The 576716-nt window shown below is 43.3% G+C and overlaps 1 protein-coding gene across 2 annotated transcripts; it reads right to left on the bottom strand.

The window, feature by feature from the left end:
* Positions 1–152592: 152592 nt before the first annotated feature.
* On the bottom strand, positions 152593–424338 carry rasal1a (RAS protein activator like 1a (GAP1 like)). Of its 2 annotated transcripts, none has more exons than XM_043715652.2 (22): positions 423925–424338; positions 423684–423740; positions 390793–390906; positions 374614–374675; positions 362598–362727; positions 323137–323218; positions 315004–315144; positions 297005–297096; positions 289231–289348; positions 267837–267932; positions 258653–258806; positions 230895–230959; positions 222024–222136; positions 215025–215217; positions 196641–196778; positions 193398–193539; positions 177345–177517; positions 171528–171665; positions 164862–164997; positions 162910–163030; positions 158369–158448; positions 152593–157287 (listed from the first exon to the last, which is right to left on the bottom strand). In XM_043715652.2, exons 1-22 carry the CDS (start codon positions 423987–423989, stop codon positions 157142–157144), a joined length of 2556 nt encoding a protein of 851 aa, XP_043571587.1. In that variant the 5' UTR covers positions 423990–424338; the 3' UTR covers positions 152593–157141. The 2 variants fall into 2 exon arrangements, with proteins under 2 accessions (XP_043571587.1, XP_043571585.1); XM_043715650.2 differs by having other exon boundaries at positions 152593–157290.
* Positions 424339–576716: the final 152378 nt, after the last annotated feature.

The raw sequence follows: 576716 nt of genomic DNA on the forward strand, positions 1-576716 counted from the left end.
GTTATGTCTGATGCCATGTCATCCTAATGTGATCAGATATCCTCCTTGCTTTTCTTTTGCAGCAATAATAGTGTTGTCACTTTGTGTGGCTATACTGGAGGATTTAGTTATATTTTGTAGCCAAAGTAGAAGGTTCCATCCTTTTTCACGGATAAAATGGAAGATTTCTTTTTTTGTGGTTTCACTGGATGAATCCCTGGAGTTATTAAATAATTCCCTTTTCTTAATGGCTATACCAGATGAATCCATATTAATAAATAATGCTTGCTTTAATCGTGGTTTTACAAAATGACTTGTTTTTTTGGAACATAAAGAAATGAGTCCTACTTGTTTAATGATTTCTTCTGGATAATCCTTACTCTGTGGCTGCAGTAACGATTCCTGTTTGTTTTACTTTTTTTCTGGAATATTCCTGTTCCCCACACTTTGAAACAATGATTCACACCTTTAACACTTCGAATCACGTACAGGATGAGTGCATGTATGGAAGGAGCTGCCAGAGGCTGGTACAATTACAACATTTAAAATGCAACTGGATGAGTATAGAGGGATATGGGCCAAGTGCTGGCAAATGGGACTAGATTAGTTTAGGATATCTGGTTGGCATGGACAAGTTGGACCATTTTCTGTTTCTGTTTTTGTGGTGTACATCTTTATGACTGTATGAAGGATATCCCAGCTTTTCTGCATCTCCTAAGGTTCTTCTTCCATTAGACAATGGCTGCTCATGCTTCTAATCTGTCCCTTTATCACTTTATTCCTGGCTTTACAATGTCCATGTCAAAGACCTTGAGTTAAATAATTTTTGTGGATCTTCACTTTCCATGCCCCACAGTGCTCCCCTCCTTTGGTTCTCAATCTATGTTTTGCTTACACTTTCACTTTCTGCTTTTTAAAGAAATCCCTTCCCCACCAGTTGCTTTTCCCTCAAGTGCATTTGTCATCATCGTATTGGATGTCATTATCTTTGTCATAAGGCACTCCTCAGGAGAAAGCCTTTTAGACCTGTACACATTTATACAATATGCCCAATGGACTTGTGGGCAGCATATGCTGCAACTCCAAGAGAGACTGAATATCTGGTCCTCCTCTAAGTCTCCATAACAGCATCCAACTGGTAACCTGTTGCTAACATCAAACAAACTTTATCTTAACTTCAAAGACTCTTTTGTTAGACCAGGTTTTTCTCTACCACACTGGATCAAACAGCCCCTGTAGTTTCTGACAATTAAAGAAGATGGTGCCAAGGGCCTTCATCAAAAGCAGCTACTTGTACAGTAGAGTGAACTGCTATGTCCATACAATTATCAGGACGTCTATAAAGCCTCTTGAGGCCAGGGCTGAGGCACATTTTTGGGATAAAATACGACATTCAATTTGAATCGTTTCTAATACTGATGCCGGGAGGGGAAGCTAGAAAGTCAGCCATTCCCCAGCCAACTCAACGGTCACATTTGAAAAACGTTACTAACTATTTATCCCAAATCCTCAAAATAGAGTGTTTTCAGAAAACTGGTCAGAGCTCAGAGTGAGATGCAAGTTTACTGCACTCCAGCTATTACTGACATTCTCGGGCAACTCAAGCTTTAGAAAAATCTTGAAATGATAAGCAATTGATAGCGAACACTTTTATGTTGCAGGCTGGAAGTCATTTGCTTTGTGGTACCTCTGACAATTGGCACAGCACAATGTATACAAAAGCACAATGGAATGGTTCCATCCACAAACTGACTGAGCATTTGGGTCAGGCTCACTAAATTCACCACAGTTACAAACAGTAACAGGAAGTGAGAATTAGATTTGTCCTACACAAGGTACCATTGTGTATCAGTGACACCCAACTTCACCTTATTCGTTCCTAAAGGCTCACACTGAACACTACCTTTAACTGTCAGAAAACATTTAACTTGATTGACGGTTAGACTTTAGGTGTAAGCCATTTCACATTGGTGCAAAATGCATTAGTGAAAATGAGAATAAAAAAAACCCCTGTAGTTTATAGCTCTGGAAACTATGAGAATTTAATGGAAATAGTTTCTAAGCTAATGACTATACTGTGTTTACAGTAAACATGAATTGTTTTTCTAGTTAATGATTGGATGAATTCCACTTTTCCTAAGCCTGAAGCATACTTGAAGCACCCTATAGCGACACATTATCAGTCTATTTATAAACTGCTAATATGTGGACTCTCAGATTTTTAAATGCTTAGTACAAAATAAGTAATAATCTAAGCCATTGCCAAGGACAACCATCACTCAGGCTTTAATGCAGTGATTGCTTTTCATCTGCAAACTGTATATTTTTCATCATTTATTTACAAATTAAATTTCCAAGATTACCTGTAGTGGATGACAAGCTGGATTAATGGAGCTTTCTCTTTAAGAAGCTGATCTCATCTCTTTTATTGTTATCTGAAGTAAAATTACCAGAACGTCAGCACCTATTCCAGTCTTCACACAAACTCAGCAGGAACGCACAGCAGGGAACTTGGAAAATATTGAAGATTGTATTCTATTAAAACTCATCCTTTACTCATGCCAGTGAGGACAAAGAAAAAAGACTAATTTATATGAATTATCTTCACTGGAAATACACATTGTGCATTACACCATGGAGTGCATTGTTCAACTGTGGGACAACTCACATTGTACATCATTATTTAAGAATGCTTCATTCCATAAAGCAACAGGTTTTAAACTGATTATTAAAAGAAATCAGCGATTGTCTCCACAATAACATTAGATCTAAAAAAAAAGCACAGGTTGCTTCTGTTGCTCTTAAGTTCTGTTTGCGTTTTTACACCATCTTACTGTTGGCAATTTCTGAGAGAAGGGAAGACACAAATATAAAATCAAAATACCACGAGTGTTAGAAATCTGAAATCAAAAGAGAAAATGGTGGAAATCCTCATCTGATCAGGCAGCATTTGCGGAGAAAGTAACAGGTCTGACTCTTAACAGAAATTGGATGTGTGTTATTTTGGCATGTTTCGTGTTTGGGTTCTCCCCATGAGGCCTAGCGAGTTTTCTCACACTTATTTTCCAAAATCCACCTCATTAACTATGCGGCAATGCTTGATGGCAAACCACTCGCCCACTTCTACAACTGTCCTTTGTGGAAATACTCACCATTTCTGAGATTTCCCAGGATTCCTGGTGCCAGTGGCATCTTTAAAAGGTCACTGTGCATGTGGTCAATGGTAATCAGTCCAGAGGCGCCCTGCATAGTTCCTGTGAATTGCTTTGCAATTATCAGGTAAAAGAAAAATGGCGCTGCTTTGAGTGGGCAGGGAGCTGGTGGGGATGGTGGATGGGATGTGTGCTGCGAGAGGGGGGCACCATCCTGTTCCCTCAGGACTGGCAAAGTAAGCCACTCCACCAGACTGTATCAACCTAGTCTGAGGTTGCCACCTGGATCAGTGCAGACTCAACCATCCAGAAAACTGCCCAGCAGTGTAGGAAGAAAATCAAAGACCTTCTCTGCTTCATCTGGGTAAGCACCACCATCTTTTCCCCAATGCTTCACGGTAACATTGTAAGTTGGTCAGAAGGAAGTGACATGAGGGTGCCGTGAGGCTGGTACATGTCTGATAGATGGGTGTGCGTGTGGTCAATGTCCATGGAGTCTGCTCTGAGGTATTGATGTTGAGAATGTGGTGCTGGAGAAGCACAGAAGGTCAGGCAGCATCCAAGGAGCAGGAGAATCGATGTTTCAGGCAAAAGTACTTCATCAGAAATGTGGCTGTGAGCCAAAGGTTAAAAAATCACACAACACCAGGTTATAGTCCAACAAGTTTAATTGGAAGCACTAGCTTTCTGAGCGCTGCTCCTTCATCAGGTGGTTGTGGAGTACACAATTATACGACACAGAATTTATAGCAAAAGTTTACAGTGTGATGTAACTGAAATTATACATTGAAAAAGACCTTAATTGTTTGTTAAGTCTCTCATCTGTTAGGATGACCAAGGTAAAAACAATGACTGCAGATGCTGGAAACCAGATTCTGGATCAGTGGTGCTGGAAGAGCACAGCAGTTCAGGCAGCATCCGAGGAGCTTCAGCAAAATCGACGTTTCGGGCAAAAGCCCTTCATCAGGAATAAAGGCAGAGAGCCTGAAGCGTGGAGAGATAAGATAGAGGAGGGTGGGGATGGGGAGAGAGTAGCATAGAGTACAATGGGTGAGTGGGGGAGGAGATGAAGGTGATAGGTCAGGGAGGAGAGGGTGGAGTGGATAGGTGGAAAAGGAGCTAGGCAGGTCGGACAAGTCCGGACAAGTCAAGGGGACTGGAAGTTTGAAACTAGGATGAGGTGGGGGAAGGGGAAATGAGGAAGCTGTTGAAGTCCACATTGATGCCCTGGGGTTGAAGTGTTCCGAGGCGGAAGATGAGGCGTTCTTCCTCTAGGCGATTGGCGGTGAGGGAATGGCGGTGAAGGAGGCCCAGTGGGAGGGGGAGTTGAAATGTTGGGCCACGGGGCGGTTTGGTTGATTGGTGCGGGTGTCTCGGAGATGTTCCCTAAAGCGCTCTGCTAGGAGGCGCCCAGTCTCCCCAATGTAGAGGAGACCGCATGTTAGGGTGACCATGTTAGTTTCACTTCTTTCATATGTAAATCGCAAAGCTTTTTTTTTAAAGTTACATTCTCAAGTCAACTTTAGCAATTGGTGTCAGCCCAGCCAATGTATTGGGTATTAGCACCCCTCTGTGCTTCTGTCTGTGCCATAATGTTTAGATTGATTCTAATCTAAAAAAATGAATTAACAGAATCTTACATGGACCCATGCAGTTTTTGAGCAAAGGTCCCAGTTGAGGCCCTCCCTATGGTTTCAGAACTTAGCTATCAGTCTCTGCTCGGCCACTCTTCACTGCTGTCTGTCCCGAAGTCCGCCTTGTCAGAGTGTGGACATGGATAGTACCATTACACGTGGGCACACCACCCACCTTGTACATGGGAGGTACTCATGCGGCTCAGCCAACGTTGTCTATCTTATACGTTGCAGGCAAGGATGCCCTGAGGCATGGTACATTGGGGAAACTGAGCAGAGGCTCCAGCAATGGATGAATGAGTACCGCACAACAATCAACAGACAGGAGAGTTCCCTCCCAGTTGGGGAACACTTCAGTGGTCTGGGACATTCGACCTCGGACCTTCGGGTGACTGTTCTCCAAGGCGGACATTGGGACAGGCAGCAGCAAAAAGTGGCTGAGCAGAGACTGATAGCTAAGTTCCGTACCCATGGGGATGACCTTTTTGCACACACACAATCTCTGTCACTCTCTCTCTCTCTCTCTCTCTCACAGACACTGACAACCCACCCCCACCCCCCTACCACACACACATACACATACAAGTTTTGTGGGGTGAATTTGTACTTGCAGAGTTACATTGTACTTTGCTCAAAAACTGCATGAATCCATGTAAGATTCTGTTAATTCATTTTTTAAATTAGAATCAGTCTAAACATTATGGCATAGACAACAGCACAGAGGGATGCTAATACCCAATACATTATCTGGGCTGACACCAATTGTTAAAGTTCACTTGAGAATGTAACTTTTTAAAAAAGTTTTGCAATTTACATATGAAAGAAGTGAAACTAACATGGTCATTCTAACAGATGAGAGACTGAACAAACAATCAAGGTATTTTTCAATGTATAATTTCAGTTACATCACACTGTAAACTTTTGCTATAAATTCTGTGTTTTACAATTGTGCCCTCCACAACCACCTGATGAAGGAGCAGCGCTCTGAAAGCTAGTGCTTCCAATTAAACCTGTTGGACTATAAACTGGTGTTGTGTGATTTTTAACTTTGTTCACCCCAGTCCAACACCGGCATCTCCACATTGTGAGCTAAAGGAATGGTGAGATAAATGGGAGTGGAATGGGGCTGGGGGGAAGGTAGTTGGAGTGCAATAGGTGGATGGAGGTGGGGGGTAATGATGATAGGTCAGAGGGGAAGGCGGAGCGGATAGGTGGAAGGAAGATGGACGGGTGGGACATGTCATGACGGTGGTGCCAAGCTGGAAGTTTGGAATAGTGGTAAGGTGGGAAGAGGGGAAATGAGGAAACTGGTAAAATTCACATTGATGCTGTGGGGTTGGAGGGTCCCAATGCGGAAGATGAAGTGTTCTTCCTCCAGGCGTCTGGTGGATAGGGAGTGACGGTGGAGGAGGCTCAGAACTTGCAGGTCCTTGGTGGAGTGGGAGGGGGAGTTGAAGTGTTCGGCCACAGAGCGGTGAGGTTGCTTTGTGCGGGTGTCCCAGAGATGTTCTCTGACGCGCTTTGCAAGTAGGTATCCTGTCTCCCCAATGTAGAGAAGACTGCATCGGGAGCAACGGCGCATGTCATTTGCTGTATCTGTTGCTCCCGATGCAGTCTACTCTACACTGGGGAGACTGGACGCCTACATGCACAGCGCTTCAGAGAACATCTCCAGGACATCCACACCAATCAACCCCAACGCCCCGCGGCCGAACACTTCAACTCCTCTTCCCACTCCACCAAGGACACGCAGTTCCTGGGCTGCCTCCATTGTCAAACCCTAACCACCCAACGCCTGGAGGAAGAACACCTCTTCTTCCGCCTCAGGACCCTCCAACCCTAGAGCATCAATATGGATTTCACCAGTTTCCTCATTTCCCCTCCCTCCACCTTATCACAGTTCCAAACTTCCAACTCAGCACCACCCTCATGACCTGTCCCACCAGTCCATCTTCCTTCCCACCTATCCAGTGCACCCTCCCCTCCAACCTATCACCTTTAGGGCAGCACAGTGGCACAGTGGTTAGCTCTGCTGCCTCACAGCACCATAAACCCAGGTTCAATTCCCCCCTAGGGTGACTGACTGTGTGGAGTTTGCACATTCTCCCCGTGCCTGTGTGGGTTTCCTCCGGGTGCTTTGGTTTCCTTCCACAGTCCAAAGATGTGCAGGTTAGGTGAATTGGCCATGCTAAATTGCCCGGAGTGTTAGACGAAGGGGTAAATGTAGGGGAATGGGTCTGGGTGGGTTGTTCTTCGTACGGTCGGTGTGGACTTGTTGGGCCGAAGGGCCTGTTTCCACACTAAGTAATCTAATCTAAATTTACCCCCACCTCCATCCACCTATTGCACTCCAACTACCTTCCCCCCAGCCCCATCCCCCTCCCATTTATCTCAACATCCCCTCAGCTCACAAGCCTCATTCCTGATGGATGACTTTTGCCCACAACGTCGATTTCCCCTGCTCCTCGGATGTTGCCTGACCGGCTGTGCTTTTCCAGCACCACACTCTCTCAATTCTAAACTCCAGCATCTGCAGTCCTCACTTACGCCTGAGATATTGATGCCTAGTGTCCAAGATGGAGGTTCAGAGGAACCAAGCAATGGGCTGGAGTCACCAGGTACCAGCTCTGACTTTCTGTTGGGAATCTGGTGGTTGGGAAACAGGAAATAGCATGCAAATGCTGCCGGATTGGTTAATAGTGAGGTGTTATTATATGCTGCTCACTACCGAGAATCTCGTCTCACCATTTGTTTGGAAAATGGGACTTTTTGATATTGGTATTGAGAAGCTCCTTCCTGAGAACCACACATACAATTCTCCCAAATTTCTCAACAATGCCTGCATTGTTCAGGAGCTGGGAAGTTTATGCCCATTAGCTTTGTCTCTCCTCACAGATGTGGAGTACGTCCTGAATATTTTCAACCTTTCTGTTTAAATTTAAAGGAAGACAGAACCACTTTAAAGGATGAATATATTTTAATGTTCAAATCAAGCTTTCTAAAGCTCAGAAATAAGAAAATTGGCAAATTTTTAATGTCTTAATGCCGTTTTTAATCATTTATCCAGCAATTCAATCTAAACAATTTCAGACAATTATGAAGAAAATATTTTTTTGATTCATAAAGAATATATTTCAAATGCATGCTGCTGTTTTGGGATAAAATACAGACCTGAATTGTTAGTTTACACGTATGAGGATTAAAACTTGAATAATCAGGGACATTTCCTATTCGCTGTAGGTATTTTGGAAAGTGAGATTTTACAAAAAGTGGTTTGTGTTGGAATTTTATGCTTTGACAAGATTTATAGATAGTTTGTAATCAGCTTGTTCGGAGATGTTACCACACACCTGTGAAGCAGGTGGGACTTGAACTCACATCTCCTGGTTCAGAGCAATATGCCATAAAAGCTCTACCACCAGACTTACATATTTGTGTTTATCTGGTCTGACATACAATGGAACATCGATCAAAGTACAAAATATTGTCTTCATCTGAAGTCCTATAACTAATTATTGCCACGTTTATATATTAATTGGAGTACTAATTGAACTCCCTATGCACTTAATAACCAAGTTCTTTCATCCACTGCTCCTTGTGATGGCCTTTATATTGGATTTTCTTGTTTGGAACAAGCTGAGCTTTCATCTCTGTTACCATGGTTACCAAAATGTTCGCTGCAGTAGCAGAAAATTATTTTTATCCTGAAATTCTTCAAAGGTTTCATGAGAGTAGAGCTGTCACGTGGTTAAATGTCTTGTAAGTGTGAAGCAGAGATGGATAAAGTTTCCCAGAGGGATGATGAGAGGGCAAATCAAAGACTGCTCATGTGTTGCTCCTAGCGATCTGCTTTACAACATTCTTCTCTCATGGTTATATGAAACAAGCCCTCCCCATGCTTCATCTTTTTTTCTCTCTGGAGTGAGCAGGCTGATGTTGTGGGGCAGCTCACCTGCCATTGATGCCTTTGGCATCTTTCCCATTACTCCTGAGAGTGCTCAGGCAGTGGGAGTTGGAGTGCATTTGACCTTGGAGGAGGGAGAACCTCTCCTGATTGGCCTCCCTTTCGCATCTTATATTCAAAGACACTCAGATAGAGTCATAGAGTTATACAGCACATAAACAAACCCTTCCATACAACTCATCCCTGCTGACCAGACATCCCAATCTGACCTAGACCCATTTGCCAGTATTTGGCCCATTGTCCCTCTAAACCTTTCCTATTCATGTACCCATCCAGATGCCTTTCAAATGTTGTCATTGTACCTGCCTCCACCACTTCCTGTGGCAATTTTTATTCCATACAAGCACCACCCACTGCATGAAAACATTGCCCCTTATGTCCCTTTTAATGTTTCCCCTCTCACCTTAAACCTATGCCCGCTTGTGTTGGACTCCTTTACTCTGGAGAAAGGACTGTTCACGTTATCTATGCTCATGACTTTTAAGGTCACCCCTCAGCCTCAGCCTATTCAGTCTCTCCCTGTAGCTCAAACCCTCCAACCCTGGCAACGTCCTTGTAAATCTTCTCTGAACCTTTTCAAGTTTCATGGAGGCACAGTCATAAGTAAATATGCACAGGTATCTAAATACCATGGTTATAGCATTGCAGGTCCTAGGCAGCGCATTCTACACCCGGTGATGCATCTCCTGATGCCCTAAGGCTTATCCAAAGCCTATACATCACAATTCATGGAATACTTCCCACTTCTGTAAATGGCTGCAAATATACTTGAGAATCTTGCCACCATTAGAGACAGTGCAGCTCAGTTGATCCAAATCCCATCCACAAATATGAGCACCCACTATTTCCACCATCAGCAGCACATTGTGGTTGCATTGTGTAGGGTCTACAGCATGCGTTTCAGCAAGATCCCCAGTCTTCCTCAACAGCCGCTTGCAAATCCATTACCTCCCCCACCCTAACGTGACTTGTGCAGTGAAAGACTTGCACTTCTGTGTTCCCTTCCGCGACCACACCTTTCTGACATCAGCACCAATCCTTCATCATCACCTGGGACTCCCTAGCTGACAAGGCATGTGCACTTTCATGATACAACATGCAGCATGTTAAGGAGAAGGTTCATCTATCTTCTCAAGGGTAACTAAGAATGCATGATAAATGCCTGTTAAGCCCATATCCTAAACTTTCCAATAGAGTTGGCGGGGTATAGATCAGAAATGAGAGCTTAATTCATTTTAATTTTCCTGAGAACACTAGCCCATTGCTAAGTTTTGTTATAAAAGTTGATATGACATTGTACAAAATATTGAGTTTTCAGTGTGAATTTCATTCAGTTGTAGCTAAAGGTGTGTTTTGGGGTCATCTCACTATGGAGCTATAAGAAGGGAATTTATGTGAAGCTTTAGCATTCTGAGGTCACTCATTCTGACTGCATCTTAAACATTCCTAAATTCAAGGCAGAGGGAGATGGTGCTGAGAAATGTCAGTGCCAGCCTATTTGTTAGTTTGCCAACCTATTCCTGTGGTCTGCCGGTTTTCGATGAGATGGTTTTGGTGCTGGTCTGGATTCCTACTTCAAAGGCAGCTAATTATTCTCATTTGAAGGCTAATTGGAAACTGTTAGTGAAGGCCAAATAGCTGCCCCGCGTGGGCAGAACATGTTAATTGTTACATTGGGAACACAGATGGTCTGGTGGTGATTTAATTAAATAAAAAGGCCAACTGGGATTTTTCAGTCTCCCAATATAAAGCTGCCTGGAGGTTGGCACCCAGTAACTGGCCAAGGTATCTATGCAGCAAACATGCCTACCCTGTCAAAGACCTCTCCCCATAACTCTCTCTCAAACCCAATGGTGAAGCAATTGCTTTCTCTGTTGTTTTAAAATGGATTTTAAAAACAGCAGTGAGGGGATGCTTCCATGTTAAAGACAGTTACTTTTTTTTAACCATAAAGTCATACAGCATGGAAATAGATCCTTTGGTCCAACTAGCCCACACCATCCATGTTCCCAAACTAAATTAGTCCTACCTGCTTACATTTGGCCCATATCCCTCCAAACCTTTTCTATTCATGTACTTATCCAAATGGCTTGAACTTTGTAACTGAAATGCATCCACCACTTCCTCTGCCAGTTCAATCCACACAAGAACCACTCTCTGTGTAAAAACATTGCCCCTCATATCCTTTTTAAAACTTTCTCCTTGCTTGCTTCTCTCAGCCTCTGACTGATCCTCCAGCTTTAAGAGCCCACTGACCACTTTCAATTCGACCAAAAAAACTGTCTCTGTGCTGATAAAGATGACTCCCCTCATTACCTCCCCACCAGCAAAGTTCCCAAAGAATAGTAGCTTCTCCTGAAGACAGGTTTGGAATTCAGAAGCAGTCTCCTATTTCCTGCCTCCGAAACAAAAATCCAACTTATTAACTTGGTATCTTAATGACTTTGTAGGTTCATGTGGAAAATATGTGCTGGTGCATGCAATCAATCATCTGAAAGTAAGGTGGCATAAATCGTTTCTCCATCTGAAGCAGAATTTAAATCAATGTTTCAATTGACCCACTTACAATGCATTCAGATCATATCAATATTTAGGCTGATTCTAACATTTTCCAAATGATGTGAACTCTGATCTTCTCTAGCTCCTCTTATTTCACCCCACTGGGATATATCTGTTTTGTATTATTCAGCCCTATGTTGCCTGACCACAATATTCAACATGTAGCTGCAACAGTTTTTCATTATGTCATAAAATAACCTGGATGTGCCTATAATTGGAGAAGAACTGGTGAATGGAGCATTGCATTCCCAGAGAAACAGTCCCGCTGTGATGTTTGAGAAAAGAACAAACAGGAACAAATATAATGGAGAGTTAAATGAAGCAGCTTCAGGGTGTGAACCAAACTGAAAGTGATATTAGCTCTTTGGACAGCCTTACACCTGCTGAGATTTACATTAGCTATAGTTGTTAATAGTTACTCTGTACAATTCCCACTTTGCGCTATATCTGGGATTTATTGACCACAAACCAAATGACTCAGCTTATTTTGACTAAAATATCTGAAGTGGAAAGGTATGATTGCGTTGTGTGGATTGTGCAATTTTTCTAGAGTCAAACAATTTATAATAACAACTTGCAGAGTCAAGGAGCTTTCAGAAATCCTGAGAAGAGTGGGACAAGGTGAAATCATTGAAGTAATCCATGAAAGAAATACACATGCTGTGATTGTTGTCAGAAAAGGTAGCATAGGTGTATTGGCACACCAGCCTCATTCCTGAAGAAGGGCTTATGCCTGAAATGTCGATTCTCCTGCTCCTCAGTTGCTGCCTGGCCTGCTGTGTTTTTCCAGCACCACATTTTTCAACTCTAGTCTCCAGCATCTGCAGTCCCCACTTTCTCCGTACTGAACTCTGGAATAGTACAGACAAAAGAGGAAAAATGGTGTATTTCCGGACAGAATTATCTGAAAATAAAGTTGAAATAACCTGGACAGTCAGCACAGCAAGTATATTTTCAACTCGACTCATGGATCTAATGCTGGTGCTAGCAATCTGATGTCCGCTTTAGAAGTAACCCAATGTTTATTTCTATGTATTTCTGCAAGGCTAGTTTAATTTTGACATTCAACGACAATACCATTGTTAAATTTCGAGCATTAACATCTGGGGTGATTGGGGGATGGGTCCCAGTTACCATTGATAGGAAAACTAACTGGACCGGCCATATGAAAAATACAATAGAGAACGGTGGATGCTGGAGGTCTGAAATTGTTGCTGAAACTCAGCAGGTCTGGCAGCCTCTGTGCAGAGTTAACACTTCAGGTCCGGTGAATCCCCAACAGATTTAATGGGTCAGTGGCTGGCAATTCTGCAAACAGTAACTCACCTTCTGGCTCCTCAAAGATTGTCCACCATCTCCAAGTCAGGGGTGTGATGGACTAATGTGCACTCTTAGAGTCAGAGATGTACAACATGGAAACAGACTCTTCGGACCAACTCGTCCATGCTGACCAGATATCCCAACCCAATCTAGTCCCGCCTGCCAGCACAAGGCCCATATCCCACCAAAAAAGTGTGAATTCTACCACCTAGGATAAAGGCAGTAGACAGAAGGGAATAACCACCATTTGCAAGTCCTCCTCCAAGCCACATTCCAACATGTCTTGGAGCCATAACACTGATCTTTCACTATCATTGGGTTAAAATCTTGGAACTCCCTTCCGAGGACCAGGAGACAGAAGAGTTAACCAACAGCAGCTTTAACAATAAGATGTTCACTCTGCAGGCAACAAAGTTAGACTAAACTGTCTTCAGCCTAACGGCCGCTGACATCATGATATCACATGATCAGATTCTTAAAGTGACTGTCCAGAATACTTTGTAAATATACAACACCTTCCAAATAGCACTGTGGCTGTACCTTCACCAGAGAGACTGCAGCATTTCCAGAGAAAGCTCTTCTCAAGGCGCATTAGTTTCGATCAATGTGTGCTGGCCTTGCCATAATGATTGCATCCATGAATTAATTAAAACCTTTCATCACGTTGCAGCAAGATGGAAATTTCCCCAAATATCACTAACCGGAGCAGTCAACAAAAGCCAATGGAATGTTGAATCACCGGTCCTAATAGCAAAACTCAGATCTGCAACGTAGAGTCGTAGAGATGTACAACATGGAAACAAACCCTTCGGTCCAATTTGTCCATTCCAACCAAATATCTTAACCTAATCTAGTCCCATTTGCCAGCACTTGACCCATATCCCTCTAAACCTTTCCTATTCATATACCCATCCAAATGCCTTTTAAATGCTGTAATTGTACCAGCCTCCACCACTTCCTTTGGCAGCTCATTCCATACATGCACCACCCTCTGTGTGAAATAATTGCCCCCTAAATTCCTTTCAAATCTTTCCCCTCTCACCTTAAACCTATACCGTCTGTTTTGGACCCCCCCTATCCTGGGGAAAAGACCTTGAATATTCACCCTACACATGCCCCTTATGATTTCATAAACTTCTACAAGGTCACCCTTCAGCATCTGACACTTCTGGGGAAATAGCCTCTCCAGTCATAACCAAACTGTATGATAACCTGAACAGACCACACATTGCATAGTAAGCCTCAAGGGAGGCATTCAAATCACTTTCAGGGGAATGCAAAGAAAAGGCACCTGGCTAATCCCTTCATGTCAGGGAGCTGAAACACGAGGGAAAAATTGGAGATTTAAAGAGATAATTAAAACATACGAAAGCAAGTTATTCTAGAACATTAGTTTCAAAAGAAACTTATAAATTTGTAAAACGTAAGTTTGCACCAGTATGATATAAGAAAAAAAGCTGCACCTATATAGCACCTGTCACATCCTCAGGATGTTCCAGAGTGTATCTCAAAGTGCGCACATCTTCACATGGTATCTCCTCCGCAGCATACAACCAAGCTCTCCATCTTTCCAATGGACTACATTCCTGTCGCTCACCCACCAACAATTCCTGGGACTCAGAGGCTCACAGCAAACATCCAAATACTCCACCACACCCCACACACATCTCTCAGTACTGCCAACTTCACAGCCATCCTTCAATACCCTCACATCCCTCCAACTATTCAGCTGTGGCAGAGGCAGTGCTGAGACATTGTGCTAAACAGTACTGGATACTCTGGCATCTGTCTTGCAGAACCACAGCACAGAAAGGAGCAGACCAGGGTCTACTGCATCTCCTGAGCCCTAATAAAGGAGATAGTCCTTTATGTTATCGGGCAGGCTGCAGCATAGCCAGCAGCATCTGGCATTTCTGTGACAACTGGAGATGATGGCACTATCCTGCCTTACGGCCTTTCTAAACTCCCAGATCACCTTCATCTGGCTACCTTGAATGAGGAACAAACTGGTGACATGATCATAGACCTCTGCTTCCTACCCACTTGCTCAGCTCCCTCATAACCTGAATTTCTGCTTTTAGACAGCCAGGAGCTGGTACAGTTCAGCCACAGTAGCTCAAGGAGGAACTGAGACCACAGCAGCAGCATAATGGAAGAAGCCCTGTAATTTGAGCTCATGACCACAGCCACCCAGAAGTTGGCACTGCAAGCACCTTGGAGGTTAATATGGAGTTGGAATCAGCACTTGCTGAGTCACCGGGAGAAAGGATAGTTGTTGTTGCCAGATCAGAGGAGGGTAAAGTGGCAGCCAAGTACCACCGTGGAAGATGCAGCTGAGCACCTTGAGGGGCAAGCATGTCAGAAATTGTTTGAATAAGCACGCACACCGAGATTGTGGGCAAACCTCATGTCACTGTGAAGGACATGGAGAAGTCATTCTGCAGGTTGGCAGAGACCATTATGTACAGCTTGCCTTCCCTGCAGCCTGTGCTCCATCTCCCTGTCATTCTGCTGTAGCCTCTGCTACTGTGCAAACTCTTCCCCACCTCCAACTCCCCCTATAACCTGCCATAGCCTTACAATCTCCAAGGTATTTGCTATAAACATGCGGATGCGAAACTCTCACTGAAAATGCATTCAAACAACTCAAACACAATTCAAAGCGCTTTCACATATTTCACAAGCAAAGAAGTTTCTATTAGTATTACTCACCTATTGTCAGAGTGCTTGGCCATTTCAATAAAGCTACTGCAGGGCTCATTGCCTGCCGGTCACATCTTTCCCCTGCTATGGAAATTGCAGTGTTGGCTGGCCCTGCAATGTTTGAAGTTTGAATCCTGACATCATGCCAGTCTTTTAGAATTTGTGCTGTCAGGATTGCTCCAGTTCAACATGCTGGGCACAATTGGGACAGCAGCACGATTTGCCCATATCAGTGTTGGATACCAAGTATACCACATTAATGGTGATCTATGTCTCAGCCTGTCAAGGGAGAAGCAGTATGGACCCTGCACAGTGCTGCTGGAGTTTACTTCATATGTGAATATTTACCTTAATAGCAGGAGTAGGTCAATCAGCCATACAGGTCTGTTTCATCACTTAAAGTTAAAAAATCATACAACACCAGGTTATAATCCAACAGGTTTATTTGGAAGCACTAGCTGTGGAAGCGCTGCTTCTTCATCAGGTGGTTGTAGAAACAATGCTTTAAAAACTAGTGATTCCAATTAAACCTGTTGGACTATAACCTGATGTTGTGTGATTTTTAAGTTTGTCCACCCCAGTCCAACGCCGGTACCTCTACATCATCATTTAATAACATCATGATCGTTCTAATTATGGCCCCAATTCCCCTTTCCCATTTACCTCCAACAATCACTGACCTGCTTTTAGCCATGGGAATTGGTTTCTTGCTCCAAGTGCATTAACTGGCTGAGGATATTGTCAAGGCAACTGGTGGACTGGTCCATATTTTGACCATACCCACATTCAAAGTTGCTTGTAATAACATGAGCAGCATGAAGCCTTCAGCAAGCAGATGGAAATAGGTGTTGACAGTGTGTACATCATGAGTAATTAAGGGGGAGACCAGCGGTCTGATATAATCATGCTTCTTATCTAGAAACAAAAGCAACTCACAAGCTATACAAAAACAGCTGTACATACTGAGACAAAAATTGCATGAACCAGTCTGATTTTGCCTTCACCATTAACCCCTGCCCTGGATCCAGATGTCTCTCCAGATGTCTACCCTGAGAAAGAATTCCATGATTACAGTTTTCAGCCACCGTACATTTTGCAAATATTGTGATGATGCTGAGAGTATGTGCATACATATCAAATATCAGTCAGTCATGCTGACAATGCATCATATTTACTGATGGAATCCTGCAGTTAAACTACCATTCTCAATAACTTGCAGTCATAGAGCACATTTAATCTAGAAAAACAGCCCAAGTCTTTTGGAAAGGGTGATTATTAAACACATTTGACACCAAGCCACTCTTTTTACATGCTCCTTAACATACTGTGGCTCAGCTCTTGATCACTTATGCTAATATTTCCTCCACTAAAACAGAAATTGATGGAGAAACTCAGCAGATCTGGCAGCATCCATGGAGAAAAAGCAGAGTTAACATTTCCGATCCAGTGACCCTTCTTCAGAACTGAATCCAGATATCTCTCCTTAAGAAAGGATTTAATGTTTCTGGTTTTGAGCCAATGTATATACATTTCAAAATCAATTAATATTATGACAATGCTGATTATACATGTATATATATCAAATAAGAGTAATTAATGCTAAGAAGACGTTGTATTTACTGATGGAATCCTGCAGTTCAACTACTTTAAGCCATTCTGAAGAAGGGTCACCGAATCCAAAACATTAATTCTGCTTTCCCTCCACGGATGCTGCCAAATCTGCTGAGTTTCTCCATCAATTTTGGTTTTAGTGAAGGAAATATTAGCATAAGTGGTCAAGAGCTGAGCCACAGTATTTTGAGGAGCATATAAAAAGAGAGATATAGTGAGGCAGGGAGATGTTGGGAGGAAAGTTACAAACTGAGGTCCCAGGCAGCTGAAAGCAGTCACTGGTAGTGGAGTGAAAAATCTCCGAAGGCCGGGTATGGATGCACACAGGGATCTTGGAGTGTTGTTAGGCTGAAGGTGGTTACACAGATAAATACAATAAGGCCACGATGGGATATGAAAACAAGTTTGAGAATTCTTGGTGATAATGATCACAAGCTGTACAGAAATGTATGCACATCTGTGTAGTTTCTGCCAAAGACATGCAAATGTCTGGCCTTCGACATCACGGCAGCACTTGACTGAGAGCAAGAATCAAAGAACACAGTTAAGGTTACAGATAATAGGAATTGGGGAAATGTTCTCCAGCCTCTGAAGAGCGCATCAAGTGGTGGAGCCGGGTACAATTATAACTTTGGAAAGGCATGTGGCTGGATACATGGAAGGGCTTAGAGGGATACAGGACTAATGCTGGAAAACAGGATTAGGTTAGGATATTTGGCCAGCATGGATGAATTGGATTGAAGAATCTGTTTCCATTCTTTGCAACGCCATGATTCCATGACCCTATGATTGTGATTATTGATGAAAGATGTGTAAATAATGGGAAGGTGTCATCTTGGATAGAATAAAAACAAAAAGGACGTGCTCAAAAAGCAGTCTGCAATATAGAACTGTCATTGGGTCAGGATAGGATGAGGGAAGCTATTCAGTGCAGTAAGAGTAGAAATTGTGGAGGCTATGGGACATGGTACCAGAGGATGATTTTGTGTTTGTTTGCACTGTTTGATCATATGAGTCTGTTCATCATTGATGTTCATTGTGATTCAGCCCTAAGTGTAGAATCAGGGGGAAAAAAGTCACCTCCACCCATCCTCAGTACTGGAGATAACTGGGGAAACTCAGATGAAAATGTAGCAGGGCATTTGACAGAGGTGTTTCAATTCACAAACGGTTTTAGTAGAAGAAACTGTTTCTAGCAGTAGAATCATTTGCAACTGAAGAACACTGAATTACATTTATTGCAAAATATCCAGGTGTGATATAGGGAGGCATCTTTTTACTCATTGAGTTGTTCTAATTTAGAATGCACCATTTGAAAGAGTGATGGAACAGAGTCAAGAGTAACAATCAGAAGAGAACTGAATAAATACCTGTGTTTGGGAGAAAAGAAAACTATTGGGCTATGTTGGGTGGAAAGAGCAGTGAAATGGATAAATTTACCAAAGAGCCAATAGACGCATGATAGCCAAGTGGATTCCATTGGCATTGTCTCATCCTATGAATTTAAGATTTTTACAGGTTCAGCATTTAGCAGCAAGTTTAAATGACTTCTTTCAAATACTCTAGAAAGTGAACTGAAACACCAGCTGTATTTCACTCTTGATTTGAAGAAGTGTGAATGTTCTCTTAGCTCCTGAGAAAAATTAATGCAGGAGTGTATGGAAATTCAAGGAAATCAATTCCGTCAATTTTTTTTTTACTCTAGTTCTGCAGAGTTGACTTGGTTTCATGAGTTGTTACATTTGGCTTGGTTTTAGCAAAAAACGAAGAGCATTGTACAAGCTACTTTTATATCATTGGTAGAGTAGAAGGTTTGGAAAGTTTTTATATTATTTCAATGTTGAAAAGTACAGTAAGAAACATTGCATTATTTATTATTTCTTAATTCAATAATATCAGCAGCCTGTCTGATTTACATATCGGCCAGGATTTTGCAATCATGTGATGATGCTTGATGCTAACCTCAGGAACAAGAGCCCAAAATATTCAGGAGAGCTGTGTGTCGGGAAAAGTTCCCCTTTTGATAATGTTAATGTTGTTCTAATATCAGCTGTAAGGATCTCTGTCATTCAACAACACTGTTGTCATGAAGTTGGCGAAACAACCAATTACATTGAAGTATTCTCACAGACAGAAAACTCGTAAATAGCAAATAGATTTTATTGTTCTCATTTTGAAGATGGCAAAACAAAATATTTCATTTTATTAAGAGGGATAACAAAGGAGGGAAAGTCAGTCAGAAACTGACATAATTACAACAAATCCAGCCCCAGCCAAATCACAAGAAGGTTGCATTTGGGAGGGCAGGTTGTGTGGAATGAAATGGGAGGAATAACACTTTGGGAGTTTGCCCCATTCTTTCCAAGTTATTTCTGCCAAACAAAAAAAGACTGTCCAGATGCCAATCATTTTAATACATAAGCAGCATATTACCCAATTCAACAGGCCTGATTAATCTTTACTTATTTATTTAATTATGGTAAGTGGGTTGCCAATTTTGGCACCCACCTACCTACCAGATGAGTTTGGGGTGGCAGGAAGGAGTTGGACTTGCCATTTAAATGTTTCACCCCAGCTAAAGACACACCTGGTAGGGACATGTAAAATCCAATGTCATGCTTAAAAAAACCACCACTTTCTCAAGAACGTCTAGGGATGGGTAATAAATGCTGGCCCAACCAACAACATCCACATTGCATGAATCAATTTAAAAAGAAGCCAGAGTATCAAACACATAATTTAAATGCTGACAGAAGTTTTGCCATGTAATATTGGCATTCCACTAAAAAAGATAGCTTTTCTGAGCCAGACAGATTGCTCAAAAATGCTTCGGACTTACTCCACCATTTAAAACTGATTCAGCAATGTGTCCAGATTTCAATTATTTTTATATCCCTATTAATATCCTGAGAAATGGACATTCACATGATATCTGCATGGACTTCAATTGCTCACCTTATGCAACCAAGTAACGTTTGTAACCTCTGGATTCTGCACTGAACTGTGCACATACAGATGCCAGATATTGCTACTGGATTTACAAAATAATGATACTGAACATTGACAGTTCTGCCATCATTAAAACAGCAAAATCTAGGACATAATTTACTCATTCAACTCTGGTATATATATCATATAGGCTGCAGTTTTTGCCGACTGTGTATTTTCTGATCAAAAGTCAATTGTGACTTGAAGCATTTTCACATATAATCTATTTTTAGCCTTTCCAGAGTAAATTACTTTTTACTTCAAAGGCTAAGTCACACAGAAATTACTGGACAATGTACCAAAACATTTCAAGATCCTAAAGCTACTCAGATTTCCGAGGAAATGATCTTTTTACTTTTAGTATTCACACCACTTTTACATTTTTTCAGATCTGTCTGCTGGAAGAAGACCATTTGATTTCATTCTATTGTACAAATGATGTCGACTTTGAGTTCACTCACTGGAAATGACCACAAACTCAACCTTAGTTCACTGAAAGTATAAGTATTTTTACTTAATAAGCAATCCCTGTTTTTCACTGAAGACAGATCAGACTTGTTAAATGTGAGTAAAAATCATGAAATCCCAAATGTTATGTTATGTCTCAGCGTCAAGATACCTTTTAGAGAGGAATTGGTTAGTTCAATTGGCTAGATGGGCTGTTTGTAATGTACAGTGATGCCAATTGCATGGGTTTAATTCCCACATCGGCTGAGGTCACCATGAAGGTCCTGGTTTCTCAACCTCATCCCTCACCTGAGGTGTAGTGATTGTCAGGTTAAGCTCACCACCAGTCGTCTCTCTCTAGTGAGCCAGTGGTAACTTTAGCTATGCCTTTCAGAGGCATTCTCATGATATCATCGCTGTAGCATAGCATGTGAACTGTGGAAATAAAGATCTCATAGTCCATCTTTTCGCAAAACACTTGAAGCATGACACTCTATCAGAAGCACATTCTGAGATCACTACTGAAACACTACGGCTTTAAATTAGCTCAGGCACTTATGTGTCTAAGGAATATAATGCTTATATATAATAGTCAGAGTGATAAATGTTTGTTGGGTTCTTCAATACACAACATCCTCACTGGTTTTTTTAATGTTATGGCAAAGGACATAAGCATTGCATAAAAGACTCTGCTAGAGGCAGACTTACATCACTATTTCTCAGTGACTGCATAGCACCAGGCTTGGCCTTAACGTCTATGTCTCTGGTTATTTTAGAAACATCGTGTGTTACAAGAGTTGTGTGTGATTTGGAATGACATCCCTTTTCTTGCAAGCTGCTGGAAATATGCAGATGGCAGACTCTTGTCTCTATTTTAATCGAGACAAGCGAGCTGAGTAACTTCAGCCTTGACATTGCTCTCCCAGTCGATGGGGAGCTGAATGGTAGGAATAGATTTGTCATGTGAAGGGGATTTAAGACAAATCACCACATGACCAAGAGATGTACACAAAACTCAAATACAGCACTCAGTAAGGAACTGAAAAGCCAAGCAGCTCTGCAGAGGTGGAGAAGTGGGTGGTGATGGAAGGATAAAATCTAACAGCTGAGTGAGCAAAATATGGGTCAGAAGAAATTTGTGCACTTAAAGCTTCCTGTTCCATAGACCATAAAGTAAGTGGGTGGGAGGGCTACTCGACAATAACCCACTTGTGAAAGAGTTGCAACATTTTTCCCTATGATGGATAAGGCCACAGGGATTTTTTTTCTGCCATGAATCTAAAGGATTAATAGTTAATACAGCAGTGGGCTAACTCTTTGCAGAGGTCCAAGGATGTGCACAGTGAAACGTATCGTCGTACACTATATTGGAATATCTCCAAGTCAGATGCACCACTGATCCCGTTTCTTAGCAAGGTTTCATCAAAGCAAAATTTATTCTGCTTTTATGAAAAGACTGAAGCGTTTATTTGAGTGAGCAAGTTATTGATTCATTTTTAGCTAGCTTTGATGTAACAGAAGGCAATTTTACAACAAGCCTGACAGTGTGTGCAATAAGTTGCCCCTTGCTGGGGTTAAAGTAAGACTGATTACAGGCACTGTTTGCAGTATGAGACTGCGGTCTGCTCAGTCAGCTGAAAGTGGGAGTGGTGAGATGAGTGTTGATGAAGGAAAGAAAGAGAGGGTGAATTGCTCACTGCTCCATTTACCAGGCAGTTTTTCACAGGCTGCTTCACTGAGACAAGGTCATTTTACCTGACAAATCAGACATTTAACTGACAGCAAATAAATTAGGATAACACTAAGAAAGCAAAATCCATTTTTTTCCCCAATCTAATAGGATTTCATGTGACTTGGAGTATTAGCATGATAATTTTCTGCACAGATCTTATTCTTTAAGAATTAAAGCAAAGCTGAGCATGGTACATTTACTGAAGGTTGGCGATATTTGTCTTTATTGCTGAAGCATAACTTCACCAAAGAACCTAATTGGTCTGTCAAAATGGTTAATGAATTTGGAGACTGGAACTTCATTATGATGAAAGATTCCTCTGATTCAGCAGAAACTGCAGTGAAATGAACTGAGGAGCCCATGCTGTAGTGATATGAACCATTGATAATGGTAGTGCATTCACCTGTCAAAATGACAACTACTTACATTTAAATAACGCCTTTAATGTCAAAACGCGTTCCTTGAAACTTCACCGAGATGTGAAGAAATGCAATTCCCAAGTCAAGCAAGAAGATTCAGGGTGTGAGGTGAGAAAAGGCAAGGTAGATTTTTTAAAGAGGGTCTTAATGGTGGTGAGTGAGATGAAATGGCAAGGATGGCAGAGCATCATATTTGGCACCAGATAACATGAATGGAATGGGTTGGAGGGAAGGCCAGATGGAGGTCCAGGGCAGCCTGCTTCAGATTTACCACATGCCTCCATGATGCTGACTATATCATTTACCTGAGAGCAGGCAGATCAGGTCTGCTTCTCTGAATTCAACAGCCAACCCACCCCATTTCCCATTTCCAACATCCCCACATCTAAACACATGTGAGGATCTGGAATGGAATGAGGTGCCTGTGGAGACATAGTTGGTGCTGGCAATGCTCCACAGATATACAGGTCAGAGGCTTCAACCCCAGGATTCTTGGTTCTGGCATGCTCTGCTCCATTACTTCAAGAACCCTCAAAGTATCTTCTTGTCTGCAACATGAAAGCATTGTCTTCCAGTGGACTGCAGCTGAAATGCACCTTTCTTTAAGAAGCAGTGATTATTGTTGAATTGCTTCAACAACCTTCAATGTTCATGCTCTCAATTAGTGAACTCTGTGCTGCGAAGTTCTGTGCTTCTATGGGTGAGCTAATCCCCAGTTGCAGAGGTATCTGGGTCAATATGTGACTAAGGAGTTGCTTCTGGCACATCCTTGGGGTAGAAAGTGACTTGGGGGAAATTGTTTTTACAGGTGTATTTGCAAAAGGAATTGGAATTGGAAAATGTTGGGACAATGTGTGTGTTGGGCTGTAATAAGTGGTTAGAGATAGCAAAGGGAGGAAGGCGTCAGTTTCAAGAAGATAAACACACCAACAAGTTGATTTTTTATAGCCTGATCTTAATCCTAACATCTCATCTTCTCACTTTATACCTTCATCACTCTAGAAATATATAGTCCATTCATCTTCTGTATACTATTTTCCTCAATTAGTACTTGATGATATTTCATTCTTGAAATAAAAAGGTTTCACATAATGACCTCAACATTGCGATAATGAAATGCTGTAGTACAAATGTTATTTAAGGTAAATCAGAGAAAGAAATTTTCAAAGAAATAATTGTTGACAATCTGTTGATTCTGAAGAAACCTTTATTTGTGCTCTAGCCATTGTCTACTGAAATAAATAAGTGCCTTCTGAAATGTCTGTGTCACCAATATGAGATGTGGCATCTTCTCAAACTGAACCAAGACACTGAGCTACACAAAATAATTTTTTCATTCTTTGAAAACTATAAATAAGTCATAAATCACAAGCAAAGCTGGCACAAAATGATGGCATGAAGCATCAAGGATGTGGAATGAATCATTCAGGCCCCCTGAGAATTGATTCAGTTTTACAGTCGGGTTTTCATTTAACGGTAAACCACAGATTTTTCCATGTCACAGGATTGTTCTCAAGCAGGGACTGAACACTGGGCACATGACCTGCATATAGCTTCATGTAACCTCTTAATGGGAGTACAAACTCCGTGAGGAAACAATGGTGTAGCAATTCACAATCACTCCTTCAAATCACAAGGAATACGTAAAAATATAAACAGTTCCAATTTCTTTTCTAAAAGTGATCTTTAGAATCTTTAATGAAGACCTCTGCACTTCTATCAGAATGGTCAGAGTGCTGACCTCATACTTCTAGGCAAACTACTTAGCTTGGAATATTTTGAAAGGATATGTGCATTTTTTATTGGTACAATTCAGTCAGCTTAGTCTGCGTGGCTGCCTTGCATATCTCTACTTTCTGTTCACTCTGAGAAAGATTGTTTCCATGTGGAAAGGATCGATCTTATGTGAGTTGTTTCTAAGTACGTTCACAATATGAATTGTCACATAATTTGATATTAATCAGCAACAAATAGACAACTTTTCTCTGTATGGTTACATAGATGATAGGTGTGGGAAATGGAAATCTCACATGCTATTGTGGACAGATATCTAAGAATAGATATTGGCATGCTTTGTGTCTGTTTTTGAGTGTCAAATTTACTGGATTATACCAATTGGCTAAATCATCATGCACATTATTTAAGCAGCTTGGATGACCATCTAAAACATTTATCATATGTAGCTGGTTTAGGTTATAGAAAAAGATCTATCACAATCCAAAGATGTGCAGGTCAGGTGAATTGGCCATGCTAAATTGCCCATAGTGTTAGGTCCATTAGTCAGAGGGAAATGGGTTTGGATGGGTTACTGTTCGGAGGATCGGTGTGGACTGCTTGGACCGAAGGGCCTGTTTCCACACTGTAGGGAATCTAATCTAATCTAATTACCTGTTTTTGTTTCAGAGAAATGTATTTGCATTGACCAAGGATTTTGGGATTCACTCAGGATTCCCCAGCAGTTGCTGAAGTCCAGATCAGGCAACTGTGATCTCCAACAGACAGTTCAAAATTTTAAAATACAGTCAGTTCTTCTGTAACGCAATGGTTGTATTCTTGTGCAACCCCGCGTTATAGAAAAATCACAATTTAAAACCACGCTTAAAGTGTTGGCGATGTAATCATGTTACAGCCATGTTACAGTTTGCGCTTTAGAAACAGTCTCCCCAAATCATCAATCGCATTACAGTGAATTCACATTGACATTGTAACAGCACGACATGTAATTAAAACACAGTCTGGCTGAGCCATGAGTGGAGCAGAGATGTTTTCCTGACTCTACAGTCATTGTGGTTGGCTCCACCCAGTCATTGACACTCTAAAAATCCTCCCCCCCCGTACATCTGTTAGGAATTAGCTTTGGACAGCTGATAGTTTCACATTCATCCCAGTGAAATATAGCCTGTGATGGTTTGAGGTACCAGGAGCCTTGGACCTAGGAGTTGGGTTGCACATTTTCATCGCTGGTTATGGGTTTAAAAAAAGACAATTTTTTTACCCAAAGTCTCTATTAGGTCAGCAGAGAAAATCTTAAATTATATATGACTTGCCATATACAGGACCTTTGGTGTTCTTGATGCTGGTATTTGGAACCATTAGTGTTTTTTACATTGAAGAGTACAAAAAGAAATGTCAGCACTTTAAAGGCTCTGAAACAAATGGTGCCTTTGTTTAACTGTTTCCTGGACATGCAAGTTTGATTGAAGAGAGTCAAGCTCCATTGAGCACATCTGCTTGGAATGCCCTAACACTGTCCTTAGGTTTGAGGCATAACACTGAGGGTTTTTTTTTTCCACTATTTGAATGAAAGCAGTGCTTTTAAAAGCTGAAGAAAATAATCTAGTGACTTAACTGCTGAGAGAAACTGTAATTCATTTGTAATCATCAATTCAACACTGCATTGGGAATGGAGGAAGGAAGGATAATTAAATATGTCACTTTTCAGAAATTTTGTGTGGCCTTCAGGTAGCCTGAGGTAATAGAAGTGACTGACAGTTTGAAACAGTCCCAAACCTGAAGGCTGAGGGGATTACTCCTATGTACAAGCTGAATAGTACTGATTTCTCCCAAAGCCCAAAGTTTAGCATCAGTGTATGCTTACCTTTACGTTATTTTAGAATAGAATAGAAATTTATTGTCATGCATATTTTTACATGAAAAATACAGTGAAAAGTTTTAAAAGTCACCCCACCGTGGCAGCTACAATAATGGTGGAAGTCATATATAATAAAAAAAAGTAAAACAACAACAAAATTCATCACAGTTCACTTAACGGCTCCTGAGCTTAGGGAAAGCTGGTTATGGAATGATGGAAAATCCTGAAGATGCGGCCAGGAAGAGACAGCCACATTAGGCCACTGGAATATTGGGCCCAGAAGCCTTTTCTGAAGAAGACCGCCATGCCGAGCCGAGATCACCACTCCAGGCAGAGACTGCCATGCCAGGCTGAGATCACCACTCCAGGCAGAGACCGCTATGCTGGGCTGAGATCACCACTCCAGGTAGAGAATGCTATGCCGGGCCGAGATCACCACACCAGGCAGAGACCGCCATGCCGAGCCGAGATCATCACACTAGGCAGAGACCGCCATGCCGGGCTGAGGTCACCACTCCAGGCAGAGACCGCCGTGCCAGGCTGAAACCCCCATTCCAGGCCGAGATCACCACTTGAGGCTGAGACCCCCATGCCAGGCAGAGACCGCCATGCCAGGCCGAGATCACCTCTCCAGACAGAGACCACCATGCCGGGCCAAGATTACCATTCCAGGCCAAGATCACCATGCCGGGCTGAGACCACACTTCTGCTCCTACAAGCTCCTAGCTGAGAACGTGCAGCTTCAGCCTAGCTTGCAAGTCCAGATCGGAGGTCACAGCCCTGCCAGGAATTCTGCAGGAGACCCCAGGCTGGGGTGGAGCAATGTTTGGCTCCTCCTGCGTTGCTGCCATTGTCACCAGAGGCCTCCTCCTTCACCCACCACTCTCCAGGCTTAAAAGAAAAGAAAAAAATAATAAAAAGAGCAAAAGTAAAAAGAAGAAAAAAAGGAAAAGAAAGTTGACGGGAGCAGATAAGCTGCAGACTCAGCCCCCTATCCTGCTGCCATCTTGAAAGAATTTTGATTTTGTTTGCTACAGTTTTGTGTTGATTAATTCATTTTATTATGACATTGATCAGATCTACAATTCAGCTGATTAGGAAAATTACTGACAACAAAAGATGTACAATAGATATCAAATGTCATGAGCAAAGTAAACTTACTTTGACCTTCTATGAAGGCCTGTTTCTAATTTAGAAAATACTTTAATGTTTTTCCTCATTTGTTGAGTCTGATGATAAACACGCTGTGTTATAATTACTGATCTGTGGGTAGGATGTCATGTAGATAAACAGGACCTTACAACCAAGAAATATCTTGAGATCAAAATACCATTTTTTTCAAATGAGTTTTCCAATGAAATGAGTGCATGGTATTGTGAAGGTTTAAACACAAACTCATTTCTAAATGTCTGTTGATAGAATATTATTCCAGAAAGGGTTACTGCACATAGAATTGGTTCTTTCTATTTATCAGGTCATGCCTCTTTTTTTAAATCAGATTCAGTAGAGATTGTTATAATCAGTTTATGGAAAATAGACTGCTCTTGACTAGAAAGATGCATGTGTACTGTTGAGTGCTTATATCAACAATGCCAAACAAAATACATTTCCTCTTGTTTTCTCCCATCACAAATCCCCTGTATTACACACATTCTGGATTTAGTGGAGGATAACTCTGGAGGTACTTTTAATAGTGCACTTGGCACTGTCACAACAGCCCATATGTCTTTCTCTTTCTGTTTGTTATACATTTCCAATCTGATCTCTGGGTAAGATTCTGAGCTGAGACGCTAATAAACACTAATAGATAATAAGCTCTTATCATTTCACACTTCTTATTAACCTGACTTGGGAGACACATCAGTCCTGTTTAGTGTTAGTGCATTATTGCATGGTACTGGAGCAAGGTACTGGCATGGATAGAGGCTTGGCTGACTGACAGAAAGCAGAAGGTAGCAGAGAGTAAGGCAGACAGTGACTAGTGGAGTTCCACAGGGGTCTGTATTGGGACTGCAACCTTTCGCATTTTACAGTAACGATCTGGATGAAGGAATTGAGAGGAATCGTTGCCAAGTTTGCAGATGGCACAAAAATAGGTAGAGGGACAGGTAGTATTGAGGAAGCAGAAAGCCTGGAGAAAGATCTGGATAGGAGAGGGGGACAAATAAGTGGCAAAGGATTACAATGTGGAAAAGTGTAAAGTTATGCATTTTGGTTGGAAGAATACAGATTATTTTTCTAAATGGGGATAGGCTTCAGAAATCTGAAGCACAGGGAGACTTAGAAGTCCTAGTTCAGGATTCTTTTAAGGTTAACATGCAGGTTCAGTCAGCAGTCAGGAAGGCAAATGCAATGTTTGCGTTTATTTCAAGAGAGCTAGAATACAAGAACAGAAATGTACTTCTGACTCTGTGGAAAGAAAGAGGTCCTGGCATTGTAGGGGAGGTCGAGAGGAGTTTACAAGAATGACCCTGGGAAGAAGGGCTTGTCGTTTGAAGAGGGATTGAGGACTCTGGATCTGTACTGAGTTTAGAAGGCGGGATCTGGTTGAAACTTACTGAATACAGAGAGGCCTTGATAGAATGGATGTGAAGAAGATGTTTCAATTAGTAGGAAAGACTCGGACTCGAGGGCACAGCATCAGAGTCATAGAGTCATAGAGATGTACAGCACGGAAACAGACCCTTCGGTCCAACCTGTCCATGTCAACCAGATATCCCAACCCAATCTAGTCCCACCTGCCAATATCCCTTCAAACCCTTCCTGTTCATATACCCATCCAAATGCCTCTTAAATATTGCAATTGTACCAGCCTCCACCACATCCTCTGGCAGCTCATTCCATACACGTACCACCCTCTGCTTGAAAAGGTTGCCCTGTAGGTCTCTTTTATATCTTTCCCCTCTCACCCTAAACCTATGCCCTCTAGTTCTGGACTCCCCCACCCCAGGGAAAAGACTTTGTCTATTTATCCTATCCATACCCCTCATAATTTTATAAACCTCTATAAGGTCACCCCTCAGCCTCCGACGCTCCAGGAAAAACAGCCCCAGCCTGTTCAACCTCTCCCTGTAGCACAGATCCTCCAACCCTGGCAACATCCTTGTAAATCTTTTCTGAACCCTTTCAAGTTTCACAACATCTTTCTGATAGTCCTGCTGAGATTTGCTTTCCCAAAATGCAGCACCTCGCATTTATCTAAATTAAACTCCATCTGCCACTTCTCAGCCCATTGGCCCATCTGGTCCAGATCCTGTTATAATCTGAGGTAATCCTCTTTGTTGTCCACTACACCTCCAATTTTGGTGTGATCTGCAAAATTACTAACTGTACCTGTTATGCTCGCATCCAAATCATTTAAGTAAATGACAAAAAGTAGAGGGCCCAGCACCGATCCTTGTGGCACTCCACTGGTCACAGGCCTCCAGTCTGAAAAACAACCCTCCACCCTCTGTCTTCCACTTTTGAGCCAGTTCTGTATCCAAATGGCTAGTTCTCCCTGTATTCCATGAGATCTAACCTTGCTAATCAGTCTCCCATGGGGAACCTTGTCGAACGCCTTACTGAAATCCATATAGATCACATCTGCTGCTCTGCCCTCATCAATCTTCTTTGTTACTTCTTCAAAAAACTCAATCAAGTGTGTGAGACATGATTTCCCACGCACAAAGCCATGTTGACTATCCCGAATCAGTCCTTGCCTTTCCAAATACATGTACATCCTGTCCCTCAGGATTCCCTCCAACAACTTGCCCAGCACCGAGGTCAGGCTCACTGGTCTATAATTCCCTGGCTTGTCTTTACCGCCCTTCTTAAACAGTGGCACCACGTTTGCCAACCTCCAGTTTTCCGGCACCTCACCTGTGACTATCGATGATACAAATATTTCAGCAAGAGACCCAGCAATCACTTCTCTAGCTTCCCACAGAGTTCTCGGGTACACCTGATCAGGTCCTGGAGATTTATCCACTTTTAACAATTTCAAGACATCCAGCACTTCCTCCTCTGTAATCTGGACATGCAACATGTCACCATCTATTTCCCTACAGTCTATATTTTCCATATCCTTTTCCACAGTAAATACTGTTGCAAAATACTCATTTAGTATCTTCCCCATTTTCGTCTTGCTGATCTTTGAGGGGCACTATTCTCTCCCGAGTTACCCTTTTATCCTTAATATATTTGTAAAAACCCTTTGTATTCTCCTTAATTCTATTTGCCAAAGCTATCTCATGTCCCCGTTTTGCCCTCCTGATTTCCCTCTTAAGTATACTCCTACTTTCTTTATACTCTTCTAAACATTTACTCGATCTATCCTGTCTGTACCTGACATATGCTTCCTTCTTTTTCTTGACCAAACCCTCAATTTATTTAGTCATCCAGCATTCCCTATACCTACCAGCCTTCCCTTTCACCCTGACAAGAATATACTTTCTCTGGATTCTTGTTATCTCATTTCTGAAAGCTTCCCATTTTCCAGCCGTCCCTTTACCTGCGAACATCTGCCTCCAATCAGCTTTCGAAAGTTCTTGCCAAATAACTCAAAATTGGCCTTTCTCCAATTTAGAACTTCAACTTTTAGATCTAGTCTATCCTTTTCCATCACTATTTTAAAACGAATAGAATTATGGTCGCTGGGCCCAAAGTGCTCCCCCACTGACACCTCAGTCACCTGCCCAGCCTTATTTCCCAAGAGTAGGTCAAGTTTTGCACCAGCTCTAGTAGGTACATCCACATACTGCATCAGAAAATTGTCTTGTACACACTTAAGAAATTCCTCTCCATCTAAACCTTTAACACTATGGCAGTCTCAGTCAATGTTTGGAAAGTTAAAATCCCCTACCATAACTATCCTATTATTCTTACAGATAGCTGAGATCTCCTTACAAGTTTGTTTCTCAATTTCCCTCTGACTATTGGGGGATCTATAATACAATCCCAATAAGGTGATCATCCCTTTCTTATTTCTCAATTCCACCCAAATAACGTACCTGGATGTATTTCTGGGAATATCTTCCCTCAGCACAGCTGTAATGCTATTCCTCATCAAACATGCCACTCCCCCTCCTCTCTTGCCTCCCTTTCTATCTTTCCTGTAGCATTTGTATCCTGGAACATTAAGCTGCCAGTCCTGCTCATCCCTAGGCCATGTTTCCGTAATTGCTATGATATCCCAGTCCCATGTTCCTAACTATGCCCTGAGTTCATCTGCCTTCCCTGTTAGGCCCCTTGCATTGAAATAAATGCACTTTAATGTATTAGTCCTACCTTGTCCCTGCCTGCCCTGACTGTTAGGCCCCTTGCATTGAAATAAATGCACTTTAATTTATTAGTCCTACCTTGTCCCTGCCTGCCCTGACTGCTTGACTCACTTCTGTTCTCAGCTGTACCCATCTCAGTTCAATCTCTTTCCTCACTACCTCCCTGGGTCCCACCCCCCTCCCCCACCTTACTAGTTTAAATCCTCCCAAGCAGTTCTAGCAAATTTCCCTGCCAGTATATTAGTCCCCTTCCAATTTAGGTGCAATCTGTCCTTCTTGTACAGGTCACTTCTACCCCAAAAGAGATTCCAATGATCCAAAAATGTGAATCCTTCTTCCATACACCAGCTCCTCAGCCATGCATTCATCTGCTCTATCCTCCTATTCCTGCCCTCACTATCTCGTAGCACTGGGAGCAATCCAGATATTACTACCCTTGAGGACCTCCTTTTTAAATTTCTGCCTAACTCTCTGTAATCTCCCTTCAGAGTCTCAACCTTTTCCCTTCCAATGTCATTGATTCCAATGTGGACAATGACCTCCTGCTGGCCCCTCTCCCCCGTGAGAACATTCTGCACCCTCTCTGAGACATCCTTGATCCTGGCACCAGGGAAACAACACACCATTCTGCTTTTTCTCTGCTGGCCACAGAAATGTCTGCTGTACTTCTGACTACAGAATCCCCTAACACAATTGATCTCTTGGAAGCCGGCATACCCCTCGTTGCATTAGAGCCAGTCTCAATACCAGAAACTTGGCTGTTTGTGCTACATTCCCCTGAGAATCCATCACCCCCTACATTTTCCAAAACAGCATACCTGTTTGAAATGAGTATATCCACGAAAGACTCCTGCACTAGCTGCCTACCTCTCTTGCCCTTCCTGGAGTTAACCCATCTATGTGACTGTATCTGAGACTTTCCCCCCTTCCTATAACTGCCATCCATCACATACTATTGCTGTTGCAAATTTCTCATCGCTTCTATCTGTCTCTCCAACCGATCCATTCGATCTGATAAGATTCACATCCAACAGCATTTATGGCAGATATAATCCGCAGTAACCCTTAAACTCTCTTTAAACTCCCACATCTGACAAGAAGTACATCTCACTGCAAAGGCCATTTTTGCTCCTTCACAATCTACAGACCCAGAAAATAACACCATCTTATTCCTCTACAAACAGTGCCCCAGGTTAAATTAATAGCTATGGCTTATATTTTAAGTTTAATCAAGAGACTTATCTCCAAAAACATATAATCAAGAAGAATCCACTGTACCCACTACTGCAGCCTCTCTCTTGGACAGACTTAAAACAACAATTAACTTATCTGATTCTGTGCTGTGAACTTCGCCCAACAGTTCCTCCAAGATTAATTGTGAATTTCACTGTTTGTTAATTTTCCCAGATGCACTCCGATGTCCAGCGATACACGAATTCAAACAACAAAGGCAGTAACTGTGCAGGTTCTCTCTCTCTCTCTCTCTCTGTCCTGCACTGTCCTCACCATGTGCTTCCTTTGTCTGCCCTTCTCCCTTTTAAACTGCTGTTGTTTTGACTTTTTTTTTTCCAAAGTTCCAAAACAATGCAACAGCATATAAAACAGTAATTGCTGCTCCTGGAATTTGAGGAAATCACCTCCAACACCTAAAATACCTCAAAAAAAGGAGCAGCTCTTACAGCCAGAAATTGTTCCCATCCTCCATCTTGGATTACCCAGAATTTGTGAAGGATGTTCCACTCGAACTGAGATGAGGAGGAAACTCTTCAACCAGAATATGGTTAAACTGTGGAACACACTGCCACAGAGGGCTGTGGAGACCAAGTCATTGAGAATATTGAAGAAAGAATTAGATAGGTTCTTGATTGGTAAGAGGACCAAGGGTTACAGGGAGAAGGCAGGAGAATTGGCATTGAGTAACATATCAGCCATGATTGAAATGTGGAGTAGAGTCAATGGGCCGAAGGATTTAATTCTGCTCCTATACCATATCGTCTTATGGTCATGAATTGTGAGATTTTAAAGGCAGTGGCAGGTATGGGGGAGGTGGAGTTGGTGAAAGCTCATGAATACCTTTTCAAAAATTGAATAAAGGTTTAAGAATATAAATTTAGATGGTTCAAGATGACACTTTATTTTAAATTAAAGTTGAGAAATCATAAAGTCTGTTTGATTTTGAATTCAATAGTTTAATGTTTTTAAGCAGTGAAATAAAGTACAAAATTACAAGAAAGAAAGATAAAGCTGCCATAGTCCAATAGGACCATTGGGCTACTCTCTCATTAGTGAGAGATGGTTTAACTTGAGGATTACTGCTCCTTAGGCAAGGAAAGAGCTTGAGAAGGACAGTCTTCATAGTAACCTTAGCCACCATGGAAATTGACCATAAGATCATAAGATATAAGAGCAAAATTAGGCCATTCAGCCTTTCATTTATGCTCCACCATTCGATCATGGCCGATATGTTTCTCATCCCCATTCTCCTGCCTTCTCCCTTAATTCTCTGACTATTAAGGAACCTATCTATCTCTGTCTTAAATACACTCAATGACTTGGCCTCCACATCGGTTTGCAGCATTGGGTTCCACAGATTAACCACTCCCAGCTGAAGAAATTCCTCCTCATCTCAGTTCTAAAGAGTCATCCCTTCACCCTAGGCTGTGTCCTCGGACACATCTCCTCCATGTCTACTCTATCCAGGCCACTCAGTATTCTTTAAGTTTCAGTGATATCCTGCCCCTACAGCCTTCTAAACTCCGAGTATAGACTTAGATTCATAGAGCCATAGAGATGTACAGCATGGAAACAGATCCTTCAGTCCAACTCGTTCATGCTGACCAGATATCCCAACCCAATCTAGTCCCACCTGCCAGGACCTGGCCCATATCCCTCCAAACCCTTCCTATTCATATACCTATCCAGATACCTTTTAAATGTTGCAATTGTACCAGCCTCCACCACTTCCTCTGGCATCTCATCCCATACATGTACCACCCTCTGTGTGAAAAGGTTGCCCCTTACGTCTCTTCTATATCTTTCCCCTCTCACCCTAAACCTATGCCCTCTAGTTCTGAACTCCCCCACCCCAGGGAAAAGACTTTGCCTATTTATCCTACCCATGCCCCTCATAATTTTGTAAACCTCTATAAGGTCACCCCTCAGCCTCCAATGCTCCAGGGAAAACAGCCCCAGCCTGTTCAACCCCTCTCCGTAACTCAAAATCCTCTAACCTTGGCAACATCCTTGTAAATCTTTTCTGAACCCTTTCAAGTTTCACAACATCTTTCTGATAGGAAGGAGACCAGAATTGCACGCAATATTCCAACAGTGGCCTAACCAATGTCCTGTACAGCCGCAACATGTCCTCCCAACTCCTGTACTCAACACTCTGACCAATAAAGGAAAGCATACCATACGCCTTCTTCACTATCCTATCTACCTGCGACTCCACTTTCAAGGAGCTATGAACCTGCACTCCAAGGTCTCTTTGTTCAGCAACAGTCCCTAGGACCTTACCATTAAGTGTATAAGTCCTAAGATTTGCTTTCCCAAAATGCAGCACCTCATATTTATCTAAATTAAACTCCATTTGCCACTTCTCAGCCCATTGGCCCATTTGGTCCAGATCCTGTTATAATCTGAGGTAACCCTCTTCGCTGTCCACTACACATCCAATTTTGGTGTCATCTGCAAACTTACTAACAATACTACTTATGCTCACATCCAAATCATTTACATAAATGATATCAAGTGCACCCGCATGTTAACCTTAATAGAATCCTGAACTAGGACTCCTAAATCGCTCTGTGCTTCAGATTTCCAAAGCCTTTCACCATTTAGAAAATAGTCTTTGCCTCTAGTCTTCCTACCAAAATGCATAACCTCACACTTTCCTGCATTGTATCTCCTCTGCCACTTATTGCCCACCGTCCTAGCCTGCCTGGGTCTTTCTGCAGGCTTCCTGCTTCCTCAACACTACCTGTCCCACTACGTATCTTTGTTTCCCCTCCTCGACCAGATATTTGATCACAGCCTCACATCCTGTGATGTATCTTTGGTGTCAATGTTTTTTAAAATAGTGATCCTGTGAAGTACCATGGGCTATTGGCTCACAAACCAGCTATCCAGCCAAATGAGCTAACAAACTCTCACCACAAAGAAAATAGTGTATATTTGAAGTTAAAGGAAGTTAAAAACTGAAGCATGTGACCAACAAAACAAGGCTAGGATTGAGTGCTTGCTGTAGATACATTTTACTGATGAAGTCAAAACATTACAGGGACAAAGTAACTACCCAGTGTAGCTGACATTCTGCTCCCTGAGGAAAGAGATTATAAGAATTCAAATCACTCAAGGGACACATTTATACTGAAGAGTACAAGTGATATATTGAATAGACTGATTCTAACCTTGATAACATAGTGCCATAATCTTGGGCAAGGTCTTTGTTATCCTCTAGGTGAAAAGATTTAATTCACTTTAATTAAGTTTATCACATCTCCCATGATGCATTTCACAAGCTATTGCCTCACTTATTCATTAGCTCATTGTGATCTAAGAATGTACCCGTTACCGGAAAGAGCCCTTGTACTATCCATACACAAAAATACCAGTAAGTCGGAAATTGAAAACCATAGGTTTGTTTAATTTAATCTCAGTTCCAAGCAAATTTCTAGGAGAGACTTTTAAATGTGCATTGCATGATTACTTGGAAGAAAAACAGAAGTCTTCGAAAGGTGACCGAATGGGTCCTGGAAGTGAACATATATCAAGATATAGAAGGTGCGTTGATTAACAATATTAAGTATTTGCAGTGATATAATACTTTTAATGTCCCACGATGCTTCACAGGCTCACCATCATAAAGGATTGGACATCAAACACATCAGGGGAGGTGAAGGCTGGTGATCAAAGGACATACTTTTAAGAGGCATCTTAAAGATGGAGAGGAAAGTAGAGAGGAAACCAGAGCTTTGGGACAAGGTATAGTCACCAATAGAGCAGCAACAGAAATCAGACTGGTGACATCTATTTGAGGAAGAGGGAAACATTTTTCCAGAATACTTTCCTGAAATGAGTCTCACATTTTCTTCTCTTTTTGCTTTTCCCTGGAAGTTATGTGACTGAACTGAAACAGATTTGACGATACAATTAAACCTTTGCTGCCAATTTCCAGCAGTATCTATGAGAGTGTCAACTGACAGGTTTCAAGTTAAGAATTTAATTAAGTATTTAATTAGAAATTTCACAATACTAATGTTGTGATGGTGATAATTGCATTACCACAGACGTAGTCATTTGGTGTTCAAATAAGACTCAGTTTTAGAATTTTCAGGTGGGTAAGGATTCATTTGCCCTGCATTCAGTTGTATGCCTGATATTAGTGAACCAAGGTTAACTGGGGGCCCTCAACATGAGCCAAGTCATTGATAAATTCATCAGGGAATTTAGCAAATGCCTTTTTTCTCAGACAGCAGTTAGAATGTGAAACTCACAACCGAAAGAAAGAGCTGAGATTAGATTCCCTACAGCGTGGAAACAGTCCACACTGACCCTCCGAAGGGAAACCCACCCAGACCCATTTCCCTCTGACTAATGCACCTAACACTATGGGCAATTTAGCATGGCCAATTCACCTGACCTGCACATCTTTGGACTGTGGGAGGAAATCCACGCAGACATGGGGAGAACATGCAAACTCCACACAGACAGTCACCCGAGGCTGGAATCAAACCTGGGATCCTGGTGCTGTGAGGCAGCGGTGCTAACCACTGAGCCACCGTGCCACCCATGATTAGCACAGATGCACTTAATGAGAAACTAGATAAATACATGAAGGAGGAATGAATAGAAGGATATATTAAAGGGGTTAGGTGAGAGGTGGCTCATGCGAAGCATAAGGATCAGTATGGATGTGCCAGGCTGAACGACCTATTTATGTGCTGAAAATATGATGTAACAAGAACCAGGATTCTTTGCATTAGATAATGCAGGGCTATTCAAAGCAAATTTGCTGGGCCACCATATTTGAAATGATAAACACAAATATAAATCCTATTCCATTTTTCTGATGAAGTGGGAAAGTCTCAGATGCAAAGTATAAGGATTTCTGTGGTTCTGACTGCCCATTTTCTCTGCTTCAAATCATTGTCATTTGTGGTTAACATTTAACAGACACGGTTCTATTAAACAATGTTGAATCACAGAATCATCGAATCCATACAGTGCAGAAGCAGGCCATTCGGCCCATCCATCAAGACCCTTGTGGCAGGTACATAATTTTTAATTTTTTTAAAAAAAATCTGTTTCCTCCACTTATTTTCAGACTATAAATTTCACTCTCCTGCCTTCACTGTCCTGACTCACTTCCTCCTTATAAGCTGTTCATCTAGACTTCTAACAAAAGGTTATCGACCTGAAACATTAACAGGACCTTCCTTTCTCCACAAAGAACAATGGACCTTTTGATTTCTGGCTTATCCTTTCCATTAATATAATTCAAGGAAGCCTTGAATTTGCAAGTGCGCAGACTTCTCTGAAAGTGTGATTTGGTGCTTCCAAAAATCTATATAATGACGATCAGAAATGGTTGTTTGTACAACCAGTTATATTTGAGGAATTATCAAGGCAATATAATTTGCTCCTTTCCAATTTTGTTGCATTTCCTTCCTTTAGTTTCAAATTAAATATTTAGGCAGTGAGTTTGAAAATGAAACAGTCAAAGACAAAATGGTCAAACCACAGCTAGAACAAAGCTGAGTGCAGTTAGCACAGAAGTGGCAGAATCTGTTGATGTGAAAAAGATCCCATTAGAAAGAGACATGGGGCTATTCTGATTTTGTGCACTGGAGTACAACACTGACTCCAACACTAGACTGAGTTCAACCTAGACCTGCTGGTGGCAGTACCCTGGAGGCCAATTAGATACCAACTTTCTGATTCAACAAAAGAGGGCAGGCAAGCTGCTGAGATGGGAGAGCCAGTAGGAGATATTCCAGCACTAAAAGATCAGCAGTAGCATTGTTAGAGGTTGGAGCTGCTAATTGCATGCAACAGAAAGAGAGGACACCTTAAGCTGGATGCAGTGTCTGGAAAGGCATCTTAAAAATTTTGAAAGGGATCCAAGTTGACATTATAGCAGTGTAGCTCCTTCGTTGGATGTCCAACAGTTACAATTGTGTCCCTCTGTCAATCAAGGCGATTGGAAGTGATAAATCCAAGAGGACATGTGATGGAGACTGGTGCAACTGACACATTCAAGAGGACATTGGAAGATTATTTTGATAGAAATTATTGTAAATATGCTCAGCATTAGAATTAGGATGGTAAAATCTGTCTGTGAAATCAGGAATATTCAAGCTTAATATTAACTGCGGGGAATTTCTCTGAAATTACAGCATCGGGTTAAGGTGAGAGGGGAAAGATTTAAAAGGGACTGGAACGATAACCTTTTCACGCAGAGGGTGGTGCGTGTGTGGAACAAGTTGCCAGAGGAAGTGGTAGAGGTAAGTACAATTACAACATTTAAAAGACATTTGGACAGGTACGTGCTTTGGAAAGGTTTAGAGTGATATGGGTGTAGTTTAGTTTGGGAAACCTGGTTGGCATGGACAAGTTGAATTGAAGGGTCTGCTTCTGTGCTGTGTGACTTGATGACTCTATGGAAGTGAAATACATAAATGATTCAAAAATAGCTAAAGTTCAGGAAATATTAAGAAAAAGCAGAAGAATGGTGCTAGGTAATAGAACCATTGCAGACACGATGGACAGAATGGCCTTCTTCCATTTTGTAACAATTCTGTGATTCTATCCCCCTCTCCAGCTACCAGCGGGAGGGGCACTTGCCTGCTGACTGGGTAATATGGCATTAGTAGACCCTTTAATTGTCATCACCGTGCCTCACTTTTTCCAGGCATACACAACCTTTGGCCTCTCCCCACTTCACAGTCCCAGCCAGTTTCAAAACATCCAGGGAGTTGGAACATGCTGTTTGGCCAGAACAGTGTCCAACAGGGGCAGTCAGCAAGACCATCCAGCTCTGTTCCTGCCTGTACAGTCCTTCAGAAACCCTATCCATTTGATCAGGCCCCTGTTCGGAATCTCTCCCAACCAGAGTTAAAGTGTCTCTGCGTTAACTTGCTGGGATGGGCTTCTCCTGTCATGGCATTGGTTGACAACTGGAGCAAATTCCTTTCTGAAAATACATTTGACGTTTCTGGGGAGGGGGGTGAATTTGCCTTGTCAGCAAAAAAACTGCAGAAAGAAGCAAGGTCTGGATTCGATGTAAAAAGGAGGTGCCCACACTCCACCAAGCAGGCCAGTATCATCCTCTTTGGGAAAATAAAACAGGAGATTTCATCTTTTTGATCCCAAGTTGAAAGTGTTGTATAACTAGCGAGAGATTGGTGGCTGGTAAATATTGCTTGTTTTCGACTGTTACCCAAAATCAGGATTATCCCTAGAGGTACGAAAATCACATATGACAACTCAGTCGCAATAAAAATGTTATTGTCGCAATAAAAATGTTATTGTCGGAACAATCAGAGCATACCAATATCAGACTGGAGTTAAAGGAATGAGCTGCAATTCACAGTTAGACTCAGGGAATATTTGAAATACTAAGACATTAGATAATACCAGGCACAAAAGCTGTTGGACGTGATTTAAGGAAATATAAAAAGCTGACTGCAGATAGTGCAAGTTGATTTTTTAGGAAAAAGACTTCAAAGTTCAAAATCACATAAGTGAGAGAGATGTGTTCACTCTGATTAAAATGAGAGCACAAAGGTCAATGTGAAAAAACAGCAAACAGATGGATGAAGCCACAAACCAACATGAAACATCTGGAATTTTGATATTGGCACTTGAGCAAAAGGGACCAGAAAATGTGGCAAAACATTTAAAGCTTCTAATGCAAAGAGACTGTGGTCCCTGGAAATCTGACATCTATCCAGAAAATTCTGAAACAAGCAGACGGCTTCTGTGCATAGAGGAAGAGACCTTTTGTCAGAATTAGAAAATGTTACAGATTTAACAGAACCAAAGCAGATACAGATGGTGGTGATGAGACGGAGGGAGAATAGTGAGATAGGTCTGTAACAGAATGGAAAACAGGAATGATTAATGACAAGAATGACAGAAAGCTAATGGAGGTGGTATTGGAATGACGTTTTCTTTCATGAAATGTGGATGTTGCTGGTAAGGCCAGTATTTGGGGTGCCCATCGCTGATTGACCTTGAAATGAATAACTTGCCAGGTCATTCTAGAGTGTAATTCCGAGTCAAACATACTTCTGTGGATCTGAAGTCACATTAGACCAGACTAGGTATGGACATGGAACTTCCTTCCCTAAAGGACAATAAGGAACCAGGTGAGTTTATTTCATGACAATCAATGATGTTCTCATGGTCAATTTTGCAGTGACTAGTTGTTAATTCCAGATACTAGTAATTGTATTTAAATTCCACCAGTTGCTACGGTGGAATTTGAACTGATATCCTCGGGATTACCAGTCTATTATCAGTATGCCACCTTCTCCCATGTGTGAAGTGCCATATAGAACTGGCCTAATTCCTGGATTTGATCAGGAGAACATGCCAGTCTGAGAGGAAGGACAACTTAAGAAAGCTGTAGATGATGGCTCAGACTCCCTTCAACTCCCGTCTGCCATTATTTGTGGCTCTTTCTCCACTCCAGGAGTTAGCCTTTGGCCCTAACCCCATCCAGGTAGGATTGACTTCCAAGCTTTTAGAGATCAGGTGTACCATTATGATCCGAAGTCCTGACTGAAGTCAGAAAATAAATAATACCAGAGTGAAGATTTCCTGCTGCTGGTACCACTGCTTAGATCGGTGGCCATTGTGGGGCATATGGGAGTTCATTGGCCATAATCAGTGGCCATTTTGGGTCATATGGAGGTTCAGTGGCCATATCAGTGGTTACATTGGTGCATATGGAGGTTCAGTCACTACAAGGCCATCATAGAACTATAGGTTCAAAATTGGGACCTGCCAAGTCTACATTCATCACAATGAGTTCCGATCTATCATGACAATGTTTGTTGCATACATACCTCTAAATCACAAGGTTCTGGGCTCAAGTCTCACTTCAAGAGCATACGGAGATGGTGAGGAAAGTCTGGGTCCGAGGCTGATTGCAGTGCCACATGTAATATTATGATCTTATGTGAGTTGTCAAAGTAAATAACTGCAATTTCATATCACATTAATTTCCTACCACCAATGCCACTAAACTTTCCCACTGTTTAATTCATTACCCTCCTCATTCATTCAGAAGCATTCCATGGTTGATGGTGTAACCATGAACTCCATGCATCCCACACCACCTACCTTTCCCTCACAACAAACTTCCCCATAGCTTCCCGACTTTCAGACATCCTAGGACCTGCCCCCTGGCCAGGCAGACCAGCCCAAAGAGGAATAGCGATAGCACAGCACCGATGAAGAGACCGCATCACTGTGTCTCCTTCTCAATCACTGCAGATACTGGGGTTGTGAATACTTTGTAAGTTGGGATCTGCAGATGGTGAATCAATCAGTTAAAGGGAAAGGATGGTTTCTGTAACAGCTTACCCACTAGGGAGGTTGGTGATGGGTTCTGCTCAGATGAGGATCTCAATGGCAATGTATAGGAGTTTGTTGTGAGCACGCAGACTGAGATATTGGGTGACATAACTAAGCAAAACCTCTTCCTCATTATATTCTTACCTTGGTTATGAAGGCTAACATTCCAATAATATTTTACTCAGCCACAACATTCTAGTGATGTGTAGACAGACTCCTGAATATACTTCCATGGCCATTGTTTTTGCATTTTCCCATTTAAGACTACACAGACCTATCTTATTTTATTTTCAAATTATTTGCATTTAATTACACTAAAAATCTATCTACCACAGAAGAGTCTGTGCCTCCAGGGTGGTCGCAGATATAATAGTATTTTGGAAGGTAACAATGATATTTTATCCTTCTGGTTCTTAGTTTACCAGCTCAGACTGGAGCGTTATGCCAGGACCTACTGAGGTCAAGTGGAATGTGATGAGAAACGTGTTCTCCAAGATCAGAATCTTCACTGAGATATTGAAACCTCGATCTTTGAAATCTCCGGTCTCAACTCTTGACCTCTTGTAACTTGAAAGGTACCACCAGAAAATAACTGCTAGCGCATACCAGTTAACAAGGTTAGAGATGGCACTCTGATAAGCAGTAGTACTAATCAGCAGTGATATTCTGGATGAAGTAACAGTCGCACTTGAAAGTCAAGAGTGTGTGAATTTTCTTTATTCAGTTGCTCATGGCTGTACTCTGGGTGGGAGTTGGTGAAATTATTTTTCTCAAAAGACAGAAACCCTGGGGAAGGTCCTTCATCACAGACAAAATTACACAAATAACCTTCATTGAAAGTGACTTGCAATCATTTCCTGGCATCTCTGTTGAGCTGCAGCCAAAGCTCTTTTTGCCAACTATCTGATCTCTTTTTTAGGCAACTATTACATTATCTCGTGATGGGCCTTCTGCGTTATTGTCCTCAATCACATCTGGAAGTAGTTAGCCTTTTTGAATTGAATAGAGCCATAGAGTCCGACAGCACGAAGACAGGCTCTTCGGCCCAAACTGGTACAAAATGTCCATCTCCGCTAACCCCATTTCCCCGCACTTGGCCCATATCCTTCTAAACGTTTCCTATCCATGTCTTTGTCCAAATGCCTTTTAAATGTTGTTAACATACTCACTTCAGCCACTTCTGTTGGCAGCTCATTCCATATGCATTCTGCCCTCTCTGTAAAAAGGTTGCCTCTCAGGTTCCCTTATATTCTTTCCACTCTAACCTTAACCTTACCTTCCAGTCCTCGATCCCCAAACTCTGGGGAAAAGGCTGAGTGCATTCAACCTAACTATGCTCTTCATGATCGTATACACTTCTATAAGATCCCCTCTCAGTCTCCTATGCTCTAAAGTAAAAGAGTCCTAGCTTGTCCAACCTCTCTCTATAATTCAGACCCTTAAATCCTGCCAACATCCTTGTAAATTTCTTCTGCACTTTCTCCAGTTTAATAACATCCTTCCAATAGCAAGCAGCAGGCCACAGATATCCCAATGGGCCATATTGCAGATAATCTATTTTTCCATGTTGACTCTAAGGTTTCACTGAACATGTTCTGACCTTCAGAATGTAGATGCCCTCAAGATACCATTGCTAAAGGTGCAAGGATGACCCTTATTAATTGTATATCAATTGTGTTTAATTCTACACAAGTGGTTGGTATTTAGTTGAAACTTGGAAATAAGCACAGGTTGAAACTGCCGTTGTGATTGTAATATGTAACTCCATACAGAAATAGAGAAGCAATGACTTGTATCCTTCACCAACTGTGTCTCTGGATTTATCATTCTTTGACTCAATCTAACTACCCCAACGCATGGTTTTGGCTTAACAATGAGCCCCTTGATTGACAAAGTATAAACCAGTGAAACAGCTTCTTGCATAGAGATTGACTCATAAGATTGTGCACCTAGCATCTCACACAGAAGCTTCACTACAATGGAATGGAACTCCTTGTTTTGTGCAACTCAGGAGATGCTTAAACCTGCCTCTGTACCTGAGGCAATCTTGCTGGATATAAATGTTGAGCACTCAGTCTGCTTTTCAAGGTTCATTGACAATGCAATGAATCGACAGCCTGTCTGATCAAACATCCATCACTATCTTTATACGGTGATGGACAGCTGATTGACTGAGTTCACCCAAGGCAGTCAGGGAGAGTGTATCTGCACAAATATTCTTTGCAGTGGTCAGTTTTACATCCACTAGTAAGATTATGTCACTAGTTGGCATGAACTGCGAGAGTCCAGCCAAATTAACTGCCCAGTAGACGGAGAGCATGGCTGACTAATATATTATTGGTATGAAACATAATGGTCAAAAAGCCCTCTGAGAGGATATCTACCGAGGAAAAGTAGAAATCCCATTCAACTATGTTCTGCCCTTGCCTCTTCCAAATCCTGAACATGCTCCTGTTCAGAACACGTGGATGTTATTTCCATAAGGAAACCCATTATTTCCACAAATACTCATTTGAAATTCCAGCATTTTCAAGCTTTGAAGTACAGAAAACAAACAATATTGCGATACTTTCTTAGACTGTGAAAAAATCTGAAAGTACTTCTCAAACTGTATCTCTGTGGTTCCGCCTGTGGGACACTATCTTCACTCATCTACGATGGCACTATTTTCTTGGAGAGGCACAGGATCAGAACTAGGAAAACAGTAGAGTTTATGAAACTGTTCCCACCCTCAACATTGACTTGCTGTAGTATGGACTTACAGCCAAGTTATTGGTAAATTCCTAGAAAGTTTTAGAAGGCATCCCAATTCTTTTGATTCATTGCTACCATAAGTCTTCTTGAGGAAAATCCAGGCCTATAAATTGACTGGAAAGGTGTGCTGATCACAAAAGGGCTTTGTATAAATTAATGAAATTACTCTAATGTAACTGCATGATGTGTGCTCATATGCTCACATGGGTACTAGATGTCCATATTGATTCCAACATATCAACAATGCTCAGACAAAAAACTGACTCACAAGAAATGAGAGAAACAGTAGGGAAAGATCCCATTTTTTCCAGCTTCTAGCAATTTTTGAGGGGCAAATTAGACAGGAATGGGACAAGGGCAGGGAAGCAGGTGGGAAAATGGCACTGGGTGGATATTTATGAATCAACCTGTTTAGAGATGTTATTACACATTGCTGAAGCAGGGAGAGTTTGAAAGCGGGCTTCCAGGTCCAGAAGTAATAACACAATACATACTCAGAGTAACGACTTGACAACCAAGCAGTTTTCCAGTTCCTGCTCTCTGCATTAACACTAGCAAGCTCATTCCCATGAGGCAGAATTTTTAATCTGGTGTTTATAGCTAGTAAGTCAATTAAACCTTCACTGTGGAGCTTAGTTACAGTATAAAGAAAGAGAAATTTGGCTACTTTGTTAGATTTGAAAAGAAACAGAATGTGGTAGACACGTTTTCTCTATCCATCATGGTTGAAATTGTAGAAGTGTCTTATTTTGACATTGAATCATGGGAAGACCATTGCTGTCTTTCTCCACACTTTTCTTTTGTTCTTCCCAGTGCTGGGCTACACTGTTGGACACTTGGGCCCTGAATTTCCATGGAGAATCTCCTGAACCCCTGCCATAGGTTGCTTAGAATTTGGCAGAATTCCTGGAGAAATGAAGTACTGTAAATGGGCAATATCTGCAATTATGGCACTGGGCCAGGAGAAATTCAAAGCCAGGGTTTTAAAAGTCTCATAACATTATTTGCTGTGTTTAATAAATCCTTTTTCATTGTCACTAAATTATTTGGGAGAAATAAATTGCATTTAAAATATCAGATGACAGGCTGAATCTTAAAATCACAATTAAGCTTTGATATAACACCATAAACTTGCAATTAAGGGCATTCTAAGCATTTTTTAACAGAACCATTAAAATGGGAGCCTTCGCTGTTGATGGGATGCTAATCTCCTGAAACACATTTGCAATCCTTAAGATATCTATGTCAAGGCTGTTTTATAAAAATTGTTTGCTGAGGGAAACTTTTGCTAATAGTTGTGCCACTGTTGGTATTATTTAATATTAGATTTTTCATAATGTGAAATATTAGCACAAGAGTAAATACATGACTCTTAATTTCAGCAGCTCATGAGCAATTCTCTTCTTGTGTTCGACCTTAGCAAGACTCTGTAGCAGCTATGGTGTATGGCAAACATTGTCCCTACAATAGTAAACAATCCCCACAATCTTCCTGTGATCGAATTATGAATCTGGTGATATCTATTAAGGGCTGCAGACAGAAAAAAATTAATCTGATCTTTTGTTTGTTATAAGTGTCACACCAAAATGCAAGTGGAAGATGGCATTGTAATATAATAAATCTTCTTCCTGAACAGTTTGCCAAACACTGTGGGCGAAATCTTGTGCCCTCTCCTGGGTGGGTTGAGCTGAGGGGAGAGTGCTTCATCAGGCAGAGGGAGGTAGGCAAGGATCCCTGTCATAGTCCTGTCTCCACCATAATTCAATCTGTGACAGGAAGACCTTGTTGTTGTTAGGTTGACAATTAATGCCAACATAATGGCTTCATTCTGTCACTGATGGTATTAACCCAGTGAACCACAGGGGGCAAGATTCACTGCATAGGAACAATGTAAGCAAGCCCATGCTTGCTGCCCTGCTTCTGTGAGGGACCCTCACTCAAAGGTTTTCAGTGCCTGATTGAGAGAGAGAGCAATAGGATAGGGTGAGCTTACTGAGAACCATCCCACTTTCCATGCTTCCAAATCCCTCCCCCTACCCCCACCCTAGATAATGACCATCACAAACCCTCTCCCACCATCACCCATCTCCAGTCTGGCTCCATCCATGATCTGGACCTCGGCTGGGAGTCATACTGACAACAGCCACCACCTCACTGTTGGTGCAGCCATTCAATTGAGTTGTCAGCCTTTACTTTTCTAGGAGCTCTCAGTGCATGGGGGTTCTGGGGCTCATGATCCTGGGGAAGACCTATTGCTGGCCTGCCCTTTGACTAAGCAGCAACGAATTCAGTGAGCCTCTCCTAAAACAGCTTATGCTCTCCAAGCTGCTGTTGCCTCCATCAAGTACCACCTAGGCTGTCCTAGCACGGACCTAACTGGAGCAAAGGCAAGAAGCTAGTGTGCTCCCTACCTTCATCCTCCTGCCTGCTTATATAATGTCTTTGACAGCAAACCCAGCATGAGAATGGGCATGAATTGAAAGGATATATTGACAAACAGGAAGCAAACAATAGTAACAAATGGGTCATTTCTCCAATTGACAGCTATAACTAGTGGAGTGTTATAGAGATCAGCACTTCAGACTCAACTATTTACAACCTATACCAATGACTTGTATCAAAGGACCAAATGTATGGTCAATAATTTGCCAAATACATCAAAAAAAGCAGGATAGTAATTTGTCAAGAGGAAGCAAAGAGTCTGCAAAGGGATATAGATAGGTCAAATGAGTGGCTGAAACCATGGCAAATGGAGTTTAATATGAGAAAATGGGAATTTGTCCACTTTGGCAGGTAAATTAGAAAAGCAGGTAAATTAGACAAGCAGTATATACCATTTAAATGGAGAAAGACTGTAGAACTTTGTGGTACAGAGGGATCAGAGGAAAAAATATAATAACACCTGGAAATGACCGGTACTGGTCTGAATTGGACTTTTATACCCGAAAATGGAACTGTACCAGTGCCAATCTTTTCTAAATGTTATTGGTTTTTCCTTGGTACATGAATCACATATTTTGAGTTTATAAGCACAGCAAGTGATTAGCAAGGCAGGGAATAAAACATAAAGAACATAAGAACTCAAAGCAGGAGTAGGTAATTCAGCCCCTCAAACCTACTCTGCCATTTAATATGGTCATGGCTGATCTCACCTTGGCCTCAACTCCACTTTCCTGCCTGCTCTCCGTATCCTTTCAACCTATGACTAAGTAAAAACCTGTTTTATCTCCTCTTTAAATTTACTCAATGTCCCCAAACTCTGGGGTAGTGAATTCAACAGATTCACAATCCTTAGTGATAAGTAATTTCTCCACGTCTCTGGTTTAAACCTGTTATTTCTTATCCTAAAATTATAACATCTCCTTTTAGATTGCCCAACACGAGGAAACATCCTTTCTATGTCTATATGTCAATCACCGTTAGTGTCTTATACATCTCAATTAGATCGCCTCCCATTCTTCTAAACATTACAGTATAGGCATAAACTGATCAACCTCTCTTCATAAGACAAAGACCTTGGCCAACACCTCAGAGATGGCCATGCTAACAGCTGCAAAGCCATTGTCAGTCTTATTAGCCAACCTTTCCGAGGTCCAGGCCATATTGATTAGTTCTCTAGCAGCTTTAGCACTCCGATAGGTGGGGAAGGTGATCATAGAGAATCGCTCAGTCTCAGTGATGGACTGCTTGGATCGAAGTACATCCATTTTGGAATCAAGGCTGACAGAACTGTAATGGCAAACAAAAGGGACCACATAGGCAAGGTAGCAAGATCTGGACCAGTTTGGAGGGTGCCAAGGTTAGGCCTTGTGACCACAGACAAAGTAAGTACCATTGTAAGTCCTCGGGTAATCAGTCTGAGTTGCAGTCCAAATGGTTTTGAAAGTTTTGCCTGTTGTCGTGTTGACAAGCTCAAGGCTCAGAATACTTCCAGAAAGAAACAATTGGCGACCAGACGGGGGAAGGAGCAGGGAATGGGAACATTCGCTGGTTCCAGCATTCCATCCTGATGTGTGATTACATTTAAAACGAATAGTCCACCTGTGGGTGTTTGTGAGGGAACAGAGCCGGGGGTGTATGTGAAAGGTTGTAGTGAAGCTGGAACTAACACTTATAGTCTTGCATGTTATAACCCGCGGTCTCCCAGGTGACCTTATCATTGGCAACATAAATGGTCTGGTCAGGATCTCGCATGAATGACTCGTGAGATTCTCTGTCAGAACTCTTCCCACCACCCCAACCACATGGATAATTCTGAGGATCTATCATCGCTGTGTGACATGTACCCAGCACAACCCAGGCAAGCCCATTAAAATTAGAATAGGGCACCAGCCATGCCCAAAGGGACCCTGGGAGCATGGACAGAGAGATTTTACAGGACCTCTTCCCCAATCCCATGGGGAGACGTATTGCTTTGTGATTATTGACCAATTCACCAGGTGGGTCAATCACCATTCCGCCATTTCTGGTTTACTAAATGGAACAGGTCTCAGGGGGACCCCCCACTAGAGTGTGCAGGATTTTGAATAGTAAGGTTATGGTTAAGAATCTACCCGTTAAACCTGGCTTCGCCCCTAAGTGGAATGTCCCCATCGGGTTATCATTAGCGGTGACACGTGCGCCTGTATTGACATGCGAGCGAAGGGGGTCTGGAAACACTGGTCACAACTGAAGAAATATACAGACACTGATTGATGATCCACACCCTCTGCTTTCTTTTTGGACTGACTCCTCTTGAGACCTGCTGACGTCATTTGTGTGTGTGCGATTGTTGCAAACGCACCAAGAGCATGGGCTGTCGTGCACCGATGGTATAGCCTTTGGACCATTATATAACTCCATTTGGTAAGTTCCAGGATGTTTCTGTTTATTTTTGCCTTTGCCATTTGCCTAGTAGCCACTGGGGGGAGAACACCAAAGGAATTGTGCCCAACTAGATACTGTTTACCGGAGTAGGCGCCGGTTACATGTTAACACATGTCCTTTATGCACGCACAGCAAAATAACATGTCGAAACACTGGGTACATTTCACACAGTGGTGACAGATCCTCACAATTATCCTTGGGTTGAGGTGGTGGGAAGAGTTCTGACAGAGAATCTCACGAGTCATTCATGCGAGGTCCTAACCAGACCATTTATGCTGCCAATGATAAGGTCACCTGGGAGACCGCGGGTTATAACATGCAAGACTATAAAGGTTAGTTCCAGCTTCACTACAACCTGTATCTCTGCCCATGCCCTTCCACCCCCATTCCTTCCCAATGCTGGTTATCATAGCATCATGTCCCACATGGGAAATGCAGTGGTGTAGTTGTATAAGAGTATGTTGGATACACGCAGAGGCCAGGACCTTTTCATTCAATCTCTAGACACCTTTCTCATCTGGCATGGCCCCATGCGCCTTCCACCTGGTGCATTCACCCTAAGGGTATCAGCATGTAGTTGGGTAATGCTTATGGTGGGGCCATACTCAGCAAAGGTGGCAAAGGATGGATACCTTCTGTCTCTAGGGCTGACTGAGCAGCTTTGTCAGCGGCCTGGTTTCCCTTAAAAATGTGCCACTCGAGATTTTGTTTATCTGGTTCCCTTTGGTGGGCCTTGACCTTCAACACTGCAGCCTCCAATATAAGCTTGCTGGCCTCCAGTAGGGTCTTTGTTATCTGCCCATGCTTGACATGGGTGCTCCCTGTGGTGACAAATCCCTGTCTTTCTCAAACAATCGTGTAATCGTGGACAGTCCCGAGTACATATCTACTACTATCAGTTTAACTGTTATCCCTCTTTCCCGCCGCCACCATGAAGGCCTGGGTGAGGGCCACTAGCTCCGTCACCTGGTCTGACAGATCTCCTTCTATTCTCCCCACTTGGACAACTCATAATTCTGCATTCACGACTGCCCATCCTGTTCATGGCAAACCACCCACATATTTCCACGAGCCATCCACAAACAGGGTCTCATCTGGTTTCCTCCATGGGTCCATCCTTTATCCCACTTTCTCCTACTTCATCGTCCACATTTCCACACAGACGTGGTTCACCATCACCTAACATTCCTTCCGCTGGGTCTTCCCTGGTATCTCATACAATGGTCGTGGCTTTGGTTGGTGGCAAAAGAACAGCCTCCCATTTTGCCCTGCTCATGTTAGAGACTGTGTGTAATTTTCCCATATTTAACATTTCTACAAGGGTGTGTTTGGTATGCAACACTATGTTCCCTGTCATCACAATAGGCTCACTGACCCTCGTTGCCCATATAGCACAGTCTAAAGCAGCTATACATGTGGGCAAGCTGTTCACTATGGGACCCTCAGCAGTAGAGTAATACACTGTAGTCGCTGTTTATCGCCATGGAGCTGGGTTACTACTGCCAAGTAAAAACCTCCTTCTTCCTTGCCGTAAATGTGGAAGTCTTTACTAGCATCTGGTAATCCCAGTCCCAGTGCTGACACTAACTCTGCTTTCAGTTTTGTAAAGGAGTCGTTTTGCTCCGGTGCCCAATCAACTGGGTCTGTTGCAGGTTTACTGCCTTTTATCAACCATTGTATGGGCTCAACAAATCCAGCAAACTCAGGGATAAAATTACACCTAATATCAAACAAGCCCAAGACCTTTCTAACACCACAGACTGTCATAGGCCGTGGCATCTGTTGTATAGCTGTCCTCCTGTCTGTAAGCATTTCTTTCGTGCCTTGGGAAATTAAATGTCCCAAGTAAAGAACGCTAGTTTCCCCAGTCAGAGCTTTCTTCAGGCTGGCTTTTAACCCTCTGTCCTGCAAGTGCTTCAGGACTAAATATAACAACATCTCCTGAAGTCAGGAGGATGTCACTGACATACTGGAGTATCATACTAACGTGGGGCAGGTCAATTTCCCTGAGTACCTCACTCAGTACACGGTGAAAAATGGCTGGATTATTATGGAATCCCTGGGGAAGTCTGGTCCAACTATAATGCTTATCCCTGACAGTAAATGCAAACTTATTTTGGGAGTCACGATGGAGGGGGATAGACCAGAACCCATTCGCGATATCCAATACAGTAAAGATTTTGTGGGTTGGGGAGAGCCCATTTAAGACTGTGGATGGCCGGTGACTATAGGGTGTAATTTAGAAGTGACTCTGTTTTAGGGCTGTATAATCAATTGTGAGATGGTAACTTCCATCAGGTTTACTGACCGGTCACGTGGGGGAATTAGTAGTGCTCATGGTGTCTTGGAGAATTCCCCTCTCCACTTACCCATTCTTAATTTCCACAACCACCCTTCTGGCTTTGGGTTTTATGGGGTATTGGTGATGCGACCTGTGTTCCTGACCCTCCACAACCACCGGGTTGATTGTAATCAAGCCTGTATCTAATTTAGTCTCTGCCCATACCCCTGGGACGGAGACACAAATGGCACCAAAGCCATTATCCTCTAGCTGCCAATCCCATCCCATTGAGGCGGCGACTTGGACATTGTTCAAGTGGGTCGCATAAGTCCCCATATTTTCCTTTCTCCAGTCTGGACGGGGCCAGATTAATTCACCCTTCAATTAGTCTATAAGGACTGTGTACTCCTTCATTAAATCAATGCCCATTATTATATTTCTTCATTATATTTATATACATAAAATCGTAGCAGTATATACAGATTATTGATTTCTAACAGAGTGGTGTCACTCAAGTACGCAGGGGTTCGTTGTCCATTAATCCCCCTCCCATAAATCATTTGTTAGTTGTGAGCAGAGCTAGGTCAATAATAGATATGGAGGCTCCCGTGCCCATTGGCATCTCACACTGTCTGCCCCCTACCAGGGCAGACACGTAAATCCTTATCACCCGTGCCCATGGGGGGCTGCCAGATGTCAGTCCGATGTATTCTTGGTGTCTGTTGCTTTGCTGTGCTTTTCCAAAAATGTGTCTTCAGAGTGACTCCTTTTGCCACAGTACTGACAGACACAAGTGGGCTTCCCATTGTTCTGTTTCGTCTCCCTACAATCCTGGACAAAGTGGCCCATCTTGCCACAATTGTGACGTGTGGGTCTGGATTTTGTCTTTGTGATGGCGCCCAGGTTTTCTTGCTTTATGTGAAGGGGGGGGGCTTCCTCCTGTGTCCTCCTTAACACCTGTTGCCCATTCTACCAGGGTGTCATAGTCTTGGAGAACGACGACCGCCATTTTTAGGGCTGCCTGACGAGCGGGAGACAGCTTGTCTGAATGAATGGTCGGTCAGAGCGGTCTGTTTGGGGAATCCCCGAGCATTCTTGGTAGACCCTAAAATGTCGTTCCTCATATTCGGAGGTGCCCTCCCCCTTCTGTTGTTTGGTGTTTGTTATTTGGTGGGCGGTTTCCCCAGAACACGCTGGATTTCAGCCTTAAATCTGTCGAAGGGCTCCTGCTGATCCTCAATATCTGCTTTAATAGGGGTGTCCTGGGTTCGTCTGCCTCACCAATAATCTTGACTTCATTGTTGTGTGGCATCTGCTATGTCAGACCCGTCAGGTACGAGACACCACATGTCCTGATGGCATGCAGCCCGGACCAGTTGGTGGATATCCATTAAATGTAGTCAGTGGCCCACCCAAATGGTATCTAATTCAGCCCAAAGCTTTGCATTATTACTGCGACCCAGGAAAGGTAAGATCTCCTACAGTTCACCTGGTGTAAACGACTTGTACTTTGCATTCGCATTAGCTCCTTCCGCACTGCAAGTTACAGGGGCCAAGTTAATTTCCTCAAAAGGGTCATCTGACAGTTCAGAGGGTGTGACCGGGCCCTCCCGAGTACTATAAGGTGGCAATGATCTCCACTGACTATCTTCCAGGAACTGGTTTTTCTTTTCCAGTTCCCTTATTCGGGATTGAAGCATTTATTTTTCCTCGGTCCATTTCTTTGTGCATTCCAAAGTCTGACCTCTGAAATCAGCCAATTGATGAACCAAAAGGATGCCTATTTTCTTAGTCTTATCTTTCTTTTGGTGACCACCCTACCTGAGACCGTGAGCAGGGCACTGCTCGCAGCGCTAATTTGTTGTAGTAAAATTAATAAAACTCAAATTTAGATGCAAGTCAATCAAATTTATTAAATCAAAAGCTTTTGGGAGGGACAGCATGATTCTGACCCTAATCGTGGGACTTGACCAAGCCATCTCTCTCCGAAGTTACAGCAGTTTTTTATAGCCTGAATAATGTGTACAACAAAAAGCCCACAAAAGACAGTTTCTTGTGTTCTGCACATGCGCGCAGAGATCACTGGTTCTGGGAACAGCAAACCACACCATTGTGTTCTGTGCAAGCACATGCAGAGATCACTGGTTCCAGGAACAGCATATCACAACATTGTGTTCTGCAAATATTTCTTCTTTAGTTAGTTTCTGTTCTCACCTCCAATGCAACTACATCCTTCCTCAAGTAAGGAGACCAAAATTGTACGCAATGCTCCAGATGTGGTCTCACTAGTGCCTTGTACATTTGCAGCAATACTTCCTCACTTTGATACTCTCTTCCTTAAACAAATTTCATTTGCTTTCCTATTACCTGCAGTACCTGTGAATTAGTTTCCTGCAATTCATGTACAAGGACACCCAGAAGCACTCTGAAGTCTCTCTTCATCTGCAAAATAAGTTGCCTTTCTATTCTAATAACCAAAATCGATAACCTCACATTCAACATTATTAAATGCTATCTGTCTAACTGTAGCCCATTCACATAACTTATCCATATTCATTTGTAAAATTTCTTATTTCTTTATTGCAACTTACTTTCCCACCTATTTTAGTGTCATCTGCAAATTTGCGATAGTACCCTGAATCCCAACCATTAATTTGGATTGTAAATTGGGAGGGCCCAATGACCGAATCGCACCTGTTAACTATTTATTGCCAACTAGAAAAGGATCCAATTTTACTGATTCTCTGCTTTCTTTTAGTTAGCCAATCCTCTATTCTAATAAATTACATCCAATCCTATGGGGCCTTATCTTGTGTGTTAACCTTTTGTGTAGTACTTTATCCAATGTCTTCTACAAATTTACATATACTATATCTACTATATTCCAAATATCCACTTTGTGGTTAATACTGTTTGCCTTACAGATACACGGACCCAGTTTGATTCCACCCACAGGTGACTGCGTGGATTTCCTTCGCGTGCTCCAGTTTCCTCCCACAGTCCAAAGATGGTTAGGTAGACTGGGCATGTTAAATTGCTCTGTAGGGTCCAGGGATTGCAGGCTAGGTGGATTAGCCATGGGAAATGCAGGAGTACAGGGATTGGGTCAGGAGGGTGGGTCTAGGTGGGATGTTGTTCGGAGGGTCAGTGTGCACTCGACAGGCTGAATGGCCTGCTTCCACACCTGAGAGATTCTATGATTCAATGATTTTAAGATATTAAACCATGCTGACTTGGATGGATTGCATTTTGATTTTCCAAATATCCTGTTATTACTTCATTAATAATGGATTCTAACAATTTCCCAACAATAGATGTTAAGTTAACTGATCTATAGTTTTCTAACATGATCAATTTTCCAATCTAGAATCAAGAGAATTTTGGAATATTATAACTAATGGATACACTATCTTTGCTGCCAGTTCCTTTAAGACCCTAGAATGTAGCTCATCAGGCCCAGGCACTTGTCTGCCTTCAATACGAATAGTTTGCTCAGTACGTTGTCCCCTAACAGTGACCATTTTTCTAAGTTCCTTCCTTTCTATGACCTCTGCATTTCCTGTTACTATTGGGATATTACATTTTAGTGAAGTTGTTCGAGAGGTTGGTGAGGCCACATTGGAGTATTTGTAAAGGTTTGGTTGTATTAATTGAAAAAAGATACAACTGTTTTAAAAATCGTTCACAGAAGGTTCATTTATTCATTCGTGCGAATGAGAGAATAAATTGAAAGAAATTTACAGAGAAGTAACTATTGAAGGATATATCTGTTAATCTATAATGTAACATGTCTAAAACTATGTTATTGGGGGGATTCAAGATGGCAGCAACCCAGTAGTCTGCTTTCCTGAGCTCTGCATCAGAACCCAGACAAAGTGGGGCAACCTCCCTCCCTTTACTACTTAATATGTTGAAAATAACCATTTCCTGATCCTTAGAGCTATTTAGTAGTAGTCATAGAGTCATAGTGTCATAGAGATGTACAGCATGGAAACAGACCCTTCGGTCCAACCCGTCCATGCCAACCAGATATCCCAACTCAATCTAGTCCCACCTGCCAGCACCCGGCCCATATCCCTCCAAACCCTTCCTATTCATATACCCATCCAAATGCCTCTTAAATGTTGCAATTGTATCAGCCTCCACCACATTCTCTGGCATTCCATACACGTACCACCCTCTGCGTGAAAAAGTTGCCCCTTAGGTCTCTTTTATATCTTTCCCCTCTCACCCTAAACCTATGCCCTCTAGTTCTGGACTCCCCGAAACCAGGGAAAAGACTTTGCCTATTTATCCTATCCATGTCCCTCATAATTTTGTACACATCTATAAGGTCACCCCTCAGCCTCCGACGCTCCAGGGAAAACAGCCCCAGCCTGTTCAGCCTCTCCCTGTAGCTCAGATCCTCCAACCCTGGCAACATCCTTGTAGATCTTTCCTGAACCCTTTCAAGTTTCACAATATCTTCCGATAGGAAGGAGACCAGAATTGCATGCAATATTCCAACAGTGGCTTGACCAATGTCCTGTACAGCCGCAACATGGCCTCCCAACTCCTGTACTCAATTCTCTGACCAATAAAGGAAAGCAGACCAAACGCCTTCTTCACTATCCTATTTACCTGCGACTCCACTTTCAAGGAGCTATGAACCTGCACTCCAAGGTCCCTTTGTTTAGCAACACTCCCTAGGACCTTACCATTAAGTGTAAAAGTCCTGATAAGATTTGCTTTCCCAAAATGCAGCACCTCGCATTTATCTGAATTAAACTCCATCTGCCACTTCTCAGCCCACTGGCCCATCTTGTCCATATCCTGTTGTAATCTGAGGTAACCCTCTTCGCTGTTCACTACACCTCCAATTTTGGTGTCATCTGCAAACTTACTAACTGTCCCTCTTATGCTCGCATCCAAATCATTTATGTAAATGACAAAAAATAGAGGTCCCAGCACCGATCCTTGTGGCACTCCATTGGTCACAGGCCTCCAGTCTGAAAAACAACCCTCCACCACCACCCTCTGTCTTCTACCTTTGAGCCAGTTCTGTATCCAAATGGCTAGTTCTCCCTGTATTCCATGAGATCTAACCTTGCTAATCAGTCTCCCATGGGGAACCTTGTCAAACGCCTTACTGAAGTCCATACTAGTTTGGAACAGTTAAGAAAATTACTAAGGGGAAGGGAGCATGGGGATCACATCAGGCAGGAACCCCCCGCAACAACGGACACAACTGTGGCTGCAATGTCGGCCTCCATGACCGCCCCAGGGGACTCACCTATGGAGCAGAGCCTGATCTCGTAGTTCGTGAAACTCCGAGAGAAGATCGATTCATCGATGGAGGAGACCTGGGCCAGGCTTGAATCCATCTCAATCATGCCTGCCTTGGTGGAGCAGGTCAATGACCTTGAAAATCGAAGTCATCGGAAAAACATCCGTCTGGTGGGACTTCCCGAACGGGAGGAAGAAGGTCAGCTTGTCAGTTTCTTGGAGCAATGGCTCCCACAGTTTTTGGAGCTGGAGGTTGAGGTAGGCCGGGTGCAGGTCGTGAGTGCCCACCGGGTTGCAGTGTGCAGTCCCAGATCGAGCAAGCGGCCCTGCCCAGTCGTAGTGCAAGTCCAGCACTTCAGAGATAAGCAAATGCTGCTGGAAGCCTCTAGAGCACTGGGAAAAGATCCTCAGGCTATGATACATAAAGGATCATGAATTATGCTTTTCCAGGACTTCTCTCTGGTCATGATTCATAAGAGGAAGGCCTTTGATGAGGTAAAAAGGTGGCTGAGGGACTTGAGTATCCAGTACTCTGTTAGATATCTGGCAATACTGCGTTTCAGCCACGGAGGGTCCGTATTCAACTTTGATTCACCGGAAAAGGCAAAGGACTTCTTGGATGTTTTAAAATAGACTGACTGGCTTGAATTATATGGACAATTATTTTATTTTGTTTTTTCTCTGTAATTTGCCTGCTTTTCCTGGTTGTTGGGGGATGGTCTTGAGTTTTTTTTAATACATGTCGGGGTCATAATTATTTCCCTGTTTTTTTGTTTCCTCTCCCTTCTCTTCCCCTTCCCGTCATCCTTTGTTTTCCTGGGTTTTCTTTTCTTATGATTTCCTTTTGTCCCTCTTTTCTGGTTTGGGATGGGGGGGCGGGGCAGTGGGCAGAAGCAGGAAGAGGTCATTTTTTTTGTTCGACCAGGAATGCCTGGGATTACAGTATGGAGGGGATGGGTTGAGTGCCCACTTTTAACTTTCTGGTTAGAAGATGTTGTTTTTTTTCTTACTTTGTGTTGTCTGGGATAGGTGTATGGCTTCAGCTAGAAGGAGTCATGATGGGGCTAATGGATGTTATGAGCGCCCCCTGTGGACAAGGGGGAAAGGCACCTTTAATTTAGATTAGATTAGATTCCCTACAGTGTAGAAACAGGCCCAACAAGTCCACACCGACCCTCCGAAGAGTAAACCATCCAGACCCATTCCCCTACCTAATATTTACCCTGACATGGCAATTTAGCATGGCCAATTCACCTGACATGCACATCTTTTGGATTGTGGGACAAAACCGGAGCACCCGGAGGAAACCAATGCAGACACGTGAAGAATGTGCAAACTCCAACCTGGGTCCCGGGTGCTGTGAGGCAGCAGTGCTAACCACTGAGCCACTGTGCCACACTAAATGTTGTATGTTGGTATGTTGTAGAAGTAGCTGTTGGCAGTTTTGATTTAGTAGTTTTGGAAGTTGTATTTTTAAATTTATATGAACTGTTTATGGTTTACATTCGGCACGCAATGAGTGGGGTTCTTCCCCCCGGGTGGTCATGGACTGTTTTGGAAGACAATGGCTAACCATTCGTTTAAATGGTGCACCTGGAATGTTAAGGGGAGTCATTCACCAATTAAGAGAAAAACAAATACTGTCAAGCCTTAGAAAAGAGACGGTCAATGTAGCCTTGTTACAAGAAACACATTTAACCGATAAGGAGCATTTGAAGTTGCAGCAGGGAGGGTTTGGACAGGTATTTTTATCATCCTTTAATTCAAAAAGTAGAGGAGTTGCTATTCTCCTCCAGAAGAACCTTCCATTTCAAATGCTAGGCCAAATTAAGGATGAGTGCAGGCGATTCATAATTCTTAAAGCTTTAATACATGGAGAGGAATATAGGATTCTGAATGTATATTGCCTCCTGGCACATCCCCTTAAAATCTTAATGGATGCGCCTTCCAGGTTGATGGCCTTTGGGGCGTGTCATACAATTACTGGGGGGAGACTTTAATCGTATTACTGACCCCGAAGTGGACAGGATGCCTAGGGATCTTGCGGGTATGTTCCCACAATCCAGGCAGTTGTGGACTTGAACAGGGAGCTGGGGTTGGTGGACGTGTGGAGATGTTTTTACCCCGAAGGTAGGGATTTCACCATTGTTTCTAAACCACATAAATGCTATACCAGAATTGACCTGTCTTTGTCACATCGGCCTTTTTGAATTCGGTACGGTCCTGCAGAATACGGAATATAGCCGTTTCTGATCATGCGGCAGTGTACATGGAGGTTAAGATCGGTGGTGGTGGGATGGACTCCCGGCACTGGCACATGGACCCTTTCCTCCTGAAAGATAGCACGTTTGTAGAGTAGTTTTTGTGGGAGTTTAAAATCTTTTGGGATATTAATTTGGGTAGAGCCAGTAATCCACTGGTGTTCTGGGAGACTGCCAAGGCTAAAGCACATAGTTTGATTATTTCTTACTCTGCGACCTGCAAGCGGCAGAAGGGAGTGCAGCAGCGTTTGCTCGAGGCTCGCTTGAAGGCAGCTGAGATAGCATTCTTTGAAGGACCGTCTGTAACCAAATTGCAGCAGATTACAGCCCTTAGGGCTAATTTGAATGCTGCACTCACCCCGACAGCAAAGAGGGAAATCCCTTTTGCGAAACAGAGATTATTTGAGTATGGTGATAAACTGAGAAGAAGGGCTTATGCCCGAAACGTCAATTCTCCTTCTCCTTGGATGCTACCTGACCTGCTGCGCTTTTCCAGCAACACATTTTTAAGCGCAGATACCTCTTTTATGTCATTGAACGGTTCGGTCTTGGAGAGGTTTTGCCAAATGGGTGACAGTGCTGTATGGTGATCCGAAAGCAGCGGTTCTCACCAATGGTATAAAGTCAGATAGTTTTAGTGTCAGTAAAGGCTGCCGTCAAGAGTACCCTCTCTCGCCACTATTATTTACAATGGTGATCGAGCCGCTGGTGGAAGCCACCTGGACCCCAATATAACTGCCCTGGAGGTAGGGTCAGGCAGGCATAAGATCACCCTCTACATGGATGACGTCTTTCTTCTTTTAACTGATCCAATGACATCTATGCCTCGTTTAATACAAGTGATTAATCTATTTGGTTTGTTTTCAGGGTATAAAATTAATTTAATCAAATTGGAGGCCAAGCCTGTGGGGGGCCTTACTGGTATATCTGACTTTAGGGATGGAACCCATTTCTCTTTCTGGTGGTCACAGGGAGGTTTTCTGTATTTAAGTATTTTTATTATCCCGGTTTTCGATCAATTATATAAAGCCAATTATGGGCAGTTGCTAGAGAAGATAAGACAGGACCTTCGGTGCTGTGAAGATCTTCCGATATCTTGGTTGGGTAGAATAGCTCTGGTCAAAATGAATGTTCTTCCACGTTTATTATATCCCATGAGAATGCTCCCTTTGATGCTGCCAAGGTAAGTACTGCGCAGGCTTTATAGTTGGCTTAGATCTTCTATTTGGCATCATAGGTGGTCTCTTATTAAGCTGGATAAATTGCACCTTCCACAGGTGAGTTGGGGGTTTCTAGATTTTCCAGACTTTAAGAAATACCAATTGAGTTCTTTACTATCCTATGTGGCTGAATGGGCCTGTCAGGATTCACAATCAATCTGGTTGGACATTGAAGCCTCCCAGAAAAAATGCCTTCTCATTAATTTGTTGTTTATGGACAAGATGAGAACTATTATGGACCATTGTAAAACCCGATTGTCCTAAACGCAGCTAAAGCATTGAGAATGATGCAGCAGGGAGAGAGCAATTTAGAAAAAACTTCCCCTTTCACTCCCATAGTGGGGATGTTGGGATTCTAGGCGAGGTTGATGGATTGTGGCTTTAAGCTCTGGGAGTCCAGAGGAATCTCCTGTTTAGGAGATCTATTTGACAGGGAGGTCATGATGTCCTTCAAGCAGCTGAGTCAGAAGATCGAGCTACCTAGGAGAGATCTCTTTCGTGACTTCCAGGTTGCAGACGTCATACAAAAAAAAGACTACATTGATGGTTAGTCCCTACAAGTCGGACATGAAGAAGAGAGTGCTCTGGTCTATGGGCGCCCTCTTGGTTAGCACTCTCTATCACTTGTTAGGTAGCAATGTCTTGAAGGACATTGAGTGGCTATGTAGAACGTGGACTCAGGAATTAGGGGTGGAAATCTCGTCAAAGATGTGGGAAGATATCTGGGAAAATGTTAGGAAGATCTTGGCTTGTAATAGGACCCAAGCTATTCAACTGAAGGTACTCCATAGGGCTCACTTGGCACCGGAACGGCTTGCAAAATTTAAGACAAGAGAGTCCCCAAAGTACCCCAAATGTAAAATGAAAGTTGGTACTCTTACTCATTGGTTGTGGTCATGCCACAAGCTTTGCAAGTGTTGGGATGCCATAGCGAGTGATTTGGTAAAGGTTTTGGGAACTGAGATTAAGTTGGATCTGGTGATCCTCCTATTGGGTCTTCCAAAACTCACCTCTTTGGATGCGCATGGGAAGAAATTGTTTAATATTCTTTCATTCTGTGCGAGGAAGAACATTCTAATGAGCTGGGAATTCTCAAGCTGATATAGATCAGTCATGGAACACATCCCCCAGACCTCCTTGTGAGTATAGTGCACCAGAAAACGGAATTGTTTTTCAGAATTTGGTGACCCTTTCTGAATTATATTGATGCAGACTTACTGGCTATATTGTTCAAGGCCTTTGTCTAGCCGTGAGGGTTGTGTTAGTCAGTCCGAGGGCCCCGGGGGGGAAGGATCGTAAACAAATACGGGTTTGCTTACTAATGCTCCCAGTGGTGGGGAGCTTTGGTGAGAGCGCGCTGAGTGTAGTAATTTAATTGAATATAATTAAAGTTATCTTGCTATGACTTGGTTTAATTTTATTTTGTTTGTTTATTTTAACTTCCTCTTTCTCCTTGGTTATTTATTGAATTGTAGTTTTTGTAGAAGTGTTTTGCTTTTTTCTCGTGTTTGTGAAGTAGAGTAGTAGTTAGTTTTCTACTGTTATTATTATTATATTATAAAGTTGTCACACTATTTTGTACTGGTTTTGTAATTTCATAAAAAACTTAAATATTTTTATTTTAAAAAAGAGTTTATTAAAAACTATGTTATTGAATATGAAAGATAAATAGAAAAACAAATATTAATTAAAACAGGAAATACTTAAAAAGGATGAATTAGCAAATTAAAATTGCAACACAGAATGTAAAAAGAAAGGAGGACTTGGGAGGAATACAAGGACAGGTGAAAACAACTCAGAAAATAAATCAGAAGTGGAAAATAGGCCCTGGAGGAGTTAATAATCAAAAAAGGTAAGAACAATAATAAGCATCTTTCAATACCATAAGAAGAAAAAGATTAATTGGAATGAAAATTAGTACTCTGTAAGATAATAGTGAAGAAGGTAATTAAAATACTAATTAACTCTTTTCTAGATGTACTCATTAAAATGTATAACACAAATATGGAGTGGCCTATTGTAACATATAAAATAGCTCAGGGATTTGTAAGGGCAATGTGGCAAATATGTTAAAGAAGAAGATAAGGAGGCCAAAGTCAAACAATTCCCCAAGACATGACAACACACATGTGAGAACATGAAGGGGTCTTAAAAAGCACTGGTTATCTTCATGAAAGAGTTTTAGGAAATAGGTGAATTACCAGAGGAATAGAAACTGGAATATGTGAAAACTGTATTTAAATTGAGGCATACAAGCAATGATGAATGAGTGAAAACCCTCTGGCGTGTCCAAGTTGTTCCACACTATATCTATATATATGTCTATATGTATATATTCTCTATCTCATCTGAACCCTTTTGGAAGGACAAATGGGAAAACAGATTAAAATCCCAGACCATTTGGGGAAAAAAATCAAATGGGCTTCTCTGTGCCCTTTTGAACCTCTCAATATCATTCATCATATGATGATACCAAATTGGACACAGTTTCACAACTGAAACCTGACAAAGTACTTGTACAAGGACAAATTCATATGGTTTGTCTTATAGTAAATAGTCCTATGAACGCCCCCGATACTGTATTTGCTCTATTGAATGCTTCGTGGTGTTTCTCACGTACATTTAAAAATCTGCACAATGGCTCAAATTTCTTTCTTTCCCTGAAAGACTGTATGAATATTGAGTTCCTATCCTGGGTGGATGTGCATTACATTATAATTGTCCAAATTAAATATCATTTGCCAGTCATGAGCTTAATCCTGGATGTATAATAAATTACCGATTCAATATTATCCCTTTTTCACGCACTCTGAAGTTGCAAGTATTCATGTCCATAACTGCAGACTTATTAGTTTAATTTAAATATTGACAGTGTCACGGAATCCATTGTAAGGTTGCTTTATGTGTAACAGTATTGAAATGACCTTTTAAAGAACAGCCAGTTTGGTTGTAAAAGAGATATATTATTAAACTTGCTCGACTTCTCTTTGGACATGACTGATAAATTCCTCTATGACATGGGGTACTTGGACTTTCAGAAAGTTTTGATAAGGCTCCACATGAGTTATTTCTAATTAAAATGAAAGCCACTTTATGCAGACAAAGGGAAAATTGTTCATGGATTCTAAGGGGAATAATTCTGTAATCTACAACCAAGATCCCTCAAGTGGTTCAAGTTATTGTATAGCAATTATTTTTGAAGGTAATTCAAGAACACTGGTCCCTTTATTATAATTACGAGGAACATGAGAATTACTGCAAAAGTCATTGATGATAAGCATGCTGTTTCTACAGCTGTTAGTTCAAATGTGTTGTGTATATTGCTTAATATAGTGAAAGAGGCAATTAACAAAATAGAATTGCCAAGGTCAATTCACAGAACAATCTTGACTTTGTTTAATTCAATGACTACAATGACATCAGTATTTTATAGTCTACAATATCTAGCTAAAATGTCGTTATCTTAAATTTCTCAACTCTTAAAATCAGAGATCTTTTGGTGGATTTGGGGCATTATTGAGGTAAGTGGGACAATTCTGCTATCCCATGAGTCAATCTGGTGAACATGCATTGCACTTTCACTATGGTTGGTATATTCTTCCTTAGGTAAGTAGTGCAAAATGATTCCTGATGCTATTACACCGGGCTCTATACAACTGCAAGGAAACTCTCTTCCTGTGCCCAAAACTGTGTGCAATCAAAGCCACTGTGTGTTTGCTTGAAGAGGGTTTTTTTAACCAAATGTTCTTCTCTTTAAACTGTAGATTAAAACTGGCAGTGCTATCAGTGAAATTTGAAATAAATCTCAACTGGGTTACTTTGATTGACAGGCCAATCAGTGTAGCATCAGTTTAAGCAGTAATTGTTAACATTGAGTTTTCTGCACCATTCTACGATATTATGTCTGATCTTCTACATTAATGCCATATTCACACATTATCTCCATTTATCTTCATGTCTTTAGTGTCTAAAAAAGTATAGGCCAATTTTTTCTTATACCATGCCCTACTACTGTTCAGTGACTTATGAATATTTCCCATCAATGTTTGCTGCCCCTTGCTGTTTCTAATCTCCATACATACTGGCGATACATCTTGAATTTCCAGTGTAAGATTTTGCCTCACTAATGTCCTGATCTCGTCCCTTACCAATAGTGCTACTCTGTCTCCTTCCTTTTCTCGCCCATTCTTTCTAAATGGTGAATTTATTTGAATATTCAGTCACAAGCCTTTGTCACTCAGCAGCCACTTCTCTGTAATGGCAATTAAATCATACCAATTCATTTACTTTGTTGTGAATGCTGCATGCATGTAGATAACATGCTTTTCTTTTAACACTTATCTGCATTTTGAACCTGTTCAATGCTGCCATTTTTTTTTCCATTGCTGCTACTATCCCTTACCATTTTCTTCCTACCAGTATCAGCTTTGATTCTCAACTATCTGAATTCCCTCTAAGGTTCACATCTGTATGCCAAACTAATGAAAATCCTGCACAACACCCACAACAAATCTCACTGCAAGAATATTAATCATAGGTGTCACTATTCTCCTTGTACATGTTTTGCCAGCCCCAGAAACAGTCCCAATGTCTTACGAAGTAAAAGCCCCCACCTCCTGCACCACCTCTTCATCTACACTTGCATTTGCTCTATCCTCCAGTTTCTAAACTCACTAGTACATAGCACTAAGAGACATTACCTGATCCAGGTCAAAGTCCTGCTTTTTAAACTCTTCCCTAACATTTTAAAATCTGCTTTCAGAAACTCATCCCTCTTTCTACCTGGGACGTTGGTACCGATGTGGACCACACATCCTCTGATTGTTCACTCCCCTATAAAAATATCCTGTAGCTTCTTGATGACATCCTTAACTGTGGGATCAGGGAGAAATACATGCCCTGCTGGAGTCATGTCTGTGGCTGCACAAACACCTTTGTATTCCCATTGTCATGTCTTATGCATGCTTGGCTGAGTTTCAAAATCCACAATTACCTCAATAGGCAATTCTAAGTTCACAGTTGGATTGTTAGCTTAAAATGCATGAAAGGACATGCAGACTATTAATATAAGTTTATTTTTTTCTAAGAGATTAATCACATGATTTAAAAGGTTTGTAAAGACTTTATGAAAGGGTGATTTTTCACAGACAAATGTGTGGTCTCGGTGCTCTTAAGAGTTTTCAAAGCTTATTTTGTTTCATCTTCACGTGGCTTTTGAGGACTGTCCATGGTGCTATGGAATTGGCATTGAGCTGGCATGGAGTGGTCATGGGCAGTGGGTGGGGAGTGTAGGTTAGATGGTCTAGCTGCTTTCAGTACAATTAGGATAATGTCACAGAGAACCAAAGCATGTGTCCTAAACAGTCTGCCTTGGCCCTCACCCACCCTCGTGGCCAGCTAGGATCATTAAATGGATCCATCATACTCAGCATTTCTGTCATTGATCAACATCAGAATCCATTGACAGTGCATGTGTAAGAAGCAAAGAGAATATTAGATCAGAAGGAACTGCAGAAAGCATGGTGACCTTCTTCAGTTGAGTGGCTTAGGGCTCATCCAGATCAAATGCTTCTGAATACTGATGTTTTGTCTGCTGTACAGAGAAGGTACAAGAACTCTCTTCATGTTTTATTTAGTAGCGTGGTTTGAGTCAGAATCTGCACTAATGAATTCTTGCAGACCAACATTTTACCAAATTTGGCAAAAACACAAGCATCTTTTGGAAAGAGCTGGAAGAAAGCCATATTTAAGCAATGTCAACCAGTCTAGGATTAAACCTGCTGAATAAAATGCACAATGAAATCTTCTGCAGTATCAGTTTCATAGGAAGGATTTTCCTTCTGATTAAGGACCTCGCCATTGAGGTCAAACCTGGGACCTGATCCCGACTGTGATGGTAACAGTCCACTGATTTTGGAAGGATTGCTCAAGTAATGTCCAGAAGATGTGCTTGCCAATGGGTGGCCCTGCAGCACTGGAGATGCCCCAGCCTGCTGTTGTCGGGGAAGGGAGAGAGAGAAAGTACGTCTTTACTTTGAGGGACCCTCTCAGTGATTAATATAAGCTTCTGTAAAAGAAATGGCCGCAGCTACTGGGTCCACCATTGTGAGGGGGAAACCTCTCGATAGGATGGCCTGCAGTTACAGCAGTGACCAGGAAGATATGACAGATATGGCAGGGGTGGCATGGTGGTTCAGTGGTTAGCACTGTTGCCTCACACCAAGGGGATCCAGGTTTGATTCCCACCTCGGGTGATTGTCTGTGTGGAGTTTGCACATTCTCCCCGTGTCTGTAGGGATTTCCTCCGGGTACTCCGGTTTCCTCCCACAATCCAAAGATGTGCAGGTCTGGCTGTGTTAAATTGTCCATAGCGTTCAAGGTAAATGTAAGGAATGGATCTGGGTGGGTTACTCTTCAGAGGGTCGGTATGGACTTGTTGGGTTGAAGAGCCTGTCTCCATACTGTAGGTAATCTAAAAATAACATTTAAAAACACATTCAGGTTTGGAAGTGAATATACAGGCTCCAGTTTGAGATATACAAGATTGGTGAGAGTGGTGAATACCATTTGCAAGTTTTCCTGGTTTTCCTTTCTGGGTTAGGGGACTCACTGATTCTAGAGCACTGGATTTCCACTCATTCCTTTCCTCTGCCGAGCCCCAACCCCTTCAGGGGCCTTTCGGGTTGACTGGGAAGTTCCAACCACCCTCTAATCGTTGATCTTAAAAAAGCTCCCAACCACCTTATCAAACTATTGTATTACACCACTTTGTCATTTGATTCCCAGACTAGCCTCTTAGAAAATGTTGGTCGAGACAATGGCAGTGGACTGACTTACTGTCCAATGCAGAGGAATTCCACACTGGCCTGCTTCTGTACCCACCGCATATCAGCACAAACATTCTGCCTCCAATTTACAACAAACCTGCTTTAGATATTTACTTCATGATATACTTTAAGAAGGTTGCATTGCATTGATATCTATATAAGTGGATAAGACTCAGGGATAAATTATACAGTGTGATTTTTTTTGGAATTCCAAGATGCAAAACGGTGAAAGTATCTATTCTAGCTGTTAGATTCCATGTGGAAATGAAATACAAACACTGTATAAACTGTTCTGTCTAAAGATTTGTCTGCTAACTGACCTGTGAAGCAGCTTGTGATGTTTTATAATGTTAAGGGAGTTATATAAATGCAATTGTTGGTGCAATGATTCAGTACAAGTAGTTATGAATGACTAGTCTAAAAAAAAAATTAATTCTCAAGTTTTGTTTCTATTGGTCACTCATATTAGCCATGAAGAGCCTGTGGCACATTGTTTTGAAGGAAGATGGATTGAGGGGAAGAAGAAATCAGCATATTCACCTTGAAGACTTTGTCCTCTAGTGCCAGGGACACCAGTGCAGTGATTCTAGTTGTTGCACTTCTGTGGTTTAGAAAAGATTTGTGCACTGTTCGGATGTTTGATGAAATCGTGTAATTTATATTAGGATTTAATTTAAAGATTTATCAGGCGAATGCTTGCCACAAGTCAACTGGCAATTTAGGAAGTGAATGAATATTTATCAATAACTTTTATTTAGCATCAATATATTCTGAAAAAATATTTTCAATGATTTTTATTTCAAATTATTGCCAACTGTAGTATGTAAACTGTAAATGGTTTTGCTTTATTCTTTGACAGGATGAGGGCGTCACTGGCCAGACTAGCATTTTTTGCCCCTCCCTAATTGCCCAGAGGGCAGTTCAGAGTCAACCACTTTGTTGTGGGTCTGGAGTCACATATAGGCCAGACCAAGTAAGAATGGTAGTTTCCTTCCCTAAAGAGTATTAGTGAATCAGTTGGGTTTTTCCAATGATTACTATAATTCCATTGCCAGTCATTAGATTCTTAATTCCATATCTTTTATTGGATTCAAATTCCACCATCTGCCATGATGGTATTTGAATCCAGATCCCCCAGAATATTATCTGGGTCTCTGGATTAACTGGCCAGTGATAATGCCACTAGGCCCATTGCCCTTTGTCGAGAAGGGCACTGATTGTCCCTGGCCACTTGGGTGTTTCCTTTCTTCCTGGTGGCAGAGTATAAATAAAGATTTACACACTTATTAAAAAGAAACAAAAATACCACTAAGCCATCACCTCCCCAAATTGTATAATAGTATAATCCTATTCACCAATTATAGATCAGTCCTGAGCTTTCCTTTCATAGGAAAACTTACCATAGAGTCATAGAACCTTAAGGTACAAAAGACCATTCAGTCCATCATATCTAAACTTTTTATGAAAAAGATGCACTAATAGTCCAACTTCCCTGCTCTGTCCTTCTTCTGTTTTCAAGAATTTATCTATTTATTTTTGAAAATGACTGTTGAATCTTCTCCCACTATCCTTTTCAACACAGTTAGCTCTCAGTCAGAAGCTGTGAGCTAAGGTCCATTCTAGAAGCTTGAGCATCTAACTGATAAAGTCTAGGCTGATACTCCAGTACAGTGCTGACAGAGTGACACACTGTCAGATTGAGTGTCTTTTGAATGAGACATTAAACTGAGACCTCATCTATTCTCTCAGTAGGATGCAAATGGTCCCAAGACACTATTTAACATAGAACATAGAACAGGACAGCGCAGCAACAGGCCCTTCAGCCCACAATGTTGTGCTGAACGTGATGTCAAAATTAAGCTAATCCTTTATACCTGCCAATGATTCATATCCCTCCATTCCTTGTTTATTCATATGCTTATCTAAAAGCCCCTTAAATATCTCTATCATACCTTTTTTACCACAACCCCTGGCAAAATGTTCCAGGCATCTACCACTCTGAGTAAAGAACTTGTCCCTCAAATCTCTTCTGAAATTTCCCCCCTTACTTTCTTCAACGCATGCCCTCTAGTATTAGACATTTGAAGGAGAGCAGTGAAGTTCTCTCACTATTCAAGGCAGTGTTTATCCCTCAATAAAACAGTGAAAACAGATTATTTGATCACCTATTTTATTGCTTGCTTGCTGTATGCAAATTGACTGCTATGTTTCCTACAATATAACACATCAAAAGAGCCTCATTCATTTTAAAGCCTTTTTAATTGTTCGGAGGTGGAAATTTGTGATTTAAATGTAATTATTTCCAAAACACAACAGCTCATTTCATTAAAAAAATCTTCCTCTGGTTCTTTTGCCAATTAACTTAAATCAGCAGCCTTGTTTACCAACTCAACTTCCAGTTGAAACATTTCCTCCTAATTCATTCTATCAAAACACCATGTAATTTTGCTCAATACTTACATTCAGTTTATTTGCTCTGGAAGGTCTTGACATCCTTTCTGCAAATGTTGCCCAGAATTTGATACAATAAGATTTCTGAGATTTAACAGTACTTTACAAAGTTTGAATAGTACTTCATGTATTTATATCCTATATTTCCAACAGCAAGCATCTAACTTAACGTGTTAAGCAGTTGAATATGTCCTTAGGTTTCTGGACTCCCTCTAAGATTGCACCATTTAGTTATATTACCTCTCCTCATTCCTGGTCCCAAAATGTATCAGTCAGTGGCCGACTAAACACAATCCTGTGAAATTAGGTAGCACGCCATGTTGCTGATTAATGGGATACAAAATGCAAACATTGAGACTGATGAACTATATGTCAGCTCCTGAAAATACATTAGTGAACATGAAGCTTCAAATGTCCCCCAAAAGATGCAAAATATGTTAAAGTTGAGGGCTACAAAAGTTTAGAATGCCATTAGCAGTACTGGCCTGATTGCTGATTTCCTCTAATCCTTCCTCTTGTAATGTGACAATCAAGGTCTTTCTGCTGAAACAATGCCTGTAAATGAGTTAGGGCTGGAGTGAGAGATGTACTTTATCTGTGAATATACAATTGCTGGAATATATAGTAATTCACTCCTGGCACCATCTTGTCTCTCTGACATGCATTTGTTGTTTGTTTGTGTGAAATTCCATGAGACATGAGCAATGGAAAATTATCCCTGAATATTACAAAGGTGTGACAGGATGTAAAAAAAACCAGAATCATTACACATGATAACTTTTCAAATCCATACTAGTTATTCAACAATGAATGTAAAATGCTTCAATAGGCCATGACTCAGTAGCAATGTCATCTCAAGGCCAAACATTTGTAGGTTTAAGTTCCAGTCTAGACGCTTGAGCACAAAACCTGAGCTGATATTCCAGTATTGTATTCAGGAAGTGATACATTGTTGGATGGATTATCTTCTGGATGAGACCTTATACTGAGGCATCTCTAATCTCCCTGGGTTGTGAATGATCACATGGCACTATTTGAAGAAGTTCATGGACACTCATTGTTTTGGCCATTATTTCTTCCTCAACAAACACCCAAAACTCATCTCTATTTAATTGTGCACTTGCTGAATGCAAATTGGTTGTTCTGTTTCTTATAATAAACCACTTCAAAAGCAGTTCATTAAGCACTTCGGATTGTTCTAAAGATTGTGATTTTTTTTCATTTAAATGCAATTATTTTATTTTCAAATTTGCATTCAATTTGTCTATTAGGGAGAACTTGTAACTCAAGAGAAAGCATTACAAATAAACAAGTGGGAGCCTATTGAGTTTGAAAGCTTGTTATTTTTGATCATTTTTCAGAGCTCCAATGATCACTTACCTTAATCAAGGAGTAAAAACCCTTCTAGGTTAACAATGTAGGAATCATTAATGACATAGACTGAACAAACTTCCTATTGTATCTTTCATTGTAATACATTTCAGTATTCCAGCCTGCACATTTATTTGAACCACGTTTTTGTTTGAATAATAGATTAATTTCTGATTGCTACATCTTGGTGAGTTCTTGAGAATAACTTAAGAATTAAATATAGTATCACCTAACTGGTATAACAAAACACTTAACCTGACATGTTCTGCGCACCTTGAATTAAAATTATAATTGTATGTGCATCCCCATATAATTTGTCTTTTTCCATTACTTGACAACACATTTTATTTGAGGACACTGTATTTTAAAGGCTTCCTTAACTGTTTATATCACATTGATACAACTAAGCCATCAAATAGCTACACAGTGCTGAGCAACAAGATTGTCCCACATGTGTCACATCATATCTGACCTTATCCAACTAAAGCTGAATATAACAATGATCCAGTGCTAGAGGCACAAGACTGCTGCAAATTCAACTGCGATTAGATGAAATGAGACATGAAGCCACTTGCATGGAAATAACCTGATTATTCCACATTCTGTCTATAATACAAGCCAATGACCGTTAGCAGTTGGCAGGCACTCAGATGTTACCTCCTCCTCATTCAGTGTTTCAGGAACTCAGGCAGAAAGTAACTTATCTGATGTGATAGGTGTATTATTGTCTTCACATACAGATTGGGACACAAGATAGCCTACCTACTGATATTTTTGATATTGAATGTTATCAGCATCTTTCTTTTGTTAGAGATTATAAAAGCCTGTGGCTTTGGAAAACATTTCTATGTATTTCTCATGCCATTTCTGTGTTATTAATGAGGCTAAATAGTGACTGGCTAACATTGAAAGGTCATTGGCAAGTTGAGAAATACCCATACACAAGGTAAGACAGTTTCAAACAGAGGCCTTTATTATTGTGATTATTATTATTAGGTATTTTACTCAGAGGTGAAAGCTGAAACAGATTGCTCTAAGAAGATCATTAAAGGCAAAACTTTAGACCCACTTAACAAACACTCAAACAGTATAAATACTTAGTACAGGAGACCACGTTCCCATCATTTCTCTTTTGGCCCTTTGCTAGAACAATCCAAAACTAATCCAATTCTCCATTTTCTTCCCATAGCTCTGTAATTTCTTCTTCCTCAAATATCTATTCAGTTATCCTGTAAGCATTGTTACTGCCTCTATTTGTGGGCGGCCCGGTGGCACAGTGGTTAGCACTGCTGCCTCACAGCGCCAGAGACCCGGGTTCAATTCCCGCCTCAGGCGACTGACTGTGTAGAGTTTGCACATTCTCCCCGTGTCTGTGTGGGATTCCTCCGGGTGCTCCGGTTTCCTCCCACAGTCCAAAGATGTGCAGGTTAGGTGAATTGGCCATGCTAAATTGCCCGTAGTGTTAGGTAAGGGGTAAATGTAGGGGTATGGGTGGGTTGCGCTTCGGTGGGGCGGTGTGGACTTGTTGGGCCGAAGGGCCTGTTTCCACACTGTAAGTAATCTAATCTAATTTCAAGCAGTTCTTGAGGCACGTAAGTCCATGCTCTCACATCACTCAATGTAAAAATATTTCTTCTAACTTCTGTCCTCACTCAATGAGTGATCGTTTTAAGTTATTGACCCCCATGGCCTTTGAATTTGCAACCAGAAAGATCACCTTTGCATCTTCATCCTATTATATCCTTGACTAAACCTGTTGAAAATCTAGTCTTAGAATTCTCTATTTCCAGTGGAAACTGTCCCAGTATCTCAAGTCTATCGTCAGAGTTAATGCTATGTTCTGCTGCCCTGATGCACTTTGTATGGAATGATCTGCCTGTGTAGCACACAAAATGACACTTTTCACCAAATCTCAGTAAATGTGACAACAATAAATCAAACTCAAGTGCAAACTCAAACTCAATTCAAGTGAATTGGCATTAAGCACTTTGCAATTTTAATCTTAATTTTAGCCGGGGTCATAGGACTGTGGGGCTTAATTGTCACAAATGTACTCTGCACTTTAGACTTTATTAATAAAATCCATGAATACCATTGACCTTTTTAATGACTGTGTCCATCTGACCACTCGGAGTTTCGTATTTGAACCCATTAATCTTTATTCATCCATACCCTTCAGCACCTTGCCATTGGATTCCGATGCCTTACATTTTCTTCCAAAATCCGTCAGCTCAGCTTTCTCAATATTAAGTTGTGTTCACAACCAGTTGGCACTCATGCATTACAATTATGCTTCAGATAACAGATTACCTGCGTGTACTGCTTTGACAATCTCTTCATGTTACAAACTAACCTGTGCTCTTATCAATGTATCACAGTCTTTCATCTGAACTAGGTGTCTCATGATTTAAAATTCAAACACTGGAGTTATTTTCCCTGTAGAATTTCCTCACCGAAGGTGTCACCAGCACTTTTGTTTGAGAGGGTTTTACTATTCAGTTTGGTGACATCTCTGTCCATTTTCCACATGTACCAGTTGCTTCATTTCACATTGTAACACTGTGACGTGTGTGTTGGTGACCATGTCCTCAACTGGCAAGGCCTTGGAAACTGGAATTCCCTCCATAGATCTCTTCAGTTCAATACTGTTATTTCCATTTTTCAATGCTCCTTAAAACATACCCCCCATTTGATAACACTTGTGGTTTAAAGTCACGTTTTATTTATAAACCTTCTGGTCAAGTAGCGCGTGTCAATTTATTAGGGTGAAGGCATATATGAATGCAAGTTATTGAGGTGATAGGTTACCTTTTTTTCATGTGGTCAACCATTGCAAATACTAACACTTTCCTGAAACTCTATAAATATACTTCTACTCTCCTGGCTATCCTACAAGCACTGACAGAGCAGAGGGTCGTCTGTGAAGACCATATCATTTTTAAGTATTTTTAATTATGGACTGCATTTAAAAATTAACTATTTAACAAAAAGAGTGTGGAAGGGACTGCTACACATTTTAAAATCACATTACCATTACACATTGTAAGTGGTGTTTATGCTGCTGTTTTGCTCAACCAGTGGGGGAAGGCTAGTTGCAGACAGGCTGGCTCCAGGAAGTATGTACAAAATGAGGTTTAAACAACAAAAACCGTGGGTGGCATGCTGGCTCAGTGGTTAGCACTGCTGCCTCACAGTGCCAGAGACCCAGTTTCGATTCCAGTCTCAGGTGACCATTTGTGTCAGCGTGGGTTTCCTCCAGGTACTCCGGTTTCCTCCCACAATCCAAAGATGTGCAGGTTAGGTGAATTGGCCATGCTAAATTGTCCATAGTGTTCACTGATGTGTAGGTTAGGCCTATTAGTCAGGGAAAATGTAAAGTAACAGAGTAGGGTCATGGTTCAGGGTGAGATATTCTTTAGAGAGTCGGTTTGGACTTGTTGGGCCAAATGGCCTGTTTCCATACTGTCGCTTGGTTTGTGACATGATGTTCAATTGTGGATGACAAAGGCCACGTGCCTGCCAATATCTATGATTGGCTCCTGGTTTGTTGAAGAGCTTGTGGTTGTGAATGATGTTGCCAGAAAACTTTGAGTCCCCAGAAAGGGATATGGTTTCATCTCATGCAGTAGAAAATACCTGAAGTTTGAAAAAAAACAATTATCTTCTCTGCCAGTTACTATGAGCAGAAACAAAATCAGAAATTGCTACAGAAAACTCTGCAGTTCTGGCAGAATCTGTGAAGAGAAAGCGGAGTTAATGGTATAAGTCCAGTGACCCTTCTCTCAAGTATATCCTTTCAGAACATCGAATGTTTCTTCAGTTGCTGTAAGCTGTTGCTTTGAACCAACAGGTTAGAGATTTTATAAGTTGTGAAACAATTACTCTGTGCCTCATGCAAGGAAGTGAAAAATTCACAGAGAAGCAAGTCTGATGAGTAGCAAGTCCCAGGAAACAAAAGGATCATTTTATGTGGACAGGGGCCATCGATCTACCTTCCCAGAGTGAGTGTGTGTGTGAGAGCAGTCTTTTAGAAGAGGATTAGAGTTGTAATTAACAGAGTTATGTGTCAACAGTTTAACTTTATTTACCTAGAGCTAGTTTGTAATTCTTGTTGAGTGCAAATTCCTGTTCTTGGTATAAACAGACAGGTAAATTGGAGAAATTTTGCATACTTTAATAAAACCTCTAACTTCAGTAATGACTGTGGAAATAGTGGAGCTAGTATCCTTAATGAGGCATGATACCACCCACAAATGCACAGACAGCAAGAACTTGTAAATTTAGGTCAATGTGGTAAAAGGCTTTCTTCTTCCTGAACTGACTGTGTGAAATCTCAGCTGGAGCCTAAGGGGCTATTTTAACTTGGGACAGAATTGAAGAGAGGGAGTCCTGGGAGATTTAACTACCGGCCTCATTGGTATGTCTCAACTCTGACCAAGCTCCTCCAGACCTAAACTTAAACATATGCCTTTTTCTAGTTTCTCTTTGATCTATTCCAACCCCAACATGGTCACCTCTAATATCCCCCAAAGATCGATCCTGAGCTCTTTCCTCTGTTCTCTTCCTCATAATGTCCCTTGGTGCCATCATCCGCAGGCTTGAAATCAACTCGTATATTTGTGCTAACTTCAGGTCCTTAGAACCCTCACTTTCCTGTGTGGTCAGACTATGTGCTTGATATCCACTTGTGGAGGTGCTTTAGTTTCCTTCTTTAAACATTGAAAAAACTGAATCCATTGTCTTGGCCCGACATCACAAACTGTACCGTCAGCAACAACTCTATTCTTGTCACTGCTAATAGCAAGCTGCTCTGTGATCTATTCTGGAGCACATACACCTCAAAGGTGAATTTCCCCAATGACTTTACTTCACCTCTAAAAGAGTTACACTTGGATCAATATACCCACATGACAGGAGATAGTAATGTGATTACAGATGTCAACTGGTGTCAGGGAGGTTTGGAAATTTACATATTTGTCCCAAGTTTTGAAAATATCAATCCTAATCAAATGATTTCTTGTGAGTCATGATCTAAATTTGCTCATCTCTATAAACCCTTGGGCTTGGTAGAGATGGACAGAATCACTTGACTCAAGGTAAAAACATAAGCTTACAGTTTTATTTAAAAAATCCCTTTACATATATACCCTTTCCTAAAAGAAAGGGGCGGCACTGTGGCTCAGTGGTTAGCTCTGCAGCCTCACAGCACCAGGACCCAGGTTTGATTCTGGCCTCGGGCGACTGTCTGTGTGGAGTTTGCACATTCTCCCTGCGTCTGCGTGGGTTTCCTCCGGGTGCTCCGGTTTCCTCCCACAGTCCAAAGATGTGGCCATGGTAAATTGCTCATAGTGTTAGGTGCATTGGTCAGACGGAAATGGGTCTGGGTGGGTTACTCTTCAGAGGGTCCGTGTGGACTTGTTGTGCTGAAGGGCCTGTTTCCACACTGTAGGAAATCTAATCAAATTTATTTGTAACAGCATTACATCCCAAATAGATATCCATTTCTGAAACAAAACTCAGCAAAAGAAGCATAACTCTGAGCTCAAGGGATCATTTTCAATTTCTCATCTTGAAAATGGGAAGCTACACCCCATTATTTGGCTTGATCATATTGGGCACTGAGAAACTAATCACCCATGGGGTAGAGTCATAGAATCATGCAGCACAGAATCAGGCCCTTTGGCTAACCACATCTATGCCAACCAACAAGCACAGAATTGCATTAATCGCATTTACAGAAAATACTGGTCATTGAGCAGCTACAAGAAGTCCCAAACTTCCAGCTTTGAGTTATGATGTATTATATTGAAGAGTGTCATTATAGTTAGGCTCTTGGGTGCAGTAGTAATGTCCCTACATCTGGGTCAGGAGGTCTGGGACTAAGTCCCACATGCTCCTGATGTTGTAATAACATCTCTGACCAGATTGATTTGAAAATATCTAAAAGAACTATTGCATGGAAGTGAGGCCATTTGATGGTCGTTTAAGATGACCATGCTTTTAGCTATAATCCTAAAATCTTTGATAAATATAAAGCGTATACAACTTCAGTTAATTTGTTTATTTTGTAGGCAACATTTGAGGGATGGCTCTGGACAGCGATGGTATCATCATATGGCAGGACCTTATCCGACTGCCCTGCCTAGGCCTAGGTCTGTCCTAAATTGCAGGACTGGAGACAATTATTCTGGTCGGGATGTTTAATCTGGTCAGCAACTTGTGAACACTCCAGTGAGTGCCACCCTATGAGAGGCCTGAAAAGCAAAACACTTCTGTTATGCTGAGGAAAGAAACACAAGGCTCACAAAAGGCAAAAGCAAAGAGGGAGAACTGAACATTATTTTCCTGCAGTTACATACAAAATATGCTAAATGGAAGCAGAAGTAGCTCATTCAGCCCTATGGGCCGAATCCATCTTTCAATAAGATCATGGCTGACCAATTCTTGTTTCAAATGCCACATTCCCATTTACTCCTTATGACCCTTCATTTTCCTGCTAACAAGAATCTATCCACCCCATCTTAAAAATGTTCAATGACCCCACTCTCCACTGCATTCTGAAGTCAAGAGTTACAAAGTCACACAATACTCTGAGAAAGAAATTCTCGTAATTTCTGATCTGAAATAGCGACCCATACTTTTAACACAATGCCCACTAGATCTGGACTCATCCACAGAGAAAACATGCTTTCCACGTCCATTTTGTCAAGATCTTTCTTAATCTTATATACTTCAATCAAATCACCCCTCACTCTTCTGAGCCTGAGTGAACACAAAACCCATCCTGGCCAACCCATCCTCATTTAAAAAAAACCCTAATTTCAGGTATCAATTCAGTAAACCTCTTTCTGTACCACCTTCAATGCATTTACACCCTTCCTCAAATAAGGAGACCAAAACTGCATACCATATTTGAGATGTGGTCTCACCAATGTCTTGTGTAACTGAAGCATTACATTCTTACTTTTATGTTCAATTCCTCTTGCAATAAGGGGGTAGTGTCCCATTAGCTGTCTTTTGCTGCACTGGAATACCTAAATCCTTCTGCATCCCAGAATTCTGTGGTTATTCTCCATTTAAGTGGTAATCTCCTCTTTCATTCTTCCTGCCAAAGTAAACAATTTTGCACTTTCCCATATTTTACTCCATCTGCCAGATTGTTTGCCCACTTACTCAACTTATCTATATGCGTCTGCAACTTCCTCATGTCTTCTTCACAACATACTTTCCTACCTGTCTTGGTATTGTGCTCAATTTAGCTACCCTGCCTTTACTCCCCTCAACTACGATGTTGATGTAAGTTGGAAAGAGTTGAGGACCCAGTGCAATTGCCTGCGGCAGCTTAATTGTCACATCCAGCCAATCAGACAATGACCCATTTATGGACATTCAAGACAACAAAACCATAGTTGGAAGGGCTGGTGTCAGAAGCTAAGTTAAAATCATCCTGGCAACATTCATTTTGTTTTCTTAATGTTTATTGAGTGTTATATGTCAACAAGTTAGCTGCACTTTGAGATATCAGTCTGGTGCATCTCTGGGCAATGATGTCTGGTCATATATTGTTCCTGAGGCTGTTTACTCCTCATCTCTAATAAGGTTTGTCAACTTCTTCCGTGCTGTAACATTCCTCTATTTCCACCTGAACATAGTAGATTGTCAAATACAGCTATCTAGTGTAGTGTCTAAGACTTCTCTGCAGACTGGTGTCTTCTCTCTTACTGACTTTAATGTCATGTGATAAATTATATCACTGAGGTTTACACCAATCATTACTCACTTTATATCCTGGGGCATCCTTTGAGTACAGAATGGCTTGATGTCAATATGGTATTCATTGGACCAAAGAGGAGCAAGCCAAGCAGAATTCCTGGATGCTATTTGGATTTACCCAGTCACAACTCATACTGCAATCCCTCATGCATACAACTGATATTTTGGACAGCAGCCACAAAGACCTGAAACCCAATGGATGTGGATTGGTCTCTCTACCCCTGACCCCTTTCTACCCCTGACCTGGTCCCTTTGTGGCCTCAGTACAGTAAGTAATAAACAAATTAAAGGTTGAATGATCACGGAAATTTGATGCTTGCTGATGTCTAGTGATGACAGGTCTCTGACTAAGCATAGCTTATTCACAAACAACTGTACTACACATGTGAAATCATGTGCAGGTTAAATAATTAATGTGAATATCTTCAGATTTCCATAAACAAAATTAATCAATTCAAATACAAATAATTCAGCTTACAATTAGATTACTTTCTAGCAGTACAACATTTGATGAATTCTGATTCACATTAATTAGTTGACAGCTTGCCAACTACTAATCAGTGCAGAGATTAGTCAATCTACCTTATAAAACTATTGATTGCTTTCTCATTATTGCTTAATTTCTCATTTTACCGTCCGAACACGTTTTTGAAATTTCTGCCTTGAAGAATTATCTGCATTATATTGAGAGTAAGGGGTGGCATTTCTACAGGGGGTGGGGGGTGGGGGCGGTTGGGAAGTGGGTAGGGGTGTAGTCCAGGTAGCTGTGAGAGTCGGTGGGTTTGAAGTAGATGTCCGTGTTGAGTCGGTTGCTGGAAATGGAGATGGAGAGGTCCAGGGAAAGAAGGGAGGTGTCCGAGATGGTCCAGGTGAACTTGAGATCAGAGTGGAAGGTGTTGGTGAAGTTGATGAACCGTTCAATCTCCTTGTGGGAGCACGAGGTGGTGCCGATGCAGTCATCAACGTAGAGGAGGAAAAGGTGGGGAATAGTGCTCTTGTAACTGTGGAAGATGGAAGATCCAACAAAGAGGTAGGCATAGCTGGAGCACATGCAGGTGCCCATAGCTACCTCTTTGGTCTGAAGTGGGAGGATTCAAAGGAGAAGTTGTTGAGGGTGAGGACCAGTTCTGCCAATCAAAAGAGTGCGTTGGTGAAGGGAGACTGGTTGGGTTGGCAGGAGGGGAAGAAACAGAGGCCTTGGAGGCCTTTGTCATGATGGATGGATGTGTATAGGGACTGGATGTCCATGGTAAAGATGAGGCATTGGTGGCTGGGGAACTGAAAGTCATGGAGAGGGTGCAGGACATGGGTGGTATCCCGAATGTATGTGAAGTATTCTTAGACCAACGGGTACTGGATAGTGTCAAGATATGAGGAGATAAGTTCAGTGGGGTAGGAGCAGGCTGAGATGATGGGTTGACCAGGGCAGTCAGGATTGTGAATTTTGGGTAAGAGGTAGAACCGAGCGGTGTGGGTTTCTGGGACTATGAGTTTATAGTCTGTGGATGGGAGATCCCCAGAGGTGACGAGGTTGTGGATGGTCTGGGAGTTGATGGTTTGGTGATGGGAGATGAGGTCGTGGTCGAGCGGGCAGTAGGAGGAGGTGTCAGCAGGTTGGTGTCAGGCTTCAGCAGTGTAGAGGCCGGTGCACCAGATTAGCACTGTGTGCCCCCACCTCCTCCCCAACCTAGTCTGCTGATTTAATGGTGAGGTTTGGGTTGGAGCGGAGGGAGTGGAGGGCTTCACATTGCGAGGGTGAGAGGTTGGATGGGTGAGGGGATTGGACAGGTTGAAGCAGTTAATGTTATGGTGGCAGTTGGAGATAAAGTGGTTGAGGGTGGATCAGCACAGGGTGTCCAAGTGGATGGAGTATGTTGGAGGCAAGAGAAGGGGCCCTTGGAGAGTGGATGAGAGTCCTGATGCAAAAAGTAAGAGCGGAAGTGGAGGCAGCAATCCTCACTTTGTCCCAACGTCTCTGAAGAGTCAATGAATCACAGAGTCATACTGTCATACAGCACGGAAACAGACCCATTGGTCCAACTAGCCCACACCAACCACGTTGCCAAACCAACCAATCCCACCTGCCTGCACTTGGACCATATCTCTCTAAATCTTTCCTATTCATGACCTTAACCAAACGTCTTTTAAACATTGTAACTGCACCTGCATCCACCACTTTCTCTGGCAGCTCATTCTACACACAAACCACTCTCTGTGTAAAACAGTTGCCCCTCATGTCCTTTTTAAATCTTTCTGCAATCTTTTTAAAAATATGCCCCCTAGTTTTGAACTCCCCCATGTGAGGGAAAAGACCCTTGTAATTCATTTTATTTACACCCCTCATGATTTTATGAACTTCAAGTTCCTATACTACAGTGAAAAATGTCCTCACCTTTATAAACTATTTTTACATCTCAGACCTTCCACTCCTGGCAACATGGTAGTAAGTCCTTTCTGAACCCTGTCCAGTTAATTAATATCCTTTCTATAACAGGATGAGTGACAACACTTTGAAAGTACGTCCTTGCCTGTGAAATGTCTTGGTGTGCGCGGAGATTGTGGATGGTGCCATGTAAAGTTAAAATCTTCCTTTTCTGTAAAGGAAGTGAAATACTGCAAATGCTGGAGATCAGAAATAAAAACAGAAAGCAGTGGAAAAGCTCAGCAGATCTAGCTGCAGCTGTGAAGAGAAAAACAGAATTGATGTTTTGCATCTAATATGTTCCAAGGTAGAGTCATATTAGGCCATGATCTCCATACTCACCAACACATTGCACAGGCAAAGATGTATCTCAGAAGTGTAGCTACTGTTGTGATGTAAAGAAGCACAATAATTAATTTTCACACGGCAAGCTTCCACCAAAAATAAGGGTTACAAGATTAGAGAATGTGTCTTACCGATGTTGATCAAGTGATAAATGTTAGCCACAATGCTGGAAGTCGTCTGCTGCTTTCTTCATAAATTGTGGTAGAATCTTTCATTCTCAGCAGAATGGATGGATGGTGCTTCGATTTAAGATATCATCTGAAAGATGACACTTCCAACAATGCAGTAATTTCTCAACACTGTGTTGCAGTGTCAACTAAATAATATGGCCAACTGTCTAGAGTGGTGAGAGAAACTAAACACATATCTGACTCAAAGGTAAGAGTGTAATCATTGAGCACAGGCTGCTATCTAACCTCTTCCAAAATCCATTCAATGTCACTATTGTGCAGTGCGGCATTTTCAACTTCATCCAACAACATCCCTTAAAATGCCTGACTGAATGAAACTACAAGGGGAGTGGTTTTCTGCTGTAGACCCATAGTGTGAAATTTTTGATTTTCCATCATTTTGTTTATAGCTGGATTGATCTGTTCAATTCAATTGAATTCACAAGGATTTAAGGTTTCCCTACTGCCAAACCAGAGAGGAAGGGGATGTAGATACACAGCATGCCAGAAAGGTTGTTCTTTTATTCATTGTAAGTATGCAATAAGGGTTATCATATAACTGTACTTGATCAGTTATAACCATACTATCCTAACCTTTAGAGTAAAAATGCTACTTTCAATTTTTTAAAATTGTTTTAGATCATAAGACCTTAAGAGATAAGAGCAGTAATAGACCGTTCAGCCCATCAAATCCTTCCACCATTCAATGAGATCATGGCTGACCTGATAATCTTTGACACCATTTTCCTGCCTTTACCCCATAACCCTTCGTTCTCTTACTAATTAAAAATTTCTCCATCTCAACCTTGAACAGTTTAATGACCAGTCTTGTCGACCCTTTGTGATAAAGAATTCCACAGATTCACTACCCACTAAGTGAAGAAATTCTTTCTCATCTCTGCCTTAAATGGCGGATTCCTTACTCTGAGGTTACACCTTCTACTCGAAGACTCTCCCACGAGGGGATAGAACATCGGCACGTCAAGCCCCTAAGAATCTTATATTTTTCAATAAGGTTCTCCTCCTATTCTTCTAAACTCCATTAAGTAGAAGCCCAACCGACTCAACCTCTCCTCAGAAGAAAATATCTCCATACACAAATTGTAGATAATGAGACTAAAATGGTCTACCCAGTATTAACATAAATTAAGCAACAAATCAAAGATACTCAGCAAAATTGAAGGAATTAATTCCAAATTTATCCTGAGTTTGCATGATTATTGTATTGGATGATTATTACAACAATATTTTCTCTATCCCTCTATATCTGTAAGCAAATAGTATTAAATTTTGAATATATTTTGAAGAATACTACAGAGAGCAAGAGAAACACAAATAGTACTAACTTATAGAATAGAATAACAATTTATTGTCACTTGTATTTATTTGTATAAAACAACTGAAGTATTTGATCATAGATCTCAGAATGAAACAATAGCAGCTTACTTCAGTACTTTGTGTAAATTGGATTACTCTGAAATGTAATAACTAATTTTATGTTGGCAGCCAATTTTCACACAGTAAGATCCCATTAACGTCTATGTGTTACAGACAGTTAATCTGTGAATGCTCATGTAGTTTTATAGTGAATGCAGATCAGGACACAGAACCACTTAGGATATTAAAATCCAATTGAGCAGAGACATATTATTTCAAAAGAATTTGGGCACTCCCTTAACAACTGCCAGCAGACTACTACCAGCATTGGGTGGAGTTTTCAAGTTCTGGAGAAGGATTTAAGCCACATCATCTAAATGTACTTTCACTGGGGGAGAAAAGAAATGCCAGGAAAATGTGCAACTTTTAAATAGAATGAAGAACTTTCATTGTGATCCAGATTTTATGAATCAGTAGCAAAGCAACAATACTAAGCACGAACCTATCCACAAAGATTTGGCAATCTCTGTGATACAGTTTCCCCTTTCCCAATGACAGCTTAAATCTTGAGTTAAAAATAACAAGTTTAGTCCAACAGGTTTATTTGGAAGCCCGAGATTTCGGAGCGCTGTCAACCACCTGATGAAGGAGCGGCGCTCCAAATGCTAGTGCTTCCAAATAAACCTGTTGGACTATAACCTAGTGTTGTGTGATTTTTAACTTTATACACCCCAGACCAACACCAGCACCTCCACATCATGACTGAAATCTGGAGGATCTCTTGGTGTGCAGCATCAGTGATGTAAATCAAGTAGAGTGACGGTAAGTAGCCAATCATACTGGAGTACTCTCACAGATTGCAAATCAGGAAATTAAACACACTTAATTACTTAACTGCTATTTTTGAAATTTCAGATCGCAAAGTAAATTCATATCACTTAATTAGGAATGAAGCAAAATAAAGATAAATGCACTTTAAAAAATATTATACTAAAGTTATGAAGATTTATTTTAGAGTGGAGCAATTTGACATTCTCAAAATTAAATGAATTTTCCAGGGCCAGTGAGGGTTTTTAAAAAATAGTCATTCTGAAGTTGTGCACCATTAAATAGCCTGCAACACCTCATTCATTGAGATGTGACTGTTGAATGGATTTTTACTGTAAGGCTAGGATTGTAAAAATTGAAGTTCTTATCAATTCGTAGACATGCTGTTGATTGCTGTCTGGGATAAGGGACCCCAGCATTGCACACACTGGATCATTGACGGCTACGTTTGGATTTTCAACTTGTTCCACATGTGTGATCTTTCTGAAATTAGTATTCGTTTTGAAGAGTATGACACTGATTGTTGATGATCTTGTTGTCTTTACCACTGCACAATCCAGATCATTAATGTGTTCACAGAAGTAGCAACATAGCATAATAATGCTCATTACAAACCGAAGAGGCCACAAGCTGAAATCAAGTTAAGGACTTAACTACTTCATAATTGGAGTGACTAATATGTGGACCAGTCTGCCACCTTGTGCAGTGGTTGACAGTTCGGGTGAAACATTTAGCAAGGAAAGGAATCTATTCTCCATATACTGCAAAGCAGAGCGTAATAGGTGTAGTACAAAACACAAAAAGATTTAAAGAAAAGTCAGATTCCTAATGAAAGTAACTGAATTGTTTTCTCTGGTGTGACAATATCTGAACTTCTGAGTGGTTTATGTAATTGATCCTTGTAATATTGTAAGGATATTTGACAGCAATATAGGTTTGATAGAGAAATAAGCACAACACATACATATTAAAAGCATTTGAAGATAAAAGGTTTAAGTGGAAATTAACCATGAACATTTCCATCATTGCTACCAGAAAAAGGACACATGGAGATGATACACATATGTAATTAATTACATTAATGCTCAGCATATTCAATTAAAAAAATGTATAAACAATAGTTTAATCATTATAAAAAGAGGCTTGGAAAGCCAACCACATCACACTTAGGCATGCAAGTAAAATGTTAATTTCAGAAGAAATACAGAAACCATTCAACTAGTAATGCACAACATTAGAGAGGAGCATGAAACAAACACTTATAAAGGCAGAGAAATTAAATATCTTCACTGATCAATATTTCACAAAGGATTTGTTGAAGATTGAAAGAAGAAGGAAGAGATTAAAGAAATATAAAATCTGACTACTTCAAAGCTCACAACATTATAAAGAATTCCTCGCTGAATAATTAAGAATAAAACAGCCTCACATGAAAGCAGAAGGAGCCTACTGAGAGAGCTGGCACCTGCACTTGTAAAGCAGGTGGAGTTAAATCAATATAAAAACAAAACCTTTCACTGAACTTTCAGAAGTATTAGGAACCTTTATATACTTCACAAAAGATGTTTCTCCCTCCAGGGGATGGTATTTTAATATACTCAAAGCTTTAAGGTGAAACTCTAGATATTGATGGATATTCTGTTCTTAGATATTGTTCGATATTTTATTCTTAGCTTTTCTTAGATATTTCTTGATGTCCTTCACAGACATGCTTAACAGCTATACTTAACATCAAATAAGATTCCATTAGTTTTGGCATTGGTCATTTTTGACACAGCAGTACATCTATACATTGAAGTGTATTATTTGTTAATTTCTGCAAATGAAATTGTAAAATCATTAAATCTTCTCATTTAATTTTTTTTCTGTTTGAACTGAAGTGAACCCTCATCTCTTATACCCTCCCTTAAGTGAGGAAGTGTATTTTCTGAAGAGAAAAATTCTGGATCCTTATATAGCATAACTAAAGCTCATCAAACCTAGCAGTTTATTGGAGGCTGGTAACATTCTCAGTTTCTTCTTCTCTGGTATGGTTTTACTGATCTTACAAACCTCAAAGCTTCAAGCGTTTGTGAAAGTGACTCCCTTGAACACAGGAAGCAGAGGTTATCAGGGAAATACATTGTTTTAAGTGAAAACATTTAAAGAAAAAGTTAAAAGCTACAAATTGCTGTGTGTCCTGACGAGCATTTTAAAGCCAGGGAAGTTCAAACTCATATGAGGAAGGATGGAGCAGAGTTTCAATGTAAATAGTTTACACAAAAGGTTATGAACTTATGCGAAGGCAGATAGAGTCATAGAGATGTACAGCATGGAAACAGACCCTTCGGTCCAACCCGTCCACGCCGACCAGATATCCCAACCCAATCTAGTCCCACCTGCCAGCACCTGGCCCATATCCCTCCAAACCCTTTCTATTCATATACCCATCCAAATGCCTCTTAAAGGTTGCAATTGTACCAGCCTCCACCACATCCTCTGGAAGCTCATTCCATACACGTACCACCCTCTGCGTGAAAAAGTTGCCCCTTAGGTCTCTTTTATATCTTTCCCCTCTCACCCTAAACCTATGCCCTCTAGTTCTGGACTCCCCCACCAGGGAAAAGACTTGGTCTATTTATCCTATCCATGCCTCTCATAATTTTGTAAACCTCTGTAAGGTCACCCCTCAGCCTCCGACGCTCCAGGAAAAACAGCCCCAGCCTGTTCAGCCTCTCCCTGTAGCTCAGATCCTCCAACCCTGGCAACATCCTTGTAAATCTTTCCTGAACCCTTTCAAGTTTCACAAAATCTTTCCGATAGGAAGGAGACCAGAATTGCATGCAATATTCCAAAAATGGCCTAACCAATGGCCCGTACAGCCGCAACATGACCTCCCAACTCCTGTACTCAATACTCTGACCAATAAAGGAAAGCATGACAAATGCCTTTTTCACTATCCTATCTACCTGCGACTCCACTTTCAAGGAGCTATGACCCTGCACTCCAAGGTCTCTTGTTCAGCAATACTCCCTCAGACCTTACCATTAAGTGTATAAGTCCTGCTAAGATTTGCTTTCTCAAAATGCAGCACCTTGCATTTATCTGAATTAAACTCCATCTGCCACTTCTCAGCCCATTGGCCCATCTGGTCAAGATCCTGTTGTAATCTGAGGTAACCCTCTTTGCTGTCCACTACACCTCCAATTTTGCTGTCATCTGCAAAATTACTAACTGTACCTCACATCCAAATCATTTACGTAAATGACAAAAAGCACCGATCCTTGTGGCACTCCACTGGTCACAGGTCTCCAGTCTGAGAAACAATCCTCCACCACCACCCTCTGTCTTCTACCTTTGAGCCACTTGTATCCAAATGGCTAGTTCTCCCTGTATTGCATGAGATCTAACCTTGCTAATCAGTCTCCCATGGGGAACCTTGTTGAATGCCTTACTGAAGTCCATATAGATCACATCTACTGCTCTGCACTCAATCTTCTTTGCTACTTCTTCAAGAAACTCAATCAAGTTTGTAAGACTTGATTTCCCATGCACAAAGCCATGTTGACTATCCCTAATCAGTCCTCGCCTTTCCAAATACATGTACATCCTGTCCCTTAGGATTCCCTCCAACAACTTGCCCACCACCGACATCAGGCTCATTGGTCTATAATTCCCTGGCTTGTCCTTACCACCTTTCTTAAACAGTGGCACCACATTAGCCAACCTCCAGTCTTCTAGCACCTCACCTGTGACTATCAATGATACATATATTTCAGCAAGAGGCCCAGCAATCACTTGTCTAGCTTTCCACAGAGTTCTCGGGAATACCTGATCAAGTCCTGGGATTTATCCACTTTTATCAGTTTCAAGACATCCAGCGCTTCCTCCCCTGTAATTTGGACATTTTGCAAGATGTCACCATCTATTTCCCTACAGTCTATATCTTCCATACCCTTTTCCACAGTAAATATTGATGCAAAATACTCGTTTATTATCTTCCCCCATTTTCTGTGGCTCCACACAAATGCCGCATTTCTGATCTTTGAGCGACCCTATTCTCTCCCTAGTTAACCTTTTGTCCTTAATGTATTTGTAAAAACCCTTTGGATTCTCCTTAATTCTATTTGCCAAAGCTGTCTCATGTCCCCTTTTTGCCCTTCTGATTTCCCTCTTAAGTATACTCCTACTTCCTTTATACTCTTCTAAGGATTCACTCGATCTATCCTGTCTCTCCATTATATATGCTTCCTTCTTTTTCTTAACCAAACCCTCAATTTATTTAGTCATCCAGCATTCCCTATACCTACCAGCCTTCCCTTTCACCCTGACAGGAATATACTTTCTCTGGATTCTCGTTGTCTCATTTCTGAAGGCTTCCCATTTTCCAGCCATCCCATTACCTGCGAACATCTGCCTCCAATCAGCTTTCGAAAGTTCTTGCCTACTACCGTCAAAATTGGCCTTTCTCCAATTTAGAACTTCAACTTTTCAATCCTTTTCCATCACTATGTTAAATCTAATAGAATTATGGTCGCTGGCCCCAAAGTGCTCCCCCACTGACCCCTAAGTCGACTGGCCTGGCTTATTTCCCAAGACTAGGTCAAGTTTTGCACCTTCTCTAGTAGGTACATCCACATACTGAATCAGAAAATTGTCTTGTACGCACTTAACAAATACCTCTCCATCTAAACCTTTAACACTATGGCAGTCCCAGTCTATGTTTGGAAAGTTAAAATCCCCTACCATAACTATCCTATTATTCTTACAGATAGCTGAGATCTCCTTACAAGTTTGTTTCTCAATTTCCCTCTGACTATTGGGGGGTCTATAATACAATCCCAATGAGATGATCATCCCTTCCTTATTTCTCAGTTTCACCCAAATAACGTCCCTGGATGTATTTCAATAAATATCCTCCCTCAGCACAGCTGTAATGCTATCCCTTATCAAACATGCCACTCCCCCTCCTCTCTTGCCTCCCTTTCTATCCTTCCTGTAGCATTTGTATCCTGGAACATTCAGCTGCCAGTCCTGCCCATCCCTGAGCCATGTTTCCGTAATTGCTTTGGTATTCCAGTCCCATGTTCCTAACCATGCCCCGAGTTCATCTGCCTTCCTTGTTAGGCACCTTGCATTGAAATAAATGCAGTTTAATTTATTAGTCCTACCTTGACCCTGCCTGCCCTGACTGTTTGACTCACTTCTGTTCTCAACTGTACCAGTCTCAGATTGATCTCTTTCCTCACTATCTCTCTGGGTGCCACCTCCCCCAACTTACTAGTTTAAATCCTCCCAAGCAGTTCTAGCAAATTTCCCTGCCAGTATATTAGTCCCCTTCCAATTTAGGTGCAATCCGTCCTTCTTGTACAGGTCCCTTCTACCCCAAAAGAGATTCTAATGATCCAAAAATGTGAATCCTTCTCCCAAACACCAGCTCCTCAGCCATGCATTCATCTGCTCTATCCTCCTATTCCTGCCCTCACTAGCTCGTAGCACTGGGAGTAATCCAGACATTACTACCCTTGAGGACCTCCTTTTTAAATTTCTGCCTAACTCTCTGATCTCCCTTCAGAATCTCAACCTTTTCCCTTCCTATGTCGTTGGTTCCAATGTGGACAATGACCTCCTGCTGGCCCCTCTCCCCCATGAGAACATTCTGCACCCTCTCTGAGATATCCTTGATCCTGGCACCAGGGGAGCAACACATCTTTCTGCTTTATCGTTGCTGGCCACAGAAACATCTGTCTGTACCTCGGACTTCAAAATCCCTAACATAATTGGAAGCCGACCTACCCCTCGTTGCATTAGAGCCAGTCTCAATACCAGAAACTTGGCTGTTCGTGCTACGTTCCCCTGAGAATCGATCACCCCCTACATTTTCCAAAACAGCATACCTGTTTGAAATGGGTATATCTATAAAAGACTCCTGCATTAGCTGCCGACCTCTCTTACCCTTCCTGGAGTTAACCCATCTATGTGACCGTATCCGAGACTTTCCCCTCTTCCTATAACTGCCATCCATCACATACTGTTGCTGTTGTAAATTCCTCATCGCTTCTAACTGTCTCTCCAACCGATCCACTCGATCTGATAAGATTCGCATCCAACAGCATTTATGGCAGATATAATCCGCAGTAACCCTTAAACTCCCACATCTGACAAGAAGTACATATCACTGCAAAGGCCATTTTTGCTCCTGTACAATCTACAGACACAGAAAATAACACCATCTTATTTCTCTACAAAACACTGCTCCAGGTTAAATTAATAGTTATGGCTTATATTTTAAGTTTAATCAAGAGACATATCTCAAAAACACGTGGGAAGTTTTAAGTGAGTATTCAATAGAAATCAATGTCATCAATTTAAAATGAGTATAGGAACCTGGCACTGTTGAGCATTTCTCCTGATCTGTGATGGCATGAGAATGGCTTCGAAGAGGTGAAGTGTGGAAGACTCTGTGAGAAAAGCTGTTATAGGAAATAGTGGACTAGTCATCATGAATCTCACTCGACAAAATACTTCAATTAAAAACGGGAAAGCTCAGCCCAATGACTTAATTTAGAAAGGATCATTGATGGCTGCACTATATCCCAACCCCACAGAGTCCACTATGACAATGACTTGATACAAAGTAGAAAATAAGCCCTGCAAGAGTATGGCAGTAACACCCCCATGAGAGTGAAAGAGACTCAAGGGTTTGATTTAACAATGAACAAGGGGGAAACGTGTCCCTGTCCTTTGTCACTGGACAATTGTATAGGAGGGTGTCTCAAGACATCTAAGTGTCCATCCATGTAGAGGTGGACTCCTCATTTACGTGTTTAAATCCAGCTTCCACAGTACAAATGGGAGCATGATTTAAATGTTACCACCGCTGGGCCACATTGTCAAGGTCACAAAACAGACGCAGATGCTACGATTTCGCTAAAATAAGCACCTTTAAGACTACTCCTTGTAGACCAGTGGAAGCAAACACTCACCACGGCACCTCAAAGAAGCCACAGAGACACCACGAATCGCACTCTCACTCTCCCCTTCGCTTTCCCTGCAGCCCAAAAAACCTCTCTCAGCAAGCCCTAACAATGGCTGACATCCCTACCCCCAGTCTCAGGGTTGCATGCTAGCCTGGTTGCTGAATGCAATTTCCAGGCTAGCACCTCCTACCTTCTGGTGTTCCTGCCTTGAACATAGACAGGCTGTAACTCTGCCTTTGGCTGCTGAATAGGAAATGTTCTACGGTTAGGTTCAGCAAGGTTTACAACTGCCTGCTTTGTTATTGGTTTCTTCAGCAGTGACTGGCACCCTCATACTCTCCCTACCTCCCCATAAAAGCTTTTTTTTCCAATCACAAATTCTGTCAAAGTGCAGCCCCTGCTGCACAAATGACCTCCTGTACCAATATGGTGGACGGTGAATTTCAAATCAGTGCTACATTTGCCAAACCTTTTCCCTGTGTGACTTCTCAGGGGCTTAAAGATTGGCGTGATCCTTTGGTGAAACCTATGTGTGGAAGGGTGGTGGGGGAGGGGAAATTCACGAGAGTGAGAGGGCTCATGTGGACGTGGCGGTGGGGGTTGGTGCTACAGTCTCTGTCAGAGTGAGAACACAGACAGCTGTTATAACTCTTTCAGAACTCCACAGCTGCCTTCATTGTCTTGGAGCTCGCAACCTCAAAATGTAAGTTCATGACCCCACTTGGGATCATGAGCCGTCTTTGGGAAGTCCTGGCATTTCTGTTTGCATTCTGACATATTGATGTCTTAGTGGACTATTTAGTGCCTGAATTCCTGGGACAAAGTCTTTATAATCGTACACATCCAATTTAGTCAAATGACGTCAGAAACTAATAAATTAAATACACCTTGAGACTTCTTTGACTCACAGGAGTGAATGAGATAGTTGCTGGATCGATGATGAATTCCAATTGATTGTGTGCTCGTTCATTGTGAGTTGCCACATTTTTGGATTCTATGCTGCACCCATGTATTTATTCATTGACAGGATGTGGGTCTCTCTGGCATGTATGATATTTGTTGCTTTTCTCTATTGCCCTTGACAAAGTTTATGGACATTCCTCTTGAACTATTGTCATCCATGTGGTGAAGGCATTTTATTTGTGACTAATTGCGACTCTTGGAATTTTGGTTTTTCACTCGTGAGATTTTGAGAGCTGTAATCACACTATTAATTCTTAACCTCTGGATGAGCTTCCTTTTCCAAGAGTTAGACTGAGGTGATTTATTTTAGCTTCTAAATATCATTAAGTTGCAGCAATGGGCTGGTTTGTTCTGGAAGTTGTTTCTGTTATGCACAGTAAAGGGAGCAGGGAGCTTGGTGCACTGCTGGAAGTGGTTTTATTTTACTGGTGACAGATGTGTTGAGTCTTACTAGGCTAACTTTAAATGTCAATAACAATAGGCTCTTTCAAATTCATTCCTCTGTTGATACTTCCCTAAGTGTAAACTTTCTGAGTTGACCATCACTGATAAAAGACTGTTGTCTGGGTGGAAAAGTAAACCTAAGAACTTTAAAGAAAGAAGGAACTTGCATTTATGCAGCATCTTCCACAGTCCTTTACAGTCAAAGAAGTACTTTGGAACTGCTGTAATCTCTGACAGTACCACACTCCTTCAGTAGGCCTGGATTTTGTGAATAGCTATCTGCTGGAGGACATGAGTCAGAGGCAGATGTACTCACTGATCAAAAACTGACATGCAAAGAATGCATGGATAACAAACAGTATTGAGGTTTATATACTGAAGGGTCTTGTGGTGCAGGGGGGTGTCCCTACCTCTGAGCTAGAAAGTATGGGTTCAAGTCCCACTGCCCAGAGCTGTGTATGCAAGCCATAATAAAAATAATTACACTCAAACCTACTTAGAATATATGCAGAGACAAAACTGGCAGCAATTTCCATAAAAATACAGTCAATACTAGAAAGCCTCCAAGATTGCTAAAATGGGCTATCATTCTGTAAGTCCAGTTTAGCTCGTGTTTATTATGAGATGCCAGTGCCTGGAATGGTAGCCTGGCAGCTTGTTAAAGAGCTGATTGCTGTTAAAGCTGCTTGCTTATTCTCAATAAGAAGGATTAATGCATTTTAAGAGCCAGTGCTTTCACTAATGCCCTCTCCCAACTGCAACTAACTATTTGTGAATAAACATTGTGTTGGCATCAATTGAAAGCATTTCTAAAACGATTTCTGAGACACTTTATCACAATTCCTAATCTGGAAATGTTGTGAGAATTTCACCTGAAATGCCTTACTGCTTTATCACTGTACCTTATAGAATCACCAAGTAAAAGGGGCTGTCCAATCATAGGCATTTTGTTAGGGTTCAGCTTTGATCTGCATGGGGCAGAGGACATGAAGCCAAGGAGAGCATCACCTATTGCTGCAGGAGAGAGGTACAGGAGGAGGAGAGTGAAGATGGGTTACCTCAGATTACAACAGGATCTTGACCAGATGGGCCAATGGGCTGAGAAGTGGTAGATGGAGTTTAATTCAGATAAATGCGAGGTGTTGCATTTTGGGAAAGCAAATCTTAGCAGGACTTAGACACTTAATGGTTAGGTCTGAGGGTGTGTTGCTGAATAGAGACCTTGGAGTGCAGGTTCATAGCTCCTTGAAAGTGGAGTTGCAGGTAGATAGGATAGTGAAGAAGGTGTTTGGTATGCTTTCCTTTATTGGTCAGAGTATTGAGTACAGGAGTAGGGAGGTCATGTTGCGGCTGTACAGGACATTGGTTAGGCCACTGTTGGAATATTGCGTGCAATTCTGGTCTCCTTCCTATGGGAAAGATGTTGTGAAACTTGAAAGGATTCAGAAAAGATTTACAAGGATGTTCCCAGGCTTGGAGGATTTGAGCTATTGGGAGAGGCTGAACAGGCTGGGGCTGAAGGCTGAAGTTTAACCTTTTAGAGGTTTACAAAATTATAACAGGCATGGATAGAATAAATAGACAAAGTCTTTTCCCTGGGGTCGGGGAGTCCAGAACTAGAGGGCACAGGTTTAGGGTGAGAGGGGAAAGATATAAAAGAGACCTAAGGGGCAACTTTTTCAGACAGAGGGTGGTACGGGTATGGAATGAGCTGGCAGAGAAAGTGGTGGAGGCGGATACAATTGTAACATTTAAGAGGCATTTGGATGGGTATATGAATAGGAAGGGTTTGGAGGGATATGGGCCGGGTGCTGGCAGGTGGGACTAGATTGTGTTGGGATATCTGGTCGGCATGGACAGGTTGGACCGAAGGGTCTTTTTCCATGCTGTACATCTCTATGACTCTATGTCTCTCATCCCCTTCAGATCTAGGATATTCCCCCTCTGGCCCTGCTGCACAAGGATATCCAGGCTACAAAGCAAGAACATCTTCTCTGCTGGAACTATCCTGTAGTGTACCACTGTACACCAGCCTGCCTATTCCATATGTTCAACAGAAAAGGATGTGAGAAGACAACATACACTGTCCCACGCTAATGGTAACCTATCAGCACTAGGGTACTCAAGCTGAATGTTTCTACTTTAACCCCTCTGGGCAGGTTCAAACTGTGGTAGCAATTTAGGATAAAGCCTTGCTAAAGTTGAATTTGAATTTGTTCATTTTATTAATACTGCATCCATTTAACATCTGTTATCAGACTTTGACCAAACTAAATCCTTTGGAGACTGGCTTGTTTGTCTAGCCATGCTTCAGGTGGCTTAATGCAGATTTGTGTTGATCCCCTAGGGGCAAACAGCAGCATGGCTCACTATCAGTACAACTCACATGGATTTCCTCGTTGGCATCATTGAAGAGATCCGTGCAGGTTACATTACAGTTGTCCCATGATATTATCTCCTGCTGCTTGAATACAACATGAAATGGATGTGAGTGAATTCCTCTGCACATGTTAAAAGACTCTTCTTCAAATAAGTTTTGTTTAGCTGATCCATTTAAGGGACATCTATACTTTAAACTAGACATTAACCTCAAAGGCTTAACACAATATATAGAGGACAAGTAAAGGTGCTAATGAATTTGTTTCCAATGTTCCACAGCTTGAGCTTTGCCTTTCCTCCTACTGGATTTTTAGTAATCACAGTGTGACAAGAAGCCAATGGCAGCAAAACAAAGTTAATGGTATCCTGAAAAGTCTTTATTCGCTAATCAGAGTTGGTGTTCGTGAGTTTTGAAGAGGAAAAGTTGCATTTATAGAGCACTTTTCATGCCCTCAAGATGCTGCAAAGCACTTTGTAGCCAATCATTTTATTTTTTGGTGAGCTGTTACTTTTGTTATGGTTGCTACAATACAAACAGGAAGGTCCCTCTAAGAGCAATGGAGGAATGACCAATTAATCTGTTTATTGTGGTTAAACAGGACACCGGGAGAGCTGATCCTGTACATCAATGTGCCTTAGCATCTTTTACACTGACATGAATACACAAACAAGACGTCTGTTTAAATGTTTCATCCAAAAGTGTAACACCTCCATGAAAATTGTTAGTAATCAGCACTAATGCGTTTTCTGAATTAGCCCCCCTGAGCAAATGCAAATTATGGTAATCAGCAACTAGAATCAAAATTACATGCTAAATCCAGACTTTCAAATGCACTGGTCTTATTAGCACAGTACACATTTAACACCTGTTAAAACCCTTTGGCCAAAATAAACCCTTTTCTACAAAAGCTCTTCTGTGTAACAATGCTTTAACTGGGGCTATGCAGAATTTTGATGATTCCCTTGGGGCAGAAAACATAAAGAGCTAGTGCCAGTTAACTCAATCCATCTTTCAATCAAGCTGGGATTTAGCTTCTTTTAAGCCTCAACTGAAATTTGAAATATTTGTGCTTTCTTGCATAAATTGGAGGCATTTAGGAGGAACTGCTCAAGCTTTTCCCAGTCTATGTTAGGTTTTTTTTCCTGTTCCATCAGATTAATGATATACTTAATAATACAGTATTCCATAAATTACTTCACACAGATCAAAAATATTAAAGGGAATAATTTAAAACAGTACCCCCCTTTTCATATGGCTCTTCAACAAACAGGTTTATAACTCATTTACATCATTGTTAATAATTCCACAAGCAAACTTGTGTAAAAATTATTAACTGGTTAAAGAAAGGGACCTATGAGACACCTTTTTCATACAGAGTTGGTGGTGTATGGAATGAGCTGCCAGAGGAACTGATGGATACTGGTACAATTAAAAGGCATCTGGATGGGTATATGAATAGGAAGGGTTTAGAGAGATATGGGGAGAAAGTGAGGTCTGCAGATGCTGGAGATCAAAGTTGAAACTTTATTGCTGGAACAGCACAGCAGGTCAGGCAGCATCCAGGGAACAGGAGATTCGACGTTTCGGGCACAGGCCTGAAGAAGGGCCTGTGCCCGAAACGTCGAATCTCCTGTTCCCTGGATGCTGCCTGACCTGCTGTGCTGTTCCAGCAATAAAGTTTCAACTTTAGAGAGATATGGCCCAAGTGCTGACAAATGGGACTAGGTTAGGATATTGGGTTAGCATGGACGAATTGGACCGAAGGGTCTGTTTCCGTGCTGTACATCTCTATGACTAGTTGTTGCCCTATGCCTCTCTCATCATTGATGAAACACCTTGATTGGCAGTAGTAGACTGTGAGAGTAGGAAGAACATAGGAATAGGACTGGGCCATTCAAACACCTACTCTCATTCCAAATTCAACTTCTGATCTTATCTTAAAGCTTGATATTTGGTTTTATTCCAAACATTTAATACTCTGGCCTAAATTTAAAAGAATGAGTTGTCTTAGCTTCAGTAGCTCTTGGGGGCAGTTGTGTCCCACATTTTCACAACAGCCTGCGTGAAGAAGCATTCAATTGCACAGGTTAGTAATGATAAGGAGGTGTCAGCGTTGGACTGGGTTGAACACAGATAAAAATCACAACACCAGGTTGTAGTCCAATAGGTTTATTTGGAAGTATAGCTTTTGGAGCGATGTTCCTTCGTCAGGTAGCTACCTGATGAAGGAGCAGTGCTGTGAAAGCTTGTACTTCCAAATAAACCTGTTGGACTATAACCTGGTGTTGTGTGATTTTTAACCAGATTAATATTGGCCAAGCTACTGCAGCATTTGCAGATAGCAGCTAAATAAAGGAACTATCTGCTTCTATCAATGGCAAACCTTTATTCATAGATTAGAATTCCTACAGTGTGGAAACAGGCCCTTCGGCCTTGCAAGTCCACACCGACTCGCCGAAGAGCAATACACCAATTCCCCTACCCTATTACTCTCCAAATACCCCTGACTAATGACCATAACCTACACATCCCTGAGCACTATGGGCAATTTTAGCATGGCCAATTCACCTAACCTGCACATCTTGGATTGTGAGATGAAACCGGAGCACCCAGAGGAAAGCCACACAGACACTTGTCAGAGGCTGGAATCGAAGCTGGGTCCCTGTGAGGCAGCAGTGCTAACCACCGAACCTTTTCAGTTCAGCAGTAAAGAATAAAGATATACAGCAACAGTTAAAATAGACTAGTTATGTATTGCAAATTTTCTTTGTCTAAAACAAAATCTAGACATATGTTGCTTGTTATCTAAACACTTGCCTAGTGACTGTCATATTGCATTAAATAATGCTGGTCTACAGTGAGCAGAGTTCCCAGATAGGGGTGTGGTGCCCTGCAATTTTGTCCCATTTATGTTTCAGATCTGCTTCAGTAATGGCTCTTCAATATTGCCTGAAGCTTCAACTGTTATAAAGCTTATCCGGTTTATATTGTCAGATAGATTGTCGCTGCACTGGAAAAATAAGAGAAGCACCCACAAGCCTGTACATGCATGGTTGGTTTAAAGTCAATGCTCACAATTCTAGTTACTAGATGCTGCTTGATGACTGCATAAGGTCTGTACAGGTCACTGAATAGAAAACAAATCACATCTTGACTGTGGCAGCCAGATAAGAACAGTCTTCAACTTTGGAGGAATTCACTTGTATTGTGTCCAGGAGTGAGGATAGGAGGGTGGGGCATTCTGTGTTGGCCCAATATCAGGAAAATCACTTCCTTTGCCTCACTGCCACAGAATACTAAGTTTCTGCAACAATAACATTTAACATTTAGATATCATTTTGTGCTGCAGCAAAAGGTCTCTGAGATAGAAGTGAAAAAATAGCAATGGTCTAAAGAGAAAGTTAATAGGGCTCAGCTTTGGCCGACCCCAACCAACAGAAGACCAGGTACAAACCTGAGTGTGTGGGTAAAATGGAGCCACTCCTTTTCCACCCTGAATTGATGCATCTCAAGACAACCAGCTTTTCTATATGATACCATCATGACCTGATCTGAAATCGGAATTCCATGCCAAATTTGGGCAGGCGATCATAGCCCTCCCCCCTGTTCAAATCACTCAGGTCGTAGTCAGGGCCAGACAAGGCCTAACAAGTTAGGCTTTATCATATTTGCTTTGTTTCCAGGCCAGATAGAACTGAATGCTCCTGCAGGCTCCATAAGGAAATCTAGGATTCTCCATTATTCCACAAAATCACCCCCAATTAGGAATTTCCACAGCTGTAGCATTTACATAGCACCTGGACTTGGCCTTAAAAGTTTCCAGTAATGATGTACTGCTGTCTGGCTTTGGCTTGCTATCCAAACCTATTAATCAGGAAGTCAACAGACTACAATAAGGCCAACCTCTGACAATGACTGAATCAATTGTTATCACTGCCTGATAAACTATTTCTTTATCATATGGTTTGATGTCATACACTGATTTTGGGTTAAGACAGACTAGTCTCAATGATGACAAAGTCAAAAACTATCTCCAGGCTTAGATGTCAAAAAAAAACCCACTATTTATTATACACTAAAGTGGGAACAGAGTAATGAGTTGGATGATCAGCCATGATCATATCGAATAGCAAAGCAGGTTTGAAGGACAGAAATGGCCTACTCTTGCTCCTATAAGCTATTCTAATTTATAGTACTACTGCTGTACATGGCAATCATAGATATACTAAGCTCTGACTTATGAATATATTAGGTATAAACTAATCTATCTTAGTATCTTCACATCCATGTACTCTCAATAGTCTGTCTCATTCAATGGTGTCCTAATGCTGCTTATATTGTACTACTTGTGTCCAATGATATGCATATGTAGCATCATTGTAAGAATACCCTGAAACCCTTAAACAACACTTGATTTAAAATCAAACCCTAACAGAGGTCATTGACAACTTAGCCAATGAAGCAGGCTTTTAGATACTAAGCCACTCCTTTTCCAGCTTGGGTTTCAGGAGGACATTAAACCTGATTGGCTAAAATCACAATGACCTCTGTGGGAATGAAGGGAGGAGAGATAAGACAAAAGCCCAGAGAATTCAGCAGTTGGCAAGGGAATTTGGGATAGAACAGTTTTTGGACTGAAGGGAGTTACAGGGATGGGGAAGAGTAGGTTCATTAATGTTTTTAAACACAGGAATGTAGATTTTAGATGGCTCAAATTCATTTGGGCTTCAGAAGTGTCCAGTTTTCCTGTTAGCTATGGGATCTATGTGGAGCAGTTCTGCTTCAAGTTAAGTATTGGCCCTGTGTAAGTGCCTCGTAACAAAATACAGCAATAAATAGGTTAGCACCGGATTGGAGACTGGTGCAAGCAGTTGCAGGGTTACTATGCAAAAGCAGAATGTCCCCAGGGAAACCAAGGATATTAAGGGAATAGATGGGGAAACAAAGTAGCAAGAAGGGTGACAAATTGAATTAGTCAGAAATTTATATTAATAAACAGATATTTAACAGCATTTAATTAAGAAGGAGGCCAGATATCAGACAAAGAGGCACTTCTGAAACCAGAAGGTCTGAGCTGGGGCCAGTGAGTCTACCAGGAGGCTGAGGTTCAAGCCCCACCTCCTCCAGAGGTGTGTAATAATATCTCTGAAAAAATATCTAAACTGCAAGACACCGAGAGATTGTGGTCATTGGATTGGTTTTATTCAGGTATCTGCTACAAAATTGTCCCCCAGAAAGTAGAATGTTATGTAATGAGGAAAGTTTGGAAAAATGTATTAATGGCTACAGTAAGGGACCCAGTAATTGATAAAGGAGTAAACTTCAACTGCAAAGGAAGCAAAGTCATGGTTGCAAAGATTTTGTAAAGTCTACAAAAACAGGCCATTCAGGCCCAATAATCAATGTTAATAGTCATACTTCACACAGACTCCCTACACCTCTTTCAACTCATCCTATCAGAATGACATGCTATGCCTTTTCCTTTACATAAAAACATGGAAAATAGGAGCAGGACCAGGCCATTCAGCCCTTTTGAGGTTTCCTCCGGGTGCTCCGGTTTCCTCCCATGGTCCAAAAATGAATTGGTGAATTGGCAATGCTAAATTGCCCGTAGCGTTAGGTGAAGAATGGGTCTGGGTGGGTACCTCTTCGGAGGGTCGGTGTGGACTTGTTGGACCGAAGGGCCTATTTCCACACTGTAAGTAATCTGAATTTGAGTGTGCTGTGCCATTCAATATGACCCCAGCCATGCAGAATTATTGTTTATCTCCCACTGGAGCCTTCTGTTTCCATACCTCACTATCAGTCTTCTGTTTGACTTATTTAGTCCTTTCTTAAATGTTAAAGACTGAATGACCCGGTACTGCCTAGATGTAATTAAATGGGATAGTGGCATCCCAGAACACTGCCACCTTCCCACCTCTACTGAATTATATTCTGAGTAGAAATATCCCAGCCTATACCCTCATTCCTGCCAAATGAGGCCTTAGCTAGTCAATTAGTGCCCACCTAAGTGGCTAGTTGTGGACTTATGCAGCAACTATCATAACTCTGGGCTAGATGACAAAGAATTTTCCTATCCACCAGGTAAACCAGTGCAGGCTACTTCCCAGCTGGCGAAGGGGTTCTCCAAACGGCATTAGTTGTACACAATTGAGGAACTGAATATGGGGCAAGAACTTAGATGCTGAGAGCTATCTCCTTGACCTAAACCTTACTTCTGCAAGAAGAAGAACTGAAGATTCCAGTATGGTCTGTGCTTCAATCATGAACTACAATAGTGTATTATTCCATAGCATCTCCACGTCACGTAGCTCATTGGCAATAAAATACAGAGTTTTCGTGGGAAGTGCTTTAAAAATGTAATTCTTTCTTTTGAAAATTAACTTTCTCTCTACCATCTTTTACATTAAATTTACACAGAAAGCAGAGGCTAGAAAGGATCAGACCTGGAAACTACGAAAGGAGGCAAATCTATAATGAAATGTATTGAATGCTAGAAGCATTTGAAAGAAGATTGGAAAGAGTTGTGGTGGTAGTGCGATATGATGGAAATATCCAAAACATCCCAAATCCCAGAGGATGTAATGGATATTTGATATGTAAATCTGTATAGAGTGTTAAGAAAAGCAAGAGTGGGCATGAATAGAGCTGGTGTAGTTCCAAGCCTTCAGCAAAGTTGATCCTATGGACGTCAAAAGGTATGCGATGAACTCTTTAATGTGAGAAGGCTAAAGTTGTGGCTAAGACTATATTGGTCATTAGACCAATGTTTTGTTTTCTGAACCTGTAAGGCATATATGTGGGAATAGAGTATTTATATTAATGAGACTATTCAATCGATCAATAATATTAAGGAATGTACTAGTTATTTGGAGTCTGAGGTAAAGAACATAATACATGACACAATCATTCAGGGTCAAGCCAGGTGAATCTTCCAGTCCCTTTATAAATCATCATGAACCTGGTCTCTTAAATCCAAGTGTGAACACACATGGTGTGCATTAAGTACTGACACTCTCACCCACTCTGATTCTCTCAGTTTACTTGTGTGCCTTTGTCCATTCACACATGTTCAACCTCTTTCTATTGCTCTTGCTCTCTCTCTTATGTGTTCAGTTGTTCTCCCATGTACTCCCAGAAACTTACACAAATAGGTCAGTGACAGAGTACATGTGAAGATCCTTTAAATTGATACAACAATGCTCACCAAAGGATTCTACTCTTCTCAAAGCCCATTTCCACGACAATGTGAATTGGATAGGCATTGCAACCAGCCTAAAATGCTAATTAGCTATCTTACAAACCCCAACTCCACTCCATCTTGAAAAAAGGACAATTTGAAGCACAACTCCTTACAAAACCCAATATTCCTAACACCTCCCTCTGGGACTCTGAGATGAACACCATTATCTGAGCTATCACAAGTGCTCTTGGGGCTGATGCTGTCTGCAGATGTGAACATCTTACACCTTCTTCCCAGTGAAGCAACCTAGGTAACCTTTAACTTTGTTAACCAGGGCATTCATGCTGGCTGGTGGGCAGAATTCAGAACAGGTCACATCAGCCTTCCTGAGCCCCATTTCATTTTACTAAAGGTTAGAGAGAGTCCTAAAACAGAGCATCTTATAAACTTCATATTTATATCAAGTGGCCCACAACATACGAAATGAAAGTCATAGTATTCTAGATTATCTGGCTTCTAAGAAAGAAAAGTATTTAATTTTAAAAGAGCCACACTTAATAAAATGCAAGTTTTATTTTTAAGCGATAGCTGTTCTACAGGGTGAATGCTGTCAGAGCAGCAGGAAATGCTGAATGGCTGTAGTGATTGGTATTGCGAACACCATAGTATTTATTTCTCTGATTGCCACTATTGGCATCTCATGATTTGGAGATGCCGGTGTTGGACTGGGGTGTACAAAGTTAAAAATCACACAACACCAGGTTATAGTCCAACAGGTTTCATTGGAAGCACACTAGCTTTCGGAGCGACACTCCTTCATCAGGTGATTGTGGAGGGCTCGATCGTAACACAGAACTTATAGCAAAAGTTTGCAGTGTGATGTAACTGAAATTATACATTGAAAGGTTGATTGTCTGTTAAGCCTTTCATCTGTTAGAATACAGTGATAGTTTCACTGGCATCTCATGTATCTAATACCTCTGCCAATATGCATCCTCGCTCTCCACCAGAGTCGTACCTGAGGACTGGAGGGAGGCAAAAGTAATTCCTCCTTCAAGAAAGGAAATAGGGAAATCCCCAGCAATTACAGACCAGTCAGTCTCACGTCTGTTGTCTGCAAGGTGTTAGAAAGGATTCTGAGGGATAGGATTTATGACCATCTGGAAGAGCATGGCTTGATTTAAGTGCAGTCAGCACGGATTTGTGAGGGGCAGGTCATGCCTCACAAATCTTATTGAGTTCTTTGAGAATGTTACTAGACAAGTTGATGAGGGTCGAGCAGTGGATGTGGTGTATATGGACTTCAGCAAGGTATTTGATAAGTTTCCCCATGGTAGGCTCGTTCAGAAGGTCAGGAGGAATGGGATACAGGGAAACTTAGCTGTCTGGATACAGAATTGGCTGGTCGACAGAAGACAGCGAGTGGTAATGGAAAGAAAGTATTCTGCCTGGAAGTCAGTGGTGAGTGGTTTTCCACAGGGCTCTGTTCTTGGGCCTCTACTCTTTGTAATTTTTATTAATGACTTGGATGAAGAGATTGAAGGTTGGGTTAGCAAGTTTGCAGACGACACAAAGTTTGGAGGTGTCGTTGACCGTATAGAGGACTGTTGTAGACTGCAGCGTGACATTGACAGGATGCAGAGATGGGCTGAGAGTACAGGATTAAAGACAGGATTATTGACAGTGTGGAGGAACAGTGAGATCTTGGTGTGCAGGTACATAGATCCCTTAAAATTGCCACTCAAGTGGACAGGGTTGTTAAGAAAGCATATGGTGTTTTGGCTTTCATTAACAGAGGGATTGAGTTTAAGAGCTGTGAGATCTTGTTGCAGCTCAATAAAACTTTTGGTTAGACCACACTTGGAATACTGCGTCCAGTTCTGGTCGCCCTATTATAGGAAAGATGTGGATGCTTTGGAGAGGGTTCAGAGGAGGTTTACCAGGATGCTGCCTGGAATGTAGGGCTTATCTTACGAAGAGAGGTTGACTGAGCTCGGACTTTTTTCATTGGAAAAAAGAAGGAAGAGAGGGGACCTAATTGAGGTGTACAAGATAATGAGAGGCATAGAGTCGATAGTCAGAGACCTTTTCCCAGGGCAGAAATTGTTAACACGAGGGGTCATAGTTTTAAGCTGTTAGGCAGAAATTATGGAGGGGATGTCAGAGGCAGGTTCTTTATGCCGAGAGTTGAGAGCATGGAATGCGTTGCCAGCAGCAGTTGTGGAAGTGAGGTCATTGGGGATTTTAAGAGCATGCTGGACATGCATATTGTCAGAGAAATTACAATATTAGGTTTACCTTACATTAGGATCAATGGTCGGCACAACATCGTGGGCTAAAGGGCCTGTTCTGTGCTGTACTGTTCTATGTTCTATTCAGAGTAAGGGTTGTTTGAGACAGTTCACTGCCATAAACCCTTCTTTCTCTAAATTTTGTCCAGGGCCTATCTAATGGTCAGTGGCTGAGGACACATCAGCATAGAGTCCTTTTGACAATGTACAGCTACATACTTGTCAGGTACAATTACTGGGACTCTAGGGAGCTGTCCAGAAAACATCTGTGCCTTATGAAGGCCAAACTGGAATTCCCTGTCTCCATTTACATACACCCAGAATAGGTGGAGCTCAATGTAGCATGAACATTACCAGGGCTATTGTTGCATACAGCACCCACCACCATCACAAATTATATGATTGAGTCAGAAATTCAATACAAATTGAATAAACCTGAATATAATGTCAGTTAGAGATGGCAATTGGTTCTGAAGAGATCATAAAAGAACTGCAGATGCTGGAATCCAAAGTAAACAAACAGGAGGTTTGAAAAATACAGCAAGCCAGGCAACATCAGGAGGTGGAGAAGTCAATGTTTTGGGTATATTCCTTCTTCAGGACTAGATCTCACCCTACAGAGGGGAAGAGAAAATTCACTTCAGGTTGGGGTTTGTTCTAAGTCTGTGGAACCAACCAATGGCAGCTTGTAGTAGAATGCTATCACTAATTCCCCCTTAAGGCATTCTCCACCTCCTGATGCTGCGTGGCTTGCTGTGTTCTTCCAGCCTCCTGCTTGGCTACTTTGGATTATGAAGAGACAACCCAAGAACTGTGAAACACATTGGGCAAAATCTATAGGAGGACAGAATAATAGCAGATAAATCTGGTAAGATAAACTGTTAACTGCATCTCACCCTACAGGAGGGAAGAGAAAATTCACTTCAGGTTGGGGTTTCTCCATTGTCTATGGAACCAACCGCTATCAGCTTGTGGTAGAATGCTGTCATTATTCATCTGTTATATTTTGGGTCTAAAGGCTTATTTGATTAACATGGTCAGGGATGCATCACTCATGTATCTTAACCTGAAGAGGCACATGTCTTAACAACAAGATGTAATTTATTGCGTAACAGCAATAGGTTCAAAGCTACATTTGCTCATTAGACATTGTCACTAAGCTGACCTTGGAATGTAAAGCCACAGAAATCCCTAAGATTTGCGGGTTGAATCCCAGTTGTAGAGGGTGTCACCTACAAATTGAGAGACAGCTAGCCAATTACAGTGGTTTAGAATTACAACAACAACACCAAAAAAATTGTAACAGCAAAATCTCAAAGACTTTTCCTTCTCTCTAAAATTTCAGTCAAAATGTTTCAGACAAAATAATAGGCAGGAGTCTCATAAATATCAGTAGCAATCCTTCCAAATAAATGTGAGCAAGATTCCTATCAGTAATGGATAGATAAACAACAGTCCCAAGACATGCATCAACCTGTTTTTATTATTTTATTTGGATGAATGTTTTAAACCCTTTGAGTTTTTCAGATTTCCGGAAGAATAATTAATAACTTAGGTACAATTTCTAACTTTTTGTATGAAACATATGTTTTTCAAATAACATTATTTGATTTATGATGGTCAGCTTTTTGAAAAAGGTACAAGGCCCTGCAATGCTTAGTTCAATACATCACCTGTAGAAAGAGTGCCTACACTTTCTCATTTAATTAACACACTAAAGCCAGGTAACTGAGCTGAATCTTACCATATTAGTTCACTTAACCTTGCAGACAATGACTCATTATCAGACAGTCCTGGCAGTGAAAGCCTTATTTAAAAATATGCATTTAGGGAGTGTGAAACCTCCCAAATGTTCTTCATTAATCTTCTGGTGTGCAGGATTTTGGATCCAAGGGATGGGTTTCTAAGGAAAAAAAACAAGAATTGCCAATGCTGTAAATCAGAAACTAAAACAGAAATTGCTTGGAAAACTCAGCAGGTCTGGCAGTATCTATGGAGAGAAATCAGAGTTAACATCTCAGGTCCACTGATGCTTCTACAGAGTAGACGTTGCTGAATTTTTCCAGCAATTTCTGATTGTTGCTATGGGTTTCTGAGACAAGAGCTATATTCAGAATTTGATGTGAATGATCTGTGAGTATTTAGAATGTGAAATGTCACCACCATGTGAATGTATATACGAATGAATTAGATAACATTATGATCCCAATTAATAGTACTATGGGACAAATCAACTCCCAAAATGAAACCTGGCTTGACAGATCATTTGTTTAACTTTTTCAGTTGGTTACTATGTTTGTTAGTCACTGAATTTATGACACGGAAGGTGTTCTTTAATGACAGAACATAAGTTTAATTCAAGAAAAAAACAGATACCTTTCTATCTATTGATCTAATCTGTCGATCTTATCTATCTAGATTTTAATAGTTACAGTAAGTAAAATTCCAACCTATTTCCCAACAGTATCCTTTTTAGAAATACTCAATTCTAGATAAATATCACTCCTATCTAAACTCTTTAAATTTCACTTCACTTTCTCTTCCAGTTTCTAATTTTATTTGAGTTATGTGATCATTTTACAATTCTTTTCTGAGTCTGCTGGTATGAACATTTCACAAATCTGGCCTAAAATTTCTCAGCTCTAACAACTTGAAGACTTCGATACAACTTCTGCTGCTTAGGAGTTTCACAAGCTAACATCGCTTTGACAAGAATGATTGGTTTCGCTGAACTAAAGTTGATTTTCCTATGGACAAAAAACAGTTCACCCTTCTAAGCTAAGCTCCTGATTTTTCTGAATCACCATGATAAAGTTGTTCTGCTCTCTGAACTGAAATCCTAATTCTTCTGAACAAAATTTAAATCAAAAGCCTAATTTAGTGACCCCTGGTCTGTTTGTAAATTCAGCAGAATAAATATTCCATCCATTAACATTGCAGGAGTCCTTCCAGGCAATTGACTGGTGTTACTTGCCTTTTTGGAAATGATGCATTGAGGTCAGTGTTCCAAATGATTTTCTGATCCTTTCAAACAAAAATTGCGTTCATAAAATGAACTAAAATCCATTTGCTTCTGCTTTAAAATTCTAATCTCAAGTGATTATGCAATATATATTTATTGCAGTAAGTATATGGCAGAGAAAGAAATGGGAGGAAATGCTGAAGGGGTTGGATAAGGATGTAAGGAGACTAATGTGCAGCATAAGCACCAGCAAAGACAGGCAAAGGTGAAAATTGTCATCCTGTCTCATAAATAACTGTGTAATATTCGGTAAGTTAGCTCTACAATTTGAAATCTATTTTCTAACAAGCTTTTCATTCTGTCTGACACATTGGCTCTCATGTCACCTCATGTAAGTGTTTTTTACTGTTCATTTTCCGTTAGTTAGTCTACTTCTAGGCAAAGATCCTAGTTCTCATTTGGAATGAGGCTGTTCAGAATAACAAAGGGACTGGTGGAGTAATGCCTGATGGGTCCTAATGCACAACAGTTGCACATTCCCGGTCACTGCAGCACCAGTACACCCAGATCTGCAGACTGAGGTCATCAAAAGGAGCAGTGATAGCTACTGAGACATGCGAGTATTTCAGAAACGTGCCCATCACAGTCATACTTTCAGTGGCACCTCATAAAAAAAGAGGTTGCCAGGATGGTCAGCAACGAACATATCCTGATTGGTCATGCCCATCAATATGCTATAAGCCTGGACCATCTATCTGGCAAATAACCAGGAGAAGGACATTTACCGTAAACCCCGCACCAAAGGACTAATACTTGTGGATCTGTCAGACCTTAGCAACTGCCTGAAACTTGATTCCTCTTCCTTGCAGACCTCCATGGGCGAATGAAATTTAAACACCACAGGACTAACGCTTTCTCCAGATATTTACCTTCCATTGCTCAAGACGTGATTGATGAATTAGTTAATTTTACTGAAATAAAGCAGCAGTTCTGATTTATAGCCAACATATTGGGACGTGTTGGGGCTGATAGTCACTTTCTCCCTGTGTGTAAACCTGATAAATGCTGCGTTGTCTGCCCATTTCATACTCCAGCTGATTTTCCTGACCAGTCATTTCAAACAGGAGGAAAGTCAGACTTAGTGGGTAATCAGCACGCAATTCATAGCTGCTGAATAAGAGTACAAGTTAACCTGATCTTGTTCCTCAAAGAACTCTTACCTTCGCTAATATTACAGCTTCTACTCAAAAACTGCTTCGGTTCACCATTAAAATTCAATGCTATGGCAGTTGTCATGAGGTAAATGATTTCTTATTTGAAATTTGTTTGTTCCCTTTCCTTTAAAGAATTAAGTGAGATGTAACATGAGCTGCCAATTGGCTATTTATGACTTTACATTATTGCTGAAAAATAATTTCAGCCCCAGTATTCATTGCATTTCATTATACAATGTTATGCTCATGTTGCAATCAGGTGAAGCGGACTTGAATGGTTCATTTCTTTTCCCACTCCTTGTCTGACCGCAACAGGATTTTCGAAAAGGATAAACTTGCCAATTCAGGGTTTGTTTAACTGTTTACATATTGTGATTGTGAAAGATTTCATGAGATTTTTAAAAAAGAGAATAGGTACTTAATGTATACTTAACCCAGCTAAGTTTTTTTAAAAAAAAGTTCTGGCTTCCGCAAATAAATTAAAAAATTGGAAAGATATTAAGTGGGTTAGATTCCAGTAAAATTAAAGAAGTCTATGACATGAAGTTTGTTGACTCGGCAGCTGGCTTCAGGCTGTGGTTCAGCAGCTTTCACAAAGAGGTCCTGCAGCTTCTCAGTATTGAGGCATTTTCAACGTTTAGATGGGTGAATTATATGTTCTCTGGAGACAGCAGTGCAGGGTTAAATTATTTTTAAAATCTGTCTGCTGTACTTGGTTAGTCAAAATCAGCAGACAGGGTCCAACGTACAGGATGGATGAAGTCGGGGGGGGGAGTGGAGAAAGAGAGAGAGGTACTAGGAACCCACTTAATTATCCTGTTCTGCAGAGAAAGATGCAAAGCACACATTACTCTCTCCTACTGCTCAATGACCCAAATATGGCCATCTTGGGTGTATGTTGGTTACCTAGCTTATAGTGTAGTATTGCAGCTAAGCACATTCCATTCATAACCATAGTCCCATTGTCTGAGAGTCTAATAGTTTGTCTCCACCCAGTTGATTTATTCCAATTGGTTTTTCAGGATGCTTTGCTAATGGAATAGCAGATTACCTCTATATGTTTTCCTTCAAAGCCATTGTGCTGATGTAGGTTTTGCAAACATTTTGTTTGTATTTCAAACACTTAGGCATGTAGAAGGCACTGTGAGGCATATGCATAACCAACTTTGACTGTGATCTTCAATCTTGTAACTTTTTTTCACTGGATATATATCACTGGATAATATTTGCCAAAGCTATATGTGACATAATTCTAAGTCCAAAATCTGATCTGAGAAAGAAAGGAAGACATACATTTATATAGCACCTGCACCATCAGGATGATGCAAAGTGCCTTTTGGCAGGGAATAACCTTTTTTGAAATGTGGTCACTGTTGTAATGTAGGAAGTATGGCAGCTAATTTGTACTCTGTATACTCCCAGAAGCAACAACGTGTGATAACAGCCAGGTATTTGTTTTTCTACATGTTGATTGAGGGATAAATATTGGTCAAGAGGTGGGATAATGCTTCTTCAAAACCATGTTGTGAAATGTTTTTGCATCAACATGAGAAGGCAGCTGGGATTTTGGGTTCATCTGCTCATCTGAAATGCATCACCTCTGAAAATGCAGTACTTCGTCAGTACTACACTGGAATATTGGCTTTGATTTTTGTGTTCAGTCTGGAAGAGGATTTGAGCTCACCACTTTCTGACATAGAAATGGCATTGCTACCAACCAATACAAAGTGATAACCATCATTAAGCTGCAGTATAGGCTCGCCATAATCCAGGAGATGACTGGCTACAAATAGAATAATCCTCAGGTTTTGAGTCTTGTATGTCTCTGGGGTATATTTCAGTTATACTTCAGCTACCAGCTGGAAAAAGACAGGGAACCAACACAAATCCAGTAGTATTAGCAAGTATTGCAGACATTGTTGCATTGATTTTTCCACTATATGCTTACCTCAATATTGGACTCTAGCTGTGTCTACATTGGCAATGATTTAAAGCACAGAAAAATACTTCACATACAGCCCATTGACATGAAAGGAGCAATGGCATGCAATGACTTGCAACCCATTCTGTTTTATGTTCCCAAAGGGAAAATAGCAGCATTAACTCTTACATATTGTAAAAGGTATTTTCTACCAGCATTTATATCTAATGGTGATCACTGCTAATGGATTTATATGGAGTCAGCAACATTTAGATATAAACTTGGGCTGGAAGAAAAGATGCACATACCAATATCTAGCACCACTCTTCTGTTTAACTTTGATGATCTTTGGAAACAGTCTTTCTTTTAATTTCAAAAATATACTTTATTCATAAATCTTTTCATATATACATTGTCACAAATGCAGTTTGGTTCTGTACAGTTGCAAAACTAGGAAAGAGACAAACCTTGGAGTTTGACACTATCCAAACAAGCCAAAGGCGTCTCTTACTTGTACAGGATTATATTTACATTTATCTGAGGCACAGGGAGGGTCTGAACTGTGAACTGGGTGGAGCCACATTTACTTTCAGACCTCAGACTGTGGTCTTTTTCCACTGCACTTGGTGGCAGCTGCCCCAAGCTTTAGTGCATCCCTCCGCACGTAGTCCTGGACCTTGGAGTGTGCTAGTCTGCAACACTCAGTCAGGGTCAACTCCTTGTTCTGGAAGCTCAATAAGTTTCAATCTTTGGAAGCGATCAGCGACAGCACTGGTGTGAATGTCAAAGTGTGAAACCGTTCTGCTGACAACAACTAGTCAGCTCCATTGGCAGTGATTACTTTTCTTGATTTAAGACAAATTTGTGTTTTCACACTCATTGGTTAAAGATCCAATGCCTCATCCAATGCCAGCAATTAAACCAATTATTGAAGAAAATAGAGCTACAATTCCCTGAAACATTTTTTCCATATTAAATGTGTGCTCAGGGAGTCACAAGTTTGCCACATATGTAAATGATTTGATTAATAGAACAATTGAAATTCACAAAAATACGTTCCAGGAAAGAATTTCATAGTTTAAAGGGAACAATGTGCTCCTTGCCCAGGATCCACTCTTCATTTCCATTTCCAAGTTACAACACTTCAGTAATACATTATTGGTTGTGAAGCCCTTTATTCATCCTGAGGTCGTGAAGTGCAAAAGTAGAAATGTAATTTTTCTTGTTTTATCTAGATAATATAAAGTTAGGTCATTCGATAAGCCACTCTAATTAACGCTTGAAACAAGTTGGAATTTGGAGTATGGGGTAGCAATATTACTAAAGATGATGTTGGAAAGTGGCATCAAGTCTAATCCCATGCTGACCAACATGTCTGTCCTTGCAGGAGAATAGAATTAACTCCACCATGGTTACCTATCACTGGTTTATGTAGCTCAGGGCCGCAGCAGTAATGTGTCTACCCATTCAGCCACAAAAAGCTAATCAGTGAAGTATACATTCTCATTCCTTATGTAATTGTTTCATTCAATCTGTGACCTAATGCTTATGCAAGTGTACAGTACCATTGCACTGAAATCAATATATTGATACATTCATAAAATTAATCTGCAAATCACAACAATTCCAACAGCCCCAACAATAATCAAAAGCAGGAATTGAATAGCGAGGGAATGAAAGTGAGCGGCATGGTGGCACAGTGGTTAGCACTGCTGCCTCACAGTGCCAGAGACCTGGGTTCAATTCCTGCCTCAGGCGACTGACTGACTGACTGACTGACTGACTGACTGACTGTGCAAACTCCACACATTCTCCCCGTGTCTGCGTGGGTTTCCCCGGGTGCTCCGGTTTCCTCCCACAGTCCAAAGAAAATGTGCAGGTCAGGTGAATTGGCCATGCTAAATTGCCCGTAGTGTTAGATGAAGGGGTAAATGTAGGGGAATAGGTGGGTTGCGCTTCGACGGGTCGGTGTGGACTTGTTGGGCCGAAGGGCCTGTTTCCACACTGTAATGTAATCTAAAAAATAATCCCTGGTCCCAGCACCCCTGACTTCATCTGAGTGATTATGATTCATTATTTTCATCTATATGTCATCGGTCCACTACCTGTGTGTTAGCGGTGAGAATATTGATCACAATAACAGAAGTGATGGGAACAGTGATCTGGAAGGATTTCTGCTCCCACTGATCACAAAAAAAATTTCTAAAAAAATGTTTTGTAAAGTTAATCCAGCATCAGATTTTTTTCTCACTCTGTTCACACAACAGTATCACAACAATCTCCCTACAGAGGCCGTCGGTTAAAATTGCAGACAGGATTCAATGCCAACATCAGACAGTGATCAGTAGTTTAGTCTTGCACGCTTATATGTTATAACTATTTTACTCTCTGACAAAATGCAGAATGGTGTTAGTTACATTAAAGACGAGGAATTAACAACAATCAAAAGGTCACAGTTTGAAGACAAATATTGGCAGCTTCAGCCTAATGTTTCCCTCTAACCCAGAGAGACAGGTTAAAATTGCAGACAATGCAAACTGAGTGGGCTGCCCACTGGTGAGGCAGTTGTTTAAACATTTTAACTGATTCTTATGTGACACCCAAATTCCATATTCAGCAAGCATTTTTTTTAGATTTTAGATCTTAAAAAAAAATCTAATCTAAAAAAAAATCTATATGACACCCAAATTCCATATTCAGCAAGCATTTCATGAAAGATTTCTAACTAATCATTAGTCAAACAAAGGAGCAGATATTAAACTCTAAGCATTTGAACTGCAGTGCATATTTAATAATCTAGATGAAAAAAATACAAGAATTAGCTTGATTTATTTTAGTTAGATCAGTAGTTTAGTCTTGCACGCTTATATGTTATAACTGTTTTACTCTCTGACAAAATGCAGAATGGTGTTAATTACATTACAACAATCAAAAAGTCACTACATTTTCAAACACAAAATGGTTTCAGCCGCTGTAATGATTCTGAAACACAAATTGTCATTTACAGGAAATGTTTCTGTGAATAGCAGCAGAAACTGATCTTATGTTGATTTGTTTGGTTTGCAAGGAAAACCTTGTAAAGTTACAATAATACAAGTCAAGCAATTTCTTCCAAATGATCAGGTGGAATTTCTTATTTTAAAGATAGTAAAATTGCAACTGTTCCTCAGGACCATTTGGATGAGTGGAAATTGTTACCCTTTAGAATTTCTTATCCTGATTCAGTTGTGGCCAGCCAGCGTTGTTCAACTCTGATGGACAGCTAACAGCATGGTGCTGGTAGCTAATGCATGACACAACTATTGACACAACTATGGCACAGAGAGCCATTCAGCTAATTTGTGTCTCTGTCCTTTCTTAATCAAGGCAATTCAAAGCTAATCCTTATGTCTTGTCGTAGTCCTTTATTTTCCACTGTTTTTTCATTTTTACGTACTTAAAATGGTCTTTGACCCAACCACTTCATGTAGCAAGGGAGCCCATATTGTAACATCTCCCTGACAAGCAAAGTCTATCAGAGTCTGGAAGAAGATCTGTAGTCACCACTGAATCACTACAATGGTAATTGTTCCAGCATCAAAATACTTTTCTCTTGAATGCAGTTTTCTTTCCCTAGTACTATTGTGGTTCACAATTAATATGCTGATAGCATTCAGCTTTTCAGCAGGCAGCACCATCAACAATATAGCATGACGACAGCTCCCTCTACACTTCGAGTCTGGAACATTCTATGAAAGACTGATTGATTGTTTTTTGTTGTACTCGAAGCATCATCTGCTCAAGCAGTGTGGAGAGATGATCAATCAAATTATAATGAATGCCAACTTTACAAATGAGATTTTCTCTGTAACTTTCATTTTGTACAAAGTTTTTTTAAAGAGTTTTTAAAGCTGAGCATAATGAGAATTTGAATCAATATATGCTCATACAGTAAGGGTGGGTGGGCCATATTAACGATCACAAATCGTGTAAATGTGATAGCAGAATAGATACTAAAAATATATAGCTGTACCCAATATTCCTTCTTACTGAAAGAGGTGGAAAATGGGGTGTTGTAGCAAGCCAAGCAGGGGTCGGGTCATAGGGGTATGATTACAGTGAGTGGGGTCACAGTAGGTATGGTTACAGTGTGGGTCACACTTGGAGAGGCTCACAGAGGGTGTGGTTATAGTGGGGTGATGGGTGGAGTCACAGGTGGGGGTCACAGTTGGAGAGGGTCACAGTAGGTGTGGTTATAGCAGGGGTCACAGTTGGAGAGGGACACTGTGTGTGGGATCACAGTGCCCAATGGATGCAGTGTAGTGTGGGAGGATTTGGTTTCAATGGATCATCTATTAAGGCCCCATCACAAATGTGAAATGATCCCTATCTCTTCAGCTTTTTTTGTGAATTAGCTCATTACATGTCATCTTGTTAGCAGTTACTTGTTTTTAAATTGACTGGTTAGCTGAAAATGGCCCTGAAGTGTCTTAGGTGGCTAAGTGTTCACTAGCTGCTGAAGGAGTAATAAAGATTTGACACCACCTGTTTGTGTTGTGATCACTGTTTTTACTTTCTAGTAATTGTACCATTAGTGAAGTCGAATTCCCAAGAGTCATAAATTTTAATGAGAACAGATATTTTTGAGGATTGCAATGGAACATTGTCTCTGGCATCTATTGCACTTCTCTCCCTGTCTGAATAACTGAGTCAAACTGAATTGTTTGAAAATGGGATTGGGCAGCAGTGAAAGGGACCAGAACTCTGAGAATTTTGGCAAAACCGTAACTATATCTATGATTTCTAAAGCTTCATTCTGATTTTTTATCTATGAGCAGCCACATTTGGTGTTATATCACTGTTTCAAGTTTTGATTGATGTTTGTAGCTTTGTTCCCAGATATCTATTTTCTGGGGGATAGCTGTTAGCTGTCCAATTTGTTGCAATGGTTTTCAATTATTGAAACCATCAGCTACCTCAGTCCAAATACTATCTTAAATTCAGTTTCTGCGAGATCGTAATTCAACTTGAATGGTCCTTTGAGGTAAAATGAAGTAATCGGAGATTCCTAAACAATGACAACAACTCATGTAGTATTAGTTGCCTTTATTTTGTGACTGTATCCCTATGTGTGTTAAAAGTGGCCTCAATTCATGCAGTGGAATCTGCTGAATTTCATCATTGTTGAAATGCTGGCCTGGATTTTGTGTAATGGGTGAAATAACAGCTTTTGCTGCTCGCCTCATACACAATCACCCTCAGATTTTCAGTGGCATTGTCAGTATAGATTTCTACTTTTCCTGCATGTGCTTACGTTCAGAACCCAGTCTGTGAAGGGGATAAGGAGTGATAAGCAAGATAATAAAACTATTCAAATAATCAAGTTGCAGAGTTCTCACTGAGGCATTAGGGCTATATAACAGGAAATATATCTTACACTTACGTAATATCCTGGAACTAAAATAAAGACTGGTAGGTGCACAATTAAGGGAAGGTAGAAAAAAAACTTTTTTAAATTTATTACAATTTCAATTGTTTTGAATGAAATCTGCAATATTACATCTTTTTCTGAAGAAGTGAGCCTCCAAACTTGTACAATTAAATTTTCAGAACCAGAGTGGTTCTTCATGAGCATAGTCAGTAAGATCTCAGTTGCACTTGTTTTTGTAAACTCTAATATTTCTATTTAGCTTTGGAGTCAGAAAAGTAAACATTTTTTTTGTATGCCTACACAATGATTGATTCAATTGGTAAAGATTAACCTTTGCACAGACAGGGATCACTGATAACAATGTGTGGAATTGATGGTAAAATAGGAAACTGCTGACCGCCTCTCCATCATTGGTATGGCATTGCATTCCTTGTGAAAACCTCAATTTAACTGAATTGCAACACAATGTGAATGACGTTGCATTCTGAGGCACGGTGCCCAAAATTGCTTTGCATTCATTTTAAAAACCAGAGGACTGTTGTCACAACATAGAAATCTTCATATAGTTTGGCCCGGAATTTCAAAACTGCCAAAGATTCCTTGTGAATAAAATATGAAGAATCCAGAAATGATTAAACAAATCCTTTTAAAGGACTATTTACCCATTATTTTATGTAAACCTACAATTGTAGCTAAGCCTAAACTTGCTAAACTCTCTTGGAAGTTTCCATTCCTGTGATTGTTTCATTGACTCACTTTCTCAAGCATTTTGTAAAATGACAAACGTTTTTCGTAAAAGCATATGTTTTCACATGTTTATTGTCTGAACTATGCTGGCTCCCAGTCTGGCAATGCCCCCATTTAAACATTTTCATATGTGTTTCTCAATCTTTCCACAGTGTTGTCCCTCACTATCTCCGTAACCTCTTCCATCCCTACAAGCCTCTGTTAATTCTGATCTTCAATGCATCCCCAATTTTAATTGCTCTAAAATCAGTTGTGTCCTAAGCTCTAATATTTCTTCCGTAACCATTTCTGACACTTCATTTCTCCTTTCTCCTTAAGGAGCTCCTTATAACCCTACCCATGTGACTAATCTTTTGGTCATCTGTCCTAATGACCCCTCATGTGGCACAGTGACAAATTTTGTTCAATAATAAATTCCCGGAAATACATCCAGGGAAGTTATTTGGGTGGAACTGAGAAATAAGAAAAGGATGATCATCTTATTGGGATTGTATTATAGACCCCCCAATAGTCAGAGGGAAATTGAGAAACAAATTTGTAAGGAGATCTCAGCTATCTGTAAGAATAATAGGGTAGTTATGGTAGGGGATTTTAACTTTCCAAACACCGACTGGGACTGCCATAGTGTTAAAGGTTGAGACGGACAGGAATTTCTCAAGTGTGTACAAGACAATTTTCTGTTTCAGTATGTGGATGTACCTACTAGAGAAGGTGAAAAACTTGACCTACTCTTGGGAAATAAGGCAGGGCAGGTGACTGAGGTGTCAGTGGGGGGGGGACACTTTGGGGCCAGCGACCATAATTCTATTAGTTTTAAAATAGTGATGGAAAAGGATAGACCAGATCTAAAAGTTGAAGTTCTAAATTGGAGAAAGGCCAATTTTGACGGTATTAGGCAAGAACTTTCGAAAGCTGATCGGAGGCAGATGTTCACAGGTAAAGGGACGGTTGGAAAATGGGAAGCCTTCAGAAATGAGACAACAAGAATCCAGAGAAAGCAAATTCCTAACAGGGTGAAAGGGAAGGCTGGTAGGTATAGGGAATGCTGGATGACTAAAGAAATTGAGGGTTTGGTCAAGAAAAGGAAGGAAGCATATGTCAGGTATAGACAGGACAGATCGAGTGAATCCTTAGAGTATAAAGAAATTAGGAGTATACTTAAGAGGGAAATCAGGAGGGCAAAACGGGGACATGAGATAGCTTTAGCAAATAGAATTAAGGAGAATCCAAAGGGTTTTTACAAATATATTAAGGACAAAAGGGTAACTAGGGAGAGAATGGGGCCCCTCAAAGATCAGGAAGGCGGCCTTTGTGTGGAGCCACAGTATTTACTGTGGAAAAGGATATGGAGGATATAGACTGTAGGGAAATAGATGGTGACATCTTGCAAAATGTCCAGATTACAGAGGAGGAAGTGCTGGATGTCTTGAAACGGTTAAAGGTGGATAAATCCCCAGGTGTACCCGAGAACTCTGTGGGAAGCTAGTGATTGCTGGGCCACTTGCTGAGATATTTGTATCATCGATAGTCACAGGTGAGGTGCCGGAAGACTGGAGGTTGGCATACATGGTGCCACTGTTTAGGAAGGGCGGTAAAGACAAGCCAGGGAATTATAGACCGGTGAGCCTGACCTCGGTGGTGGTAAAGTTGTTGGAGGGAATCCTGAGGGACAGGATGTACATGTATTTGGAAAGGCAAGGACTGATTAGGGATAGTCAGCATGGCTTTGTGCGTGGGAAATCATGTCTCACAAGCTTGATTGAGTTTCTTGAAGAAGTAACAAAGAAGATTGATGAGGGCAGAGCAGTAGATGTGATCTATATGGACTTCCGTAAGGCGTTTGACAAGGTTCCCCATGGGAGACTGATTAGCAAGGTTAGATCTCATGGAATACAGGGAGAACTAGCCATTTGGATACAAAACTGACTCAAAGGTAGAAGACAGAGGGTGGTGGTGGAGGGTTGTTTTTCAGACTGGAGGCCTGTGACCAGTGGAGTGCCACAAGGATCGGTGCTGGGGCCTCTACTTTTTATCATTTACATAAATGATTTGGATGTGAGCATAAGAGGTACAGTTAATAATTTTGCAGATGACAGCAAAATTGGAGGTGTAGTGGACAGCGAAGAGGGTTACCTCAGATTACAACAGGATCTGGACCAGATGGGCCAATGGGCTGAGAAGTGGCAGATGGAGTTTAATTTAGATAAATGCGAGGTGTTGCATTTTGGGAAAGCAAATCTTAGCAGGACTTATACACTTAATGGTAAGGTCCTAGGGAGTGTTGCTGAACAAAGACCTTGGAGTGCCGGTTCATAGCTCCTTAAAAGTGGAGTCGCAGGTAGATAGGATAGTGAAGAAGGCGTTTGGTATGCTTTCCTTTATTGGTCCGAGTATTGAGTACAGGAGTTGGGAGGTCATGTTGCGGCTGCACAGGACATTGGTTAGGCCACTGTTGGAATACTGCGTGCAATTCTGGTCTCCTTCCTATTGGAAAGATGTTGTGAAACTTGAAAGGATTCAGAAAAGATTTACAAGGATGTTGCCAGGGTTGGAGGATCTGAGCTACAGGGAGAGGCTGAACAGGCTGGGGCTGTTTTCCCTGGAGCATTGGAGGCTGAGGGGTGACCTTATAGAGATTTACAAAATTGAGGGGTATGGATAGGATAAATAGACAAAGTCTTTTCCCTGGGGTGGGGGAGTCCAGAACTAGAGGGCATAGGTTTAGGGTGAGAGGGGAAAGATATAAAAGAGACCTAAGTGGCAACGTGTTTACGCAGAGGGTGGTACGTCTATGGAATGAGTTGCCAGAGGATGTGTGGTGGAGGCTGGTACAATTGCAACATTTAAGAGGCATTTGGATGGGTATATGAATAGGAAGGGTTTGGAGGAATATGAGCCGGGTCCTAGCAAGTGGGACTAGATTGGCTTGGGATATCTGGTCAGCATGGACGGGTTGGACCAAAGGGTCTGTTTCCACGCTGTACATCTCTAGGACTCTATAATAAATCTTGTGAAGTGCCTTTGGTTATTTTAATACATTGAAGGCACTGCACAAATACGAGTTCTTGTTATTTTCCTTGTGTAAAGATTTTGCCACCATTTTTATGAGGCTCCTTTTTTTATATATAGAGTGCATTGCCCAGGTGAATGGTGAGCAGGGTTTGATTTCTGACTGCCTACTGGAGTTAAAATGGTGCCTGAATCATTTCGACTAAATGAAATGGCCAGAAAAATCTGTGTTCTGTATAAGTTACTCACAGTTCCATGGATGGGGGTGAGAGCATAAAATCTGGTGAGGCACCTGACGTTGACAGATCCGCAATGCCACCTTAAAAAGGCGGGGATGGTATTGTTGGGAATAAAAGGGTCCAGCATATTAATGCCACAGGCAATTTTCTTGCATGCCATCCTCACCCTCCACCCATACAGACAGACACACAGACACACACCTTTAAGTATAGGAGTTGGGATCTGTTCGACTTGTTACAGGAAAGATATTCTTAAGCTGGAGAGAAAAATATTAGCACTACTGCTCTGCAGTGATCATGTGGGGATTTAAAAAAAGATAAATGGGATTTGGAATCTCCTCACTTCATGGATTGACTCCAAGCTGGCTGGCCACAGCCAGTGTACTGGAGAGGATTCAGAAGACACTTACCACTAAAATGGAAGGTGGAAATTATGGAGAGTCTGTATAGGCTGGGACATTTTCCCGGGAGGATGTTGAGAGTTGACCTTATAGAAATTTATAAAATCATGAGGGATATAGATAAGGTGAATGGCAAGTGTCTTTTCCGTAGGGTGGGGGACTTTTAAGGTGAGAGGAGAAAATTTAATTTTAAAAAACTTTTACGCAGAGAGTGATTCATGTGTGGAAGAAACTTCCAGAGGCAGTGCTAGATGAGGGTATAATTACAACATTTAAAAATATTTAGATAAGTACATGAATAAGAAATGTTTGGAGGGATATGGGCCAAGCTCAGGCAGGTGTTTCATTTGGGATTATGGTTGGCATGGACTGGTTAGACCGAAGCATCTGTTTCCGTGCATGTGATGCTATGACTATGACTCTATAACATCCAATAAAAGTACATAGATTTTGTGTAGTTGCTGCAATTGGCTGGATGACAATGCAGCCACCCATTCATGCTAAACCTGAAATAAAACCAAAACTTCGTCCTTGAAATGTGTAACCACAAACCAAGACAAGCCGATGACACATCAAGAGCTAACACAAAAGAATGCAAACACCACCTGCAATGGAAAACATATTCACAATCACTTTTAATATAACATTTTGCTTTACATCTAGTTAAAATACGATACCATTTATAGCAGTGTTAAAATAGACAACAGTCTGCACCACATTTATCTCAGGAGGATAGAGCAGATGAATGCATGATTGAGGAGCTGGTGTATGGGAGAAGGATTCACATTTTTGGATCATTGGAAACTCTTTTTTGGGGTAGAAGTGACCTGTACAAGAATGACAGATTGCACCTAGTTTGGAAGGGGACTAACACACTGGTAGGGAGATTTGCTAGAGCTGCTCGGGAGGATTTATACCAGTAAGGTGGGGGGGGGGTGGGACCCAGGGAGGCAGTCAGGAAAGAGATCAATCTGTGACAGGTACAGTTGAGAACAGAAGCGAGTCATACAGTCAGGGCAGGCAGTGACAAGGCAGGACTGATAAATTAAACTGCATTTATTTCAATGCAAGGGATCAAACAGGGAAAGCAGGTGAACTTAGGGCATGGTTAGGAGATTGGCACTGGGATATCATAGCAATTACAGAAACATGGCTCAGGGATGGACAGGACTGGCAGCTGAATGTTCCAGGATACAAATACTACAGGAAGGACAGAAAAGGAGGCAAGAGAGGAGGGGGAGTGGCATTTTTGATAAGGAATAGCATTACAGCTGTTCTTAGAGAAGATATTCCCAGAAATACATGAAGGGAGGTTACTCAGGTGGAACTGTGAGAAATAAGAAAGGGATGATCACCTTATTGGGATTGTATTATAGACCCCCAAATAGTCAGAAGGAAAGCAAGAAACAAATTTGTAAGGAGATCTCAGTTATCTGTAAGAATAACAGGGTGCTTATGGTAAGAGATTTTAACTTTCCAAACATAGAGTTGGACTGCCATAGTCATAGAGTCATAGAGATGTACAGCATGGAAATAGACGCTTCGGTCCAACCCGTCCATGCTGACCAGATATCCCAACCCAATCTAGTCCCACCTGTCAGCAAACAGCCCATATCCCTCCAAACCCTTCCTATTCATATACCCATCCAAATGCCTCTTAAATGTTACAATTGTAGCAGCCTCCACCACATCCTCTGGCAGCTCATTCCATACACATACCACCTTCTGCTTGAAAATGTTGCCCCTTAGGTCTCTTTTATATCTTTCCCCTCTCACCCTAATTCTATGCCCTCTAATTCTGGACTCCCTGACCCCAGGGAAAAGACTTTGTCATTTATCCTATCTATGCCTCTCTTACCCTTCCTGGAGTTAACCCATTTATGTGACCGTATCAGAGACTTTTCCCCCCCTTCCTATATCTGCCATCCATCACATACTGTTACTGTTGCAAATTCCTCATCCCCTCTATCTGTCTCTCCAACCGATCCACTCGATCTGCTAAGATTCGCATCCAATAGCATTTATGGCAGATATAATCTGCAGTAACCCTTAATTCTCTTTAAACTCCCACATCTGACAAGAAGTACATATCACTGCAAAGGCCATTTTTGCTCCTTCACAATCTACAGGCCCAGAAAATAACACTGTCTTATTCCTCTACAAACACTGTCCCAGGTTAAATTAATAGCTATGGCTTATATTTTAAGTTTAATCAAGAGACTTATCTCCAAAAACATACAATCAAGAAAGAATCCTCTATACTCACTACTGCAGCCTCTCTCTTGGACAGTGTTAAGGGTTTAGATGGAGAAGAATTCAAGTGTGTCCAAGAAAAGTTTCTGATTCAGTATGTGGATGTACCTACTAGAGAAGGTGCAAAACTTGACCTACTCTTGGGAAATAAGGCAGGGCAGGTGACTGAGGTGTCAGTGGGAGTGCACTTTGGGGCCAGCGACCATATTTCTATTAGTTTTAAAATAGTGATGAAAAAGGATAGACCGGATCTAAAAGTTGAAGTTCTAGAGTGGAAAAAGGCCAATTTGACAGTATTAGGCAAAAATTTTCAAAAGCTGATTTGGGGCAGATGTTAGCAGGTCAAGGGACAGCTGGAAAATGGGAAGCCTTCAGAACTGAGATAATGAGAATCCAGAGACATTTAGGGTGAAAGGGAAGGCAGGTAAGTATAGGGAATGCTGGATGACTAAAGAAATTGAGGGTTTGGTTAAGAAAAAAGGAAGCATATGTCAGGTATAGACAGGATAGATCGTGTGAATCCTTAGAGTACAAAGGCAGTAGGAGTATACTTAAGAGGAAATCAGGAGGGCAAAACGGGGACATGAGATAGCTTTGGTAAATAAAATTAAAGAGAATCCAAAGGGTTTTTACAAATACATTAAGGACAAAAGGGTAACTAGGGAGAGAAAATAGGGCCTCTCAAAGATCAGCAAGGCGGATTTGTGTGGAGCCGCAGAAAATGGGGGAAATACTAAATGAGTATTTTGCATCAGTATTTACTGTGGAAAAGGGTATGGAAGATATAGACTGTATTTTATGCAAGATGGGACACCTTGCAAAATGTCCATAATACAGAGGAGGTAGTGCTGGATGTCTTGAAACGTATAAAGGTGGACCTGATCAGATGTACACTAGAACTCTGTGGGAAGCTAGAGAAGTGATTGCTGGGCCTCTTGCTGAGATATTTGTATCATCAATAGGCACAGATGAGGTGCTGGAAGGCTGGAAGTTGGCTAACGTGGTGCCAATGTTTAAGAAGGGTGGTAAAGACAAGCCAGGGAACTATAGACTGGTGAGCCTGACCTCGGTGGTGGGCAAGTTGTTGGGGGGAATCCTGAGGGACAGGATGTACATGTATTTGGAAAGGCAAAGACTGATTCGGGATAGTCAACATGGTTTTGTGTGTGGGAAATCATGTCTCACAAACTTGATTGAGCTTTTTGAAGAAGTAACAAAGAGAATTGATGAGGGCAGAGCAGCTGATGTGATCTATATGGACTTCAGTAAGGCGTTTGACAAGGTTCCTCATGGGAGACTGATTAGTAAGGTTAGATCTCATGGAATACAGGGAGAACTAGCCATTTGGATACAGAACTGGCTCAAAGGTAGAAGACAGAGGGTGGTGGTCGAGGGTCGTTTTTCAGACTGGAGGCCTGTGACCAGTGGAGTGCCACAAGGATCAGTGCTGGGCCCTCTACGTTTTGTCATTTACATAAATGATTTGGATGCGAGCATAAGAGGTACAGTTAGTAAGTTTGCAGATGACACTAAGATTGGAGTTGTCGTGGTCAGTGAAGAAGATTACTTTAGATTATAACGGGATCTTGATCAGATGGGCCAATGGGCTGAGAAGTGGCAGATTTTAATTTAAATAAATGTGAGGTGTTGCATTTGGGAAAGCAAATCTTACCACTTAATGGTAAGGTCCTATGGAGTGTTGCTGAATAAAGAGACCTTGGAGTGCGGGTTCATAGCTCGTTGAAAATGGAGTCTCAGATAGATAGGATAGTGAAGAAGGCGTTTGGTATGCTTTCCTTTATTGGTCAGAGTATTGAGTACAGGAGTTGGGAGGTCATGTTGTGGCTGTACAGGACATTGGTTAGGCCACTGTTGGAATATTGCGTGCAATTCTGGTCTCCTTCCTATCGGAAAGATGTTGTGAAACTTGAAAGGGTTCAGAAAAAGTTTACAAGGATGTTGCCAGGGTTGGAGGACTTGTGCTATAGGGAGAGGTTGAATTGAGTAGGGCTGTTTTCCCTGGTGTAGGAGGCTGAGGGGTGACCTTTATAGAGGTTTATAAAATCATGTGGATGGGATAAATAGATAAAGTCCTTTCCTGAGGTTGGCGAATTCAGAACTAGTGGGCCTAAGGTTAGGGTGAGAGGGGAAAGATATAAAAGAGACCTAAGGGGCAACTTTCTTACGCATAGTGTGGTTATGTGTATGGAATGAGCTGCCAGAGGAAGTAGTGGGGGCTGGTACAATTGCAACATTTAAAAGGCATCTGGATGGGTGTATGAATAGGAAGTGTTTGGAGGGATATAGGCCAGGTGTTGGCAGGTGGGACTAGATTGGGTTGGGATATCTGGTCAGCATGGATGGGTTGGACCAAAGGGTCGGTTTCTGTGCTATGACTTTATGACTATGAGAAGGTTCGGAACCTAGACTGTGAGTCAGCAATCTGTGAACTGTAACATTCAGTAAACGGAGTGTTCCGGGGGTTCAGAATTTGACTGTTCCAAATATTAGTTGTGTTCAATACTATCATAGAACATGGGTGCATTAAGGTTTTCAATATTTCACTCAGGAAAATTAAATGGTTACTGAAGAGTCAACATTAAATAGTTAGATGGGGGCAGATTGTTACTTTTGGGCTGATAGTCAGCAAGGCACTTAGGAGCAGGGGAACAGAAGCCTCATCCCATAACCCTACTGCTGCAGCAGGCTACAAGCCTTTAAGACTCCGGTGAAACCCAGGAACCTGGAGGTGCAACCGTATTATTGGGTTAGGAGTTCGCAAAGGCCCTGGGAGTTGTTGAGCCTGAGAACAATTCATTAGTTATTTTGTACATTGGAGAGGGAGGGTGAAGGAAAGTCCGAGGAGTATTGTGTTCCTGTGCAGCTGAGCAAGATTCGAACTGTAAGAAATCCACGTGAAGTAACAGCTCGGTGAAGCTAGATATCAATGAAAACCGAAATTTGTGGCTGTGAGTAGGAGCTGGAGTGCAGTTCCCAGTATCCAACTGAGCATTATCCCAATGAGGCGAATGAACTATCAGAATGTGATTTGAGGCAATCTACAGCAGAACAGTTTCTTAAGCTATTCCTTCAAAAGGGAAGAACTAAAATCACTTCTAAAGCCTGAAAGTGATGCGCTGACCCACAATTTCACTAGTGTCTGGGCACAGGAATGCAATTGGAAAGTTTGCTAAGAAATCTTCAAAGTGATAGATGGAGTGCCTGTCAATCAGGGGTTGCTTGGTCTTGGCTGTCTTTGAGCTTCTTGAGTGTTGTTGAAGCTGCACAGATCCCGGCAAGAGAAGAGTATTCCATCATTCCCCTTTCTTCTGCCTTCTAGATAGCGGTCAGGATATGGGGAGTCAGAAGATGAGTTCTTGCCATTGAATCCCCAGCCTCTGACCTCTGGTAGCAACATATCACTTGTCCAGTTCAGTTTCTGGTCAATGATAACTCCCAAGTTATTGATAGCGGTGAATTTAGCAATAGTAAGGAGAGATAGTTACATTCTCTTTTGTTGGAGATGGTGAATCCCTCCAGCCTGAATGTTGGTTAAGCTTTGTCTATGCTTCAGGCTGACAACTGTGCCACTGCTCAAGCTCCAAAGACTTTGTTGCTGATTACAATCTTATTAATTATTATTGAAGGAAGGCTTATTTTGTTGAAGATTTTTATCCTGCATGCATCAGGAAATGGCAAGAATTCCATTCAAAGGGAAAGCTTATATTTGTACTGCATGAGAAGAGGGTGCTGATAGGTTGGTAAGTGGACGTGGATTCGTAGAGACAATACCATAGAAAACACTCATAAATGCTGGTTGACATTTAAGGTTTGTTTACACTTTAAACTGGCAGCTTGAGTCTAGTTGATAAGTGCATTGTCCTGAGAAATTAAGTAATAAATGTATGTCACCCATTTTGTTGAGTTGAAACAGGTACGCTGTGTGTGTGTGTGTGTATCCTTTCTGATTGCAAAGAACAGGGCCCTGTGTATTAATATATGTAGCTTCCACTCAATTTAAATGTGCTATACTGTGAGCTTCCTTGCACACTCATGATTTATATAGAAAACATTGTCCAATTGCAAAATCACAACCAATGCTCAAAACTGTTTTGCAAACAGAGGTTGGTTGTGTAAAATCTGTACCTACTTTCCAACCAATCAGCACTCTGTTCTCACCCAATTTAAATTAGGTCACCCATTTGACTTTTCCCCTTGTCCTGGTATTCTTGTGAAATGTCCTGATGAGTGTAAGACAAAACGTGTTTTTTTTTGTTCTTCTTAAGCTATGTACTATCAAATGAATATTTATAATTATTGTCTCCAAGTGATTACATTCAGAGTTAGAAAATATGTGAAAGGTTTAAGTTGCCCTATCCTGTTCAAAAAATGACACGCCAATATCATAGCTAATAAGATCCTTGTACTCTGAACTGAAAATTTTTCTTTCTGTCCTTGCTTTGTTCACAGTTTCTCTGCCAAATTTTTCTTACTGGCCCCCTTTTTTAATTGAATAGGCTTTAGATTTCTTAGCTCATGTTAATATCTTGGATAATTCTGCTCCTGCAAATTCAAATTGCTTTAATGCTGTGGATGCCTAATCCTTCATATCCATCTCCCCTCCTGACACTTGTATTTCTCCAAACTGTGAGGAGAAAGTGAGGACTGCAGATGCTGGAGATCAGAGCTGAAAATGTGTTGCTGGAAAAGCGCAGCAAGTCAGGCAGCATCCAAGGAACAGGAGAATCGACGTTTCGGGCATAAGCCCTTCTTCAGGAAACTGTTTCTCCAAACAGTAACAATTATTTATATATGATTATGTTACTTTAAACTCCTCAGACAGGACTACAGAGTCCTCTAAAGAAAGAAAAAGGAACATACTTCAGATTACACCAATATCAGATGTACTTGTATGTTCCTTTGAGTGTTGGTGTGTCAAATACAAACTGTTGTATTTGCAGAAACTTTGAAATATCCACTCTTATACAGTTTTTATGTAATTCCTTTTCAGTATGCCATTGATGTCAGTCCGAATAAACTTCAGGAATGGTGTAATGAGGGCATTGGACTCACTTTTGCCTGTTTCAGAGGGGATATATGTTGCCAGGGCAGACTAATTTTCATTTCCTAGGGAATTAAAGTACCCATTTCTTCGCAGTAATTTTGACTTTGGAAGATCGCGTGAAGTGGGCGATATAAGATACTCAGTCCATGACACATCTCGCCAATTTTAAATTCTGTCAAACTCCAGAGGAACAAAAGATGCATAGTATATAATGTGGAGGCAATTCAAAATGGTCAGTTTTATATGATTATTAAGATTGCACTGCTTATGGTAAATTCTGTTTGAAACATTTGCCACCCTTCAGCAATCATTGTCAAGTTACAATCGCAAACTAACTATTAAATTTACCCTGGCAGCATCAGGATTAAATATTATACATAGAGCACCCATTAAACTCTTTGACAGCCATTGATCTCAACTCTAACATTCTCCCTTTCCTTTATTACCTTGACTCATACGGGATCCTAAGTCACAGTGTTTCAGTATGCTCCCAAACATGGTGTAATTGATCAGGACAGTTAGTGTTGGTAGAGGATACACTTCACTGCAGATAACAAACATCCAGGATAAGTGGAAGCAGATGTCTATCATTTATGCTTTCCTGTGATGATGGATATAAGCTATAAATAACTATTGAAACTCAGAATCACACGAGAAAAACAACTTGCGGATGATGAAGGCTATGTTTAAGCATTTGAGACAGAAATATTGTGTCATAATTCTAAACAAAAATGCAGTCTTCTACCCTTAGAGAAGATTGTTACAAAACCAATATCCATTGCAAATTTAATCGCATGTGTAGTGCTTAAAAAAGCCATGACAACAAATATAAAAGGAAATGTCCTGTCTCCAGGAAATGTGAAATACTGATTTCTTATTAAACATAATGATATTTTGTGTCACCTCATTTCAAAACAGGCAACAATAACTGGAAAGAAATGGACAATCAATTAAGGTCAATTTTTGTAAATTAAGGAACCTAGTGATGCCCTGTTTCCATTTGGACTTTGCCTCACTGCACAACTGCAGAGACAGTACAGCTATCATACTAATCGTCCGTTGAAGTTACCCCATCAGGACGATGGTGAAGCCTCATATTCTTGGTGTTCACACAGACAGGTCCCACTCCTGGGGCTGCCAATCTCAGAGTGTTATTAGGCTGCCCATTGGTCTACCTTTTCCCCCTGTGCTGGCTCCTTTGTTTTCAATTGGCTGGAATATTGAAAATTGCAATGATCATGCCTAAAGGAAGCACTGTGGGGTCAGTGCTAGTACTGGCTCTACCTCAGGAGCAGAAGACCCAGGTTTAAGTCCCATCTGCTCCAGTGGTGTGTTGTGACATCCTTCCATCGGGTGATTAGGAAATGGATACACTTACAGCAGGATTAGAGTCTTAGAGGGGTAGCGAATGAGAGGTTCTGGATTCAAGTCTTAGCTGCCACAGGGATGGACAAGTGGATTAAACCAGCTGCATTTACAGCAGGAACCCCGGCTGACTCTTTAGCCTCCTCCCTAGCTCAGGGATACTGTACTTCCATTTTATTACCTTACCAGAGACTAACTACTTTCACCCGAACCTGGCTCTTCCACATCTATTTTTTTCAAAGCATTACAGTTGCACTTTTTTGATAAATTATTCTTTCATGTGATGTGGCTAGGCTAGTATTTATTACCCTTTGTTCAACATCCTTTCAAAAGTGGTGAAGGGTCACCTCCTTAAACTGCTGCAGTCCATGTGCTGCTGATATAGCCACTGTGGAGGGAACATCAGGGTTTTTGACCCAGTGACAGTGAAGGAACAGCAGGAACAACAGTCCAGAGGGTTATGAGTTTTGGAGGGGAATTTGCAAAGCGTTGCTGTCCCCATGCATCTGCTGCTCTTGCCTTTTTAGGAATAGAAGTTTCAGATTTGGATGGTGCTGTCAAACATCTGAAATCATAAATCCCGACTTATTAAACGGTGATGAGATTTTTCCAAATGCGGATGTGGAAGCTAATAAATCTTCTCTATAAATGTTGCTTCTCGCTATTGACGTCAGTGAGGAAGCAACTGAAGGATGTGATGAAGCCCTGCAGCATCAACTTTAAAGTTCAGTTTATATTCAAGACCTTCCAGTGGGAATGTGCCTGGTGTAGAGTTTTCGTTCTGAAGAATACTACAGTGAAATCCATCAGATGGAACATTTACTTTTTGATTTCTGGTTTAATTTCCATACGCTGCCAATAACCTTTTGCAGAAAATAATCAAGAGAGGTCATACTCCTTTATATGAAGAGCTGACTGCCACTTTAGAGTCCAATCAAAGAGCAACTGTTGGTGGAAATGTTTATGTATCTTTATGCATTATGTGCTTGCCTGGCAGAGAATAAATTGAGATTGCTGTGACCAGACAGGTCAAGGAGCTGTACAAGTATATGAGAGCAACTGAAGCAGCAGAGACCATGCAGGATTTACCTCCGCAGCCAGACTGAAATGGGAAGAACTAGTAGCAAAAACACCAACTAAGGTCAGACAGTAGGGTTGACTACCATCTCACTGCCCGTGCCTTCAATTTCTCCCTCCACACCCACACGTAGAATCATGGAATCACCAGTACAGAAGTTGTCCTTCGATCCATCAAGTCTGTACTGTCAAATTGTATCCTAGTAACTGTCCGGCAGAAGGAAACAGTAGATGTGAAGTAGCAACCCCGGGTCAGGGAATGAACTTTGTATCCCCATTCTCCCAATTTATTGCCCAACTACATTTTGGCATCTGCTGAGACCTGCATGATTATTTCTCCATCTATTCTAAGAATATATTGTGTTTTTAAACATTGAGCTACCATGGTATCCGTAGTGCCATGAGTTTGCAATTGGCCAAGGAGGCTTTCTTTTGGCAATGGGAATATCCACTGAGGATATTCAATGACCCTCAAACCTCAATAATGGATATGAGGAGAGGTGATCATCCGATGCCACTGCTGTTCCACACCACTGGAGGAGAATCTTGAGTGTATCATCTTCCTTAGATCAATATGTTGTAGTATGGATTCCCATTCTTGAGGCCTGCATGACTTGTACTTACAGATGCCACCACAACAACAGCATTCCGATAACCTTCCATTGATCAAATTTCTGAATGATATACAGCAGAACACAGAAGGCAGAGATGTGCAACACTGGGGTAACGAATAGGCTAAAAACACTGGGTTCATAAGAAGCTTTAAAGGAGAAAGGGTCAGGAAGATGATGAAATGTTTCTTTGGATAGAGTTCAAAGGATAGCTGCTGACAGCAACATACATTTATGAGACATAAGGGCAATCAAAAGGAAGATCAGAAAATGCTCTCTGACCAGGAACAATAAAAACCATGCTACTTCAGTCTAATCACTAGTCCAAATCCTGACCACCAAGCTATCTCATCCTGCAGAACATAACAACATGCTTTCAGTGTATTAAGGAATATTTTCAGCAATTCAGTACATAATTATTCTAGCTGAAAATGTGTTGCTGGAAAAGCGCAGCAGGTCAGGCAGCATCCAAGGAACAGGAGAATCGACGTTTCGGGCATAAGCCCTTCTTCAGGAATGGCCGAAACGTCGATTCTCCTGTTCCTTGGATGCTGCCTGACCTGCTGCGCTTTTCCAGCAGCACATTTTCAGCTCTGATCTCCAGCATCTGCAGTCCTCACTTGCTCCACATAATTATTCTACTAATGTATAAATCCATGGATCGTTTTCAATTTAAAGTAATTGTCAGAGATGGACCTCAATGGATACTTTGTTTGTCTAATGCACTCATGTTGTGGTGTTATTAATCATTCCGTAAATTAATATTTCTAAAAATCACTAAAATAACTAAAAGAGGAAATCATGTGTTGGCGCACAAAGCTCTAGATATTTGCAGTTTCGAGTTTCATCCCACTTAAGATTTGGAGATGCCGGTGTTGGACTGGGGTGTACAAAGTTAAAGATCACACAACACCAGGTTATAGTCCAACAGGTTTATTTGGAAGCACTAGCCTTTGGAGCGCTGCTCCTTTATCAGGTGGATTAAGGAGCGCGCTCCGAAAGCTACTGTGCTTCCAATTAAACCTGTTGGACTATAACCTGGTGTTGTGATTTTTTTACATCGCACTCAAGGTAGTCTAGGTGCTCCTGAAGAAGGGCTTATGCCCGAAACGTCGATTCTCCTGTTCCTTGGATGCTGCCTGACCTGCTGTGCTTTTCCAGCAACACATTTTCAGCTATATAGAGAGTAGCCCATTTTAGTTTTGTTTCCTGTACCTGAATTCCAACATTACCCAATTGAATTCTCCAGCAGATGACTTATTGATACTCTGAGCATGTTAGGTGTGAGAAATCTTGAAAATGATGATGAATTCAGGTATTTTCTGTATTAGTAGAGGCAAAATAAATGCGAAATATAGTTAAAATAACAGCAATGTATTTATACCGCACCTTTACCATGGCAAAATATTCCAAAGTCATATCTTTAAATATGGGCACAAACCAATAAAGGAAATATTGGAGGGTGACCAAAAACTTGATCAATGAGGTTGACTTGGAGTGAGAAGGAGATGGATGGGTTTAAGAAGGAAGTATGCGATCTTGGTGGCTTTAAGGCACCATTGCCAATGGTAAAGTGATGGAAAAGGGGATACACAACAGAGAAATTTACTGAAAATGCTGGAAATCTGGTTTGAAATTAAATGAAGTACTGGAAGTAAACAGTTAACATTTGGAAAGAAAAAGGAAAGGTTAACTATTCAAATGAAGACGTTATGTCAGAAGTCAGGGCCTAACAACTTTTTAAAGGGAAGGGCTTTTTGCTGAACTGTCACATAATCCTAAACATTGTAAAATAGAGCTGTTAGATTGATGGCAGCAATGGCTTTAATAAGTACCCTCTGTCCTGATGCCACAAAAATAACTTCTAGTTACAAAGCTTGAAAAATCAAAAAATACCTTTTTAATTAATTCTAAAATTAATCTATACCAATTTACAGTTAAATTAAGAAAAAAAGGTGATGAAAGGTAATCAGGAATCTTGGAAGCAAACAGAGGCTTCCTTCAATAAATTTTACACGATGTTCAGTTGTTCTGTTCAATGGCATATTGCCACTTAAACCTAGAAGGAAAGGGAAAAATATTAAGCTGTAAATCGGACTACTGTCCTCAGTGAGCTGTATATTCTGCTGGATCAGAACATCCATGACATTGTAAGAGAGGCCAGGGGAATAGAAGTGCACAGAGTGTTTTTTTTATATAGAGAATAACATTTACAGGATGTGTGTCAGAAAGCAGACAGAAGCAAATTTTGAATCCTATACTACCCCGAGAGGAACCAGTTTCTTTATTTTTGTGAGAAGAAGCCAATTCAGTGAAAGTCACTTCATGTTGTACTCACTCACTTGGGGATGATCCTTGTAGCCGTATCCACTGTCCAAACTGAGCAGATTCCCACTCAGAGGGATGTTCCCACTCAATGGGAATTCATAAATACTGGTGTATAAACATTGAACGGTAGCAATACAATTACACTTTCATTCAAAGATCTAGCATTAGTGTTGCAACAAAAGACTGTTGTCCAAAAGAATAAGGTTAATCCTTTCAGTAGCCATTGAGTTAAATAAACAAACAGCCACTGCTTAGAGTGGATAAGTCATCGTTTTCTGACTGCTAAAGGAAATGAGGGTGAAGATTACACAAGAGTTCGCCTTAACCTTCCAACATGATTTGAGTGAGATGCCATAGGAGTGGGCAGTGACAAATGTGGCCCCTTTATTCAGGAAACGGTATAAGGAGAATTATAAACCAGTTCATTTTAACATCAGGGGTGTGTACAGTTTTGGAAACAAGAATCAGGAGGAAAGAAGTTGTTAAATTTTTAAAAAGTGCAGAAACAATTTACAAGGATGTTACCAGGATTTGATCTATAAAGAGAGGGTTTGATCTATAAGGAGAGGCTGAATAGGCTAGGACTTTATTCCCTGCAACACCAGAGGCTGAGGGGCATCCCCTATAGAGGTTTATAAAATTACGAGGGGCATAGGGTGAATAGCCAAGATCTTTTTCCTGGTATAGGGGAGTCCAAAACTAGACGGCATAGGTTTAGGGTGAGAGGGGAAAGATTTAAAAGGGACCTAAGGGGCAATATTTTCACGCAGAGGGTGGCACGTATATGCAATGAGCTGCTAGAGGAAGTGATGGAGGCTGGTACAATTACAATATTTAAAAGGCATCTGGATGGGTATATGAATAGGAAGGGTTTAGAGGGAAATGGGCCCAATGCTGGCAAATGGAACTAAACTAATTTAGGATATCTGCTTGGTCTGGATGAGTTGGACTGAAGGGTCTGTTTCCATGCTGTATAACTCTATCACTCTATTACTTCAAGTGAGGGAGCAGAGGAGACTCACCAGGACCAGGATTTTAGCTGCAAGTATATGTTAGAGAAGCAATATTATACTGGCTGCAAATTCTACACTTCATTGACTTCAATGGAAAGGAACGTCAGGAGATGTGTATAATAGGTGACAGCTGCCTGCTTTATACAATTGACAGAGATTCAAATTACATCCTCAGTTCGACACAGCAAAAAATGGTCATTGACATAGCTCATGTGCAAACAGAAACTATTGGAAATACACAGCAGATCTTTCTGAATGAGAAAATGAGATATTATCATTTGGATCAAGTCTTTTATCACAATTCAACTGAAATAGTAGCCTGTCTTTTTCTTTCAGATGCTGGCACTTTTGCTGCTCACTTTCAGCATCAGCAGTTTCTCTTTTTATTCCATTTAATGTTGAAAGCTAAATTATCTAGGGACTGCTCCAAGCATAGACAATCCTCCGAGAGAAAGCAAAAACTAAATGGTCATTCAGTCTGCACTGCTATTACACATTCCCTTTGGGTGGTCAATGACCGCGAACAACCAGGCAAAGTTAAGAGGGCCCAAATTAGCAAGAAGAAATAATCTACAAAGATAACAATTTAAACCGCAATCAAAATATACAGTACCAAGAAAAAGTTTACATTCAAGCATTATATCATAAAAATATTGTAACCAACAAAGGAAGCCACTTGATTATTAGGTTCCAGCTGGCTTTTTGGAAAAGAAATCTAGATTGCCTCAGTCTGTTACACTCTCTCTGCATTCCTGTCATTCTTTTGCCTTTAAGTATTTTTCCAGTTCCCTTTAGAAAGTTACTAGTAAATGTGTATTCACCACCCAATTAGGAAGTGTATTCCAAATCTGAATTGCTTATGAAGGGTTTACCTCATGTTGCCTCTGATTGTTTTGCTAGTCATCCTAAATGTGTGCCCTTTGAATATCAACCTCCCAGTCCTTGGAAACAGTTTCTCTTTTTTTTATCTAAACCCTTAATAATTTTAGGCAGCTCGATCAAATCTCTTCTTAACCTTCTCCACTCTATGGCAAATGAACTCAACATCTCCAATCTATCCAAATCCTTCATTTCTGGAAATTTCTGAAATTGTTTCTGTATCAACTACAAGGCATTGCGTCCTAAAATATGGTACGCTGGATGGATCTGAACTCCTCTTTTGTGCAGCTTCAGCACAACTTCCTATTTTTGTTTGTACAGGAGGTTCCCGATTACACAATCCATACAGGGGTGTAATTGTCAAAGACTGAACACTTTCTTTTACCTGAGACTGACTGCTTTACATTGTCCTGCATTGTATTCCAACTTGCATATAAATCAAGTTGCAAACGGACTCCAGAACAGAACCTATTTGTAACCGGGGGACTCCCTGTATTCTATGTCTCCATGTGTAAACCCTAGAAAACATCTTATTAACTGTGTTGTTATCCTGTTCTGTCGTTTTCAAAAATTTGTACAAGAGCTCCCTCAGGTTCCTCTATCTCCCTTTTCAAACTGCACCAATTGCAATGTATTGTTACTCTTTACTCTTCCTGCCATTTTTTTTCTAAATTAGTTTTGCCACTGTCTGACCACTCATTTCACCAGCCTGTCTGTTACTATCTTCCTGACTTACCAGGTTTCATTTTATCTATAAATTTCAAAGTCCCATGTCCAATTCGCCAATGAGATCAAAAATGGCAGTGACCCTCTTATTGAAGGTTGGGCCAGTTCACTATATCCCATCCTGTAATCTAACAAGCAGCCACCCCCCACACCTCTCATTGTATATAACCCTGAACCAATTTTGTATCCATTCTGCCATTGCTCCATTTATCACAAGGGCTTTGATTTTGCTGACAAGCCTCATTTTTCATACTAAGTCTCTTTCTGAAGTCTATATACACCACATTAATGTGTGTTTCTATAATGTAGAGGTTTCCTTGTTGCCATAATAGGCGAAAAGTCCCCTGTTAAATAATCAGACCTAAACATCTGTAAAAGCTCAATGTCACTGTGGAAAGGCAAGGTGCGTTTCTCCTATCAGTTGTTAAAACTGAATGGAAGTTGGTTTGGAGTTCTTGGGCATACTGATAGTGTAACTAACACTGAGCCAGAAGGCCCTGGTTCAAGTGCCCCAGAGGTGAGTCTGAACATGTCTAAACAGGGTGATTCAAAATGCTTACACCATGTCAAGTGCACTATCACTGGCTATCTTTCAATCAAATCAAGCCAAACATAAAATCTGTGTGTTGACTGTCTTGTATTTGTTCATACCAGCTGTCAAATTTCTCTTCACCTGTTGAGTCCAGATTTTACAGGGAATTACAACCTCACACAGATTCCCTGCTTTGTACAAAACAAGGGAGCGCTGCATTTCTGGGAGGACCGCTCAGGAATTGTGGAGCTGTACTTCAATTCTAACAGTTCTTTTGTAATGCAGAGCTGTCAGGGAAGGTAAGCCATACCCCCTTTCAATGCAGTCAGCTGCTGTATTCTAGAAGCTAAAGGTCCTGACAGCCACTTTGATAGCTGTAAATAGAGTCATCGAGATGTACAGCATGGAAACAGACCTTTTTGGTCTAACTCATCCAACACAATATTCCAAAGTGGCCTAACCAATGACCTATACAGCCACAACATGACTTCTCAACTCCTATAGTCAATGCTCTGACCAATAAAGGAAAACATACCAAACACCGCCTTCACTATCCTATCTACCTGCGATTCCACTTTCAAGGAACTATGAACCCGCACTCCAAAGTCTCTCTTGTTCAGCAACACTCCACAGGAACTTAACATGATATGGTGCTGGGAGAGTAAGGTGCCAGATTGGCAGGGCACCAGGTATGTTCAGTCCCATCTAGGTATCGGGGTGGGTAGCATGCCAGGGGTGGGATAGAAGATTGATAGGGTGCTGGGTAAGCAGGGTACCTGATGAAGGGGCTTTTGCCCGAAACATCGATTTTCCTGGTCCTCAGATGCTGCCTGACCTGCTGTGCTTTTCCAGCACCACTCTAACCTAGACTCTGGTTTCCAGCATCTGCAGCACCTCACTTTTGCCTTGGGTACCAGGTGGGATGGTGCCAGGGCAGAATACTAAATGGGAAGGGGATAGGATGCCAAGTGGGTCAGGTGTAAGTGGCAATGGTGATGAGATGGGTGAGGTAGTGTTTAGGGTAGCTTTGGATGGATGGGAGGAATTGGGTCAGGAGAGAGTGGATGTTGGGTCTGAGAGCTGGGTGAGATGGTGAGGTTTGGAAATGGCTGAGTGTGGTGTGGGGAAGGAGGCAGCACATTAGGCAAGTTGTTGGGCCGGGTCCAATAGCAGGGCAATAGCACATTGTGGTGGTGTGGGGTGGCAAGTCCGGTCTGGTGGGGTAAGTTGAGGAAGGAGGTGAGATGTAATTTGGGTGTGTGTAAGACATGGATCTGTTGAATAGTTACTCAGGAGTTAGACTATGTATTTAATAAACTCTTCCTGAGTAACTATTACTTAATTTTGTTGGAACCCTCTGATTTTCCTGATTTAAGTGGAGACTTTTGGAGGATTTCAGGTGCAGTGGAATTGCCCAGTGAAAAATTCAGTTTCGAAGGTGATTCCTTCTGAGTGTGTTACAATGAGGTTTCCACAGAATTTCCACGTGCAACTCTCATCTACGCTGGAGTAACTAACCATCTAACGTCTGGAAAATCCAGGCCATTGTTTCTAAAAGATTCCTTTACCACTGATGTCAGGATTTTCTTTTTTCAAACAAGGGACTAATGTTTGCAATTTTGGTATCAACCAATCATAAAGAATCATCTTCTCTGCAAATCCAAAAGTGCTTTGTATATGATGAATCATGTTTTGGAAATTTTGTTGTTATGAATCCAAATGACAATTAGCCTGCAAATGTCAAGGTCACACACAAACAAATAATGCAAATGCAAAATTAGTCATTTCAAGGTGAAATGGTAGTTGTGGTACAGGGGAATACCTTGCTATTAATGGATATTTTATCTGCAACCGAACCTGCATTCAAAAGTTTCACTTCAATGCCTCTCCTAAACAGAGCATGTAATGAAAGCACAGCATTGAAATTAATTCCAAAAATGAGATTTGAAGTTAGTTCATTAGGGGTTAAATAGTGAAAGCAATCAGATTATATTCTCAGACAAGTTCCTTACAGCTCTTGGAATAAAACAACCATTTTGCAAGAGAGGGAATGGTCTTATTTCATGTCAATGTAACAGATCATAACCTTCTTTCCTATGCCCCTTGGCCAGAAAATACCATGCTGCTGATGGATTAAATGACCAGGCATTGGCAACATGTGGGGTTTAAATTGAAATGTAAATGTGCAACATCTGTGTTTTGGTGTATTGATGTAATCTGATGAGACCTGGATGAAAGCGAGCAGCTATCCTGATTAGATTAGTGAATGTTTCCAGTGATGCGTTCAAGTTAATGAGTTTGCAAACAAAGTCATTGCATATTAAGGACACTGTGCTCCCGATACAATTTCTGTTGATAGTAGAGGTGCAATTATCTGAATTCATCATCCCACCAGGGCACTTTGCACACTGACAGCACATGTAGGGGCATGGGATACACAATTTGCATATTTTCCAACTTTTTAAATAAATGGTCAGACCTTGTGTGCTTTAGTGTTCCATGTGTGCTCTCAGCTGGAGAAATTTCCTGTTGGAAGTCTGATGTCAAAACTGATCCTCTTACCTCTAAAACCAACATTCTGGCTTTCCATGAATGTATAAATTATTTTGAGGACAATGTTTATTAAGCTAGAAAACATAAAGTACAGAGACCAAAAAACCCTGTCAGTAAATCTTGCACTGTTTGGCACAAGCTCACTTCATTTTTGCTGCATCTTTGTTCACTACCAACAAATGGAGTTTAGTGTGAAAATGAGATTGCAGAAAGAAAACATTGCAACCAGTTCATGATAACATTGAGAGAAACCTTCTCCCACCTGGAACGTGGAGGCGGGACAAATGTAAGGAAGTTGGGTAAAGATGGTGAGAAGAAATATCCCAATCTTCTTGTGGAAGCAATTTCCCTGTTTTCTCCTTTAAGCTTTAAACAGCAACTTCAGACACTTGCTATGTGTGATGGCTGCTTTATTTCCATGTACTGTATTTGTGTCTCATTATTCACCGAGCTCACCATTTCTATGTCATTTCCAATTCTCCTCACCCTCCTTGGGAAACGAAATGGCACAAGTTTCTGACGTGAAAGTCAGAGTGGATGCATGGCATCTGCAGCTAGTCTTTGCCCACATCCAGCTCTGTCTGTGTCACCTACTCACAGGCACAATCACGGCATGGAGCATTTCCCTTCAGTGTTATCCATCTGAAAGAGCAGCACCTTGATTGCATTCATCAACGGCATGGTTCACAGATGCCCAACGTCAGAATTTATCTACAGTCAGGGAGTTAGTTGCTTTTGTAAGCTGAGCAATGCTGGTCATTACCACATCCTTCAAGAAGTTGCTCATCTCTGGTGCCCTTTCCTGAAGAAGGGCTTATGCCCGAAACGTCGATTCTCCTGTTCCTTGGATGCTGCCTGACCTGCTGCGCTTTTCCAGCAACACATTTTCAGGGGTGCAATGTAGTCAGCTACAATAACAACAAAGACTGTGGTGTAGATATTTTAACAATGCGAGTGAACATATCTTTACAAAAAGTGTAAGATTATTTACAATCATATACCACATATGCAGCCTCATTCAGTGTTTTCCTTCCTCTCCCTCACAGTAAGACTGAGTGATTTCTGCAGTTTGGATGGAGGGGACCTGCTCTGTCATTGGCCCTGTTGGCCTGATAGACCTGACTGGTTGTCCCATCTCCATCTGGTCCTAGAGGTCCAGGCTGGATGACAATGTCCTACCCAGATACAGGCGTGTCCCTTTCAATGGGAACATAGAGTTAGATGTCACTGGCATTGAGGTGATGGAGAGGCTGGGTACCTCTGCAGTGCCCTGAGAGGAACCCTCAGAAGATCATACATGTTACTGCAACCCCCATACTGCTTGCTGGGACCACCCTGTCTCTCTGAGAGGAAAGGGCACCTGGAGTGAGGTCAAGGTCCCTCAGTCTCTCTCACCTTGCCATTGATGAAAGAATTGGAACACAGGTGCATGCATATCTCCATGGTGGTCACCAACCTGCCCATTAAACACATGCCAGAGCCAAGGTGGGATTGATAATATTGGTGGAGTCCTCCATCCTTCTATCCAGTTTACTGATGGCTGACAAACCTGCCTGGGGTTCCTGACCCTGGCTGTGCATTTGCATGAAGTTATTAATGATTTGAGACTGTGGGGTTGCTTCCTTCTTGGATTGGTCTCTGGCAATCCTCTAAGTATTAGAGACCTGAGATATCTCTTCCTTAACTGGCTGTGAAGATGTCTCAAGTGATGTGCTCACCAACTTGTCCTGCCAAGTCTGATCTAGACAAAGAGCCCATTGAGCTGAAAGTCTCTGAGATGGTGCAGGAGATAATGTCATCCTCAAAGATGGAGGTGGAGCTGAGGGTCTCAACCTTCTGGCTTCTTTGGCTCAGAGGGTCGCAGGTTGTTGCCAGTAACTGTGGAAGAGAAGAGATGTAATGGCTAACACAAGTGAAGCTTGTGTTTCTGTTGTTGGTAAAGGGAGAGCACACAGCACTACACAATGAATAGTACTAGTTTGGCTGCCCATTGATGTTTCCCCAACCCCACATGAGCAGTCCTATTCTCCTTTAGCAGAGATCGTGCCATGGCTCCAATGAAAGAGGAGGAGGGTTAGTAGCAGTTTGTGAGGTTGAGGTAGGAGGTGCAAACCAATGAGTGGACTTGGCGCACACCACAGTGAGAATTGTAGTTCATGTACCTCGGTATGAGGCATGTTCAATGGCAGGCCAAGAGTCAGTGGGACCCAATGAGAGTGAAGGTTCAGAGAGAAGATGGTGTCATTTAAGCTTGTAGTGCTGCAGATCACTTACCCTCTTCCTGCACAGCTGGACCTTGGGCACATCACTTAGTGAGGCTGCTATCTCACTCCATCCTGGTTGAGCCTGATGGCATCGCCTCCTTTAGTGGCCATCAGCATCTGACCACAAAGCACTCCACTGTCTTGACCAGCAGCACCTTCAGGTCCTTGTTGGTGGGCAAGTTTGATTTTCTGGACCATGACCCCAGTGAGAATGGCCGAGGAGCAGGTCTGACAATGTGAGGGGCAGCTCCTGGCCCAGCCAGAAATTCCCAGTACTTCCACCTCTCAGGCTTTGCAAGTTCACAACAAGTACACCTGAAGAGCCCAGTTACATGAATATTGAAGTGAAGAGCAGACGATTATGTGAGTAAAGTCATTCTGAGGTGTAGTGGACAGACGCCATGAGTATTTTATAACAATAACTCAAAATTCAGCCCCTTACATTACAACACTAAAAAAGGATAGAAATATATTTAAATTTATTCTGGCTGGTATAATACAATGAGTAATATTCTGACTTCTTTCTGCTAATGAGGAGCCTTTCCATTCGGACAATATATTAACAATTCAGCTGCATTCTCTGCAGAATTTTCACAATAGTTGAAACTAATGATCAGAAAATTGTGCAAAACTACATTTTTAATGTGTACTCCCAGTAGTCTGTCAGGGAGTTGGAAAATATTCCCATCGGGTGAAGGATAATTAATGAGAAACAATATAGGGAAAATACTGAAATACAGTTCACAAGAGAAGGCAAATTGAATTACTGCAGAAGTTCAGTTATGGTAAAGGCATTGAATAATATTACCATATATGCTCATGTCTAAGTCAATCTCATGTATAAGTTGACCTCTTATTTTTGGCCATAAATCTTGTATTTTTTGTATATCTTGTGTATAAGTAGACCCTAGTTCTTCACAGTTACAGATTAACATTTATGAGTCAGTGTGCCTGCCCGTTGCGCTCCATTTTGGCTTTCCAGTCTGCTGGCTGTATCGATCCGTTCTGGTTTTTCCAGCCCACTACCAGGTTTTCAGAATTACTGTAATGGTACGATAGTACAGGGTGACCGCTGTATCTGCGGAGTCAGTTTCAGTTACCTACGGTTTACCGCGGCCCGAACATATTACAGGGAACATTCCAAAACCAGTGACCAGGGAGCTGCTGGGAAGGTAAATTTCCAATTTTATCTATTTTGTAGATAAATATTCATCCCCTTGAAAACAATACCTTGTGTATAAGTCAACCCCCTAATTTCAAATTTTAAAAAAACATCTTCAAAATTCAACCCATACATGAGTATATACGGTAATATTAGTGCATGTGTTTAATTCCCGTTTCATTTGCTCAGTGCATTCTAACTAATCAAAAGTGCTTTCATAATGACTCCAACCTGCTTATGTCCAGCACTGTGATTATAATGCTCATCTCTGTCATTTTGTCCAAATCAGTTTCTTGGTTACAACCCCATCCCTCCTCGTGTCTGTTCCCCATGAGACTGATCCAGTTTGCAAGTTTGATGTCACATTTAAGCCTGGGATGAGACCGTCATATTTGCATTATCACTCAGACCAGCCTAATGCACCTTAGCCATCACTCATGCCTGTTGACCAATGGATTCCTGGCCAACTTCCCCACACTGTACATACCCCCTAAACTTGAGATCATTCACACTCTGTTGCCTCTGTTCTTATTATCACCAAGTCCCATTTCCCTATCATCCCATGTTCACTGACTTACATTGGCTCCCATTGAAGAGCCATTTGATTTTTAAATTCTCATGCTTGTTTTCAAACCTCCTCTGCGGCCACAGCCCTTCCTATTGTCACCCTTTCCAGTCCTAGGCACCTCTGAGATATCTGCATTCATCTTACTCTAGTTTATGGTAATTAGCAGATTTTAATTTCTTTACCATTAGCTGGTGTATTGAACCTAACAGCTGAAATTCTCTCCAGTAATATGTCCATCTCTTTTTCTTTAAGATACTCCGTAAAGCTTGACCAAGCTTTGGACCAGTTGCCTTGATATATTCTTTTGTAACTCTGTTATAGTTTACTTTATAGTGCTTCTGTGAAGTACTTTGGGAGTTTTTGTGATGGCAAAGACACTCTATAATTAACAGCTTTTGGTATTGTAGATCAGGGCACTGGCTGGCCCTATGCATTAACTCATTTTTGACGACCTAGTTGGAGTTTTTTGAGGATGTTACTGACAGCATTAATCAAGTGGAGTCAATTATAGAGTCATAGAAATGTACAGCATGGAAACAGACCCTTCGGTCCAACCCGTCCATGCTGACCTAACCCAATTTAGTCCCACCTGCCAGCACCTGGCCATATCCCTCCAAACCCTTCCTATTCATATACACATCCAAATGCCTCTTAAATGTTGCAATTGTACTAGCCTCCACCACATCCGCTGGCAGCTCATTCCATACACGTATCACCTTCTGCATGAAAAAGTTGTCCCTTAGGTCTCTTTTATATCTTTAGTTCTGGACTCCCCCACCCCAGGGAAAAGACTTTATCTATTTATCCTATCCTTGTCCCTCATAATTTTGTAAACCTCTATAAGGTCACCCCTCAGCCTCCAACGCTCCAGGGAAAACAGCCCCAGCCTGTTCAGCCTCTCCCTATAGCTCAAATCCTCCAACCCTGGCAACATCCTTGTAAATCTTTTCTGAACCCTATTGACGCAGTATGTTTAGATTTTCAGAGTGCTTTCAATAAAGTCCTTGCTAGAAGGTAACATACTTGCATGGGTTAATGATTGGCTCACAAACAGAAAACAGAGAGTAGGAAGGGATAAATGGGTCGTGTCTCACGTTGGCAGGTGATGACTAGTGGGGTATCACAAGACCCGGTATTTAGATCATAGTTGTGTATCAATAATTTGGAGACAGAAACCAAATATAATATTTTCAAACTTTCAAATAATACAAGGGTACAAAGGAATGAATGTTGTGAGGAAGATGGAAAGTAACTTCAGGAAGATTTGGCCAGGTTTATTGAATGGACTAAAACATAGCAAATGGAAAGAAGTGAGGTTATCCACTTTAGTAGGAGAAACCGATGCAAAGAGTATTTCTTAGATAGTAGGAAGTTGAAAAGTGCAGATGTGCAAAGGGACCAAGATATCCTTGGTGAACTGGAGGCTAACATGTAAGTGCAGCAAGCTGTTAGGAAGTTGAATGAAATGTTAGCCTTTATTACAAAAGGATTGAGTATTAGGGTAGTGAAGTCTTACTTCAGTTGCATAGGAACTTAGTTAGACTGCACTTGGAGGATTGTGTGCAGTTTCACTCTCCTTATCGCAGGAAGGATATTATTGCTGTAGGGGGAGTGCAACAAAGACTCACCAGACTTGTTCGTGGGATGACAGGACTGTCCTATGAAGATATATTGCGACAAACTGGGACAGCACTGCCTAAAGTTTTAATAAATGAGAGGTGATCTCATAAAAAAGTACGTTACCTTTAGGGATAAACAAGGTGAATGCAGAGAAGAGGTGTCCCTGGCTTAAGGAGTCTAGGATTGGGGGCGCAACTTAAAAATAAGGGGTTGCCACTTAGATCTAAGATGAGGAGAATTTGTTTTTATACTTGCAGCATTGTGAAATTCTCTCCAATAGAGGACTGGGAAGCTCAGTCCCAGTGTATGTTTCAGGGAAAGGTTTTATGCATCACAGCATGGCATGGCAATTGGTCCTCCCAAATTCACAAGAAATGACAGAGATTTGTGCACAGAGCCCAGTCCATTATACAAACAGCCTTCCATCCATTGACTCCATCTATACTTCCCGCTGCCTCAGGAAAGCAACCAACATCATCAAATGACCCCTCCCACCCCCGTTATACTCTCTTCCGCTGGTTATACTCTTTTTCCACTCTCTTCCACTGGGTGAAAGATATAACAGTTTGAACACATGTACGATTAGATTCAGGAACATCTCCTTCTTGGTTGTTATCGGACTTTTGAACTGACCTCCCAAATGTTAATTCTGATCGCGCTCTCTGTAACTTCTCTGCGGCTGTAACACTGTACTGTGTATTCTGTTCTGCTACTCTGATGTACTTTGTATGATGCAATCTGCCTCTTTCGCATGCAAAACAACACTTTTCACTGTACCTTGGTACATGAGACAAAAATAAATCAACTAATCAATCAATTGATAGATTTCTGGTCACCTTTTGCATACATGGCCATGAGGATGGAGTAGGTAAAAGACATTGAATTGTTTGATCAGCCATGATGAGACTGGCTCAATAGTTGAATGGCCTACACTATTCCCATGTTCCTATGTTGAATGGATGGATGTTGGTCTTGCATGGGGATAGGATTATCCAAGGAATCAAAATTAGGAGGTTACACTCCAATTTTCACCCTTTCCTATAATTATTTTGCCAACTTGTAACACTCTGTTGCACCCGGGGAAAAAGTTTCTGATTGTCTACTCTATCTATTCCCCTGATCATCTTATAAACCTCTATCAAGTCACCCCTCATCCTTCGCCGTTCCAACGAGAAAAGGCCTAGCACTCTCAACCTATCCTCGTACGACCTATTCTCCATTCCAGGCAACATCCTGGTAAATCTTCTCTGCACCCTCTCCAAAGCTTCCACATCTTTCCTAAAGTGAGGCGACCAGAACTGCACACAGTATTCCAAATGTGGCCTAACCAAAGTCCTGTACAGTTGCAACATCACTTCACGACTCTTGAATTCAATCCCTCTGCTAATGAACGCTAATACACCATAGGCCTTCTTACAAGCTCTATCCACCTGAGTGGCAACTTTCAAAGATCTATGAACATAGATCCCAAGATCCCTCTGTTCCTCCACCTCACTAAGAACCCTACTGTTAACCCTGTATTCCGCATTCTTATTTGTCTTTCCAAAATGGACAACCTCACACTTCGCAGGGTTGAACTCCATCTGCCACTCCTCAGCCCAGCTCTGCATCATATCTAAGTCTCTTTGCAGCCGACAACAGCCCTCCTCACTATCCACAGCTCTACCAATCTTCGTATCATCTGCAAATTTACTGACCCACCCTTCGACTCCCTCATCCAAGTCATTAATAAAAATTACAAACAGCAGAGGACCCAGAACTGATCCCTGTGGAACTCCACTTGTAACTGGGCTTCAGGCTGAATATTTGCCATCTACCACCACTCTCTGACTTCGACCGGTTAGCCAGTTTTCTATCCAATTGGCCAAATTTCCCTCTAACCCATGCCTCCTGACTTTCCGCATAAGCCTACCATGGGAAACCTTATCAAATGCCTTACTAAAATCCATGTATACTACATCCACTGCTCTACCCTCATCCACATGCTTGGTCACCTCCTCAAAGAATTCAATAAGACTTGTAAGACAAGACCTACCCTTCACAAATCCGTGCTGGCTTTCCCTAATCAAGCAGTGTCTTTCCAGATACTCATAAATCCTATCCCTCAGTACCCTTTCCATTACTTTGCCTACCACCGAAGTAAGACTAACTGGCCTGTAATTCCCGGGGTTATCCCTATTCCCTTTTTTGAACAGGGGCACAACATTCGCCACTCTCCAGTCCCCTGGTACCACCCCCGTTGACAGTGAAGACGAAAAGATCATTGCCAACGGTACTGCAATTTCCTCTCTTGCTTCCCACATAATCCTAGGATATATCCCGTCAGGCCCGGGGGATTTGTCTATCCTCAAGTTGTTCAAAATGTCCAACACATCTTCCTTCCTAACAAGTATCTCCTCTAGCTTACCAGTCCGTTTCACACTCTCCTCTTCAACAATACGGTCCCTCTCGTTCGTAAATACTGAAGAAAAGTACTCATTCAAGACCTCTCCTATCTCTTCCGACTCAATACACAGTCTCCCACTACTGTCCGTGATCGGACCTACCCTCGTTCTCGTCATTCTCATGTTTCTCACATAGGCATAAAATGCCTTTGGGTTATCCTTGATCCTATCCGCCAAAGATTTTTCATGCCCTCTCTTAGCTGTCCTAATCCCTTTCTTCAGCTCCCTTCTGGCTATCCTGTATCCCTCCACTGCTCTGTCTGAACCCTGTTTCCTCAACCTTATGTAAGCCCCCTTCTTCCTCTTTACAAGACATTCAACCTCCCTCGTCAACCAAGGTTCCCTCACACGACCATTTCTTTCCTGCCTGACAGGTACATACATATCAAGGACACGTCGTATCTGTTCCTTGAAAAAGTTCCACATTTCCACAACATCCTTCCCTGACAGCCTATACTCCCAACTTATGCTCCTCAGATCCTGTCTTACAGCATCGTAATTACCCTTTCCCCAATTGTAAAACCTACCCTGTTGCACGCACCTATCTCTCTCCATAACCAAAGTGAAAGTCACAGAATTGTGGTCACCATCACCAAAATGCTCACCCACTAACAAGCCCATCACTTGTCCCGGTTCATTACCGAGTACCAAATCCAATATGGCCTCCCCTCTGGTCGGACAATCTACATACTGAGTTAGAAAAGCTTCCTGGACACACTGCGCAAACACCGCCCCATCCAATCTACTTGATCTAAAGAGCTTCCAATCAATATTTGGGAAGTTGAAATCGCCCATGACTACTACCCTGTGGCTTCTGCACCTTTCCAAAATCTGTTTCCCAATCTGTTTCTCCACATCTCTGCTGCTATTGGGGGGCCTATAGTAAACACCCAACAAGGTGACTGCACCTTTCCTATTCCTGACTTCAGCCCATACTACCTCCAAAGGCAGATTCCCCTCAAACTGCCTTTGGAGGTAGTATGTCTCATGGAGAAGAGACTGTCATTATTCCAAACAAGTAGGAGTTTTAGATAAATATGAGGTGCTGCATTTTGGGAAGGCAAATCAGGGTAGGACTTATACACTTAATGGTAAGGTCCCGGGGAGTGTTGCTGAACAAATTCCTTGAATGAGGAGTCACAAGCAGGTAGGACAGTGAAGAAGGTGCATGGTATGCTTTCCTTTATTGGTCAGAGCATTGAGTCCAGGAATTGGGAGGTCTTGTTGCAGCTGTACAGGACATTGGTTAAGCAATTTTTAGAGTACTGCATTCAATTCTGATCTCCATGCTATAGGAAAGATATTGTTAAACTTGAAAAGGTTCAGCAAACTTTCCAAGCATGTTGTCAGGGTTGGAGGGTTTGAGCTACAGGGAGAGGGGCTGAATAGGCTTAGTTCATCAGTTCATAAGATATAGGAGCAGAATTAGGCCATTCAGCCCATTGAGTTTATTCTGCCATTTGATCATGGCTGACATGCTCCTCACACCCACTTTCCTGACCTCCCCTATGATCCTTCAACTCATTACTAATTAAAAATCTATCTAACTCCTCCTTAAATTTACTCACCATCCCAACATCCACCACACTTTGAGGTAGCGGATTCCACCACCTTTTTGGAGAGTTAGTTTCTCCTCAGCTCTGTTTTAAATTTGCTACCCCTTATTCTAAGTCTATGACCTCTCATCCTGGAATGGTCCACAACAGGAAGAATCCACTCCATGTCTATTTAATCCACACCTTTTATCATCTTGAATGCCTCAATTTGATCTCCCCTCATTCTTCTAAATTCCAGAGAGTATAGGCCAAAACAGTTCAATCTCCCTTCATACAACAAACCCCCCCTCTCTGGGCAGGGGCTATTTTCCCTGGAGAATTGGAGGCTAAGGGGTGACCTTAAAGAGGTTCATAAAATCATGACGGGAATGGATAGGGTAAATAGAACAAGGTCTTTTTCCCAAGATAGGGGAGTTGAAAACTAGACAGCATGAGTTTAAGGTGAGAGGGGAAAGATTTAAAAAGGACCTAAGGGACAATTCTTTCACACAGAGTGTGGTGTATGTATGAAACAAGTTGTCAGAGGAAGTGGCAGAGGCTGGTACAATTACAACACCTAAAAGGTATCCGGATGGGCATTTGAATAGGAAGGTTTGAGAGGGATATGGACCAAGTGTTGATAAGTAGGACTAGATTAATTTAGGATATCTGGTTGGCATGGACAAGTTGTGCAGAAGGGTCTGTTTCGGTGCTGTACATCTCTATGACTCTATCTGGCTACAGGATGACAAAGATGGAGTTTTGAGAGAGATATGACATTCAAAAAGAAAAGTAAGCTGGGTAAAGGTTGTAGGATAGCTCTGTAAATCAAGGATGGCATTGGTGCAGTTGTTAGATTTTTTTTTTTCCGTGCTTTACAACTCTATGACTCCATTATGAAGTTGTTTTGCTTTTAATTACAGTTAATTCAATATGTCTTCTCTGTGTGACAAACAAGATGAAACAAGGTCCCGATGGAAAGATATTCTGAAAGGTGTGCCACTGGACCTAAAGGATGTCCTAATGCACGGACTACCCAGGTATCGTCCGAGAAGTTTCGATGGGCATTTACCCTGTGACTGGAAACCTCGAGGAAAGTCCCCAACTCTGAGTGAGAGTTGCAGAGCTTGGAGGGTGACCTGAATAGTAAAAGGGATTAAAATCTGCTCTACCTGCTGTGTAGCTATAAAACTGACATGATCCAAACACCCGACTGGACACATTCCAATGTCCCTGTCTAAAGAATCTAATCCTCCATTCTCTGACTTGACAACTTCCTGAAAGTCTTGATCTTCCTTAATTGACTGTAAAAGGTTTTGGTGGCATCTGGTGAGTATTGCTGTATACATGCGAGTTTTCTTTCAAAAGAATGAATGTTCCACCTTCAAAAATCAAGATGACTATATAACCGTGCAATATATTCCAGTAAACTGGAATGCAGTAGCAAGATTGTCTGGCCTGAGGCTCACAACATTTTGTCTGGATATTGGCCTGGCAAAGAAACATTCAATGGCATCCAGGGAATATTGAACATTGATTATGTCACTAAGTGGTACCATGTCATAATTCAGAAAACCCATAAAGGCTAATATATCCAGAGACTAAATAGGAAACTGTTTCTTATTCGATAGTTAAATTATTGGTGAGTAAAAACCTCTACACAAAAAAGTCTTTTAATCTGACAGCATTGAATAACAGAAATTACTGGGGATACAGAGAGTGGAATTTTCTGTTAAAGAAAGCAGTTGAGACAAAAACACCGAATGTTTTCATGAAGAAGTTAGATATAGTTCTTAGGGCTAAAGAGATCCAAGGATGTGAAGAGAAAATGAGAACGGTGTTCTGAGTTGGAAAATCAATCATGATCATATTGAATAGCAGAGCACGTTCAAAGGGCCAAATGGCCTCATGCTGCTCCTAATCTCTGTTTCTTTGCTTCAGTGTAAACTAAGGCAATGCATCTGAAACTAAAAAGCTCAATGTTATGCTTAACTTATACCAAATTTACCTTTGGGGGATCTAACAATGTAACCAGAGTCAAAGATGAAGAGTTTTATTTATCCCAGTTATGATTATTTGCAAAATTCCAGCAATTGCCACCATGAATAATGATTTGGTTACAGGTTGTACTTGTTGTTGTAATTCAGAGTTCATTCGAAGGTTATAAAATCTGTGAGTGACATGTTTTTCAATTAACTGGTAACAAACCAGCAATGAAACCAACATATTATAGCGTTGGTGTTTTTTTAGCCAGACTAAAAGCAATGATTCGTAAGGAATTTGGAACTTCCCCGGGCCATAGTGAAGGTTAATGCTTGTCATATCTTCACATTGCATGACCAATCCCTTGATTTTTGTAATGTGTGTGATGTATTATTTTGCCTAAGGGGCCCTGAAGGAGATGGGCTGTAGTGTGAAATGTGGGAGAAACGCGTAAGAAATTATGCAAGACCTTTTTTTGGTATTGGGAGCAACAAATTGCACTTTCCAATGGTGTTCCAGACATTTCTTATTAGTGAGGTTATAGTATTTTAACAGTGAGAGGCCTATGAATGTGGATGATCACTCTTGATAGCCCTCATACAGCCAAATCTCACCTCGTCAATATGCAGGCTCCCATCCCACCATACACTGGATAGAAGCTGGGCGCTGAGAATTCCCGATGTGAAAATCGGAGCAGCCACCTCTCAGTCCTGAGGTTTCTGTCTGCAAAGTGGGTCAACAATGAGCAGGGAAATTATCATGAACCGTGCAGGACAATTCCGGACAGCCGGTACTGAACCAGACACACAAGTGCCTTTTAAAGATGGTGACAGCAGCTGGGATCCTAGACTGTGGTCCCGACAATGGTGATTACTGCCAGCTACTGCGAGGGGAAGAAACATGCCAGTTTCGGATAAGTAGCATGCCATAAAGGATGGGAAGGGAAAGGGTAATCAATGAGGCACGTTTGGGAACAACAGTGTGAGAAAACCTGCTGGATCTCTTAGAGACAAACCCTCAATGCAACTCAATGATAATGACACTTCATCCAAATATGGCGAGATTCGGCCCATTGTGTTTGAAATATTAACTTTTTATAGGTCTTTTAACAATTCTGGTCAATATGTCACATTTAGATCCAATGATAGGGAAATATTCATTATGCACTACAGTTACTGCATCGAGCAGTTATCAAACATTCATTCCAAGGCAATTCATACTAATACTGTAGATTTCTTTCAGGAAGTAACATTTTGGGACAAATATATATATACCTAGAGGCATGATGTGCACTTGCAATGCCAAGGAATACAAGGCTATGGGCCACGGACTGGAAACTGAGATTAGAATAGTTAGGTGCTTGTTTCTGACTGGTGCAGACTCGATGGGCCAAAGGGCCTTTTTCTGTGCCATAGACCTCAATGAGATGTGGTAAGTGTAATAATCTTCAAAAGTGATTTTGTGCCTACAGTTCAAAAACCTCTGCCCCTGGGTTTTTTTATCACCTCATGTTTGCACTTTTGTAGAATAATTGTAGAGATTAATTGCTGGGATAACTCGACAATTCCACTGTTTCAGTATCATCCCATGACTAAGTGCACTATTAGGGCTTAGTTAGTAGTATTCCCACCCTAAAATCAGAATATTTAAAGTACAAGTCCCAACCCAGAACCTGAGCATAAAATCAAAGCTGACATTCCAGTGTGGTACAGAGGGAATGCTGCATTCTCACAGGTGCCATCTTCTGGATGAGATTTTAAACTGAAGCAATGTTTGTCCATTCTTGCAGGTGACTATACTAGGTCTGATGGACATATTTTGAGGAAGAGCAGAGGAGTTCTCCCTGCTATCTTGGCCAATATTTATCCTCAATAAACATCACAAAAATAGATTATCTGGTCAATGTAACACCGTGAATCATGGGAACTTGTTTGCAAATCGGCTCCTGTATTTCTGCTATAGTGATAGTGATTGCGCATCAAAGGACTTAATTGACTGCACAATGCGTTGGTGGATGTAAAATTACATAAAGGTAAGTCTTGGGAGTCTTGTGACACAATGGTAAGTTCCCTACCTCTCGGCCAGAAGGCCTGAGTTCAAGTTCTGTCTATTCTGGAGACATGTAATTTAAATCTCTGCACAGGTAATGAGACAATAACTATAAGTGTGGTCTGTCATTAACTTGTCACAAGACTCATGGATGAAATTTAGTCCTTTTTGTCCAGCCATTCCTTTGTCCCGCGGTAGGTGCAGACACTATGGCAGAGATGCTGTATGTGTACTCCAGCATGAGAATAAAATGCATAGTCAGAATAAAGAGAGGTTTTTTTTTAGTGTGTTTAATAACTTTTATTTCTGTTTTTTGGATATTCACGATAAAATTTAAGAAGAGCACATTCATGTACATATAATAGATATTTAATGCTGTGCAAAATACATAAGGTTCCACAGCCTAATTTCTGACAGAGGTCATCACATTAAAGGCAAATACCTATCCATCACACATTTAATTTGAAAATTCTCAGCAAAAAGCACAGTAGATGCTTTTAGAAAACTGGGAAATAAATACAAATCTGGCAAATATCACTTGGCTATGTATCATTCTATCTGGATCACTTATTGGCACTGACTCATGTTCAGCAACAAAAGACCACTTTATAGAATTAGAACAAATCATTATACATTCACAGGCAGCAAATATCAATGCCCACTATACATCAGTTGCATCTTTAAAAAATAAAATCACTTAAAAATGTTGTTCAGATATACTTACAATGGCAAGTTTAAGGCAGCGCTGATACATGGGCCATTCCACCACCTCAGATAACATGTATATACAAATAAACATAATTCTCACCTACACAGTCACAGTATCATTGTCAAATGTGATAAAATACGTAAATCACAATTACTCTGCAATTAGAGGTACCTTAGACATCATGCACCAATGTTTGTTGCAATACCATACTGTGCACTGCACATTGAATATAAATCTGGACACACTCACTATTGTGAAATTTTTGAATTTAAATCACTTCACCTCAGCATTTGACTGCATTATACAACTAGAAGCCAAAGCAACATCGGAATCAATACAATAAAGGCTTTGGTGCAAAGCTGATTGTAGTAAAATGGCAGTGTTGAACTTTGGAGCTTCTTCCTATATCAAACACAGTATAGTCCCCCACCTGTGCGTTGCTACACATTCCCCACCACCCCCCAACAATGGCACTACATTTACAGAAGGTTTTTAAGTCTGCGAGTCATGTAAGCATTGCTACATTACAATACAGAACATCTACTGGTGAGTGATGGCCATCAGGAATCACCTCAAAGGCTTTGCAGGTCTGAATTCAAGGGAACTACTGAAGAAAGGCAAGACTCACTGAAAACTATATACAAGCAAGAGGTTTTGCTGTTTTTGTACCAGCTCCACACATTTTCTGTCTGTAAAAAAACTATGGCCTTTCTTTTGAAAGTTAATGTATGTGTGGTTTGTTGGCTGGGACATGATAAACAAAACAATGTTTACGGGTCTGCCTGTGCTTCAGATTCCAATATTCTGGACCACATGAACCAAACATACTGAAAAGAGATTATTAGATAAAATCTTCCAGAATGGGATAGGCAGTAGTCCCCCGATATTTTGAGGTGTGTGGCATATTTATTCTGATATGCACAGTACCGTTAATGCTTGTTGCATAATCACACAATATCCTAAAGAGGGCAGCTTGTGAGCAACCTGTGTTATGAGCAGCTTATCTTCATTCACAACTCTCCCCCTGCCTGAGATGGTGACCCTCAGGTTAAACCACTACCAGTTGTCTCTCTCCAATGAGGGAGCAGCCCTACAGTCTGGTAAGACTATATCAAGATGATCTTTACCTTCGCAATGGCACACATTGTATGGAGGCATGGCGGGGGAGGGGGTGGAAATCATTGATAGAAGGTAACAGGAAAGGTTACGGAAAAGAAAAATGTTTTAAAAATAGGAATGGAGACTGGAGTTCAATAAGTGAAAAATTAAATCTCATTTTGTCCTGAAAGAGTGACAAATTTCCTCAATTTCTAACCTTGTCAAAGAAAAACATACTTTCCCAGAGATTTATTCATTTTGCCCTGGAAGGCATTCAATATACTATTCCACTGACCTTACATAATTTATGAGTTTCTATTTTATGATGTTACTCTTTTGCAGTCTAATAATCTAGTGTTGCCGTTGAATGGTTTTGAGCCCAGAATGGTGCACACACTCTTTTTTAGTGGTGCTCTGAATTAACAGCTTTCTTTAAATGTCTTCCTCCTGTTAGCAGCAGTGCTGGACTTACAGCACGACAGAGGGTACAACATAGAAATTTACATTAATTTGAAGCTGCAAATGCAGACAATTCAAAGTAAATCAAACATCCAGGAACATTTGATTCACACTGCAAACGAGACTGCATTAAGATACAATCAGAGTGGCATTTTGCCATGAATCTTGCTAAACATGACCAAACAAAAACAGACAATAGATACTGTCCTGGCAGTGCAGAGAGTTAGTGAGGGTGAGGGGATATGGGCAGTTTAAGGGTAGGGGTTTTCCAATAATTCTTACTGTTGTTTTCCAACTTGAACAACCCAATTCATTTATCCATAAAACTGGTGGAGGCGGTCTGAGTGAGGTACTCAAAATCATGAGGGCTCTGGACAGATAGATGGGTGAAATGATTGAGAGCAAGAAGGCACAGATTTAAAGTAATTGGCAAAATATGTAAAAGAGATGGGAAGATGGACATTTTGACTCAGTGAGTGATTAAAGCCTGAAATGCATTGTCTGAGAGTGTGACAATGGCAAGTTCAACTAATGCAGTCAACAGGAGTTAGACTGTCAATTGAAAAGGAAGTGTTGGGAGGGGTGCTCTTATTAAAATGCAGGGATGCAGGGAAATGGCATTGGTTGAAATGCTCATTCAAAGAGCCAGTGCGGACATGATGGACCAAAAGGCCTCCTCCTACGCTATTGTAAATCTGTGACACTGATGCAGATGTGACAACTGATTACATCTCCTATCCTGTGTAAGACATCATCTAATGTTACTTAATCCTAGTGGATCAAAAAATGTACCAGAAAGAAATGCCATAAAGAGAGGATTTAGCTAAGGTGCAAACCTCCATGACATGGCAAACAATAAATTTCAAAATCTGACTGAAATGCCCTGTGTTCCTGCAAAGGCTGAAGCAAAAAACATTTTGCTCTTTGGAAGTACTGAATATTAATGTACAAAACTACTCATGATACTTGGTCTTAGCAACCTTAACGAATAAATTTTGTTTTAGAAATTTTAATGGCATTTCAACAGTTAGGTGTAATAAATACTGGGACAACACATCCACCCTAGGACAAGCCAAACAGAGACATGCATGATAATTCCTAGAAGCATGGCATTCCAATCAAAACTCTATCAACAAACACATTGACTTGGATCCCATTTACCACCCCCTGAGAAAAAGAACAGGAAATGACCATAGGAAATGATGTCACCATAGGAAAGTACATCACCAACCCCAGGAAACCCAAACATATTAACAGAAAGCAGGAAAAACCAGCAGTGCTTCATCCGGAGGCTCATTGAAGATGTTACCCAGTATGGTGACGAAACGTCTGAAAATTAACCTTCAAGCTCAGCGAGCAAACCTACATCCAAATTTTGTGCTTCATGGCTTGCTTTAAAGATCATGTCATCAAATGCTCATATCTCACAGATTAGGTCATGCGTATCTCCTTTGCATTTTGAAGCTCAACCTGTGCTACAAATCTTCTCAAAGCTCCCTAACATAAAACTTAAAAGGTTCCAATACATTTCACGTGTACCACCTTTTCTAACATCTTGGCGGAATGTGTACGTTCACTGAGAAACTGCAGAAGCTATTGAAATGTGCATTAAAGATAAAGACCTAACCTCTTTAACTAAGAATACACCTCTAGCACGTTTGAAATTGGCCAGCCCAGCATATCTGATGAAATAGTAATCAACTCCAAAAACCCTGGCCTCTGAACGGCATGTTGCAGAGAGTGTACTATTACCAATTGGATTTTCATCGTGAAGCAGTACAATTTAATTAATTTGTTAACAAACTGTCAGGAAAGTAGATACATTAAAAGATCAATTGAAAGCATAAGTGCCCCTTACAATATAGCAATTCACTTCATCATATTTGTCAATGTCCTAAGTCCCTTAACTGCACTTAATCCAGTAAGTCATCCTCCTGCCACACAGAGATTTACAAAACAAAAATACTGCCACAATTAGCTGTGATTTCTGAACCAGCTTTGAGCAATCCAGTGGTACTTTGACAAGTTGACATGCATGCCTATGGCTCAGAGCTGCCCCACAGATGCTGGGTTCTCAACATCTGGTTGGGATGTATAGTTTCAGACATTTATTGTTTTTGGTTTCCTGTGGTATAATTACAAACCTGGAGACAATGCATGGAACTGAAACATCTCCAAAGAACAGACAGGAAAGTGTTCAGAATGTAGCCACGGCCTTTGCATAAATGGGTGCCTGTGCTCAGCTGCCTTACATTAGCAGTGGATGAAATCCCATCCTCAGTCTTAAACAGCAACAAATTAGCGACTTTCCCCCAGTGTTGCTCGGATTTGATAACAATCCCTTTCTATTTAATGTTTTATCTGTAGTAACAATGCAGCTTGTAAAGGAATGTCTGAACCATTCCCCAGCTTGCAGTGTCAATCACGTCAGCAGGTTTGCATTTCAGTTGGTTGACAGTTGTGTTGTTTAATTCACTTGTGTTAAATCCACTGTACATCTGGACTGGTATGTGGCACACTGCACAAACTGTGATTTTTTTTTTCAGCTGTCTTGTCTCAGTATGACTCAGGGAGCCACCATCTCATTGGCTTGCACCACTTTCTCTCTCTGTTCAAATGCCTGATGAGCACGTTCAAGATCTTGCACGACATCCAGCAGCCTGGCAGCTGCTGACATCCTTCGATCATGAAAGGAGCGCCTCTTGTCAGCTCCTGCTGCATACAATAGATTGTGAAAGGTGAGGCACGATATCACTGCAATGTAATTCAGCCTAATCAAAAAAATATTGCACAATCCTTCAATGTAACACTTGGATCATGACAAATTAACACTGACAACGGTGATGAGCAGTACAAGTGTCAGCCATTGTCAAATAATGACAACTTTGAGTTTTAAACCATGGAAATTTTAAAGGTTTGATGCTTCCAGCCTGAAGTATGTCGAGATTGAGAGCATTCTCTCCATTTCTATTTGTTTGACTGTGTGTGAATTTTAAACCTGGAAACGTTTGTCATCGAGATTGATTTTGCATATTCTCTTTTGGAAGCCTTCCTTTAGAAACATTCCAATAGATCTTTTTAAAAAATGTGCCTGGTGATTTTGTAAGCGGGTCGAAAAGAAAACCTGGATGATTTTACGATGCCAGAACAATCCTCCTGCTGTGTTTCCCTTTGTTTATTTTCACAATCTTTTCCCACCGGCCTCCAGGCCCAAGGATGGCTTACCCTGACCTATGCCATAGAGCTGAGGGCAGTCAATAGTTATAAAATTGGAAACACAATCAGAAATTGCTGGGAAAACTCAGCAGGTCAGGCAGCATCTGTGGAGAGCAGGCAGAGTTAATGTTCTGAAGAAGAGTCACTGGATCTGAAACATCACTGACACTGAAACCTTAATTCTGCTCTCTCTCTACAGGTGTTGCCTGACCTGTTGAGCTTCTCCATCAATTTCTGATTTTGTTTCTGATTTTCAACATCTGCAGCTATTTGGTTTTTTGAACAGTTATAAAACGTAATTTGGGTTTATAATATTGCTGAAACCCTGAGTAGACTTAGCTTTGAGTACAACATAATTTTGTAGACTTGTGGCATTGGATTTCATCCTCCGATATTAACGCCTCAAAGACATTTTTAACAACATTTTTTAAACAAGGACAGTATTCAGACTGTGTTATTGGTACAAGATTTGCTAGGTATAATAACAGTAGTACTTTACTAGTTCGAGAGAAAGTACTGGCTCATTGAATAAGTAGTTAATTTCAATGTATAAGAGTTAATGCTGAAAGGCAACTACCTTCCTCAATCCCAACACCATGCATTCTTCCTTCCTGGTCCATCACAGTTTCTGCATCTAAAGATTCCAGGTACTTCTTTCTAAAAAGAGAAAACAGAAGGCAAATTTCTTACAGGGTTCTCGTTGGAGCTCTTTCACTTTGATTTTGTTTGAAATCACTTCCAACAAGTACTATTGTTATTACAATTCACAATTAAGAATTTCTGCTGCTCTCAGTTCATATTTGTTCATTTTTCTTTTTGTTCAGTCACAGAAATCGTTATGCAACCCGAGTGCCTTTCTTGGTCATTTCAGACTGTAGTTAGGAATGAGGATTATTGTGGGTATGGAGTGATGGTTGGGCCAGACCCCAGGTAAAGCATATACATTCCTATCTCTAAAGACCATTAGTGAACTAATGTTTTTTTCATAACTCTCCAACATTGGCCAGTCATTTCAACTCCTCTCCCCACTCTCCCGATGACATGTCCATGCTGGGCCTTCTCCACCACCTAGACAAGGTGACCCACAAACTGGTGGAAGAATACCTCACCTTCTGCCTTGGGAGCCTACAATCATATGGCCTCAACATTGAATTCACCAGTTTCCCACCACCCCTTCCCAGGTCCAACCTCCGATTCAGCTTCCCCCGCTTGAACTTCCTACTTGTCCATCGTCCTTCCCACCTGTCCACTCCACAATTCCCACCGACCTATCACAATCACCTCCAACCTTCACCCACCTATCGCCATTCTAACTACAATTCGCCTAGCCCCACACCCAGCCCCCCGATTTATTTTGCAGACCCCTCCCTCCTCCACATTCCTGTTGAAGGGTTACGCCCAAAACATTAACTCTCTTGCTCCTTGGATGCTGCCTGCCTGGCCTGCTGTGCCTTTTCTAGTGCCACACTTTATTAACTCTGACAGACCAGCATCTGCAGTCCTCATTATCTCCTAGTAGTTTGATGGACACAATTACTAAGAATAGTTTTTCTTTATTCCTGATTTTTATTTAATTAACTAAATTTAAATTTAGAACTTAACTCACATCTCTGGATCATTATTCTGGGCCTGTGTATCACTAGGTTAGCAACATAAGCACTAACTTACAACACTGCACCACTATATAATCAGCATTTTACAGATGCAACAGCCCAATTTTAACCTATTCAAGATCCACAAAGTTGTATGGAATTTGTCTCAAAAGCCTCATATTATGAGGCAAGTCAATTTTGTACTTATTAGCAAGAAAGGGGAATGCAGCCACTTATTACTTTGTCATAATAATTTCATGTCCAAACAATGCATTTCCAACATGACTAATATTTTGAACACAATGATGCATCTCTTTGGTATGCCAATCACACATTACAATTCTCTTTTTTAATGAAGACAGTGTATTGATACATTTAAATAATCTAAATTACCATCATGAGTTCTTCACTGGACAATTTCATTCTTGTTTTTTTAATTAATAATCCGTAATTGCTATTAAGACAAGGCTTTACCCTTTATTATTTTGGTCCCTGTTACCGTTTATTGACCATGGGTATATTGGAAATAAAGAGAGAGGAAATTCAGAGATGATAACAATGAATATTCAAAAATTAGTTTTAAAATGTTAGATAATTTAAAACGGGAAGCCACTTTGAATTGTCCCTCTGTATGGGATGACTGGTAATGTACTGACCTCTAGTGGTGAAATCTATGGTTTCAGTCTCCATGAGTATTTTTAGCCTGAGAATCTGGTGAGTCACAAGCTTGATTGATCAACTGATCTTGTTGCGAATTGCTTCCTGTGTTCACTGATTCAAACAATGTGACCATATCAACAGAAATCAACCTCTGTTAATTACAACAGGAACTTTGTTTCTCCTGTCACTTGTAAATAATGAAACATAATCTAATATTGTCCGGTGCATTCTTCCAGTTGACTTTAATAAAAACAAGAATACTGATGTATTGTGATGAGAAGAATCGTTCTTACTGAGGGTTTATTTGGTCATAGCTACTGCAGGTGCTCTGGGAGGGTAGGTAAGCACTGGGAAATCATGCACAAGCCCATAGTAGACCATATGCATAATTGTAAGTGCCCCATAAAGTTGATCAAAGGTTTGACTGTGAATAGGCAACTGTCATTAAAATAAGCAAATCAATGGTAGTATAATATACAGTATATAACACATAGACACACACACATTCACTCTTCTATCCTTCAAACTGGAAATAGACTCTTCACCTGCATAAAGAATATTAAGAATAAATTCCCATTAAAAATAATTGGAAAGAATATAGAGGATTAAAGTGCCCTTGTTGTTGAAAGAGAGACTTGGGATGTATGAGTTCTGGGATTTAATACTGCAATTTCTGTGGTGATTTGTGACACATGAAGTTTCACTTCACAACAGCCTTATTTTTTAATAATTGAGACAAAGATTTTAGCTGAAATCTGTTAGTTACATCACCTACAATTTACAGCATGCACATCCCTCTTGGCTGATTTCAATTACAACAAAGAAATGTTGGTTGATGCTACACAAGGCAGACAATGAGCACAAGATCTGAGCATGTTCCCCCCTTACAATGTAGAATGGTCAGTGGCTATCACAGACACAGCCCAAAGATTTTGTGGCACAGGTTCCATAGCAAAATCAACATTATAAGCCAATCTATGCTGGAGGGAGGTATCAGTGATGTCTGTGTTGTGCACTGAATACCTTCAAGCTTCTTTTAATGCTGACTGAGAATCAGCTTGTGAGCAGGGTCAATAAGGTTCAAGGTTTCATTGACAATATGGCTGTTTAGGCTTTTACACACCATGGGTTTACTTTCACAAAGCACACCCCACCGATGTGCAGGTTATTCTTGATCATCAAACAGATCATGCCAGTGGAAGCTCAATTCCCAGTGGTCAAAGCTATTCAAAAAGAAGTTGCTCTCTTCCCTGAACACCTTGGAGTGCAGCTAGAATAAGGATCATGGAGCCATTACGCTCAACATTGAGCTGTACATTAGATGTTTGGAGAGACCTGGGGGCTGCTGAGTAAAGGTTTTGCTTCTGTAAATGTCCAACTGTTTCATTTTATTGAAGGGAGCCAGCCACTCATTTCTCTGCCCTGCCCCAGTTCATATCCCAACCTCCACGCACATGTTGTAAGAACAGAAAAGCTGATCCACCATCTTCTCAGGCAACTAATGGGTCTTGCCACTGCTTCTAAGCAACCTGCTCAGAGACATAATTACACACTTTTGGAAGAAATGGGGCTTGAACCAGAGCCTGCTGGATCCGACATTACCACTGCACCACAGCAGCCCTCCATTGTTACCCATACCCTGACTAAATAATTTTAAAAACCAACAAACGACGAATGTGGCCCTCCACTCCAAGAGGGTCTTGAAGCATTCAAAGAATGGGGAGTGCTAACTGCCTAGTTAGATGGAATAAAGTACATAAAGCAAACAGCTTTTTTAATGTCACACATACTTGATCCACCTGCTTCTTGCAGCCATCCATTGGCCATTTACTTTCTCATCTAATGCAAAGCTGTTACTGTAAATCAAATTGACCTGGAAACCAAGCTAGTTTTTTTCCTAGACTCTACTGCACATCATTCTGACTAGGGGAACAACATTATGAGAAATCAGTACGCACTTCAAGGACCTGTACCACTTGGCTGCTGAAATTACTGGACACGTCACAGCTTGGTATGGCAACCACTCTGCCTAAGACTGATGTGAACGCAGCCCAGTCCATCCCAAAAACAAGCCTTTCTTCTATTGACTCCACCTACACTTCCCACTGCCTCAGGAGAGCAGCCAACATCCCATTGGGCAGCATGGTAGTTCACTGGTTAGCACTGCTGCCACACAGCAACCGAGACCTAGTTTTGATTCCACCCTCAGGTGACTGTCTGTGTGGAGTACATTTTCTCTATATCTGCCTTGATTTCCTCCAGGTGCTCTATTTCTTCCCACAGTCCAAAGATATGTACGTTAGGTGGATTGACCATGCTAAATTGCCCAATTGTGTCCAAGGATGTGCATACTAGGTAGATTAGTCATGAGGAATGCAGGGTTACAGGGAGAGGGTAGAGGCATGAGTGTGGGTGGGATGCTCTTCGGAGGGTTGGTGTTGACTCGATGGGTCGAGTGGCCTGCTTCCACACTGTACATATTCTATGAACATAATCAAATATCTCTCCCACCCCACTTACAATCTCTTCTACCCTCTTCCATTGGGCAGAAGATACAAAATTTTGAAGACACGTACCAACAGATTTAAGAACAGCTTCTTCCTCGCTGTTATCAGACTTTTGAACAGACCTCTTCAATAATCAAGTTAATCCTTCTTGGCACCTTCTCGGTAGCTGCCACACTATATTCTGCATTCTATTCTATTATCCTGAGGTACTTAGGTATAATTTGTCTGGTTAGCAGGCAAACCAATACTTCTGACTGTATCTCGGTACAGTGACAATAATAAATCAAGTCAAATCCACTTCTCTATGATAGAGCATTCAGATGACATTCGTACGTTATACTGCAACTTGAGTTACTCACTTCAGCTTTTCTCTGCCTTGTAAGAGCTGCTTGTAAACAGTCTGTGTCTCAACATCTGGGTCAAGGGGATCACTCCAGTCACCGAGAGTTACAGCAGAATGTGTGCGGCTGCATCCCCGAACTGTTAAACAAAGGGAAAGCAAGCCATAAGCAAGGATTATCAAGCGTTGCAGTCATTGTGTCTACACTACGATCTATTTAGTTATTTATTCAACCTGGTCAGACATATCTCTGGAGTAGGTGGGGCCTAAACGCAAGCCTCCTGTCTCAGAGGTAGGGATTCTACCACTGTACCACAAAAGCCCGCACTACAATATGTTTATATATTTTGTGCAGTCAGAAATATTATTACACATTTCTGGAACAGTTAGGAAATGAACACAGGCCGCCTGGCTTATTTCTGTGGTGGGAAATTGGAGCTGCTGTTTCTTGTTAAGAAGCATGCTAACATGTTTAGTCCAGATGCTTTATTTGTTGGAATGTCATCAAAAGCCATGATAGGGTTTGGAGAATGCTATGGTTGTTTCTAAATGAGATTAAGAAAATTCTGCCTTGTTGCAGCTCCAGACTGGAACAGTCTAATTGTTGCATGGTGTCTCCAAGGTTAAGCAGGTTGAATAGGTGACTGAATACTGGAATTTTCATGCAATTGATTAAACAAACCCAGTGCCTACAGCCACTTAAAGAGAAACAGTGTTCTGGGAGCTTGGGGTCCGAACACTGTCCTTTTGAAATAGTGATTTAATTATAAAGTCTGAAGAATGGCACATTAGCAATTTTCAAAAGTTAAATGATGTTCTGAATGAAAGTCACCAACATGAAATGTTAACTGAAGGAAAAAGTTAAAACGTTTACCAATACTGTTTGACCTACTGAATATTTGATTCAGTGTAAAAGATCAAGGAAATATGGGAGCAAAAGCGTTCGACACATAATGAAATAATTGTATAAATTTCCTCACGCTTTTATGCCTTCTGTCTTTAGGTTTGAGTGGTCACTCATCCAAAGTCCACTAAATTTTGGAAACCTTTCACCAGGTTATGAGAGGACTGTAAACAGAAGATGCAGGAGATACTCAGCAAGTCAAGCAGCATGTGTGAGGAGACACATGGTTTGCAGATGACATCCCCTGTGTTATTAAAAGCTGCGAGAATTACTGAGAAATCCAGGGGATCTGTCCTGATCGCATTTGCTATTTAATGTGCATTGGGTGTTCAAGCACCCAGCACAGGACATTATCCAATGTTGACTACACCTTCATTCTGGTGTTAGAAATACGTTGCACACGTATTTAGATGGTATTATTGTTCTAAAAGTGTTGTTTGTTCAAAACTGTGAAGTCTTGTAGCTTTATTCTCTTACTGGATCTCATGAATCTCAAATTCTGTCTACTTAAAAAATTAATATTGCTGTTCCTTGTCCAGATTGTAACACAAAATTGGCTGTCTGGTTGAGATTGTTACAAAATTCGGTGATCTTATACGAAATCATAACATAAAGTTGGCAGTCTGATTTGGGATCATAACAAACACCTCTTGGTGGGACAGAACTTAAGTTTAAGGTTGATTTTTAAATTTAACCCACTATAAAGAAATAGATCATAATATATAATGCAAATGAATCACTAAACATTTTAATATGATCAGTTTTGCAAGCTACATAAGAAATATTTATTTATCAAGGTGGTTTATCGATGAAAAAGGCAGCAGTAATCAATAGCAGTATGTTTTCAGACAGGGAAAATTCAACATTCTGGTCACACAGTCATTGAGTGTGAAATGAAGTTAAAAATAGGAACTTTTTTCATAAGAATGTGTTCAACTGTGTAATGATGTCAACAAAAAAAACTTGCCAGTGGTAAACATTGACTTCTCCTGAATTGGCTTTTAATGTCAATGCTCAGTTTTAATAGAGTGGATGTGGGAGGAGAGGGGATTCGTTTGCTGACATACCAGTCCTGTCAGTGTGCAGGCAACAAGTCCACCGGTTGCTCCTGTAGGAACCTGGATGAAAGGACGGAAGCATGCGTTCATTGCAGATACTGGCTTTCCTGATCGCCGAAAGCCACTGATTTAGTTCATTCACGTTCTGGAAGAGATAGGACAATATGTCAGTACTGATTGTTAAAACCCTTAAAATCACCAGGTTTAGCCGTAACAGATCACTATGAGAGTAATGGAGCTGTCAAACAACAAACCCAGTTTTAACAGGACATTTTATAAATGCTCACATTTGTGATCAGCATAATTGAATACATTCCATGTGCTTTGGCAATATAACGCAGCAGTCCGAAGCCTCAGGATTTCCACTGTCATTACACAGGACCAATAGAGAAGCACCAGGTAGTGGAACTTAACTCCATACTAATAGATTCTTATTTGTTTTTATTTGCTACAGAAAAAAAGTATAGTACAAAAGGCAACATGTATTTGTTCTGGATATCATTTTTCTCTAATCATAGCCAGCCCAGTTTTTAAGAAAATAATCTCGTTCAAAAGGCTGCAGGGTCCCTACACATTAACTCTCATTTCTCTCCACAGATGCTGCCAGACCTGCTGAGCTTTTCCAGCAATTTCTATTCTTGTTAAAGAAAAACTGACATTGATTTTGAGGCATCTCCTTCTTTTAAAACAACCGATTTGTTATTTTCCAGGTATTGTCGGTATTGGAATAGAGAAAGGGTGCCAGCCAATCTTGTACACTACAAGTGGCAATGTACTGACCACCTGATAAATGTTCTTTAGCTGTTGGCCACAAAGAAAAAACAAGTCTTCAACGTGGAGGACAGAGGTCATACACTGAAGTTGTTAAGTACAATTTTGAGTCCAAATGGCAGTAAGATGCCTAAGTGAGATAGTATGCGTTCCTCGAGTTTATATTGATCTTCATTGGAACACAAACAGGCCCAGATGGAATTGTTAGCGTGGGAGCAAGGTACTATCAACCTTTCAGCTGCTTGCTGTTTCAATAAACCATCTACTGTCTTGTTCTGGACCCGCTACAGTGCTCCATCAAACCTCAATGCAGACCAGAAGAAGATCTCATTTTCTGTTTCGACATTTCACACCTTCAAGAACTCAATATTTCTTTAACAACTTCAGAGGCTGATCTTTGTCCTTCATTTTAATTACAATTTCCCCCTCCCCTCTGTGCCCGTTGGCTTGGTTTCCAATACAGCAGACCAATTTTCTAATTTTGATACCTATCCTTTATATCTATTTTATCTCTCCCTCTCTTTTACCACCATAAAATCTTTATTTGCCTTTTGCTCTGGGCACTCTCGCCATCTGTTTCATTTGTTCCTCTCTTGTCCTCCAACTACAGCATGAAAACAACCATTTTCCAGCCCCTATCAGTTCTGACGAAGAGTCATTTTGGACGTCAAACGTTCATGCTGTTTTTCTCTCTACAGACTTCCCTCGACCTGCTGAATTTTTGTGCAGTTTGCTGTGTCTTTTTTTTATGTTTTCCAGCATCTTTTCTTATCTTGGAAGATTTAAGGGGAATTGGAGATAGGTATGAAGTGTTGAGAAGATAAGAGAGGCGAGGGTTATAGGGCCTAAAATCTTGTAACACAACTGGGAATGAGGTCCCCATAGAAATGATTTGGGTTTCTACTTTGCCTGCCCCTGCACTTGCCACCACTGGCTTTGCTTCCAGTGTGAATGGAATCCATCCTGCACTGTGCCATTCTGAGAAGGAATGATCAGTGGTTAAAATCCTGCCCTCGGGTTGTGATTCATTGCTAAAATTGGTTTTAATCCCAAAGTGACTATAAACTTGAGTTATCTCCAAAGAAGCTGAAGTGTGAAATTCAGGTCCTTCGTTTCATTCCTTATTTCTGAGTAAGCTGAATTTCATCACTTTTTACTTGGCATCATGTAGTACAGAAGGAAGCTAATTTGCTTATTGCCTTTGGGGCAGCTCGTCGAGAAAACACTCTTGAGAGTGTCCCACTTCTTTGCTCTTCCCCTACAAACGTTCCATGGTTCACAGTTTCTCTAATATAGAAAAGTCAGAACTTCAGTCCTTGGAAAATAGACAGAGGCTGTGTTCCCGATCACTGAAACATTGAATGGGGCAGTAACTAATTCTTCAGTTTGGATTCTGAATGAATAAAACTGGATTAAAAGTAAAATGACAAAATAATTCATAAGGATTAGAGATCGGAAGAAATTACATTCTGTAAAGGAGTGTGAAATGAAGCAACATTCCTCTCCTACAATAAAAGCAGGCCATGCTATTTTGGTTGGGTTGTTAAAAATAAACTGCTGCATAAATATTCCTCCTTCAAGACAATTACCTTACTTGTCCAGCCATACAGCCACAAAATTACACTATTAAATATCTAATGAAACACCCAATTATAGTAATTCTCCTCATTAGAAAAAGAACCTATCATCACAGCAGTTTAGAACATCGATGAAGGCCATTTCGTCTATTGTTCCTGGGACAGCTCTTTGGCACAACATTCTAAAACCAATGCCACAATCTGTACTTGCCTCAGACTTGTATGTTTTTCTTTATTCAACAGGGGATGTGCATATTGTTGGTGGGTTGAGCATTTATTGCCCTGGAGAAGGTGATGGTGAACTGCCTTCTTGAACCACTGCTGTCCATTTAGAGTAGGTATGCCCACAATGTTATTAGAGAGGAGATTCCAGAATGTTTGATCCAATGATACTGAAGGAACCGTGATATATTTCTAAGTCAGGACGCTGGGTGGCTTGGAGAGGAACTTGTATGTGGTGGCGTTCCCAAGTATCTGCTGTCCTTGTTCTGGATGGTAGTGGTCATGGGTTTGGAAGGTGTTGTCTAAGAAGCCTTGGTGAAGTTCTGCAGTGCATCTTGTAGGTAGTGCACACTGCTGCTACTGTGCATCAGCGGTGGAGTGACTGAATGTTTATGGATGCATCACCAATCAAATGGGTTGCTTTGTCCTGGATGATGTCAAGCTTTTTGAGATTTATTGAGGCTGCATCCATCCAGGTAAGTGGGGAGTATTTCATCACACTCCTGACTTGTTCCTTGTAGATGGTGGACAGGCTTTGGGGAGTAAGGAGGTGTAGTATTCCTAGCCTCTAACATGCTCTTGAAGCCACTGTGTTTATGTGGCTATTTTCATGGCAGTTCAGTTTCTATAGAATGGTAATTACCAGGATGATGATAGTGAGGATTCAGTGATGGTAATATCCCTGAATGTCAAGGGACGATGGCTGGACTCTCTCCTGTTGGATATGACCATTGCCTGGCACTCATGTGACACAAATGTTACTTGCTATTGTCAGCCCAAACTTGAATATTGTCTAGGCCTTGCTGCATTTGGACATGGACCTCTGCAGGACTTGACGAGTTGCGAATGGTGCTGAACATTGTGAAATTACAAGCAGGCATCACCACTTCTGACCTTTATGATGAAGGGAAGATCATTGAAGCAGCTGAAGATGGTTGGGCCTAGGATACACTCTCTAGGGTGTAGTGTCCCTACCTCTAAGTCCAGAGACATGGGTTCAAGTTGCACAATCGCTGAACAAGTTGATTTGCAAAGATAACCCATCCTGAGGAGCTCCTGCAGAGATGTTCTGGAGCTGAGAATGACTGACTTCAAACAATGTAACCACCTTCATTTGGGCCAGGCATGACTCTAAACAGCAAAGAGTTTTCCCCCAATTCCCACTGACTCTAGTTTCTCAAGAATGTCTTAATACGACACTCAGTCAATTTCAACCTCGATGTTAAGGACAGCAACTCTCACCTCACCTCTGGAGTTTAGAATTTTGTCCATGTTTGAGCCAAGGCTGTAATGAGGTCAGGAGTTGACTTGCCCTTGTAGTCCTCAAACTGAGCATCGCTGACCAAGTTATTGCTAAGCAAATGCTGCTTGATAGCACCATTGATGACCTCTTCCAGCACCTTACCGATGATCAAGAGTAGGCTGATTGGATGGTAATTAGTTGGAATTGTCCTGCTTTTTGTTTGCAGACATACTTGTGTATTTTATTGTTGGGTAGTGTTGTAGCCATTCAGCAACAGCGTGGCTAGGGAAATGGCAAGTTCAAGAGCACATTTTCAGCATTATTATATGTTGTCAGGGCACATCTCTCCTCATTCTTTACACAAAACTTTAAATCAACAGACCTTTGTTGCTACTGACTCTACAAACACAGGGTAAGAAACTCTTCACCCTATTAAACCATTCATATTTTCAAAATCTGTATTAAATCTCCTTTCAGCTGTGTTTTTAGTGGAAGTTGGATCCACATCTTAAGTCTCTAGTGACAGCTGTACTTAATATAGTTAATCTATTCAACACAGTTACTCAACAGTTGGCATTTTGAATACAGTCCTGTGAATATCTTAGAAACCTTGATTATAAATATCAATAAGACTAAATGCATTTATTTGACCAACATTGTTAAAACTGCTTAAAGTTTATTGCATGTACTTCCTATTACATTAATATAAACTCAAATTAACCAACCTTAATATTGGATCTGAACAAAAAATATTTGAAGTTAAGGAGCATGCATCCACAACAAATTATGCTGATAGAGGTATACAAGATGATGAGAGGCATAGATAGAGTGAATAGTCAGAGACTTTTTCCTAGGAGGGGGCATAATTATAAGGTGACTGGAGGAAGAGTTAGGGGAGATGTCAGAGGTAGGCTCTTTACACAGAGAGTGGTGGGTGCGTGGAATGCACTGCCAGCAGTGGTCGTACAGTCAGAGACATTAGGGACATTTAAGTGACTCTTGTATAGGCACACGAATGATATTAAAATGAAGGGTATGTAGATTAGTTTGAACTTAGAATAGGATAAAAGGTTGACACAACATTGAGGGCTGAAGGGTCTGTACTGTGCTGTACTGTTCTATGTCCTATGCTGAGTGGAGCTTCTTCAAAATAAACATTCAAAAGGCACTTCACTGATGCATTATTAGTTAAAGTATGACACTGAGTCACATAAGCAAGTATTAGGTCACATATCGGGAGTTTTAAGAAGTGTCATCATAAAGGAAAGCAAGGTAGAGAGATAGATGATGTAGGGAGGGAATTCCAAATCTTAGAGCCTAGGTAACTGAAAGCATGATTGTACAACTGGCTAGAACAAGGAGGTGACCCAGCACACTCCAAGATCCAGGACCACATGCTGAGGGAGGCACTAAAGCTTGGGGCAGCTGTCTCAGGTGTCCCCCTGTCTTAAATCCAGAACCGGCCAGGTAATGAGTGGCTGCCCGTAAATATTTCAGTCCTCAGCTGGAGGCAGAGAGTGGGGGATCAGACCAATGTGGCTGCTGTCTTTTTGACAGATCACTCATGGTTCCCGACGGCCAAATGTACACATAAGAACAATAACCAGATCTGACTGTTTCCCACTGAGTTTTTCCCAGGAGGTTTCCATCACCCGTACAAGCTGTCAGTGTCTGGCAGCTGCTCAGTGCTGCACTGCTGTTCACAGCCAGGAATTTGGAAACAAATCAGAGGCTGTGGGAGGAGGAAAAAAGCCCTAAAGTGACTCAACACCCACTTCTCCAAAAAACTATATCTTCACGTATTCATAACTGAAAACAGATAGACAATAATGATCGGAGAGGTCAACACTAAAAGCACAGCAATTGGACACAGCGTTAATGGGTGAAAGTTTGCATTCATTAACATTACATTAAAATAACATTAACATTAAAATGATAATCCGCATGACTCTGACCATTGCTCACAATCCCTCCATATTCTTCCTATTCTGAAGCATGAGGTCACATTTTAGCCAGAGATGATTTTGGGATAGTGTAGGGGGACGAGCTGAGAATAGTTCACAGGTCAGCGTAACATTGAGGGCCGAAGGGCCTGTTCTGCGCTGTTTTGTCCTATGTTCTACGGGCAATGGTGGCCTAGCAGGAATATTATTGGATTATTAATTCAGAGGTCCAAGCTAATGCTTTTGGGTACATGGGTTCAAATCCCACCAAGGGAGCTGGTGAAATTTAAACGCAATGAATATATCCAGAAGCTGGTCCCTGTAATGACATGGCAACTGCCATCAATTGTCATTAAATCTGGTTCACTAAAGTCACTTGCAGAAGAAAATCTGCCTTCCTTACCTGGTCTGGGCTACATGTGACTCCAGATCCACAGCAATATAGTTGCCCTTTGAAATGGGCTAGCAACATTCCCAGTTCAAGGGCAATTAGGGATAAGCAACAAATAGAAGTCATACAGAGACAGCTACATCCCATGAAAAAATAAAGAAAAACTGTCAGTCTGTTAGTCCAAATAACTCTAAGACAACTGCTAAACTCTCTGAATTCTGCCTGGCATTAAGGACTAAATGTGAGTTTAATTTCATTATCACATATACTAAAGTACAAAAGTACAGGAATACATTGAAAAGTGTACAATATCATCACACAAGGCACCATCTTAGGTACAGAATCTTAAGAACAAAGTATAAAGAAAGAGCAAAGTTCAAAGTGAAACATTGCAGCATTTGAAGGGGGGTGGGTATTGCAGGAACCAGGAGTCAGACTTATTTCTAAGCATCTGTGAGGGGCCAACATTGAAAATAGTGCATTTCTTCAGAAGATGTAAGGAAGTGAAAAGTAATTTGTGCATTTTACCTTGCACTGGATGTACATAATGTGTAACTGGCCCTCGTTGTCCTGTGTGATGATCTGCATCATATGGAGTTGCTGGAAGGCATTTTCATCCACTCGCTCAACCGCACAGATACGCTGGACTGGAATAGATGACCGTACCTGACACATGTTACACAGTACATAAAACATAAGTGGATTCTTGAGTGAACTCAATAGATTCTGATTCATCAGCTCCCACTTCAGTGTGGGAATGGCATATTCTCAAAATACTCTCAAATTCCAGCTGAAAAATTATAGATTTTTGAAATTATAAATATTGAAAAAGAATTCTTCAATGCAAAAGAGAAAAATGTTTTGAACCGCACTTGGTGAAGCTGGATTTGAAAAATTGCCTGATATATGATAATAGCTGGAATTTTTTAAAAAAAGGGAAAAACAGAAAAATGTAATTTACTACGTGTTTCTTTAATCAACATCCAGTGAATACTAAATTGACAGAAATCAGCACAAACTACATGCATGATCACTCACAATAATAGATCACTGATTAACAAGGCAAAATAGGGAATTAGTAAATTAAACAATTCAATCAACCAGCAAATTAAAAAAAATGAAGGCAGTGGGCAGCAGTGCACGTATGGAAAGAGACTGACTTTTTTTATGTTCATTCACAGGATGTGGGCATCTCTGACAAAGACCCTAACCATCCCTAACTTTTAAGGGTCAACCACATTGCTGTGGGTCAGGAGTCACATGCAGGCCAGACCAGGTAAAAATGGCAAATTTCCTTCCTTAATGGATATTAGGATAGGTTCTTTCATGGTCCCCATTAGACTCTGTGTGTGTGTGTGTGTGTGTGTGTGTGTGTGTGTGTGTGTGTGTGTGTGTGTGTGTGTGTGTATATATATATATATATAAAAATATGAATTCAAATTGCATTATCTACTTTGACAAGTTTGAACCCAGGTCCCCAACTGAGTTCCTAGATTAATAGCCTAGCAATAACGCCACGGGCCATTGCCCAGACTTGAAGGGGATTTATTTGAAACAGACTAGTGTCATGGAATAGTCTTTGACCACAAGCAATTCAGCCATATCTAGGTTTCACAGGTTAAAGGGCTCAAAAAATGCTTCCACTAATTCTACCACAACATTCTGCCATTTTCAGACCTTCATTCGAGACAAAAAAACTGCAGACGCTGGATTCCAAGGGATACAAGTAGGAAGCTGGAAGAACTCAGCAGGTCAGGCAGCATCAGGAGGTGGAGACGTCAATGCTTCGGGCAAACCCAAAACGTTGACTTCTCCACCTCCTGATGCTGCCTAGCTTCCTCATTTTCAGACCTCCAGCATGTTTCCAGCTGGAAAAGGTCAGATTAGAAACTTGCTGTCCCAAGATCCATTTTTACGCCATGTGCCCTCCTGACCTGTCATCTGTCAGCTCATCTATGCTGAAGCTGGGGAGATGCTGGCCTAATGATATTATCGCTAGACTATTAATCCAAAGACCCAGGTAATGCTCCAGAGAACCTGGGCTTAAATCATGCCATGATAGACAATGGAATTTGAATTCAATAAAAACCTGAAATTAAGAGTCTAGTGAAACCATTGACAGTTGTTGGGAAGAACTCATCTGATTCACTAATGTTCTTTAGGGAAGGAAGCTGCCATCCTTACCCGGTCTGGCCTATATGTGACTCCAGACCCACAGCAATGTGGTTGCCTCTTAGCTGACCTCTGAACAATTAGAGATGGGCAATAAATCTGACACAGTCAGCAATATCCACATTGTGTGAATGAATAAAGAAAAGTTCTGTCCGAGAAGTCTCATGTTAAGATATTGCTTTGTGATCATAAAATAAAGATAATAAAATATAACAAAGCATCCAAAGGCAGGGGTGGGCGGTGGGGGTGGGGTGGGGGGAGGAGTGCATTTGTAAAATGTTTCATGTATTACTTGTCAATCTTCTGCAGCATTGTACATGCAAGTCTGGTTGTCAGGTGGAATTAAGTAAGAATGGTGGAATAATTGGACCAGGTCTGGCAGTCAGGGTTCAGACCTTGTTTTATACATTCTGTTGTAGCCCTCCAGTTAGTTCCAGTGCTTGTTGCTGTAATATGATCATTAGTTATTGTCCTCAATCAGATAATCCTGCTGACTACATGTCAAATGAACCAGATGCAAACATGTCATTCCTTGGGGAAATCCAAGAAACTCATTAATTTTGTAGCTCAACACTTGACACTTTAACCAATCAATCTGGCTGATGCCAAACAACAAAGCTGCACTGATGACTCTTACACAAAGCAACAGGAGAAGTTGAAAGTAGACCACTGACAGCTCATAGTGAGCAGCCATAATTATCAGTTACTGGGGATATGCGATATAATTTAATATAGTGAGTAGACGTAACATCAAAACAATATTTGTCTGAAAGAAAATCATCACATCAGCAGAACCTCAGTAGACTGCTCTGAACAATTGAAATGTTAAATTAATTATGATTCGGAGATGCCGGTGTTGGACTGGGGTGTACAAAGTTAAAAATCACACAACACCAGGTTATAGTCTAACAGGTTTAATTGGAAGCACTAGCTTTCGGAGCGACGCTCCTTCATCAGGTGATAGTGGAGTACACCACAACTACCTGATGAAGGAGCACATTGCTCCAAAAACTAGTGCTTCCAATTAAACCTATTGGACTATAACTTGGTGTTGTGTGATTTTTAACCTTAAATTAATTAGCACAGGGCCAAATGATGCACAGTTCCTGATCTGGGATCAAGTCCCACTAATTCATCATCTCCATTTCAGCAACAATGTCCTCACAACGTTTGTTTTGGGACAGGTTGAATTTGGAACATTTCGTTAAAGTGTCCAAACACTGAGATTCGACAGAGTCATTGGAGTGACATTCAATCCCAAAAGTGAGTGGGTTGCAATTGCGTCACATGTTCAAATCTCAGCCCTAACCTCAAATCTGCCAGTTTCAGGATTCAATAAGGCAGCAAGGAATGGGCAGCCAATTCACTCTGAGGGACTAGGTGGCCAATTCAATTATTGAATGAGGCTGGCAGTCTTAGATTTCGCCTGCTTTCCAGGATTAACAATGGCCAGTTGCATTGTGAAGATCTCAGGAAATCTAGCAGGTGAGGACTACGTGGGAACACACTTTCATCCCTGGAAGCACTGATCAGATCTCTGTGGCCTCCCAGAAGTACCAGCTGCAGCCTGCTTTGGAGCTCTCCCACTCCAAAGTCTTCCCCTCACCAGAGCCCACAGGCTCCAAGTCCTCCCTGTCAAACACACAGTGCCCCACATGCCTAATGAACACTTTATCTACCTGCTTTGCTACCTTTAGGGATTTGTGGAAATGCACACCAAGTCTCCTCTGATCTTCAGTACTTTCCACGAATGTACCATTCATAGTGTTATTGAGGCCTTCTTACACCTCCCGAAGTGCACTACCTCATACTGTTCGAGGTTCATTTTGGTGTTCTGACACTGATATATTTATAAACAGACGGTTGCATTACTCTTCTTCTTTTGGATTTGTGGATACAAATCTTAACTAACTAACTTAAGCTAAATGGCAAGAATTGACACTGATTCTAATTTCATTTTGTACTATTTATTCTACAAAATAGCCCCAAATTCCCTCACAAATTTTGACAGATCATAGTCCCAGCTGGAGTTTCGTTAAACTTACTGAACAGGACAGGGTTCCAGTTTCGTTAGAGATTTCTGGCACAGAATGGAGAAGACTAAAGACCAAATGCAATGATTCCCTAAAACAGAGTTTGTTGGTTCACCACAGAACACTAAAAGAGATGATACATATTAATCTCCAAAGGAGTTGCTGTTTACCGTCAGTGAATGGTGAGAGGTGTAAGGGAGGTCACCTGGGGCCCTTTGCAGGAGATCTCTTCTTGAGGGACCTGAACAACCTTTCTCTTAGTGACCAGGATTTTCCGATCTTTAAGGTACAGGCACTAGAGAAGCACCAGTACTGATAGAATTGCTCTATTTCTCAGGCTGCCCTTGGTCAAAAGCACTAGCTCCAATAACACAAGCAGCCTCTGGTAAGCACTGTCCTTTCATAACAGCTGGGATTGCACTGTGAGCATTTATGAGGATTAAATGTTGATGAGAATGTTGATCTCTCCCCCTTTTAAATAAATTCCTTTCAACATCCTTCAATAAGTCATAGTTATATCTGTAAGTGCAAAGTGAATTACTAGTCTTATGATTTTACTTAAAAAAAAAATCATTATTAATGTGTATGGTAAGACTTGATCATGGTGCAGCCTCTCAAAATCAGGATTTTTCTTTATTCACCCCCGAAGATCTTGTTTGCCTTAGAAATTACTGCAAAGAAATCATTCAAATATTGGAATACCACTCAGGTATTTCAATGGATGAACTAGCTCACGTATTGTAAGTGGATTAACAGCATTATTAAATCAACAAGGGAATGTGCAAAACAAAAATAATCCAAACAAGTCCCTAATAATAATTCAGTAACCACTTTGTTCAATTGGTTCATGTATTGTGCTATAACCTGCAGACTCAGGATCGAATGTAACAATTCATTGAAATGAAATGAATGGCTCTTATTAATTTACAGAGAAATCTGGGTGGACGGTTAGTGAACACACTACCACAAAGCGACATTGCTTTGTTCTCACCAATATTAGAACCATTGTACTTTGGATGAAACAAATCTCATCCTTTCCTTTGAACTCCATATAAAACTGCTGTTGTCCTCTTTGAAAAGATAAAAGGGCTTTCCATCCTAATCAACAATATCTAGAAAGATTGTTGCAACTGCAAAATTTATTTTGTAAAAATTCAATTTCACTGCCATTATGAATTACAGGAAATGCCTTCCTTCGAAACAACCTTTAAGTATTAACTGCTGAAAGAATTATGTTCGCGCCTTTATCTTGACAATAAAATCTATTTTGTTTCTTGTTTCCATCGTTCACTGTTTTCAATGGAAGTATAGATTACAAAATTGAATGTGCCCACTGCCACTGCAATCTTTTCTCATAATTAAATAGCAATGAGCTGTGATACATTTACTCAACATAAATTTCACAGTCCAGATTGGGACTCACTGCACATGAGAACTATTGACCAACATTCCATGGGGCCCCACATTCAGTGTCAATGCTGCATAGCTCTGCTGCCTCCTCTAGACAAGAAATCTGAATTAGATTGTCAAATTTGTGAAGGAATGAACAGTTTAGCTCTATATGTCAAATATCTGTGTTGGAACGTAATTATTCTTTGAATTATTTCTGGCACTCTCCATGAAAATAACACAAGGAGTTACTTATTACTTGGTCTCGAATCATTCCTGCATTGTTCCGTATGACTATAAACCAAAAACAGGTTCTCTCTCCAACCACCCCCCCCCCCCCCCAGGAAAGGTTCCTGTTAAATGGGTTTAACAATCCTACGTATTAAGACTTAAGCACTATATCAATAATGAAGAGGATTGGTACATAATCTCCTCTGGGAGATTTAGGAAAGACCAGAAGGATTTTTGATAAGTCTACCACTGGGGCAGTGTTCAGACTGTTTATAGGCTGAGATCAGAATGCAAGTGCTGCACATTTTAATTGTGCCAATTCAAAAAACCATTTAAGGTTGCTATGTTTCAAGATCAGAAATGGCAGCCATGAATCAGAATTCCATAAGAAGTTGTTTTATTCAGATGTCTTGGGCTGGACACCATTTTTATTCTTTCCAGGAGGACAGCAGCAGTTTTATACAAACATCCAAACCAATGAATCAGACGTCCATATTGCTATTAAAACTATTGCTCTCACCTGCCAATCTGGAGTCTTGGCATAAGACAGGGTTTCACTGTTTAGCCAGAAGTAGCGTTTCTTAAAGGTGAAGCGAGTGACAAGGTTGACTCCCTCTGCTTTCCGTTTGTGTAAATACCCTTCTTTTATAGTAACTGACGGGTGGAACACTACTCTTTGTTGAAGCTCAGTCACTTGGAAAAGAAAATAAAAGATTCACAATATGATCTGTAGTGCCTATACATGCTTTCAATTCTCCAGAGTCTGGGAAGAACCGATAATTTAACAAACAAGATGCAGTATTTCCAATGGGCTGCACCGCGGCTTGACGGAACTTCCTTGCAACCTAGTGCATTCCCAGCCATGAGTCTCCATCTGTTGTGGATATTTTCAGCAAAAGATAATGACCCAAAGAGCTGGAATTGCTACTGCAACAACGTTTGTTCCAATGAACTGTAAACTGGATTAAGGCTCAGGGTAAGTTTCTAAACTAATATCCTTTCAACACTATTAAGCAAATTATACAGGCAGTGGGATATGGATTAAGCCCAAATTTAGAGAGTCAGCATGTTGTAACCTAAATCACTTTTCCCCATTTCTCACTAGTTCCTTTTGTTTATTCATATGTCACTGGCTTGGCCAACATTTATTGCCCATTCCTACTTGTCCAGGGGGCAATTAAGTGTCAATCACACTGCTGTGAGTCAGACCAGGTAAGAATAGCAGGTTCCTTCCCTAAAGGGCATTAGTGGACCAGATGGGAATTTTCCCCATCAATTGGCAATGGCTTCACGGTCAACATTAGATACTAATTCCAGACATTTATTAAACTTAAATTCCACCATCTGTTAGGACAGGTTTTGAATCCAGGACCACTGAGCAGTACCAAGGTTGCTTGATTAATAATCTAGTGACAATACCACTAGGCCATCATCCCCCCCCTTCCTTTGATGGGGACATACTGATTCCTTTAATCATTCATATAAAGCCAAAGGTTACAGCCCTATGAAAATTTAAAATATCAGATTGGTTGTTTGGAGATTTATGCACTCCCACCAATGCCACAACTTCAGCTCTGCAAATTTCTAAGAAAATCCTTTAAAGCATTTGGAGCTTTCCTGGATCAGTCTTCAAGTGTGGTCAGTCATTTATGAATTGAAACAGATGTTTGTCCTCTTCAAGGATGCTTTGAGGACATCCCTAAAAGGTTTCTGCTATGTTCCTGGGACTCTCCTGTGAGACTGGGTTCGGTGTAATGTCAGGCCAATAGATGACTTGTCGACCTTGTTTAGAGTGCTTAGAACACCAATGTTGGGCAATACAAACAGTACAGTGTTTCAGCGTCTGGCACTGCAGTCTCACAGCACCAGGGACCAGCCTCGGTTGACTGTCCGTGTATAGAGGTAAAAACAATGACTGCAGATGCTGGAAACCAGATTCTGGATCAGTGGTGCTGGAAGAGCACAGCAATTCAGGCAGTATCCGACGAGCAGCAAAATCGACGTTTCGGGCAAAAGCCGTCCGTGTATAGATTTGCACATTCTCCCTGTGTCTGCACGAGTTTCCACTGGGTACTCCACTTTCCTCCCGCAGTCCAAAGCTGTGAAAGTTAGGAGGATTGGCTAAGCTGTAGTATCCAGGGATGTGCAGGCCAGGTGGGTCAGCCGCAGTGGGATGCTTTTGGAGCTCGGTGCAGACTCAATGGACCGAATGGCCTCTTTCTGCATAGTCGGGATTCTAAGAACATGGTTTGGTGGGTTGATCGTTGCTTCAGAGACACACACATGTGCACTTTTCACCCTTTACTTGCTGGGAAAAGCGATCTAGATCAACTAGTCACTTCTAATATGCACATTTGTTCCCTGCATTCATGATAACTGGATGTAGAAGCATTTGTCCATTTACCAGCAGAGGGTGTATCACTTTGCAAGTGAAAAATTAAAAGAAATATTTATGCTTGCTGCAGCATGTAGGGCTGTCAAGAGCTTTACCAACAAAGCAAACAGCTTGTACAGTCAAATAGAATGATTTGTAATGCACTGTCACAAAGGCAATTGTTATGTGTTCAGTGTCTAGCTCCTCAGCACTACCTTTCTAAAGATAAAACAAGAGAGTGTCACTGAACACGCTAACTGAAGCATGTAAATATCCTATCAGGAAGATTACCATTTGTTTAATCAACTCCTCAAATACAAAAGATGCCTCTAGAACACGATCACATGTAAGCATGAAGAGTTACGCCAAATAGAATATGAAGACATGAGACTGAATTTGGAAGATATTATGACTAATGATTCAAATGCCATTCTGTAGAAAACAACTGGTTCCCATTTTGTAGTGAAATGAGCCATAAACAAGCCAACAGATTTTTAATGCATGTCACTCTGATGGCCCACTAATATTAAAAAAAATAATGTTTTGCACCTGTTTTGGGGCAGATTCATGAGGTTCTTTCAAGAAGTTCTGGTTAAGTGGTTCAATATCTGCTGCAACTTGGACGAGCTGCCAATGTACTTTTAAAAGTTGCAGGTGATGTCCTGCAACCAGAGTAAAACCCTGATTTACATATTTAAGCAGCTTCCTATCTGTTTCATGTGGATAAGCTGTCCTGTTTGAAAATTGCATTAGCCTGGCCTTAAGTCCTTAGGAAAGTCCTTATACACGTCCATCCCCCACAAGGAAGTCATCCCTCCACTGCCTCCAAACTCAGGCCCACAGCCTGGTACTGCCCGGTTCTACCTGCTCCCCAAGATCCACAAGCTCAACTACCCCAGCCGACCCATCGTCTCTGCATGCTTCTGCCCCACCGAACTCATCTCGTCATACCTCGACTCCATCCCTTTGTTTCTGGCACTTCCCACCTACATCCGCGACACCAACCACGCCCTCCATCTCTTCAGTAACTTCTAGTTCCCCAGCCTCCAGCGCTTTATCTTCACTATGGACGTGCAGTCCTTATACACGTCCATATCCCACAAGGATGACCTCCAGGCCTCAAAGCCCCCAGCTTCTTCCTCTCCAACAGACCCATCCAGTCCACCTTCACCAATACTTTCCTCTACCTTGCCGAACTGCTCCTAACCCTTCATAACTTTTCCTTTAACTCCTTCCATTTCCACCAAATCAAGGGGGCGGGGGGGGGGGGGGGGGGTGCAGGGACACCCAGATGGGCCCCTCTTTGTCGGCTATGTTGAACAGTCCCTCTTCAGTATCTACATAGGCACTGTGCCCCCAACTCTTTCACTGTTTCATCGATGACTGCATCAGTGCAGTATCCTGCACCTAGGCTGAACTGGAGCAGTTCAACTTCACCCACAACTTCCACCCCACCCTCAAATTCACTTGGCTCATCTTGGATACCTCCCTCCCCTTTCTTGACCTCTCCATTTCCATCTCTAGTGACAGCCTCCAGACGGACCTTTACTATAAACCCACAAACCCTCACAACTACCTGGACTACACCTCCTCCCACCCAGAATCCTGGAACAACTCCTTCCCATTCTCCCAATTCCTTTGCCTAAGACCATAAGACAGAGGAGTGGAGGTAAGGCCATTCAGCCCATCAAGTCCACTCCGCCATTCAATCATGGCTGATGGGCACTTCAACTCCACTTACCCGCATTCTCCCCGTAGCCCTTAATTCCTTGTGACACATCTACTCAGACGAGGAGACATTCCACTTCCAAGCATCTCAGATGCCCACCTATTTCGAACAACGTGCTTTTGCCCCCATCATCCAGACAGCTCTTCACTGCGCCACCACCATTCCCCATTTCACTGCTCTAAACTGCCTCCCCCCACCAAACACAATAAAGACAGAGTCCCCCTTGTCCTCACCAACCACCCCACCAGTCTCCACATCCAACTTTTCTTCCTGAAACACTTCCGCCAACTCCAACCAAGGTGGCACGGTGGCTCAGTGGTTAACACTGCAGCTTCACAGCGCCAGGGACCCGCATTTGATTCCAGCCTCGGGCGACTGTCTTTTTGGTGTTTGCACGTTCTCCCCTTGTCTGCGTGTGTGTGCTCCGGTTTCCTCCCACATTCCAAAGGTGTACAGATCAGGTGGATTGGCCACGCTAAATTGCCCATAGCATTAGATGCATTAATCAGAGGGTAATGGGTCTGGGTAGGTTACTCTTCCGAGGGTTGGTGTGGACTTGTTGGGCCAAATGGCCTGTTTCCACACTGTAGGGAATCTAATCAAACTAGATCCCACCACCGAGAACATCTTCCCTGCCCATCCCTCTCTGCCTTCTGCAAGGATCGTTCCCTTTACCAGTCCTTGGTTTGCACCACTCTCCCCACCAACGACCCGGAACCCTCAGGTACTTTCCTCTGCAACTGGAAAAGATGCAAAACCTGCTGGCACACCACCCCTCTCACCTCCATCCAGGGCCCCAAACAGTCCTTCCAAGTGAGACAGAGGTTTACCTGCCTCTCTTCCAACCTAGTTTACTGCATCAGGTGCTCCTAATGTGGTCTTCTATACATCGGGGAGACCAAACGTAAACTTAGGGAACGGTTCATTGGGTATCTCAGCCGGGTCCTCAGGGGCCAACCGCCCATTTTAATTCCCCTTCCCACTCCCTTTCCGACATGATCATCCTTGACCTCCTCTATTGCCACAATATTGCCATAAGTTGGAGGAACAATACCTCATCTTCCGCCTGGGCAGCTTACAGAACTGAGTTCTCCAATTTTAAATAACCTCCCTTCCCATCCGCCGACTCCCTTCCCAGCCACTTCCCCTCCTCCTTGCCACCAACTAGATTCATTCCTCCCATTGACCAACCAGGTCCTACCCTCAGCCTGTCTCTACCTACCCCCACTTCACCTCCCTGCCCACGCTACTCCCTTTATCTGCAGCTCACCCCCCACACTCACCCCCCATCACTGAAGAAGGGTTACACCTGAAACACCGACTTCTCCACCTCCTGATGCTGCCTGGCTTTCTGTGTTCTTCTAGCCTCCTGCCTGTCTACTTAGGTGTCAATGGGGCACCCCAATATTCAGACGTGAGGGAGTGATTTAGAAGATGAAAATTGACTCATCCACTTTGTGCCTTTGGACAAAGTCTCCTCTAACAGACCAATGAGACGGTGACTCAGTGCCTCCAACTGTTCTCTCAGCACTCTTGTTGAATAAGGATAATGAGCAGTTATAATCAAATTTCAGTCAATCTATCTGGAGTTTAGCATTCGGGTTTCCTATTTGGAGGCTCTTTATTGATTGGCATTTCAAGACATTCCCAGGTGTAGATTATGGTTTGAGGTGTGGTGTTTTGTTCTCAGTGGTTATGTTTGTTGAAAGTCTTTATATCCCATGATGTGAAACTTTTAGAGATAATTAATGCCATCATCCATAGACTTCCCTCATTAGAATCCCTACAGTGTGGAAACAGGCCCTTCGGCCCAACAAGTTCACACCGCCCCTCCGAAGAGTAACCAACCTGACCCATTCCCCCACCCCATTATCCTTTATTTACCCCTGACTAATGCATCCAACTTACACATCCTTGAACACTATGGGCAATTTAGCATGGCCAATTCACCTAACTTGTAGATGTTTGGATTGTGAGAGGAAACCAGAGCACCCGGAGGAAACCCACACAGACACGGGGCGAAAGTGCAAACTCCACACTGACAGTCACCCAAAGCTGGAATCGAACCCGGGTCCCTAGCACTGCAAGGCAGCAGTGTGAACTGCTGAGCCACCATGCCACCCAAGAATGGTTGATCCAAAGTATGTCAAAATCATCTCTACTCTAACGTGAGATAAAGTCACAGAGAAACTTGTTTCGTTAGAGATGTTTTATGCCAAGTTTGTTTGTTGCCAGCTGCAAACCTAATGAAAACCAGCAACCAATGAGGTTACGGCTTCTCCTACCAACTTCCCAGTTGCTTCAAAGCTCTGCTCAGGTCATAGAGTCATAGACTAATTCACCATAGAATCAGACCTTTGGACTAGCAGACCAACAAACACCAAACTACACTAACCCTATTTACCTGTGCTTGGTCCATAGCCAATTCTGCCCTGACATTTTAAGTGCTCATCCAGATGTTTCTTAAATGTTGTGAGAGTACTTGCCTCCACCACCCTCTCAGGCAGCACATTCAATATAACTGAGACTTTTCATATCCTGGTGAATCTTCTCTGCATCCTCTCAAGTGCAATCGCATCTTTCCGATAATAGGGTGATCAGTTTTGCATACAGTATGACATCTCTGGCCTAATGAAGTTTCATAAAGTTGTAACAAGGTTTCAGTGACTAGGAGACAGTAAGGACTGCAGATGCTGGAAGCCACAGTCATTAGATGTGGAGCTGGAAAAGCACAGCAAGTCAGACAGCATCAGAGGAGCAGGAAAGTCAATGTTTTTGGCTGAAACCCTTCATTAGGGTTGAAGGGTGGATGAAAGGCTAATGATAGGAAACATCCCTTATGCTACCTGCTCCATCCTGTCTACCTGTGCTGATGCCCCCAGGCCCCATTGTTCATCAGTCCTTCCTAGCAACCTACCATTCAGTATGTATATCCTTCCCTTATTAGATCTCCCAACATGCACACTTATCAGGATTAAATTCCATCAGCATTTGCTCTGCCCAATTTACCAGCTGACCAATATCAGAGACCATCCTAAGGCCATCCTCCTCACTGTCAACAACATCACCAATTTTCATGCCATCTGCAAACTTACTAATTTCAATGCCTCCATTTCCATTCAATCACATCACATTATATCAGATTTATTCCATCTGAACCCTGAGGATTTCCTATTTGCCACAACAGCAACACTGCCAGAGAGACTGAAGTAATGACTGACAACATGCCCCCTACATGCATTTCCAGTTATCACAGTCACACTGTTAGATGCAGCTCAACGTGGTAGCAAATAGTACTTTTCTACATGGAAACCAGCTCCATGCGTAATGTGCTAATTCAGGGCAGTCATGGTGCATGGAAATCATTCTCCTGTAACCATGGTTACCTAGACACCAGCTCAAATATTGGGATAGTAGTGAGTCAAATATTAGTTGCAACTCTGGAGAAATGCCTCATGCCAATTTCCCCTTTTGACTCTCTGCCCTGATAATACTGAAATGAGCTAAAGGTGTAGCAACAATTATCAGAGACACCAAGAAATCAACTATCAGCATTTGGAATATCAAATCTCCTTGGCAACCTGTTCTTTCTCAATGTATATATCAGGCATCATAAGAAATAAGTAAAATAATCCATAAACGCAATAAGTTGGTGATTTTTCTTAGCACAACTACCAGTATCCAGAAAGTGTCAATAATCCCCAGAATACTTAGATTTACTGCTCAATCCACTGTGTATATCATGTCCAGTTAAAATGTCCATGGTTAATAAACTGAACTTAGAATAAAAAATACACTTTAGCTCAGCCAGCATAAAAAAGAAATTGTGGTAGTACCCCTCACTAGGGCTGATGTTTGATGTGTAGCCTCCTTCTGAAGGGTTAACTGGTCTTTTATTTGTGACCGACAGTCATAAAGTCATAGAATCATAAAGATAAACAGCATGGAAACAGACCCTTGAGTCCAACTCATCCATGCCGACCAGGTACCCTAAATTAACCTAATCCCATTTGCCAGAATTTGGCCCATACCTCTCTAAACCCTTCTTATTTATATACCCATTCAGATGCCTTTTAAAATGTTGTAATTGTACCAGCTTCCACCACTTCCTCGGCAGCTCATTCCATACACGTACCACCCTCTGTGTGAAAAGGTTTCCCCTGAGGTCCCTTTTAAATCTTTCCCCTCTCACCCTAAACCTATGCCCTCTAGATTTGGACACCCTGACCTTGGGGAAAGGACCTTGTCTATTTACCCTATCCATGCCCCTCATGATTTTATAAACCTCTATAAGATCACCCCTCAGCTGCCAGCACTCCAGGGTAAATAGCTCCAGCATATCCAGCCTCTCCTTTTCGCTCAAACCCTCCAACCCTGGCCATATCCTTATAAATCTTTTCTGAACCCTTTCAAGTTTCACAACATCCTTCCTAAAGCAAGGAGACCAGAATTGCACGCAGCATTCTAATAGCAGCCTAACCAATGTCCGGTATAACTGCAACATGACCTCCCAACACTTGCACTCAACCTGCACCAGAATGAATAGACATTGAACAGGCAGGTGACTGCACATTTAAACTCAGGATTCCTTCCTGAGGAGACAGATGTTAGAAGTGGCTGTCATTGAAATATGATCTGTTTCATCCAATGGCAGCTACCACTTTTACCTGAATATTCACCGTAAACATTATTCCATTTTAAAGGTCAGTGTTTTCCTGAAAAACTGAATGAGCACATATGCAAACAGGAGGGGTTATCGGAAATGAATTCAGCTTTTACTTTTCTGTACCCAGTGCCAGGGTAGGTAGAGGGGAAAACTCTAACATGAAACAGGGCAGAAATCACTTGTGATATTTGGTTGGGAAATCAGGAGTGGTTTATTCACTAATTGTGAGAAGAACTTGCATATTGCCAAGTTCTTATGAAATTGCACTATAGAAAAAAAAATTCTTATAGTATTGGAGGATAGAGAAGCAACATATAATGATGATTCAATAATGGGAATATTCAAAGGGATAGGATGAATAAAGCCACCCAGCCTATCAAAGTTGTCTACTACCCCAACTCTCCCACCAATAATCTCCTTCTCGATGGAATTGTTGCAAAACTGAAGCTAAATGTTGACAGTTGAGATCATGAAATCCACCTTGAGCTGCAGCTGTGAATTTGAATAAATCTGAATTTGAATGTAGGGTAGCCATAGAGAATAAACTCGGCAGATGAATCTCATTTGATTCAAATGAAATTTCAGTGTTAAATGCTTCCTGATCAATTGTTCACTATTTTTTTAAGAAACGAGGCTTCAGAGCTGTTTGGAAATGTTTAGTGTGCTACAGAGAATTTTATTGGAAATGTAATTTAATCATTAAACATTTTCTAACCTACAAGAATAAAATATTCATGTTTTATTCAATGGGGATTTTCAAAACCAGTTTCAGGCAGATTACAACACCTTAAAAGCTGTTGAAAAGAGCAAGCTTACAATTGCTTTATATGTCATACACAGATGTAACCTACTTCCCATGTAGATAAAACATTGCAAGTTGCTTACTACACAGGATGTTTCTTCCTTCAAATTAATAAATACTTTTTTGTTTGCAATATTTTATTTAAAGAAATAAATAAATCTGTTTGTGGATTAAAATAAAGCTGAGATCATTCAGAGTTTGGTACATACTTATAGCTGTCATGTGTTTTAAAATTAAACTAGTGCTTTGTACTTCAGAGTTTCAGAGAGTGATCGGTGGACACATCGCAACTTGGAAAGTATTAACAGGCTGTGACAAGGTGGATACAGACAACACGTTTTCCTGGCTGGTGAGTTTAGAACTGGCGGAAATAGTCTCAGAATAAGGCGTAAACCATTTAATTCTGAGATATGAGAGAATAGTGCATTTTGGGAATTCTCTATGAAGCTCAATCACTGAGCAGGTTCAAGACAGAAAATCAATATCTTCCTGGATACTAATGACATCATGGAATAGGGGGATAGCCTGGGAAAGTGGAGCTGAGGTGGATGATCACCCATGATCTAACTGAAAGGCAGATTGACTCAATGGGCCGAATATCCTACTAACGCTCTAATGTTTCCATAATTAGATTAGATTAGATTACTTTAGATTACTTTACAGTGTGGAAACAGGCCCTTCGGCCCAACAAGTCCACACCGACCCGCCGAAGCGCAAACCACCCATACCCCTACATTTACCTCTTACCTAACACTACGGACGACTTAGCATGGCAAATTCACCTGACCTGCACATCTTTGGACTGTGGGAGGAAACCGGAGCACCCGGAGGAAACCCACCGCAGACACGGGGAGAATGTGCAAACTCCACACAGTCGGTCGCCTGAGGCGGGAATTGAACCTGGATCTCTGGCGCTGTGAGGCAGCAGTGCTAACCACTGTGCCACCGTGCCGCCCACTATTTTGCCGCCCATTATTTTCCACAAAGGCAACAAATGTCCTCATAAGCAAAACATTGCATGTTAACAAACAGCATTGGCTCAATAATTCACTCTCTGCTACAGTTGATAATTATGACAGTCATAGTGCATTTTATGTCTCAATGTAATAAGATAAACCCTACATTGTGGTTATCAATATTCAAAATTCTGTCGTGGGCACCTTAAAAAGGCTGACCTGGAATTTCCTGGAAAGTTCTGACAAAACGACATTGTAAGAGGAGACCTGCAGTGGTTTCAGCGTAGACATACATGTGTAACTGATTTACAAAGATTTCAAGCCAAAACATAGTTACATTTTCTTAGCATTTCCTTGTTTGTTAAATAAGTCCAGATTTCTCTGGAAACTATTCCAACTCTTAATCGCTCAATTCCTTACAGCTGTCTTAATCCTTCAAAGTTCTACACCCTCTTCCTGGGCTGTTTTGGCACACTTTAAAGGGTTGCATTCAATTTAGAAAAGCAGAAAAATACAAAAGTAGAATCTTTTTAAAAGGTGTGAAACCAATGAATATTGATGTTCGGAGAGATTTGAATGTGCTTGTACAAGAAACCCCGAAATTTAGCGTGTGTTTACTGCAAACAATTAAGAAGGCAAATAGTATGTTGATCATTATTGCAAGGAGATTGGAGTACAAGGATAAGGCAAGGTTTTTGATGGGAATGCAACTATATCTGCATTTGAGTAAATAGTCTCAAGATATTTTCCTGGATTAAATGGATTATCCCGTGATGACAGGCTGACAAAATTGGACCTTTGGTGCCAAGAGTTTGGAAGAATGAAAGGTGACCTCAAGGGACATTTGGAAATTCTGAAGGAATTTGACAAAGTAAACACTGAAAGTTTGTATTCTCTGGTTGGGAAATCTAAAATGCAAGAGAACAGTCTCAGGGTAAAGGGTCGATCATTTAGGATCGAGATAAAGAGCAAATACTTCAGTCAAAGGTTTATGAATCTTTGGAGTTCTCAAACTTGGAAAGTTGCAGATGCTCCATCATTGACTATAATTACCTGGGAAACACAAATACCTGGCCTCTCATTAAATGAAAAGGTAGGGGAGCAGTCAGGAAAGTGGAGTAAAGACCAAAATCATCCGTAATCAGGTTGAATTCAGAGCAAGCTCAATGGGCCATACATTGCACCCCTGATCCTATCTATTGAGTCTTACATTTTTGTTTCCTGCTATTAAATGTTCAATATATTTATAATAGATTTTCAATAGCATTATCAAGAAATGTTCTTTACTAAAAATAAAGACCAATTAATTGTCAAATTATTTATCCCAAATTACCTCTATACTCCAGGAAATGAACCTTGTAATTTTCCTTTGCATTACTCCATTTTGAGATGACTGCAATAGCGCAAACTTAATTCTTAATTGTCTGATAAGGCAAAAAGTCAAGCAGAAAGTAAAAGGGTGAGATTTTGAAAGCATTTGACAATAATGTGCAGTGAGCCAAAAGTCACATAAAGTATCAGCATGGTTCAAACTCCTCAGGTTTCAACAATTATTTCAAAGTGACTGGAACCAAGTCCCAATTAACAATATAGTAACAAATGATGCTCAACAGATCACTGTGAAAGAAGTTTTAAAAAGCGCATAAATTGCATGTTTTTGTAATGTTGCTGATGTTACATTTTATTCTTTCTTTAAATGAGTAAAGAAGTCAAGCTAAGGTTTAAAGCAGGAGCTAGAAATACCTAGTTCAATGTTTACGTCATTTTGCATATAATTTTATATTCTTATAAATTCAAATTTAATGGTAGAAAATGCAATCAAAGCATTTTGAAATCTAGTCTACATAAAAACTTGGGGGCATGTCGATTTAAGAGGTAAACAGCTATGGTAGGGTGATTAAAATGGTGGACTTCAATCATTGCCAGAACACCTAAAACAAATAGCATTTTGGAAGGTTACCAATGTCTGTTTAATAGATTCAAAATAATAGAGATAAAGTCATATAAACAACACATGGGCTTACTTAGGTGGAAACATGGGATTGGGTTTTCCTTCCATGTTGTGGAGGAATGGTGAGGATCATGACAAAATAACCTAAAATGAAAAATGTAATTGTCAAAGGTGAGACAAATTCTCCTGATTGGCTCCTAAAATGGTGGCTTCAGAGTTCACACATTTGCCCCCTCATTAAAACCCCAACTCGCTCTATTTACATCCCAATGTCAATACTGCTCTGCTTCACCAAGGAACTAGGGGTGGTGTGAATACCTGATACTGAAACAGAACAGGTACCTGATGGGTGCAGCTTATCAAAAGCTTCTCCTGGTCATTGTCCTCCTTCTGCACAGGTCTCTGCACTCTCCAGCTTCACCACATCACCATGCCTTCTCTCAGACCAATTTAAACACTATTTCAAGACTTCAACACTTTATTTTGGAGCCGACTTCAAAGTCATATCCTAAACCTTGACAAGTAAATGCTGCAAACATGGCACTGCAGCCATAAGTGGTTTATAGCGGTTCATTTCTAATGCCTTGCAATCCATTACATTGACAAATTTCTTTCCAAATAAGCAGTTGTGAAATTGTGTGATGCCAACCACCAGAGTTAACGTCTCGAGCTCTGTATTAAAATAGTTGGTTTGTGAAAATGACAAAGCTTTTGAACGAAAAGCAATGGATATCTCACCGTGCAAAAAACAGGCACCTATGTCTTTTTGCAATGAGTTTACTTCCAGAGTCGTGTCCTTCCTGTAGTTGTAGTATTACAGTAGGTAAGAATTTGTTGACACTACCTACTTCAGAGAATCGATGGTGTGTTGGTGGGTTACCTTGCCACACATTAGAGACCTGGGAGAAAGTGAGGACCACAGATGCTGGGAAAGCACAGCAGGTCAGGCAGCATACAAGGAGCAGGAGAATTGACTATTGGGCATAATTCCTTCATCAGGAATGAGGCTTGTGGGCTGGGGCTAAAAGATAAATGGCAGGCGGGTGGGGTGGGTAGATGAGAAAACGATAGGTGAATGAAGGTGAGGAGAAGGTGATAGGTCAGATAGGAAGTGATGGACAGTTCCGGAAACAGGTCTGGGACACCCGCAGCCATCAACCCCACCACCCCGTGGCTGAGTACTTCAACTCCCTCTCCCACTCCGTCAAGGATATGTAGGTTCTGTGCCTCCTCCACTGCCAAACCATTACCACCCGATGCCTGGAGGCAGAATGCCTCATGTTCTGCCTTGGGACTCTGCAACCACATGGGATAAATGTGGATTTCACCAGCTTCCTCATTTCCAACCCCCACATTATCCCAGTCCCAAACCTCCAACTCAGCACTGCCCTCCTGACCTGTCCATCACTCCCCTCTCTGACCTATCACCTTCCCCCTGACCTCATCCATCTATTGCTTTCTCAGCTACCCACCCCACTCCCGTCCCATTTATCTCTCAGCCCGAGCCCAAAAGCCTCATTCCTGATGAAGGGCTTATGCCCAAAATGTCGATTCCCCTGCTCCTCAGATGCTGTCCGGCCTGCTGTGCTTTCACAGCAACCCACTCTTGACACACATTAAAGACCTCCTTCTTGAGCAAATCTCTCACTAGAGATACCTTTACTGCAAAGTTGGAAATACATGGTGAGAGGAAGTTGAAAAATTGTAGGCAAATCACAGATCCTCGTTATCCTGTGGGCTGGGCATTTGTTTAACATCCTTGATCTTTCATGGATCAGGACAGATTCCATGTATGGAGCAAACAAACCCAATGAAGTTTATCTGGCTAACTGTAACCTGGCATTTTGTGCTGCCAATCCATAGCCAAAAGCTTGCCTTCCATTTTTCTTGATGCTCTGAGGATTTCCGTTTTATTAAAGGAGAATGCAGAGCTTGGTTGGTCCTTTATTTTGCCCAGTTTACTGTTCTGTCCTTTTTACTTTTTCTTCCTTTTTGCTTTTATTTTAGCTTATTTTTCGTGGCTGTGGCCTCTGTCAGGTGAGTCTGCAGTTTAAAGAGATGAGTGCCTGTAGTGGCTGGTTTTAGCCACTGGACAAAAGTTGCACCAAACAAGTCGGTGATGAGATCACAGCAGCTCTTGTGAATTAAAAAACCCAGCCAACCTCTGCCCACAGGTCAGTTGCTCTAGGTCAGAACATCACACTTCAGTGTTTAAAACTCTGCTGTTATGAACAGATTAGCAGTATAGTTCAGTACACAAAATCCTTTGACTTTTGACATCAGTTTTAAGCCAGCAAGAAGTCTTATAGCTGCTGATATTATATTTAAACCTGTAAGAAGCATTTTGACTGTTATATCTTAACTTATATGTTAGGAGGCAGACTGAAATTATTTTTAAAAAATATTTTTGCAACAGAGATAGAGGGACACCAACTTGAGAGGTCTGGATCTTTCAGTAGAGAGAAGATAAATCTGCTTCTTGGCTATTTAAGTTAGAGAACTGTTTTCATACCATCTTCTTATGGTTGGTCATCTGAATGCTTATGATCCAGGGTCTAAGCAATCAACTAGTGAACTAAAAATTGGTCATCATTGTGCAGAAGGCATTGTACTATCATTGACGAATCAGAATGATTGTGAGGAGAACCCATCTAGTTTTGTGATGTGGATGGTATGATACAGAACGGTGTTTCTCTGACATTTGTTTCCTTCACCAATTATATTTGAGTCTTTTCTGTTTTCCTTTCTCTGGTTGTGTACGTATGGGAACATAAAACAGATATAGTAATCAATTAGCAACTTTTTTTCTTCTTTTGTCATTGGTTAAGAAAATCAGTTTGACTATATTAAATAGTTTAATTTCATAATGGCAAAAGCCCCATGTGTTTTTCTTCTAGGCTGAATCTGACAGTCAGGTGAATTAGGCATTTTGGTAGTTTAAATTTTCATATTTGTGATAACTCCAGAAATGGGAGGCATGATATCAATGCACACTTTCAAGCAAGACATGAGAGCATTCAGCACCTGATCCTTGTCATCCCACAGCTATGCCCTCATAATGGCTGTTAGATCATTATTTATTTACTTCAATGTGCGCTATCTAACAATGCATTTTGTTAAGAAAGCTGTTTGCATTCAAATAGAAAGCCTTCAATTTTGTCTTTTTGTCATCTTTGTAACAACTAGTCTTGACTTTTGTTCTGTTTTTTGGTTTATTCTCTCTACCCTTTTCTGCCATTCTGACCTTCAGTTCCCATATTACTATCTTGCTGTCCTGCCTCAACTCTACCTCTTCATTTGCTATATCTACAAGATCTTGACCACCAATCCTGTGCCCCCCTCACACCCTCACCACCCCAACCCTGATACCGTAATGCTGTCTTTACTTCTTCAGTTATATGACTCGCTAGAACACCAGTCCCACCAGTTCAGGTGGAGAGCATCCCAATGGTACAGATCCTACATTCACCACTTCTGGTGCTACTACCTCATGAACTGGACCCCACTTTTTCCACAACAATCATTGACATAGTCTGAGTCAAAGAGTCTTTGAGGGGACTTCACAACTAGATTTTTGAAAGTCAAGAATTGGAATCACTTGCAAAGGAAAGAGAGTTTTAATGAAATTTGGTGATATTCTGCGCCATTAACCTTTGGGGTGGGTATCTGTCTTAACCTTTTAAAGTGCAGACTGGGAGGTGTTCAACCATAGATTTGTCTCTTCATTTATATATACCTCATGTTTACCTGAATATTACAGTCTCAGATGTAGATTTGATTTAGAATCACTGGGCAAAACCTTGCCAGCTATGGAACAATGTGAGCATTGGCAAGAAAGCTGTCAACTTGGAAATCAGAAATCCATTCAGAAAGAGTGTTAACATGATAACAGAGCACTGATCACCTGAACAAAAGACCTTGTTAAACAAAATGTCTCTCTGAGGTAGCACCATAAATTTGAAAGGCTTTTATCTGGTGCCAAACCTATAGGTGCACTTTTGACACATGAACAAATCCATAGCTATTGCCCCATCTTATAAGAATAGTCATAATTGCTATGGTGGTTCATTGAATTTGAGGTACACAAACTATTACCTTCATTATCAATGTCTATTAACTTATCCAGGAAATCCTTCACACAGCTGACACTTTGTAAAATGAATGGATGAAGGGGTGTCATCCACTGTTCTTTTCCATGTCCCAACTGAAGTCCTAGGTTACCGATACTTTGAACGGCCTGAAAGGGAAAACACAAGTCAATCTCTTACCCAAGCAATATTAACGGTATTTACATGTGTCTAACTGAAATGATGTTAATACACAGCCATTGACAGACCATGCCCACTGTCAGCAGGATCTAGAACATGGGTATTTTTAATAGGATTGGATGTACCAGGTTCAGAACTGAAAGCAGGAGAAACATTTCCTTTTCCACAGTGCATTTTAAGACTGAGTTAGTGATTGAAGTAGAGTTCAGATGAACATTCAAAATAGGTTAGAATATAAAAATTGTGTGTGTACGTATGATTATGACTGCTGCTAATATAGAATCATGAGTAGACAGGCAGAAGGCTGGAAGAACACAGCAAGGCCGGCAGCATCAGGTGTAACCATTCTTCTGGATTGGAGGGTGGGTGTAGGGGGAGTTGCAGATAAAGGGGTGGCGGGGTCAGGGTGCTGAAGTGGGGATAGGTGAAGATAGGTAGAGGGTTTGGTCAATGGGAGGAATGAATCCGGTTGACGGCAGGGTGCATTGGAAGGGAGGGGGAAGGGCTGGGAAGGGAGTCAGGTGATGGGAAGGGTGGTTATTTGAAATTGGAGAATGCAATGTTGAGTCCGCTGGGCTGTAGGTTGCCCTGGCAGAAGATGAGATGTTGTTCCTCTAATTTGTGGTTTGGTTCATTGTGGCTATGGAAGAGGCCAAGGATGGTCATGTCAGAAAGGGAGTGGGAAGGGGAATTAAAATGGGCGGCAGCGTTACACCCGAAACGTTGACTTCTCCACCACCTGATGCTGCCTGGCTTGCTGTGTTCTTCCAGCCTCCTGCCTATCTACTTTGGAGTCCAGCATCTGCAGTTTTTTTTATCTCTAATATGGAATCATAAGCACAAACACTGAACTAATTTGGCTGCAGTGACTTTGTTCCTTAAACATTTCATTTCAGCATGTTAAAATCAAATTTTTGTTAAGCCTATAACCAACTCCTTTGAATATAGTTTACACATCTGTACCAATGACCCTCCTCTGTTATTGTCTCCCCAAATATTTTGATTTAATCAGTCTATAAAAGGACTTTTCTAGGACTTTTGTGGCACAGTGATAGTGTATCTATCTCTAGACCAGGAGGCCTGGTTTGGAGTCACTTGTGCTCCAGAGATGTGTAACAATGTTACTGAGTGGGTTGATTAGAAAATAAATATAAAGGGATACCCCTGTTTGACTATGTTACTCTGGTACAGCCGGTGTCCTAACCTGAACTATAAACCTGGTTTCCTCTTATTACCATTGACTGATCCATTGTTAATTTCTGACAGCTTCTATTTATTCCATCATTATAATTATCAGAATAAACAGCATCAGCCAGATTCTGATCACAAAAGAGCTCAAAAACAAAGATCATATTGTACAAAATCTGCACAGGTCGAGCAACTCACTGTTGATACTGCAGTTAAATTAATAATGAATAAAGTAGTGTTATGAAGAATCCATGCAGAAATAAAAAACTCTTTTTGGTACTGAACCAGTTAATTGAAGATTGACAGCAAGGACTGAATTATGTTTGTGCATCCATTTGTGTATATGATCAATGTAACACGAGAAACCTATTGAATGCATGATGAAAGCTGGCACTGACTATATGACATCTGTTAGTAGCTGAGCTGAAACTATACATAGTTTCAATAAACTACAGGAATCTTGAAATGCTGGTTCTGGCAGAATGTCTGAACTGGAGCGAGATATATCAAAATTAAATAAATTCAAACTGAAGAGAAACAGGATACTCAGACAGACTTCTTGTACAAATTCTTTCAACCAGACTGAAATCACACTCCATTGGATTATAAAGGAACGTGATCTCTGTGTTTATCAGTGGAAGGAAACTCCTGTCAAGTGGTTTACAATAAATCATTAAAACATTAACTGCTAGGGAATCAATAAAAAGAGAACTGAAAATGCTAGAAATCTGAATTACAAACAGAAAATGCTGACATTCCAACAGGAGTCATTCCAAGATAGAGAAGAACACAGTGCAGACAGCAAATAGTTCAAGTATTCCAGCCTCTGTCGTCTGTGAAGGAATACTTCCTCCAAAATATCCTTATACTTGCTGCTGCCTACCCAATTTCCAGCCACTCTTCCCTGGTAGATTCCTGTGCAATCATACCAGATACAACATTTCTCAATTCACCATCATGCTGGGTCCTAAACACTTCTGTGTAAGGCACCAACCTAAATGCTGTAATTACCAGAGATAGTTCAGGCCCCTCCCTCTTCCTGGTGTGGTGGTTACAGGGTAGCAAGCCAGACAGCACAATTTCAAACCCCAACAAATGAAACTGAATCCAATAATGTGCAATCACTAGAAAACAACTAATATTTTTCAGGAAGAGAAACTTATTTCATCCAGTCTTTATATGCTTCTAATTCCATTCAATGTGGTTTATTTAAAATGCCCTGTGAAGTACCCCAGTAAAATATTTTGTTGTTTTCTTGAAGCAGCTGATTTACTCTTGATTTAAAAAAAAACTCTAAATGCTGCTGATGCTGGAAATCTGAATCAAACCCAGAAAATATCAGAGAAACTCAGGAGGTCTGAGCACATTCGTTGAGAGCGAGACAGAATTAAGGTTTCGAGGCCCATAAGACGATTGTTCAGATCTTCAGAAGTCATTTCTCTCTCCACAGTTGCTGTCAGCTCTGCTGAGTTTCTCCCGTCTTTGTATTTGTTTTAACTTCTCTTGACAACTAGGAATGGGCCATACTTGCTGTTGATACTAAAAATGAAAACAAAGCACTGTAGAAGCCAAATGCAAGATAGGTGGTGATTTCTGCTGAATGTTCTTCTGTTCTGAACCAGCTTTTGCTGCTATTGCCATTGGATTGTCCTGTTGAATGTTATAAATCTTATGAATGCTGGATGTGGGAAGGTATCATAGTACGCACTATCAACTCTCCCTACTCAATCTCCTCTTTGAAGGTTTTGCTGAGAAACATGAGAAAATAATGGAGTATTGGATCACTTGATCACCGTTCTCTCACCACTGGTGACAGCTCACTGTCAGGTTATACCTTGACATTTATCTGTTGCTCAACACTGAAGGAGTTACAAAAAGTCACCTTTGCCAAAAGCAGTAGGGTTCTTCCTGTCCTTGTGTCGGCATGATGGTCTCTCAGGCTGAAGAGTTTGGGTGTTAAAATGGCCGGGGCAAAAAACCTCAGAAAGAGGAACCCACTAATAGCCAAATACTTGACATCCTAAAAAACAAAATGAACACAAAATCAATCAGCACAAACTACTGCTTGTGAAATTATTGACCCTGCAAGCCTGTGTATGTGTGTGTGTGTGTGTGTGTGTATATATATATATCCACTAATCTTTGATCCCACTCAATTTACATATATCGGATTTTGAGTATTTAGTGCCAATTATCAATTGCTTTATCAAAAACATTTTCGGTTTTGATCCTCCTGTCATCAGGTTATATACTACATTTCCGTGACAGTTCTAATAAATGTACATAGTTTTAATTTCTGTCCTATTCAACACAGAAGTGTTGAGATAGATATGTGTCATCGAATTAATGAGTGCAGTGTCAGATCATTTAGTCCATGATGTAAGTGTCAACTGTTTAAAAGGGCTAATTAATCCCACTGTCCTCTCCCTTTCTCCACAATGCTGGACATTTTTCTTTCTGGTTCATCATAAATTTCATATATTTCATCATAATTTAAAGAGATCCGGAAGTTACTCGGTGACAAGTTGTCACGATTCACATTGTATGAGCATTGTTGAGAGGGATCCAGTTTATCATTACAATAGTGGTATAAAAAAATTACAATTTTTTTATTCTGAAACAATACTGACTATTTTCAAGTTCTATTGTATAGCAGGGCTTTACCTCACTGTCAGACACTGAATGCTGCTGTAATAATTTTCCTAAATGGTGTGCGATGGGAATGTTGGAGTATTTGAACACTCTCCCAACAGGGTTTACACAATGACCGCAGCAAATGTTACCCTGATAATTTATAGAAAAGTACCAAAACTGAAATAATCATTTTAACTTAATGCTGAAGAACATCTTTTTCAACATGCGGATTTCCAAGACACTAATTTTTCACATTATTCAAAACTATGCCTCTTCTGACTCCCTTCTCAGTTACTCCCCATTCCAGGTTCCTTGATCAGAATGGAATTAGTGGTGTGTAACCTCTGTGTTTTGTTTAACCCTGAGCTAGGCTTTGGATTCCTTGTTCTATCCACCATACTCGCCTACTTCCAACTCTGCCTGTTTCTGCCGTCATTCACTCCTTCATCAGAAAGACGTTTACTCACACTTTCAACAACTCCAGGGTCCTCCTGCATCTGCTTCACCACAAGCCCCTCACCCCACAAGCTCAGTTTCGTGCTGGACACATCACATCCTGCTCTGAGACACACTCCCCTGTCCTCAAAAGCCTCTACAAACTGAGTTAGGATACTTGTTACATTAAAGACACCACACAGATTTATGTCATTGTTATTTATACTGGCACATGACTCCATTCTTCATTAAGCAGTGAAGTAATATCAAAACTCTCAGAGTAGCAAATGAGCCCTTGTTTCAATGGTGCTGCATGCCTCCAAAACCATATATTACAAATAAAAGACAGTGTGTCTGCATCTGATGAAATTTCATCAGGAATTAAATGCGTGATGATTTGAAAGGTAATGAAGCAGATGGGTTTTTATAACAATCAATAATGTTTACATGGTTGCCAGCTTTTTCTCTTTCAAATGCCAGATTTTTAAAGAATTTTTAAAGAACCCCAGCTGCGGTGGGGTTCGAACCTGGGCTCCCAGGGCATTAAGGCGAAAGTGAGGACTGCAGATGCTGGAGATTAGAGTCGCGAGTGTGGTGCTGGAAAACCACAGCAGGTCAGGCAGCATCCGAGGAGCAGGAGAGTTGATGTTTCGGTCAAAATCCCTTCATCAGGATGAGAGGAAGGGAGATGGTACTCAAAAGAGCTTGGTAGTCAAAATTGTGTGTGTGTGTGGGGGGGGGGGGAAACGACCCTAAGGAAATAGTGAGCCAAGTTGCTATATTCTCCACTTTTTGGTGCTTGGCCTGGGCTGGTAATGGATATTAGGTGAGATCTTGTGGGCGGATCACCTGAAACTCTTCTCAACTGATAAATGTCAATTGACATCGGGTAATGAAGAGAGTCGAGTCTTGTATGTGTACCTTACCTTGAAGAGAGTCCACCTTTAAAGACTCCTCATGCTGCACAATGTTGTGACTCTATCTCCCAGTTTGTCTGCTATGGGTTTGCAGCTGCACACAGTGAGACCAATTGGTTTGTTAGAATTAATGAATCATAGAATTGTTCAGGTACAGACGGAGGCCATTCTGCCTGCATTGATTGCCCAAATGAGCACCATGACTTAGTGCCAACCTTCCGCCTTTTGCCCAGACCCCCTTATATTGTTTCTATTTAAATTATCATACAGTGCCCTCCTGAATACCTCAATTGAACCTGGCTTTGCCACACTTCCATATAGTGCATTGCCAACCCAAATTACTCACCTTTGAAAAAGATAATTCAATTTGTCCTTATCCTATCTATCCAGTCCTGTCATGAATAAGAAAAATTCTATCAGACATCCTCTTTGGTTCTTCTATCCTATGAAAACAGTCCTAACTTCTTCAAACTATTCTCATAACTGAAGTTACTCCTCCTTGGGAACCATTCTTGTAAATCCCTTCTGCACTCTCCACAAAGCATTCACATCCTTACTATTGTGTGGTGCAAAGAACTGAACACAATATTCCAGCTGAGGTCCACCTGACTCGAAGCAGTCCTGTAGAAGCCCTTTCGTTACCTCAGACCATCACTGCAGTACTTTGTGCACTGGGTCCTCATGCTTCAGTTTCTGCTTGTGAGCCAGAAGGAGGAGCACAACATTGTGATCTGATTTTCCAAAATACAGATGGAGAGTGGAGCGTTAGGCATCTTTGGGACAGGTGACATGTTGGTGCTATTTTGATTGCACGTTCTTGAGGTTAGCCTGCTTGAAGTCACTAGCTATGATGAGCAAGGCCTCAGGGTCTATACTTCGTCTACTATAGGACCAGCTGGCGGGAGTATTCGCTGACATCTTTAACCTCTCCTACAATGATTTGAAGACCCCATCTGCTTCAAGACGACCACCATCATCCCGGTGCCAAAGAAAAATCATGCAGCATGCCTCAGTGACCACTGTCCAGTGGCTCTGACCTCTATCATTATATCGAGAGGTCAGTCATGGCTCACATGGCTCAACTCCAACTACTAAATTGCTTTGATCCTTTCCAATTCGCCTATCGGCCCAACAGGACCACGGCAGACGCCATCTCCCTGGCCCTACACTCAACCCTGGACTGTCTTTAACAAGAATACCTACATAAGGCTTCTACTTATTGACTACAGTTCCGCCTTCAAAACTACAATTTCACACAAACTCATCTCTAAACTCTGACTCCTAGGTCTCAGCTCGCCCCTCTGTAACTAGATGCTCGACTTCCTGACTTTTTGACCATAATCAGTAAGAGTAGGTGACAAGCCCTCCTCCGCCATAATCTTCAAGATCGGAGATCCACAAGGCTGTGTATTCAGCCTCCTACTATACTCCTTATACACTCACGAGAGTGTGGCCAAATTCTGCTCCAATGTATTTACAAGTTTGCTGACAACACCATTGTTGTGGGTCAGATCTCAAACAACAATGAGACAGAACAACCTCTCCATCAAAGTCAGCAAAATGAAGGAGCTGGTCATTAACTTCAGCTCCTGTTTGCATTAATAGTGCTGAGGTGAAAGTGTTTGAAAGAGTCAAGTTCCTGGGATTAATGGTTCACCAACAATCTGTCCTGGTCCCACACATCAATGCAATGGTCAAAAAAGCACAACAACATCTCTACTTCCTCAGGAGGCTAAGGGAATTCAGCATGTTCATTCTTGCTAATTTTTATAGATGCACCATACAAAGCATGCTATTTGGATGCATGACAGTCTGGTGTGGCAATTGCTTTCCCCAAAACTTCAAGAAACTACAGAGAGTCGTGAACACTTCCAGTCCATCATGCAAACCAGCCTCCCATCCTTCCACCTATCGTATTCCCAACGCCACTCCCCCAAGTCCCTCCTCCCTACCTTTTATCTTAGCCTGCTTGGCACACCCTCCTCATTCCTGAAGAAGGGCTTATGCCCGAAACGTCGATTCTCCTGTTCCTTTGATTCTGCCTGACCTGCTGCGCTTTTCCAGCAACACATTTTTAAGCTCTGATCTCCAGCATCTGCAGTCCTCACTTTCTCCCATCCATTGACTCCATCTACACTTCCCACTGCCCTGGGAAAACAAAGATCCCTCCCATCCCAGTCATACTCACTTCCAACCTCTTCCATCAGGCAGAAGATATAACAGTTTGAATACACGTACAAATAGATTCAAGAACAGCATCTTTCTCGCAGTTATCAGACTTTTGAATGGACCTCTCGAATGTTAATGTTGATCTCTCTCTCTCTCTCTCTCTGTACCTTCTCTATGGCTGCAACACTGTACTGTGCACACTGTTCTGCGACCCTGATGCACTTTGTATGATACGATTTGCTTGTAGGGCACGCAAAACAACACCTTTCATTGTAACTCGGTATGTGACATTAATAAATCAATCAATAACATGTGTCTTGTATAAGGTCAGCATAGCCTCCCAGCTCTTGTACTGTATAATCCTATTTTTTTAAAACAGCCAAGGATTCTGTAAGCTTTATTCTCTGCTTTCTCCACCTGTCTTGCCACCTTCAATGACCTGTGCACAGATACACCCAGGTTATGTTCCCACTAATTTCTCTGGCTGCTGAACAGATCTCTGAGATCCGTGAATGGCAATGGCTGAGGAAACTGGAAGTGAACATGTCGGCATGGTGTTGGCACACCGATCAGCATGCATGGATCCTCGGAGCAGCAATCCTACTTAGAGAAAACAATTCACCCACTCCCTCTGTGCCTGCACCCACTCCCTCTGTGTGCCTGCACCCACTCCCTCTGTGTGCCTGCACCCACTCCCTCTGTGTGCCTGCAACCACTCCCTCTGTGTGCCTGCAACCACTCCCTCTGGGCCTGCACCCACTCCCTCTGGGCCTGCACCCACTCCCTCTGGGCCTGCACCCACTCCCTCTGTGTCTGCACCCACTCCCTCTGTGTCTGCACCCACTCCCTCTGTGTGCCTGCACCCACTCCCTCTGTGTCTGCACCCACTCCCTCTGTGACTGCACCCACTCCCTCTGTGTCTGCACCCACTCCCTCTGTGCCTGTACCAACTCCCTCTGTGTGCCTATACCCACTCCATCTGTGCCTGTACCAACTCCCTCTGTGTGCCTGTACCCACTCCCTCTGTGTGCCTGTACCCACTCCCTCTGTGTGCCTGTACCCACTCCCTCTGTGTGCCTGCACCCACTCCCTCTGTGTGCCTGTACCCCCTCTGTGCCTGTACCCCCTCTGTGCCTGCACCCACTCCCTCTGTGCCTGCACCAACTGCCACTGTGTGTCTGTACCCACTCCCTCTGTGTGCCTGTACCCACTCCCTCTGTGTGCCTGTCCCCACTCCCTCTGCGCCTGCGCTCACTCCCTCTGTGCCCGTACAGGCTCCCTCTGTGCCTGCACCCACTCCCTCTGTGCCTGTACCCCCTCTGTGCCGGTACCCCCTCTGTGCCTGCACCCACTCCCTCTGTGCCTGCACCCACTCCCTCTGTGTGCCTGCACCCACTCCCTCTGTGTGCCTGCACCCACTCCCTCTGTGTGCCTGCACCCAATCCCTCTGTGTGCCTGCACCCAATCTATCTGTATGGCTGCACGCACTCCCTCTGTGCCTCCACCACTCCCTCTGTGCCTGTACCCACTCCTTCTGTGTGCCTCTACCCACTCCCTCTGTGCCTGCACCCACTCCCTCTGTGCCTGCACCCACTCCCTCTGTGCCTGCACCCACTCCCTCTGTGCCTGCACCCACCCCCTCTGTGCCTGCACCCACTCCCTCTGTGCCTGCACCCACTCCCTCTGTGCCTGCACCCACTCCCTCTGTGCCTGTACCCACTCCCTCTGTGCCTGTACCCACTCCCTCTGTGCCTGTACCCACTCCCTCTGTGCCTGTACCCACTCCCTCTGTGCCTGTACCCACTCCCTCTGTGCCTGTACCCACTCCCTCTGTGCCTGCACCCACTCCCTCTGTGCCTGCACCCACTCCCTCTGTGCCTGCACCCACTCCCTCTGTGCCTGCACCCACTCCTTCTGTGTGCCTGCACTCACTCCTTCTGTGTGCCTGCACTCACTCCTGTGTGCCTGCACCCACTCTCTCTGTGCCTGCACCCACTCCCTCTGTGCCTGTACCCGGTCCCTCTGCGTGCCTGTACCCACTACCTCTGTGCCACCACCTGGTCCCTCTGTGTGACTGTACCCATTCCCTATGTGGCTGTACTCACTCCCTCTTTGTGCCTGTACCCACTCCCACTTTGTGCCTGCATCCACTCCCTCTTTGTGCCTGCATCCACTCCCACTTTGTGCCTGCATCCACTCCCACTTTGTGCCTGCACCCACTCCCTCTTTGTGCCTGCACCCACTCCCTCTGTGTGCCTGTATCCACTCCCTCTGTGTGCCTGTACCCACTCCCTGTGTTCCATAACCCACTCCCTCTGTGTTCCTGCACCCACTCTCTCTGTGTTCCTGCACCCACTCCCTCTGTGTTCCTGCACCCACTCCCTCTGTGTTCCTGCACCCACTCCCTCTGTGTTCCTGCACCCACTCCCTCTGTGTGCCTGCACCCACTCCCTCTGTGTGCCTGCACCCACTCCCTCTGTGTGCCTGCACCCACTCCCTCTGTGCCTGTACCAACTCCCTCTGTGTGCCTATACCCACTCCATCTGTGCCTGTACCAACTCCCTCTGTGTGCCTGTACCCACTCCCTCTGTGTGCCTGTACCCACTCCCTCTGTGTGCCTGTACCCACTCCCTCTGTGTGCCTGCACCCACTCCCTCTGTGTGCCTGTACCCCCTCTGTGCCTGTACCCCCTCTGTGCCTGCACCCACTCCCTCTGTGCCTGCACCAACTGCCACTGTGTGTCTGTACCCACTCCCTCTGTGTGCCTGTACCCACTCCCTCTGTGTGCCTGTCCCCACTCCCTCTGCGCCTGCGCTCACTCCCTCTGTGCCCGTACAGGCTCCCTCTGTGCCTGCACCCACTCCCTCTGTGCCTGTACCCCCTCTGTGCCGGTACCCCCTCTGTGCCTGCACCCACTCCCTCTGTGCCTGCACCCACTCCCTCTGTGTGCCTGCACCCACTCCCTCTGTGTGCCTGCACCCACTCCCTCTGTGTGCCTGCACCCACTCCCTCTGTGTGCCTGCACCCAATCTATCTGTATGGCTGCACGCACTCCCTCTGTGCCTCCACCACTCCCTCTGTGCCTGTACCCACTCCTTCTGTGTGCCTCTACCCACTCCCTCTGTGCCTGCACCCACTCCCTCTGTGCCTGCACCCACTCCCTCTGTGCCTGCACTCACTCCCTCTGTGCCTGCACCCACTCCCTCTGTGCCTGCACCCACCCCCTCTGTGCCTGCACCCACCCCCTCTGTGCCTGCACCCACCCCCTCTGTGCCTGCACCCACTCCCTCTGTGCCTGCACCCACTCCCTCTGTGCCTGCACCCACACCCTCTGTGCCTGTACCCACTCCTTCTGTGCCTCCACCACTCCCTCTGTGCCTGTACCCACTCCCTCTGTGCCTGTACCCACTCCCTCTGTGCCTGTACCCACTCCCTCTGTGCCTGTACCCACTCCCTCTGTGCCTGCACCCACTCCCTCTGTGCCTGCACCCACTCCCTCTGTGCCTGCACCCACTCCTTCTGTGTGCCTGCACTCACTCCTGTGTGCCTGCACCCACTCTCTCTGTGCCTGCACCCACTCCCTCTGTGCCTGTACCCGGTCCCTCTGCGTGCCTGTACCCACTACCTCTGTGCCACCACCTGGTCCCTCTGTGTGACTGTACCCATTCCCTATGTGGCTGTACTCACTCCCTCTTTGTGCCTGTACCCACTCCCACTTTGTGCCTGCATCCACTCCCTCTTTGTGCCTGCATCCACTCCCACTTTGTGCCTGCATCCACTCCCACTTTGTGCCTGCACCCACTCCCTCTTTGTGCCTGCACCCACTCCCTCTGTGTGCCTGTATCCACTCCCTCTGTGTGCCTGTACCCACTCCCTGTGTTCCATAACCCACTCCCTCTGTGTTCCTGCACCCACTCTCTCTGTGTTCCTGCACCCACTCCCTCTGTGTTCCTGCACCCACTCCCTCTGTGTTCCTGCACCCACTCCCTCTGTGTGCCTGCACCCACTCCCTCTGTGTGCCTGCACCCACTCCCTCTTCGTGCCTGCACCAACTCCCTCTGCGTGCCTGTACCCACTCCCTCTGTGCCACCACCCGGTCCCTCAGTGTGCCTGTATCCACTCCCTCCGCGTGCCTGCACCCACTCCCTCCGCGTGCCTGCACCCACTCCTTCTGCGTGCCTGCACCCACTCCCTCTGTGCCACCACCTGGTCCCTCAGTGTGCCTGTATCCACTACCTCTGTGCCTGCACCCACTACCTCTGTGCCTGCACCAAGACCCTCTGTGAGTCTGCACCCAATCCCTCTGTGTGCCTGTACCCACTCCCTCTGTGTGCATGTACCCACTCCCTCTGTGCCTGCGTCCACTCCCTCTTTGTGCCTGTACCCACTCCCTCTTTGTGCCTGTACCCACTCCCTCTGCATGCCTGTACCCACTCCCTCTATGTCTGCGCCCACTGCCTCTGTGTGCATGTACCCACTCCCTCTGTGCCTGCGCCACTCCCTCTTTGTGCCTGTACCCACTCCCCCTGTGTGCCTGTACCCACTCCCTCTGTGCCTGCGCCCACTGACTCTGTGTGCATGTACCCACACCCACTGAGCCTGTACCCACTCCCACTGTGCCTGTACCCACTCCCACTGTGCTTGTACCCACTCCCTCTGTGTGCCTGTACCCACTCCCTCTGTGTGCTTGTACCCACTCCCTCTGTGTGCCTGTACCCACTCCCTCTGTGTGCCTGTGCCCACTCCCTCTGTGTGCCTGCGCCCACTCCCTCTGTGTGCCTGCGCCCACTCCCTCTGTGTGCCTGCGCCCACTCCCTCTGTGTGCCTGCGCCCACCTCGTGTGTTCCTGCACTCACTTCCTCTGTGCCTGTACCGACCTTATCTGTTCCTGCGCCCACTCCCTCTGTGTGCCTGCGCCCACTCCCTCTGTGTGCCTGTACCCACTCCCTCTGTGTGCCTGTACCCACTCCCTCTGTGTGCCTGTACCCACTCCCTCTGTGTGCATGTACCCACACCCACTGTGCCTGTACCCACTCCCACTGTGCTTGTACCCACTCCCTCTGTGTGCTTGCACCCACTCCCTCTGTGTGCTTGCACCCACTCCCTCTGTGTGCTTGCACCCACTCCCTCTGTGTGCTTGTACCCACTCCCTCTGCGTGCCTGTACCCACTCCCTCTGCGTGCCTGTACCCACTCCCTCTGTGCCACCAACTGCTCCCTCAGTGTGCCTGTATCCACTACCTCTGTGCCTGCACCCACTACCTCTGTGCCTGCACCAAGACCCTCTGTGAGTCTGCACCCAATCCCTCTGTGCCTGTACCCACTGCCTCTGTGTGCATGTACCCACTCCCTCTGTGCCTGCGTCCACTCCCTCTTTGTGCCTGTACCCACTCCCCCTGTGTGCCTGTACCCACTCCCTCTGTGCCTGCGCCCACTGACTCTGTGTGCATGTACCCACACCCACTGTGCCTGTACCCACTCCCACTGTGCCTGCACCCACTCCCTCTGTGCTTGTACCCACACCCTCTGTGCTTGTACCCACTCCCTCTGTGTGCTTGTTCCCACTCCCTCTGTGTGCCTGCGCCCACTCCCTCTGTGGGCCTGCGCCCACTCCCTCTGTGGGCCTGCGCCCACTCCCTCTGTTTGCCTGTACCCACTCCCTCTGTGTGCCTGTACCCACCTTGTCTGTTCCTGCACTCACTTCCTCTGTGCCTGCACTCACTCCCTCTGTGTGCCTGCGCCCACTCCCTCTGTGTGCCTGCGCCCACTCCCTCTGTGTGCCTGCGCCCACTCCCTCTGTGTGCCTGTGCCCACTCCCTCTGTGTGCCTGCGCCCACTCCCTCTGTTTGCCTGTACCCACTCCCTCTGTGTGCCTGCGCCCACCTCGTCTGTTCCTGCGCCCACTCCCTCTGTGTGCCTGCGCCCACTCCCTCTGTTTGCCTGTACCCACTCCCTCTGTGTGCCTGTACCCACCTCGTCTGTTCCTGCACCCACTCCCTCTGTGCCTGCGCCCACTCCCTCTGTGTGCCTGCGCCCACTCCCTCTGTGTGCCTGCGCCCACTCCCTCTGTGTGCCTGCGCCCAAAACCTCTGTGTGCCAGCGCCCACTCCCTCTGTGTGCCTGCGCCCACTCCCTCTGTGTGCCTGCGCCCACTCCCTCTGTGTGCCTGCGCCCACTCCCTCTGTGTGCCTGCGCCCATCTCGTCTGTTCCTGCGCCCGCTCCCTCTGTGTGCCTGCGCCCACTCCCTCTGTGTGCCTGCGCCCACTCCCTCTGTGTGCCTGCGCCCACTCCCTCTGTGTGCCTGCGCCCACTCCCTCTGTGTGCCTGCACCCACTCCCCCTGTGTGCCTGCACCCACTCCCCCTGTGTGCCTGCACCCACTCCCCCTGTGTGCCTGCACCCACTCCCCCTGTGTGCCTGCACCCACTCCCCCTGTGTGCCTGCACCCACTCCCCCTGCGTGCCTGCACCCACTCCCTCTGCGTGCCTGACCCACTCCCCCTGCGTGCCTGCACCCACTCCCCCTGCGTGCCCCTGCACCCACTCCCCCTGCGTGCCTGCACCCACTCCCCCTGCGTGCCTGCACCCACACCCCCTGCGTGCCTGCACCCACTCCCCCTGCGTGCCTGCACCCACTCCCTCTGTGTGCCTGTACCCACCCCCTCTATGTCCCTGCACCCACCTCGTCTGTTCCTGCACCCACTCCCTCTGTGTGCCTGTACCCACTCCCTCTGTGTGCCTGTACCCACTCACTCTGTGCCTGCACCCACTCCCCTGTGTGCCTGTACCAACTCCTTTTGTGCCTGCACCCACTCCCCTGTGTGCCTGTACAAACTCCCTTTGTGCCTGCACCCACTCCCTCTGTGTGCCTGCGCCCACCTCGTGTGTTCCTGCACTCACTTCCTCTGTGCCTGTACCGACCTCATCTGTTCCTGCGCCCACTCCCTCTGTGTGCCTGCGCCCACTCCCTCTGTGTGCCTGCGCCCACTCCCTCTGTGTGCCTGCGCCCACTCCCTCTGTGTGCCTGCGCCCACTCCCTCTGTGTGCCTGCGCCCACTGTTTGCCTGTACCCACTCCCTCTGTGTGCCTGCGCCCACCTCGTCTGTTCCTGCGCCCACTCCCTCTGTGTGCCTGCGCCCACTCCCTCTGTTTGCCTGTACCCACTCCCTCTGTGTGCCTGTACCCACCTCGTCTGTTCCTGCGCCCACTCCCTCTGTGCCTGCGCCCACTCCCTCTGTGTGCCTGCGCCCACTCCCTCTGTGTGCCTGCGCCCACTCCCTCTGTGTGCCTGCGCCCAAAACCTCTGTGTGCCTGCGCCCAAAACCTCTGTGTGCCTGCGCCCACTCCCTCTGTGTGCCTGCGCCCACCTCGTCTGTTCCTGCGCCCACTCCCTCTGTGTGCCTGCGCCCACTCCCTCTGTGTGCCTGCGCCCACTCCCTCTGTGTGCCTGCGCCCACTCCCTCTGTGTGCCTGCGCCCACTCCCTCTGTGTGCCTGCACCCACTCCCCCTGTGTGCCTGCACCCACTCCCCCTGTGTGCCTGCACCCACTCCCCCTGTGTGCCTGCACCCACTCCCCCTGCGTGCCTGCACCCACTCCCTCTGCGTGCCTGACCCACTCCCCCTGCGTGCCTGCACCCACTCCCCCTGCGTGCCCCTGCACCCACTCCCCCTGCGTGCCTGCACCCACTCCCCCTGCGTGCCTGCACCCACACCCCCTGCGTGCCTGCACCCACTCCCCCTGCGTGCCTGCACCCACTCCCTCTGTGTGCCTGTACCCACCCCCTCTATGTCCCTGCACCCACCTCGTCTGTTCCTGCACCCACTCCCTCTGTGTGCCTGTACCCACTCCCTCTGTGTGCCTGTACCCACTCACTCTGTGCCTGCACCCACTCCCCTGTGTGCCTGTACCAACTCCTTTTGTGCCTGCACCCACTCCCCTGTGTGTCTGTACAAACTCCCTTTGTGCCTGCACCCACTCCCTCTGTGTGCCTGCACCCACTCCCTCTGTGCTTGCACCCACTCCTTCTGTGCCTGTATCCACTCCCACTGTGCCTGCACCCACTCCCTCTATGCCTCCGTCCACTCCCTCTGTGTGCCTGTACCCACTCCCTCTGTGCCTGCGCCACTGACTCTGTGTGCATGTACCCACTCCCACTGTGCCTGTACCCACTCCCACTGTGCCTGTACCCACTCCCTCTGTGCCTGTACCCACTCCCTCTGTGCCTGTACCCACTCCCTCTGTGCCTGTACCCACTCCCTCTGTGCCTGCACTCACTCCCTCTGTGTGCCTGCGCCCACTCCCTGTGTGCCTGCGCCCACACCCTCTGTGTGCCTGCGCCCACTCCCTCTGTTTGCCTGTACCCACTCCCTCTGTGTGCCTGTACCCACTCCCTCTGTGCCTGCACTCACTCCCTCTGTGTGCCTGCGCCCACTCCCTCTGTGTGCCTGCGCCCACTCCCTCTGTGTGCCTGCGCCCACTCCCTCTGTGTGCCTGCGCCCACTCCCTCTGTGTGCCTGCGCCCACTCCCTCTGTGTGCCTGCGCCCAATCCCTCTGTGTGCCTGCGCCCAATCCCTCTGTGTGCCTGCGCCCACTCCCTCTGTGTGCCTGCGCCCACTCCCTCTGTGTGCCTGCGCCCACTCCCTCTGTGTGCCTGCGCCCACCTCGTCTGTTCCTGCGCCCACTCCCTCTGTGTGCCTGCGCCCACTCCCTCTGTGTGCCTGCGCCCACTCCCTCTGTGTGCCTGCGCCCACTCCCTCTGTGTGCCTGCACCCACTCCCCCTGTGTGCCTGCACCCACTCCCCCTGTGTTCCTGCACCCACTCCCTCTGCGTGCCTGCACCCACTCCCTCTGTGTGCCTGTACCCACCCCCTCTATGTCCCTGCACCCACTCCCTCTGTGTGCCTGTACCCACTCCCTCTGTGTGCCTGTACCCACTCCCTCTGTGTGCCTGCACCCACTCCCTCTGCGTGCCTGCACCCACTCCCCCTGTGTGCCTGCACCCACTCCCCCTGTGTGCCTGCACCCACTCCCCCTTTGTGCCTGCACCCACTCCCCCTGTGTGCCTGCACCCACTCCCCCTGTGTGCCTGCACCCACTCCCCCTGTGTGCCTGCATCCACTCCCTCTGTGTGCCTGTACCCACTCACTCTGTGCCTGCACCCACTCCCCTGTGTGCCTGTACCAACTCCCTTTGTGCCTGCACCCACTCCCCTGTGTGCCTGTACAAACTCCCTTTGTGCCTGCACCCACTCCCTCTGTGCTTGCACCCACTCCTTCTGTGCCTGTATCCACTCCCACTGTGCCTGCACCCACTCCCTCTGTGCCTCCGTCCACTCCCTCTGTGTGCCTGTACCCACTCCCTCTGTGCCTGCGCCACTGACTCTGTGTGCATGTACCCACTCCCACTGTGCCTGTACCCACTCCCTCTGTGCCTGTACCCACTCCCTCTGTGCCTGTACCCACTCCCTCTGTGCCTGCACTCACTCCCTCTGTGTGCCTGCACTCACTCCCTCTGTGTGCCTGCGTCCACTCCCTCTGTGTGCCTGCGTCCACTCCCTCTGTGTGCCTGCGTCCCTCCCTCTGTGTGCCTGCGCCCACTCCCTCTGTGTGCCTGCGCCCACTCCCTCTGTGTGCCTGCGCCCACCTCGTCTGTTCCTGCGCCCACTCCCTCTGCGTGCCTGCACCCACTACCTCTGCGTGCCTGCACCCACTCCCTCTGCGTGCCTGCACCCACTCCCTCTGCGTGCCTGCACCCACTCCCCCTGCGTGCCTGCACCCACTCCCCCTGCGTGCCTGCACCCACTCCCCCTGCGTGCCTGCACCCACTCCCCCTGCGTGCCTGCACCCACTCCCCCGCGTGCCTGCACCCACTCCCCCTGCGTGCCTGCACCCACTCCCCCTGCGTGCCTGCACCCACTCCCTCTGCGTGCCTGCACCCACTCCCTCTGTGTGCCTGTACCCACCCCCTCTATGTCCCTGCACCCACCTCGTCTGTTCCTGCACCCACTCCCTCTGTGTGCCTGTACCCACTCCCTCTGTGTGCCTGTACCCACTCCCTCTGTGTGCCTGTACCCACTCCCTCTGCGTGCCTGTACCCACTCCCTCTGCGTGCCTGTACCCACTCCCTCTGCGTGCCTGTACCCACTCCCTCTGCGTGCCTGTACCCACTCCCTCTGCGTGCCTGTACCCACTCCCTCTGTGTGCCTGTACCCACTCCCTCTGTGTGCCTGCACCGACTCCCTCTGTGTGCCTGCACCCACTCCCCCTGTGTGCCTGCACCCACTCCCCCTGTGTGCCTGCACCCACTCCCCCTGTGTGCCTGCACCCACTCCCCCTGTGTGCCTGCACCCACTCCCCCTGTGTGCCTGCACCCACTCCCCCTGTGTGCCTGCACCCACTCCCCCTGTGTGCCTGCATCCACTCCCCCTGTGTGCCTGCATCCACTCCCTCTGTGTGCCTGCACCGACTCCCTCTGTGTGCCTGTACCCACTCACTCTGTGCCTGCACCCACTCCCCTGTGTGCCTGTACCAACTCCCTTTGTGCCTGCACCCACTCCCCTGTGTGCCTGTACCAACTCCCTTTGTGCCTGCACCCACTCCCCTGTGTGCCTGTACAAACTCCCTTTGTGCCTGCACCCACTCCCTCTGTGTGCCTGCACCCACTCCCTCTGTGCTTGCACCAACTCCTTCTGTGGCTGTATCCACTCCCACTGTGCCTGCACCCACTCCCACTGTGCCTCCGTCCACTCCCTCTGTGTGCCTGTACCAACTCCCTCTGTGCCTGCGCCACTGACTCTGTGTGCATGTACCCACTCCCACTGTGCCTGTACCCACTCCCTCTGTGCCTGTACCCACTCCCTCTGTGCCTGCACCCACTCCCTCTGTGCCTGCACCCACTCCCTCTGTGTGCCTGTACCCACCCCCTCTATGTCCCTGCACCCACCTCGTCTGTTCCTGCACCCACTCCCTCTGTGTGCCTGTACCCACTCCCTCTGTGTGCCTGTACCCACTCCCTCTGTGTGCCTGTACCCACTCCCTCTGCGTGCCTGTACCCACTCCCTCTGCGTGCCTGTACCCACTCCCTCTGCGTGCCTGTACCCACTCCCTCTGTGTGCCTGTACCCACTCCCTCTGTGTGCCTGCACCGACTCCCTCTGTGTGCCTGCACCGACTCCCTCTGTGTGCCTGCACCCACTCCCCCTGTGTGCCTGCACCCACTCCCCCTGTGTGCCTGCACCCACTCCCCCTGTGTGCCTGCACCCACTCCCCCTGTGTGCCTGCACCCACTCCCCCTGTGTGCCTGCACCCACTCCCCCTGTGTGCCTGCACCCACTCCCCCTGTGTGCCTGCACCGACTCCCTCTGTGTGCCTGTACCCACTCACTCTGTGCCTGCACCCACTCCCCTGTGTGCCTGTACCAACTCCCTTTGTGCCTGCACCCACTCCCCTGTGTGCCTGTACCAACTCCCTTTGTGCCTGCACCCACTCCCCTGTGTGCCTGTACAAACTCCCTTTGTGCCTGCACCCACTCCCTCTGTGTGCCTGCACCCACTCCCTCTGTGCTTGCACCCACTCCTTCTGTGGCTGTATCCACTCCCACTGTGCCTGCACCCACTCCCACTGTGCCTCCGTCCACTCCCTCTGTGTGCCTGTACCAACTCCCTCTGTGCCTGCGCCACTGACTCTGTGTGCATGTACCCACTCCCACTGTGCCTGTACCCACTCCCTCTGTGCCTGTACCCACTCCCTCTGTGCCTGCACCCACTCCCTCTGTGCCTGCACCCACTCCCTCTGTGCCTGCACCCACTCCCTCTGTGTGCCTGTACCCACCCCCTCTATGTCCCTGCACCCACCTCGTCTGTTCCTGCACCCACTCCCTCTGTGTGCCTGTACCCACTCCCTCTGTGTGCCTGCACCCACTCCCTCTGTGTGCCTGCACCCACTCCCCCTGTGTGCCTGCACCCACTCCCCCTGTGTGCCTGCACCCACTCCCCCTGTGTGCCTGCATCCACTCCCTCTGTGTGCCTGCACCGACTCCATCTGTGTGCCTGTACCCACTCACTCTGTGCCCGCACCCACTCCCCTGTGTGCCTGTACCAACTCCCTTTGTGCCTGCACCCACTCCCCTGTGTGCCTGTACAAACTCCCTTTGTGCCTGCACCCACTCCCTCTGTGTGCCTGCACCCACTCCCTCTGTGCTTGCACCCACTCCTTCTGTGCCTGTATCCACTCCCACTGTGCCTGCACCCACTCCCTCTGTGCCTCCGTCCACTCCCTCTGTGTGCCTGTACCCACTCCCTCTGTGCCTGCGCCACTGACTCTGTGTGCATGTACCCACTCCCACTGTGCCTGTACCCACTCCCTCTGTGCCTGTGCCCACTCCCTCTGTGCCTGCGCCCACTCCCTCTGTGCCTGCGCCCACTCCCTCTGTGCCTGCGCCCACTCCCTCTGTGCCTGCGCCCACTCCCTCTGTGCCTGCGCCCACTCCCTCTGTGCCTGCGCCCACTCCCTCTGTGTGCCTGCGCCCACCCCCTCTGTGTGCCTGCAGCCACTCCCTCTGTGTGCCTGCAGCCACTCCCTCTGTGTGCCTGTACCCACTCCCTCTGTGCCTGTACCCACTCCCTCTGTGTGCCTGCAACCGGTCCCTCTGTGTGCCTGTACCCGGTCCCTCTGTGTGCCTGTACCCGGTCCCTCTGTGTGCCTGTACCCACTCCCACTGTGCCTGTACCCACTCCCACTGTGCCTGTACCCACTCCCACTGTGCCTGTACCCATTCCCTCTGCGCCTGCAACCACTCCCTCTGTGTGCCTGTACCCGGTCCCTCTGTGTGCCTGCACCCACTCCCTCTGCGTGCCTGCACCCACTCCCTCTGCGTGCCTGCACCCACTCCCTCTGCGTGCCTGCACCCACTCCCTCTGCGCGCCTGCACCCACTCCCTCTGCGCGCCTGTACCCACCTCGTCTGTGCCTGCACCCACCTCATCTGTGCCTGGACCCACTCCCTCTGTGAGCCTGTACCCACTCCCTCTGTGAGCCTGCACCCACTCCCTCTGTGTGCCTGCACCCACTCCCTCTATGTGCCTGCACCCACTCCCTCTGCGTGCCTGCACCCACTCCCTCTGCGTGCCTGCACCCACTCCCTCTGCGTGCCTGCACCCACTCCCTCTGCGTGCCTGCACCCACTCCCTCTGCGTGCCTGCACCCACTCCCTCTGCGTGCTTGTACCCACTCCCTCTGCGTGCTTGTACCCACTCCCTCTGCGTGCCTGTACCCACTCCCTCTGTGTGCCTGTACCCACTCCCCCTGTGTGCCTGTACCCACTCCCCCTGTGTGCCTGTACCCACTCCCCCTGTGTGCCTGCACCCACTCCCCCTGCGTGCCTGCACCCACTCCCCCTGCGTGCCTGCACCCACTCCCCCTGCGTGCCTGCACCCACCCCCTCTGCGTGCCTGCACCCACTCCCTCTGGGACGACACCCACTCCCTCTGCGTGCCTGCACCCACTCCCTCTGGGACGACACCCACTCCCTCTGCGTGCCTGCACCCACTCCCTCTGGGACGACACCCACTCCCTCTGCGTGCCTGCACCCACTCCCTCTGGGACGACACCCACTCCCTCTGTGCCTGCACCCACTCCCTCTGCGCGCCTGTACCCACCTCGTCTGTGCCTGCACCCACCTCATCTGTGCCTGTACCCACTCCCTCTGTGAGCCTGCACCCACTCCCTCTGGGACGACACCCACTCCCTCTGTGCCTGCACCTCTTTGGAATTATGTAAAATATCTGCTTCATAAGTTATAATGTGTTTTTCTGTCACAAATAAACTAATCCACAAAATTAATTAATCCCTGATGAACAATTGAATATCAAACTATTAACATTGACATGACCAATTCCATTGGTGGAATTTGCTTAAAAAAATCAGCTCAACTGATAGGGAGAAGATTTCTGTTAGCCACAGAAGAATTGTCTCGAGATCAGTAATTGTTTGCAATTGTGCAGCTTTGAGCTTTGGGGCAATTTTGATTGAACTGATAATTACTAATGTTGTAGAATTACCACATGGTGTCTCAATGGATGGAATTCCCTCCCAGTCACACACTCACTGCACGTACCTCATTGTCTGCTTCTGGAAATTGGTCTTCCACTCTTTTATGTAGCTGTTTGAAGGCTACTCTCATAACCGAAGGGCACTGCTCCACTGAGCCCACAATGGCATCCATCACATCAGTCAGGTAAGATTTTAGAAGCTCCTGGCTACATTCCCGTACTCCAGCTTCTGAAAGACTGCCTTTAAATGAGATCCTCCTTTGGAGCATTATAAGAAACATTAGTCAGTGCTGATACTTTTCTTCTTCATACACTTTTACTCACAGCTTCAAGGAAATATAAATTTAATTGGAACAATGTATTTTGCAAATTTAAATTTATTGCACTCATTAAAGGTATTTAGACCAATAATTCTTTTCTGATACTACTTAAGCATAAACTAGAAGAAAAAACATTTTCTAAGTCTTTAAAATGTTATTAGCCTTCATTACTGTTAATAGTTTTAAAATAGTGAATTGGTATCCCAGCTCACTGCACGTATCGTGCTCGGAGATGGGGTGAGATGTTCCCATAGAAACATGGCAAAGCACAGAAATAGAGTATAAGAAAGATCAAATACTGAGGTCCTGTGCTCAGGCTGGTTTGTATAGGAATGCAACCACAAACAACATCACAGGGAATAGGCAAAACTGTAGGGAGAGTCCATCTAGGCCTCTCCCTCAACATCAGTATCCAGTCTCATCAAGGCAAGATCTAACCACTAATTGTCCATAAACTCCAGGGTGGAGGTGGTACATTGCATATTTACTCCAAAACATGGGCTAATAGAGGAAAGAAGAGGAGTGAGTTGAGTTTACTGTTAATTGAATAGCAGAAGAAATGACACTGTGATCATTCATTACTGAACCCCTAACTGTGACAATAAACTTCAGTGAAGATAATAAATAGCCAGTCTATGCTGATTGTTGAGAACTAAGTTGTATGGCAATGACATTGAGAAAACTACAAATTAATTCAGAATGTGGGTAGGAAGGAATCATAGATACTGTTTATCACTGAAAAAATATAAGTAGTGATAGATCAGCTGTAAAATTGGGAATAATACGCTGTATGCAATTAAATGAAGATGTGCTAAGAAATTGATGGAACTGTAAACAGTAACTATACAGAGTAAATATTGATTTTGTGTGGCAGTAATTTAAATGTTTGCAAAATCGTTATTTGTCAGATGTCAGACTATTTGCAAGATACATAAATGGACAATTCCCTAGGTGCCAGCAATTCTTTGCTACCTTATTCAAACATAAGAGCATGTGAATTAGAAGCAGGAGTAAGCCATTTGGCCCCTCCAGCCTACTCTACCATTCAATAAGATTATGGCTGATCAGTTTCACTTACCAGTTCAGCCCCAGTGACCTTTGACTCCTTTGTTAGCCAAGAATCTATTGTAACGACCATGGGGATGCCAAGCCCAACCAAATCAACCCCACTATCACTGGATTTGCAACACAGTGATCCAAGTCAGTCCATTACTCTCAAAATTGCTCAACTGTTCCAGCCCAATCTTTACAAATAACAGATCTTATGTTGCTGGAACAGCGCAGCAGGTCAAGCAGCATCCAAGGAACAGGAGAATCGCCGTTTCGGGCATAAGCCTTTATGCCCGAAACGTCGATTCTCCTGTTCCTTGGATGCTGCCTGACCTGCTGCGCTTTTCCAGCAACACATTTTCAGCTCTGATCTCCAGCATCTGCTGTCCTCACTTTCTCCTCAAATAACAGATCTTGGGCACTAAGTTTATAACTTAAACAAAAATTGCCAATTTATCATTAATAATGTAATTTAAGAATGCAGATGAACAACCAAGTAATCTATTAATGTTTATCTATGATTGAAGCCCCCTTCTTCCTTGAATATAAACCCCCATTCACAGACAAACAGACAGTCACAGGGATAATTTAAAAAAACAAAATAAAAGAATCATAATTTGCCAGTTTGATAACTGTTTCAAGAATGAATTCCATGCCTTCATAAAATCCTTTGATAATGGGTTGTATTACAGGCATATAGGCCTGCATATCTTGTTTGATTCTTAAGTCACCAGTCAATGCAAACAGTTTCTGTAGACCTCTGGAGACCTTTTACTTATTTCTTACAGACTGTGTTTCTGCTCTCAGAATTTTCCACAAGGTAATAACTAGAGGCACCAAAACAAAAAACAACTTCCCAGTTCAGCAGCTTTGAAGGCAAAACCACCTCCTCCCCAAAAACACAGCAAGCTCACTCTTTGTTTTTTTTTCTTTCTTTTTCAATGTTCTCTGTGATTGACTGTCCTCCCTTGATTGACTGATTCAACATTCAATCCCATGCTGATGTTGAGCATCACAACACCACAGTTCCAAAACATCTACAGCATCCTTCGAGCAGTAATTAACCTTCATTACCTTTCCAGGCCAGTTCCCAACAGCAAACATCAGTCTTTTGTTCCCTTTTTAAAACAAGCTGATGTTCAAAGTTCAATTCTCAACTGTAACTCACCGTTCCAAACCAAACATGAGAAAAGTAAAATAAAAACAATGGTGGTTTCGACACTACCAACATATAAATCTATAGATGGGATGGTCAGATGGACTGAAAGGTGTTAAATGAAATTTAATCTCGAAAAATGTGAGGTAATTCATTTTGGGAGGACTAACTAGACAAAAGAGTATACTTTGAAAGTAGAGTTGAGGATTATCAGATCAGCCATGAGCACATTGAATGGTACAGCAGATCTGATGGGTTGAATGGCCATTTGATACTATGTCTATGGTCTTTTCAATGAAGGTGGAGCTGGGTATCATGGTGTACACGTAGAATTTGACACAGCGATTTCAGATTATGTCTGAGATAGGCAACTTGTGGATGAAAAATAATGGAGGATCATGGATGAACGTTTCCCTCGTAGCTTTTAGTTTATGTCAGTTAATCCTGCACAGTCTAGAAAATGAGCATGGTCCTTTCAGGTCACTGTTCACACCTTTTTGTTGCCCTTCATGATTCCTGTCTCCTACTGTTATGCTTCTTCCTTTTGTCTCATTTCTTCCTCTGGGTTCCACTTAATGGAGACAAGGTTCAAATTCTCTAAAAGTAACAGGGGAAACCTGCCACTCCTGAAGTGGACCTATCACTGATGACCAGAATGTCCACATGGTTAAAGAGTTTGGCCCTCTTGATGTTCAAGTTGAGAGACTGTATTATACATATTGGGCCCAGAGTTCCACTGCTGAAACAACAGATAGATTGAGTGCTGTTCTGCCCAGTTTTACCTAGGATTAAAGACAAAGAGTTCCAGAATTTGCAGGAGTTCCAGAATTCCAGAAAGTAACTTAGCACCTACAAAGAGTCAGTTGGGTTGACAGGGACAAGATGGGCCAAATGGCCCATTTCTGCGATGTGCCATTCTACAGCTTATGGCTCTAAATGAAAAACTTAAAACTAGTTTGGTGTGGACAGGGGGTGCATGAATGCTCTTCTGAGATCCACAATTAGGCTACTGCCATCCTTGAGGCCACTGTCAATCATTCCATTCTTCTGCCCTTCAATTCCTGCCCCAAGCTTGGAACTGGCCAGGATGGTGGCCCCTAATATTGCTTAGCTCAGCAGTTGTTGCCATGGTAGCAAGACCCTGGCCTTCCCTTGGCACCATCTGTTCAGGCACATAAATGGTTAAAATCGAGTCCCTCAAATTGCCAGTTCTCTTCACAGATACAGATAATTAAGGTCCTTTAGCTTCCTTTCTTTCGTTTTGGATTTTTAGCATCTATCATCATATTTGCTTCCTATTTTTACTCTGTACTTTAAAAATTGATATTTCATCCATATACAACATAAGCGGTGATATGCATATCAAATTCGTGAGAAGGTTAGGGGAAGCCTACACTTAAAATCAAAATATTAAACAACTATTCAGCATTCGAAGATATATTTCAAATCCAAACAATCAAATTGGAATGGTGCAGGTGTTTAAACTGCATCACTGTGGAAAAGAGAAACTTGAATTTACGTCAAATTCAATATTAGCATGTAACTTAGCAACTGCGAAGAGTTAGTTGTACATAGTTAAATGATTACCTACTGAACAGTTTTATTAGCTGCACCCAAAAAATTCTATTCTTAGAGTAATTAACTCGTAACATGTTATGTCTTCTAAGGAAGACCTTTGTTTGAATAAAATGCACTTTTTAAAAATGTATCCTTAAGTCAGACATTGAGACCACTGCAATTCGTAACTCGACAAAACATTGGTAAAAATGTGCGTCATGAGTTATTTATGTTGATTATTAAGTTCATGTGGAAGTAATAGGCTTAACTACAGGATATTTGTGAAGCTGCACAGTTAAATGTCATTTACCCAGCTTCACAAGACAAATACATTTTGTGGCGACAGGAGTTTACAAAGATTTCTGTCACTAAAGTGCTCACCATTTAACATCAGTAACCTAGAAACTATTTTATTTTATCTCTGAATGACTTTGTGCATTTATATCTCATTTCAAATGTTTCAAAACATACTCAACAATGATTAATTTAATAGTGGAACAACCTAGATCCAACATGTATGTTTGTTGGGACATTGCTAAATTGGTCATTCCCACTTTCAAAATAGGCATTAGACAGCATATAAATGTAAATGAGAAACCAAACACTTGTTTCAGTTCCTCATCAAATATGATTGATGAGCAAAGTTTGGTCACTGGCAGGACTGGACTGGATATTGGGATTTTATATAGAAATATTGACTGACTAACAGATATCCCAATCTCGATTGGACACCATAACCAACATCTTCAAGAGAGGATGGGAAGGAGAGAATAGATTAAAGAAGTGAGTAAGGGACTGAGACTCATTATGGTGATCTTACTATGAAAATCAGGAGTGATAGATAATAGGCAAACAATTTTATTTCATCCACTTAATATTAACATTTAACTCAAAATTATTCCAGTGTGTTCTGAGATGAATGATTAATGGCTAAATACAGGTGATATTGAAAGATTAACAATGGATATGGGAATTGTTCTATAAGGGTGTAAATGCCTGAAGGGGTTAATGCTGAGGGGTGCCTTAAGCACCTCCTACTATGATAATGTCATATCAGCAGAGTGAGGGAACAGTTGAGATGCTGAAACAGTAAGACCTACCATCCAGCAAGCCACATCTTGTTCAAGACAAACGACTTGTTTGATTCCCAAGTTTTTGTCTCACATTCTACCTAACAGGCCCAATGGATCCCTAACACGAAAAAGAACAGTGACAGCAAATCCACCTCATGAGCAATAGTAGAGAAACCTCATGTAACATGATTAGCAGCAGTGAGGATTATTCTTACAGGAACTTGCTGCACCCTCCTAACATTACCAAGCTGATGCTGCAGCATTGTTTTTGCTGCCACGCTGCATTTCTTTTCACAAAGCTCATTCCAACCAGTGCCAATTGGCAATGTATTTCTAACTGGAAAACCTTCAACAATGCACATTCATTTTTCATGTCCACACAGCATTACATCTGTAGCTCACTTGGCTGAATAGCCACTTTGTGATGCAGAATAACGCCAACTCTGTGAGCTCAATTCCTGCAATCACTGAGGTTACAATGAAACACTTCCCTTCTCAACCTCTCCCCTCACCTGAGGCATGGTGACTCTCAGTCAAACCACCACCAGCTGTTTCTCTCTCACTCTCTCTCATGAGCAAACAGCCCTATGGTCCGGTAGAACTATGGCCACTTTACATTTATCTTCAATCTTGTATTCTTCGCTCTGTTCTATTACTCTCTGCACTTTGTATGGAATGATCTGTACTGCATGCAAAACTGCTGCTGCCAAGATGCAAACCGAGGAAATATTACTGAGGAATTTCTCCGGCTATGGCATTTACGCAGGCTGCAGTGCAATCTAACCCAGTAAAAGATATGTGTATCACCTCACCCCACCCTATTCTCTTTGACCTTTATGTCCACCTATGATCTGCCTGTGCTCATTGCTGTACTGGAGCTGCACACTACCTTTCTTTACCTGTTTTCATCATCATCTCTGGACTTGGGAGCATAAAACAGAGCAATTACAGAGAATTGGCAACCTATGTCTTATATATATATGACTTCTATTTCTTTAATGCATCTCGTTGTACCTCCCATTTCTTACACTGATATTCTTCATGCCATTTGACCTTCTCCCTTCTCATTTTAATGTTTTGGTATGTGGAGATATGTGCCAATATCTGATTAAATAGCAGAACAGAGGTGGGTGTGTGTGTGCTCATTCCTGTGCAGAAAAAAACAACCCTACCAAAACTGTTCTTTATTGATATCCTTCTTGTTAAGCAGCTGGGATGTTTTGCTATATGAAATCTACAATACAAAGATATGTTCTGTTGTTGTGTTTGCATGCATATGCCTGTTGTCTTTAATATTGTTCTGTTCCTTTCTCATCATCTGATAATCTTCCAGGTTTAACAAGAAACGTCAGCCCCTAAAATAATATTACTTGATGCAACTTTGCTCGCTGGGCTGGAAGATTCATTTTCAGACATGTTAGGACAAGCCAAACAGAGAGACACACGAGAATTCCTAGAAGCATGATATTCCAACCAGAACTCTATCAACAAACACATTGACTTAGACCCTACTTACCATTCTCTGAGAGAAAGAACAGGAAATGACATCACAATAGGAAATTACATCACCAACCTAAGGAAACCCAAACACATAAATAGAAGGCGGGTCACGAACACGAGTGCTTCATCAGAGGCTCACTGAGGATGTTACCTAGCATGGTGATGGAACATCTGAAAACGAATCTTCCAGAACTTTAACCTGAATTACAAATCTTCTCAAAATTCACTAATATTATTTGACTTGCTTTCCATTGTTTCTGTTTGAGTCCCAAAATCTGTAGTTTCTTTTAGGGCAAACTAGTGTCTTCAAGTACTTTTAAAAAGTTAATGGCTTTGGAGATCAAATGCAGGAGTCAGGAGAAAGATAAGCAGGTAGGTCGCAAGATCACAGCTATATAATATTCGTACCTTGTTTTGTTAAGGTCAATTTTACAAGGGTCCAGTTCAATGTATTTCTTTTCATCAAAAATACGGTTAATGACTTGCCTCAGCACCTCATGTAAGTATGGCATTCCAACCAGCTGTAAGAAATGAGAACCATCATCCAAATCAGGCATGGCACGAAGATGTTGTAACATGTCGAAGAGAAATCTGCGGAAGGACCTCTCCCCATTATAGAAGAACCAAACGCAACATTATTTTCTTTGACTTGCTGTTCTAAAAAATGTTGTTTTTACAGTTTTCTTTCCCAATAGTTGCAGTGATTCCAGCCAGTTTGTCCTATCACTTAAAAACAGAAGCTACAGTTTTTGTTGTGATTTTCCCTTGCAAGATGGAGTGACCCAAGAATTATCTATAATCTTCACCATATACAGGTATGTACCAACTTACTCACTTCATTTTGCCGGCTATAAATCTCAGATTATTCTTTAGTTTTTCATGAGATACTGGCTTTACTAAGAAAGCCATCATTTATTGCCTGTGAACTGACTAGTTTGCTGGGCCATTTCAGTGGGCAGTTGAGTCAACCACATTGCTCTGTGTTTGGAGTCACACCTATAAATAACATTAGTAGATGAGATTTTAACAACAATTGATTAGTTTCATGGCCGCCATAACTGAGCATTATAATTCCAGGCTTACTATTGGAAGTTACATTCCACCAGCTGCTATTGTAGAATTTGAACTCATGGCCATACAGCATTAGTTTGCTCCTTTGGATTATCAGGCAGCTGAGATCACAGTGCCATCATCTCCTTGGTAACTACAAATGACTAAAATATTTAATTAAAATTAAGGTCAAGACGTGAAATATAATCCTTTTAGCCATATACTAGAATAAGAATATAAATAAATGAAATTAAAAATTGTGTGCTGATGACTCTTCATAAGGAATGTCTTAAATGTTGAAACAGAAAACTTCCTGCATCCAAATTTCAGTTTCCACACTCAGTATTAATATCTTGTTGTGCTTTAATCCACAAATCGGGATCAGTTGTAAGTTTCCAGGCAGGAACTTTAGTAATTCGTTACACTGTTCTACTTTTAGCTGTTTTGAACTAACATTTCAGAAATTATTGTTTCTCTCTTTTTAACCAGAACAGACAGCAATGACTCATGCTTTTAATTAAGTTTTACAGTGGGGGGGCTTTGAAGGCATCTTCTAAACCGATGAACAATTGACTTGCCAGAATTAATTTAAACGTATTAGGCAACATCTATATATACACCACTATAAAAATGCAAATCATTTCTCTCTCTCCCTCTATAGTAAATAGTCAGGAGAATTCATGGCCTGTTTCTCATCTATTTCCATTGTCACGCTTTCTTTCGCCACATGTCCTAGGGTGAGGCATGAACCTAAGTCTCTTAGATAAGAGGTAGGGGTGCTATTTAGCAAGCCACAAGACCTCTTGTTATTGTGATTATTATTATCATCTAACACTTTTCCCAAGAAGAAAACATCCTAATGCTATTCTCAGAGGCACAAGTAAAGTCATTAATTGACATGAAACTGTTAAGATATATTTAGATCTGTATAGTTCCGCTCCATTTAAATATTGTTATGCATATTGATGAATATATAATAATATGACTATAATCTAATGCTGCCATTAAAAATGTAACTCCCAAGTGAGCCAGTAACCTGGTTTCCTCACATGAAAGTGACAAAAAAGGACAAACTTTAGAGATGGTATTATGCCAGGGAGACCTAATATTACTGAGTGTTCCTTTACCACGCAATTAATCATTCCAAGGCCAAAACTTAGAGTTGTCTATACTGTTTGCATTTAGCATATTGTCACCATGTCCTGATCCAGTATGTAATTGGGGAACTCGACGGATTTGCTCAAGACAGATGGAGTTTAATTTGGATAAATGCGAGGTATTGCATGTTGGTAAGACAAACAAAGGAAGGACTTACAAAGTTAATGGCAGGGTCCTGAGGAGAGTTGTCTAACAGAAAAGACCCAGGGCTTTAGAACATAGAACATAGAACAGTACAGCACAGAACAGGCCCTTCAGCCCACGATGTTGTGCCGACCACTGATCCTCATGTATGCACCCTCAAATTTCTGTGACCATATGTATGTCCAGTAGACTCTTAAATGTCCCCAATGACCTTTCTTCCACAACTGCTGCTGGCAACGCATTCCATACTCTCACAACTCTCTGTGTAAAGAACCCGCCTCTGACATCCCCTCCATACTTTCCTCCAACCAGCTTAAAACTATGACCCCTCGTGTTAGTCATTTCTGCCCTGGGAAATAGTCTCTGGCTATCAACTCCATCTATGCCTCTCATTACCTTGTATACCTCAATTAGGTCCCCTCTCCTCCTCCTTTTCTCCAATGAAGAAAGTCCGAGCTCAGTCAACCTCTCTTCATGAGATAAGCCCTCCAGTCCAGGCAGCATCCTGGTAAACCTCCTCTGAACCCTCTCCAAAGCATCCACATCTTTCCTATAATAGGGCGACCAGAACTGGACGCAGTATTCCAAGTGTGGTCTAACCAAAGTTTTATAGAGCTGCAACAAGATCACACGGCTCTTAAACTCAATCCCCCTGTTAATGAAAGCCAAAACACCATATGCTTTCTTAACAACCCTGTCCACTTGTGTGGCCATTTTAAGGGATTTATGTACCTGCACACCAAGATCCCTCTGTTCCTCCACACTGCCAAGAATCCTAGCCTTAATCCTGTACTCAGCTTTCAAATTCGACCTTCCAAAATGCATCACCTCGCATTTATCCAGGTTGAACTCCATCTGCCACCTCTCAGCCCATCTCTGCATCCTGTCAATGTCCCACTGCAGCCTACAACAGCCCTCTAAAATGTCAACGACACCTCCAACCTTTGTGTCGTCTGCAAACTTGCTGACCCATCCTTCAATCCCCTCATCCAAGTCATTAATAAAAATTACAAACAGTAGAGGCCCAAGGACAGAGCCCTATGGAACACCACTCACCACAGACTTCCAGGCAGAATATTTTCCTTCTACTACCACTCGCTGTCTTCTGTTGGCCTGCCAATTCTGTATCCAGACAGCTAAGTTCCCCTGTATCCCATTCCTCCTGACCTTCTGAATGAGCTTACCATGGGGTACCTTATCAAATGGTTCATAGTTCTTTGAAAATGGAGGGTCAGGTAGATAGGGTGGTGGAGAAGGCATTTGGTGTGCTTGCCTTCGTTGGAGATAGCATTGAGTATAGGAGTTGAGACATCATGTTGCGGCTATACAGGACATTAGTGAGGCCACCTTTGGTGTACAGGACATTAGTGAGGCCACTACTGTGTGCAGTTCTGGCCTCCCTGCTATAGGAAGGATGTTATTAAATTGGAAAGGGTGCAGAAAAGATTTATAAGGATGTTACTGGGACTGGAAGATTTGGATAGCCTGGGACTTGTTTCCCTGGAGCAAAGGAAGTTAAAGGAAGATATTATAGAGGTTTATAAAATCATGAGGGACATAGATAAGGGGACTAGCAAAGGTCTTTTCCTAGGCTAGGGGTGTTCAAAACTAAAGGGCTTAATTTAAAAGTGAGAGGGGAAAGATTTAAAAGGGACTTGAAGGACAACTTTTTCACACAGAGTATAAGTGTGTAAATGGAATGAATTGCCAGAGGAAGTGGTAGATGCAGGTACAGTTACAATATTTAAAAGACATTTGGACAGGCACATGAATAGGAAATGTGTAGAGGACTATGGGCCAAACGCAGGCAAATAAGATTAGTTTAGTTTGGGAAACCAGGTTGGCATGGACGAGTTGGGTCCGAAGGGTCTGTTTCCATGCTGTATGACTCTATGACTATAATAACAACCCTGAAATCTGTTCTTACGGTAAATACATAATGTTTCTCCTTCAGTCATGTTGGGAGAAAATATGGCTTGAACATTTTAAGAGATTTTACATTTTTGAGAATTCTGCAGCATTAAAAGTATGGAACATATGTTTGTTCTCCTTCTGAGATTTATGGAAAACATTCATAAAGATCATGTGAAGTTGGAGATAAAACACCGACAATAGATGACACCTCCCCCCAACCACATAGTGTATAAAAGGGCAATGACAATTCGTTATCCTCAGTTTTGGTCCGACTCCTCCAGACTAATTTCGTCTTTAATGAATCCACATTAAGATGATGTGGAGGTGCAGGTGTTGGACTGGGGTGGATATAGGTATAGCCCAACTGGTTCATCTGAAATCACAAGCTTTCGGAGCAGTGCTCCTTTCTCAGGTGAAGTCTCCACCTAATGAAGGAGAAACACTCCGAAAGCTTGTGATTTCAAATAAACCTGTTGGTCTATAACCTGGTGTTGTGTGACTTCCAATAAATTAAGATGCAAATGTGGAAATATTGTTCTTCTGGTGGCAGGATATAACCTACATAATGATTTTTGCATTGCAGTTGCAATGGCTTAAATGCAATTTGAATAAAAGTGAGGGTTACCATTACACTGCAGGAAATCTGATAGCAGCCTCAGGTGTATATACATGTGCAGTTAATTACTGAAATCTGGTAAGATACCATGCGCTTGGGGCCCTGTTGTCATGTAATAGTAGTTTCCCTACCCCTGGACTAAGAGACATGGGTTCAAGTCCCACCCGCCACAGAAGCATGTAATAACATCGCTGAGCAGGTTGATTTGAAAAATAGGTTAAATTTTTTTAAAAATATACTCTTCCACAGGCTGATAGATAAACTGCATCACATCAGAAACTGCTACAAGTTGGGGTTGGTGCATTCAGCTACTGTAATTGAGTATTTAACAGTGCTAAATTATAATTACCATTGAACAACATCTCTTGACCTGAAAGAATTAAATTATGACATTGTGCTTCCTCCATAGATAACAAAAAAATATACTTTTAAAATTTCTCAGACTGTCTGTCTTTTCTTTCTTTCTTAGCCTACCTGAATTTCCCAATCTTTATTGTACTTCCTGTACATTACTGAAATCTAATTTATGTTTCTCCACTTATACTTCTCAGTTTGGACTCTGAGGAACCCTCATGGGGACACACAATCTAATTGGTTCAAGAACCTCTCTGTTGCTTGTCCCACTTGCACAAACCACAGATCCCCTTTCGAGGCTTCACCCTACGAAATACCAAGAATAAAAGTGGATCTGATCAGGTGTACGCTAGAACTCTATGGGAAGCTAGGGAAGTGATTGCTGGACCTCTTGCTGAGATATTTGTATCATTGGTAGTCTCAGCTGAGGTGCAGGAAGACTGGAGGTTGGCAAACGTGGTGACACTGTTTAAGAAAGATGGTAAGAATAAGCCAAAGAACTGTAGATCGGTGAACCTGATGTCGGTGTGGGCAAGTTGTTGGAGGGATTCCTGAGGGACAGGATGTACATGTATTTGGAAAGGCAAGGACTGATTAGGGATGGTCAACATGAGTGTGGGAAATCATGTCTCACAAACTTGATTGAGGTTTTTGAAGAAGTAACAAAGAGGACTGATGAGGGCAGAGCAGTAGACATGATCTATATGGATTCAGTAAGGCGTTCGACAAGGCTCACCACGGGGGACTGGTTAGCAAGGTTAGATCTCATGGAATACAGGGAGAACTAGCCATTTGGATACAGAACTGGCTCAAAGGTAGAAGACAGAGGGTGGTGGTGGAGGGTTGTTTTTCAGACTGGAGGCCTGTGACCAGTGGAGTGCCACAAGGATCGGTGCTGGGTCCACTACTTTTCATCACTTATATAAATGATTTGGATATGAACATCAGAGGTATAGTAGTAAGTTTGCAGATGACACCAAAATTGGAGGTGTGATGGACAGCGAAGAAGGTTACCTCAGATTACAATACGATCTTGATCAGATAAGTCAATGGGCTGAGAAGTGGCAGATGGCACTTAATTTAGATAAATGTGAGGTGCTGCATTTTGGGAAAGCAAATCTTAACAGGACTTATACACTTAATGGTAAAATCCAAAGGAGTGTTGCTAAACAAAGAGACCTTGGAGTGCAGGTTCATAGCTCCTTGAAAGTAGAGTTTCAGGTACATAGGATAGTGAAGAAGGCGTTTGGGATGCTTTCTTTTATTGGACAGAGTATTGAGTACACAAGTTGGAAGGTCATGTTGTGACTGGAAAGGACATTGGTTAGGCCACTGTTGGAATATTGCATGCAATTCTGGTCTCCTTCCTATTGGAAGGATGTTGTGAACTTGAAAAGATTCAGAAAAGATTTACAAGGATGTTGCCAGGCTTGGAGGATTTGAGCTATAGGGAGAGGTTGAATAGGCTGGGGCTGTTTTCCCTGGAGCATCGGAGGCTGAGGGGATGACTTTATCAAGGTTTATAAAATCATGAGGGGCATGGATAGGATAAATAGACAAAGTCTTTTCCCTGGGGTGGGGGAGTCCAGAACTAGAGGTCATAGGTTTAGGGTGAGAGGGGAAAGATATAGAAGAGACCTAAGGTGCAACTTTTTCACGCAGAGGGTGGTATGTGTATGGAATGAGCTGCCAGAGGAAGTGGTGGAGGCTGGTACAATTGCAACATTTAAAAGGCATCTGGATGGGTATAGGAATAGGTAGGGTTTGGAGGGATATGGGCTGGATGCTGGCACGTGGGACTAGATTGGGTTGGGATATCTGGTCAGCATGGACAAATTGGACCGAAGGGTCTGTTACCGTGCTGTACATCTCTGTGACTCTATGACTCTATATGTATATATTAATACCTTGATATTGAAATAAAAAGCCTTTCAGCATTTTATCAACTTTGTATCCTCTCAAGCACATGTAATTAATAATCACCTATGAGGAGAGGTGATGGCCCAATGTTATCATCATTAGACAGTTAGTTTAGAGCACCAGGTAATGCTCTGAGGACCTGGGTTTGAATCTCAGCATGGCTATGGTGGTATTTGGATTCAATGAGATACTGGAATTATTAATGACCATGGAGCAATTGCCCCGGAAAGAACAATACCTGGTTCACTAATGGCCTTTTGGAAGGAAGTCCTTTATCCTGGTCTAGCCTACATATGACTCCAGACCCAAAGCAATGTGGTTGGTTCTTAATTGCCCTCTGGGCAATGAACACTGGCCTTGCCATCGATGCTCACATTCCACGAACGTGGAAACAAGAATATTAAAAAGTGTTGCCAAACACCTCCACAATCATAATTCTGATTAATTCATTACAGCTAAATACTGCCAAACATGGGAGTCATAGAATCACTGACTTATAGTTACTTTGTTAATCTACCTTCTTATTGGTTGGTAAGTCGGTGCCATGGCATCATATATTTTAAAATCGCTTCTAAACTTGAGAAATAATCAGATGGTTGTGAAAGTTGGAAAAACATGTCTCGGGAAGTAGTTGAGCAGAGATCATTGTATCTTTTAAAAGAATAAAAATGATAACAGGCTAAGGAGAGAAGGCAAGGCAAGGAGATTGGTTTGGATTGCTCTAGTTGTGCTGAATTATCACTTCTTTTGTTATAACTTCCATCATTCTACACATCCTCTTGTACAGTAGAGTATGGACATTCTTGGTTCCAGTTAAAAACAATCTGACAGCAAAACAAGATTGAATTAAAAAGGTCATCTGCAGAGGTGAATAGCAACTCTTTGAATTGTTGGAGACAATGCTCTTTCATTATTATATCCATATGAAATCTGAACATTTTGACATTCATGCGAAAACCCATTGGATTGGATTTTGCACTCAGTGGTGAAGGAAGGAGACTCACCATTCATGGACCTTTCTGCTGAAAGGATGGTGGAAGAAGTAACTGTCAAATGATGTAACAGAAACTGTCAACAAGAAATAATATATGTATATTCCTTTAATATTTAGTAAAACTAAAAAGAGGATAAGTGTGGCACTAATTGGTTCGCACTTTCAAAGAGCAGGAATTTAGGATTGAATGATCTTTTATTGTGCTGTAAAATCTTTGTAGTCCCTATATCCAAAAACTTAAATCTTTAAAATAAATGCATTGCACTTATCACAAACTTTATTGAATGAATGAATTCTGATTGTCCTTAATTAACTCATTCATTTCTGTGTATTCACTCATTTAATCTCCAGTTACGAGTTGCCCACAATCAATTCTTAATTAAAGACTTAACTCAGAAAAGACTTAATCTTTTCTCCCTTCAGAAGTGAAGATGCTAGTTTGGCAAGTCTCCAATTCTCCAGCAACATTTGTCGTGTCTGAGGATGAATTTCCTCCCTGTCCTCCTTCAAAAGCCTTCAGGGTGGATTACATTAGGTCCAGATGATTTATATAGCTCAGGGTTTGCTGTTTTATTAACAGTACATCTATATTCTTTAGGCTGCTGAGAAGTGAAGACTGTAGTGCACAATATGTCATGTTTCTCCAAGACACTAGTGAACATTCTTCAATAAATCCGAGCTTACATCTCTTTCTGCAAGCTTAGGGTCTGCTTCTATTTAAGCAAGGCATCTAGGAATTCTTAATTTTCTTTAGATGCCACATTCCAGAAAACGAGTGGAGTTTGTTCATTTATTTTACTCCATAGACAACCGAAGACCTGAGAACAATGAATTTCCTGGAGTGTTAGATTAGCTAGTAAATTCATTCTCTCAGTAAGAAAATCAAGAAGGATGTTATTCCTTCCAAATGGGTGATTGAAATTGAACTAGGGACGAGAAGTTAATCTCCAGGATTTGCAGATGTCCTTCTTAAAACTCACAACTTGCAGACAATAACAACTTAAAGTAAATGAAAGGGCAATATCACAAGTGTCTGTGACATAATAATTTGATCACTCAATGTCACAAGTTTGCAAGGTCAACATGGAGACATTAGAAGACAGTTGTTTGAGAACTTAAAACCACTTACCTTCATAAACTGTTCCATAGCCTTTGAAGCCAAAGAATTGGATCTGAAAAGAGTGTTCGGATCAGCTGTGTAAAACAGACAAAATATTGCTTAGTAAACTAAATATCAAATCTTTCAATGTGCAGCAGCCTGCCTACTTCTGAAAAGAATTTAGGACTTTTTATAATATCTTGTCCATTGACCACATTTGATACAATCAGGGGACTCGATTGAGGTCTACAAAATCATGAAGGGTATAGACAGGGTGGATAGAGATAAGCTTTTTCCCAGGTTAAGGGATTCAATAACGAGAGGTCACACATTCAAGGTGAGAGGAGAAATGTTTAAGGGGGATACACGCAGAAAGTACTTTACAGAGAGGGTGGTAGGTGCCTGGAACACGTTGCCGCAGAGATAGTAGAGGCAGGCACAATAGATTCATTTAAGGTATGTCTGGACAGATGCATGAGTAGGTGTGGAGCAGGGGGTTCCAGATCCTTAGGAATTGGGCGATAGGCTTAGACAGTGGATTTGGATCGGCACAGGCTTGCAGGCTGAAGGACCTGTTCCTGGGCTGTAAATTTTCTTTGTTCTTTGTTCTTTGGTAGGAATAGATCTAATTATCGAGCAATATAAATTGGTAGATTGATATAAAAGTGAAAATCATTTCAGCATTTTATTACCTTTGTATCCTTTTGAATACATGTAATTGATAATTAGCTGTGAATTTTCTAAACACCTCCACAATCATAATTTCATGAACTTCTGAGTCAAACATATTGTTAGCACTGCCAGTTCAATTAAATTCTTCTCTCCAGCAAAAGAAAACTTAAGATGAATTTGGTTTAGAGCCAAGAAGAGATTCAAAACTGTGTGCCTATAGCTTTGAATAACGCAGGCAAGAGACATTCCAACAGCTTCAGACTAGTTTTGAGTGATTATGAATTCACCCAAACCCATTCTTCATTCAGGTCATATCAACCTGTGACCCTTGAAATGTGCTGGTAATGAATGAGTTAAGCAATCCAGAATCCATTTCAATTCTGAACAGGGGCTGAAACAGCCTCCTGCTGGCGCTCACACCTGGAACCTGGAAGACTTTGACTGTCAGGTGTCACCTGACTGCTACGAGTCAGCTGCCTGACAGATTCCAATGGCGGGTAGTGGCTGTCCATTGGGGAAGAATGAAAATGAGGAATGGGGAGGAGTTTTTGACAGGAGTCAACCTATGGATGCAGACCTTTCTTAAAGAAACCCCACTGCTTCTCAGGGACTCCAACTGGGAAAATACCTTTAAACCATCTTCCATCACTTTACTGACATTTTGACAGCTTTAACTGGAACAAATATGTCACCATTGGCAAGTCACCCGAGAACAGCACAAACTTCCATTTGGGTTTCACGTACAACATTTGCAGGACTTAACACTAACACCAGAATTATTGGTGTGTCACAGAGCTGGTCCTTTATCTTAAAAACTGTTCCTTTTCTCAAGACTATGATCTTTTCTCAGAGGGGTCGTAAAACACTCCAGGCTCTGAATCTGCTGGGTTGGAACAGAGATGAGAAAGGTATTGGGAGGCCTTGTTATTTATATGTAAATAGATGAGACTCTAGGCCACAGCTTTGATATTTTAGAAGTAATCTGTACAATGAAAGGGAAGTAGTCAGTCCTAAAAGCTGAAGTCTTGTTTGAGTAAGTTCAGCAGTGGACTGAGTGGAAGCAGGTTGCTGGACTCTCTCCTTCTGCCCTTCTAACTTCGACTGGTAAGCCTCTGTTTCATTTATATTGTTTAAAGGGTTTGTTTATTGGAACTGTTGCACATATTTTTCAGAACAGCATACTACAGTCTAGTTTGGATAGACTGAGTTCTGTGGGTATTCTATACTCTGTTCTTTGTGTTTCATTCCATAATTTTGTGAATAAATTTTTGTCTGTTTTAAAACCTGGTAGTCAACCTTGCTAACTTACTCTAGGTAATTTTGACTGTACATTTACTGAAACAAACTGCAAAGTTATGGTTTGGGCCGCTTGCTTAAGAATGTTTTGAGTGGTCTGGCCTAGTCCATAACAGGTGTTAAAAATTACAGATCATGCAGAAATGGAACAGTTACATTTTATGGACAAAATCACTGGTTATGGAGTTTAAATTGTCCCATAAATTTCCACTCTACCACAAAAGCCAATGACAGAATCATTTCCAGCTCAACAATATAACAATTCTGGGTGATCCAAGATAAAGAGCCAATGCAGTTTTACTGTAAGAGAACTTTACATGCAATTTCTCTGCTCTATCGAAGAACACACATCGAGACAGAAAGTGATAAAATGAATGACTGACGTGTGTATCTGCTACTAATCTGGTTAAATGCATTAACAGTCAGAAAGTGAACATATAACAAGGTACAAAAGGAATCTGCCACCTTCTAATGGGAAAGCCTTCCCCTCTCCAGAATCCACAATCCCATGATTTTGTAATATTTCAACATTACCCCTCAATAAACATCATTTAGTAATCCAGGTGTGATGACAAGGGTGAGATGCTGGAGTCATGGTGATGTGGTTGGACTGGAATCCAGAAGCCTAAGTTAATGCTCTGGGGACATGGTTCAAATCTGAAATGCCACCATGTTAACGGAAATAAACCTGAAGTATAAAGCTAGTCTAAGTGATAGTAACCATGGTAATTATCATAATTGTTATAAAAACCCATTTCATTCACTACTGTTCTCAATAGGAGGAAATCCATCATCCCTGTCAGGTGTGGCTTAAATATGACTGCAGATCAATAGCAATGTGGTGAACTCATAACATCCCTCTGAAGTGGGCTAGTAAGCCATTCAGCCATAATCAAGCTTGGGCAACAAATATTGGTCTTGCCAGCGATGCCCCCTTCCCACGAAAGAATAAAGAAAATCACACTGCACAACATCTAATGCAGATAACGGAGGGGGACCACAGCAAATTAGTTTTTCTGACTCATTAGGTGAGTGCCAACAATTTGTAATCTTGGCTATTGGTGCAGGTATGGCAGCTGCATTATTGGCCAGCTGAGACTCCAGCCAAGGCCAGGAGAGGGAAAGATAGGTATACAATCAAGATGGTAGCCGACAACAAGCTGCAGTTGTAAGACGGAGCCACAGGAGGACTCCTGATCACCAATTAGAGAAACAAAAGATACTAAACCTGCTTGCTGAATGACAGAACCTGGTTATCCCTTTATCAACTCAGCACCTGAAAACACTGACTCCAACCATCCATGGCACATACCAGAGCCACTGCCTGATTGGCCTGCAAGTGACCAATTCCATAGACAAATCTGGGGATAACCCCAATTCAGGAACATGGCCTGGATGCTATAGAGTGACCTTATCCAATATGGTATGTGGCGCATTTCTAGCAGAGACCAAAGACAGTGTGCATGCCACCCACCATCTGCCACATTTAGACAGCCAGAATACACTTTTAAGATAGACAACAGGTTCAAATTTCTAGGCCATAGATTCTGTATTTGCACACATGCCATAGATAGTTAAACTGGGGTACTTGTGTTTATTGTGAATGTATTTTAATGGAGCATAACTATAAAACAAGTACTGAAATGTGAGGTGGTGTCAAGGTTAATGCAGTACAGGCACTTGTGTTCTTTTTTATTGCAGAGCTTTCGTAATGTACATTAATTTATACCATTATAATTTTTGCTGTGGTTTGCCAGACTGTTAGCAATGTGATGATAAGTGATGCACTTGGGATCTCCTCTATCAGGCAGTATGGATTATGCAAATTTGGTTAATTTTTAAAAGATGGAAACAGGTTATCAGGAGAAAAATCAGAAACTTGGTCAACATTTGCTTGCTGTATATACTCGAGTCATAGTCAAATTTTTTTGATTACTTTTTAAGGTTAAATTTATAGGGTCGACTCTTACATGGATACTACATGGGATTGAAATTCACGCTTGTCAAAATTCATACCATACTATTAGCAGAAGTCCAATTGATCTCTAAATGAATAAAGGAAAGAGCAATGAATTATGGTAATTCTGAAAACCCAGAGCGGAACACAACAGCCAGCAGACTGGAAGGCGGGGAGTGGAGCCGAACAGCCAGCAGATTGGAAAGCTGGAGTGGGATGTGACGGCCGGCACATTGACTCATAAACATTCATCTGTTATCTGGAAAGAACTAGGGTCAACGTTTATATGAGGTAGCTGGAAAATTCCAGATTATTTAGCCAAAAATCGGGGGTTGACTTTTATATGAGGTCAACTATTACTTAAGTATATGTGGTACATGATTTACATCAGATTTAATCCAATGTTTATCACAGAAATAGAAACTAAGCCACAGCCTCAAGCCACTTCACAAGCAACAAATCAATCTCAAAATATTTGTTACATAGACACATGTGGAAGAAACACTGTGTGCAGCATTGTTACATAGAATTGTTACAGCACAGGAGAAGAATGTTCTCTCCATTGTGTCCATGCTAGCTTCCTGCAAGGTCAACTCAGCGAGTCTCCTCTTCCTCTCTTGTAGTGCTACAGATTATTTTTATCTTCAGATAACCATCCAATTTTCTTCTCAAGACCTCAATTGAATTTGCCTCCACCAGTTTGTAACAGCAAATTCCAGATCCCACAAACAAGGTTCCCCTCATAATACAGGCAGACTTCTGGATGGCTTTGTAAGAAAGGAAGCTCTGCCTGTGTGAGTGAGCACCCTGGCGTCACCCTGAGCAGAGGACCCACTTAATCAGTCTTAGATCGGACATTCTGATGTCACATCCCATCTTTCTGAGCTTGTGCAAGATTATGCAGACCCTTTTACAAGAGTTCACTTGAGAACAAAAGGAAATGTTTCAAAATCATTTGTTTCAAAGCCATAAGATGGCATATGGGATACTTGCCTTCATTAGTCAAGGCTTTGAATAAAAGAGCAAAGAAGTTATGATAGAGCTATATTTAATGTTGGTTGGGCTACAGCTAGAGTAATATGTGCAGTTCTGGTCACCACACTATAGAAAGAATGTGATTGTACTAGAAAAGGTACAGAGGAGATTCACCAGGATGTTGCCCAGGCTGGGTTGACTTACCTATAAAAAACTAGACTGGAGTTGTTTTCCTTAGAGCATTAAAAGCTAAGGGTAGGTCCGATTTAAGTGTACAAAGTTAAGGAGGGCATTCACAAGATAGATTTGGAGAAGTATATATCCTTAGTATTGTGGGGGGGGGGGGGTGTCAATAACCAAGGGAGACAGATTTAAGGTAAGCATCAGGAGGTTTAGAGGGGGTTGACGTAAAATCTTTTCATCCAGAGGGGATTGTGAGAATCTAGAGCACACTGCCTGAAAGGGTAGTAGATCCAGAAGCCCTCAAGAACTACCTGTATTTAGATGAACACTTGAACCACTATAGCATACAATTCTACAGGCCAAGTACTAGAAGATGGAAATAGAATAGATGAATGTTTGATGATCAGCACGTACATGATGGGCCAAATGGCCTCTTACCATGCTGTGAAACCTCTGTGACTATTTCAATGCCTCCATGAAAATTCAACACAAGAAATAGATGCCCAGTCATAACGAAAATGATATTCTATTATCAAGAGCAGTGTCAAGATCTTCCAATCAACAGCAATCACAGAGACACGATGGATTGTCAATGATAACATCCATTCATATACGGAGTAGGGTATGGGTGGAAGGTGAGGGAGATTAGGGTAGAAAGCGATCTAAACATTGGAGATCCATAGTATCAGGCCTTCCTTTGTGATCCATGTATGGTCATTCCAGTTAACCCACCAATGGTCGCTTGTACACATTGAAAGGTAACATTAGCACCAGCTTGAGAGATGTATAATACCCATACCTACAATGCCCCTGCTTCCGGACACACTTCAGGATATTAAAAAATATTAAACAACTGTAGATGCTGGAAATCAGAAAAAAAACAGAAATTGCCAGAAAGACTCAGCAGAATATGATCTATTGACCTAAGTGTAGCAAGGTGATCAGTGAAGCCTGTCTCAAAATTATTTTACCTAGTTCAGCAGCATGTTAAACTTGAACAGGAGGGCACAAGGTCTTTCTGACAACAATTTGAACATTTGTAAGAAACATTTGGAGCTCAGGATCGATGCTATTGTGGACTCTGCTATTCCATGGGATATTTGCTCTATTTAATCTAGTTCATAAGAAATATTGCTCTTGGTTGTTTCCCAATCTTCAATTTCTTAAAGCGTTCCAAATAATGGAATGAAATTGATGACTGTTTTCAAAATCACATATATATTTTAGGGGACAGATTCAGTTTGGATAGAAATTATATTCTGCCCTTTTGAAATATGAACCCTAACAGGTTCACCTGTAGCAAGATCAGAATCAATCTCTGCTGTTTGTCAACCTTGAACTCAGCAGCAGCATCATAAATTGATCACTGCCTGTAATTCCTATCAGAGGGATTTCATTCAATAGCAGCCGATCACATTTTCCCTTATTAACACCAAGGAAAGCCCTTTCACTTCTTTAGCAGGATCTGAGTGCAAATGGTCTGTCTGTTTCCATGGTAATGGGAACTTTATCACTGCTAATTAATGAAACGCTCAGTTAGACACTGTAGCTTTTCTTTAATGCTTTGTTTTCTGAAGCAAAGTGCAACACATTTCTTCTCAGGCTGTCACTCAGTGTTGCTGCCGCTGCATTACAAGGCAGCAATATATTGTCCCAATAACATCGCGCAAATAACAATTCAATCTTTCAAGGGTAACTTTGTCAAAAGGACAGTATAAACTGTCACAACGAATGGTGGAAATACCAGTAATTTACCCCATCTTAAAAAGAAAAAAAAAATCACTATCATCCCAGCCTCTGTTTTAGCTGATAGATTGGAAAGAATTTTAAAATTAGTTAGCAACTTTAAACAGTTTAAAACAGCTGCTGTAGCCAAGTGTATTTCTGTTTCAGAAGCCAAGTATAAAACGCATTCCTTTGTTGTATTATTGGTTCCTTCCTGTATGTGTTATAAGACTGTTGATTGGTGGGCCAATCTCCATTACAAAGGACATGCCTCCTTGTATTAAAGCCCAAGTATCTGAGTGCTGGTTTGCAGGTGTTGTTCACGAGTGAAAATTTAATCTACTCTAAAGAGCTCCTACGATAAGGTACAATTAATTCAAATTGAATGAATGTTTCATAATTGACTTTAGATTTTCCATATTTATTCATTTACACACTAAATTCCAGTTACCTGATATTCTATCCCTTTTATCTAATACATAAAATGTGCTAATTTTCCACTGGGTTGAGTCTTTTTTTATCATTTATATGCTCAGCAACTTTAACAATGGCTTGGAACTGAATATGTGCAAGACCTGCTTGGATTTATACCAGAATCCCAACATGGACAAACCACTCCAGCCCACCTAGTCTATGTCTGTTTTATTCACTCAGGGGATATTGGCATCACCTTCTGCCACATTTATTGCCTGTCCCTCTCTGCCCTTGAACTAAGTAGCTTACTATTCCACTTCAGAGGGCAGCTGAGAGTCAACCACATTGCTGTGGGTCTGGAGTCACATGTAGGCTGGACCAAGTGAGGATCACGGATTTCATTCCGTGAAGAACATTAGTGAACCAGATGGGTTTATCCTGACAGTCACTGGTGGTTTCACGATTATCAGTCGATTTATAATTCCAAATATTTTTAATAAATTCAAATTTCACCATGGTTGGGATTCAAACTTGAAACTTTAGCTGAGCTTCTGGATCAATAGTCTCGCAATAATACCACTAGGCCATCGCCCTCCCTATGTTGTGTTAATTTGTCCCATGAGCAGTCGGCTAATTTCATGACCTTGTCTTGCTCTCGTGTACCTTCCCTTTCTATTTATATATTTATATCTTTCTGTTCTAGTTGATTCAATCTTTAGGAACAGTGGACTTTCTAAACATCCTGTCCTATCACATGTAGTTTATTCAAGATTTTGATTTAGCTTTATAGAGTCATAGAGCACGGAAACAGATCCTTCAGTCCAACTCGTCCATGTCGATCAGATAGCCCAACCTAATCTAATCCCATTTGCCAGCACCCGGCCCATATCCTGCCAAACCCTTCCTATTCATATACCCATCCAGATTTTTTTTGAAATGTTGCAATTGTACCAGCCTCCACCACTTCCTCTGGCAGCTCATTCAATACACATACCACCCTCTGCGTGAAAAAGTTGCCCCTTAAGTCTCTTTTATGTCTTTCCCCTCTCATCCTAAACCTATGCCCTCTAGTTCTGGACTCCCTCACCCCAGGGAAAATACCTTGTCTATTTGTCCTATCCATGCCCCTCATGATTTTATAAACATAATGTTCATAGACCATAGAATCCCTACAGTAATAAGTCCACACTGACCCTCCAAAGAGAATCCCACCCTGATCCATTTGCCTACCCTACATTTCCACTAACTAGGGCACCTGTCCGACACATCTCTGGACACTATAGGCAATTTAGTATGGCCAATTCATCTGACCTGCACATCTTTGGACTGGGAGGGGAGAACCTGAACAAAACCCATGCAGACATAGGGAGAATATACACACTCTATACCAATAGTCACCCGAGACTGGGCTTGAACCCAGGTCCAGGGCACTGTGAGGCAGCAGTGCTAACCACTGAGCCACTGCGCTAGCCACTGAGTCACTGCACTGCTTTAATACATTACAAACTATGATTATGATTTTCTCAGCCATCAAAACTCTGGAAGACATGGGTACAGACTAGCAAAGTTGAACACATAATGTATTCTGCTCACAGCGTCTGACAAGAGCTCACAAATTGCCAGACCATAAATCAACAAACTAGCCAAATACCACAAGCACCTTATTATTGCTGTTTGCTGGCCTGAAGGGTTTACCTACCCAAGCATGGGTGCCAGGATCTTTAATATAGCATTACATTTACAGGCTGAATGATAACCTGCAATACAGGAGAAGAGATCACTGGCCATACCTCCACTGGTACACCAGCTAACCTGTGATTTTCTCCCTGTTCATTGTAATTTCAAGTTGGTTATCAAACAAGCAGAAGACCTAGCAATTATTGTTACCTTAAACCAAACCATATTGAAAACATGCAGGTATAAACAGACTTTGATCCCAGAATTGTATAAATATTGTTCAAAGTGTGCAACTGTAACTTCTCACACGTAACTATGTATTCCCAATAAGTGTTGAACAACTTAAATTAAGTCGTTCATCTGCCTAACATGCACAGGCTAAACGCTATCCCCATTGTGACCTTAGTGGTGGAAAACACAATTGTGCGAGTGCATAAATAGAAGTTGCTGTAAACCTGGAGGTGAAATGGATAGAACTCTCAATCATTGATTTGATGCACATTTTGAATATTTATGCTGAGAATGCTGTGGAAATAAATTGTGTAAACATGTTCAAGAATTAATTAGATGTATTTCTGCCAGGAACAAAGACTCAGGGAGACCTGAGGAGGAGATTCTAAGCATAATGGTCTTTTCCTGGCACTGTTTTTTTCAGTGAGCAATAAAGTTTGCATGCTCAACTAGAATCCAGGATTCTTTGCAGCAAAATTTTCCTATTCCCAAAGGGGAGATTCAATCTGGCGCCAAATTATTTTCCTTTTCTTCATGCCTTTATTAAACACAGCAACCTGTGAAGATGATAGGTGCTCAGCACTGAGAATTTACCAAGTGGATCTCTTGACATGCAGCAGCAATGATGTCAGCAAGCAAATAAGCAGCCAATCATATTGTAGCATTCTCACAGAGCAAACCATAATGTTTTAAATCACTGAAAATCCTTTGCTTTTAATTTCAGAAATATGCATTACAATAGAAACCATATAAAGTTTAAGAAACTTTAAAAATATACTTTTAAAACTGACAAGTCATTTTAATTCAAGAGAGTTTTGTCATTCCATTAATTTAATATGAACTTTTCAGGGATAGTGAGTTATTTTAGCACTAATTAAGAAGCTGATATGCCACTAAGATTAAGTTACATTTCTTTCAACAAGATGTAATTTTTTCTGGGTTTTAACAGAGACTAATAGCATTGAAAAGGAAGTTCTTTTCAGTTCATGATTGCAATGGAGATAGCAGCCTGTGAGGACCTCTGCAGTGAAAGGTGATAGAGCAGAATTCACTCAATGACAACAACTTCTGAATTCTACCTTCTTGTCATCATGCAAATTCCCAAAGTTGCTCTCAGTTTCACTGAGTTAGTGATAATGATGAGTACTGACACATTCAATTAGATTTTTTAAACATGCCTTTCTCTTGTGCTATACCAGTGCAGTTGAATTCTCATGCCTTGGCTGCAGAGCAAAGTCTGCAAATATATTTTCATGAATTCAGAGACTGCATCCCTGAGAGATCCAGCCCTGATTAAAAGATCTGGAAAGGATTATTGATAGACTGCAGCCTGTTGTACAAGATCTATGAGCTAACAGCACAAATCTTATGTAATATTATAACAGTTTTACCTATATCACTACTTAATTGCTTCATCGAGCTGAATAGCTCCTATTGCCATTAATGCCACTGAGATGTAATCCTTGCAAAGCCAAACATTAGCTCCTTTTTTTGGAAGAAAAGAACTAAAACTTATAGTAGGAACTGAAAATGCAAAAGCTCCCATCGGATAAATTGTTTATCGACTACTTGTTCATGCTTTAGTCTGTTCGCATCGGCTCATTGGACAAGTAGGACCAAAGAGCCTCTGACAATCTCCCTTCACTTATACCATATTTCTAGTTGCTAAGGTGACCTCTGCCCTAAAGACATTCATTAATATTAAAAATTGACTTCTTAGGAAGAAATTTGTCAAAAGACGTCTTTCAGTGAAAATTTATCACTTCACAGATGTACCACTCTCATCTTTGGCGTCACTTCATTAAAGAAGTCAAGACAGAGTTTACCCTTCTCATTTCCCAATTTCAGAGCATTTGCAAATGAATCCCAAATCTTGCATAGTATAAATGAATATACATTGTCATGCTAAGAGTTGGGCAACGTTCATAATATTACCAGTTACAAATGTAGTTGGAATTAAATAAGGGTTTGTTCGAAATGTTTACAACAGATGTAAAGCAGCACCTTAAAACTGCTATTGTAAAACACAATTTGAGCAGGTGTGAGCTTTGAACAAGTCAGCAGAAACAGCAGGAGAGGAGCCTTGTGGTCTGTATCTGCTGTAGGAGCAGTCCTGTAAGTAGAATAAGAGAAAGACCTGGCACCAGGTTCCTGTGTATTGTACAAGACTGATGATGAGGGGATAAAAATTGATGCGTTTCTATATGTATTGGACTGAAGTAGGACAAAGTAGTAGAACGTGAGGACTGCAGATGCTGGAGATCAGAGTCGAGAGTGTGGTGCTGGAAAAGCACAGCAGGTCAGAGAGCATCTGAGCAACACGGGCATCAATGTTTCGGGCATAAGCCCTTCATCAGGATGTACGGCTCTTCACCAAAACGTTGATACTCCTGCTCCTCGAATGCTGCCTGACCTGCTGTGCTTTTCCAGCACTACACTCTCGACTCTCAATTAGGACTAAGTCAGGCAGAACTGGGCAGAATATCTGACAGAGTTCTGTTTAGCCAGCCTTCTGAGGTTGTTTGAATAAATGTTGAGTTAACCTATATACCTGAGCCCTCCTGGGATCTGTGGAGGAGATTAACCATAACATCAAGACAGAGTTAGTTATTCCACTTGGTTGGCAGAATGTGATAGATGCATTCTACCAAAGATGAAAACAGAAATTTCTCTGAGACACTAATGACCAGCATTGCACAATCAAGCAGTATTCAAAATCCAATTAAATGAAAAAATTGCACTGCACTATTTTTTGAAGTGCTGTCAATACTTTGCCCTCAATCGACAACACTGAAAACATATTGCCTCTCTAATATTACATTTCCATTTATCGAAACTTGCTGCATCTACATTGGCTATTGTGGTTCTGACATTATACCATCTACACTTCCAAAGTACTTCATCTGCTGTAAAATGCTTTAGGATTTCCCAAGGTTGTTTGAAGTGCTGAATGAAGGCTTAAGTGTTCTTTTATCCTTTGTTAAGGATATTCCATGAGACATAAAGATAAACACAATGAACATGAGTAATATACTTCACGGTCTTCAAGATCATTAATAGTAACACTTAGCAATTGTATTAAGCCAAAGATGAAATTTCTTTTTTAATATTTATTGATGGAACATGGCATCACCAGACATGCAAGTATTTATTGCCCATCCCTAATTACATAATGGGCAGTTAAAAACCAACCACATTACTGTGGGTCTGGACTCACCAAGACTCGACCAGCAAACGATCACAGACTTCCTTTCCTGAAGGACAGACATGGACCAAATGGGTTTTAAAGACAATCAACAGTAGCTATCATTAACAAGGCTTTTCTTTATTCTAAATTTTTATTAAATTCAAATTTCACAATCTTCCATGACAGGATTTGAACACATATCCTCAGAACATTAGCCTGGTGCTCTGGATTGCTAGCCCAGTGACATTACCACTATGTCAATGCTTTCCCCTAGTTGACACCCTGTAAAGTTTTGAAAAAAATAGCAATTGTCTAATTTCTCTCCATAAATACCCATGATTTTAGCTGCAAAGATGTTGACTATTATAGATTGAGAAGAAAACAATTACTGGACAATTTACGACTAGCTATTTGTTTTAACAATGATCTGCAGAATTCCACGCTTTTGCTTCACAAGCTATTTTAAACAAAAAGATCCAGGAATAAGAGAATAGGGAGACATTTTGACAGGAGTCTCTGATGCCAAAAGGTGACTACACATTGCATTTGCAATGTTAAAAATCACATTGCTACGGTTACATTCTGTAACACGCAGAGTATCAATCAGTCACTAAAAGCATGCCTAATTTTACTTCGACTGTCAAAGCTGCCACCAGGAGCACATAAATCAAAGGAGAGCCCCCTCTGCCTTGGTATGTCTCACTCTACTATATTACTGCAATGCCATCAATCAGGAGACTATTTTGACATTGCCTTCCCAGCACCCATTTGACACCAAGCTGTAATCTAAAACAGCTTTTTGTAACAACTTATCTTTCATTAGTCTCAGATGCTGTTATCCTAATCCTTCTGCTAGGGGCAGCATGTATAATCCTGTTGCTGCAAAATTCTGAAGGGATTTTATTTTCACAATTTTTTATTGTTCTTTTTCCCTAAGCAACTTCCCTCACCTTTCATCCATGGCCATAAAAACCAAATCCAGTCCTTAATCCTATTTGTGCTTCTGCTTCTATTCCTTTGCTCTCTGTCTATCTATTTTTGGTCCCAATTTCTCCAACTGCTTTTTACTCTCCCTCTATATGCTTTTCTCCTCTCACTTTCTCTAATGAAAGTTCCTCTGTACATTGCTTTTTCTTTCTCTGCTATGTGTGATTTAGCTCCTCATCCTTCTCTCCTTGGATCTGAATGCATTTAGCGCCCTCAATATGAATATTGCTCGCATGATATCAGTAACTAAATATTTCTTCTCCTTGTGAGTTTGAACACATACTCTCACTTTCTCATTAGGGGTCTGGATTTCTCTATCTAAATCTGTTTTTGGTGATGGTTGTGGTGTCTATGTTAGCTGGGACACTGAGAACCTTTTATTCTCTGAATAATGCCATGGACATCTTACATCAACCAAGAGGCCATATAGTTTACTTTCAGCACTGCATCAAAATGGCAGCCTAGATTACCTACATGGTGTGATGAGATCTTTTGAGTCTGAGGTAAGTGAATTACCACTGAGTCAAGGCTGGCATTCAAGAACAATGTCATAGAAATTGTTGAAGGTGCAGAGATCATCACTATTTTTCTCTTATTTTACTCTTTTATTTGGTTCTGAGCTATGAGTTGAATTGAACTTTGAACAGCAGCTTGTCTTAATAGAGAAGACAACAAAGTCAGATGTTTCCTGTTGCGAACTAGCCTGAAAAGTAATGCAACTTAATTATTGATCTCAGGACACTGTTGACAAGCCAAAAAAGAGACAGAACCATTTCTGACTGGGTTTTGTCAGGACAGTGTGATTTGGAAGTTTCGGAGACTTTGCTTCTTTTGTTTTTGCTCTCTGTCTGGGTTCTCTCCAGTTTTCAACTTGTTGAATATTCTGAGGAAAGAATCCTAGTCTGTAAGAATTCAGTAAATGGTTCCTGTAGTCTGCTGAAACTGTTTGCAGTAACTGGTGACTTCAGGATTCAACCAAGATATAGAGTTTTACTTGCCTGTGAACAACCCATTGTCAAAGGATTTCATAAAGGCCTGGTGTCCATCATTTGAAACTGAATATTGAACTGGCAAACAAGTATGTTTTAATTTTCATTCTAATTTATTCCTTAACTATGTCTGTCTGTGTGTGACTGGGTGTTATGATCAAAGAAGATTGGGCTTTAGATTGTAGATATTAATTAGAATACCTTGTCAGTTAATGGTATTCTGCTAGCATTATATTATTAATAATAAATTGTTAATTTTTGTTGAAGTTATAAACTTGGGAGTCCAAGATCTGTTATTTGCAAATTCTGGTTAGGAAGGATTGGTCAGTTTGGAAACTTATTGAATATTTTAATTTCACAATGTTGCAAATCCACTGATAGGTTGATTGTTTTGGCTTGCTATCCCTGTGTCATAACAAGGGCAAGGAAAAGTCATGAGAAAGGCCAGAAATAAAACATTTAAAGGTACACTGAAAACTATGAAAGTGACATGAGTAAACCTATTAAAACTTTTTAAAAAGGTAGAGAATCTGAGCTTTGAAATTGATGCACATATTTAGGTTGCGTTCCATATTAAACATAAAGGTTGCCTGACTCAACACATTCAGGAATTTGGTGAAAAATTAAAGCACAACTCTTCGCTCAAAATGCTTTTCTCCTTGTTAACTGCCCATCCCTCTGCACTGTTCATAGGATCTTTGACCACTGTTAAGACATATTTACTAAGACACATCATGACAGAATCTGGAACTGCAGGCAAACTCACGCCAAATAGGGACAAGGGTTTTGGTAACTGAAACACATGATATAAGACTATATGCTCAACTGGAGTCATTGAGAATTAATAAGAAAGTTAACATGGTTAGATGACAACATATATTCATTTTAATACATAGATTACAAATGTGATCTCAGAAATTAAGAGTAATTAATAATTAGATACAAAAAGTTAAAAAAAAAGGTTATTTTTTCAGTAACTTGTGGTTATGATGAAAGCCAGTGAATGACTATTTATAAAATTACGTCCTACTTCAACCTGGAAGATTCCTCAGGAACGATTCACCCTCTGACATTTTCCATTGCGTGGAGACACAGTTGTGCATCCTTTGACAACACTGTTGCAATTGGAATGATACGCTGAATCATTCTTGCATGGCCGACCTCGCTGGATCACCAATATGTGTGCCAAACCATGCCAACACATCTCTGACACATATTCTAAATATGCCAATGAATCCTCCTTTCGTGAATGAAACAAATCACATTGAAGTGAAAAAGTATGCAGTCAAAATTAATCTTTCCACTTCCATTGTCTTAATGGTGGTCAAAGATTCCATGAATCGTGCAGAAGGGTGAGCAATTAACAAGGAGAAAAGCATTCTGAGAGAAGAGTTGTGCTGCAATTTTTCACCAAATTCCCGAATGTATTGAGGCAGTGGTAACCTTTATGTTTCAGATGGAATGCAACCTAAATATGTGAATCAATTTCAAATGTCAGCATATGTTGTTCATAGAGATGATTCCTCTGGGAAGCACATCCTACACACTCTTGGGCGCAAAGCCTCAGGATGAAAGGGCAAGATCTGATGCTTTGTAGGTGTTTAACACGCAATCTGTGCCTTTGCGACTCTGTGTTCAGAATGCTTGAGAATTGATTTAAACAATTTCAACTAATGTTCAGGCTCCAGAGATGTCTGTGGTCTTTAGCATGAATGGTTTCCCAGGCAACAAGCTAAATCTGATCGGGTTGATGGCATTTCAGCAAAAACACGAGCTTTGTACTGAATTTCCAGCTAAACTACATCCACTGTTTGGGATAACCAAACCTTTGAATGTGGTGTTCAGCCCATACACTTTCACTATGCGTAACTCAACAAAAGTATTGGTTACCCCTTGGGATGGGACCACCACACCTGTCTTAGAGCATCTTCAGTTAAAATTTGTTTTCTAATGAACAAACGCAATGAACAAACTAAATTATGACCCCAGCATCCTTTGTCCCTGCATCAAGGTAGTTTCTTCTGTCATGTTGCAGCTGTACAGGACATTGGTTAGGCCACTGTTGGAATATTGCGTGCAATTGTGGTCTCCTTCCTATCAGAAAGATGTTGTGAAACTTGAAAGGGTTCAGAAAAGATTTAAAAGAATGTTGCCAGGGTTGAAGGATCTGAGCTACAGTGAGAGGCTGAACAGGCTGGGGCTGTTTTCCCTGGAGCGTCAGAGGCTAAGGGGTGACCTTATAGAGGTTTACAAAATTATGAGGGGCGTAGATAGGATAAATAGACAAAGTCTTTTCCCTGAGGTCGGAGAGTCCAGAACTAGAGGGCATAGGTTTAGGGTGAGAGGGGAAAGATATAAAAGAGACATAAGGGGCAACTTTTTCACGCTGAGGGTGGTACGTGTATGGAATGAGCTGCCAGAGAATGTGGTGGAGGCTGGTACAATTGCAACATTTAAGAGGCATTTGGATGGTTATATGAATAGGAAGGGTTTGGAGGGATATGGGCCGGGCGCTGGCAGGTGGGACCAGATTGGGTTGGGATATCAGGTCAGCATGGACGGGTTGGACCGAAGGGTCTGTTTCCATGCTGTACATCTCTATGACTCTATGACTCTATGGTGGCAGGTTTAAAATGATATCTTGATGGTGGTCAAAGATCCCATGAATCTTCAAGCTCCCTCTGGCCAGATTTTCAAACATCAAAACTGGGATATTTTTAAGACCCCTGGGAAGGTGGTACTCAGTCATAATTGACATGTTATTTGAGCAATGATAGGAGTCAAGGGAGCAGCATTTGAAATGATGTCATCTCCTGAAATAATGCATATCCAGCTGGAGTTGGTAACTCTAATCCATCAATTGTTTAAAAAATGTCATCAGCATTTGTCCCTTCAAGGTAGTGGCAATTCCCTCAGACATTTCCAGGGGGCAGTGTTGGGGAGTAATCTGAGTCACTGCATGAACTGAAATTTGATGAGATAGATGTTTACTAAGGAGGGTGTAATTTTATACAGATTCCTCCTCCCCACCCCCAAGGTCTGATTGTATTTGACAAAAAGAACAAAGTTGAAACCAAAGATGTTTGAATTATTTTTAGGAAACTGTAGGGGCTCTGGGACATTTAAAGAAAATTCAAATAGTCCTGGTAAAACTAAGACAACAGTCATCCTATGCATGGATAATGTCAACAATTATCCATTTTTTGGTGAAATTTGTCTTTCAACTCCACCTTTTGGTTTTGACAGGTTGTCCTGGAGATCCAATATAGTCCATTTACATCTCAAACAATGGACAAACCAACAGGGTCTTATGTTATGGTTTTGAAGAGTTAAAGAGGTATTAATTGATCCAACATATCCCAAATGTTGATTTAAATCAGTACCTTAACTGAACATGAATGATATTTGCCACTTCCAGGATACTGCTATCAAGCCAAAAAGATCTTCAGCAAATCACACAACTGAATAATGTGGTATAAATCTTTTGAGGAGTTAACAAACAGGATAGATAAAGGGGAACCAGTGGATGGAATATATTTGGGTTTCCATAAGGCATTCAATAATGCACCACACAAAAGGTTACTTAATATGAGCCCATAATGTTGGGGGTATTATGTCAGCAAGGTAGAGGATTGGCTAATTAATGGGAGACATATAACTGGGATAAGGGGGTTATTTTCAGGTGGCAACCTGGAACTAGTGGAATGATACAGGGATCAGTGCTGGGTCCACTATTATTTAGAGTGTATTTTAGAAACTTGGAGGAAAGCAGTGAAAGTATTATCACCAAGTTTGTGGGTGACAAAAATAGATGGGAAAGCAAGTATTGATGATGACTCAGACTCTACGAAGGGATATGGACAAGTTAAGTGAATGGCTAAGATTTTGGCAGATGGAATATAATGTGAGAAATGTGAGTTTATGCACTTTGGCAGAAAGAATACAGGAATTGAACATTATTTAAATTGAAGAGGAGAAAGTGAGGACTGCAGATGCTGGAGATCAGTCGAAGAGTGTGGTGCTGGAAAAGCACAACAGGTCAGGCAGCATCCGAGGGGCAGGAGAGTCGACATTCATCCATAAGTCTTTCATCAGGAATGAAATTGATTTATTTTAATTGAGAAAGACTGCAGGGAAAGCTGCAGCACAGAGGGATTTGGAAATCTTCGCGCATAAAGCTCAGCAGGTCATAGGGAAAGCAAGTTAGAGAGCATAGAGTTATAGAGATGTACAGCATGGAAACAGTCCCTTCGGTCCAACATGTCCATGCCGACCAGATATCCCAACCTAATTCTAGTCCCACCTGCTAGCACCCGGTCCATATCCCTCCAAACACTTACTATTCATATAGCCAGCCAAATGCCTCTTAAATGTTGCAATTGTACCAGCCTCCACTACTTCCTCTGGCAGCTCATTCCGTACACGTACCACCCTCTGTGTGAAAACGTTGCCCCTTAGGTCTCTTTTATATCCTTCCCCTCTCACCCTAAACCTGTGCTGTCTAGTTCTGGACTCCCCAACCCCAGGGAAAAAGGCTTTGTCTATTTTTCTTATCCATGCCCCTCATAATTTTGTAAATCTCTATAAGGTCACCCCTCAGCCTCTGATGCTCCAGGGAAAACAGCCCCAGCCTGTTCAGCCTTTTCCTATAGCTCAGATCCTCCAACCCTGGCAACATCCTTGTAAATCTTTTCTGAACCCTTTCAAGTTTCACAACATCTTTCCGACAGGAAGGAGAACAGAATTGCACGCAATATTCCAACAGTGGCCTAACCAATGTCCTGTACAGCTGCAACATGACCTCCCAACTCCTGTACTCAATACTCTGACCGATACAGGAAAGCATTCCAAATGCCTTCTTCACTATCCTATCTACCTGCGACTCCACTTTCAAGGAGCTATGAACCTGCACTCCAAGGTTTCTTTGTTCCGCAAAACTCCCTCGGACCTTACCATTAAGTGTATAAGTCCTGCTAAGATTTGCTTTCCAAAATGCAGCACCTCACATTTATCTAAATTAAACTCCATCTGCCACTTCTCAGCTCATTGGCTCATCTGATCTGTTGTAATCTGAGGTAACCTTCTTCACTGTCCACTGCACCTCCAATTTTGGTGTCATCTGCAAACTTACTAACTGTACCTCTTATGCTCGCGTCCAAATCATTTATGTAAATGACAAAAAGTAGAGGACCCAGCACTGATCCTTGTGGAGTAAGAAAATATGGAGGTCTTGCTAAAAGTATACACGACAATAGTCAGAGCACAGTTGGAATACAATAACTTGTTCTGGTCTCCCTAACCAAGGAAAAATACGTTAGCACTGGAGGCCGTCTGGAGAAGGTTGATCTCAGATATGGAAATATGTTCGAATAAAGAGATTGATAAGTTGATTGGGTCTTTATTTATTGGCAGTTAGAAAAATGAGAAATGATGTTTCTGCAACATAAAAGATTTTGGAAGTTTGGCAGAGTAGACATGTAGGGGTTATTTCCCCTTGTTGTAAAGTGTAGCACCACAGGGCATTGCTCAGTTCAGACAATCATGGATGAGCTGGAATTTATTTCTCTCAGGGATAGTGAATCTGTAGAATTCTTTACCATAGAGAGGTGTTGAGGCTGTGTCCTTGATTATATTCAAGGCTGAGATAGAGAGATATTTAAAGGCAGCATAGTGGAATTGTGGAATAGTGATCAGCCATGCTTTTATTGAAAGGCAGAGGTACTCAATGGGCTGAATGGCCAACGTCTACCCCTGCATCGTGTGGTCTTTGGATCCTGATGGATCTCAGTTTCAGCAAGATACAGGTCCATTCTCAGAAGTGTAAAGGAGACATTATTCTTTGCTGACTTTGAAGAAAGAAGCAAGTGTCATTAAGGATTAAGTCTGGTGTATAAAAGAACTGTCCAGCAACCTCTTCTTCTTGGTTCAGAATTAATAGTTACGGAAGGTATTCACTTGCTCTGCAGATGCAGATTTCCACCGTGAAAAGGAATGATCACAAAGGGGAAAACATTTCAGAGAAAGAAAGATAATGTCAAGGTGCTCCCCAAAATGGGAGTCAGCCCCACATTTCATTCTTGATCAAACCTGCTCCTTTCACTTGTATAATGAACAAGTGGCAAGAGGTTTGACAGAAGTGGTATCCTTCTCTGGTCAAACAGATATAGGACAGCATGCTTAGCACTGGCCAAATTAACCAAACCAACCTATCCACACATGTATACCTCAGCCTTGAAGGGGCTGGAGGAGGGCAGGGGGCACTATGCTTCACGTCACTGATGGTAATTCACCAACCAATCAGATTCATTAATGAGGCATGGAGGATTACATCCATCACCTAGGGAATGAAATTACTTATGGCCAGGGTAGTCCTGTCAGGATAAGTAACTGGAGGTTTGGAGGTGCTATGGATAAATTCCTGTACTTCAGCTCACACTCAGGAATACAAACATTGACTCTTTCCAATCTGCCCCTGAACTCTCTGGTGGCTCTCTGCTGGCACAACATGTCAGTGCTCTGTTTCTGAGAATGGAAATACTCCCTTTGTGAATAAGCTGATCAACTTGCTGATCTGTTTCCATGCATGTCACACATTAGCTGACAAAATCAAGAAACCAAGGTGGATTGAATACCACGAGCAGCAGCTCAGACTGTACTGCAGCGGTGATAGACTCTGCATATGTAATTGTTGGAAAGTCAAATTCACAAGTGTTTCTCTTGTTCATGTCAGCAATGGGATCTCAACCATCTATCAAATTCCAGCTCATCCATCATAGTCTGAGCTGAAAATACATGATGGGCAGAGATCAGACAGATCAGGCAATGAACAAAATACTCCTCAGGACAGAGAACTCTACCTGCCATTAATAAAACCATGGATCACTAAAAAAGTAAGAGACAATATAAAATTAAGAGAGAAAACATTCAAACATGCTGAATATATTATAGATCCTGGGATGGATAAACAAGAAGAATATCACTAAACCGATACTGTAGATGTTGAGGTATAAGTCAGCCCAGAATCCTTGAAAACTCCCTGCAATCATGGGGATTGAGTTCTACCCAACAGCCATGTGGGTATGAGTAGTCACTGTGTTGACATGTAATCAGCAATGTACAAAAAGTTGGCATGTCTTAAAAGCGTTTACATCTTCACAATATAATTTGCATATTTGATCCTTTGCATCCAGTTCACAATGGGTAAAGCATGTGTTTGTGGGATGAAAATTTGAGGCTAATTATGAAAGACTACGAATGCAAATATAATATGACTTGGCTGAAAAGAGGGTCAACTTATACAATACATTATTGTTTGAGGCAATTAGATTACTTACAGTGTGGAAACAGGCCCTTCGGCCCAACAAGTCCATACCGACCCGCCAAAGCGTAACCCACCCAGACCCATTCCCCTACATTTACCCCTTCATCTAACACTATGGGCAATTTAGCATGGCCAATTCACCTAACCTGCACATTTTTGGACTGTGGGAGGAAACCGGAGCACCCGGAGGAAACCCACACAGACTCTCTCTCCACACAGAGAGTCGCCTGAGGCGGGAATTGAACCCCGGTCTCTGGCGCTGTGAGACAGCAATGCTAACCACTGTGCCACCGTGCTGCCCACAAGAAAAGTGATATTAACTTATACTCTTGGTCAACTTCTATTTTATGATTTACAGTATTAAACAAATATAATGAAAAAAAATGTGCAACAAAATCAATAGAAAACATTTAAAATTATGCCAGAGAGAGAGAGAACAAAAATCATCATGGGGCCTTTGAAAACACAACCACCTGATGAAGGAGCAGCGTTCTGAAAGCTAGTGTTTCCATATAAACCTGTTGGACTATAACCTGGAGTTGTGTGATTTTTAACGTTTGAAAACTGACATTGTCACTGAAAATATGGAAACTAGGCACATGCTAAATAATTTCCTTGAATCAGTGTTTACTGTCGAGGTAAAGGTCAGCATGCCAAACTTCCCAGGGAAATGAATATTAAATCAGGGACAGGGACTCACCAAGACTAACATAAGCCAATGACAAAACGAAGAACGTAATGGCGTTAAAGAAAGAGAGAATCCCAGGTGCAGACGGTATCTATCCCATGGTTTTAAAACTGAGAACAATGCAGAAGTCCCAACTATGATCTTCCAAATTTTTCTCCATTTGGGAAGTAATCCTTTGGATTGGACAACTATACATGTCACTCTGCTATTTAAGAAAAGTGAGCGAGGTAAACCAGGAAGTTATAGACCAAGCCTAATACCCGTTATCAGAAAACTAATGGAGTTTTTTTTATTCATTCATAGGATGTGGGCATCACAGGCTAGACCAGCATTTATTATCCATCAGGCAGTTAAGAGTCAACCACATTGCTGATGGATCTGGAGTTACATGTCGGCAGAGATGTCAGTTTCTCTCCCTAAAGGACGTTTGTGAATCAGATGGGTTTTTCCCCAAGCAATTCATAATCATCCTTAATTCCAGACTTTTATTGAATTCAAATTCCACCATCAACTGTTGCAAGACTTGAACCCAGATCCCCGGAATAACCATCCAGCGATAATACCACTAGGCCATCAGCTCCCCTGATTCCTGATGAAGGGCTTTTGCCCAAAACATTGACTCTCCTGCTTCTCGGATGCTGCGCTTTTCCAGCACCAAACTCTCAACTCATTAGCTCATCTACCAAGTGGTAATGAGGAATTGGGGGTTCAGAGTTTTTAGCTGAACAGAGAGAGGCAGTGTGGATTTGTAAATGGCAGGTTGTGCTTGATGTGCCACATTGATTCATTTGCAGCAGTCAGTAATATACTGACAGGGGAATGTGTATGGATGTTATTTATGTGGATTTCTAGGAAGTCTTTCATTAAAATTCCTCATAAGAATGTATTGGCTAAAGAAGGAGCTCATGGAATTAAAAGCCACTTATTGAACTGGTAATAAAATCAGCACAGCAGAAGGTGTAAAGCAAGATGAATAATAGGCAGGATGAGACTGGTGGTGTCAGACAAGAACCGATCCATTACACTTACTAACACCTGGTGAGATAGAAAGCCACATATCCATGTTTGCCAATGACACAAAAACAAATGGTACCCTAAGCAGTGTCAATGGAAGTATACCACTACAAAAGGGTATTGATAAAGTGAATGGGCCAAACTGTGGCAAATGGATTTTAATCTAAGCAAATGTGAGGGCGACCATTTGAAATTCAAAGAGGATAGAGCAGGATACTGTTTAAATGGTGTCAATTTAGAAGCAGTGAAGGTCTCAGAGACTTCGAGTCCAGATACAGAGATTATTAAAATATCATGAATAGTGACACAGCTTAATCCAAAAAAGCGAACAGTGTTTCTTTTTATATCCAGAGAACAGGAACATAAGGGTGTAGAAATTGTGCATCATCTATTAAATCCCTGGTTAGACCATATCTGAAGTATTCGGAGCAGTTCTGGGTGTCTTTTCTTGGGAAAGATATACTGGCCTTGCAAGTAGGTTTTCTAGAATGACAGTTCAATTGTAAGGGTTAAGTTACAGAAAAATAAGAAATACAACAAGAGACAAATGACAAATAAACCAAATCTATCATTCAAGTGTATGATCATCCTATTGTAAGTCATGGTTATGGTCTATAGCAATGATGTCTTATACATGGAATTCCACAACCATTTAAAGACAATGACAATCTTTTGTAAGTCAGTGTCAGTCCAAATAATGCACATTTAATAGAATGGACTGGGTTTACAAAGCAAAGGGAGCAATATGAAGTTAAACTGAAAGAGGATGGAATTCCTGCCCTTTGAATTTTTACATTGAAGTGCAGTGGAGCATTGGGACGTAAAGTGAATTAGATCTCATTAGCTACACAGAAGGAACATCTTGACAAAGTACTCCTGTAAGGATTCCCATCATTCCTAGTGGGGATTGTCAAATGTTATTTTGTGGACAGGCAGTCAGTCCCCAGTAAAGTAAGGATCTTGGCAACTGTCTCTGTATAACCTACTTGTTCTGCTGCTTGATTCCTGTGCCATCTCCTCTTCTCCAAAGTGTACACCAATCCCGTCCATTCTGGTCCATTCAGAGGCAACGTTCTTACAGGCTGACCCTGTCCTAACCCTAAGTTCAGATTTCAGCAGCAATGAGATGAACATTGTACATTTGTACAGAATTGTATTTTCATGCTGTTTCCACCTGCACAATAATATCAACATTTGCTATAGAGGTCAAGAAATTGTTGAGGCATGTTGACTCATCAGTTGGAAAGGTATAGAGACTGAACTGTACTTGTTGGTTGTTGGTGCATTCATGAAGTTAGAAAATGTTGGGTAAAGCTTCAATGCTAACCCTGCTTTTATTGAAAATAAATGATGGCATACCTTCAACACATTTGTCAAAGTCAGCAATATGATGATAATATTAGCATTGAAACACATTCAGTATACCCTGAAACTGTCCAAGAAATGGCATTCTTGTGACTTTACTCTTTCCCTGACAATGAAAATGTGATTTTTTGAAAACATTAGTGGAGCATGAGCATCATGCTATTAATGCCAATAAGAATAAATTACTCAAAATCAGCAAACAAGAATACCATTAGGGAATTTACAATGACAAATTATTGGGGATTTTGATCATAATCAGAATAAGCCTGGAACAACAGGAGGAAGACATGGAGCTTTATCTGCATTAGGATTAAAACAGAAACTTATTATGAGTTTGGTGATTCTGTTTAACAGCACTGCATGCAAATAATTATGCAAGTGACGAGTGACTACAAAAGTAACTAGTGTCAAGCCCACCCTGCACTACTTGATGATTTAAAAATCACACAACACCAAGTTATAGTCCAACAGGTTTAAATGGAAGCACACTAACTTTCGGAGCGACGCTCCTTCATCAGGCGATTGTCGCTCCGAAAGCTAGTGTGCTTCCAATTAAACCTGTTGGACTATAACCTGGTGTTGTGTGATTTTTAACTTTGTACGCCCCAGTCCAACACCGGCATCTCCAAATCATGACTACTTGATGATGAATGCCTTTCATGCCTTTCAAAACTTAGCAAATAATTCAATTTAAAATAAGTTCTGTGGCAAAAATCTAATATCACAAAATGCATAAGACACAACACCATTGTAATTTATTGCGAGCAAAGTACAAAAATAGGGTGACTGGGTAACAAGGCAAATAAAAACTAGTGATTATGATGAGGTCAGTCAGGTAGACCTCATAGAATATGAGTTCCCTGACTGGGGATGTTAATCTGGTCCAATCAGGGAGCCCTGGCTGACAGACATAAACAAGAGTATTAGACACCCTGACCACTCTGAGAACCGCCTCTGAGGGAACTGGATCAGTGTGAAGGACTCTCCAAGTGTAAATAAAGGGTGACTTGGTGATGGGATACTGGTCTCTGTTGAGTTGTTTCAGAGGCCATACAGCTCCTCTACCATTCAGTAAGATTGTGGCTGATTAGATTAGATTCCCTACAGCGTGGAAACAGGCCCTTCGGCCCAACAAGTCCGCACCGACCCTCCAAAGACCAATTTCCCTCTGACTAATGCAGCTAACACTATGGGCAATTTAGTATGGCCAATTCACCTAACCTGCACATTTTTGGACTGCGGGAGGAAACTGGAGCACCCGGAGGAAACCCATGCAGACACGGGGAGAACGTGCAAACTCCACACAGACAGTCACCCAAGGTTGGAATCGAACCTGGGACCCTGGTGCTGTGAGGCAGCAGTGCTGACCACTGAGCCACTGTGCTGCCCCTCAATTTGATGTTTGGCCTCAATTCACTGATCCATCTAATTCCCATCTGTTTCCCATAAGAGTTTAAAAATCTATTGATCTCATCCCTGAATTATTCAAGCTTGAGCATCATTTGTCCTAAGTTACAGAATTCCAAAGATTTACAACCCTCTGAATGAAGGCATTCACTGTTAAACAGTCAATCCCTTAGAAAAGTCAACAAATTCATAACTTCTTTGGATTTCATTAGGATCCTTTTAAAATGTTGATTTAGTTTGCAGTAATCACATGGTGCAACTCTGCACTGAAATAACCTTAAATTAGAATAATTTAAAATAGTTAGAATTGATGATCTGGAAATCACTTCCTTTGGCTGTGACAGCTTTGTAAACATGATTCTAACAGACTGAACAATAAAATCTGTAATGCATTTCAGATAAAATCTGTAATGCCTGTCCTGATTAATTGCCTATAACGGTCAGGTTATTCTGTACAGATTATAATGTTCATGCACATTCCCATTACAGGTTAAGAATTGATGCAAAGCAGCTTTTGGTTTCCACTGTTACTAATGTTGTGAGATTACTTTGGGTCTCAAGGGCAAAACAGGTGCTAATTTGAGGTGGAGTGAGATTCCTATGAAGTGGTTCCATTCCTCTTTGAAGTGGTATCACATTGGGCCTAGACTCTGGATTCACCTTGTATTTACACTACACTTGTGGAAAGCAACATCTGATGAAGTTCATCCATTGTGACACACTTCAGCTTATTGGTAACTGGCATCTTCAAAGACCATCTCCTGGAATCATATGGCAGGAGAGGCAAGAGTGCTCACTGCTTCCAGGACATTTAATCTCTCATAGCACTGGTAGCATATTTAGGCCCCAGCTCCACAACATTTCAGTTGCAAGCCAAGATCTACACTTTACACTCTGGTGTTCCAGCATTATCCCTGATGAAATGGCCCAGAGAGGCAAGTTGGTTCCTTGGTCTTTCTGAAGTGACCTGGAGGTGCTGATGGATGACATAGTGGGATGAAGCACAGTGCCTTTTTCTTGCAGACTGGCAAGGAGGCTACACCAGCAGACCCAGCTAGCATGGGCTGAGTTCATGGCCAGGGTTAGTGCAGTGCCCTAGGTAAAACATAATGGACTGCAATGCAGGAAAAAGGTTAACGATCTTCTGTGATCTACAAAGGTAAATGTCACTCTTTATATTACCTCACCACCACAGAGCCACCACTGACTCTAGCTGTCATTGCACCTCAGCAAGCTTCATGGGCTACAGCGGTCATTGTTACATGCATCTTGTCCACTCGATGGCTCTCACACACCTCATCATCCTCAAAATGTGGAAAAATCATTATGAAATTGTTTAACAGGCTGATGATTTCTTTTTGATCCATTAGATATACTGTCTAATATACTGTTTAACAGGACCACCTTGTGATATTGTTGAGCTGCATTGACATTACATAAATATTGCATCTGATTCTAAAATGGCAGACAGAAGGATCTCCCAATCGTTTTCTTTCTAATTTATTCCCCAAAATAACGTGTGGCGAAGTGTGAAATATTGAACATCAACACTGTAGTTACCCAATCAAACTATACTTGAATAGTGATTGCTCTTGTACTTATTAAGAAAAAATAACGGGCAGCACAACCAAACAAAAAGTGGAGCCTCCTTCTTACACGCAGACTGTCCGAAACATTCATTTGCATAATTCAGTACTTACTTGTTTTGTTCACTTCTCTCATATTGAGGTAGTCAAGAAATGGCACCACCAGGCCCTGACCCAGGAAGATCTTTACTAGCGTTACAGCCACATCCTGCCTGCTCTCGACTGTGGTAACCTCTTCCAGCATAGTGAGAGGGTTCATCTCCTCAGCCTGGTAAAGGTAGAAAGAGTTTCCAGTTCATAAACTATAAGTTCCTGATCAATAGGCCATTTCCCATGGAGCACCCAGGTTTTAAAGTGTCCTAACACTACACTTTGATGCAATAATTATCCTTTAAACATGAAGGAAAATGGAACCATAAAGTGTCCAACTTGCTTTTTTCTTCCTTAACAATAGAATATGGAATCCTGCCCTCCCACTTCACCCTTCAGCCACCCATCCACTCTTTAAAATGTGGTTTTGTTCATGAGAATTCACCCTTCACATAGAAAAGAATCTCTACAGTGTGGAAGCAGGCCACTCAGCCCATCGAGTCCAAAGAAACCCTCGTAAGAGCATCCTATCCAGACCCATCCCCTACACTATCCCTGTAACCCTGCATTTCCCATGGCTAACCCCTCTAGTCTGCAGCTCTGCATACTGTGCACAACTTAGCATGGCCAATCCACCAAACCTGCCCATCTTTAGACTGTGGGAGAAACCCGGACAGGCACAAGGAGAATGTGCAAACTCCAGGCAGTCATCCTAGCCTGGAATCAAAAGCAGCAGTGCTAACCACTGAGCCACCATTTGATGATAATCAAGTAGAAGAACCAATGAAACTACTGAGAAAACTATCTCCGGGGAATTACATCAAACTGCTAGAGAGAAAACTAAATTGTGTAGAAAGCAGTTTCAATGAATGAAGTGGCCAAGAACATTGTATTTTTAGGTAAGTAGTTGTAATATTTCAGATGCAGTATTATCTTGAGCCCCTCACCAATCTTTTGGCAACAACTCCTCATCTGTCCTTCCTCAGTGGAGTAGGTATAGTTTATCTACAACCTGCTGCTGTAAGTTCCTTGAAACACTTGCCTGTATTAACACCACTTTATAGATTCAAGTTAAGGGGAGATGGTGGCATTGCAGTAATGTCACTGGATTAATAATCCAGAGGTCCAGGCTACTGTTTTGTAGACCTGAGTTCCAGTTCTAATACAGCACCTGGTAGAATTTATATTTCATTTCTGACGGCTTTACAAAGCTGCTAAAATGACCAATTACAATATTTTAAAAAACATATGGTTTACTAATATCCTTTAGAATTGGAACATTTTCTGTTTCTACCTTGTCTGGTCTACATGTGACTACAGACCTAACCAATGTCATGACTCCAAACTGCCCTCTGAAGTAGGCCACTGGTCACTCAATTCAACAGTGATTAGTGATGGGCAACAAGTGTTTTCCTTGCCAGCAAAACTCATAAATCATCAAGGATTGAAAAAAAGAAGAGTTTCTGTTTATTTTGTTGCTGATTTTTCTTTTCTTGTGATATTATTTGGAGGGTCGGTGTGGACTTGTTGGGCCGAAGGGCCTGTTTTCACACTGTAGGTAATCTAATCTAATCTACTACTGATGACTAATGCCATTAAATCATGTATTTGCCAAGCACACACTTTCCTTTCACTTTGTAAAGCATCTGCGAGAACCCTCACTGATTTTCCATTATTTTTATTGTCATTCTTTTAATTGATTTTGAATTGTGAGCTGGAAATGATTGTCAGATTTGGGACAGCTTATGGTAAAAGGAAAAGAATCGACCAAACATGCTTTGTTTGTTTCTGAGGCATGGAGGCTAATTGCAGGCTGAGTTTTAATTAAAAATGTTCCAAAATACAGTGACCCCAAGAAGACCATTGTGTTTCAACAGGTAACAGAAGCTGGCTATTAATGAGGTCAGTTCATAGGAATTGGTTCTGGCAAGTCTGGAAGAGATCCCATGTTCAAGTAAATGTTGGTTGTTGAATGGAAATTGAAGTCTTGTGAAGAGTCTATCAGGGCAGGATCAGAACTGAAGTATTTTTTAAACTATGTTTTCTGAGAGAAGGTTCTTGAATGATGCTGAGATAGCATGAAGATTTGAAAGTTCCCTGCTTAATCTGATACACCATCTTCTGAAGGCCCAAAGAGTAGACAGGTGAGGTAGAAGTACTACTGCTTTTGCCTGAGTGAACTAAGAAGATGGCCCTGATCAATGTTCAGAAAAACAAAGCCAAGGAGTCCACATTTACGCCTGTGAAACTATTGTGAAGCATTGTTAAAGTTATTAACATAATATGACCAGCTTTGTCATTTCTCTTCTATTTAACCCTTAAATACATTTGTTTGTCTCTCTTTCTTTTATATGAATGGAGCTGAAAACAAATGTTGAGTTTAAAGCATAGATATTAATCAACTTACTGTGTTCTTTAATTTTCTCTCTGCTGATGTTATTGTGTATCTAATAAATCGTTAAGTCTTCTGTACAAGATATAAAAAAAACTGGTGGATGGCAATTAATTATTCACAAAGTTTGAGGTTGGTTATTCTAAAGTCTGGTTAGGAACCATTGGGGTGACTATTTGGGGGTCTTTGATGTTTTAATTTTACTGTGTTGCAAATCGAGAGGTAGAAAGGCTGATTTGCTTGGCTGGTTGTCCCCCTGTTGTAACATATCCTACAGTGGGATTGCAGTGTTTCTCTAAGATTACACTTTTAAATGAACTTCATTGGTAGTGAAATGCATTGCAACATTTTTAGGCCATCAAATGAGCCCCATGACTGCCAGTTCTTTCTCTTTTAACCTGTTCCCAATGCAGTTCCTTTCACTGATTCTAAGCACAAAGGCAATTACTTTTCACTCAAACTTAACATTAGCCCATTTCTTTTATCTCTTTTTTTTTCTCAAATCACGTAATTCTTTGTACAAAGCAAAAGTCCCTTTCATTTTCAGGCACAATAAACACAATCCACTGAAATCGAGATTGCCGTAAATTAGAAATATCTATGGCAAATCTGTAATTAATGGGCTCTTTGTTTCAGATAGGTATTCTGTCCTCTACTTTATGGTCTGCTTTGTACTGTATCAGATACAGGACACTACAGTCAGCCTAACCCTTTCCTCAGATCAGGCATATAAAGATGCAGGATAGAATTTACAAGCAGCTATAGGTTATTTTACAGCCTGTAGTCATGAAGGCATGTGAATCTCGGGAACGCCTGTGGTAGGTAAGCTTATCCAATGAAACATGTTCCATAAACCAAACTACCTTGAAATCCAAAGGTATGACAGATGGTTTCATCTCTTAAATGGCACAGAAGATATCAAAAGCTATATTAACCTCAAAACAACTTAAAGGCAGACTTCTGTACCACCTCTGCAATTATAAGTACACACCCATCTTACAATCTGATTGAAGGTTTATAATGAGAGTTCTGACCACAACATTAAGTATTGCCAGTAAGACTTTTATGTTCACCCCCTTCGATTTTATTCCCACTACCCATTAAACATTTTAGTGACAGAAAACAAAAGAACAGTCTGTGATTTTGAGCTGCTGCCTTAAAAACTTCATGAACAAACCTACTTGTTATATACAATCCCAGGAATAGATTGTGGGACCAGTGGATATAATGACATTGAAAAAATCTTTAACAAAGACTTGTTGATAAAATCTGTAACCTGATACCGGACTTTGCAATAACAATTCCAAAATACCAATGTAGAAGGTGGCATTTATTAATTCACAGCTCTTTCCATTTCCTGCTTCTAAATCAATAGGAAAGTTTTTTTAAATTCTCAACAAAATAAATTCCTATTGTGAGCAGTATACTGACAGGATCCTCAAAAGGTTATCTAATGGTTAGCTATCATTAATTCAATAAATAACAGACTGCTGGCAGCAATCTTTTGTGGATCAAGCTTTTATTATTGTTTTGGGTTTTGAAATCTATTGAAGTTTGATGGCTAATTAGGAAAGATATGAGCTTTTAAAAATAATCTGAAATGCAGTGACCCATTCACACAGATTTATGCTAATAATGTACAGTAGCCTGACAATCTACCAGGATAAATGATGATTACAAAGATCCTGTAGTAGACTGTGCTCAGTCTGTTTTTTTTTAATAACCGGAGGACATTTTGGCGATCCATGTCTTACATCAGACAGACTAAAGAAGGATGTTCTCCAGAACATTCAAAATCGATGAAGGAATCAGTGAGGCATCGCTAAATGGAGGTATCCTTGTGTTAGAGAGCATGAAAATTTTACATGTGGAGTAAAGCATCAATATAAATTGGTCAGTGATATTGTAAGCATGACATTGGCAGAATAATCTGAGAAGGAAACTAGAAGGAACCACCTAGATAAATACACCAAGATGGAATAATGCATCTATAGAGAGAATAAAGTGTGAGAGTTCCTTTACATTGTCTCCATCCAGATTGCTGGTAGAGTAGGGCAGACAATGTTTACCAACTAAATCAGCACTAAGGGGACTGGGTCATTGTAGAAGAAATCCCTTCTATGAGAATTCCAAACCTAAATCCTAAGCCAGTAGACACATACAAATTTTTATATAAATTGGTTTAATGGTAATAACAGGAGAGGCCAACAGGAAGGTTGGCTTTTTTTTTATCCACAGTTTAGCCATGGACAATTAGAAGAGTCAACCATATTGCTGTGGGAGTGGAGACACTTTTAGGTCAGGCCAGGTAAGAATGGCAGATTTCCCTCCCTGAAGAACATTATTGTACCAGCTGGGATTTTACAACAATGGTCAACCTAGCTTTTAGTTCCAGGTTTTTATTGAAATTACATTTCAATATGCATGGCGGGAATTGAACCCACGCCCCCAGAATATTAGCCTGATGTTCTGACTTACTCATCATCATCACTGGCTGTCCGTCGCAAACAAAGATGTTTCTCTTCCACTCTCAGGGTACGTCTGTGGGTGGCTGTACAGACTGACGAAGCTTCCACAGGTTCTGTTATACTTGGGGTAGAAGGTAGCCCAGAGGCATCACTATCACCTTCCCTGGTGTAATCATGCTGATACAGTAGTTGGTTTAATGTTAAGCAAAGTACAAATACCGAAAATTTGGTGACACTTAATTAGCCTTAAGCCTGTATATTAATGTCTGATTTGTGTAGTCAGGATTATTGCCATGCCACGTTAATTGGGATGGCTATGATTGTCGCTCCTGAAGGTGACTCCTGAGCTATTCATGGAAGCATTGGTGGGAGAGAGAGAAAAAATTTAATCTGTTTTGATAAAGTATAGAAAAAGCAATAACAATTGCATCGAGCAGTTACTTTTTCACAGGTTAAATTAAGATGGAAAGATTTTGTTGTTTTTTTAAATTCAGGAAAATCACCTGAGAAAGTCTCATGGGGAATGAGGAACTGGCAGAGATACTGAACAACCATTTTTCTGTCCTTTCTTTACTGTAGAAGACATAAATTACACGCCAAAATAGAGAATAATCCAAGGGCTAAGAAGTGTGAGGAACTCAAGGATATCAATATCATTAGAGAGACATATTGGAGGAGCTTAAGGGACTAAAATATGACAAGACCACAGGACCTGATGAGTTACCTTCGAAAAGAAGTGACAGCAGAAATAATGAATGCACTGGGTCCCTTACTGTCAGTGGCACCAAATCTTGGAACTTGCTTCTTAACGCCATTATGGATGTACCTACACCATGGCCAACTAGATTGGGTGATAAATGCTGACCTTGCCAATAACACACCCATCCCAAGAAGGAATTTTTTAAAATCACCATTTCGCTCTTATTAAGAGCACAAGGACAAAAAGGAGTATCCTCATATCTAGCTCATTTTGGAATGAGGATACAAGATCAAATTTAGTCTAATCCCTACAAAATGAATACTCAGCACATCTTTTATTTCAATCACAGCCTGGAACAGGACTTCAGGATCATGGTCTCCAATAGGTTAGGTCCACTGACTACAGTTACAGTCTTTAAAATTGATTTATCCAACTTGTCCCATTTGAGCAAAAGAAATAAAAACAGAATATCATGGAATAACTCAGCAGTTTCTCCTCTCTCTGCATTGTCCAAGACCACAAGCTCTCCTTCTGGATGAAACAGTAATTTCTGTGCAAATTTCAATTCACTAGCATTCACTTCTCACAGTTTCTGCTCTACAAGTAGTGGAAACAAAAAGAGATCAGCTGATTGCTTTGTGGGAGTAACTCCATTCAATCTGCAAGCAAGACCCTGAACCTCCCAGGGCCTAGTATTTTACATCTACAACCTGGCTCCCTCACTGCCCTCGGCCCACTGCAGTGTTCCGATGGAGCTCAGCGCAGGTTCAGGCACAACAATCTCACCTCTTAATTAAGCCCTCAACAGCCTTCTGGACTCAACACTGACTTCAACAATTTCAGACCATAATCTCTGTCTTCCATTTTGTTTCCTTTCGTTTTTCACAGGATTTGATTTCACTCTTCATTTTCTCTTTTATTTAATGCTTTCATAAAGCAGCTGTTCATCAGTCAACCACACACATCTTGTGTTGCTTTTCTTGTATTGATTTTCTTGACCCAGAACTCTTGCTGCATGACTGCTTCTTTAGTAGTAGGGCCTAGTATTTTACATCTACAACCTGGCTCCCTCACTGCCCTCGGCCCACTGCAGTGTTCCAATGGAGCTTAGCGCAGGTTCAGGCAACAACAATCTCACCTCTTAATTAGGCCCTCAACAGCCTTCTGGACTCAACACTGACTTCAATAATTTCAGACCATAATCTCTATCGTCCATTTTGTTTCCTTTCGTTTTTCTCAGGATTTGATTTCACTCTCCATTTTCTCTTTTATTTAATGCTTTCACAAAGCAGCTGTTCATTAGTCAGCCATGCACACCTTGTGTTGATTTTCTTGACCCACGATTCTTGCTGTATGATCGCTTCTTTTGTTGTTTAATTTTTCCTGTTTTACACCTTAACACTGGCTTTCCCTTTTTGTTCTCTTTCTCACTTTACCTGCTTAAAACCTATTTCTAATTTCTCCCAGATCTCATGGAACATAATAATCCTGAAACATCAACTGTTTCTCTCTCCACAAAAGCTGCCTGGCCTGGTAGGCACGCCTCAGTAATTTGCAGCAAAGTCCCAAAAGCCTGAAACAAAATAGTGCTTTATTTTTATGATAATTTTTTTAAGCAATCGTAGCCATCTCATGTAACGTGGCGTCCTGGAAATAATTCTGACTACTCAAATCAGACATTAATATACAGGCTTGAGGCTAATTAAGTACTAAGAAAACTGGTCCTGTTTAACTCATGGTGATAACAATCTATCGAATGGCTTTGCAAAATGGAAAATTATGTGAGCAATAACTATTCAAAATTCAAAACCAATCTGATTGTTCAGGATTGTTTTGCACTTATCCAACCAAAGTTAATCTGATTGTTCAGGATTGTTTTGCACTTATCCAACCAAAGTTAATCTGATTGTTCAGGATTGTTTTGCACTTATCCAACACAGGATGCACAGCTTCACGAGCAGTGTATTCATTTCTGTTCATTTGCCTGATTGATAAAAAAAAGTATGGATTGGACATGTGTGATTGTACAATTGGCTATGATATGAGGTCGCAAAAAAGAAACCCGAAATATCCAAAATGGCTGCTGGTATCAGAACTGATGTGATAGAGGAAGCCAAGTTATGTTCAGCCACTTATATGGAAAAACTGGTGATCAGTTGATTGCTGTTTCTAACACCAGTACTATGCCACTTAAGATGGCAGGGAGGGGATGAACATTTGCTGGAACTATGCTGTGGTGATGCAGGTGGTGGACAGGAAAATCCAGCAAGCACCTCAGTTTACAGATGTAGACCTCATTCAGCTCCAGAGTCTGCCAAGGAATTATCCTTGAGCTAAAAACAGAAAATGCTGGAGGAACTCAGTAGGTCTGGCAGCATCTGCGGAGAGGAAACAGAGTTAATATTTAGAATTCGAAATGACTTTTCTTCAGAACTTCGTCATCTCTTCCCCGAAGTTTCAAAGAAGAGTCTTTTATTAGACTCGAAATATGAACAATGACTCTGTGTATAGATGCTTCCAGACCTGCTGAGTTTCTCCAGCACTTTTTTTTTTGACAATCTCAGCATCAATGGTATTGTGTTTTGTTGAACTATCCCTTTGGCCTGTTACTCCTTCTTATTTATGTGCTGCCCCTCTCCAACATATTCCATGAACAGACAATGAGTTGTTACATGAATGTTGATAAAAAACTACCCTCACCACCTACTCGCTTGATGTTGTTAGTACAGAAGATTGGATATATTCAATCATGCTGTTTGACTTGAGGGAGATGAGGGGTAAAGAGTTAACACTTGACTCTATAAATAGGAAAACTTTTCAGTGTTGCTATAACAGGTCACATGATGACAGAGAGGAGTTCTGAAGAGAGAAGCAACACTCTGCACCTCATGCTAAGTTAAAGTGTACAGTTAGCATAATTTGAAGAAATAAGTATTTTGAAAAGACTTTAGCCTCCAGCAACATCTCCTTCGCAATTTCATGCACACTGCCTCCTCTATAATAAACAACACAACAACAGACTTCATGCCAGAGTACTTCTGTACAAAATCAAAGCCAGTATTTTCAGCTGACACTCATAATGCTGTCCCCTTGCCACCAATTCCAATTCATTTCCTGGTCGTTGTCTCAGGCTACACCCTACAGCTTGCAATTTGAACATTTTATTTCGTCTTTCATCAAGTTTCCAAAGAAACATCTCCAACGCCAACACCACATAGTTGTACCTCATAAGATCATCCACATCTATCTCCATGTCAACCACCTGCAACTGATGCCTCATACATAAAAGGTCACTTCCAGAGTTAATGGAGTAAAAAATAATTTGGTGCCATATTTGAGCTTTTCATGGTCCAGAGTGTTGCAATCAACCTAGCTACTCTACTCATTCCCAGTTCAGAATAGCTAAGTTAGCACAGGCCAGGTACCAAACATAGGAATTCTTACTCTGCAATGCATCTAACACTAAGACTCTGCAGGAGCACAGTGCTTTTTTAAGCAGTCATTTTTTTTAGAAAACTCTAATTTTAGCAACAGCAAGAGCACACTCCAAAAAGAAGATAAGTGCTGGTCCTGTATCATTGTTGATTTTAATCCATTCACATGTAATTTCTTACTGTTTATCTGATAAAGGGATAACTCAACACTTACCCAGTTTAGACATTCTGTAGATGCATGGTCCACATCATAAGCGCGTGAAGCTTCAGGCAGGGTAGTCCTTCTCGTGGGTCCTGCAGCTTCAACACTCTAACACAAGAGACATTGTTAAAGTTGCACATTATAACACAAATAAATCAAGTTGCTGTCATTTTCACAATGTGCTTTCAAACTTAGATTAGACATCTATATTGAGGTTGAAACAGCATGTTTAGCTTCTGTTGCTCTGCACACAGCAGCAGTTGGCTTGATATTTGATCTAATAGCAAATATTGAAATTATTAATATTTGCTTGGTGATAATATCGACAATGTACATTAACTGACCACACTCCACTCCTTTCTGAGCCCAGAGGTTGGCAGATTTAAGTCCCACTCAAAAGAATTTAGCCCAAATAAACCAGGGCTGGCAGCTTAGTTCCAGTACTGAGAGAGTTAGAACATAGAACAATACAGCGCAGAACAGGCCCTTCGACCCACGATGTTGTGCCGAACATTTGTCCTAACTTAAGCACCTATCCATGTACCTATCCAATTGCCGCTTAAAAGTCACCAATGATTCTGACTCTGCCACTCCCACAGACAGCGCATTCCATGCCCCCACCACTCTCTGGGTAAAGAACCTACCCCTGACATCCCCCTTATACCTTCCACGCTTCACCTTAAATTTATGTCCCCTTGTAACACTCTGTTGTACCCAGGGAAAAAGTTTCTGACTGTCTACTCTATCTATTCCCCTGATCATCTTATAAATCTCTATCAAGTCATCCCTCATCCTTCGCCGTTCCAATGAGAAAAGGCCTAGCACTCTCAACCTATCCTCATACGACCTATTCTCCATTCCAGGCAACATCCTGGTAAATCTCCTCTGCACCTTCTCCAAAGTTTCCACATCTTTCCTAAAATGAGGCAACCAGAACTGCACACAGTACTCCAAATGTGGCCTTACCAAGGTCCTGTACAGCTGCAACATCCCTCCACGACTCTTGAATTCAATCCCTCTGCTAATGAACGCTAATACACCATAGGCCTTCATACAGGCTCTATCCACCTGATTGGCAACTTTCAAAGAGCTATGAACATAGACCCCAAGATCCCTCTGCTCCTCCACCTTACTAAGAACCCTACCGTTAACCGTTAATCCTGCATTCCGCACTATCAGGGGAGGCTTCCTTCAGATGAAATGTTAAATTGTGGCCCTTAGTGCCCCCTCATAAAGATCTGATTGCACAATCAGAAGTGGAAGTCTTGTCAGTTTCATGGCCAACATTTATATCTCAATTGATATATTATCTTGATTTTTGTTTTCAGAATTTGCTCTGTGCAAATTGGCAGAGCAGTTTCCTCTGTAAGAACAGTGACCACACTGCATAAGTACTTCATTAACTGCAAAGCACTTTGGAGAGCCCTGAGGTCACGAATGGTTCTTTATGGATGCACAATCTTTCTTTGAATTGAACCTGCTTATAAACAAAGTGCAGTGGAGCACATACCCAGAGAGCTGCTTGCAGGATGAGAACATTAATATGGTTCACATGAGGTAAGCTGCTCAAGTTCTGTATTCCTTGCTCATGACTATTACCTGACATTGCAAACATTTTGTAACTTTAGTTTTTGATTCTATATGATACATAAACGGAGATTAAACAAATATAAACCAGCAGTGTCATTGAACCATTATCTTCAAACCCGGGGGTGGAATCATTAACATATAGTTAGGTGTTTGTACTTCTGAGATCAGTCACAACTTGAATAAGTCATTAGAGGACCTAAAAGTGCCCCAGTACAATTCCCACATTTGCTTTCTGAAGACTTAGATTAGATTATATTACTTACAATGTGGAAACAGGCCCTTCGGCCCAACAAGTCCACACCGACCCGTCGAAGCGCAACCCACTCAGACCCATTCCCCTACATTTACCCCTTCACCTAACACTATGGGCAATTTAGCATGGCCAATTCACCTAACCTGCACATTTTTGGACTGTGGGAGGAAACCGGAGCACCCGGAGGAAACCCACACAGACATGGGGAAAATGTGCAAACTCAACACAGTCCTGAGGCGGTAATTGAACCCGGGTCTCTGGCGCTGTGAGGCAGCAGTGCTAACCACCGTGGTGCCCACTTAGGTGCTGTTGGATCTATCGCTCTACTATTTGGTTGCTTGGCATAGCCCAGAAATATTCATAAGACCTGCCCCAAACTGTTTCAACATTCAGATAGGGTAGAGAAGGCTTTATATGGACCAGAAGGGTGGAGGGCTCTGCAAAGGACATACGTGGCCTTGTGAAGTCTTACTAGGCAGCTATTTAGGTCATGCTGTCTCATGCAGCTTTCTACACTTCAGGAGGAAGGACATGCACAGAATCTAAGGGTCTATATCCCACCTTTGAGGAGGGGGATTGAAAATTCCTCAGAAGGTTCACGGTCGCATTACTCCCCTGCACCCTCCACCGGTGCACTCCTACATTGTAGAATTTCTTAGGTTACAGGAGGATATCGATGAAGTAGTCAGAGGGCAGATCAGTGGCAGGTAGAATTTAACCCTGATTAGTGTGAGGTGGTGCGCTTTGAAAGAAGTCACAAGACAGGGGAGTACTCAATGAAAGGTAGGACACTAGGAAGCTCAGAGGAACAGAGGGATCTTGAGGTAGTTGACCACAGATCCCTGAAGGCAGCAGGATAGGTTGACAGGGTGGTTAAGAAAGCATACATATCAGTCATGGCAGAGATTATAAGAGCAAGGAGGTTATGTTAGAGCTGTTCAGGAATCTGGTTCAGCCACTGGAGCACTGTGTTCCATTCCGGTTACCATAATAGAGGAAGGATGAGATGGCACTGTTTGGGATGCAGAGGAGTTTCACCCAGAGTGTTGCCTGACACAGAGCTAATTAGCTAGGAGGAGGGGCTGGTTATTTTCGTTACAGCAGAGAGGGGACCTGATTGAGGTATATACAGTTGTGAGGGGCATGAACATGGCAAACAGAAAGCAGCTGTTTCCCTTAGTTGAAGGATCAATACAAAGGGGCATCATTTTAAAGTGAAAGGCAGGAGATTTGGAGGGAATTTGAGGAAAAACAAATTCAGAGTGTGGTGGGAATTTGCAATGCACTGCCTGGGAGACTAGTTGAGGAGGGAAACCTCGCAACCTTTAAAACGTTATTGGATGAGCCCTTGAAATGTTGCAAAATGCAAGGCTATGGGCCCAGCGCTGGAAAATGGGATTAGTGTCGATTTGGAGTGTTTCTTTGGTACAGAATTGATGGGCTAAATGGCCTCTTCTGTACTATATGATTCTATGAGTCTGAGGTTGGGTATTCATTCACAATCTAAGGAAGGCTGTGACATCTGGGGCCTCTGACAGTCAGAGGACTGGGAGAGACCACACTAAACTGATCACAGGCCTCAGGTGTTTGCCAGACAGACTATGCTGCATATGCAGAAACTGTGTATGACCACATGTGAATTATAGGAAAGTCTATCCATGCTGTGAGTGCTGCTCTGTCTCAGATACACATACATGCGGCCAGCGCCATCAAGAGATTGACAATGGACAGCCATGGGCAGCAGAACAGTCAATGGATGTTGGAAATGTGTTTAGACTTGCATCCCATAGCCTTGGTTCTCTGTAATGGCAAGGTTAGACAGGACAGAGGCTTATAGCCTCCTCCAGCTCCAGAAGATAGGGAGGCAATGGTCTAGTTATATTATTGCTGGACTGTCAATCCAGAGAGCCAGATAATGTTCTGGGCATCCACCACAGCCAATGGTGGAATTTGAATTCAATAAGCTGGAATGGAATCCACTGTCGATTGCCAGACAAGCCCAACTGATTCACTAATGCCCTTTAGGGAAGGAAACTACCACCCTTAACTGGTCTGTCATACATGTGACTCCAGATCCACAACAATGTGGCTTACTCTTAACTGCCTGTGGGATGGGCAATAAGTGCTGGCCTAGCCAGGGATGCCCTCATCCCGCAGGGAGGGAGGGCAGTCCACCAGCCAAAAAGCTCAGAATGTGGACAGTGGCTCCTCAGTCCCTCTGTCAGTGACCACAATGTCTCCAGTAGCTGTGATGATTCTGGCCCTGTGAAGGATCATGGCAGGGTCCTTCAAGTCTCAGGCAGCTAGAGGACAGCTGCCAACGTCATCCCAGGCTATAAGGCAGCCCCCTCACTTACTGCCCTCCACTCCAGCCGTAAATGCAGGGGAAATACTCCATGGCAGCACTTCCAATAAGAAAGAAGTTACATGAGGGATAAAAGCACAAAGTGCTAGAAATCCTCAAGGTCCAGCATCATCTGGGGACAACAATAGCGTTAACATTTTGAGGTGAATTATAATTCTTCCTTAGAGCATATTGGACTTAAAACATTAACTCTGTTGCTCCAAGATGCTGCCAGACCTGTTGAGTTTCTCCAGCATTTCCTGTATTTGTTTCTGATTTCCAATGTACGCAGTATTTTGCCTTTAGTTTAGCTGCACAAAATCCTCGTTGCTGTTGAAGGGTGTTGGCACCATTTTCAATAAATAATTGACAGGTTTAGGGTTGCTGATGCAGTGAATGCTGTCTTATCTAAAGCTGAAGCCTGCTCTCCCACTCCCCCGCACCCCCCACCCCTCACTCTGTCTGTGTCAGGAACAGGCCGAGTCTCCTCAGATGTGGCAAGGGGATAAGTAATGATGAGATGAAGAATGTCATGTCAAAGTAGGCAGAAGTCTTTATTGCACGGGCATTTCTGGAGCATCGCAGTTGCAGGAAGCATGTAATGGGATTGTTCCCTTGTAATCATTGCTCAGGCCCCGATACATGGGAGTCACTGACCAGTCCTGTCTGTTCTGACCCTCCTCCACAAATGCCTCATCCAGTAAAGAGTTCTTCAAATCCTCTAGTTGCAAGGGCCCTCCCACTCCACAGGACACAGCAGATGATGATAATATGGAAGACCCTCACAGTATAGGCTGGAATGTCATCCTCAGCATTGCTGCGCTTGTGGTTCACTCAAACCAGAAATAGAACACGAGGTAGACGGAAGGTAAACCTGAACAGGGAATACTTTATTGTGCATCTGCTCAGCTCCATAGTATGATCTAGACTGCGTCCTGCCATCTCCAGCTTTCAGGTCACCTGACCTGCTCTCTTAAAGGAGAAACAACCAACTACACACATATTTCCCTTTCCCAATATATACATCTAACAACTATTATACAAGCACTGTGGCTAACATATAAATATTGTCAGGAATATTTCCAAAAACATGGAAAAGAAAATGACTCTTCCGTTGTTTACACAAACATGATCAGTCTCTCAGGAGGATTGCGATTCCTAGCAGACCATTTCCTTGCCTCAAGAACCTTTTCTGGTGTAGTCTCCCAGACTGCCAGCAGCTCACATTGTTCTGTTGGTAGCCCTCTGATTGGCTGCTATTGCCCTAAGATGCTGTTATTGGCCCTCCCTGGGTATGGTCAGCCCTGGCTCAGAGACACATGATTTGGTCGTCACCCCTGGCCCCATCTGGCCAGCTCAGTGTTATGAGGGACATCCCCCATTGCTGAGGTGCAGTGACCAGCTGGTTCATGTGTCTCCTCCAGGCCAGTTCATCCCGAGTCTATACCGAATAGGACAACAATCCTGTTTGAGCCACCCCACCACAGGGATCGATTTTTCCCCAGACATCTAATTCTGGGCCAACACGGAATACTCCTCATTGGAATACCTCAACTGCAAGGTTCCTACCCTTCTGGCCATCTGTCTTTCATGATTTCGCTCTACCATCTGTCAGGTCTCTTCCGGCCAAACAGTAAGCCAAACACGGTTCTCAGCTGGTAGTTGAAGATGAAGGATACTGGTGAGCACTGGGTCATCGTGTGTGGCGGGTTCCTCTACATGCTGAGGAACTTGTTAATTAACTGTTGTAGTGACCCCTCCCTTTGTGAGGCCTTTAAGGCCAACTTCAAGGTTTGAACAAATCTCTCCACCTGGCTGTTCATCACAAGGTGATATGGAGCCGATCTCACATGTATGACTCCAGCTACACTTGCACAACAAACTGTGGACCATTGTCACTCAGAACTTGCTTATAGTTCCCAAACCTGGCAAATATTTCATCCAGTCAGTATATTGTTGCTTCTGCTGATACTGACTTTGTGCCCACCAGCTCAAGTCACTTGGAGCGGGCATACATGACCACAAGTAGGATCTGTTCCACCTACTAGTCTGGCAAAATTGATGTGAATCTGCTGTCATGTTGTTTAAGGCTGTTCCCAAGGGTGAAGGGGTGAAAACAGCAGCACCTTCCTTACTAATGCACAGGATTTACAGGATTCCACTTTCTCCTCAATCTGGGAGTCCACCTTCAGCCGAAAGTAGCTCGTGGCTCTCTCCTTCATTGGCACCTTGCCTGTTGCCTTGTGCACATTCCAGCATTTTTCCTCTTAACGGGGTTGAATAACAAATCTCATTCCCCACATTAAACACCATCTGATAGAGACAACTCCCACATCCTGGACAGGTAAGGGGGTAATTCTAGGTGAGTTCTATGACAAGTCCTTCCTCTCAGGACTAAATCCATGATACAGCTCGAGACCGGGTCATTCCAAGTAACATTCTGCACTGCCTTGCTGACATGGGTACCTTGTCTTCCTGCATAGTTTTCAGGTTCCAGTCAGAAACACCCTCATTTTCCAGCAGTGGTAGCTTTAACAAAGCATCTGCATTGCCATGTTTCTCTGCCTGTCGGTATTCGATCTGTGACTGACAAAGCCAGTGCCCATCTCTGCAGGTGTGCTGCCGCATGGTTGCCACATCTGCCATGAACTTGCCATCGTAATTCACAAGTCTCAAGAACGATCTTAGTTGAGACACATTCTCTGGTCTGGAGCATTCCTGATAGCCTCCATCTTCTTGGGAGCCTTGTGTAGTCCTTTGCCATCGATTACATGGGCCAGGTACTCTATGGCATCCTTAAAAAAAATTGCATTTTCCATTTTTACTTGTAGTCTGTGTTCCTGCAACCTTTTCAGGGTTTCTTCTGGGTTTTTCCAAATACTCCTCTTTGGAGGTTCCAGATAACATCGGACACTTGGCAATCCATCACAATGTGGTCTATCCCTCTGAAATAGAGCCAGCACTGACATGATGCCAAAAGGAAGTCACTTGTAGTGGAACAGTTCCCTGTGTGTCACTGTCATCAGTGGCGGCTGGGACTCCCTAGTGACCTCCATCTGTAAGAAACCTGCGACAGATCAATTTTTGAGAATTTTGTTCCCCAGTCAGAGTACTAAACAGGTCCTCAATGTGTGTAAATGGGTATTGATCCACACTCAGGGCTAGGTTGACTGTGGCCTTAAAGACACCACAAACCCTCACCATACCATCTATTTTTAAGATTGGGATGATTGAAGTGACCTATTTTTTGGTGGTTATGGTTCCAATGCTCCCAGGTTCGCCACCCATTGCAGTTCCACCTCCACTTTATGTCATTAAAGTATTGGACATGCCTTCAGACACCTTGAATGAGGCTCCTGCTTCAAACAAAGTTTAATTTCTGCTCCTTTCATTTCCCCCTTGAAGCCGTCCTTATATCTTTCCAAAATTTTTTGCAACCTCATCTTTGAGTGCACTGGCCTATTAACCATGCCCCAATTTCTCTATAATTTCTGTAACCTGGAGTGTCTGAATAACGCAGGGCAGTCGCCTTTCACTATGTACAAAGGCAGTTCAGCACACTGCTCTCTTAGCTCCACTGTGGCCAACACATAGGCCTTCAGTGGTACCACTTGTTCTGTGTATGTCCAGAGTATAACCTCGGCAGGCTTCAATGGCAAAGCCTTTAACTTTTCCCTAAATATTGATTCAGACATCACTGCTTCTTATCCACTTCCAACTCTACTGTCTTCCCCTCTAATTTGGGAAAAACCCAGAAATGATCAGCTTCTTTCCACACCGACAGAATGTTTAACTGAAACTCTGCCAACTTGGGGCATTCTGCTTCTCCCACAGACCGTGCTGACCCCCAGACTACTCACTGGCTGGCGATATGTACCTCGTGCCATGTCCTCTGAATTATCTCCTTCAGATACCCCTTCTCTTGCTTTAGTTGTACCCAGCTATTTCGGGCATTATGGCACACTCACTTACACTGGCAGCACTGAGCTTCTCAAGTCCAACACGTTGATCTCTTGTGGCCGCTCTTGCCATGTCGGTAGCATTCTATGGTTGGTACAGCACTCTGCCGGATTTCCACTACTTTATGCCCAGGGCATCATCACTCATTGGGTTGCTTTTCCACCGGCAGCCAATTCCATCTCGCAATTTCAAAACCTGTTTTGAAATCCAGGTTTGTCCTTCCTAGCAGCTTCTACTGGATGGCTTCATATTGAAGGCCACAAACCAACACAAGGCATCTTGGAGGACCCCGCCGAATTCGCAATGACTTGTTAACCTCTTTAAGGTGGCCATAAATTGGGCGATGGACTCTCCTATGTGCAGTACCCATTTATAAAAACATTATAAAGAAACATTCCGCGATCATCAATGGCTTTGGTGCAAACTAACTTTCCAACATTCCATGTTGTTCTGGGCATACAGGTTTCTCTGTTTGCACCTGACTCCTTACAATCGCCATGGTCTTACTCCCTCTGGTACTCAAGAAAACCGGTACCATTATGTCTTCAGCCACCTTATTCACTGCGTTGTGCGCAGGGTCCAATATTCTGTCTCTTGGTCAAATGGTCCCATTGCTCCAAATTGGCCCGTCATTTTGTTTTCCTGCCACACGGTCTAGTGGTTGTTCGCAGCCCGAGTCCTCTCAGTGAACATTCTCTGTGCCGGCCACTCCCTCCCCAACTTTGAAAATGTACTATTTTTCTCTAGTCTCGCCCGTAGCCTGAGTCCCCTTATGACTGTTCCCCGCAATATTACCTCCACAATTCCATGATATTTTCAGAGTGTGGGCAACATCCTTCTTCCCAACAACCGAAAGTAATGTTCACACGTGATTTGTGGCGTTGACCCAACCCTCGTTGTCATCTGTTGTGTTTGTGGTTCACGAGAACCAGAAATAGAACACAAGGTCGCTGGTGGGTAAATTAGAACAGAGAATACCTTATTGTGCGTGGTCTGAGCTCCACACCTGACCACCCCTCTAGTTCCCCCCTCTGTACATGGGTACATTCTCTTAAAGAGCCACACACATCCAACTACATACATAACAAGCATGTCTGCTTGAAGGTTGCTCAGGTGAGCACTGGCTGACACTGTCATGCTCCTCGGTTGCGATACTGCAATGCATTGAGCAGATAACCTGATGTCTCTCCTCTGATCCGATGGCCCACGATGCCTGTGCACTGTGTATTTTTTTCAAAACGGCAAATGGCTTCAGCAGGGTTGTACTGAAAGTCAATGATAACCGGTACAATTGTCTTCCTGTCCCTGGAGTGCCAACATCACATTGTCAGGCTTTCCATCCAGCTCATCTCCTTTCAGTTCGACAGCAGCAGCACCCCAGCCCTGCCTCAAAGCTGCTCCTGAGGGTCTCAGTACAATCACCCTTTACCTACATGGTATTCAAAGGTCAATGAATGAAAAAAACATTACAATATGTGCCTGTCATTCGAAAAGAACAATATTTAAAGGGTGTGGATGCCACTTTCAGGGAGTTTAAAATCTGAAAGGAATGCAGAATGGCAATGAAAATTTCAACTGACAGCCCTATTTATCTAAACTCTATGGCTTCTCAATTTATAAAGCCATCTGAAGACCTTTGTTGCTTGTTTGTAACGATCTTGCTGATATATGACAGCTGTCAGGAAAGCAGAGATCAGGCAGCCTCCACAGTGCAGTAAAGGTGATAAAATCTTTAGGATCCTCCAGGTATAATATTACAATCACTTATCAATTACATTATACTTTCTGCTTCATTGTATCTTTCTCTTATGCTCAAATGTCTTATGCTGTTTTTCACCAATTTACAATTGCTGAAATCAAAATAGGTGTTATCATTTTAAATGGCTATTCTTCGAAATGGCTTCAAGTTCAATTTCGGCTTGTTTGAGAAGTACGCCCATCATTCTGTTGCTGCAGTGCAGGTAAGCAAGGTGTATAACATAATGTGCTTAAGAAACGATCTGCCTATACTGCCAGATATTTACATTTCAATATCCGTGTGGCTTTTATGTGTACTGCTGCAGGAGACTAACGAGTTGCCTCTGGACTGGGTTTAACCTGCCCAGAGCTCTGTGACAGCTCAGATTCCAACCCTGACTGATACTCAACAGAGGCAAAGTTTCCTTATTGGGACATCAATCTCAGTGCCAGGAGGCTTCTAAGGGTGGAATATTGAAAAAGTCATTAGCTGCATAATGAGCTCATCAAATGTGTCAAGTAAAAGCAAGAAACTACAAGAAATACACAAGTCAAGTCGATCTGAAGGTGCCATCAATTGAAACGCTTTAGTGCACTGTGGAAATGCTGTCTTGCATTCAGTGCAGCGTAAAATTGATATCTGTTGTGTAACAACATAGGCAAAATATCTAAATAAAGCACACAGCAACAACAATAAGACAAGATGCTTCATGTGAAAACAAATCTGGGACAGTTATCAGTGCATGTCCCGATCATTATTATTGGTTAAGTTTAACTGGAAAAATCGTATTAAAGACACAATTCCACAATTATTTCCTAGTTGTCACATTTGAGCACTATTCCTTGCTTTGTGTGTTAGCCCTCACTTTATTTGGTCTAACTTTTGCCAAATTTCTCTGCTATCTTAAAAAACACAAACCGCCTGTTTCCTCAGAAGCAGACACCACCAGTCAATGCAAACTGTAAGAAACACTGAGTGAGTCACTACACTCTATGCCATCCATTTATTTAATAAGTAAGAAACAAACACTGATTTATTGCCTCACTGACAAGTCAGCAGGAATCCAAAGAAGAGTATTTCTCAATAAATTTCCATGACATTTCTAGCAACTTAAGAGTAATTTCCATTTGCCCAAAACTCATATAAACGCAAAAGGTTTAGCTTGATTTATGAAATCTATCTTAAACCATAGTTTGGGGTGGAAGGGGTTCAGTGGCCTGCTTTGTGCTGTAGCTTAAAACCTCTCAGTGGCATGTGGAGTTTTACTCAGAGGTGAGGAAGGAGAGGTACTGGACTGAGGAGGCCTCCCTCAGGACCTGTCAGATTTAACAATGGGAACTCAATTGATCTGCTTTCTCTGCAGCCAGATTGAGAGGTTTGTCATTTTCTGGTGCAGGTAGGCCACAAATCAGGGAATGAATCAGAGATCACTGGGGTGAAGGTGGTCAGCGGAGCCTGGGATTCCAGGGATTAAAAACCAGAGACTCCTGAAGGTGAGGGGAGTACGCAAGGTCAAAGGCTAGAGCCTTGTTTTGATTCATTCATGAGAGTGTGGGCATTTCTGGCTCAGCCAGCATTTAATGTCCAGAGGGCAGTTAAGAGTCAACCACATTACCATGGTTCTGGAGTCACATGTAGGCCAGACTGGGTAAGGATAACAGATATTCTTCCCTGAAGGAATTTAATGAACTAGATGGGTTTTTACCAACAATTGGCAATGATTTCATGGTCATCATTAGACCATTCATTTCATAGTCTTTATTGAATTTAAATTCCACACCTGACATGGCAGGGTTTGAACCTGGGTCCCCTGAACACACCTAGGTCACTGGATTAACAGAGCAGTGATTATACTACTAGGCCATTGCCACCTACAAGATAAGAAAATTTGTAGGACAACTGGGATGAGGATGGGAAGGGTTGAAGAGTATCCAAACAGAGCTTAGATTCCCTGTTCCTACCCTACCATTAACCAACTGGAGGGCACTGACTGTCAAACCAAACCCAAGAGACAGAATGAAAGACATCTTTATTTATAGAGTTTACCCTATCTCTGTCCCTTATGATTTTATAAACTCCCATAAGGTCACCCCTGAGCCTCTGACATATAGAGTTTATTAATTACTCAGTCTTACAGTTCCACCCACACACCAGCTTCACAGAGTCCCCCTTCTTACCTACCCAATCAATTAACAACAATCATCTGTTTAATACTTGCAGTGTTACCATTTACAGCTTTATAGGCAAAGGGTAAGGGTAAAGGAATATGGCAGGTCAACATTAAACTTGAAATCGTGAAAGACAATGTATCTACCAGCTTGACTGTAATTTTAAATTCCCAGCCTGCCTCCTGCTGGCAGCTTGGCCACACACTTTCTCCCCATCTCTTACACACACACACACACACACACACACACACACCGCATTACCCCCTCCACCCAATGTTTGGGTTTTTAATTCCTTATGTTCCAATCTAATACAAATTTCCCCTATTTGCAGGGAGGGTGATGTTAAATTGCTCCAGAAATTAGAGTGTCAGAGGCTCAGGGGTGACCTTATGGGAGTTTATAAAATCATAAGGGACAGAGATAGGGTGAACTCCCCAGGGTAGCAGAGTCCAAAATTAGATGGCTTAGATTTAAGGTGAGAGTGGAAAGATTTTAAAGGGACCTAAGGGGGTAACTTTTTCATGCATTATTGGAACCTGCTGCCAGAGGAAGTGGTGAAGGCTGGTACAGTCACAATAATTAAAAGGCATCTGGATGGCTCCATCAATAGGAAGGGTTTAGAGGGATATAGGCCAAATGCTGACAAATGGGACGAGATTAATTTAGAATACCTGGTCAGCATGGACCAGTTGGTCTAAAGGGTCTGTTTCTGTGCTGTACATCTCTCTGACTCATAAAGAAATGAAAGAAGAACTTTCCCATGTTCCACATCAGCCCACAGCTAATCCCAGGAGTCAGTCAATGCTGCTGTCTACTGATAAGAGGTTATTGAAATAAAGCGTCAACTCTGTCACTCTCTCCACAAATGCTGTCTATCCTGATGAACATTTCCATCTTCTGTTTTTATTTCAGACTTGCTGCATCATCCATGACATTTTGCTTTAATACTAAAGAGATCATTCCTTTGAATACTACGGGGTCTTTGACCAGTTCACTCCTGTACGACTGATTATTTTGCCTGAAAAGGGCTACCTTCAAAAGAAGAAATGATTCAAGAACACTCAAGTCTCTTCCCTCAAAGGGAAACATACAGCGAACAAATTCAGAACTCCCTGAATGACAAAAGAGACAGAAATGATGATAAAGATTTTAAAGAAGTGTTTATGACAAGTTTTAAAACACAATCGAGAACCAGGCTGAATACAGAAGGTTCAGAAGGGCAGTAAGAAAATGAAGCGAAGAGGGAGTGTGAACAGATACTGGCTGTTAACTTAAAAGGAAAATCCAAAGTCCTCACTAGATATTTAAATAGTCAAGTGCAATAAAAGGTAGAGTGAGGCCAATTAGTGACCTAAAAGGGGATTTATACATGGAGCCAGACGGCATGGTTGAAATATCGAATTGCTGAATCACATCTGTTTTTAGCAAAGAGGAAGATGCAACAGACCATGGAGAGAAAGAGGACGTTCCATTGCTAGAAGGATTCAGAATTAAGAAAGAGTTATTAGATAGGCTGCAAATGCATTCAAGGACACTAAGGGAAGTGAGAATGGAAACAGTGGAGGTCCAGCCAATAATTATTCAGTCTTCCTTAAACTTCAGGGTGGTGCCAGAGACAGGAGGATCGCAAACATTATGGCCTTTTCACAAAAAGAGTACAAGGAACTAAACTGGAGAATTGTAACCAATTTTGGGCTCTGGACTTTAGGAAGAATGTAAAGACATTTTAGTGAGTGCAAAAGAGATTAGTGAGATTGGTTTCAGAGATGTAGAATTTCAGTTATGAAAATAGATGGGAGAAGCAGAGACTGGTTTCCTAAGAGAACAGAAAGCTGAAAGAAGATTTGAACTATTCAAAACCATGAAAAGTCTGGACAGATTAAATACATAGGTGTTCACTCTTGTGAAAAGATCGAAAATGAGAGAACACTTATTTAAATTAATTAGTGAAAGAAGCAAAAGTGATATGAGGAAAAATCTTTCCATGTAATGAGTAAAGATAGGGTCTACGTGGTAGAGAAAGGGCCCATCAGGGCATTCAAAACAGAATTAAATTATTAATTGAGGATCAATAATGTACAGCGTTACAGGTAGAAAGCAGGAATATAGCACGAAATAGATTGCTCATAACAATTATGTGATTCTTTGAAATTCACTTCAAATTGTACAGTTGGTAACCCCAATCTTAATCAAGCTAGTATGTCTTCTTCTGTCTGTTTACTCTGTAACTGTAATTAACTTTGGAGTTACCTTCTAACCAAGGCAGCCACTAACAGCCTTTCCTAAGCTCTCCAGTCATTCCATGCCCTTTCAGTTCTGTTATGAGGATTCCGACTGTGATAGCAGATTATTGCACCATCAGTCACTTCACTTATTAAAGCTACAGTTCCAAACAATTCTTCCTCAAGAAGAGTTTAGTCAGTCTGAAAGTTTTAAAGAAATTCAACCCTTGGGTGATGTATCATTTTCTTCAGTCTCCGGACAAATGCAGATCTGACCCACTGCGCTGCAATATCCACACTAGAAAGGCAAGAGGTAGATCCTGAATCCATGCCAGAATGAAGATCAAACCCAATGTTGTTGGCACCAATCTGATAGCACTGGCTATCCAGCCTATTGAACTATCCAGCCATGAAGACTGAGTTCTGTGGCAACCTGCACATTGTAGTGCTGGGGCTGCACATCGTGATGGCAGAAGCTTCAATTTCTACCCATCATATGTCTTACAATCTCTCCCACATTGACCACCTGCCATTGGCAAAAGATGAAAGTTTGGTCACATTAGGAACACACCTTTCTTGGACATCCAGTCCTGCAGCGGGACATGTGGAAGGCTACTTTGTCCAAGCCCAGAGCATACCCACCAGGAGGTCCTCTGAGCCCTTCACAAAGAGGCCACATAAATCAGCAGCATGGGACTGAGTGAGGAATGGAGAGAAATGTAGCCGGCAAGACTGAGTGTGCACTGAGGGAGCACAATGAATTACTATTTAATGGCTTAACCACTCAGCCACAATCACAGGTCCCAGCATCACTCTATCACTGTCGATGGATTTAATGATACATTTAATTTAGTATAGATATTTCTAATTAGATAAATCAGCACTTTTTTTTGTTTTTAGAAAGAATACCAGGTATTCATTCCAGATCCGACAGAAGGCTTTGAAAAGTGGACAATGGGACCTAGTTGAACAAACCTTTACTAATCAAATCAATGCAAACTAATACAACAGATGGCCAAAAATTGCAAACACTCTGCATCAATCAACACAAATATTTCTGTAAAACGTGGTGTTCATTTTACAACAGTGTTTTCCTGACAATGCAAATCTGATGGAAACTATTCCGTAGAGATTTATTTCCTCTGTGAGCAGTTTCAGATATTAATTATGTTGTACAATTATTAAAACTCTGGATTTCATTTGAAGTCAGTGAAATGAAAATTAGATGGCATCAATAAAGGTTGATTGACCTCCCCCATCCCCTTACCTTGGTGGTGAAAAATGAAATGACGTCTCTGGTCCCAACTGTAAGGACTTTGCCCTTGAGATCCAACAAACCTCAAAGTGGCCTGAGTTGATGTCAATTCAGATTAAAATATAGACAATGAACTACTTCTTTTACCAGGATGTCTAAACTTCCCACCTTTCTACTTTAAACACAGGCTGCAGAAATAAGCTATATTTCACCATCTAAAATTACCTGACAATTTGGAAGGGGCATTAATCAGCAATGGGAGTATTTCCCCTTTATGCTATGTCTAGCAAATCAATAAATGCATTTCCTTATAAATAAGTCCATGGTTTTAACATAACTAATGCACATGGAATTTGTGCCCATTGTTGCATCAGAATCATTGGAAACTTCTTATGTATACATAAATATAAATATATTTTACTTAATCACACACTCCAGTGGCATTGCTCATGGGAGGTATGTACATTCATAAGGAATGATCAATGTGACATGTTGAAGCAAGTTATTTAATGTATAAGTTAGAGACTGGGGCAGGTGTGGCCATAATTGTGTGGGTGGGAAGTGACGAATTGGAAAAGTAGTAATTACCAGGATGAAAAATATTTAGAATTTGTGCAACGTAAGATTACAGAAAGAAATTATATTTAAACAGTGTTTAATTCCATTATTAGGACATTGGGCAACATCCTCATTCAATGAATGGGGTGAAGTCACAGTTGCACATAAGTAAAACCAGCAAGGTCACACACATAGCAAAGTCATGAATGGGAGAGAATGTGTTTTTGAATGTGTTGTTTACAGAAGTGTCAGAGAGGATTAGAAACTCTGCACTTTTTCTTAGGTAGGCCATAGGAGTTTTGAAACCTGCCTCAACATGAACATAGGCATTCACCATTGAGACTCTCGAGCTGAGAGAGATGGACGAAGGATTTTTATTAGTCAGCATGTGGCAGGTTGTGGGAGGTGGTGGAGACTGTGATGTGCCAAACCGTCATTTGGGAAGTGCCTGGAAGATGCCCTGCCAGTAGGTGATCTACCCAGAGGCAGGAATAGCAGACCGGCCAGGGCCCCTCTGTACTTCCTTGGCTGTTAGCATGTTGCTAGGTTGAGTTCTCATACCATTGTGTAGGGAGTCAACCAGCTCCAAGGAAAATATCTTCCTGTGATTCCCTGGCAAGGAAGAGATGGGGTGGAGTGAAGCCAGAGGCCTACTTTAATCCTGCAAAAGGTAACTCTCTCCCACCCTTCCCTTGCTGCCTTCCAGTGGCCACTTCTCTCAGGATGATGTTACAAGATTGCAGTGCTGCTGGCTGAAGGAACGTGGCTATAAGCTTTATGGTTGGGAATTTGTGCATTGCACTTCCCATAATGATGTCAGAGAAAACATCAGTGAAAAATGTGGGTGTAAGATGGATCTTGATCATGACTTCAGCAGTGGAAGATAGAATTGTGTAAAGCTGGGCAACGTCCCAAGAAGCTTGTTATTGATTGATCTCAGCATTGGCTCATCAATCTCTCTAAAGCTAGATTAATCAATAAATAACACTGACCCTCTGATTATACTATGCCAACAGCATGGCCCTCTTCCTGAATTCACCACATCCCCCATCAGCCAATTCTTGCATGTTTGCCTCCTGGCGGTATCATGGGGGAGATCCTGCCTCCCCTCTGAATGTGTGGCACAGCCCAAAACTCCCCACTCCCAGTTCTTGGATGATCCTGCCAAGGGGCTCAGTTTAATGACTCATCCAAAGGACAGCATCACTGGAAAGCTGGCATCAATCAGCACTGCAGTGCAGCATCAGCCTAACTTACTCACACCCAGAATCAGTCTTCAATCTTGATAGCAATTTTAGGTAATTGGCAGTCGAATGAATGAGCAGGATGACAGAAGGTGAAGTTTATTTTTATTCATTCATGGGATGTGGGCGTCACTGGCTGGGCCAGCATTTATTACCAATTCCCAGTTGCCCTTGAGAAGATGGTGGTGAGGTACCTTTTTGAACCGTTGCTGTCCAATGCTGTCGATAGACGCATAATGCTGCGAGGGAGGGAGTTCCAGGATGTTGACCCTGTCACAATGCAAGAAAGGCACATATTTCCAAATCAGGATGGAGAGCAGCTTGGGGGGGAACCTGCAGGTTGTGATGTACCCAAGTACCTGTAGCTCTCCTTCTTCTAGTGGTTGTGAGTTTGGAAGTTGTTGTGTAAGGAGCCTTGGTGAAATTCTGAAGTGTAAGTTGTAGATGCTCAAATGTAGAAATTTAGGCTCCTTCATGTGCACCTTCCAAACTCACAACCTTCACCATCTAGAAGGACAAGGGCAGCAGACACATGGTAACACTACCATCTGTGAGTTCTAAATGAAGGAATTGTACCAACATTGCTTTGGTGTTGCTGGGTCAAAATCTTGGGATTCACTTTCTAACAGTATTGTGGGTGCCCCTACATATCATGGACTGCAGCAGGTCAACAATGTAGATCACTACCATCTTCTCAAGGGCAGTGGGAGATGGGCAATAAGTGTTGGCCCAGCCAGTCATTAATACATGCTGTGAATAAGTTTTTAAAGGAAACATTCATCCTTAAACTCTGCTCCTCTTTAAACAGATGCTGCCAGATCTAGTAAGCATTTCCAGCTTCTATCGTCTTGATTATTAATGACATAACTGACTATTTTGGGGGCTCTGGTTCAGAGAAAGCTACTGGTCAAGACCTTAGCATAACTGTCTTCTCTTCATTGAGTAGTGTTATGGGATTTTTTTTACATCTACCTACATAAACCAGGGCTCAGGTTCTTGCTCTGTGCCAAGCACAGTGTACCATTCAGCTTTCCTGGAGGGTTACTGTTGTGTGAGGGAATGATTTTGAATGAGTTCATGTCGGAGTTGCATTTGCTCCACCCAATCTGATTGTGTCATACAGTCTTTTGGCGAGAGAAACATTTTGTCTTGGATGAGGTTCTGATGGATATAGACATGACATGTTTGGTACCTGATAGTTCTAACTGTGCCAAACTAGTTAATCTTAATTGTATCTATATCTATTATGTTATGTCAGACAAGTTCCTCTTCTTGTTAAGTCTCTCGAGTAGAGTACCCTCGATCACAGATAATTAAAACAGCTCTTAGACTCAGCGTAGTTAGGATGATTAATGGCAGCAAACTACACCTGACCACAAGCCACAGATTCCAAAATGTGTTGCTGGAAAAGCGCAGCAGGTCAGGCAGCATCCAAGGAGCAGAAAAATCGACGTTTCGGGTATAAGCCCTTCTTCAGGAATGTAGAAGGAGGAAGAGAGCTTCTTCAAGGATATAACTCTGATTCTTCAGCATCTGCAGTCCTCACTTTTTCCACAAGCCACAGATTGGCAACTACATCCCAAGTATCAGCGTAAGTTATATGTTCACCTCAATTAGGAGGAAACTGAAAAGTCCAATGTAAATGAAAAGGCAAACAATAGGTAAAAGAGGAATAAAAACATTGCCAGTGCACGTCCGAATATTAATCAGCTTTCAGAATCCAATCCAATCCAATAAACTTTCATTCCCCTTTTATAAAATGATGTGAATTCTTTAAGTGGACTGCCATCTTAATTTGTTCCTGAGTTCCTTATGTCAGCTACCTGACAGATATATGAATAATATTGCACTTATAAGTGAATTGTTTATTCAATGTAGCACTCTTCTTATCCCTTAAAACAATTTCAACTTTGGCCAGATGCCATACTCTAGTAAGATTCCTCTCTCTAAATGGAGTGAGCTTCTTTGCCAACTGGAATTGGTCTGTCAATATGGTTGACATCAAAAACTGCTCTCCTCATAGAATAACTGACAGCAAGGGAACATGCCAATAAAAATCATTAAAGAAACAGCAAGTCCTAAATGTATCCATCACTTATGTGCATAAGAAATGATATAAGTTTGGACCTTCGCCCAAGGCTCCAGTACATGCTCAGAATCCAGTCATTTTACGCAGTCATCCAAAACCCTATGAGTATTCCTCCAGCCATCTGCTACATCCTACGGAATACATGAGAAATATCTGTGGAAATCGGTTTGACAGAAAAATACAACAAAGAACAAGTAAAATGGAAGGAGAAATAATTAATTATGTGTACATTCCCTGTCTACCATGTTCTGATATGCTTTACTCTACACTTTACATAATTGACTCCCAAGTGCAGTGGGGCTGTACAGTGTATGTTCGGTGTGGCAGCGAGCCCGCTGAGGAAGATTGCAGGATCTGTTAAATCTGCAAAGGGGGTGGAGTGGCCAGCAATCGCTCATAGGAAGCCTGGGTTAGAAGCCTGCTGCTGGTGGGCATGCGGAGGTCAGAATCCTGTGGTGGGATCAGGGGCACTGGGATGAAGGTGATGGTGAAGCAATAGATCACAGAGGCTCCTCTGGCAGGCCCTTGGTCCCAGGAGGATGGATTCTCTCTCATCCTGAATCTGTCAGTTTCTCATCTCAAAGAAGCAGCCAGGCTTTTCAAGGAGAACCAGCCAACCTGAGTGTGAGGTAAAAAAATGGAATGGCAATCAGGTTTACAGCCTGATTATCCTTTGTAAACAGCGTTCACAGAGAAATTGGTAACCTGAGCAACTTCAGGCCAGAGTTAAAGCTGTAATTGGATGGGAGGAGGTGGACTTGACTCACCTGATCCAAACCCAAACCAAAACTCCAGCCGTTCACTCTGTCAAACTCCTCTATGAATTCTCTCTCAGACACTGCTCCAGGTAGAATCAATACTCGCATCAGTTGCAGTTTGCATCAACTAGGGCAATCTGGTCCAAATAATTTGAGCAACTTCAGACTTTGGGTGTACAATCCACTTTCTTGTTACATGCAGTGGGTTATCAAATATCTGAGATGTGAGGCACGTTAAGGGAGATTGTTCTGCCAAGGGCTCTGAGTCATGTATTAGATACTTTTCTTTAAGTGGACTGCCATCTTAATTTGTTCCTGAGTTCTACTAAATCCACTCGACTCACAGTCTCATGGAGTATCTACAAAACCTCTGATTCAGGCCACAGAAAGTCTACTCCATTTTGTTTCTGACCTGCTGACCTGGCAGCATTTTCATCCTTTCCAATGGATTACCACACACCTCTCCATCTTGAACTTAGGTTTTCCCATTCACTTAGAATCAAAGAATCATAAAGACGTAGATGGAGGTCATTCAGTTCATCAAACTTATTTGGGACACTCTGTGTCCCTTTAAAAGATTCCGATACCATTTGCACCATAATTAATTTTGGTCCCATGCAATTAGTCATATCTTCATCTAATTGATTATACAAAATGGTGAAAAGTTGAGACTGCAGAATACCATTTCTCACACCTGAGTATATATCTTTACCCCCATTCTGATTCCTACCTGTCACCTAATTATAAACCAAAGTCAAATAACTGCCTCTATTTCAGGGCATTCTCATGTTTTGCTCATGATCTGCTTTATGGAGCTTCGTCAAATGCCTTCCAGAAAGCCACAAAATGGAACACCCACAGGCACTCCCTTGACATCCTTGGAAAAGTCAATGAGATTATCAGATGCAACATACAATTAACAAAGTCGTGCTGGACTCTCTGTCCATGTTATACAAAATAACTTCACCACAACTCATGCAGGAAGTGTTGTTATTTGCCACTAGCATTTTGAAACTGTGTTCGGAGGAATAAGAATTAGTTTACAGAGACATTAAGCTAGCAGCATCATGGTCACACAATCTTTCAATAAGTTTATTTAACTGAGTTAAGATGAACCATTTGAATTGAAACTTGATAAACTCTGGCACACCAACACCGAATGGAAATTATTTAGTTTATTTTACATCCATTTCAATGTGTTAACAGGACAGAGTATCAGATACTCACTTTGGCAGGAGAGATCACAGGTTCCACCAAGAGGTCGATCAGTGGCTGATAGTACATTGATGGTAATATCCGGTCCTCTGCCAACCTGACTTTTAATCGCAATGCTCCTAATTTACCACTGTGAAAATACAGATAATACGACAATGACATTGACACTTTCCATCTGGAGTTGGTAAAAGATATCACTGACCTTTGTAGGTATGTCTTATGTAATTGCTCAGGATTTATACATGAAGTTCTGCATTCTGTTTTAAGTACTGATGTAGACCATCTAGAGCATAGTGACCAGAATACATCACACATTAGGATGATCTAGAGGATGCAAGTATAACTAAGAATTATGTCAGTATTGAACACATTTGATGAGCTGAGAATAGAACTTGTGAAAACAAAACGGGCCACAATATCTGCAAACAGCAAAGTAGACCAACAATGGGCAAGGGTTAGAACAGTTTTCAATAACAGCGCAGGAAAAATATTCTGCATTAAAAGGAAAGAAATTAAAACTATTGAGACTTTATTGATGAATAAAGGTACGAGACAACAATTGAGAGTACGGAAAGAGGCATACATTAAGTAGACAGACGACAGTGGATAGTAAGAGAGAACACAAAGAGATTAAGAGAAAAATAAAGAAAGGGAAAGAGGAGCTATGCCATCAGGGAACATAGAATTAACTCACAAAATATTTTATAGACCCATCAGTAGAAGGTGAAGAATGAGATGACAGTGAGACCATTAGTGGAGAAGTCATGATGAAAACATTGCAGATAAAAATAAAGAGTTTACAGAAATATTAACTAATTATTTTGCGTAAATAGTCACCAGAGAGATAACAGGTCAGCATTACATTGAATGATAAGATAACTAATGAGATAAGTGTGGAAAAAGTGAGGACTGCAGATGCTGGAGATCAGAGCTGAAAATGTATTGCTGGAAAAGCGCAGCAGATCAGGCAGCATCCAAGGAGCAGGAAAATCGACATTTTGGGCATGAGCCCTTCTTCAGGAATGAGGAAAGTGTATCCAGCAGGCTAAGATAAAAGGTAGGGAGGAGAGACTTGGGGGAGGGGCATTGGAAATGCGATAGGTGGAAGGAGGTTAAGGTGAGGGTGATAAGGTGAGGGTGATAGGCCAGAGTGGGGATAGGGGCGGAGAGGTCAGGAAGAAGATTGCAGGTTAGGAAGGTGGTGCTGAGTTCAAGGGTTGGGACTGAGACAAGGTGGGGGGAGGGGAAATAAGGAAACTCCAGTCCCAACCCTCGAACTCAGCACCACCTTCCTAACCTGCAATCTCCTTCCTGACCTCTCCGCCCCCACCCACACTCCGTCCTATCACCCTCACCTTAACCTCCTTCCACCTATTGCATTTCCAACACCCCTCCCCCAAGTCCCTCCTCCCTACCTTTTATCTTAGCCTGCTTGGCACACTTTCCTCATTCCTGAAGAAGGGCTCATGCCCGAAACGTCGATTCTCCTGCTCTTTGGATGCTGCTTGACCTGCTGCACTTTTCCAGTAACACATTTTCAGCTAATGAGATAAGTGTGTTTAGATTTTAAAAATGTGATGCATTAAATGAAACAATCAAATTAAGAGGATAAAACCCCAGTTTGGATGGATTGCATCTCCACGTTTTAAAAGAATCAAGAAAAGAGATAGCAGAGACACTCCTATATATATTTAATAATTTATTCAAGAAAGTTTACAGCCAAAGGACTAGGGGATACTAACATTATACCTATATTTAGCGAATTATAGACCAGTTAATTTATCTTAACTGGCAAGAAAAGTAATGAAATGCCCACTAAATGAGAGAAGAGGAGAATACCTACGACTAAAAAAAATGTAGTCAGCACAGATTTCAAAAGTACAGCAGATACAGACAAGGTTCACCAGGATGTTGACTGGGATGGAGAAACTGAACTATAAGGAGAAAATAGATAGGCTTGGACTGTTTTCTTTAGAACAGAGAAGACTGAGGGAAGGTATGTTTGAGATGTATAAGATTATGAGGGGCATGGACAGAGTGAATAGACAGCAGCTGTTTCTCTTGTTGAGGGGCCAATCATGAGAGGGTAATTGGTGTATATTTTGGTTTAAAAGTGAGTTTGAGATAAAATAGAATATTGGACTTCACTTCATGAGGCTCAGAAAACAAGGGTAGTGAGGTTATGGTCCAATTGAACACAGATTTCGTCCAGTGTTCAATTGTACTAAAAGGTAGAGATCAGATTTTCCACAATCACATGGAAACTTAAGTAAGGGTTAAATTATGAGGACATGCTGCATAAACATAGCTTGAATCACCTTGAATTTAAAAGGCTGAGAGACAATCAAACCAAAGTATTTAAAACAATTTAAAGAAGGTTCTGATGGGGACATCTCAAACAGAAAAGCAATATTAGGAAATAAGGGTTACACAAAGGGTGGTTGAAATCTGGAATTTACTTCCATTAAGTTGTGAAATTCAGGTCAATTGAAGTTATGGAGAGTCTTATGGTATGCATCAAGGGATATGGATCAAAAATAGATTGATGGGGTTGTGGTTCAGATCAGAGGAAGAAAGATCCTAAGGGGAGGCAGGGGCGGCCATGGCTGACGAGGGAAGTTAAGGACTGTATAAAGGTAAAAGAGAAGAAATATAACATAGCAAAGATGAGTGGGAAACTGGAGGACTGGGAAACTTTTAAAGAGCAACAGAGGATAACCAAAAAGGCAATACGCAGAGAAAAAAATGAGGTACGAAGGCAAACTGGCCAAAAATATAAGGGAGGATAGCAAAAGCTTTTTGGGGTATGAAAAGAAAACAAATGGTTAAGACTAAAATTGGGCTCTTAAAGACAGAAATGGGTGAATTTATTATGGGGAACAAGCAAAATGCAGAAGAGTTGAATAGGTACTTTGGATCTGTCTTCACTGGGGGAGACACAAGCAATCTCCCAGATGTAGTAGTGGCTGAAGGACCTAGTGTAATGGATGAACTGAAAGGAATTATATTAGGCAGGAAATGGTGTTGGATAGACTGTTAGGTCTGAAGGCTGATAAGAGGCCGGGACCTAATGGTCTGATTCCCAGGGTACTTAAGGAGGTGGCTCTAGAAATCGTGGATGCATTGGTAATCAATTTCCAATGTTCTATCAATTCATAATCAGTTCCTATGGATTGGAGGGTGGCTAATGTTGTCCCACTTTTCAAGAAGGGAGGGAGAGAGAAAACAGAGAATTTTAAACCAGTTAGCCTGACATCAGTGGTGGGAAAGATGCTGGAGTCAATTATAAAAGCTGAATTAACGACTCATTTGGATAGCAGTAACAGGATAGGTCAGAGTCAGCATGGATTTACGAAGGGAAAATCGTGCTTGACTAACCTTCTGGAATTTTTTGAGGCTTTAACTATGAAGATGGACAAGGGAGAGGCAGTGGATGTAGTATACCTGGACTTTCAGAAAGCCTTTGATAAAGTCCCACATAGGAGATTAGTGAGCAAAATTAGGGCACATGGTATTGAGGGCAAAATACTGACTTGGATAGAAAATTGGCTGACTGACAGGAAGCAAAGAGTAGTGATAAATGGGTCCCTTTCAGAAAAGCAGGCAGTGACCAGTGGAATACCACAAGGTTCAATGCTAGGACCACAGCAGTTTACAATATACCTTAATGATATAGATGAAGGCATTAAAAGTAATATTAGCAAATTTGCTGATGACGCAAAGCTGGGTGGCAGGGTGAAATGTGAGGAGGATGTTAATAGAATACAGGGTGACCTGGACAGGCTAGGTGAGTGGACAGATACATGGCAGATGCAGTTTAATGAGGATAAATGTGTGGTTATCCACTTTGGTGGCAAGAACAGGAAGACAGATTACTATCTAAATGGAGTCAAGTTAGGTAAAGGGGAAGTACAACGAGATCTAGGTGTTCTTGTACACCAGTCAATGAAAGCAAGCATGCAGGTACAGCAGGCAGTGAAGAAAGCTAATGACATACTGGCCTTCATAACAAGAGGAATGGAGTATAGGAGCAAAGAGGTCCTTCTGCAGCTGTACAGGGCCCTGGTGAGACCACATCTGGAGTATTGTGTGCAGTTTTGGTCTCCAAATTTGAGGAAGGACATTCTGGCTATTGAGAGTGTGCAGTGTAGGTTCAGGAGGTTAATTCCTGGATGACGGGACTATCATTTGTTGAAAGATTGGAGCGACTGGGCTTGTATACACTTGAGTGTAGAAGAATGAGAGGAGTTCTGATTGAGACGTATAAGATTATTAAAGGATTGGACACTCTGGAGGCAGGAAGCATGTTTCTGCTGATGGGTGAGTTCAGAACCAGAGGTCACAGTTTAAAAATAAGGGGTAGGGCATTTAGAACAGAGTTGTGGAGAAACTTCTTCATCCAGAGAGTGGTGGATGTATGGAATGCTCTGCCCCAGAAGGCAATGGAGATCAAGTCTCCGGATACTTTTAAGAAAGAGATGGATGTAGCTCTTTAAGGTAGTGGAATCAAAGGTTATGGAGATAAGGCAGGAACAGGATACTGATTGTGGATGATCCGCCATGATCATAATGAATGGTGGTGCTGGCTCGAAGGGCAAAATGGCCTACTCCTGCTCCTATTGTCTATTGTCTAGTGATTTACTTTCAGTGACAAAACAGGATTGAGGCATTGAATGGCCTATTCATTTTCCTATGTTTCTATTAAAATGTCACCTTTAATGTATCACAGTCCAAAACATAAATATGGCTCCATGGAGGAAATTTTGAGGTTTTACAGCCAGCCTCACCCAGTGACTGGAAATATTAGAAAACTGCTTCTGACCATTTGAAGTAATGACGGGAAAGTAGTACATTGTCTGCACCTGTATTTCAACATGCACTCCTCACTGGAGGCACTCCCCATCAGCTAGGCAAGCTTAGAGAATCACCTTTCCTGTTTAAACCAATTGGGTTCAGAATCACTTAGTGATTATAAATTTCATTCATACAATTTCCCAGAAGCTTTACAGAGTATTCCAATGGAAAATTACTCCAGCAGGACCCCAAAACAACCCAGACAATAAAACCTCGAAGATGCTATTCTTTTAAACCATTTGGTCAAAGACCCATAACAATATGAAAGGAGGCCATTCTGCCCCTAGACCCATAGTGTGCCTTTATAGAGCAATCCGTCCCATTCCCCCTTTCTATCTGCACTTTCTCTCAAGTGCCCATCCAACTTTTTTTTAAGAAACCCGGGTCACCTAATTCTTGTGCCATCAACTAATGGGACAGCCTTCCCTTGTTGAGCTGTCGGTGTCTTGTACAACTCCAATAAATTTCTCCAAGATCCCTTTTGCTCCAAAGAGAACAACTTTAGTATCATTTCAAGTGAAAAAGGGATGGATTCAGTTTTGCAGAATTATCCTATTCTTGTTAGGAGAATAGCAGACAAAAAATACCTGTCCAATTTCATGAAAGGCAAGCATACAATAGGTTTGATTAGCAGAGGAACAGAGTTTAAATAGAGAGAAAAGGTGATGATGAGCTGATGGTGTTATTCTGAATAAGACTAATTATACCTTTTCTGGGGTGTTGAGTATAAATGTCACTATGAAAGTCAAAGAAGATACATACGGGATGATTCTACAAGAATATGTTCCCAACACAAGGCCTTGCTCACTGGTCATGCCTGATGGAAATGGGACTGCATTGCTCACATTTCTCTGCCAATTAAAAAGTGGTTGAAATTGTTCACAATCTGAAGGATTCAAAAATTCGGAGAAATCGTGCAGAATTAGAATTAAATCAAGTATCATGTTAAGTAGGTTGATGGTTTTATACTCATGGTAATAGGCACCTGGAAGAAACTATTGGAAATCAAACAGAATAAATTAGTTCAACAAACTAAGTTCTGCAATCCTGCCACACCCAAATGTAAATAATAGTGGACAATTAAGGAATTCATTGAGGGAGGAGGCTCCACATATATCCCATCCTCATTAATAGAGGAGCCCAGCTCATCTGTGCAAAAAAGACAAGGCTGAAGCATTTGCATCCATCTTCAATCAAATATGCTAGGTATTTGATCCATCTGAGATGAGGAGGAATTTCTTCATTCAGAGGGTGGTGAATCTTTGGAGCTCATTGTCACAGAAGGCTGACTGTATTTAAGACAGAGATAGATAGGTTCTCGATTAGTAAGGGGCCCACGGGTTCCGAGGAGAAGGCAGGAGAATGGGTTTGAGAAGTAGATCATTGTGGTGCAAACTTGATGGGCAGAATGACCCACTTACGGTCATAGAGTCATAGAGATGTACAGCATGGAAACAGACCCTTTGGTCCAACTCATTCATGTCAACCAGATATCCCAACCTAATCTAGTCCCATTTGCCAGCATGTGGCACATATCCGTCTAAACCCTTCCTATTCATATACCCATCCAGATACTTTTGAAATGTTGTAATTATACCAGCCTCCACCACTTCCTCTGGCAACTCATTCCATATACGCACCACCCCTTTCATGAAAAAGTTGCCCCTTAGGTCCCTTTTATATCGTTCCCCTCTCACCCTAAATCTATGCCCTCTAGTTCTGGACTCCTCCACCCCAAAGACCTTGTTTATTTACCCTATCTATGCCCATCATGATTTTATAAACCTCTATAAGGACACCCTTCAGTCTCTGATGCTCAAGGAAAAACAACTCCAGCCTATTCAGCATCTCCCTATAGCTCAAATCCTCCAACCCTGGTTAAATGCTTATAAATCTTTTCTGACACTTTTGAGTTTCATGACATCTTTCCAATAGGAAGGAGACCAGAATTACACACAAAATTCTAAAAGTGGCCTCATCAATGCCCTGTACATTTTGGTTCACTCCATATGTTATCAAGACATGACTAAAGACACTGGATACTGCAAAAGCAAAGGGGCCTGACAACATTCTGGCAATAGCATTGAGGATTTGTGTTCTGGAACTAGCCATATCCGAAGCCAAGTTGTTCATAGTACACCTACAACATTGACATCTACTAGACAATGTGGAAGATTTCCCCAGTATGTCATGTTTCCAAAAATAGGGTAAGTCCAGCCCTGACAGTTACTGCCCTATCAATTTCTCTCAATTATTACCATAGTTATGTAAGAAATCATCAACAGAGCTATCAGATGGTACTTTCAAAGGAGTAACTTTGAATGCTTGGGAACTCAAACATTTCTTTCCAAGCAACGTGTCATCTTGAATTGGAAATGTACTGTTGTTCATTCATGGTCACTGGGTCAAAATCCTGGAACTACACTCCCAACGCAGTGTGCCAAACAACACCCCATTGAATGCAATGGTTCTAAAAAGCAGCTCACTACCAACATCTTCATGGTAACTAGGGATGAGCAATAATTACTGGCCTAATCTACATTGCCCACATTCCATGAATGAACCGTTAAAAATCAAGAAATGAGGTATGCTACTGATTAACATAGAGACAGATGGCTTTGATACAAGGCATGAAACTGGAGATTGAAATTAACCAAAAAGAGGTGGAATTATTGGATCAAATGCATTTAGTTCATAGAAACAGTTGAATTCCATTTGATCCAACATGGATTACTCACCTTTTGAAAAGAATTTGTTCACACAATAATATCGCTGACCGTATTTTGAAGTTCACCTGTTACCAGCCATGTGCAAGTTGTGCCACTTAGCTTTGTGACAAGGTTATAATGGTATACATGCCTTATGGCTAAAACATAATCATCTACATGTGACAGCAGAATTCCAAAGCCACGAATTAACAGGAACTACTTACCCTTCATCGTCTTCATTTTTTTCAAAAGGCAACAATCTAAACCAACCCTTGGTCACTTGAGTCTTCAAAAGGGCATCTAGATTGAAGTCAACCTGTTTAGCAAAGAAATAGGTATATTGCTTTGCATGTGTACAAACAAGAACAAGCAGTGAAAACACAGCTATGAACGTAAACTAGTTGGTGTTGATCTAATGTTTCTACTTGTAGCTGCAATGACATCTGGAAGCTCAAAACCACTTACAACAGAGCAGTCTGTTTTATGAGTACATTGATCACTGGCCTCAGGATCTATCTATTACCTCAGTGGAAACAGTGGTTCAAGAAAGCAGCTCACTACCACATTCTTCATGGTAACTAGGGCTTCAGTGTGTTCTGCCTAGAGGATGTATTGCACCAACACGCTGAGCTCGGTTTAATAGCACCTCCTGTCTTTAACAACAGTAGCAAAACCAATGACTTCAAGGTCCCCTACAAGTACCTCCAAGCTTAGACATGTAACTTGGACATGTAGTTCCAATCCTGGAATTCCTCACAATAATCCTTGTGAGGAACCATGTCCCTCACAAGGATTATGGGCAATGAGTTTTGAGATTTGTAGCTCAGGTTGAGGTTCTGGATGTAGGTTTGCTTGCTAAGCTAGAAGGTTCATTTTCAGACGTTTCGTCACCATACTAGGTAACATCTTTAGTGAGCCTCCGAACAAAGCACTGCTGATGTTTCCTGCTTTCTATTTTACATATTAGGGTTTATTTGGGTTGGTAATGTCATTTTTGTGGTGATGTCATTTCCTGTTCTTTTTCTCAGGGGCTGGTAAATGGGATCCAAGTCAATGTGTTTGTTGATAGATTTCCGGTTAGAATGCCATGCTTCTAGGAATTCTCATGCATGTCCAACCGGAACTCTATCAACAAACACATTGACTTGGACCCATTTACCACCCCCCGAGAAAAGAACAGGAAATGAATCACCATGGGAAATGACATCACCAACCCAAAGAAACCCAAACATATAAATAGAAATCATGAAACATCAGCAGTGCTTCATCCGGAGGATCACTGAAGATGTTACCTAGTATGGTGATGAAATGTCTGAAAATGAACCTTCCAACTCAACAAGCAAACCTACACCCAGATTATGAGCAACATTGGCTGTAACTAATGAGCAGTGACCAGCTCCTGAGAGCAACTTTAAAACATAAACTTGAGTGCTAGACTAATCAAGGAAAACGTGAAAATTTAGTTCACAAGTGTTCTATTTTCTTCTCATACTACATAGATATTTAGAGCAAGTTACTTCTGCATTTCAGTACTGACTAAATCTCAGGAAATTTGAAAATTAGAATCCTGCAAATGAATAATAACTGCAATTATTCTATTAGATTCTATTGGAAAATTGCAGCTATATTTTAGTAGGAATACTTACAGGATTCATCAGATCAGTTATTTCAGTTCGTAGGAGTTGCAGACTAATGAGATAGAAGATTCCAGCATGAACCACACCTTTTTTTATTGCATGGTACAGAAAGGATGAAGCAAGATTAGAATACAACAAAGTAGACAAGACTGGTACAACTTTTACACTGAAGTGGTCCATTTACACTCCAATTCACAGGATCTGCAAGCTGCAATAAAATTCCTTCCGATTTTACAGTGAACCAGTGCAGCCTGCAAATAGTCTGCAAATAAATACCAAGTTACATTCTCAACAGACCTGTCTCAGGCAATGACCACCTGCAAAAGGACAAATTCTAGCCATCATTCCTTGGCATCACGAGCATGACTATCACTATCTCCCACAATCAACACTCTCAGGGATTACCACTGATCAGACATTTAGCTGGACCAGTCACATCAATATCACAGCAACAAGAGCAGTTCAGAGACTACGAGTCCAGTAAAGGAACTCATTTCCTGATTCCCTAAAGTTTGCACCACCTGCAAGGCACAAATCAGCAAGGTGATGGCATATTTTCTAATTGCCTGGATGACTGCAGCAGACCATCTCGTACACAGAGCCCTATTTACCATCGTAAAGACTCATTGCCTCCACCATCGGTACACTGTGACTGCAGTGTGTACTGTGTATGTCAGATACACCGCAGCAACTCAAACACCCTTCAACAAGCACCTTCCAAACTTATGACCTCGAGAATTTACAAAGGCAACAAGTCCAATGGAGCAACATTCCAAACTCCCCTCATGTCACCCACCATCCTGATTTGGAAATCTGTCACCTTTCTTTCATGGTTAATGGGTGAAAATCCTAAAACTCCCTCCCTGACAGCACTGTGGGTCTACATATACCAAACGGACTGCAGCAGTTCAGGCATGTGGTTCACCACCACTTTCTCAAATGCTATTAGGAACAGAAAATAAATACTAGTCCAAAAACTATGTTAAAACTAAAATGTGCAAATTACTGGTGCAATTGGGGAACTGAAGTAATACAAATAAAGAAAGGGGACTCTATTCTTATCCCTTAGGTTCTGATGACATTGGAGATTACTTTCAATGTGTGGGCTTTTTAGGTTCAGACTGTTTTTCAGATCAGCCTCTGATCTTTAGCTGACCAACTGTGGGTTCCACAAATTGTACTTGGTTAGGCCCAATTTCTGCAGGAATGACAAATCTTACTGACATATTACTGGAGCAGACAACTGGAGACACTCAGTCCCCCACTGACGCAGCAGAAGGCTTTGACATTCTTCAGATAATGTTGCCAATCAGTGGCAATGAATTATCCATCATTTTGATTCAACCAAATGTAGCCACACTGAGGAGGAGCATATGGAGCTCATGGGTTACAAGAATAGCATACTGTGAGAGAGATCATTTTTCTTGCACTTGACAAAATGAATATGAATGACACAAAAGTAAAAATTTTTTTTACGTTCAGCCTCAGTGGTTTATAGGAAAGAACTTGCATTTGCATTGGCATTTAACATAAAAATGTCCCCATAAGAAAAATGAAAAATATATAACCTCCTTGTAAGACTTAATTTTTTTCAAAGAGACAGGTTTACAGAAATTGCTACAGTTAGAGAGCAGTAATGGGGCAAAGGAGTCAAGAAAGGCAGATAGAGCACACGTGACGAAGGATCTTTCCTCTTTGGTGTCATGGGATGGAGGGGATCAAAAGACATGTAAAAGGCCAATATGTGGCGGCCAGAGAGCATGGGTGTACGGCTGTTAAGAGGACTTTGAATGAGATACTTTAGGATTGAGAGAGCTGTATAGATCAATAGGTTTGGGCAATCTGAAGGATTCACACAGTAGATTTTTGAAAAAGTCAGATGACGTTCAGTAGGCAGGCTAGGAAAGTATTAATGAAATCTTCTAGCCCTGACAGTGGGATGGATAAATGCTTTTTTTCTGGTGGATGGATTAAGAATGAAGTCAAGTAACAATAATAGTCATAAAAATGTCCAACCAGACTGCATCATCGTCGACTTCACCAGTTTCCAATCTCCCCTTCCTCACCTCATCCCAGATCCAACCCTCCAACTCGGCACTGCCCTTTTGACCTGTCCTACCTGTCCATCTTCCTTCCCACCTATCTGCTCCAACCTCCCCACCGACCTATCACAATCACCCCCCCATCCGCAACCACCTACCTTCCCTCCAGCCCTATCCCCACCCTCCTATTTATCTCTCAGCCCCCTTCCCCCTCCACATTCCTGATGAAGGGCTTATGCCTGAAATATCCACTCTCCTGATCCTCGGATGTTGCCTGACCTGCTGTGCTTTTCTAGCACCACACTTTTCAACTTTAAAAATGTAAGAGCTATGTATCCTGAAGCTTAACTAGGAATCCCACAAGATGTCAAAACTGCAGAGCATCGTTTGGACTAAGCATGTAACGAGGGAGGGAGATACATCAGTGCTAAGGGAACAAAATTCATCAACACCTGATTGTTCGAGCTCCATTTTGTGCATGTGTTAACTTTAGAAAGCAAAAGATAGCGATAGGGATAAGGGAAGTGGTTAAAATTAGAGCTAGACAGTTGGAGGTTTATCCTATAACTAAGGTTTGTTTCAGGGTGATTAGTCATAGAGAGCTGCAGCACTGAGAAAGGCCCTTTGGCCCATCATGTCCGTGCCGGTCAAAAACAAGACACAACTAATTTAGTCTGGGATAATGGACTGGTTGGACTGAAGGGTCTGTTTCTGTGCTGCATGACTCTCTGACTCTATAACTATTCTAATCCCATTTTTTCAGCATTTGGCCAGGCCTTGTATATCTTGGTATCCCAAGTGCACATCTAATTACTTCTTAAATGTTATGAGAGTTTCTGCTTCTAGACTCTGCCCTTCAATCCACTGATTGAAAAACATTTTCCTCATACCTCCTGTATAAACCTCCAATCCCTTACTTTAAATCTATGCCCCCAGCCATTGATCCCTCCATCAAAATTACTTCCTATCTATCTTAACTATACCACACATCTCAGTTATGTCGCCTCTCAGTCTCCTCTGCTGAGAGAGAAACTGTAGTGATTGTAATGAGGTCAGCCAGATGGACCTCATAGAATATGAGTTTCCTGACTGGGGCTGTTAATCTGGTCCAATCAGGGTGCCCTGGCTGACAGATAAAAAGAGGAGAGTCAGAGATTTTGGTACACTGAGAGCTGACTCTGAAGAGGTAGTATTAGAGGCAAGGGCTGTTCAAGTGTTAATAAATGGTGACTTGGTAACGGGATACCAGCCTCTGTGGGGTTGTTTCAAAAACAACTCCAACTTGTCCAATCTCTCTTCATAACTGAATTTCTCTAACCCAGGCAACATTCTGGTCACTATCCTCTGTGCCCTCTTCCATTCTATCACATAATGTGGATTCCAGAACTGCACACAATACTCTGGTTGTGACCTAACCCAGTTTTAAACAGTTCCATCATAACCTCCCATGCCCTTACACTGTACGCCTCAGCTAATAAAGGCAAGTATAGCCTATGTCCTCTTCCAAATGATTCTTCCAATACTTCATTAAATGTAGTTTTGACTTGCCTTTTTGTACCAGTTTTAAAATGTTAATTCACAGCAGAGAATAAAACAGCAAATTCTCAGTATTGCACCAATTATATCATTAAGAGGTTTTTAGATTAGATTACTTATCTCTGACTCTCCTCTTTTTTTTTCGTAGTCGCGGAAGAGGGGCAGGCAGTCGGCCCTAACGACCCCCTCCACGGCCCGCTGCCTGGACCTGTTGATGGCCAGTTTGGCCGGGCCCCGGAGCAGACCCACGAGGAGGTCTTCAGATCTGCCCTCCTTCCTCCACCCTCCTGTTTATTTTTTTTTTGGGAATCTCCTGTTTATTTTTTTTTTAAACCCCCACACTACCACCTAAGTGCGGTAGTGCTTATTTTATTCCCCAGCATCCATGGTGTGTGTGTGCAGGTGTGAGACACAGTGAAAGACACAAAGTGCACGAAACTTTATTCAATTTCCACCACCAGGACTCTCCTCTTTTTATCTGTCAGCCAGGGCACCCTGATTGGACCAGATAACAGCCCCAGTCAGGTCTCCGATTGGAATCCAAATTGCAATCATTTAAATTTTGTTCTTAAACTGTTCTTGCTTCTTGATGAACTCTGTTTTAAAATGGAAGCAATAGTAAGCCTGGCTTACTCTTGCAAAAAGTATAATGAAATAATTGGCTTTATGGTTTTAGTCATGCCAAGAAAAAAAACACTCCAATTGGGTATGCTTTAGTCTTGACAATGGAAACAGGTAGTCTTTCTACTGAAAAAAAGCAGAACTGCTGATAATATATTGCAGCCAATTGCAGATGAGGTAACACCACAACACACAGGCTGCCTCACCCACATTCTACATTATTGTACAAAATACGTGTATACACAAATAAACAGCAGTGGTTTTAACATGTTATGACAATGAAGGAAATGTGTGCCATTGATGCACTGTCTGTGCATGACAGCAGTTGTAATTTTTAAATAAAATCTGCAAGTCTACCACATCTTTCTCTACAAAATAGTCTGAAGAAAAGTGCAAAGCAATTTAAGGCTTAAAAGATTGTCACTTTTGAATAAACGAGGATGCACTATTTATTCAATACAAACCTCAGAAAAATAATCATCCCACTTAATCACTAGAGAAGCAAATAACAAAAACAATTGTTGAGACAGCTCATTACTGTGTGTTACTTAAGGAAAGAAAATCTAAAATACTCAGATATGGAAGAGGTTGAGACTTTTTTTAGCAACCATAAGTTCAACAGACATCTCAATAACAGGCATTGATATTGCCTCAACAGCAGGAGACCAAAAGAAGCCACAAAAACTTTAGAATATTGTTATCTATCTGGTAAGACTGTCTTCAATGTTTGCAGCATTGCAATACAGGCTGACAAAGCTCAAGATATGCTCTCTGTCCAGTGTACGTGGTAGCGCCTTTAGAAATGCTAAGAGCATTGGAAACCTAAATGCAAGCTATAGGAACACAGGAATAAGTACAGACCATTCGGCCACTCCAACATGTCCTACACTTCAATGTGATCACAGCTGATTGTATTCAACTTTGTCCTGCTGTGGTTTCATATCATTTATAGGTGAATTACTAGGCGAATAAAAATCTGTCCATCCAAAATTTAATGTGATAAATTGAAGTGTATATATATTGCACTTTGTGGGAGAAAGCTCCACACTTCCTCTACTGTTAAAGTGAAGAGGTGTTTCCTAGTTTTCTTCCTGAATGGCTGAGCTTTGTTTTTAAAATTATATCCCTGCGTCCTAGATTCCTGTTTCTCACTATATTTCATGGCAATCAAATCACCCTTTCATCTCTTGTATTCCAAGGCATACAAGCTGAATTTATATAATCTTTCCTCATACTTTAATCAGCTGCACTGTACACATTCCACCACCAATTTTCTGTGAAGAAGTGTCCAGAACTCCAGATGTGCTCTAACTCTAACCAGGGTTTCATGCACTTGGACCAAATATTATACTCCAGTCCTATAGTTAGCACAGCTAAAGTTCCATTAGCCTTTGTCATTACTTTTTATACATGATTATTACATTTTTGAATCTGAATATTAAAGCTGTGTTAATTGTATTGAGGCTTCAATAACTAGGGCTAGACCCTATACTTCATTCCCTTGCTTAGGAGGCCTAGAACCAGGTGACACAGTCTCAGACTAAGTAGTATGCTATTTTACATTAGGGGCAGACATTTCTTCATTCAGAGAATAGTAGGTATCTGAAATGTTCTGCCCCAGAGGGCTGTGGACCCTCAGTCATTGAGTCTGTTAGAGATTGTTAGATTTTTAGATTGAAAGTTATCAAGGAATATGGGGATAGAGCAGGAAGGTGATGTTGATGTAGAACATCAGTCATCATCTAGTTGAATTGCAGAACAAGTTTGAAGGGTTGGATGGCTTACTCCAGCTCCTATTTGCCATGTTCCTATGTTCCAGTTGCAGAAAACTACCTTACATTTCACTAAGTGTTTGCTTCCCAGCATCTTCCGGGCAAGGAGCAGTTTGATCTGTGTTGTGCAAAGCTACAAATTTGGACTGCAGAGGTCTGAATTATTCTAACAATAGTTTGCGTATTCATGCACAAACACAGTCAGGTACTCAAAACCAACAAGGCAAATTTACTCTAATAAGATTCATTTTCATCTGGCATTTATAGTTGTGATATAGAGGAATCAAATGTCGAAATTATCTGTGGAAGTGCTATCAAGCATGAGAAAATATGCAGTGTTAAACCTTTAAAAAGTACAATTTTCACCCAGTGTATTTGGCTGGTGCATCTCTGCAGTTGAGCACGCCTTTATAACAGGTTCATTTATATTTTATAAACAGGTGCTGTACTACACCTCCTTTAAATAACTTGCACTGACTGATCTCCTTAAGGTTATTGCTGGAGAATTGCAAAAACTGGTTTCTCAAATAGGTCACCTTGGACTAATTAAAATACACTGCCTTTGACTCAGACTCTGATTAGTTTCCAGTTCCTTATTTGAGTCCAGGTACTTCATAATGTATGGCATGGAGAGAAATCAATATGAGTGAGCAGATTATGGCACATTTCTCAACATTATAAAACATGTCTCACTGTTCAGTCTGAAGCCCAGCTTTATTACAGATAACTGCTCTCATCCAGCATTCATTACTGCTACACTTGTCTGAATTTATGCTTGCTCCTCTGCCAGTATCAATTGTTTCAGCTTTTATCTTGTACATCACCCACACCTTGAAAAAGAAGCCCATGCATCAGTTTAAGAATAAAGTTGCTTTTATAATGCTAAGCAGGGAGAACAGAGCAAGGGTTCAAAAAAGTGCCATAAGCTTGAATAACAGATGCAAAGGAGTCAGAATTAATCAAGTGCAGGAAAAATCCAAAAAATGACAGTAGAGTGACATTAGCATCAACACTGACAGAAGAGAGGCTTTATCTCTAGACCACCTTTTGGGTGCATGATATCTTTCGCATCTGTTTTGAAGTAAAGTTTTGCGAGGGAGAAAGAGAGAGGGAGGCAAAATACTCAGCACTTTGAAAGGAAATGATTGGTGAGCAGCCAGAAAATATTTTGTTTTAGTCTTAATTTTACTTCTGTTAATTTAGTTAATAATCCAACAAATACAAGGATGGTACACACCTCAGTCCCTTGAAATACACATCCCGTACCATATGGAAATTCCAGTCTGCTTCCTGTGTTCTGGAAAAGTGTATGTGTAGGACACGTGATCAGCTGCAGGCGATCAAATTTTGGGGTTTGCAGCTGAGTGAGCCATTTTACAGAGAAGGAATTCAAAGGTGGCCACCCCAGGACTAAAGAGTGATGAACAGAGAGGAAATGGGTGACTACCAGAGACACCACTGTCTCTTAAATGCATCTTTCTCTCCACCTTGGTATCTAATTCTGAATACTGGTGAGATCAATGGATCTTTGGGAATGCAGCCATAGCCAAGTCCACTGCACCATGGGCAGGGGGAGGGGCTTGGCTGTACCAATAGCTGAGTAAAAGGCAGTGAGAAATTAGACAGGTTATATTGCTAGGTGATACTAAGTTAGAACATTTCTGTGGCTGCAGACATGACTCTGGGATGCTGTGGTGCCTTGTTGGTATGAAGGTCAAAGATGTCACCGTGATCAGATGGATGCATCTAAGGATGTTGAGGTAGTAAGGGCTGGAATTGAAGAGGCAGTAAGTATGACCTTCCAATTGTTTGTAGGTACAAGGAAGGTGCAACATGCTGCAGAACAGCAACCCTTGCTCACAACAGATTGTAAGCAGAAACCAAGCAGCTGCAATGAATTGAACATCAAGTTGGGGAAACATTTGGAAACAGTGATCTGGAACAAAGCTAACAGTCATTTGGAAAAGTGTGGATTAATTATGTAAAACTCTCATACATCTGATAAAAATAAATTCCACTTAACGAACTTGATTGAGTTTTTTTGCTGAGGAACAGAGAGGCTCGATGAGTTTAATGCAGTTGCTGTGACATGGACTTCCAACCAACGATCATTAAAGCACCAGATGATGGGCTATTTGGCAATTTTGAAGCCCATGGAATACCAACAACATTGGCAGCTATGATCAACATTGCCTGGTGTCAGGAAAGTAAGAGTTGTGCTGAATAGCTGCATTTCGGATCAGAGCAAGATATACAGTGGTGTTGCTTGGGCCTACTGTTCTTGTTAGTTTATATCAATGAACTAGGATTGAGTGTACAGGGCACAATTCGCAACTTGTCAAACAACATAAAACTTGGAAACCTTGTGAAGAGCTTAAAAATGTGTTTCTGGAAAAGCGCAGCAGGTCAGGGAGAATCGACGTTTCAGGCATAAGCCCTTCTTCAGGAATGAGGAAGGTGTGCCAAGCAGGCTAAGATAAAAGGTAGGGAGGAGGGACTTGGGGGAGGGGGGTTGGGAATGCGATAGGTGGAAGGAGGTTAAGGTGAGGGTGATAGGCCGGAGAGGGGGTAGGGGCGGAGAGGTTGGGAAGAAGATTGCAGGTCAAGAAGGCGGTGCTGAGTCCGAGGGTTGGGACTGAGAAAAGGTGGGGGGAGGGGAAATGAGGAAGCTGGAGAAATCTGCATTCACCCCTTGTGGTTGGAGGGTTCCTAGGCGGAAGATGAGGCGCTCTTCCTCCAGACGTTGTGTTGCCATGGCCTAGCGATGGAAGAGGCCAAGGACCTGCATGTCCTTGGCGGAGTGGGAGGGGGAGTTAAAGTGTTCAGCTACGGGGCGGTTGGGTTGGTTAGTGCAGGTGTCCCAGAGGTGTTCTCTGAAACATTCCGCAAGTAGCCAGCCTGTCTCCCCAATGTAGAGGAGGCCACATCGGGTGCAGCGGATGCAGTAAATGATTTGTGTGGAGGGTCAGGTGAATTTGTGATGGATATGGAAGGATCCCTTGGGGCCTTGGAGGGAAGTGAGGGGGGAGGTGTGGGCACAAGTTTTGCATTTCTTGCGGTTGCAGGGGAAGGTGCCGGGAGTGGAGGTTCGGTTGGTGGGGGGTGTGGACCTGACAAGGGAGTCGCGGAGGGAGTGGTCGGAAATATATCCTTGTGGTGGGGTCTGTTTGGTTGTGGCGGAAATGACGAAGGATGATACGATGTATCTAGAGGTTGGTGGGGTGGTAGGTGAGGACCAGTGGGGTTCTGTCCTGGTGGCGATTGGAGGGGCGGGGTTCAAGGAAGGAGCAGCGGGAAGTGGAGGAGATGCGGTGGAGAGCATCGTCAACCACCTCTGAGGGGAAATTGCAGTACTTGAAGAAGGAGGCCGTCTGGGTTGTTCAGTATTGGAATTGGTCCTCCTGGGAGCAGATGCGGCGGAGACGAAGGAATTGGGAATATGGGATGGCATTTTTACAGGGAGCAGGGTGGGAGGAGGTGTAATCTAGGTAGCTGTGGGAGTCAGCCGGCTTATAGTGAATGTCCGTGTTGAGTCGGCTGGCTGATTTTCTCTTGCAGAGAGCTGGCATGGCCATGACAGGCCAAATAGCCTCTTTTTGTGCTGTAACCATTCTATGATTGAATGATGGCTGAACAATTCAGAATTACAAATGAACTGCTGCTGAAATGACAAGTGGAAACCACTCTTTTGGGGGATTTGCTGACAATGACAAGTTCTACAGCTGCCAGCATGACACGTTCAGTTGACAAGGTAAAAACAATGACTGCAGATGCTGGAAACCAGATTCTGGATCAATGGTGCTGGAAGAGCACAGCAGTTCAGGCAGCATCCGAGGAGCTTCAGCAAAATCAACGTTTCGGGCAAAAGTCCTTCATCAGGAATAAAGGCAGAGAGCCTGAAGCGTGGAGAGATAAGCTAGGGGAGGGTGGGGGTGGGGAGAAAGTAGCATAGAGTACAATAGGTCAGTGGGGGAGGAGATGAAGGTGACAGGTCAGGGAGGAGAGGGTGGAGTGGATAGGTGGAAAAGGAGCTGGGCAGGTCCATGTTCAGTTGACACCAAGCTGGGCATCTCTCTTCAACACAAGCAAGGCCTGACAAGTGCCCCTGTAAGCTACTTCTTACCCCAAAGGGTAGATTCTCTCCTGCAATCAAAAATGGCCAGGTCTCACACACTGGACTCTTCCAGAACTGCTTCCGTGTAAAGGGGGCATTATCCTGTCAACATACAGAACTCAAACGCAACAATATTCCAGGAGCATTTTTGACTTAGTGATGCCACAAGCCAAAATTATATGAGACCCGAAGATCAAAAGCCCCTGGAATGGTTAGTGCAGAAATGGTGTTGTTCCAGTTGACCACTGTACCACAGAATTCAGACAAGTCTGTTAGTGTACACAGGTTTAGTGAAAACTACCCTCTGCCTGCTGCAGGAACAAAATATCATTGAGGAGAATGAGCTGCATTTCGAAACGTATTTTCAACCAGTTAATCACACAATTTCTTTTCCTGTAACTTGCAACAATTTTTAGACTTGTGTATCTTCATATTTTCAAGCTGACAGAGAAACTTCCAATCTGGAAATCTTTATTTAAATGACATTCATCTGACTGGTGAAAGTGATGGCTGACATAGAGACGCGTGAAAATTCTGAGCATCAGTGGAGGTGGAGATGATTAGCTTTACAGGATGCGGTACATGTGGGCGTACAGACTGCTCTCCCGCGCAGCTATTGTAGAGCTGTAATTTAAAATAATGGTCTGATGCATCTGGAGTATGCTTTAATCTATTCTTTGTTGCATGAAGTGCTGGCAGGAAGCGGTGATGCAGGACAAAAAGGTTCCTCACCAAGCAATTTCTCAGAGAATACCGTTCTTTGGGGATTAGAAGCTGAACATTACTGGCTGCAGAACCGGGTGATTTTAAAGGTTTCAAATTTATAACACATGTTGGAATTTGATTTTTAAGCAATCCAATTGATCTTTCGCTTGCAAGAGTGCTCTTCTGCTTGTAAATTCCAATGAACCATTTTGCAGAGGCAATTCTCAAAACACTTTATTTATGAGAAAGATCTTTTCCATCACACTGATCTTTGGCAACTGTTGCATGTAATTTTTCTCTTTTGTTGACAATGTAAGAAGAAGTTAATCTTTTTGGCAAGAGGCTGAGTGTTACCTGACAGGTTAGGGATTTATCTTTTCTATTCATTATTCTAATTTATTTCTGAATAACCTGACTCTTCAAATAAACAGCGTCTTAATGATCATCAAAACGTATGTTGCAACTCTTGCAATAAATCCTCCAGATGAAACAGTTCCTGGTTCACAGTGTGTGACTGACTGGACCTTGCACCAAAGGCTCTGCCACACCTTCTCTCGTACGTCTAGTTTGTGATTAGTAGAACTTTTGTATGCCTTTTCTCAGATCCCTTGTGTAGAAGGCAGCCTGCACTCATTATCTAAGTGAAAGATTCTCCCCTTGAGCTATTACCTTGAATATCCTCATCCCAGCCAGATATTCAACACCTCCCAGCCACTTACTGGAATCTTGGAGCATACCGCTCCTGGTGCTTTTGCTCAACTACTTCCCATTGGAATGCTCAAGTTACAATTCACTGGGCTGAATTTTACCAGAAATTGTCAATTTTGGTGAATTTCCTTGTGGGTTTCTCTCTGCGAGCCCTCGCGAATTCTCTCATGTTATCTTCTCCAACTCACCTCATTACCTACACTCTATGTCACTGTGGTGCCCTGCTCATACATTCCCACCCATGGAAATACTGGTCACTGCTGGCACCTTGAAAAGATTTCTGGCGCAAGTGCCATTTTTAAAACTCAGATGTGTACCTGGTTAAGTGTTGGCGGTCTGTAGCTACCCCACACAATTCCTGTCAATTGACCCAGACGTGTTGGGCAGGGAGAAATTTGCACCTTGCTTTGCATTCAGGGACTTGGAAGTCCCGGTGGATGGAGTAGGTGGTGGTGGGGGGGTGGGGTTGGGTGGGGGGGGATGTTGCATGTGGTCACTGCCCATGGAGTGTACCCTGAGATGTTGATGATTGATGGAGGTCTGGACGAGCAAGGGGGGAGCTGGAATCACCAGGATTACCATTCTGCCTTTCTCGTCGGGAATTGTCAGCATCTAGTTTCTCTCTGGCAGGTGAGAGATTGGGAAACTGCATACCAATAAGGCGGGTGGTGTAATAATGAGACGTTAATGCATGCTAATAGGCCTCTCGCTCCACACTGGTGCGAATCTCATCTCACTGGGTTGGAATCTCATTCAGCGCTGGGTTGGAAAATGGGACTTACTGCTCACAGCATGGAAAGCTCTTCACTGGCAATCTCATTTGATTTTCCCAACTTTCCTGCTATTGCCACATCACTCAGGGGCTGGGAGATGGAATATATATGTAGCCCTACAATGTTCAGCTGAGGAGACAATCTATTTCAGCTCTGCTCCAACAACGAGCTAACTTTCCTTTCTGAATCGTGAAGTATTTACATTTACAGCAGAAATCACATCCCCACCCAAACCTGCCTTTACCACCAATCATGTAACATCCCTCCTAACATCTGCCATTGTTTTCCTTGGTACCACAATGCCTCCAATTCTGTGTAATCCCTCTCCTCATCACACCTGAAAATTCTAAAATGAGGAATTTTGAGCTGTTTCCTGCACTCAGTTTCCTAGATCTTCCATGTTCACTTGTTAATTTAGTCCATTCATCTGGGATGGATTCAAATTGCATTCTCAGAGCTGAAAGGATACTTCCACTGCTCCATCAGCCCCTGTGAAAATATTGACCCCTTGTAATATGCACCCAAACCTTCTCCCCGATTGTCATTTTTTACATCGATATTTCTAATCAACCTGTTCAGAGATGTTATGACACCCCCCCAGAGCCAATGGGACGTGAACCTAGGCCTACTGGTTTAGAGATAGTGACACCGCCACTGTACCAGTAGAGCTCCTCAGAGTCAACTAATATAATGACTAAGTTACCACATACATCTGCAGTGCCAAATTTTAAAATTTACTTCACGCAATGAAACAATGAACCAAAGTTCAATTCAAGCAGCTGAGTTTTGAAATCCCATTCCACACCCTTCACTGAAGCAACTAGAGATGATACAGATCCCAAACCACATCACAGCACTAGCTAAAACAGATCACTTACCAAGATTGATCGTCCCGCACAATGATACAAGTCATATCTGGAGATTGAGTGGAATGGGTCTTTCTCCCTGGAGTTTCGCAGTATCAGAGGGTGCCTCATTGAAACATGGAAAACTGTTAAATGGGCTTGAGAGAATTTATTGCTAAAAGGTTCGTTCTCTGGGCTAGGGTTTGTTGAACTAAGGGGTCATAATCTCAGGATTAGAGGTCAGCCATTTGGGGCTCAGACGAGGATAAACCTCTTCACTCAGTGGTGGTTGTGAATCTTGGGAGTTCTCTTCCCCAGCTGGTTGTGGTGCTTAGTATGGTCAAGATTGAGTACTTTATTATTTTTATGCACGAGGAATATTAGAATAGAGCAGGAAGGGAGAACTGATGTAGAATATCCATTATTTTATTGAGCGTCAGAGGAGAGGTGTGGGGTATAGAGTCCACCTCTACTCTTTGTGCCCATAATCTTATAAGGAAGATCAAATAGACTACATGATGCTAAGAGATCTGGTTTCTTTCAAAACCACTGAACATTGTTGTCTATCTGCAGACAGAAATGTATATTTTACCACTCATCATCGCATCTAACTCACCCACACCTCAAAAAGATAATGGCAATATCTCATTGGGTCAGACTGATGTTTTCTTAAGAATTTTGGAGGACAGAGAGATATAAGCATAATTAATGCATTTTCTGGATTAAATTGCGTCCTGCCATACAGAAGTACAACTGGTTCAAATTAGTTGCTTTATTATTTCTACCCCAAAGGTGAACACTGAGACTAAATGCGCAAAGAACTGGCCAGAGGATAAGGTTCTAGAAAATTAACTGGCAAAATATCTGCAATAAGCTCAGTGGTCAGTCTTCTGATAAGTAACTGCAGCTTCTTTGATACACGACATTCACAAAAATTGTTAGATTCAAAGCATTCAGAAAGAGATACACTGTTGCATCCCTTGCCAGTGATGAGTTAAGTAATAGACAACCTCTGTTAAAAGGGAGTTTAATTTGTTCTTACTTATTTAGTGTTATGTAGTGTATTTGAAGAAGTAACAAAAAGGATTGATGAGGGCAGAGCGGTAGATGTGATCGATATGGACTTCAGTAAGGTTTTCAACAATGTTCCTCATGGGAGACTAGTTAGCAAGGTTAGATCTCATGGAATACAGGAAGAACTAGCCATTTGGATACAGAACTGGCTCAAAGGTAGAAGACAGAGGGTGGTGGTGGAGGGTTGTTTTTCAGACTGGAGGCCTGTGACCAGTGGAGTGCCACAAGGATCGGTGCTGGGTCCTCTACTTTTCATCATTTATATAAATGATTTGGATATGAATATAGGAAGTATAGTAGTAAGTTTGTAGATGACACCAAAACTGGAGGTGTAGTGGACAATGAAGAAGGTTACCTCAGATTACAACAGAATCTTAATCAGATGGGCCAATGGGCTCAGGAATGGCAGATGGAGTTTAATTTAGATAAATGTGAGGTGCTGCATTTTGGGAAAGCAAATCTTAGCAGGACTTATACACTTAATGGTAAGGTCTAGGGAGTGTTGCTGAACAAAGAGACCTTGGAGTACAGGTTCATAGCTCCTTGAAAGTAAAGTCGCAGGTAGACAGGGTAGTGAAGAAGGCATTTGGTATCCTTCCCTTTATTAGTCAGAGTACTCAGCACAGGGGTTGGGAGGTCATGTTGTGGCTGTACAAGAAATTGGTTAGGCCATTGTTGGAGTATTGCGTGCCAATCTGGTCTCCTTCCTATCAGAAAGATATTGTGAAACTTGAAAGGGTTCAGAAAAGATTTACAAGGATGTTGCCAGGCTTGGAGGATTTAAGGTATAGGGAGAGGCTGGGGCTGTTTTCCCTGGAGCATCGGAGGCTGAGGTATGACCATATAGAGGTTTATAAAATCATGAGGGGCATGGTTAGAATAAATAGACAAGGTCTTTTCCCTGGGGTGGGGGAGTCCAGAACTAGAGGGCATAGGTTTAGGGTGAGAGGGGAAAGATATGAAAGAGACTTAAGGGGCAACGTTTTCACTCAGAAGGTGGTGAGTGTGTCAAATGGGCTGCCAGAGGAAGTGGTGGAGACTGGTACAATTGCAACATTTAAAAGGCACCTGGATGGGTATATGAATAGGAAGAGTTTGGAGGGATATGGGCCGGGCGCTGGCAGGTGTGACTAGATTGGGTTGGGATATCTGGACGGCGTGGACAGGTTGGACAAAAGTGTCTGTTTCCATGCTATACATCTCTATGACTCTATGACTCTAAACGTCCAGGCTAGGGAGTGGTGGACTATGAGCTGAAATGTCCCTCGAACCAGTGTGAAGCTGGCATTCTATTACCACAATTATGAGAGGCACAAGCAACACATTGCAGCAGTGAGATGAACTGAAACATATTGCTAGATTGGACTGAGTGTGGTCCCTTTCAGCAAAAGCAAATTTCCAGATTCATACTAAAATAAATGGAAAATAAAGAAAGACTTGCATTTTTACATCTTTTTGTGGACACTGGGCATCTCAAAGCACTTGCAACAAATGAAATAGATTTTGGAATAAAGTTACTGCTGCAATGTAGGAAAGTCAGCAACTAATTTCCATTCAGCATATTCCTACAATGTCATGTGATAGTAACCATACTTGTTTTGCAAAGTTGATTGATGGGAAATATTGCTCAGGACAACATGGATAACTCCACCAGTCTTTGAAAACAAAAGATGAAAGGGATGTTTAACATCCACCCAAGCTGACAGATGTGACTTCAATTTAACACCACATCCAAAAGATAGCACCTCTGACAATGCAATGTTTCCTCAATTCTGTGCTGAGCTTTGAGTTTTGTGTTCAAGCCCTGGAGTGGGATTTGAGCGGTGAATACTGTGACTCAGATACACGTGTGCTACCTTATGAGTCATAGCAGAAATACTTTATACAGGGATAGAGTTGAAACGTTGCAATGTTTGAACTGTGAAAGCTACTCCTAGAGACTGATAATGTAACATATTTATAAAATTTGTAGACAGAGCTAAACTCATCACATCTTAAATATCTGTCCCCTGGTACTTCTGTACCAAAGATGGTGCTATGATGAGGCAACTGTAAACTTTTCAATGTACTTACTTGAATACATGTGACAATAATGCTAATTCAATTGTGGCCTGATCACTTTCCAAACAGTTTTTTTTAACCTATTTTTCCTCATCAACCTGTTCAGAGATGTTATTACACACCTCTGGAGCAGGTGGGACTTGAGCCCAGGTCTCTCGGTCCAGGAGTAGGGACACTCCCATTGCGCTACTATAGTCCCTCAGTTTGATTGGTTTATAAATACACCATTTCAATGACAGCCACGACTCATTCCATATTAAATATTCAGCCGAACTCAATTTGTGAAAACACAAATAGCGTGAATGTAACTGCTAGGTCAAACAACAGCAGCTTACCTTGCCTAGAAAATCATTCTTTCCCACCATGTCCCAGTCCCAAACTTCCACAGTGAACATCATTCCTTCTGTTGGTAAGCCATCCTCCAGTTCAAACTCAAATACTTCATTCCAGTGAGGAAAACGAGTCTTCTTTATAGTCTAGAATTTACAAAGAGTTACCAAATATTAGAATATGTATTAGAAATGAATTCTGTAAGGAAAATGGTATATAGTTAATGCAGAAGTTGTATTATAATAATAGGTTTAGTCTTATCTAAGAGGAAGTAAAGAGATTTTTAAAAAATCATAATAGTGACAATGAAGCTTTTGGATGGTTTAAAAAGCCTTTTACAAGTGCCCTTTTGAGAATGATACCTGTCCTTCTTACCCTGTCTTGTCTATATTTGTCTCCAGATCCACAGTAATGTGTTGAACTTGTACTGTGCTCTTAAACTGCCTAGGAAATTATGCATTTGTATCAGAACTGCTACAAAAAAATTAGTTTTTAAAAAATGCCGAGCAGGCACCAGAGTCAGAAGTGACAGAAATATATAATCCTATCCAGCTGTTATATACAGCTTTTATCCATTATGGTAAGTTTACCAAGGGGTCCACATTTTGCTAGGACCCCCGAAGTCACAGACCATATAACCCTTTCAATAAGCCTGCCCTAGTCATCATACTCAATAAACAATTAGGGAACGTGTTACAATTGGAGTATAATGCATCTGGACATCACTGTATTATGAATACAATACCATGTGGACAGACTGATAGTGACAGCTCTGTTATGAGTCTCTCCAGTGTTGTACAAGTTATTGAACTGGACTAATGCCAATCAAAACAGAGACCAATCTCCGGATCCCTTTCAAATGCATTTTATTTTACAATTAACATGCACATTGCCCCTTCTCAATTCTTTTTATCTCCATCTTATCATCATTGTCTACAGCAGATGGTTAACCAAATAACTTTCTGCAATGAAAATTGAATGCCAGTGATGATGACCATGAAACTCCCAGGTTGATATAACCCCATATGGTCAGACTCATAGCAAGGCAGTTGACTCAGAACTGCCCTCTTAAATTGCCTAAAACCATTCAGTTGAACAGGTATCAGGACCACTACAAAATATACAACAAGAATAAAAAGAGATGGAATGCTCAGCAATACCGTAAGTAGGGGATTTTGAGATGAAAAAGACACACCTCGCTCTGCAAAGTCTTTTCATCACCATTCTGGGGTTGCTGTAAAATCACAAGTATCACAGTCCAGTCAAGTAATAACCTAATATGTTCATACTCAGACTTATATCTGTCTACCAATGTCCAGAACTCTTGTATCACCATTCCTGGGTACATTCTGTCTTATTGTCAGGACTGGTCTACCAGAATTTATGGCACTTGGGTGCTGTATACAGTTGTGAGTGAGCAGCTGCATGAATCACCAACATGAAAGTCTTCTTACATTAGGTCAAACATTCATCGGATGAGTTTGCACTCCTCCATATTGCGCACCATGTACAATAAGCACCGTGTGTATTCTGGAAACGGACTTCAATGTATATCAGTAGAGCCACTGTTGGTCAAGTTCTGAAGGATCTGTCGACCAGACTAGGCCTTGGTATTGGTGAGAGAACCACTTAAGGTAAAATCTAACTTAAATACATATGCAAAAGCTAGGGACACTGACAACATCCCATCCGTACATCTGAGAAGTTGAGTTCCAGAAGTGCCATAAATCTAGCCAAGCTGTTCCAGTACAGATACAACACTGACAAATACTTGAAAATTAGGAATATTTCCACTGTATTCTCCTATCTACCAAAAAAAATGCATCCAACCAGTTATCACCCCAATAATCTACTCTTGATTATATGCAAACTCCTGGAAAATGTTGTCAACAATACTGTCAGGCAACACCTAATAATGACCTGCTCATCAAGGCTCAGTTTGGGTTATGTGCTCTAGACCTTACTACAACCTAGGTCCAAACAATGCCATTGGTGATACTGAGAGTGATTGCTCTTGATATCAATCCAGTAGTTGACAAAATGTGGCACCAAGGAACCCTGTCAAAATTGAAGTCAATGGAAATCAGTTGAAAAACTCTTTATTCACTCGAATCATAATAAGTATAAAGGAAGATGTTTGTGCTTTTTGGAGGTTAATCACCTCAGTCACAAGAGAGAGTTGCCAGAGTTCCTCAGGTAGTAGCCTGCATTCAGCCATCTTCAGCTGCTTCAAAATGGCCTTCTCGCCATGTAAGACCAAAAGTAGGAGCATTCACTGTTAATTTCTCAGTTAGCAATTTTCAGTTCTCCTTGTAACTCCTCAGACACTGAAGCGGCAAGACTAATATCTCCCTTTGACATTCAATGGCATTACCATCATCAAATCTCCTTCTATCAATATTCCGAGAGTCATAACTGACCACAGAATTAACAGCTACATAAATAACTACAAGACCTGAGGGTGAGCAAGTGACTCAACTCCTGATTTCCCAAAATGTGTCCACCAGCAACAAGGCAAAAATCAGGAGTGTGATGGAAAACTGCCTATTTGTCTGGATAAACAGCAGTCCAATAAATTGATTGATTGATGATTTATTGTTGTCACATGCACCAAGTGAAAAATGTTTTTTTGCATACTATTCTGACAGATCACACCATACAGGCAGGGAATAGATGGATATGGGGACCTTGTGCAGACAGATAGAATTAGTTTAAAATGGCTTCATGGTCAGCACAGATGTGATTGGCTGAATGGCCTGTTCATGTGCTGTACTGTCCCATGTTCTAATATTGAGTTTCTGAATTGCAATAACAAATTTGGGAAGGCTCTTCTAAGTATAAAGATTAATGTATAGGTTTGGTCCTTGAACCCCAGCTTTTTACAATCTCCATTAACTTGGATACAGGGATAGAAGTCTCTAAAGCCAAATTTGTGGACAACACAAAAATAGGTGGGATGGTAAATTGCAACGAGGAAATCAGAACCTTACAAGTGGATATAGATAGGTTGGGAGAGTGGCCAAAATGTGGCAGATGGAGTTTAATGTGGGTAAGTGCGAGGTCATGCATTTTGCTGAAAAAAATGGGAAGGTGACCTGTTATCTAAATGGGCAGAGACTTCAGGATGTGCTGGTGCAGAGGGATCTGAGTCACAGAAAACTAGCATGCTGGCACAGCAGATAATAAAGAAAGCAAGTGGAATTGTTTTTATAACTAAAGGAATAGAATTTAAATTAATGAAGTATTGTTGCAACAAGGCATTGGTGAGACCACACCTGGAGTATTGTGCACAGTTTTGGTCCCCTTATTTGAGGAAAGATGTAGTGGCATTGGAGGTAGTTCAGAGGAAGTTCACTAGATAGATGAGGGGTTTGTTGTATGAAGAGAGATTGAACAGTTTCGGCCTGTACTCTCTGGAATTTAGAAGATAGAGGGGAGATCAAATTGAGGCATTCAAGATGATAAAAGGTGTGGATTAAATAGACATGGAGTGGATTCTTCCTGTTGTGGGGAATTCTAGAATGAGTGGTCATGGTCTTAGAATAAGGGGTAGCAAGTTTAAAACAGAGTTGAGGAGAAACTACAGGTTGTGAATTTATGGAATTCATTACCCCTAAGAGCGGTGAATGCTGGGACAATGAGGAAAATAAAAGAGGAGTTACTCAGACATTTAATTGGTAATAGGTTGAAGGGATTCGGGAAGAAGACAGGAAAATGGGGGTGAGGAACATATCAGCCATGACTGAATGGCAAATCAGATTTGAAGGGCTGAATGGCCTAATTTTGCTCCTGTATCTTATGAACTTATGATCTTATGAAATACTAAATTAGAGGAATTACCAAAATAATGCATTTTTATACAAATAATTCTACAGTGAAAATTCAAACGTGAAGGTTTTAAAGATTAATTTGGAACTAAACAGTTGGTAAAAGTAATATTAAAGTAGCTGTTTAGTGGTAACAGGAGAAGGGTTCTTATAATTCTGTTATTGGCTGATCATGTGATATCTGTTGCCAAACGCAAGTCTTTAAAGCTAATCTTTCCTGAAGAAGGGCTTATGCCCGAAACGTCGATTCTCCTGTTCCCTGGATGCTGCCTGACCTGCTGCGCTTTTCCAGCAACACATTTTCAGCTTTAAAGCTAATCACACAATGCCAATGAGGTTCAGATTATACTTCAATTTGAATGGGAAGCATAAAAAAGGAATTTTTGGAATCAAACACATTTACAGTAAATACAAACCAAGCTAACATTTCCATCAGCAAAGTCAAATTTTGTTATGATACTAAAACAGGAGTCAAATGTGGTAAATCAAAGCAGCTTTTGTTTGCATGCAAAACATAACAGACGGCTGCTTCTACATCACACTCAGAGTAAAGAAGTAGGTGTTCTTGTGAAGTAGCATACTTCAGAATTGAATTATTATTGTCTGCATCAAGTCTGAGTTCTGAACATTAGATTCTCCAACTGTCTAATTTCTCACAATTACATTTAGCAATTAAACTTGTTATTACTGACAAAGTTTTCTTTCCTTATCTGAACAAGCCTCCATTCATAGTAAATATCATTCTAATGCCAAACAACATGGTCAAATTTATTAGAGAAGCAAAATTAAAATGTGATTTGGGTCAACTGATGCTGATAAACTGAGTGATATTAACTATGCAAAATGTTCAAGGAGAACAATGCTACTTATTAGGTCAACATTTATTGCCGATCACTAATTGTTCTTGCAAAGGTGATGATGAGCTGCGTTCTTGAACCAAAACCAGTCCATGTGGTGAAGGTATAGCTACAATGATGTAAGGAGAGGAATTCTAGGAGTTTGATACACTGACAGTGAAGCAAAAATGATAGACTTCCAAATCAGAGATGATTGGCACCATGTGCAGTTGAATAACTGTTATATAAAGTAGGAGAAATTGAGGACTGCAGATGCTGGCAAGCAAAGTTAAAAAGTATGGCACTGGAAAAGCACAGTAGGTTGCTGGCTGACCTGCTGTGCTTTTTCAGCGCCACACTTTTTATATAACACTGTTATATAAAGTAGTTGAGTAAATTAATGTTTACATCAAAGTTCTCTCATTGCAAGTTTAAAATTTGTTGTAACCTTCAGCTGCTCCCAGAGTTCCAAGTTTCTAGTAATTTCATAGCAAATACCTTTACCAACAACAAGCACTGATTGCTTTGTTCCTGATTTTGCAATTTTAAGATTGTTGATGGTTACCATCAGAATCAGGATCAAATTTTGTGAAGTGATTAAAATAGTATTTGGCTTTGCAAATCAGTAAGGAAAAGAAAGGAACAAGTGGTTTAAAATGTTTGATTTCTGGGTTCAAAAGGTTGATTAACATAGCATTAACAATTATCACATGGTCTTAAGGTACAGTTAATTAGCAGACTTAACTTTCTGTGACAAGTTCAATGGAAAATTAATATGCAAATCCACCAAGCTCTTAGAAATCACACGGAGCCTAAGGACAAGATGCTGCTTTTGCAAAACAAAAGATGGAGTTACATAATTCAACCAGCAAGTTCTGAAGATTCACAATACTCAATATACCTTTTAACCACCTGAATTTTCTGGCAGAGTTGCACTTTAATTACTTGGCAGTGGATTATGTGTCATAATTTCTCCAGCAAGATTTGGCCCATTATGTTTTGTCAGACTATTTCAGGGGAATGGCTTGATAGTTAAGCAATAATACTTTTAGGTTTTTTTTTGTATGTTAGTCAGCAAGTTTTAATGAATTATAACTTGTAAAGGAAAGTAAAAGGAAAGTAAACCAGATAATCTAAACTCGGTTGCAATTTTATTTGTTAAACACAGTGTGTTTAGCCAACAGTCTATGGGCTAGAAAATTACTTTTTGAATGATCTCATCCAATAGAATATTCTGAAACAAATGGCCATAAACGAATCAGAGTTAGTAGTTTATACAAATGCAGGCATCCAACTTGCAGATTGTCTTAATGTTAATCAACATATCATTTTTTCCATAATTTATTTTGTTACAGGGACATTAACTCATTTCCATTTGCTTCACACTCCCACAGCTAGTGATCTGACAACTCTCAAAATATTAAGCATTAATAATTTGTTCCAGAAATAGCTTAAGTTTTCACTTTATGACTCATCTGAAATTTCTAAGGTTTACAATCCAGCATCTTAGGCTGCAGATTATTGAAGCAGTTTCTCCCTCAGTTGTTCCATAATTTGGATAAGAGTCAAATCGTCAGTGAAGCCTCCGTGCATTTTTAAGGCAATATTTTTCATACTTGTTTTTTTCAGACCCTATTTAGAGAATTATAGCAGTAGCAAAACGTCTTTGGAAAGAGAAACACCTCTTAGTAAGTAAGAACAAGTATTGGATAATGTGCTGTGTTTTCAATATCTTCAATCCAACTTAAAGTGGTACGTTACTAAACATGCTGGTTTTACATTTTCCTCACCAGCATTTATTACCCTCTAACGTTTTGACCATTTGCTGGGATGTAATTTTACAGGCACTAGTCATGTTGCTGGTGATAATTTTAATGAATCTGTTCAAAGGTTATAATATACACCTCTGTTGCAGGTGGGACTTGAACACGGAACCTCTCAGCCAGAGGTCGGAACATTACCACTGCAACACAAGAACTACTCAGCATTTTGCTGGATCTCATTCAGATGAACATTATTCACCTGAATGATATACCAGATGTTAACAAGCTATCATAAATGTCAACACAGTCAAGCTATTACCTGTTTCTACATGATGACTATAAACACAAACATACTCATGTACACAAACAAAACAATGCTCATACATTTGCAATAGGGGTCAGCGAATAACAATAAGATGAAAGAAGTCTCATCAACATTTCCAACCCTAATCCAGTTGAAGTGGTTAACTGGTTAATTTAGTATTAACTGAACAAGTGCCAGTTAAAATGTGACTTTCTGGTTTGAGTAGATCTTGGGCTAAATCCACTGAGACATAAAGAGAACTGTGTTTTTGTTCTCAAAACTATCATATCACATACTCATAACAGTAAGACTGCTATTTAAGAAAGGAAATAGGAAGAATATAGAGAACTACAGGTCAAGTGGGTTAGCATCAACCAGCAGAAAATGCTGGAATCCATCATTAAGGAGGCTAACGGGTACCCAGAAGACTATAACATGATTTGGCAGAGTCAACATGGTTTTATGAAGGAGAAGTCAATTTATTAATTTTTTAAAATAATTCCTGGGATCAGAGGGCTGCCCTCTGAAGAGAGGTTGAGTAAAATGAATCTACTCTCCCTGGAATTTAGAAGAATGAGGAGTAATCTCACTGAAATAAATCTTCTGAGAAGGCTACAAATTCCCAGGATAAGGGATCTACTATTTTTTACCCATTCATGGGATGTGGACACTGTTGGCTAGGCCAGGATTTATTGCCCCTGTTGCCCTTGAGAAGGTGGTGGTGAGCTGCCATCTTGAACCATTGCACTTCATCTACTGTGCGTGGACCCATAGTGCTGTTAGGGAGGGAATCTACTGAGATGAGGAAAAATTTCTTCACATAAAGGATTGTAAACGTTTGAAGTGCTTGCTCCAGAGGGAGGTAAATCTTCAGTCACAGACTGTATTCAGGATTAATATTGATAGTTGTTTTAGACGCTAAAGGAAACTGAATGATTCAGGGAGTGGCCAGAAAAGTGGCAACAAGATTTAAAAGATCAGTCATGAGTTTATTGAATGTTGGAGGATATACAAGAGGTCTGTGGCCTATACCCGCTCCCTATCTTTTACCTTCTGATGTTCTTATTAACATATTACTCAATATTCTAAGATAAAATATGGCATAATTTCTCCACACACATTTTGTCCAATAGTCACACTTTAGGTGTGATAAATGTTACATTCAACTCTTGAATGTTGAGTGCCTTCTATGTAAGTATAAACGCAGTTCCTAGGGTCTTGTGGTCTGGTGTTAATAGTGTCCTTAACCCTTGACCAGAAGGACTGGGTTCGAATCCCACCTCTCTCGGAGGTATGCCATAACATGTCTGAACAGATAGATTAAAAATTATTTAATTGTGACTTGTTTGGTGATAGTGACATCTCTAAGAATGAATATAACAGAAAAATATAAAGACGAAAAACTCACAGCTGTTTCTGTAGTCTTGTTGTTAAATACCAGTCTTGCAAATGGATCGGATGTGCCAGAAATATCTCTTGGTGCGAGGTCTCTAAGGAGATAATAAAGAATAAAAGAATAAAAGATCCATAATACTTTCTCAGGTCACAGCCAAAGTAGTAAGTTATTAAATTGCAGTCTGAGCACACAGCTTCACCACAGTTAATTAGCAATGATAAGATAATAGAAGTAAATCCATCAGGAATATCTGAGCAGCAGCAATGAGCATAATGAGGCCAACCACCTCCTCTCCTCAGTTTAGTCAAAAAGTGAATTGAGTTTCATCTTGATCTGCAAAAGGCTCTGAATGGGCACTCCATTTGGAGTTCTTCCTATCTTGTGGGAATGCATGAAGGATTGCCAATCACTTTTTCAGGGAGCGGTGTCTCTGTGCGTAAGATGGAAAGCACGGACCATCTACTTCACATGCTGGCTGCCTCCAGCTAAAGCTCTTTAAGCATGTTACTGGAGACAACAGTCTTTCCTCAGGTATTGGTGGTCCCAACTTCCTACTCCAATGGAAAGGTATGTTGAAAATGATGAAAGTTAAAGGGACACATGATTAGATTAGATTAGATTAGATTAGATTAGATTAGATTAGATTAGATTACTTACAGTGTGGAAACAGGCCCTTCGGCCCAACAAGTCCACACCGACCCGCCGAAGCATAACCCACCCATACCCCTACATTTACCCCTTACCTAACACTATGGGCAATTTAGCACGGCCAATTCACCTGACCTGCACATCTTTTGGACTGTGGGAGGAAACCGGAGCACCCAGAGGAAACCCACGCAGACACGGGGAGAATGTTCAAACTCCACACAGTCAGTCGCCTGAGGTCGGGTCTCTGGCGTTGTGAGGCAGCAGTGCTAACCACTGTGCCACCGTGCTGCCCACCCCATCAGTTCCTGGGGATTTATTAACTTTCAGCTCCATTAATTTCTCTAGTTCTCTAGTATAATCTTCTTACTGATGCTAATTTCTTTTAATTCCCCAACCTCTATGGCCGCTAAGATCTCTAGCGCTGGTACATTTCTGGTATCTTCCTCAATGAAAACAGACACAAATCATCATTCAGCTTCTCTGCCATTTCTCTATTTCCCATTCTCCTGAATCTGCCGATACTGAACGCATGAACAAAAAACAGAAATTGCTAGAAAAGCTCAGTAGGTCCGGTGACATCTATGGAGAGAAATCAGAATTAACGTTTCGTGTCCAATGATCCTTCCTCAAAACCGATGGTAGTTAGGAAAATGTCAGAAGATAGGGTGAGAAAAGGGGGTAAGGAGTAAACAATAGGTTGGGATAAAGCCCAAAGAGAGAGAAGAACAGTTGGACAGATAAAGGAGTGGATAATGATCTGGCTGAGAGGGTGAATGGAGACTGTTAGTGGCTAACAATGGGTTGTGTCTAATACTGGACTATAAGATAACAAGATCTGGTGTTGGGGGTGGTGGCTTTGACATGGGAGAGTTCAAGCTTAAAAGTTATTGTCTCGATATTGAGTCTGGAGGGCTGCAGGATCCCCAAGCATAAAATGACATGTTGTTCTTCCAACTTGTGCTGAGCTTCACTGGAGCAAAGCAGCAAGCGTGAGACAGAGCTATTGGCCAAGGAACAGAGTGGTGTGTTAAAGTGGCAGGCAACTGGAAGCTTAAGGTCATTCTTGCGGGCAGAACATAGGTATTCTGTGAAGCCGTCACCCAGTCTTTGCTTCGTATCCCCAGTGTACAGAAGGCCGCATTGTGAACAGACAATGCAGTAGACTAGGTTGTGAGAAGTGCAGTAAAGTGCTAGTTCACCTGGAAGGTATGTTTGAGCCCTTGGATACTGAGGAGGAAGGATCTAAATAGGCAGCTGTTACACATCCGGCAGTTGCAAGGGGAAGGTGCCGTGGGGCTGTGGGGGAGATGTAGGAAGAGTGGGTCAGGGTATCCTGCAGAAGGAGGGCGAGGGTAATATGTGTCTATTGGTGGCATCTCACTGGAGGTGGCGGAAGTGGCAGCTAATGATCTTCTAAATGTGAATACTGATGGAATGGTAAGGACAAGGCCACAATTTCCTCTCCCACGTGGTCGATGATGCCCTCCAGCACATCTCATCCACTTCCCGCACCTCTGCCCTCGAACTCCACCCCTCCAACTGCAACAAGGACAGAACACCCCTGGTCCTCTTCTTCTACCCCACCAACCTCCAGATACATCGCATCATCCTCCGCCATTTCCACCACCTACAAACAGACCCCACCACCAGGGATATATTTCTCTCTCCACCCCTATCTGCATTCCGTAAAGACCATTCCCTCTGCAACTCCTTTGTTACGTCCACAGCCCCCACCAACTCACCCTCCCCTCCCGGCACCTTCCTCTGCCACCACAAGAATTACAAAACCTGCACCCACACCTCCCCCTTATCTCCATCTAAGGCCCCAAAGAAGCCTTCTGCATCCGACAGAGATTCACCTGCACTTCCACACACATCATTTATTGTGTTTGTTGCTCTCGATGTGTTCTCTTTTACATTGCAGAGACAGGACACCTACTTGCAAACATTTCAAAGAACATCTCTGGGACACCCACACCAACCAACCCCACCTCTCCATGGCTGACCAGTTTAACTTCCCTTCCCACTCCCCCAAGGACATCCAGGGCCAGGGCCTCCTCCATCACCAAACTCTTACCATCCAATGCCTGGAGGAAGAACACCTCATCTTCTGCCATGGGACCCTCCAAACACATGAGATCAACTTGGATTTCACCAATTTCTAATTTCCCCTCCCCCCCATCTTATTCCAGATTAAACCTTCCAACTCGACACCGCCCTCATGACCTGTCCTACCTGTCCATTTTCCTTCCCACTCCAGTCTCCTCTCCCACCTATCACCATTACCCCCAACTCCATCCATCTATTGCACTCTCAGCTACCTTGCCCCCAGCCCCAGCTCCACCCCCCTCCCATTTATCTCCACTCCCCTCCCACAAGCCTCATTCCTAATGAACAGCTTATGTTCGAAACGACATTCTCCTGCTCCTCAGATGCTGTCTGACGGGTTGTGCTTTTCCAGCACCACACTCTCGACTCTGATCTCCAGCATCTGCAGTCCTCACTTTCTCCAAGGACAAGGGGAACGCTATTGCTGTAGCAGGACGGAAGAGAGGGGGTGAGGGCCGAAGTGTGAGAGGTGAGTTGGACCCAGTTGAGGGACAAGTCAACAATGGTACTGGGGAATCTTAGGTTGAGGAAGAAATTGGACATTTTGTAGTCTTCCTTGACGAAGTTGGCACCGTCGGAACATTTGCAACAGTGATGGAGGAACTGGGAGAACAGGAAGCAGGGTGGAAGGATGTATAGTCCTGATAACTGAGAGTTGGTGGGTTTGTAGTAGATATTAGTGGCCAGTCTATCTCCAGAAATAGAAACAGAAATGTCGAGGAAGGGAAGGGAGGAGTCAGAAATGGACCAGGTGAAAGTGAGGGAGGGGTAGAAATTGGAAGCAAAATCAAGAAACCTTTCCAATTCCAAACGAGAGAGAAGAGCACCCATGTGGATATAATGAACTGACATGTGTTTTACTCAAACGTTTCTGTTTGACATCCCTAAAGCAGCTATTACAATCTGCTTTTATGCTCTTTGCTAGATTGAATTCATATTCTATCCTTCTTTCCTTTTCAGTTTTTTGATCTTCCTTTGTTGCATTCTAAAAATCTAACAATCCTCAGAATTACTGCTATTCTGGTAAATGTTTAGGTCTTTTCTTTTAATCTTACAGAATACTGAACATCTTGATCCACAGTTGACTGACATCTTTGAGTTTGTGCACCTTGAAGGAGTTTATGTCGGTGCTGTAACTCACATAACAGCTCTTTAAAGACCATCTATTACCCGTGCCTTTTAATGCATCTTTTTAATTCACCTCAACCAATTAATGTTAATGCCTTCATGATTTCCCTTATTCAAAATTAACACTCTTGCTTTAGACTGAAAAACTTGGCTCTCAATTACAATATAAAATTTCATCATCGCGTCATTCATCTCAAAAGATTATTTACAACAAGCTTGTTAATTAGCCCCTTTTGATTATATAATACTGAATTTAAAATAAGGCGTCCTCTGTTGGCTCAACATACTGCTCCACCAAAGCATCCCTAACACACTCCAGAGAACTGTTTTAGTGCTCAGTTGGTTTACTCAGTCTACATGCAGATTGAAGGCATCCATTTTAACCATGTTGCCTAATCGACATGCTTCTCCTGGTTGATACCATGCCCCACGTAGAAACTGAGTGATGCCAACAGTGTGGGTTCAATTCCTGCTTGCCTGAGGCATGGTGACTCTTAGGTTAAACTCATCACCAGTTGTCTCTCTCTCTCTCTCTCTAACAAGAGCATATGGTCATTTCCCTTCACTATCACTATTATTTTGTGGCCCGTAAAGAACTCCAAGCAATGTCTGCTGTCACTTGCTACTCTTTAGTTCCACCCAAACAGATTCCATACCTTCCTCTTCCAGTCTGAGACCCAATCTTATAATGCACCTGTCCAATTTCATATTATCAGCACAACTCCAACTCCATTTTGTTCTTACCTGTCCACCCTAAACATTAAATGCCCTTGATTATTCAGGTCCCACTTCTGGTCACCATGCAGTCATATTTCTGGTAATGGTAATTAGATCATAGCCCGGTATCTCTATTTGTGCCTTTAGATCATCTACCTTGTTGTGAATGCTGTATGCAAATTGCTATTAACTTTGTATTTTTAACATCATTGGTCTTTTAAAGCATGCACAATGCTCAGCTTTGTTTCCCGTTTTCTAGTCTCCCTCGTGTCTTTTTGACTTCCTGTTCCCACCTTTACTTCCTTCCAGTTTGGGTTACCTTGAGGTTCCCATCTTCCTGACGAATTAGTTTAAACCCACCCCAACAGCATTAGCAAATCTCCCTGCAAGGATATCATTTCCAGTCCCAGTAAGGAGTAACTTATCCAGTATGTACAGGTCCCAGCTTCCTCCAACCCAGTCCCAATTTCTCAGAAATCTGATCACTTCCCTCCTACATCAGTTCCACAGCCATGTATTCAATAGATTGATCCTTTTGTTCTTACACTCTCTAGAGTATGGCACTGGGAGTAATCCTGAGATCACTGCTCCTGAATTTCTACTTTTCACCCTAACTACCTGAAAACTGCTATCAGGCACCCATCCCTCTTCCTATCCATGCTGTTGGTACCAATGTGGACCACAACCTCTGATGGATTACCCCCACCCCTGCATCTGCTCCATGACATCCTTGACCCCGGCTACACAGTATCCTGAAGCCATTTTCACTGCCACTAGAAAGTCTATCTCAACCCCTGACTATGATTATTGCTTTTCCATTCTTCGTCCTCCTTCCCTGTGCTTTCCATAGCGCTTTGGGTTTGGCTATGGCTACACCCCCCCACCCCGATTATGTGTAGCCCCTATGGCTACACATAATCACTTTCCAAATGGAATACCAATGAGCAAGCATGGTAGACTTGGGGAATCCTGCATTGCCTGTTTTTTCAGACTGCCTGCTAGTCACCCATTCCCTCCCTGCCTACACACTTCAAATCTATGTTCTGACCACTTTTCTTACTTTGTGTCTGTGTAGAAGGAGCCCAGCACTTAACAATGTCATGCCTAACTGTATCAAAGTGACATTAGATCCTAAACATTATGAGATCTTATTCACACTCAATACTGAGGTTTCCAACCATTTCTGGCATAATATAAATACATTAGGAGAAAGTCCGGACTGCAGATGCTGGAGAATCAGAGTTGAAAAGGGTGGCGCTGGAAAAGCACAGCAAGTCAGGCAGTGTCCAAAGAGCAGGAGAGTTGATGTGTCAGGCATAAGTCCTTTCATCAGGAATGTGGAGTGGGAAGGGGATAAATAGGGGAGTGGGATTGGGCTGGGGGGGAAGATAGATGTTCAAAGTTGGGAGAAGATTTGTAGCTCAGGTGCTTGTTAGATTAGATTAGATTCCCTACAGTGTGGAAACAGGCCCTTCGGCCCAAAAAGTCCACACCGACCCGCCGAAGCGCAACCCACCCAGACCCATTCCCCTACATTTACCTCTTCACCTAACACTACGGGCAATTTAACTTGGCCAATTCACCTAACCTGCACATTTCTGGACTGTGGGAGAAAACCGGAGCACCCGGAGGAAACCCACGCAGACACAGGGAGAACGTGCAAACTCCACACAGAGAGTCGCCTGAGGCGGGAATTGAACCCGGGTCTCTGGCACTGTGAGGCAGCAGGGCGGCACACTGTGCCACTTTGCCACCCACCAGCTCCTGACAATCGGAAGCAGCAGATACAAATCACTATTAATGCTGGAGGAAACAACACAGAAGCGCTTCACAGGAGGCTCCCAAGCATTGAGGATGTCACCCAGACAGGGGACGAAACGTCTGCAATACAAATTCCCAGCTCGGCGAACAGAACCACAACAACAGGAAGATAGATGGGAGGGCGATAGGTGGATGCAGGTGGGGGTAATTATGATAGGTAGGAGGGGAGGTTGGAGTGGATAGGTGGGAAGGAAGATGGACAGGTAGGACAGTTCAAGAGGGAGGTGCCGAGTTGGAAGGATGGATCTGGGATGAGTTGGGGGTAGGAGAGATTTGGAAACTAGTGAATTCGATGTTGATGCCGCATGGTTGAAGGGTCCTAAAGGTGGAAGATAAGGCATTCTTCCTCCAATTGGTGGGTGGCTTTGATTTGGCAGTGAAGGAGGTCCAGGACTTGCATGTCTTTGGGGAAGTGGGAGGGGGAGTTGAAGTGGTCGGCCACAGGATGGTGGGGCTTGTTTGGTGCATGTGTCCCAGAGATCTTCCCTGAAACTTTCTGTGAGTAGGCATTCTGTCTTCCTAATGTAGAGGAGACTACACCAAGAGAAACGGATGCGATAAATGAGGTGTTTGGATGTGCAGGAAAATCTCTTCTGGAAGTGAAAAGATCCTTTTTGGCCATTGACGAGGTGGGGGGGGGGGGGGGGGGGGGGAAGTGTGTGTACAGGTTTTACACCTCGGGCGGTGGCAGGGGAAGGTACCAGGAGTGGAAGGTGGATTGGTTGGGGGGGGGGGGGGATGGAGGCGAACCTAACAAGGGAGTCACGGAGGGAATGGTCCCTGCGGAACGCACATAGGGATGAGGAGAATCTGATGGTGGGGTCTGACTGAAGGTGGCAGAAGTGGTGGAGGTTATTGCACTGTATTAGTGGGATGGAAAGTGAGGACCAATATAAATATATGTCTTTCTCTTGGCTTTACCCAAAGGTAACAGTAGAGAAGGCTCAAGTGGAAAGTCAGCTGTAGGCTCATTATTGCAATCTGCAGCCGTTCCTATTGACGTGCACTCAGTGAGTCCCTTTCTCACTGCCACAATGCCGTGACCACCTCAGCCCTCTTTGACCACCTGAAGAAACAAACTCGATACTACAGCCATGTGACATTCCTCAGCTGCTGTCTTCGCAACCATCTTGCCTGCCTACTGAAAAGCAAAGCAGTCAGGAGAAACCAGGTCTGTATGCTGACATATGCCTGTATGGCACACATTGCTTTCAACTGCAATCCAATTCAAAATTTCACTCGTGTTGGAAGAAATTCAGGGCTCCGTGCCAGAGTGATGGATTTTGTTCCTGTATGGAGAGGAGAGTTTCTCCTTTCCTCCAAAGAGATAATACCAGTCACAAAATAATTGAAAATAAACTGTGCAGAATCCCTCTGATAACAAGTGTTGGCACAGCTGGAGCATGATTCGATATTTGACATGTGTTTGCTCCTCTGTGCTGCTGCAGAGCCAAAGCTGCTGTGAGAAGCCATAGTTTCGAACACCTCTGGGAGGCTCCTCAGGGCTCTCCGTGTATCCACACTGCAAGATCTGGGGAAGGCGGACATTTTCAAGCTTTTGACAGGAATGGAGTTAAAAATCACACAACACCAGGTTATAGTCCAACAGGTTTAATTGGAAGCACCAGCTTTCGGAGGGACAGGAACGGAACCAGAGAACCATATTAACTGATTACGAATCTTAAACAGTTCAAATGCCAGTTAGTTCACCTCCACACCAGAACATTAGGGGAAAAGAGGAAGCTCAAACTTTTTTTTTGCATGCCATTGTGAAGGAATAATTTAAATGGGCTCAAAAGATAATTGGTTGCAATTCCATGGACAGAAGAATTCAGGGATATGAGACAACAAAGATGTGGGAGCATGAAATACAGGCCAAGTTAGTGGGCCCAATGGCTCTGAAAGCTTCTAAACTGGCTTTGCAAGAGCCAAGTCACATGGAGAGAAAATCAAAAGTATAATTTAAAAGAGGTGCTTTGCAGATGAACACATGTTTTGCTTTTTTGGGAATTCATGTTCTACCATGCTAGTGTCACACCCTCTGATAGATCTTAAAGATTCTGTAGTTAGAGTTAAAGAATAGAAAATCAATGAATCTTAAAGAACTGGCACAGATCGTTCTGTGCTTTTCAGAGTCATAGAAAAGGTCTCTTGACCGATCAAACTGTGCTGATCTAAAATAAGCACCTAACTATTCTAATCCCTTTTGTCAGCACTTGGCCTCACAATCGTGTACAGGTAGTTCTCCTATAATGCCATAGTTGCATTCCAGTGAAACCTCACTTAATAGAAAATCACTTGATAGAATAATGTGGTCTATGGGAAAAATGGGGTTGGGGCAGACCAGCAAAAAATATCACTCGTGATTGCTCAAAAATCACCCAGAAGTCTAACACAAAGCACAGTCTGAACAAAGGCTGAAATCATATTTATTAATTAAATAAAAGTAAATTTAACACAGTACATTTAAACAATGTAAGAAAGCTGCTCTCTGTACTGTACCTCTCACAGAAAGCTGCTCTGTCAACATCGGCACATGTGCAGAATGAGGCACACAAACCCCTGATCCCTGCTGGAATCATGCTATTGCAAACAGAAGGAAGTGTTCTCGAAATTACCGTTCCCTAATTCTTCAGTGACATTATAGCCAAATCGCGCTGCCAAAGTGCACATTATCCCAGAACTACCTGCATGACTTGACATCACGAGCACATCTCTAAATATTTCGTAAATCTTATGAGAGTTTCTGCTTCCACCACCCTTACAGGCAGTGAGTTCCAGATTGCCACCATCCTCTGGGTGTAAAAAACATTTTCTCGCATCCCCTCCTGCCCTGTACCTTCTATCTATGCTCCTGGACACTGGATTATCCAACTTAATCCCACGTCCTGGCATTTCTTCCACAACTTTGTAAAAAGCATTCAGATACAGACTGATCTACTGAAAGTAATTCTATGGTTCGCATTCAAAAACAAATAAATGTCAAACTGAGACATGGCAAAACAACATCTCTCAAATTTTAAGCAGATATCAGAGGACAGAGATCCCGCTAACATAGTCATGGGATGCTGTGCTTGGCATTTAAACTCCTTATCAATTTTGTGACCTTTTCTCTGTTGAGAGTACTCATTTATAACCATAACTAAATGGGTTTGAATGGTAAACAAAGCATGTAAACAAATAACCCTTCAGCTGCCAGCAGATTCAGGGGAAGGGCTGACCAATGCTGTTTGTTTTGTAGCTGATAGCCTGCTATCCTAATGAACCATAATAGGTCAGTAATAAGTTACTCAAACATCAGAAACAGTTCAGTTATGGCTTTTGTTCCAGTCCTCCGGTCATTCTAAAGTCCAAATTCTGAAGATGCATGGCAGACCCAAAGGAAATATCACTGCATCATTGAAACCTGGCTAACTGAGCAAATATTAAAGAGGCACCACTTGAAACTGGGGACAAGTTGGCCAGAAATCTTTCACAAAATGATAGCCTCCTGGAATTTCCAATTATCCGTTAGTCCTTCATCAAAGATACAACAGAGGTTTCAAGCAACAGTCCGAATTTGGGGAATGATGTTGTTATTCTAACCCAGTGCCTTAGTTCGAATTGGCCAGCTAATCTTCCCTTTCATCTTTCTCTCTTCACAGATGTTGCGTGCTTGGAGATAATGAAAATCCCATTTTTTTTCATTCAATCATGGCATTTGTGCATTGTTGGCAAGGCCCACATTTGTTACCCACTCCTGATTGCCCTAGAGACAGTGGTAGTGAGCTGCCTTTTTGAAGCACTGCAGTCCACTTGATGTAGTTAGGATATTGTGAAGTGTCAGTTATATAGTTCCAAGTGAGGATGATGTGCATCTTGGATGGTAACTTACAAAATGACAACATTGAACTTGTAGGTGGTGATACCCACCACATATATCTGCTGCCATTGCAGATAGTAGTGGTCACACGTTTGGCAAGTCCTGTTCAAGGATCCTTGACAAATTGCTGCAGCACACCTTGGAGCTGGTACACAGAGTTACCAGTGTGCGTTGGTGATGGAGAAGTATACACTTGAGGTAGTGGATAGGGTGTGACATCAAGCAGTCTGCTATGTCCTGGGTATTGCTGAGCTTTATGAGTGTTGCTGGAACTACACTCATTCAGGAAAGTGGAGAGTATTCCATCATACTCCTGACTTGCACATTCCAGATGGTGGACAGGCTTGAAGGAGTCAGGAGGTGTCCCCAGAAATTCCAGCCTCTGACCTGTTCCTGCAGCCACAGTTTTTATAAAGCTATAATAACATTGCTGAACAGGTTGGCTAGAAGAAAGCTATTTTAAATGGCTGGTGCAGTTATATTTCTGACCATGGAAACTCCCAGAATGTTGATGGTGGAGGATGCAGCACTGATAGTAACGTTGAAAATCAAGGGGATATGGTTGGATTCTCCATTCTTGAAGATGGTAATTTTCTGGCATTTGTTTATATGAATGCTTTCTTATCATTAGCAGATACACAGAAATATCACCACAGACAAGTTCCCCTCCAAGCTATCCACTGTCCCGATATGGAAATATTATCAACATTCCTTCAGTCTCATTGCGTCGAAATCCTATAAATCCCTCCCCAACAACATTGTGGGTCTACCTACAGCAAATGGGCTGCAGTGGTTCAATAAGGCAGCCCACCTGAACATAGGCAAGTCGAGATAAGCAAAAATGCTAGCCCAGCCAGGGCGGCACGGTGGCTCAGTGGTTAGCACTGCAGCCTCACAGCACCAGGATCCCAGGTTTGATTGTGTGGAGTTTGCACATTCTCCCCGTGTCTTCATGGGTTTCCTCCGGGTGCTCTGGTTTCCTCCCACAGTCCAAAAATGTGCAGGTCAGGTGAATTGGCCATAGTGTTAGGTGCATTAGTCAGAGGGAAATGGCTCTGGGTGGGTTACTCTTTGGAGGGTCGGTGTGGACTGGTTGGGCCAAAGGGCCTGTTTCCACACTGTAGGGAATCTAATCTAATCCACATCCAATGAATGTATTTTTAGGTTTTAGGTATGCCTGGTCCTTACATGGTTTCTATATTTTAGTGTGAACCACGTTTGGTCCTCTGACTTGATGGTCTTGGTGGCTATTCAAGGTGTAACTGACCAGGTTCAGTATATGGAGTGGGCAGTAGGATTCACAGGAGACTGCCACGATTGACCTGTGCTTGGAAGGTTCTGCTGCCAATAGGACAGGATGCTGCAACTAACTGAAATTTCTAGTTGGGATTTTCTCCACTCTCAGCCTTTAAAATGCATCTGCTTTCAATGGAGGCCACACTGATTTTTAATGAAGTACAAAGCAAAGACCTGCAAATACTGAAAATCTGAAGTAAAAACAAATATAGCTGAAGGAACTCATTAGATCTGGCAACATCTGTGGAGAGAACTGAGGAAGAGTCACATGAATCCGAAATGTTAACTTTGCTTCCTCGCCATTGACGTTGCTGGATGTGCTGAGTTTCACCAGCTATTTCCGTTTTTGTTTCTGATTTTTATTTAGTTGTGCTAGGTGCCATGATCTTGGGCAAGCTTCTCCCAGGGCTTGAAGCCAATATCAAAACTCCGAAGCAATGTCTTCAACATGTCCTTGTGACACGTCCTTCGACTGTGAGAGCACATCTCAGGCTCAAGTGCTCCGTAGAAGAGATTCTTCAGTAAGTGAGTGTCATACAGTGTGGCTAGATGACCAGCCCAACTGTCAATGTCTCACATGGGAACGATACTTGGCACACTAGCCTAGGTAGGCACCTCAGTCTCTAGTGTTTTGTCCTGCCATCTGATCTTTGGAAGTCTTGAAAGCAGCTCAAGTGAAAGCATCAGTTTGGTACACAGTCCATGTCTCACATGCCTATTGCACAGAGTAGTATTAATGCGTTATAGGCTTCCAATCTGGCAGGCCAACATATTCCTCTTCATTGCCAGGCCGGTGTTGAAGTCTGCTCAAGGGCAATACTTGTTTTAGCAATTCTTGTATGTGTTTGATTGGCCATATTAGCCATGATTTGGTGTTTCCAATCTTGGATTGGGGTGCGCAAAGTCAGAAGTCACAAGACACCAAGTTAGAGTCCAATGGTTTATTTGAAATCATAAGCTTTCAGAGCACTGGATTGTTTGTTACGTCTCTCATCTCTTAGAATGAACCTAATCAGTGGGGTAGCCAGAAACATTGTTCTGTGGTGATTACATTCTATTTAGATCTAACAGGCAGCTGGGATGGGCTCTAGGTATTGTGCACTATACCTACAGTGCGCTAGGCTCAAACATTTAGAATGTTCATTCTAAAAGATGAGAGACTTAACAAACAATCCAGGTCTTTTTCAATATATAATTTCATTTAAATCACACTGTAAACTTTTGCAATAAATTTTGTGTCTTACAATCTTATACTCCACAACCACCTGATGAAGGAGCAGCACTCCGAAAGCTAGTGCTTCCAAATAAACCTGTTAGGCTGTAACCTGGTGTTGTGTGATTTTTAACTTTGTAATTTGATACAACTGAATAACTGGCAAAGCATTTCTTTCTGCAGGTAGTCAACCTGGCATCACGGAATCGATTTAGAACAGACTTCATAAAGATGCCAGTTTTTAACAACCATGAGGAAAATCAGTGGGGTAGCCAGAAATATTGGTAAAAACAATGACTGCAGATACTGGAAACCAGATTCTGGATTAGTGGTGCAGGAAGAGCACAGCAGTTCAGGCAGCACCAGTGGTGATTACACTCTATTTAGACCTAAGAGGCAGCTGGGATGAACTCTGGGTATTGTGCACTATACCTACAGTGCACTAGGCTCAAGCAAAATGCATTCTGCCATTTTAAATGTAGTTTTTGTCATAAAGGCAGGTGAAGCCAATAACTCCTTGAACCAGTTCTCTAATATTCTAATCTGTTTGTTTGATGTGGTATGCCTGTGCTGCTTTGTTTTCTAGCTTTCATAATATTTCACAGCATCAGATAATGGTTACAGCACAGCAGGAGGCCTTCCCCTGGAGCCATGCAAATGTTTTGTCTTCTGATGCTGATCCAATTCCCTTCAGCAGGCCAGAATTTTGCAGGCTTCCTCTGACAGTGTTTTCTAGATCTTAATAACTTGCTGCATAAAGTTGTGTATCCCTGCGTCATTATTGGCTCTTTTGTCCTCTCGTTCTTGACTCTCTAACAATATGAGAATTATCACTCGCTGTTGCCTGGATTTCTAACAAACCTCCTCTCTACTTTTCTTCTCTTAAGGAAAACAGCACCAGCACACACCTAAACTCCCTCATTTTAGGAAACATGCTCGTGCATCTTTTCTGCATCCTCTCCAAAACCTTCAATTCTTTCTGAGAGTACAGGGTTCAGAACTGGACACAACACTTCAGTTGAGGCCGAATCAGTATTGCATAAAGTTTCATCATAACATCCTTGCTTTTGAACACGTTGCCTTTAGTAATAAAGCTGAGATCCCTGTGGCCTTTGTAATCAGTTTCTCAGCCTGACCTGCAAACTACAAGGATTTATGCACAGAAACATCCAGGTTCCTCTGTACCCTGCACCCCTTTAGAATTGTTCTCTTTAGTTTATAGTCCCTCTCCTGGTTCTTCATCCCAAAATGTATCGCTTCACACTTAAATGTCTTCTGCCCATATTTGCTCTTTCCATCAGCCTGATTGTCTTCTTGAAGTGAATCACTGTCCCCCTCACAATAAGTCCAAAGTTAGTAATTGTAATATGTATTTCCAAATCAGATCATTAAAATGTATCAGAAAAATGCAGTAATCTAAGGACTGACCCCTCACAAACACCTTCCTTGAAAAATAAGCATTCAACACTATTCCTCATTTCCTTCACTCAGTCATTACCTCCGTCATCGGTCCAGTTTTCTGCTTCATCTTATGGTTTGTTTTTTTTTAATCCAGGACCTTGGGCTGATTTGCATTGCCTTTTACATTTCATAGATTTGACGGCAAATATTATACAGATATAATGAATTACAATGAATGTGTGTAAGACAAAGGTTAGTCTATTTAAATTATTTCCAATCAAGCTTTGGTATGGAGCCACCAGAATGCTGTTTTTTCAATGCTATCTGAATGAATCTTCTTGATCAGTATTTCATCATTATTAAAAATACAGCACTTGTTCATTTTATAACAAATCTTGATGAAAGGATCATTTAAATTGAGTATTGCTTGGGAAAAAAAAGAGACATTTTTCAAAGCTTTTGGGCTTGCACTCATTGAGATAATTCGCAAGAACACTGAGAGGAAAATTAACATTCATTACTGTATGAGAGAAGAGCAGCGTTTGGCTGATTAATGGATTCTGATTGGTTAAATGGATTCTGATTGGTCGTGGTGCTTCCATAGAGAATGGACAAATTAGTGATGATTGATAGTTAACTGTCACTTTTGAGCAATGTTTCCACTTACAGGGCAAAGGATTCCTTCATACTTGCAAAGACCATAAGGCATTGCATTTCGATAGCAGTGCTGTAGCAACCTTGTTTAACCAAACATTGAGAAATCCTTTCAAACGAAGATTAGCTTATTACAAAGCAGTAGAGATAATCAATCAAAGCTCGCGTGAAAGCTATTTGGCCTACAAGGTTAAGTTCAGTAGCCATTTTTGGCTTCATTATGAATGCTTTACTAAACGCGGTAAATGATAGCTCTCTGTTCAGCCTGATTTGTTGATACAGTTCCTAGGTGGCCTCATTTTAAATACTTGTTTGAAGACCAGAACATATGCTTTATTTAACATAGGAAACTTTTAAAGTCTCTTGCTCATTAAATCAGAATTTCAAAGACTCACCAGTCTTGTTAAGGGATCATGATATCTGTAAGTAATGGATACTTGCAGGGTGTTTGTGGATGATGCATGAGCAATGTAGAGGAAAACAGGGGGCATTGAAGATTTAAGGGGACATGGGGAAGCTGCTGGGGAGGGTCAGGGGTGACAGGTGACAGATAGAGGGCCAAACAGTCATGCTGCCTCAGTAAATGGCTAGAGACTAAAAAAACTGCAGATGCTGGAATCTAACGTAAACAGGCAGGAATCTGGGTGAATACAGCAAGCCTGGCAGCATCAAGAGGTGGAGAAGTCAATGTTTCGGGTGTAACCCTTCCTCATGAGCTCTGGCAAAGGGTTACACCCGAAACGTTGACTTCTTCACCTCCTAATGCTGCCTGGCTTGCTGTGTTCTTCCAGACTCCTGCTTGTCTGCCTCAGTGGATGGTGGCCGTCATTCCAGGCTGGCAGCTTCCCCATCCATTGGCAGCTAAGGCCTGCACCATCAGCTCAGCTGGGCCACTACCTCCCGGAACAAAGAAATTGTGGAGCAGCCTCTTAATGCAGACGTGTTTGAAAGTTCAGGAACTTTCCTGACTTCCATTTCTTGTCTATTTCACAAAAACCCAGCCATTTACTTCTACCTCTGAATTTAAAGTCTTGTCAATTTACAAGGTTTCTTTTCCATAATCTTGTATTTAATTAGAAAAAAATTAACAATTACATTCATCTGGAAAATGTAATTAGCCTTGTTATCTCCTGAGCTCCTCAATTTGTGCTCCTCAATACATTTAGCTTATTAGAATTATACAAGAAGGAATTTGGCACAGTTTCTGTAATTGCTTCTTCGAATGCATTGGCAAATTATGTGCAGTACAGAAGAAGTCATGAATCAAATATTCATTAAAAAAAAGTAGTCCACTCCGTGCTGCCAACCATGCGGCATTTCATTAAATATCAAAAAATATCTAGAAAGTGCACTGCATGGTAACAGCAACAAGCACATTGATACATCCAAGTGAACCCCCTTTGCAATAGAAAAGAAGTGTAAACTGCTTGTTTCAAGTAGATGTGAAGAAATTTCACACAAGCCTTTTGTTGAAATTGCCTCTAGTATTGCATAATATTTGCATTTAGCGTGTTTTGTATGTGTGTGACAAAACAGCTTTGATATTTAGGATTAATTTAAGATACCGTGGGCTGCAAATTCCCAGTTTTAGGTCATTTATGTTCCAGTAGGATTCATGGCAGCCAATCCATCCTGACCCATGACAGCTTTTATGATGCCACCTTCTGCACTACATCCCATTAATTATGTTAAATGACCTTCTACTGTGCCCATATCATGGGACTATGTGGCAGGAGAGGCAAAGCAATCACCACTGCCAGGACTTTGCGATGCTTACACTGTTGGCATCATAATTACAGCTAAACTCCACAGCATTTCAGATGGTGCAAGGCAGGAACTGTCTTTCACACTGTGTCATATCCCCTAGAAGGTGGCCAAAAATATGGCAAGTTAGCTCCTCGGTTTGCTGACAGGAACCCAGAGGTACTGGTGGATGGGTGGTGGAAAGGAAGGCAGTGCTTTGTCTTGCAGACTGGCAAAGGTGATCATGCTACCAGTCCTAGCCAGCCTGGACTGCGATAGTAGTTCAGGTGTTTAAGAAAGGAGGGAGGCAGAGGATGGGAAACTATAGGCCAGTTAGCCTGACTTAGGTCATTGATAAGATCTTAGAGTCCATTATTAGGATGAGATTGTGGAGTACGTGGAAGTACATGGTAAAATAGGGCACAGCTTTGTCAAGGGGAGGTCATGCCTGACAAATCTGTTAGAATTCTTTAAGTGGGTAATGGACAAGTTAGGCAAAGGAGAGCCAGTGAATGTGATCTATTTGAATTTCCAGAAGGTGTTTGATAAGGTGCCATGCAGGAGGCTGCCAAATAAGATAAGAGCCCATCATGTTAGGGATAAGGTATCAGTATGGATAGAGGATTGACTGACTGGCAGAAGACAGAGAATGGGGATAAAGGGGTCTTTTTCAGGATGGCAGCCGGTGACTAGTGGAGTTCCATCGGGATCAGTGTTGGGACCACAAACTTTCATGATTGACGTTGACGATCTAGATAAAGGAACTGAGGGAATTATTGCTAAGTTTGCATAAGATACAAAGATAGGTGGAGGAACAATTATTGTTGTGGAAGGGGGTTGTTGCAGAAGGACCTGGGCAGGCTAGGTGCGTGGGCAAAGAAGTGGTAGATGGAACACAATGTGGGAAGGTGAGGTTATGCACTATGGTAAAAAGAATAGAGGTGTAGACTATTTTCTAAATAGGTAAAGGGTTCGGAAGTCTGAAGCACAAAGGGACTTTGGAGTCCGGCTCAGGTTTCTCTTAAGGCACAGTACTCTGAGGATGGCATGGTGGTTCAGTGGTTAGTACTGCTGCCTCATAGTGCCAGAGACCTGGGTTCGATTCCAACCTCAGGTGACTGTCTGTGTGGAATTTGCACATTCACCCTGTGTCTGCATGGGTTTCCTCCCACAGTAATGAGATATGCAGGTTAGGTGAATTGGCCACAATAAATTGCTTATAGTGTTCAGGGGATGCAGGTTTGGTGCATTGGTCATGGGAAGTACAGAGTAATAAGGTAGGGGAATGGGTCTGGGTGTGACACTCTTCAGAGTGTCAGTGTGGACTTGTTGGGCTAAATGGTCTGTTTCCATACTGTAGGGATTCTACGGTTCTATTCTATGGTTAACAATGCAGGTTCAGTTGGCAGTTAGGAAGGCAAATGCAATGTTAGCATTCATTTTGAGAGTGCTAGAATATAAGAGCACATATATACTTGCTGAGGCAGGATAAGGCTCTCGTCAGACCACACTTGGAATATTGTGAACAGTTTGGGTTCTGTGTCTAAGGAAGAATGTGCTGGCCTTGGATGTGACCCAGAGGAAGTTTACAAGAATCATCCCAGGAATGAAGGTCTTATTCATATGATAAGCAGTTGAGGACTCTGGGTCTGTACTCAATGGAGTTTAGAAGAATGGAGCGGGGTTCTGATTGAAACTTGGAGAATACTGACAGGCCTGTACAGAGTGGACAAGGAGAAGAAGGTTCCACCAGTAGGAGAGACTAGGCCCTGAGGACACAGCCTCAGAGTGAAGTGACAACCCTTTAGAACACAGGTGAGAAAGAATTGCATCAGCCAAAGGGTGGTGACCCTGTGGAACCCATTGTGGCAGAAGGCTTTGGAGGTCAACTCATTGAGTGTATTAAATACAAAGATAGATAGGTTCCTGATTAGTAAGGGTTCTCAAGGAGACAAAACAGGAGAATGGAGTTGAGAAACATCAGCCATGACTCAATGGTGGAGCAGACTCATTAGGCCAAATGGCTGCTATATCTTATGGTCAGTGCAGTGTCCCACTGAAATGAAATGCACAGCATTGCAGGAGGAAGGTTGATGATGTTCTGTGCTCCACAAAGGTAACTGCGACCATCTTCTCTCTGCCACCACTCACTCAAACTGTGCAACTGCACAATGACTTGCACCCAGGGTTCACATGCTATAACTCTTATTATTGCTGACAGCATGTCCACTCAGCAGCTCTCACCCACCCATTAAGCCTGGCTGCCCACTGCACTTCCTGCTCACTGACTAGGGATGCCTTATCAACTGCACTGCTTCCTGCATCACCACTAACAGCTCTGCCATTCCCTGTCATGGTACTCAGTTATTTCCTTTGTCTAACTACAGGAACAGTTGGCCAGCCAGTCCGGAACAAAACAACCAAAGCACCCTGAATGTTGCAGCTGACCTGTAGGATTGACTAAGTCCCACTGCCGGACTGTGAAGGCACAGATCACTGGAGTCTGGTAAGACCAAGTGCCTGATTGACCGTGATTATGGCAAAATCCTGAAACAAGAATCTGAGCAGCCCCTTGACTGACTGTGGCCTTCCATCATTTCCTGCCTGCAGTCCTCATTGACCTCACCAAGGACTGACTTTCATACAAAGGCCATTAAGTTGAACCAAATGCAGTGTTTGTTGTGTAAACTGCTGGCATATGCTGGAAATGTGACGCTGATGTGGTACACTGGAACAGATTCACCTAATGACTGTTCAGAGCTCTGAACCGTGACAAGCTGCCTGCCTCTCCCTCTACACTAGAACCCAGTGACAGCCTCTAACTCAGCAATGCACCAAAAAGCAATGCAAGCCACACAGGCCCTGGATTCAGAGCGACCCAGCAGAAACATGCACATTGTAGGCATACTGAGCTCCACAGTAAAGTCCTGAGGGTTTGAACTGCTGGCTGAGTTGGTCCCAGAGCAGCAATGATAAGGCTGGCATTTTGCCGATGGCAACTTCCCTCTTGATGAAGGGTGGAGAAGAACGGTCTCCAGGGAGCACTTAGGTTCATTATGATCAAGGCAGAGTTGGATGAAGACCCTAAGAAGACAGTAGGTAACAGCGCTGACTTTCATATTGGGCATTGGCATCATTTAGTTTCTTGGTGAAGAAGAGAAGAACAGGCAGCTCCATAGAACTATGGAGAGGTGGGCTAACAACAAGATGAAGGGCTTATGCTCGAAATGTTGACTCTCCTGCTCCTTGGATGCTGCCTGACCTGCTGTGCTTTTCCAGCACCACCATTTTCAACTGTGACTCTCCAGCATCTGCAGTCCTCACTGCCTGCGAACAACAAGATGCAAGTGTGTGGAAATAAGATAGTCACCACCTATTATCGAGATTCTGAACTTGCCATTTAAATCTGAAGGGGAAAATCAGAAATGTTCCTCTTGCGTTGAGATGCAGATTTTTCCATTTTCACCACATGTTCCCATATTTCTTGCCAGTGCCCATGCTGATTGAGGGAGTGGTTAAGAGGTGGAATCCTCCCAGCCCAGAACGATGTGGGCATTGGCAAGTCAACTGGGAAAATAAAGTGAAAGCGGCAGAAATGCCTTTCTCAATGTCAAGGACAAAGTCCGATTCTTGACTCGAGTTTTGAACAATGGGCTACAATTCACAGATAATCCAAGATCTCAGAGGCTGCACAATGGTATGGACCTAATTTCTTCTCACCTTGACTAGTCACCAACATGATCTGACATGCATTAAAGCAACGTGAGGTATTGGGAGTCAAAGTGTTCAGTACTCATTGTCACTTACAATCACTTACAGCACTTACAATCCCCTCCTGCATTTGCACCACATGCCTTGTGTTGCATTGATCAGAATATGATTCCTTGCTCAAAAGTCCCTGTAGAGGTATTCCATGACCATCCTTTTCGGAGTTTTACACCTCCCCCTATATGGAGGAGTATGTTAGACTATCAAGGGCTGGATGCCTTAGAGGGATGGTTGCAGGGATACAGGGCCACTCTCTGCAACCATGGCTAATGACTCCATCACACAATCTGCTATCAGAGGCTAAGCACTGACACATTGTGGCCCATTCGTCAGGCAGGACCATCATGGAGCAGCCGAATGCCTGCTGAAGATGCGATTCTGATGTTTGCAGCAGTCTGCAGTACCATTCAGACAGTTTGTGCCACATAATCCCTGCATCAACTGGAAGAGGCAAATTGGGGTTGGGGGACTCTGAAGGACTGGGAGAGCAGCAGCTGTCCTCTGGGGAGACAATGAGGACATTGAGCAGGAGGAGCATTATCTTCTGCAAGACAGTGGGCTGCAGTGTTGGGCTCTACACGCCAGACAGGAATTAACTGTCACCCAACTCTAATGACTGAGAGTTGGAGGCAGTGATAACTCATTGACTGTACATTTGTTACTGTTTTAAAGGCAAAGAAGAAAATGTAGCTTTTTGTTTGATAGCTAGTTTTCCATTTTTGCTATTGTTAAATAAAAACCTTTTGAAGACCTTCCAGTGTGTGACAGTCCAACATTGAACAATGAGAAGATGTAAAACTGCACTGGGGCACTGGGGACAGAGTAGCATAATCTCAGAGAGAGTTTTAAGGTGGGATGCCACTAAGGACAGATAACCTGCATGGTTCGGTACTTAAACAGCAATAGCATGACGGACATGCTCTTGCATATACAATTACTCTGCCACATATGTACCCTGAGAAATGTTTCTTTTCCGTTCCCCAGCCCCTATGTGCACAGTGAATGACAACTCCCAGCTGGCAGTGTTTGAATTGGTACAGAGCTGGCCTTTAAAAAGCATTGATGCCAGGAATCCCGGACGGTCCCAGCGGTGGCAATATTTCTGCCTCTGACCACAAAGAAGACCATACACCTAGCAGGAAGCCATTAAGCATAGCTAATGAAGTAAGTTTCAGTAAATAGAGTGAGAAAATCTCATGTCACGGATAGGAGCCCTCAGTGCAACTCATCAAAATTGACACTTAGCTGATTTCTGGTAAAATCCAGCCCGATATTTTGGTGTGTTAGAATAGATTTCAGTCAAAGAAGTATTATATTTAAGTTGATATCTCATTCCATTGTGACAAATATCTACAATACAGTTTAGTAGTTCAATTCAACCAGAAGGCATTCAGTTAACCAAGATTAGAGTGGTGCTGGAACTGCACAGCAGGTCAGGCAGCGTCTGAGAAACAGGAAAATCAACGTTGTAGGCAGGAGCCCTTCATCAGTGCTAACTTTGAGAGTTAGAAATTAAATTTTCACAGAATACTTCAATAAAGAAAGCTGGTCACGTCTGGAATGAAATGATCAGAGCCTCAGATCCATACAGTAACAAAAACTAAAGCATTTTCCCTCCCATAATACTCTTAATTAACATTTTAGTATAGGGCACACAGAGACTGAAGCCACATAATGTAGCTGGCCATTTTAGTGCAGTGCTGAGGAAGTAGTGTAAGATGGAAAATGGTTCCTTTTGGATGAGGTGTTAATCTCAGCTTTCACTGGGAAGAGCTGCAGTGACCTGACCAACATGAATCCTTAAATTAGAACTTGGAAGGATAGAATAACTGGTCATTTATCTTCTTGCTATTTGATGGGCCTTGGTATGCATACCTTCCCTGTTGCATTTCTCCACGACAATAACAGTGAGCACACTTCAAAAAGTAATGATTTACATCTGAAGCACAATAAGGTATCCTGGGGATATGAAAGCAAATTCTTTTACCCTTTCCCCATAGAGTAAACCACATACCCCACTGGCTCTTATTACATATCTTCGCCTTGCTATCCCTGTCCTTTGTGAGCAGATCTTTTCTCAAAATTAGCTTCCAAATTTCTGGATATCCAAAGACAGTGAATTCGATGATGTGGGAGTCTACTGTAGGACTGAGCTTTTGTTCCTGATCTACTGATCAGTTGCTTATCAAGTGATTTTGGTTTGTTTATAGATCATCCGCTCGGATGCTATTCCCCACTGAGTCTGTGACATGATACCTAGTTGTCCTTATTTATTAGTTTTATCTACAGTCCATTCCCAGCCAGATGTTCACTACCCAGGCCTAAGTGGCCTCTCTCTACCCCATCTGGATCTTACAGTGACCTCCAATGTTACCACTATCTTTCTGTTTCAAAATAAATTCTGCAAATCTTCTGGACCTTCACCCTCATGGAAATACTTCCATCCTTGTGTCTCCAAAACAGTAGCTTTCAAGTAGTTTCCAGACCTTACTTGCCCCGACTTGGATAAGAATTCATTGGTGCTTTCTGGCAAGTCCAAACCCATTTACGTCAACTTTTTCTGCCAAGGATTTTAAAGTCTCAACTCCCTCTGATGTCCTCCTTTTACAACTAGAGTTTGTTCTTTCTAATAATTACGATGTTAACAAGGCTATGTTATGTGTGTTTTCCCTGTGTTTCTCCAAGTACACCATTTCTATTTCCAATCTTTTCTCCTTGTTTTGTTTATTTCTTTTCCTCTTATCGCTCCTACACTCCTCCCTCCTGTCTTCATGTCTTTCACTTATCTGCTCTCTTTTTTGAATCCCCAGTCACATTGCTGTCCTACACAGTACTGAAATATTTCAAGTCAAAATCACGGGTGACAGTGACAAAGATTATCCTTCCTTCCTCTTGCTTTTGATCTACCTGCAGCTTTTGACCCTAAACCATTCTCCTCCAATGCCTCCTTGTCTTGATCAACTGGTTGGAGCTGTATTCACCAGGCTCCATTCTAAATATCTAAATACAGCTAGAGAATTGCCTATCATGTTTTCTCTTCATGTTCCCGCACCATTACCTCTGGTGTCCTGAAGGAATCCATCCCCATATTTCATCTACATACTTTTACTTAGTGACATCATCCAAAAGTGCAGTGATGACACCTAACTCTACCTCACTACCAACCTTTCCTGACTCCTGAAGCCTTTATAATAAATGATCAGACTACATATCTGAGATCTAGTACTGGAAGATCAGTAACTTCTTCCAATGAAACATTGGGAAAACTGACCCCACTGTGACTGATTTCCATCACAAACTCTTGCCAAATCACTAACTGTCTTCCCCTCCCTGGCAACAGCATCAGGGTAAATCGGATTCTTCACAATCTTTGCATGACATCTGAACCAAGACGAGCTTCCAAACACATCATTCACCAAGATCACCCATTTCCACTTTTAACCCCACCCCTGTGTCAACTCTTCTGCCACTGTAGCCCCCATTCTTGCCCTCATTACCCCGATACTTGACCAGGCAAACATGTACCTGGCTGACTTTCCACATCGTACCTTTGGTCATCCACAACTCTGTATCCATGCCTGACTTGCCATAAGTCCCTTTCACCTATTGTGCTACTACTCACAAAACTTACTTTGGCTCTCAAATTTGCAATTTTCAAATTCTTGTCTTTGTCTTCAAATTCCTCCAAGAACTCACCCCTCCATGTCTCTGTAATGCCCTTCAGTCCAACAAACAACTGAGATTTTTGTGCCCGCTTAATCCTGTTCTCTTGTGAGACCCCAGTTTTAATTACTCCTCCATTCGTGGCTGTGCTTTCAGCTGCAGAGGCTGTAAACGCTGAGGTTCTTTCCCTGAACCTCTCTCCCTCACCATCTCTATCCTGCTCTTTAAGACACTTGATAAAACTGTGTATCTTAAATATTAAGCTTTTGGTCACCTGTCTTGGTATCTCCTTACATGTTTTGGTGTCAAACTTCCCATTATAATGCTCCTGTAAATGCCACAGTGAGGCATTTCATTGTTTTAAATGTGCTACATAAATAAAGGTAATTATTGTCACTGTTTTAAGCTGATATATCAGCTTGACTGATAACTAGAATAAATAGGAAGTAGTTACTTTACAATCCATTTCAACTTCTGATCACTACATAAAAGAAGCAACAGCCTTGTGGTATTAATACTGTATTGTTAATCCAGAGACCCAGATAAGTTCCAGGCTGCTGCGTTTGAATTCTGCCATAGTAGATAGTGGAATTTGAATTCCTCCAAATATTATTGAATTCAATTTTTTAAAAATCTCAAGTTAAGAGTCCAATGATGACCATGAATCCATCAACAATTGTTGGAAAAACCCATCTAGTTCACTAGTGTTCTTCAGGGAAGGAAACTGCCATCCTTAGCTGGTCTGAACCACATGTGACTCCAGACCCACAACAATGTGGCTGACTCTCAACTGCCCAATTAGGGATAGGCTATAATATGCTGACCTAGCCAGTGACACCCTCATCCCATGAATGAATGAAATAAAAAGCTTCTATATTTATAATAATTTGCACAATTTTTCACAGAAAAAAGTGTAGTTTGAGACTTTGTGAAAGTTTTGATCCATAAAGCAGCATGTTCACAGCTTCCTAAACTGTAATGACTAATTCTTTCACTACTCCTACTTGACGGAAAGTCATCGCAACAGTTCAGCCAAGAATAGAGCAATCATTTTATATTAAGAAATCCTTTATTACATTGTGTTATTCATGATAGGGATATCTTTATTTCTACTTTTATTCAGGGTGTCCTTGAATTTCTGGTTTTGTCTGTGATCATTCTATCAGTTATTTTAATATTCAAATCAACTTTTCATTGGTCAGGTGGGGTGATCTCTCCATTTGAGGTTTGATTTTAGACAGGTCATATAAGTTCACTTTAAAATATCTTTGGCCAGCTGCATCTCCGTGGGAACCCAATCTTTGATGTGGCCAAGTTGACTAATGCATATAAGGGTCAGAAGTATCATCACAGACAAATAAAGATAACTGCACTGAAAGGTTCACTTTCCCTATATTTTTCTGAAATTTGGAATTAGCGAGCTACTTTGAAGCTTAAGAATCTTGAGTGAGCTATTTAAATTTAAATACTGGCAAACAAGGTAATTATTAAAATCAGGTTCTCTCATTGAAAAACTATTGAAGGATGTAGTTTGTCATTGATGGCCATATCCTGCAATACCTTTCTCTCCTTTGCTAATATCATGGCAAGAGAGGCTTCTTGCACCACCATAATCCCAGATAGAATTGTATTTCTTGCCAAATTTATGTTGAACTAACATTGGACTGTAGAGTTAAGGTTAACAATATTGATATCTTTTATTGCCTTCTACTATGTTCTGCAGTTGACTGGGACATTAATAACTGATAGCTGACCTTTTCCACTAGGAATTTCAAAAATTCTTTTCCAGTGATGCTGCAATCATTATTCCTCAGCTACTTAAAATTCTAATTCTGGACACTAGGAGTAATTTTAACTTTGGGTGCTCACATAAACAAATCAGCAGCCCATTTAACACCGTTGCCTCAATCAAAATTATCCTCAACACCTTTAGTTCACAATGTAAGAAATATACTGAAACATCCCCATGATGGCCAATCTCCCATCACCAAGTCACCCTTTATTTATACATGCATGGTACATGACACTGACCCAGCTAGCTCAGAACTAGATCCTAGAGCAAACAGAATCCCTGACACCCCTGTTCATATCTGTCAGCCAGGGCTTCCTGATTGGACCAGGTTAATAACCACAATCAGGGAATTCATACTCTATGAGGTCCACCTGACTGACCTTGTTATAGTCACTACACATACAAAATGTTGATTTTTGCTAATGCTATTTCAATGCCATGGCTGAATTGTTACTTTGATATCTTGTTGATGAAATGGTAACCCAAGGCCCTGCCCACTTTCTCAATTTGATGTAATTAACATCATGGTGCGTTTCCAATAAGGCCAGGGAAAATATCTCAGTGTCTTTGCCAATATTATCCTTTAATCAATACCATTAAAACAGATTAACTGATTATTTATTACCTTTCTGTGGGACATAATTGAGACTAAATTGTTTATTATATTTTCCCAACACTACACTCTTCCAAAATCAGCTGTGATTCCAAAGTCATTTTGGGAAGTTTAGAAATAAATTAGTAGCTGAACTATATTTTGTACTGTATGCAGTTGATTAACATATTTACTGAAAATTTAAACTCAACAGCTGACTTAGATCTCTAAATTTCCTTTCAGCAGATACTCAGGAGGGGGAGAATTTGCAAGCACATTCAGATACTGTTGGCTTTTGGGATGTATGATCAAAGTGATAACTTTTTCTCATAGATTTTAAGGTATGCTTTTTGTATTCTTTATAGTGTTCAAAATGAGACATTTTGATAAGTGATTGACCATTATGTAATCTTAATTCTAACAAAATAAGATGAGAGCATTTCATAGATAGGTAATGTTTTAGGAATACTTATGACAGACTAGATTATGAACTGTTAACAAAGGGTAAAAATGAATTAATAAATCTACTCAGTCCATCAACATGGAGAGAAAACTAACGCACGTAACCATCTGAACAATGATACGGTAGAGTCTTACGTTTGCAAGCTTTGAGCTGAGTACAAATTTAGTCAAACCAGTAAAACAAACACACATAGAATACAGTTTGCTTTCTATCTTGCCATCATTAAAAGCTAGTTTCAGCAATATTTTTTCAATGTTGCTTTACCACATCGATAGCTCTCCCATTTACTTGATGTTCTGCTATTCTCCAATCATCCTGCAGCTTGGTAAAAGGCAAATTCAAAAATAGCCTCAGCCATCTGTAACTAGAATTTCCACTTGTTGCCTGGATATCTGATGTCCCAAACTGATTCTGCTCTTTATCTGAATTACAAATCTTAATATTCAATGGAAAAGGGATGTTCTACATCAATTATGTAAAGGTTTCTGACAGATGTATTTGGTTCACGTGTTTTGGTATCAGAGAAACCATAAAAACAAAAGTTTCCTGGCAATGGATGAACCATTGATCATTTAATAAATCATCAATTCAAATCAACAGCTTGCACAAGCACAAAGATTTCTTTTAACATTCACACAATTAGGTCTTTATCTCAATTGATTCAGATTGTACCATCACACCTGGAAATTGTAACCACTGTTCATTTAACTGGTCTGATATTGAAGTACAATTTTTGACCCATTAAGTATGCAATATCAAAAATTATCATGACACAACCACACAGGAAACTTTTACAATTTATTAGTGGGCATTAGAAATACAAGATAACGTATCTAGAATTTGTGATAATCTCTGATTCACCTCCAAAGTGTGCCATGTCCTTAGAGCACCCACCTTTTTAATATTAGTCATTAACCTCAGTACAAACACATAATTATATGACCCACAGCTTAACTACACAAAACGAGTGCTGAAGCCTGTTTCCACCCTTCATTTAACCTTTCACTCCTTGTGTTTCTGGTTAACTTCTGGTTGTCTATTTACACGTGGATCTCATTTTTACCTCCAAAGACACATTCTGATTAAATTTGGTTCTATATTTTGTCTTGGAATACCAATGTTGCGCTGATACTTCAATTCAGGAGTTGGTAATTGAGCAAAAGCTTATGACACAAGCCCATGCAATGCCATGAAATTACTAAAATCTCAGAAGACCTGAGATTTTAAATAAAACATTTATTTACATCATTAAAACAAAGAAACTCACTGAAAATTGGGCTGGACAGGGATTTGAGAAAATGCAGAGAAGAGGAATATCATACAGAGGTAAATATCATACAGCCCGTCCAGCTGAGACAAACATAAAATGATTTAATGTGAAAATCAGGCCTGGCAAAGATGCAAACTCAGGTCCGAATGGGTGGAGTTATACCAGATCCTAAACAAACGTTCTTTCAAAATATAAAGTTAAAAATGTTTTCCATCGCAATAATTAGAGGCATTGGAGGACTAGGAACCAAGGAAGGTGAACAACAATATAAATGAATGAGACTTATTAAGGGAAAGGAGACAGAAAACATAAATGTTACTTCATCCAAGACTATGGAGAGTGCAAGATGTCAGTGTTAGAAATAGAAGTCCCTTTAAGGGTCAACCAGAACAGTTCAAAGTTATTGGATAGCAGATGGTGTTTACTGGACTTCATTTTTTATGAGCTGGACTTTCCCTCCAATAACACTATTTTGATTTGTCTCCCTCAATTCTTTTTTATTTGTCAGTACCGTTACACTGTCCCTGATGGACAGTGTCCATAATTTACTAATTGGAAATTTTAAAATTAATTTGGTGGTCTTTTTTAAAAAAAAAATAAGATGGATTTTTATCTCCCCTTTCAACATTATTTTAATTTAGTCCCACTTCCCTCTTATTTTCCCTTTTTTTGTTTTTGTTTTGTATTTGTCACACTACCCGAGTAGGCATGGTTTGATGTTTGTTAACTGGACAATTTGGTGATGCTGTGGGGGTTTCTTTATAAAACAGTAAAGGATGGGTTCTTCCTCAGTGGGTGGTTTGTTTCTGGAAAGTGACTGGGCCCATCAGGGAATGGTGCAATCTGATGATCGTACTAAATGATACATTCATAATAAATGCTCAAGGCTTTTACTCGTTAATTCAACATATGGATGTCAGTCTGTTAAATAGATGATGTAAGGTGACCAGAAAGTACCGGAACAGATATGATTGCTGATAGAAAAGGAGGCAGAATAGGTTGTGAGGGTCCTGGATCTATGCCAGGAACCAAGGATGATGTTTTTGACAATGTCTCATTAGAGAAGTGCATGCAGAACTGAATGTGAAACCAGTATTCTGACAAACCAGAGGCAAGAAACGAGTTGTGCAAAGTGTTAGTGACATCTGTACTAAGTAGATGTACTAAGTACAATTGAGAAGTTGTCCATAATTGAGATATTAAAGGTTGACAGGAAATTACAAATCTGTTGTTTGAATTATTTTAAATTAGACCATGAATGAATGTTTAGGCTAAAGCTTATCTCAAGCTAAAGAGGATTGCTGCAATCAGGGTAGTTTTGGTCAAGACATACATGCAGAATAAATGTGGAATGCAATTAAATGTCATAATCAAAAGAAAATACATTTGTATTGCTTCACACAAGAATATTACCAACACTGCGAGGTAAGTGTGAAATTATATTGTGTTTTAATTGGAATAATAAGATGGAAATGTTAAGTAACTATAAAATCCTTTGTACCCCCAGGACAGAAAGTCGTCACTGTAATGGTCAATCAAAAGGAAATTTGTGACCGTAATACTCTGTGAACATTTTCACGATGGAAAAAGAAAAGGACAATGCCAACACAATTTTTTAAAAAGTTAAGTCAAGGAATTCAGTGGAGTAAAGCAAGAATAAAAAAGGTGCTGGAGAAAATAGCAGGATATAAGATAAAGCAATCGCCTCAGGGCTGGGATAGACAGACCTTTAATCAGTAAGGAAACCGGATGTGCATTTGTAACATTTTTACAAAGCTCTCCAGAACATGAAACTGGAAACCTAACACATCAATGTCAATTGTTGGGAAGTATTGAAATTTGTCATTGGAGGTAGAGTGACTGAGTACTTGGACAATTATGACATGGGGTGGTAAATGCTGGGGACGAAGGAGATAGGGAAATTCAAACAAAGGGTTTATTTTTCTATTGGAAGACCATGACAAGTTGTATTCTTGAGAGATTTGCAATGACATTTCAGCTTTAATTACTTAGATAAAGTGAGTTTGACATGCAGGCTTGCACGTAATACAAAACTGAAAAATGCAGCAAGTAGATCAAAGTATAAAGTTCCAACACATGGGAACCACTTGCCTAAGACCACCCAAATTGGAGAAGAAGCATGCAGAAAGGCAGCCATCTTGACTACCTCGAACAGGCCCATGTGGAGGCCAGGTGTCAGCAGTGAAGAAGCATGTAAAATTCCAAGCCTTTCAACCCCACCACTTCCTGAAAGTGGCAGAGTGTAGAGATCCAGCATTGGACTGTTTAGTAACCTGTGGACTCACAACTTGGGTGTGGAAGAAGATTATCCTCAGTCTCAAGGGACTTTCTAAGAAGAGTAGAAAGTTCCAAAAGGATAGAGACAGATTACATAAGGGTGGTAAACCTGTGACAAATGAAATTCAAAGTCAGGAAATGAACTGAATTGCTTTAAGATTTTAGAAATTATATTATTCTTACTGGTAATAAATAAGTAGCATTGGAAATGCGAAGTCGCTAAAAGGAAGGGTGCTGCAGAAAATCGATCAGAATGGGTGATGATATGTTCCTCTCTATCTCAAAGGAATTGGAATCAAAAATGTAGAAATGAAGTTTCAATTCTGCAGAGTATTAGTCTGATTCTACCTGGAATACTGCATTCAGTTTTGGGGATTGCCCCTTGCAAATGATCTATTGAACCTGAAGGGGATGTAATGCAGATTCACCAGAATAATACCAGTTCTTAAAGGAATAACGAAGACAAGTTACATAAAAGTAGTTTGCATTCCTTCAGTTTTGAAAATTCAAATGTTGAGTTAATAGGGACATTTCAATGATTAAGAGCTTCAATATGGTACATACAGAGGAATGACTTCCTCTGGAGGGGGGAGCGGAAATCCAGAGTTAGTGGTGCACCGGAGATATATATAACATCAGGTAAGGTATACTGTTATTTGTTCATAAAGTAGGTCCACAGGCACACTGTTTACGAGGGCTAATAATCTCAACATGCTCCCCACAGACCCCAGGAAATAGCAGGAACAGTCAGTGGGATTTGTAGCCTTTGCAGGAATGCCACTAGTGCAAGCTGCCCTCAGCAAACCATTATTTTCACAGAGTAATGTGTGCCTTTAGCTCACCAAGTTAATTTGGAATATAATATATATTTACATCCATACACACCAAAGTGCCTTTGTTTGCTTTGCAATTTTTCTTTTTTAATGAACAGAAAACAAAATATGGCAGATTCATGGGTTGTGAAACAAAAACTGCAGTAAAAATAAGAAAGTACAATTCCTGAGCTTATACCATCAATGATTTAGCAATTGATCTGAAAACACTGCTGTTCCCTTTGAGTCATTTGGACTTCACTATATTCTGCTGTGTTCAACATCAGTTTCTTCCTCTGCGGCTATACATTAGAACACAAAATGTACATTTCCATAATCTGACCCTCAAAAGATATTGATTACAGAAATGCTACAGATTATTGGCATTGTTTAAAACAACTGAATGATGGGTCAGTATCCTGTCATAAGTCAATTAATTGAAAAAAAGACTATTAGCCCCCTTCATTAAACACTGAAGTGGTGATGAACTGACTGGTGAATGGATTCAACTCATTAATGCCGAGAGAAATGCAAGTCTCTATTGAACCAGGTGCCAGCTGAAAAACCTTCTATTTTCATCAGCTGAATAGAAAATGTCACTGGAGCTTATCAATATTCAGAACACGGAGTGACCTCATAATTCATGAGTTCAACAAAGTTACAAGCGAATTGTGAGGACTAACCTGCATAATTAATATTTATGATATTCAGTGAGCCTCAGCCAGATAATCGTAGTGATGGAAATTTCAGAATTCATAAGGTGCAATAAAAAGGAATCACAATTTTATAGCACCTATAAGGGAGATTTACTCATGCAGAGTGCAGATGACTTCCCACTTATCGTGCGCTGCTTTGATACTGTGTGAGAACCATACTGTTGTCACTGATTTTCTATGATCTCATTAAATCAAGTGTAACCTAGAAGTAACCTCTCTCAAGCCAGCATGGGCAGAGAGTAACCCTTCCTGCTCATTGGCCTTTGATGAGTTTTGGAGTTATATCTTGATTGCTTCCAAGTCTATCGCACTGTGCATCAGCAGCAGGAGCTGGCTTTGTGGTACACTAGTAGTGTCCCTACCAATAGGCCAGAGGATCAAGTCCCACCTGCCCTAGCCATGTCACAATATGTCTCAGCAGGTTGATTAAAAAAAGCATCAGCATCATGTGACAGGGATGTTTGATACAGTAGTAGTGTCCCTGCCTTTGATACAGGATGCCCGGGTTCAAGTCCCATCTGCTGCAGAGGTAGGTAATAACAGGCTGGTTAGAAAATATAAAATCAGGAGGAGAATGGTCTGGTGATGCAGTGGTATTTCCCTATCTCTGAGCGAGGAGACACAGGTTCAAGTCCCACCTGATCCAGAGGTGTGTAATAACATCTCTGAACATCTCAGCATCAGTAGAGGCATGGCAGTGGTGTAGTGCTAATGTCTCTGGATTAGTCACCCACACAGTTTGGGTAATGTTCTGGCAACATGGGCAGGAATCCCACAATGGCAGATGGTAAAATTTGAATTCAATGGAAACCTGAAATTAAACACAATTATGTCAATTGTTGTAAAAGCCAATCTGGTTCAGTAATGTGTTTTAGGGCAAAGGGAAATTTGCTATCCTTACCTAGTCTGGCCTGCATGGGACTCCAGACCCACAGGGATGTAGTTGACTCTAAACTGCCCTCTGGGAAGATAGGGATGGGCAATAAATGCTGGCCCATGCAGTCCATGAGCAATTTAAAAAAAAATTAGTACCAGGAGATTTCTGGTGGTGCAGTGGTAGTGTCCCTACTTTTGAGGCAGGAGGCCTAGATTCAAGTCCCACCTGCTCCAGAGGTGGAAAGTAACATCTCTGGACAGGTTTCTTCGGAAAGTATAGACTATAAAGCCAAAGGTTCAAATCCCACCATTGCTGGTAGTAGAATTTAAATGTAAACTAATAAAGTTCTGTAATTAGAGTCATAGAGTCAGAGAGATGTACAGCACAGAAACAAACCCTTCGGTCCAATTTGTCCATCCCGACCAGATATCCAAATCTAGTCTAATCCCATTTATTAGAACTTGGACTATATCCCTCTAAACACTTTCTATTCATATACCCATCCAGATGCCTTTTAAATGCTGCACTTGTACCAGCCTACACCATTTCCTCTGGCAGTTCATTCCATACACGCACCACCCTCTGCTTGAAACAGTTGCCCCTTAGGTCTCTTTTATATCTTTCCCCTCTCACCCTAAACCTATGTTCTCTAGTTCTGGACTCTCCCACCCTGGGGAAATGACCTTGTGTATTTACCCTACCTATGCCCCTCATGATTTTATAAACCTCTAGAAGGTCACCCCTCAGCCTCTGATGCACCGGGAAAACAGCCCCAGCCTATTCAGCCTTTCCCTGAAGCTCAAATCCTCCAATCCTGGCAACATCCTTGTAAATCCTTTCTGACCCTTTCAAGTTTCATGACATCCTTCCAATAGGAAGGAGACCAGAATTGCACACAATATTCCAACAGTGGCCTAACCAATGTCCTGTACAGCCACAACATGACCTCCCAGCTCCTGTACTCAATGCTCTGACCAATAAAGGAAAGCATACCAAATGCCACCTTCACTATCCTATCTACCTGCAACTCCACTTTCAAGGAACTAAGAACATGTACTCCAAGGTCTCTTTGTTCAGCAACACTCCCCAGGACCTTACTATGAAGTGTATAAGTATTGCTCTGATGTGTCTTTCCAAAACACAGCACCTCATTTATGTAAATTAATCTCCATCTGCCACCCCTCAGCCCATTGGCCCATCTGATCAAGATCCCATTGTGCTCCGAGGTAATCTTCTTCGGTATCCACTACACTTCCAATTTTGGTGTCATGTGCAAATTTATTAACCATACCTCCATTAAAAACTAACCTTAGCAAAGGTGGCTATGGAACCATCATCAATTTTATGAATCCATTCGGTTCACTGATGTTCTTTAGGGAAGAAAATCTGCTGTACTTACTCGATTAGATGGCAACTTGGTTGACTCTGAAATGGCTCTGGAATGGCCTAGCAAGCCACTCAGTTGCACAGACCTACTCCATAAAAGACAAACCCGATACACCATGATGGATGGAGAAGACAGTTCACCATCAAATTCTCAAGCACAGCAAGTACTGCCCTTACCAGTGGGACCCACACCCCAGGAAGGAATAAAAGAAAGTACCACTAAAATGCTCAAAACAGAGGTTGTGGGAGTAGGTTGAAAGTAGCCCAGGCATAGTTTCTTGTAAACCTCATTTATTATTCAATGAAAAATGTCCAATGTTGCACCTCAAAATTTTGTCATTCAGAGCTTTATTAAGTTATTTTTAAACTGGTTTTATATTTCTGTCCAAAATATTTTGAGATCAAAAAATGGCAAGAGTGATTGCAAAAATCCTTGAAAAGAAAAGTATGATCTCTTCGAACTTTCACAGAAAGCATTCTATCTGGGTGCAGCACGGCCTGGTACGACAACCACTCTGCCCAGGACCGTAAGAAACTACAGAAAGATGTGATCACAGGCCAGCGCAGCAAGGAAGCCAACCTCCCATCCATGGTCTCCATCTACACTTCTCGTTGCTGCGAAAAGGCATCCAACATCATCAAAGACCCTTTCCACCCCAATTATACTCTCTTGCCACCTCTTCCGTCAGGCAGAAGGCACAAAAGCTTAAACACACATACTAACAGATTCAAGAATGGTTTGTCCTGCTGTTATCAGACTGCTGAATAGATCTCTCAAATTTCACATCTAATGGCAAATAGAATTAAGGAGAATCCAAAGGGTTTTTACAAATACGTTAAGGACAAAAGGGTAGCTAGGGAGAAAATAGGGCCCCTCAAAGATCAGCAAGGTGACCTTTGTGTGGAGCAGCAGAAAATGGGGGAGATACTAAATGAGTATTTTGCATCAGTACTTACTGTGGAAAAGGATATGGAAGATATAGACTGTAGGGAAATAGATAGTGACATCTTGTAAAATGTCCAAATTACACAGGAGGAAGTGCTGAATGGCTTGAAACGCATAAAGGTGGATAAATCCCCAGGACCTGATCAGGTATACCCTAGAACTCTGTGGGCAGCTAGAGAAGTGATTGTTGGGCTTCATGCTGAGATATTTGTATCATCGATAGTCACAGGTGAGGTGTCAGAAGACTAGAGGATGGCTAACGTGGTGCCACTGTTTAAGAAGGGTGGTAAGGACAAGCCAGGGAACTATAGACCAGTGAGCCTGACCTTGGTGGTGAGCAAGTTATTGGAGGGAATCCTGAGGGACAAGATGTCCATGTATTTGGAAAGGCAAGGACTGATTCGCGATAGTCAACATGGCTTTGTGCGTGGGAAATCATGTCTCACAAACTTGATTGAGTTTTTTGAGGAAGTAACAAAGAGGATTGATGAGGGCAGAGCGGTAGATGTGATCTATGTGGATTTCCGTAAGGCGTTCGACAAGGTTCCCCATGGGAGATTGATTAGCAAGGTTAGATCTCATGGAATACAGGGAGAACTAGCCATTTGGATACAGAACTGGCTCAAAGGTAGAAGACAGTGGGTGGTGGTGGAGGGTAGCTTTTCAGAGTGGAGGCCTGTGACCAGTGGAGTGCCACAAGGATCTGTGCTGGGTCCTCTACTTTTTGTCGTTTACATAAATGATTTGGATGCGAGCATAAGCGGTACAGTTAATAAGTTTTCAGATGATACCAAAATTGGAGGTGTAGTGGACAGTGAAGAGGGTTACCTCAGATTACAACAGGATCTTGACCAGATGGGCCAGTGGGCTGAGAAGTGGCAGATGGAGTTTAATTCGGATAAATATGAGGTGCTGCATTTTGGGAAAGCAAATCTTAGCGGGACTTATACACTTAATGGTAAGGTCCTAGGGAGTGTTGCTGAACAAAGAGGCCTTGGAGTGCAGGTTCATAGATCCTTGAAGTAGAGTCGCAGGTAGATAGGATGGTGAAGAAGGCATTTGGTATGCTTTCCTTTATTGGTCAGAGTATTGAGTACAGGAGTTGGGAGGTCATGTTGCAGCTGTACAGGACGTTGGTTAGGCCACTGTTGGAATATTGCGTGCAATTCTAGTCTCCTTCCTATCGGAAAGATGTTATGAAACTTGAAAGAGTTCTGAAAGGATTTACAAGGATGCTGCCAGGGTTGGAGGATTTGAGCTATAGGAAGAGGCTGAACAGGCTGGGGCTGTTTTCCCTGGAGTATCGGAGGCTGAGGGGTGACCTTATAGAGGTTTACAAAACTATGAGGGACATGGATAGGGTAATTAGACAAGTATTTTCCCTGGAGTTGGGGAGTCTAGAACTAGAGGGCATAGGTTTAGGGTGAGAGGGGAAAGATATAAAAGAGACCTAAGGGGCAACATTTTCACACAGAGGGTGGTACGTACATGGCTGCCAGAGGAAGTGGTGGAGGCTGATACAATTGCAACATTTAAGTGGCATTTGGATGGGTATATGAATAGGAAGGGTTTGGAGGGATATGGGCTGGGTGCTGGCAGGTGGGACTAGATTGGGTTGGATATCTGGTCGGCATGGACGGGTTAGACCGAAGGGCGTGTTTCCACGCTGTACATTTCTATGGCTCTATGTCGATCCTGCTTTTGTGACCCTCTTGTGCTGTTGTAACCTTGTATGCTTCACTCTGTCTGCACACCATATAATCTGTATGTTCTTGTATGTTATGATCTGCCTGTACTAAATGCAAAACCAAATTTTTCACTGTACTTAGGTACACATGACAACAATAAATCAAATCTAATCAAGTATCACACTAACTGCTACGATCCAATTTGTGACACTAATGGCTATATCTACCTTAATAACAATCAAATGCAGATCATTCTATTATTTGGAACCAATGACTACACAGTCCAATAAATTCCAGTCTTAAAAATAGGGAAACATTTGGAACAGAGAGTGTGGTACTGGAAAAGCACAGCAGGTCAGGCAACATCCAAGGAGCAGGAGAACCGACGTTTCGGGCAAAAGCCCCCAAAAGGCTTTTGCCCAAAACATTCATTTTCCTGCTCCTCGGATGCTGCCTGACCTGCTGTGGTTTTCCAGCACCACACTCGAGACTCTAATCTCCATCATCTGCAGTCCTCACTTTCACCTAAACAATTAGAATACTCAATACTCCTGGCTGTCATTTTCATAAGTTGCAGTTTGCATTAGATATTAAAGGTTGCATTAAACATTTAAGGTCATCTGCAAAAGAAGGATGAACTGAGGAAAAATAATTTGACTCAGCAAATAGTTCGGTTCTGAAATGCACTGCTTGGAAGTGTGGTAGAGGCACTTTCAATTGAGGCATTCCAAAGGGCATTGGATAAAAATAATTAGCACTCGAAGCAATACTCATTTAACAAGTCAGTGCAGGCACAATGAGTCGAATGGCCTCCTCTGCACCATTATATTTCTGTGATTCCACAAAATATAGCGTGGTATAAACTACAGCCAGGGTTTTACTCCGGTCCAGGGTCTCCACTCCTCAGCTTGGCCAACAGGCAGTTAATGCACTTGAGCCAAGCCTCCTCCCCAATCAAATTCATCAAATGGTTGGCAGCATGCTGATCTCAACAGCGCCACCAGAGGCGATGGCCAATGCTGGGACTGGAGCCCATCCTCAACAGTAATGACTGCTAGAACCAAATAGAAAGATGTGTAAAGGGAAGACATCTCACCACGGCCAAACTACCAGTTCCTAGATAGGATGTGGGGGACCAGGGTGGGTAGGCCGGGCGAGGAGAGACAGTTTTAATTACCTGGGGAACCTCCAATCCAAAGGCCCAGGTAATATTCTGAGCATCCAGAGGCCATACCACACCATGGCAAATCATATAATTTGAATTCAATGAAAATCTGGAATTAGATGGCTTTTGATTGTTGCAAAAACACATCTGGTTCAGTAATGTCCTTCAGGGAATTTAACTGTCATCCTTACCGAGTCTGAACTACATGGGACTCCAGACACCCAGTAATTTGGCTGATTCTTAACTGTTCTCTGGACAGTTAGGGATGGGCAATAAATTCAGGTCTGGTCAGCAACACCCACATTCTGTGAATGAACATAAAAAAAATCCCCACCTATATTTTTCCCGCCAGCAGTTGCTAAGCATTAGGCTTGGCACTGACCTTCACCCACCACAGGAACAAGAAGACACCCTGATTAGCAGGCTGCTTATGGTCTCGATTGGCCCTCAGGCAGCTGCCTGGAGGCTGCTTGAACCTTTCCACTGCTGTGGGAAACATTGTAGCGGTTTGAATAGATACCAGATGTGGCATGGTCAAATTTATGCCCCCCACACATACCAATCCATTTGTTTCAATACACGCAAATCTTATATTAATAGCAAGTAATTAAATCCAGATCATGACTTTAACATGAAAAGTATAATTTTGCACGTTTATCAAAGGTGAAATCCAAAATAAATTTGACAAGCCAAAGAAAGAGATAAGAGAGTCTGATAATAAGAGAGTATTAAGAGAGTCTGAGGTGAGTTTAAAGGAGGACCTTAAATGAAGACGGGATTTGGAAATGGGAAATTTCAGTGACAAAATTCTACATGGGAGGGATAGAACATAGAACATAGAAAGGTATAGTACAGAACTGGCCCTTTGGCCCACGATGTTGTGTCGAGATTTAATCCTAATGTCAAATATAGTAACTTAATCTACACACCCCTCAACTCACTGCTATCCATGTGCATGTCCAGCAGTCGCTTAAATGTCCCCAATGACTCTCCTTCCACCACCACAGCTGGAAATGCATTTCATGCGTTCACAACTCTGCGTAAAGAACCTACCTCTGACGTCTCCTTTATACCTTCCTCCTAATATCTTCAAATGGTCACCAGTAGTGCAGCAGACAGGGAAAGGAGTCGCGTAAAGACATAGAAACTATAAAGCTGCCTTTAAATACTACATAAAATTATGTTTACCACAATATAATATGCTTGTTTTTTTGTTGAATTACCATCTTAAGCTAAAAACAAATACAAAGTGTGGTCAGCGAAGAATAAAGAACGCTCTTTCAAAATACCGGAACAACAGTGGTTAAGTTATAGAATGAGCTCCCAATAATTGAACATCATCTTATGCAAAACAAAATTACTTGAGTGGGCATTTTTTTTTATTAATATGAAGTGCAAATGTTCTTTTGTAGATGCATAACTTTTACAGCGCAATTTCCTCTCACCTCGCTTCAATAAGCTGACACCTCAGTGCCTTTGTATGCTGGTCTTGGAGGATCTCTAAACCCAGGTGGATCTCTCCTTGAATCTCTTCATCAGGGTTAATCCGAGTCAGATTTATCCAGTTGTCAATTCCTGGAAGAGAATTAATTCCCATTACAACACACGTTTCCGATATAAAAACAAGCTGGGATGCAGCAAACGTGCAAAAGTTTGAAACCTACCAAGTACTTTCATTAAGAATAATTCTCTCCCATTTTTTTCCATGATGCAGCTGTTCTTTGTTTGATCCATTCTTTTATCTGTGTTCATTATGCCTGACTCAAACATTTCTTCAGGATATGTCAATAGGTAAACTGCACGTGATCTATGGAGAAGCTTTCTTGCCCAAAATGATACTCATATTTATTGGGCTTACCTCTCTATGTGTACTCCCCCTGAAACCATGTACTCTGACACAGTTTGTGCTGGAAAGCAATTAGGTATTTGGGATCATTTTTATATGTGCTGCTATGCATATCATCAAACCACAGCATGGATTCCTGTGATGTTAAAATGGTACAGTGCATGCAAGGGTAGCTACCTTCCAGACTAATGAGAAGAATCTTGTAAAGTAAACAGAATGAAGTTTATCATGTCTCACTAACTGTTTACAGATTATAACAATAGATTCTGCATTACTGCACAGACTGTTGGAGGATCTTATGGCACAGTGATATTGTCCATACCTCTGGACCAGAAGATCCACATTCAAGTTCTACCTGCCCCAGAGGTCTGTCATGAAATGTCTGAACAGGCTGGTTAAAATATCAATAAAGACTGTTGGGGGACCTAGGCTCAGATCTCTGATTGTCTCCTCATGACAACACCCCAGTGGGTAGTTGTGGAATCAATGCCAAAGCTTTCACTTGACAACACTTGACATTTTGGTCAAACTGACAACATTAGATGTCGCCTTTAAATACATATAGCATACAAAATAGAGCGGGAGTGGGCCATTTGGACCTTGATGCGTGCCCCACCATTCAACAAGGACGTGACTGATCCACCCCAGGCCACAATTTCTATTCTTGAAAGCTCATCATAACCCTCAAATAGTCTAGCCCCTCTCCTTTAAATAGCATCCAGCACAGCCTTACCCTAAAATAGCAATGTTTCTTTTGATCTTGCCCATCCGAGTTTACATCAAAGAATAGAAAGAAATTGACATTTCCACAGCACTATACAGTCAATGAAATAGTTTGGGAATCTAGTTTCCATTCCTTTTTGAATGGAAGGTGACCATTTGACCCTTCAAATCTATGCTGGCTTTCTGTAGAGCAATCCAATCAATGCCATAATGTCAAGATGCATGGTAGCTTAGAAGAAGCTTTGATCACAATGCTCAGTAACAGAAATCAACGGGTATTAGTGCAATTTAACAGAGGTCACAGACCCAGAGATGTCACAAAGTAAAGAGACAAATTAGAAGCTTTAGCAGCATTGGTCTAGTTGAAGAAGGAAATTAGGAGACTTTGTTAAGATCGCAGAAAAGGCAGAATATCCTGCATTAAAATCGTGTTAAACCTGGCAAGCTTTCATTTCAACAACAAGCAATAGGAATCATCCAGGATAAAATCATGAAAGAAGCTGGGAACATTATTAGAGCTCCAGACAGCAAGAATCATCTAGAAAAAGCTGTTAGGGAAAAAAAAATCATTTATTAAATATGCAAACAGTGAATTCAATGAAGCTGAGAAAGTTGGAATCCTCAATTTTAGCTGCAAAGGATAGGAAACTCCCATTTTAGACATGAGAAGGGAAGAATTCTCCATTTTGGTCAGAAATGTAGTAAACTACTCCAGTATAGTAATATTGCTAAATCTGCAAAACAGAAGCTATTCAAGCAAGGAAAATAATTCAGCATATTAGGAAGATATGGTATCAGAAATAAATCAGCAAGAAGATTTAATTTCTGAAATAGACCAAACATAATACAGAATTGAACAGCTTGTAGAAAACAATTCTTAAGATATAGAAGAGCTTCTACATTAAATGCTAAATTAGAAGCTGGATAGATTAATGGAACTTTTACTAACAATTGGGAGTATAGCTGATGATGTTGTAGCTCACTAAGGTGTAAAAGAAGCAACAGACGTTTTTGAAGAAATTCTGAAAACCTTTGAAAATTATTGACAATGATCTCAAATAAAATTCTTGAAAGAGCAAGATTTAATAGAGGAGTTTAGCACTCAGGGGAATTCATAGATGATTTCATTAACAATCATAACAGATAAATGGAATAATGCAACTATGATGATTTAAAGTCAGAATTCAATCTGGACAGAATTGTTGCCAGAATTATTCCTGAATATTTGTCAGATCTGTTACAGTCCAAAGAAGACCTGAATCTAGGGAAATTCATTGGGATGGCGAGTGAAGTAGAAGTCTGCAGAAAACACAGATGAACCCTAAGAGAAGGTAACCCTTGGTTGAGCATATCCACAAAATTCTTAAGTTCAAACCCATAAACAATAGATGTGAGAAACCAATGCAATAAGAAGGACAGGCAGCACACACTAAAATTCTTTGTCAGTGCTTTGGAGCAAAGAAGCCTCACATGAACAGACAGTGCCCAGCTATTAAAAGTGAATGCTTTATCTGTCAAATAATTGGTCATTTTCAAAAGTACAGCTCAAAAATGCAAGAGATCAAATATTTACCAACTTATAAAGGTAAATAAGGCAAAAAACACTTCACAATAAGAAGTAATGCCTATACTATTCCAAGAGGAAATAGGTGATGCAGAAGATAAATATTCACTGGTCAAAATATATGTCAATAGTGATCTCACAAATTTAAAATGAGACATCAAGGAAGCGTCACCATATTAACAGATGTGAAAATCCAGTCTATAGTACAACGACCTCATCCAGGAGATATAGCACTTAAGATGAAAGTATGTTATGAGCAACTCACCAATATAAAAGATGGCAAATAGTAGAAAACTTATAAGTACATTTCAATGAATAAGTCTCACTGTTGAGTAGAAATTCATGTCCTGCCCTTTCAAAAGCTCAAAGAGGACACACAGCAAAGGCCAAACAGTTCCTTTCAACAGGAACAACTAAAATTGTTTAATAATTTATGGAAGATCAACACTGAAAATAGCAAGACCATTATATCTTGGTACACTCAGAAATATTCTGCATTAATTATTGAAACAAATGAAGAAACAACCTGCAAAGGTTGCCAAAAGGGGTGTCATTTTACATAGTTGGGAAACCAACTGAGCAGTGTTCAGGCATAGTCACACGATCCATCCAAACTTTTGTTGACTACACAAAACAACTACATGGTGAGAAAATTCCAGTTGACAAGAGTTTATATGAAGTAGCATTTTAATGCAACTCAGTGCAGACAGTGGATTCTGGCATCTACAATTACTTAACACATTCCTAACTCCATTTGGGAGACTTTGCTTCAACATGGAAGCAACGAAAGAGATCTTTGAACAAACCATGTCCAATATTTTGCAAGGTCTTCAAGGAATCATAAGGATGACATGTTTATACACGAAGAAAGTCGGAGAGTCTGATCGGCAACTGCATGAAGTCCGACAGTGTTTACAAGTGGAAGCACTCACACTACAAAGAATCCATTCTTTTCTTGAGACACATTGACAACAATGATAGTATAATGCTGGACCACAGAATATTAAACCTTTAAGGAATTTCCCATTCTTAAGTCAGTTCATAACCTCCAAAGGCCTTGATTGGCAACTGCAACAGAATCCTTGAGACAACTCCTGAAGATACAAAAGGTTGTGTTGGAGCCTGCATCAAGGTTTAATGGCATGCTGATGCCCACAGATGTCCTAGCCCACTACAATCCAACTTATCCAAACAACACAGTATCTGATCCTTTAGCCACAATCTTAGAAGCAATTCATACAAAGAATTATAGCATTATCAAACAAAGAATCATGATATGCCATGATTGAGAAGGAAGCTCTCTCAGGTATATCAGCTTGAGGGAGATTTTCAGAATGCATCTTTGGTCTGAATGTGGCCGTGGAAATCAATCATAAGTCTCTAGTTTCTGTTTTGGATGGGAAGGGACTATTCGGGATGCCTCCAAGAAAACAGAGATTCTGGCTTCATCTGAGACGGTTTGTTGATGAAACAATAAGTGTGCAAGGGGTTCTGAAGATGATGGCAGATGGCTTTCTACAGTGGCTGCTAACAGCCTGACCCAAGCATGATATTGCATTTATTCCTTGAATTGAGTCAAATACTCAATCCATGATGATATGGTGAGCAGCAAAACACAATCAGTTCAACAAAACAGAACATTGTAACCTGTGACTAGTTGCTAATGTGACATAAACTACATCTTTATCAATACAAGAGCCACTTCCAATTAGAACAGGAGGTGGTTTTCCTCAATCTCACTAGATTTAGCAGGCTGTTTAGATCCCAACAATTTAATTGTGGCAAACTTATCACATAGTGTGCTACTGGATTTAGCTGCACATACAACATGGTGAGAAATGGCCCAGAATTAATTTAGCTGCCTTATACAACAATAACCATGATACACCCATTTCCCTTGGGTCATACAAGGAACCAAATTATTATATTTGCAACCAACATAGTTAGTGACTGTATTGATATGACCAAGCCTATACAATGCTATATATGGGTGGGTGACACCATTATATTATAAACAAGGTGGTTCAGTGCAATTCTCATGTGAAGGGCAGTCATTTTATTGCAACATGGGTAAAAATGAATAAGATTGTACCCTCAAATGTATAACACTATTGAATTCTATTTCATGCACAATCCTCCAATCCTCACTCATGATCTCTCTCATCATGATCTCAAATTGGATTACCAAATGTGTGTGATATTTAAGACAGCAAACGGGTAACTTTATATACAATGTTTTTCAAGCATCATAACTGATTTAAAACTGATCTTTCGCTGTGTTTAATAGTTACATAAGACACATCATTGAATATACAGTGCTTGCTTGGAATGTTGGGCTTAACACATAGCATGTGAACAAGCTCCAAAACCAGTATGGAAACTGACTTGAGATAATAGGTAGCAACACTGCTTTGACACAAACAAACAATTCAATATGTGTTCCATTGCCGAATGATGGAAAAAAAAGCTCAGTTTGCACTTCACTGGAAAATTCTTGAATCTCACCCATAGCCACAGGAAAGTAAATGTGCAATAGAATTAAGGAGGTAAAATAACACACTTCCACATTATAAGATAGACTAGGAAACCACTCAATGCACTCTCATATAGAATATGCAAATAATTGAGAATTTAATGACTCAACCTGACAACATATGATCTATGGACTTTGTTCAAATTGCAGACGATAGTAGAATTTTCTTTTCTATTCTGTCCTGCATTTTGCAATGTATTGGAATTATTTGTTGGCTATATTTTATACTCTGCGGAATGACTGTTCATAACTATGCATGAGTTTGGTTATTTATTTTATCTGTTTCAGCATCACAATTTGCCACCCGCTGCTCTTAATAAAGGAAATATAAATAAATAAACAGTGACTCAGCCCCCTGTGCAACTGGTCACAGCATTTCCCAGATGGCTGCAATAGAGTCCTTGGGCACTCAGGCTGACATTGTCTCTGGCTTTCTGCAGTACTCCAGGGAGCTTCAACAAAGCTTCAGGAACAGCACCTGATCTTTCAACGAGCTTGCAACCTTCTCGACTCAACAGTCAGATCAAAAATATTGTGAAGCTCGTACCTATTTTGTTTCCTTTTCTTCACTTTTTACAACGTTTTCAGTACACAGTGCATTCACCCTCACCACATCTTCTGTTTCTTTTTTCATGCCCAATCTCCATTCCCTTTGGTCCCGAAGACTAATGTTTCTATCATCTAATCACTCCTGTCTTCCACATTATCAAAGATCATCCTTTTGTCCTTTCCCCTCCCATCCCAAACCTAAAACTTTTCTCTAACTTTTTTTCAATTTTGATGAAATGTCACAGTCCTGAAAGGTTAACTCTATTTCTTCCTCGACACACTGCTGCTGTCTAACCTATTAATCTTTTTTCTCATATTTTCTGCTTTTATTTTTTACATGATCTTTGTTGACTCTCACAGGTGAGTTGTACGTTAGTGGTATGACATACTTGTTATTAACCATGTTGTTGTGTATTGGAATATGTACGGTCACATGGGATTCCATTAGATCACCGGAGAATTTCTGGTATTTGAAAGGTTTTCCTTGGGGAAAATGATTACCAAATGTACGGCAACAAGCAAGACATCCATTTGATCTATTCATATTTTACATGTGTTACTGTGGTTAACACTGCTGCCTCACAGCACCGCGGACCTGGGTACAATTCCAGCCTTGAGTGACTATCTGTGTGGAGTTTGCATATTCCCCCTGTGTCTGTGTGGATTTCCACTGGATGCTCCAGTTTCCTTCTACAGTCACAAAGATGTGAAGATTAGGTGGATTGGCCGTGCTAAATTGCCCTTCATGTCCCTGGGTAAGTAGGCTGAGCGGGTTAGTCATGGTAAAAATGTGGGGTTATGCGATAGGGTAGGGCACTGGGTTTGGGTGGAATGCTCTTCAGAAGGTTGGTGCAGACGTGATGGGCTGAATGGCCTCTTTTCACACTGTTGCAGCATTCCATATTGCCCATGTTGCAGCCCATGATGAAGCTGAGGTAAGAAATGTCCAGGGCTGAAGTGAACATGCTAGGCACATGTTAGGCACTGGTAGTTAGATCAGAAACTTATTCAATGCAAACACAATCCCTTGGACAAATCAAATGTAAATGAACTAGTGCCTGTGTATGTGGGTCCTTCTTATTTGTTCAAAGGATGACAGTGTCGCTGGCCCATACCTATGTACCCTTGAGAAGGCAAGCTTCTTTCTTGAAATGCTGAAGTCCATTTGGTGTAGGTAGACTCACAGTGTTATTCTGGAAATGAATTCCAGGACTTTGACGAAGTGACAATGAAGGAATGGCGACATATTTCTTACTCAGAATGGTGACTGACTTGGAGAGGAACGTTCAAGGGTTGGTGTTCCCATGTAACTGCTAGGCATTTCCTTCTAGATGGTACAAGTCCTGAGTTGAGAAGCTGCTGCCTAAGGAGCCTTGGTGAATTTCTGAGTGAATCTTGCAGATGGTACACATTCCTGCTACTGTGCATTAGTGGTGCAGAGAGTGAATGCTTCTGCATTTGGTACCAATCAAGCAAGCTGCTTTGTTCCGTATGGTGTCAAGCTTCTTGAATGTAGTTGGAGCTGGACTCATCCAGGCATGTGGGTCACATTCCAACACACTCCAAAACTCGTACCTTGTAGGTGGTGAACAGGTTTTGGGAAGTCAGCAGCTGAATTACTATGGCAGGATTCTGAGCCTCTGACCTGCTCTTTTTGCCTTGTATTAACATAGCTAGCCCAGTTTAGTTTCTGATCAATGGTAACCTCCAAGATGTTGATAGTGGGGGATTCAGCAATAGTGATGCTATTCAATGCCAAGGAGTGATTGTTACATTCTCTCTTGTTGGTCTTGGTCATTGTGTGGCATTTGTGTGGTTTGAATGTTACATGACAGTTGCAAGTTCACACCTGAATTCTGTCCAGATCTTGCTGCATATGGACATGGACTGCTTCAGTGACTTGTATTATGCAAATTATGTTGAACATTGTGCACTCATCAATGAACATGACCATTTCTGGCTTTATGGAACCCAGGTCATTGATGAAGAAGAGATGTCCTACAGCTGAGATAACTGACTTCCAACAGGCACAGCCATCTTTCTATGTGCCAAGCGTGACTCCAACCAGTGGAGAATTTCCCCCTCATTCTCAGTGACTCCACTTTTGCTGGGGCTCTTAGATGCCACATTGGTCAAATGTGGCTTTGATGTCAAGGGTTGTTACTCTCACCCAGCCTCTGGAATTCAGCTCTTTTGGCCATGTTTGAACCAAGGGTGTAATGAGGTCAGGAGCTGAGTGGCCCTGGTAGAACCCAAACTGGGTGTCACTCAGCAAGTTATCATTAAGCAAGTGCTGCTTAATAGCACTGCTGATTATACCTTTCATCACTTTACTGATGATCAAGAGTAGACTGATGGGGCAGTAATTTACCAGGTTGGATTTGTCCCCTTGTGTGTACAGGACATACCTGGACAATTTCCACACTGCAGGACCAGTGTTGTTGTTGTATTGGCTCACAGCAAGTTTTGGAACACAGATCTTCAGTACTACTGCTGGAACAATGTCAGGATCCATAGCCTTTGCTGCTTTCAGTAATTCCCTGATATTACATGCAAGCAATTGAATGGGAGGAGGCTGAGATGGATCATCTGCTCAATACCTTTGGCTGAAGATTGTTACAAATGCTTCAGCCTTATCATTTTGTACTGACGTGCTGGGTTCCTTCATCATTGAGGATGGAGCTATTTATGGAGAAATCTCATCCCCCAGTAAGTTACTTAATTGAATTCCAATATTCATGACTAGATCTGACAGGGCTGCAGAGCTTAAATCTGATCCAGTAATCCAGTGGTTGTGGATTTGTTTATCATTTTCTGCTTTTGGTGGTTGACACACAAGCAGTCTGATACTTTATATTGACACATCATTTTTAGCAATGCCCTCTTGCACTCTTCATTGAGCCAGCATTGAGGTTAGAGTGGGGCATATGCAGCCTTTAAGGTTGCAAATTAAGTTTGAGTACAGTTCTGCTGCTGCTGATGGCTCTCATAGCATATCACAGAAGATGCATCTTAAATTGCTAGATCTGCTCAAAATCTACTTCATTTAGCACTGTGATACATATTGTGTGGTGCTATCTTCAACATAAAGATGGGACTGTGTGGTGGTAACTCCAAAGAATACTGTAATAGGCATATCCATCTGGAGAAGATGGTTTAGAGATTGGTGAGTTTAAGATCAAGTATATCTTTTCCTTTTGTTGGTTGCTATACCACCCGCCACGCACCCAGTCTTGCATCTATGTCCTTTTGGACTTGAAAGCTTGGACAATAGCAGTATGGTCAAGCACACTTGGTGATCAGCATTCAAGTTCCCCACCCAAAGTACATTCTGTGTCCTTGCCACCCTCAGGGGTTTATCCAAATTGTTTTGAACATGGAGGAGCACTGAATCATTCGCTGATGGAGTGGCAGCATTAGGTGCCAATAAGCAGATGGTTTTGTTGCCTGATGATTGATGCCTTGAGACTTCATGCAGTCCAGAGTCAATGCTGAGGATTCCCAACTTCCAAATCACTATGCCACCCCCCTGTTCCATGTATTATCATGCGAGTGGGGGAAGGCGCACACAGCAATGGTGATGGTGTTTTCTGGGACATTGTAAGTTATGTTCTGTCTTCACCTATCCCCACTTCACTACTCTGCCCCTGCCACCCCATCTATCTGCAGCTCCCCCTACACCCACCCCCCAGTCTTGAAGAAGGGTTACACCCAGAATATTCACTTATCCACCTCCTGATGCTGACTGGTTTGCTGTGTTCTTCCAGCCTCCTGTCTGTCTACCTTGGATTCCAGCATCTGCAGGGTTTTTTTTGTCTCAGAAAGGACTGTGGCAAAACCCACAGCAAAAAAACATTCTTGCAACTGAGTTGATTATATGAAGATAGAATAAAAATAATCTGTAGAAAGTGAATGGAAAACTTGCTCTTCCCTTTCCAAGCAAAGATATAACCTTGTAGTTCACTTGTAAGGCCAAAGTTATGAAAAAAACATGATTTATAAAACAAGAAGCATCCTTCAATCCCTGAATGTAAAACCAATTTTTCTGCTTATTATCAGACATCCAGCATTATCATTCTATATTCATATTTCTAATTAGTAAAGAGTTGGCCATGCACGTTTATGGGAGTTTAGTGCCTCAAACTCTATTCTACTGATGACTAACAACTCACATCATTGTTTCAATAATTCAACTTCCTCCTGCAGCAATGATGAATTTTGATTCCAATTTCTTTTTAACTTCACTAATAGATTAAAATTTCAAATCAAATGTAAAATATGAAGCTATTAATTTTCCATAACATTTTCAAGAGGAGAAAGCAATTTTATGTCACACTTGGAGAAGCCTAATGCTTCACAACAAGGTATTAGCTTTGATGGATTCTAATAAAAGGTCATTGATCTGCAACGAAACCGCTTCTCTCAGAGGGCTGTGAATCTGTGGAACTCATTGCCCCAGAGTGCAATGGAGGCAGAATCAATCAACGGATTCAAGAAAGTCATGTGTATGTGTCTGATGCAAAGCAGGATAAAGGGCGATGGGAAGCAGGCAGGAAAGCTGAGTTGAGGCCAGGATAAGGTCAGCCATGATCACTTAAATGGCGGAGTGAGCTCGAACGCAGAATTGCCTATTTCCACTCCTAATTCCTATGTTCCTATTACTGTACCCTCACATAATTTCAATATACCGTAATATTTTTCTGTAATTTCTCACTCAATGTAAGAATTTAGTTCTCCTGGATGTCACTTACTTGCCTATATCTCTCATCATGCTTTCCTGCACAGGTTCCCACCTTTTGTCTCTACATTGCTCATTATATAAAACTCCCCACATGCCTCATGCACCCACAAAATAAAACAAGTGAACATTTATCACTCAAATTCGATCAAAAACTGGGATATCCACTTTTTATTAAAAATTACGGGACGTATATAGTAAAGGTAGTCCGAGCGTTGAGTAGAGAAGTTCACATTATTGGTTACAACATGACATGATAAATCAATTCCTCCAATAATGAACATATCCATGTTGGTTGCCCATGGCAGTTAGAAAATGAATAATCTGCTGTGAGATTACATATTGTTCTATATTCATTTGATCTTCTTTAAGAATTAATGTTTTAACAGCAGCTCATTAAATAGTATGTCAGCATTGTTTATCAAGCTCCTTTTTTTTGCTTCCACATCGTACATCTCTATTTTATACGCTACATGGTGTTGGTTTCCTAATTGAGTAGGCCAGGCAGCATCCAAGGAACAGGAGAATCGACGTTTCGGGCATAAGCCCTTCTTCAGGGCTTATGCCCAAAACGTCGATTCTCCTGTTCCTTGGATGCTGCCTGGCCTGCTGCGCTTTTCCAGCAACACATTTTCAGCTCTGATCTCCAGCATCTGCAGTCCTCACTTTTTCCTTAATTGAGTAACCATGAAATCTGGCAATCACATTTATCTCAATTTCTTTATTTCCCAATGTTATGAACCAGCCTGGTTTTGACTCCATCTATCTCTACTTCTCTAAACTAAATCCTCAGGCTAAAGTCAGGAGGCAGAGAAATGAGTGAACTTGCAGGTGCAGACATGAGCCATTATTTTTAAAATGCTGCCCTGATCATCAGTACTCCTTTTATCAGAAAAGTAACAATAATTAACAGGAAGAATAAAAGACAAAAGAATAGATCTATGAGCAGTAATTTCTCTCCTATGTTGTTCGTTCATTTTTAGCTGTTAAATTAATTGCCAGAAGTGCTAACTCAAACTTCCCACGCAGTCTGCCTACACAGCTGAAGTGATAATCTTATTGTAATTAAGGTTTAAAAAACATTTTTCCGTATTTGCTAATGAGAATTGGCAATATAATCATGGACAAACAACAAAGTGCAAACGGGGATAAAAAAAAAACAGGCATTAGTTGAGGCTGGATTAAAAATATATGGTAATTGTCTCTACAGTATATATTGCCATGATAATCCAAAATCTTACAGTCGCCACAGTATTATTTTAATTATTTTTTTAAAACAACATCCTGTATAGATTTTATTTTCTGTGAATGCACTAGTTGAATCAAAGAATCTGTTTCCATGCTGTGTGACTCTATGACTCTTGAATATCAAATTGATGGATGAATTGAAATTCTGAACTCATTTTGCTACAATTTATTTTGTTGGTTACCATTCCCTAGGACAAAGAAGTAACAGGAACATTTGAACTTGGATTACTCAAGACATGAATTTTCAGAAGCTTTCTTACCTCGTAGGTGAGCTGCTATGTATTCCTTATTAAGAGAGATCTTCCCAATGACGTCATCATACCTGAAAATTTTAAACGGAAAACGTTTCAGTAGAAGTTGATGTTTATAAACTTGAATTCTATTTCTGTTTATGAGCTCCAAGCAGACTTGGCTCTGCACGAGAAGAATTAAGTTGGAAAATTAGCCTTAATATTGTAATTTCAAAATAAATTCTATAGCATATTAGCAATTGGTCAGTGTTACGCTCCAGGAAAATTACTTTGTAACATAAGTTTTCTTAAAGCAATGAGCTGTCCGGGTTATAATTTGGATGACAGCTCTGTTTCAGTTGAGGAATTTGATTCTGCGGAGGGGTTAGATTTTCCTGTTCATATTTCCTGCATAGAGAATTATTCAGTGCTGAAAAGGTTGCCTCAAATCGAATGGGATTTCTTAGAAAATATTTACTGAGGGGCACGAATGTGAATTCATTAATAATCATGCACTAAATTACTTTCCCTCTGCATGCGGTAGCTCAAATTAGTGACTCAAAGTTGCTAGGAGCTCTAAATGTGAAGTGTGATGTGATCTAAATCTGGGCTAACTCCAGACGAAACCAATTCAACAGTGAAATATTTATTCCAATACTTGACTAGATTACCATCCAACTCAGTGTATAAGCCACATGCTTCTTACACTGGATATGCCAGAAGCAACAAGGTTTGCTTGTTACAGTGCAACAACCATTTTCCGAAAACCACATTATCCAAATCAAAATTGCTCAGCAACTAAGTTTCTGAATTCCGTAATAGTTCTGCTCTGATGTTATTGGGAATTCATTCTCAATGGGAATACTTAACTGTCATTTGAAAACTCTCACCTTGCAGAGAGAAAGAGATATCACAAGGCCTTATGTGAATGCTATCAGTAGAATTCCACCCATTAGATTTGGTGGAACAGGGCACATTTTTGAGTAATCCACATGCCACTGCTTGCTTGTCCCATTAGGGAGCCATGTTTGGTTTGGAATAATGGGGACAATTTCTGTAGGAAAGGCTGGAGTCTGCTTGTGGGGTCCAAAGCATCCCTTGTCATTGCTAATAAAACCAACAAACAAATTCTCAAATAACCCCTTCAGGCCTCTTTTTGCACCCATTCACTCACACACTGGGTGGTTTCATACATTCCCCCCCAAGCATGAGCTATCCAGGAACCTCAGTATACTGTTGTTCAGAAGGGATTTTCTGGCAGGAGCTACAACTAGTCTGGTTAGGAATCTTCAAACAAAATGCAAGACATCAACTCGTTTGAATTACTCAGTCTCCACATTGCTGGGATACAAACCTGTGAAGATAGTAGGACAGGTTAACAAAGCTTATAGGATCTTGCACTATATAAGTAGAGATGCAGATCTAAAACATTACACTAAACTGAGTATTGTACTCAGTTCTGAATATTACACTTCAAGAGGAATGTGAAGATTGCAGAGAAGGTGTTTCATTAAAGTGGTTCAAAGAACAAGGTATTCCAGTTATCTGGATAGATGGGCGAAAATCCCTTACAGTGGAAAACACCAACAGGAGATTTGATGGAGCTGGGAAGGATTTTGATGGAATAAGTAAAGGGAAACAGTGCAAAGGTTTAAGGGTCAATAATAAGCAGGTACAGGTTATTTAATAAGTGGTTTGGAATTGGAGCCCACTGTCTAATACGGTCGTGAAGACAGATTCAATAGATACCTTCAAAAGAAGATTACTTGTCTCCTGTTAGGAGAAAAAGCTGCATAGTCACTCTGTGTAAAGCAGCCTCCTTTTCTCCTGTGTTATAAATCTTTGTAATTCTATCCAATCTACTGTGATCAACTTGTTCTAACCAGCATCCATTTTGAGGCAACCCAGTACTTTAATCTTTAACCTGCAAGCTAATATTTATAATCTAAGGCACAGTCCATGTACCTGTGTTCACAGATAGAAATAAGCTCACCCCCACATTATTCCTATTCACCTTTATCCAGAAAGGAGGGAATCCGAAAGCAGGAAATGACAATCTAGGTAGCCCAATAGCTGTCATAGGGAAACCACTAGAATTCATTAAACTCATGATGTGATCAAGAGGAGACAACATGGCTTTGTGGAGAGAAAATCATGTTTAATTAATTTATTAGAGCGCTTTGAGGAAGTAACAAGTAGCATGATTAAAGGGGAAGCTATGGATGTGGCATTCTTGGATTTTCAAAAGTCATTTATAAAGTGCCACATCAAAGATTACCACACAAGATAAGAGTGCATGGTGTGGAGAACATATGTTAGCTTGGATAAAGAATCGGTTAACTAACAGGAGACAGATTAATAATATATGAGTATCTTTTGTGTTGGCGAGCTGTAAATAATATCATAGGAATTTGTGCGGAGCTGTCAACTATTTATAATACAAATCAACAAATTTGATGAAGGAACTGAATGTATGATGGCTAAATCTGACAGACACCAAGATTAGAAGGAAAGTACATTGAAACGAGGAGGTAGAGAGCTTGCAAAGAGATATAGTCAGGTTACGTAAATGGGCAAAAATGTTGGTATGTGGGGTATAATTTGGGAAAATGTGAACTTTGCATATAATAGAAAGCAACATTCAATTTAAATAGGGAGACATTGCAGAACTTAATGGTCAGTTGGGTTTGGATGACCTGGCACACAAATCACACAAAGGTAGTTTGCAGCTGCAGCAAGTAAGGAGTTTCGAATGATAAGAGGTGATCTTATCAAAATATATAAGGTCCTAAGGGGACTTGATCAGGTGGATTCTAGGAGGATGTTTCCTCTTTGGGAGAGACTAGAACTAGGGAACATTAGCTAAGAGTAAGAGATCTCCCTTTTAAACTGGAGATTTTTTTTTTTCCCAGAGGGTTATTAGTGTGTGGAATTCTCTCCATAGAATTCCTAGAGGGCAGAAAGAGACCATTTGGCCCATCAGGTCTACACCAACCCTCTGAACAGCATCCCACCCAAACCCAGCCCCCTACCCTATCCCCATAACCCTGCATGACTAACCCTCCTACCCTACACATAAAGGGACAATTTTTAGCAATGGCCAATCCACATAGCTTGCACATATTTAGACTGTGGGAGGAAACCAGAATACTTGGCAGAATCCCACGCAGACAGGGAGAGAATTTACAAACTCTACATGGACAGTCTCTTGAGACTTGATTTGAATGCAGGCCCCTGGTACTATGAGGCAGCAGTGCTAACCACTGAACCACCGTGCCACAGCAGTTTGGGCCCAGTAGTGGGACATGAGAGAGCAAAATCCAGAATAGAAGATGGGGAAATTGGGTCTTGGAAAGCAGAAGTGTTTGTCTTCTGTGAGCATCAAGTCCAGGCATAGAGTGGGGGTTGCTAGCCTTGATGGTGATGGGAGGGTTGTCAGGTCCCAAGGTAAAAGAAACTGTCAGGTCAAGGTCTGCAGGATATAAGGGCTCTACAAATGGGGTTACTCGGGCTAATTCTGCATAGGTGTTAAACTCAAGAGTATTTAATAACATTTAATAGTCTAGCTTTCTCTGAGCAACTATTTATTTAACTGTAGCAAACCCTCTGAATTCTCTGAGGTAAATCGATATTTTCAGAGAGTTTCAGGTATGCAGGAATTGCCAACCGGAATCTTCAAATTCCAAGGCAAATCCTTCAGAGACTGATACAACAAGAAATTCACAAGGTTCCCATGCTCAGTTCCCATCTACACTTCAGAAACAACTATTTGGCCATCAGAAGATCTGGGCACATTAATGCCTTGGGAAAGCAGGATGGTAGAGCAGAAGCCAGGAACTGAGCATGAAGGAGAGCATTAACATAACTGCAGAGGAGAAAGAGTATCTGCTCAAACAGGTTGTTGGGGCAGAGGGGTACAGGACTGGTAGGGGAGGGTGGAGGTGGTTGGTTGGTTGAAGGATGGAACCTCTGGTTGGAAAAGAGGAAGAATGCCAAGCTAAATCAACAGGAGGAAAAAAAGAGAGGGAGCAAGAGTTGTTTCCATGAGCAAATAAGAAAATAAATCTCGGGACTGATTTAGCTTGAACGAAGATGGAACTAGAATGTCAGTACAAGCTTGTCAGAGTCAAAAAAAGGAACCTGCATTTATACTGCATTTTTCACAACCACAGGGCATCCCAAAACATAGTTCACCAATGAGATGTTTTTTGAAGTGTAGTCACTGCTGTGGTTTAGAAAATATATCAGCCGATTTGCATTTGCAGTTACTATTCTAGTTTGGTTATGAGTAGAATTAGTGAGGAGTACATGAAGATTGTGTTATAGCTTATCAGACTGGAATACATTATATAGCTTAGAAAAGGGAAGTTATGATTGCTTTCAGCAAAGCAGAATCAATGGTGGAAAATATAGCATGTGAATGAAAATGCATAAAGTACTGGTGTTAATTGTACTTGGATATTACAAAATAGCAGAGGCTCTGGTTTTTATTTTAAATTCTAAATCTAACATTGATTATGTCTCTTTTTATCAGGTTGACCATCATCCTTTTAGTAGTCCATGTTCAGACTACTTTCTACATTTATAAAGATATAACGAGAAGTGAGGCCAATACATATCATACTCGAATATCTCTCCGTCAGGCATCCCCTTTCACACACTCACGCAACATGACTGCTATCACTGCTGGCTGACTTTTATTCAGTGTTAGCATTCAACACCTTTTGTAGACACCCTATACAGATCGTGACATCTGCAATTAAAATGGAAATAGTCACCAAGGAGATCAGAATGTAAGGATCAGGAGTCAGGAAGAGCTGATCATGTAATTTCTAATAGTGAGAAAACAGTCAGCTCTGAAGTTTCATCAGCATTTGTTAGCGATAGATCATAGCTTGTCAGAACAGGCCTTATTATATTTTCTGCTTAAAACAAATAATAAGTTAATAACAATGTTAATTATAAGTTTAAATAATTGAAAATGATTTTTTTTAAAAATGTTATCAAGCAGAGATGTTTTGATGATGTAATTACACCAGTTGTGGTTTCAATCTATGAAGAAAATCAGCGTAAACACAAGTTCAATTTTTGAAAATTCGGCTTCTACGGTCCATGCATAGTTTTCAGCATAATCTTCGACATAAATTCCATTTCCTTTTCCAATAGTTATTTTTTGATCCTGTATACTCCCTCTAGCAAGTATCAGAGAATGGACAAATGCAATTAGATCTCAGTTTGCCCAAGGTAATACAAGAAGTAGACAATACAATACACACTAGGTACAAAATAAACTCAGCTTTACTTTGTCAAGGTTAATTTATGGCTCACAGTTAACTTCAATACAAGAATGCTATAAATTGTAACAATGTTAAAATCTACCACAGAAAAAGAGCTGAGGGCTAAGCTGTATGGGTGACAGATGGATATTTTACAAAGCAACAGCTAATACTTGTACAGCACTTTAATGTAATAAAATATCTCAAAGTGTTACACAGGAGCCTTAGAAAACAAAATAAGACACTAAGTCATGTAGCAGGTTTTAGATAAGATGGCCAAAGCTTGGTAAACAAGATAGATTTACGGTATAACTTAAAGGAGAAGATGAGAGGAAAACTTAAGAGGTTTAGGAGAAGAATTCCAGAGCTTAGAGTCCAGATAGCTAAAGACATGTCCACCAAATGTGGGGAATTAAATCAAGAAGCCAAAATTAGATTTGAGCAGATACCTCAGAAAGTTGTGGAACAAGAGAATATTATAGAGAGGGTTAGGGCATGGAGAGTTTTCATTTCAAGAATGAGAATTCTAATATCATGACCAGGAGCCATTGTAGGTCAGTGGGCACAGGGGTAATAGGTGAACAGGACCTGGTTTGAATTAGAATAGAGCATGCAACAGAGGTTTGGGTACCTCAAGCTTACAGGAAGTAGAATGTGGGACACCAGCCATGAATGCATTGGAATAGTCAAGTTAAGAGGTAACAAGGCAGGAATTTGGAGCTGTGTCAAGGCAGGAGTGAAGTCAGGCAATGCCACAGGGATGGAAATAGGGAATCTGAGTATTGGTACGAGTTTGTAATTGAAAGCTTATCTCAGGATAAAGTATGATGTTAAGATTACAAACTATCTAGTTTAGTCTTAGAGTTGCTGGGGAAGGAAGATAAATGGTAGCCAGGGACTGGAGTTTGGAACTGAGACCAAAAGGAATGGCTTAAACGGAGGAAAATTGCTATCTATCTAGTTCAAGATTTGAAATATTCAGTGTGACAGTTTAACAACAAATGAGTTGAGAGAGGTGGCACTGAAGTAGAGCCAGGCTTCATCAGTGTACAAGTGAAAACTAATGCCCTGCTTTCTGACAATGGTGTCAAGGGTTGGCATGTTGTTGAGAAATAGGAGAAAGCCAAGGATTGATGCTTGGAGGACAAAAAGAGTAATGGTGCAGGAGCAGGAAGATAATCTATTGCAAGCGATTCCATGACTTTAATTAATTTGATAGGAATGGAGTAAGGCAAGAGTAGTCCCATCCAATGGGATGGAAGCAGAGAGAGACATTGGAGGAAGATAATGTGGTAAACTCTATTAAAGACTGTAGACAGTTTGAAAAGTGCAAGGATGGGTATTTTACCTTTGTCACAGTCATACAGGATATTCCTTGTGACTTTAACAAGAAAAATGGAAACCTGATTGGAGTTCTGAGAAAGATGGCAGAGATTAGAGTGTTCACAACACAGCTTGGAATTTTGGAGAGAAAAAGACAGTTGGAGATTGGGGCAGTATTTACTATAACAGTGGGGTCAAGAATAGCTCTTTTGAGGAGAAGGGTGATTATGGCAGATTTAAAAGAGAAATCAAGGCTGAAGAGAGAAACCACTTCATAGTATCAGCTAATATGGGGAGTAGAAAGGGGAGTAGCAAGTCTGTAAGCCAAGCATATACTTAGTCAATGAATTTCTTGAATGGTGTAAAGCTCCTAAAACAATTTTTTTTTAAATTTGATCAGAGCACCACCCCTAATTACAATTGAGAAGATTGTGAAGCAATGTGTTTTAGGATTGTTGATATCTAATCGCTCTAAAGTCAGTTTCAGCAAAGTTCAATATCAACCTATTTAGGACAAATTCTCAATGCTCAAAGTTTGGTCAGACCAAATGTCCAGGGTGATCAAATTGGCCTCCTTTTGCCAGTTGTTTATATTTCAAACAGGCACTTCTCCTACCATTGTGATATAAATTGAAACATGTTGTAATTCTTAAACATTTCTCCAGGCAGTGAATGTCACTGGAATCAATGCGTAATAATAAAAACTTCATTTAGATGTTCACATCTCCAGCAAGAGAGTAACTAACCATAACCCCCTACAATAAGTGGCATTACGATTTCTGAATTCCTCAATATCAACATTATGGGAGATACCAATGATCAGAAACTGAATTGGACCAGCCATATACACACCATGGATACACAGCAGGTCAGAGGCCAGAGATTCTGTGGTGAATAACTTACCTACAAGGCACAAGTCAAGATTGTGACAAAATACTCTCCAAGTGCCTTCCTGAAAGTGATGCCAGCAACAAGAAATAGGACAAGGCAGCCCACTAGACTGGCATATAGTCCATCCGCACCTTAAATATTCATTCCCTCCACCACTGTGGTAGCAAAGTACTACTTACAAGATGCACTGCAGCAATTCACCAAATCTCCTGAGACAGCACCTTGCAAACCTGCATTATCTGCCAGCTAGAAGGACAAGGCAGCAGACACATGGAAACACCACCTCCTGCAAGTTGCCCTTCAAGACACCCACCATTCTGACTTGGAACTATGCAGTTCCTTCACTGTAATTGGATCAAATTCCTGGAACCCTCATTCTAATGACTCTGCAGGGGTTCCTAGAGCAAATGGGCTACAGTGGTTCATGAAAGCAGTTCATCACTACTTTCTCAACAGCAATAAGGGATCAGCAACAAATCCCTAATTTTCAGCAATACCCCCATTCCATGCATTAACTAAAAAATGAATTCTGATGAGTGTTTATTTGCTCGGTCTGTTCAGTACAATATTCCACTGTATCCATCTAATCGATCTCTTCTATCACAAGTCAAAAACAAGCAATAATAAAATGTTGTTCCTCGTTGACTAACACTAGCATTTGGGTATCTGCTTTCTCCATCCAGGAAGTAATAATACTAAACAACTAGTTAATCCAACAGCTCTTAAACATTAAGGTGTCAAGGCCTGAAGATATTCCTGCCTTTCAAAGTGAATAATCACAGCCAAGCTCTGAAACTTATCCAAACACTCTGGATCCAAAATTATTGCAGCTCTGTATATCTAGGGCATATGATTATAAAGCCAATTGGCATTGCATCGATTCTCAGGGACATTAATTTTTGAACAACCTGACCTTCTGTCACTCCATATCACCATTTGTTTTCTACCTATTCACTCAGTCAGCTCTGCAGTAAAATATATATGCAAGTCACACTGAACACCAGGCAGTATCCATGCTTACTGATCAGCTTCTAATTAACATATAGCAGAGCTCTCTCTTACATTAAGTAAAATAACTACTCAGCCTAATCAGTACTGCATCACACCTTGAAGACAATTAATATTTCCAGCAAAGTCTACCATATAATTACTCAATATAGATACAGTCACAAATCAATCTCTGGGTTGAGATTGTTGTGGATCTCAGAATTTTCTGTTTTTTTTTGTGGAATTAACCCTTTCTTTAGAGGACACTCTGTAGTGATTAGATTAGATTAGATTACTTACAGTGTGGAAACAGGCCCTTCGGCCCAACAAGTCCACACCAACCCGCCGAAGCGCAACCCATCCAGACCTATTCCCCTACATTTACCCCTTCACCTAACACTACAGGCAATTTAGCATGGCCAATTCGCCTAACCTGCACATTTTGGATTTGTGGGAGGAAACCGGAGCACCCGGAGGAAACCCACGCAGACACGGGGAGAATGTGCAAACTCCACACAGTCAGTCGCCTGAGGCGGGAATTGAACCCGGGTCTCTGGCACTGTGAGGCAACAGTGCTAACCACTGAGCCACCATGCCGCCATTGATTATCAATGTCATTAGTAAACAGGTTTTAAATCACAGTGCGCCACAGGTCCTCATACCCCCCATGGGCAGAAACATTGAAGATTTCAAAGATTGAGTGAGCAAACTTTTAAAAATCCATTAGTCTTCCAGTGGAATAATTCTTGCAGAAAACAAGCATTCACTTGGAAATCAATAACAGGTACAAAGAGAAGGGTCAGATTTTCTGATCCTCTCCCTGAAAGTGGCCAGGGATGTTGCAATCGGAATACAGCTAGTGATGTAACAAGAAGTTTTCTGTCTAAGTAATAAATATCCAGTTTCTAGAAATTCCAGGGCGGAATCTTATAGGACTCTGGGCAACTTCGGCAATGATGAAACATGTGGCAGAATTACTCCTTACTCTGAAATTATGCCCTGTGGTCCTAAACTCTCCCACATGGGGAAACTACCTCTGAGCATCTACCCTGACAACCACCTGACAACAAAACTCCAATAAGGTCTCCTCTCATGCTTCTCAACTCCAATGAGTACAAACCCAACATACTGGAACTCTCCTCATAAGAAAGTCCCTCCATACCTCATATCAGCCTAGTGAACATTGCCTGGACTGCCTCCAATACCTAGGTATCTTTCCTTAGGTAAGGGGACAAAAATATTCACAGTATTCCAGATTTGACTAGTATCTTGTACAGGGAGAAAGTGAGGACTGCAGATGCTGGAGATCAGAATCAAAAAGTGTGGTGCTGGAAAAGCACAGCCGGTCAGGCAGCATTTGAGGAGCAGGAGAGTCCACGTTTCAAGCATAAGCCCTTCATCAGGAATTCCTGATTTCATGCTCAACTCTCCTGCTCCTTGGATGCTGCCTAACCAGCTGTGCTTTTCCAACACGACACGTTTTAACTAATATCTCGTACAGTTTTAGCACAACCTCCCTATTTTCACACTCCATTCCCTTTGAAGTAAAATCCATCATTCCATTTGCCTTCCCTATTGCCTGCTGAACTTGGATGCCAGCTTTCAATGATTGATGGACACCCAAATCCATCTGTGCTACAGCTCTCTACATTCTTTCCCCATTTAAATAATATTCAGCTCTTCTTTTCTTCCTGCTAAAAAGTTTTAAACACATATTTCCTCGGACTGTATTCCATCTATCAAGATTTGCCCACTCACTTAACCTGTTTTTATCCCTCTGCAGACTGCTTATATCAAGCTCACTACTTGCATTTGCAGCTATTTTTGTAACATCCGCAAGAGAACAAGGTTAAGTAGGAGAATCTGTGGTGTTTCACTTTGAAGCAAAGAACATCTGAGAGGGGTATACAAGACTTGAATTGATTGAAATAAGGTAGGCAAAGCAAAGCTGTTCCAAATAGTCCGTGGTAGAAGGTGTAAGGGGTTTAAGGTTTTGAGCAAGAGTTGTCAGGGAAATAGGAGGAAAAAAAATTTATTCTGCAGCACATGGTAATGATCTGGAACTTGCCGCCTAAGAGAGTGGTGGAAAAGGAGATGATCACTGATTTCAAAAAGGACCTGGGTAGGCACTCAAGGGAAACAAATGTACACATTTACCAGGGGAATGTGATTGACTGTATTTCCCTACATAGAGCCATCATACGCTCAATGGGCCAAATATCCCCTTCCCTTGGAGTTACAACTTCATGACAGCAACCATCTGTTCATGGGTGCTCTTCCCCAAAGCACATCCATGGGTCACTGTGTGCTGATGTTTCATTTTGAGCCATGCTGTTTTATAGCTTGTGTCAGTGATAGTTTGCCAATGCCTTTCACTCCCGGGAGCAGAGTAAGGTGGCAGGTCTCAAGTCTATTTCAGCCAGAATGCAATCAAATCCATGCTATTGGCACTATTCAGAGTCACAAGCTATCTACCTAACCAACTCAGCAGTCCTGCCCTTTAGAGCATCAATCACTCGATGAAAATACAAGGTGTTTATCCAATGCATACAATTAATTTGGCTTAACAACTGGTACAATGTCACAGATATTTACAGGACACAAATCTCTATTATGCTGTTAACAAACGTAAAATAAAAATTATGAGCTCCAACATTGTACAAGACTATAAATGAGGAATTGTTGCCATGGTAACATAATTTAGCGCTTGTAAGAAAGCCTTGACAACGCTACAGAGTATAAAAATAGGTAAGTCTTGATACAAATGTACAGAACTTTGAGGAGGCCTGAAACTAGAGTACTTAAGGAGAGATACTTCCATTGGAAGCAGTTCAAAGAAGGTTCACCAGACTAATTCTTACAATGAAGGAGCTGTCCTACAAAGAAAGGTTGAGCAGTTTGGACTTAACCTCATTGGGAGTTTAAAAGGATGAGAGGTGATCATAGTGAAACCTGTGGGGTTCTGAGAGGGCTTGATCGGGTAAAAGCTGAGAGATGTTTTTGGTCATGGGCGAATCTAGAACTCAGGTGTACAGTTTAAGAATAAAGGGTCTCCCATTTAACAGAGAGATGTGGAGCAATTTCTCCACTCAGGAGGTCAGTAGTCTTGGAATTGCCAGTGAGATATTTTTGATCTACAAAGAAATCAAGGGTTATGAGGGCCAGGGAAGAAAGTGGAATTGAACGACAGTCAGTTCAGCCGTGATCTTACTGAATGGCAGAGTAGGTTTGATGAACCAAATGAACTATTTTGGTTCATAGTTATTAAAAGATTATGAATTTACTCCTAAGCTTTGTTTTTTTGGCAATTCATTAAGGAGCCACTGGCAAAGATTCAGAAAGCTGGTGGTTTTGTGGTTGTGTCTTCCAAAGAAACCTCTCATTCTTCTGTTTTGTTGGCACACAGAGGATGATAATAACAAGTTCAACTGAAAGCAGAGCTTATCTTTACTATTCAATAGATCAAATTTCCTGACAGAACAAGTTAATAGTAGGGTTCCAGCCAAAGATAGCAATTCCAAGAAAAGGTTACATATGTACAGATACAACACAACTGAATAAGCACAGCTTAAGACTCACACTTAACAAAAGAAATGGCTGACATCGGTGTCAATATTTGGAATTAATACTTATTAGAACAAATTAACTACTCCCAGTACTGATATTCACTGGATGCTAATGTGCACCCTTTGTATGTGCGGTGTTTAATCTATAAACATGAAACAATAGGCATGAATCAAACCAAGTCTGACTCTTTGTAGAACAGAGATCCTATTCTGTTGGAAATATATATTTATATTTTGTTTCCACTAACTGGGGGAAAATTACAGAAGAACTTGCTGTATTCAAAAATCCTTTAAATAAAATTGCATTCTGCAAGGAGAAGGTGCTTATAAACTTATTATTTTTAAAGCCAACTTTCTTACCAAATTAATTCCAAAGCCAATCAATATCTCTCGCATACATTCCAATTCTTCTGCAAACACAAACAACACACCTTTCAAACTTCAGTTTCAGGGTCAGTTTGACATGAGACTGACTGGATTGCTACACTAAAGAGAGATGGGCCAAAAGGCTTCTATCTGTGTTTTAAACACATACTAGCCATTAAGAATGCATACATTGTGACATTTTCAACACAGCTCAGGAATTCCTCATAATGATTTACACAAACGTTCAGTCTAGAGTCTGTTGCCATATTAAGCTTTATGTTAGTGGTCATTAATTCCAAGAATGTGGAATGGTGCTCGCCTTCCACCCGGTTGTTAAATAAAGACTTCAAAATGTGAACATTGCTGCATTCGACTAACACATCAGTATTTACTGTGGAAAAGGATATGGAAGATATAGACTGTAGGGAAATAGATTGTGACATCTTGCAAAATGTCTAGATTACAAAGGAGGAAGTGCTGGATGTCTTGAAACGGTTAAATCCACAGGACCTGATCAGGTACCCAAGAACTCTGTGGGAAGCTAGAGGAGTGATTGCTGGGCCTCTTGCTGAGATATTTGTATCATCAATAATCACAGGTGAGGTGCCGGAAGATTGGAGGTGAGCTAACGTGGTGCCACTGTTTAAGAAGGGCGGTAAAGACAAGCCAGGGAACGAGAGACCGGTGAGCATGACCTCGGTGGTGGGCAAATTGTTCGAGGTAATCCTGAGGGACAGGATGTACATGTATTTGGAAAGGCAAAGACTGATTCGGGATAGTCAACATGGCTTTGTGCGTGGGAAATCATGTCTCACAAACTTGATTGAGTTTTTCAAAGAAGTAACAAAGAAGATTGATGAGGGCAGAGTAGTAGATGTGATCTATATGGACTTCAGTAAGATGTTCGACAAGGTTCCCCATGGGAGACTGATTAGCAAGGTTAGATCTCATGGAATACAGGGAGAACTTGCCATTTAGATACAGAACTGGCTCAATGGTAGAAGACAGAGGGTGGTGGTGGAAGGTTGTTTTTCAGACTCGAGGCCTGTGACCAGTGGAGTGCCACAAGAATCGGTGCTGGGCCCTCGACTTTTTGTCATTACATAAATGATTTGGATGCGAGCATAAGAGGTACAGTTAGTAAGTTTGCAGATGAAACCAAAATTGGAGGTGTAGTGGACAGCGAAGAGGGTTACCTCAGATTATAACAGGATCTGGACCAGATGGGGCAATGGGCTGAAAAGTGGCAGATGGAGTTTAATTCAGATAAATGTGAGGTGCAGCATTTTGGGAAAGCAAATCTTAGCAGGATTTATACACTTAATTGTAAGGTCCTAGGGAGTGTTGCTGAACAAAGAGACCTTGGAGTGCAGGTTCATAGCTCCTTGAAAGTGGAGTCACAGATAGATAGGATAGTGAAGAAGGCATTTGGTATGCTTTCCTTTATTGGTCAGAGTAATGAGTATAGAAGTTGGGAGGTCATGTTGCGGCTGTACAGGACATTGGTTAGGCAACTGTTGGAATATTGCGTGCAATTCTGGTCTCCTTCCTATCGGAAAGATGTAAAATTTGAAAGGATTCAGAAAAGATTTACAAGGATGTTGCCAGGGTTGGAGGATCTGAGCTACAGGGAGAGGCTGAACAGGCTGGGGCTACTTTCCCTGCAGCGTCGGAGACTGTGGGGTGACCTTATAGAGTTTTACAAAATTATGAGGGGCATGGATAGGATAAATAGACAAAGTCTTTTCCCTGGGGTCGGGGAGTCCAGAACTAGAGGGCATAGGTTTAGGGTGAGAGGGGAAAGATATAAAAGAGGCCTAAGGGGCAACTTTTTCACACAGAGGGTGGTACGTGTATGGAATGAGCTGCCAGAGGATGTGGTGGAGGCTAGTACAATTGCAAAATTTAAGAGGCATTTGGATGGGTATATGAATAGGAAGGGTTTGGAGGGATATGGGCCGGACACTGGCAGGTGGGACTTGATTGGGTTGGAATAGCTGGTCGGCATGGACGGGGTTGGACCGAAGAGTCTGTTTCCATGCTGTACATCTCTATGACTCTATGACTCTATAACTAAATTAACAGATTGGATGGAAGTATCCACACTTCAGCAGAAACAGATCACATTGCCGTCCCTTCATCTTAGTAAATGGCCTCAAGGTCACTGAAAAGGCCAATGCAAGAAAACATGAGTTCTTTCATTATTTCTTTACACTTTCCAGACTGGAGTCAAAAGTGTTATCCCATCACTTTGACCTTGTTAACCATCAACCTGAGCATCACCATCTACTGGATGACCTACAACTGAAGGTCAGCACCTAGTGTCAACTGCATGGGAAGCTCTTTAACATTGGCTGTTTCTGGAGAATAAAAAGCCCAACCACCAGGGACTCCACAATCTGCAGTTTGCAAACCACTGCATAAAGGCTCACTTCACACAGAGCATGCAAATGACACCCCACCCTTTCAACATCTTGTATACAAAGCTTAAACACCACGCAGATGAAGGCCTTGACTAACCTTCCCTGAGCCAGCTGAGCATCTCTTGCTCCATCTACATGGATGGGTGGCTCTGCAGTATGAGCAGCACTTCCCAGTTCTCAGCAGCCACCTCTCCCAGTGATGGAGACGTTCAGTACTGAGTCAACTGTGTCAGTGCTGCCTTCTTCAAGCTGTGAAATTGTGTCTTTAACAACAGTAATAACAGTGACCTCTCAAAGTCAACAAATTTCCTGGTCCATCAGGCTGTTGTGTTGACCACCCTCCTCCACTACAGTGAAACCTGGACTATCTGCCAATGCCACTGTAAGATCCTTGAGAGCTTCCACAATATGTCAAATGCTGAGGATCAAACGTGAAGACTACTGGACCAACATGAGGGTCCTCCATGAAACTGTGTCTTCCAGCATGGAACTACTGCTCCTGAAGACCTAATTCTGATGGACAGGCCATTGCATCCGGAGGCCTGAATGCTGCTCCCCTTGGCATAAGACTGGACAACAGCAGCAATCAATGTTGCTTCCAGGTTATAGAGGTTGCAGGGCATCAGCCTTTATGATGGTGGGCTCCCTATCGAATCTTTAGCCGGGGTGGGGAATACAGTGGCCTGTAAAATACAGTGACATGTTGATGATGCTCAAAAATAGTATTTGTCTATTCCCAGCTGATTATAACAGCAGGTGAAATTGAGAATTGGTCGGGAAATAGATGTGTTCCTTCTAGTTAAGTGTTTTCTGCCTAATGTTAGGGGAGCACTTTCAAGGTACCTCCAGCCTTCATGAGAGCTGGTCTGTGACGAGGAAGATCTTGCCAGACCCCTCACTCTGCTCCCTAACAGTCTCTTCATCAGGGCAATGTGTCCATGGCAAAAGCAGTCACAGATGAGACCAGGTCAGATCAGAACAAGATTGATGTTTTCAGTAATGGCTTGCAGCATGCCTGCAGGTCCATCTCTGCAGGCCTGGGAAAATTCAGGTCTCAGGCTCTAAATTGGGTCTCCCCGCCACCATCCCATAATGCCCCAGCTCTATCACAGTGCACCTGAGTGAGAATCAGTCTTTTGTTTCATAGTGCCCTTTCAGCAGATACTGCCACGATTTTAGTGTGCACTAAATTTGAGTAAACGTGAGGGAGTGCATTCCTGCTAAAATCTTTATTGACCTCGAATTCAAACCCAAAATAACAGCAATTTTCAGGCTTTTCCAGAAACTCAATAACAGTTGTATCTCTTATAACAATATTTCTTTTAATAAAAATGTCCTTTTAATTAGTCTAAATGCCAGCATTAAAGAAACACTTACCCAATGGTGTCTTCATCCATTACAAAAAATGAGAGGTTGTGGAAGCCCATGGGTAGATGGAGAGTATATTCTTCACCCCAGAATGGATTTAGGTTCCTCCATATCGTAGCAGTTCTAAATATTAAAGCAACAATCGTCATCAAAACATTGCAATCAATGGAACACAATCTCTATCAATGCATCTTAGGCTTTTGTATCAGCTGATTAAACAAGAAGGATTCTCTTTTCCAAGTCAGGAAATTGTGCATTTAAATCCAGGCTCTGGATAGAGACACATAATTTGGCATGTATTTGTGCAACATTGAGAGAAGGCTCCATCCTTTGGATGAGACATTAAACCAAAGCCATCTCTGACTATCTGCAGGGCATTTGAAAGCCTTTGAAAACCATGAAGCAATTCTTCTAGGATTGTGTGCTAAAATTCCTCCACAAACAATGCCACAAAAACTTAACTAGACTTTTACTTCATTGCTGTTTGGGGAATTATCAACGTTGCTTTAGTCTTCATAATCAGTTACTGCACTTCATTCTATTTGATGCGTTTTTTTAGACATTTTAGAGAAAGGGGTTCTAGCATTATTGAAATTTTGCTGTAGCAGGACATCTGCCAGCATTTGGGGAAATGATGATGTCAAGGTAAGTTCACTCAATCAATAATCAAGAAACCAAGGCTCATAGATTCATGGCCATAGAGTCACACTGTATGAAAACACACACTTCTGTCCAACCAGTCCATGCCAAATATAATCCCAAACTAAACTAGTCCCACCTGCCTGATCCTGGCACATAAACATTCTAAACCTTTTCTATTCATGTACTTATCCAAATGTCCTTTAGACATTGTAATTGTATCCATATCCACTACTTAGAGTCATAGAGCTGTACAGCATGGAAACAGACCCTTCGGTCCAACCTGTCCAGGCTGACCAGATATCCCAACCCAATCTAGTACCACCTGCCAGCACCTGGCCCATATCCCTCCAAACCCTTCCTATTCATATACCCATCCAAATGCCTCCTAAATGTTGCAATTGTACCATCCTCTGGCAGCTCATTCCATACATGTACCACCCTCTGTGTGAAAACGTTGCCCCTTAGGTCTCTTCTATATCTTTCCCCTCTCACCCTAAACCTATGCCCTCTAGTTCTGGACTCCCCGATCTCCGGGAAAAGACTTTATCTATTTATCCTATCCATGCCCCTCATAATTTTGTAAATCTCTGCTTCCGACGCTCCAGGGAAAACAGCCCCAGCCTGTTCGGCCTCTCCCTTTAGCTCAGATCCTCCAACCTTGGCAACATCCTTGTAAATCTTTTCAGAACCCTTTCAAGTTTCACAACATCTTTCCGATAGGAAGGAGACCAAAATGGCACACAATATTCCAACAATGGCCTAACCCATGTCCTGTACAGCCACAACATGACCTCCCAACTCCTGTACTCAATGCTCTGACCAATAAAGGAAAGCATACCAAACGCCTTCTTCACTATCCTATCTACCTGCGACTCCACTTTCAAGGAGCTATGAACCTGCACTTCAAGGTCTCTTTGTTCAGCAACACTCCCTAGGACCTTACCATTAAGTGTATATGTCCCGCTAAGATTTGCTTTCCCAAAATGCAGCACCTCACATTTATCTAAATTAAACTCCATCTGCCACTTCTCAGCCCATTGCCCCATCTGGTCCAGATCCTGTTGTAATCTGAGGTAACCCTCTTCACTGTCCACTACACCTCCAATTTTGGTGTCATCTGCAAACTTACTAACTGTACCTCTTATGCTCGCAACCAAATCATTTATATAAATGACAAAAAGTCGAAGGCCCAGCACCGATTCTTGTGGCACTCCACTGGTCACATGCCTCGAGTCTGAAAAACAACCCTCCACCACCGCCCCGACTTCTACCTTTGAGCCAGTTCTGTATCCAAATGGCAAGTTCTCCCTGTATTCCATGAGATCTAACCTTGCTAATCAGTCTCCCATGGGGAACCTTGTCGAAAGTCTTACTGAAGTCCATAAAGATCACATCTACTGCTCTGCCCTCATCAATCTTCTTTGTTACTTCTTCAAAAAACTCAATCAAGTTTGTGAGACATGATTTCCCACACACAAATCCATGTTGACTATCCCGAATCAGTCCTTGCCTTTCCAAATACATGTACATCCTGTCCCTCAGGATTCTCTCCAACAACCTGCCCACCACCGAGGTCAGGCTCACCGGTCTATAGTTCCCTGGCTTGTCTTTACCACCCTTCTTAAACAATGACACCACGTTTGCCAACCTCCAGTCTTCCGGCACCTCACCTGTGACTATTGATGATACAAATATCTCAGCAAGAGACCCAGCAATCACTTCTCTAGCTTCCCACAGAGTTCTCGGGTACACCTGACAGGTCCTGGGGATGTATCCACTTTTAACCATTTCAAGACATCCAGCACTTCCTCCTCTGTAATCTGGACATTTTGCAAGATGTCACCATCTATCTCCTTACAGTCTATATCTTCCATATCCTTTTCCACAGTAAATACTGATGCAAAATATTCATTTAGTATCTCCCCCATTTTCTGTGGCGCCACACAAAGGCCGCCTTGCTGATCTTTGAAGGGCCCTATTCTCTCCCTAGTTACCCTTTTGTCCTTAACATATTTGTAAAAACCCTTTGGATTCTCCTTAATTCTATTTTCCAAAACTATCTCATGTCCCCGTTTTGCCCTCCTGATTTCCCTCTTAAATATACTCCTACTTTCTTTATACTCCTACTTTCTTTATACTCTTCTATCCTGTCTGTACCTGACATATGCTTCCTTCTTTCTCTTAACCAAACTTTCAACTTCTTTAGTCATCCAGCATTCCATATACCTACCAGCCTTCCCTTTCACCCTGACAGGAATATACTTTCTCTGGATTCTTGTTATCTCATTTCTGAAGGCTTCCCATTTTCCAGCCTTTCCTTTACCTGCGAACATCTGCCTCCAATCAGCTTTCAAAAGTTCTTGCCTAATACTGTCAAAATTGGCCTTTCTCCAATTTAGAATTTCAACTTTTAGATCTGGTCTTTCCTCTCCACTCCTCAGGAAGTTCATTCCACACGTGAACCACCCTCTGTGTCAATAATATGACCCTCATATCTCTTTAAAATCTCTCTCCTCTCACCTTAAAAGTGTGCCCCTAGTCTTGAAATCCCCTGTCCTAGGGAAAAGACAACTACCATTAACTCTATCTGTACTCCTTATTATTTTATAAACTGCCAAAAGGTTGCTCTAGGGAAATGGATTCTTGATTAAGCGTTTTTGCCTGAAACATCGATTTTCCTGCCCCTGGGATGCTGCCTGACCTGCTGTGCTTTTCCAGCACCACTCTGATCTAAACTTCAAATACCAACGTGGTCAATAATGGAGTTTCAACTCAATTAAAGAAAACTAAACTCAGTAATGGTTATCAACACATCATCAATTGTTGTAAATATCCTTTTGGGAAGGAAATCTGCTGTATCTGCCTGGCCTAGCCTACATGTGCCTCAAGACCCACTGTTTCTGATTCACTGGATGCCCAGTAAGGAGTGGAAATTCAATCTACACTTCTTTCAGACTGACAGGAGTGTGCGTTGTGGCTTTGTTTGAAATTGGTCATTTTGGGACCGATTGTTCTTCTGGGAAGAGAGTACCCACCCTTCCCCTCATGCAAAATTCAGCCCTATATCTCCCTCACTAATTACATTAAAGAATGAAAAAATTCACAGAGCAAGGATTGAGAAGGTAAGCTAGAGCGGAGGATCTCAATGTCAAATCAAGCATGCAGCAAAAAATAAAAAGAAATAAAGATTGGCGAGCTGAAGTACAAAAGATATCAACATCCTAGAGTCATGGAAGTCTTCTGGTGGTAACAATGAGGCCATAAATTATGAATGAGAGAGGGCTTTTATACTAACCTATAAGCATATATCATTTTTAGCAGTTTTTGTCCTCACTATGTTACCCAGTAAACCATACAATATATTAGTGATGTGTGTGTAGAAGTGTTTCACATTACAGACCAATGGAGGTGAAACAGAATGGAGTTTGTGCACACATCCTCGGAGCAACAATGAATTTTGATTCAATGTCATCAGACAACACATGATCATAAGTCTGAAATCTCTTCAAATGGACAATTCATTCCAATTAGACCAATAAATGGCTCTTTTACACCAGTTACACAAGGACCATGGATATGGACTGGAAAGTTAAGTCACTAATCAAGAAGTAATCTTAAATCCTGCCTAAACTTATATGAACACAACCTTCTCATACATATTGTGCATATATTTGTATTTGAATGTGCAAGATAATATGAGTTGTCCTCTGACTCACCTGGATCTGAAAATAAACTGTATCGTGAATGCCTTGTTGTTTTACATGAGCAAGAGTTACTCTGATTAACAAAATCTCTGAAAATGTCAATTAGTAAGATACAAGGCTTAAATGTGAAAAGAAGACCTCAATGAAGCAAATTAGCTGCTGAAATTAGATGTACAATTATAGCAAAATTCAAAGGACGGCAAATCTAATGCAATAGGATTAATAGTTTCAACGGGGGGTGGGGGAAGGCACCAAAATCATTATTAGGAAAGACAAATAAAATCATAATATCTGATTATCAGTTCAAAAGCATTTGGACAGACTGAATATTTTGAACACAGAATCATACAAAACATGAAGGTGAGTAAGGCTATGCCAAAATCTATTGAAGGAAGAAACCAAAAATGTGGGAAAGACACAGACAGTGTCACCATGGAGATGGTGAGATGAAGCAACACAGAAACTGGCTTATCTCACAGGGTTTTAAGACTGTCTGCAAACACATATTAGCAGCACAATTGAAAAAGGGATTAAATGAATGATGGTGACAGAGAAAAAAACAAGAACCGCCCCAGATTAACTCGGCAATAAAGCAAGAAATTCAGTCTGCTACAGACTGTATACTGAGGACATGAGGTGAGTTTTCAAAATGGAAGATTATGCAACAAGCAGATTATATTACAGCAACTCTTTAACTGAGAGTTGATTTGAATACCAAATATTGGCTTCACTGAGTTAAGTGTACTCTTTTAAAGATGCTGCATTATCAAGATATAAGAATACATTATAGGACATCTGGTTAACTATCTCATTCCCATCAAAATCTTTCCCATACTAATCCCAAGGTGTGGAAGAGTCAGTCTATTCACCAAATGAACAGCAGGAAAACTGAAGCTGTCACACTCATTTACTAATTTCCCTACAGCAAACATTTACTGATTTCCCCAACTCAAACATTCTGGCCCTTCATTCAGGATGAATCAGGCGATATACAGTTTTGTTGCACTGTTTGATCCTAAACGGAATATAAAATCCCAACCCTAATCATCACAGGTACCATCTCCTTCAATCTCAGCAATATTGCCCACTCTGCCCTAGGCTCACGCTTCCCACTGCTGAAACCCTTGTCTGTATTTTCCTCACTAGAATACTCAGATTCTCCACCGTTCTCCTCGCAGGCCACATCACCTCTATCCTAGACAATATCAAGACCCCTTTTCTTACATTCTGCCCTGCCTTAAGCTTGATCAGATTCTTGCCTCTGCTAATTTCCATTGGTTTCGCCCCCTCACCCCCACCACCATCACCAACACACAAAATGAGAACACCCTGGGCAGAATCTTATAGAGGTCTGAGTGACATAGATTATGGTGATATTTGTGGCAGTGTTCGACCAGAAGCCTGGCAAGGACCATCTCAACATTGGGTGCGTCTCTAGCCAGCATTCATGTTCAAAGTTTGTGAGAAGATTTGTAGCTCGGGTGCACGTTGTGGTTCTGTTCACCGAACTGGGAATTTGTGTTGCAGACGTTTCGTCCCCTGTCTAGGTGACATCCTCAGTGCTTGGAAGCCTCCTATGAAGTGCTTCTGTGCTGTTTCTTCCGGCATTTATAGTGGTTTGTATCTGCCGCTTCCGGTTGTCAGTTCCAGCTGTCCACTGCAGTGGCCGGTATATTGGGTCCAGGTCAATGTGCTTGTTGATTGAATCTGTTGATTCAAATGGAATGAGGACATGCCACAACCCAAAGGACTAGCCACGTTACCATACATCAAGAACATTTCTGAACTGACAACCAGACTACTACGACCACTAGGACTCATAACAGCACACAAACCAACAGCCACTCTCAGACAACAACTCACCAGGACAAAGGACCCGATACCCAGCATGAGCAAAACCAACGTAGTGTACAAAATCCCATGCAAGGACTGCACAAAACACTACATAGGACAAACAGAAAGACAGCTAATGATCCGCATCTATGAACACCACCTAGCCACGAAATGACACGACCAGCTATCCTTAGTAGCCACACACGCAGATGACAAGCAACATGAGTTTGACTGGGACAACATTATTATTATAGGACAAGCCAAACAGAGAACAGCTAGGGAATTCCTAGAGGCATGGCACTCATCCACAGATTCAATCAACAAGCACATCGACCTGGACCCAATATACCGGCCACTGCAGCGGACAGCTGAAACTGACAACCGGAAGCGGCAGATACAAACCACTAGAAATGCCAATAGACAATAGACAATAGACAATAGACAATAGGTGCAGGAGTAGGCCATTCAGCCCTTCTAGCCTGCACTGCCATTCAATATGATCATGGCTGATCATTCCTAATCAGTATCCTCTTCCTGCCTTATCTCCACTATCTTTGAGAGCTCTATCCAACTCTTTCTTAAATGAATCCAGAGACTGGGCCGCCACTGCCCTCTGGGGCAGAGCATTCCACACAGCCACCACTCTCTGGGTGAAGAAGTTTCTCCTCATCTCTGTCCTAAATGGTCTACCCCATATTTTTAAGCTGTGTCCTCTGCTTCGGCACTCACCCATCAGCAGAAACATGTTTCCTGCTGCCAGAGTGTCCAATCCTTTCATAATCTTATATGTCTCAATCAGATCCCCTCTCAGTCTTCTAAACTCAAGGATATACAAGCCCAGTCTTTCAGTGTAAGGTAATCCCGCCATTCCAGGAATTGACCTCGTGAACCTACGCTGCACTCCCTCAATAGCCAGAATGTCTTTCCTCAAATTTGGTGACCAGAACTGCACACAATACTCCAGGTGTGGTTTCACCAGGGCCCTGTACAGCTGCAGAAGCACCTCTTTGCTTCTATACTCAATTCCTCTTGTTATGAAGGCCAGCATGCTATTAGCCTTCTTCACTACCTGCTGTACCTGCATGCTTGCCTTCATTGACTGGTGTACAAGAACACCCAGATCTCTCTGTACTGCCCCTTTACCTAAATTGATTCCATTTAAGTAATAATCTGCCTTCCTGTACTTGCCACCAAAGTGGATAACCATACATTTATCCACATTAAACTGCATCTGCCATGCATCTGCCCACTCACCTAACTTGTCCAGGTCACCCTGTAATCTCCTAACATCCTCATCACATTTCACCCTGCCACCCAGCTTTGTATCATCAGCAAATTTGCTAATGTTATTGCTGATACCATCTTCTATATCATTAACATATATTGTAAAAGGCTGCGGTCCCAGCACAGATCCCTGCGGTACCCCACTGGTCATTGCCTGCCATTCCGAAATGGAGCCGTTTATCACTACCTTTTGTTTCCTATCAGCCAACCAATTTTCAATCCAATCTAGTACTTTGCCCCCAATACCATGCACCCTAATTTTACTCACTAACCTCCTGTGTGGGACTTTATCAAAAGTTTTCTGAAAGTCCAGGTACACTACATCTACTGGATCTCCCTCGTCCATCTTCAGAGTTACATCCTCAAAAAACTCAAGAAGATTAGTCAAGCATGATTTCCCCTTCATAAATCCATGCTGACTCTGTCCTATCCTGTTACTACTATCCAGATGTGCTGTAATTTCATCCTTTATAATAGACTCCAGCATCTTTCCCACTACTGAGGTCAGACTAACTGGTGTATAATTTCCTGCTTTCTCTCTCCCACCTTTCTTGAAAAGTGGTATAACATTAGCCACCCTCCAATCCTCAGGAACCGACCCTGAATCTATCGAACTCTGGAAAATAATCATCAACGCATCCACGATTTCCCGAGCCACCTCCTTTAGTACTCTGGGATGTAGACCATCAGGCCCTGGAGACTTATCAACCTTCAGACCTAACAGTCTCTCCAACACTGATTCCTGGCAAATATAAATTCCCTTAAGTTCAGGTCCTTCAGCCACTGTTACCTCAGGGAGATTGCTTGTGTCTTCCCCAGTGAACACAGATCTGAAGTACCCATTTAATTCTTCTGCCATTTCTTTGTTCCCCGTAATATATTCCCCTGTTTCTGTCTTCAAGGGCCCAATTTTAGTCCTAACCATTTTTTTGCCTTGCACATACCTAAAAAAGCTTTTACTATCCTCCTTTATATTATTGGCCAGTTTACCTTCGTACCTCATTTTTCCTCTGCGTATTTCCTTCTTAGTAATCCTCTGTTGCTCTTTAAAAGCTTCCCAGTCCTCAGTTTTCCCACTTATCTTTGCTATGTTATACTTTTTCTCTTTTAACTTTATATGTTTCTTAACTTCCCTCGTCAGCCACAGCCACCCATGCCTCCTCCTAGGATCTTTCTTCCTTTTTGGAATGAACTGATCCTGCAACTTCTACATTATACTCAGAAATATCTGCCATTGTTCCTCCACGGTCCTCCTTGTTAAGATATTGCACCATTGATCTTTGGCCAGCTCCTCCCTCATAGCTCCATAGTTCCCTTTATTCAACAGAAGTACTGTCACTTCCGACTGTACCCTCTCCCTCTCAAATTGCAGATTGAAGCTTAATGTATTATGGTCACTACTTCCCAATGGCTCCTTCACTTTGAGGTCTCTGACCAATTCTGGTTCGTTACACAATACCAGATCCAGAATTGCCTTCTCCCTGGTCGGCTCCAGCACCAGCTGCTCTAAGAATCCATCTCTGAGGCACTCCACAAAGTCTCTTTCTTGAGGTCCAATACCATCCTGATTCTCCCAGTCTACCTGCATGTTAAAATCCCCCATAACAACTGTAGTAACATCTTTGCGACAGACCAATTTCAGCTCCTGATTCAACTTACATCTGACATCCAGACTACTGTTTGGGGCCTGTAGATGACTCCCAAGAGGGTCTTTTTACCCTTAGTATTTCGCAGCTCTATCCACACTGACTCTACATCCCCTGATTCTAGGTCCCCCCGCGCAAGGGACTGAATATCCTCCCTTACCAACATGGCCACCCCACCCCCTCTGCCCGTCAGTCTGTCCTTACGATAGCACGTGTAGCCTTGAATATTCATTTTCCAGGCCCTGTCCACTTGAAGCCACGTCTCAGTTATCCCCACAATATCGTATCTGCCAATTTCCAAAAGAGCCTCAAGCTCATCCATCTTATGTCTAATGCTTCGTGCATTCATGTATAGTATTTTTAATTTGTTACTGCTCTCACCCTTCCCATCAATCCCTATTTCACTCAACCTTACAGCATAATCCCTTTCTGAGTTTTCTGCCTCATTGATACAGTTGTCTTTCTTGACTTCTTTTGTTCTAACTTTCCCTTCAATTTCCTTTTTAAACATCCAGTTTGTCCCCTCCCCCCCCGCTACTTAGTTTAAATGTAGCGGTGTTGCAGTAAAAAACCTGCCTGCCAGAATACTGGTCCCTAACCTATTAAGGTGCAAACCGTCTCTCTTGTAGAATTTGTGCTTACCACAAAATATACCCCAGTGATCCAAGAACTTAAATCCTTGCTTCCTGCACTAGTTCCCCAACCACACGTTCAAGTCCATTATTTCCCTGTTTCTTGCCACACCAGCCACGACATCATTTGTGCCGACATGTACCACCACCTCTGGCTCTTCACCCTCATCCTTGAGGATTTCCTGCACTCTGTCCGCGATGTCTTTCACCCTGGCACCAGGAAGGCAACACACCATCCTTAAATCCCGTCTGCTGCTACAAAAACCCCGGTCAGTTCCTCTCACGATGGAGTCCCCTATTACCACGGCTCTGTGTGATGTCCGACTCTTCAGCTCTGCCTCTGAGCCAACTTTTGATTGACAGACCTGGCCACCTTGTGAACTGGCAGTGTCATCAGTCTCTACTGTTTCCAAAAGATTCAACTTATTCCTGACAGGTACTTCTCTCGGAGGAAACATCACAGAAGCACTTCACAGGAGGCACCGAAGCACTGAGGATGTCACCTAGACAGGTTAGAAACATCTGCAACAGAAATTCCCAGCTCGGCGAACAGAACCACAACAGCATTCCTGTTTTCAGAAGCAGCATGTTGAGTTACCAATTAAGGGGGATTATTGCTTGTTAAACACTTTGTTGACGGCACAACTTGCCTCATTAATATTCAGCTTCCATTCTTAACAAAACGGCCAAACATGCTACATGCCGAGAAACGCAACATGGAAACCAGAACAGTTTCAATCAAACTGGTATGATCTACAGGCACCAGCTGCACACGTCCCTCATCCACGGACATTGGCATCTGCCAACCCATCAAGCACCACGGCAACTCTCTGATTCATTCACAGACCACTAAGGAAGCACAGACGTGCACTGCAGCACACATCAGCTACTGGGCATGGGGACAGGCACTCAGCTCAAGGATTGCTATCATAGCATTCACTCACATAGCACGGATCTCATGCATGCAGCATCCATGCCTTACATTGCATTGTTTTGCTTGTGAGTATGTTGACCCATCAGCCAGGGTTATACGTTATATGCCACACTGTGGTGCTCTTTAGAGTAGACACACAGACAGGCTGTTTGTTAGCAGAGAACTGTTTGGGAGGAGTGAGGGATTTCTTGATTGATGGCATACTGTGACCTCATCTGATATGTACAGTATGTGTCAGCTGCCTGTGCATTCAACCAACTGGACATGTCAGAAACTGCTGGGGCTCGTTCTTAATCCAATCAAGGGAGGAAATTGCTGTCAGTCAGCTGGTCCCAGTACTATCAGTCAGAGGCTTTATATGATCATTTATCTGTTTCAGCATTCATGCCCAAAGATCTGTACCAGGGCAGTCTGAGGAGCAGGGGTGGGGGTGTTCACTGGTCAGTCCTGTAGTGCCAGCAGCAGTGGTCAAGGGAATGCCATATCATCAGTCAGGTAGCTGCTACAGTGGCCAAAGGCCTTCTCAGTCATGTCTATACCAGATGGACTACATTCCCGAGTTCTAAGGGAGATAGCTGAAGAGATAGCGGAGGTGTTAGTGGTAAATCACTAGAATCAGGGCAGGTCCCAGAGGACTGGAAAATCACCAACGTAATACCCCTATTTAAGAAGGGGGTAAAGCAAAAGATGGAAGATTACACACCAATTAGCCTAACCTCAGTCATGGTAAGATCCTGGCATCCACTGTGAAAGATGAAATTTCTGAATACTTGGAAGTGTATGGTAAAACAGGGCAAAGTCAGCATGGTTTCATCAAGGGGAGGTCATGCCTGACAAATCTGCTAGAATTCTTTGAGGAAGTAATAATCAGGTTAGACCAAGGAGTGCCAATGGATGTTACTTACTTGGATTTCAAGAAGGCCTTTGACAAGGTGCCACACAAGAGCCTACTGAATAAGATAAGGGCCCATGGTATCAGAGGCAAGATGCTAGCATGGGTAGAGGCTTTACTGTCTGGCAGAAAGCAGAGAGTGGAGATAAAAGGGTCTTTCTTAGGATGGCAGCCGGTGACAAGTGGTGTTGTCACAAGGCTCAGTGTTGGACCACAACTTTTCACTTTATACATTAACGATCTAGATGAAGGAACTGAGGGCATTCTGGCTACGTTTGCAGATGATACAAAGATAGTGATAGAACAGGTGGCATTGAAGAGGCTGGGAGGCCACAGAAGGATTTGGACAGGTTAGGAGAGTGAGCAAAGAAGTGGCAGATGGAGTATGACATGAGAAAGTGTGAGGCCATGCACGTTGGTAGGAAGAATAGAGGTATGGACTATTTTCTAAATGGGGAGAAAATTCAGAAGTCTGAAGTGCAAAGAGACTTGGGAGTTCTAGTCCAGAATTCTCTCAAAGTAAATTTGTAGGTTGAGTCAGTAGCTCGGAAGGCAAATGCAATGATGGCATTTATTTTGAGAGGACTTGAATATTAAAGCAGGGATGTACTTCTGAGGCTCTGATCTGACCACATTTGGAGTATTGTGCACAGTTGTGGGCCCCATATCTCAGGAAGGATGTACTGGCCCTGGAGTGTGTTCAGAGGAAGTTCACGAGAATGGTCCCAGGTATGAAAAGCCTAACATAAGAGGGACATTTGAGGACGCTGGGTTTATACTCGATGGAATTTAGAACGTTTGGGGTGGGATCTAATTGAAACATACAGAATACTGAATGGCCTGGACAAAGTGAATGTTGGGAAGATTTTTCCATTGGTAAAAGAGACTAGGACCCAAGGGTGTCGATAGTAGTCATGATTCGGAGATGCCGGTGTTGGACTGGGGTGTACAACCTGTTGGACTATAACCTGGTGTTGTGTGATTTTTAACTTTGTAGGACCCAAGGGCATAGCCTTAGAGTAAAGGGAAGACCTTTTAGAACAGAGATAAGGAGAAACTTCTTCAGCCAGAGAGTGGGGAATCAATGGAATTCACTGCCACAGAAAGCTGTAGAGGCCAGGTCATTGCATTCCAGGGAACAATGGGAGACCTTTGTGGAATCTCTCAGTCAAACGCCATATCAGTATCAGAACAATGACAGATGCCATCTGTGCAAGGTCACACCCCCATGATAAGGTCAGTGTTGCAGCTCTGGCACTATGACTCAGGAACATGGCTGGCTTCCCCATATGCACAATGCAATTGACTGTACCCACGTGGCACTGAGAGAACTGGATCACAACCCTGCAGAATTCTTCAACAGGAAAGGGATTCCATTCCATTAATGTTCAGGTGATCACTGTTACACTTACTGAAGGTGTGTGCCTGCTAACCCTGGCAACTGCCTCAATTCCTACATCCTGGAGCACTCTCATATACCTGGTGGATTTGAGGGTCTAAGTGCCCTTCAAGGAAACAAAGGTCACCCAATGCGACCATGGCTCGTGACACCATGGCACAACCCCCTAACTGATGCACAGCACAGATGCAATGCTGCCCATGCTTTGACCAGGGCTATGGTGGAGCAGATAATGGGGATGCTGAAGATCTGTTTTTGCCACTTGGACAGGTCCTGGTGGCCTGTGTTCTGCACAAACACAGCTGGCAACAAGGCACTGTGCTGAATCCTAAGGCAGCAGGGAATGGGATCATCTTCCATGGAAGAGGACAAGGACATTGGGAGGAGGAGGATGTAATTGTCCAGGACAGAGTTCAGCTGTGTCGGGTGCTACAAGCCAGATAGGACCTTGTTAACACCAGTTTGCAAATGATGAGAGCTGGGAGCAGTGGACAATCATGTACTGGAGAATATATGTTAGTCATGTTGCTGAAAACTGGTTTTTATGTGGGGGTGAACTTCAGTCTCTTTGCTTTTGTTTGTTTACTATTGCTTTCTGTAAATAAAAGACTTGTCCAATTATTTTTATGTGTGTGATGTTCCCCAACTGGACAGTGACAAGCTCTAGGCCGACAGTGGGCACTGGGGACAGGGGAGCACTGGCTTTGAGGGGGTTCAGATGGGATGCGGCTGCCAACAGATGAAGTGTGTGGTGTGCTGGTTAAACTATGACTGGAGGGACAGAATGATGTTGTTTGTGTGAGGCAGTGTGAGTCATGCTCACTATGTGCTGGGAACAGAGTGGCCTATTGCTGCTGTGCCATAACACTGCCAAGGAGGGACAACACCAGATTGCTGATGTGTGTCTGGGTGCACAATGGCCTCTGAAAAATGAGACAGACACAAGAGATGCCAGTCTTTTGATGGGTAGCCACTAGGTGCTGAGTGTTTCTGCAAATGCCACATTGTAGTCTTGGGCGGGAATCAGACATCAGGGACTCCACAAAGGGATGGGGAAGGCAGCAAAAATGGTGAGTATGTGGGATAATGCAAGAACGTTCACCGGGCCTCGCGGTGAAAATCCATCCTAAAAACTCAACACAACTCAGCCAAACTGATTTTGTTAAGCCGAACAAAACGTAAGATTTGGCCAACTGTCTTTGTTAATAAAGCCATTCAGGGGTTTCTTGCTGGCAAGGCTTGTAACTTCCTGCAGTTTATGCCCCACAGCTCCTGCTTGATACTGGCCTCCTGCGTGTTCTCTGTCCTCTGAGGAAAACACATCACCATCTCTTCTTTCACCTTCCTGCCAATTTCCCACTTCCTCAAGATCTTTGTCTTTTTGACCACACAGTTTGTCAACTCTCCTAAGTCTTCAATTCCTGACTACTCCTCTGAGAAACCTTATTGTATAGTATTCAATATCTATATAAATGAAAATATCTTCAGCTGCTTCCATGCAACTTTCAATCAGGAGTGGGCTGTTCATGAATGAATTAACCATTTCAAACGGCAGACACAAATCCTCCAAGCCATCTTATTGCAGAATTTAGACAATATATACATTTTTGTTGAGAAGTAGCAGTTACCATTCATGTCATGTAACTGACGGGCAATTTACATGTCTAACAATAAAAGCTACAATTGTCTTACCCTTATCTTCAAGAGGACCCAATACCAAGTCATGTTACTTTTTCCATGTCATGAAGCCACCAATAATTGGAAGTTGAACTGGATTAGCCATATCTACACAATGGCTACAAGACCATAGAAGAAACAGACTGTTCTTTGTTGGGTTACTTCCCAATGAATCAATCGCTCTTTGCCATTGACAAGCCTCAAGCATTTCCCTTTTTATGACCTTTTTTTGCATGAAGTCAATGTTCACCTGAAAGTTCACTGCCACATTAATGCTCAAGAGATTTAACGGCACCACTTCAAAAGCAGTCCACTTGCTCAGAGGTTCCCTACCAAAGTACTCAATACCCACCCTTACATGTGTGATTGTTCTGTGTCCCAAACATTATGTTGACTTGCCAAGCTTACATCAAAGCTGACACCTTTCCCACCAAGGACATGAGCAGCCAGTCTCCCTTTTGAAGTCACACACCAGCACAAGCTGGATATACATCATTGTGTCTTCACAATTAAAATTCTGAAATGGCTAATATCGACATAAGACCACAATAAACATGCAGAACGTATTGATTCAAAGATAGTGCATCAGCACTTTCTCAGAAACTTATCATGTGACCGAACTACCTGGGAGATAAACGAAAGAAAACCAGTTCTTAGGCGTGTTTCTATATGCAGGTAGCTTCGGGTGAGATCAGAACAAGCTTGTTCAAGGAAACACCCCTTTCAAGCAGGATTCAGTCAAAATTCAATGTTTTGCGCAAAAAGTGTTAAATTCCTTATTATCTGGAAGAAACTGAATGGTGATTTGGACTCTTGGATAAACAAACTGAGGAAGAGAGTACAAACTTTTATCAAAAGAGCAATTACACGGATGCTACAGGGGAATCCAACTGGAGTTGGCTGTGTAGATTTTAACAATGCATTTTACAAAGTTGCTTAACATTATCAGGGCTGAATGTTAGTTTGTGTTCTGAAAGGACACTAGGACAATGAAGTAATCTTGCCATGGCTTCTTGGAGCTGCATATCACTGAGTATAATTACCTTGGTGTGGGTGGAATTACATGAGCAGGAACACTGTAACACTAGCAACTGCAACATGGACATGAACACAGAGAATAGGTTAGTCTTTACTTGATGTAACTATAACTCAAGAGCCTGGAATATCTATGTTTGCCAAGTACAGCAGTATTTAGTATTAATGCACAATAAATCATGTGACACCAGGTTATAGTCCAACAAGTTTATTTAAAATCACAAGCATTCAGAGCACTGCACCTTCATCAAGTGAAGTCACCTGACAAAGGATCTGTGCTCTGGAAGCTTGGGATTTTAAATAAACCTGTTGGACTATAACCTGGTATCATATGGCATCCGACTTTGTCCATCCCAGCCCAACACTGGCACCTCCACCTAACAATAAATTGTGTTACTTTGAAGTCTAAATGTGAAGACAATTCTTGACTTTTCCTTCTCCCCAGCCAGTCTGTAATAAACCCAAATCTGCATTGTTGCATCAAACTACATAATAAAAGATAGTGGCAGCCACAGGATTCACTGCCTAGAAATCATGGCAATAGTAAAAATCAAGAAATAACCAGGACCCAATGCCAAGTCTGATTATGTCTGGAGAACAGAAGAATTCAAAAAAACTTTATTTTTTTTCAAAAAGCCATCAACACAACTTTAAGACCAACTAGAAGCCAGAAATAAACACAAAGCTGAACAGCAGCTGTGAGGGAGCCATCTCTGATCAGAAATTCCTGTTGAGAAACATCTAGAACACTGCTTTAAATTAGTTGTTTCCAGCCAGTAGTAGGAGAAAGCAGCTTTAAATAAAAATGAGTGCAATAAAAGCCCTCTAGCATCTGCAATTGAGCATTTCAGAAAACAGGCCAACTACCAGACACTCAGACATTTTAATCCCTTGAGGAAGGGATGTAAGAGTTTTCTTTCCACCCGAAAGAACAAGGCTGAGGTGCATAGCTCTAACAGAGAGTTAATACATTGCTGAATAACTTAATCAATGAGAAAATAAACAACAGCAAGTAAAGATAATTCTTCACATACAAGCTTAGAGAAATCAATTGTATAAAGAAAAATAGGTAGCAGGAATCAAAATTGATATTGAAAATCAAAGTTTGAGAATCCTAACAGCGAAGTTAGTCAAATCTTTATGAAATTGCTGGTACAAATGAAGATTAAAACTACTTTTGTGCAAATTAGAAATTTTGTTGATTGCATTCATTAACAATATAAATAATTGGATTAAGAAAAAGAGTGAAAATCAGATGACATGGAAGCCCTAAGTGCAGAAAGAGGCTATTTGATCCTCTGAAAACCATTCCATCCTTTCCTATTACCATGACTAATCCGTAATTCTGCACGTCCCTTGACACTACAAGGCAACATAGCATCTCCAACCCACCTAACCTACACATCTTTGGATTGTGAGAGGAAACCAGAACACCCAACAAAACCAGGGAGAACATGTAAACTCCACACAGACAGTCACCTGTGGCTGGAATCAAAGTTCCTGGTGCTGTGCAGCAGTAGTACCTACCATAGTGACACCATGGTGTCAAGTTTGGCACAAAAATACCTCGAATGTAGAATAAATTGGCCCTGATGATGTCACAACAGGCATCTTTGGGTTACAGTTGGTTCTGATATAACACGATAATTTCATTCCTGTGCAACCCCACGTTATAAGAAAATTGCACAATAGCAGCACCATTTAAACCAATGGGACTGGAATCACATTATCACCAATACACAAAGGAAAGTTCACATTCTACAAATAATGGTCTAAATTCTTTATTTGCTTTATAATTCGTGTTGAAGAAATGCACATTATAGCAAAACTGACTGTAATCAATAAATCTTTGAACTTTATAAGGTAGAGCCAATTTGAGAGACTTTCTACCCCAGATCATTGGGAAATCCTTCTGCCATTTTGGAAAGGGAATAACTTCAAATCATTTCTATGTAGGTTGCATGTTGGTAAAGGAAACTTGAACTTTACATTGAAAATATCATTTTAAAATAGCAAATGCTTTAACAGCTTTCACCTTTGGCACCACCACCACAACAATCTTTACAACAACAAAGATTGAACAGAATCTTTAATCAGCAAAAAGTACAAGAAAACAAAATGAGTGAAATTCATGGGAATTAAAATCCTTATGATTGTTATGCAAATTAATCAATAACTTCAAGTGCCTATTAACAATTAAACAATACAACAAAATTTGCCTATACTAATCTTTCCATCAGAAAAAAAAATCAAGGTATCAGATTCATTTGATAGATCAACAAATTGGCAAATATGGAAAACTTAATTCCTTGGATTTCACACAGCTTCATCACTGGAAATAAAATTAAATGTAAAATAGATCAGCACACCTCTCTACTATACAGATCCTGTGTTATACAGACAACCAACCAATGGGAAAGAAATTATGTTTGACAACCTCATAACAGCTCTTGATCAATGTTTCATTTCATTATGTTCTAAACCATATACGTCCTCCATGCATGTTCTGAAACTCATACCTATGGAAAAATACAGCAAGTGTTTCTGTTTAACAAAATTGTCATTGGCCTTGAGGGTGGCACAGTGGTTAGCACTGTTGCCTCACAGTGCCAGGGACCCAGGTTTGATTTCAGCCTTGGGTAATTGTCTGTGCGAAATTCCCACATTCTCCTATTATCTGCTGGGGGCTCCTTCCAGGTGCGCCGGTTTCCTCCCACAGTTCAAAGATACGTAGTTTAGATTAGGTTAGATTAGATTCCCTACAGTGTGGCAACAGGCCCTTTGGCCCAACAAGTCCACACCGACCCTCCAAAGAGCAACCCATCCAGACCCATTCCCCTACATTTACCCCTAACTAATGCACCTTACACTTCGGACAATTTAGCATGGCCAATTCACCTAACCTGCACATCTTTGGAGTGTGGGAGGAAACTGCAGCACCCGGAGGAAACCCATGCAGACACAGGGAGAATGTGCAAACTCCACACAGACAGTTGCCTGAGGCGGGAATTGAACCTGGGTCCTGGCGCTGTAAGGCAGCAGAGCTAACCACTGAGCCACAGTGCCGCCCCAGGTGGATTGGTCATGCTAAAAGGAAAAATTGTCTCAGTGTCCAGGAATGTGCAGGTTAGGTGGATTATCCATGATAAAAGAAATCCATGCGGGGTTACAGGAATGGGATAGGATGCTCTTTAGAGGGTCCAAACAAACTCGACGGACTGAATGGCCTCTTTCTGCATTGCAGGGATTTTCTAGTAAATCTGTCAGGAGAGGTGATGTCCTCGTGGTATTATCACTCAGCTATGTATCCAGACACCCTGGTAATGCTCTGGGAACATTGGGTTTGAATGCTGCAATAGTAAATAGTGGAATTTGAATTCAGTGAGAACGTAGAATTAAGGATCAAACGATGACCATGAAACTTGTTACGTTTTGGGGAAAATAACCATCGGGTTGACTTATGGGTTTTACAGAAAGAAACTGCTGGTTTGAATTAAATGTGACTCTAGACCTCATAGCAATGACTACATTTGACCAATTAGAGATGGGCAATAAATGCTGGCCTACTCAGTGGAAACATTATGCAGAAAATGTTCCACTTAATCTCTACAGCGTTTGTTGATCACTCGCAGTGCGATAAGCTCTGACCAGAGGAGTAAATCTTTCATCTTACCAGTACACCACATATGACAACCTCAGTGTGAAACCCAAAACTAATCTAAAACCCCACATTATTGGAAAGTTGTGCCTTTTTAATGCATATTAAATAGTGTTACTTTGAAGTCTAAACCTGAAGACAGTTCTTTGCCTTCTCCTCAAACAGTCTGTAAAAAACCAAAACTCACAGTGTGGCACCAAACTGCACAATAAATGAGACTGGGTGAAAAAAATGATTAAAGTACAGAAAACAGTGAGTCATAGTAAATGGGTGTTTTCATACTGGAAGATGTTAGACCCTGATGGTTCTCAAGGATCAGTGTTCAGACCACTACATTTTTGATATACATATACATAGACATAGACATTTTTCTTCATTTTTGCATGTGATATGGGCATCAGTGGCAAGGCCAATACTTGTTGCCCATGGATGACTTAAACATTGGATTACAGAGAAAAATGAGAAAAAGACATTGCAATGCTATAAAACGTGGAGGTGCAGTTAACTGTGCAGTATAGATTGATAAGCAGAATGGACAGACGTGTCGGAGGTAGAATTTAAGATAGAGAAGTGTGAGATGATGCATTTTGTCAAGAGGGAGCTGCAAAGGCAATGTAAACATAATGGCACAAGGAGATACAAGGGGACAATCCGCATCAATAGTGCATTCATCTTATTGTCCTTAATGGAAAGAAATCGGCTGTCCTTGCCTGGTTTGACCTACATGTGATTCCAACCCCACAGGACTGTAGTTGATTCTTAACTACCCTTTGCAGAATTAAGGTTAGGTATAGAAGCCAGTCGAAACCCACACCCCGTGAATGAATTAAATTAGAAACTATTTAGCATACTTTGTACATTCACATACAGGCACAGTAACCATGATTTAGACTTCATTACTTTCTCCCCATACTTTGATCTCATCAATTAACTTTATCATCATGATATCTATCTCTCCCTGTATCCTGTGCATCTTGAAGTCTCTTTCTGATAATATCAATCCCCTGGTTCCCAAAATGCTGCCAAGTTAGTTTACCTCTGCCCAAAAACTCTAGCAAAACACACTATGAGCAATTCAGTTTGAGTTCTGTGCAGGTCCAACCTATCCAACATGTGCAGGTCTCAACTTCCCCAGAGCTGCTTCCAATGTCCCCAAGCATCTAAAGCTCTCAATCCTGCACTAACTTCTAGCCAAGCATTACTAGCCTGTTCTTTATTCACTTTTACTTATTATCACAAATAATTCAGAGATTACTACATGTGAGGTCCTGCTCGCTAATTTCCTACCCAGCTCCCTAAATTCTGATTATAGAACCATATCCTTTTTCCCTATCTATGTCATGTAGACCCTATTCCCTGGCTGTTTACCCTCCCCTCTTAGGATGCTCCTCAGCCACTGAGTCACATTTTTGACCCTGGCACCAGGTGGGCAACACACTATCCTGGATTCACGTCTGCAACAGCAGAAACATTTATTGGTTCCTTTGACTAGTGAATCACCTATCACCATCATTCTTTCAGTCTTCCTTGCACAACTGTAGACAGGCAGGAGGCCTGAAGGACACAGCAAGCCAGGCAACATCTCGAGGTAGAGAAGTCAACACTTTGGGTGTAACCCTTCTTCAAGACTCAGGGCTGAGTCGACTTCTGTATCTCCTGATGCTGCTTGACTTGCTGTGTTCTTCCAGCCTCCTGCCTGTCTACTTTGGATTCTATCATCTGCAGTTTTTTTTTGTCTCTAACCACTGCACAACTGAGCTACATGTGGTGCCATAGAACTGGCTGTACTCCCCAAATGAAACCTTACTCTCATGTGCATTCAGAACGGAATACTGGTTGGGATGCTTTCAGGATCGCCTATCTTACCTGCCTGTTCCCTTCTGATGGCCTGCCGACCTCCCATTCCCTCTCTCCCTGCATGCTCTGAATCCAGCCACTATCCATGTCCTCCAAACTCAGTGTCCATATAGCTCCCAGCCTCATGGATGCACCCTCCCAAAGCTAGGAGCTCAAGCTGCTACAACTGACAACACTTCCCACACAGATATTAGCCAGGACACAGGAAATAAATTGGAATTCCCACATTGCAGAGGATATGCACTCTCAAGGTTTAAAGAGCCCTGCCATTCCTTTATTGATTAGTTAACCTTACACCTGCTTGAACAAAAATTCACTAATACTAATAAATTATAGAACTGTTAACAGCAGTACTACTTCATGTTTTTGATTAATTGCAATATATCTTTCCTAAAGCACCTCTTTACCTGTGTGCCAAATTCCCACATGACCCTAATTCGCTACTAATCTCAATGAGTGTCTCAGTCAGGCATCCTCCTCATTATGAGCCCCTGGCTGATCAGGTATTGACCATTGTATTAAGACTCAACTTAATGTAGACTGCTGTGTGAAAATAAAATACGTGAGCCATTAAAGTAACAAAATCAAAACAATAATCTTTACAAAAGGATGAACATGAATTAGAAGATACAAGGAGAATACAGAAAGTGACAAGTAAAATTGAACATTCCACAAGCGCAGTTCAACCGTAACATCAGCACACCTCTGCAGAAATAACAATATGTATTGATTAACATGGCAAGCACAATACATAATGTGTTAATATCTGAGACACGGGTCATGTAGCAATCACTATAAAAGCGCCGTTCAATCACTCTTCAATAGTATATAGATGAAAGACTTAACATACAGCTAGGACAAATCAAGAAAAATTCAGAACTGTTTTTGCAAATACTTCTTCAACAACTCTTGACACATCTGGAATAAGACAAAATATAACAGAAAGTTGTTGGGAGAATAAGGAGATCAAGTTAGATAGACTATGCACTAAAATTATAGGAAGGATGTTCTGAGGATGCAGATGGCACACAGTGAATTCCCGATTTTAACTGGATCACTGAGCTATACTGTGGTGCAGAGGCACAAACTGGCTATTTGATCTAAACCATCCTTCTGTTTTAGCAGCCAGTTCACAAAGGTGACTTCTCTAGTGCTGATTATAACACATTTAATTTAAAACCTTTGCCCATGCTTTTTGAGTGTTTTTTACTATTCTGTTCCATCTTTCATAATTCCAAACATCTTTGTTAAATCATCCCATAATCTCCAGTGCTATTGAATACAGCCCGTCAACTAACTTAGACATAAATATATTCATAACATTTTAAACAGATAGGAAGTCCAGAGTTCACCACCAAGCTAATTCTATTGCTTAGGCATCCATTAAGAAAATGAAATCTGTAATCCAATTCGATTGTGTTTTCATTTCAAATTGCTAAAAGGCCGACAGATAACATCAGTGAGATTTCTGCACTTGCACTAATTGCTGCTAGTTTTACTGCCAGTAGCTGTAACATCATCATTGTGGTATTGTGGTAACATACTGTCAGCTTTCTGATTTAACACCAGCAGGAAGAAATCAGCCTACCAATCAAAATGGTGGATTAGCAGTCATAGCAACCCTACTCAGTCTTCCTGCAACATTGACGATGTTACCGTACTTGTTGATCTTATCCCTATCACAGCAACTCTACAGGGTATGCTACAAGTATCTTGAATCTGTTGTGAAAGGAAAATTGGTATGCTGAACTTTCCTAACAATAGATACCACATTCCTTTAAAAAACAACCTTACTAAGCTCTTACTGTTTCACAATCTATTAAAATTATGGCAACAAGGTAAACAGATCTACATTGAGTGTTTTTGACGAGCAGTTAGCAGACAATGTGAAAAATTTCCCAAGTATGACCTATGCACAAAACAGGACAAATCTGATCCAGCCAATATCTGCCCTATTAGTCTACTCTTGACCATCAGCAAAGTGATAGAAGAGGTTACTATTAAGCAATAGTTGCATAGAAATAACCTGCTCATTGACATTCAGTTTGGGTTCTGCCAGAATCAGCTCCTGTCCTCATTTCGACTTGGTCCAAACGAGCTAAGTTTCTCCAAAGGAAAACAGCAACTGCCTGTGATATCAAGGCAGCAATTGACTCGGTGTGATATCAAGGAATTCTAAATAAACTGGAGTCAATGGGAAACAGTGAGAAAAACTCACCAGTGGTTGCAGTCAAACCTGGCATAAAGAAGGTTGGATGTAGTTAGTGGAGGTTAATCATCTCAGCCACAGGACCTCTCAGCAGTAGTTCCTCAGAGTAGTGTCCAGGCCCAACATCTTCAGCTCCCCCATTAGTGACCTTCCCTCTATCATATGGTGAGACAAGGGATGTTTGCTGATGAGTGAACAATACACGGCACCATTTCTGACCCCTCAGATACTGAAACAGTCAGTGACAATATACAGCAAAATCTAGATAATATGCAGGCTTGGACCGGTAAGTGGCAAGTGCCATTCATACCCTACAATTGCCAGGGAATAACCATCTCCAACAAGACAGAATGCAACTATCATCCCTTGACATTGATGAATCCCCATTAGCAACATTGTGGGGATTACCATTGACCAGAAACTGAATTTGACCATTTGCATAATTACTGTGGCTACAACAGTATTTCAGAGACTAAGAGTTCTATGTGATTAACTCACTCTCTGTCTACCTAGAGCCTGTCCATCACCATCAAGCCACACCTGGAATGTGATAGAATATTCTTCTGGATGTAAGTTTGTTCGCTGAGCTGGAAGGTTTGTTTTCAGACGTTTTGTCACCATGCTAGGTTACATCATCAGTGAGGCTCCGGTGAAGCACTGGTGGCATGACCTGCTCTTTAATTATGTGTTTAGGTTTCCTTTGGTTGGATATATCATTTCCTGTGGTGATTCATTTCCTGTTCTTTTTCTCAGGGGGTGGTAAATGGGACCTAAGTCAATGTGTTTGTTGATAGAGTTCTGGTTGGAATGTCATGCTTCTAGAGTGCTACCTAATAGCATGGCATTCCAACCGGAACTCTAACAACAAACACATTGACTTAGATCCCATTTACCACCCCCTGAGAAAAAGAACAGGAAATAACATCACCAACCCAAGGAAACCTATACACTTAAATAAAAAGTGGGTCATACCATCTGTGCTTCACTGGAGGCTCACTGATGTTGTTATTTAGTATGGTGACGAACCGTCTGAAAGCAAACCTTCCAGCTCAGAGAGCAAATTTGCATCCAGAACCTCAACCTGGTCTACAAATCTTCTCAAAACTCGCTAAGAATATTCTTCATTTATCTGGATGAGTGCAGACCCTGAACACTCAAAACACTCAATACCATCCAGTATAAGGCATTCTTCTCGATTGACACCCGATGCACCACCAACAACCAATGGTAGAATGCATCAAGGATCCTTCAGAACCAGTAGAAGGGCAAGAGGCAACAGATACATGGGATACTTGTCACCATTTGCATGTTCCCTTCCAAGTCTGTACTCATTGGAGGTTAGAAGAATGAGAGATGATCTTATTGAAACACGTAAAATTCGAAGGGAACTTTGCACAGTAAATACTAACAGGTTGATTCCTCTTGTGGGAGAGTTGTTGTTGTTGTCGTTGTTTTTGCCATAGTCTTACCAGACCGTAGGGGCTGCTGTCTTATTAGAGAGAAGTGATTGGTGGTGATTTAACCTGAGGGCCACCAGACCTCAGGTGAGGGAAGAGGTTGAGAAGGAGAGTCCTTCATGGTGACCTCAAACCGGTGATGGGAAGTGCGAGAGTCGACTGGAGGACATAATCTTAGAGTAAGGGATCACTCATTTAAGACAGAGCTGAGAGAAGCCTTCCTCTTCAGAGAGTAGTGAATCTGTAGAATTACTTACTACTGAAGGCTGTGTCACTAAGAATATACAAGCTGAGATAGAAATATTTTTTAATTAGTAAGGGCATCAAGGGTTATGGGAAAAAGGCAGGGAAGTGAAGTTGAGAACTATGGAGATGTCAATGGTGGGGGAGCTCCTACCTCTTATGGTCCAAGCCACACACCATCCAAGCTTGGAACTACATCACCATTCCTTTCCTTCCCCAGGGTTCACATCCTGGAAATCTTTCCTGAATATGCCTGTGGGTGTCACCACATTCCAAAGACTGGAGTGGTTTAAGATAGTGGCTCATCATCACCTTCTTCAGGGTAATTGGGGACAGGCAATAAATACTGGCCCTGCCAGCAATACCCACATCCCTTGGATGAATTAAAATAATAAAAAGCACAGGGAATAATCAATGAATCTGAGCAACTGAAAAGTCAAAAACTGAAGGGGAGGTGCAATCAAAGCAAAGAATAAATGTGGCCTGCATCTGAAAAGAGAATTTAAGTTTAAAATGAAAATCATACTGAAATAGTACCATTCTCTTGAAAGGAGAAATTAAGGATCTAATGAAGGACAAAGAAAACTTGCATGGTACATAATAAAGCAGCAGCTAATCTTGAAAGGGCAAAACACAGTTTCTTCCATCCTATCCACTGACAGGCAGTCAGACTGCTTCACTTTTACTCATATTAATAATTACAGCTGAGGTCACAAAGTGCTCATAGAACTCAGGAACAAATCTGTTGTTACACTTGACTTGGTTTCCTCTGTGCTGACATTGAAAGGCTTATTGCAATACTAAGTTGAGCTCTTACCATAATGGATAGAGTATATAAATCTGCACCATTATCTTCCCTGTAACACAAATACTTCCAGCACTAAGAAAAGTCCAACATAATTGCTAAGACAGGCCAGGTGAGAGAGTCTCCATTCCCCAGCACCCCAGCTGTTGCTTGAACTGAACCTGACCAACTCTAAAGCAGACAAATCTGAACAATCAGTTCCATACTGCAGCCTGATCTGACTCAGAAAGAACCTTTTAGGAAAGTGAGCTCATTCATTGTCTCTTGTAGCAAAGAGAAAGAGCACTCAGAAAGCAGGAAATAATTCTGTCTACTTGCCCCTTTATGTTTCCCACAGCAGTGCGGTAGTTGTTGCAATTAGCATAACTTGCTGGGATATTCAAAGCCAGTGATGGAAAGACAAAGCAAAAGTTGGAGAGTGGCAAAAGTAAAAAAAATGTAACTAAGAAAATTATTGCTTTTGCTACTGACATTAAGAAACCCTATATTACCTTACATCTCAATTATTAATAGCTTTACACGAAAGCTCTGCTGCCAGTCACTGCCAACCATAATCACAGGGTTTCAACTATATTGTTTTTCACCTGCTCCATTAGGTGAGGAACATTGAAATATATGTTGGTGCTATGTGTCTGTCAGCATTACCACCTGGGGACTGAGGGTGCAACATTTAAACATATTTGTTGAAAAGCACAATTAAAAACAATGATCATATCCCAATAATTAATGCTACTGTAGATATCAAAACACAGAGTACATTCCTCATTCTCCTAACAGTACTTAAAACTTGACAAAGGAAAATTCTACCTCAAATAATAGTTTTCAACGTCAGGCTCATCTGGCACCAGATAAAAACTGCTTGGTTTTAACCTCTGTGGCCATGCTAATAATGTAATGGAGCAGATAGAGAAGCTATTTCAGGAACCTTTGCCTTCTACCTTTTAAATTCCCAATCTGGCATCAAGCCTGAAATTATGCATCCTAATTGTTGATGAGGTGCAAGTTGTGAAGGTGACACAAAGGACTTTCAACTTCCCGAGATACTTTGCAACGTATTGATTTTTCGCATGAATGAAGCATTTAGTTTATTAGAAAATGTTATGTTGTTCGATCTTCACAACCAGCTTCTCAGTTTCTGATGAAGGAGCTGCACCCAAAACATTATCCCGTGTTTTTACTTTACAGATGCTGACAGGTTTGTTGTGTTTTTCCAACATTTTTGTTTTTAACTGATCTTGTTTGATTTGTTTGCCAAACATGCAAGGATGTGAATCATATTAAAGTGATCCAGGTGAACAGCTAACTTGCCTCACTAAGGAATATAGCCATGGAATTATTACTGATTTATCTACTTAAGATCTTCTTACTGGCACTGCATTTTGTGATGCTTATTATACTGCTGCTCCACTCCCAATGTTCTCCCATGCAGCTCTATTTCCTGATATTTCTTCTTGTTGTTTTATTTTGCTATGTTCTTCTCATTGAAGGTCATTGCTTGGATTCAGAATTGACCTCTCTGCAACTGGGATTTCCTAATAGACAGTCGTAGAGCTGTACAGCATGGAATCATGTCCAATTCATCCATGTCAACCAGATATCCTAAATTAATCTAATCTCATTTGCCAGCATTTGGCCTATATCCCTCTAAACCCTTCTTATTCATGTACCCATCCAGATACCTTTTAAATGCTGTAGTTGTACCAGCCTCCATCACCTCCTCTGGCAGATCATTCCATACACGTACCACCCTCTGTGTGAAAACGTTTCCCCTTAGGTCCCTTTTAAATCTTGCCCCTCTCACATTAAACCAATGCCCTCTAGTCTTGCATTCCCCCACCCCAGAGAAAATACCTTGCCTATTTACCTATCCATGCCCCTCATGATTTTATAAATCTCTATAAGGTCACCCGTCAGCTCCAATGTTCCAGGGAAAATAGCCCCAGCCTATTTAACCTCTCCCTGTACTCAAACCCTTCAACCCTGGCAACATCCTTGTAAATCATTTCTGAACCCTTTCAAATATACAACATCTTTCCTATAGCAGGGAGACCAGTATTCCTAAACAATGTACAGCCACAACATGACCTTCCAACTCTTATACTCAGTGCACTGACTAATAAAGTGTTTGGTAAATGAGGAATACATTTCCAGGCACTGGAGTTGGGCCCTGAAAAGCAATCAGGAGTTATCATTCGGGAAAATCTAATTACAACTCAGATTAAGGACTTATTTTAAAATAATTATTCCTGCAAACACAAAAACAGAAAATCTGGAAAACTACTGGAAGTCAATAAGCATCTAGAGACAGGACACAGAATCTCCATTTAGATGTGCACCCATCTTCAGAGCTAAAAAAAAATAAAATAGGGGGGCAGAGGATAGTTCTTCATACACTTATAATCACATCCAGGAAATGACACAAAAGCAAAAGCCAAAGACCCAGCTTTGTTTTGCAGCATCTTGCTGTCCTTCAGGTACCAAATAATTTACAGTCATATCTTCTGACAGTCCAGGATGGATTACTAATTTGAAACGTTTTACTATAACTGCAATCTTTCCAAAGGTTTCTGCAGTTTTTTTTTGTTCGATCGCTCCTCGTTCATGAAGAAAGAAATCCATTCCTTCTAGAAATACAATTCCTTGGCTGATATGTTGTTCTGATGCTGCAGGGTTTCTGCTCCCCCACTCTCCTTCTCAGTTTTTTAATAGCTTTGATGTCTGTACTGGAAATGAAAAATGCCACCCTTTCTAGACGAAGACAGTGGAGATTGAGACTGGGATTAGGATGAACTCAGTGCCTCACTGGCAGCAGTGCCCAGAGGTTAAGGTGAAGTAACTGTTCAACAACCTTCTGAAAGAATGAAGATCTTATTTTTCATTAGTTCACTGAATATGAATAGACACAAAAATCACTTAGTATTCCTAATGTTTGGCTATAAATCCAAAGATGGTGAAGGGAGAGAAGGCATTTAAAATTAAACAATGAGCAATTTTTTTAAATAAAAGATCAAAACTTTTATCTTTTATCAAGCCAGTGAGATGGAACAAAGCTTGGAAGGAGATATAGTTCCAAATGTGCTCTAGCAGTAAACCAGTTGTGAGAAATGGTTCACAATTTGTGTGGTGCAAAGGTGCTGGCTTTGAAGTTGCTTGTGAACATCTGAACTGCTGATTATCTGAAGTTGGGCAAATGTTATGAGTGCAGCTTTTGTACACGTTTATGACACTTGATTAACTGAATTGCAATCACAAATTAAATTCAGCATATTTCAGAAATAAGAGCAAGAGTAGGCCATTCAATCTATCACGCATGTTGTACCATTCAATAAGATCATGGCAGATCTGCTCATGTCATGCATGTCCCCCAAAATCCTGGCCTTCTTGTTAATCAAAATTTTGTCAAACTCAGCCCTGAATATTCAACAAACTAGCCCCCATGCCTTGCTGAGAGAGATTTCCAACTGCTAGAAAATATTTTGTGTGGCAAACATTAAAAAAATTAATAATTCACCCAGATGACTTTGTGACAAAGTAATTAAGAAAATTGCTCCATTGCTTTATAGCCTCAGGTTTGAGTCCAAGGACTACCTATCTCTGAGAGCTGGTACGGGATTAGTTTAACACATCAATGATATTCAGGGTTATAAACCTTATTGCAATTGATCAAAGTCACAATGCCATTATCGGGTTGTACATCACTACTGCGGCATATGTAGTGCTGGATATATGAAACAGAGAGAGTTACTGGTAGTGAGATTTGGTGTTGAGGTGGGGAAAGAGGTGGGGTAGCATTAAAAGATATGCACTGCTCAGAGGCTGATTTTGATTTGGATACTCTTTCTCCCCTGCCGTAAATGCAGCAGTGTTTATGCCTATTTGATTTTTACAACCACATGAATCAGGTGTAAGCCATTCAGCCCCTCAGGCCTCCTCTACCATTCAGCGAGACCACAGCTGATCTGATTGTAACTTCAAATCCTAATTGACCATTTCCATCTGAAGCACTTTGGGTTTGAGACTGGGAGTTATTTTGGCCAAAGTGTAATAAATGGGTGCAGGGTCAACCAAAATAATAAAATACAGTGATGCTTAAAAGCCCAGATTTAATATAAAAATTTGGTCCTCATTGCTGATAACCATAACTTGAACATGCCTAGAGATGCCTTCATTAGTCAGGGCATTGAGTATAGAAGTTGGGAAGTTATATTGCAGTTGTACAGGACGTTGGTGAGGCCGCACTTGGAGTATTGTGTTCTGTTTTGGCCACCTTGTTATAGAAAGGATGTTATTAAATTGGAAAGAGCGCAGAAGAAATTTACAATAATGTTGCCTGGAATTAATGGTCTGAGTTATCGGGAGAAATTGGACAAGCTAGGACATTTTATTTTAGAGCATAGGAGACTGAAGGGGGTCCTTATAGAGGCGTATAAGACCATGCAAGGCATGGATAGGATGAATGCACTCAGTCTTTTCCTGAGGTTGGGGAATCAAGGACTAGAAGGCATCAGTTTAAAGTTAGAGAAAAGAAAGACTGAAAGTGAACCGGAGGGGCAACCTTTTTACCCAGAGGGTGGTAGGGATGTGGAATGAGCTGCCAGTGAAAGTGGCTGAGGTGGGTACATTAACAATATTTAAAAGGCATTTGGACAAATACATGGACAGGAAATGTTTAGAAGGATATGGCCAAGTGCAGGGAAATGGGGTTAGCGTGGATGGACATTTTGGTCGGCATGGACCAGTTTGGGCCAAAGGGCCTGTCTCCGTGCTGTAAGACTCTATGACTCTATGCTAACACAGGTTTAGCACTCAAACGTAATAAAGACATGGACTTTTTGTTAATAGGGTTCTTACACCCACTTCTTTTAAAGGTGTGAAGTGCTCTGGCAGGCACATTTTGATGGGTTTCAGGAAGAGGGAGTGAGGGAGAGGGTATGCAGGCTCTTGGTACACAACTCTGGAGGTCCTGGTGGAGGAGGATCAGAGGGACTGGTAATGTCATTGAATCCCCACAAACCCCTGTACGGTCCCACACGTGCACTCAACAATCCTCCATGGAATCTGTCCTCATCAAATTCTAACAAAATGAGTGTCCCTCATTTTATTCGCTCCCTCAGCACTGATAGCCACACCTTCAGTTACCGACACACTAAACTCTGGAATTCCCTCCCTACATCTCACCACCTCACATTTCTCTTTTCAGAGTCTGCTTAAAACCTATTTCTTTGGCCAAGCCATGGATGATCACTAAACCAAACCAAAGAACTGCGGATGCTGAGGATCGGAAACAAAAAAACAGAAATTGCTGCCAAAACTCAGTGGGTCTGGTAGTATTTATGAAGACAAAGCAGAGTTAACATTCTGATAAAGTCACCATGCTAGGAACATTAACTGCTTTCTTTCCACAAATGCTGCCAGACCTGCTGAGTTTTACCAGCCATTTCTGTTTTTGTTTTGATTAATCACATTTTGTTTCAAATGCTTCTGTGAAGTGCCTTGGGATATTACATGACATACAAGGTGCCACATAAATAAGTTGTTGTTGTTTTTCCTGCTGTTGAACAAAGCAGAACGTTGCAGACTTTGGAATCTGAGGCAACTGAATGAGAACATTTCAACTCCACTTTGATAGTTTCAAGAATTGGACCATGAAATGGTGTTTACATTAAAATTTGTGATTAGAATAAGCAACTTCCCACGGAAGTGTGCCAATACATTCTAAACAAATGAAGACTGAGCTGTATTCTACAGTGAAATTTCAAAGACAACCTGTGTACATTTTTTTATTCAGGATAAAATATATAGGAATAGATTTGCTCATGAATGCACATTAATATCAGTCATCAAAAGCAGTTAGTTGTAAACACCACAAGCTCTCACTATCATGCTGAGATTGATGCTAACTTGTATATTCAACCCTTAATTTGGAGGCACATTTGATTCCATCCATTCCTTTCATTTTAATGGTGCTGATCTTCCACTGACAGAACCTTCTCCCTTAAATTTACCCAAAATTTCACCAAAATATTCAAGGGAACAACCAACTCTTCAAAACTTATTGTTGGCCATTCAGTTCTCCCCGAATTTAATGGTATCAGAACAGTTCCCAGGAAGTGTACAGGATTTTTATTCGAATTGTGTACGAATATATTTAACCAAAAAAAAAGATTCCTTTCCACAACCCTCAATGAAAGTGTTAGTCTGCCTGTGGTTTTGGTGATTCATTGGTTATCCACTTGTATTCGTTCCATAACCAACAATGGGCTGTTCCCATTCACACAACAGTGGTATCCAACATGGAGATGGGTTGGTGAGAGGATGGTACAGTTTGATTTTCTCTATGTAGTATCCCTGGGATCATCCTGATCGCTATACGATGATCATTATTGGATGTGAATGATAGTATTGGCTCATACAATGACCAGAGAAATGTCCAGCGTTGGGGTAGGGGTGGATCATGTTTGTTGGGCAGTTTGTGTTCCAACTGTTTATGTCGTTTGGCACAGAGCGGACATTCAGGGTGGAAACCAAACCATGTAGCTAATGCCAGGTTTAGAGCAGTGTTTCTGGAGTGCATGTTGCCTGTGGCTGTGTGTGTGTTTGTGTGTCTGTGTGTGATGGGAAGGTGGAGATTCAATGATAGTGTGGCTATGTTCACTGAGGAAGTGTGAACCGCACCTGTACATTGCACTGCAACTCACACCTAGAAGGAGAACTCAGTAAAACAGAACAGATCGCTGCAAAGATAATGTGGATTGCATTTCTCACGAGATGCGGTAAGAAGCTGGTAGGCTGTATTTCCCGCTTTCATCTGAAAGCAACAGGTTCAGGAGCCAAGCTGCTTTGAAAACATGAAGCTGCACTTTGGGAGACACGTTATAAGTGATACATATCCATATTGCAGCGGATTGGAAAGTGCTCACATGCAAATATTCTCAGGGAAATCAGATTAGACACTTGCACTGAATGATTACAAAGACACACTCGCTCTCTCACCTGGCCACGACCTCATTGTCCACTTTGACGATACAGTAAGGGTCACTGGTACCGGAGCTGTAACAAACAGCAGATGAGTGCACATTACCCACATCATAAATGCATTTAGCCCGGCAGCAAAACGACTGATAACAAACAAACAGACAGACATTGTTGGATCTGGCAGCATCTGTGGAGAGTTAACATTTCGGGTCCAGTGACCCTCCTTCGTCAATGCAGGTAGATTAAACAGGAAACTTACACGTCCTTTGCTGGTAAATTTCTTCCCTCGATGATACGAAAATACAGTGATGTGTTTTTTGCCATTTCAGATGACCAAAGCACCCCCCTCCCCCCCAAAACAACGAAAACTTTCCTGTAATTTCCGCGGCGATGTTACATCAGGTGACTGAGAGAGCTCCACTTGACTGTGTTCATTCTTAATTGCAGCTGAAAGATGGGTTGGCAGTGAGCATTCAGTTCTATGGGAAATACCGGAATTTCTTCGCCTACTGTGTGAATTGTCAAAGTCCAGGCGATCAATGAGTAGCAGCTTCTCCCTGGTAGAGCCGAGCCTGATCCTAGAGGGGAATTCAGGAAATAACTCTGTCGGTTTCCACCATAACGCGTGTCTGTGGGATTTGGCACCCAAGTATGAATGATAACCACGGGCAAGACTTAATGGGCTGACAGATAATAAACCAAGTCCTTCTCCACAGGAGAGTGCTGTTTATTTAGAGAGCGATTCTGCCAACTATTGGTGGCCGAGGGGAACTGCAGCGTCGAGGTACAAAGCACGGATACAACTCATTAAACCCTTCTTAAATATGCTACCAGGCGATGTGCATAATTCAATAGAGAGTTTCAGTGACTGAGTTTCGAAATTAGTATTTCTCTGCCATTAGGTTTGAGATCAATTAGGGAACACCCATCGAAAGCAACAGCCTAAAATCAGAATAATTTCCTCCCATTGGATTACACCTTTTCAGTGTAGAACTGAAAAGGACATCCACTTCTTTTCAATGTTTACTTTGCCGCTTCTGAAAACCGAAGGAAACAGCGCCAAATTCAAGGGTGGGGGGCAGGGGTGAGGTGAGCTGTGCCTCTCTCTCATCAACATCCTCATACCCCTCTCAATCCAAACCATGACATGAGCTCTGCTAACCACTGGACACTTTATGTGGTTGTACCTCTGATTGGAAGCTTTAACATTAATGCTAACTGCCTCCACAAAGTACAGTGTAAAATTACGAAACACACTTTCACGACTGGGGGGCACATATTTAAGTTGAGAGGTGAGAGATTTAAAAAAGACAGGGGGGCAAAATTTTTACACAGGGGGTGGTTCACCTGTGGAATGAACTTCCTGAGGAAGTGGTTGATGTGGGCACAATTATAATGTTTAAAAGACATTTGGATAAGATCACGAATAGGAAAGGCTTGGAGGGATATGGGCCAGGATAAGGCAGGTGGGACGCGTCGAGTTTGGGATTATGTTCAGCATGGACTGGCAGGACCGAATAGTCAGTTTCTGTGCTGTATGACTTTATGACTCTATAAACCTAGCCCACTTACCCCAGTATTAATTTTTTGAGGCTATGTTCTGGCCATGTAGCAGAACAGACACATAGGGCTTCATTTTGGCTCAAACTTGGGGGTTTCAAGTCCTCCCTCCCTAGCACAAATGTCCTAGCCACTGGAAACAAGATGGATGACCTCAACGCTAGTCTCAGCAAAGTGCTGCCCCTAACACTGTCTGCGCGAGCCCTCCTCCACTGTCCTAACAGTGATCTACATCCCACCCCATGTGGAAGTGAAAAGTGCCCTTGATGAAGTATACCACACTATAAACTGTCTTGAGACGAATATCCTGAGGCCTTGTTCATCATAGCCGGTGACATCAACCAGGCCAACCTGAAGAACATGCTACCAAACTACCATCAATATGTCTCCTGTCCCACCAATGGTCCAAACAGCCTTGACCATTGCCATACAACCATGGGTGGCATGGTGGCTCAGTGGCTAGCACTGCTGCCTCACAGCTCTAGGGATCTGGGTTCGATTCTGGCTTCGGGCAGCTGTCTGTGTGGAGTTTGCACATTCTCCCCGTGTCTGCGTGGGTTTCCTCCAGGTGCTCCGGTTTCCTCCCACAGTCTCAAATGTGCAGGTTAGGTGAATTGGCCATGCTAAATTGCCCAAAGGGTGCATTAGTCATGGGTAAATGTCAGGTCAGGGAACGGTTCTGGGTGAATTACTCTTCGGAGGGTCGGTGTGGACTTGCTGGGCCGAAGGGCCTGTTTCCATACTGTAAGGAATCTAATCTAATCATCACCGGGTGCTCCATCACCCGTCTGCATTTTGGAAAATCAGATCACAATGCTGTGCACCTCTTCCTGGCTGATAAGCAGAAACTGAAACATGAGGACCCAGTGCAGAAAGTAGTGCAGTGATGGTCTGAGGCAATGGAAGGGTTTCTACGGGACAACTCCATATTCAAGAACTCAGCAGCCAATTTAAACAAGTATGCCAGTAATGTTACAGACTTCAGCAATAATGTGTAGAAGACAGTATGCCAAAACATTAGTTCAAGTTTCCCCAACCAGGAACCCTGGATGAACCCAGAAGATCCACTCCCTACTGAAGTCCAGCTCTGAGGTGGTCAAATCGGACAACGCTGACCTATTCAGGAAATCCAGGTACCTCCTTCGAGAGGCCATCAGAGGCACCATGAGGTAATACCAAACTAAGCTCGGCACCAAAACCAACACCACAGACACCTGTTATTTTTGGCAAGGCTTACACAATATAACAGTTACAAAGCGAAGTCAATCAGAGTCATGGGCAACAGCACATCCCTACACAATGAGCTCAATGCATTCTATGCTCCCTTCAAACAGAAGGTCAGCGAAACAATGGCACCTATCCCAACAGCCTCGGATTCACCTGTATCCTCAGTCACTGCCACAGGCGTTAGATCAGCCTTATTGAGAGTGAACTCACAGAAAGCGACTGACCAAGATGGAGTCCCCAACCATGCACTCAAATCCTATATGATGCTGGTGGGAGTATTTGCTGAGATCTTTCACCTCTCCTTACTACAATCTGAACTCCCCACCTGCTTCAAAAAGACTGGTGCCAAAGGAAAGTCGGGTACTTCAACAACTACCGCACAGTGGCTCTGGCCTCCATAATTATTAAGTGCTTTGAGAGGTTAGTCTTGGCTCACATCAACTCCAGCCGACCAAATTGACTTGCTCCTTTGCAATTCACCAACTGGCACTTGGCAGACAGCATCTCCCTGGCCCTACGCTCACCCCTGGAATATCTGGATAACAAGGATATCTATGTCAGGTCCCTACCTTTTGACGACAGCTCCACCTTCAACACCATAATTCCAAAGAAACTCATCTCCAAACTCCAAGACCTAAGTCTCAGCTCCCCGCTCTGTAACTGGATCCTCAACTTCCTGACCCATGTACCACAATCAGTTGGAACAGGCAGTAACACCTCCTCTACCATAATCCTCAACACTGGTGCCCTGCAAGGCTGTGTACTCAGCTCCCTACTATACTCCTTACGCACTCACTGTGGCCAAACTCCATCCTAACTCCATTTACAAGTTTGCTGATGACACCACCATCATATGCCAGATCTCAAACAACAAAGAGACAAAATAGGAAAGAGATTGAGTGCTTAGCGGCATGGTGTAAAATCAATAATCTCTCCATCAACATCAGCAAAATGAAGGAGCTGGTCATTGACTTCAAGAAGTGGAGTGGAAGACACACCCCTGTCTGTATCAATGGTGCTGAGGTGGAAATGGTCAAGAGCTTCAAGTTCCTGGGATTGATGATCATCAACAATCTGTCCTGGTCCCACATTTTGAAGCAACGGTCAAGAAAGCACAGCATTGTCTCTATTTCGTCAGGAGACTAAGGAAATTTGGCATGTCCACAGGGACTCTTCTCAATTTTTATAGATGTACTATAGAAAGCATGCTATCTGGTGCATCACAGTGTGGTACAGTAACTGCTCTTCCCAAGACTGCAAGAAACTACAGAGTCGTGAACACATTCCAATCCATCACACAAACCAGCCCAGTCCATCCACTCACTGCCTCAGGAAAGCAACCAACATCATCACAGACCCGTCCCACCCCAGTTATACTCTCTTCCACTCTCTTTGGTCAGGCAGAAGATATAAAACGTACAAATAGATTCAAGAACAGCTTCCTCCCAGCAGTTACCAGATTTTTGAACAAATCTCTCAAATATTAATTCTGATCTCTCTCTCTCTCTGCATCTTCTCTGTGGCTGTAACATTGTATTCTGCACTCTGTTCTGCTACTCTGATGCACATTTTATAGTATAATCTGCCTGTGTAGCATGCAAAACAACACTTTGACTGTATCTTATTATATGTAACAACAATAAATCAATCAATAAATCAAGTGGTGGTGAATTGCACAGGCTTACCACTGTGGGGGAAATATTTTCTCCTCATCTCTGACCTTCAATATTTACCCTTTATCCTTAAACAATTACCCCTGGTTCTGGACTCCCCCACCTTCCTGCATTTCCCCTGTCTAGTCCTGTTAGAATTTTGTAGGTTTCTATGCGATCTCGCCCCATTCTTCTAAACAGCAGTGAATATAATCCTAATTGGCTCAATCTCTCCTCATACATCAGTCCCACCATCCCAGGAATCAATTTGATAACCCTTTGCTGCACTCTTTCTGGAGCAAGACGTTCCATCCCTCATCCTTCTCCTGTGGCAAATTAAGACATCCATTGAAACTCTTGCATCATAAAGGCCACTCGCCAGCCAATTCAATATACTCTGTATGGTATTAAGGATACAGCTGAGCACACTGGATACAGCAAAAACAATGGGCAGTGACAACATCCCAGCTGTATTGCTGATGTCAGGTACTTCAGAGCATGTGTCTGACAAAGTTGTTCCAGCTCAGCTACAACACTGGCATCTACCCAACAATATGAATCCTTTCGAAGAGTGTGGTGCTGGAAAAGCATAGCCGGTCAGGCAGCATCCAAGGAGTAGGACAGTCAACATTTCAACATCTCCTTCAAACCCTCCCATTCCTGATTAAGAGCTTATGCCTGAATCATCGACTCTTCTGCTCCTCGGATGCTGCCTGATTTGCTGTGCTTTTCCAGCACCACACTCTCCGACTCCGATTTCCACCATCTGCAATCCTCACTTTTTCCCAATATGAATAATTTCCCAGGTAAGTCCTGTTTACAAAAAGCATGATGAATAAAACATGACCAATTGCAAAGTGATGGAAGGGGTCCTCAACTGTACTATTGAACAACAATTGCAAAGGAATCGGCACTCAGTTTGGGTTCTGTCAGTTCTACTGAACTGCTGAACTCTTTGGTGCAAATAGAAACTAAAGAGCTGAACTCTTGAGGTGATGTATGAGTCACTTCACTTGCATTTCACTGAATGTGGCATCAGGAACCCTAATAAACTTGAAATAAATGGGAATCAGGGAGAACTCCACTGATTGGAGTCATACCAAACCCAAAGAATGATGGCTATAGTTGTTGGGAGGCTAATCACCTCTAACCCAAGAAATCTCAGCTCCAAAACAAGACTGCAGGAATTTCTCAGGATATTGTCCAGGGCCCTACCACCTTCAGCTGCGTTATCAATAACCTCCCTTCACGATAAAGTCTGAGGTACAACTGTTCACTACTTGCAAGTATTCAGTTTTATTTGTAACTCTTCAGATATTGAAACAGTCTGTGCCTACATGCAGCAAAAGGTGGAGAAGAGTTAAGGCTGATCTGGTAAGTGGCAAGTAATGTTGATTGCACACCAACAAGAGAAAATCCATCCATCTCCCTGTCAGTTATAAATGTAAATTAATCCTCACTGCCAACATCATTGACGGGAATGGTAAGTGGACCAGTCACATAAATACTGTGGCAACAAGAGCAGGTCAGAGGCTGGGAATTCTGTGGTAAGTGACTCACCACCTGACTGCCCAAATCCTGTCTACCTTCTACAAGAAACAAGTCAGAGTCTGAAGAAATTCTCTCCACTTATCTCCTGGAATTCAATTGCAATGACCCTTAGGAAACTTGGCATGATTCAGGACAAAACACCATTTGATCAAGACCCCACCCACTACCTTAGAAATTTCACTTTTCCATCAAACAGTATCTCGAGTAAAACAACATCTTTATTTTTTTCCAGCAGTAAATTAAGCCATCAACTGAAATGTTAAACTCCTGCAATTTAAACTCCTTACTAATCAGAAAAAAAAACACTGGACCTTTATTTACTTTAGCTTACTTTATATGTAGGATACAGAATGACTAAGCATATCCCATTCAGGCATAAACTAGATTCTGAGGAGCTCAGGTTTTATATTTTAATTAACATTTCTCCCATTAGGGAAGAGGACACTGTTGTAGACTGAAAATATATTTGCATGCAAGTAGGAATGAAATACAAAGACTAAATTTATTCAAGAATTTAAATAAAACAGAAGAGAAAGAAAAGAACATAAAAAATTGCAACTGTTAAAAGCTATGGAAGGTAAGTACAGACCATAAAGATAATCTCTGAAACAAGTTAATAGATAACAACTTGATGTCAAAACATCTTGTTTTTCTACCTCATGACAGAGGAGAGTGTATTTATTCCTTGGTTGCTCCTAGATTCTGTTTACAGACTGTATAATGACATTCCACATTTAAAATGGGTTAATACATCACAGATGCCAATAGTACAAAACAGAGCTCATAATATATATAGGTGTAACTATCTGTACATAACCAGTTTCAGGTAATGGAGGGGAGGGGGGGGAGGGGGGAGTAAGGAGGTGTGAGCAGGATAACCCATCTGCCTGCTCCTATTCTAATGAAAGCAGGGTACCTGCCAACATCATGCCGCCTCTGCATTTCAATGATTTCAGTCTGCAGCCTGGTGGACACCCAACAGGGGCCATGTGCAATGAGTCCAGCTGGACAAGGGGGGATTGTCTCTCCCTTTCACTTAGTTCTCAGGGACCACTGGAATCTCCAGTTACTGTGTCAATTTCTCATCCATCTGTCTGACCAGCAATCGTCACACCCCATTCACATTCAGTGTGCAACTATCCATAGTTTATAATGTCCAGTATCCTTCAGCATGGCAGTGACAAAGTAGGCTGCATCTGGGCTCCTGTGCCCTGGGCTCACACACTCTGCCACTTTTCCTTTTTCTCCCCTCCCTTTTTGGTGAAAGGCAGTGGGAAGGCAGCTACATTGGGGTCTGGAGTGTGGCAGCAGCTGGTGAGCCTGAAGTGGGACTCTGGGGAACAGCAGTAAAGTGGTGGTTGGCAGAGGGGTGAGCACAGGGACCTGGTGTCAGCTGCTGCATCACCGGAGGTGACATCAGCGAGGTGGAGGATGGATGTTTTGGACGGTTGCTGCGGCGACAATGGTGGTTCTAGTGGTTGGGTCTGCTGGTGGTCTGCCTCAGTGTTTTCAGTGGCACAGCCCAGGATTCCATCAGATGGGTCGGCGACAGCTTTGACAATAAGGTGGCTTTGGCCCAGTGTCCAGTGGTGAGATTGGTCCTTGGGGTGGTTTATGCGCATTGGGATTCCAGTGGCCTGGCCTGGATGGTGTGTTTTAGCAGTGGCTTCTGACTCAGTATTCCAGCAGCATGACATGCTGGTCTTGTATTGATACTGTCTTTTACCAAACCCAAGAGCCATGAATTGAACTAAAATGGAAGTTGCCTTAATTTGTTTTTATTTTTTCTTAACTATGCCTTCTGTTATTAACATAGATCCTGCGGTATGGTGACGTAAATACGTTTCACTGTATTTACTTCTTATAAAAGAAAAACAAGTGACAATAAATGACTATTCTATTCTATCCTAGTGGCAGAAATGTTTCACGCTGAGTTAGTGTGCCTTTCCCAGTATCTTAGTGCCTCCATTTACAACCAGTTTTGTAAGACGACCTGTGGTAAATAATATGCACACCTCACAAGTTGCAGTCTCTGATAATCGCCAGATGGAGAATCTAACTATCTCCTCTCAATGACATTCCCACTATTGCCCACCATCAGCAACCTGGACCAGAAACTGACCCAGTCCAGTAACATGATTATAGTGGCTACAAGAACAGGTCAGAAGTTTGAATTTCTGTGATGAGAAACTCACTTCCTGACTCCCCAAAACCTGTCCACCAGGTACAAGTCAGGAGTATAGTGGAATACTCCCCCCTTGCCCAGTTGAGTGCACCTCCAACAACAATAAGCTTGAACCATCCAGGACAAAGCAGTCCATTTGACTGACACTCCTTCATTCCCTTCAACTCATTTCCTCTGTCACTAACATACAGTGGCAACAGTTTGTACCATCTTGCCAGGGGTCCATTGTCAGCACTGTCAAAACCTGTGACCTTTAGAGTTTAGAATTAGAAGCCCTATCGTGTGGAAACAGGTCCTTCAGCTCAACAAGTCCACATTGATTCTCTGAAGAGTAATTCACACAGACCCATTCCCCACCAGATATTTATTCCTGACTAATGCACTTAACCTACACATCACTGGACACTATGAGCAATTTAGCATGGTCAATTCACCTAACCTGCACATCTTTAGATTGTGGGAGGAAACTGGAGCACCCAGAGGAAACCCACACAGACACGGGGAGAACGTGCAAACTTCACACAGACAGTTGCCTGAGACAGGAATAGAACCCGGGTCCCTGGTGCTGTGAGGCAGCAGTGCTAGCCACCATTCCAACCTTTACTGTCAGAAAGGACAAAACTAAGGGCAGAACACCACCACCTGCAAGTTCCCCTCCAAGTCACACATGATACTGATTTGGAACTATATGGGCATAACTGTCACTGGGCCAAGATCCTGGAATTCGCTGCTCAACAGCACCATGCTGGTCTGACCAGCAATAGTCACACCCCATGAACAAATCAAAAAAAGGCAACAACATCCTGCAAAAGAATGAATAAATAAACCCTTACTGCAGCTTGCACATTATGTCAGATAGCAGGATGAGGGCGAGTAGGAAGTTGAGAAGAGCCATAAGGTATTTACACTGAAACATGAAGGCTGCAATTGGCAATGTTTGATACAATGGACTGTCACAGCTGGCCACATGATGTGGAGCACCAGTCCCTCTGTCAGACGGGTAACCACAGGAGAAAAAGTTGAATGACAGTGAATGTGCTACAGGGTGTTTGGATGATGGACAGGCCGTGACTGAATAACTGAAAAGATCCAGTATCTTATGAGTCTAATGCCACTGTCATGACTTATTGGGTTGCACACTGAAAATAAAGACTCTGTATTCTAGGGTCATCATAACAGTTAATATTTTTAAAAAGAAATCCACAAACTACCTGATTTTCACACCCAGGTTTATAGAAAGCAGACACTAGGTTGCTGTACTTAACAACAACCATATTTATTACAGATAATCAGATTCAAGCTACAGGTGAACAACTAGACTAATTAAACTAAATTCTATAAATTAAAACACTAAAATCTTATTAAAATCCCTTTTCACACACACAGAAAGAGAGGCATAAACTGGAAAAAATGTACATGGGCAGAAGAGCAGCTGGGAAAACAGTTCAGAGGTTGTTCTGTTCGTTTAGTTCTTGCAGATACAAAGTTTTCTCCTCAGCCTTCCATGTTTTTCTGAATGCTACCACTGGTTTGCAAAAGGCATAGGGTGGCTGTTTCATTTATTTAAAGTCTCTGACTTATCCAAACCAAAGTCACAACTTGCAGCATTTGCTGAAGGAAAGATAAGCTGGGTTCCTTCAGATTTAAAGTGGCTTACTGCAGAGCACTGAGAGAAAGATTATTTGGCAGCTGCAGACCTGCTGGTTTCTCTTTTGGTCTGAACTAGCTTCCCCTGTCGTGCTCACAGCCCAAGCTGTTCAACTAACTGACAACCAATCACCTTGCTGTCGGCAGGCAGAGGATTGATAATTTGTCACTGGTTCATAAGCCAATCAGCTTCACTTGTGAACAACACCACAGCTCCAGTTCATCTGCACATCACCAGAAACCATGATGACACAAACAGGATTCACAAAAGGTATTAAATTCTGTACTTTCAAAACATGCATTCATAGTTCACTGTAAGTCCATGGGTTTCAAAATAGTTCTTTCTCATTTCAGTCCATAGTTTTTAAAAAGCATAAAAATAAAAATACACAGCCTTTATAGACACTTCAAGATCACTGACAGGGCCTTTGTTTAAGTTTCCTTCATCTGGAAGGAGGAGCACAATCTGTAACCAATGCCTTAGTGCACCCAAGCTATCACAGATATTGCTCCTGGCTCAGATAGAATTTGAGAAGCACACTTCAAGAAACTAATTGATTGGTATAGCCATATTCATAAAGTCATAGAGGTCTACAGCACAGGTAAAGATCCTTTGGTCCATCAAGGTCTGTGCCAATCAAAGACAACTATCAACTATTCTAAACCCATTTTCCAGCACTTGGCCCATTGCAGTATATGGGTGCTTTGGAGAACCCACCTTTTCATCCCTCTTTGTGGAACCTCCCCTCTCTGCAACCTTTGCTCCATTTCTTGGTTGTGTTGCAGACCCAACTGCCATGCAATGACAACCCCCATGCCTTTGACAGACAACGGGCAACAAAATCCTCTACCCCCACTCAGTGGATGCATAAGCTTAGCAATAGATCTCCAAAGACAATCCACAATACTTCTGTGAACCTCTCCACTGCAAAGTCAAATAAATTGGATGCCTGTCTCTTTAAGTAATCCGCATTGGGAGGGCTCCGTCCTGCTACTGAATGCATGCTCCGTTCAGACGGACTAACACAATCATGCAGTGGATGTGCACACAACAAGTATGGGAAAGGTGTGGCAAATGAACAGAAGCTAAATGAATGTCACTAGCTCATCTCTCCTCACTCTACCAGCATTTACATTGTATGGGCACTGTGCCTTGCCAAGCAATAATGCAGAGTGGTGAACATCAGCATGGCCCATGCCATGAGAGCTCGATTCGTGGCAGGATCACCAAGTCTAAGTTAGAGTTGAATATCACAGCATTCTTTAAGACAGAGGTTCATAAATAAAGGTTAAAGCATCTTTTCAAGTAGATTATTAATTAGAGATCCTCCCCATCCAAATTATTACATAATGCATTGCTCTTTATATGAAAGCCTTTTGTATAAAAAAGTGTTTTCCTATAGTTTTTATGAAAACAGATAAATGCTGACAGATATGGAAATGGGTAAGCGTGCTCTCACTGCAGGCTCTGTCTATCATTGTGCACTGGTCTCCTGGATGAGACAGCCAGCCCACTCTGTGCTGCATATGAGGTGCTCTGTTCTTACACGGCATGCTCTATTAATGACCCTCTAGGAGGTTTCTATGGATCCTAGCTCCAGGACCATTGCTATGTGGAAACAACTTAGCTTTAGGCTGCAGTCCCCACAAATCTTCTTCAAATCCAAGGCTCTCAATGTGTTACAGTTTCAGCCATACATACATCAGGGCGTTTCCTAGTTCTTGGTTTTGTTTAAATTGGAGAGAGGGGCAGGACTTAGCACTGATGAATGATGAGACGAGGGCACACACCTGATGAGGATCCTGACTTTATCAAGCTCCAGGGCAGCTGCTAATTTTAACAGTAAGTCTATTTGTTCAGAAGAAGTATTGCAATGTCAAAAAATGACCTGATTATGTTGATGATACTGATCTGGACATTTGAGAGGCAGAAAGCTGTCTTTTGCCAACACACACGCAAAAAAATACATGCCCCTCTCTCATCCCAAAATTGTTAGTTGAGGAACTGGGCATTTACAGAATACAGATCAGTGGATGCCATTTAACTTCAATAAACTGGGGGGGGGGGGGAATTATAAAACAAGATCATTGAAAAGGGGACTTCCATTCAGAAATAAGATAAAGATAGATTCAAGGGACAAAATAGAAAAATAGGTTTAATGCAGATCAAGTTATTATAGTATTTTCTTATGAAGCTGTTTTATTTAGTAGTCAACTTTATACAATAACATAATCCTGTTGAATACACAGATTTTTTAAGGCTTGATTTGTTTGTACCACAGCGTGTAAAACATCGAAACCGTCAGGAATTTTATGCACAGTTCTATTTTCGACGTCCATAACAAATAAACTTGCAATTACATAATGCCATTCACAATTTGAGGAAATCGTTTTCCAGACAAAGAAATATGTTTGAAATATGGTCACTGTTGGAACAAGGGAAACAGGGCAACCAATTTGCATACAACATGTTCCCCCAATAACAAAGTGATGACAGCATACAGGTATCAACTATGCCATTTGAGGCATAAATATTGTCCAGACCACTGGGGAGAACTGTCCAGTTTAATTTAATAGCATTGGCAATAAAATAATTTTAAATAAATGCAATTACGGTATCAATTAGATTTGCCATTAAAATCATGATTAACTGTGGTTAAAATTTTAATCACAAGATTAATCATCATTAAGCTTGCTTAAGCATTTGACAAGCATTATTATAATTAAATTATATTAAGAAAACTCTTATTTCATTGGTCAATCATCAGCCACAGTCGAATATTCAAATCCTGCTTCCTTTCCTCATGTTGATACAGTTACTGTTCTTTGTCAATAACTGGTTAAGTCAATTCTGGTATGTCTTAAGCTATGTATCCTTGCCTTTAAAATAATTAATGATGAGTTGATCGCCCTCATAGCAGGCTTGAAAATTTACAGATTGATTATTCTATTTATGACTGGTACCTGTGGCCACAGTCTGATGCGGGCTGACATTGTAACCTTTAAAGAGACTACTGACATTTTAATAAAGATGGTGCATTGCTCCCCTTGGAGCTGAGGTCAAGGATTTCACTTGTCGCCTTTTCAGTGAAGAATATTGACAGGTGCTGTTAGAGAAAAAAAAAATCAGTACAACAGTGCAGAGTTCCACAGCCTAGTGCGGATATTGATTTTTTTTTTCAAAAATATACTTTATTCTGAAAAATCTTTATATATATACATCGTCATTAGAGCAGTTTGATTCTCTACAGACCCTACATATGGAGAACAAACCAAACATTTCTTATTTATATATACATTTACATACATTTGAGGCACTGGGAGGGTCAGATAACTGAATAGACCTCCATTTAACTTCAGCAGAAAGACCTTAGACAGTGGCCTTTCCCCACTGCACCTTGGCAGTTGCTGCGCCAAGCTTTAGTGGGTCCCTCAGCATGTGGTCCTGGACCTCAGAATGTGACAGGCTGCAAAACTCAGTCGGGGTCAACTCCTTGCTCTGGAAGACCAAAATATTTCGGGCAGGGCAAAAAGCGTCTTTCACCGAGATGATAGTCCTCCAAGTGCAATCAATGTTTGTCTCAGTGCGCCTCGCTGGGAACAGATCGTAGAGCACACAGCCCTCTGTCACGGAGCTGCTTGGGATGAACCTCAACAAAAGCCGCGGCATCTCTCTCCAGACTTCCTTTGCATAGGCACACTCCAGCAGGAGATGTGTGACAGTCTCTACCCACAACAGCCACTCCAAGGGCAGAGTGCATTGGCACAGATAGTCTAGGCATACAGAAGGATCTCACAGGTAGTCCCTTCTCATCACTAGCCAAGCGATGTCTTGGTACTTGTTGGAACGTTCTGGTGATGAGACATTCTGCCAAGTGGCTTTGACAGTCTGGCTCAGGGAATCTACGCTCTCCTTTTCGCACAGGGTATTGAGGATGCGATGTATGCGTGGACATTGAAATTGTCTGAACTGGTGGCGACAAGTGAACGAGCAGCCCCATCCTCCAAACAATTGTTTCATACAATGCTGAAACTCTGTAGGATGGAATCATTTAAGTCAGCACCTTCTAAATTCGAGTGAGATTAAATTGTAAGAGTCTGAATTCGAAAAGGATCCACATACTTTTCTTAAATATTCTTCCTTTTCTAAATAAAAAGACAAATTTTACCTCCCAAAGTACCAGTTATTTGCATTAGTAAGCTCAGAACATGTATTGAATTGATCTGTTGGTAGAATGAAAAAAAACTCAGAATTCCATCTTAAGTATTTGTTGCAAGCTTGAGAAATTAATTAAGATTACAACTGTTACTGCTGTTTGCTTTGATGCCAGTGCTAGTTGAGTTAAATTACCAGGACATTCCCAATTGACTCTGATGATGAAGGTAGCAAGTAGTTGAGCCACAGAGACTGGAAGAACTCTATGTTCTATACCTGATCACTGATTTCCGTGGAACAATGCCCCGAGATCAGGAAGAGTGACAACAAACAGTTAGGGTTTTCCTTTCTAAAGTCATAGAGTTATTCAGTATGGAAACAGACCCTTCAGTACAACCAGTCCATGCCTAACATAATGCCAAACTAAACTAGTCCCACTTGCCTGGTCTTGGCCCATATCCCCACAAACCTTTCCTATTCATGATCTTATTCAAAATGTTTTTAAATGTTGGAACTGTACCTGCGTCCACCACTTCCTTTGGAAGTTCATTCCACCATGAACCACTCTATGTGTAAAAAGGTTGCCCCTCATGGCTTATTAAATCTTTCTCCTCTCACCCCTGGTCTTGAAAACTCCCAACCTAGGAAAAAGACACCTGTCATTCACCGTATCTATACTCCTCGTGACTTTACAAACCTCTACAAAGTCACTCCTCCATCTCCTACACTCCAGGGAAAAAAGTCCCAGCCTATCCAGTCTCTCCTTATATCTCAAATCCTCCATTCCTGGTAAATCTTTTCTGTAATCTCTCCAGTTTAATAATATCCTTCCTATAACAGGGCGACCAGAACTGCGCACACTACTCCAGAAGAGGCCTCATCAACGTCCTGTACAACCTCAACATAACATCCCATCTCCTATACTTAAAGGTCTGAGCAATGAAGGCAAGCATGCTAAACACCTTCTTAACCATCCTGTCGACATGGGACACCAACGTAAAAGAATTTTGTACCTGAACTCCTAGATCTATCTACAACACTATCTAAGGCCCTACTTTTCATTGTATAAGTCTTGCCCTTGTTTGTCTTACCAAAATGCAATACCTCACATTTATCCAAATTAGGATAGAGCAGATGAATGCATGGCTGAGGAGCTGGTGTATGGGAGAAGGATTCACATTTTTGGATCATTGGAATCTCTTTTGGGGTAGAAGTGACCTGTACAAGAAGGACGGATTGCATCTAAATTGGAAGGGGACTAATATACTGGCAGGGAAGTTTGCTAGAACTGCTTGGGAGGATTTAAACCAGTAAAGTGGGTGGGGGGGGGGGGGGACCCAGGGAGATAGTGAGGAAAGAGATCGATCTGAGACGGGCACAGCTGAGAACAGAAGTGAGTCAAACAGTCAGGGCAGGCAGGGACAAGGTAGGACTAATAAATTAAACTGCATTTATTTCAATGCAAGGGGCCTAACAGGGAAGGCAGATGAACTCAGGGCGTGGTTAGGAACATAGGACTGGGATATCATAGCAATTACAGAAACATGGCTCAGGGATGGGCAGGACTGGCAGTTTAATGTTCCAGGATACAGATACTACAGGAAGGATAGAAAGGGAGGCAAGAGAGGAGTGGGAGTGGTATTTTTGATAAGGGATAGCATTACAGCTGTGCTGAGGGAGGATATTCCCAGAAATACATCCAGGGAAGTTATTTGGGTGGAACTGAGAAATAAGAAAGGGATGATCACCTTATTGGGATTGTATTATAGACCCCCCAATAGTCAGAGGGAAATTGAGAAACAAACTTGTAAGGAGATCTCAGCTATCTGTAAGAATAATAGGGTAGTTATGGGAGGGGATTTTAACTTTCCAAACATCGACTGGGACTGCCATAGTGTTAAAGGTTTAGATAGAGAGGAATTTCTTAAGTGTGTACAAGAAACTTTTCAGATTCAGTATGTGTATGTACCTACTAGAGAAGGTGCAAAACTTGACCTACTCTTGGGAAATAAGGCTGGGCAGGTGACTGAGGTGTCAGTGGGGGAGCACTTTGAGGCAAGCGACCATAATTCCATTCGTTTTAAAATAGTGATGGAAAAGGATAGACCAGATCTAAAAGTTGAAGTTCTAAATTGGAGAAAGGCCAATTTTGACGGTATTAGGCAAGAACTTTCGAAAGCTGATTGGAGGCAGATGTTCACAGGTAAAGGGATGGCTGGAAAATGGGAAGCTTTCAGAAATGAGATAACAAGAATCCAGAGAAAGTATATTTCTGTCAGGGTGAAAGAGAAGGCTGGTGGGTATAGGGAATGCTGGATGACTAAAGAAATTGAAGGTTTGGTTAAGAAAAAGAAAGAAGCATATGTCAGTTACTGACAGGATAGATCGAGTGAATCCTTAGAAGAGTATAAAGAAAGTAGGAGTATACTTAAGACGGAAATCAGGAGGGCAAAACGGGGACATGAGATAGCTTTGGAAAATAGAATTAAGGAGAATCCAAAGGGTTTTTACAAATATATTAAGGACAAAAGGGTAACTAGAGAGAGAATCAGCAAGATTCTCTCCCTAGATTCTCTCCCTTCAAAGATCAGCAAGACGGCCTTTGTGTGGAGCCACAGAAAATGGGGGAGATACTAAATGAATATTTTGCATCAGTATTTACTGTGGAAAAGGATATGGAAGATATAGACTGTAAGGAGATAGATGGTGACATCTTGCAAAATGTCCAGATTACAGAGGAGGAAGAGCTGGATGTCTTGAAACGGTTAAAAGTGGATAAATCCCCAGGATCTGATCAGGTGTACCCGAGAACTCTGTGGGAAGCTAGAGAGTGATTGCTGGGCCTCTTGCTAGATATTTGTATCATCGATAGTCAAAGGTGAGGTGCCGGAAGACTGGAGGTTGGCAAACGTGGTGCCACTGTTTAAGAAGGGCGGTAAAGACAAGCCAGGGAACTATAGACCGGTGAGCCTGACCTCGGTGGTGGGCAAGTAGTTGGAGGGAATCCTGAGGGACACATGTATTTGGAAAGGCAAGGACTGATTCGGGATAGTCAACATGGCTTTGTGCATGGGAAATCATGTCTCACAAACTTGATTGAGTTTTTTGAAGAAGTAACAAAGAAGATTGATGAGGGCAGAGCAGTAGATGTGATCTATATGGTTCCCCATGGGAGACTGATTAACAAGGTTAGATCTCATGGAATACAGGGAGAACTAGCCATTTGGATACAGAACTGGCTCAAAGGTAGAAGAATTAGGGTGGTGGTGGAGGGTTGTTTTTCAGACTGGAGGCCTGTGACCAGTGGAGTGCCACAAGGATCGGTGCTGGGCCCTCTACTTTTTGTCATTTACATAAATGATTTGGATGTGAGCATAAGAAGTACAGTTAGTATGTTTGCAGATGACACCAAAATTGGAGGTGTAGTGGACAGTGAAGAGGGTTACCTCAGATTACAACAGGATCTGGACCAGATGGGCCAATGGGCTGAGGAGTGGCAGATGGAGTTTAATTCAGATAAATGTGAGGTGCTGCGTTTTGGGAAAGCAAATCTTAGCAGGACTTATACACTTAATGGTAAGGTCCTAGGGAGTGTTGCTGAACAAAAAGTCCTTGGAGTGCAGGTTCATAGCTCCTTGAAAGTGGAGTCGCAGGTAGATAGGATAGTGAAGAAGGCATTTGGTATGCTTTCCTTTATTGGTCAGAGTATTGAGTACAGGAGTTGGGAGGTCATGATGCAGCTGTACAGGACATTGGTCAGGCCACTGTTGGAATATTGCGTGCAATTCTGGTCTCCTTCCTATCGGAAAAATGTTGTGAAACTTGAAAGGGTTCAGAAAAGATTTACAAGGATGTAGCCAGGGTTGGAGGATCTGAACTACAGGGAGAGGCTGAACAGGCTGGGGCTACTTTCCCTGGAGCGACGGAAGCTGAGGGGTGACCTTATGGAGGTTTACAAAATTATGAGAGGCATGGATAGGATAAATAGGCAAAGTCTTTTCCCTGGGGTCAGGGAGTCCAGAACTAGAGGGCATAGGTTTAGGGTGAGAGGGAAAAGATATAAAAGAGATCTAAGGGGCAACATTTTCATGCAGAAGGTGGCACGTGTATGGAATGAGCTGCCAGAGGATGTGGTGGAGACTGGTACAATTGCAACATTTAAGAGACATTTGGATGGGTATATGAATAGGAAGGGTTTGGAGGGATATGGGCCAGGTGCTGGCAGGTGAGACTAGACTGGGTTGGGATATCTGGTCAGCATGAACAGGTGGGACCGAAGGGTCTGCTTCCATACTGTACATCTCTATGACTCTATGACTCTAAATTCCATCTGCCAGTCCTCAGCCCATTGACCCAAATCCCTGTGTAACCTTAAATAACTTTCTTCAGTGTCTATTATGGGTCATGCATAAACTTTCTAACCATGCCTTCTATATTCTCATCCAAAAACTTACATAAAAGTCAAACAGAAGAGGACCTAGCACTGATCCCTATGGAACACAGTTGATAACAAGTCTCCAGTCCAAAAAACAACCCTCACCACCACTCTCTGACTCCAGCCATTAAGCCAATTTTGTATCCAATTGGCAAGCTCACCGTGAATCTCATGGGATCTAACTTTATTAATTAATCTACAGCGCAAAACCTTGTCAAAGGCTTCACTAACGTCCAAGGAAACAATGTCTTCCGGTCTGTCCTTATCAATCTTCTTGGTTACTTCCTCAAAAAAACTGAATTAAGTTTGTGAGAAACCATTTCCCTCACACAAAAACCACGCTAATTGTCTCTAACCATTCCTTGCCTCTCCAAATGCATATAAATTCTATCTTTCAGAATCACCTCCAACAACTTATCATCACCAAAGTCAGACTCACAGGTCTATGGGCAAAAGTGAGGACTGCAGATGCTGGAAACCAGAGCTCCTGATGAAGGGCTTTTGCCCGAAACGTTGATTTTCCTGCTCCTCAGATGCTGCCTGACCTGCTGTGCTTTTCCAGCACCACTCTGATCCAAAATCACTGGTCTGTGGTTGAGAGGGTGGTGCTGGCTGTATGGTTCCAGGCTTTTTTTTTCCACTATCAAGTTGCCATTCAGTTGCTTCTACTGTAGCAGGGTTTACAAATGTTAAACAAGGCCAGGATTGACATCAGCTGTCCCTCTGAAATCAAACATGTTATCAACATCAATATCTAGGCAACATGACCTATGCTCACAAGGTGATACCTCTAGCTAGTTGTGAACTTCAGGGAAGAACAAGAAAAGTAAAGCAGTAGGAAAAACAATAACAGAAAACAAATCACTGGATTGAATGTTTTATCTTTATAATTCGATATTTATTATTGAAAGTATATGTGTATATTTGACAAAATAAATTTGTCTCATCTATTCAACACTTAGATGAAGCTTTAAGCTCGTGTTGTGAAGTAAAGAAAAACGTTAAATATCCTTCTGAGACTTTAGGTGCCTCCATCAAATCAGGCAAAGAGAGAAAGAGAGATCAGTTCATTGAAGTTCAGTGGAGAACCTCAGACTAAAAGAAGCAAGATCACGAAGCAGGAAGCAGTTGTAATCTGTTGCATTATGTTCTACAAACAGAATATAGGGGAACCCCAGTACTGGTGTCAGCAGAAATATGGCAATGATAGAATTAATATTGCTGGGTGTGACAGCAATGGATGGAGAAGCAGTCAGTGCAAGGATCAGAATTTGGACATGGTGGGTGATACAGCAAGCTGGAACAAGGTCTGAAGTTTTGGGAAGTGACAGCAATGGGGTTTCGAGATGCAGGGAATAAAGGCTCATCTGTTGGCAGCGTCAGCAATATTGAAAGCTGGAAAAATATCCATAATGAAAGCCTAAAGGCAAATGATGGAAAAGTGAAGAAACGCGTGAAACACATTAATCTTCATTTTTCTTAAGAAGCTATTAAGCTCCTTAATTATCAGGAAAGGAGCACTTGTACAGTCCATTTCATGTGATTTTGAAATCAGAATTTTAACTCAGTCACTGAACTGATTTTCACCAATGCATCTTGACATGCCCAAGAACCAAGTGCAAACTTCTATAATTGCAAATGCTAGGTTCAATTCTTCATAAATGTTCAGACTTCGGAAAGAGGGATCGATGCTGTTGAATTTATAAATTCGAATCAGGAGCCACCAACCTGAGGCCTTCTGACGTCAGTCTAAGTCCATGCCCAGCACACATACATTCATAGCAGGATCAGTATACATTCACTTGGCTGTGAGAGAGAATAAGCGGACAAGAAATTCATAACAAGAACAAACCAGGTTAAGCTGTGAGCAAAAACAACTATCCACTCAGCATTATAAAAAATGAAAATAAATCGCTGCTGTCATGTTTGTACCAGACTCACATTCATAGTCACTCAGACACAGCTGAACAGACATATGATTAGTCACAGGAAGTTCCTACTTGCAAGTCAGAAATTTCTAATGATGACACAGTCCCTCGAACTGGGTGTCTGATCCTCTTACCCAGAAACGACTGTCTGCTCCTAACCCATGCCATTGCCACAGTGAGTCAACAGCAGACTGGTTGCCATGGCTCACCAAGTTGTCAGGATTAGCCATTTGGCTGACCACTCTGAAGGTTACTGCACATCCGATTGATTATTTTTTTGTGGCATTTTATCCTTTTCTTCAAGTCAGTAATACAAATACATCTTTCAGCTGTCAGCTGTGTTAACTACCTGAGTTAAGTGGAAACTTAGTTTTAACAATTTAGTTTTAACAAATTTTAACAAATTTTGAATTGCAAAGTTTTATTTGTAAAATGTAACTTTAATAAAAATACTTCAACTGTAAGATTTAACAGCTCCAGTTGACGAATCTCAGCTTTTGTTCTACATAAAGTTAGCACCATAAAAATTATAAACATGATTGTCAGCGAATTGAGGGGAATTGATAAGCTTCGTTCGGCAACAGTAAGAGTTGGTTCTCTGTAAAATCCGCGTCAAATAAAGTTCAATGAAAGGGGTAAGCGCAAGCCTGAATGGGAACAGTGCTAGGGAATAAAGTCAAAAGCAGAGCTGAACATAGAGTTTTGTTCAGACAGAGATTCTAAAGTGGCATTCAATTTGACAAAGAGTGTGGATTGATCAATAGCAGGTAAGTTTCTATTGGCAAATTGATTTTCACTGTTGAAGTTCATTTTAAAATAGTTTCCTCTGTGTTTTAGAGTCATAGAGTCATACAGCATGAAAACAGACCCTTCAGTCCAACCAATCCATGCCAAACATAATCTCAAGCTAAACTAGTCCCACCAGCCTCTGTTTGGCCCATATCCATCCAAGTCTTTCTTATTCATGTACGTATCCCAATGTCTTTTAAATGGTGTAACTGTACCCGCATCCAGTGCTTGGTTTGGAAGTTCATTCTACACACGAACCATTCTCTGTGTAAAAACGTTGCGCCTCTGTCCTTTTTAACTCTTTCTCCTCTTATTTTAAAAATGTGCCCCCTCTTCCTGAAATGCCACACCCTGGGGAGAAGATATCTGCTATTCATCGTATCTCTATCCCTCATGATTTGATAAATCTCTATAAGGTCACCCTAACTTCTTATGCTCCTGTGAAAAAAGTCCCAGTCTATCCAGCCTCTGCTTAGAACGTAAATCCTCCATTCCTGGCAACATCCTGGTAAATCTCTTCTTAATCTTCTCCAGCTTAATAATATTTATTAGATTGATAGCTATCATCTTCAGTGTCTTTAGTTAACAGTGTCTTTAGCTGTCTCAGCATCTCAGTTTCTTAGAATGTCACAGGGTCATGTCTTAGTGACTGAGACTAATTTTGTTTTTAGATATTTTGAGTCATCTTTAAAGGTTTTAGTAACCAGCATTTTTGAGGCTATTGGATTGACTACCATGTCCAGCTGGGTATCACTGTATGTGTATCATGTTCTATGTAGAAACATCAGGGCACTCCATACATCCTGGGTAACCATATATCGCCAGGACCAGCAGCAATTAGAGGAGCTTAACCTTGCAGGACATTTTGCAAGGTTAAGGAGGTGAGGAAATAGGCAGACAGAGTAGGGGGATGGTATAATTGTGCTGGAATTCTCCAGGACAATGGTGCTGAGTAACTGACTATCCATCTTGGGTAGCAAGGAGGAGGGCTAAACCCTACAGAAGCGTAATGACATTCAGTCGCAGCAATGGCATTGGCTCGAGAGTAGGACCATCAATGCGGACTTGAGTAGGACCAGCAGCACGGACTCGAGTAGGGCCAAGCAGCACAGACTTGAATAGGAACAGCAGCATGGACTCAAGTAGGCCAAGCAGCACAGACTCGAGTAGACCAAGCAGCACAGACTCAATTAGGCCCAGCAGCACGGACTTGATTAGGCCCAGCAGCGTGGACTCGATTAGGCCCAGCAACGCGGACTCGATTAGGCCCAGCAGCGCGGACTCGATTATGCCCAGCAGCGCGGACTCGAATAGGCCCAGCAGTGCGGACTCGATTAGGCCCAGCAGCACAGACTTGAGCAGGCCCAGCAGTGCGGACTCAAATAGGCCCAGCAGCAGGGACTCGATTAGGCTCAGCAGCACAGACTTGAGCAGGCCCAGCAGCGTGGACCCGATTAGGCCTAGCAGTACAGACTCAGTTAGGCCCAGCAGTGCGGACTCAAGTAGGCCGAGCAGCGCAGACTCGATTAGGCCTAGCAGCACACACTCGATTAGGCACAGCAGCACAGACTCGAGTATGCCCTGCAGCGTGAACTCGGGTAGGCCCAGCAGCACAGACTTGAGTAGGCCTAGCAGCACAGACTCGATGAGGCCTAGCAGCACAGACTCGATTAGACCCAGCAGCACAGACTCGATTAGGCCCAGCAGCGTGGACTCGAGTCGGCCCAGCAGCGCAGACTCGATTAGACCCAGCAGCACAGACTCAAGTAGGCCCAGCAGCGCGGACTCGAGTAGGCCCAGCAGCACAGACTTGAGTAGGCCCAGCAGCACAGACTTGAGTAGGCACAGCAGCACAGACTTGATTTGGCCCAGCAGCACAGACTCAAATAGGCCTAGCAGCACAGACTCGATTAGGCACAGCAGCACGGACTCAATTAGGCCTAGCAGCACAGACTCGATTAGGCCCAGCAGCACAGACTTGAGTAGGCCCAGCAGCACAGACTTGATTAGATCTAGCAGCACAGACTTGAGCAGGCCCAGCAGCACAGACTCGATTAGGCCTAGCAGCACAGACTTGAGCAGGCCCAGCAGCACAGACTCGATTAGGCCTAGCAGCACAGACTCGATTAGGCCCAGCAGCACAGACTCGAGTAGGCCCAGCAGCACAGACCTGAGCAGGCCCAACAGCACAGACTCGATTAGGCCTAGCAGCAGAGACTCAATTAGGCCCAGCAGCACAAACTCAATTAGGCCTAGCAGCACAGACTCAATTAGGCTTGGCAGCACAGACTCAATTAGGCCTAGCAGCACAGACTTGAGCAGGCCCAGCAGCACAGACTCAGTTAGGCCCAGCAGCACAGACTCGATTAGGCCTAGCAGCACAGACTCGATTATGCCCAGTAGCACAGACTAGAGTAGGCCCAGCAGCACAGACTTGAGCAGGCCCAGCAGCACAGATTCGATTAGTCCTAGCAGCACAGACTCAATTAGGCCCAGCAGCACAGACTCAATTAGGCCCAGCAGCACAGACTTGATTAGGCCTAGCAGCACAGACTCGATTAGACCCAGCAGCACAGATTTGAGCAGGCCCAGCAGCACAGATTCAAGTAGGCCCAGCAGCACGGACTCGACTAGGCCCAGCAGCACAGACTTGAGTAGGCCCAGCAGCACAGACTTGATTTGGCACAGCAGCACAGACTCAAATAGGCCCAGCAGCACAGACTCAAATAGTGCTAGCAGCACAGACTTGAGCAGGCCCAACAGCAAAGACTCGATTAGGCACAGCAGCACAGACTCGATTAGGCCTAGCAGCACAGACTTGAGCAGGCCCAGCAGCACAGACTCAATTAGGCCCAGCAGCACAGACTCGATTAGGCCTAGCAGCACAGACTCGATTAGGCCCAGCAGCACAGACTCGATTAGGCCTAGCAGCATAGACTCTATTAGGCCCAGCAGCGCGGACTGGAGTAGGCCCAGCAGCACAGACTCGAGTAGGCCTAGCAGCACAGACTCGACTAGGCACAGCAACACAGACTCGATTAGGCCTGGCAGCACAGACTTAATTAGGCCCAACAGCACTGACTCGATTAGGCCTAGCAGCACGGACTTGAGCAGGCCCAGCAGCACAGACTCAATTAGGCCTAGCAGCACAGACTCGATTAGACCTAGCAGCACAGACTTGAGCAGGCCCAGCAGCACAGACTCAATTAGGCCCAGCAGCACAGACTCAAGTTGGCCCAGCAGCACAGACTCGATTAGGCCCAGCAACACAGACTCAATTAGGCCTAACAGCACAGACTCAATTATGCCCAGCAGCACAGAATCGAGTAGGCCCAGCAGCACAGACCTGAGCAGGCCCAACAGCACAGACTCGATTAGGCCAAGCAGCAGAGACTCAATTAGGCCCAGCAGCACAGACTCAATTAGGCATGGCAGCACAGACTCAATTAGGCCTAGCAGCACAGACTTGAGCAGGCCCAGCAGCACAGACTCAGTTAGGCCCAGCAGCACAGACTCGATTAGGCCTAGCAGCACAGACCCGATTAGGCCCAGTAGCACAGACTCGAGTAGGCCCAACAGCACAGACTTGAGCAGGCCCAGCAGCACAGATTCGATTAGGCCTAGCAGCACAGACTCAATTAGGCCCAGCAGCGCAGACTCAATTAGGCCCAGCAGCACAGAGTCGATTAGGCCCAGCAGCACCGACTTGAGCAGGCCCAGCAATACAGACTCAATTAGGCCTAGCAGCACCAACTCGATTAGGCCCAGCAACACAGACTCAGTTAGGCCCAGCAGCACAGACTTGATTAGGCCTAGCATCACAGACTCAATTAGGCCCAGCAGCACAGACTCGATTAGGCCCAGCAGCACAGATTCAATTAGGCTGAGCAGCACAGGCTCAATTAGGCCCAGCAGCACAGGCTCGATTAGGCCCAGCAGCACAGACTCAATTAGGCCTAGCAGCACAGACTCGATTAGGCCTAGCAGCACAGACTTGAGCAGGCCTAGCAGCACAGACTCGATTAGGCCCAGCAGCACAGACTCAATTAGGCCTGGCAGCATAGACTCTATTAGGCCCAGCAGCACTGACCCGATTAGGCCCAGCAGCACAGACTTGAGCAGTCCCAGCAGCACAGACTCGATTAGGCCCAGCAGCACTGACCCGATTTGGCTTAGCAGCACGGACTCAATTAGGGCCAGCAGCACAGACTCAAATAGGCCCTGCAGCACTGACCCGATTAAGCCTAGCAGCACGGACTCAATTAGGGCCAGCAGCACAGACTTGAGCAGGCCCAGCAACACAGACTCGATTAGGCCTAGCAGCACAGACTCAATTAGACCCAGCAGCACAGACTTGAGCAGGCCCAACAGCACAGACGCAATTAGGCCCAGCAGCACGGAGTCGATTAGGCCCAGCAGCACAGACTTGAGAAGGCTCAGCAGCACAGACTCAATTAGGCCTAGCAGCACAGACTCGAGTAGGCCCAGCAGCACAGACTTGAGCAGGCCCAACAGCACAGACTCGATTAGGCCTAGCAGCACCGACTTGAGCAGGCCCAGCAGCACAGACTCAATTAGGCCCAGCAGCACAGACTCGATTAGGCCTAGCAGCACAGACTCGATTATGCCCAGTAGCACAGACTAGAGTAGGCCCAGCAGCACAGACTTGAGCAGGCCCAGCAGCACAGATTCGATTAGTCCTAGCAGCACAGACTCGAGCAGGCCCAGCAGCACAGGCTCGATTAGGCCCAGCAGCACAGACTCAATTAGGCCTAGCAGCACAGACTCGATTAGGCCTAGCAGCACAGACTTGAGCAGGCCTAGCAGCACAGACTCAATTAGGCCTAGCAGCACAGACTCGATTAGGCCTGGCAGCACAGACTCAATTAGGCCCAGCAGCACTGACCCGATTAGGCCCAGCAGCACAGAGTCGATTACGCCCAGCAGCACAGACCTGAGCAGTCCCAGCAGCACAGACTCGATTAGGCCCAGCAGCACTGACCCGATTTGGCCGAGCAGCACAGACTCAATTAGGGCCAGCAGCACAGACTCAATTAGGCCCAGCAGCACTGACCCGATTAAGCCTAGCAGCACGGACTCAATTAGGCCCAGCAGCACAGACTCAATTAGGCCCAGCAGCACTGACCCGATTAAGCCTAGCAGCACGGACTCAATTAGGGCCAGCAGCACAGACTTGAGCAGGCCCAGCAACACAGACTCGATTAGGCCTAGCAGCACAGACTCAATTAGACCCAGCAGCACAGACTTGAGCAGGCCCAACAGCACAGACGCAATTAGGCCCAGCAGCACGGAGTCGATTAGGCCCAGCAGCACAGACTTGAGAAGGCTCAGCAGCACAGACTCAATTAGACCCAGCAGCACAGACTTGAGCAGGCCCAACAGCACAGACGCAATTAGGCCCAGCAGCACGGAGTCGATTAGGCCCAGCAGCACAGACTTGAGAAGGCCCAGCAACACAGACTCAATTAGGCCTAGCAGCACAGACTCGATTAGGCCCAGCAGCGTGGACTCGAGTAGGCCCAGCAGCACAGACCTGAGCAGGCCCAGCAGCACAGACTCGATTAGGCCTAGCAGCAGAGACTCAATTAGGCCCAGCAGCACAGAGTCAATTAGGCTTGGCAGCACAGACTCAATTCGGGCCAGCAGCACAGACTTGAGCAGGCCCAGCAGCACAGACTCAGTTAGGCCCAGCAGCACAGACTCGATTAAGCCTAGCAGCACGGACTCAATTAGGGCCAGCAGCACAGACTTGAGCAGGCCCAGCAACACAGACTCAATTAGGCCCAGCAGCACAGATTCGAGTAGGCCCAGCAGCACACACTTGAGCAGGCCCAGCAGCACAGATTCGATTAGTCCTAGCAGCACAGACTCGATTAGGCCCAGCAGCGCAGACTCAATTAGGCCCAGCAGCACCGAGTCGATGAGGCCCAGCAGCACAGACTTGAGCAGGCCCAGCAATACAGACTCGATTAGCCCTAGCAGCACAGACTTGATTAGGCCCAGCAGCACAGATTTGAGCAGGCCCAGCAGCACAGATTCAAGTAGGCCCAGCAGCACAGACTCGACTAGGGCCAGCAGCACAGACTTGAGTAGGCCCAGCAACATAGACTTGATTTGGCCCAGCAGCACAGACTCAAATAGGCCTAGCAGCACAGACTCGATTAGGCCTAGCAGCACAGACTTGAGCAGGCCCAGCAGCACAGACTTGATTAGATCTCGCAGCACAGACTTGAGCAGGCCCAGCAGCACAGACTCGATTAGGCCTGGCAGCATAGACTCGATTAGGCACAGCAGCACAGACTTGAGCAAGCACTGCAGCAAAGACTCGATTAGGCCTAGCAGCACAGACTCAAGTAGGCCCAGCAGCACAGACCCGATTAGGCCCAGCAACACAGACTCAATTAGGCCTAGCAGCACAGACTCAATTTGGCCCAGCAGCACAAAATCGAGTAGGCCCAGCAGCACAGACCTGAGCAGGCCCAACAGCACAGACTCGATTAGGCCTAGCAGCAGAGACTCAATTAGGCCCAGCAGCACAGACTCGATTAGGCCTGGCAGCATAGACTCAATTAGGCACAGCAGCACAGACTTGAGCAGGCCCAGCAGCAAAGACTCGATTAGGCCTAGCAGCATAGACTCTATTAGGCCCAGCAGCATGGACTCGAGTAGGCCCAGCAGCACAGACTCGATTAGACCCAGCAGCACAGACTCAAGTAGGCCCAGCAGCGGACTCGAGTAGGCCCAGCAGCACAGACCTGAGCAGGCCCAACAGCACAGACTCGATTAGGCCTAGCAGCAGAGACTCAATTAGGCCCAGCAGCACAAACTCAATTAAGCTTGGCAGCACAGACTCAATTAGGCTTGGCAGCACAAACTCAATTAGGCCTAGCAGCACAGACTTGAGCAGGCCCAGCAGCACAGACTCAGTTAGGCCCAGCAGCACAGACTCGATTAGGCCTAGCAGCACAGACTCGATTAGGCCCAGCAGCACAGACTTGAGCAGGCCCAGCAGCACAGATTCGATTAGTCCTAGCAGCACAGACTCAATTAGGCCCAGCAGCACAGACTCAATTAGGCCCAGCAGCACAGAGTCGATTAGGCCCAGCAGCACAGATTTGAGCAGGCCCAGCAATACAGACTCGATTAGGCCTAGCAGCACAGACATGATTAGGCCTAGCAGCACAGACTCGATTAGGCCCAGCAGCACAGACTCAAGTAGGCCTAGCAGCACGGACTCGACTAGGCCCAGCAGCACAGACTTAAGTAGGCCCAGCAGCACAGACTTGATTTGGCCCAGCAGCACAGACTCAAATAGGCCTAGCAGCACAGACTCAAATAGGCCTAGCAGCACAGACTCGATTAGGCCTAGCAGCACAGACTCAATTAGGCCCAGCAGCACAGACTCGATTAGGCCTAGCAGCATAGACTCGATTAGGCACAGCAGCACAGACTTGAACAGTCCCAGCAGCACAGACTTGATTAGATCTAGCAGCACAGACTTGAGCAGGCCCAGCAGCACAGTCTCGATTAGGCCTAGCAGCATAGACTCGATTAGGCCTAGCAGCACGGACTTGAGCAGGCCCAGCAGCACAGACTCAATTAGGCCTAGCAGCACAGACTCGATTAGGCCTAGCAGCACAGACTTGAGCAGGCCCAGCAGCACAGACTCAATTAGGCCCAGCAGCACAGACTCAAGTAGGCCCAGCAACACAGACTCAATTAGGCCTAGCAGCACAGACTCAATTAGGCCCAGCAGCACAGAATCGAGTAGGCCCAGCAGCACAGACCTGAGCAGGCCCAACAGCACAGACTCGATTAGGGCTAGCAGCAGAGACTCAATTAGGCCCAGCAGCACAGACTCAATTAGGCTTGGCAACACAGACTCAATTAGGCCTAGCAGCACAGACTGGAGCAGGCCCAGCAGCACAGTCTCAGTTAGGCCCAGCAGCACAGACTCGATTAGGCCTAGCAGCACAGACTCGATTAGGCCCAGTAGCACAGACTCGAGTAGGCCCAGCAGCACAGACTTGAGCAGGCCCAGCAACACAGATTCGATTAGGCCCAGCAGCGCAGACTCAATTAGGCCCAGCAGCACAGAGTCGATTAGGCCCAGCAGCACAGACTTGAGCAGGCCCAGCAATACAGACTCGATTAGGCCTAGCAGCACAGACTTGATTAGGCCCAGCAGCACAGACTCAAGTAGGCCCAGCAGCGCGGACTCGAGTAGGCCCAGCAGCACAGACACGAGTAGGCCTAGCAGCCCAGATTCGATTAGGCACAGCAGCGCAGACTCAATTAGGCCCAGCAGCACAGAGTCGATTAGGCCCAGCAGCACAGACTTGAGCAGGCCCAGCAATACAGACTCGATTAGGCCTAGCAGCACAGACTTGATTAGGCCCAGCAGCACAGACTCAAGTAGGCCCAGCAGCGCGGACTCGAGTAGGCCCAGCAGCACAGACTCAATTAGGCTTGGCAGCACAGACTCAATTAGGCCTAGCAGCACAGACTTGAGCAGGCCCAGCAGCACAGACTCAATTAGGCCTAGCAGCACAGACTCAATTAGGCCCAGCAGCACAGACTCAATTAGGCTTGGCAGCACAGACTCAATTAGGCTTGGCAGCACAGACTCAATTAGGCCCAGCAGCACAGACTTGAGCAGGCCCAGCAGCACAGACTCAATTAGGCCCAGCAGCACTGACCCGATTAGGCCTAGCAGCACGGACTCAATTAGGGCCAGCAGCACAGACTCAATTAGGCCCGGCAGCACTGACCCGATTAAGCCTAGCAGCACGGACTCAATTAGTCCCAGCAGCACAGACTTGAGCAGGCCCAACAGCACAGACTCAATTAGGCCCAGCAGCATGGAGTCGATTAGGCCCAGCAGCACAGACTTGAGAAAGCCCAGCAGCACAGACTCGATTAGGCCTAGCTGCACAGACTCGATTCGGCCCAGCAGCACAGAGTTGAGCAGGCCTAGCAGCACAGACTCGATTATGCCTAGCAGCACAGACTCGTTTAGGCTCAGCAGCACAGACTCAGTTAGGCCCAGCAACACAGACTCGATTAGGCCCAGCAGCACGGACTGAATTAGGCCTACCAGCACAGACTCGATTCGGCCCAGCAGCACAGACTCAAGTAGGACCATCAGCACAGACTCGGGTAGGATCATCAGCACAGACTCGAGTAGGCCCAACAGTGCGGACTTGAGTAGTCCCAGCAGCATGGACCCGTGGTGGCAGTGTCAAAAGTGAGTTTGGGTTCCCAGCAGCTACTGCATTGTCCAGGTGATCCTAGCGCTGACTCATGGCTGCTGCTGTGAAGGCAAGTCTAGATTTTGTTGGCATCTCAGTCCAGCGCAGATTCCTGGAGTTGGCAGTGAAGACGAGCTTGAGCCCAGTACAAGACCCAGTGACATCAACATTGGCTGCATCAGAGAAGTAAACCCAAAGCAGACTCCTGCCGATGACGGAATTGAGTTTGGGCTGGTGTGGTACCAGGCGGCATTGGTGGTGTCTGCATTGGCCTGGTCAGTGAGGAGCCATAGCGGTGAGTGAGTTGGTGGAGGTGGCACTGCAGTGTGACAACTTTCATTCAAGCAGCAATGGCACAGCGAAGGTGCCTCATGCCCAGCCAATAGGCCCATGGCCCATGATGGAGCACTTAACAAAAAGGACCGGAAAGTCGGACACTTCATTTCTTCAATTTTCTGCCTTTATATCCTACTTTTTGGTTTATTTCTCTGTGCTTTAAGATGGTGCCAGAGAGTGGCGACACTGTACAACACATTTCACTGTATTTTATAACAAGATGCATGTGACAATAAATAAATCAACTAAATCAAATCATACAATGGGAAATTTGTTTACCAGCTGGGGATAAAGAAAGACTAGGAATACAGTCTGAGAGGATTCAGTAGTTTATTTTTATTCGTTAATGAGATTAGGTGTCACTGGCTAGGCCAGCATTTATCATCCACCTCTAATTGCCCAGAGGGCAGTTAAGAGTCAACCACATTGCTGTTAGAGGCAGGAGCAGGCATTTCTGTATCTGCGAATGCGATTCTTGAATGTAAAATTACCCCCAGTGCAACATCTTCTGCTGGAGAAAGGGAAGTTTTTGGAACTTACAACATAAGTTGAAAAGTGTGTTGAGCTCCTTCAGTCAGAATTTCAGGCATCAGGAAAAAAAATTTAAAACCAGGAACTCAAAGATGAACATCTGAGAATTACTCCTGGTGCCATGTACTCATGAACGTAGACACAAAGAGCGTGCATTTCATCACTGTATCCAATGCTATTTCATTGATTCATGTTAAACCCCCAGCAGCTTCTGGCATCCCCTGGCCATGTGTCCTCCTGAGAGGCCATATGCCAGAAGTCTAGGAGAAAGCATTATCCTGTCATCACACAGCCCCAGCTGGCTGATACAATGCCAAGTTACTTCGTTTGAATGTCCCAGGTCCAGATAACAATTTTCAGGTCACTCTCCAAACGCTCAGCTGCAAGCGGGGTCTGGCAGTGGCATTATTTAAAGACCCAAGGACCCTAATAAAGGACACATCATTCAAAAGAAGTTTCGCCGTGGTAAAGTCTCTGGAAAAGCTGTTTTCAGAGGTTGGGCAGTGAGATCCAGGGTTAATCAGATCTTTCCCGCATCCTCAAGAGGAGGTGACCCACCCACAAACAGGCTGCATTACGTATGAGGATATCAGCAGCAGGTACTCCTGGGGGGGATCTGCATCAGGACAGGGAGATGGAGCAAAGGCCATGATGAGAAGGCCAAGTTAGGGCTGGCTTCTCCATTCTCCTTGGCAGAGATGAGAGGCTGTACAGAAGGCCAACCAGTGCACCCAGCACCTTAGTACACATGCCAATTCAGCCTTACCTGCTTGGCATCACTTCAAGGTCCCCACTTGCCTACTCTGCAGGTGAACCAATCTGCAGCCTTGCCCTCCAGTGAGTTGGCAAATGAACCATTATTACTCCCTGACTTGGCTGTATTTAACGTGTGCCCAAAAAATGTACCCATGCAGTTCGAAACCATACGCTCAGCTCCAAGGTCCTTACAGTGTGTGTGTATGTGTGTGTGTGCACACGCACGCGCACACGTGTCTGCCTGTCTATCTGTATATATATATGTGTGTGTAGGTCTGAATATGTGTGTGTGTGTGTGTGTGACTGTGAGACAGAGAGATTAATGGAACCTCTTTGTCAGTACGATTCTTCACTCACTCCCTCCTTGAGCTGCTGTGGTTGGACAGGTGACAATTCTTTGGTGTCTAAAAGCACACATTCAGAAGAGGAAGTTTGGAACAATGGTGGGTTGGGAAAGAAGAGGTTCATGATCACCTGATTAGCAATTCTAGGACAAAGGGGTCCCCCTACAAAATGGGTGGATTACACTGGAACACAATCAAGCCAGTGTTAACTAGAGGTTAGCCAATTCTTTTGGGGAGGGTTTAAACTAGTTTGGCAGGAGATAGAGGAATCAGAAAGAAGCATAAATGAGAACAGTGGACAGGGAGTTAGGAGAAATAGAATTAGAAAAAATCCCATCAATTGCAGGTCCAGTGTGAAGAAAGTAGTATAATGATGAAGGATGTAGAAAACCAGTATGTACATTAATGAGTCTCGTGTAAGTATTACATTTTGTGGACTTCAGGGCTACAAACTTTCAACCAGGAGTTCAGTGTAGTTACATGAACAGCAGCAACACAAGTAAGGCCAAGAATAGTTTCTTATTAATCTTGTTTATTCGGAAGGAAAATGATAGCGTGACATGACATTGCCATTATCAATGAGACTGTAGTTCTAAAAAGGAACTATTTGTTAGATAGGTCAAAGCTGAATTTATTCTGTATGAAGTGCGACACAAAGGGAGATGTTACATTGCTGGGAGTTAATTTATATAAAATCTAAGCATTGAGAAGAAGATAGATGAGCAAACATGTTAGAAAATTTCAAATGCATACAAATAAATTGAATAATGATTTAGGACACTTTAAGTGCCATAAAATGCCAAGTGTAGGGAAGAAGATTTCTGACCTATATGCAGGAGAACTTTATTTATCATTCTGACTTCAGTCCATCAGAGAGAGAAACAGTGTTAGGTCTGGTTCCAGCAAATGAAGTAGAGCGTGTGAAGTGTATTACAGCAGGAGGTCATGACCTGGAATTTACACTCAACAACAAAGGAACAGTCTTGACCTCAAAGAAAACTTCCCTCCAAGTCTTGGCAATCTCTGGCATAGATTTCAGATTGCCCAATGTTAATTTGAATCTATTGCCAAGCCAAAGGGATCTCCAGATACCCCACAACAATGATTTCATCAAATAAGATTTGCTTCCAATCACAGTGAAGAACTCTCACAGACAGCCAACCAGAAATTAAAATGCACTGATTATACTCCACCTTTTACAAAAGTTATATTTTGAATGTACACATTAGAAGCTGAAATAACAAACTTAAATAAATATTTGTTTATTGTGGTAAAAAATCTATGAAATCATCATGGTGGAAAATTTGACTTTAAACAAATATCAAATTAATTTTCTGAGGAACAGTCACTGTACCTGAATCGTTAATTCTGATTTCTCTCCATAGATGCCACCAGACCTGCTGAGCTTTTCCAGCAATTTCTGCTTTTGTTTTGTTTAATTTCCAGCATCTGCAGTTCTTTTGATTTTTATTCAAAATAATTTACCAGGGCCAAGTTCTCAGCTGTAGATATGACATGACACTGTCCAGACTGAGTTATTTCACATTAACAAGACTTAAACAGCAAAACTACAGCATAATCAGTAAAGCTCTCATCAGTTCAGTGATTTCTAGAAGATTTGCCATCTTTGGGAATTTTGACTATGCCCCCTGTGGAGCAGTAAGGAAACACTGACAGTGACTTTGGATTCAGTGTTTACAAAAACATTACGTTTCCCCAATGTAACAAAAGCAAATACCAACAGTGCTGCTGTCTTGCATCTGCAAAATCTGGCGCCATCAAACAGTGACCATAATATAATTGAATGGGAATACTAATGGAAAGACACCATACAATATCTTAGGTGAGAACGCTCAACCAGGATAGAGTTAACAATAATGATCTAGGAAGGGATCTAGAATGGGTAAATTATAAAAAGCAATAGCAGAATAAAACAATCCGAGAATAATTGAAGACATTCAAGAAAGTCGACCTCATGCAAAAGTCAACCCCTTGTTTTTGGCCAAACATTTGTATTTTTCATCTATCTCATGTAAAGGTCGACCCTACTATATCACATTATAAACCTCTTACAAAGGAAACTGCATGTTCCCATTAATCCACTTAAACGAATTCGCATTCATTCATTCATACTGGTAACTCTACTCATCGCTTGTTGTTTACTATATTGCGTCTCTATTTATTCATTCATTCATAACTCTCCTTAGCCCACTTGGTTTATTACAGCACTTTTTGATTCATTCATTCATTCAGACCGGTACTAAGTCTATTGATTCTTATCACACTTGGTTCACTATACATCGAAAAGTTAATATCATTAAAATGTTAATCATTTTAATTGTGCCATTATATCTGAATAAAAGTCAAATATATTAGTTACATATATCTTTAATTGATGATGAGGGCAGAGTGCTAGATGTGATCTATATGGACTTCAGTAAGGGTGTTCGACAAGGTTGCACATGAGAGACTGATTAGCAAGGTTAGATCTCATGGAACACAGGGAGAACTAGCCATTTGGATACAGAACTGGCTCAAAGGTAGAAGACAGAGGGTGGTGGTGGAGGGTTGTTTTTCAGACTGGAGGCCTGTGACCAGTGGAGTGCCACAAGGATCGGTGCTGGGTCCTCTTTTTGTCATTTACATAAATGATTTGGATGCAAGCTTAAGAGGTACAGTTAGTAAGTTTGCAGATGATACCAAAATTGGAGGTGTAGTGGACACCTCAGATTACAACAGGATCTGAACCAGATGGGCCAATGGGCTGAGAAGTGGCAGATGGAGTTTAATTCAGATAAATGTGAGGTGCTGCATTTTGGGAAAGCAAATCTGAGCAGGACTTATACACTTAATGGTAAGGCCCTCGGGAGTGTTGTTGAACAAAGAGACCTTGAAAGTGAAGTCACAGGTAGATAGGATAGTGAAGAAGGCATTTGTTATGCTTTCCTTTATTGGTCAGAGTATTGAGTACAGCAGTTGGGAGGTTATGTTGCAGTTGTACAGGACAATGGTTAGGACACTGTTAGAATATTGCATGCAATTCTGGTCTCCTTCCTATCAGAAAAATGTTGTGAAACTTGAAAGGGTTCAGAAAAGATTTACAAGGATGTTGCCAGGGTTGGAGGACTTGAGCTATAGGAAGAGGCTGAACAGGCTGGGGCTGTTTTCCCTGGAGCGTCGGAGGCTGAGGGGTGACTTTATACAAGCTTACAAAATTATGAGGGGCATGGATAGGGTAAATAGACGGCATAGGTTTAGGGTGAGAGGGGAAAGATATAAAAGAGATCTAAGGGGCAACATTTTCACACAGAGAGTGGTACGTGTATGGAATGAGCTGCCAGAACAAATGGTGGAGGCTGGTACAATTGCAACATTTAAGAGGCATCTGGATGGGTATATGAATAGGAAGGGTTTGGAGGGATATGGGCCGGGTGCTGGCAGGTGGGACTAGATTTGGTCGGCATGGACAGGTTGGACCGAAGGGTCTGTTTCCATGCTGTACATCTCTATGACTCTATGACTTTTAATTCTTTGATAAATTTGATAATGATGCTGAGGCTCATTACATATGTGAGTAAATGGAAGGAAAGTGGAAGAATTTGGCGGGAAAGTTCAAGATGCTTACACATTCAGAATTTAATAAACGTTTCATTTTAAGTGTGCCATTATACCAGGCATGACGATGTTGAACAGTGTGATTTTGCAGGATTTCAATGAACCTTTGACATGTTAAATTTTCATACTGGTCTGTATAAATACAATTTCCTACCAGTAATTCATTCTTGCTTCTCTTGGTTTTATCTGGTAATTACCATTACCATAATTCATTGTGTTTTTCTTCTTTACCCAACATTAGTTGAGTGATCAAATCGACTTCTGCTAATAATACTGTATTTCAAACTGTAGCATGAATTTCAGCCCCTCAAAACCAGTGCCTGTGTAATATTTGACCCTATAAAATGAACTTTTGCAAAATAGTCTAAAGAAATTTGACTTTTACAAGAGTACATACGGTAGCTCAGGTATAAACTGTACATACTGTTCTGAATGGAAAAGAACTGCTTCCAAAACTAAGCAAGAAAATTAACATATAAATTAAAAGTAAAAACGAAACCCATGACAAATGCCAGGGGCAAGATTGTGGTAGTTACCAGGACCGATGTGGAAACTATGGCAGGGGATTGTAAAAGTTAATACAAGAGGTAAGGAGAGATTACAAGAAGAGAATGGCAGGAACGTTTAAATGGAATTGTAAAACCTTTTATAAATTTAAAATGTGCAAGTCATTTGCGAGGGGAAAAGTCGGATATATGACAAGAGGCAGAGGATATAACGAAAGTATTAAAGAAGTGCCTTGCACCTGCCTTCACAAAGGAAATGAATGAGGTGAAGGTTACACCAAAAGAGAACAGGAAACTAATGGGCAGGATAATGATGGAGAAGGTGTGTTAGAAAGATTGGTATTACTGATTGTTGGTAAGTCACCTGTCCAGACAGAAAGGACCCATGATTGCTGAAAGAAGCAGAGGCAGCATTGGTAGAAGCACTGCTCACAATAATGCAGTCCGCAGTATATACAGGAGAAGTGTCAGAACATTTGAAGACTGGGAGTGTTACACCATGATTGAAGAATGGGGAGATGCAACTGTAAACCAGTCAGCTTTATTTTTTATCCTTTCTTTTATTAATAGAGGCACATCATCACATAGATTTCAAACCTTTGTCAGTAATAACTTTCCTTGAAGAATATTGCAAAGACGTTGCTGGTATCCTGTCACCAAGTCAACCTTTACTGACACTGATCCAACTCCCTCAGAGCCAGACGAGTCAGCTTTATACTGTGGAGGTTACTGGAAACCATTATCAGGGACAAAACAAACTCATTGGCAAAGGCATGAGTCAATTAATGAAAACCAGAAATATTTGTTGAAGGTAAGAGATACCTGACTAACTTAACTGTACTCTTCAATGAGGTAATAGAGTAAGTTGGTCAAGGTTAGTGTGATTAAATTCATATATGGGAAGATGTAAACAAAAGGCATGCAAAGCGAAAGGAATGGTTACAAAATTAGGCCATTAACAGGAAGCAAAAGATAATGATAGATGGGAATCTTTCAGAATGGGAACTGATTTGCAAATGTGTTCTCCAAAGGTCAGTAGATCATAACAATAGTTAGAAATTTCAGGATAACATCGATAATATGTAAAATTAGCAGAAACTCAGCAAATGGAGTTCAATGTATTGAAATGTAAAGTGAAGACTTTGGGGGGATCTCTTAAAAAGGCAGTGCACTAGAAATAGCACAATTTTGGAAAGTGAGTGATGTGAATTCTAGATAACCACCAACCTCTGGGTGAAAACATTTGTTTGCAATTCCCATGCAAACCATCTGCCCCCGTTGTTATTGACCTGTCCCTGTTGTTAATGACCTGTCCCCCGTTGTTATTGACCTGTCCCTGTTGATGTTGACCTGTCCCCCATTGTTATTGACCTGTCCCCGTTGTTATTGACCTGTCCCCTGTTGTTATTGACCTGCGCCTGTTGTTATTGACCTGTCCCTATTGTTATAGACCTGTCCCCCGTTGTTATTGACCTGTCCCCGTTGTTATTGACCTGTCTCCTGTCGTTATTGACCTGTCCCGGTTGTTATTGACCTGTCCCAGTTGTTACTAACCTGCGCCTGTTGTTATTGACCTGTCCCTGTTGTTATTGACCTGCCCCTGTTGTCATTGACCTGTCCACTGTTGTTATTCACCTGTCCCCTGTTGTTATTGACCTGTCCCCCGTTGTTATTGACCTGTCCCCATTGTTATTCACCTGTCCCCATTGTGATTGACCTGTCCCCCGTTGTTATTGACCTGTCTCCTGTTGTTATTGACCTGCCCCCATTGTTATTGATCTGACCCCTGTTGTTATTGACCTAAGCCTGTTGTTATTGACCTGTCCCCGTTGTTATTGACCTGCCCCCATTGTTACTGACCTGCCCACTCTTGTTATTGACCTGTCCCCTTTTGTTATTGACCTGTCCCCATTGTTATTGACCTGACCCCTGTTGTTATTGACCTAAGCCTGTTGTTATTGACCTGTCCCCGTTGTTATTGACCTGCCCCCATTGTTACTGACCTGTCCACTCTTGTTATTGACCTGTCCCCTTTTGTTATTGACCTGTCCCCATTGTTATTGACCTGACCCCTGTTGTTATTGACCTAAGCCTGTTGTTATTGACCTGTCCCCGTTGTTATTGACCTGTCCCCCATTGTTATTGCCCTGTCCCCCGTTGTTATTGACCTGTCCCCCATTGTTATTGCCCTGTCCCCCGTTGTTATTGACCTGTCCCAGTTGTTATTGACCTGTCCCCTGTTGTTATTGACCTGTCCCTGTTGTTATTGACATGTCCCCTGTTGTTATTGACCTGTCCCCATTGTTATTGACCTGTCCTCATTGTTATTGACCTGTCCCGGTTGTTATTGACCTGTCCCCTGTTGTTATTGACCTGTCCCATGTCATTATTGACCTGTCCCCGTTGTTATTGACCTGAGACCCTTGTTATTGTCCTGCCCCCGTTGTTATGGACCTGTCCGCCATTGACCTGACCCCCGTTGTTATTTTAACACTCCCATTTTTATTGACATGTCCCCTGTTGTTATTGACCTTCCCCCCGTTGCCACTGACCTGTCCCCGTTGTTATTGACCTGTCCCCTGTTGTTATTGACCTAAGCCCATTGTTAGTCACCTGTCCCCATTGTTATTGACCTGTCCCCCATTGTTACTGACCTGTCCCCAGTTGTTATTGACCTGTCCCCGTTGTTATTGACCTGTCTCCCGTTGTTATTGACCTGTCCCCGTTGTTATTTACCTGTCCCCCGTTGTTATTGACCTGAGTCCGATGTTATTGACCCGGCCCCTGTTGTTATTGATCTGTCCCCCATTGTTATTGACCTGTCCCCTGTTGTTATTGACCTGTCCCCCGTTACTATTGACCTGTCCCCGTTGTTATTGACCTGTCTCCGTTGTTATTGACCTGTCCCTTGTTATTAAAGACCTAAGCCCGTTCTTATTGACCTGTCTCCAATGTTATTGACCTGTCCCCCGTTGTTACTGACCTGTCCCCTGTTGTTATTGACCTGTCTCCGTTGTTATTGACCTGCACCCTGTTGTTATTGAGATGTCCCCGTTGTTATTGACCCGATACCGATGTTATTGACCTGTCCCCATTGTTATTGACCTGTCCCAGTTGTTATTGACCCGTCCCCTGTTGTTATTGACCTGTCCCATGTCATTATTGACCTGTCCCCCGTTGTTATTGACCTGAGACCGTTGTTATAGACCTGTCCCCGTTGTTATGGACCTGTCCGCCATTGACCTGTCCCCCGTTGTTATTTTAGTACTCCCATTTTTATTGACTTGTCCCCTGTTGTTATTGACGTGTCCCCTTTTGTTATTGACCTGTCCCCCATTGTAATAGACTTGTCCCCTGTTGTTATTGACCTTTCCCCCGTTGCCATTGGACCTGTCCCCTTTGTTATTGACCTGTCCCCTGTTGTTATTGACCTAAGCCCGTTGTTAGTCACCTATCCCCATTGTTATTAACCTGTCCCCTGTTGTTACTGACCTGTCCCCAGTTGTTATTGACCTGTCCCCGTTGTTATTGACCTGTCACCCGTTGTTATTGACCTGTCCCCTGTTGTTATTTACATGTCCCCTGTTGTTATTGACCTGACCCCGTTGGTATTGACCTGTCTCCGTTGTTATTGACCTGTCCCTTGTTGTTATAGACCTAAGCCCGTTGTTATGGACCTGTCTCCATTGTTACTGACCTGTCCCCTGTTGTTATTGACCAGAGCCCGTGTTGTTATTGACCTGTCCCCGTTGTTATTGACCTTTCCCCCGTTGTTATTGACTTGTCCCCAGTTGTTATTGACCTGTCCCCCATTGTTATTGACCTGTCCCCCGTTGTTATTGACCTTTCCTCCGTTGTTATTGACCTGTCCCCCGTTGTTATTGACCTTTCCCCCGTTGTTATTGACTTGTCCCCAGTTGTTATTGACCTGTTCCCCATTGTTATTGACCTGGCCCCCATTGTGATTGACCTTTCCCTCGTTGTTATTGACCTGTCCCCCTTTGTTATTGACCTGTCCCCGTTGTTATTGACCTTTCCCCTGTTGTTATTGACTTGTCCCCAATTGTTATTGACCTGTCCCCCATTGTTATTGACCTGTCCCCTATTGTTATTGCCCTGTCCCCCGTTGTTATGGACCTGCCCAGTTGTTATTGACCTGTCCCCAATTGTTATTGACCAGTCCCCCGTTGTTAATGACCTGTCCCCCGTTGTGATTGCCCTGTCCCCCGTTGTTATGGACCTGCCCAGTTGTTATTGACCTGTCCCCGGTTGTTATTGACTTGTCCCTGTTGTTATTGACCTGAGACCGTTGTTATTGACCTGTCCACTGTTGTTATTGCCCTGTCCCCCGTTGTTATTGACCTGTCTCCGTTGTTATTGACCTGTCCCCTGTTGTTATTGACCTGTCCCTGTTGTTATTGACCTGTCCCCTGTTGTAATTGACCTGTCCCCATTGTTATTGACCTGTCCCCATTGTTATTGACCTGTCCCGGTTGTTATTGACCTGTCCCCAGTTGTTATTGACCTGTCCCCCATTGTTATTGACCTGTCCCCTATTGTTATTGACCTGTCCCCCGTTGTTATTGATCTGTCCCCGTTGTTATTGACCTGTCCCCAATTGTTATTGACCAGTCCCCCGTTGTTAATGACCTGTCCCCTATTGTTATTGACCTGTCCCCCGTTGTTATTGATCTGTCCCCGTTGTTATTGACCTGTCCCCAATTGTTATTGACAAGTCCCCCGTTGTTAATGACCTGTCCCCCGTTGTGATTGCCCTGTCCCCCGTTGTTATGGACCTGCCCAGTTGTTATTGACCTGTCCCCGGTTGTTATTGACTTGTCCCTGTTGTTATTGACCTGAGACCGTTGTTATTGACAAGTCCATGTTGTTATGGACCTGTCCCCCTTTGTTATTTACCTGCCCCATTGTTATTCACCTGTCCCCATTGTGATTGACCTGTCCCCCGTTGTTATTGACCTGTCCCCCTGTTGTTATTGACCTGTCTCCTGTTGTTCTTGACCTGCCCCCATTGTTATTGACCTGTCCACTCTTGTTATTGACCTGTCCCCTTTTGTTATTGACCTGTCCCCATTGTTATTGACCTGACCCCTGTTGTTATTGACCTAAGCCTGTTGTTATTGACCTGTCCCCGTTGTTATTGACCTGTCCCCCATTGTTATTGCCCTGTCCCCCGTTGTTATTGACCTGTCCCCCATTGTTATTGCCCTGTCCCCCGTTGTTATTGACCTGTCCCAGTTGTTATTGACCTGTCCCCTGTTGTTATTGACCTGTCCCTGTTGTTATTCACCTGTCCCCTGTTGTTATTGACCTGTCCCCATTGTTATTGCCCTGTCCCCCGTTGTTATTGACCTGTCCCGGTTGTTATTGACCTGTCCCCTGTTGTTATTGACCTGTCCCATGTCATTATTGACCTGTCCCCCGTTGTTATTGACCTGAGACCCTTGTTGTTGAACTGTCCCCATTGTTATGGACCTGTCCACCATTGACCTGACCCCCGTTGTTATTTTAACACTCTCATTTTTATTGACTTGTCCCCGATTGTTATTGACCTTCCCCCCGTTGCCACTGACCTGTCGCCGTTGTTATTGACCTGTCCCCTGTTGTTATTGACCTAAGCCTGTTGTTAGTCACCTGTCCCCAGTTGGTATTGACATGTCCCCCATTGTTACTGACCTGTCCCCAGTTGTTATTGACCTGTCCCCGTTGTTATTGACCTGTCTCCCGTTGTTATTGACCTGTCCCCGTTGTTATTTACCTGTCCCCTGTTGTTATTGACCTGAGTCCGATGTTATTGACCCGGCCCCTGTTGTTATTGATCTGTCCCCCATTGTTATTGACCTGTCCCCTGTTGTTATTGACCTGTCCCCCGTTATTATTGACCTGTCCCCGTTGTTATTGACCTGTTCCCGTTGTTATTGACCTGTCCATTGTTATTAAAGACCTAAGCCAGTTCTTATTGACCTGTCTCCATTGTTATTGACCTGTCCCCCGTTCTTATTGACCTGTGCCCTGTTGTTATTGAGCTGTCCCCGTTGTTATTGACCTTTCCCCCGTTGTTATTAATCTGTCCCCGTTGTTATTGACCTTTCCCCCGTTGTTATTAATCTGTCCCCGTTGTTATTGACCTGATACCGATGTTATTGACCTGTCCCCCGTTGTTATTGACCTGTCCCCCGTTGTTAATGCCCTGTTCCCCGTTGTTATTGACCTGTCCCCATTGTTATTGACCTGTCCCAGTTGTTATTGACCTGTCCCCGGTTGTTATTGACCTGTCCCCTGTTGTTACTGACCTGTCCCATGTCATTATTGACCTGTCCCCCGTTGTTATTGACCTGAGACCGTTGTTATTGACCTGTCCCCGTTGTTATGGACCTGTCCGCCATTGACCTGTCCCCCGTTGTTATTTTAGTACTCCCATTTTTATTGACTTGTCCCCTGTTGTTATTGACGTGTCCCCTTTTGTTATTGACCTGTCCCCCATTGTAATAGACTTGTCCCCTGTTGTTATTGACCTTTCCCCCGTTGCCATTGGACCTGTCCCCTTTGTTATTGACCTGTCCCCTGTTGTTATTGACCTAAGCCCGTTGTTAGTCACCTGTCCCCATTGTTATTAACCTGTCCCCCGTTGTTACTGACCTGTCCCCAGTTGTTATTGACCTGTCCCCGTTGTTATTGACTTGTTCCCCGTTGTTATTGACCTGAGACCGTTGTTATTTACCTGTCCCCCGTTGTTATTGAGCTGTGACCGATGTTGTTGACCCGGCCCCTGTTGTTATTGACCTGTCCCCTGTTGTTATTGACCTGTCCCCCGTTGTTATTGACCTGTCCCCGTTGTTATTGACCTGTCCCCTGTTGTAATTGACCTGAGACCGTTGTTATTGATCTGTCCCCGTTGTTATTGACCTGTCCCCCGTTGTTATGTACCTGCCCCCGTTGTTATTGACCTGTCCCCTGTTGTTATTGACCTGTCCCTTGTTGTTATAGACCTAAGCCCGTTGTTATTGACCTGTCTCCATTGTTACTGACCTGTCCCCCGTTGTTATTGACCTGATACCGATGTTATTGGCCAGGCCACTGTTGTTATTGACCTGTCCCCCATAGTTACTGACCTGTCCCCTGTTGCTACTGACCTGTCCCCGTTGTTATTGACCTGTCCCCCGTTGTTATTGACCTGATACCGATGTTATTAACCAGGCCACTTTTGTTATTGACCTTTCCCCCGTTATTATTTAGCTGTCCCCGTTGTTATTGACCTGTCCCCCGTTATTATTGACCTGTCCCCGTTGTTATTGACCTGTTCCCGTTGTTATTGACCGCTCCATTGTTATTAAAGACCTAAGCCAGTTCTTATTGACCTGTCTCTATTGTTATTGACCTGTCCCCCGTTCTTATTGACCTGTGCCCTGTTGTTATTGAGCTGTCCCCGTTGTTATTGACCTTTCCCCCGTTGTTATTAATCTGTCCCCGTTGTTATTGACCTGTCCCCCGTTGTTATTGACCTGATACCGATGTTATTGACCTGTCCCCCGTTGTTATTGACCTGTCCCCCGTTGTTAATGCCCTGTCCCCCGTTGTTATTGACCTGTCCCCATTGTTATTGACCTGTCCCAGTTGTTATTGACCTGTCCCCGGTTGTTATTGACCTGTCCCCTGTTGTTATTGACCTGTCCCATGTCATTATTGACCTGTCCCCCGTTGTTATTGACCTGAGACCGTTGTTATTGACCTGAGACCGTTGTTATTTACCTGTCCCCCGTTGTTATTGACCTGTGACCGATGTTGTTGACCCGGCCCCTGTTGTTATTGACCTGTCCCCTGTTGTTATTGACCTGTCCCCCGTTGTTATTGACCTGTCCCCGTTGTTATTGACCTGTCCCCTGTTGTAATTGACCTGAGACCGTTGTTATTGATCTGACCCGTTGTTATTGACCTGTCCCCTGTTGTTATTTACCTGTCCCCTGTTGTTATTTACCTGACCCCGTTGGTATTGACCTGTCTCCGTTGTTATTGACCTGTCCCTTGTTGTTATAGACCTAAGCCCGTTGTTATTGACCTGTCTCCATTGTTACTGACCTGTCCCCCGTTGTTATTGACCTGATACCGATGTTATTGGCCAGGTCACTGTTGTTATTGACCTGTCCCCCATAGTTACTGACCTGTCCCCTGTTGTTACTGACCTGTCCCCGTTGTTAATGACCTGTCCCCCGTTGTTATTGACCTGATACCGATGTTATTAACCAGGCCACTTTTGTTATTGACCTTTCCCCCGTTATTATTTAGCTGTCCCCGTTGTTATTGACCTGTCCCCCGTTATTATTGACCTGTCCCCGTTGTTATTGACCTGTCCATTGTTATTAAAGACCTAAGCCAGTTCTTATTGACCTGTCTCCATTGTTATTGACCTGTCCCCCGTTCTTATTGACCTGTGCCCTGTTGTTATTGAGCTGTCCCCGTTGTTATTGACCTGTCCCCCGTTGTTATTGACCTGATACCGATGTTATTGACCTGTCCCCCGTTGTTATTGACCTGTCCCCCGTTGTTAATGCCCTGTCCCCCGTTGTTATTGACCTGTCCCCATTGTTATTGACCTGTCCCAGTTGTTATTGACCTGTCCCCGTTGTTATTGACCTGTCCCCTGTTGTAATTGACCTGAGACCGTTGTTATTGATCTGTCCCCGTTGTTATTGACCTGTCCCCCGTTGTTATGTACCTGCCCCCGTTGTTATTGACCTGTCCCCTGTTGTTATTTACCTGTCCCCTGTTGTTATTGACCTGACCCCGTTGGTATTGACCTGTCTCCGTTGTTATTGACCTGTCCCTTGTTGTTATAGACCTAAGCCCGTTGTTATTGACCTGTCCCCCGTTGTTATTGACCTGATACCGATGTTATTGGCCAGGCCACTGTTGTTATTGACCTGTCCCCCATAGTTACTGACCTGTCCCCTGTTGTTACTGACCTGTCCCCGTTGTTATTGACCTGTCCCCCGTTGTTATTGACCTGATACCGATGTTATTAACCAGGCCACTTTTGTTATTGACCTTTCCCCCGTTATTATTTAGCTGTCCCCGTTGTTATTGACCTGTCCCCCGTTGTTATGTACCTGCCACCATTGTTATTGACTTGTCCCCTGATGTTATTGACCTGTCCCCTGCTGTTATTGACCTGAACCCGTGTTGTTATTGACCTGTCCCCATTGTTATTGACCTTTCCCCCGTTGTTATTGACTTGTCCCCAGTTGTTATTGACCTGTCCCCCGTTGTTATTGACCTGTACCCCGTTGTTATTGACCTTTCCCCCGTTGTTATTGACCTTTCCCCCGTTGTTATTGACTTGTCCCCAGTTGTTATTGACCTGTCCCCCGTTGTTATTGACCTGTACCCCGTTGTTATTGACCTTTCCCCCGTTGTTATTGACTTGTCCCCAGTTGTTATTGACCTGTCCCCCATTGTTATTGACCTGTCCCCGTTGTTATTGGCCTTTCCCCTGTTGTTATTGACTTGTCCCCAGTTGTTATTGACCTGTCCCCCATTGTTATTGACCTGTCCCCTATTGTTATTAACCTGTCCCCCGTTGTTACTGACCTGTCCCCAGTTGTTATTGACCTGTCCCCGTTGTTATTGACTTGTTCCCCGTTGTTATTGACCTGAGACCGTTGTTATTTACCTGTCCCCCGTTGTTATTGAGCTGTGACCGATGTTGTTGACCCGGCCCCTGTTGTTATTGACCTGTCCCCTGTTGTTATTGACCTGTCCCCCGTTGTTATTGACCTGTCCCCGTTGTTATTGACCTGTCCCCTGTTGTAATTGACCTGAGACCGTTGTTATTGATCTGTCCCCGTTGTTATTGACCTGTCCCCCGTTGTTATGTACCTGCCCCCGTTGTTATTGACCTGTCCCCTGTTGTTATTGACCTGTCCCTTGTTGTTATAGACCTAAGCCCGTTGTTATTGACCTGTCTCCATTGTTACTGACCTGTCCCCCGTTGTTATTGACCTGAGTCCGATGTTATTGACCCGGCCCCTGTTGTTATTGATCTGTCCCCCATTGTTATTGACCTGTCCCCTGTTGTTATTGACCTGTCCCCCGTTATTATTGACCTGTCCCCGTTGTTATTGACCTGTTCCCGTTGTTATTGACCTGTCCATTGTTATTAAAGACCTAAGCCAGTTCTTATTGACCTGTCTCCATTGTTATTGACCTGTCCCCCGTTCTTATTGACCTGTGCCCTGTTGTTATTGAGCTGTCCCCGTTGTTATTGACCTTTCCCCCGTTGTTATTAATCTGTCCCCGTTGTTATTGACCTTTCCCCCGTTGTTATTAATCTGTCCCCGTTGTTATTGACCTGATACCGATGTTATTGACCTGTCCCCCGTTGTTATTGACCTGTCCCCCGTTGTTAATGCCCTGTTCCCCGTTGTTATTGACCTGTCCCCATTGTTATTGACCTGTCCCAGTTGTTATTGACCTGTCCCCGGTTGTTATTGACCTGTCCCCTGTTGTTACTGACCTGTCCCATGTCATTATTGACCTGTCCCCCGTTGTTATTGACCTGAGACCGTTGTTATTGACCTGTCCCCGTTGTTATGGACCTGTCCGCCATTGACCTGTCCCCCGTTGTTATTTTAGTACTCCCATTTTTATTGACTTGTCCCCTGTTGTTATTGACGTGTCCCCTTTTGTTATTGACCTGTCCCCCATTGTAATAGACTTGTCCCCTGTTGTTATTGACCTTTCCCCCGTTGCCATTGGACCTGTCCCCTTTGTTATTGACCTGTCCCCTGTTGTTATTGACCTAAGCCCGTTGTTAGTCACCTGTCCCCATTGTTATTAACCTGTCCCCCGTTGTTACTGACCTGTCCCCAGTTGTTATTGACCTGTCCCCGTTGTTATTGACTTGTTCCCCGTTGTTATTGACCTGAGACCGTTGTTATTTACCTGTCCCCCGTTGTTATTGAGCTGTGACCGATGTTGTTGACCCGGCCCCTGTTGTTATTGACCTGTCCCCTGTTGTTATTGACCTGTCCCCCGTTGTTATTGACCTGTCCCCGTTGTTATTGACCTGTCCCCTGTTGTAATTGACCTGAGACCGTTGTTATTGATCTGTCCCCGTTGTTATTGACCTGTCCCCCGTTGTTATGTACCTGCCCCCGTTGTTATTGACCTGTCCCCTGTTGTTATTGACCTGTCCCTTGTTGTTATAGACCTAAGCCCGTTGTTATTGACCTGTCTCCATTGTTACTGACCTGTCCCCCGTTGTTATTGACCTGATACCGATGTTATTGGCCAGGCCACTGTTGTTATTGACCTGTCCCCCATAGTTACTGACCTGTCCCCTGTTGCTACTGACCTGTCCCCGTTGTTATTGACCTGTCCCCCGTTGTTATTGACCTGATACCGATGTTATTAACCAGGCCACTTTTGTTATTGACCTTTCCCCCGTTATTATTTAGCTGTCCCCGTTGTTATTGACCTGTCCCCCGTTATTATTGACCTGTCCCCGTTGTTATTGACCTGTTCCCGTTGTTATTGACCGCTCCATTGTTATTAAAGACCTAAGCCAGTTCTTATTGACCTGTCTCTATTGTTATTGACCTGTCCCCCGTTCTTATTGACCTGTGCCCTGTTGTTATTGAGCTGTCCCCGTTGTTATTGACCTTTCCCCCGTTGTTATTAATCTGTCCCCGTTGTTATTGACCTGTCCCCCGTTGTTATTGACCTGATACCGATGTTATTGACCTGTCCCCCGTTGTTATTGACCTGTCCCCCGTTGTTAATGCCCTGTCCCCCGTTGTTATTGACCTGTCCCCATTGTTATTGACCTGTCCCAGTTGTTATTGACCTGTCCCCGGTTGTTATTGACCTGTCCCCTGTTGTTATTGACCTGTCCCATGTCATTATTGACCTGTCCCCCGTTGTTATTGACCTGAGACCGTTGTTATTGACCTGAGACCGTTGTTATTTACCTGTCCCCCGTTGTTATTGACCTGTGACCGATGTTGTTGACCCGGCCCCTGTTGTTATTGACCTGTCCCCTGTTGTTATTGACCTGTCCCCCGTTGTTATTGACCTGTCCCCGTTGTTATTGACCTGTCCCCTGTTGTAATTGACCTGAGACCGTTGTTATTAATCTGACCCGTTGTTATTGACCTGTCCCCTGTTGTTATTTACCTGTCCCCTGTTGTTATTTACCTGACCCCGTTGGTATTGACCTGTCTCCGTTGTTATTGACCTGTCCCTTGTTGTTATAGACCTAAGCCCGTTGTTATTGACCTGTCTCCATTGTTACTGACCTGTCCCCCGTTGTTATTGACCTGATACCGATGTTATTGGCCAGGTCACTGTTGTTATTGACCTGTCCCCCATAGTTACTGACCTGTCCCCTGTTGTTACTGACCTGTCCCCGTTGTTAATGACCTGTCCCCCGTTGTTATTGACCTGATACCGATGTTATTAACCAGGCCACTTTTGTTATTGACCTTTCCCCCGTTATTATTTAGCTGTCCCCGTTGTTATTGACCTGTCCCCCGTTATTATTGACCTGTCCCCGTTGTTATTGACCTGTCCATTGTTATTAAAGACCTAAGCCAGTTCTTATTGACCTGTCTCCATTGTTATTGACCTGTCCCCCGTTCTTATTGACCTGTGCCCTGTTGTTATTGAGCTGTCCCCGTTGTTATTGACCTGTCCCCCGTTGTTATTGACCTGATACCGATGTTATTGACCTGTCCCCCGTTGTTATTGACCTGTCCCCCGTTGTTAATGCCCTGTCCCCCGTTGTTATTGACCTGTCCCCATTGTTATTGACCTGTCCCAGTTGTTATTGACCTGTCCCCGTTGTTATTGACCTGTCCCCTGTTGTAATTGACCTGAGACCGTTGTTATTGATCTGTCCCCGTTGTTATTGACCTGTCCCCCGTTGTTATGTACCTGCCCCCGTTGTTATTGACCTGTCCCCTGTTGTTATTTACCTGTCCCCTGTTGTTATTGACCTGACCCCGTTGGTATTGACCTGTCTCCGTTGTTATTGACCTGTCCCTTGTTGTTATAGACCTAAGCCCGTTGTTATTGACCTGTCCCCCGTTGTTATTGACCTGATACCGATGTTATTGGCCAGGCCACTGTTGTTATTGACCTGTCCCCCATAGTTACTGACCTGTCCCCTGTTGTTACTGACCTGTCCCCGTTGTTATTGACCTGTCCCCCGTTGTTATTGACCTGATACCGATGTTATTAACCAGGCCACTTTTGTTATTGACCTTTCCCCCGTTATTATTTAGCTGTCCCCGTTGTTATTGACCTGTCCCCCGTTGTTATGTACCTGCCACCATTGTTATTGACTTGTCCCCTGATGTTATTGACCTGTCCCCTGCTGTTATTGACCTGAACCCGTGTTGTTATTGACCTGTCCCCATTGTTATTGACCTTTCCCCCGTTGTTATTGACTTGTCCCCAGTTGTTATTGACCTGTCCCCCGTTGTTATTGACCTGTACCCCGTTGTTATTGACCTTTCCCCCGTTGTTATTGACCTTTCCCCCGTTGTTATTGACTTGTCCCCAGTTGTTATTGACCTGTCCCCCGTTGTTATTGACCTGTACCCCGTTGTTATTGACCTTTCCCCCGTTGTTATTGACTTGTCCCCAGTTGTTATTGACCTGTCCCCCATTGTTATTGACCTGTCCCCGTTGTTATTGGCCTTTCCCCTGTTGTTATTGACTTGTCCCCAGTTGTTATTGACCTGTCCCCCATTGTTATTGACCTGTCCCCTATTGTTATTGACCTGTCCCCCGTTGTTATTGACCTGTCCCCCGTTGTTATTGATCTGTCCCCGTTGTTATTGACCTGTCCCCAATTGTTATTGACCAGTACCCCGTTGTTAATGACCTGTCCCCCGTTGTTATTGCCCTGTCCCCCGTTGTTATCGACCTGTCCCAGTTGCTATTGACCTGTCCCCGGTTGTTATTGACTTGTCTCTGTTGTTATTGACCTGTCCCCTGTTGTTATTAACCTGTCCCATGTCGTTATTGACCGGTCCCCTGTTGTTATTGACCTGTCCCCTGTTGTTATTGACCTGAGCCCATAATTATTGACCTGTCCCCTGTTGTTATTGACCTGTCCCACGTTGGTATTGCCCTGTCCCCCGTTGTTAGTGACCTGAGCCCATTGTTATTTACCTGTCCCCGTTCTTATTGACCTGTCCCCGTTCTTATTGACCTGACCCCTGTTGTTATTGACCTGTCCCCCGTTGTTATTGACCTTTCCCCCGTTGTTATTGACCTGAGCCAATTGTTATTGACCTGTCCCCGGTTGTTATTGACCTGTCCCCCGTTGTTATTGACCTGTCCCCCGTTGTTATTGACCTGAGCCCCTTGTTATTTACCTGTCCCCGTTCTTATTGACCTGTCCCCGTTGTTATGGACCTGTCCGCCATTGACCTGTCCCCCGTTGTTATTTTAATACTCCCATTTTTATTGACGTGTCCCCTTTTGTTATTGACCTGTCCCCCGTTGTAATTGACTTGTCCCCCGTTGTTATTGACCTTTCCCTCGTTGCCATTGGACCTGTCCCCTTTGTTATTGACCTGTCCCCTGTTGTTATTGACCTAAGCCCGTTGTTATTAACCTGTCCCCTGTTGTAACTGACCTGTCCCCAGTTGTTATTGACCTGATACCGATGTTATTGGCCAGGCCAATGTTGTTATTGACCTGTCCCCCATAGTTACTGACCTGTCCCCTGTTGTTACTGACCTGTCCCCGTTGTTATTGACCTGTCCCCCGTTGTTATTGACCTGATACCGATGTTATTAACCAGGCCACTTTTGTTATTGACCTTTCCCCCGTTATTATTTAGCTGTCCCCGTTGTTATTGACCTGTCCCCCGTTGTTATGTACCTGCCCCCGTTGTTATTGACCTGTCCCCTGTTGTTATTTACCTGTCCCCTGTTGTTATTGACCTGACCCCGTTGGTATTGACCTGTCTCCGTTGTTATTGACCTGTCCCTTGTTGTTATAGACCTAAGCCCGTTGTTATTGACCTGTCCCCCGTTGTTATTGACCTGATACCGATGTTATTGGCCAGGCCACTGTTGTTATTGACCTGTCCCCCATAGTTACTGACCTGTCCCCTGTTGTTACTGACCTGTCCCCGTTGTTATTGACCTGTCCCCCGTTGTTATTGACCTGATACCGATGTTATTAACCAGGCCACTTTTGTTATTGACCTTTCCCCCGTTATTATTTAGCTGTCCCCGTTGTTATTGACCTGTCCCCCGTTGTTATGTACCTGCCACCATTGTTATTGACTTGTCCCCTGATGTTATTGACCTGTCCCCTGCTGTTATTGACCTGAACCCGTGTTGTTATTGACCTGTCCCCATTGTTATTGACCTTTCCCCCGTTGTTATTGACTTGTCCCCAGTTGTTATTGACCTGTCCCCCGTTGTTATTGACCTGTACCCCGTTGTTATTGACCTTTCCCCCGTTGTTATTGACCTTTCCCCCGTTGTTATTGACTTGTCCCCAGTTGTTATTGACCTGTCCCCCGTTGTTATTGACCTGTACCCCGTTGTTATTGACCTTTCCCCCGTTGTTATTGACTTGTCCCCAGTTGTTATTGACCTGTCCCCCATTGTTATTGACCTGTCCCCGTTGTTATTGGCCTTTCCCCTGTTGTTATTGACTTGTCCCCAGTTGTTATTGACCTGTCCCCCATTGTTATTGACCTGTCCCCTATTGTTATTGACCTGTCCCCCGTTGTTATTGACCTGTCCCCCGTTGTTATTGATCTGTCCCCGTTGTTATTGACCTGTCCCCAATTGTTATTGACCAGTACCCCGTTGTTAATGACCTGTCCCCCGTTGTTATTGCCCTGTCCCCCGTTGTTATCGACCTGTCCCAGTTGCTATTGACCTGTCCCCGGTTGTTATTGACTTGTCTCTGTTGTTATTGACCTGTCCCCTGTTGTTATTAACCTGTCCCATGTCGTTATTGACCGGTCCCCTGTTGTTATTGACCTGTCCCCTGTTGTTATTGACCTGAGCCCATAATTATTGACCTGTCCCCTGTTGTTATTGACCTGTCCCACGTTGGTATTGCCCTGTCCCCCGTTGTTAGTGACCTGAGCCCATTGTTATTTACCTGTCCCCGTTCTTATTGACCTGTCCCCGTTCTTATTGACCTGACCCCTGTTGTTATTGACCTGTCCCCCGTTGTTATTGACCTTTCCCCCGTTGTTATTGACCTGAGCCAATTGTTATTGACCTGTCCCCGGTTGTTATTGACCTGTCCCCCGTTGTTATTGACCTGTCCCCCGTTGTTATTGACCTGAGCCCCTTGTTATTTACCTGTCCCCGTTCTTATTGACCTGTCCCCGTTGTTATGGACCTGTCCGCCATTGACCTGTCCCCCGTTGTTATTTTAATACTCCCATTTTTATTGACGTGTCCCCTTTTGTTATTGACCTGTCCCCCGTTGTAATTGACTTGTCCCCCGTTGTTATTGACCTTTCCCTCGTTGCCATTGGACCTGTCCCCTTTGTTATTGACCTGTCCCCTGTTGTTATTGACCTAAGCCCGTTGTTATTAACCTGTCCCCTGTTGTAACTGACCTGTCCCCAGTTGTTATTGACCTGATACCGATGTTATTGGCCAGGCCAATGTTGTTATTGACCTGTCCCCCATAGTTACTGACCTGTCCCCTGTTGTTACTGACCTGTCCCCGTTGTTATTGACCTGTCCCCCGTTGTTATTGACCTGATACCGATGTTATTAACCAGGCCACTTTTGTTATTGACCTTTCCCCCGTTATTATTTAGCTGTCCCCGTTGTTATTGACCTGTCCCCCGTTGTTATGTACCTGCCACCATTGTTATTGACTTGTCCCCTGATGTTATTGACCTGTCCCCTGCTGTTATTGACCTGAACCCGTGTTGTTATTGACCTGTCCCCGTTGTTATTGACCTTTCCCCCGTTGTTATTGACCTGTACCCCGTTGTTATTGACCTTTCCCCCGTTGTTATTGACCTGTCCCCCGTTGTTATTGACCTTTCCCCCGTTGTTATTGACTTGTCCCCAGTTGTTATTGACCTGTCCCCCATTGTTATTGACCTGGGTCCCATTGTTATTGACCTTTCCCTCGTTGTTATTGACCTGTCCCCCGTTGTTATTGACCTGTCCCCGTTGTTATTGGCCTTTCCCCTGTTGTTATTGACTTGTCCCCAGTTGTTATTGACCTGTTCCCCCATTGTTATTGACCTGTCCTCTATTGTTATTGACCTGTCCCCCGTTGTTATTGACCTGTCCCCCGTTGTTATTGACCTGTCCCCAATTGTTATTGACCAGTCCCCCGTTGTTAATGACCTGTCCCCCGTTGTTATTGCCCTGTCCCCCGTTGTTATCGACCTGTCCCAGTTGCTATTGACCTGTCCCCGGTTGTTATTGACTTGTCTCTGTTGTTATTGACCTGTCCCCTGTTGTTATTGACCTGTCCCCTGTTGTTATTGACCTGAGCCCATAATTATTGACCTGTCCCCTGTTGTTATTGACCTGTCCCCCGTTGTTATTGCCCTGCCCCCGTTGTTATTGACCTGAGCCCATTGTTATTTACCTGTCCCCGTTCTTATTGACCTGTCCCCGTTCTTATTGACCTGTCCCCTGTTGTTATTGACCTGTCCCCCGTTGTTATTGACCTTTCCCCCGTTGTTATTGACCTGAGCCAATTGTTATTGACCTGTCCCCGGTTGTTATTGACCTGTCCCCCGTTGTTATTGACCTGAGCCCCTTGTTATTTACCTGTCCCCGTTCTTATTGACCTGTCCCCGTTGTTATGGACCTGTCCGCCATTGACCTGTCCCCCGTTGTTATTTTAATACTCCCATTTTTATTGACTTGTCCCCTGTTGTTATTGACGTGTCCCCTTTTGTTATTGACCTGTCCCCCATTGTAATTGACTTGTCCCCTGTTGTTATTGATCTTTCCCTCGTTGCCATTGGACCTGTCCCCTTTGTTATTGACCTGTCCCCTGTTGTTATTGACCTAAGCCCGTTGTTATTAACCTGTCCCCTGTTGTAACTGACCTGTCCCCAGTTGTTATTGACCTGTCCCCGTTGTTATTGACCTGTCCCCCGTTGTTATCGACCTGAGACCGTTGTTATTTACCTGTCCCCCGTTGTTATTGGCCTGAGACCGATGTTGTTGACCCGGCCCCTGTTGTTATTGACCTGTCCCCCGTTATTATTGACCTGTCCCCTGTTGTTATTGACCTGTCCCTCGTTGTTATTGACCTGTCCCCGTTGTTATTGACCTGTCCCCTGTTGTAATTGACCTGAGACCGTTGTTACTGACCTGTCTCCATTGTAACTGACCTGTCCCCTGTTGTTATTGTCCTGTCCCCGTTGTTATTGACCTTTCCCCCGTTGTTATTGACCTGTCCCCGTTGTTATTGATCTGTCCCCCGTTGTTATTGACCTGATACCGATGTTATTGACCAGGCCACTGTTGTTATTGACCTGTCCCCCATAGTTACTGACCTGTCCCCTGTTGTTACTGACCTGTCCCCTGTTGTTATTGACCTGTCCACGTTGTTATTGACCTTTCCCCCATTGTTATTGACCTGTCCCCGTTGTTATTGACCTGTCCCCCGTTGTTATTGACCTGATACCGATGTTATTGACCAGGCCACTGTTGTTATTGACCTGTCCCCGTTGTTATTGACCTGTCCCCCGTTGTTATGTACCTGCCACCATTGTTATTGACCTGTCCCCTGCTATTCTTGACCTGAGCCCGTGTTGTTATTGACCTGTCCCCGTTGTTATTGACCTTTCCCCCGTTGTTATTGTCTTGTCCCCAGTTGTTATTGACCTGTCCACCATTGTTATTGACCTGTCCCCTGATGTTATTGACCTTTCCACCGTTGTTATTGACCTGTCCCCCGTTGTTATTGACCTTTCCCCCGTTGTTATTGACCTGTCCCCCGTTGTTATTGACCTTTCGCCCGTTGTTATTGATTTGTCCCCAGTTGTTATTGACCTGTCCCCCATTGTTATTGACCTGGCCCACATTGTTATTGACCTTTCCCCCGTTGTTATTGCCCTGTCCCCCGTTGTTATTGACCTGTCCCCGTTGTTATTGACCTTTCCCCCGTTGTTATTGACTTGTCCCCAGTTGTTATTGACCTGTCCCCCGTTGTTATAGACTTGTCCCCAGTTGTTATTGACCTGTCCCCCATTGTTATTGACCTGTCCCCCGTTGTTATTGACCTGGCTCCCATTGTTATTGACCTTTCCCTCGTTGTTATTGACCTGTCCCCCGTTGTTATTGACCTGTCCCCGTTGTTATTGGCCTTTCCCCCGTTGTTATTAATCTGTCCCCGTTGTTATTGACCTGTCCCCCGTTGTTACTGACCTGTCCCCTGTTGATATTGACCTGCGCCTGTTGTTATTGACCTGTCCCCCGTTGTTATTGACCTGTCCCCTGTTGTTATTGACCTGTCCCGGTTGTTATTGACCTGTCCCCCGTTGTTATTGACCTGTCCCCCGTTGTTATTGAACCTGTCCCCCCTTGTTATTGACCTGTCCTGGTTGTTATTGACCTTTCCCCCGTTGTTATTGACCTGTCCCCGTAGTTATTGACCTGTCCCCCGTTGTTATTGATCTTTCCCCCGTTGTTACTGACCTGTCCCCTGTTGTTATTGACCTGTCCCCTGTTGTTATTGACCTGTCCCGGATGTTATTGACCTGTCCCCCGTTGTTATTGACCTGTCCCCTGTTGTTATTGACCTGTCCCGGAAGTTATTGACCTATCCCCCGTTGTTACTGACCTGTCCCCTGTTGATATTGACCTGCGCCTGTTGTTATTGACCTGCCCCCTGTTGTTATTGACCGGTCCCCCGTTGTTACTGACCTGTCCCCCGTTGTTATTGAACCTGACCCCCTTGTTATTGACCTGTCCTGGTTGTTATTGACCTTTCCCCCGTTGTTATTGACCTGTCCCCGTTGTTATTGACCTGTCCCCCGTTGTTATTGACCTGTCCCCCGTTGTTATTGACCTGTCCCCCGTAGTTAGTGACCTGTCCCCGGTTGTTATTGATCAGGCCCCTGTTGTTATTGACCTGACCCCCTTTGTTACTGACCTGTCCCCCGTTGTTATTGAACTCTCCCCTGTTGTCATTGACCTGAGCCCGTTATTATTGACCTGTCCCCGGTTGTTATTGACCAGTCACCCATTGTTATTTAGCTGTCCACTTTTGTTATTGCACTGAGCCCGTTTTTATTGACCTGTCCCCCTTTGTTATTGATCTGTCCCCCGTTGTTACTGACCTGTCCCCCTTGTTATTGACCTGTCCCCTGTTGTTATTGACCTGTCCCCCGTTGTTATTGACCTGTCCCCGTTGTTACTGACCTGTCCCCATTGTTATTGACCTGTCCACTGTTGATATTGATCAGGCCCCTGTTGTTATTGACCTGACCCCCTTTGTTACTGACCTGACCCTTGTTGTTATTGACCTCTCCCCTGTTGTTATTGACCTGAGCCCGTTATTATTGACGTATCCCCGTTATTATTGACCTGTCCCCCGTTGTTATTTAGCTGTCCACTTTTGTTATTGACCTGAGCCCGTTGTTATTGACCTGTCCCCCTTTGTTATTGATCTGTCCCCCGTTGTTACTGACCTGTCCCCCGTTGTTATTGACCTGTCCCCTGTTGTTATTGACCTGTCCCCCGTTGTTATTGACGTGTCCCCGTTGTTATTGACCTGTCCCCCATTGTTATTGACCTGTCCCCGTTGTTATTGACCTGTCCCCTGTTGTTATTGACCTGTCCCGGATGTTATTGACCTGTCCCCCGTTGTTACTGACCTGTCCCCTGTTGATATTGACCTGTCCCCTGTTGTTATTGACCTGTCCCCCGTTGTTATTGACGTGTCCCCGTTGTTATTGACCTGTCCCCCGTTGTTATTGACCTGTCCCCCGTTGTTATTGACCTGTCCCCTGTTGTTATTGACCTGTCCCGGTTGTTATTGACCTGTCCCCCGTTGTTATTGACCTGTCCCCCGTTGTTATTGAACCTGTCCCCCCTTGTTATTGACCTGTCCTGGTTGTTATTGACCTTTCCCCCGTTGTTATTGACCTGTCCCCGTAGTTATTGACCTGTCCCCCGTTGTTATTGACCTTTCCCCCGTTGTTACTGACCTGTCCCCTGTTGTTATTGACCTGTCCCCTGTTGTTATTGACCTGTCCCGGATGTTATTGACCTGTCCCCCGTTGTTATTGACCTGTCCCCTGTTGTTATTGACCTGTCCCGGAAGTTATTGACCTATCCCCCGTTGTTACTGACCTGTCCCCTGTTGATATTGACCTGCGCCTGTTGTTATTGACCTGTCCCCTGTTGTTGTTGACCTGTCCCCCGTTGTTACTGACCTGTCCCCCGTCGTTATTGACCTGTCCCCTGTTGTTATTGACCGGTCCCCCGTTGTTACTGACCTGTCCCCCGTTGTTATTGAACCTGACCCCCTTGTTATTGACCTGTCCTGGTTGTTATTGACCTTTCCCCCGTTGTTATTGACCTGTCCCCGTTGTTATTGACCTGTCCCCCGTTGTTATTGACCTGTCCCCCGTAGTTACTGACCTGTCCCCGGTTGTTATTGACCTCTCCCCTGTTGTTATTGACCTGAGCCCGTTATTATTGACCTGTCCCCCGTTGTTATTGACCTGTCCCCCATTGTTATTTAGCTGTCCACTTTTGTTATTGCACTGAGCCCGTTTTTATTGACCTGTCCCCCTTTGTTATTGATCTGTCCCCCGTTGTTACTGACCTGTCCCCCTTGTTATTGACCTGTCCACTGTTGTTATTGACCTGTCCCCCGTTGTTATTGACCTGTCCCCGTTGTTACTGACCTGTCCCCATTGTTATTGACCTGTCCACTGTTGTTATTGATCAGGCCCCTGTTGTTATTGACCTGACCCCCTTTGTTACTGACCTGACCCCCGTTGTTATTGACCTCTCCCCTGTTGTTATTGACCTGAGCCCGTTATTATTGACGTGTCCCCGTTGTTATTGACCTGTCCCCCGTTGTTATTTAGCTGTCCACTTTTGTTATTGACCTGAGCCCGTTGTTATTGACCTGTCCCCCTTTGTTATTGATCTGTCCCCCGTTGTTACTGACCTGTCCCCCGTTGTTATTGACCTGTCCCCTGTTGTTATTGACCTGTCCCCTGTTGTTATTGACCTGTCCCCCATTGTTATTGATGTCCCCGTTGTTACTGACCTGTCACCATTGTTATTGACCTGTCCCCATTGTTATTGGCCTGACCCCCGTTGTTATTGAACCTGTCCCCTGTTGTTATTGACCTTGCCCCTGTTGTTATTGACCTGAGCCTGTTATTATTGACCTGTCCCCTGATGTTATTGGCCTTTCACCCGTTGTTATTGACCTGTCCCCGTTGTGATTGACCTGTCCAGTGTTGTTACTGACCTGAGCCTGTTATTATTGACCTGTCCCTGTTGTTATTGACTTGTCCTCCATTGCTATTGACCTGTCCCCTGTTGTTATTGACCGGAGCCCGTTGTTATTGACCTGTCTCCCGTTATTCTTGACCTGTCCCCCGTTGTTACGGACCGGTCCCCCATTGTTATTGACCTGTCCCCTGTTGTTGTTGACCTGTCCCCCATTGTTACTGACCTGTCCCCAGTTGTTATTGAACCTGTCCCCCGTTGTTATTGGCCTGTCCCCCGTTGTTATTAACCTGGCCCCTGTTGTTATTGACCTCTGCCCGTTGTTATTGACCTATCCCCGTTGTTACTGACCTGTCCACGTTGTAATTGACCTATCCTCTGTTGCTATTGACCTGTCCCCATTGTTATTGACCCGTCCCCTGTTGTTATTGACCTGAGCCCGTTGTTATTGACCTGAGCCTGTTGTTATTGACCTGTCCCCTGTTGTTATTGACATGTCCCCTGTTGCTATTGACCTGTCCCCGTTGTTATTGACCTGACCCCTGTTGTTATTGACCTGTCCCCCATTGTTATTACCTCTCCCCCGTTGGTATTGACCTGTCCCCTGTTGTTATTGACCTGATCCCGTTGTTATTGACCTGTCCCCCATTTTTATTGACCTGTTCCCGTTGTTATTGACCTGTCCCCTGTTGTTATTGACCTGAACCCGTTGTTTTTGACCTGTCCCCGTTGTTATTGACCTGTCCCCTGTTGTTATTGACCTGTGCCCGTTGTTATTGACCTGTGACCGTTTTTATTGACCTGTCCCCCGTTGTTATTGACCTGAGCCCATTGTTATTGACCTGAGACAGTTGTTATTGACCTGTCCCCCGTTGTTATTGACCTGTCCCCGTTGTTATTGACCTGTCCCCTGTTGTTACTGACCTGTCCCCCATTGTTATTGACCTGTACCCTGTTGTTATTGACCTGTCCCGGTTGTTATTGACCTGTCCCCTGTTGTTATTGACCTGTCCCCGTTGTTATTTACCTGTCCCCTGTTGTTATTGACCTGTCCCGGATGTTATTGACCTGTCCCCCGTTGTTACTGACCTGTCCCCTGTTGATATTGACCTGAACCCGTTGTTATTGACCTGTCCCCGTTGTTATTGACCTGTGCCCGTTGTTATTGACCTGAGACCATTGTTATTGACCTGTCCCCCGTTGTTATTGACCTGAGCCCGTTGTTATTGACCTGAGACCGTTGTTATTGACCTGTCCCCCGTTGTTATTAACTTGTCCCCTGTTGTTATTGACCTGAGCCAGTTGTTATTGACCTGTCGCCCATTGTTATTGACCTGAGCCTGTCGTTATTGATCTGTCCCCGTAGTTATTGACCTGTCCCCCATTGTTATGGACCTGTCACCCGTTGTTATTGACCTGTCCCCCGTTGTTATTGCCCTGAGCCCATTGTTATTGACCTGAGACCGTTGTTATTGACCTGTCCCCCGTTGTTATTAACTTGTCCCCTGTTGTTATTGACCTGAGCCCGTTGTTATTGACCTGTCCCCCATTGTTATTGACCTGAGCCTGTTGTTATTGATCTGTCCCCGTAGGTATTGACCTTTCCCCCATTGTTATTGACCTGTCACCCATTGTTATTGACCTGTCTCCTGTTGTTATTGACCTGTCCCCAGTTGTAATTGAACATGTCCCTGTTGTTATTGACCTGTCCCCGTTGTTATTGACGTGTCCCCGTTGTTATTGACCTGTCCCCCATTGTTATTGACCTGTCCCCGTTGTTATTGACCTGTCCCCTGTTGTTACTGACCTGTCCCCCATTGTTATTGACCTGTACCCTGTTGTTATTGACCTGTCCCCCGTTGTTATTGACCTGTCCCCTGTTGTTATTGACCTGTCCCCTGTTGTTAATGACCTGTCCCCGTTGTTATTTACCTGTCCCCTGTTGTTATTGACCTGTCCCGGATGTTATTGACCTGTCCCCCGTTGTTACTGACCTGTCCCCTGTTGATATTGACCTGCGCCTGTTGTTATTGAACTGTCCCCTGTTGTTGTTGACCTGTCCCCCGTTGTTATTTAGCTGTCCACTTTTGTTATTGACCTGAGCCCGTTGTTATTGACCTGTCCCCCTTTGTTATTGATCTGTCCCCCGTTGTTACTGACCTGTCCCCCGTTGTTATTGACCTGTCCCCTGTTGTTATTGACCTGTCCCCCGTTGTTATTGATGTCCCCGTTGTTACTGACCTGTCACCATTGTTATTGACCTGTCCCCATTGTTATTGGCCTGTCCCCCGTTGTTATTGAACCTGTCCCCTGTTGTTATTGACCTTGCCCCTGTTGTTATTGACCTGAGCCTGTTATTATTGACCTGTCCCCTGATGTTATTGGCCTTTCACCCGTTGTTATTGACCTGTCCCCGTTGTGATTGACCTGTCCAGTGTTGTTACTGACCTGAGCCTGTTATTATTGACCTGTCCCTGTTGTTATTGACTTGTCCTCCATTGCTATTGACCTGTCCCCTGTTGTTATTGACCGGAGCCCGTTGTTATTGACCTGTCTCCCGTTATTCTTGACCTGTCCCCCGTTGTTACGGACCGGTCCCCCATTGTTATTGACCTGTCCCCTGTTGTTGTTGACCTGTCCCCCATTGTTACTGACCTGTCCCCAGTTGTTATTGAACCTGTCCCCCGTTGTTATTGGCCTGTCCCCCGTTGTTATTAACCTGGCCCCTGTTGTTATTGACCTCTGCCCGTTGTTATTGACCTATCCCCGTTGTTACTGACCTGTCCACGTTGTAATTGACCTATCCTCTGTTGCTATTGACCTGTCCCCATTGTTATTGACCCGTCCCCTGTTGTTATTGACCTGAGCCCGTTGTTATTGACCTGAGCCTGTTGTTATTGACCTGTCCCCTGTTGTTATTGACATGTCCCCTGTTGCTATTGACCTGTCCCCGTTGTTATTGACCTGACCCCTGTTGTTATTGACTTGTCCCCCATTGTTATTACCTCTCCCCCGTTGGTATTGACCTGTCCCCTGTTGTTATTGACCTGATCCCGTTGTTATTGACCTGTCCCCCATTTTTATTGACCTGTTCCCGTTATTATTGACCTGTCCCCTGTTGTTATTGACCTGAACCCGTTGTTTTTGACCTGTCCCCGTTGTTATTGACCTGTCCCCTGTTGTTATTGACCTGTGCCCGTTGTTATTGACCTGAGACCGTTTTTATTGACCTGTCCCCCGTTGTTATTGACCTGAGCCCATTGTTATTGACCTGAGACCGTTGTTATTGACCTGTCCCCTGTTGTTATTGACATGTCCCCTGTTGCTATTGACCTGTCCCCGTTGTTATTGACCTGACCCCTGTTGTTATTGACTTGTCCCCCATTGTTATTACCTCTCCCCCGTTGGTATTGACCTGTCCCCTGTTGTTATTGACCTGATCCCGTTGTTATTGACCTGTCCCCCATTTTTATTGACCTGTTCCCGTTATTATTGACCTGTCCCCTGTTGTTATTGACCTGAACCCGTTGTTTTTGACCTGTCCCCGTTGTTATTGACCTGTCCCCTGTTGTTATTGACCTGTGCCCGTTGTTATTGACCTGAGACCGTTTTTATTGACCTGTCCCCCGTTGTTATTGACCTGAGCCCATTGTTATTGACCTGAGACCGTTGTTATTGACCTATCCCCTGTTGTTATTGACCTGTCCCCGTTGTTATTTACCTGTCCCCTGTTGTTATTGACCTGTCCCGGATGTTATTGACCTGTCCCCCGTTGTTACTGACCTGTCCCCTGTTGATATTGACCTGAACCCGTTGTTATTGACCTGTCCCCGTTGTTATTGACCTGTGCCCGTTGTTATTGACCTGAGACCATTGTTATTGACCTGTCCCCCGTTGTTATTGACCTGAGCCCGTTGTTATTGACCTGAGACCGTTGTTATTGACCTGTCACCCGTTGTTATTAACTTGTCCCCTGTTGTTATTGACCTGAGCCCGTTGTTATTGACCTGTCCCCCATTGTTATTGACCTGAGCCTGTCGTTATTGATCTGTCCCCGTAGTTATTGACCTGTCCCCCATTGTTATTGACCTGTCACCCGTTGTTATTGACCTGTCCCCCGTTGTTATTGCCCTGAGCCCATTGTTATTGACCTGAGACCGTTGTTATTGACCTGTCCCCCGTTGTTATTAACTTGTCCCCTGTTGTTATTGACCTGAGCCCGTTGTTATTGACCTGTCCCCCATTGTTATTGACCTGAGCCTGTTGTTATTGATCTGTCCCCGTAGTTATTGACCTTTCCCCCATTGTTATTGACCTGTCACCCATTGTTATTGACCTGTCTCCTGTTGTTATTGACCTGTCCCCAGTTGTAATTGAACATGTCCCTGTTGTTATTGACCTGTCCCCGTTGTTATTGACGTGTCCCCGTTGTTATTGACCTGTCCCCCATTGTTATTGACCTGTCCCCGTTGTTATTGACCTGTCCCCTGTTGTTACTGACCTGTCCCCCATTGTTATTGACCTGTACCCTGTTGTTATTGACCTGTCCCCCGTTGTTACTGACCTGTCCCCTGTTGATATTGACCTGCGCCTGTTGTTATTGACCTGTCCCCTGTTGTTATTGACCTGTCCCCGTTGTTATTGACCTGTGCCCGTTGTTATTGACCTGAGACCATTGTTATTGACCTGTCCCCCGTTGTTATTGACCTGAGCGCGTTGTTATTGACCTGAGACCGTTGTTATTGACCTGTCCCCCGTTGTTATTAACTTGTCCCCTGTTGTTATTGACCTGAGCCAGTTGTTATTGACCTGTCCCCCATTGTTATTGACCTGAGCCTGTCGTTATTGATCTGTCCCCGTAGTTATTGACCTGTCCCCCATTGTTATTGACCTGTCACCCATTGTTATTGACATGTTTCCTGTTGTTATTGACCTGTCCCCCGTTGTAATTGAACATGTCCCTGTTGTTATTGACCTGTCCCGGTTGTTATTGACGTGTCCCCGTTGTTATTGACGTGTCCCCCATTGTTATTGACCTGTCCCCGTTGTTATTGACCTGTCCTCTGTTGTTACTGACCTGTCCCCCATTGTTATTGACCTGTCCCCTGTTGTTATTGACCTGTCCCCGTAGTTATTGACCTGTCCCCCGTTGTTATTGACCTGTCCCCCGTTGTTACTGACCTGTCCCCTGTTGTTATTGACCTGTCCCCGTTGTTATTGACCTGTCCCCTGTTGTTATTGACCTGTCCCGGATGTTATTGACCTATCCCCCGTTGTTACTGACCTGTCCCCTGTTGATATTGACCTGCGCCTGTTGTTATTGAACTGTCCCCTGTTGTTGTTGACCTGTCCCCCGTTGTTACTGACCTGTCCCCCGTTGTTATTGACCTGTCCCCCGTTGTTATTGCCCTGAGCCCATTGTTATTGACCTGAGACCGTTGTTATTGACCTGTCCCCCGTTGTTATTAACTTGTCCCCTGTTGTTATTGACCTGAGCCCGTTGTTATTGACCTGTCCCCCATTGTTATTGACCTGAGCCTGTTGTTATTGATCTGTCCCCGTAGTTATTGACCTTTCCCCCATTGTTATTGACCTGTCACCCATTGTTATTGACCTGTCTCCTGTTGTTATTGACCTGTCCCCAGTTGTAATTGAACATGTCCCTGTTGTTATTGACCTGTCCCCGTTGTTATTGACGTGTCCCCGTTGTTATTGACCTGTCCCCCATTGTTATTGACCTGTCCCCGTTGTTATTGACCTGTCCCCTGTTGTTACTGACCTGTCCCCCATTGTTATTGACCTGTACCCTGTTGTTATTGACCTGTCCCCCGTTGTTATTGACCTGTCCCCTGTTGTTATTGACCTGTCCCCTGTTGTTAATGACCTGTCCCCGTTGTTATTTACCTGTCCCCTGTTGTTATTGACCTGTCCCGGATGTTATTGACCTGTCCCCCGTTGTTACTGACCTGTCCCCTGTTGATATTGACCTGCGCCTGTTGTTATTGAACTGTCCCCTGTTGTTGTTGACCTGTCCCCCGTTGTTATTTAGCTGTCCACGTTTGTTATTGACCTGAGCCCGTTGTTATTGACCTGTCCCCCTTTGTTATTGATCTGTCCCCCGTTGTTACTGACCTGTCCCCCGTTGTTATTGACCTGTCCCCTGTTGTTATTGACCTGTCCCCCATTGTTATTGATGTCCCCGTTGTTACTGACCTGTCACCATTGTTATTGACCTGTCCCCATTGTTATTGGCCTGTCCCCCGTTGTTATTGAACCTGTCCCCTGTTGTTATTGACCTTGCCCCTGTTGTTATTGACCTGAGCCTGTTATTATTGACCTGTCCCCTGATGTTATTGGCCTTTCACCCGTTGTTATTGACCTGTCCCCGTTGTGATTGACCTGTCCAGTGTTGTTACTGACCTGAGCCTGTTATTATTGACCTGTCCCTGTTGTTATTGACTTGTCCTCCATTGCTATTGACCTGTCCCCTGTTGTTATTGACCGGAGCCCGTTGTTATTGACCTGTCTCCCGTTATTCTTGACCTGTCCCCCGTTGTTACGGACCGGTCCCCCATTGTTATTGACCTGTCCCCTGTTGTTGTTGACCTGTCCCCCATTGTTACTGACCTGTCCCCAGTTGTTATTGAACCTGTCCCCCGTTGTTATTGGCCTGTCCCCCGTTGTTATTAACCTGGCCCCTGTTGTTATTGACCTCTGCCCGTTGTTATTGACCTATCCCCGTTGTTACTGACCTGTCCACGTTGTAATTGACCTATCCTCTGTTGCTATTGACCTGTCCCCATTGTTATTGACCCGTCCCCTGTTGTTATTGACCTGAGCCCGTTGTTATTGACCTGAGCCTGTTGTTATTGACCTGTCCCCTGTTGTTATTGACATGTCCCCTGTTGCTATTGACCTGTCCCCGTTGTTATTGACCTGACCCCTGTTGTTATTGACTTGTCCCCCATTGTTATTACCTCTCCCCCGTTGGTATTGACCTGTCCCCTGTTGTTATTGACCTGATCCCGTTGTTATTGACCTGTCCCCCATTTTTATTGACCTGTTCCCGTTATTATTGACCTGTCCCCTGTTGTTATTGACCTGAACCCGTTGTTTTTGACCTGTCCCCGTTGTTATTGACCTGTCCCCTGTTGTTATTGACCTGTGCCCGTTGTTATTGACCTGAGACCGTTTTTATTGACCTGTCCCCCGTTGTTATTGACCTGAGCCCATTGTTATTGACCTGAGACCGTTGTTATTGACCTGTCCCCCGTTGTTATTGACCTGTCCCCGTTGTTATTGACCTGTCCCCTGTTGTTACTGACCTGTCCCCCATTGTTATTGACCTGTACCCTGTTGTTATTGACCTGTCCCGGTTGTTATTGACCTATCCCCTGTTGTTATTGACCTGTCCCCGTTGTTATTTACCTGTCCCCTGTTGTTATTGACCTGTCCCGGATGTTATTGACCTGTCCCCCGTTGTTACTGACCTGTCCCCTGTTGATATTGACCTGAACCCGTTGTTATTGACCTGTCCCCGTTGTTATTGACCTGTGCCCGTTGTTATTGACCTGAGACCATTGTTATTGACCTGTCCCCCGTTGTTATTGACCTGAGCCCGTTGTTATTGACCTGAGACCGTTGTTATTGACCTGTCACCCGTTGTTATTAACTTGTCCCCTGTTGTTATTGACCTGAGCCCGTTGTTATTGACCTGTCCCCCATTGTTATTGACCTGAGCCTGTCGTTATTGATCTGTCCCCGTAGTTATTGACCTGTCCCCCATTGTTATTGACCTGTCACCCGTTGTTATTGGTCTGTCCCCGTAGTTATTGACCTGACCTGAGCCCGTTGTTATTGACGTGAGACCGTTGTTATTGACCTGTCCCCCGTTGTTATTAACTTGTTCCCTGTTGTTATTGACCTGAGGCCGTTGTTATTGACCGTTCCCCCATTGTAATTGAACCTGTCCCGGTTGTAATTGACGTGTCCCCGTTGTTATTGACCTGTCCCCCATTATTATTGACCTGTCCCCTGTTGTTATTGATCTGTCCCCCGTTGTTACTGACCTGTCCCCCGTTGTTATTGACCTGTCCCCTGTTGTTATTGACCTGTCCCCCGTTGTTATTGATGTCCCCGTTGTTACTGACCTGTCACCATTGTTATTGACCTGTCCCCATTGTTATTGGCCTGTCCCCCGTTGTTATTGAACCTGTCCCCTGTTGTTATTGACCTTGCCCCTGTTGTTATTGACCTGAGCCTGTTATTATTGACCTGTCCCCTGATGTTATTGGCCTTTCACCCGTTGTTATTGACCTGTCCCCGTTGTGATTGACCTGTCCAGTGTTGTTACTGACCTGAGCCTGTTATTATTGACCTGTCCCTGTTGTTATTGACTTGTCCTCCATTGCTATTGACCTGTCCCCTGTTGTTATTGACCGGAGCCCGTTGTTATTGACCTGTCTCCCGTTATTCTTGACCTGTCCCCCGTTGTTACGGACCGGTCCCCCATTGTTATTGACCTGTCCCCTGTTGTTGTTGACCTGTCCCCCATTGTTACTGACCTGTCCCCAGTTGTTATTGAACCTGTCCCCCGTTGTTATTGGCCTGTCCCCCGTTGTTATTAACCTGGCCCCTGTTGTTATTGACCTCTGCCCGTTGTTATTGACCTATCCCCGTTGTTACTGACCTGTCCACGTTGTAATTGACCTATCCTCTGTTGCTATTGACCTGTCCCCATTGTTATTGACCCGTCCCCTGTTGTTATTGACCTGAGCCCGTTGTTATTGACCTGAGCCTGTTGTTATTGACCTGTCCCCTGTTGTTATTGACATGTCCCCTGTTGATATTGACCTGTCCCCGTTGTTATTGACCTGACCCCTGTTGTTCTTGACTTGTCCCCCATTGTTATTACCTCTCCCCCGTTGGTATTGACCTGTCCCCTGTTGTTATTGACCTGATCCCGTTGTTATTGACCTGTCCCCCATTTTTATTGACCTGTTCCCGTTATTATTGACCTGTCCCCTGTTGTTATTGACCTGAACCCGTTGTTTTTGACCTGTCCCCGTTGTTATTGACCTGTCCCCTGTTGTTATTGACCTGTGCCCGTTGTTATTGACCTGAGACCGTTTTTATTGACCTGTCCCCCGTTGTTATTGACCTGAGCCCATTGTTATTGACCTGAGACCGTTGTTATTGACCTGTCCCCCGTTGTTATTGACCTGTCCCCGTTGTTATTGACCTGTCCCCTGTTGTTACTGACCTGTCCCCCATTGTTATTGACCTGTACCCTGTTGTTATTGACCTGTCCCGGTTGTTATTGACCTATCCCCTGTTGTTATTGACCTGTCCCCGTTATTATTTACCTGTCCCCTGTTGTTATTGACCTGTCCCGGATGTTATTGACCTGTCCCCCGTTGTTACTGACCTGTCCCCTGTTGATATTGACCTGAACCCGTTGTTATTGACCTGTCCCCGTTGTTATTGACCTGTGCCCGTTGTTATTGACCTGAGACCATTGTTATTGACCTGTCCCCCGTTGTTATTGACCTGAGCCCGTTGTTATTGACCTGAGACCGTTGTTATTGACCTGTCACCCGTTGTTATTAACTTGTCCCCTGTTGTTATTGACCTGAGCCCGTTGTTATTGACCTGTCCCCCATTGTTATTGACCTGAGCCTGTCGTTATTGATCTGTCCCCGTAGTTATTGACCTGTCCCCCATTGTTATTGACCTGTCACCCGTTGTTATTGACCTGTCCCCCGTTGTTATTGCCCTGAGCCCATTGTTATTGACCTGAGACCGTTGTTATTGACCTGTCCCCCGTTGTTATTAACTTGTCCCCTGTTGTTATTGACCTGAGCCCGTTGTTATTGACCTGTCCCCCATTGTTATTGACCTGAGCCTGTTGTTATTGATCTGTCCCCGTAGTTATTGACCTTTCCCCCATTGTTATTGACCTGTCACCCATTGTTATTGACCTGTCTCCTGTTGTTATTGACCTGTCCCCAGTTGTAATTGAACATGTCCCTGTTGTTATTGACCTGTCCCCGTTGTTATTGACGTGTCCCCGTTGTTATTGACCTGTCCCCCATTGTTATTGACCTGTCCCCGTTGTTATTGACCTGTCCCCTGTTGTTACTGACCTGTCCCCCATTGTTATTGACCTGTACCCTGTTGTTATTGACCTGTCCCCCGTTGTTACTGACCTGTCCCCTGTTGATATTGACCTGCGCCTGTTGTTATTGACCTGTCCCCTGTTGTTATTGACCTGTCCCCGTTGTTATTGACCTGTCCCCGTTGTTATTGACCTGTGCCCGTTGTTATTGACCTGAGACCATTGTTATTGACCTGTCCCCCGTTGTTATTGACCTGAGCGCGTTGTTATTGACCTGAGACCGTTGTTATTGACCTGTCCCCCGTTGTTATTAACTTGTCCCCTGTTGTTATTGACCTGAGCCAGTTGTTATTGACCTGTCCCCCATTGTTATTGACCTGAGCCTGTCGTTATTGATCTGTCCCCGTAGTTATTGACCTGTCCCCCATTGTTATTGACCTGTCACCCATTGTTATTGACATGTTTCCTGTTGTTATTGACCTGTCCCCCGTTGTAATTGAACATGTCCCTGTTGTTATTGACCTGTCCCGGTTGTTATTGACGTGTCCCCGTTGTTATTGACGTGTCCCCCATTGTTATTGACCTGTCCCCGTTGTTATTGACCTGTCCCCCATTGTTATTGACCTGTCCCCGTTGTTATTGACCTGTCCTCTGTTGTTACTGACCTGTCCCCCATTGTTATTGACCTGTCCCCTGTTGTTATTGACCTGTCCCCGTAGTTATTGACCTGTCCCCCGTTGTTATTGACCTGTCCCCCGTTGTTACTGACCTGTCCCCTGTTGTTATTGACCTGTCCCCGTTGTTATTGACCTGTCCCCTGTTGTTATTGACCTGTCCCGGATGTTATTGACCTATCCCCCGTTGTTACTGACCTGTCCCCTGTTGATATTGACCTGCGCCTGTTGTTATTGAACTGTCCCCTGTTGTTGTTGACCTGTCCCCCGTTGTTACTGACCTGTCCCCCGTTGTTATTGACCTGTCCCCCGTTGTTATTGCCCTGAGCCCATTGTTATTGACCTGAGACCGTTGTTATTGACCTGTCCCCCGTTGTTATTAACTTGTCCCCTGTTGTTATTGACCTGAGCCCGTTGTTATTGATCTGTCCCCGTAGTTATTGACCTTTCCCCCATTGTTATTGACCTGTCCCCCATTGTTATTGACCTGAGCCTGTTGTTATTGATCTGTCCCCGTAGTTATTGACCTTTCCCCCATTGTTATTGACCTGTCACCCATTGTTATTGACCTGTCTCCTGTTGTTATTGACCTGTCCCCAGTTGTAATTGAACATGTCCCTGTTGTTATTGACCTGTCCCCGTTGTTATTGACGTGTCCCCGTTGTTATTGACCTGTCCCCCATTGTTATTGACCTGTCCCCGTTGTTATTGACCTGTCCCCTGTTGTTACTGACCTGTCCCCCATTGTTATTGACCTGTACCCTGTTGTTATTGACCTGTCCCCCGTTGTTATTGACCTGTCCCCTGTTGTTATTGACCTGTCCCCTGTTGTTAATGACCTGTCCCCGTTGTTATTTACCTGTCCCCTGTTGTTATTGACCTGTCCCGGATGTTATTGACCTGTCCCCCGTTGTTACTGACCTGTCCCCTGTTGATATTGACCTGCGCCTGTTGTTATTGAACTGTCCCCTGTTGTTGTTGACCTGTCCCCCGTTGTTATTTAGCTGTCCACGTTTGTTATTGACCTGAGCCCGTTGTTATTGACCTGTCCCCCTTTGTTATTGATCTGTCCCCCGTTGTTACTGACCTGTCCCCCGTTGTTATTGACCTGTCCCCTGTTGTTATTGACCTGTCCCCCGTTGTTATTGATGTCCCCGTTGTTACTGACCTGTCACCATTGTTATTGACCTGTCCCCATTGTTATTGGCCTGTCCCCCGTTGTTATTGAACCTGTCCCCTGTTGTTATTGACCTTGCCCCTGTTGTTATTGACCTGAGCCTGTTATTATTGACCTGTCCCCTGATGTTATTGGCCTTTCACCCGTTGTTATTGACCTGTCCCCGTTGTGATTGACCTGTCCAGTGTTGTTACTGACCTGAGCCTGTTATTATTGACCTGTCCCTGTTGTTATTGACTTGTCCTCCATTGCTATTGACCTGTCCCCTGTTGTTATTGACCGGAGCCCGTTGTTATTGACCTGTCTCCCGTTATTCTTGACCTGTCCCCCGTTGTTACGGACCGGTCCCCCATTGTTATTGACCTGTCCCCTGTTGTTGTTGACCTGTCCCCCATTGTTACTGACCTGTCCCCAGTTGTTATTGAACCTGTCCCCCGTTGTTATTGGCCTGTCCCCCGTTGTTATTAACCTGGCCCCTGTTGTTATTGACCTCTGCCCGTTGTTATTGACCTATCCCCGTTGTTACTGACCTGTCCACGTTGTAATTGACCTATCCTCTGTTGCTATTGACCTGTCCCCATTGTTATTGACCCGTCCCCTGTTGTTATTGACCTGAGCCCGTTGTTATTGACCTGAGCCTGTTGTTATTGACCTGTCCCCTGTTGTTATTGACATGTCCCCTGTTGCTATTGACCTGTCCCCGTTGTTATTGACCTGACCCCTGTTGTTATTGACTTGTCCCCCATTGTTATTACCTCTCCCCCGTTGGTATTGACCTGTCCCCTGTTGTTATTGACCTGATCCCGTTGTTATTGACCTGTCCCCCATTTTTATTGACCTGTTCCCGTTATTATTGACCTGTCCCCTGTTGTTATTGACCTGAACCCGTTGTTTTTGACCTGTCCCCGTTGTTATTGACCTGTCCCCTGTTGTTATTGACCTGTGCCCGTTGTTATTGACCTGAGACCGTTTTTATTGACCTGTCCCCCGTTGTTATTGACCTGAGCCCATTGTTATTGACCTGAGACCGTTGTTATTGACCTGTCCCCCGTTGTTATTGACCTGTCCCCGTTGTTATTGACCTGTCCCCTGTTGTTACTGACCTGTCCCCCATTGTTATTGACCTGTACCCTGTTGTTATTGACCTGTCCCGGTTGTTATTGACCTATCCCCTGTTGTTATTGACCTGTCCCCGTTGTTATTTACCTGTCCCCTGTTGTTATTGACCTGTCCCGGATGTTATTGACCTGTCCCCCGTTGTTACTGACCTGTCCCCTGTTGATATTGACCTGAACCCGTTGTTATTGACCTGTCCCCGTTGTTATTGACCTGTGCCCGTTGTTATTGACCTGAGACCATTGTTATTGACCTGTCCCCCGTTGTTATTGACCTGAGCCCGTTGTTATTGACCTGAGACCGTTGTTATTGACCTGTCACCCGTTGTTATTAACTTGTCCCCTGTTGTTATTGACCTGAGCCCGTTGTTATTGACCTGTCCCCCATTGTTATTGACCTGAGCCTGTCGTTATTGATCTGTCCCCGTAGTTATTGACCTGTCCCCCATTGTTATTGACCTGTCACCCGTTGTTATTGACCTGTCCCCCGTTGTTATTGCCCTGAGCCCATTGTTATTGACCTGAGACCGTTGTTATTGACCTGTCCCCCGTTGTTATTAACTTGTCCCCTGTTGTTATTGACCTGAGCCCGTTGTTATTGACCTGTCCCCCATTGTTATTGACCTGAGCCTGTTGTTATTGATCTGTCCCCGTAGTTATTGACCTTTCCCCCATTGTTATTGACCTGTCACCCATTGTTATTGACCTGTCTCCTGTTGTTATTGACCTGTCCCCAGTTGTAATTGAACATGTCCCTGTTGTTATTGACCTGTCCCCGTTGTTATTGACGTGTCCCCGTTGTTATTGACCTGTCCCCCATTGTTATTGACCTGTCCCCGTTGTTATTGACCTGTCCCCTGTTGTTACTGACCTGTCCCCCATTGTTATTGACCTGTACCCTGTTGTTATTGACCTGTCCCCCGTTGTTACTGACCTGTCCCCTGTTGATATTGACCTGCGCCTGTTGTTATTGACCTGTCCCCTGTTGTTATTGACCTGTCCCCGTTGTTATTGACCTGTCCCCGTTGTTATTGACCTGTGCCCGTTGTTATTGACCTGAGACCATTGTTATTGACCTGTCCCCCGTTGTTATTGACCTGAGCGCGTTGTTATTGACCTGAGACCGTTGTTATTGACCTGTCCCCCGTTGTTATTAACTTGTCCCCTGTTGTTATTGACCTGAGCCAGTTGTTATTGACCTGTCCCCCATTGTTATTGACCTGAGCCTGTCGTTATTGATCTGTCCCCGTAGTTATTGACCTGTCCCCCATTGTTATTGACCTGTCACCCATTGTTATTGACATGTTTCCTGTTGTTATTGACCTGTCCCCCGTTGTAATTGAACATGTCCCTGTTGTTATTGACCTGTCCCGGTTGTTATTGACGTGTCCCCGTTGTTATTGACGTGTCCCCCATTGTTATTGACCTGTCCCCGTTGTTATTGACCTGTCCTCTGTTGTTACTGACCTGTCCCCCATTGTTATTGACCTGTCCCCTGTTGTTATTGACCTGTCCCCGTAGTTATTGACCTGTCCCCCGTTGTTATTGACCTGTCCCCCGTTGTTACTGACCTGTCCCCTGTTGTTATTGACCTGTCCCCGTTGTTATTGACCTGTCCCCTGTTGTTATTGACCTGTCCCGGATGTTATTGACCTATCCCCCGTTGTTACTGACCTGTCCCCTGTTGATATTGACCTGCGCCTGTTGTTATTGAACTGTCCCCTGTTGTTGTTGACCTGTCCCCCGTTGTTACTGACCTGTCCCCCGTTGTTATTGACCTGTCCCCCGTTGTTATTGCCCTGAGCCCATTGTTATTGACCTGAGACCGTTGTTATTGACCTGTCCCCCGTTGTTATTAACTTGTCCCCTGTTGTTATTGACCTGAGCCCGTTGTTATTGACCTGTCCCCCATTGTTATTGACCTGAGCCTGTTGTTATTGATCTGTCCCCGTAGTTATTGACCTTTCCCCCATTGTTATTGACCTGTCACCCATTGTTATTGACCTGTCTCCTGTTGTTATTGACCTGTCCCCAGTTGTAATTGAACATGTCCCTGTTGTTATTGACCTGTCCCCGTTGTTATTGACGTGTCCCCGTTGTTATTGACCTGTCCCCCATTGTTATTGACCTGTCCCCGTTGTTATTGACCTGTCCCCTGTTGTTACTGACCTGTCCCCCATTGTTATTGACCTGTACCCTGTTGTTATTGACCTGTCCCCCGTTGTTATTGACCTGTCCCCTGTTGTTATTGACCTGTCCCCTGTTGTTAATGACCTGTCCCCGTTGTTATTTACCTGTCCCCTGTTGTTATTGACCTGTCCCGGATGTTATTGACCTGTCCCCCGTTGTTACTGACCTGTCCCCTGTTGATATTGACCTGCGCCTGTTGTTATTGAACTGTCCCCTGTTGTTGTTGACCTGTCCCCCGTTGTTATTTAGCTGTCCACGTTTGTTATTGACCTGAGCCCGTTGTTATTGACCTGTCCCCCTTTGTTATTGATCTGTCCCCCGTTGTTACTGACCTGTCCCCCGTTGTTATTGACCTGTCCCCTGTTGTTATTGACCTGTCCCCCATTGTTATTGATGTCCCCGTTGTTACTGACCTGTCACCATTGTTATTGACCTGTCCCCATTGTTATTGGCCTGTCCCCCGTTGTTATTGAACCTGTCCCCTGTTGTTATTGACCTTGCCCCTGTTGTTATTGACCTGAGCCTGTTATTATTGACCTGTCCCCTGATGTTATTGGCCTTTCACCCGTTGTTATTGACCTGTCCCCGTTGTGATTGACCTGTCCAGTGTTGTTACTGACCTGAGCCTGTTATTATTGACCTGTCCCTGTTGTTATTGACTTGTCCTCCATTGCTATTGACCTGTCCCCTGTTGTTATTGACCGGAGCCCGTTGTTATTGACCTGTCTCCCGTTATTCTTGACCTGTCCCCCGTTGTTACGGACCGGTCCCCCATTGTTATTGACCTGTCCCCTGTTGTTGTTGACCTGTCCCCCATTGTTACTGACCTGTCCCCAGTTGTTATTGAACCTGTCCCCCGTTGTTATTGGCCTGTCCCCCGTTGTTATTAACCTGGCCCCTGTTGTTATTGACCTCTGCCCGTTGTTATTGACCTATCCCCGTTGTTACTGACCTGTCCACGTTGTAATTGACCTATCCTCTGTTGCTATTGACCTGTCCCCATTGTTATTGACCCGTCCCCTGTTGTTATTGACCTGAGCCCGTTGTTATTGACCTGAGCCTGTTGTTATTGACCTGTCCCCTGTTGTTATTGACATGTCCCCTGTTGCTATTGACCTGTCCCCGTTGTTATTGACCTGACCCCTGTTGTTATTGACTTGTCCCCCATTGTTATTACCTCTCCCCCGTTGGTATTGACCTGTCCCCTGTTGTTATTGACCTGATCCCGTTGTTATTGACCTGTCCCCCATTTTTATTGACCTGTTCCCGTTATTATTGACCTGTCCCCTGTTGTTATTGACCTGAACCCGTTGTTTTTGACCTGTCCCCGTTGTTATTGACCTGTCCCCTGTTGTTATTGACCTGTGCCCGTTGTTATTGACCTGAGACCGTTTTTATTGACCTGTCCCCCGTTGTTATTGACCTGAGCCCATTGTTATTGACCTGAGACCGTTGTTATTGACCTGTCCCCCGTTGTTATTGACCTGTCCCCGTTGTTATTGACCTGTCCCCTGTTGTTACTGACCTGTCCCCCATTGTTATTGACCTGTACCCTGTTGTTATTGACCTGTCCCGGTTGTTATTGACCTATCCCCTGTTGTTATTGACCTGTCCCCGTTGTTATTTACCTGTCCCCTGTTGTTATTGACCTGTCCCGGATGTTATTGACCTGTCCCCCGTTGTTACTGACCTGTCCCCTGTTGATATTGACCTGAACCCGTTGTTATTGACCTGTCCCCGTTGTTATTGACCTGTGCCCGTTGTTATTGACCTGAGACCATTGTTATTGACCTGTCCCCCGTTGTTATTGACCTGAGCCCGTTGTTATTGACCTGAGACCGTTGTTATTGACCTGTCACCCGTTGTTATTAACTTGTCCCCTGTTGTTATTGACCTGAGCCCGTTGTTATTGACCTGTCCCCCATTGTTATTGACCTGAGCCTGTCGTTATTGATCTGTCCCCGTAGTTATTGACCTGTCCCCCATTGTTATTGACCTGTCACCCGTTGTTATTGACCTGTCCCCCGTTGTTATTGCCCTGAGCCCATTGTTATTGACCTGAGACCGTTGTTATTGACCTGTCCCCCGTTGTTATTAACTTGTCCCCTGTTGTTATTGACCTGAGCCCGTTGTTATTGACCTGTCCCCCATTGTTATTGACCTGAGCCTGTTGTTATTGATCTGTCCCCGTAGTTATTGACCTTTCCCCCATTGTTATTGACCTGTCACCCATTGTTATTGACCTGTCTCCTGTTGTTATTGACCTGTCCCCAGTTGTAATTGAACATGTCCCTGTTGTTATTGACCTGTCCCCGTTGTTATTGACGTGTCCCCGTTGTTATTGACCTGTCCCCCATTGTTATTGACCTGTCCCCGTTGTTATTGACCTGTCCCCTGTTGTTACTGACCTGTCCCCCATTGTTATTGACCTGTACCCTGTTGTTATTGACCTGTCCCCCGTTGTTACTGACCTGTCCCCTGTTGATATTGACCTGCGCCTGTTGTTATTGACCTGTCCCCTGTTGTTATTGACCTGTCCCCGTTGTTATTGACCTGTCCCCGTTGTTATTGACCTGTGCCCGTTGTTATTGACCTGAGACCATTGTTATTGACCTGTCCCCCGTTGTTATTGACCTGAGCGCGTTGTTATTGACCTGAGACCGTTGTTATTGACCTGTCCCCCGTTGTTATTAACTTGTCCCCTGTTGTTATTGACCTGAGCCAGTTGTTATTGACCTGTCCCCCATTGTTATTGACCTGAGCCTGTCGTTATTGATCTGTCCCCGTAGTTATTGACCTGTCCCCCATTGTTATTGACCTGTCACCCATTGTTATTGACATGTTTCCTGTTGTTATTGACCTGTCCCCCGTTGTAATTGAACATGTCCCTGTTGTTATTGACCTGTCCCGGTTGTTATTGACGTGTCCCCGTTGTTATTGACGTGTCCCCCATTGTTATTGACCTGTCCCCGTTGTTATTGACCTGTCCCCCATTGTTATTGACCTGTCCCCGTTGTTATTGACCTGTCCTCTGTTGTTACTGACCTGTCCCCCATTGTTATTGACCTGTCCCCTGTTGTTATTGACCTGTCCCCGTAGTTATTGACCTGTCCCCCGTTGTTATTGACCTGTCCCCCGTTGTTACTGACCTGTCCCCTGTTGTTATTGACCTGTCCCCGTTGTTATTGACCTGTCCCCTGTTGTTATTGACCTGTCCCGGATGTTATTGACCTATCCCCCGTTGTTACTGACCTGTCCCCTGTTGATATTGACCTGCGCCTGTTGTTATTGAACTGTCCCCTGTTGTTGTTGACCTGTCCCCCGTTGTTACTGACCTGTCCCCCGTTGTTATTGACCTGTCCCCCGTTGTTATTGCCCTGAGCCCATTGTTATTGACCTGAGACCGTTGTTATTGACCTGTCCCCCGTTGTTATTAACTTGTCCCCTGTTGTTATTGACCTGAGCCCGTTGTTATTGATCTGTCCCCGTAGTTATTGACCTTTCCCCCATTGTTATTGACCTGTCCCCCATTGTTATTGACCTGAGCCTGTTGTTATTGATCTGTCCCCGTAGTTATTGACCTTTCCCCCATTGTTATTGACCTGTCACCCATTGTTATTGACCTGTCTCCTGTTGTTATTGACCTGTCCCCAGTTGTAATTGAACATGTCCCTGTTGTTATTGACCTGTCCCCGTTGTTATTGACGTGTCCCCGTTGTTATTGACCTGTCCCCCATTGTTATTGACCTGTCCCCGTTGTTATTGACCTGTCCCCTGTTGTTACTGACCTGTCCCCCATTGTTATTGACCTGTACCCTGTTGTTATTGACCTGTCCCCCGTTGTTATTGACCTGTCCCCTGTTGTTATTGACCTGTCCCCTGTTGTTAATGACCTGTCCCCGTTGTTATTTACCTGTCCCCTGTTGTTATTGACCTGTCCCGGATGTTATTGACCTGTCCCCCGTTGTTACTGACCTGTCCCCTGTTGATATTGACCTGCGCCTGTTGTTATTGAACTGTCCCCTGTTGTTGTTGACCTGTCCCCCGTTGTTATTTAGCTGTCCACGTTTGTTATTGACCTGAGCCCGTTGTTATTGACCTGTCCCCCTTTGTTATTGATCTGTCCCCCGTTGTTACTGACCTGTCCCCCGTTGTTATTGACCTGTCCCCTGTTGTTATTGACCTGTCCCCCGTTGTTATTGATGTCCCCGTTGTTACTGACCTGTCACCATTGTTATTGACCTGTCCCCATTGTTATTGGCCTGTCCCCCGTTGTTATTGAACCTGTCCCCTGTTGTTATTGACCTTGCCCCTGTTGTTATTGACCTGAGCCTGTTATTATTGACCTGTCCCCTGATGTTATTGGCCTTTCACCCGTTGTTATTGACCTGTCCCCGTTGTGATTGACCTGTCCAGTGTTGTTACTGACCTGAGCCTGTTATTATTGACCTGTCCCTGTTGTTATTGACTTGTCCTCCATTGCTATTGACCTGTCCCCTGTTGTTATTGACCGGAGCCCGTTGTTATTGACCTGTCTCCCGTTATTCTTGACCTGTCCCCCGTTGTTACGGACCGGTCCCCCATTGTTATTGACCTGTCCCCTGTTGTTGTTGACCTGTCCCCCATTGTTACTGACCTGTCCCCAGTTGTTATTGAACCTGTCCCCCGTTGTTATTGGCCTGTCCCCCGTTGTTATTAACCTGGCCCCTGTTGTTATTGACCTCTGCCCGTTGTTATTGACCTATCCCCGTTGTTACTGACCTGTCCACGTTGTAATTGACCTATCCTCTGTTGCTATTGACCTGTCCCCATTGTTATTGACCCGTCCCCTGTTGTTATTGACCTGAGCCCGTTGTTATTGACCTGAGCCTGTTGTTATTGACCTGTCCCCTGTTGTTATTGACATGTCCCCTGTTGCTATTGACCTGTCCCCGTTGTTATTGACCTGACCCCTGTTGTTATTGACTTGTCCCCCATTGTTATTACCTCTCCCCCGTTGGTATTGACCTGTCCCCTGTTGTTATTGACCTGATCCCGTTGTTATTGACCTGTCCCCCATTTTTATTGACCTGTTCCCGTTATTATTGACCTGTCCCCTGTTGTTATTGACCTGAACCCGTTGTTTTTGACCTGTCCCCGTTGTTATTGACCTGTCCCCTGTTGTTATTGACCTGTGCCCGTTGTTATTGACCTGAGACCGTTTTTATTGACCTGTCCCCCGTTGTTATTGACCTGAGCCCATTGTTATTGACCTGAGACCGTTGTTATTGACCTGTCCCCCGTTGTTATTGACCTGTCCCCGTTGTTATTGACCTGTCCCCTGTTGTTACTGACCTGTCCCCCATTGTTATTGACCTGTACCCTGTTGTTATTGACCTGTCCCGGTTGTTATTGACCTATCCCCTGTTGTTATTGACCTGTCCCCGTTGTTATTTACCTGTCCCCTGTTGTTATTGACCTGTCCCGGATGTTATTGACCTGTCCCCCGTTGTTACTGACCTGTCCCCTGTTGATATTGACCTGAACCCGTTGTTATTGACCTGTCCCCGTTGTTATTGACCTGTGCCCGTTGTTATTGACCTGAGACCATTGTTATTGACCTGTCCCCCGTTGTTATTGACCTGAGCCCGTTGTTATTGACCTGAGACCGTTGTTATTGACCTGAGACCGTTGTTATTGACCTGTCACCCGTTGTTATTAACTTGTCCCCTGTTGTTATTGACCTGAGCCCGTTGTTATTGACCTGTCCCCCATTGTTATTGACCTGAGCCTGTCGTTATTGATCTGTCCCCGTAGTTATTGACCTGTCCCCCATTGTTATTGACCTGTCACCCGTTGTTATTGACCTGTCCCCCGTTGTTATTGCCCTGAGCCCATTGTTATTGACCTGAGACCGTTGTTATTGACCTGTCCCCCGTTGTTATTAACTTGTCCCCTGTTGTTATTGACCTGAGCCCGTTGTTATTGACCTGTCCCCCATTGTTATTGACCTGAGCCTGTTGTTATTGATCTGTCCCCGTAGTTATTGACCTTTCCCCCATTGTTATTGACCTGTCACCCATTGTTATTGACCTGTCTCCTGTTGTTATTGACCTGTCCCCAGTTGTAATTGAACATGTCCCTGTTGTTATTGACCTGTCCCCGTTGTTATTGACGTGTCCCCGTTGTTATTGACCTGTCCCCCATTGTTATTGACCTGTCCCCGTTGTTATTGACCTGTCCCCTGTTGTTACTGACCTGTCCCCCATTGTTATTGACCTGTACCCTGTTGTTATTGACCTGTCCCCCGTTGTTACTGACCTGTCCCCTGTTGATATTGACCTGCGCCTGTTGTTATTGACCTGTCCCCTGTTGTTATTGACCTGTCCCCGTTGTTATTGACCTGTCCCCGTTGTTATTGACCTGTGCCCGTTGTTATTGACCTGAGACCATTGTTATTGACCTGTCCCCCGTTGTTATTGACCTGAGCGCGTTGTTATTGACCTGAGACCGTTGTTATTGACCTGTCCCCCGTTGTTATTAACTTGTCCCCTGTTGTTATTGACCTGAGCCAGTTGTTATTGACCTGTCCCCCATTGTTATTGACCTGAGCCTGTCGTTATTGATCTGTCCCCGTAGTTATTGACCTGTCCCCCATTGTTATTGACCTGTCACCCATTGTTATTGACATGTTTCCTGTTGTTATTGACCTGTCCCCCGTTGTAATTGAACATGTCCCTGTTGTTATTGACCTGTCCCGGTTGTTATTGATGTGTCCCCGTTGTTATTGACGTGTCCCCCATTGTTATTGACCTGTCCCCGTTGTTATTGACCTGTCCTCTGTTGTTACTGACCTGTCCCCCATTGTTATTGACCTGTCCCCTGTTGTTATTGACCTGTCCCCGTAGTTATTGACCTGTCCCCCGTTGTTATTGACCTGTCCCCCGTTGTTACTGACCTGTCCCCTGTTGTTATTGACCTGTCCCCGTTGTTATTGACCTGTCCCCTGTTGTTATTGACCTGTCCCGGATGTTATTGACCTATCCCCCGTTGTTACTGACCTGTCCCCTGTTGATATTGACCTGCGCCTGTTGTTATTGAACTGTCCCCTGTTGTTGTTGACCTGTCCCCCGTTGTTACTGACCTGTCCCCCGTTGTTATTGACCTGTCCCCCGTTGTTATTGCCCTGAGCCCATTGTTATTGACCTGAGACCGTTGTTATTGACCTGTCCCCCGTTGTTATTAACTTGTCCCCTGTTGTTATTGACCTGAGCCCGTTGTTATTGACCTGTCCCCCATTGTTATTGACCTGAGCCTGTTGTTATTGATCTGTCCCCGTAGTTATTGACCTTTCCCCCATTGTTATTGACCTGTCACCCATTGTTATTGACCTGTCTCCTGTTGTTATTGACCTGTCCCCAGTTGTAATTGAACATGTCCCTGTTGTTATTGACCTGTCCCCGTTGTTATTGACGTGTCCCCGTTGTTATTGACCTGTCCCCCATTGTTATTGACCTGTCCCCGTTGTTATTGACCTGTCCCCTGTTGTTACTGACCTGTCCCCCATTGTTATTGACCTGTACCCTGTTGTTATTGACCTGTCCCCCGTTGTTATTGACCTGTCCCCTGTTGTTATTGACCTGTCCCCTGTTGTTAATGACCTGTCCCCGTTGTTATTTACCTGTCCCCTGTTGTTATTGACCTGTCCCGGATGTTATTGACCTGTCCCCCGTTGTTACTGACCTGTCCCCTGTTGATATTGACCTGCGCCTGTTGTTATTGAACTGTCCCCTGTTGTTGTTGACCTGTCCCCCGTTGTTATTTAGCTGTCCACGTTTGTTATTGACCTGAGCCCGTTGTTATTGACCTGTCCCCCTTTGTTATTGATCTGTCCCCCGTTGTTACTGACCTGTCCCCCGTTGTTATTGACCTGTCCCCTGTTGTTATTGACCTGTCCCCCGTTGTTATTGACCTGTCCCCGTTGTTACTGACCTGTCACCATTGTTATTGACCTGTCCCCATTGTTATTGGCCTGTCCCCCGTTGTTATTGAACCTGTCCCCTGTTGTTATTGACCTTGCCCCTGTTGTTATTGACCTGAGCCTGTTATTATTGACCTGTCCCCTGATGTTATTGGCCTTTCACCCGTTGTTATTGACCTGTCCCCGTTGTGATTGACCTGTCCAGTGTTGTTACTGACCTGAGCCTGTTATTATTGACCTGTCCCTGTTGTTATTGACTTGTCCTCCATTGCTATTGACCTGTCCCCTGTTGTTATTGACCGGAGCCCGTTGTTATTGACCTGTCTCCCGTTATTCTTGACCTGTCCCCCGTTGTTACGGACCGGTCCCCCATTGTTATTGACCTGTCCCCTGTTGTTGTTGACCTGTCCCCCATTGTTACTGACCTGTCCCCAGTTGTTATTGAACCTGTCCCCCGTTGTTATTGGCCTGTCCCCCGTTGTTATTAACCTGGCCCCTGTTGTTATTGACCTCTGCCCGTTGTTATTGACCTATCCCCGTTGTTACTGACCTGTCCACGTTGTAATTGACCTATCCTCTGTTGCTATTGACCTGTCCCCATTGTTATTGACCCGTCCCCTGTTGTTATTGACCTGAGCCCGTTGTTATTGACCTGAGCCTGTTGTTATTGACCTGTCCCCTGTTGTTATTGACATGTCCCCTGTTGCTATTGACCTGTCCCCGTTGTTATTGACCTGTCCCCTGTTGTTATTGACCTGTGCCCGTTGTTATTGACCTGAGACCGTTTTTATTGACCTGTCCCCCGTTGTTATTGACCTGAGGCCATTGTTATTGACCTGAGACCGTTGTTATTGACCTGTCCCCCGTTGTTATTGACCTGTCCCCGTTGTTATTGACCTGTCCCCTGTTGTTACTGACCTGTCCCCCATTGTTATTGACCTGTACCCTGTTGTTATTGACCTGTCCCGGTTGTTATTGACCTATCCCCTGTTGTTATTGACCTGTCCCCGTTGTTATTTACCTGTCCCCTGTTGTTATTGACCTGTCCCGGATGTTATTGACCTGTCCCCCGTTGTTACTGACCTGTCCCCTGTTGATATTGACCTGAACCCGTTGTTATTGACCTGTCCCCGTTGTTATTGACCTGTGCCCGTTGTTATTGACCTGAGACCATTGTTATTGACCTGTCCCCCGTTGTTATTGACCTGAGCCCGTTGTTATTGACCTGAGACCGTTGTTATTGACCTGTCACCCGTTGTTATTAACTTGTCCCCTGTTGTTATTGACCTGAGCCAGTTGTTATTGACATGTCGCCCATTGTTATTGACCTGAGCCTGTCGTTATTGATCTGTCCCCGTAGTTATTGACCTGTCCCCCATTGTTATTGACCTGTCACCCGTTGTTATTGACCTGTCCCCCGTTGTTATTGCCCTGAGCCCATTGTTATTGACCTGAGACCGTTGTTATTGACCTGTCCCCCGTTGTTATTAACTTGTCCCCTGTTGTTATTGACCTGAGCCCGTTGTTATTGACCTGTCCCCCATTGTTATTGACCTGAGCCTGTTGTTATTGATCTGTCCCCGTAGTTATTGACCTGTCCCCCATTGTTATTGACCTGTCACCCATTGTTATTGACCTGTCTCCTGTTGTTATTGACCTGTCCCCAGTTGTAATTGAACATGTCCCTGTTGTTATTGACCTGTCCCCGTTGTTATTGACGTGTCCCCGTTGTTATTGACCTGTCCCCCATTGTTATTGACCTGTCCCCCGTTGTTATTGACCTGTCCCCTGTTGTTACTGACCTGTCCCCCATTGTTATTGACCTGTACCCTGTTGTTATTGACCTGTCCCCCGTTGTTATTGACCTGTCCCCTGTTGTTATTGACCTGTCCCCTGTTGTTATTGACCTGTCCCGGATGTTATTGACCTGTCCCCCGTTGTTACTGACCTGTCCCCTGTTGATATTGACCTGCGCCTGTTGTTATTGACCTGTCCCCTGTTGTTATTGACCTGTCCCCGTTGTTATTGACCTGTCCCCGTTGTTATTGACCTGTGCCCGTTGTTATTGACCTGAGACCATTGTTATTGACCTGTCCCCCGTTGTTATTGACCTGAGCGCGTTGTTATTGACCTGAGACCGTTGTTATTGACCTGTCCCCCGTTGTTATTAACTTGTCCCCTGTTGTTATTGACCTGAGCCAGTTGTTATTGACCTGTCCCCCATTGTTATTGACCTGAGCCTGTCGTTATTGATCTGTCCCCGTAGTTATTGACCTGTCCCCCATTGTTATTGACCTGTCACCCGTTGTTATTGACATGTTTCCTGTTGTTATTGACCTGTCCCCCGTTGTAATTGAACATGTCCCTGTTGTTATTGACCTGTCCCGGTTGTTATTGACGTGTCCCCCATTGTTATTGACCTGTCCCCGTTGTTATTGACCTGTCCTCTGTTGTTACTGACCTGTCCCCCATTGTTATTGACCTGTCCCCTGTTGTTATTGACCTGTCCCCGTAGTTATTGACCTGTCCCCCGTTGTTATTGACCTGTCCCCCGTTGTTACTGACCTGTCCCCTGTTGTTATTGACCTGTCCCCGTTGTTATTGACCTGTCCCCTGTTGTTATTGACCTGTCCCGGATGTTATTGACCTATCCCCCGTTGTTACTGACCTGTCCCCTGTTGATATTGACCTGCGCCTGTTGTTATTGACCTGTCCCGGATGTTATTGACCTATCCCCCGTTGTTACTGACCTGTCCCCCGTTGTTATTGACCTGAGCGCGTTGTTATTGACCTGAGACCGTTGTTATTGACCTGTCCCCCGTTGTTATTAACTTGTCCCCTGTTGTTATTGACCTGAGCCAGTTGTTATTGACCTGTCCCCCGTTGTTATTGACCTGTCCCCCGTTGTTACTGACCTGTCCCCTGTTGTTATTGACCTGTCCCCGTTGTTATTGACCTGTCCCCTGTTGTTATTGACCTGTCCCGGATGTTATTGACATATCCCCCGTTCTTACTGACCTGTCCCCCGTTGTTATTGACCTGAGCGCGTTGTTATTGACCTGAGACCGTTGTTATTGACCTGTCCCCCGTTGTTATTAACTTGTCCCCTGTTGTTATTGACCTGAGCCAGTTGTTATTGACCTGTCCCCTGTTGTTGTTGACCTGTCCCCCGTTGTTACTGACCTGTCCCCCGTTGTTATTAACATGTCCCCTGTTGTTATTGACCTGAGCCCGTTGTTATTGACCTGTCCCCCATTGTTATTGGCCTGAGCCTGTTGTTATTGATCTGTCCCCGTAGTTATTGACCTGTCACCCATTGTTATTGACCTGTCTCCTGTTGTTATTGACCTGTCCCCCGTTGTAATTGAACATGTCTCCTGTTGTTATTGACCTGTCCCCAGTTGTAATTGAACATGTCCCTGTTGTTATTGACCTGTCCCCGTTGTTATTGACGTGTCCCCGTTGTTATTGACCTGTCCCCCATTGTTATTGACCTGTCCCCGTTGTTATTGACCTGTCCCCTGTTGTTACTGACCTGTCCCCCATTGTTATTGACCTGTACCCTGTTGTTATTGACCTGTCCCCCGTTGTTATTGACCTGTCCCCCATTGTTATTGACCTGTCCCGGATGTTATTGACCTGTCCCCCGTTGTTACTGACCTGTCCCCTGTTGATATTGACCTGCGCCTGTTGTTATTGACCTGTCCCCTGTTGTTATTGACCTGTCCCCGTTGTTATTGACCTGTCCCCGTTGTTATTGACCTGTGCCCGTGGTTATTGACCTGAGACCATTGTTATTGACCTGTCCCCCGTTGTTATTGACCTGAGCGCGTTGTTATTGACCTGAGACCGTTGTTATTGACCTGTCCCCCGTTGTTATTAACTTGTCCCCTGTTGTTATTGACCTGAGCCAGTTGTTATTGACCTGTCCCCCATTGTTATTGACCTGAGCCTGTCGTTATTGATCTGTCCCCGTAGTTATTAACCTGTCCCCCATTGTTATTGACCTGTCACCCGTTGTTATTGACATGTTTCCTGTTGTTATTGACCTGTCCCCCGTTGTAATTGAACATGTCCCTGTTGTTATTGACCTGTCCCGGTTGTTATTGACGTGTCCCCGTTGTTATTGACGTGTCCCCCATTGTTATTGACCTGTCCCCGTTGTTATTGACCTGTCCTCTGTTGTTACTGACCTGTCCCCCATTGTTATTGACCTGTCCCCTGTTGTTATTGACCTGTCCCCGTAGTTATTGACCTGTCCCCCGTTGTTATTGACCTGTCCCCCGTTGTTACTGACCTGTCCCCTGTTGTTATTGACCTGTCCCCGTTGTTATTGACCTGTCCCCTGTTGTTATTGACCTGTCCCGGATGTTATTGACCTATCCCCCGTTGTTACTGACCTGTCCCCTGTTGATATTGACCTGCGCCTGTTGTTATTGAACTGTCCCCTGTTGTTGTTGACCTGTCCCCCGTTGTTACTGACCTGTCCCCCGTTGTTATTAACTTGTCCCCTGTTGTTATTGACCTGAGCCCGTTGTTATTGACCTGTCCCCCATTGTTATTGGCCTGAGCCTGTTGTTATTGATCTGTCCCCGTAGTTATTGACCTGTCACCCATTGTTATTGACCTGTCTCCTGTTGTTATTGACCTGTCCCCCGTTGTAATTGAACATGTCCCTGTTGTTATTGACCTGTCCCCGTTGTTATTGACGTGTCCCCGTTGTTATTGACCTGTCCCCCATTGTTATTGACCTGTCCCCGTTGTTATTGACCTGTCCCCTGTTGTTACTGACCTGTCCCCCATTGTTATTGACCTGTACCCTCTTGTTATTGACCTGTCCCGGTTGTTATTGACCTGTCCCCTGTTGTTATTGACCTGTCCCCGTTGTTATTTACCTGTCCCCTGTTGTTATTGACCTGTCCCGGATGTTATTGACCTGTCCCCCGTTGTTACTGACCTGTCCCCTGTTGATATTGACCTGCGCCTGTTGTTATTGACCTGTCCCCTGTTGTTATTGACCTGAACCCGTTGTTATTGACCTGTCCCCGTTGTTATTGACCTGTGCCCGTTGTTATTGACCTGAGACCATTGTTATTGACCTGTCCCCCGTTGTTATTGACCTGAGCCCGTTGTTATTGACCTGAGACCGTTGTTATTGACCTGTCCCCCGTTGTTATTAACTTGTCCCCTGTTGTTATTGACCTGAGCCAGTTGTTATTGACCTGTCCCCCATTGTTATTGACCTGAGCCTGTCGTTATTGATCTGTCCCCGTAGTTATAGACCTGTCCCCCATTGTTATTGACCTGTCACCCGTTGTTATTGACCTGTCCCCCGTTGTTATTGACCTCAGCCCATTGTTATTGACCTGAGACCGTTGTTATTGACCTGTCCCCCGTTGTTATTAACTTGTCCCCTGTTGTTATTGACCTGAGCCCGTTGTTATTGACCTGTCCCCCATTGTTATTGACCTGAGCCTGTTGTTATTGATCTGTCCCCGTAGTTATTGACCTGTCCCCCATTGTTATTGACCTGTCACCCATTGTTATTGACCTGTCTCCTGTTGTTATTGACCTGTCCCCCGTTGTAATTGAACATGTCCCTGTTGTAATTGACCTGTCCCCGTTGTTATTGACGTGTCCCCGTTGTTATTGACCTGTCCCCCATTGTTATTGACCTGTCCCCGTTGTTATTGACCTGTCCCCTGTTGTTACTGACCTGTCCCCCATTGTTATTGACCTGTCCCCTGTTGTTATTGACCTGTCCCCCGTTGTTATTGACCTGTCCCCTGTTGTTATTGACCTGTCCCGGATGTTATTGACCTGTCCCCCGTTGTTACTGACCTGTCCCCTGTTGATATTGACCTGCGCCTGTTGTTATTGACCTGTCCCCTGTTGTTATTGACCTGAACCCGTTGTTATTGACCTGTCCCCGTTGTTATTGACCTGTGCCCGTTGTTATTGACCTGAGACCATTGTTATTGACCTGTCCCCCGTTGTTATTGACCTGAGCCCGTTGTTATTGACCTGAGACCGTTGTTATTGACCTGTCCCCCGTTGTTATTAACTTGTCCCCTGTTGTTATTGACATGAGCCAGTTGTTATTGACCTGTCCCCCATTGTTATTGACCTGAAGCTGTCGTTATTGATCTGGCCCCGTAGTTATTGACCTGTCCCCCATTGTTATTGACCTGTCACCCGTTGTTATTGACCTGTTTCCTGTTGTTATTGACCTGTCCCCCGTTGTAATTGAACATGTCCCTGTTGTTATTGACCTGTCCCCGTTGTTATTGACCTGTCCCCGTTGTTATTGACGTGTCCCCCATTGTTATTGACCTGTCCCCGTTGTTATTGACCTGTCCTCTGTTGTTACTGACCTGTCCCCCATTGTTATTGACCTGTCCCCTGTTGTTATTGACCTGTCCCCGTAGTTATTGACCTGTCCCCCGTTGTTATTGACCTGTCCCCCGTTGTTACTGACCTGTCCCCTGTTGTTAATGACCTGTCCCCGTTGTTATTGAACTGTCCCCTGTTGTTATTGACCTGTCCCGGATGTTATTGACCTATCCCCCGTTGTTACTGACCTGTCCCCTGTTGATATTGACCTGCGCCTGTTGTTATTGAACTGTCCCCTGTTGTTGTTGACCTGTCCCCCGTTGTTACTGACCTGTCCCCCGTTGTTATTGACCTGTCCCCTGTTGTTATTGACCGGTCCCGCGTTGTTACTGACCTGTCCCCCTTGTTATTGAACCTGTCCCCCCTTGTTAATGACCTGTCCTGGTTGTTATTGACCTTTCCCCCGTTGTTATTGACCTGTCCCCGTTGTTATTGACCTGTCCCCCGTTGTTATTGACCTGTCCCCCGTTGTTACTGACCTGTCACCGGTTGTTATTGATCCGGCCCCTGTTGTTATTGACCTGACCCCCTTTGTTACTGACCTGTCCCCCGTTGTTATCGACCTCTCCCCTGTTGTTATTGACCTGAGCCCGTTATTATTGACCTGTCCCCCGTTGTTATTGACCTGTCCCCCGTTGTTATTTAGCTGTCCACTTTTGTTATTGCCCTGAGCCCGTTGTTATTGACCTGTACCCCTTTGTTATTGATCTGTCCCCCGTTGTTACTGACCTGTCCCCCGTTGTTATTGACCTGTCCCCTGTTGTTATTGACCTGTCCCCCGTTGTTATTGACCTGTCCCCGTTGTTACTGACCTGTCCCCATTGTTATTGACTGTTCCCCGTTGTTATTGACCTGTCCCCGTTGTTACTGACCTGTCCCCATTGTTATTGACCTGTCCCCCTTTGTTATTGATCTGTCCCCCGTTGTTACTGACCTGTCCCCATTGTTATTGACCTGTCCCCTGTTGTTATTGACCTGTCCCCCGTTGTTATTGACCTGTCCCCGTTGTTACTGACCTGTCCCCATTGTTATTGACCTGTCCACTGTTGTTATTGATCAGGCCCCTGTTGTTATTGACCTGACCCCCTTTGTTACTGACCTGACCCCCGTTGTTATTGACCTCTCCCCTGTTGTTATTGACCTGAGCCCGTTATTATTGACGTGTCCCCGTTGTTATTGACCTGTCCCCCGTTGTTATTTAGCTGGCCACTTTTGTTATTGACCTGAGCCCGTTGTTATTGACCTGTCCCCCTTTGTTATTGATCTGTCCCCCGTTGTTACTGACCTGTCCCCCGTTGTTATTGACCTGTCCCCTGTTGTTATTGACCTGTCCCCCGTTGTTATTGACCTGTCCCCGTTGTTACTGACCTGTCACCATTGTTATTGACCTGTCCCCATTGTTATTGGCCTGTCCCCCGTTGTTATTGAACCTGTCCCCTGTTGTTATTGACCTTGCCCCTGTTGTTATTGACCTGAGCCTGTTATTATTGACCTGTCCCCTGATGTTATTGGCCTTTCACCCGTTGTTATTGACCTGTCCCCGTTGTGATTGACCTGTCCAGTGTTGTTACTGACCTGAGCCTGTTATTATTGACCTGTCCCTGTTGTTATTGACTTGTCCTCCATTGCTATTGACCTGTCCCCTGTTGTTATTGACCGGAGCCCGTTGTTATTGACCTGTCTCCCGTTATTCTTGACCTGTCCCCCGTTGTTACGGACCGGTCCCCCATTGTTATTGATCTGTCCCCTGTTGTTGTTGACCTGTCCCCCATTGTTACTGACCTGTCCCCAGTTGTTATTGAACCTGTCCCCCGTTGTTATTGGCCTGTCCCCCGTTGTTATTAACCTGGCCCCTGTTGTTATTGACCTCTGCCCGTTGTTATTGACCTACCCCCGTTGTTACTGACCTGTCCACGTTGTAATTGACCTATCCTCTGTAGCTATTGACCTGTCCCCATTGTTATTGACCTGTCCCCTGTTGTTATTGACCCGTCCCCTGTTTTAATTGACCTGAGCCCGTTGTTATTGACCTGAGCCTGTAGTTATTGACCTGTCCCCTGTTGTTATTGACCTGTCCCCGGTTGTTATTGACCTGTCCCCTGTTGCTATTGACCTGTCCCCGTTGTTATTGACCTGTCCCCTGTTGTTATTGACCTGTCCCCCATTGTTATTGACCCCTCCCCCGTTGTTATTGACCTGTCCCCTGTTGTTATTGACCTGTCCCCGTTGTTATTGACCTGTCCTCTGTTGTTACTGACCTGTCCCCCATTGTTATTGACCTGTCCCCTGTTGTTATTGACCTGTCCCCGTAGTTATTGACCTGTCCCCCGTTGTTATTGACCTGTCCCCCTTTGTTACTGACCTGTCCCCTGTTGTTAATGACCTGTCCCCGTTGTTATTGAACTGTCCCCTGTTGTTATTGACCTGTCCCGGATGTTATTGACCTATCCCCCGTTGTTACTGACCTGTCCCCTGTTGATATTGACCTGCGCCTGTTGTTATTGAACTGTCCCCTGTTGTTGTTGACCTGTCCCCCGTTGTTACTGACCTGTCCCCCGTTGTTATTGACCTGTCCCCTGTTGTTATTGACCGGTCACGCGTTGTTACTGACCTGTCCCCCTTGTTATTGACCTGTCCCCTGTTGTTATTGACCTGTCCCCCGTTGTTATTGACCTGTCCCCGTTGTTACTGACCTGTCCCCATTGTTATTGACCTGTCCACTGTTGTTATTGATCAGGCCCCTGTTGTTATTGACCTGACCCCCTTTGTTACTGACCTGACCCCCGTTGTTATTGACCTCTCCCCTGTTGTTATTGACCTGAACCCGTTGTTATTGACGTGTCCCCGTTGTTATTGACCTGTCCCCCGTTGTTATTTAGCTGTCCACTTTTGTTATTGACCTGAGCCCGTTGTTATTGACCTGTCCCCCTTTGTTATTGATCTGTCCCCCGTTGTTACTGACCTGTCCCCCGTTGTTATTGACCTGTCCCCTGTTGTTATTGACCTGTCCCCCGTTGTTATTGACCTGTCCCCGTTGTTACTGACCTGTCACCATTGTTATTGACCTGTCCCCATTGTTATTGGCCTGTCCCCCGTTGTTATTGAACCTGTCCCCTGTTGTTATTGACCTTGCCCCTCTTGTTATTGACCTGAGCCTGTTATTATTGACCTGTCTCCTGATGTTATTGGCCTTTCACCCGTTGTTATTGACCTGTCCCCGTTGTTATTGACCTGTCCAGTGTTGTTACTGACCTGAGCCTGTTATTATTGACCTGTACCTGTTGTTATTGACTTGTCCTCCATTGCTATTGACCTGTCCCCTGTTGTTATTGACCGGAGCCCGTTGTTATTGACCTGTCTCCCGTTATTCTTGACCTGTCCCCCGTTGTAACGGACCGGTCCCCCATTGTTATTGACCTGTCCCCTGTTGTTGTTGACCTGTCCCCATTGTTACTGACCTGTCCCCAGTTGTTATTGAACCTGTCCCCCGTTGTTATTGGCCTGTCCCCCGTTGTTATTAACCTGGCCCCTGTTGTTATTGACCTCTGCCCGTTGTTATTGACCTACCCCCGTTGTTACTGACCTGTCCACGTTGTAATTGACCTATCCTCTGTTGCTATTGACCTGTCCCCATTGTTATTGACCTGTCCCCTGTTGTTATTGACCCGTCCCCTGTTGTTATTGACCTGAGCCCGTTGTTATTGACCTGAGCCTGTTGTTATTGACCTGTCCCCTGTTGTTATTGACATGTCCCCTGTTGCTATTGACCTGTCCCCGTTGTTATTGACCTGTCCCCCGTTGTTATTGACCTGTCCCCCATTGTTATTGACCTCACCCCCGTTGGTATTGACCTGTCCCCTGTTGTTATTGACCTGATCCCGTTGTTATTGACCTGTCCCCCATTTTTATTGACCTGTTCCCGTTGTTATTGACCTGTCCCCTGTTGTTATTGACCTGAACCCGTTGTTTTTGACCTGTCCCCGTTGTTATTGACCTGTCCCCTGTTGTTATTGACCTGTGCCCGTTGTTATTGACCTGTCCCCCGTTGTTATTGACCTGAGCCCATTGTTATTGACCTGAGACCGTTGTTATTGACCTGTCCCCCGTTGTTATTAACTTGTCCCCTGTTGTTATTGACCTGAGCCCGTTGTTATTGACCTGTCCCCCATTGTTATTGGCCTGAGCCTGTTGTTATTGATCTGTCCCCGTAGTTATTGACCTGTCACCCATTGTTATTGACCTGTCTCCTGTTGTTATTGACCTGTCCCCCGTTGTAATTGAACATGTCCCTGTTGTTATTGATCTGTCCCCGTTGTTATTGACGTGTCCCCGTTGTTATTGACCTGTCCCCCATTGTTATGACCTGTCCCCGTTGTTATTGACCTGTCCCCTGTTGTTACTGACCTGTCCCCCATTGTTATTGACCTGTACCCTGTTGTTATTGACCTGTCCCGGTTGTTATTGACGTGTCCCCGTTGTTATTGACCTGTCCCCCATTGTTATTGACCTGTCCCCGTTGTTATTGACCTGTCCCCTGTTGTTACTGACCTGTCCCCCATTGTTATTGACCTGTACCCTGTTGTTATTGACCTGTCCCGGTTGTTATTGACCTGTCCCCTGTTGTTATTGACCTGTCCCCTGTTGTTATTGACCTGCCCCCGTTGTTATTTACCTGTCCCCTGTTGTTATTGACCTGTGCCCGTTGTTATTGACGTGTCCCCGTTGTTATTGACCTGTCCCCCATTGTTATTGACCTGTCCCCGTTGTTATTGACCTGTCCCCTGTTGTTACTGACCTGTCCCCCATTGTTATTGACCTGTACCCTGTTGTTATTGACCTGTCCCGGTTGTTATTGACATGTCCCCTGTTGTTATTGACCTGTCCCCTGTTGTTATTGATCTGTCCCCGTAGTTATCGACCTGTCACCCATTGTTATTGACCTGTCTCCTGTTGTTATTGACCTGTCCCCCGTTGTAATTGAACATGTCCCTGTTGTTATTGACCTGTCCCCGTTGTTATTGACGTGTCCCCGTTGTTATTGACCTGTCCCCCATTGTTATTGACCTGTCCCCGTTGTTATTGACCTGTCCCCTGTTGTTACTGACCTGCCCCCCATTGTTATTGACCTGTACCCTGTTGTTATTGACCTGTCCCGGTTGTTATTGACCTGTCCCCTGTTGTTATTGACCTGTCCCCTGTTGTTATTGACCTGTCCCCGTTGTTATTTACCTGTCCCCTGTTGTTTTGACCTGTCCCGGATGTTATTGACCTGTCCCCCGTTGTTACTGACCTGTCCCCTGTTGATATTGACCTGCGCCTGTTGTTATTGACCTGTTCCCCTGTTGTTATTGACGTGAACCCGTTGTTATTGACCTGTCCCCGTGGTTATTGACCTGTGCCCGTTGTTATTGACCTGAGACCATTGTTATTGACCTGTCCCCCGTTGTTACTGACCTGTCCCCTGTTGATATTGACCTGCGCCTGTTGTTATTGACCTGTCCCCCGTTGTTATTAACTTGTCCCCTGTTGTTATTGACCTGAGCCAGTTGTTATTGACCTGTCCCCCATTGTTATTGACCTGAGCCTGTCGTTATTGATCTGTCCCCGTAGTTATTGACCTGTCCCCCATTGTTATTGACCTGTCACCCGTTCTTATTGACCTGTCCCCCGTTGTTATTGACCTGAGCCCATTGTTATTGACCTGAGACCGTTGTTATTGACCTGTCCCCCGTTGTTATTAACTTGTCCCCTGTTGTTATTGACCTGAGCCTGTTATTATTGACCTGTCCCCTGATGTTATTGGCCTTTCACCCGTTGTTATTGACCTGTCCCCGTTGTTATTGACCTGTCCAGTGTTGTTACTGACCTGAGCCTGTTATTATTGACCTGTCCCTGTTGTTATTGACTTGTCCTCCATTGCTATTGACCTGTCCCCTGTTGTTATTGACCGGAGCCCGTTGTTATTGACCTGTCTCCCGTTATTCTTGACCTGTCCCCCGTTGTTACGGACCGGTCCCCCATTGTTATTGACCTGTCCCCTGTTGTTGTTGACCTGTCCCCCATTGTTACTGACCTGTCCCCAGTTGTTATTGAACCTGTCCCCCGTTGTTATTGGCCTGTCCCCCGTTGTTATTAACCTGGCCCCTGTTGTTATTGACCTCTGCCCGTTGTTATTGACCTACCCCCGTTGTTACTGACCTGTCCACATTGTAATTGACCTATCCTCTGTTGCTATTGACCTGTCCCCATTGTTATTGACTTGTCCCCTGTTGTTATTGACCCGTCCCCTGTTGTTATTGACCTGAGCCCGTTGTTATTGACCTGAGCCTGTTGTTATTGACCTGCCCCCTGTTGTTATTGACATGTCCCCTGTTGCTATTGACCTGTCCCCTGTTGTTATTGACCTGTCCCCTGTTGTTATTGACCTGTCCCCCATTGTTATTGACCTGAGCCTGTCGTTATTGATCTGTCCCCTGTTGTTATTGACCTGTCCCCTGTTGTTATTGACCGGAGCCCGTTGTTATTGACCTGTCTCCCGTTATTCTTGACCTGTCCCCCGTTGTTACGGACCGGTCCCCCATTGTTATTGACCTGTCCCCTGTTGTTGTTGACCTGTCCCCCATTGTTCCTGACCTGTCCCCAGTTGTTATTGAACCTGTCCCCCGTTGTTATTGGCCTGTCCCCCGTTGTTATTAACCTGGCCCCTGTTGTTATTGACCTACCCCCGTTGTTACTGACCTGTCCACGTTGTAATTGACCTATCCTCTGTTGCTATTGACCTGTCCCCATTGTTATTGACCTGTCCCCTGTTGTTATTGACCCGTCCCCTGTTGTTATTGACCTGAGCCCGTTGTTATTGACCTGAGCCTGTTGTTATTGACATGTCCCCTGTTGCTATTGACCTGTCCCCCTTGTTATTGACCTGTCCCCTGTTGTTATTGACCTGTCCCCCATTGTTATTGACCTCTCCCCCGTTGGTATTGACCTGTCCCCTGTTGTTATTGACCTGATCCCGTTGTTATTGACCTGTCCCCCATTTTTATTGAACTGTCCCCGTTGTTTTTGACCTGTCCCCTGTTGTTATTGACCTGTGCCCGTTGTTATTGACCTGAGACCGTTGTTATTGACCTGTCCCCCGTTGTTATTGCCCTGTGCCCATTGTTATTGACCTGAGACCGTTGTTATTGACCTGTCCCCCGTTGTTATTAACTTGTCCCCTGTTGTTATTGACCTGAGCCCGTTGTTATTGACCTGTCCCCCATTGTTATTGGCCTGAGCCTGTTGTTATTGATCTGTCCCCGTAGTTATTGACCTGTCACCCATTGTTATTGACCTGTCTCCTGTTGTTATTGACCTGTCCCCCGTTGTAATTGAACATGTCCCTGTTCTTATTGACCTGTCCCCGTTGTTATTGACGTGTCCCCGTTGTTTTTGACCTGTCCCCCATTGTTATTGACCTGTCCCCGTTGTTATTGACCTGTCCCCTGTTGTTACTGACCTGTCCCCCATTGTTATTGACCTGTACCCTGTTGTTATTGACCTGTCCCGGTTGTTATTGACCTGTCCCCTGTTGTTATTGACCTGTCCCCGTTGTTATTTACCTGTCCCCTGTTGTTATTGACCTGTCCCGGATGTTATTGACCTGTCCCCCGTTGTTACTGACCTGTCCCCTGTTGATATTGACCTGCGCCTGTTGTTATTGACCTGTCCCCTGTTGTTATTGACCTGAACCCGTTGTTATTGACCTGTCCCCGTTGTTATTGACCTGTGCCCGTTGTTATTGACCTGTCCCCCGTTGTTATTGACCTGAGCCCGTTGTTATTGACCTGAGCCCGTTGTTATTGACCTGTCCCCCATTGTTATTGGCCTGAGCCTGTTGTTATTGATCTGTCCCCGTAGTTATTGACCTGTCACCCATTGTTATTGACCTGTCTCCTGTTGTTATTGACCTGTCCCCCGTTGTAATTGAACATGTCCCTGTTGTTATTGACCTGTCCCCGTTGTTATTGACGTGTCCCCGTTGTTATTGACCTGTCCCCCATTGTTATTGACCTGTCCCCGTTGTTATTGACCTGTCCCCTGTTGTTACTGACCTGTCCCCCATTGTTATTGACCTGTACCCTGTTGTTATTGACCTGTCCCGGTTGTTATTGACCTGTCCCCTGTTGTTATTGACCTGTCCCCTGTTGTTATTGACCTGTCCCCGTTGTTATTTACCTGTCCCCTGTTGTTATTGACCTGTCCCGGATGTTATTGACCTGTCCCCCGTTGTTACTGACCTGTCCCCTGTTGATATTGACCTGCGCCTGTTGTTATCGACCTGTCCCCTGTTGTTATTGACCTGAACCCGTTGTTATTGACCTGTCCCCGTTGTTATTGACCTGTGCCCGTGGTTATTGACCTGAGACCATTGTTATTGACCTGTCCCCCGTTGTTATTGACCTGAGCCCGTTGTTATTGACCTGAGACCGTTGTTATTGACCTGTCCCCCGTTGTTATTAACTTGTCCCCTGTTGTTATTGACCTGAGCCAGTTGTTATTGACCTGTCCCCCATTGTTATTGACCTGAAGCTGTCGTTATTGATCTGTCCCCGTAGTTATTGACCTGTCCCCCATTGTTATTGACCTGTCACCCGTTGTTATTGACCTGTTTCCTGTTGTTATTGACCTGTCCCCCGTTGTAATTGAACATGTCCCTGTTGTTATTGACCTGTCCCCGTTGTTATTGACGTGTCCCCGTTGTTATTGACGTGTCCCCCATTGTTATTGACCTGTCCCCGTTGTTATTGACCTGTCCTCTGTTGTTACTGACCTGTCCCCCATTGTTATTGACCTGTCCCCTGTTGTTATTGACCTGTCCCCGTAGTTATTGACCTGTCCCCCGTTGTTATTGACCTGTCCCCCGTTGTTACTGACCTGTCCCCTGTTGTTAATGACCTGTCCCCGTTGTTATTGAACTGTCCCCTGTTGTTATTGACCTGTCCCGGATGTTATTGACCTATCCCCCGTTGTTACTGACCTGTCCCCTGTTGATATTGACCTGCGCCTGTTGTTATTGAACTGTCCCCTGTTGTTGTTGACCTGTCCCCCGTTGTTACTGACCTGTCCCCCGTTGTTATTGACCTGTCCCCTGTTGTTATTGACCGGTCCCGCGTTGTTACTGACCTGTCCCCCTTGTTATTGAACCTGTCCCCCCTTGTTAATGACCTGTCCTGGTTGTTATTGACCTTTCCCCCGTTGTTATTGACCTGTCCCCGTTGTTATTGACCTGTCCCCCGTTGTTATTGACCTGTCCCCCGTTGTTACTGACCTGTCACCGGTTGTTATTGATCCGGCCCCTGTTGTTATTGACCTGACCCCCTTTGTTACTGACCTGTCCCCCGTTGTTATCGACCTCTCCCCTGTTGTTATTGACCTGAGCCCGTTATTATTGACCTGTCCCCCGTTGTTATTGACCTGTCCCCCGTTGTTATTTAGCTGTCCACTTTTGTTATTGCCCTGAGCCCGTTGTTATTGACCTGTACCCCTTTGTTATTGATCTGTCCCCCGTTGTTACTGACCTGTCCCCCGTTGTTATTGACCTGTCCCCTGTTGTTATTGACCTGTCCCCCGTTGTTATTGACCTGTCCCCGTTGTTACTGACCTGTCCCCATTGTTATTGACTGTTCCCCGTTGTTATTGACCTGTCCCCGTTGTTACTGACCTGTCCCCATTGTTATTGACCTGTCCCCCTTTGTTATTGATCTGTCCCCCGTTGTTACTGACCTGTCCCCATTGTTATTGACCTGTCCCCTGTTGTTATTGACCTGTCCCCCGTTGTTATTGACCTGTCCCCGTTGTTACTGACCTGTCCCCATTGTTATTGACCTATCCACTGTTGTTATTGATCAGGCCCCTGTTGTTATTGACCTGACCCCCTTTGTTACTGACCTGACCCCCGTTGTTATTGACCTCTCCCCTGTTGTTATTGACCTGAGCCCGTTATTATTGACGTGTCCCCGTTGTTATTGACCTGTCCCCCGTTGTTATTTAGCTGTCCACTTTTGTTATTGACCTGAGCCCGTTGTTATTGACCTGTCCCCCTTTGTTATTGATCTGTCCCCCGTTGTTACTGACCTGTCCCCCGTTGTTATTGACCTGTCCCCTGTTGTTATTGACCTGTCCCCCGTTGTTATTGACCTGTCCCCGTTGTTACTGACCTGTCACCATTGTTATTGACCTGTCCCCATTGTTATTGGCCTGTCCCCCGTTGTTATTTAACCTGTCCCCTGTTGTTATTGACCTTGCCCCTGTTGTTATTGACCTGAGCCTGTTATTATTGACCTGTCCCCTGATGTTATTGGCCTTTCACCCGTTGTTATTGACCTGTCCCCGTTGTGATTGACCTGTCCAGTGTTGTTACTGACCTGAGCCTGTTATTATTGACCTGTCCCTGTTGTTATTGACTTGTCCTCCATTGCTATTGACCTGTCCCCTGTTGTTATTGACCGGAGCCCGTTGTTATTGACCTGTCTCCCGTTATTCTTGACCTGTCCCCCGTTGTTACGGACCGGTCCCCCATTGTTATTGACCTGTCCCCTGTTGTTGTTGACCTGTCCCCATTGTTACTGACCTGTCTCCAGTTGTTATTGAACCTGTCCCCCGTTGTTATTGGCCTGTCCCCCGTTGTTATTAACCTGGCCCCTGTTGTTATTGACCTCTGCCCGTTGTTATTGACCTACCCCCGTTGTTACTGACCTGTCCACGTTGTAATTGACCTATCCTCTGTTGCTATTGACCTGTCCCCATTGTTATTGACCTGTCCCCTGTTGTTATTGACCCGTCCCCTGTTGTTATTGACCTGAGCCCGTTGTTATTGACCTGAGCCTGTTGTTATTGACCTGTCCCCTGTTGTTATTGACATGTCCCCTGTTGCTATTGACCTGTCCCCGTTGTTATTGACCTGTCCCCCGTTGTTATTGACCTGTCCCCCATTGTTATTGACCTCTCCCCCGTTGGTATTGACCTGTCCCCTGTTGTTATTGACCTGATCCCGTTGTTATTGACCTGTCCCCCATTTTTATTGACCTGTTCCCGTTGTTATTGACCTGTCCCCTGTTGTTATTGACCTGAACCCGTTGTTTTTGACATGTCCCCGTTGTTATTGACCTGTCCCCTGTTGTTATTGACCTGTGCCCGTTGTTATTGACCTGAGACCGTTGTTATTGACCTGTCCCCCGTTGTTATTGACCTGAGCCCATTGTTATTGACCTGAGACCGTTGTTATTGACCTGTCCCCCGTTGTTATTAACTTGTCCCCTGTTGTTATTGACCTGAGCCCGTTGTTATTGACCTGTCCCCCATTGTTATTGGCCTGAGCCTGTTGTTATTGATCTGTCCCCGTAGTTATTGACCTGTCACCCATTGTTATTGACCTGTCTCCTGTTGTTATTGACCTGTCCCCCGTTGTAATTGAACATGTCCCTGTTGTTATTGATCTGTCCCCGTTGTTATTGACGTGTCCCCGTTGTTATTGACCTGTCCCCCATTGTTATTGACCTGTCCCCGTTGTTATTGACCTGTCCCCTGTTGTTACTGACCTGTCCCCCATTGTTATTGACCTGTACCCTGTTGTTATTGACCTGTCCCGGTTGTTATTGACGTGTCCCCGTTGTTATTGACCTGTCCCCCATTGTTATTGACCTGTCACCGTTGTTATTGACCTGTCCCCTGTTGTTACTGACCTGTCCCCCATTGTTATTGACCTGTACCCTGTTGTTATTGACCTGTCCCGGTTGTTATTGACCTGTCCCCTGTTGTTATTGACCTGTCCCCTGTTGTTATTGACCTGCCCCCGTTGTTATTTACCTGTCCCCTGTTGTTATTGACCTGTGCCCGTTGTTATTGACGTGTCCCCGTTGTTATTGACCTGTCCCCCATTGTTATTGACCTGTCCCCGTTGTTATTGACCTGTCCCCTGTTGTTACTGACCTGTCCCCCATTGTTATTGACCTGTACCCTGTTGTTATTGACCTGTCCCGGTTGTTATTGACATGTCCCCTGTTGTTATTGACCTGTCCCCTGTTGTTTTATTGATCTGTCCCCGTAGTTATCGACCTGTCACCCATTGTTATTGACCTGTCTCCTGTTGTTATTGACCTGTCCCCCGTTGTAATTGAACATGTCCCTGTTGTTATTGACCTGTCCCCGTTGTTATTGACGTGTCGCCGTTGTTATTGACCTGTCCCCCATTGTTATTGACCTGTCCCCGTTGTTATTGACCTGTCCGCTGTTGTTACTGACCTGTCCCCCATTGTTATTGACCTGTACCCTGTTGTTATTGACCTGTCCCGGTTGTTATTGACCTGTCCCCTGTTGTTATTGACCTGTCCCCTGTTGTTATTGAACTGTCCCCGTTGTTATTTACCTGTCCCCTGTTGTTATTGACCTGTCCCGGATGTTATTGACCTGTCCCCCGTTGTTACTGACCTGTCCCCTGTTGATATTGACCTGCGCCTGTTGTTATTGACCTGTTCCCCTGTTGTTATTGACGTGAACCCGTTGTTATTGACCTGTCCCCGTTGTTATTGACCTGTGCCCGTTGTTATTGACCTGAGACCATTGTTATTGACCTGTCCCCCGTTGTTACTGACCTGTCCCCTGTTGATATTGACCTGCGCCTGTTGTTATTGACCTGTCCCCCGTTGTTATTAACTTGTCCCCTGTTGTTATTGACCTGAGCCAGTTGTTATTGACCTGTCCCCCATTGTTATTGACCTGAGCCTGTCGTTATTGATCTGTCCCCGTAGTTATTGACCTGTCCCCCATTGTTATTGACCTGTCACCCGTTCTTATTGACCTGTCCCCCGTTGTTATTGACCTGAGCCCATTGTTATTGACCTGAGACCGTTGTTATTGACCTGTCCCCCGTTGTTATTAACTTGTCCCCTGTTGTTATTGACCTGAGCCTGTTATTATTGACCTGTCCCCTGATGTTATTGGCCTTTCACCCGTTGTTATTGACCTTTCCCCGTTGTTATTGACCTGTCCAGTGTTGTTACTGACCTGAGCCTGTTATTATTGACCTGTCCCTGTTGTTATTGACTTGTCCTCCATTGCTATTGACCTGTCCCCTGTTGCTATTGAGCGGAGCCCGTTGTTATTGACCTGTCTCCCGTTATTCTTGACCTGTCCCCCGTTGTTACGGACCGGTCCCCCATTGTTATTGACCTGTCCCCTGTTGTTGTTGACCTGTCCCCCATTGTTACTGACCTGTCCCCAGTTGTTATTGAACCTGTCCCCCGTTGTTATTGGCCTGTCCCCCGTTGTTATTAACCTGGCCCCTGTTGTTATTGACCTCTGCCCGTTGTTATTGACCTACCCCCGTTGTTACTGACCTGTCCACATTGTAATTGACCTATCCTCTGTTGCTATTGACCTGTCCCCATTGTTATTGACTTGTCCCCTGTTGTTATTGACCCGTCCCCTGTTGTTATTGACCTGAGCCCGTTGTTATTGACCTGAGCCTGTTGTTATTGACCTGCCCCCTGTTGTTATTGACATGTCCCCTGTTGCTATTGACCTGTCCCCTGTTGTTATTGACCTGTCCCCTGTTGTTATTGACCTGTCCCCCATTGTTATTGACCTGAGCCTGTCGTTATTGATCTGTCCCCTGTTGTTATTGACCTGTCCCCTGTTGTTATTGACCGGAGCCCGTTGTTATTGACCTGTCTCCCGTTATTCTTGACCTGTCCCCCGTTGTTACGGACCGGTCCCCCATTGTTATTGACCTGTCCCCTGTTGTTGTTGACCTGTACCCCATTGTTACTGACCTGTCCCCAGTTGTTATTGAACCTGTCCCCCGTTGTTATTGGCCTGTCCCCCGTTGTTATTAACCTGGCCCCTGTTGTTATTGACCTACCCCCGTTGTTACTGACCTGTCCACGTTGTAATTGACCTATCCTCTGTTGCTATTGACATGTCCCCATTGTTATTGACCTGTCCCCTGTTGTTATTGACCCGTCCCCTGTTGTTATTGACCTGAGCCCGTTGTTATTGACCTGAGCCTGTTGTTATTGACATGTCCCCTGTTGCTCTTGACCTGTCCCCCTTGTTATTGACCTGTCCCCTGTTGTTATTGACCTGCCCCCATTGTTATTGACCTCTCCCCCGTTGTTATTGACCTGTCCCCTGTTGTTATTGACCTGATCCCGTTGTTATTGACCTGTCCCCCATTTTTATTGACCTGTCCCCGTTGTTTTTGACCTGTCCCCTGTTGTTATTGACCTGTGCCCGTTGTTATTGACCTGAGACCGTTGTTATTGACCTGTCCCCCGTTGTTATTGCCCTGAGCCCATTGTTATTGACCTGAGACCGTTGTTATTGACCTGTCCCCCGTTGTTATTAACTTGTCCCCTGTTGTTATTGACCTGAGCCCGTTGTTATTGACCTGTCCCCCATTGTTATTGGCCTGAGCCTGTTGTTATTGATCTGTCCCCGTAGTTATTGACCTGTCACCCATTGTTATTGACCTGTCTCCTGTTGTTATTGACCTGTCCCCCGTTGTAATTGAACATGTCCCTGTTCTTATTGACCTGTCCCCGTTGTTATTGACGTGTCCCCGTTGTTTTTGACCTGTCCCCCATTGTTATTGACCTGTCCCCTGTTGTTATTGACCTGTCCCCTGTTGTTACTGACCTGTCCCCCATTGTTATTGACCTGTACCCTGTTGTTATTGACCTGTCCCGGTTGTTATTGACCTGTCCCCTGTTGTTATTGACCTGTCCCCGTTGTTATTTACCTGTCCCCTGTTGTTATTGACCTGTCCCGGATGTTATTGACCTGTCCCCCGTTGTTACTGACCTGTCCCCTGTTGATATTGACCTGCGCCTGTTGTTATTGACCTGTCCCCTGTTGTTATTGACCTGAACCCGTTGTTATTGACCTGTCCCCGTTGTTATTGACCTGTGCCCGTTGTTATTGACCTGTCACCCGTTGTTATTGACCTGTCCCCCGTAGTTATTGACCTGAGCCCGTTGTTATTGACCTGAGCCCGTTGTTATTGACCTGTCCCCCATTGTTATTGGCCTGAGCCTGTTGTTATTGATCTGTCCCCGTAGTTATTGACCTGTCACCCATTGTTATTGACCTGTCTCCTGTTGTTATTGACCTGTCCCCCGTTGTAATTGAACATGTCCCTGTTGTTATTGACCTGTCCCCGTTGTTATTGACGTGTCCCCGTTGTTATTGACCTGTTCCCCATTGTTATTGACCTGTCCCCGTTGTTATTGACCTGTCCCCTGTTGTTACTGACCTGTCCCCCATTGTTATTGACCTGTACCCTGTTGTTATTGACCTGTCCCGGTTGTTATTGACCTGTCCCCTGTTGTTATTGACCTGTCCCCTGTTGTTATTGACCTGTCCCCGTTGTTATTTACCTGTCCCCTGTTGTTATTGACCTGTCCCGGATGTTATTGACCTGTCCCCCGTTGTTACTGACCTGTCCCCTGTTGATATTGACCTGCGCCTGTTGTTATTGACCTGTCCCCTGTTGTTATTGACCTGAACCCGTTGTTATTGACCTGTCCCCCGTTGTTATTGACCTGAGCCCGTTGTTATTGACCTGAGACCGTTGTTATTGACCTGTCCCCCGTTGTTATTAACTTGTCCCCTGTTGTTATTGACCTGAGCCAGTTGTTATTGACCTGTCCCCCATTGTTATTGACCTGAGCCTGTCGTTATTGATCTGTCCCCGTAGTTATTGACCTGTCCCCCATTGTTATTGTCCTGTCACCCGTTGTTATTGACCTGTCCCCCGTTGTTATTGACCTGAGCCCATTGTTATTGACCTGAGACCGTTGTTATTGACCTGTCCCCCGTTGTTATTAACTTGTCCCCTGTTGTTATTGACCTGAGCCTGTTATTATTGACCTGTCCCCTGATGTTATTGGCCTTTCACCCGTTGTTATTGACCTGTCCCCGTTGTTATTGACCTGTCCAGTATCGTTACTGACCTGAGCCTGTTATTATTGACCTGTCCCTGTTGTTATTCACTTGTCCTCCATTGCTATTGACCTGTCCCCTGTTGTTATTGACCGGAGCCCGTTATTCTTGACCTGTCCCCCGTTGTTACGGACCGGTCCCCCATTGTTATTGACCTGTCCCCTGTTGTTGTTGACCTGTCCCCCATTGTTACTGACCTGTCCCCAGTTGTTATTGAACCTGTCCCCCGTTGTTATTGGCCTGTCCCCCGTTGTTATTAACCTGGCCCCTGTTGTTATTGACCTCTGCCCGTTGTTATTGACCTACCCCCGTTGTTACTGACCTGTCCACGTTGTAATTGACCTATCCTCTGTTGCTATTGACCTGTCCCCATTGTTATTGACTTGTCCCCTGTTGTTATTGACCCGTCCCCTGTTGTTATTGACCTGAGCCCGTTGTTATTGACCTGAGCCTGTTGTTATTGACCTGTCCCCTGTTGTTATTGACATGTCCCCTGTTGCTATTGACCTGTCCCCGTTGTTATTGACCTGTCCCCTGTTGTTATTGACCTGTCCCCCATTGTTATTGATCTGAGCCTGTCGTTATTGATCTGTCCCCGTAGTTATTGACCTGTCCCCCATTGTTATTGACCTGTCACCCGTTGTTATTGACCTGTCCCCCGTTGTTATTGACCTGAGCCCATTGTTATTGACCTGAGACCGTTGTTATCGACATGTCCCCCGTTGTTATTAACTTGTCCCCTGTTGTTATTGACCTGAGCCTGTTATTATTGACCTGTCCCCTGATGTTATTGACCTTTCACCCGTTGTTATTGACCTGTCCCCGTTGTTATTGACCTGTCCAGTGTTGGTACTGACCTGAGCCTGTTATTATTGACCTGTCCCTGTTGTTATTGACTTGTCCTCCATTGCTATTGACCTGTCCCCTGTTGTTATTGACCGGAGCCCGTTGTTATTGACCTGTCTCCCGTTATTCTTGACCTGTCCCCCGTTGTTACGGACCGGTCCCCCATTGTTATTGACCTGTCCCCTGTTGTTGTTGACCTGTCCCCCATTGTTACTGACCTGTCCCCAGTTGTTATTGAACCTGTCCCCCGTTGTTATTGGCCTGTCCCCCGTTGTTATTAACCTGGCCCCTGTTGTTATTGACCTCTGCCCGTTGTTATTGACCTACCCCCGTTGTTACTGACCTGTCCACGTTGTAATTGACCTATCCTCTGTTGCTATTGACCTGTCCCCATTGTTATTGACTTGTCCCCTGTTGTTATTGACCCGTCCCCTGTTGTTAATGACCTGAGCCCGTTGTTATTGACCTGAGCCTGTTGTTATTGACCTGTCCCCTGTTGTTATTGACATGTCCCCTGTTGCTATTGACCTGTCCCAGTTGTTATTGACCTGTCCCCTGTTGTTATTGACCTGTCCCCCATTGTTATTGACCTCTCCCCCGTTGGTATTGACCTGTCCCCTGTTGTTATTGACCTGATCCCGTTGTTATTGACCTGTCCCCCATTTTTATTGACCTGTTCCCGTTGTTATTGACCTGTCCCCTGTTGTTATTGACCTGAACCCGTTGTTTTTGACCTGTCCCCGTTGTTATTGACCTGTCCCCTGTTGTTATTGACCTGTGCCCGTTGTTATTGACCTGAGACCGTTGTTATTGACCTGTCCCCCGTTGTTATTGACCTGAGCCCATTGTTATTGACCTGAGACCGTTGTTATTGACCTGTCCCCCGTTGTTATTAACTTGTCCCCTGTTGTTATTGACCTGAGCCCGTTGTTATTGACCTGTCCCCCGTTGTTATTAACTTGTCCCCTGTTGTTATTGACCTGAGCCTGTTGTTATTGATCTGTCCCCGTAGTTATTGACCTGTCACCCATTGTTATTGACCTGTCTCCTGTTGTTATTGACCTGTCCCCCGTTGTAATTGAACATGTCCCTGTTGTTATTGACCTGTCCCCGTTGTTATTGACGTTTCCCCGTTGTTTTTGACCTGTCCCCCATTGTTATTGACCTGTCCCCGTTGTTATTGACCTGTCCCCTCTTGTTACTGACCTGTCCCCCATTGTTATTGACCTGTACCCTGTTGTTATTGACCTGTCCCGGTTGTTATTGACCTGTCCCCTGTTGTTATTGACCTGTCCCCTGTTGTTATTGACCTGTCCCCGTTGTTATTTACCTGTCCCTTGTTGTTATTGACCTGTCCCGGATGTTATTGACCTGTCCCCCGTTGTTACTGACCTGTCCCCTGTTGATATTGACCTGCGCCTGTTGTTATTGACCTGTCCCCTGTTGTTATTGACCTGAACCCGTTGTTATTGACCTGTCCCCGTTGTTATTGACCTGTGCCCGCTGTTATTGACCTGAGACCATTGTTATTGACCTGTCCCCCGTTGTTATTGACCTGAGCCCGTTGTTATTGACCTGAGCCCGTTGTTATTGACCTGTACCCCATTGTTATTGGCCTGAGCCTGTTGTTACTGATCTATCCCCGTAGTTATTGACCTGTCACCCATTGTTATTGACCTGTCTCCTGTTGTTATTGACCTGTCCCCCGTTGTAATTGAACATGTCCCTGTTGTTATTCACCTGTCCCCGTTGTTATTGACGTGTCCCCGTTGTTATTGACCTGTCCCCCACTGTTATTGACCTGTCCCCGTTGTTATTGACCTGTCCCCTGTTGTTACTGACCTGTCCCCCATTGTTATTGACCTGTACCCTGTTGTTATTGACCTGTCCCGGTTGTTATTTACCTGTCCCCTGTTGTTATTGACCTGTCCCGGATGTTATTGACCTGTCCCCCGTTGTTACTGACCTGTCCCCTGTTGATATTGACCTGCGCCTGTTGTTATTGACCTGTCCCCTGTTGTTATTGACCTGAACCCGTTGTTATTGACCTGTCCCCGTTGTTATTGACCTGTGCCCGTTGTTATTGACCTGAGACCAATGTTATTGACCTGCCCCCGTTGTTATTGACCTGAGCCCGTTGTTATTGACCTGAGACCGTTGTTATTGACCTGTCCCCCGTTGTTATTAACTTGTCCCCTGTTGTTATTGACCTGAGCCAGTTGTTATTGACCTGTCCCCCATTGTTATTGACCTGAGCCTGTCGTTATTGATCTGTCCCCGTAGTTATTGACCTGTCCCCCATTGTTATTGACCTGTCACCCGTTGTTATTGACCTGTCCCCCGTTGTTATTGACCTGAGCCCATTGTTATTGACCTGAGACCGTTGTTATTGACCTGTCCCCCGTTGTTATTAACTTGTCCCCTGTTGTTATTGACCTGAGCCCGTTGTTATTGACCTGTCCCCCATTGTTATTGACCTGAGCCTGTTGTTATTGATCTGTCCCCGTAGTTATTGACCTGTCCCCCATTGTTATTGACATGTCACCCATTGTTATTGACCTGTCTCCTGTTGTTATTGACCTGTCCCCCGTTGTAATTGAACATGTCCCTGTTGTTATTGACCTGTCCCCGTTGTTATTGACGTGTCCCCGTTGTTATTCACCTGTCCCCCATTGTTATTGACCTGTCCCCGTTGTTATTGACCTGTCCCCTGTTGTTACTGACCTGTCCCCCATTGTTATTGACCTGTACCCTGTTGTTATTGACCTGTCCCCCGTTGTTATTGACCTGTCCCCTGTTGTTATTGACCTGTCCCGGATGTTATTGAACTGTCCCCCGTTGTTACTGACCTGTCCCCTGTTGATATTGACCTGCGCCTGTTGTTATTGACCTGTACCCTGTTGTTATTGACCTGTCCCGGTTGTTATTGACCTGTCCCCGGTTGTTATTGACCTGTCCCCTGTTGTTATTGACCTGTCCCCGTTGTTATTTACCTTTCCCCTGTTGTTATTGACCTGTCCCGGATGTTATTGACCTGTCCCCCGTTGTTACTGACCTGTCCCCTGTTGATATTGACCTGCGCCTGTTGTTATTGACCTGTCCCCTGTTGTTATTGACGTGAACCCGTTGTTATTGAACTGTCCCCGTTGTTATTGACCTGTGCCCGTTGTTATTGACCTGAGACCATTGTTATTGACCTGTCCCCCGTTGTTATTGACCTGAGCCCGTTGTTATTGACCTGAGACCGTTGTTATTGACCTGTCCCCCGTTGTTATTAACTTGTCCCCTGTTGTTATTGACCTGAGCCAGTTGTTATTGACCTGCCCCCCATTGTTATTGACCTGAGCCTGTCGTTATTGATCTGTCCCCGTAGTTATTGACCTGTCCCCCATTGTTATTGACCTGTCACCCGTTGTTATTGACCTGTCCCCCGTTGTTATTGACCTGAGCCCATTGTTATTGACCTGAGACCGTTGTTATTGACCTGTCCCCCGTTGTTATTAACTTGTCCCCTGTTGTTATTGACCTGAGCCCGTTGTTATTGGCCTGTCCCCCATTGTTATTGACCTGAGCCTGTTGTTATTGATCTGTCCCCGTAGTTATTGACCTTTCCCCCATTGTTATTGACCTGTCACCCATTGTTATTGACCTGTCTCCTGTTGTTATTGACCTGTCCCCCGTTGTAATTGAACATGTCCCTGTTGTTATTGACCTGTCCCCGTTGTTATTGACGTGTCCCCGTTGTTATTGACCTGTCCCCCATTGTTATTGACCTGTCCCCGTTGTTATTGACCTGTCCCCTGTTGTTACTGACCTGTCCCCCATTGTTATTGACCTGTACCCCGTTGTTATTGACCTGTGCCCGTTGTTATTGACCTGAGACCATTGTTATTGACCTGTCCCCCGTTGTTATTGACCTGAGCCCGTTGTTATTGACCTGAGACCGTTGTTATTGACCTGTCCCCCGTTGTTATTAACTTGTCCTCTGTTGTTATTGACCTGAGCCAGTTGTTATTGACCTGTCCCCCATTGTTATTGACCTGAGCCTGTCGTTATTGATCTGTCCCCGTAGTTATTGACCTGTCCCCCATTGTTATTGACCTGTCACCCGTTGTTATTGACCTGTCCCCCGTTGTTATTGACCTGAGCCCATTGTTATTGACCTGAGACCGTTGTTATTGACCTGTCCCCCGTTGTTATTAACTTGTCCCCTGTTGTTATTGACCTGAGCCCGTTGTTATTGGCCTGTCCCCCATTGTTATTGACCTGAGCCTGTTGTTATTGATCTGTCCCCGTAGTTATTGACCTTTCCCCCATTGTTATTGACCTGTCACCCATTGTTATTGACCTGTCTCCTGTTGTTAGTGACCTGTCCCCCGTTGTAATTGACCTGTCCCCTGTTGTTATTGACCTGTCCCCTGTTGTTATTGACCTGTCCCCGTTGTTATTGACCTGTCCCCTGTTGTTACTGACCTGTCCCCCATTGTTATTGACCTGTACCCTGTTGTTATTGACCTGTCCCCCGTTGTTATTGACCTGTCCCCTGTTGTTCTTGACCTGTCCCCTGTTGTTATTGACCTGTCCCGGATGTTATTGACCTGTCCCCCGTTGTTACTGACCTGTCCCCTGTTGATATTGACCTGCGCCTGTTGTTATTGACCTGTCCCCTGTTGTTATTGACCTGAACCCGTTGTTATTGACCTGTCCCCGTTGTTATTGACCTGTGCCCGTTGTTATTGACCTGAGACCATTGTTATTGACCTGTCCCCCGTTGTTATTGACCTGAGCCCGTTGTTATTGACCTGAGACCGTTGTTATTGACCTGTCCCCCGTTGTTATTAACTTGTCCCCTGTTGTTATTGACCTGAGCCACTTGTTATTGACCTGTCCCCCATTGTTATTGACCTAAGCCTGTCGTTATTGATCTGTCCCCGTAGTTATTGACCTGTCCCCCATTGTTATTGACCTGTCACCCGTTCTTCTTGACCTGTCCCCCGTTGTTATTGACCTGAGCCCATTGTTATTGACCTGAGACCGTTGTTATTGACCTGTCCCCCGTTGTTATTAACTTGTCCCCTGTTGTTATTGACCTGAGCCTGTTATTATTGACCTGTCCCCTGATGTTATTGGCCTTTCACCCGTTGTTATTGACCTGTCCCCGTTGTTATTGACCTGTCCAGTGTTGTTACTGACCTGAGCCTGTTATTATTGACCTGTCCCTGTTGTTATTGACTTGTCCTCCATTGCTATTGACCTGTCCCCTGTTGTTATTGACCGGAGCCCGTTGTTATTGACCTGTCTCCCGTTATTCTTGACCTGTCCCCCGTTGTTACGGACCAGTCCCCCATTGTTATTGCCCTGTCCCCTGTTGTTGTTGACCTGTCCCCCATTGTTACTGACCTGTCCCCAGTTGTTATTGAACCTGTCCCCCGTTGTTATTGGCCTGTCCCCCGTTGTTATTAACCTGGCCCCTGTTGTTATTGACCTCTGCCCGTTGTTATTGACCTACCCCCGTTGTTACTGACCTGTCCACGTTGTAATTGACCTATCCTCTGTTGCTATTGACCTGTCCCCATTGTTATTGACTTGTCCCCTGTTGTTATTGACCCGTCCCCTGTTGTTATTGACCTGAGCCCGTTGTTATTGACCTGAGCCTGTTGTTATTGACCTGCCCCCTGTTGTTATTGACATGTCCCCTGTTGCTATTGACCTGTCCCCTGTTGTTATTGACCTGTCCCCCATTGTTATTGATCTGAGCCTGTCGTTATTGATCTGTCCCCGTAGTTATTGACCTGTCCCCTGTTGTTATTGACCGGAGCCCGTTGTTATTGACCTGTCTCCCGTTATTCTTGACCTGTCCCCCGTTGTTACGGACCGGTCCCCCATTGTTATTGACCTGTCCCCTGTTGTTGTTGACCTGTCCCCCATTGTTACTGACCTGTCCCCAGCTGTCATTGAACCTGTCCCCCGTTGTTATTGGCCTGTCCCCCGTTGTTATTAACCTGGCCCCTGTTGTTATTGACCTACCCCCGTTGTTACTGACCTGTCCACGTTGTAATTGACCTATCCTCTGTTGCTATTGACCTGTCCCCATTGTTATTGACCTGTCCCCTGTTGTTATTGACCCGTCCCCTGTTGTTATTGACCTGAGCCCGTTGTTATTGACCTGAGCCTGTTGTTATTGACATGTCCCCTGTTGCTATTGACCTGTCCCCGTTGTTATTGACCTGTCCCCTGTTGTTATTGACCTGTCCCCCATTGTTATTGACCTCTCCCCCGTTGGTATTGACCTGTCCCCTGTTGTTATTGACCTGATTCCGTTGTTATTGACCTGTCCCCCATTTTTATTGACCTGTTCCCGTTGTTATTGACCTGTCCCCTGTTGTTATTGACCTGAACCCGTTGTTTTTGACCTGTCCCCGTTGTTTTTGACCTGTCCCCTGTTGTTATTGACCTGTGCCCGTTGTTATTGACCTGAGACCGTTGTTATTGACCTGTCCCCCGTTGTTATTGCCCTGAGCCCATTGTTATTGACCTGAGACCGTTGTTATTGACCTGTCCCCCGTTGTTATTAACTTGTCCCCTGTTGTTATTGACCTGAGCCCGTTGTTATTGACCAGTCCCCCATTGTTATTAACTTGTCTCCTGTTGTTATTGACCTGAGCCAGTTGTTATTGACCTGTCCCCCATTGTTATTGACCTGAGCCTGTCGTTATTGATCTGTCCCCGTAGTTATTGACCTGTCCCCCATTGTTATTGACCTGTCACCCGTTCTTATTGACCTGTCCCCCGTTGTTATTGACCTGAGCCCATTGTTATTGACCTGAGACCGTTGTTATTGACCTGTCCCCCGTTGTTATTAACTTGTCCCCTGTTGTTATTGACCTGAGCCTGTTATTATTGACCTGTCCCCTGATGTTATTGGCCTTTCACCCGTTGTTATTGACCTGTCCCCGTTGTTATTGACCTGTCCAGTGTTGTTACTGACCTGAGCCTGTTATTATTGACCTGTCCCTGTTGTTATTGACTTGTCCTCCATTGCTATTGACCTGTCCCCTGTTGTTATTGACCGGAGCCCGTTGTTATTGACCTGTCTCCCGTTATTCTTGACCTGTCCCCCGTTGTTACGGACCGGTCCCCCATTGTTATTGACCTGTCCCCTGTTGTTGTTGACCTGTCCCCCATTGTTACTGACCTGTCCCCAGTTGTTATTGAACCTGTCCCCCGTTGTTATTGGCCTGTCCCCCGTTGTTATTAACCTGGCCCCTGTTGTTATTGACCTCTGCCCGTTGTTATTGACCTACCCCCGTTGTTACTGACATGTCCACGTTGTAATTGACCTATCCTCTGTTGCTATTGACCTGTCCCCATTGTTATTGACTTGTCCCCTGTTGTTATTGACCCGTCCCCTGTTGTTATTGACCTGAGCCCGTTGTTATTGACCTGAGCCTGTTGTTATTGACCTGCCCCCTGTTGTTATTGACATGTCCCCTGTTGCTATTGACCTGTCCCCTGTTGTTATTGACCTGTCCCCCATTGTTATTGATCTGAGCCTGTCGTTATTGATCTGTCCCCGTAGTTATTGACCTGTCCCCTGTTGTTATTGACCGGAGCCCGTTGTTATTGACCTGTCTCCCGTTATTCTTGACCTGTCCCCCGTTGTTACGGACCGGTCCCCCATTGTTATTGACCTGTCCCCTGTTGTTGTTGACCTGTCCCCCATTGTTACTGACCTGTCCCCAGCTTTTATTGAACCTGTCCCCCGTTGTTATTGGCCTGTCCCCCGTTGTTATTAACCTGGCCCCTGTTGTTATTGACCTACCCCCGTTGTTACTGACCTGTCCACGTTGTAATTGACCTATCCTCTGTTGCTATTGACCTGTCCCCATTGTTATTGACCTGTCCCCTGTTGTTATTGACCCGTCCCCTGTTGTTATTGACCTGAGCCGGTTGTTATTGACCTGAGCCTGTTGTTATTGACATGTCCCCTGTTGCTATTGACCTGTCCCCGTTGTTATTGACCTGTCCCCTGTTGTTATTGACCTGTCCCCCATTGTTATTGACCTCTCCCCCGTTGGTATTGACCTGTCCCCTGTTGTTATTGACCTGATCCCGTTGTTATTGACCTGTCCCCCATTTTTATTGACCTGTTCCCGTTGTTATTGACCTGTCCCCTGTTGTTATTGACCTGAACCCGTTGTTTTTGACCTGTCCCCGTTGTTTTTGACCTGTCCCCTGTTGTTATTGACCTGTGCCCGTTGTTATTGACCTGAGACCGTTGTTATTGACCTGTCCCCCGTTGTTATTGCCCTGAGCCCATTGTTATTGACCTGAGACCGTTGTTATTGACCTGTCCCCCGTTGTTATTAACTTGTCCCCTGTTGTTATTGACCTGAGCCCGTTGTTATTGACCTGTCCCCCATTGTTATTGGCCTGAGCCTGTTGTTATTGATCTGTCCCCGTAGTTATTGACCTGTCACCCATTGTTATTGACCTGTCTCCTGTTGTTATTGACCTGTCCCCCGTTGTAATTGAACATGTCCCTGTTGTTATTGACCTGTCCCCGTTGTTATTGACGTGTCCCCGTTGTTATTGACCTGTCCCCCATTGTTATTGACCTGTCCCCGTTGTTATTGACCTGTCCCCTGTTGTTACTGACCAGTCCCCCATTGTTATTGACCTGTACCCTGTTGTTATTGACCTGTCCCGGTTGTTATTGACCTGTCCCCTGTTGTTATTGACCTGTCCCCGTTGTTATTTACCTGTCCCCTCTTGTTATTGACCTGTCCCGGATGTTATTGACCTGTCCCCCGTTGTTACTGACCTGTCCCCTGTTGATATTGACCTGCGCCTGTTGTTATTGACCTGTCCCCTGTTGTTATTGACCTGAACCCGTTGTTATTGACCTGTCCCCGTTGTTATTGACCTGTGCCCGTTGTTATTGACCTGAGACCATTGTTATTGACCTGTCCCCCGTTGTTATTGACCTGAGCCCGTTGTTATTGACCTGAGCCCGTTGTTATTGACCTGTCCCCCATTGTTATTGGCCTGAGCCTGTTGTTATTGATCTGTCCCCGTAGTTATTGACCTGTCACCCATTGTTATTGACCTGTCTCCTGTTGTTATTGACCTGTCCCCCGTTGTAATTGAACATGTCCCTGTTGTTATTGACCTGTCCCCGTTGTTATTGACCTGTCCCCTGTTGTTACTGACCTGTCCCCCATTGTTATTGACCTGTACCCTGTTGTTATTGACCTGTCCCGGTTGTTATTGACCTGTCCCCTGTTGTTATTGACCTGTCCCCTGTTGTTATTGACCTGTCCCCGTTGTTATTTACCTGTCCCCTGTTGTTATTGACCTGTCCCGGATGTTATTGACCTGTCCCCCGTTGTTACTGACCTGTCCCCTGTTGATATTGACCTGCGCCTGTTGTTATTGACCTGTCCCCTGTTGTTATTGACCTGAACCCGTTGTTATCGACCTGTCCCCGTTGTTATTGACCTGTGCCCGTTGTTATTGACCTGAGACCATTGTTATTGACCTGTCCCCCGTTGTTATTGACCTGAGCCCGTTGTTATTGACCTGAGACCGTTGTTATTGACCTGTCCCCCGTTGTTATTAACTTGTCCCCTGTTGTTATTGACCTGAGCCAGTTGTTATTGACCTGTCCCCCATTGTTATTGACCTGAGCCCGTTGTTATTGACCTGAGCCCGTTGTTATTGACCTGTCCCCCATTGTTATTGGCCTGAGCCTGTTGTTATTGATCTGTCCCCGTAGTTATTGACCTGTCACCCATTGTTATTGACCTGTCTCCTGTTGTTATTGACCTGTCCCCCGTTGTAATTGAACATGTCCCTGTTGTTATTGACCTGTCCCCGTTGTTATTGACGTGTCCCCGTTGTTATTCACCTGTCCCCCATTGTTATTGACCTGTCCCCGTTGTTATTGACCTGTCCCCTGTTGTTACTGACCTGTCCCCCATTGTTATTGACCTGTACCCTGTTGTTATTGACCTGTCCCGGTTGTTATTGACCTGTCCCCTGTTGTTATTGACCTGTCCCCTGTTGTTATTGACCTGTCCCCGTTGTTATTTACCTGTCCCCTGTTGTTATTGACCTGTCCCGGATGTTATTGACCTGTCCCCCGTTGTTACTGACCTGTCCCCTGTTGATATTGACCTGCGCCTGTTGTTATTGACCTGTCCCCTGTTGTTATTGACCTGAACCCGTTGTTATCGACCTGTCCCCGTTGTTATTGACCTGTGCCCGTTGTTATTGACCTGAGACCATTGTTATTGACCTGTCCCCCGTTGTTATTGACCTGAGCCCGTTGTTATTGACCTGAGACCGTTGTTATTGACCTGTCCCCCGTTGTTATTAACTTGTCCCCTGTTGTTATTGACCTGAGCCAGTTGTTATTGACCTGTCCCCCATTGTTATTGACCTGAGCCTGTCGTTATTGATCTGTCCCCGTAGTTATTGACCTGTCCCCCATTGTTATTGACCTGTCACCCGTTCTTATTGACCTGTCCCCCGTTGTTATTGACCTGAGCCCATTGTTATTGACCTGAGACCGTTGTTATTGACCTGTCCCCCGTTGTTATTAACTTGTCCCCTGTTGTTATTGACCTGAGCCTGTTATTATTGACCTGTCCCCTGATGTTATTGGCCTTTCACCCGTTGTTATTGACCTGTCCCCGTTGTTATTGACCTGTCCAGTGTTGTTACTGACCTGAGCCTGTTATTATTGACCTGTCCCTGTTGTTATTGACTTGTCCTCCATTGCTATTGACCTGTCCCCTGTTGTTATTGACCGGAGCCCGTTGTTATTGACCTGTCTCCCGTTATTCTTGACCTGTCCCCCGTTGTTACGGACCGGTCCCCCATTGTTATTGACCTGTCCCCTGTTGTTGTTGACCTGTCCCCCATTGTTACTGACCTGTCCCCAGTTGTTATTGAACCTGTCCCCCGTTGTTATTGGCCTGTCCCTCGTTGTTATTAACCTGGCCCCTGTTGTTATTGACCTCTGCCCGTTGTTATTGACCTACCCCCGTTGTTACTGACCTGTCCACGTTGTAATTGACCTATCCTCTGTTGCTATTGACCTGTCCCCATTGTTATTGACTTGTCCCCTGTTGTTATTGACCCGTCCCCTGTTGTTATTGACCTGAGCCCGTTGTTATTGACCTGAGCCTGTTGTTATTGACCTGTCCCCTGTTGTTATTGACATGTCCCCTGTTGCTATTGACCTGTCCCCGTTGTTATTGACCTGTCCCCTGTTGTTATTGACCTGTCCCCTGTTGTTATTGACCTGAGCCTGTCGTTATTGATCTGTCCCCGTAGTTATTGACCTGTCCCCCATTGTTATTGACCTGTCACCCGTTGTTATTGACCTGTCCCCCGTTGTTATTGACCTGAGCCCATTGTTATTGACCTGAGACCGTTGTTATTGACATGTCCCCCGTTGTTATTAACTTGTCCCCTGTTGTTATTGACCTGAGCCTGTTATTATTGACCTGTCCCCTGATGTTATTGACCTTTCACCCGTTGTTATTGACCTGTCCGCGTTGTTATTGACCTGTCCAGTGTTGGTACTGACCTGAGCCTGTTATTATTGACCTGTCCCTGTTGTTATTGACTTGTCCTCCATTGCTATTGACCTGTCCCCTGTTGTTATTGACCGGAGCCCGTTGTTATTGACCTGTCTCCCGTTATTCTTGACCTGTCCCCCGTTGTTACGGACCGGTCCCCCATTGTTATTGACCTGTCCCCTGTTGTTATTGACCTGATCCCGTTGTTATTGAACTGTCCCCCATTTTTATTGACCTGTTCCCGTTGTTATTGACCTGTCCCCTGTTGTTATTGACCTGAACCCGTTGTTTTTGACCTGTCCCCGTTGTTTTTGACCTGTCCCCTGTTGTTATTGACCTGTGCCCGTTGTTATTGACCTGAGACCGTTGTTATTGACCTGTCCCCCGATGTTATTGCCCTGAGCCCATTGTTATTGACCTGAGACCGTTGTTATTGACCTGTCCCCCGTTGTTATTAACTTGTCCCCTGTTGTTATTGACCTGAGCCCGTTGTTATTGACCTGTCCCCCATTGTTATTGGCCTGAGCCTGTTGTTATTGATCTGTCCCCGTAGTTATTGACCTGTCACCCATTGTTATTGACCTGTCTCCTGTTGTTATTGACCTGTCCCCCGTTGTAATTGAACATGTCCCTGTTGTTATTGACCTGTCCCCGTTGTTATTGACGTGTCCCCGTTGTTATTGACCTGTCCCCCATTGTTATTGACCTGTCCCCGTTGTTATTGACCTGTCCCCTGTTGTTACTGACCAGTCCCCCATTGTTATTGACCTGTACCCTGTTGTTATTGACCTGTCCCGGTTGTTATTGACCTGTCCCCTGTTGTTATTGACCTGTCCCCGTTGTTATTTACCTGTCCCCTCTTGTTATTGACCTGTCCCGGATGTTATTGACCTGTCCCCCGTTGTTACTGACCTGTCCCCTGTTGATATTGACCTGCGCCTGTTGTTATTGACCTGTCCCCTGTTGTTATTGACCTGAACCCGTTGTTGTTGACCTGTCCCCGTTGTTATTGACCTGTGCCCGTTGTTATTGACCTGAGACCATTGTTATTGACCTGTCCCCCGTTGTTATTGACCTGAGCCCGTTGTTATTGACCTGAGCCCGTTGTTATTGACCTGTCCCCCATTGTTATTGGCCTGAGCCTGTTGTTATTGATCTGTCCCCGTAGTTATTGACCTGTCACCCATTGTTATTGACCTGTCTCCTGTTGTTATTGACCTGTCCCCCGTTGTAATTGAACATGTCCCTGTTGTTATTGACCTGTCCCCGTTGTTATTGACGTGTCCCCGTTGTTATTCACCTGTCCCCCATTGTTATTGACCTGTCCCCGTTGTTATTGACCTGTCCCCTGTTGTTACTGACCTGTCCCCCATTGTTATTGACCTGTACCCTGTTGTTATTGACCTGTCCCGGTTGTTATTGACCTGTCCCCTGTTGTTATTGACCTGTCCCCTGTTGTTATTGACCTGTCCCCGTTGTTATTTACCTGTCCCCTGTTGTTATTGACCTGTCCCGGATGTTATTGACCTGTCCCCCGTTGTTACTGACCTGTCCCCTGTTGATATTGACCTGCGCCTGTTGTTATTGACCTGTCCCCTGTTGTTATTGACCTGAACCCGTTGTTATCGACCTGTCCCCGTTGTTATTGACCTGTGCCCGTTGTTATTGACCTGAGACCATTGTTATTGACCTGTCCCCCGTTGTTATTGACCTGAGCCCGTTGTTATTGACCTGAGACCGTTGTTATTGACCTGTCCCCCGTTGTTATTAACTTGTCCCCTGTTGTTATTGACCTGAGCCAGTTGTTATTGACCTGTCCCCCATTGTTATTGACCTGAGCCCGTTGTTATTGACCTGAGCCCGTTGTTATTGACCTGTCCCCCATTGTTATTGGCCTGAGCCTGTTGTTATTGATCTGTCCCCGTAGTTATTGACCTGTCACCCATTGTTATTGACCTGTCTCCTGTTGTTATTGACCTGTCCCCCGTTGTAATTGAACATGTCCCTGTTGTTATTGACCTGTCCCCGTTGTTATTGACGTGTCCCCGTTGTTATTCACCTGTCCCCCATTGTTATTGACCTGTCCCCGTTGTTATTGACCTGTCCCCTGTTGTTACTGACCTGTCCCCCATTGTTATTGACCTGTACCCTGTTGTTATTGACCTGTCCCGGTTGTTATTGACCTGTCCCCTGTTGTTATTGACCTGTCCCCTGTTGTTATTGACCTGTCCCCGTTGTTATTTACCTGTCCCCTGTTGTTATTGACCTGTCCCGGATGTTATTGACCTGTCCCCCGTTGTTACTGACCTGTCCCCTGTTGATATTGACCTGCGCCTGTTGTTATTGACCTGTCCCCTGTTGTTATTGACCTGAACCCGTTGTTATCGACCTGTCCCCGTTGTTATTGACCTGTGCCCGTTGTTATTGACCTGAGACCATTGTTATTGACCTGTCCCCCGTTGTTATTGACCTGAGCCCGTTGTTATTGACCTGAGACCGTTGTTATTGACCTGTCCCCCGTTGTTATTAACTTGTCCCCTGTTGTTATTGACCTGAGCCAGTTGTTATTGACCTGTCCCCCATTGTTATTGACCTGAGCCTGTCGTTATTGATCTGTCCCCGTAGTTATTGACCTGTCCCCCATTGTTATTGACCTGTCACCCGTTCTTATTGACCTGTCCCCCGTTGTTATTGACCTGAGCCCATTGTTATTGACCTGAGACCGTTGTTATTGACCTGTCCCCCGTTGTTATTAACTTGTCCCCTGTTGTTATTGACCTGAGCCTGTTATTATTGACCTGTCCCCTGATGTTATTGGCCTTTCACCCGTTGTTATTGACCTGTCCCCGTTGTTATTGACCTGTCCAGTGTTGGTACTGACCTGAGCCTGTTATTATTGACCTGTCCCTGTTGTTATTGACTTGTCCTCCATTGCTATTGACCTGTCCCCTGTTGTCATTGACCGGAGCCCGTTGTTATTGACCTGTCTCCCGTTATTCTTGACCTGTCCCCCGTTGTTACGGACCGGTCCCCCATTGTTATTGACCTGTCCCCTGTTGTTGTTGACCTGTCCCCCATTGTTACTGACCTGTCCCCAGTTGTTATTGAACCTGTCCCCCGTTGTTATTGGCCTGTCCCTCGTTGTTATTAACCTGGCCCCTGTTGTTATTGACCTCTGCCCGTTGTTATTGACCTACCCCCGTTGTTACTGACCTGTCCACGTTGTAATTGACCTATCCTCTGTTGCTATTGACCTGTCCCCATTGTTATTGACTTGTCCCCTGTTGTTATTGACCCGTCCCCTGTTGTTATTGACCTGAGCCCGTTGTTATTGACCTGAGCCTGTTGTTATTGACCTGCCCCTGTTGTTATTGACATGTCCCCTGTTGCTATTGACCTGTCCCCGTTGTTATTGACCTGTCCCCTGTTGTTATTGACCTGTCCCCTGTTGTTATTGACCTGAGCCTGTCGTTATTGATCTGTCCCCGTAGTTATTGACCTGTCCCCCATTGTTATTGACCTGTCACCCGTTGTTATTGACCTGTCCCCCGTTGTTATTGACCTGAGCCCATTGTTATTGACCTGAGACCGTTGTTATTGACATGTCCCCCGTTGTTATTAACTTGTCCCCTGTTGTTATTGACCTGAGCCTGTTATTATTGACCTGTCCCCTGATGTTATTGACCTTTCACCCGTTGTTATTGACCTGTCCCCGTTGTTATTGACCTGTCCAGTGTTGGTACTGACCTGAGCCTGTTATTATTGACCTGTCCCTGTTGTTATTGACTTGTCCTCCATTGCTATTGACCTGTCCCCTGTTGTTATTGACCGGAGCCCGTTGTTATTGACCTGTCTCCCGTTATTCTTGACCTGTCCCCCGTTGTTACGGACCGGTCCCCCATTGTTATTGACCTGTCCCCTGTTGTTGTTGACCTGTCCCCCATTGTTACTGACCTGTCCCCAGTTGTTATTGAACCTGTCCCCCGTTGTTATTGGCCTGTCCCCCGTTGTTATTAACCTGGCCCCTGTTGTTATTGACCTCTGCCCGTTGTTATTGACCTACCCCTGTTGTTACTGACCTGTCCACGTTGTAATTGACCTATCCTCTGTTGCTATTGACCTGTCCCCATTGTTATTGACTTGTCCCCTGTTGTTATTGACCCGTCCCCTGTTGTTAATGACCTGAGCCCGTTGTTATTGACCTGAGCCTGTTGTTATTGACCTGTCCCCTGTTGTTATTGACATGTCCCCTGTTGCTATTGACCTGTCCCCGTTGTTATTGACCTGTCCCCTGTTGTTATTGACCTGTCCCCCATTGTTATTGACCTCTCCCCCGTTGGTATTGACCTGTCCCCTGTTGTTATTGACCTGATCCCGTTGTTATTGACCTGTCCCCCATTTTTATTGACCTGTTCCCGTTGTTATTGACCTGTCCCCTGTTGTTATTGACCTGAACCCGTTGTTTTTGACCTGTCCCCGTTGTTATTGACCTGTCCCCTGTTGTTATTGACCTGTGCCCGTTGTTATTGACCTGAGACCGTTGTTATTGACCTGTCCCCCGTTGTTATTGACCTGAGCCCATTGTTATTGACCTGAGACCGTGTTATTGACCTGTCCCCCGTTGTTATTAACTTGTCCCCTGTTGTTATTGACCTGAGCCCGTTGTTATTGACCTGTCCCCCATTGTTATTGGCCTGAGCCTGTTGTTATTGATCTGTCCCCGTAGTTATTGACCTGTCACCCATTGTTATTGACCTGTCTCCTGTTGTTATTGACCTGTCCCCCGTTGTAATTGAACATGTCCCTGTTGTTATTGACCTGTCCCCGTTGTTATTGACGTGTCCCCGTTGTTTTTGACCTGTCCCCCATTGTTATTGACCTGTCCCCGTTGTTATTGACCTGTCCCCTCTTGTTACTGACCTGTCCCCCATTGTTATTGACCTGTACCCTGTTGTTATTGACCTGTCCCGGTTGTTATTGACCTGTCCCCTGTTGTTATTGACCTGTCCCCTGTTGTTATTGACCTGTCCCCGTTGTTATTTACCTGTCCCCTGTTGTTATTGACCTGTCCCGGATGTTATTGACCTGTCCCCCGTTGTTACTGACCAGTCCCCTGTTGATATTGACCTGCGCCTGTTGTTATTGACCTGTCCCCTGTTGTTATTGACCTGAACCCGTTGTTATTGACCTGTCCCCGTTGTTATTGACCTGTGCCCGTTGTTATTGACCTGAGCCCATTGTTATTGACCTGTCCCCCGTTGTTATTGACCTGAGCCCGTTGTTATTGACCTGAGCCCGTTGTTATTGACCTGTCCCCCATTGTTATTGGCCTGAGCCTGTTGTTATTGATCTGTCCCCGTAGTTATTGACCTGTCACCCATTGTTATTGACCTGTCTCCTGTTGTTATTGACCTGTCCCCCGTTGTAATTGAACATGTCCCTGTTGTTATTCACCTGTCCCCGTTGTTATTGACGTGTCCCCGTTGTTATTGACCTGTCCCCCACTGTTATTGACCTGTCCCCGTTGTTATTGACCTGTCCCCTGTTGTTACTGACCTGTCCCCCATTGTTATTGACCTGTACCCTGTTGTTATTGACCTGTCCCGGTTGTTATTGACCTGTCCCCTGTTGTTATTGACCTGTCCCCTGTTGTTATTGACCTGTCCCCGTTGTTATTTACCTGTCCCCTGTTGTTATTGACCTGTCCCGGATGTTATTGACCTGTCCCCCGTTGTTACTGACCTGTCCCCTGTTGATATTGACCTGCGCCTGTTGTTATTGACCTGTCCCCTGTTGTTATTGACCTGAACCCGTTGTTATTGACCTGTCCCCGTTGTTATTGACCTGTGCCCGTTGTTATTGACCTGAGACCATTGTTATTGACCTGTCCCCCGTTGTTATTGACCTGAGCCCGTTGTTATTGACCTGAGACCGTTGTTATTGACCTGTCCCCCGTTGTTATTAACTTGTCCCCTGTTGTTATTGACCTGAGCCAGTTGTTATTGACCTGTCCCCCATTGTTATTGACCTGAGCCTGTCGTTATTGATCTGTCCCCGTAGTTATTGACCTGTCCCCCATTGTTATTGACCTGTCACCCGTTCTTATTGACCTGTCCCCCGTTGTTATTGACCTGAGCCCATTGTTATTGACCTGAGACCGTTGTTATTGACCTGTCCCCCGTTGTTATTAACTTGTCCCCTGTTGTTATTGACCTGAGCCCGTTGTTATTGACCTGTCCCCCATTGTTATTGACCTGAGCCTGTTGTTATTGATCTGTCCCCGTAGTTATTGACCTGTCCCCCATTGTTATTGACCTGTCACCCATTGTTATTGACCTGTCTCCTGTTGTTATTGACCTGTCCCCCGTTGTAATTGAACATGTCCCTGTTGTTATTGACCTGTCCCCGTTGTTATTGACGTGTCCCCGTTGTTATTGACCTGTCCCCCATTGTTATTGACCTGTCCCCGTTGTTGTTGACCTGTCCCCTGTTGTTACTGACCTGTCCCCCATTGTTATTGACTTGTACCCTGTTGTTATTGACCTGTCCCCCGTTGTTATTGACCTGTCCCCTGTTGTTATTGACCTGTCCCCTGTTGTTATTGACCTGTCCCGGATGTTATTGACCTGTCCCCCGTTGTTACTGACCTGTCCCCTGTTGATATTGACCTGCGCCTGTTGTTATTGACCTGTACCCTGTTGTTATTGACCTGTCCCGGCTGTTATTGACCTGTCCCCTGTTGTTATTGACCTGTCCCCTGTTGTTATTGACCTGTCCCCGTTGTTATTTACCTTTCCCCTGTTGTTATTGACCTGTCCCGGATGTTATTGACCTGTCCTTCGTTGTTACTGACCTGTCCCCTGTTGATATTGACCTGCGCCTGTTGTTATTGACCTGTCCCCTGTTGTTATTGACCTGAACCCGTTGTTATTGAACTGTCCCCGTTGTTATTGACCTGTGCCCGTTGTTATTGACCTGAGACCATTGTTATTGACCTGTCCCCCGTTGTTATTGACCTGAGCCCGTTGTTATTGACCTGAGACCGTTGTTATTGACCTGTCCCCAGTTGTCATTAACTTGTCCCCTGTTGTTATTGACCTGAGCCAGTTGTTATTGACCTGTCCCCCATTGTTATTGACCTGAGCCTGTCGTTATTGATCTGTCCCCGTAGTTATTGACCTTTCCCCCATTGTTATTGACCTGTCACCCGTTGTTATTGACCTGTCCCCCGTTGTTATTGACCTGAGCCCATTGTTATTGACCTGAGACCGTTGTTATTGACCTGTCCCCCGTTGTTATTAACTTGTCCCCTGTTGTTATTGACTTGAGCCCGTTGTTATTGGCCTGTCCCCCATTGTTATTGACCTGAGCCTGTTGTTATTGATCTGTCCCCGTAGTTATTGACCTTTCCCCCATTGTTATTGACCTGTCACCCATTGTTATTGACCTGTCTCCTGTTGTTATTGACCTGTCCCCCGTTGTAATTGAACATGTCCCTGTTGTTATTGACCTGTCCCCGTTGTTATTGACGTGTCCCCGTTGTTATTGACCTGTCCCCCATTGTTATTGACCTGTCCCCGTTGTTATTGACCTGTCCCCTGTTGTTACTGACCTGTCCCCCATTGTTATTGACCTGTACCCTGTTGTTATTGACCTGTCCCCCGTTGTTATTGACCTGTCCCCTGTTGTTATTGACCTGTCCCCTGTTGTTATTGACCTGTCCCGGATGTTATTGACCTGTCCCCTGTTGATATTGACCTGCGCCTGTTGTTATTGACCTGTCCCCTGTTGTTATTGACCTGAACCCGTTGTTATTGACCTGTGCCCGTTGTTATTGACCTGAGACCATTGTTATTGACCTGTCCCCCGTTGTTATTGACCTGAGCCCGTTGTTATTGACCTGAGACCGTTGTTATTGACCTGTCCCCCGTTGTTATTAACTTGTCCCCTGTTGTTATTGACCTGAGCCCGTTGTTATTGACCTGTCCCCCATTGTTATTGAACTGAGCCTGTCGTTATTGATCTATCCCCGTAGTTATTGACCTGTCCCCCATTGTTATTGACCTGTCACCCGTTGTTATTGACCTGTTTCCTGTTGTTATTGACCTGTCCCCCGTTGTAATTGAACATGTCCCTGTTGTTATTGACCTGTTCCCGTTGTTATTGACGTGTCCCCGTTGTTATTGACGTGTCCCCCATTGTTATTGACCTGTCCCCGTTGTTATTGACCTATCCTCTGTTGTTACTGACCTGTCCCCCATTGTTATTGACCTGTCCCCTGTTGTTATTGACCTGTCCCCGTAGTTATTGACCGGTCCCCTGTTGTTATTGACCTGTCCCCCGTTGTTACTGACCTGTCCCCTGTTGTTATTGACCTGTCCCCGTTGTTATTGACCTGTCCCCTGTTGTTATTGACCTGTCCCGGATGTTATTGACCTATCCCCCGTTGTTACTGACCTGTCCCCTGTTGATATTGACCTGCGCCTGTTGTTATTGAACTGTCCCCTGTTGTTGTTGACCTGTCCCCCGTTGTTACTGACCTGTCCCCCGTTGTTATTGACCTGTCCCCTGTTGTTATTGACCGGTCCCGCGTTGTTACTGACCTGTCCCCCTTGTTATTGAACCTGTCCCCCCTTGTTATTGACCTGTCCTGGTTTTTATTGACCTTTCCCCCGTTGTTATTGACCTGTCCCCGTTGTTATTGACCTGTCCCCCGTTGTTATTGACCTGTCCCCCGTTGTTACTGACCTGTCACCGGTTGTTATTGATCAGGCCCCTGTTCTTTTTGACCTGACCCCCTTTGTTACTGACCTGTCCCCCGTTGTTATCGACCTCTCCCCTGTTGTTATTGACCTGAGCCCGTTATTATTGACCTGTCCCCCGTTGTTATTGACCTGTCCCCCGTTGTTATTTAGCTGTCCACTTTTGTTATTGCCCTGAGCCCGTTGTTATTGACCTGTACCCCTTTGTTATTGATCTGTCCCCCGTTGTTACTGACCTGTCCCCTGTTGTTATTGACCTGTCCCCCGTTGTTATTGACCTGTCTCCGTTGTTACTGACCTGTCCCCATTGTTATTGACTGTTCCCCGTTGTTATTGACCTGTCCCCGTTGTTACTGACCTGTCCCCATTGTTATTGACCTGTCCCCCTTTGTTATTGATCTGTCCCCCGTTGTTACTGACCTGTCCCCCTTGTTATTGACCTGTCCCCTGTTGCTATTGACCTGTCCCCCGTTGTTATTGACCTGTCCCCGTTGTTACTGACCTGTCCCCATTGTTATTGACCTGTCCACTGTTGTTATTGATCAGGCCTCTGTTGTTATTGACCTGACCCCCTTTGTTACTGACCTGACCCCCGTTGTTATTGACCTCTCCCCTGTTGTTATTGACCTGAGCCCGTTATTATTGACGTGTCCCCGTTGTTATTGACCTGTCCCCCGTTGTTATTTAGCTGTCCACGTTTGTTATTGACCTGAGCCCGTTGTTATTGACCTGTCCCCCTTTGTTATTGATCTGTCCCCCGTTGTTACTGACCTGTCCCCCGCTGTTATTGACCTGTCCCCTGTTGTTATTGACCTGTCCCACGTTGTTATTGACCTGTCCCCGTTGTTACTGACCTGTCACCATTGTTATTGACCTGTCCCCATTGTTATTGGCCTGTCCCCCGTTGTTATTGAACCTGTCCCCTGTTGTTATTGACCTTGCCCTTGTTGTTATTGACCTGAGCCTGTTATTATTGACCTGTCCCCTGATGTTATTGGCCTTTCACCCGTTGTTATTGACCTGTCCCCGTTGTTATTGACCTGTCCAGTGTTGTTACTGACCTGAGCCTGTTATTATTGACCTGTCCCTGTTGTTATTGACTTGTCCTCCATTGCTATTGACCTGTCCCCTGTTGTTATTGACCGGAGCCCGTTGTTATTGACCTGTCTCCCGTTATTCTCGACCTGTCCCCCGTTGTTACGGACCGGTCCCCCATTGTTATTGACCTGTCCCCTGCTGTTGTTGACCTGTCCCCCATTTTTACTGACCTGTCCCCAGTTGTTATTGAACCTGTCCCCCGTTGTTATTGGCCTGTCCCCCGTTGTTATTAACCTGGCCCCTGTTGTTATTAACCTCTGCCCGTTGTTATTGACCTACCCCCGTTGTTACTGACCTGTCCACGTTGTAATTGACCTATCCTCTGTTGCTATTGACCTGTCCCCATTGTTATTGACCTGTCCCCTGTTGTTATTGACCCGTCCCCTGTTGTTATTGACCTGAGCCCGTTGTTATTGACCTGAGCCTGTTGTTATTGACCTGTCCCCTGTTGTTATTGACATGTCCCCTGTTGCTATTGACCTGTCCCCGTTGTTATTGACCTGTCCCCTGTTGTTATTGACCTGTCCCCCATTGTTATTGACCTCTCCCCCGTTGGTATTGACCTGTCCCCTGTTGTTATTGACCTGTCCCCCATTGTTATTGACCTGTCCCCCTTGTTATTGACCTGTCCCCCGTTGTTATTGACCTCTCCCCCATTTTTATTGATCTGTCCCCCATTTTTATTGACCTGTTCCCGTTGTTATTGACCTGTCCCCTGTTGTTATTGACCTGAGCCCGTTGTTATTGACCTGTCCCCCATTGTTATTGACCTGAGCCTGTTGTTATTGATCTGTCACCGTAGTTATTGACCTGTCCCCCATTGTTATTGACCTGTCCCCCGATGGTATTGACCTGTCTCCTGTTGTTATTGACCTGTCCCCCGTTGTAATTGAACATGTCCCTGTTGTTATTGACCTGTCCCCGTTGTTATTGACGTGTCCCCGTTGTTATTGACCTGTCCCCCATTGTTATTGACCTGTCCCCGTTGTTATTGACCTGTCCCCTGTTGTTACTGACCTGTCCCCCATTGTTATTGACCTGTCCCCTGTTGTTATTGACCCGTCCCCTGTTGTTATTGACCTGAGCCGGTTGTTATTGACCTGAGCCCGTTGTTATTGACCTGAGCCTGTTGTTATTGACCTGTCCCCTGTTGTTATTGACATGTCCCCTGTTGCTATTGACCTGTCCCCGTTGTTATTGACCTGTCCCCTGTTGTTATTGACCTGTCCCCCATTGTTATTGACCTCTCCCCCGTTGGTATTGACCTGTCCCCTGTTGTTATTGACCTGTCCCCCATTGTTATTGACCTGTCCCCCTTGTTATTGACCTGTCCCCCGTTGTTATTGACCTCTCCCCCATTTTTATTGATCTGTCCCCCATTTTTATTGACCTGTTCCCGTTGTTATTGACCTGTCCCCTGTTGTTATTGACCTGAGCACGTTGTTATTGACCTGTCCCCCATTGTTATTGACCTGAGCCTGTTGTTATTGATCTGTCACCGTAGTTATTGACCTGTCCCCCATTGTTATTGACCTGTCCCCCGATGGTATTGACCTGTCTCCTGTTGTTATTGACCTGTCCCCCGTTGTAATTGAACATGTCCCTGTTGTTATTGACCTGTCCCCGTTGTTATTGACGTGTCCCCGTTGTTATTGACCTGTCCCCCATTGTTATTGACCTGTCCCCGTTGTTATTGACCTGTCCCCTGTTGTTACTGACCTGTCCCCCATTGTTATTGATCTGTCCCCTGTTGTTATTGACCTGTCCCCGTTGTTATTGACCTGTCCCCTGTTGTTATTGACCTGTCCCGGTTGTTATTGACCTGTCCCCCGTTTGTATTGACCTGTCCCCTGTTGTTATTGACCTGTCCCCGTTGTTATTGACCTGTCCCCTGTTGTTATTGACCTGTCCCCCGTTGTTATTGACCTGTCCCCTTTTGACATTGACCTGCGCCTGTTGTTATTGACCTGTCCCCTGTTGTTATTGACCTGAACCCGTTGTTATTGACCTGCCCCCGTTGTTATTGACCTGTGCCCGTTGTTATTGACCTGAGACCATTGTTATTGACCTGTCCCCCATTGTTATTGACCTGAGACCGTTGTTATTAACCTGTCCCCCGTTGTTATTAACTTGTCCCCTGTTGTTATTGACCTGAGCCAGTTGTTATTGACCTGTCCCCCATTGTTATTGACCTGAGCCTGTTGTTATTTATCTGTCCCCGTAGTTATTGACCTGTCCCCCATTGTTATTGACCTGTCACCCGTTGTTATTGACCTGTTTCCTGTTGTTATTGACCTGTCCCCCGTTGTTATTGACCTGTCCCCTGTTATTACTGACCTGTCCCAGATGTTATTGACCTGTCCCCCGTTGTTACTGACCTGTCCCCTGTTGATATTGACCTGCGCCTGTTGTTATTGACCTGTCCCCCGTTGTTATTGACCTGTCCCCTGTTGTTTTTGACCGGTCCCGGTTGTTGTTGATATGTCACCCGTTGTTATTGACCTGTCCCCCGTTGTTATTCATCTGTCCCCTGTTGATAATAACCTGCGCCTGTTGTTATTGACCTGTCCATGTTGTTATTGACCTGTCCCAGTTGTTATTGACCTGTCCCCGTTGTTATTGACCTGTCCCGATTGTTATTGACCTGTCCCCCGTTGTTACTGACCTGTCCCCTGTTGTTATTGACCTGAACCCGTTGTTATTGACCTGTCCCCGTTGTTATTGACCTGTACCCGTTGGTATTGACCTGAGACCATTGTTATTGACCTGTCCCCCTTTGTTATTGACCTGAGCCCGCTGTTATTGACGTGAGACCGTTGTTATTGACCTGTCCCCCGTTGTTATTAACTTGTCCCCTGTTGTTCTTGACCTGAGCCAGTTGTTATTGACCTGTCCCCATTGGTATTGACCTGTCACCCGTTGTTATTGACCTGTTTCCTGTTGTTAATGACCTGTCCCCCGTTGTTATTGCCCTGTCCCCTGTTGTTACTGACCTGTCCCAGTTGTTATTGACCTGTCCCCCGTTGTTACTGACCTGTCCCCTGTTGATATTGACCTGCGCCTGTTGTTATTGACCTGTCCCCCGTTGTTATTGACCTGTCCCGTGTTGTTTTTGACCTGTCCCGGTTGTTGTTGACATGTCACCCGTTGTTATTGACCTGTCCCCCGTTGTTATTCACCTGTCCCCTGTTGATAGTAACCTGCGCCTGTTGTTATTGACCTGTCCCAGTTGTTATTGACCTGTCCCTGTTGTTATTGACCTGTCCCGGTTGTTATTGACGTGTCCCCCGTTGTTACTGACCTGTCCCCTGTTGATATTGACCTGTCCCCCTTGTTATTGACCTGTCCCCCGTTGTTATTGACCTGTCCCCTGTTGTTATTGACCTGTCCCCCGTTGTTACTGACCTGTCCCCTGTTGTTATTGACCTGTCCCCCATTGTTATTGACCTGTCCCCCTTGTTATTGACCTGTCCCCCGTTGATATTGACCTCTCCCCCATTTTTATTGATCTGTCCCCCATTTGTATTGACCTGTTCCCGTTGTTATTGACCTGTCCCCTGTTGTTATTGACCTGAGCCCGTTGTTATTGATCTGTCACCGTAGTTATTGACCTGTCCCCCATTGTTATTGACCTGTCCCCCGTTGGTATTGACCTGTCTCCTGTTGTTATTGACCTGTCCCCCGTTGTAATTGAACATGTCCCTGTTGTTATTGACCTGTCCCCGTTGTTATTGACGTGTCCCCGTTGTTATTGACCTGTCCCCCATTGTTATTGACCTGTCCCCGTTGTTATTGACCTGTCCCCTGTTGTTACTGACCTGTCCCCCATTGTTATTGATCTGTCCCCTGTTGTTATTGACCTGTCCCGGTTGTTATTGACCTGTCCCCCGTTTGTATTGAACTGGCCCCTGTTGTTATTGACCTGTCCCCGTTGTTATTGACCTGTCCCCTGTTGTTATTGACCTGTCCCGGTTGTTATTGACCTGTCCCCCGTTTGTATTGACCTGTCCCCTGTTGTTATTGTCCTGTCCCCCGTTGTTATTGACCTGTCCCCTTTTGATATTGACCTGCGCCTGTTGTTATTGACCTGTCCCCTGTTGTTATTGACCTGAACCCGTTGTTATTGACCTGCCCCCGTTGTTATTGACCTGTGCCCGTTGTTATTGACCTGAGACCATTGTTATTGACCTGTCCCCCATTGTTATTGACCTGAGACCGTTGTTATTAACCTGTCCCCCGTTGTTATTAACTTGTCCCCTGTTGTTATTGACCTGAGCCAGTTGTTATTGACCTGTCCCCCATTGTTATTGACCTGAGCCTGTTGTTATTTATCTGTCCCCGTACTTATTGACCTGTCCCCCATTGTTATTGACCTGTCACCCGTTGTTATTGACCTGTTTCCTGTTGTTATTGACCTGTCCCCCGTTGTTATTGACCTGTCCCCTGTTATTACTGACCTGTCCCAGATGTTATTGACCTGTCCCCCGTTGTTACTGACCTGTCCCCTGTTGATATTGACCTGCGCCTGTTGTTATTGACCTGTCCCCCGTTGTTATTGACCTGTCCCCTGTTGTTTTTGACCGGTCCCGGTTGTTGTTGATATGTCACCCGTTGTTATTGACCTGTCCCCCGTTGTTATTCACCTGTCCCCTGTTGATAATAACCTGCGCCTGTTGTTATTGACCTGTCCATGTTGTTATTGACCTGTCCCAGTTTTTATTGACCTGTCCCCGTTGTTATTGACCTGTCCCGATTGTTATTGACCTGTCCCCCGTTGTTACTGACCTGTCCCCTGTTGTTATTGACCTGTCCCCGTTGTTATTGACCTGTCCCCTGTTTTTATTGAGCTAAGCCCGTTGTTACTGACCTGTCCCCCGTTGTTATTGACCTGTGCCCGTTGTTATTGACCTGTCCCCCATTGTAATTGAACCTGTCCCGGTTGTAATTGACGTGTCCCCGTTGTTATTGACCTGAGCCCGTTGTTATTGACCTGTCCCCCATTGTAATTGAACCTGTCCCCTGTTGTTATTGACTTGTCCCGGTTGTTATTGAGCTGTCCCCCATTGTTATTGACCTGTCCCCTGTTGTTATTGACCTGTCCCCCATTGTTATTAACGTGTCACCCGTTGTTATTGACCTGTCCCCCATTGTTATTGACCTGTCCCTGTTGTTGTTGACCTGTCCCCGTTGTTATTGACCTGTCCCCCATTGTTATTGATCTGTCACCCATTGTTATTGTTCTGTCCCCGTAGTTATTGACCTGACCTGAGCCCGTTATTATTGACCTGAGGCCGTTGTTATTGACCGTTCCCCCATTGTAATTGAACCTGTCCCGGTTGTAATTGACGTGTCCCCGTTGTTATTGACCTGTCCCCCATTGTTATTGACCTGTCCCCTGTTGTTATTGACCTGTCCCCTGTTGTTACTGACCTGTCCCAGATGTTATTGACCTGTCCCCCGTTGTTACTGACCTGTCCCCTGTTGATATTGACCTGCGCCTGTTGTTCTTGACCTGTCCCCCTTTGTTATTGACCTGTCCCGTGTTGTTTTTGACCTGTCCCGGTTGTTGTTGACATGTCACCCGTTGTTATTGACCTGTCCCCCGTTGTTATTCACCTGTCCCCTGTTGATAGTAACCTGCGCCTGTTGTTATTGACCTGTCCATGTTGTTATTGACCTGTCCCAGTTGTTATTGACCTGTCCCCGTTGTTAATGACCTGTCCCGGTTGTTATTGACCTGTCCCCCGTTGTTACTGACCTGTCCCCTGTTGATATTGACCTGCGCCTGTTGTTATTGACCTGTCCCCGTTGTTATTGACCTGTCCCCTGTTTTTATTGAGCTAAGCACGTTGTTACTGACCTGTCCCCCGTTGTTATTGACCTGTGCCCGTTGTTATTGACCTGAGACCGTTGTTATTGACCTGTCCCCCGTTGTTATTGACCTGAGCCATTTGTTATTGATCTGAGACCGTTGTTATTGACCTGAGACCGTTATTATTGACCTGTCCCCTGTTGTTATTGACCTGAGCCCGTGGTTATTGACCTGAGACCGTTGTTATTGACCTGTCCCCCGTTGTTATTAACTTGTCCCCTGTTGTTATTGACCTGAGCCCGTTGTTATTGACCTGTCCCCCATTGTAATTGAACCTGTCCCGGTTGTAATTGACGTGTCCCCGTTGTTATTGACCTGTCCCCCATTGTTATTGACCTGTCCCTGTTGTTATTGACCTGTCCCCGTTGTTATTGACCTGTCCCCCGTTGTTATTGACCTGTCCCCTGTTGTTATTGACCTGTCCCCCGTTGTTACTGACCTGTCCCCTGCTGTTATTGACCTGTCCCCCATTGGTATTGACCTGTCCCCGTTGTTATTGACCTGTCCCCCGTTGTTATTGACCTGTCCCCCATTTTTATTGATCTGTCCCCCATTTTTATTGACCTGTTCCCGTTGTTATTGACCTGTCTCCTGTTGTTATTGACCTGTCCCCCATTGTTATTAACCTGTCACCCGTTGTTATTGACCTGTCCCCCATTGTTATTGACCTGTCCCTGTTGTTGTTGACTTGTCCCCGTTGTTATTGACCTGTCACCCATTGTTATTGTTCTGTCCCCTTAGTTATTGACCTGACCTGAGCCCGTTGTTATTGACCTGAGACCGTTGTTATTGACCTGTCCCCCGTTGTTATTAACTTGTTCCCTGTTGTTATTGACCTGAGGCCGTTGTTATTGACCGTTCCCCCATTGTAATTGAACCTGTCCCGGTTGTAATTGACGTGTCCCCGTTTTTTATGACCTGTCCCCCATTGTTATTGACCTGTCCCCTGTTGTTATTGACCTGTCCCCTGTTGTTACTGACCTGTCCCAGATGTTATTGACCTGTCCCCCGTTGTTACTGACCTTTCCCCTGTTGATATTGACCTGCGCCTGTTGTTCTTGACCTGTCCCCCTTTGTTATTGACCTGTCCCGTGTTGTTTTTGACCTGTCCCGGTTGTTGTTGACATGTCACCCGTTGTTATTGACCTGTCCCCCGTTGTTATTGACCTGTCCCCTGTTGATAGTAACCTGCGCCAGTTGTTATTGACCTGTCCATGTTGTTATTGACCTGTCCCAGTTGTTATTGACCTGTCCCCGTTGTTAATGACCTGTCCCGGTTGTTATTGACCTGTCCCCCGTTGTTACTGACCTGTCCCCTGTTGATATTGACCTGCGCCTGTTGTTATTGACCTGTCCCCGTTGTTATTGACCTGTCCCCTGTTTTTATTGAGCTAAGCACGTTGTTACTGACCTGTCCCCCGTTGTTATTGACCTGTGCCCGTTGTTATTGACCTGAGACCGTTGTTATTGACCTGTCCCCCGTTGTTATTGACCTGAGCCATTTGTTATTGATCTGAGACCGTTGTTATTGACCTGAGACCGTTATTATTGACCTGTCCCCTGTTGTTATTGACCTGAGCCCGTGGTTATTGACCTGAGACCGTTGTTATTGACCTGTTCCCCGTTGTTATTAACTTGTCCCCTGTTGTTATTGACCTGAGCCCGTTGTTATTGACCTGTCCCCCATTGTAATTGAACCTGTCCCGGTTGTAATTGACGTGTCCCCGTTGTTATTGACCTGTCCCCCATTGTTATTGACCTGTCCCTGTTGTTATTGACCTGTCCCCGTTGTTATTGACCTGTCCCCCGTTGTTATTGACCTGTCCCCTGTTGTTATTGACCTGTCCCCTGTTGTTACTGACCTGTCCCCTGTTGTTATTGACCTGTCCCCCATTGGTATTGACCTGTCCCCGTTGTTATCGACCTGTCCCCCGTTGTTATTGACCTGTCCCCCATTTTTATTGATCTGTCCCCCATTTTTATTGACCTGTTCCCGTTGTTATTGACCTGTCCCCTGTTGTTATTGACCTGAGCCCGTTGTTATTGACCTGTCCCCCATTGTTATTCTCCTGAGCCTGTTGTTATTGATCTGTCCCCGTAGTTATTGATCTGTCCCCCATTGTTATTGACCTGTCCCTCGTTGGTATTGACCTGTCTCCTGTTGTTATTGACCTGTCCCCCGTTGTAATTGAACATGTCCCTGTTGTTATTGACCTGTCCCCGTTGTTATTGACCTGTCCCCGTTGTTATTGACCTGTCCCCCATTGTTATTGACCTGTCCCCGTTGTTATTGACCTGTCCCCTGTTGTTACTGACCTGTCCCCCATTGTTATTGATCTGTCCCCTGTTGTTATTGACCTGTCCCGGTTGTTATTGACCTGTCCCCCGTTTGTATTGACCTGGCCCCTGTTGTTATTGACCTGTCCCCGTTGTTATTGACCTGTCCCCTGTTGTTATTGACCTGTCCCGGTTGTTATTGACCTGTCCCCCGTTTGTATTGACCTGTCCCCTGTTTTTATTGACCTGTCCCCGTTGTTATTGACCTGTCCCCAGTTGTTATTGACCTGTCCCCCGTTGTTATTGACCTGTCCCCTTTTGATATTGACCTGCGCCTGTTGTTATTGACCTGTCCCCTGTTGTTATTGACCTGATCCCGTTGTTATTGACCTGCCCCCGTTGTTATTGACCTGTGCCCGTTGTTATTGACCTGAGACCATTGTTATTGACCTGTCCCCCGTTGTTATTGACCTGAGCCCGTTGTTATTGACCTGAGACCGTTGTTATTGACCTGTCCCCCGTTGTTATTAACTTGTCCCCTGTTGTTATTGACCTGAGCCAGTTGTTATTGACCTGTCCCCCATTGTTATTGACCTGAGCCTGTTGTTATTGATCTGTCCCCGTAGTTATTGACCTGTCCCCCATTGTTATTGACCTGTCACCCGTTGTTATTGACCTGTTTCCTGTTGTTATTGACCTGTCCCCCGTTGTTATTGACCTGTCCCCTGTTATTACTGACCTGTCCCAGATGTTATTGACCTGTCCCCCGTTGTTACTGACCTGTCCCCTGTTGATATTGACCTGAGCCCGTTGTTATTGACCTGTCCCCCATTGTTATTCTCCTGAGCCTGTTGTTATTGATCTGTCCCCGTAGTTATTGATCTGTCCCCCATTGTTATTGACCTGTCCCTCGTTGGTATTGACCTGTCTCCTGTTGTTATTGACCTGTCCCCCGTTGTAATTGAACATGTCCCTGTTGTTATTGACCTGTCCCCGTTGTTATTGACCTGTCCCCGTTGTTATTGACCTGTCCCCCGTTGTTATTGACCTGTCCCCTGTTGTTATTGACCTGTCCCCCGTTGTTACTGACCTGTCCCCTGCTGTTATTGACCTGTCCCCCATTGGTATTGACCTGTCCCCGTTGTTATTGACCTGTCCCCCGTTGTTATTGACCTGTCCCCCATTTTTATTGATCTGTCCCCCATTTTTATTGACCTGTTCCCGTTGTTATTGACCTGTCCCCTGTTGTTATTGACCTGAGCCCGTTGTTATTGACCTGTCCCCCATTGTTATTCACCTGAGCCTGTTGTTATTGATCTGTCCCCGTAGTTATTGATCTGTCCCCCATTGTTATTGACCTGTCCCCGTTGGTATTGACCTGTCTCCTGTTGTTATTGACCTGTCCCCCGTTGTAATTGAACATGTCCCTGTTGTTATTGACCTGTCCCCGTTGTTATTGACGTGTCCCCGTTGTTATTGACCTGTCCCCCATTGTTATTGACCTGTCCCCGTTGTTATTGACCTGTCCCCTGTTGTTACTGACCTGTCCCCCATTGTTATTGATCTGTCCCCTGTTGTTATTGACCTGTCCCGGTTGTTATTGACCTGTCCCCCGTTTGTATTGACCTGGCCCCTGTTGTTATTGACCTGTCCCCGTTGTTATTGACCTGTCCCCTGTTGTTATTGACCTGTCCCGGTTGTTATTGACCTGTCCCCCGTTTGTATTGACCTGTCCCCTGTTTTTATTGACCTGTCCCCGTTGTTATTGACCTGTCCCCTGTTGTTATTGACCTGTCCCCCGTTGTTATTGACCTGTCCCCTTTTGATATTGACCTGCGCCTGTTGTTATTGACCTGTCCCCTGTTGTTATTGACCTGAACCCGTTGTTATTGACCTGCCCCCGTTGTTATTGACCTGTGCCCGTTGTTATTGACCTGAGACCATTGTTATTGACCTGCCCCCGTTGTTATTGACCTGAGCCCATTGTTATTGACCTGAGACCGTTGTTATTGACCTGTCCCCCGTTGTTATTAACTTGTCCCCTGTTGTTATTGACCTGAGCCAGTTGTTATTGACCTGTCCCCCATTGTTATTGACCTGCACCTGTTGTTATTGATCTGTCCCCGTAGTTATTGACCTGTCCCCCATTGTTATTGACCTGTCACCCGTTGTTATTGACCTGTTTCCTGTTGTTATTGACCTGTCCCCCGTTGTTATTGACCTGTCCCCTGTTATTACTGACCTGTCCCAGATGTTATTGACCTGTCCCCCGTTGTTACTGACCTGTCCCTGTTGATATTGACCTGCGCCTGTTGTTATTGACCTGTCCCCCGTTGTTATTGACCTGTCCCCTGTTGTTTTTGACCTGTCCCCTGTTGTTATTGACCTGTCCCCCATTGTTATTGACCTCTCCCCCGTTGGTATTGACCTGTCCCCTGTTGTTATTGACCTGTCCCCCATTGTTATTGACCTGTCCCCCTTGTTATTGACCTGTCCCCCGTTGTTATTGACCTCTCCCCCATTTTTATTGATCTGTCCCCCATTTTTATTGACCTGTTCCCGTTGTTATTGACCTGTCCCCTGTTGTTATTGACCTGAGCCCGTTGTTATTGACCTGTCCCCCATTGTTATTGACCTGAGCCTGTTGTTATTGATCTGTCACCGTAGTTATTGACCTGTCCCCCATTGTTATTGACCTGTCCCCCGATGGTATTGACCTGTCTCCTGTTGTTATTGACCTGTCCCCCGTTGTAATTGAACATGTCCCTGTTGTTATTGACCTGTCCCCGTTGTTATTGACGTGTCCCCGTTGTTATTGACCTGTCCCCCATTGTTATTGACCTGTCCCCGTTGTTATTGACCTGTCCCCTGTTGTTACTGACCTGTCCCCCATTGTTATTGACCTGTCCCCTGTTGTTATTGACCCGTCCCCTGTTGTTATTGACCTGAGCCGGTTGTTATTGACCTGAGCCCGTTGTTATTGACCTGAGCCTGTTGTTATTGACCTGTCCCCTGTTGTTATTGACATGTCCCCTGTTGCTATTGACCTGTCCCCGTTGTTATTGACCTGTCCCCTGTTGTTATTGACCTGTCCCCCATTGTTATTGACCTCTCCCCCGTTGGTATTGACCTGTCCCCTGTTGTTATTGACCTGTCCCCCATTGTTATTGACCTGTCCCCCTTGTTATTGACCTGTCCCCCGTTGTTATTGACCTCTCCCCCATTTTTATTGATCTGTCCCCCATTTTTATTGACCTGTTCCCGTTGTTATTGACCTGTCCCCTGTTGTTATTGACCTGAGCACGTTGTTATTGACCTGTCCCCCATTGTTATTGACCTGAGCCTGTTGTTATTGATCTGTCACCGTAGTTATTGACCTGTCCCCCATTGTTATTGACCTGTCCCCCGATGGTATTGACCTGTCTCCTGTTGTTATTGACCTGTCCCCCGTTGTAATTGAACATGTCCCTGTTGTTATTGACCTGTCCCCGTTGTTATTGACGTGTCCCCGTTGTTATTGACCTGTCCCCCATTGTTATTGACCTGTCCCCGTTGTTATTGACCTGTCCCCTGTTGTTACTGACCTGTCCCCCATTGTTATTGATCTGTCCCCTGTTGTTATTGACCTGTCCCCGTTGTTATTGACCTGTCCCCTGTTGTTATTGACCTGTCCCGGTTGTTATTGACCTGTCCCCCGTTTGTATTGACCTGTCCCCTGTTGTTATTGACCTGTCCCCGTTGTTATTGACCTGTCCCCTGTTGTTATTGACCTGTCCCCCGTTGTTATTGACCTGTCCCCTTTTGACATTGACCTGCGCCTGTTGTTATTGACCTGTCCCCTGTTGTTATTGACCTGAACCCGTTGTTATTGACCTGCCCCCGTTGTTATTGACCTGTGCCCGTTGTTATTGACCTGAGACCATTGTTATTGACCTGTCCCCCATTGTTATTGACCTGAGACCGTTGTTATTAACCTGTCCCCCGTTGTTATTAACTTGTCCCCTGTTGTTATTGACCTGAGCCAGTTGTTATTGACCTGTCCCCCATTGTTATTGACCTGAGCCTGTTGTTATTTATCTGTCCCCGTAGTTATTGACCTGTCCCCCATTGTTATTGACCTGTCACCCGTTGTTATTGACCTGTTTCCTGTTGTTATTGACCTGTCCCCCGTTGTTATTGACCTGTCCCCTGTTATTACTGACCTGTCCCAGATGTTATTGACCTGTCCCCCGTTGTTACTGACCTGTCCCCTGTTGATATTGACCTGCGCCTGTTGTTATTGACCTGTCCCCCGTTGTTATTGACCTGTCCCCTGTTGTTTTTGACCGGTCCCGGTTGTTGTTGATATGTCACCCGTTGTTATTGACCTGTCCCCCGTTGTTATTCATCTGTCCCCTGTTGATAATAACCTGCGCCTGTTGTTATTGACCTGTCCATGTTGTTATTGACCTGTCCCAGTTGTTATTGACCTGTCCCCGTTGTTATTGACCTGTCCCGATTGTTATTGACCTGTCCCCCGTTGTTACTGACCTGTCCCCTGTTGTTATTGACCTGAACCCGTTGTTATTGACCTGTCCCCGTTGTTATTGACCTGTACCCGTTGGTATTGACCTGAGACCATTGTTATTGACCTGTCCCCCTTTGTTATTGACCTGAGCCCGCTGTTATTGACGTGAGACCGTTGTTATTGACCTGTCCCCCGTTGTTATTAACTTGTCCCCTGTTGTTCTTGACCTGAGCCAGTTGTTATTGACCTGTCCCCATTGGTATTGACCTGTCACCCGTTGTTATTGACCTGTTTCCTGTTGTTAATGACCTGTCCCCCGTTGTTATTGCCCTGTCCCCTGTTGTTACTGACCTGTCCCAGTTGTTATTGACCTGTCCCCCGTTGTTACTGACCTGTCCCCTGTTGATATTGACCTGCGCCTGTTGTTATTGACCTGTCCCCCGTTGTTATTGACCTGTCCCGTGTTGTTTTTGACCTGTCCCGGTTGTTGTTGACATGTCACCCGTTGTTATTGACCTGTCCCCCGTTGTTATTCACCTGTCCCCTGTTGATAGTAACCTGCGCCTGTTGTTATTGACCTGTCCCAGTTGTTATTGACCTGTCCCTGTTGTTATTGACCTGTCCCGGTTGTTATTGACGTGTCCCCCGTTGTTACTGACCTGTCCCCTGTTGATATTGACCTGTCCCCCTTGTTATTGACCTGTCCCCCGTTGTTATTGACCTGTCCCCTGTTGTTATTGACCTGTCCCCCGTTGTTACTGACCTGTCCCCTGTTGTTATTGACCTGTCCCCCATTGTTATTGACCTGTCCCCCTTGTTATTGACCTGTCCCCCGTTGATATTGACCTCTCCCCCATTTTTATTGATCTGTCCCCCATTTGTATTGACCTGTTCCCGTTGTTATTGACCTGTCCCCTGTTGTTATTGACCTGAGCCCGTTGTTATTGATCTGTCACCGTAGTTATTGACCTGTCCCCCATTGTTATTGACCTGTCCCCCGTTGGTATTGACCTGTCTCCTGTTGTTATTGACCTGTCCCCCGTTGTAATTGAACATGTCCCTGTTGTTATTGACCTGTCCCCGTTGTTATTGACGTGTCCCCGTTGTTATTGACCTGTCCCCCATTGTTATTGACCTGTCCCCGTTGTTATTGACCTGTCCCCTGTTGTTACTGACCTGTCCCCCATTGTTATTGATCTGTCCCCTGTTGTTATTGACCTGTCCCGGTTGTTATTGACCTGTCCCCCGTTTGTATTGAACTGGCCCCTGTTGTTATTGACCTGTCCCCGTTGTTATTGACCTGTCCCCTGTTGTTATTGACCTGTCCCGGTTGTTATTGACCTGTCCCCCGTTTGTATTGACCTGTCCCCTGTTGTTATTGTCCTGTCCCCCGTTGTTATTGACCTGTCCCCTTTTGATATTGACCTGCGCCTGTTGTTATTGACCTGTCCCCTGTTGTTATTGACCTGAACCCGTTGTTATTGACCTGCCCCCGTTGTTATTGACCTGTGCCCGTTGTTATTGACCTGAGACCATTGTTATTGACCTGTCCCCCATTGTTATTGACCTGAGACCGTTGTTATTAACCTGTCCCCCGTTGTTATTAACTTGTCCCCTGTTGTTATTGACCTGAGCCAGTTGTTATTGACCTGTCCCCCATTGTTATTGACCTGAGCCTGTTGTTATTTATCTGTCCCCGTACTTATTGACCTGTCCCCCATTGTTATTGACCTGTCACCCGTTGTTATTGACCTGTTTCCTGTTGTTATTGACCTGTCCCCCGTTGTTATTGACCTGTCCCCTGTTATTACTGACCTGTCCCAGATGTTATTGACCTGTCCCCCGTTGTTACTGACCTGTCCCCTGTTGATATTGACCTGCGCCTGTTGTTATTGACCTGTCCCCCGTTGTTATTGACCTGTCCCCTGTTGTTTTTGACCGGTCCCGGTTGTTGTTGATATGTCACCCGTTGTTATTGACCTGTCCCCCGTTGTTATTCACCTGTCCCCTGTTGATAATAACCTGCGCCTGTTGTTATTGACCTGTCCATGTTGTTATTGACCTGTCCCAGTTTTTATTGACCTGTCCCCGTTGTTATTGACCTGTCCCGATTGTTATTGACCTGTCCCCCGTTGTTACTGACCTGTCCCCTGTTGTTATTGACCTGTCCCCGTTGTTATTGACCTGTCCCCTGTTTTTATTGAGCTAAGCCCGTTGTTACTGACCTGTCCCCCGTTGTTATTGACCTGTGCCCGTTGTTATTGACCTGTCCCCCATTGTAATTGAACCTGTCCCGGTTGTAATTGACGTGTCCCCGTTGTTATTGACCTGAGCCCGTTGTTATTGACCTGTCCCCCATTGTAATTGAACCTGTCCCCTGTTGTTATTGACTTGTCCCGGTTGTTATTGAGCTGTCCCCCATTGTTATTGACCTGTCCCCTGTTGTTATTGACCTGTCCCCCATTGTTATTAACGTGTCACCCGTTGTTATTGACCTGTCCCCCATTGTTATTGACCTGTCCCTGTTGTTGTTGACCTGTCCCCGTTGTTATTGACCTGTCCCCCATTGTTATTGATCTGTCACCCATTGTTATTGTTCTGTCCCCGTAGTTATTGACCTGACCTGAGCCCGTTATTATTGACCTGAGGCCGTTGTTATTGACCGTTCCCCCATTGTAATTGAACCTGTCCCGGTTGTAATTGACGTGTCCCCGTTGTTATTGACCTGTCCCCCATTGTTATTGACCTGTCCCCTGTTGTTATTGACCTGTCCCCTGTTGTTACTGACCTGTCCCAGATGTTATTGACCTGTCCCCCGTTGTTACTGACCTGTCCCCTGTTGATATTGACCTGCGCCTGTTGTTCTTGACCTGTCCCCCTTTGTTATTGACCTGTCCCGTGTTGTTTTTGACCTGTCCCGGTTGTTGTTGACATGTCACCCGTTGTTATTGACCTGTCCCCCGTTGTTATTCACCTGTCCCCTGTTGATAGTAACCTGCGCCTGTTGTTATTGACCTGTCCATGTTGTTATTGACCTGTCCCAGTTGTTATTGACCTGTCCCCGTTGTTAATGACCTGTCCCGGTTGTTATTGACCTGTCCCCCGTTGTTACTGACCTGTCCCCTGTTGATATTGACCTGCGCCTGTTGTTATTGACCTGTCCCCGTTGTTATTGACCTGTCCCCTGTTTTTATTGAGCTAAGCACGTTGTTACTGACCTGTCCCCCGTTGTTATTGACCTGTGCCCGTTGTTATTGACCTGAGACCGTTGTTATTGACCTGTCCCCCGTTGTTATTGACCTGAGCCATTTGTTATTGATCTGAGACCGTTGTTATTGACCTGAGACCGTTATTATTGACCTGTCCCCTGTTGTTATTGACCTGAGCCCGTGGTTATTGACCTGAGACCGTTGTTATTGACCTGTCCCCCGTTGTTATTAACTTGTCCCCTGTTGTTATTGACCTGAGCCCGTTGTTATTGACCTGTCCCCCATTGTAATTGAACCTGTCCCGGTTGTAATTGACGTGTCCCCGTTGTTATTGACCTGTCCCCCATTGTTATTGACCTGTCCCTGTTGTTATTGACCTGTCCCCGTTGTTATTGACCTGTCCCCCGTTGTTATTGACCTGTCCCCTGTTGTTATTGACCTGTCCCCCGTTGTTACTGACCTGTCCCCTGCTGTTATTGACCTGTCCCCCATTGGTATTGACCTGTCCCCGTTGTTATTGACCTGTCCCCCGTTGTTATTGACCTGTCCCCCATTTTTATTGATCTGTCCCCCATTTTTATTGACCTGTTCCCGTTGTTATTGACCTGTCTCCTGTTGTTATTGACCTGTCCCCCATTGTTATTAACCTGTCACCCGTTGTTATTGACCTGTCCCCCATTGTTATTGACCTGTCCCTGTTGTTGTTGACTTGTCCCCGTTGTTATTGACCTGTCACCCATTGTTATTGTTCTGTCCCCTTAGTTATTGACCTGACCTGAGCCCGTTGTTATTGACCTGAGACCGTTGTTATTGACCTGTCCCCCGTTGTTATTAACTTGTTCCCTGTTGTTATTGACCTGAGGCCGTTGTTATTGACCGTTCCCCCATTGTAATTGAACCTGTCCCGGTTGTAATTGACGTGTCCCCGTTTTTTATGACCTGTCCCCCATTGTTATTGACCTGTCCCCTGTTGTTATTGACCTGTCCCCTGTTGTTACTGACCTGTCCCAGATGTTATTGACCTGTCCCCCGTTGTTACTGACCTTTCCCCTGTTGATATTGACCTGCGCCTGTTGTTCTTGACCTGTCCCCCTTTGTTATTGACCTGTCCCGTGTTGTTTTTGACCTGTCCCGGTTGTTGTTGACATGTCACCCGTTGTTATTGACCTGTCCCCCGTTGTTATTGACCTGTCCCCTGTTGATAGTAACCTGCGCCAGTTGTTATTGACCTGTCCATGTTGTTATTGACCTGTCCCAGTTGTTATTGACCTGTCCCCGTTGTTAATGACCTGTCCCGGTTGTTATTGACCTGTCCCCCGTTGTTACTGACCTGTCCCCTGTTGATATTGACCTGCGCCTGTTGTTATTGACCTGTCCCCGTTGTTATTGACCTGTCCCCTGTTTTTATTGAGCTAAGCACGTTGTTACTGACCTGTCCCCCGTTGTTATTGACCTGTGCCCGTTGTTATTGACCTGAGACCGTTGTTATTGACCTGTCCCCCGTTGTTATTGACCTGAGCCATTTGTTATTGATCTGAGACCGTTGTTATTGACCTGAGACCGTTATTATTGACCTGTCCCCTGTTGTTATTGACCTGAGCCCGTGGTTATTGACCTGAGACCGTTGTTATTGACCTGTTCCCCGTTGTTATTAACTTGTCCCCTGTTGTTATTGACCTGAGCCCGTTGTTATTGACCTGTCCCCCATTGTAATTGAACCTGTCCCGGTTGTAATTGACGTGTCCCCGTTGTTATTGACCTGTCCCCCATTGTTATTGACCTGTCCCTGTTGTTATTGACCTGTCCCCGTTGTTATTGACCTGTCCCCCGTTGTTATTGACCTGTCCCCTGTTGTTATTGACCTGTCCCCTGTTGTTACTGACCTGTCCCCTGTTGTTATTGACCTGTCCCCCATTGGTATTGACCTGTCCCCGTTGTTATCGACCTGTCCCCCGTTGTTATTGACCTGTCCCCCATTTTTATTGATCTGTCCCCCATTTTTATTGACCTGTTCCCGTTGTTATTGACCTGTCCCCTGTTGTTATTGACCTGAGCCCGTTGTTATTGACCTGTCCCCCATTGTTATTCTCCTGAGCCTGTTGTTATTGATCTGTCCCCGTAGTTATTGATCTGTCCCCCATTGTTATTGACCTGTCCCTCGTTGGTATTGACCTGTCTCCTGTTGTTATTGACCTGTCCCCCGTTGTAATTGAACATGTCCCTGTTGTTATTGACCTGTCCCCGTTGTTATTGACCTGTCCCCGTTGTTATTGACCTGTCCCCCATTGTTATTGACCTGTCCCCGTTGTTATTGACCTGTCCCCTGTTGTTACTGACCTGTCCCCCATTGTTATTGATCTGTCCCCTGTTGTTATTGACCTGTCCCGGTTGTTATTGACCTGTCCCCCGTTTGTATTGACCTGGCCCCTGTTGTTATTGACCTGTCCCCGTTGTTATTGACCTGTCCCCTGTTGTTATTGACCTGTCCCGGTTGTTATTGACCTGTCCCCCGTTTGTATTGACCTGTCCCCTGTTTTTATTGACCTGTCCCCGTTGTTATTGACCTGTCCCCAGTTGTTATTGACCTGTCCCCCGTTGTTATTGACCTGTCCCCTTTTGATATTGACCTGCGCCTGTTGTTATTGACCTGTCCCCTGTTGTTATTGACCTGATCCCGTTGTTATTGACCTGCCCCCGTTGTTATTGACCTGTGCCCGTTGTTATTGACCTGAGACCATTGTTATTGACCTGTCCCCCGTTGTTATTGACCTGAGCCCATTGTTATTGACCTGAGACCGTTGTTATTGACCTGTCCCCCGTTGTTATTAACTTGTCCCCTGTTGTTATTGACCTGAGCCAGTTGTTATTGACCTGTCCCCCATTGTTATTGACCTGAGCCTGTTGTTATTGATCTGTCCCCGTAGTTATTGACCTGTCCCCCATTGTTATTGACCTGTCACCCGTTGTTATTGACCTGTTTCCTGTTGTTATTGACCTGTCCCCCGTTGTTATTGACCTGTCCCCTGTTATTACTGACCTGTCCCAGATGTTATTGACCTGTCCCCCGTTGTTACTGACCTGTCCCCTGTTGATATTGACCTGAGCCCGTTGTTATTGACCTGTCCCCCATTGTTATTCTCCTGAGCCTGTTGTTATTGATCTGTCCCCGTAGTTATTGATCTGTCCCCCATTGTTATTGACCTGTCCCTCGTTGGTATTGACCTGTCTCCTGTTGTTATTGACCTGTCCCCCGTTGTAATTGAACATGTCCCTGTTGTTATTGACCTGTCCCCGTTGTTATTGACCTGTCCCCGTTGTTATTGACCTGTCCCCCGTTGTTATTGACCTGTCCCCTGTTGTTATTGACCTGTCCCCCGTTGTTACTGACCTGTCCCCTGCTGTTATTGACCTGTCCCCCATTGGTATTGACCTGTCCCCGTTGTTATTGACCTGTCCCCCGTTGTTATTGACCTGTCCCCCATTTTTATTGATCTGTCCCCCATTTTTATTGACCTGTTCCCGTTGTTATTGACCTGTCCCCTGTTGTTATTGACCTGAGCCCGTTGTTATTGACCTGTCCCCCATTGTTATTCACCTGAGCCTGTTGTTATTGATCTGTCCCCGTAGTTATTGATCTGTCCCCCATTGTTATTGACCTGTCCCCGTTGGTATTGACCTGTCTCCTGTTGTTATTGACCTGTCCCCCGTTGTAATTGAACATGTCCCTGTTGTTATTGACCTGTCCCCGTTGTTATTGACGTGTCCCCGTTGTTATTGACCTGTCCCCCATTGTTATTGACCTGTCCCCGTTGTTATTGACCTGTCCCCTGTTGTTACTGACCTGTCCCCCATTGTTATTGATCTGTCCCCTGTTGTTATTGACCTGTCCCGGTTGTTATTGACCTGTCCCCCGTTTGTATTGACCTGGCCCCTGTTGTTATTGACCTGTCCCCGTTGTTATTGACCTGTCCCCTGTTGTTATTGACCTGTCCCGGTTGTTATTGACCTGTCCCCCGTTTGTATTGACCTGTCCCCTGTTTTTATTGACCTGTCCCCGTTGTTATTGACCTGTCCCCTGTTGTTATTGACCTGTCCCCCGTTGTTATTGACCTGTCCCCTTTTGATATTGACCTGCGCCTGTTGTTATTGACCTGTCCCCTGTTGTTATTGACCTGAACCCGTTGTTATTGACCTGCCCCCGTTGTTATTGACCTGTGCCCGTTGTTATTGACCTGAGACCATTGTTATTGACCTGCCCCCGTTGTTATTGACCTGAGCCCATTGTTATTGACCTGAGACCGTTGTTATTGACCTGTCCCCCGTTGTTATTAACTTGTCCCCTGTTGTTATTGACCTGAGCCAGTTGTTATTGACCTGTCCCCCATTGTTATTGACCTGCACCTGTTGTTATTGATCTGTCCCCGTAGTTATTGACCTGTCCCCCATTGTTATTGACCTGTCACCCGTTGTTATTGACCTGTTTCCTGTTGTTATTGACCTGTCCCCCGTTGTTATTGACCTGTCCCCTGTTATTACTGACCTGTCCCAGATGTTATTGACCTGTCCCCCGTTGTTACTGACCTGTCCCTGTTGATATTGACCTGCGCCTGTTGTTATTGACCTGTCCCCCGTTGTTATTGACCTGTCCCCTGTTGTTTTTGACCGGTCCCGGTTGTTGTTGATATGTCACCCGTTGTTATTGACCTGTCCACCGTTATTATTGACCTGTCCCCTGTTATTACTGACCTGTCCCAGATGTTATTGACCTGTCCCCCGTTGTTACTGACCTGTCCCCTGTTGATAATAACCTGCGCCTGTTGTTATTGACCTGTCCATGTTGTTATTGACCTGTCCCAGTTGTTATTGACCTGTCCCCGTTGTTATTGACCTGTCCCGGTTTTTATTGACCTGTCCCCCGTTGTTACTGACCTGTCCCCTGTTGTTATTGACCTGTCCCCGTTGTTATTGACCTGTCCCCTGTTTTTATTGAGTAAAGCCCGTTGTTACTGACCTGTCCCCCGTTGTTATTGACCTGTGCCCGTTGTTATTGACCTGTCCCCCATTGTAATTGAACCTGTCCCGGTTGTAATTGACGTGTCCCCGTTGTTATTGACCTGAGCCCGTTGTTATTGACCTGTCCCCCATTGTAATTGAACCTGTCCCGGTTGTAATTGACGTGTCCCCGTTGTTATTGACCTGTCCCCTGTTGTTATTGACCTGTCCCCCATTGTTATTGACCTGTCCCCTGTTGTTATTGACTTGTCCCGGTTGTTATTGACCTGTCCCCCATTGTTATTGACCTGTCCCCTGTTGTTATTGACCTGTCCCCCATTGTTATTGACCTTTCCCTGTTGTTGTTGACCTGTCCCCGTTGTTATTGACCTGTCTCCCATTGTTATTGATCTGTCACCCATTGTTATTGGTCTGTCCCCGTAGTTATTGACCTGACCTGAGCCCGTTGTTATTGACGTGAGACCGTTGTTATTGACCTGTCCCCCGTTGTTATTAACTTGTTCCCTGTTGTTATTGACCTGAGGCCGTTGTTATTGACCGTTCCCCCATTGTAATTGAACCTGTCCCGGTTGTAATTGACGTGTCCCCGTTGTTATTGACCTGTCCCCCATTATTATTGACCTGTCCCCTGTTGTTATTGACCTGTCCCCCGTTGTTACTGACCTGTCCCCTGTTGTTATTGACCTGTCCCCTGTTGTTATTGACCTGTCCCCCATTGTTATTGACCTGTCCCGGTTGTTATTGACCTGTCCCCCGTTGTTATTGACCTGTCCCCATTGTTATTGACCTTTCCCCGTTGTTATTGACCTGTCCCCTTTTGTAATTGACCTGTTTCGGTTGTTATTGACCTGTCCCCTGTTGTTATTGACCTGTCCATGTTGTTATTGACCTGTCCCAGTTGTTATTGACCTGTCCCCGTTGTTATTGACCTGTCCCGGTTTTTATTGACCTGTCCCCCGTTGTTACTGACCTGTCCCCTGTTGTTATTGACCTGTCCCCGTTGTTATTGACCTGTCCCCTGTTTTTATTGAGTAAAGCCCGTTGTTACTGACCTGTCCCCCGTTGTTATTGACCTGTGCCCGTTGTTATTGACCTGTCCCCCATTGTAATTGAACCTGTCCCGGTTGTAATTGACGTGTCCCCGTTGTTATTGACCTGAGCCCGTTGTTATTGACCTGTCCCCCATTGTAATTGAACCTGTCCCGGTTGTAATTGACGTGTCCCCGTTGTTATTGACCCGTCCCCTGTTGTTATTGACCTGTCCCCCATTGTTATTGACCTGTCCCCTGTTGTTATTGACTTGTCCCGGTTGTTATTGACCTGTCCCCCATTGTTATTGACCTGTCCCCTGTTGTTATTGACCTGTCCCCCATTGTTATTGACCTTTCCCTGTTGTTGTTGACCTGTCCCCGTTGTTATTGACCTGTCTCCCATTGTTATTGATCTGTCACCCATTGTTATTGGTCTGTCCCCGTAGTTATTGACCTGACCTGAGCCCGTTGTTATTGACGTGAGACCGTTGTTATTGACCTGTCCCCCGTTGTTATTAACTTGTTCCCTGTTGTTATTGACCTGAGGCCGTTGTTATTGACCGTTCCCCCATTGTAATTGAACCTGTCCCGGTTGTAATTGACGTGTCCCCGTTGTTATTGACCTGTCCCCCATTATTATTGACCTGTCCCCTGTTGTTATTGACCTGTCCCCCGTTGTTACTGACCTGTCCCCTGTTGTTATTGACCTGTCCCCTGTTGTTATTGACCTGTCCCCCATTGTTATTGACCTGTCCCGGTTGTTATTGACCTGTCCCCCGTTGTTATTGACCTGTACCCATTGTTATTGACCTTTCCCCGTTGTTATTGACCTGTCCCCTTTTGTTATTGACCTGTTTCGGTTGTTATTGACCTGTCCCCTGTTGTTATTGACCTGTCCATGTTGTTATTGACCTGTCCCAGTTGTTATTGACCTGTCCCCGTTGTTATTGACCTGTCCCGGTTTTTATTGACCTGTCCCCCGTTGTTACTGACCTGTCCCCTGTTGTTATTGACCTGTCCCCGTTGTTATTGACCTGTCCCCTGTTTTTATTGAGTAAAGCCCGTTGTTACTGACCTGTCCCCCGTTGTTATTGACCTGTGCCCGTTGTTATTGACCTGTCCCCCATTGTAATTGAACCTGTCCCGGTTGTAATTGACGTGTCCCCGTTGTTATTGACCTGAGCCCGTTGTTATTGACCTGTCCCCCATTGTAATTGAACCTGTCCCGGTTGTAATTGACGTGTCCCCGTTGTTATTGACCTGTCCCCTGTTGTTATTGACCTGTCCCCCATTGTTATTGACCTGTCCCCTGTTGTTATTGACTTGTCCCGGTTGTTATTGACCTGTCCCCCATTGTTATTGACCTGTCCCCTGTTGTTATTGACCTGTCCCCCATTGTTATTGACCTTTCCCTGTTGTTGTTGACCTATCCCCGTTGTTATTGACCTGTCTCCCATTGTTATTGATCTGTCACCCATTGTTATTGGTCTGTCCCCGTAGTTATTGACCTGACCTGAGCCCGTTGTTATTGACGTGAGACCGTTGTTATTGACCTGTCCCCCGTTGTTATTAACTTGTTCCCTGTTGTTATTGACCTGAGGCCGTTGTTATTGACCGTTCCCCCATTGTAATTGAACCTGTCCCGGTTGTAATTGACGTGTCCCCGTTGTTATTGACCTGTCCCCCATTATTATTGACCTGTCCCCTGTTGTTATTGACCTGTCCCCCGTTGTTACTGACCTGTCCCCTGTTGTTATTGACCTGTCCCCTGTTGTTATTAACCTGTCCCCCATTGTTATTGACCTGTCCCGGTTGTTATTGACCTGTCCCCCGTTGTTATTGACCTGTCCCCATTGTTATTGACCTTTCCCCGTTGTTATTGACCTGTCCCCTTTTGTTATTGACCTGTTTCGGTTGTTATTGACCTGTCCCCTGTTGTTATTGACCTGTCCCCGTTGTTACTGACCTGTTCCCGTTGCTATTGACCTGTCCCCTGTTGTTATTGACCTGTCCCCCATTGTTATTGACCTGTCACTCATTGTTATTGACCTGTCCCGTTGTTATTGACCTGTCCCCCATTGTTATTGACCTGTCCCCGTTGTTATTGACATGTCCCCCGTTGTTATTGACCTGTCCCCCATTGTTATTGACCTGTCCCCGTTGTTATTGACCTGTCTCCTGTTGTTATTGACCTGTCCCAGTTGTTATTGACCTGTCCCCCGTTGTTATTGACCTGTCCCCTGTTGTTTTTGACCTGTCCCCGTTGCTATTGACCTGTCCCGGTTGTTATTGACCTGTCCCCTATTGTTATTGACCTGTCCCCTGAAGTTATTGACCTGTCCCCGTTGCTATTGACCTCTCCCCCATTCTTATTGACCTGTCCCCCATTGTTATTGACCTGTCACCCGTTGTTATTGACCTGTCCCGGTTGTTATTGACCTGTCCCCGTTGCTATTGACCTGTCCCGGTTGTTATTGACCTGTCCCCTATTGTTATTGACCTGTCCCCTGATGTTATTGACCTGTCCCCGTTGCTATTGACCTCTCCCCCGTTGTTATTGACCTGTCCCCCATTGTTATTGACCTGTCACCCGTTGTTATTGACCTGTCCCCCATTGTTATTGACCTGTCCCTGTTGTTGTTGACTTGTCCCCGTTGTTATTGACCTGTCACCCATTGTTATTGTTCTGTCCCCTTAGTTATTGACCTGACCTGAGCCCGTTGTTATTGACCTGAGACCGTTGTTATTGACCTGTCCCCCGTTGTTATTAACTTGTTCCCTGTTGTTATTGACCTGAGGCCGTTGTTATTGACCGTTCCCCCATTGTAATTGAACCTGTCCCGGTTGTAATTGACGTGTCCCCGTTTTTTATGACCTGTCCCCCATTGTTATTGACCTGTCCCCTGTTGTTATTGACCTGTCCCCTGTTGTTACTGACCTGTCCCAGATGTTATTGACCTGTCCCCCGTTGTTACTGACCTGTCCCCTGTTGATATTGACCTGCGCCTGTTGTTCTTGACCTGTCCCCCTTTGTTATTGACCTGTCCCGTGTTGTTTTTGACCTGTCCCGGTTGTTGTTGACATGTCACCCGTTGTTATTGACCTGTCCCCCGTTGTTATTGACCTGTCCCCTGTTGATAGTAACCTGCGCCAGTTGTTATTGACCTGTCCATGTTGTTATTGACCTGTCCCAGTTGTTATTGACCTGTCCCCGTTGTTAATGACCTGTCCCGGTTGTTATTGACCTGTCCCCCGTTGTTACTGACCTGTCCCCTGTTGATATTGACCTGCGCCTGTTGTTATTGACCTGTCCCCGTTGTTATTGACCTGTCCCCTGTTTTTATTGAGCTAAGCACGTTGTTACTGACCTGTCCCCCGTTGTTATTGACCTGTGCCCGTTGTTATTGACCTGAGACCGTTGTTATTGACCTGTCCCCCGTTGTTATTGACCTGAGCCATTTGTTATTGATCTGAGACCGTTGTTATTGACCTGAGACCGTTATTATTGACCTGTCCCCTGTTGTTATTGACCTGAGCCCGTGGTTATTGACCTGAGACCGTTGTTATTGACCTGTTCCCCGTTGTTATTAACTTGTCCCCTGTTGTTATTGACCTGAGCCCGTTGTTATTGACCTGTCCCCCATTGTAATTGAACCTGTCCCGGTTGTAATTGACGTGTCCCCGTTGTTATTGACCTGTCCCCCATTGTTATTGACCTGTCCCTGTTGTTATTGACCTGTCCCCGTTGTTATTGACCTGTCCCCCGTTGTTATTGACCTGTCCCCTGTTGTTATTGACCTGTCCCCTGTTGTTACTGACCTGTCCCCTGTTGTTATTGACCTGTCCCCCATTGGTATTGACCTGTCCCCGTTGATATCGACCTGTCCCCCGTTGTTATTGACCTGTCCCCCATTTTTATTGATCTGTCCCCCATTTTTATTGACCTGTTCCCGTTGTTATTGACCTGTCCCCTGTTGTTATTGACCTGAGCCCGTTGTTATTGACCTGTCCCCCATTGTTATTCTCCTGAGCCTGTTGTTATTGATCTGTCCCCGTAGTTATTGATCTGTCCCCCATTGTTATTGACCTGTCCCTCGTTGGTATTGACCTGTCTCCTGTTGTTATTGACCTGTCCCCCGTTGTAATTGAACATGTCCCTGTTGTTATTGACCTGTCCCCGTTGTTATTGACCTGTCCCCGTTGTTATTGACCTGTCCCCCATTGTTATTGACCTGTCCCCGTTGTTATTGACCTGTCCCCTGTTGTTACTGACCTGTCCCCC

Source organism: Chiloscyllium plagiosum, unplaced genomic scaffold (assembly GCF_037043375.1).
Source record: "Chiloscyllium plagiosum isolate Xiang-an unplaced genomic scaffold, Cpla_swu_hap1 HiC_scaffold_24, whole genome shotgun sequence".
In the NCBI taxonomy this organism is placed as follows: Eukaryota; Metazoa; Chordata; class Chondrichthyes; order Orectolobiformes; family Hemiscylliidae; genus Chiloscyllium; species Chiloscyllium plagiosum.

Bases quoted from the DNA above. Each gene is read 5' to 3' on its own strand.
- rasal1a (XM_043715650.2), bottom strand. From the start codon at position 423,989: ATGGCAAAAAACACATCACTGTATTTTCGTATCATCGAGGGAAGAAAT. The intron at 390,907-423,683 runs GTGAGAGAGCGA...TTTAATATTTAG, and splicing joins GACAATGAGGTCGTGGCCAG to AACTGCTACGATATGGAGGA. The intron at 196,779-215,024 runs GTACGTGCAGTG...TTTGTTTTTTAG, and splicing joins TTCCAGAAGCAGACAATGAG to GATGTCAAGTATTTGGCTAT.